The 576,716-nt window shown below is 41.8% G+C and overlaps 1 protein-coding gene across 2 annotated transcripts; it reads left to right on the forward strand.

Annotated features, from left to right (window-relative positions):
• Window positions 1–95,124: 95,124 nt before the first annotated feature.
• Window positions 95,125–415,287, forward strand: EPHA3 (EPH receptor A3). 2 transcript variants are annotated; one of them, XM_065406996.1, is made up of 17 exons: window positions 95,125–95,212; window positions 122,857–122,921; window positions 209,644–210,304; window positions 314,428–314,583; window positions 315,510–315,845; window positions 343,432–343,556; window positions 348,122–348,284; window positions 352,344–352,446; window positions 352,921–352,988; window positions 356,847–356,972; window positions 364,560–364,745; window positions 374,317–374,378; window positions 377,652–377,861; window positions 388,962–389,111; window positions 391,256–391,449; window positions 411,370–411,525; window positions 415,182–415,287. In XM_065406996.1, the coding sequence occupies exons 1-17, from the start codon at window positions 95,125–95,127 to the stop codon at window positions 415,285–415,287; spliced, it is 2,955 nt and encodes a 984-aa protein (XP_065263068.1). The 2 variants fall into 2 exon arrangements, with proteins under 2 accessions (XP_065263068.1, XP_065263076.1); XM_065407004.1 differs by lacking the exon at window positions 95,125–95,212 and having other exon boundaries at window positions 122,865–122,921; window positions 348,125–348,284.
• Window positions 415,288–576,716: the final 161,429 nt, after the last annotated feature.

Consider the following 576,716-nt stretch of genomic DNA (forward strand, 5'->3'; position numbering starts at 1 on the left):
CACATGCAGTTCTAATATTGTTCCATCACAGAAGTACCTACAGGCAAATGAAAACGATTCTTTCTGAGCTACTATAGCATCAAAAACACTGTCTTAACATGTAAATCTACTCATCATGGCCAATATCCCTGGGTTAATACGCTTTTTTAGAATAGGTTAAAGGCTTCTTTTCACTGCAAAAAAGGTGCATTTTTTTTTTTTTTTTTACCTTGGGATAAATAACATGCATGAACTATCCCAAGGTAAAAACTTAGTGAAGAGCAGGCACTTTAGTTTTACATGAGTTAAAATCACTGAGATCAAAACTGAAGTGCTTAATCTTCTGACTCTTTTTACCTTGGGATAACACACACCTGTTCATTATCTTGAGGTAAAAACCACATTTTTTTAGCAGTGAAGATAAGGCTTTAGTCAGTTTCCTTTGAAAGCCTGGTGAACTGCTGACATATGGCACTCTTTTTTTTGGCAGTATATGTTACCTAAAACCTACTCCAAGTCACAACTGTTTTTTATGGCCCTCAAACATTTCTAGACAACTTGAGTAGTCCTGATAGAGCTGATCAAATAATGGAACCATTTACACAAATGTGCTAAAATTTATAGTGAATACTATTAGCAAGAAATTATTTAAATCTGCTTTTATCATCTGAGATTACCATAATGGGAATTAGCGGTCTATTATTTATCTACTTCTGACTAGGTGGCTGATTGCTCTGCTAATCCCCACCTTCCCATATTGATTATCTTTCATTATCCTTATAACTACTTGTATATTCTCATTTTATAATGTTTCACTTATCAGTCTTTATTCCATTATTTCTTAGAAACTTGAGGACTAATCCTGATTTCATGAACTCAGTTGATGTGAGTGCAGCTGAACCAATGTTACCCATGTTTTACAGAATCAGGCCCATAAGTTTTCTATTTGTTTATAACATGGATATAAAGCTAAACAATGTGTATGCAGTAAAACACATAAAAGACCTCAGCTTGGAGGTAGCCTGCTTACAGGCATTGTCTTGTATCTTCCTTCCATTTTCTTTTGTTTATGACAACATGAAATATCCTCTTATTCAGCAATGCCTATCGAACTATACCTTTGTAGCAATGAGGCAATGCTTCTGTCCTTGAATAAAAGACCACCAAATAAATATTAACTCATAAAAATTAGGTTGGACGAGTCTGAATCTCATACGGTCAATGGGAAGTTTGGATGTGCAATGCCTTTGAAGATCTAGCTACTTATTCAGGTGCCTGTTCTAATATTTAGCACACAGATTGTATTTTGTCCACACTATATTAATGGTTAGACTGTATTCATGCCTCTTTCTACAAGCCTCAGGCATATTATAAGGCATATAAGTTCAAACTTAATAAAAAGCTAATTTTTTTTTTTTTTGTTGTTGTTTTTTAATAATCTCTTCTGTTGAATCTGCATGTGAGACAGTTGGGTGCTATATATGGAGCTCATAGTAATCATTTGTGTCACAGAGATTTGACCCTTAATGGTTTGATTCTGCTTTCAATACATGGGTACACATCTGGTAAAATCGCACACTGCTCTTGTTTTTCCACATGTTGTAGCTGCTTTTACTGGCATATTGGTTTGCTCTTGCATTTGAAGGTGAAATCAAGTGTTTTGTTTCAAGTCTTGCCCTTTTTTCTTTAATCTTTTTTTGTACTTCTGTTTCAAACCAAAAAAACATAAGAAATAGGTAAGGAAGGCCAGGATTAGGGGGTGGGAAAATATGCCTGGGCATTCTGGAGAAATGCAATGTGTTCTTTCCTTTTTATATTTCCTTTACTTCGAAAAGGTTTAGTTCGTGCTAAACTGAATGGGCTACTGTGAAAATATTTAAACTGAAGCTTTTTCCAAGGGATTTTTTTTTCTCAGCTTGTCTTCCAGAGACCAAAGCAGCTGTTTCTAGAATGGTGTTTGCTGGTAGGTGAAAGCCTAGTCTCTTATGATCTGATCCTATCAGATGAGCATATCCTCTGTGGTACTTTGTGTTCCCAACTGTCAGTTAAGGGCCGGCTGCTGCTCCCACTTAAGTCCATGGCAATCTTGCCATTGCATCAAATCAGGTCAGGATCTAAAAGCCCTATTTTTGAGGTGGTGAGCGTTTCACGCAAAGTGCTCTGTCATCAGAGCAGATTGACTTAAATAGAGCAGCAGTGGTTCTTCACTTGATAGGCATAACTCATCACTATCCAGTATAAAGCTTTGCTGTGATAGTGCCCAGTAGTTGAGGGAATGCTGCATTATCTCTGAAAGAGGAGGTGAAAAATCTTAAGGCAAGTGGCATAAGTTTTGAGTGTATACAGGACTCAAACAAAAGAAAGAATAATAAAAATTGTGGCACAGATATTGCCCCTTTTAATATTTAAGCAATTCTCAGTGTAAGTCAAGTGTTACGGTCCCATCTGTCAGACATCTATCTTCTTAAAAACGAGTCTCCCTATTTTCTTTTTAACAAAATAACAAATCAAGTAGGGTTCTGTTAAGCAGCTATTATTTCACAGTTCTTTTCATGGCAAAACACAGATGGTGGTTCTCCAGAATTCCTGATGATGCTTCAGGAAGCTAAGCCTCTGTGGAGCGATTTGGAGGATATCTGCAGGTGCTATCAGCTTCTGGAGCTACTCAGGGTGGAAAACTTCATTTAAATACTTATTTTCCTTCACCGAGACATGCTCACAAATGAATAGTTTTTTTAGTTCTATGTCCTTATGCTGTTGGGGAAGTAAGTATTAGTATTTCAATATCAGAAATAAATTTTGCTTTCAGCAGAAGTAATGATGTGTCCCCTTAAACCATAACAATGGGAATGTACACAGCTTTCTCTCTCTCTCTCTCTCACACTCACTCACACACACACACACACACACACACACACACACACACACACACACACAACAGAGGAATGCCCTAAAACTCAAATGTGTACATGAAACAAATGTGGAAATTCTTTAGCTTTAACTCACAGCCACTATCATGACACTACATCAAGTGGCAAGATTGTGTTAGCAAACCAGTACATGGCCATTGTAGGAAGGAGATGAAGAGGCAGTAGAATTACCTAATTACCTGATGTGACTCTTGGTGATAACAAAATAAAGCCACGTGCTGCAGATAACAGTTACAATTATTAAATAATTCATACACACAGCCAGGGCTAGAGCAGGACCTTCAGTTCCAAAAGCACAGGCCATTCCCATAGGAGCTGAGGGAGATCTGAAGTCATGCATTTAATGACTTACCCAGCGATTGTTTGACACAACTGGATTTGTTAGAGCCAGGTTAGGAAATGAGTGACTAATGCCCCTTCCTTTCTGATAGATCCGTAGTCTATATACTCTAAGATAGATGAGACCCCTGTGAACTAGGCAGCAACTTTATGGTTAGGGCCGGTGACCCTAGTTTAAGGCAGAGTTGTACTGAATTATGCACCACTATCAGAGTAGGACTTAGACGCTATTTGTGGTGGCTGCCACCCCCAGTACACCTCTTCCTCCCCCTACAAGTACTTTAGGGCCTACTGTCCCTATCCTATCCTGCTGCTCCCTCCTCCCTTCCCCGTTCAACCTTCCCTGTGAAGCTCCCATGGCCCACCAGAGGGAAGCTGCTGCATGCACCTTAGCCCTGGTCAGTAAAGCTCAGTGGAAACTCTCTTCTAAGTAGAACTAGCTGGAAGTTTTTCATGGGACAATCATTCAAAAAAAATACCCCTTTCGCAAATCAAAATTTTCTGTGGGAGAATTTCAGTTTTTCCCAACATTTTTTGATATTTCTATTGAGAAAATCAAGATGATGGCTGCACTCCTGGATGGCTCCTGTCAGTTTCACTGCCAGAAAGTCCAACTGACACAAGCTTTTCCAGAGGGGTGCCAAAGCTGAGCACCATGACTCTTTCTGCTTACATCCTAGCTCTGGGGCCAGAGAGACTCAGAACTCTGCCTCTCTGGCCCTGAAGCCAAGGGGGTGTGCGGAGGCTGAGCACCCTAGCTTCCTGCTTCTCCAGCAGAGAAGAAGAGGGCGAGAAAACAAAGTGGCAGGTGGAAAAACTCAAGAGTACTGGCTATAGCAGGATGACTACTGAACATCACGTTAAGCATATGCTTACGTGTTTGGCTCGATTACAGCCAGAGTGATCACCACTTCGCAGGATTATACCCTAAATGTCTTTATTGTGCCTTGATGTTTCTGTAGTTAGGATTTTAGCAAATGGCAATCGGCATTATGCAAATCTACATTTTGTTCTGTTGTGATAGGAGCTGTACAAATATTTTAGATACCTTCAACAGAGAAGATCAAAGGTTCCGATAGCCCCATTTTTTTTCTGGAGGATTCTTATTTAAGCTGTTACCTTATAATCAAGACACAGGTGGAAGTTGCTGTCATGCAATAGGCTTACTTTCTGACACTTGACTTGAATAACCTCTACTATAAACAAGGTCTTATCCAACAGCCAATGAAGAGAAGCTCTTTTCAGGATTACATCAGGCCCCAGTTAGCTTGTGAAAGAAACACTGGTTATATTGCCACATTAGTGTCTTGTACTGTAGAGATTATTTCACAGACCTCTGGCAAAAAAAAAAAAAAAAAGTTTAAACTGAAATGATCCAGGAATCTTTTTCTAATATATTACACCACTTGTATTTTCTACATAGGCGGAAGGCCAGACGTCACTAAATGTTTTTGCAGATACACCACAGGGTGGGGAAAGACGTCCAGGTCCAACTATTAGGAAATGCTAAAGTATCATAGAATATCAGGGTTGGAAGGGACCTCAGGAGGTCATCTAGTCCAACCCCCTGCTCAAAGCAGGACCAATCCCCAGACAAATTTTTGCCCCAGATCCCTAAATGGCCCCCTCAAGGATTGAACTCTCAACCCTGGGTTTAACAGGCCAATGCTCAAACCACTGAGCTATCCCTCTCTAAACCAACTGAAATTCAGGGCACCAATGTCAAGTAAAATGCATGCATGTGGAAGAGTTAAGCATCAATTTCAAATTAGACACAGCAGATGCTAAGCCATGGAGGATAGCTGAGTCACCAGACCCAGTACTCTGTTTACCAATAAAGTGGTAAGGGAAGAGAAGTCAAGCTTGCTTACTCCCTTGTTTTGCAGTTTCATCCTTTCAATGCTAAAATGTTATGGGAAGGATTTTCTCCCCTCTGCTACAGTCCTTTTATACTGCTGTGAAAGCATAAGAACTGCTGGAGCCCCAGACATGGCTAGGGGAGAATTCCCCGCGGCTGCTGCCTTAGAAGGGCTCTCTGCAAGCCCCAGAATAGGGGTATATTGAGTCAGGCCTGGTGTAAGAGGAGGTAAGGCCACAGCACATACCACTGTGGGGATTCCAGCCAGTGCTGGCACCCATAGGCAGCTGGGGATAGACTGCCGTATTTTAGGCATTCATCCAGCACTGTCTGATGAAGTGGGTATTCACCCACGAAAGCTTATGCTCCAATATATCGGTTAGTCTATAAGGTGCCACAGGACTCTCTGTTGCTGTTTACATTAATTTTGTGGCAGCAAAGGCCGCAAAATCAGAAGAGTGCAATGGTGGTTTCAAATCCATCCTAGATCTTTCCTATGGGCTGCAAGTTTTATGGTGCACCTCTTACCATTAAGGGTTTGATCCTCCTGTCACCAATACTGGGTTAATACCAGTGTAATTCCATTGATTAATGGAGTTGCTTCTGATTAACAACTGTGTAAATCAGGCCCTAATTTCTAAATGAGTTATCTAAATAAAATTGGATTTATTGAATGCTGCTGCTTCTCAGCAATAAGAAAACAACATTATAGCCAGTGAAATGCCTGACAGAAACAAAAAATGACATCAATCATCCCGTAAGTGTGAGGCTTCTCTGGCTCGGGGTTACCCAGGATTGTGAGTCCTCTTGCTACCACCTGCCCTTAGCGTGAGCAAGTCTTGTCTGTGTCTGCTGTGGATCAGTTCCCTGAATCCACCAGACTTTGGCAACACAAGCACCTCCCCCCAGGCCTCCAGCTGTCTCCATAAAGATTAGCTATGGGCACATATCAACTCTCCAACCCTCAGAGCCTCCTCCCGGAGTGCCCAGCCCTGTTCCACTGAACACTGACAGAACTCAGATTTGCTGCTCCCAAAGGAAGAGTACACACCAGCTTACCAGACCTCAGGATGACTACGCCACTTAACACGCAGCACTGAGAATAAGTGTACTATCGAAGAACAGAGATTCAAATGATAGAAACTAAGAATATTGGAAACAAATGGTTACATATAAAACAAAATGATAACTTGCTTGCAAGAGCCTAAACTTAACTCACAAGACCTTCCCCTCTCTCCTAGGATAGCTTCCCCCAAGTCCTTTCCCCAGTATTTTCAACTAAGAAATAGTTTGAACCATCTTTTCATGAGATCAAGTTCGCTGGCAGCTTGTCTTCATAGATTGGCAGATGCCAGAGCATCTCTCTGCACCCTGAGATATGAGACTAGACCTTTTGATCTTCATTTGAAAACAGGGTGCCCCTGCTGTTTACCTCTTCTTGTTAATTTCCTTTTGAAGTCTTCCAAAATTCATTTGCATTTGACTCAGTATGCTAATAAATTTCTATTATAAGACACACAGTGGTCTGCCAGAGAGAGAAACATCTCCCACCTCCTGTCTGGAGAAGCTTGAGTGATGACATGCTTTTAACTGCAGGCGTAGAGAACAATTACATATTGTAATATATACATAACACCTCGCATATGTTCCCCACATGCATCTTATAATGGCTATGATGAACAGTGTGACACAGGCTTTCAGTAGAGACCTTACATGACATTCTTTTGGTGAACCCAGGGGATTCCCAAACCCTCAGGTACTCTGTGCCTTCTGACAGTTGGTATCAAGAGGTCTTTGGGTCATAATATGGTAAACCGATATTCTTAAATATATTGCCCCATTCTTTTCCATCATGGAAACTTGTGCTAGATGTTGGAATGCAGGAATGCTAAGTAAAAACTGAACTGATGTTGAAATAAGTTGATTTTATCAATAATGTTTTGCCATTTCTTCCTCAAAACACTGAAATAACTCACTGAAACCCAAGTCCACTGACTGACAAATGAAAATATGGTGCAAGAAAATGAATTTGTCAACAGTCTCTCCCCTTCTTTCAAAATAGACAACTGAAGCTGAGGATCTGAAAATGATAAGAACAAATGTGACTGTGTAGCAGTAACAGTTCAAATACACAACTGCTGTCAACCTAGCGCCCTTGATTTTGATGAGGGGATAGGATAAGGAACCCAAGTCCGTGGGTTTCCCTGGGAGCATGAGGCAAATTCTATGTGGTTTCAGGTTTTGTTACAAATATCTCACACAGCTCTAATCAGAACATGTTAAGTTCAATGGCTTGTTTATATTGCCAGTCTCACAGGAAGGCACAGAGCAAGGCTTTGTTTTCCATGCAAGAAGGATCAGTTGGAAATACAAATGCATAATATTTAGGTCCACCAACCTTGACATTGAGCTGATTTGTAAGTACAGTGCTATAACATTTCTGTGTATGCATTTTCCTGTTCCCCTGACTCTTGTATAGATTACATACTAGCAAAAAACTCTAGAACTAGTCAATTTTAATACTTATGGTCCCATGATGTGTACTGCAGGCACTATCTGCGCTTTCCAACAGAATTAAAAGGAAAGAAAAGCTGGGTAAAATGCAGCTGATGCTGTGACCCTGCAAGTATTTCCGAGGGGGTGGTTGTACTTTTAAGATACCAGAGAGGCCATTTTCATGGTGGCCTGTTCTTTATACATTTTAGCTGCTTGCTTTATGATAGCAATTAAAGGAAAACTTCAGACATTATCTGACTCTTTTAGGAATGTTTATGGATTTTTAATAGGACAGTTGAGGATAAAGCACACAATAATCATCCCAGGAACCTGGGACATTATGGAGTCAATTCTATATCCATGCTTGCAGGCTTGGGCCCTAGGTCAGGTCAGTGTTGCTAATACATTTCCTTCTGTGTAAAAGATATGGTAGCTGTAACATTTAATGTACATCTGCCAGATGACTGCATCTCTTTTACAGGAAATTATGCTTGTTCACTGTAATTAGCAAAATATCAGAAGACCCATCAAAGATGAGTCCAACGGGAGCATATTATACATGTTCCCGTAACTATGGCAGAACATACTGTTTTATTAAATGTTAGTCCTATAACAGCTAGTTTCTTATTGAAAATAAACAAAGATCTGTAAGAGTTCCTACTGAGAATTTAACATTGGATTTATTTCAACTTCATTTCTTTCAGATTTGGGTCTGCAGTAACAGTTTAAATTTAAAAACTTCAAATATGTATTTTTTAATTATGGTAAGAATAAAGTATAATGAATTATTGACATAGTGAGATCTATATTTTCCCCTCCCTTATGTGTCAAACTCGTGTGGATATCAGTAGGAATTCCAAGTGTGGAACAAGGTTTGACTGTGGCTTTTAATTGACTCAGATGTATTTATATAATATTGTGTCTAATTGTATAAAATGCCTATCTCATAAGAGGCCATCCTTAATAGGTATGTTTTAAAAATCGATAATATAAAGTCCATATTGTAAATAAACTCTAAATTTGATCCATATTGTAGATGTTTCATTGAAAGTGTTACTGGATTTATTAGAACACAGAGATTGTCTCAGCTGTCATTCTGAACCTTAAAAGCTTGAGCTGAAAACTCAGATGGATTAAGGAATTCTCAAAAGTGTTTAAAAAAGGTTGGTGAATCAGGCATGGGAGTCTCATTTCATCAGGAAATATTTGTCCAAATGTTTGTCTTTTTCAATTTAACATCGTCTGTGTAGCATTAAAAATGTGGCAACAAAATAAAGCTTTCTCTGGTAGTAACCAGTCTTAGTTTTATTACCATACTTACCCTTCTTTGGAATAAAGCAAAGAGATTCCTGAGAATGGAAGTGTTTTAGAATGGATTTTGGCTGAGATTTTCAAACCTACCTAAGGGATTTGGCTGCCCTGTGCCATCTCTGCCTTCATATTTGGCTAAATCAGTGAATGTGGACCTTATTTCTGTTATCCCTGCCTTAGCCATCTCAGATGAGGTATGCACACAACACATTCTGCATTTGATTACCATTGACCACTCTAAAGTGACTGCTGGTGCCTAGATATGCCAGCTTGTTTGCTTTGTTTTGTGCAGGAAATATGTTAGACTATTGCTCTAAAGACATCCTATTTACTTCTAAGTGCAATTGAAAAACTTGGTATTGCTCTTGAAAGTAGGGTGACCAGACGTCCCGATAAAATTGGGACTGTCCCGATTTTTAGGCGTTTGTCCCGCGTCCCGACCGATGTTTGGTCGGGACGCAATTTGTCCCGATATTTCACACTCCTGTTTTTGTTTTGTTTCGTTCCGCTGGTTCAATGCTCCTTTCCTTTTTCTTCAGGCATTGTGGATGTCATGGGCAGAGAGAGAGGGGAAAGAGAGGTTTGGGGTCCTGTTACCCTTTCTTATAGCAATTCTCTTCTTTGAGAATCATCTCCAGCTGAGGTTCAGAGACAGCAAGTCTGTTTCCCAAGATGTAAATTTCTCACTCAGACCCTTCTTCCTGCCGAAGAATGACCTTTTAATCAGGTGATAGTCTATTTGATTATGCTGACACCTGGCTGAGGTGCTGGCTAGAATTTAGTTTCTGGGGACCTGGTTTGAAACGGTTTCCCTAGACTTGGAATAGGTCTTAACCTCCCATACAATGTTGCCACACATATTTTACCAGGACAATAATGTTCAACAGGCTGTTTTCAAATGATACCTCACAAGGCATACTTTGTACAAAATGTATCATGGTCTTGTAAAGAAAGGATGAACATAAGGGTATGGACTGCCACACTTTTGCCTAACAGGAGGAGAGCAAAGGGATATTTGTGAATTTGTGGTAGATTACGATATTGAGCATTATACTTGGGTCCCCAGGGAGGGATGCAATGGGGCCATTTTTATACAACAAAAATTGATATTCCAAAAATAAGACATCACACTAACAGGTTTCCTTAGTCCATTTCTGAAATTAAGGGGTTTTCTACTTGCTGTCACTCAGAATGACCTCATTATGTTACTTGTCTTATTGTAGCACATAGATTCCCTCTTGTGCTAAACACTGTACGTATGCCTAGCAAGAGACAGTGCCTGCTCAGACGAGCTTGCAGTCTAAGACAAGGTGGGCAACGTGGGAGAAAGGGATTAATTATTATTCCCATTGTACAGCTGGGGAGCCGAGGCACAGCAAGTTTACATGATTTGCCCAGGGTCTCACAGGAAAAGCTGGGAATCTAATCCAGGAACCTGAGTCCTGTGTCTTAGCCACAAGGCCATCCATCCATCCTCCCAAACATAGCAGTCTTTTTCATCTGTAGTGGCTGTTACTAACTAACAATTAATAGATACCACGATACCCATGCAGATGGGTCAGATACTGTTTAGGAACCTCTACTTAAATAGAGAAGAAGAATTCTCTGCCAGTAAAGCTGCACACTAAACTATTCACGATGATCACAAAGGGGAGCACAAATCACCAAAGCAAATTCAGTTATGACATGTCAGACATTGATTGTATTCTCCCAGCAATAAGGTCTAATATGTATCAATTTAAATGCTTATGCTTAAATACTTTTTCAGGAACTCTGTTGGGACTTGGGGGAGGAAAATAGATGCAACTGCCAGGGGGAAGTAATGTGTATAACTTGTATCAAAGCAATGCAACTCAGTCTCAGGCCCAGGTGTACAGTTTGGCAGTATTTACATACTGTATACAAAACTATACAGACTGAGGCTTTATGGGGTTCATAATAAAACTTTCCCCTGACACATACTTTACCCTATATTATTTCTTGAACCTGGAATATTGTGACAGTGGCAAACCGTGCTCAACTACATTTAAAAACTAAATGCCACTTGTTGTAATGCCGCTGGCTACTTTGCTTCTGACTAGATTGAAAATTCCAGTAGTGACATTGAGTTTGTTCTTAGAATTTACTTTTTTCTAGAGGTACAATACATCTTGACCCTCCCCTTTAACCACATTTCAGCTTAAAATCTTATCTTTACTGGGGAAAGTTTCTAATTAGAAATTGTGCTAGAAAAATACACAGAACGAATATCTTAAGCTTTCATCTGAATTTAAATAACTAGAGATTTGTCTGAGTCAAAACAGATCCAGCTGCCACTCCCAACTTTGAAGTTCAGATTTGGATTTGAATGCTGAGCAAGGCCCTCTTCTGATGGCAGTGATCTGAGCAGAGCAAGTAATCCATAATTAAAATATTTAGGACAAGCTAATGGGTTACCCTATTTTCCCATGCTGGGAAGCAAGGCACCCTCTCTCTTCCGTGGATGGGCCACTTGAATTGCAGGTCACAGCATGCAGGGAGAGCGGCCTCTGTGGGGCTCTTACTCTCCCTCACAGGAAGACTGACAAGAACATGTAAACGAATGTAGCCTTGACTCTGTTCCCAGCTGACCACTGTGTGTAACTGAACCAAAACAGCAGGAGTGCAATGAGTGATTCAGGGAGCTAGTTGTGCCAGTCGCAGTTCCTTCCCTGGTCTGCTTGTGGAGCAGTGTAGCTATGCACTGACTGTTAATATGGGCTCAGAATTAATTAAGTTGAGCCCTTGATGTATCAGGCCTCTTTATTTCTCCATTTTAAAAAATTACTTAATGAAGTTTTACATGAATTCCAGTCGTGTCCTGCTGTTACAGCTGTGTTGTTTAATGATTGGTCACAAAAGCGGCATGTTACTGGTTTCTTTTACCCAATCAGATGAGTTAACCCTTACCATCAAGATTCAGAATTCATTTTCCAGGAATAGCTGAACATTAGAATTGAGAATTAACTGTCTGTGAGCTTTGGTGCTGGTTAGCAGAAATTGACTAGCAAAAGGCTCCAACATGGGTGAATCAAACTTGTTGAAAAATTCAAACTAACCTTCACCAACATTTTCAGGATTCACCCAGCTCCAATAATAATGATTCTTTGCAGTTGTATGGATCCTTAACTCAAACAAACCTCACACTACCTTTGTGAGGTGGGAGATGGTATACTATCTAATTTCCAAATGGTTATGAAGTAAGGATTAAAAGTTACAACTCTGCTCAGAGCATTTGGCTAGCACAGTCAATGGCAATTGTGGTCACTTTACAGCACTGGGCCATAATCATCCAAAAGTGCTCAAAATTAAGCATCTGCTTAAGTGCTTTGCTCAGTTGGGGCCTAAGTGACTTGTCCATTGTCACACAGTGGCTTGGCTTTAAGCTGTGAATGAAACTCCCAAGTTCTAGTTTCCAGTTCTCCCCTTTATGATGCATTCTCTCTCTCTTGTTAACCTACAATTTTCAGTATCCATTGAAAACATGTTTGTGACAGGGTGGTCTGCCCCTTTAAGGGTCAGAGGGCTGGGGCCAGCCAGCCCTATGCATTGTCCAGGTGCAGATGAAAGGGGGTAGGTGGTGTTTATACAGCCGGGCTGTCACTAAGGATTAGAGAGCTCAGGAGGGAGCAGGTATGGAAAAATGAAAAGCCTGGGAAAGCCTGTAAAACCACAGAGGCCTAGGAGAGGGGACTAGAAGGCATCCAGGCTACAAAAGATGGGTCTCTCTCTTTCCTGCTCCAGAAGACTAGTCTGACCAGCATCAAAGACTTGGTTTGGGGACTTCACGTTTGGGAGCTGTGAACCAGGGTCCATGGGTGAGGACCTTACAAACTGTTTGTTGTAATTGCTTGTTCCCTGAGATCTTATTAAAAGGGACATGCTACTTCAGTTTTGGCTTCTCTTTGTCCTGCTCTGGTAAAGTGATCTTATTTACATACAGTTGGAGAAGATAAGGCAGGGGCACCCCACCTGCCATACAGGGCTGCAAGGGCGGGCACAAGGATGGCACGTGTCCTTTTACAACACTAAAAGAATTTGGAAAGCAAAGTTAAGCAGTGTTGGAGTCTGAAACAGCCTAGATGAAATTCAAACCCCAGTGATTATAGGGGGTAACTGAGTCATCTTTGATGAACAACCATGTGATCTTCAGCAGAATTGCACAAAGTGTACACTGGTTATGAATTTGGTTTATATAAGAGTATATCTTTTAGACTGCAAACAACTTGTTTACAAACATGCTGTAGTCACTAGCTCGTAACTTCCCAAAATGTTCTTTCTCCACTGATTTTTTTCCCATGTCCTTTCTTGGCTGGTGAACTACTTTAAAGGTATGAGAAAAATCTGTAATTGAGTTAGGCAAGGTTGGAAAAACATAAACTCTTCACTGTAAAAATATATTGACACAGATTTTTATCATGTAGTTAACATCCAAAATAGCTCAAGTCCCTGATTACTAGAAGCTCCTTAAATCAAAGCGCTGATAATCTGTGGTAAGGTACGTAACTGTTCTATTGATTGTGTCTGCATGACAACACTTGCTAAAACACCAAAGTACTGTCTTAGCATGCACTGGGCTCAGAATGCACCAGGAAGAATTATCTGGTTTTTTTTGTTTGTTTGTTTGTTTGTTTGTTTTTCTTCTTTGTTGTTCAGAAGTCCTGGTCAGGAGGACTTCTCATCCACTTAAACAGAAGCACTTCTACTTAAAGCAGAACCTTAATGAAGGCCAGAGTGCTTGGCAAACCAGCTTATTTTGCTTCACTTATGTTGGAAATGTTTATCTTTTGTCAATGAAAAGTTTTAGAAAACAGATCGAAAGGATATACAATATTCAGCAAGTGTTGTGATCAGCATATATAACTTTAAGGAAATTAGGAAAGTGAGTATCATACCCTTGGATTTTGTTGTTGTTGTTAAATACCAGCCATTTGATGCAATCTGGTTCCTTCGCTAGGGTGGGGGGAAAAAAGGTTTTCTCTTCATAAATATTTTTGTGAACCTCAGGCCCAAGTTCTCTGGTAGGGATAATTTAGTAATATCCAGAGAAGAAGTTAAGTCAGTCAGTAGTGAATCAACTCAATCTTTGGTTCACTGTTCCCTCCATATTCAAGTGCCTTCTAAAGTCTCATTTCTTCTGATTCCTCCCAACAAGTGGGTCCTTGTATGACAAAATAGAACACCTCTAAGTTACTCCTTCCCTCACGTGCTCTGTCTTTATGTGCTGTCTTACAAAGCACAGCAAGCTCTTTGCAATCTTGTACACTGCCAGGCGCACTGTCTGTTTTTAACAAATAAACTGTAGTTAAATTAATTTTAACAAGAGTTCCTGGGAACCATTCCCTAAGACCCCCTTCAGCACATCACTTCTGTGTTGTGCTTGAGGAAAGAGCATCTGCCTTGGTAACTCATCAGTTGGGCTGTATTGTGCAAAAAACCAAAGTCAAAATGTGTTGATACTGTTTCCCTGACTTTTCAGGAAACTTGAAAAGAAGCAACAGGACAAGTATAATGTTGCTCTAACATGCTGTCATACAGAAAGGCAACCCAGAGAGGGTTTATATGAAAACCCATTAGATCTGCAACAGTAACATGACTGGATGAAAAGGCTGCACTTTGTATGTTGTTGAAAGAAAATTCCCTGTGGTACATTCCATTCCCTGCCGTGCCCATCAAATTGAATTAGCACTTAGAGATATGGTGAAAAATGTTGCCTGAATCAATCATATTGGGATGTTTATAGGAAAACTGCTGTGTATTCAGTCCAGAAACTAAAAATCAATGAGACCTAGCTGACTGTGCACATAAGTTATCAGAGCAGCTCAGCTTCAGACCCATGTTTAGTGTGTGAGGAGAAGTCAGCACTTACCGGATAAATGACAGCTATTTTTAGCTCAGACAAGGTGCTCACATACATACTTCAGCCATGCACACAGTTCAGCTGCTGAGCAGTAAGCGCTATCAAAAACCACTCAGTAATTACTAGTTTGTGTGAAATGTATCTCATGCGTCTTGGCAGAAAGCTTATGCTTACAAATACAAATTCTGCAAACTCCCAAGGTTTTGCTACTTCTCAGGGAGAGGGCGGCCGATCAACTGAAGGGGAAATAAAAGCACAAGTTACATAAAGCAAAAAGATAGCAAAGGTAAATGTTTGAAAATCAAGGGCCAAATTTCAAACTGGTCCAAAATGTTGTCAGGATTTACCAAAGCTGAAAAAAATGCAGTCCATTATCATAGATCTAGCTAAATATTCTGACACAGACTTTGAAGAAAGGAAACAGATGATCTCACCATGGCATGGGGGAGTGGAAAATAGAATACTTGAAATTCCCTATCACAGAAATTACCATAGGTAGGTTTTTTCTCTAAGCCACCTTTAGATAATACTTGGCTTTAATTAAAATCCCTTGCCCTTAGGGGAGAGGAGCCAGTTCAGTCTCGTCGGTCCAGTAGTCATCAGAATATCAAAGTCTACAAGCTGCTAGAAGAGCCATTGCAGGAGAAGAGGGGTACGCCAGAACATGTGTCAATGCCACACCAAAGCAAGGAGCTGCTGCAGAATTACAAAAATGTCCAACTCCAAATTTAATTGCATAAAACAGGGATGAGTTTCCACAACCCTGAAATTTGTGATGAGAGGTTGTGTTGGAGTCACTGGTCTCCAACAGCCTTGTGGCGTGACAAGCTGGCTGCTGAAGTCAGAGTTGCTGAACCAGCATGTTCAACACACAGACACTTGTATGCTGTCTTGTATGCCCGCTGGGAGCTTCCAGACAGGGAGCTATAGCAGAAAAGCATTTTAAGGCACTCAGGGTTACAGGACAAGCAATGACACAACCTCTCACTGGTCTGCGTTGAACTCCAAAACAAGACAGTATGTACGTACTGTCAATGGCCCTTATACAATGTGGGAACCCCAAGCATTCAAAACAGTCAAATAATATTTTGCATGTTGACAAGCTTTATGACCTGGGGCAGCAATACCCTCTTAACAGCAGTGTATGTCTTCATGACAACAGCCCCCAACAGTTGAATTACCAATATCTGACTGGTAGCAACTGAGTGTGGTAGTTGATGATGGCTCTACACTTCTCCACAGGGGAATTTTCATGTTGGTGCTCTGGCACGAGCTCTGTGCAGAATTCCCAAAAAGTGACCTTCTGCATCCTGCTTGTTAGCCTGGGTCTGTCAACACACACCTGCCTGTGTGATTGCCAGTACATATGCAACACCCTGTATTAATGATGGTTAGGGCTATAGTGGTCAGTAGTGCTTCCTGCACTGTACCAAATGATAGTTTGAGAGTTTTTGTTTGAAACTAAGTCGGAAACTGGCACTAACCAGGGAACACCAAACTAGTGACTAGATACCATGGAAGGAATCAAAGGAGTTTGACCCCCAAGACCCAGAATTCCAATAGGCTCTGGAAGGTATCCCACAATCCACCATGATAAACAACTCGTAATGCATTGAGACCAGTAGTAGAACAATGCATCGTGGGGGAACGGCCCTGAATGCTGTGTGTGTTGTTTTGAAAACACACAGTACTGTGTGGACAGTGTGATTCACAAGGAGAGTAGCTTTTAAGCTGCTTTAGGCACAGCAAAGTGGAGGCACTCTTTTAGCTTAGTTATTATCTGTATAAATATAGGGGTGAGGAAAGTGTTAAAAAACCTTTCTCATGTAGACCAAGGCCTTAGAGAGACACTGTAGACTTATATGATGAAATGATATACCATGGAAAAAAGAACTCAATAAACAAACATTTAGGTGGGGAAAAGAAAGCTACACAGGTTGGTAAGTGGGAGGGTCCTTGCACTGCCAAGATGAGTACATTACAGAAGTGGGAGAAGATACAACTGTAGGGTCTGATCCCTAGTAGGGTATGTGGCACCTCATCAAAGATGTTGAGTGCCTTCAGTGCCCATTGATTTAATTGAGAATTTAAAGGGGTTCACCTGTCCCAGGAAGGTGAGTTTCCTAGGGAGAAATGGGATGTCTTCCTTCTGTGCATGATTAATTCATCCCAAGATGTTTGTTCATTTGAGATATATTTGTGCTGCTGAAAGGTCTGACTGAGTTACGTTGGGTTCAGTTTTTCCACTTTAAATGGGGTTTCAGCCTTTTTGTTTTGTATGAAGGATACAGCGTCTCTTCTTCCCCAAATGTACAGTTCAATCTGTGAATAAAGAGAGAGGGACTATTCTTAGTATTACATCCAATTTCAAGCCAGAGCAGTGTAAAGGGGATTTAGCATAAATGAGAAAAAGGTGCTGACATTTTTAAAGGCTTTGTAGATAAATCTGTTAATTAATTTGAGTTTTAATTAATTAAAAATAAGATCTTCAGGGGTTTTTTTTTTCAGGCCTCTCTCTCACTGATATCCCTTCTGATATTTGAAAATTGACTCACTTATAGATTTTAGCATCACCTAAAGGATAGCCTAAATAATAAACTTATTATTCATAGCTATTGTCTCACTGTGATATTCATCAGAAAAGGTCATTGAATAGTCAAACATCAATTTTTTAATTCTGTTTCTAGACATCACGGTTGTGGAGAAAGTCTTGATGAATTAAACACTCCTCTTCTTTTTTCCCCATCTAGCAATGTAATCATTTTAATTCACCAGTAGAGATGACTTCTTTCACAAACAGGATCCTTGTGAAAGTGCCCAGCCAAATCAGGAGCCAAACCCTGTCACTAAGGTTCTGTTCTTTGTGAAAAGAGCCACTGCTGTGCTGGAGTTGCTTTCTAGAAGTAAGCAACTGGAAAATTCACATATAAACCCAGTGTGTGGGGTTTTAAAAGGGTGTTGTACAAAACATATCTGATACAACCTCAAAAGCAAGGTTGTGGAAAGTTTAAGACATCTAACGGAACACACCCTTTACTCCTCCATCCAGAGACACTGTGGACCACTAGCACAACCATGATACTATATAGACAATGCACCACAATGTTAGTTCCTCCCCAATAGGAATGCCAGCTTTCAAGCATCCTCTTGCCCAAACTTGTGTGGTTTTCCATAACTGTGTAGCGGGTATAAGTAGGGTTAAGTCTGGTCTGTTTGGTAGTGGGGGAGTTGGAGTTGGATTAATGGTATCCATGCTAGTATGCAGTTACGGCTATGGTGTATTGTGTAACTACTATGCACTACAAGCTAGTAGTCAGGGAGCTATCATGACTCCACTGAAGTCCAATGGGGGTTTTGCCATTGACTTGGTGGAGCCAAGTCTATACCCCAGGTGTGTGTGTCTGAGTGGAGCAGTGGAAGTTATGGACTGTTAGATGACTTAACTTTTCATTTTGTTGCTTTGAGATTGTCAGGTTGGTAATTATTTTTAAATTGCAACACTGCCTAGAAATCCTGAACCCTATTGTGCTAGGCACTGTACAGGTGCAACAAAGGGCCTATCTAAGTAATATATTTTATGTGTACAGATACTTTAACTGACACACAGTATAATGTTTGTATTCATTATATGCCTCCATTTTTACTATTAATGTTGAGAGTTAAGCATCTGTACCTAAAAACCTGTATGCTGAGGGCATGCTGGGAGTGAAATGACAAAGGTAGTAAGATGCACATGCCACATTTTAAAAGGCGTGAGATCTGTCTTAAAAGGTAGTAAAAATTCTCTTTTTTTATTGAAGAGGAAACTTTTATCATGCATTTGATTTTTGACAGCTCTGCAAAATAGTCAATCCACTGAGCAGCTACAAAAAGTAATGTACCTGAAGATGATTTGATCACTTTTATCCAAACTCCATTTGTAAGAATCAATTCTGGCATTAGAAAAAATATTGGTTACTTTTCATCCTCATGAAAGACTGGCATTTAATACTGGAGAAAGCACCCAGCTTCTGAACACACTTCAGGAATTGCGCTACATTTGCTTAAGCTGTTGTGCCATTATAATATTGCACGTGAACAGAAACAAATTAAGCACATTAATTTCACAGACACTGGAAATTATAACATGGGTGGTGACTACTTTAAGGGTTTTTTTCTCTCTTCTATTTGTCATGCCAGAACATCATCACTAACTAGACCCTGTGCTTAGGGGAATACTTGTATACAGACACAACTCCAAACTGTTAACATGACCAACATCAATGTATCTTTTTAATTTGGGGGCCTGATCCAAAGCCCTTTATAGTCAAGGGAGAGACTTCCATTGGGTTGAATGGACTTTAGATGGCATCCTTAGTCATTAATGTTTCAACACAGAGAAAAGTTATACTAGGATCACATAATGCCATCAGAACCACATTAAGACTAATATTGATGTTATTAATGAACATGTGCAGTGGGCATGGTGTCTTGTTTTTATCACTAAGTCCACATATTCATCCTAAAACAAATTCCCAGAATAACCATTCCAGCACCCAGCTTTCCAATATCATTATGCCCAATATCATGAAAGAATACCTTTGGGTTTGTTTTCTTTGGAGACGCTAAAATTCTCTTACATGCTACTTGGGACTGGATAAAGGCTTATAGTTTCAGCAACACATTGGTTTTGGCTCCTTCTGTCTAACATCAGGTCACCTGCACTAGGCTATGTTGGGAGAAAATGAGGTTCCACCAACCTGGGTTTCAATTAATACAAATATATGTTAATTCATTATCTGTATTTCTCTTATTCTATCCACGTCTTAAATCCCTCCCTTTTGCTAATACTAAAAAAGCTGTTTCTTCTCTTCCCTGCCAGTGGAGTACCATCTACACTATTTAAAATTATGACTCTCAGAATCTTTGGGTCTGATTTTGATCTCTCATACCCGAGGCAGAATATGGAGTGACTGCGTTTTAATTAATGGAGTTATGCCTTTGTAAAATTGGTGAGAGAAGAATCAGGAATTTAAAATTAAATGAAAATCCAACTGAACAGTAAGTAAACCGTTTTTCATAGCATTGGAATATGGCTAGAGGAAGGTTAGGGCAGGAGATTGACTCAAGACTCCTTGGTTCTATTTGTCTCTGCAATGTGTGACAAAGGACAAATCAATTGAACTATTCTCCATTGCCTAGTATTGACTTCTGTGTCAAGTGGGGGTAGTACACTAATCAGAATTCTCCACACTCTCACGCTGGTTTAAATGATTATTACATGACACACAGCAGTGGAGAATCTGGCCCTGTGCCTTAGTTTATCTATCTGTAAAATTGGTAACTATATTTCTCCCTTTTAAAATAAGTAATCATATGCTTTGAGTCAATCACTTATTTTACATTAAGGGGAAAATAACAAATGAAAAGTCTGAAGACAAGACAGGGCATTTCCCCCTCTAACAATCTAACACCCATGTCCCTGAAGCTGGCATGGACACTCATGTACATTTAAAAGGCACTACCCAAAAACCACACAACCTCCTTTCAGTTACAAAGGCCATAGTAGTAGAACTTATCTAACAATATGTTGTGAAGCTTAATTGATTATAATGATTATAAGGCGCTTTATAATCCTTTGATAGGCAATATCTTTTATCTGCGAAGTACTATTATACTTAGTCAAAGTGTAAAAATGAAGTCTGGTTTTCTTTTTTCAGTGTAACAAATCAAACGATCTTACTAGCCATTATGGACATGCACAGAAGTATATGGTTCTCATTAGGAATGTAAATGTCAGGTAATGTGCTTAAAATCCTCATTATAGAGAAGAACCCAAGTATCAAAAGTGACATAAATTGCTGGCCAGCTTGGACGTTGCAGAAGAGAATTGCTGCAGAACCCTGTAACAAGGATTAATTGGAATGACAATAAAGAACCACCAGTTTTATGTTGAGATAATGAAAGTATAGAGGCAAAGTTGAATATATAACTACATATGTGCTAAAACTGACTGGAACGAAATAATAGCATAAAGTGCTAACTTTTAAAAAAGATATTAAGATCTTTCAGTAGTATCTAACACATTGTGGATGCTACTGAAGTCTCTTTATGTAAGAGCTCTATTTTTTGCTGTAATAGAAATTAATACCACTATAAATCCTGAAATTTGGAATAATGTATTACATATGTATGTTTACTTTGAAATTAAGATTTAGTCCTCAAATACTAGATCCCTAATTTCTTCATGTGAAATCAAGTTTTCAAAGTGGCTATTGATTTTGTTGGCTTCAATTTTTAGTGTCCAACTTCTGAGACACTTTGGGTCTGATTTTTAGATTTGCTAACTTCCTGCAGCTCCAATTGACTTAAATTGGAATTACGAATGCCCAGTGCTTCTTGAAAGGCAGGCCAAGGATATGTCAAGTTGCCCATGCAGAAACGGATGAACCCCAATCCAGTGTGCAATTTTTGAAAAAGCATGAACCTTAGCATCCTAAGATGCTGCATAGAATTGCACTAGTTGCTACATTTCACTTCTAAAATGTGACTGCATTTGAATGATAAGTCATCATCTCTTCATCTATAGTTTGTATTTTATATCAATTTCTTAAGTTTGCAAAGCATTTTGGAGTCCTTTCAGATGATATCTCCTGTCTAAATATAAGATTACATTAAAAAGAGAACTTGAGGGTATTTATCATTTACAAATTAATAATTGTATCTTGGACTGAATAAACACCAAGGCCAAGGTGCTTATTATCAATAAATTGTAAAACCTAAATCAAAAGTTTATTAGCACCAGCCATGCTTGTTACTAAGTTTACAGAACCACTTTCAAGCTGCTGCTGTTACTCTTATGATGAAGTACTTGCATATTGAAACTTGAAAGAAAAATAAAAAATACAGATAGGGTAACTGATGAAAGGAAAACTTTATTTATTTGCTTGTTTTATAAAATGAATATAAGTTTTTAATCTTCCTCTACCTCCTTCCTATCATTTATTTCTTTTCTGCTTCATTTTCCTCATTACTTGTCCTCCCTCTCTTGTCTCCTAACTGGTCATTAGTAGTACCGGTCAAATTTTCCAGTGGAGTGTTTTTCTGTCAGAAAATGCTGATTGAAAGCAAAACATTTCACAGAAATGAGTCTATTTTGATAAAATTTTACTTTGTGGCAGGAGGGAAATCGGAATAGAGCATACGGATAAGCTTCCATTTTGACCTTTTCAGAGCAGCGTATTTCAATTTTCATTTCAGAACAACTTTTCATTTCAATTTTTAATTTTATATTATATGAATTGTAAAATAAAATATAAAATCAAAACAATTTCATTTAACCCCAGTGTGTTTTTGCCCTAAACATTTAATTAATGGGATATTTTTAATTTTTTGTTTCTTGATGTTTTAGAACAGAAACAAATATTAAATTACAGAATTTTCTGCAAAATGGACAATCTAGTTTCCAGTCAGCTCTAGTCAGTAGTGTTCTGTTAGTGAGGAGGGAATTTTTGTGGGGGCATGTGGTGAGTAGGAAGAAGAGCCTTTGATTCCCTATGTGATGGTGTGGAGGTGAGTCTTTCTAACTGTCTCTGTGGTGGGTGTGCAAGAGGAGAGTGTCTGGTGTGGGGAGCCTTTATAACTGTGCAGTATGTGGGGATAACTGAGTATATTACTTTCAACCCTAAATTGGGAAAGATGAGATGGTTTACATTTAAGACGAAAAAGGGAAATACACACACTTGTGAGTAACTACTGTGTGTGTATAAGGGTGTTGGCTTGCAGGAAGAGAGGTAGCAGTAGGAAGAGACATAGGAAACAGAAGACAAAGGGTTTTTAAAGGCACTTTCTCTTCCACCAGTTTCAGAGTCCTATTGCTTGCTTTGTGATATTTCCCCTCTCCTTTTGTAAATTTGGGAATTTGTCTATTTCCACTGAGGTGAGTAAAATATTTCATTAGAATCTTTGTTGGCAAATTGTTTAAATTCTACATAGAGAAGCCAATGAAAGTAAAGAAAATAAAAGTAAAGAAATAGTGTTTACATTATGGCATCCTGAATGCTAAGTGACTAGAAGGGGCTAATCAGACTGCAGAGTTTTACACACCCCACCATATGGTTAATCTCAATATTATAACTATGCGAACCTGCCACCCACAACCAGAGTGCAGGGACCTGCATAACAGAGATGCATACACTTATGTATTAAATAACTGTACAACATTCCCGCTTGCTGAGCAGCTGAGGCAAATCCAGTTCGGTATAATAGTAGTCTTACTTTAGCTTTAAATCTTCATCCGAGTTCCGCATGCACCATTGTCCATATAAAACCATTGTATTGCTTAGCACAATGTGGCATGATTGTCTAAACAGCCTGGATTGAACTGGTATTAATTAGCCATGTCATGCTATTACTCATTGTCCATAAATTGCTCTTACCATTCAGATCATGTTTGAATTTGCTAGCAGAGCAGCATGTGTAAACCTTATCTGACTGGAATGATTCTCTTTGGTGCTATTTTATATTTTACCTATTCCAAAAGAGATTCCCTCTTCCAGTCATTGATGTTGTGTAGGGACAGATTCTCCTTCAGTATGAAAGCATTTTCAATGTTAAAAAGGAAGAAAATAGACTGGAATCTCTTGTGTGTATTGGGTTGTAAACAGCTTTGTAAGTATCAACCCTTTTTTCTCTGTACCACACCTTTAAATTTTTAAGCAGTCTACCTGTGTGCAGGGAGATGGTCATCATTTCGTGAAGTAGAGCTGATCCAGCATTTCACAGAGGAGAGATTTGCTTTGCTTTCTCATAGAGACGTGACTTTTGTCTGCTCTGTGTTTTCCTTTAGTCTCAGAGTGAGGGCCTGCCTACATGCAGAGTGGAACTGGTTTAACTTAAGGTGCAAAAAGGCTATGTGGACACTTGAGTTCCAATTTGTGTGTGTGTGTGTGTGTGTGTGTGTGTGTGAAGCTTACGTCAGTTAGGAATACAAAGATAAATGAAAATGTGTCCATACAGGCGCTTACCCTGGTTTAGCTAAATCTGTGCAAATTTGTTTGTAGATAAGGCCTAAGAATATGACATGGCCTCTCTCTGCACTGGTGAGTGAAGATGGCCAACCTCCCAGAAAAACATACGCTGCACTCCCTTAAGCAGTATGGAAGCCATTGTTCTCCCCATCTCCCTCTGCCTCCTGCAGCTGCCACTTGGATAGTGCTTCTCCTCACTGTCCTGAGTGTGGGCGGTTATTGCTGTAAGGCATAAATCTGCTCCATAAGTGACCATTTAAGGCAATAACTCTAATGTTGGCCTTCTTAGCATAACACAAAGGAAATTACATGTGTGCCTCCAAAGGGAAAACTCTCCATTGTGTCAATCATTCTGGCTGCCACAGAGCTCTGTTCTTGGCTCTGTATTGTTTTAAAATGGTAAACTGTTATTAAGGGTTGCGTTTGGTAGTAAAGCTTGTACAGAGCTCTTGCTGGAAGAAATACACAAGGCAGGAAAGAATGAATGTCGGACTTATCAGTAAAAGTCATCTCCCACACCCTGGCATACTGAAGTAAAAACAAGGTCAGCTTGCTAAAACGCAATAGCGCCTTGTCCTTTTGAGTACCGGGACGTGGGCAAGCATCCACTCCAGCCCTGAAGGGGTTGGAAAAGCCCTGCAGGGGGCTGGGGCTGGGGAAGGGAGCAAAACCCCGGCTGATTGGGGGAAGTGGCTGCAGCTGGGGCCACGCCCCAAACAGACTGACTGGGCCTTATAAGAAGGCCAGGGCAGCCAGAGGCAGCCATTTCTCTCTAGTGGTAGAGAGAGAAGGGCTTGGCTGCCTGGAATCTGAGAGGGTACCTAAAGTAGAGCAGAGGTTGGGGAAGGCTAGAGGAGCTGGGGAGCTCTGGTGTGGAAACCCCTGAGGCTGCAGGCCTTGTTAAAGGCCAGAAAAAGGTACTGTGGAGCCAGGCTGGAGAAAGGCCAAGGGAGCTCCAGCCTAGAAAAAAGCCCCAGGTTGCAGGCCTGGTAAGGCCTATTAAGTACGGGGTTGCAGGGGGCAGCCCACGGGTAAGCAGAGGCAGCAGGTCTGAACCCCTTCGCCTATGATGAGTGGCTCATACTGCAGTCTGCCCCAGTGAATGGGGGCTAGATGGAGACTAGGCAGTACCCATGACTGAGGTGAAGTGGGGATAGTGGGTGTGGGTTCCCCTGGGAGGGGGGAGACCCAGAACTGTGGAGGTACTGCCAGAGGGCAGCACCCAGAGAAAGGGGCCCTGGGAGGGACACGGGGCCAAGGGCAAGGCGGATTACTGGCCTGCAGGGGGCGCTCCAGGATGCTGGAAGAGCTAATTCCCATGGATGACCAGCAGGTGGCGCCGCAGGGGTGAGTCTGCATTGTTACACACCTCCTTTAAATATGGGTCTTGTCAATACCGGGGAAACCCATTATGTTTTAAGTAGGATGAAGTTAAACATGATCACCCCCCCCCCACACACACACACACACACAACACTGCATGGACAAAAATAGTTGTGTGGTTTTTTTTATTTTTATTTTTTATTTTTTTTAACGCGGTCATGGGTAACTGTGACTCGGTGTACTGGCCCAGCACTGGAGAGGAAGGGGTTAAGGCAACACTCTTAGCAGCAGAAGCCCCGCCCCCTCAACCCTGCTAGGCATGCTCCAACTGCTGCTGCAGTATAAAAGGGAGCTGCACAGCTCAGTTGGGGCGAGGAGAGAAGATGCACCTCGCTGGTTCCAGACAAGGAGCAGGAGATGCTGTGGCCCAGGCAGGCACCCACAGAGGCCCCAGGGAGATTACAGGTACCCGCGGCATCCCGAGACATACCCTGAAGATACCCAGACTCAGCTACAGGAGTCAAGGTAGGAAGTAGCCCAGGGAGGGACCAGCCAGCGTCCCCGCAGTAGTCGGTGTGTTGCGGGTGGATTCCCTGCCGACTATGTGGCCCACCAAATCCCCTTTCTATTGACTCTGGCCACTAGGCCACACTTCCCTGCAGACTAGGGAGTCCCACTGACTCTGGCCATTGGGCCGTGGAACCTTGAGGCAGGGTGCAACCCTCGTGGCTGCGCAGCAGCGCTATCATGCCCTTGCCCCGCCCCAGGGTTATGGGAGTACTGGCCCGTGGCAGTAACCTTGTCTCTCCTCCCACCCCCCAGACTAGACAGTGAGGTGCAGATGGCACGTTCAGTACTTGGAGCAGGGTCTGCAATCAGTTTCTTGACGTGATCTCCTATTCCGGGTTTTTTGAGCAGATTTCATTATTGATTTCAAACAGATTGTATAATATGGCCCTGGATTTTTAGTCCCAGCTCTTTCTGTCCCACTGTTTAAACTTTGGCAAGTCACTTACTACTTCTGTACCTCAATTCCACACATCTAAAGGGGGAATAGCACTTACTTAACAGGTTGCAGAGAAGTTTATTCCTTGGAGATTCTATGGTAGGTGTGATAGACCTACAGAATAAGCATTGAGTGTCTTTGGACCACTAGGCGGCATTTCTCATAATGCCAAAGAACTATCCTTACCCTCTTGACAGAAGCTGTCAGTCCAATATTAAATAAATAAATGTTAAATTGGGGATAGGGAGGGATATAGAGTTCTGAATTTATGAATGGGTGAGGGGAGAGACTTTTTCAAATTGTGAATAATAATCATGCAAAGCAGCCAAATTTCTCTGGCAAAAGTAATCAGTATCATAAACGGGTCACATCACTCATGCTGCTGTACATACAGTAGAGGTCATCTGTCCAAATACAGTTGGTCTCTCACAGCTTGTCTAGTTAATTTAGATTTCCAGACCTGGTTAAACCTCATTCTAGGTACAAACCCAACCCACAACTGTGACCAGAAATAGATAGTCATATCCATTAAGCACGATGTAGACCATTTTCTTACTCTACTTTTCGTTCAATAATATATTTATTCAACTAAATCTTTATTAATTGGGATTGGTCAATAATCTGTTGGGGTGCTAATGCAACCCCGTGGAAACAAGCCACAAATCATAATTACATTAGAGTATGCTGTCCACTCATGTTGATCTGAGGGTCCATCTACACAGCAGATGGGAAGTGGAATTCCCAGCTCTAGTAGATGCCCACCATGCTAGCTCTGCTCGAGTTAGTGCCTAAAAAATAGCAGTGTGGCTACGGCACGATGGCGTGGGCGCCGGGCTAGCCCAGGGGTCGGCAACGTTTGGCACGCGGCTCGCCAGGGTAAGCACCCTGGCGGGCCGGGCTAGTTTTATTTACCTGCTGACGCGGCAGGTTCGGCCAATCGCGGCCCCCACTGGCCGCGGTTCACCGTTCCGGGCCAATGGGGGTGGCGAGAAGCCGCGGCCAGCACATCGCTCGCCCGCGCCGCTTCCTGTCGCCCCCATTGGCCCGGGACAGCGAACCGCGGTGAGTGGTGGCCGCGATCGGCCAAACCTGCCGCGTCAGCAGGTAAATAAAACTGGCCCGGCCCGCCAGGGTAAGCCGTGTGCCAAACGTTGTCGACCCCTGGGCTAGCAACTTGAGTACAATCCTGCCAAATCCCCTGGGTATGTACTTGGGTGGCTAACTCAAGCCCCACATTGCTATTTTTAGGTGCTAGCTTGAGCAGAGCTAGTGTGTGCATGTGTACCTGAGCTGGGAATTACACCAGCCACCTACTGTGTAGATGTACCCTCATTGTCCACTCAGCCTGAAATCAGAAAACAGCATGACTGACATTGCATCCATGGGGCCAAACCTTAGTCCCACTGAAGTCAATGGAAAAATTCCCATTTACGTCATTGAGACCAGAACTTGACTTATGTAGCATTTTCATAAGACATCTATATTCTTTCTGCATCTGAGGGTTGTTTTTGTTCAGCAATCTCAGCAAATACTGCAAAATCCCTAGCACGTACTCTGATTTATAAAGGAAATCCTCTAGCATTTCTAGTACCTACATAACCTACAATCAGCATCTAAATAACACAAACCAGATGTCTAAAGGGAATATTGAAAGTCTGGATCAAGAAGAGCCTCAAGAACTGTACAACTGCAGTAAGTCTGAAAGCAATTATAGTCCCCTTAGTCTTCAGTGTGGGACACTGCTTTACTGTGGCAGTATTTGAAAGGTCCAATGAAAGCAGATTAATCAGTCAGCAACTTTGTAACAAGTTAGTTTTACTATGAATGGTATAGATTCAAATAGACTTTAAGGGACTTTAAAATGGACTTTGTAGGTTTAAAGGCTTTTTATGTCCAGTGCTGTTTAGTGTAAATGCATAACTAAACAAAAATATCTTCCTTTATGTTCAGTGCGCAGGAATATGTTTATATCCCAAGGCCATAGGCCTCTATGATGTAACATTTTCCCTTGGGACAGGATGAGATTTAAGATGGCTGAGCTGCCACTTTTTCACAGATGAATCCCAGTAAGACAGAAACCTTCCCACTTCAAGGGCTCAGCATTCGTTAAAGAAAATTTCCTTTAAACCAACACAGCAGTATAAACTGCAAGGCTGCCAGGTCATTGCTATAGACTTCTGTCAAAAATCTGGCTGAATTTTGGATTCAGTTTTGACATGCATGTTTATTTTATCACACAAGGTTTGCTTTTTCCAGTCATACTCCTCCATAGGGTTTATTCAATTTCACCAGTACCAAAAAAACTATGTATTTGGTACCTGCTAGATTATTACCAAAGCTCTCTCACATGTCACTCTAAAAACTTTTCCTAGCTGGCTATAGCTGAGAAAAGAAATGTTAGTTTGGGAATGTATTCCATGGAAAACTGCTTTCCAAGCCCCACGTCATTTGATCCCATTTTTCTCCTTATTCCATAAGCACTGGATGCCACTTTTAAATCCTGTTTCCTCAACATTATTAGAATAAGCTGCTCTAGATACCAGAATGTGGTGTTAGTGCTTTGCATAAGGCAATAGTTCTGTGTTCCTTTGGGACTTTGTCCCTCTTTGTACTTCACTTCCTAAGTAAAATTATGCTTGAAAGCTTGATTATTTGATAAGCCTTTTAATTTATAAGCTATAAATTGTTGCATTTCTTTAAATTGGCTGTTAAGTGTCAACTTCTCTTGCTACAAATGTCTGAAACAATTAGGCAAAAGTAATTAGTTAGGTTGGTGGTGTGTTCTAGAAAGACTAGCTCAACAGTCAACCAGCAGGAAAAGTAATGTCTGTCGGGCTTTGCTTTTTTCTACCTGAGGATGATGTAAATTGAAACACTCTGGAATTTTGATTGTTTTGGGCTAAACTGTTTATCAGGTAGCATTTACATTGTACTTGCATTTCTAGCAATGCATCATCACTGACTGTGCAGAGAAATTCCTGTAGGTCTGTGTATGTTTACGGGCCAGTACTACAATGCACTGTTTCCCAGCAAGACATTTCACTAGGGATTGGTGAATCAAATAATATTTCTGGACTCTGGCAAAATTAAGTTTTTGGCAAGGTGAATATATTAATTGAAAAATATTCATCTGCCAGACATTTCAGAATGGTGATGTTCCCAGGGATGCTCCTTATTCTCAATAGTGCGCTCCAGCCAGTCAGTGGCTAGATTTAGATGCTAACTCGTGAAAAAAGTGATTGTCTTTCTTAAGACATTTTAGGTGCCAAATGGGAGCACTCTGCAGCCCTGATGATGGGCTTCCTGCAGGAGGCTAGGAGGAGATGATCCATGGACTCGTTCCAAATAACGAACATGTCAGTTACACCTCCAAAAGAGATCTTCATTTTTCTTGTGTTTTAGGAGAAGCAGAGAGAGTGAGTGAGTCTAGAAGGGTATTTGAACTCTTTCATATTGCAGTGCTAGTGCAGCAGGGAGACTGAGAAGAGCACTATTAGCAAGGTGGGCAGGCAGGTACACATTGCTCCCAAGAACTAATTGTTGACTATAGGGTTCTCGGGCTTCAATGCTGGTGCTGCTCCTTCCCCATTCATCTATGCAGCATCTAACTCACACTAAATCTTTGAATCTAAGTAGTTCATGGGTCTTGTGCTGGCTCATTGCACATGGGTGAATTTCACCTGAAGGGGGCAAAACTAATCTAAAACTTTTGATGGCAAGCAGGCTTCTATTCAGAAAACATATAGGAATACTTAAATTCAGATTTGAAAAGAATACAGGTAGACTTTAATATGTAGGGATTGAGATCAACAGTAGTCTCAAAAGAGGGTTTAAATGAGAGAGAATTGCTGCGGAGTCTTATGCTCTCCCTCTGCCCAATGGTGGATTATGCCCATTAACATGAGATGCTGTATATCCAGGGACAAATTCTGATGTACAAAGGCAGTACTGCACTCCCAGCCCCTATCATCCTACGGAGTGACAGATCAAGAATAGATATGAAGCCAAGTTTGTATCTATCTGTCTTTTTTTTATTTATCTAGGTACTTATGGCCCCCATCTTCATATGTGACTGAGTAGACTTCTTGCATGAAAGTATGCAGAGAAACAATAGCTAAGCAACTGGGCACCTCTACTTCGATATAACGTGACCCGATATAATACGAATTCGGATACAACGTGGTAAAGCAGTGCTCCGGGGGGGCGGGGCTGCGCCCTCCAGTGGATCAAAGCAAGTTCGATATAATGCAGTTTCACCTATAACGCGGTAAGATTTTTTTTGGCTCCCGAGGACAGCGTTATATCGAGGTAGAGGTGTACTTAGCGTTGTTAAGCTGCAATTCAGCAAGGGACATAAGCACATTTATAACTCTAAGCACATACAAACTACTTTTGACTTGAGTGGGGCTATGAATGTGGTTATGTACCTTGATGAATCAGGAGTTTAATACATGGCATTATTTAATTGTATAAAAAATTGGACAAATACTATTTCTCCTTTACATCATGTAACTCTGACATCACTTATATATGTAAATGAAAGCAGAAACAGATCATAGGTTTGTTTATATTAAAAGCTCTGTGTGTGTGTGTGTGTGTGTGTGTGTGTGTGTGTGTGTGTTTTCTGTGTGACTGAGAAGAAAACATAAACTCAAATGCATTAAGCATAGTAGATGGGTGAACTACAGGTCAGTCATAAAAATGTTTGTGTTCTAGCAATTCTTTAGTAGCAATATATTTAGCTCTGATATCTATTTGTAAGTTTTTGGAGTGTAAAAACAGCACTATTAAAGAAGCAGAAAAAGCTCCTGATCTCCAATGTTGTGGTATTTTTTTTGTTTTGTTTTTTACACAACTTGGCCCATATGAGTTATTAACATGACAGGTTGTGAGGACTCTGAAGATGGGTTCTAGCTTCACTGTGCATTGGATCAGGCCAAGTGTTTACTGAAATCAGAGAGAGCCATGAATGTGCATGTAAGGGAAGAATTTTTGACTGTAGGACTGTCATTTCCTAAGTGGACTATGCAAATTTTCCTGGCAAAAAGAAATATAAACTACTACATTTACTCTTCTTCATCATATGAATCATTTTGCAGCTGCTGCTGAGCAACACATTCACATCTAGTAGTAAGCATCTGCACTATCAAGTAGGTGTGTGTTAACTTCCAAGCAGCTGACACATCATATTGCAAGAGCAAATTTGATTCCTGAATGTTTTTTTCCTAATTCCAAGAATTAATTGCTGCATGCAGAATATTATTGGTTTGAAAAGCTTAACTCTGCTTTCATTTTTTTTTTTAAACTAAGCAGCCCTTTCTTTAGAATTAAATTTAACTGCACAGATTGGTCCCTGATATACAAAATGACTATTTTTGGTGGCAGACGTATTGGGTTCCAATTTGTAAGCTCATCTGCTGTGTAAAGAACAGGAAGCAGGGTTGTTACTGTGACCAACTTTCTTTTGTTTCTTATTCTTTTTAGCAGTAACACTGTAGCAATTACTGTGAATCTCTCCATGCCTTTTGCCAACAATAAAAAGGGCAAAAATAGCTCTTGGCTTGATTCCTGTGAAATGTTTCTCTATACAAAAAAACATTACAAGGAAGTGGTATTCTTCCAATTCTACTGCAACCAGCTGCAATTGGCCCAAATGCATCAGGGTGCCTCCATTCCCATAAGGGGCTAGTGCAATTTTGAACCCTGCTTCCTTAATTTATGTTCCAGCCTAAGGCCTGGTCTACACTACGAGTTTAGGTCGACTTTAGCAGCATTAAATCGAATTAAGCCTGGACACGTCCACACGACGAAGCCCTTTTTTTCGACTTAAAGGGCCCTTTAAACCAGTTTCTTTACTCCACCTCCGAGGGGATTAGCGCTAAAATCAGCCTTTGTGGGTCGGATTTGGGGTAGTGTGGACGGAATTCGACGTTATTGGCCTCCGGGAGCTATCCCACAGTGCTTCATTGTGACCGCTCTGGACAGCACTCTCAACTCAGATGCACTCACCAGGTAAACAGGAAAAGCCACGCGAACTTTTGAATTTCATTTCCTGTTTGCCCAGCGTGGAGAGCACAGGTGACCACGCAGAGCTCATCAGCACAGGTAACCATGATGGAGTCCCAGGATCGCAAAAGAGCTCCAGCATGGACAGAACGGGAGGTACGGGATCTGCTCGCCATATGGGGAGACGAATCAGTGCTAGCTGACCTCCGTAGCAGTAAACGAAATGGCAAAATACTAGAAAAAGTCTCAAAGGCCATGAAGGGCAGAGGCCATAACAGGGACGCACAGCAGTGCTGCGTGAAAATTAAGGAGCTAAGGCAAGCCTACCACAAAGCCAGAGAGGCAAACGGAAGGTCTGGGGCAGAGCCGCAAACATGCCGCTTCTACGCGGAGCTGCATGCCATTCTAGGGGGTTCAGCCACCACTACCCCAATCGTGTGCTTTGACTCCGTCAGTGGAGAAACACGCAACAGGGAAGCGGGTTCGGGGTACGCGGAAGATGATGATGATGATGATTATGAAGACAATGAAGATAGCTCACAGCAAGGAAGCGGAGAAACGGGTTTCCCCAACAGCCAGGATATGTTTATCACCCTGGACCTGGAACCAGTAACCCCCGAACTCACACAAGGCGTGCTCCCAGACCCTGAGGGCACACAAGGGACCTCTGGTGAGTGTACCTTTGTAAATATTACACATGGTTTAAAAGTAAGCATGTTTAATGATTAATTTGCCCTGGCAATCGCGGCCAGTACAGCTACTGGAAAAGTCTGTTAACGTGTATGGGGATGGAGCGGAAATCCTCCAGGGACATCTCCAGAAAGCTCTCCTTCATGTACTCCCAAAGCCTTTGCAAAAGGTTTCTGGGGAGGGCTGCCTTATCCCGTCCGCCATGATAGGACATTTTACCACGCCAGGCCAGTAGCACGTAGTCTGGAATCATTGCATAACAAAGCATGGCAGCGTATGGTCCCGGTGTTTGCTGGCATGCAGACAACATCCATTCCTTCTCTCTCTTTGTTATCCTCAGGAGAGTGATATCATTCACGGTCACCTGATTGAAATGGGGTGATTTTATTAAGAGGACATTCAGAGGTGCCCGTTCCTGCTCGGCTGAACAGAAATGTTCCCCGCTGTTAGCCACGTGGGGGGGGGGGGAGGGGAGGGGTGAAATGATCATCCCAGAGAATTGGGTGTGTGGGGGGTGGGGGGGTAGTTGGGTTTGTGCTGCATGTTAACCTGGAAACCCCAGTCCCTCCTTTTACATTGCAAACCCATTTTAAATGGCCAACCCAATGGGTCCTTGGTATGGGAAATGAGGGCGCTGCTGTTGGAAACCATTCCCACATGTTATGAAGGTTAAAAAAGCCAAAAGACTGTGGCTTACCATGGCTGCCTGCAAGCCGAATTCTGTTGTCTGGCACTGCGTGAGTGATCTCTCACACCAAACCGGCAGGCCATCAATATAAGAGGAAAAATGCGACCTTGTAACGAAAGCACATGTGCTGTGTAATGTGAACAGCAAAATTTAACGTGAAAGAGCGTACCCATTGTTCTCTAAAATGTGTCTTTTTAAATCACCTCTCCCTTCTCCACCACCAGCTGAAAATGTTTCTCCTTCGCAGAGGCTAGCGAAGATTAGAAGGAGAAAACGGCGGACTCGGGATGATATGTTCACGGAGCTCCAGATGTCCTCCCACGCTGAAAGAGCACAGCAGAATGCATGGAGGCAGTCAATGTCAGAGTGCAAAAAAGCACAATATGAACGAGAGGAGAGGTGGCGGGATAAATCGCGGGCTGAACAGAGCAAGTGGCGGGCTGAAGATGATAGGTGGCATCAGCTTGCAGACAGAAGGCAAGAGTCGATGCTCCGGCTGCTGGAGCATCAAACTGATGTGCTCCAGCGTATGGTTGAGCTGCAGGAAAGGCAGCAGGAGCAGAGACCGCCGCTACCAGGACCGGCTTTAGCAAGAGCAGGGCCCGATTCCGGGGGGAGGGGGGCTTGCTGCAAGCCCCGCCCCCAGGAATCGAGCCGCGCTCCGGCCGGGGTTTCCGGGCGTGGGTCCGGCCCGGAGCCGCACCGCGCCGCGGGGGCCGGAGCCGTGCCGTGGGGGCTGGGCCGGGCCGGTCCCGGGCCGGGCCGGAGCCGCGCCGTGCCGCGGGGGCCGGACCAGGGCCGGGGCCGGAGCCGAGCCGGGCCGCGGGGGCCGGGGCTGGGCCGCCGGGGCTGGGCCGCGGGGGCCGGGGCCGGGCCGCGGGGGCCGGGGCCGGGGCCGGGCCGCGGGGGCCGGGGCCGGGGCCAAGCCGGGCCAGAGCCGCTGGGGCCTGCGTGCTCGGCCGGAACCAGGGCCGGACTGGGCCGCGCCTCCCCGGAGCCCTTCTCGCGCCCCCCGCCACCCCAGCTTACCTGGTGCTGCCTGCCCGCCCCTGCTTCTTTTCAGACTTTCAGAGATTCGCGGGAAGCAGGGGAGGGGGAGGAGCGTTCAGGGGAGGGGAGGAGGGGGAAGTGAGCTGAGGGTGGGGTGGAGAGCTGCAGCGCGGGGCCCTTTTAGCGCGGGGCCCAATTCAGCCGAATCGGCTGAATCGGCCTAAAGCCGGCCCTTGCCGCTACAGCCCCTGTGTAACCAACAGCCCTCCTCCCCAAGTCCCATTGCCTCCTCACCCAGACGCCCAAGAACACGGTGCGGGGGCCTCCGGCCACCCAGTCACTCCACCCCAGATGATTGCCCGAGCATCGGAAGCCTGTCCTTCAATAAGTGTTAAAGTTTTAAAGTTTTAAACTGCAGTGTGTCCTTTTCCTTCCCTCCTCCCCCACCCATCCCAGGCTACCTTGGCAATTATCCCCCTAGTTGTGTGATGAATTAATAAAGAATGCATGAATGAGAAGTAACAATGACTTTATTGCCTCTGTGAGCGGTGCTCAAAGTGGGGAGGGGAGGGGAGGGGAGGGTGGGGTGGTTGGTTTACAGGGAAGTAGAGTGAACTGAGGGGGGGGCGGAGGGTTCATCAAGTAGAAACAAACAGAAGTTTCACACCGTAGCCTGGCCAGTCACAAAACTGGTTTTCAAAGCTTCTCTGATGCGCACTGCACAATGCTGTGCTCTTCTAACCGCCCTGGTGTCTGGCTGCGCGTAATCAGCGGCCAGGTGATTTGCCTCAACCTCCCACCCCGCCATAAATGTCTTCCCCTTACTCTCACAGATATTGTGGAGTGCACAGCAAGCAGCAATAACAATGGGGATATTGGTTTCGCTGAGGTCTATCCGAGTCAGTAAGCTGCGCCAGCGCGCTTTTAAACGTCCAAATGCACATTCCACCACCATTCGGCACTTGCTCAGCCTATAGTTGAACAGGTCCTGACTACTGTCCAGGCTCTCTGTGTACGGCTTCATGAGCCATGGCATTAAGGGGTAGGCTGGGTCCCCAAGGACAACTATAGGCATTTCAACATCCCCAACGGTTATTTTCTGGTCTGGGAAGAAAGTCCCTTCCTCCGGCTTTCGAAACAGACCAGAGTGCCTGAAGACGCGAGCATCATGTACCTTTCCCGGCCATCCCACGTTGATGTTGGTGAAACGTCCCTTGTGATCCACCAGGGCTTGCAGCAGCATTGAAAAGTACCCCTTGCGGTTTATGTACTCGGTGGCTTGGTGCTCCGGTGCCAAGATAGGGATATGGGTTCCGTCTATCGCCCCACCACAGTTAGGGAATCCCATTGCAGCAAAGCCATCCACTATGACCTGCACGTTTCCCAGAGTCACTACCCTTGATATCACCAGGTCTTTCATTGCCCTGGCAACTTGGATCACAGCAGCCCCCACAGTAGATTTGCCCACTCCAAATTGATTCCCGACTGACCGGTAGCTGTCTGGCGTTGCAAGCTTCCACAGGGCTATCGCCACTCGCTTCTCAACTGTGAGGGCTGCTCTCATCCTGGTATTCTGGCGCTTCAGGGCAGGGGAAAGCAAGTCACAAAGTTCCATGAAAGTGCCCTTACGCATGCGAAAATTTCGCAGCCACTGGGAATTGTCCCACACTTGCAACACGATGCGGTCCCACCAGTCTGTGCTTGTTTCCCAGGCCCAGAATCGGTGTTCCACGCCATGAACCTGCCCCAGTAACACCATGATTTGCACATTGCTGGGGCCAGGACTTTGTGAGAGGTCTATGTCCATGTCAATTTCCTCATCACTCTCGTCGCCGCGCTGCAATTGCCTCCTTGGCTGGTCCTGGTTTTGTTTTGGCATGTCCTGGCTTTGTATATACTCCAGGACAATGCGTGTGGTGTTCATAGTACTCATAATTGCCGCGGTGACCTGAGCGGGCTCCATGATCCCAGTGCTATGGCATCTGGTCTGAAAAAAGGCGCGAAACTAGTGTCTGACGGAGGGAGGGAGGGGCGACTGATGACATGGCGTACAGGTACAGGGAATTAAAATCAACAAAGGTGGCTGTGCATCAGGGAGAAACACAAACAACTGTCACACAGAATGGCCCCCCCAAATATTGAACTCAAAACCCTGGGTTTAGCAGGCCGTTGATTTCACGAAGGGAGGGGGAAGCAAATGAATACAGAACAAATCTGGTCCATCTATTTTTTACATCTTAAGCCGGCAGCAGACGGTGCAGCATGACTGATAGCCATCGGCATCTTCTGGGTGCTTGGCAGAAAATGATGTACTACGACTGCTAGCCATCATCGTCAAGACGGTTCAATAGGCCAGGAGACAAAACATGTCTGCCCAGGTGCCTCTGATTGAACTCACTGAGGAATATGACGATGACAGATACCAGTCGTAATACACCATCCACTGCCAAAAGGCAAGGAGCTGCTGCTGTGTAGCAATGCAGCCCCACGTCTGCCAGCACCCAGATAGCCGATGACGGCTACCAGTCATACTGCACCGTCTACCGCCAAAAGGCAATTAGCTGCTGCTGTGTAGCAATGCAGTACCACGTCTGCTGGCACCCAGATGACATATGGTGACGGTGAGCTGAGCTGAGCGGGCTCCATGCTTGCCGTGATATGTTGTCTGCACAGGTAACCCAGGTAAAAAGGCGCGAATCGAGTGTCTGCCGTTGCTCTGACGGAGGGGGAGGAGCCTGACGACATGTACACAAAACCCCCCGCAACACTGTTTTGCATGATCAGGCATTGGGATCTCAACCCAGAATTCCAATGGGTGGCGGAGACTGTGGGAACTGTGGGATAGCTACCCACAGTGCAACGCTCCGGAAGTCGACGCTAGCCTCGGTACTGTGGACGCGGTCCGCTGACTTAATGCACTTAGAGCATTTTATGTGGGGACACACACAATCGACTGTATAAAACCGATATCTATAAAACCGGCTTCTATAAATTCGACCTAATTTCGTAGTGTAGACATACCCTAAGTCTGGTTAAAGGGAAAAGGAAATAGCAAAGAATACCCAAACACAACAGTGGAGAGAGGGCTTCAGCTATACAGCTGGGATCCAAATTTGAAGTTTTCCTAAACTGAAGTGTCAAGATGGATGTGAAGCAAACTCCTTTGGGCCAGATTCTCAGCTGGTGTAAATTGGTGAAGCTCTGCTTGAGTCAATGAAGCACAATTGATCTATATCAGCTGAGGAACTGGTCCTCTATCTCGGTACAAAGAAATCCACCAAATGCATAAGAAAATAATGTGTGGGGCTATAGTTCATATTAACACAATAACTAGTAAAGAATCTAAAGTAGCACCTGATTTTTCTCAGGTATTATAATGTGTTGTGCAAGTTATCCACACAATACGGAATGTCCTTATTTCTTCTGAGATCTTAACTACTATTAAACACAGGAAACTGTAGGCATCTCAATTCACTTCTAGGACCATAGTCACATACATGACGTAGGGGTTCATGCCCAGGTCTTCTCTTAAGGTCAATTGAAACTTTGCCATTCTTTCAATGGGAGCAGGAAAAGACCCTTAGTAATAAGATTTTTTTTTTAAATAGTGTTTCCATATGACAGCCCTCAAAATGGCTTTGAATAGACTTCTGCACTACAGAAACATAATACATTTTTATATTTTACCAGACACTAAAATGCAGTGCTGCAATAGTTGTTTTTCTCTAACCTTTAACCAGATCCAAAATTGTGGGTCTAATCCTATTTCCATTGGAGGGAATGTGGGTTTTCCCATTGAGCTCTTTGGAAGCAAGGGCAGGCTCTTTTGAACTCTTGGATACAATGGGCCTAATTCTGATCTCTCATACTACTCATTTTCTAGTTAGTTCAATGGAGTTATTACAGATTTACACTAGTCTGGGATCAGGATTTGGCTGAATAGAAAATTGGAAGCTTTCAAGTTCAAACAGTTAACATTTCTTGAACATGGTTTGGGAATACCACAAACCACGTACACTGTTTTTTGTCAAATGTTACTTAGTCTCAAATTAAAATAGAGATTATTCTTGGCATTTGGAGTGTCTGAGTCCAGCTTCCAAACCAAGTTCTGAATATTTTTTCCTAATTCTGCAATTTTTGCAGCAGTTACATTGAGTTATGCTATGTAGCTTTATCCAACAATGTCACTAAGTAATGACAATTTACCATAGTCACGAAGTATAACTGTTATTGCCAAAAAGGAAAATTATCCTAGGATGTCCAGGGGACAGAACTTCAGTAATATAAAAGAAGTGTGTTCTGGGAAAAGCTTCTATATTTTCTGGTCAGCTCTGACACTACAAATCCATAATATATAACAATTTTTCCATTAACATAAATCTTGGTGTGTCATAACTTTGAATGAGTGAAAGAAGAGGATTCAGCATATAATTGTAAGCATCTTGTGAGAACAGTGTTTAAAAGGGATGATTTGAAGCTGGAATTGGAATTCATAATCTTTAGCGGGTGAACAGTTCTCAAACTGTGGGTCGGGACTTCAAAGTGGGTCGAGACCCCGTTTAATGGGGTTGCCAAGGCTGAGATAAGACATGCTTAGGCCCAGGGCTAAAGCTGAAGCCTGAGCCCCACCACCCAAGGCTGAAGCTGGAGCCTGAGTCCCATTGCCCAAGACTGAAGCCGAAGTCTGAAGGTTACAGCCCCCCATCCAGGGCAGAAGCCCTCAGGCTTTGGCTTCACCTCCCCACCACCCCATTTGGGATGGCGGGGCTCGGGCTTGGGCTCAGGCTTTGGTCCTCCTTCTCAGGGTCATGTAGTAATTTTTGTTGTCAGAAGGGAGTTGCAGTGCAATGAAGTTTGAGAACCCCTGTGCTTATGCACTGATACAAGGTCTCTCTTCAAGACCGCATTAAGACATAGTAGAGCTGGAATTTCCATCCCTCAGGAAATAGAGATTTCAAAATTTTGTTTTGTCCCAAAGTGGTATGAAAAGTCCAAATTGCAGGATTTTTTTGCAAAATAAAATATTCCAGAATACTGAAACCTTTTGTTGATAAGGTTGAAACATCTTGTTTTGACTTTTATATTATTTTACATTTATAATATTTATGTCATATCATATATACCTTAGACAGCATAACATAAATGTTGAAATGGTAAATTTGAAATGCAACATTCTGACATTATTGAAATAATATTTTCCGTCAAACGGCAATAAAACATTTTTATTTAGTGAAATCAGGCCTGAGGGCCTGAGACATTGACTCTTTGCTGCCCCACCCTGACCCAGAGCCTGGGCCTGCTCATTATATAACAGTTGCTCAGCTCCTGTCTGAGGACCTGAGCCCGTGACTCACTACTGCCCACTGACCGGGCATGAATAACTGTTTTGCCTCTACTGCTACTGTGGCGAGAGACTCCCATGGCCAGGCTAATTCCCCGTCCTACCTGAAAGGAAGTAGCAAGGTGGTGTGGTTCCCCGCCGCCCCAGAGAGGGACGAGCCCTGGCCAAACCCCTCTACAATGTCTTCAACATTGCTCACATGTTTATGTATCTCTCTTAACTCTTTTATTGTTATCACCAGTTAATGTACCTCCAGTAAGTGAACTTGTACAGTAAACTCATAAATATCTGGTGCAGTCTATTTTTTTTTTTTGGTTGTTTGTTTATGAATGGATGTTCCACTAGAGGAGTTGCTGAGAGATGTACATGGCAGGGACTGTCTTTTAGTTCTGTGTGTGTTCAGCACCTATCACAATGGGGTCCTGGTCCTTGGCACTACAGTAATACAAATAATGATGACGATGATCCAAAAGCAGGAAGGGGTTGAGTTCCCTCAATTCCCATTGAGTGAATGGTTAGAGTTCCAGGAATATGTCCTGATCCATAGAGGTTCAGAGCACTTGCAAATCTCCTTGCCTTCAGAGGGAATTGTGGATGAACACAGGATCAGACTCTCTGCTAAAAGGAAGAATGGCCTCAATGATAGTGTGACTAAATCAGGAGTATTGAGGGAGCTTCTTAGGATCAAGTAATCACTGTACAGGATGGGGTGGCCCTCAGGGGAAGATTAAGAATCCCTTAGATGAAGGGATGTTCTCAAAGGGATGCACTTGGGGAGCATGAAAAGACAGCTGCAGGTATGGTGTTGGGAGATGAGAGAATTGTAGTGCAGTAGGAAACAAAGCAATGGAGCTTGGTGGTATCAGCCCGTTCATGTGTAGCGTCTTAATTCTGTAATACACTCAAATCAGACAATTGCAATCAAATGCTTAATCTGTTTTAAAGCCTTCTGGTTGGTGGTGGGTTTTGCACAGACTGGAATAACAGACAGTTCACACATACATGGACAACTGAGATCAGGATTTTTTGACTTGGTAAATAGCTAAAGAATCTTAATATATTGCCAACCAATTACACTTCCCATAAAGCAACTGTGTTCTTTGCTAGGGAATAGGTGGCTTCTACATAGCCATAGAATGTAAGCTACAGGTGTAACTCACATGAGCAGGTAGGGACATGTGGCTCTTTGGAGGAGGTGGTGGTGAATTACACTGTGGGTGCATCTACACTTCACAGTAATGCCAGGCTCTGACTCAGATTTCAGCCCAACCCCCTTTCTGTCCACACACAAACCAATCTGACTCAAGTCACCAAGCTCTCAGGACCCAGGCCCTAGGACCCTGCTAAGGGGTGGGTCAGAGCCAAGGTCTTATTGTGACTCAGGTCCTAGCCCTGTCCTGTTGCAGCACAGATGCAGGACAAGCTATAGACCTGAGTCAGAAGATCTGCACAGTGTGGTATGGATGTGTTGGCATTGCTGTGAGACTCTGATCCAGCAATTTAAGCCCAGGTTTACAATGCAGTGCGGACACTCAAGCACTGGCTTGGAAACACCAAGTCCAAAAGCCCAGGTCCATAATGCAGTGTAGGCATACCCTATATGAACAGCCTTCTGTGTGTTCAAGATATCCCCTTTAGAAAAGATGTTGCTATTCCCTATGTTTCAACTGCAGCTACCATAATATGACCGATTGTATAGCAGCCAGGGCTAGAAGAAAAACACAATAGCTCCTCAGCAAACAAGACTCTAGTTGTGGATTTCAGCCAGAAAATAGTCTGATTTGAAAGGACCATTTACTGCAGGATGTGCAATGATCCATGTTCAAGTCGCTGTTGGAGCATTTTCCTCCTTTGTCATGGTGGTGGTGATCTGCGTGGGTGGGTATATGCATTAAGCATAGCATAAAGATTTTAATGATGTATGCCACAGGGGAAAAGCACAACATGGTCCTTTCCTGTCTGCTGTAAAACATAGGTAGTGTGCGAATGACTACTGATCCTCCATTTTTTTTAGAGACGTCAGTGATGGAAACAAAACTTTTAAAAAGGGAGGGGAGTGGGAGGATTAGGTAAGGACATGAAAGCTGCAGTGTCAGATGGAAAATATTTTTTTTTCATCCATACTCTTACCTATCTTTGTTTAGCTGGCATTTATGTCTCCAAGTCACTGTTTGTGAATGCTGCAAGGTCTTAGTTGTAAAGCAAACTACTTTAGCTAATCTCATAATGACAATATTTAAATGCTTTTATATATCATGTTATATGTTCACTGTGCTATACTGACAGTGGCTTATCCCCACAACACCCTTGTGAGAGAGATGTTGAGAAAACTCATAAAGTTTTTAGTTCTCTAGTTCCCAAAGTGGACCAGGATATGTTGTTGGAGGGACTTAATGAAGTGAGCAGCTTACAGCTGGGAAACCATTTTCTAGATCTCTGGCTAAACACACGGAGTCTGGTGTGTGTCTGCTTAAACTATCTCAGGCTAAAATTTATGTGCAGATATTTTCCTTATTTTACAAATGTAGCAACTCGAGACCAAGTTGAAGTAATTTGCCAAAGGTTGCACAGTGAGTCAGTGGCAGAGCCAAGTCCACACTGATTCCTCCAAGCCGCCATTTAGGGAACAAAAGAAAAGTTGTGTTGTGTTCCTTGCCCGTTTAGCCCAGTTTTCTATAGGGAGATGATATTGCAGGTGAGACACTTGATATTTTTTTCAACTTCCTAGATTCTTCAGGAGGCTCTATGCTGTTTGGATTTCTGTTTCCAAAATGCAGTCAGCAACATTACTATGTTTTTGGATGCAACAGCAGTAACATAATACCTAGAAAACAAGTTTTGGTCAGTGGAGAAATGGCAAAACCTCAGTTATTGGTTTCGAGGAGAGAAGGTGTATTAGCCCAGTAATTCTTGTCAGCACTTACATAGCCCTTTATTCAGTCAAAGAATTTTATAAAAAAATAGTGTAGTAATCTGCACAACTCCCTTTTACTATAGGTAAACAGTGTTATTCCTCTTTTAAAGTGGGGAAGTTGAGACAAAGAGTAGTAGCCCCTAAGTGAATGGAATTGCAGCTAAATTTTTAAGGTGGGATTTTCAAAAATTCAGATGACATAAATGCTTTTGAAGCTCATTGTTATTACTTATGAAAGGTGCTGACGTGACAATACGAGAGGCATAATTCTATTCACAGAAATGAATTAGCATTGCAAACATTCTCCCCCCCCCAACCCATTCCCTGCCCAAACCACTAATATTTTCCAGTGTGAATCTAGAGGGACCGAGGTCTAAGGGTAGTTTAGTCTCCTTGGCTATTTAGTCTCTAGACTCTTGGCTGAGATTTTCAACAAAAGTACCAATAATTGAGAGAATTTTGTGACATTAACACAGTTCCCTTAGATAATGGACTGAATTACAATTCAGTTTCATTGTAAGCCTTGAGCAGCTGCAATTGGTACTGACTTCACAGTATTATCAACCTAGACCAGATTCAAAATTGCAACCTATAGGTGAAAGGCTCTGTATTCCATTACCAATCCCTTGATCCAGCCAGGCCCATAACTGCCTGTTGTTAACATGCACTTCAATACAACATGTATTCTTTTGGTTCCCCAGCAGTCAGTGCTAAAAGAAGAGTCTGTGTGTGTGTGTCTCTCTCTCTCTCTCTTTTTTTTATATATATAATATATAATATAAATTTACCAGTCATCACATTGGTCTCATTACTATATGTCCTAAAGGAGGCAGTAATATTAGTTTTTGTCAGTAGCTACCTTTTTACTTAGTGAACATTAGCAAAAATAGCTAATTATTAAGACATATAGTCATGAGACAAATGACTGGTACAAACAAATGTGATGACTGGTAAATATATGCATTTTTGTAATGAATATTGTGTATACCTGTGTGTGTGAGAGGGAGCAAGTGCAATGGGTTACTTACCATGGAGTTATTCAAAAGTGATTCTTAGAGGGACCAAGCGGGAAAGGCAAAATAATGACACCGATAAGAGTCCTTGAGGAAACAATGGGAAGCCATTTGCTGGATAACACCCCCTACCACGCTTATCCAGGCTCGAACAGTTTATTCTTCCCGAGGCTTAGACTAAACTCAAAATGAGGATACTAAGCCATTATGAGATCCCTTCCTACAAAAGGAAGGAGATGAGTGAGTCGGGAGGGGCTGCCCAGGGAGTGAAAGTGAGTGCTGACAGGGATGCAGGGAGCCACCCAGACTGATGAGAGTCAGTCTTCAGGAAACGGGCAGTAATTTGATCCCAAGAGAAGGGAGGGGAACATAAGGTTAAGTCATGTCTACCTAGAGGCTTGAGGGGAATGCTGATTCTCTGGCACTGTATATTATTACTATCCACAAGTTCCCAAAGGAAAACTCTTGCTTGTGTCAAGCCCACTGGACCTGGTAGGTGTCACTGTTGGAAACCAATGGTTTTAGCCTGGAAACGCAGTTGGAGAGAGATTGGATTGGAGGAGAAGTGGATGTACAGGCCTGCCACTTGGAAAGGGTATGCTTCGGGGACTGGCTTAGGGCCTCAAAAGGGGAAGCCTACCTGTGGCTGTGACAGTATGTTCTACCAGTAATTATTTCAGAATTGAAATGTTGGGACCTTTTCTTGAAAACCATATATAGGTGACTTGATTGATTTCATGTGTATTTTCCTACACATTTTTACCCTTTATTTTTTGCAGCACTCTTTCTGGTTGAATAATTTAAGTGGCAAATTAGGGAGTCAACCATAGCATGTAATTAAGCTCTTTGCACATTGACTATTAGTCAATAGCGCTATCAAGACATTTGCTTTTTGCCACACAGTATTCTTGGACTGAATGCTATAATGGAAGAAGAATGTTCATTCCTGGAATGAATACTATAACAGAAAAGGCATATTCATTCCAACAACACATATGAGAAACCAAAGGTTTGCTCAGAGCTTTTCTTTTTTCAAAGGAGACAGCAGAAATCTAACAGAGACAGTCAAATTAGAAGCAATCTCTAATTCAAGGTACATGACAATCACACTTACACTGCACATCTTCACGGAATGTAATGTGTTACATTAGTTTACAACAAGCAATGTAAATCAGGCCCTGTGCAGCACACGAGGGGAGCTTGAAATCAGTATTCAGTACATAACACTGAGAAACAAAAATAGATGGTGCTGGTGGGGCCTAGCAATTCTAAGTGAAGAGTACAAGAAGTAAACAAATAGGTCTCCTAACAAAAAAATCAAACATAGGGTGAAATCCTGCTCTTTCACTAAGGAATGATTATTGCCTGCTGTGTATAAAAATAGCCAACGCAAATAGCACAGCTCAGCAGTGCTAATTTAATAGTTGAATGTGCTTATGGCTGTTCAATGAAGCAGAGTGAATAAACCAAAGGGAATAGTTTATTGAATGATTTTAGTCCCTTTTATTACTGATGGGATAACCACAAGCAAATCACAATTCCCTTGAATTCATTTGTTCAAATATTTTTGAGGAATAGCTTTTTTTCAGATACTTCGTACTCAGTGGATTGACCATGAACGTTATAAATTCAGACCACAAAGAATAGTTGTGATTTAATCAGGCACGTTACATTTTATCAATCCTGATCATTGATTGGATGAGAGTGCAACTTCCAGGACTAATATTTAAATTATTTTATTCACATTTGTGCCAGGGAGCTGGACCATTCAAATGTGTGCAGAAAGCAAATGCACAGGGACACAAATATGGCCAAAGCAAATACATTAAAAAAGTGAAACAGGCATTCCCAGGAACATTCTTGCATTACTTATCTAGAAGTATGAGGTAGAACAGGAATTTCTCTGAAAATCCCATTCTACTTTATAATTAAACACAATGTGCTTTAATGAAAGGCTACTGCAGACCGAGACACAATATCTTAGCTAGTCACATTCCTGGTATGATTCATTGACATGGTAAGGTAAACTAACACACACAACTCACCAGCTTTTTCCTTTTAACAAAGTAGAACTTTTCACATTATACAAGTATAGAAAACAAAAGCGAAGTCTGTGTTTATCAGTTGACCTCCTTTGTGTGTGAAGTTGACTCATTGGATGAGAGCCTGCACTGCTCTGCCTTCCAGAGATGGGAGGTCGGTGTGTGTTGTGCGGTCACGAACAAGAGCTACAGAATAGTGCACTTTGCATTGAATCCTGATAGGCCTACTCAGGGCATTGATGGTAGGGCTTGGGAGAGGCCACTTGATTGACTATGATGAGTCCAGTGGCAGTGATCCCTGGCGTACAGAACAGAGGGCAGCAGCTGTTAGGCTGGAGAGGACCCAGAGGGGCTATGATGCAGACCTCTATCCTGCCCCAAGTTTGGAGAGTGGGTTCCATCACACACACACACACACACACACACACACACACACACACACACACACACACACACACACACACACACACTCCCAGCTGGAATTGTGCAAAAAGCTCATTTTCTTGGGTTTTGTGAGGGGCTGGTTGTAGAGCTTGCCACCTAATGTAAGACTGTGTACGTTCTTTGGGAAATGGGCTGTCTTTTGCTATGTATTTGTATAGCGCCTAGCACAATGAGGTGCAGGTTCTAATGGGGATCTGTGGATGCTACTGTGCTAAAGTGATTGGGGGGTATTCTACCCTTAAACATACAGCATGCATGTAATATTTGGGGGCTTGCAAACACTGGTGTGCACAAATTTACCTTATCTGTCTGAATCATAGAACAATACTATCATTTAAAATATCCCTTTCATGAGCAGTGGGGGAGAAAAACATGACAACTCTTGGTGTTTAAAAAGCTGAAAAACATCCATTCTGCCTCAAGCGTGAGCAAGAAGAACACATTCCATTCTTAAATTATCATTGCTTAATTTTATCACTTGTGGTAGCTATTTCTATACAAGCAGGCACTCCAGGTCTTGTTGGGTAAGTAAAGTTAATCAGTAATAATGGACCACATCTGAAACATTCCCCTTGCGTTGAAGGGTAGCCCCAAAGCTTATCAGTGTGTCTCTCTTCACATGAAACACCTAGAGTTTTGGTGGTACTCATATAGTAGCTCTATAACAATATCCAAACCCCGAAAGAGAAAAGTGAATTGAGGATTTGACTTATAACTACAGATGTAGGTATTCTAACATCCATCACAACTTGCTTCCAGTCTAAGGTGTTGATATATATGTATAAAGTGTTCAAATGAGCTTTTTTCAAAGTTGTAAGCTCTGCTGTACACTTTGGCTCACTTCTGGAACAATATTACTGCTAGAGGTAATGGATGCTCAGGTGTGACCTTGATGCTACTTTTGAGGCAGCCTATTGACATTGTGATGAAGTAAGAAGTGAAAATAAACTTGTCATATGGATAAGATGTTGGAGATGTTCCATTAATTAGGTGATTTGTTTTCTACAAGTTGGTAGGAAAACTGAGATTGGAATTTTGTCCCCACCTCTCAGGGTCCTAGAGCCCAAGCCTGGGAGTCTACACAGCAATGAAACAACCCCTGTAGCCTGAGCCCCACGAGCCCAAATCAGCTGGCATGGGCCAGCTGTGAGTGTCTAGTTGCTGTGTAGACGTACCCCAAGTGACTTTGCTTTGTATACAATATGCTTCAACTTCTCCCACCTCAACAAAATAGCTAAGGATAAGAAACAAATCTTTAAAAACTGTATTAAAATGGGGGGGGGGAGAGTAAAGGGAGATAGGGTGGTCATGCCTCTCAATTCTTAACAGCAAGGCTCTCTCGAACTATCAAGGCCCAAATGTGGGATGCAGCATATGACGAAGATCCAAAATGTACAGACAAAAAAAATTATTTCAGGAAAATTTAAAATGCTGTAGGATTCATTCAGTTAGTGTTAAATAACTCTCTTTTTAGAAGAACAGTTTAATTTATTATTTCTGATGTAAATACTTTTCGAAAGTAAGTGAGAGGACACCAAATTTGGGACTAATGAATGATGTGCTTCAAAATGAAGTATATTTAAGAGGTACGGTGGTCGCACTTCCATGGTTCCTTCTTGGATTCTGTAGCACTGGAAGTAGTAATGTCTAAATAGTCTCTTAGAGTGATTTATGCAACATCAGTTACACCATTAGACATTCCTGTTTAATTTTCCTGAACTAATTGAGAAAGCTCTTTGCTGAAATTCTAAAACAGTGCTTCATTATATTTTCTAATTATCTTTCTAGACAGTTGCTGCTAACTTGACCAAAAGTGAATTGCAGTGTGCACAAATACCCTGAATAGCAGAAAATGAACTGTTTTGTTTAACAGTTTCAGATCTGTTGTTTGGCTGAACTGAGGCTTTTTAGATAAGGAGCGTGTGTGTGTGTGTGTGTGTGTGTGTGTATACATACACCTATATGTATATATAAAAAATAAAATCAGACAATACGGCTTTGACCAGTCTTTGCTGAAATGAGATTCTCTTAATCCTGCTTCATAAACTTAATATAATTTGACCTTGAATGAAAGGGCTTTCACATGTGATAGAAACTAATTGTATGTGTGGTGTTCAAATCATAGTGTTAAAATGAAATTAGTACTGCATAGGAGGGGACATTACAAGGGAAAACATACCATCTTAATGAGCTATAAACCTTTTGGGTGCAGCATTATTTTCAAATCAATGACATAGCTGTAAAGTCATCTTAGCTGTCTATGACCCAAGTAAACCCCTTGATTTTTTTAATATTATATCTTAAATAAAAAGATTGCAGAGGTTTTAAAACTACTTTCTTACACCCCAACATTTCCTTCTCTGGAGCACAAGAAAGACAGATGACATTCTTAGAAACTAAAAAGCTTGGAAAATGTAAAGGTTTTTTAGAAAAAAATTACATCTGTACACGTGTTCTTCGTACCATGGCATTTGCTAAGAGCCTACGTGCATTCATTTGTCCAGTGTAGAAAGAGATGCTCCAAGGAGCTGGGCAATTTGCATGTTTCAGTAACACTACAATAAAGCCTTTGAGAGTCCATGACGGTTGGGATTATAGCCAAGATAAATTAAGTGTTTTAGAGATTTTTAGAGCCAAGGACTGATATGTAATTTTTTGTAATATGTACATTGAAGGAAGGTCAGATTTAATTATATTAATATAAAACTTTACATAGTGTTCTTTTTCCTTCAGAGTACATGTAGAAAATTATTTAATGTGGTTTCCATCCTCAGTAGAAGAACCATTATTAATTATTTCTTTATAAAGCACACTGCACTTCTGTATTGTACACAGAGGTCTAAGAATCTGATCCTGTTTCCACGGAAGATAATAGAAGTTTTGCCAGTGACTTTGATGGAAAGAGCACTTGGCCCAACAACTTTTTATTATATCTGTATATAGACACTAATACATAAATATTTGCAATACAATTTTGAGGTAAAAATTTTAAAATTTAAAATTTAGGTCTTGATTCTCATGTACATAAAGGCTCCATTACACTGCTTTTGTGGAAAGGGGCATTAAAATGAATATAATCATCATTTCAGGCTACTTTAAAGCAACCTTAGTGTACATGAGAACTGGGCCCTTAGGATTAACAGCCACTCTCTTTCCCCTTGTATTTCATTTTTATTAAATAGTTTTTCCCATCCAATTTGGAAAGAATTTTAAGTGTTACACTAAAAACCCTTGTAAAGTACCCTTTAAATATCTTCAATGTAAATGATTAAAATTTAAACTGTGGAGAACTGGCAAATGCCTATATTATTTTGAAAGAATATTGTTCATGCCTCTGTATGTGTTTATGCTGGGATATTTGCTATGGAGTTTGAGCACGAAAGGGTTGATAAAGAAACCAAGCACACAAGGTGAAATGATAGCCTAGCTAAGAGCATCACTGGAAACTCTCAAACATAATAGCCAGGTTAATAGCTGTGAAGGGGCGATTTCCAAGACCCAATCCTGCTGGCGTAGCTAGTTTGCCATGGCTGAAAATCTGGAGATCAAAAGATACTGATATGTTAAACGATATTCCCTACAGAAAGAGAAGAGTAGAAAGGCTTGTCAGCTGCTGCAGTCTGACACCCCTGACTCAGTATGTCTGCAGTGGGCATGCTGTAACTTGGTCCGTAAGACAACAGGGGGCACCAAGCGTTACTCATGTCTACGGAGGGGAAATGCCAAGCATAGATACGACAACACTGGGTACAGGTCTCTGTTGTTTTAAGTCAATTTATCTGAGTGTTGTGTACCTTTTGGGAAAGATTCCCCCTTTTTGAACTGAGCAGTGAGCCAAAATTCAGGGTCCTGCAGGGTCTTTCCATTTGGAGGAGAAATGGATGATACTTAAGCATTTCTTTGATGCAGCCCTGTTTATTTAGAAAGCCCTGTTTCCTTGAACGCAGTAGGAATCAGACAACAGGAGATTTTTCTTCCTCACATTTCCAAGCATCTTTCAGCAAGCACTGAACCCAAAAGCTCTGTCTCTTGGCTTTTTCACTAACCGTGCTTCTGTGGCTGTGCTTGGTGCTTCCTGTCTCCTTCTGTGGTGTTTCTCCTGCTTCTCTCCCACCCACACAAACATTGACTAAAACAATACCCAGTGAAGCCCTCCTGCTCACAGAGTTCAAATTTCTGAGCAGCCCCACATGTGCCTTTGTTTTGGGCAGTGACATCCCTGTGTTTTGGTTGGAGGCTGTGACCCAAGGACCTCTCGATGCCAACTGGCAGAGGGCACAGGGGAGTATAAGGGTTACAGAGCTCCCCTGGGTCTGCTGTTTAAATACTAGTTCACCAAAGAATGTCATGTAAGGTTTCCACTGAAAGCCTGTGTCACACTGGTTATCACAATCTTTGTTAAATGTATGTGCAGATAATATGTAAGGAGAGATGTGTATCTATATTGGAAATTATATTCTTAAGGAAAAAATGCATACAAAATAATAATAATAACCAATATCCTAGTCAGCCAAATTAAAGTACTGGTTGAGATTTTCAAATCCAAATAGAGGAGCTTATGTGAATAAGAATGGGATTTGTGTTACTAAATCCCCTAGCTGGCTTTGAAAATCTCAGCCAACATATGTGTAGTTTTGCTCTGATGGGGGCGCACACCTCTGTTGCTTTCCATCCCCTGTTCCTAAATGTTGTCATGTGAACTTGACCAGGATGGAGATTCTACTGCTTTTAAAAACAAATTATAATGGGGGAAGTCAGAGGAGGGGCTGGTTCTTGGGAAAATGTTGAAATATCAAATGCGATTTCCTGCCTCAGAGAAAATTTCTAAGATCTTTGAAAAGACAGATTTTTGCATAAAGTGTTTGTGTTATTTAGTGTCTTTCTTAAGCCCAAGATCCTGGAGTATTTACGTGTGTGGTGTGGGGGGAGGGACAGGGGGGTTCCAACCTTCCTGGTTGAAAATATGAACACAAGCTAGAAGGCAAATAAAAAGAAACCCCAAATTTATTATTTAAAATCTGATGATTTTCAAGCCAGTCTCATGAATTTTGAACGCTTGGGGTTGGCAATACTGATCATGCATTTATCTTTGCCCAACAGTCAGAGGGAATTCTCAGTGGAGGGTCTCCTCCCCACCCTATTCCCTTGCAGGGAAGGGGAGCTGATGGCAGGGATAACTTCCTGCAGAGCCGAGTTTCTAGATGAACACCCAGCTGGAGCAGCTCTTCTCCCATCAAGCATTTGCTGATGGGAAGGTCTGGATCTCCAGAAACTCCCCCAGTGAGACACCAAGCTCCTCTGCCTGCTCCCATTTCTGATTCCCCTCACTTCACCAACAAAGGAGAACTCTGGAAGGCAGGGCTGCCTTAAACCGGGGAGAAGGGAGGAGTTTTATCCCTGATTCTAGCAGAGCTGGGGGATCTACCCTGTCTTGTGGTCTCTCTTACTTCAACACCTGCTCTCCGCAATGCTTTGTACCTGTTTCCTGTAGTCAGAAGACCCCTCTTTTGCTGGTTGATAGCAGCATGCAGCAAAAAACAGCAAAGGGAAGGAATAGGCTACTTGAAGTAAAGACTGTCCACATCTGCTTATACCTACATCACACAGAGAAAAAGAAGTTGGGGAGCATTTTCCTGTGCGGGGAAATGTGGATGTTGTACAAAACTTGGGGAAAGGCTTTGATGTATAAGCAGTGTTTGTGAATAAGGCCTTGACCCTGCAACCTTTACTCACATGAGTAGTCCTTACTGGAACAAGGAATGCCAATGGCTTCACTGGAACTGCTTGCAGGAGTATGGACTACCTGTGTAATTGAAGGTTGGCGGACTGGGCTCCAAACTGTATAGTCTCTTCCATTCCTGTTCCTTATAATCTGTTTCCAGTTTGTGATGTTTGTCAAGCACTTTTGGATCTTTGCATGAAAAGTGCTATGTAAACATCAGATGTTTTAATAGCAGCTATCCAATAGATAATATATTACTGCATGTGATTCCTAACCAGAAAAAAACCCATGATTTTATTAAAATTATACACACACTGCCCACCTGCCTAACTAGAATTTTATTTCCAGTTTTTTTATTAAAAGTTCAAAAATGTATTTGACACTTTTTTTAATTTCGAGACACCACAGTATGTAGTCATGTATCCCAATAGGCAGTGGAGTTACACCGTACTGAAGTTAATGGAGTGACTGAGCCCAGAGATTATATGGGGGTGAGAGTGGAATTTGGCCTGTTGTGTAACAGTTCAGTGTTAAATTTTAGATACTTATAGGCGAAGTACATTTGCCAATCAGCATACTGTGAACTTCAGAATACATACGTACATTAATCCAAGCAGTTAAAATAATGTAGAACCAGTGTTTTTTCGTAATGCAATGGAAAGTCTATTTCATGTGGAATATTGTGTCAGACAATTAATTTATAATATTGTAATAACATAAACATGAGATTTTTGTTTGTTTGTTTCAGAGTCAACTGATAGCTGATGGAATAGTCATGTTATATAGTGGCTAGTAGCTAGCTATGCACAATTTTGTAACAGTTTAAAAAATATTCTCTTTTAGACTATATCTAGGCTTGGAGGGATTAGATTTTTATCAGTAAATATAAATTTCACCGTACACACAAACTGACGAAAAAATACTTCCACCAATGATGCTCACAATTTACACATAGGAAAAGAGAGAAAAATGCTGCTTGAGAGCTTATTAGAATCAAAATCCAGTGACTTAAACTGTTGAATTAGTCTGGTTATAAATGAACTAGTCAACGAATAGTAAAAACAGGTATTATTTGTTGATTTAAGGATATTTACATTTAACATGTGATGTTGACAATTTGTGTCTTAACAGTTCATAAAGTTTTAACTTTTTGAATCTCCATGTCAACTGTCATTAAATAATTTTCTGCCCCCCATAATTTCCCACAGCAATTACAATTTAAATGGATAAAAACTAAAAAATTGCTTGAAATCCATAATTTTGTGCAACTGTGAACATTTAAATCGTTAACCTGTAAGCAATTTTTTTTAGATTTTTTACTTTGATATTATCCATCAAAATGATAAAAAATGAAAATTGAATTCAGCCAAGACTAATTATATGCTTCTTGGGGCAAGGACTGTTTATATTGTACAGCTGCAAGCACATTGTCAGCACCAAACAAATAATCAACATAAAATATCACATTTTTGAGGGACAAGAACACAACAAATTCATGGCCTCAAATTTTGAATCATTATTCAGTTTTCACTCTGGCAGAAAACTGCCATTAACTTAAATGGGATTTGAGTATACATTTTTCATCTCCGACTCAGTTTTCAGATAACTGGGCCAATACACAAACGTATGGCCAAAAAATTGACTTAAAAAAAGGATGATTTTTTTTAAAGTCCAATATGGCCTGTTTTCAAGCAAGGGTGGATTGCCAATGAAAACACAAATGTGCATATTTTCAACATGAAAACATTTTATGAAACTTCACAAAAATCAAAACTATCCAGACATAAGTGTCCCAAATGAAACCTGAAATATTTTCATGAAATAATTATTTTTTTTAAAAAATTATTCAGTTTCACACAGCACATTTAATACCTAAATCGGAACAGTTTATATTTGGGATATGCCAGATACCACAAGTAGAAACAGCTGCCTGAGTGAATGGTGAACTCTGTTTTCATTCCAGACAGCTGCTACCACCAAATACTGATACAACCTTTGGGTCTTAAATCCATGCCTAGAACATTTAATCTGAATAAGGTTTCTTCAGCTTGGCTGCCATGATTATGTGCCATGTGGAATATCAACTCTTATTTGAGTCTAAGTTGCATGACATAGTATCATGTAACTCACATCCAGTAATAAAGGGCTCATCAAAAAGGATTTTCCTTTCTCTAGGACATCACATTCCTTAAACTAGTACTGATATCCTCACAAGACCTTCAGTGTGTAGGAAATTACCAAGATGCTTAAAGCAATGACATTTTACTCAGAGATGGTTAAACAATTTAAGGATGGGGTTGACATGCTGGAAAGACTGGACCTAGAGAGAATCCAAGCTGCAGTAATTCATTCAATTAATTCTGAATTAATTGAAACCTAAGAATAGCACACTCTGGGAGTTCCACAAATATTGTTACTATTAGAGGAGAAGACAAAGCCATCATTTTTAGTTATTTTCCTATAAAAGCAGTGGTCTCAGCCTAGAAAGGTAAAAAAGAGCACCTTATAAAAAACAATCACTACTGCAATGACTTGTGCCCAGTATAAAACTTTACATTGGTTACCCTTAGAAAGGTGTGAAACCAACATAACAAGGAAATTGGAGACAAATGGCACCTGGGAAAAAAACAACAGTAAATCAACTTTGTCCCGATCAAAATCAGCAGAATTTGTAGTAATTATATACTGTCTACATCAACATAATGCTAAACCAACGTCTCTTTCAATTTGGGATGAATATACAGATGCAGAATTTGATTACGGATTATGCAGCTAACCGAGCTAAGGTTGCAGCTGGGTTTCCACTTTTAAACTAGCCTTTTGCCCCCTTCTAAAACCTGCAAAGAAGTCTTATCAGGATTGTTAGGTTAGAGTTGTGAGCCAGGGTTCTGCTACCAAGTGTGCAGTAAATCAGACAAAGGAACTATGAGATAATATCCAACAATGAAAGATGTGCATTAGAGATGAAAGTATTTTCTTATTTTGTTATGCCACCAGGCATTTTAAAACAAGTGCTGAAGACAAAGTTTCCTTTAATAAAAAAACAACAAAATAAAACAAAACAAACAAAAAACCACACCTTTTTCATTGCAGAGAGAGACATCCAAGTGTAAACTGATTGGAGGCTTGTCCATTAAAAGAGGAGAATATTACTACCAAAAGTTAAGTTAATCAGGCACTTGTAAATTAAGTGCACTAAAAATTCCTGGACATTGCAGTCAGGCATAAAAATGCTATCTGTTTCTGCCTTGAAAAATGGGCAATGGGACTTAGTTAAAATTGAGTTAACTGGATGTACAAATTTCTTAAAGGGAAAACCTCTCCTTGCTATGTTGCAAGAAGTAGCCAACAGAGCCAACCATTTGAAAGTATTCAAACACTCAGTTAAGGTGTCTCAGATTTGCTTCCCTGGTGACACCCTGAGAAGATGGGAAAGCCGTACAACGGTAGGCACCCAGAAATGTTACTTTATCAATGACCACAGAAATTGAGGGCCTAATTGCATTGTGGTGGTACCTTTTCACATCCTTTCACAGTCATATCTGGTACGTACGTATGTGTGTACACGCATACAATTTAACAATTGCTCATTAAATAAATAGCAGACAGAAGGCAATCATCCTGAGCCCTCCCTTTAATAAGGTGCTGCAAGATGCTGAAGAAACTCAGTATGACACAGGTGGTTCTCAGCTCCTTCCAGCACTGAAGCCTAGTGTCATCAGATAAGAGAGAATCCCCCTCCACATGAAAACCTCCTATGCCCATATCATGAAATGGCATGAGAAAAGAAGAAACAACTTTTATGGTGACAGAATCCTCACACTTAGTAGTCATAGAGATGTATATATGAAACACACTTTGGGGCAGGGACAATTGTGGTGTTTATACGTTGTCTACCACAATGGGGCACAACCATGTTTGGCTTTCTGGGGCTACCGCAATCAAAATGTTTAATGATGAAACAAAATTATAAAAGCTATCTTTTGCAGTAAACTTTCTATACTCTACATCAAAGAGGGAAGTGGGTAGTTGGTCATCTCTGAGGTCAGAGTTAAGGTGGTTTTGGTGCCTTAACTATGGTCCATATGTTTGGGTTTCTTAGAAATTTTTAAATACTCTTTTTAAATACTTGTTTAATGCCAAAAGAAATGTACATTCAACACTGATTTACGCCCGCAACCTTAACAAAGCCTATATGTGATAAGGAATCAGTGTTGAGGAAGGAAGAATGGTATTTGTAGCAGTTTTTGTTTGAATACTGAACTAATGGGAAGATTACTATTAAAATTAGTACTTGAAAATATTCTCCTTTTCATTAGTATTGAACAGAGTCACCGAATACCAGAAAATAGCTCTAACTTGTTGCTTTTCACAGAAGCAGCTTAAATGTGATTGTTTTTCCCCATCATTGCTAGAAGTGGTTGTTTGTGCAGAGATCTACTTTCAGAATGTAGTTAAGGTGTCTATAAAGTGTGCTGTGGGGAAGGTGGTGGTGTCACTTTTCCTACCAAATCTGCCCTGTGGACAAGTTTGGGGGTTTCATGCTCTATGAAGCCCAGTTTAGTGCTATTTGGGAAGCATTGTATTCACTTTCAAATCACTGGACTCAACGGTGATTTTGATTTTAAATAACATTTATCAAGGCTGGATTTTCAAAATTGCCTGTGGGTGTTAGGTGTCAAACGCCTATGCGATTCAATGGCAGATAGGTGCTTAACTAGTTAGGTTCTTCTTTGAGAATCCCAGCACAAGTTCATAAATTTGGTCTATGTGCAGCAAGTCATAACTGGCCGACTAATTTCGCTTCGGAAAGCAGTGACTAGGCAGGATTGCCAGCAGCAGAAAGAAACTGTTTCACTACAAAAGAGTGAAGGTAAGTATTGTAATGTAATGTCAGTGTTTCAAATCTATTTGTCATCTATGTGTATAGATAGCAACTCCTACATTAAAAGTGGTGCTGAGACAATAGTGTAACAATCTCTTCACATGTAATGTCCCAAATATTGTGTCAATATTAAATCATTTTAAAAAATAATGTTCCCTGATTCTTTGACAAGTCAGTACAGGAGGAAACCTAATGAAATGAACTAACTTTTTTTTTGGTGTGGGAAGTAATGAGTGTGATGAAATGAGCTGTTGGAAATGTCAAGGGCTTTGTAATATTTTAAGGTATCAATAGGAAATAATTCCAGTATGTATTTTGTGAGCCAGCATCTATCCATGCAACCATTATCAAAATTAAAAATAGTAGTGTGGATAGTTTCTTTTCCCTCCAGACTTGCATTCAAAGTGTAGCTTCCTTTCACGTACAGTTCTTTAATCCAATTCCAGTGTGTACTCTGTAACCTGTAGTAGATGGTGGAAGGAGTTAATAAACTTGACCCACTGCTTTTACCCACTATCATCTTCTTCACCAGCTATTTGCTTGAGTAATGCACACAAAAAAAGTTTTTTAAAATTTTTATTTTATGCTTAAGGGCATCATTATTAAGGTGTGACAAGAAGATGTAGGAATTGAGGGAGCAATCTGTTTTCCAATCTGTGCTGTCTGAGGACCTTCTTAAAACTTCGGAGTGTTAATTTCCTGAACAGCTCACAGTAAGTAAAAAGAGGTTGTGACAAAAATACTGCTATAAAAGCTTACCTCTTGCAAATGATTTCTTTATTTTTCCACAAATAATCCCTATTGAGTGGAAGGCTGTGTCTTCCAATAGGAACAGATATAATATCATACTTCTGAGCTGAATTTAAATATCCCTCTTATTAAACTGAATAGCTCAAGTTAGTTGTAAACTGAGAGATAAAACTGTTTAGTTTCTGAGCCTCATACACTAATTATTGACCTTCCGTTTACCATGTTGCAGGATATCCATCCACTATGTTAGCAAGCAAAAAATAGTGTTCACAACAGATATCATGCTAGATATTTCTGTTTGTTGTTGAACTACAGCTCTTGGTTTTGACTTATCTCAGTTTCAATAGCAGCGATCCTATTGGCTAGCACCAGGTGCCTTCTAGTGGTTGTTCCTGCTTCCTCTAGGTAACTCTTCATCAGTAATGTACATTTAACATGGTGTGTTTATCTAGTATAATGGCAAGCCATTCTTGGCTGGCCCTTAGATACTACCATCATAATAATAAATAATAATCTAAAGTACAACCAGTCTGGGTGCTACATTGTCCTCAGGTCTCTACAATGTTAGGTGCTGGAACTGGGGGTGCTGTGGTTGCTGCTGCACCCCGTGTCTTGAAGTGGTTCCCATCACATACAGGATTTACAGTTTGATTTAATGGCTCTCAGCAGCCCCACTATACATATTGTTACAGTGCCCCACTACTGAGGACCTTCTATATATCATTTTTGGATGTGTCCATTTTCACTGTCTCAGTGAGAAACTAGTGTTGTTGAAGCACAACTTGCTTTGTGCAATGGTGCTCCATAGAGATGGATAACTTGCCGGAGCAATATCCATTGCAGAACTGCAAACTATCAAAATTGTGAGAGTCTTGTGGTATGTTTTCTTTTTCTTAAAGACCTGGCTGCTGGAATCAGGAGAATCTCAGATTTCATTTTTTTTAAGTAAGTTTCTAACCCCCCTGGTTGTAAATAAAAGCTTGAAAACATAACCCGAGAGCACCCCAAAGGCTCAGAAATCAGAAAATGAATGACAATGAAACCAATTTTTTAATATATGTAGTTCTTTGATTTTGGGGGTCGAGCTCAAGATTTTTGATTGCTTGATGTTGACAATATTAGGCTGAAACATGCACAGTTCTAAGTCCAGGAGATCCAGCATCTTAACAGAGGCTGGTGGACTCATTAGGCCTCAGTAGGCACAACACCTTGTTGCTAGAAGAAATGGGCTGGTGAGTACCCCTTGACACACCTTTGTTATAGATGTAGTCTGTACTCCTTTGAGTACAGCCATCACAGTATCACTGTGTGCAAGAGAGTGGGGTGGGGCATGGGTTCTATCCATGCCCTGGCAGTACAAATTGCCTGCAGAGCTAACTGGCCTTCCCCTTCACAGCCTTAAACCTCTCAGCGCTGTGAGCCCTGATTATGTCTTTCCCATGTGCAAATCTTGGGGGCAAGAATCCCTCCCTTTATCAGAAGGTAAAATTGACCCCGTAATACAGTAATACTCAATTGATATGAATAATCTGAGTTTGAAATTGGGGTGATTTGTAGCAAACAGTCACAAGCTGTAGTAGAATATAAACATAAATGTAAAGTAATTAAAACATTTCTCATGAACCACTCATTGCCTCACTTTCTCTCTTGCTGATTAACATTTTGGTGTAATTCTGAATTACTGTGTGCTGAATATAATCTTCTCAGGGTCAGTGCCAATGGGGGTTTGCGTTATTAAACTCACTAATCGGAGATGGAGTACTCTATCTTCATTTGACTTACCTTGCTTCCAGATCTGGTCTAGTTCTTGGAGGGAAGATCGACTTCGAAGAAGAGCTTATACTGTGCTGGTGCACGACTCTCATTACAAGACATTCAGTAATACAATTCTGAGGATGTATTTGGCTTCACTCTGTTCATAATAAGTGTCATGGCCTTGTTGAGAATCAACATGTTTACACAAGCACCTTTCTCATCTGGGTGTGCGCAGAGGATACGATTGCTTTCTAACACTCAGCAGACAATAACAGAAGCAACACAGATGCTTGAAAATCGTCATATAACATTGGTTAATATTCAGAAGGAAAAATACTAAGCCCTCTTTAATAGTATAAAAATATTTACTATGTTCTTTGCATGCACAGTACGTATTATCTAAGCATTGTAGACAGAAATTATTTATTCTTATGAAATTACAAAGATATATTACTTAGCTGAGGAACACTACAACAATGTAGCTTTCCTCAAGTCTCTTGGACCATTCCAGCTTTGGCACATTTGGCAGCACTAGGAAAAGAACTCAAGACTGTTTTGCTCTCATCATCCCATTCCTCATAGAATTTTCAAATTCCAATGCTAAAAGATGCTCCTGGGAGATGCATCTGAAGACACACACATACCTGTATAAAAATCAGGTGAAACAATAAAGGGCTTAAAAGTAAGAAATTTTTCTTTAACAGTTAGATAAAATTAGTGGCTCAGTACTGCAACTCTTCTGAATAGTAGACTCAGAATGAGTGCTGACCAATGGTGAGGGAAAGGGATGAAATGCATAGTAATAGCCTTCTAGATGTTTATTACCAATCCATTGTTTATGGAATATGACAACTGACCAGAAGGTTGGGGGCTAGGCTAGGGGAGGATAAAAGAGGAGGAAGAAACACAGGATGATGGTTGGAGAGAGCCTGAGAGCAGACTGTCAGCTAAAGATAAGCACACACCTTGTATTTTCTTGTGAATTTAGTGCTACATTTTCCATGGACAAAGGTCCATTTGCATGCGCAGAAATTGAAACATTTATGTGCAACTACCGTCATGGAGCTTATACAAATCCATTCATTGTGTGTGCTTTTGTATGTGTAATTTTAATGGACTGCACAAGTGTGGTGTCTGAATGCACTTGCACACTGACTTCAGGCTTCATTCTTTGAAATTGTGGCCTCTATTATCAGATTGACAGCTATGGAGGCAGAATTCCTGTAGATTTCTGTAAATCCTTTTCCTCATACCATATAGCCAGCATGCACTAACCCAGATAAAGAGGGATCAGCTCTAGGAGTGAGAAAATAATTGTCTCCTGGAAACTTTCAAACGTTCTTTTCTTCTGAGAAATATCAATTGAGGCACCTTCTGTGCATGGATACTTTTTTTATATTTCCGACCATCCACAAAACTCACTTTTGCTGGCAGAAGCCTGAGGGACTTCGCCTATATCACAGATCCCGGGGACTTTAATAAAGAGAGCTTCTGGCAAAAGGAAGAGAGGAAGAGAAAGCGAGAAAAAACTGAAGACAGATTATACCCTGCAACCAAAGAAGCCAAGGTCAAAGAGTAGTTGGGGACTTGAACCCTGGGAAATTCAGCCTTTGGGGGACTCTACATCTAACAACCTTCTTACACTTTATTGTAATACTGCAAGATATAAACTCATGTGTCTAGTTAGAAAAATATGTTTTCAGTGTTTAGGAGAAAATAAAAACAAGAAAGACATGTTGCCTTGCATTGTTTAATGTTGAAAACATTAGAAAAAACCTAAACAACATGTTTTCAGACTGGTTCATAATGAACAGTCAGACCTCTTCCAGGAAAGCTCCAAAGGCTTCAGGGATGGTGCCTTGCTCCCCTTTATGCCCTCCCCACACCAAAAATCTCTAGATTCTCTCTCATCCCCAGTGACACAGACATCTCTACAAATATTGCTGTTTCTTTTGTTGATTTTCCGTATTGATTAGCTTGCCAGCATTTGTTTTCTGCAGTGATAGATATTGCCTCATCCAAAGCCTGGTGAAGTCACTTCAGGACATGCGGTATGAAAAGATGAATGCAGGTTGTTTTCATTTGAATCCAAACGTTCTCAACATTCGTGGGATTTGGTTTCAGAGATCCCGTTCAAGCTGACTCCTTGCTCATAAGTATCTGTAGAATGCTTTATGGAAAGCTTGTACCTCACCTATTGCAGGTAATGAGTATTGTCACCTGCTGGTTATATAAAGTTAAGTTAGTAACTGGGATTGCTTGAACAGGTTTGGGGGGGGGGAATCCTTTAAAATTTCTCTTATTTCTAGATCAAACCTGAACTAGACCATTCTGAAGGTTCTGAGATGTTTACAGAGTGAGATTTCTGTTTTAATCCTCTTTCATGTTTGAAGTTTTAGCTTTGTATTTGATGAATTGGTATAAATCATGCCAATTCTGCTTTGTTACCATATAACATTCAGTCATAGACACTAGGTTGAGTAGAAGCTTTTTCAAAAGTATATAAAACATTTGATTTTCTTTTTGATTTTTTTTTTTTATTACATGTTTGTTTGGCATCTCTAGGGCAAAAATGTGGCTGGTGGGTCGTCTCTCATTTATGAATCCAATTTGATTAATATAAATTATGGTGTTGTTGCTCTGGTATTGTATTATATAGGATGCAAAGTTGTATGATGTAGGATGCAAAATAATTTGCTGCTGTTTTAGTAAATGGAGTAGAAAGTATTTCCAGATTTTAGAACTCAGGGCATTGGACTATCTGACTGGCCATTTGGATAGCATCCAAATTGGAAGGTTAGCTTAAATAACCGCCGTGAGTTTTCCTGTATGTATTCAGTGCTGTATTTTACACTTTCACTTGATTACCTGGACCATGTCATCTCTTCAGTGTGAGTTTCTAGAGATTTCCTCTGAGTTTCTGGATTCATGGGTCACTGAAGAGATTTTGGAAGCCTTTATTAACAGAATTCAAGTGTCTGGGTTTTTTTTGAAAAAATTCAGATTGTTCCTTGGTAAGGATTTAAATCTGGATGCTTTTGCCTAGGTTCGTGAAGTATACAGTCCAAATTTTACCATATTGGGTTGCTCAAATGCTTCATTGGATTCAAGTCCTTTCCAGGTGTGTAAAGAATTAGTGTCTTTTGACACTTCAATTGAATCAAATTTTCGTTCATATGGTGTGACTCTGCCAAAGCCTTGATTTATAGTTGCTCTGCATTTCATGGTACATGCTGAGTATCTATCTGAAGTTGGAGAGTTCCCTTATTTTTCTCCTCTAGGGTTTGACTGTCTATATAACCCCATTGCTTTCTCTTTAAATTGCACTTTTTTTTGTTGAGCATGTCATTTAGCATAGTTTTGCCACTCAGTTTAAATTTAAACTTATGTGGAGCTCTTCACTGGAAAGGTTTTTTGCAGTTTGGCCATAGTATCCGTTAGGAATGTGATTTAAGTTTTCATTCGCTAGTATTTTGAGTGGCTTTTTGTATTTGTGCTCATTTTTTTAGTTCTTTCTTTCTTTAAAATGTGTGGTGGCTAGGGCTATGATTTAGATCTGAGTGAATTTATTTCACTGAAGTTTAGGTTTCCTTCAACATAGTTCATCACACTTACACTAGGCTGAGCTAATGGTAAATCTGCCTAAAATGTCCTCTTTGCTTCTACTGCTGCAAATATAGAAGATCAAGATTTGTGTACATTTTCAGTAGTTTCTTTCCCAGTAGCACTGATGACACTGTCAAAGCTGGGGCTTTATGCAAGTCACTTAACTGCTCTGTAAGAGTTCTCCCATTTGTAGGATGTTCTGAATAATGTAGTTAATGTTTGTTAAATGCTCTGATTAAAAGTACTATATAAGCATTATTGCTAAAACTTGGCAGTTGATGTGTGCTGTAAAAATGTTGGGGCTGTGCTTTCTCTTTCCTTACAATAGTGGATGTCTGGAGACTAACTTGAACACAAGCAGAGACGTGTTCTTTATAGGCAAGCTGAGGGGCTGATAATTTTTTTGACTTAACAGTGGGAAGACCTTAAGTAGTTGCCAAACAAGACGCATATTTGTAATATCAAGAAATACTAGTAATTCAGCCAGGTGTGGGAATGAATCTGCAGTTCAGACAAACTGCAGATGTAATCCTTTCAAAACCAACCAAAAATAAACAAAACAGAACAAACCCACCATCCAAACTTCTTCATTACCCAAATGAACAGAGAAGTTTTCGATGTCTTCATGTTAGAAAGTCCTGCTATCTATGGTGATGCATCTTACAATTCCTTTCTTCCCAAATAAGCCCTCAAACATCTGAACAAAGAAACTAATGCTTTTCCTCTCATCTCGCTCCTTGCCCCTACTGTTTTTAATAATGTATGTCTGACATGTTAACAATCAGGCACATGTGCATTCATTGTTGTCTGATCTCAGCTGTCTGATAATGGCTTAAGAGGGATGATGAGTGGAGTCGCACATCAAGAGTCTCCTTTGTTGATGGAGTAACCAGGAGTGCATTTCCAATTTGCAGTTTGGCTCTGGGGCTTCAGAAGTGTTACATATATTTGGTATCCCCTCGGTTGCCTGCCACCAAACTACCAACCTTAGAAGTCATCATGCTGTTGTTGTGGAGCACAAGAATAGAAAGAAGACTGACTGTGTTTGGAAAGTAAAAAGAAATGTCACGAATCGAGAACGTCCCTCTTGCAAAAATGTTGGGCACGCAAGACTGTGCGTTTGTGAAAGAAGGGTGTGTGTTTCTGCGTGCGCATTTGTGTCTGTGCATGTACCTGGATGCATGAATATACAGTCCTGTCTTTCATTGTCTTTCAAATGACAAAACCATTCCTCGTCTGACTCCATTGCTTGTTATGGATTTAAACCAGGGATCAATTTGACCTGCTCTCAAACTGTTTCCTCATTAGCTCAGAACTCCTTGTGTCAAATCTTTAATCATTTGGAATCAATGAGATTTTAATTCTTGTTTGGCTTCCGCCCTGCAAAGTTTGCGTCTGAAATCCCTCTGCTTTAGGTATCAGAGTGTGGGGTTTTTTTTAGTGTTTGTCTGACATGTTTATGAAATATTTTGTCTGTTAACCACCTTCATTGAATATTAGATATTAACAAAAACAGATTTAGGGGTGATTTTCTGAGGCTAACAAGCTTGCAAAGCCTTGTTTTGCTCAGAATTATTGAACAACTTATTCAATTCTTTTTTCTTTTGACATTTACCTAAGGAACATTTTTTATTTTATTTGTGTGTGTGTGTGTGTGTGTGTGTGTGTGTATAGTATAGTGTGTATGTGTACAGTATATGTATATTCCATGTTACATGAGAGATGAATTGGACCATGCTGCTTGATTCCTTGTTAATCGAGAATAACTGGCTGCCTTAATGGAATGATCTAACCCAATCCTAACAGAGGTAATTGGTTTGATCAATCACTTCATGCTACCAAATATAGGTGCATGCATATAAATGTCAGAAGTTACAGTAGACCCAGCACTTCTTAAGAGATAATTTATTGGCTTTATTTCCCTGTCATCTACTTGTTTTTAGCCTTAGCTCATAATGTTGTCCCCTTCATGAACTTAATGTTACCCTCCTGAGTTAGATTATTAAATTGACAACTCAATATATACCACACTTACAGTGGGGATATCTGTGTGGATATATAGCATTTCACTACTTCCTAGGTTCTGCTGCCTTTGTTTAATCTCTTCCTTATGATGCACCAGCAGCGCTCAGTTTGAAGGGTTAAACGATGCCAGAATAGGACACTTAGAATTTAGTATGCAGTATGTGTATCTTTGAGCTTCCATGAATAAGAACAAAAGGATACATTTACTATACAGCAATTTAGTGTAACCTATTTAAATTTAATATTTGAAGAGGAATAAACAAATCAAAATGAATAACAACCCATAAAACACATGATGAAATAGAGTATCGGAGCTATTAAATTAATAAGCCCGCTATATGCCAATGCTTCAGAAATGAATAGTGACTTACAAAAGGAACTTGTTAATTGAATACCTTTGAACTTCAAGTATACACGCTTAAGAGCTCATTGTACCCGCTTCTTGTGGGAAAATAATTTCACCTGCCAAATGCCTGATCAGTTGGTTTTAATCTTTTGCATGCAGAATGATTTAGGCACAATCCGAAATGGCACTAGTCCAATAAGGCTATATATCCTAATGTCCAGTCTCAATGGCTTTATCTTTCCAAATAGCACATGGGAAGGCGGGCCAGGGGGAGGGCTTGAACCTGTGCAGAAGCAGTGCTGTGCAATATTCATGAGACCAACCCCACAAGGTATGGAGAGGATACTCCACAGCTAATAGCAAGAAGGTTTGACTGGCACATACCCTCCCCAATGAGTGCATTGGGCTGTTCAAAAAGGTAGTACAAATACAGTCAAGGGCATCAATACTATAAGCTGATCTGAGCAAGAGGACCTTACACCTGTAGAGATACCATTGAAGTTGAGGTTTAGGGTTTGCCTGTAGGGAACAGCTCACAGGATTATAGCCAAGGTGAGCAAATGGGCAGGGAAAGCAATTGTGTCCCTAGTTATTGACGCAACTGACTATCCATTCTTGACTGCAGGATTGCAGCACTGAGAACTGGAAGGAGCAAAGGGAATGAGGACTGCAACATGCTTGTGTGGCCACTCCATACTGTGACGTGGGAATATGCAGGAAAACAAAGCTGCGGATAACCAGCAGTGCGTGGGTGGACTGGTTCTCACAGAAGAAGGGAGATCTGAATCAGCAGAGATTAAATCCCCGGCCTGAGTATTTCACCATGAGAAGAAAATGGAGACTATGAAGGCTAATATTTTTAGGTTTCCACTAACTTGGGGTGCCTCTGTTTTTGGCTCCTTAGCTTTCTGCACATGTCAACTTATTCCAATTCATAAGTTACTCAGCACCTCTGAGAAATGGGTGCCTGGTGTCTCAGGTTGGACATTCAAAATTAGTAGTTACTTTCTAACAACTTTGTCCAGAATTCTGCTCCTTGCTGTCCTCTGGGCTGGCTATTCGTCTCTGCTTTTGGAGGTCTTATGGCCCTTTTCAGACCATTTTACCCTGCCTGAGCACGACTTAAAGCTGCCTCTCTCAGCAGTTGGAGACTAAGGTATACTGGAACTTCTTTCTGCCATGCCTTCTTCCCTGTCTCCTTTGGCTACACACCTGAGTCCCCTGGTGTTGGGTGACACAAGAAGTGGCAGCTGGGCTGCAGAGCTGATGCGGGAAGTAGTAGAGCTGCCTCCACCTGCTTTAGGCTGGTAGAGAATCCCCTTATGCTGGGAAAATTACCCAGCACAGATCCCTGGTTGCTTTAAGTTCACTTTGCACCACTTATGCAGAATAAAGTCAACTTAGTGGACCAGAGAATCCAGCATTAAAATTCTACCACCATACGGGATCAAATGTACCACCTGCTAATGTAATTATTTACTACCAGAACAAACGTTCCAGCTCTTGTCAGCTCTGCCCTTCCAGTGGAGCTAATGGGATTGGTAAAACAGCATATTGAAAGCCAGGATCACATTTGTACCATCATTATAATTAATTATTACCTTTCCCACTCACCCTTCTCCCTCTCCTTTTTTCCCTGAATAAATTTACTTTCAACTTGCTTTATTTTTACAGGGTATATTTTCACAATAGTGCTGTATTTTAAAGTTTGTTTAAAGTATACTTTACCTGATCCCTTTCACCCCTAGGTGTCTGGCAGGGCTTGGGGTTCTGTTTAAATACAATGAAAACTGTATTGCGATTTATATCCTATATTTTATTACTATTTATTTCAGAGTTAGCAGTGCAGGTTTTGCATAGAAAAGGTTGTCGAGCTGTTTTACAGTTAATCATACATGGTGTTGGGACAAGAGATGTATGTGTTTGAGGAAGGGATTCCCATCCTATGAGCCACTTGAAACAGGCTGTATTCTAAGTGTGAGACCATACCAGCACCCACAGTCAGCATGTTAGAGTTTGCATGCTCTTCTTGGCCTCCTAGTGGCTGGCTAAAGAATCACTCCAGATTTTGGTATCCTTAGTATCCAAACAGGCTCTGTTTCTCCATACTGTTAACAATTCGTTCAGTGGCCTTGCACTGGTGTAAAATTGATGTAACTGTGGAAAATTAGATCCACTGTTATCTTTAAAACACAGGGGGTGAAGACAAGTGAGTTGCTAGCAGTACACAAAAGATGGCTCTAGGATGGATTTATCATAACATCAAAACAAACCCCAGTTCCCCCTTTGACCTTTGGTAGCTATCAGTTTTTGCTTTACAGTTCTTCACAAATTAGCTTTCAGATACAGATGTCACCATTTCCAAGAGCAAACCCAGTTTCATGGGAAAACTGGTAACATTCTGCTCTCTGTCAAAGGAAGGTTTCTCTAATTTGCCCTCTGCAGAAATGTCACCTTTTTTGCAGAAAGGTGCTAGGTTCCTATCTATAATAATAAAATGTTGTCTTTGCCAAAAAAAAATTGAGGCAAAGATGAAGTATATTTTGGTGCTTCCTTAATGTGCAAACCTTTTTTGTTGGTGTTGAAGACTTCATTTCACAGCTCTAATTTTTGGTGATCACCTGAAAGGTAACATTGGCCACTCACTGAGCAAGCACATCTCCCTAAGATCACCCGAGGCTTCATAGTGAAACACTGACAATTTGTAGTTTAGGAAAGCTACTGTAACATCCACCTCAATCCTGCTGCTCTGAGCCACCCTTAGATTAGTGGTGTTCTTTCCTTTGGCATTATCTACACTAGCGTGGTGGTACATTAACATTTTAACCACTATGTCCTTCAGACCTGTCCTGAGCATGTGGTAGTGGTAGTGAAGGCAGCATGGTGTAGTGCCTAGGGCACTGGCCTGAGTGTGGAGACTTGGGTTCCATTCCAGGATCAGCTAATGAACTGCTTTGTGATCTGGGGCAAGTCACTTCATTTCTCTGTGCTTCTTTTCCCTCCTATTCTTTGTCTTGTCTGTTTAAATTCTAAATTCTCAATGACAGGTGCTATCTTTCAAGAGTGCCTAATTCAAAAGGGCTCTAATCCTGGTTGGGGTCCATAGAGTTTACTCAAACGAATAAATGATGATAGTTAAAACACTAATGTATTGTCTGCCCAAGTGTTCTCACTATTGGTAGGATGCACTTATAAACACAATGCTGGGAAATTCTTGGAAAAATACTACTACCGACTAGTGTTCCCTTTATTACCCCCCCCCCCCATCCTAATGTGGAATGAGAAATGATGAAAGCACAAGTTTAATTCCTAAGAGGGCAGTTGTACTGCAGGGGGAAAACCCCTGTAAATAAAGCAATGTCAAGTATATTTATGCATACAGAATGGGACTCAGTGTCTGATCTGTAATAAGCAGAAGTAGCAAAGAGAAACACAACGTAGACATTTTTGTGGCTGTACAGGCTCCCTGTAGGTAAATGTGAAATGTGCAGTGAGATGCTAGCGGGAACTTGCGGGAGTCCCTTATTCCAACCTGTCGTTCAGTTTTGTGGCAGAATGTGAATTGCTTCCCTGTCTCTGATGGAATCACCCCCTGCCAAATATGATTTATCCTTTTGGCCCATAAAAATACTTGTGGAGAGCAACATTTGCCCTTGGAATTGATAAGATTGCTCCGAATGCTCCTTAAAAACATACATGAGGGACTGAGAGCCTTGGCCCCTCTCAGCCATGTCTCTGTACCCAACCATTTCAAATAATGCAAGTTAAACTCTGTGCCTGTTCCATCACTGTACTCTGCATTCCTTTCAGGAGCTGTTACTTTAGAGAGCTTACAGCGGCACAGATGTAATGATGCAGCTGTGCCGCTGGAGGATCTCTCATGTAGTCCCTCTATGCAGATGGGGGAGAGCTCTCCCGTCGGCATAATTCAATCACCCCCAACGAGCAGCAGTAGCTATGTCAGCAGGAGAAGCTCTCCTGCTGACATAGTGCTGTGCACACTACCATTCATGCTGGCGTGACTTATGTCACTCAGGGAGGTGCTTTTTTCACACCCCTGAGTGACATAAGTTTTGCCAAGATAAGTGGTAGTGTAGAAATGCCCCCCCCCCCCCCAAAAAAAAATCCAGCAAAAGGCACTTAAATAAGGCTTTGCCAAATGATGTTGCATCCTTCTTTGATTACACTGGTCTACAATTTTTGAGAAGTCGTCTGCTTCAGAGATAAAATGTGCTATTTATTATGTATTTTGATGTGCTGAATTCAAATATGACAATTAAAACAACTGATTGGCTACTGTTTCTAAGATATTTAAGTTTTTACATTTTATGTCTATGTATATTGTGTAGATAGAGTTTTAATCATAAATTGTAAACCTAGGTCTTTTCATGTGTTTATGGTTGCTTTACATGATAATATTTCACCTGTCCTGTTTATGTAACACTTTAAAAATCAGCAAAAGGGTTATATAAATAAAATTTATTATGAAACAAAAGGCAAAAAACTATTATGTACATAGTTTAGTCCTATTCAGTGTCTACTCGACGCTTCTTGGCTTGTCTCTTGTATTCATTAAATGGAGCATCTCTTGTCACTGTCCAGCAATAGTCTGCAAGCATTGATGGGCTCCATTTGCCCTGATAGCGTTTCTCCATTGTTGCAATGTCCTGGTGAAATCGCTCGCCGTGCTCGTCGCTCACTGCTCTGCAGTTCGGTGGAAAAAAATCTAGATGAGAGTGCAAAAAATGTATCTTTAGTGACATGTTGCAACCAAGGCTTTTGTATGCCTTGAGGAGGTTTTCCACCAACAACCTGTAGTTGTCTGCCTTGTTGTTTCTGAGAAAATTTATTGCCACTAACTGGAAGGCTTTCCATGCCGTCTTTTCTTTGCCACGCAGTGCATGGTCAAATGCATCATCTCGAAGAAGTTCACGAATCTGAGGACCAACAAAGACACCTTCCTTTATCTTAGCTTCACTTAACCTTGGAAATTTTCCACGAAGGTACTTGAAAGCTGCTTGTGTTTTGTCAATGGCCTTGACAAAGTTCTTCATCAGACCCAGCTTGATGTGTAAGGGTGGTAACAAAATATTCCTTGATTCAACAAGTGGTGGATGCTGAACACTTTTCCTCCCAGGCTCCAATGACTGTCGGAGTGGCCAATCTTTCTTGATGTAGTGGGAATCTTTTGCACGACTATCCCATTCGCAGAGAAAACAGCAGTACTTTGTGTATCCAGTCTGCAGACCAAGCAAGAGAGCAACAACATTCAAATCGCCACAAAGCTGCCACTGATGTTGGTCATAGTTTATGCACCTCAAAAGTTGTTTCATGTTGTCATAGGTTTCCTTCATATGGACTGCATGACCAACTGGAATTGATGGCAAAACATTGCCATTATGCAGTAAAACAGCTTTAAGACTCGTCTTCAATGAATCAATGAACAGTCTCCACTCATCTGGATCGTGAACGATGTTGAGGGCTGCCATCACACCATCGATGTTGTTGCAGGCTACAAGATCACCTTCCATGAAGAAGAATGGGACAAGATCCTTTTGACGGTCACGGAACATGGAAACCCTAACATCACCTGCCAGGAGATTCCACTGCTGTAGTCTGGACCCCAACAGCTCTGCCTTACTCTTGGGTAGTTCCAAATCCCTGACAAGGTCATTCAGTTCACCTTGTGTTATGAGGTGTGGTTCAGAGGAGGAGGATGGGAGAAAATGTGGGTCCTGTGACATTGATGGTTCAGGACCAGAAGTTTCATCCTCTTCTTCTTCCTCGTCTGACTCAAGTGAGAATGATTCTGGTGCATCAGGAACCGGCAGTCCTTCTCCGTGGGGTACTGGGCGTATAGCTGATGGAATGTTTGGATAATGCACAGTCCACTTTTTCTTCTTTGACACACCTTTCCCAACTGGAGGCACCATGCAGAAGTAACAATTGCTGGTATGATCTGTTGGCTTTCTCCAAATCATTGGCACTGCAGAAGGCATAGATTTCCTTTTTCTGTTCAACCACTGGTGAAGATTTGTTGCACAAGTGTTGCAGCATATGTGTGGGGCCCACCTCTTTGCAGCCAAAATAAAGGTGATAGGCTTTCTTAACCATAGTGGTTATACTGCGCTTTTGTGATGCAAAAGTCACTTCACCACAAACATAGCAGAAGTTATCTGCACTGTTCACACAAGTACGAGGCATCTCTGCTCACTTTGGCTAAACAGAAATGTGTCCCTTTGCAAAATCAAACACTGACAAATAAGAGAGCACGACACTGTATGATTTCTAGAGCTGATATAGGGCAATTTGTTCAGCAGAGTGATGTAAGCTTTGTTATGATTGCATCATCCATGACCTCTAGGAATAACATGATTCAATTCATATCATGTATGACGCAATACCAGCTTCAGATTGCATCATTCATTGTTTTGCCTGAAAAGCAAGTACTGTCCAAACCCAGTCATAGATTTATTCATAGATCCAGTCAAAGATGTATTTTAGTCATTTCTGGTTTAAATTGAGATCCCTTCCCTTTATAACTCACTTATCCTCCGCCATTCCCAAGTCAAGGGTCGTATATACGGACCCAATAGCATATCTTGAAAACTAGAGCCAATCAACAATTTTAAGCATCATTTTCATTCTCAGTGACCCAGAATTAGTAAAGTTTGACTACATTTATTTCAGAAGCATTTTGGCTGTAGAGCAGTGTTATGGGAAGTTTTTGTGTGTGTTTGTTTTGAAGAGAAAGTGGATAGAGCTTCCAGACCTCCTCCCCTGGTGTCTGTAAATGCATATAGTGCAAAACAAGTCTGAAATGCCAGTGTATTCCACTCCTAATTTTCAGTGGTACTTGGAAATTATAAATATTTACTAATTTTACTCAAATGCACATGTATTGTTATGTACTGCATATACACTGGGTAAAACTGATGGCTTATGTGATGTAGATGATGTCTGGAAACACTATCAAAGGCTCTTGGGTCTGAAATTCAGTCTTACTCTTTCACTGGATGATATGGCCCTGAAACTGTCACAAGCCGCCTTGAACACAGGCAAAACTTCAGAATATTGATTTGAATTTAAACACTTAAAAAATGGAACTGTAGCATTAGATGGCACTTCCACTTGTATTGTTCCGATCAGATACAGAGATAAGACTGCACTTACTGGTACAAATTGAAATTACCATTTGAAAATCCCTGGACCCAATTCTCTGCTTTGTTGAGATGTGATTGGTGCAGAGTGGGAGCAGTGGGACAAAAGTGGCATTTTGTGTCTCCGTATTCAGGGTTCAAAGGGGAGCAAGAAGCCTGCTGAATTCCAGGGAGGCAGTATCTGTCTCACGTTAGTGTTTCATATGAGTGTTTTGGGGGAGTTACCACTATTTTCTTTTTCCATTTCAAACCCTGATGGAGCAGTTGCTTAAAAATGGCAGAAACAGACACATGGATTCAAACACCTGATGGCTACACTCAGAACTGAAAGTCCAAAATGAAGTTGCCCACTCTACATTCTGCGTGAGAAGGTAAATTACAACCCATAATCGATGGGGACCACATCCTGAAAGAAATCTTTCCTGGACTCGCTCTTCTGGCCTTCAAACACCCCAGCCTCATCAAGCTCATCATCAGACCAGGACACACCAACTCAAAGCAGCAGCAGATCCTGTCATAAGACGCAAAACCTGCAGACATATCTCCACTGCTATGGTGTTCAGTACCCCTCCACAACACACTAGTTGGTCACATGTCCCCCAAGTTTATTCAGTTACATGGTGTGGCCAGGCCCCCTCCCTGCAGGATAGGTGAGCCAATGAGCTGGAGGGAGAGGCAGGAAGAACAGCTGGGAGCTACAGGGAGGGGCTGCTGCTTTCTGGGGGCGGGGGAGAGGAGGAGAGCACTGCTTTTTGGGAGGAGGGGGCTACCTGGGGGGAATGACTTGAGCTGTTCTGGGGTTGTGCCCCCTCCCCCCACTATCAGCAGGCATGGGTCATCTGTGTCCTACATGTCTATCACAACAGGTAGTGTACCTCATCCAATGCACTAAATGCCCCAACAACAACTATGTGGGTGAAACCGGACAATCACTATGTTCTTGAATGAACTCACACAGAAAAATGATAAAAGACAAGAACATCCTATCAACTGTGGGCGACCACTTTTCACGAAATGATTACTCCATATCTGACCTCTGTCCTCATCCTCAGAGGAAACCCGCACAACAACTTCAAAAGATGAGCCTGGGTGCTTAAATTCATCACTTTTGCTAGACACTATCAATTCTGGTTTTAATAAAGACACTGGATTTATGGCTTCTTACAACAATTTGTAACCCACTAATCTCTCTTTTTGTCCTGTGACTGCAGAGGCCACTTTGCCTTGAATAGTTTCTCACAGTATGCATTAGCTACGCTAAACAATCTGTCCCACCTTTCAGCTGTGACACACTGAATACCTTTGCCAGAGCTGAGGAAGAGCTCTGTGTACCTGGAAAGCTTGTGTCTTTCACCAACAGAAATGGTTCAATAAAAGATATTACCCTACACAGCAGCTGGAAGAGAAGATCTCTTTGGAAAATCTCTTAGTGATCTGACTGGACTATTCCCTCAAAAACAACATGGTATACAAAACATAAAATCAGGTGAGACATTGCAAGATTGGTGCACACAAACAAGTTTGACAGCTTGGATTGTGAAAGGATGCAAATTTTGCAACATTATCTTCCAGGCAATTCTTAGTAAGACAGAACTAACATTGGACAAGCTATGAGACTGTTTTTGTTCTACGTCCTCTGGGCCTGTGACTCTATGAGCAAAATGTGTGTGTGGGAAAGTCCTGGAAACCTATAGTCACAGCAGGACAAGTTTCAAGATGTGAGATTTTTAGAATCTTGCATGTGGTGTGTTGTAACCCCACCCAAGAGGATTCTTGGCTTGATCACCATTTGGGAAGAACATCATAAATCTGGCAAGGAAATATACTAGATAGAACAAAATACATCATTGCATCCAGATAAACATATTTAAAATTCAAGTCAGGGTGAAGGAAGACATTTGCTATGCTGCATAATACAAACATATATACAACCAAGGTGTGTATTGCAGGTCTGTCAGGCAATGACTACAGAAAAAGACTATGCTGATTCAGAGGGAACTGTATATATCTATGTGATTGAAGGAGAGTTCATGACCTGTCTGAACCATAATTCAGAAGCGGTGGGGATAGGGAGTCTCTAGGCTTTGACAAGCAGCATTATATGGAATGTGATGATAAAGGTGAAGGTCTGAAAAGTGATGTTGTGAAGACGAAATCTGAAGCCAAGTGAAGAAGCTGGAAGATGCTCTGAGACAGCAGAATCAAGACTTCAAGCAGCTGCTGACTGAAAAGAAAGTAAATGAAAAAGAACTCCAGCTGGTACCGGGAGGAACCAATAGTTTTAGAAACCTGAAGAATATAATGGTGCTTAAAATATGTGGAGAATCAGCATGTAAGTGAAGATTTGATGGCAAACATAGACAACATAAAAATAGAACTGCTATTGGAAGAATTCGATGTGCATTGACAATCCATGGAGAACAAGCAGTACCAGTAAGACACAAAAATCTTAGTTTTCATTCCAGGTCATTGAGACACCATAAAAAGAAACAAGCGGGTTGTTTATGGAGAAAAAAAATTGCACAAAATGACAAAAGATCCAAGAAAACTGGTAAATGTCCCCATATAATGTCAGACCTAGTGCACAAGCTGTTAGAGGCTGGGGCAGACATCTGATAAGAGCATTATGTCTGTACCTCTGTGTGTGCCTGCATTTACTTCCGAAAGATACCAATATTTTTGGCAGAGATACTGTGTGTTTTTTAATAGATTTTTTTTTTCTTTCTCCAACAATATAAATGCTCAGATAGGAGACCAGCTCTGGCTTTGAGTGCATGGAGGGGGTGAAACAGTAAATCTTTCAGCACACTTGGAATTCACCAGTAGTATCAATCAGATTTAAGAAAAAAAATGTTTTTGAAAAAGCTGCAAGGACTGGTACTGCTACTGAGGAAAACAGCAGGCTAATGCTTTTAAAATCTGATTTGACTGAAATCTTTCTCCATTCTTGTGGTAACAAACGTCACTCTGGATTTACACCGCTGTAACTGAGAGTAGAATTTGATGCTATGCTTTCAGTGGGTGTGGTGTGTCCAGTGAGAGTTCAGCTCCATTGCTGAACACATTATCTCGGTCTGGCTAGCTTTCACTCTGAATAGACAGACAACACAGAATGTACCAGGAGCTCTATCTGAGGTGTTTTTTCCTTAAAAAAAGAATAGGTAGATGATTCAACTTTATTTAACATGGAATTCATACAAGTGAGTGTGTTTCTTCATCTGTATGTTTATTTTAACTTTAAGCTAATTCTATCATTTGTGGTTTTAATACAAACAGTTTGGTTTTGTATTATGGGGATAAACAAGCTTGCTCATGAAAGATTGTAAGTACAGTTGAGGAAAATTAACCATAGGAAGGTGTCACAGTTACCAGGCTAACTGCACTTCTGGCCCCTCCTGGTCTCTTTGAGTGCAAGCCGCTTCAGCTCTAAAGCCTTGGGCTGTCACCTCTCTTGCAATGTAATCACACAAATCTCTCATTCTCAGACCTGGCCTTGGGTGGCAGTCCTTTGTATATCAACCGGGATATACGTCAGCAGGTCTGACTTACATCCCGACCCAGTGACTGACCAGCAAAGTGTTATTCATTTAAAAAAAATAATTTCAGAGAAAACGTATCTTAAAAACAATAAAACCTGCTGTATGTATATCTAGCTTTCCCGATGAGGCTTACCATTCCCTGGATCCAGGAAGGCCCAATTTCTTTAGACTCCCTCTGCAAAGTGTATGTGTCTCTCTCTGTGTCAGCCTATTTCCCTCCACCGCTAAGTGTTGCTGCTTCTATTGCTGAGAAGCACTTTTTAACTCGGTAGTCTTCTTTTGATCTCCAGCCTCTCAACCTGGCCAAACAGCTGTGTCATTTTGACCTAGAGCCTGGAACCGTGCCATTGTCTCGTAACTTCCCCTGATATCTGCTGGGAGCTTACTTGTATGGAATCGTGTGGTGACTTTCTGTTTATTCTTCCCACAGTCCCCTATTATGCTAGATCCATGCATTCATACAGGGCAGTCTTATAATCCTAATAGACAATAACTTACCTTCCCTGCCCAGATCACGTACCAGGTTAATAAAATTGTTACATCTCAGTATTCATAACATTATTACATAGCAGCTCCACGTCTGTCACAGAAGCTATTCTGATTCTGGAAGATGAATGTTATTTTGATTTCTCCCTTTAACACTCTCAGAAATACGACAGATTCAGTCTCAGTGACATTCTTTGACAACTTTATTTTAAGTCAGTGATAGAAATGACTAGTAAATTTGGCTTTCAACACTTTTTTTGGTACCATACTACTAACATGCATAAATTTTTGCCTTTGGTTTAGTTGACAGCTCAAGAGAAAACACAGAGCCCAGTTTTGAAAACTCTTATTCAGGTGAGTAATCCCATTTGCCTCATGGGGACTACTTGCATCAGGAAAGTCTACGTGCATGAGTAAGGATTTTCAGGGCTGGGCATAGCATAGCAGTGAAAGTGTACCAATCTACTCTCTCTCAGAAGAACGGGGGGGGAAGGTTGTAATGGTTTTTTTCTGTATGTATAGCACACTAGAAATAGAGGTCTTGAGCGTCTGCACCTGCTGTCCTAAGATGGGGCTTTTGGGATAGGCAGCCCAGGAGAATACTCCTTATGCTGAGGGATAGTGTTCCCATCTCTCTTAACAATTCTCAACTTTTGTCTCATCCTGTATTTTGAGGGAATTCTCTGGGACTGCATAAAACGTAACTCTAAATGGGGTTGGCATTTCTATCTTGACTGAACATTAGCCAGGGCAGAACGTAAAAGGGAGCATGCAATCCAAAAGCCAAGTCTTCTTGCAAGCTCCATTTCAAAGCTTAGCCACACGGAAGAGAGGGGCCAACTGGGCTTTAGATTTTTCTCCGACAATTACGTGTGCGACGCTCTGGGCCCCCGTGTCCTTCTGCTCCTGCCATTAGTGAGGAGGGGTAGGCCCTTCGCTACGTGCTCTCTCGGCATCTTTTTCTTTTATCCTACAAAACGGTGCCTCTTAAGGCTCTTTTGTGACACTGGTGTCCCCACTTCACATATGAATGTGAGCAGTGTGAAAACCCAGCCTACCCCTCATGAGCCTGGATTGAGTAAGGGACATGTGATGAGTGGAGCTGGCCCCTTGCCCCTAAATCCTGATTGGCTAAAGGATGGAGGAAATCCTACCCCTGACTTCTGGTTGCCAACTCACTTGTCACTGGCGGAGAGGAATATCCCTCTGGAGCAGGAGCCTCAGCCCTGCCCAGGTAGGGGTGGGGGTTGGTGACAAGCTATCTGGTCAATATGAGGCCAATCGATTGGCACCGGGGCAATGCTGGGAGAAGGCTGCCAGCTTGGTCAGAGAGCACATGGTCCAGGAGGACGCAGAGCTGAACACAGCCAGTACCTGGGGCTAGGTGTCAGGCCAGGGGGACTCAGCCATAGCCTGGCTGGAAGAGTGAATTGGACTCAGTGGAGGAAACCGTGACAAGCAGAAGGACAGTCAGCAGAGGCTGGGATCCACCACTCTGAGCTTACACTGTACCCAACCATCAGTGACCACCACGCACAAGAGGGATGTTGTTTTGGGACTAATGGACATAGGATGGCCGTAGTGTGGACTGTTTGTTGTTAGATAGTGTTACTAAGTATATTTAAGCATTGGGGACATGGCATATTGTACTGCTGCTGGAGTTGTATGTGTGACTCCGCATAGGGACCTCTGAATAGTCCTGTTTTTTGAGTTCTGTTGCTGCCCAGATAGTCACTGATGTTGCAATCGGAGTGTATCTTTGGTTCTGGGGTTAATTCCTGCCTCCCCAAAATCCATGTTGGCTATTACCTGTCACCCTATTGTCCTCTAGGTGCTTACAAACTGACTGAAATAATTTGTTCCACTATCTTTCCAGCTATGGAAGTTAGACTCACTGGTCTATAATTCCCTGGGTTCTCTCTGTTCCCCTTTTTAAAGATAGGTACTAAGATTGTCCTTCGCCAGTCCTCTGGGCCCTCACCTGTCGTCCATGAGTTCTCAAAGATAATCGCTAATAGTTCCGAGATTGCTTTATCTAGTTCTTTAAGTACCCTAGGGTGAATTTCATCAGGCCCTGCAAAGTTGACTATATCTAACTTACGTAAACAGTCTTGAACCTGTTCTTCCCTATTCCAGCTTGCATTCCTTCCCCTTGTTGTTAATATGAATTGTGTTAAGAATAAGAAGAATTATCCCTTTTAGTTAAGACTGAAGCAAAGTAGGCATTAAGCATCTTAGTCTTATGTGCAAGCCTGGTTCCAAAAACTCAGGCGAATATTTAAATTCTACCCACCCACTTCCTGTAAGAATAGAAAGTGAGAGTATCAGTGATGTCATGAAATATGTTTGTTTTTTAGTCTCTCTCAATTTTGGTCCTAAGCTTGACAATATCCTTTGGGAGGAAGCAATGGAATGAATGACAGGCAACAGAACATCATTTCACCTTTTGATGTCCAGCGGGGCAAGAGATGACATTTTCTTTATAAGAGAAATCTCCTGTGAACATTTGCTCCAATCCTACAAAAATTTAGTGCCATCATTCACACCACTCTAGTCTTGAGGTCTGCCAGCACCTCTAAACACCCCCTTACTTTCTAGGATTCATATAATTTTCCTGTACATATTCAACCCAAGTTGAAACTTGGCATGTATGTGCATATTACCGTGACACTTTTCCCCCTGTGCATATATTTCTACTTAGTATTTGACAAGTGTTCATACAAACCAGTAATTCTTTTTTTCTCTTAAATTTTGCTGTTCCCTGAAAACTGGCAATATTGCAAGTAAAGCTTATCTTTTATGACTAATATACATTTTTGTTTAGAAATAAATAGATTCAGGTAAAGTCAGTATAAGTGTGTGCACTGACTCATTTTTACTGCATACTTAGCAAATGATTCACCCTTTATAGAGAAAATGCATAGCTTAATTGCAATTACATTTCATATGCTTTCCTAATATATTCCATCCCCATTTTAAGTCACGTGTTTTTCTTATTATGGAATTTGTGCCTAGCCGTTCCTTAATTAAGATTGCAGCTAAGTTGCTGTTCAAAGCTGAATTAATTTTGCTTCCTCTCTAGTTAATCAGATAGTCTTTGTGAATTTTGAAGTAATTATTATGTTAGAATTGATTAAACGGTTGAAGTTCAGTTTAAAATAAGTAACTTTTTATACTTCATTCATCTTCTTTATTTATTAGATCACTTCCCTTATTCCTTAGCATTCCTTTGAGAAATGTTATGATGTTGGTGAATACTGTACAGCATGGGAAGCCTTAGGTGTTTCTTTCTTTAATGAATTTCCCATACAGTACTTAAAATGACCAATTCTGGAGGCTGGCTGGCTCAGGGCATGGTAATCAAACATGCAGCTTTTCCCTGCCTGGTTACCAGTTCTAAGAGTGGATGTGGATTGTTGCCATTTGATGATTGTGAGGGGCTAGTCTCACAGTTCAGGGCAACTGAACCTGTATTTTCCCACAGTGGTCCAGCAAGGGCACCTGCTCTCAGACTTCCAGCTACCTAGCCATTGCCTCTCTTGAGTGGAGACCCACACCCATCTCCTTCTGGCTGGGCTGGGGTCTTTCCAGGCTGCACCGTTCCCCGCCTATACTGTGGTATCCCCAGCAGAGACAGGCTGTCCAAGGCCAGCTGCTTGCTTTCTCATCAGAGTTGGTTAACAGGTGTCATTGCTACCGTTATAAAAGGTACCATGAAGCACTTTTTATACATGCCTTCTTTTATTCTTAAGTTTAAAAGGATTACAGAGGAAATGTATAAAAACAATTAAGAAGTACATGCATTCTAATTAGGGTTGCCAGGTGTCCGGTTTTCTACTGGAAAGCCTGGTCGAAAAGGGACCCTGGTGGCTCTGGTCAGCACTACTGACTGGGCCATTAAAAGTCCAGTTGGCAGTGCAGCGGGGCTAAGGCAAGCTCCCTCCCTGCCTGCTGTGGCTCCGCATGGCTTCCGGAAGAAGCAGCATGTCCCCCCTCTGGCTCCTACGTGTAGGGGCATCAAGGGGGCTCCCCACGCTGCCCCTACCCCAACCACCGGCTCTGCAGCTCTCATTGGCTGGGAACTGCGGCCAATGGGAGCTGCGGGGGCGTCGCCTGTGGACGGGGCAGCATGCAGAGCCACCTGGCCATGCCTCCTGATAGGAGCCAGAGAAGCGACAAGCCACTGCTTCCGGGAGCTGCTTGAGGTAAGCGCCACCCAGAGCCTGCTCTGCTGACCCCCTCCCACGCCCCAACCCCCTATCCCAGACCTGATCCCCCTCTTGCCCTCCGAACCCCTCAGTCCGAGCCCAGAGCACACTCCTGTACCCCAAACACCTCATCCCCAGCCCAGAGTCTGCACTCCCCGCCAGAGCCCTCACCCTCTCTTGCATCCTTAACCCACTGCCACAGCCCAGAGCCCCCTCCTGCACCCAGAACTCCTCTTTTCTGGCCGCACCCCGGATCCCACACACCCCCAGACAGAGCCCTCACCCCCTCCCACACTCCAACCCCCTAAGGCAGTCCAGTGAAAATGAGTGAGTGAGGGTAGGGAGAGCGAATGACAGGGTGGGGGAATGGAGTGAGTGAGGGGTGGGGCCTTTGAGAAGGGGTGGGTCATGGGCAGGGCTTCGGAGGAGGAGCAGGGCAAGGGTGTTCAGTTTTGTGCAAGTAGAAAGTTGGCAACCTTAATTCTAATAAGCTTACCAGAGGTCACTGCAACTCTGACAAGGATTCTGTGAGGAACTATCTTTCAGACCTCCAACCCAAGGGGGATTCCTTGTTGTAACAAGTTCATCACAGTTTCAGCTCAGAACAAGCACCCAGTCTTATGAGGGCTCAATAGGCCCAGTCCTTCCATTACCCTAAGAACTGGGGCATTCTCTGGATCAAGGGTCCTGTCTGTTTGCTGGATCAGGAAGGAAGGCCTGAGCCAGTTTAAAACCAGGCTACTTATCCAAAAGCCCTATCTCTGTTAGTCCCTGGAGAATCCAGTTTGAACTAGTATATATTCATACCTCTTCCCATCAGCCCAAGGATGCCAAGCATATTGGCAAGGCATCACGGAGAAGTTTGTACGAGTGCTGCTGTACCTATTAGATGCATAAATGGAGGATTTCAGGTCTTCTAGGCTGGTTAGACCTTTTGCAAAAATTGACTTTATATTTGACTATGTGATATTTATTTTGATTTTAAAATTAGGTGCAAGTTTGTGTGATACAATTAATTAAAAGTACAAATCAAGCTCCACAGACATTAAAAAGCTTTTTTGGAAGCAGATTGTGATTTATAGTCCCAATGGATGAAGTGATTGATTATTTCTGTAGTTATTTCTAATAATCCTGTAATATTTTTCATCAGATAGAAAGTTGTTTTCCTATTTTGTATGTGAGCATGAGGTCCAGAGTGCTCTGCCCTGGTGTTGTGATCCTCCTCCCCCCACCCCACATCTTCCTATTACAAGAATGTGTCGCTTTCTTGTTTAGGAAAGAAAAATGTATGAGATAAAATTTGTGTTTAGGAAGGATTTTAATCTCTAATGTATTTTAAAAAAAGTATAATGTTGGCAGAAAACCGTAAATCACACTTATGTCATTCTCTAGATTGATTTTATGGAAGCTAGAGAGAAGATCTTACCATGTATACTCAGTGATTATACAGAATACCAGTTGTGACAGACCCAGAGCAGTGGGGTACAAGAGTCTGGTAGAGGGCAAATATACTGGTCACTGGATGAGTAGTTTTCTGTTCCCTGAGTGACCAGACCTATTGGGATCCAGGAAGTGGGCGGGCGAAGCCCGCCCACTGCTAAAGGATCCCCCCCAGCCTAAGGGGGGGTCCACAGGACCTGGAGACCAAAAAATTACGGGGGACAACTAATAAAAGAACAGGGACAGGAGTGAGGTCAAAGGGTCAAACGAAGCGAACCAGATGGGGACACCGAGCAGAGAACCCCGGACAGCGCCCACTGCTCCTCGAAGGCGTCAAGGGAGCCAGTGGACGCCGCCCAGAGGAACTCTGCCCGGATACGTGAAAGAACGGAGGACCTGAAATACGCCCCACAGTCACAGGAAACTCCATCGGCCAACCTCCTCACTCTGGTTTTATAGATGGCCAGTTTCGCTAGGGCCAGAAGGAGGTTGACCAGGAGGTCCCGCGACTTTGTGGGGCGACGGATAGGGAGTGCATAAATAAAAAGGTGAGGAGAAAAGTGCAACCAAAATCTTAACAAAATATCCGTGAGGAGCCGGAATAGGGGCTGCAGCCTGGCGCACTCCAGGTAAACATGCGCCAGGGTCTCCCTCACGCCGCAAAAGGGGCAGGTGTCTGGGATAGGAGTAAACCGCGCCAAGTACACGCCCGTGCTCACGGCTCCGTGAAGGAGCCGCCAACTGATGTTCCCGGTGGGCTTTGGGATCAGAGCAGAATAAAGGCTGGCCCACTGGGGCTCCTCACCCTCCAGAGGTGGCAGAAGGTCCCGCCACTTCGTATCGGGGCGGGACGCGAGGGTGAGGACATGAAGAACATGGAGCACGAGCGTGTATAGATGTTTCCTTGGCGCGGTCCGGAACAGAACCGGCTGCAGATGGTGCAGCCGGCTCATGGCGAATGGACGGGGAGGGGGCTGGTTGGGTCCACGGGGCAGGGGCCCGATGAAAAAGTCTGGAGGGCTCGGAGTGGAGGGTGGGCGGGGCGTGCCCTCTCGCAGGACCCGGTCGAGATAGTCCCGAGCAGCAGGCGGCAAAGCGGCCCTCACCTCCTGAAGTACGCGCCGGGGAGTACGAGGTCTGGAGAGCCCCATGCGCTGAGCGAGCGTCAGGGGATCCAGCCAGTCTCCCCGGTCGTAGTCCAGGAGGTCTCCGACTTTGGTGACTTCTGCTAGGACCAACCTCTGGCGCACCATGGGGGACTCCGCCACCTGCACACGAAGCTGGGGGTTGTGTAGCAGGGGCTCCGCGAGGAGATCTGCCCCTACGGTGGCCGCCACGGACCTGGTCACTGAAAACAGTTTCCAGGTCCGGAGGAGGTCCTGGTAGAAGACCGGCAGCTCGGAGAGGCCTCGCGGAAGACCTCTCGGATGGAGACAAAGGAGCTGCCGGTCATATCGGAGCCCTCGGAAGCGGCGCAGGAAGGCGTGCGCCAATACGCTCCATGCCGGACTACCTGCACCATAAAGGAGCCTCTGCAGGGCCTGGAGGCGGAAGACGTGGACCTGAGCGTGCAGACACTTCAGGCCCTGCCCTCCCTCCTCCAGGGGTAGATGGAGAACCCCCGCAGAGACCCAGTGCAGTCCTGACCAAAAGAACTCCAGAATCAACGTCCGGAGGGTGGTCAGGAAGCCCGGGGCCGGGACCAGGGTGTTGAGCCGGTACCAGAGCATGGACAGGACTAGTTGATTGAGCACCAGTGCTCTCCCTCGAAGGGAGAGACACCGGAGCAGTCCTGTCCATTTCTGGAGCCGCTCAGACACCCTGCCCTCTAAACCCAGCCAGTTCTCCGGCGGAGACGGATGCGTGGCAGAAAGGTAAACGCCGAGATAGAGCAGCGGACCCGCGCTCCACCGGATGGCCTGAAGCGCGGGTGGGAGGGAGCTCGCCTGCCACCCGTCCCCTACCACCAGGCCAGAGCTCTTGACCCAGTTGACCCGGGCGGAGGAGGCCGCCGAATAGATGGTCTGGCAAGCCTCCACCCGCACCAAGTCGCCCGGGTCCTGGACCACGAGGAGCATGTCGTCGGCGTACGCCGACAGGACCAGCCGCAGCTCCGGCTCCCGCAGCACCAACCCTGCCAACCTCCTACGGAGGAGACAGAGGAAGGGCTCGATCGCCAGAGCATACAGCTGGCCCGAGAGGGGGCACCCTTGACGTACTCCTCGCCCGAAGCTGACCGGTTCGGTCAGGGTCCAGTTGAGCCTGACCAAACACTCTGTGGAGGCGTACAGCACCTGGAGAAAACCCACAAACTGGGGCCCGAAGCCAAACGCTCGCAGAGTGCCCAGGAGATACCCGTGGTCCACCCTGTCGAACGCCTTCTCCTGATCCAGGGACAGGAGGGCAAACGACAGACCATCCCTACACCCGAGTTCCAAGAGGTCCCGGACCAGATACAAGTTGTCGAAGATGGTGCGGCCCGGGACGGTGTAGGTCTGGTCTGGGTGGATCACGTCCGCCAGCACGGACCCTAGCCGCAGCGAGATGGCCTTCGCTACGATTTTATAGTCCGTGCTGAGGAGCGAGATGGGATGCCAATTCCGGAAATCGTGGAGGTCCCCCTTCTTCGGCAATAAGGCGAGCACGGCTCGCCTGCACGAAAGAGGGAGGACCCCGCCCTGCAAGGACTCGGCCCAGACGGTGACAAGGTCCGGGCCGAGGACGTCCCAAAACACGCGGTAGAACTCCACGGTCAGCCCGTCCATGCCTGGAGATTTATTGGTGGGCATGCGGCGGAGGGCTTCCGAGAACTCGGCCAGAGTGAGAGGTAGCTCCAGCCGGTCTCGGTCGCCCGCGCTGACCGTCGGGAGTTCATCCCAGAGCATTCTGCAAGCGTTAGGATCGGTCGGATCCGGGGAGAAAAGGCCTGCGTAGAAGGCCCTGGTCCTCCCGCACATTTCCGCCGGATCCGTGAGGGGGGTGCCGTCCTCTGCTAGAAGGCAGGTGACGTGCTTCTTGGCCCCCCTCTTTTTCTCCAGGGCGTAGAAGAAACGGGAGCCGCGATCCATCTCCCGAAGGAGGCGGATGCGGGATCGAACAAAGGCACCTCGGGCCCGATGGTCCTCGAGGGTCCGGAGCTCTTCCCGCTTCTCCCGGCACGCTCCGCAGAGGGATGGATCACCGGGGCTGGCGGCCAGACGCCTCTCCAGCTCTAAGACCTCCCGTTCCAACTGCCCTATCGCCGCATCCCTCCGTCGGCTGGCGCCCCGGGTGTAGTCACGGCAGAAGAGCCGGGCGCGCACCTTCCCCAGGTCCCACCACCGCCGCACCGAGGGAAAGGCACGCCGCTGCCCTCGCCAGGCCGGCCAGAACTCCCGGAAGGACGCCACGAAGCCCACATCCTCCAACAAGCTATTATTAAAGTGCCAGTAGGCCGGCCCCGGCCTCTCCGCGCAGAGAGAGGCTGTCACGGTGGCTAGATGGTGATCTGAAAAAGGGGCCGGCCGGACGCTGGAGGAGTGGGCCCGGGAAAGATGGAAGCGTGACATATAGATGCGGTCCAACCGGGAGTGGTACAACTGATGGACCTCCACCCGGACAAAAGTGAATGTCGAAACATCATCCGGGTGGTGGTCGCGCCAGACGTCCACCAGGGAGTGATGTTCGACGATCTCCCGGAGGACATCCGCGGCGGCCGGGTGCTGCTCGGTCCCTGAGCGGTCCCGTTCCTCAAGGGTGGCGTTAAAGTCCCCGCCCAGGACCAGGCACTTGCGAGGATCCAAGGTGCCGAGGAAGGCGGACGCCTGCTGATAAAAACACAACCTCTCCGGGCCCAATGTCGGGGCGTAAACGTTGACGAGATTAACCACAAGCCCCTCCATGCAGACCCGGAGGTGTAGCAGGCAGCCTGGCACAGCCTCGGCGACCCCCAGCACCTCGGGCCGTAGGTCGGGGGAGAACAGGGTCGCCACTCCAGCCGTACGAACTGTGAGGTGGCTAAAATAGACCCTGTCCCCCCACTCCAGCCGCCAGCTAGCTTCAGTGGCCGGATCCGTATGGGTCTCCTGCAGGAAAATCACAGAGTACCCCCCCTCCCGAAGGAAGGAGAGCACCTGGCTCCTGCGGAGACCCATCCTACAGCCCCGGGTGTTTAATGTTGCAAAGATGATCGGTGCCATAAGGAGGGCTGGGGGGGATCCTCGCCGGCAGAGACGCTCACGGCCTCCGTCGGGCCGCGCAACAATCCGTGACCTACCCCGTGGGCGATTAAGGAGTCACGGAAGAGGCGGACCCGTTGGTAGGCCGCAGCGGCCTGCCTCCCGGTCCTCTTACCCTCCCCCATGAGGGCCCTCGCGGCCCGGAGGATCTGATGAAAATCCCCCCATCGCTGGAGTGCAAGCTGTACCTTGTTGCGGGAGCCACGGACGTCCTCAAGGAACTCCCGTAGCTCCTCTCTCAGCGTATGGGGGGGTGGGGTCACTGATCTATGGCTTTCCCCCAGTGGGGCCCCTGTCACAGCCCCGTGGCCCACCGAGATGGGCAAGCAGGGGGCAGACCCTCGACGTGGCGTCCGATGGGCCGACGCCACGTGGCCCGCCTCAGATCCTGGCTCAATGGGGGGCGGCGGAGGGAAAATAGCAGCCCCTGGTGGGTCGGGACAGGGAAAAACAAAGGCCGCTCCTTGGGGGTCATCCTCTGGGATATAGAAGGAGACAGTCCCAGGGGCGGCAAAAGCATCACGGGAAGTGGAGGGGACAGGGACGGGGTCATTGTCAGGGGTAGGGCTGGAATCAGGAATAGGGACAGGAGAAGGGGCGATATTGGGATCGGGGGTCCCAGCAGCCAGGCCACTGGGTGGGGGGGGTAACACCCCGCAAATGGGCTCAGGGATTTGCGGGGAGGGAGGTGGGCCCTCGGCGATGCCGGGCTCGTGCTCCAAGGCAGATGGTAAGGCCACGGCATCTGTAGGTGGAGAATCAACGATGGGGCCCCCACCCGGGAAGGAGGTTGGCTGCCCCTCAGCCACGAGGGAGTCCCCTGGCGACTCGGGTCCCGGCTGCGTGGCACTGGCCGTCGCCTCAAGAGGCTCGGCGGCTGCTAGCGGGGTGCCATATGCGGCCTGGTTGGTGGAAGAGTCCAGGGGCTCCTCGGAGGCGGGAACGGAGGCAGTGGATAAGGGGACGGAACACGGGGAAAGGGGGGCCGAGGCGAGGTCGTTCAAATCGAGGCCCACTGGCAGAGGGTCGTCCTCCCCCTGGGTAACCGGGGTCAGACCCAGGGCCTCGATCTCCTCATAAATGGAGGGGAGATCACCTTCCACCACCCCAGGGTTCTCCCCGCCAGCACCCAAAGCGACGCTCACCTTGGTGCTTGCAGGGGCTTCAGATTGTAAGGGGGCGATAGGGGCTTCAGCAGGGGCTTCCATAGGAAGGGACTCCGGAGGAGGGGCGATATTACCTTCCAGTGCTGCCACGGCATCCCCAGCCGGCACCATTGAATTGGAATCGGCAGGGGGCAAAGCGGAAGGCTCGGTATCGGTGCCCCCCTTCCTGGTCTTCCGGGGGGCTACCGCATCAGGTGGGAGGAGCGGAGCTCGAGCCTTCCGCTTGCCCCGCTTCCCCTGTACTAAGGACCAGCCCTCCATGGCATCATCCGGGGGTTGGCTAACAGGGGTCGGGTCAGGGAGCAAGGGCGAAGGCTTAGGGACTCGGGGAGGCAATGGTGGGGCAGCATGTAGGAGGGAGGAGCCACCCTGGGGCATGCCCTTTTCTATGCCCGGCGGTATCCCTACCTCACCCTCCTCCACAGGCCCCGCCAGATCGCAGGCAGCAGAGGCGGGGCCCTCCCGCTCATCTGGGCACTCTAGGGGAGATACCCCTTGGGCCCGAGCGGGAGCGTTGTTGGGCCGGAAAGGAGGAGGGGCGGCTTCGGGGGCCGGGCAGCCAGGGGCGCCAGCGATGACGGGGCCGGCGCCCTGCCGGGGCTCTGGGGTCCCGGATGCCTCTCTGTGCCGGGCCAAGGGGCAGTCCCTCCGGACGTGCCCCATCGCCCGGCAGAGGTAGCACCGGGCCTCCCCCGTTGAATAATGCACCCGGTAGCGGGCCCCCTGGTAGGGGACCAAGAAGGACCCCTCGAGCGCCTCACCATCACGTGCCGCCGGCGGCAGTTGTAACTGTACCTGCCGGCGGAACGAGAGGACATGACGGAGGGCGGGGTCTTTGCAGCCCAACGGGAGAGGGCTGACCACGGAGATCGGCCTCCCCAGGGTAGAGAGGGCAGGTAACAGGGCAGCATTAGGAAGGAAGGGAGGGACAGAAGTCAGGACCAGTCGGGCGCCCAGGTCTTCTAGCGGCTCCAGGGGGACGTACACGCCCCCCACCGCCAGGCCCTTCTCCACTGCCTCCTGGGCGGCGGCCTCCGATGCTAGGAAGAAGACAACCTTTCCGTACATCTTGGAGGCCGCCACAATGGCCGTGGGCCCCACCACCCTCGCCAACGCCCGCACGTAGGTTTCCACGTGGGGCGAGGCGGGTACCAGGAGGCAACGGACGCCGTGCTTCCTAGTCAAGGTGGGGAAGGGGCCCCGGCCACTATAGATGGTAGCAGAGGCGGTGGTTGATTGAGATGATGATGCAGCGGCAGGCGGGGGGGCCGCCGCTACCTGGGCATATGCCCTGGGGGCCGGGGGAGGGACACCTACAGAGCTGGTGGAGGGAACAGCGGGGAGGGATGCCGTGGCCGATGGCGGGGCCGTGGCACTGGGGACAGCCCCCGCCATGGAGGGCCTGGCCTTCTTGGCGGGGCCTTTACCTTTCTTTGTGCCCTGGCCCTTCCTGCCGGCTGGGGGGGCTCCCCCAGAGTCGGAGGGAGCGAGGGACGTGGCAGCAGCTGAGGTCACCTCGGTATCTGCCGCTGCCGGCGCTCCAGCAGGGGCGTTAGCAGGTGGCATGGCAGCGGCGGTTGAGGTAGAGGCTAGGGGGGACGATGGTGGGGCGGGTGGAGAAGGGGCAGCAGGGTCTGCCCGAGAGGTCCCACTCGCCTCGTCCCCTGCCATAATGAGGACGGGGGCAGAACAAACACCGGAGAGGGCAGGGAGAGGGGAAGCAGGTCGACCACTTCTCCCCGCTAGGCTGCAGGCAGGGGAGGAGGGCGCCAAAAAGGGGTGGGCTGGATGGGAGCGGGATTATCAAGGGCTAGAGGTCAGTCACTGACTCGGGGAGGGTTTCCGGCTCCTCTAGTTGCACCAAGGAAGGGGGAATATAACAGCATTGGGGGGTGCAGTGAGACAAGGTCAAACTAAAACGGGAAGGGGCACAAGCGCAAGGGAAGGGACATGGGCGCACGAGGGGAGGGGCTAATCAATGCAAGGGGACCGCAGGGGAAGGGGAACAATCAGGCCGGGAGTGGGGCAGAGGAACCACGGGGCTAGCTTCAGAGGCTGGGGCGGGTCAAACAAACAAAGGCTGCAGAGGGAAAGGGCGGGGCAGGCAAAACAAGCTGGAGCTAGCGAGGGGCTGGGGCAAAGGGGAGGGGTAAAAGGCAGCAAGGGGCAAATGCGTAGGCAGCAGGGGCAAAGCTGGGGGCTTGCTGCAAGGGCGAGGGGGTCGGTCCAAAAGGGGGGGGCACGTGCACCCACGTGCGCTTGCAATGAAAATAAAGTCTTTTAAGGTTGGCTGCTGTTTCAGGCCCAATGGTGGCAACAGGGCGTGGCAAGCCTAGGTGAGCAGCTGAGTTCTAGAGGTAGGAGTTCGAGGCAGATGGTGAGTAGCCGGTGGGTGTGGTGGAGGGGGCAACGATGATGGTGGTGGGGGTCGGGGGGGACACAGATGGACCAGGGGGCAGGCTCCACGCCACACCCCCTGTGTCCCCACAAACACAGTCTAGACCCCCACCACAAGAGCACCGTTCAAAAGTTACTCAGTCCGTAAGGGCCCCTTCCACGGTGGTCTGTGGAATTCCTACACGCTCCCCCACTGGTAGATGGTCTTCTTCTTCTCCTTCTCCTCGGGGCTTCAGCAGCTCCCAGCAGCAAACACAGCAGCTCCAGGCAGCAGGAAGGACCCCTCTCAGGTGGAGATGGTGGTGTCCACAGCAGCAGGAGCAATGGCTGGGGTTTCTCCCTCCCCTCCTCTGGGGAGTGGGCTAGCAGCCCCCCCCCCCCAAGGGGCTGTAACTGGAGCAGCAGCAATCAAGGGTGCGGGGGGTCTAGCAGCCAGCCAGCAAGTAGATAGCAGAGAAGGGGGGGGGGTTCTGGCCCAGCCAGGGGGGTAGCTGGAGCAGCAACAGTAGCTGCAGTTGTAGGGAGAGCCCAAGGCCTAGTAGCAGGAGGAGCAGGCCCCTACCTTCCTCCCTCCAAGCCAGAGGGCTACAGGAGAGCGATCTATGGGACAGATCTATTAGTCCCAGGTCAAGCAGGGTTTCTGTTCCCTGAGTGACCAGAGCAGGGGCTGCACTAGAGTAATCAGGAACCTGCTAGAACCAGTTAAGGTAGGCATGCTAATTAGGACACCTGGAGCCAATTAAGAAGAAGCTGCTAGAATCAATTAAGGCAGGCTAATCAGGGCACCTGGGTTTTAAAAGGAGCTCACTTCAGTTTGTGGTGCGAGTGTGAGGAGCTGGGAGCAAGAGGCGCAAGGAGCTGAGAGTGAGAGGGTGTGCTGCTGGAGCACTGAGGAGCACAAGCGTTATCAGACACCAGGAGGAAGGTCCTGTGGTGAGAATAAGGAAGGTGTTTGGAGGAGGCCATGGGGAAGTAGCCCAGGGAGTTGTAGCTGTCATGCAGCAGTTACAGGAGGCACTATAGACAGCTGCAGTCCACAGGGCCCTGGGCTGGAACCCGGAGTAGAGGGCGGGCCCGGGTTCCCCCCAAACCTCCCAATTGACCTGGACTGTGGGTTCTTCCAGAGGGGAATTCTCTGGGCTGTTCCCCAACCCACATGGTGAATCTCTGAGGCAGGAAAATCTGCCAATAAGCGCAGGACCCACCAAGATAGAGGAGGAACTTTGTCACACAGTATAGACTATACATTTGGATATACTGTAGTAAGAATAGAATTTTTACCTTTCCTTCTGTTTGTGAATTATATATGTTAATCATTCTTAACCTGAGATTTATTCCTTGTCAATACATGAAATCTCAAATGGGATCTGTGTAGATTGGCTCACTTGATATTGTGTTCCTGATTGCATAAGTCTTCTACTGTAGATATGGTTACAAATCCAAAATTTGTATTCCATGAATAATGTCTGATATTTGCTTAAAACAGTAACTCTCAATATTTGGAAAGCTGTGCCCCTTAAGCAAAATGAAACCAATTGCACCCCCTGCAATTCCACCATCTGATGATAAAAGCCTACAGGGTGCCAACTCTCACAATTTTATTGCCTGATAATTAAGGGGTTTTCCTCCCCTTAAATGCCCTACTGCTGGAATCAAGATTCTGCATGAAACTCACAGCATTTTTTCTGGGGGGAAAAAAACCTGGAAATGTGACCCCAGTGCACCTTAAATACTCAGAAACTAGAAGTCAAAGAAAACTTATCCCCACATATATTATTTTAAAATAACCCTCATTTTGGGGGGCATCCTGACTCATGATTTTTAAAGGCTTGAGTTTGGCAATACCAATATCTTCCATGGCCCCCACTCCATCCTCTCTGTGGGAAACATTGATATAGATATTTATATTATCATCCTTCTGCTCCTTGTTTACATGCTTTTAGCAGTGAAATAATTAACAATGCTGACATTTTAAATTATAATTGGTCTTTAATTAAGCACCCATGACTAAGGAAGCTACTGCTTGAAAGCTATAGTTATAGGCTCTCTGCAAACTCAGGAAGACATTTCTGTATAAGTTACCCTCCATATTTTGAAGGCTCTCTTTGCAACCATAACAGCTAGAGACAGACATTTTCGGAGTTTAGATTCTGGAGAACAATTAAGAGGTGTGTCAGTCTGTCTCCCGGTGCATGTGGGCAATGTCTAACACTCTGGGAAATACTGGCTTTAAATACATTATTTCCATGCTTATTCCTGCTGGTTAGCTCATTCAGTAAAAGGTTTCCAGAAAGTGATTACTAAGGAGGTGGAAACACCAGTGGAATGAGATAAATGTTTAGCTGAGTGAATATGTATAGGAATTGTTTGGGGGTATTCACCCAACTCAGGGTCTAGAAGGACAGAGAATCCATTCAGCTTTCAAGAACTGCCCTCTTGTTCAAAATAAAACAAAACTCAAACACAGTTTTTTGCATCCTGTGTGGCTGTTTCGTGTATTTTCTTGGTGCAAACTGAAGTGTGATACCAAAATTAGAGAGAGAGAAAAGAGGGCAGAACCAAACTACCTTTTCGGTCTTATCTCCATGGAGCTGGTAGAGGACAAGGTATATCCCAGCCTGCTCATTGTCTGTCCTTGTGCCTCCATGTCACCAGCTACTTACACTTACCTAACAGATAGTGGAGTGGCAAAGGACTGTGGCAGATAAAAATGGCTTCTGTTAGGTCCATGGGTACTGCGTAAGCAAAAGGCTGAGAGTGCCCCTCTTGCAGTACTGCATCCCACTCTTCTTTGAGGATATTTCCTTCTTTCTACAGCTCTTGTGCTCTGTTGCCTAACAGCCAACATGGATTGGCACCATGCACACAACCATGGGTGCTACAGACAGCAGTGGCCAGGGGATCTTGCTGACAACAGTGACCAGCGGAGCTCCCAGGGACGTACATCTGTGCTTCTTGACTTACCTGTGTACATCAGCGGAGGGTTGATCCTGTGTCTTAAAGTACCGGATTGGGACTTGAGACCTGGGTTCAGCTCCTGGCTCTGCCACAGATTTCTTGTGTGACTCTAGACAAGTAACTTAATCTTTCTGTGCTTTAGTTCCACATCGGTAAAATGGGGATACTATTTCCTTTCTCCCGCCCTTTATTTTATTGTCTGTTTAGCTTGCAGGATCAAGTGACTTTGTCTTTCTATGTACACGCAAAGCAAATGGATACACAGTCTTGGTGCAAATAATAAAAGTGTATTCAATCCCCCACTTCCCCTGACCACAGGATGGCTACCTAGTGACAATGTGGGCAGTGTCCAAAAAGAAATCAAAAGGATGACCTGCCAAAAGTATCCGATTGCAGAGCTAGAACAAGCTGGCTTAATTAAAGCCCGACTGTTCCGATATGAGATCTTTCCATGGGGCCAATCACTGATTGCTATAGGGAGATTGAGTAACTGAGGCTGGGAGGGAAGGTGCCCACAAGAGTGTCTCAGTCCGAAGAAATGATCCATAAAATGAAACGGTTCAGCAATTGTAGCTCTGTAGTGATCCCCTCTGGCAGACGCATGGAGTAGCGCTGATAAGCTCTAGCAGGAGCTGCCTGTAACTCTTCTCTGGCAGACCCAGGGATGGCCTCATTTGGGGCCTATGATGAGGGAAATAGAGCAGATATTTAAAAAAAAAAAAGTTATGTAATGAACTTGATTAAAATGATACATTGTGGGTGGAATCTTCTGATAGATCAGAAAGCCACAAAAGCCTTAGTGCCACTAAAAGGAGTAGGGCTGTGGATAGGGGAAATGAGGGGCTAATACACAGTAGTTTCCATAGGCTATCTCAAAGAGAACATAGTCATTGGGATATGAATTATCTTAGCCCCCCAATCACAAAATTCCTGAAGCAGAACAGGCTACAATTACCCTCGGCAGCACAGGGATTAAGAATGAGATTGACAATTTATATAATAACTCTGCCATGGAAGTATTGAGCTCTGATAGCATTACTACTTTTGCAATTGTGTTCAGCCTAGGAAAGAACAGTAATTGAATATTATCAGATTGTAAATGGATGAAATGTTGAACCGAGAGTCCTGAGCTATGTGAATTATGTCATCCTTTATTGCAGAGGCCCTAGGAGCTGCTTAATGCAGCATGTGAAGGGGGTTGCTCCTGTGATTTATTAGTAGGTAGTGTGTGTTTGATTTGTATTATGCTTATTTTTACATGTGGCACCACAGAATGATCACACTGTGTGAAGCCGTGAGGGAACTGAACACTGTGTTATGAAGGAGCTGCTTGTGTGAATGCTGGACTCTGAATGTGTAACTTTAAGGCCCAAATATTTGTAACCAGCTTGGTCTGGGACTTCAGGGGGAGTGGAAGGGGTCCTGGGAACTGACAGGCAGCAAGTGAATGAGGGATAAGAGGGGCTCTTTTACTTGGGGAATGTACGTGGGATCTTTGTTCTTTTAAAAAGCAGAGGCAAGTGTGACTAGGACAAGGGTTTTTCTCAGGTGTGCTTAGGGATCTAAGTAGCATTATGGTTCGGGGTGGGAGGCAGTTTTGATCCACCTTTAGCGATTATTTTTGAAGGAGGGTGACTAACATCTCTGCTCCTATGAGCCTTTGTAAATTACAGGTGTGATTGATTTTTCTCTTGCAGCTGAAGTTTGCCTTTCCTTTCCTTATCCTAGGGCTTGGAGCCCAAAGCAACTTTTATTTTGCACTCTGTTTGCTCTTTCTCACACATCCCATTTGTGAGATGTTTTCCCATCTCTTCAGAGAAGGATGTTGCAAACAGCATTAAAACAAAGCAACCTACATTAAAGCCGGTGCTGCATTTTTAAATAATTTTGGGTATTTTTTTCTTCTAGTTTGGTTCCCAGTTTTGCACCTCCCTCCTCCCCCAGCACCCCTGTCTCTGACCACTTGATCACTTCTTGATCTGTGTTACCTTTGTACTTTCGGAGTGGGGGAGGTGCACTAGGACCCAGCGAGCTGCCCCTGAAGCAGCCTGCGGAAAGGCAGCTCAGCAGACTCCTCCTTATCTCCAGTGTCAAACTTGACATCAGCCTGCAAGCGGAGCATGGTAACTTCTCCTGCAATCAGCGCTCTCACATCAGTGGCATGCTGCATGAAGATATGCTCCTCTCCCAGCCCTCTGCACCAGCAACATGGATTGTCACATCTCCATCCTCCTCCTTCTCATCTGCTCTGCCCTCAGCTGCTTTGGGGAACTGATTCTCCATCCTACCAACGAAGGTAAGTAAGCCGGGCACAGATAGAGATCCCAGCAGTGGCTACACTTTCCCCTTTTCTTAACGTTTGGATCCTGTTTGAAACCGGGTCCGCATCATTTTTTTTTAAGGTGGTCCAGCGTGATAACTGTTTGTTCAGCGGGTGGACTGAGATTTTCTTTGACTGAACAAATGAGTGGTAAAAGAAAATCCTGCAAAATCAGATGGTGGCAGCTGGAACAATTATAACCTTCCATTACAATGCAAAATGGACAGCAGTGTGCACAATGCTGTGTGTTAATTTATACGAAGGGGGGGGGGGTTTGCTTTCTTCGCAGTCGTCGTCTTATAGCAAAGTTTAAAAAAGAAAATGTAGCTCTGTTCGTGTGAGCAGCTCTTGGGGGGGGGGGGGGCATGACATGTTGGGGTGGTGACAGTGACCCATGACACAAGTAAAGGGAGCTTGGTCGTTAGATGGAAGAGAGAGGGAGAGTGTATCTGTGTGTTTCTGTAGTGGCCGGATTTCACAGACTAGGTGGAAGTTGTTTATTACATCTCACAAGGTGATGGGCTGCTCTGTGGTACAGACTATAATGAGCATAAGTAACGCTAACGGGAACCATGATAGTAATGCCCAGTGTGCTTGTCTGCATATAGTTATGTGTATGAAAAGTATATATTCTGTGTTGGATAGCCCAAAAGATAAAGGAGGGAAGGAAAGACTGAGAAAAGGAAAGAGAAGTGTAGAGAATTTTGTATTTTCTTCCACTGAGGTTATATTTTAAATGCCTTCCCAGCTACACAATTACCAAATTGAACTTAGTTTGTTCACAATTAATGCAAGGAATATAACTCATTTATTAATTAGTAATTTAGTTGCCTAATGATCTCTTTGTATCTAATTTACCTAATTTCTCAGTATCTTAAAAAAATTAACTTATAGCATCTGTCCTTTTTAATGAATTATTTCCTTACTGGTAACTAAACCACAAACCCTGTTTATATGCATAATGATAGTAATATAATGAGTCATGTTTTATTTCATTTCAGAAACTTTTAATGTAATAAAAAGCAGCCAATGGGACTACTCCTATTAGATAACTTACTTTTATTGCTGTAACAATTTAATTTCAGTCTTTAACTCAAGAGTCACCTTTTTAAAAAAAAAAAAATCTGCAAACAAGGCATTGGCATATCGTTTTTGTTAGCTTTCGCTAAGTTAACATGTGAAATTCAATGTGATTAAAATACACACATTTCAGCAAAATAATTATACCCATTGGACATTCAGTCTTGAAAGCTAATTTAAAATCTAAGTTGAAAAATATAAGGCTATCCATTCCCCATAGATAAATAGAAGTGGTGCTCCTGCTCACAAGACACTGGACACAGCCTCTAGGATCAGTGTGTCCAAAGCAACTTTTATCTATAAAATCCAGAGGTCAAAAGGTGATGAAGAACTTCTAGCAGCAAACAATTGTACAGAACCTACACCTGCTTCATATATAACATTTGCACAGAGAAGAAAATATATGCGCTATTAAGATAATTATTTTTGGTGCCCAAGTAACGCTGATGAACTGAGTGATGTCCTAACTGCTTTGGGGGTAAGGCAGTTATTGTGTAAAATGATTTTTTTCCCTGTAAAGTGGAAAAAACAATTAAGGAATTATTAAAACTTTACAAATCCAAGTAATTCTTACATCAGCTCTTTTTTATTGCTGGGAAGAGTCAATTATTTAATGTTATCATAAAAACTATAGAGCAGCTGTTATATATTGTCTGTATAAATATTTTTTGTATGGAGAATGCTTCAGAGGTTATTTAATAGAACATACTTTCAAAGTGTTGTGCATAGCTAAGCCTTTCTCCAGCAACACACTATTTTATAAATAGTCGCCCATCGCAAATGATTTTGGCTAATAAAAACAAGCATGTTAGCAGGGGTTGCTTTATCTGTGTGTTTTTATTACAAAAGATTCTTCACAAAGTATGTAGTTCTGTTAGGCAGTAAGCAGAGCAGGTCCGCTTCCATGACACTTGCAGGCAGACACATAATGTAAACTAAGATAATTAAGGCAAAAAGACTTTTGAGAACTGAACTTTGCTAAAATATCACTAATTTTTCTTTTGTTGAAAATTGCTGGCTTTGAGATTTAATTTAATAAATTAAGGAAAGTGCGGGGGGAAAAAAACTCCTATGCAATACGAAATGCATACTAGGCGTAGCTGTCCAAAGAAGCTTCTAATAAGACAGTGGTGTACATTATACCTCATCCAGTTTGACTTTAGTTTTTTTCTTTATCGTTACTTTAAAAATCTTGTGCAAGATACAGTATGAAATAGATGTAATGTTTTCTGCACAGCCAACAGAAGCGACAACAAAAAGGGACAGCAGTGTTAAGTATTTAATCTTCCAGATTGAGTATTATTTTTATATTCCTTCCCCAAAATGAAAACTAGGTGTTTCTTCTAAAAATAAAACTAACATTGAACAATTTAATATTTGTGGTAACTTTAGGAAGGCTTGAAATAGGTTTTTGATTTGTTTATAATATATTTAGACGGATACAGTGAATTTAAGAACTTGAGTTTTTATAATTTGCTAACATCAGTCTCACACACGCATTTGACAATCCATTCTTAACATGCAGTTTAAAAATCTAAGTTCAAAAAGGTTTTGCTTTTTTTCTTGAAATAATCTTCTACTGACGACCTTTCTTCTTTCCCACCCCTTTGCTCTAAATTTCCGTGGCCAGCGCCCCCCACGCCCCAAATAAAAAGGAAGTTAAGGGGAAATGTATGTTTATATAATTTTGTGGTAACTATTTAGAAAAGTTTTCTTTTTCCAACTGTGAGAATAAACAAACTATAGTAATTTTAACTGAGAATTTGGTCAAGGGGTGTGTCTGGGTAGACCAATCTCCATACGTGGATAAATAGAACATATGTGAGTTGTATAAAATTTACTATGGATTAACCAATTAATTTTTCATCATTGAGTCTTTGCATTTCATCCTTTTTAAAATCAAAATTGCTTTACAGTACATGCAACTGCTACTGTACATTAGGCATATTGAGGGTAGTTTGTGGGCTACCATCAAAACTATACCAGATTTATTTTATCTGGAAGAATTGTGCAGATTTTTGTGAAAACACTTTTAGTGCTAAAAGTTGTGTAAAATATGGTTATTACAGCCAATACAAACACTGAAAGAGCAGGAAAAATAGTAGTAGTAATAGCTATATGTTGGTCTACTTCATTTTTAGTTATTTAATCCAGTTTGGGGGTTTTTGTGTAGGAGAGATGGAACATATGATACTTTGCACCATCACCAAAAGTTTTATTTAAAAGAAACTGTTCTTTTATGGAAATAGGTAATTTTTGTTAAACTTATTTCTTAAGAAATCTGCCACATACTGGGCTTTTTTTTTTTTTAAACCACACATTTCTTACCCCTTAAACTATCACAGTAGTCCCGAAAGAGGCTTTATCAATGTACAGTAGTGAAGTGTGAACCATTTTTTGAGTAATAGAAAAACGTCAGGCAGAATTAACATGTGAATGAGTGGATCATTCCCCATTTTAGGGTTGACATCTATTTTCAACACACAAGCAGAAAAGCCTTAGGTTGAGAATGTGCCGTGCGCTTAAGGTGCATAGAAATCACAGACACTATTATTTCAATTGGATCTAGTATTTTTTACTTTTGGAGGATTACACTTTTTCACTTAGAGGGATGCAGTTTCTTTCAAAACAGTTTATATAATATCCAGAAATTGAATGAGTTATACAATTCTGTAATTTAATAGCTTTTTCTGATCCTTTTCAGTAACTATGCTATTTGCCTGAGGGTACCAGCAACCTTAATTTCACTGTTTTATAACCCACAACAGTTAACACTTGACCTGGGTCATTAACAGGATTATCAGCAAATTTGTTTAAGCTTTTACTGACAACCTGAATTGCTTCAATAATATTTTGACTGTGCAGACAGGAAACTTCATGTAACCTCTCAATCTAGCATAAAATTAATTTCTTATGAAAATGACTCCAAAAAGAGGACCAATATTGTAAATCTGTTTACAGTACTGAGTTACAAATAGTCTCCATTTTGGTAAACAGTAAACAACTTGTAATCAGTCCCTCTTTCCAGTGTGTATGAGGTTTCCATGATGTGGTTTCATGTTTTTCTAATTCATTACCATCTTGGAACTTTGCATAACTCAGCAATTAAATTACATAGCTTTATTGGTGTGAATATTTACTGTTTACAAAGAGTTATTAATATTAATGTGTTTTCTAACAATGTCAGCTGTTGCCTTTTTTAAAATGCCAGTGTTGTGTGTGCAGTGGCACGTACAACTGACTTTGCACATACATTTGTATGTTTTGTTTTAGTGACATTAGGAAATATTGAAAGTGCTGGAAACTTTTCTACAGCTATGAAAAGGAATTGTACGGAGAAAACTCCTTTTAACAAGCATTATCTTATTCTGTGTCAGCTGGTATTAGATCATGACCAGTTTTGATGTATCATGGCATAATTCCTGAAGCAGTTAAAGTTCAGCGACTGTTAATTTTGTGAGTTTAATTGCAAAAGTGTAATTATAAAGGCAGAAATTTTAACAAAAATACATTGTCTTTTTAAAGATGGAATTTGGAAGATTTAAACTGGTGAGGTTGAAAGGGCTATTTTTTATACAGCTGTATCGTATTCAAAGCTGCTGTGTTTTAATCCTTAGCTGTATAACCAGACAAGTAATGAGCATGCTGTAAAATTCACACCATGGTGTTTGTAAAATGCAGTATTACAGGGGGGAAAAGTTCAGAGGATTCTTTATTTTGCATGCCTGTGTTTACTGAGAGGTTTTAATACTTTGAATAATTTGTTTCCTTTTCTGTTTGTCACTTTGAATCTTTCCTGACTTAGCACATTACAATGAAAATAGTGTTAAAAGGAAAAATTAAGATGCTTCTCAAAAAATTACTTAAAATGTTTGAAAATATCAATCCATGTCCAAATGTAAGGTTCTTCTCACAATTTATTTATATACATTTTTTTCCAACAGGGCTAACCTCCTCCCAAAACTTAAAAAAAAAAAAAAGTAATAACCAAAGAGGCAGAAGATTTTTTTAATACACTGAAAAATTTTAAAACAAGCATACCTAGCTACAAGCTTTAGATCATCAGCTATCTGTAAACCTTAAACATGTCTGACACACACCAAGTTTAGGCTGTTATTTACAGTAAAACCTTTGGAACTTCTTGATGTTTCGTGAATAAATGCAATTTATTTGCATGTACATTTGGCAGGAATATTGGCATTTGTTTCAAAAAAATTATCATCCTTGGAATAATGCTGAATTCAGCAAATTTGCTGTCAGTAGGCTTGCTTTTGATTTTGTTTTAAAATATACAGCTTTTCTTCCAGGAAAGCATGTAACTACTCTTATTCTTGTAATCCCCATTTGATGAAAGGTTTAGAAATACAGATGCAGGTGTTGGTTTTAGTTTTTAGAGATCTGGATTTTATCACCAGTGAGGGTCACTACAGAGCTGTTACCAAATGCAAGAGTACAATCTGAAGACTTCTAAACAGAGGCTGGTCTAGTTCCATTATGCATCTGTTAGGTTATTCATCCAGTTATAACGGTGTCCTAGGCTGCCATTTGATTTCTTTAAGAAATTATCTGGAGGAGCAGTGACATCCCTCAAAATTCCTAAAGTTCAAAGTTGTGCTCTACAGAACCAGAATTGTGACATTTATTAAAAAGTCAGACAGGCACCTAAACTACTGAATTAACCAGGCAAGGAGGAGGTGGTATGCATGTTAGGAAAAATTCATGGGCAAAGAACAAGTATCTTATTAATTCTTCACCTTGTGAGACACAATTCCAGCTGACAGAATTTGGTTGCTCCGCTGGGCATTGATGTGGGGATTCTCCATTGGGAAAGTCAATATCAATGTTTACTCTTTACCAGAGCTCTGTTATGAAAAGAGGCTTGGCTGCTGGAAAGCATTTACAAGAAGGAAAGGGTAGCAATAGTAGAGAGAAAATAAAGAAAAAATATGTAGGAAAGGGTGTTCTGCTATCCACATTTCTTAACTACAATCTTATGGGATCTTTACTATTAAAGTCCAAAATAAATAAATAAATAGCACTCAGCAAGTAGCACTCTTGTTATGATCTAATGATAGCTGATGTAGAGTAAGGTAATGTTTGTTAAAAAGAGTTTTCCCTGTTCAGTTCCTTTCTATTGCTATAGAAAAGTTTCCAGCATTTTCATAATTTCTTTACTTACCAGCAAAATCAAGTTAAAAGTTATCAGTTTGACTAAAAATCCATTAAAGTGCTACAGCCATTTTTATTTCCAGAAACTTTAAATAAATGTAAAAAATAAAAGCTACTGTTGTCAACTGCAGGTATATTCTAAATCATAAACAAAACTTGTTATAAACTGCTTTATAAATCTACTTTTAAGACAAATTCAAAGGGCACAATCTGATCTTACGCTGGTATAATTAAGGAGCTGCTTCACTGAAATTTATGGAACAGGATTTTCAAAAGCACCTAAATGACATATGAGCTTTCAATGGGACTTGTGCGCCTAAGTCTGTTGGTGTTCTTGAAAATCCCAGCCCAAGGAATTCTTTTACCAGTGTGAAACCAATGTGAAATCAGAATTGGGACTCAAAGATTTCAGATTGCTTGTGAAACTCAGTAATGAATGGTGTGACTAAAAGAAATAAAGAACTAGAAATAAAGATAATCCTGTCTCAAAGAAAATGTTCAGAGAGAGACAAAAGAATTAAGCCCCAGCCTGAGAGACTGTCGGCTGGAATGAATGAAACCACACCAAATAAAGTCTTAAACTTGCAGAGATGTTATTAAACGAGACAAACTGTAAGTAGAAACCTTACTGCCAGCCTCCCTTTTTTTCTTGAACTACTGTATCCTGCTGTTTCAGGCAAAGTATGGAGGGAAAATCCTATTAATCTGCTGGAAAAATATTGATGAAAGAATAATAGCAGACAAAATGAACAGTAGTAGAAACTTACTAGCAATTAAGAAAACAATGGGATGAATGTTACGGAATAAGGTTCAGTCAGGGCAGTTGAATGTAATATGTTATGGGAACAGTGAAAGCATTTTTTCTTTTTTGTCGGCCTGTTTCCCACACCATATTTATATCTACCTCTTGATGGCAAGGACAAAAAGGTTACCTCAGTCCACATGTTAAAATATTAATGAAAAGACTGCTAGAAAGCTGGTCTCTAATGCCTCCCTGATTTTTAGGTACGTAATTGAAATGTTTTTTTGAATTTATTCGCTTAAGGAAAGAGAATGTTTTACAGCAAATGTCTAAGGAAGAGAATAACTATCTGAATTGGAAATTTTAAAACCACAAAATCTCCTTCACCTCACAACTTTCAGGCTTCCCACAAACTTTGCCCAGTAGTAAATAACAAGGAGTGAAGTTGTTTTTGTGGCAGAAGTTCTGAGCTGAAACCCAATAAATACATAACCCCTATAGCCTTCTCTCATTAGCTGCATTGTTATAATTCTTAATTCAGTGCTGACAGTGTGCTCGACTCTGAATTAAGGCATAAATAAAACAGTTTCCCTGTCCCTAAAATGTTCAGGTGTCCCTAAAATGTTAGCAAGCTTCATGGCTGTGATTCTTCAGCAATACAGCTCCACAGGTGCCAGTATCTGTAGAAGCTGCAGTGTAGATGGAGTTCAGGCATTTGTACCACCCTATTTAACACTTAAATAACAGGATGGTAAAAACATACAATCCCTGTGTATGCTGTAGTTGCCACAGATGTCATCATCCATCAAGGGGCACTACTGGAGAATTTACAGCTACAAAGTTTTAGGGTATATAAGGTCTCAGAGTGTAAGGATCCAATCCTGCAAACATTACTGAGAAGTCCAGTTAAAGAATAGGTGAAAGGAAGTGAGCATCTGCCCCAATGAAGGTGAGGGCTGAAGTACCCAGGGGAAGTAAGAGGTAGACAGGCTGTGGAAAGAAGGCATTCACTCTGAGGCCAGAACATGATCGAGGGAATCTAAATCTCGTCAGTCTCCTCTTCTTCTCCATCACCCCTCAATCGCTCCTTCTCCCCATAATTTCTCCCATCCCTATTTATTCTTTACCTCCCTCTCCACCTCCTACCATGATCAGGTGAGCAAGGTAAGGCATATTCCCTTTCCTCTTCTACCTTGGGTGGGAAAATGTGATTTTTTTTTTTGGTACCTCCTACCTGTTCCCTTTCACCCACACACTTCTAATCAGAAGGTAGAACCTTTGGTCCTTGGTTTTCCAGAGGAGGCCATGGCGGAGTGCACTCAATCAGCAGTACACTTAACAGTATCAGCCTAGCACTCCAGAGTGGAGAGAGGAGTGGCAGAGAGTGGGGTTTATGCACAAAGAATATGCTCAGCTGAAGAAGGGTGGGGATGCTCGATAAGGAAATACTGGGAGCTTACCATGTGTGGGGGAGGCTAATGGTCGGCGGTGAGAAAGCAGGAGGTTAAGGTCTATGGGTGGATGGGTGAGAATGCAACAGCTATGTTAGCATTTACCTTTTCTTTACTATAAATATTTATATTTCTCACATATGGAAGGAGCAAGAGAATGTTAGCAAGGTTTGGGTTGGAACAGCATCAAATTAAGTCGGGGCAGTTCCATTTTTCATGTGGATAGCGCAGCACACATGTTCTGCATTAATTACCTCCATAAATTCAGTGAACCTAGCAAACAATGAGATTAGAATATTGGTGACATCAGCGTATTGGAAAATAGAACAGCATCTTGGTTTCCTCAACATGACACTTCTGGAGCTTTCTGATGCTATGAGCATGTTGTTCTCCCAGTTCACACCAAAACATTTAACCATTTGCCCTATGGATATATTCTATACATATGGGTAACTGGGTTAAGAGCCAAAACATGTCAGTGCAAGTTGAAAGACTTGATTCATAACAATTTGTAAGAGAAGAAGAGATTCATGAAATTATGGGAGGTGCACTTGTCTGGATGGCCCTCTGAACGTATTGGCTGAGCATAGTTTAATGCATAGATAGATCTTACTAATTCTGTGCTTTTAAAGAAATGGCAAGGATTTTTTCTTGCCTAAGCTAACTTTGAAAAGCAACTTCTTCAAAAATCTGAAAGAATGCCAGTGTGATTCAACAGTCACTTGCCCTATTAGCTCACAAACATTTGGTTATTTGGGTTCTGGTCCTTGTCTCAACAGACTCTGACATCAAAGAGTGACTGATTACCTGTAACTCCCACTGACTTCATTGGGAGTTGCATGCGTTCAAGACTCTTAGGATCAGGGCCTTCAATGTGTTTGCAGTGCAGTAATAAGGAAAGTTTCCATGATCTGGGGAGCCATTCTAGGTGTGGATACTACTCATGATGAAATCTGTGCTTCCTATGGCATCTGCTGCTGTCAAGAGTTCTAGAGGCTGAGGCTGTTGTGTTGTTTCTTTAGTTGCTGACATATTTAACAAATATGGGTAAAGTATTGTGATCTAATGCAAAGGGCCGCATCCTATGAGGTGCTATGCTGTGTGTCCTCAACCTCTATCGAAGTCAGTAGAAGTTGAAGGCACACAGCATCTTGGAGATGCTCAGAATCTCTCAGGATGGGGCCTTTTGTGACCATACAGTAGATCCCAGCTTTATCAGACCCACAAAGGGCCCCATTCTACAAAACTCCCATTGGTTACATACAAGGTTTTATACAACTGATATCCATAAGTTATCTCAAGTAGGGAGTGCAGTTTATGACCACAGGAAGAATTTTAGGGCTTGATTGTGCAAGGTGCTGAGGCCCTTTTGGGAAGTGTTCAGCTCCTATTGAAGTCAGTTGTGTGGCATTTGTGACTTCATAATGTTTGGTCCTTATAGAAGGGTAAACTTGCCTTTTCCTAATTTCACACCTTCCCTAGTTCTGTGGACCTGATTCTGAATTCACCCTGGATTATATCAGTGTAATTCCACTAAAGTCAGCAGAGTTACTCCTGATTTAACACGGAGTAACAGTAGAATCAGTCCCTAAATGTTTGGAACTTGAACTTGAATTCAGGTATTAAGGGATTTGGAAACACTGAAAAAAGGGCAAGGGAGAAAATTTGAATGACAAAGTGAATACAGACATATTGTGCCCATTTGGGTTTGGAGTACTCGTGTCTACTTTTTTTTATTATTATTATTATTTTATTAAAGTACTGCTCTTGAGAAGGGAGGAAGAATAGGTTTAATTGACAGGAAATCTTTGTGAATTAGAATGAATTTTTTTACACAAAAATAAGTTGAAGGTTTGCATTGCAGTTTGGACCTCATTAGGCTCATCCATTCTTAATTTTTATATTCCTGGCATAATGAAAAGAACTGGCAGAATAACAACTCTACAGGAAATAGGAGGCTAATAAAATGGAAACTTTATTAGACCCATTTGATAAACGTTATATTCCAGCACACCAGTGATGTGTTTTTATACAGTTGGAGAGTGAGTTACACACAGTTCTAGCAGCACTGTACTACTCTTGTGTAAAAGTTTCAGATTGGGAAAAATAAATGTGTGTTTCTGGTGGTGATCTACATACAAATATTTTCTAGGCAAATTTTCAAAATAACACAGACAGGTGTGAGAAAATCCACCATCTATCTCTGCCAAAGCAGCTCTCTCCTGACTGGCAAAACATCTACTATTTCAGTGTTGATGCTTTCTGAGTAGAGATGCCTAAATGTGCCTTTTCTTTTATTCTGAGAGAAATAGGGCATGGTCTTTCTGTGAACCACTGAGTTCAATGGGAATTTGAGGGCATTTGGCACTCTGTAGGATCAGGCTCAAAATAGATTAGTTTGCACATCAAATTAGTTTGCATCTCCATGGCTATCCTTTGAACACCCTCCATACTGAGATGAGGGGGAAAGTATTTTTAGCATGCAGTGAGCTCTCTGTTTTGCAGTAACAAAATTTTAGTAACTTTAATTCTTCTTTCCAAATGTTTTCAACTTTATGATTTTTTTAAAAAAATACAATAATAATAATAATATTTTGCTCTTCTGCACCTTTAGTGTGAGGATTTCATAGTGTTTAGCAAGCCTTTGTAGGGGGAGGGGCACAACTGTCCTTTGTTCTGTACACATGCAGGGGAGTTAGAAGGATGTAACTTGCCCCTTACTCACTTGTGTAGGCGTCACATCTAGTGGGTATCAGAGTTGGAAGCAGAACAGCCCTGCGGGACATCTCCATTGCCTGTGCAAGTGGGTGGAGAGTGAATGGGCAGGAGTGAGGAGTGGATAGAGCCTTTGGCTACCAGCTAGCACTAGTTGAGCCAACGAGGGGAAGGGGTAGTGAGGAAATGTTTGACTGATCTGAGCCAGCAGCAAAATACTTCCTGTATGGAGCAATTTGGGAGTCGGGGGGAAATTGTGATTCAGTCCCCATTTCCTCCTTAGTCTGGTCCTAGGGCATTGCAGTTTTTAATCTAGCTCTCTATTTGTGGGCATTTCTGTAGTGCTCATCACTGTGCTGAGTCCCCTCATTAAGTCCTGTGAGCGAGAATTACAATGAGATTCCTATTTCGGTAGCTTCTCTGATCGACCGTAGGAAGAACTGACTACCTGAATCTGGCTCCACAAGGAGTTCGGGAGCATTTTTGCTGCAAAGAATAAAACTCAGGGAAAAATAAAATTATCTTGCTCCTGAAGTACAAGGACAGTTGCCAGAAGTTGCAAAATATCAGTGTTGCAAGATTTGACATGTAATAAAAAGTCAATACATGATTTAAACTAATCTAGAGAATTTACCATATAATAAAAATGAATTTCTGTAACACTAATAATTTGAAAGGTAACTTGACACATCTGAATATGGTTGGGCTGTGCTTTTTATTTAAGGTTCATAGAAATAACTTTTAGATTTGGGACATGGTTTATTTGTTATGTAATGACCATCTTTGCTAGAATGATGGAAGCCTGTACCCTCCAGTTTGTTTTCTCTATCGGTTGCCGCTGCACTCAATTTTATGGCAAATTGTTTTTGTTCCCTGGTTTTGGATGTGGCTTTTTTTGCTTGTACAGTTCTGTACTCAGCAGTTTAACCACAGATTGAAAATGGCATTTGCCAAATTTGTAATGCTCTGCACAAAATCCTATTTTGTATTGTTCAACATAAGAGGGGCATAGCAGAAAAGCTGCATTTCTCACTACAATTGTGTGTTTCCCCAAAGGCTATGGCATGGCCTTAATCTGCCAGCAGGTTTCCCCCTAAGGCCCACATTTGGAATGAGAATTGTAGAGCACAAAAGGCCAAATCTTACAGGCGACTGAGCGGGTGAGCATAAGAAATAGCAAGGTTCTACTGGGGTTTCTAGGGCGCTTACACCAGTGAAGGCTAGGTGGAGTGCAGCATGACCAGACACCTGGTATTCTCCCTGTGCCAGGGATCGAGGAGGCAAAGGTGCCAGAGCAACACACTTGGACCTAGCAGAGTTCTCCCATACCAGGGGAATTCTCTGCTGGGCATTTGCAGCATGAACTTGCAGCCCTTTTATGCCACTTGAGCAGCATAAAGGGGCTGTAATATCACTACAGAATCTGGACCATTATGAATATATACTCATGTAAATGAGTGGAGAATCAGGCTACTTCAGAAGTCAGCTACTTAAAAAGGATTTGGGGCAAGCATAATTTAGAACCAAATGTTGTTTCTGAACACTGTTACTTGAACAGGGACATAGCATTGGTTAGAACTGTTTATACCAGAATTCCTACTCTCCAAACTGCTTTCTGTACATAACCAGAAATTCTAGAGAAACACTTTACCTTATTTTTGACCATCATGATGGTTCGTCCCAGATGTCTGTACACAATGGGGCATGTCTTCACCCTGGCCACAACCCAGCTTGTCTCTTTGCAGTTGCCGTTTCCACCCAGAAAACAAACTTTGGGTCCAAATCTGAGCAACTGCAACTCCAGCTACCTCCCTTCTGCCTGTAATCTGGTAGTTTAGAGGTGCCGACCCTCAGACCTGTGCCCATAGTTGATTAAGTGTATAAAAATTCAGGTGCGGATTGTCTTGGCAACAGGGAGGCTACCATTCTAAAAATGTATGTCAGTATGTGAACAGACTCCACTCTGTCCCACCCCAAAACCAAATCCTGGCTAGGTTCCTGCTTCAAAGTGCCTTCTTTGCTTCCCAGAGAGTTACAAAGCATATTTTGGTCATGGGCATCCTCGTTTTTTGTGTTGGATAGCCACAATACGGTTTTTTCCCCTTTGCTAGCATTTTTCTAATAACTAATATTATTCCAAATTAACACGGGGGTGCCTAACCAGAGCAGACAACATTTACGTGTATGCGGTATTTTTTGTAACTGTGTTGGTTCCAGGATATTAGAGAGACAAGGTGGGTGAGGTAAATCTCTCACCAGCAGAAGTTGGCCAATAAAAGATATTATTTCACCCGCCTTGACTTTCTAACCTTTACATGGTGGTGTTTTACTTTAACTTGAAAAAGTTGAAAAATCAGTTCTTTTTAGCCCAATCGGTGATCCTTCTGAATGTCTTTCTTACCTCATGTTACTGGGGAATGTTTAGTGACTAACAAAGCTGCTGTTATCAAATCCTTGTACTTTAGATCTTGAAAATTGACTGTTGGCAGGCTCTCTCCTCCAGTTTTTATGAAACACAGGCTCTCTCAGGATGATTCTCCTTGGCACAACATTTTGGTTAATTGTTTTTCCTTCAGATACAGAATGTATTTATTTTGTATTCGGTTTACTATAGAAGTTTGAACCTCACATCTTCCTTGAAGTGCTGCCTCTTTCAGATGGAGAATCTGATTCTGATCCCTGGCTAGTTTTACACCCAACTCTTTTGTCCTCCGTGAAATTACTCCTGATTTAGCGTGGTATACATGAGAACAGAAACAAGTCCATACATTTGGAGTTTCTGTTGTCAGTGGGCCTGTATATCAAACCCATCTCAAACCCCTTCATTTCGCTAGTTCCTTGTACCACAATACCTACAAAAATGCTAGCAAACTTGCATTCCATGTGTGTTATGTTCCTGTTCCAAGCTCTGGGAAGAGATTCATTCTGACAATTTAGCACAGCCTGAACTGAGGTAGCTTATTATGGTTTCTCTTAAATTGGGAAGTCAACTACTCTGGAGCCCAAAGCAGCAGGCAAGGAGGCAAGGCTCTTAGGAAAGAACATGTGGGTAATAGACAGCATTGCCGGCACGTTGCCATATGGCATAAATAGCCAGAATGTACTGTACAGCGAACAAGTCCGTTATGTGAAAGGACTAAAGCCATTGAATTCCCAAAGCTGGGATTGTGATGGTTGCTCATTGTGTAGATTGCTGTGATATTTAAATACTGGCAAGCAACAAGGTTATGAAGTCCCTCTCACCGGTATTTAGCATTGTTTTAAAAACAGTCACGTGTTGTGGACTAGTGCAATGCACTGAGGTATTAGTGAGCCGTTGATTTTTATCTCTGTCTTACAAGAACACTTCTGCGCTCATTTCTCCTTGGTATGATATTGCCATTCTTTTATGACAATTGTATGCCAATGACACCCCCCGCTCCCCTGATGGGGCATAAACATTTTGTAGAGAAGAAAAACGGTTTAAAGCAGCGATATCTGGCATTGTATCTGTTCAGCTGGAGTCCACATTACATCTCCCACAGTAACAAACTGAGCAAAGAATTAAATATTGCAACGCTAGTAAGGCTGGAGGTTTGGAGGAATGAACAGCAAGTTCTTATGGTAACATTTTAAATAAGACTCCGGCTCTATAATACCAGCTGCCATGGAAATCAAATCTGTTTCTGAGCACCCTCAGCTCTCAGTGATGTCAGTGAGAGTTGAGGAAGCTGAACATTGTGCAGGACTGGGCTCAGTGGGCTTAAATCTCAGAGTACTTAAAACATTAATGAAATAAACTTCACAACTCTGAGGTAGATTAATAATCCAACCATTTTAGGAGTGTAGAGACACAAAGGCTTGGAGAGTTTAAGGCCTGGTCTACACTAGGCGTTTATGTCGAATTTAGCGCCGTTACATCGAATTAACCCTGCACCCGTCCACACCACGAGGCTATTTAGTTCGACATAGAGGTCTCTTAAATTTGACTTCTGTACTCCTCCCCAACGAGGGGAGTAGCGCTAAATTCGACATGGCCATGTCGAATTAGGCTAGGTGTGGATGGAAATCGACGCTAATAGCTCCGGGAGCTATCCCACAGTGCACCACTCTGTTGACGCTCTGGACAGCAGTCCGAGCTCGGATGCTCTGACCAGCCACACAGGAAAAGCCCCGGGAAAATTTGAATTCCTTTTCCTGTCTGGGCAGTTTGAATCTCATTTCCTGTTTGGACATCGTGGCGAGCTCAGCAGCACTGGCAACGATGCAGAGCTCTCCAGCAGAGATGGCCGTGCAATCCCAGAATAGAAAGAGGGCCCCAGCATGGACTGATCGGGAAGTCTTGGATCTGATCGCCGTGTGGGGCGATGAGTCCGTGCTTTCCGAGCTGCGCTCCAAAAGACGGAATGCAAAGATCTACGAGACGATCTCTAAAGCCATGGCAGAGAGAGGATACAGCCGGGATGCAATGCAGTGCCGCGTGAAAATCAAGGAGCTGAGACAAGGCTACCAGAAGACCAAAGTGGCAAACGGACGCTACGGATCCCAGCCACAGACATCCCGTTTCTACGAGGCACTGCATTCCATCCTAGGTGCGGCCGCCACCACTACCCCACCACTGACCGTGGACTCTGAGGATGGGATATTGTCAACGGCCGGTTCCTCGGACATGTTAGCGGACGGGGAAGATGAGGAAGGAGATGAGGAGGACGAGGCAGTCGACAGCGCTTACAACGCTGATTTCCCCGACAGCCAGGATCTCTTCATCACCCTTACAGAGATCCCCTACCAACCGTCCCCAGCCGTTAACCCGGACACAGAATCAGGGGAAGGATCATCCAGTAAGTGTTTTAAACATCTAAACATTTATTTTTAACAGAACAGGAATATTAACAATAACAACAATGGGTTTCTCATGATTAGTGTGCCCTAGGCGCTTAACGTTTCAGTCCTGGGCAGTGCAACTATTGAAAAAAAAATCTAACAATGTCCGGTTTTGCATGATTGTTCTGCCCAAGCCGCTCTACTGTTTAGTCCCTGCCAGTGCAGCTACAGTAAAATGCGGTCTATATGTCCGGGGATAGAGCTGAAATCCTCAATGGACATCTCCACGAAGCTCTCCTGGAGGTAATTGGAAAGCCTTTGCATCAGGTTCCTGGGGAAAGCGGCCTTATTGGGTCCTCCGTAATAGCAGACATTTCCGCGCCAGGAGACAAGCAAGTACTCCGGGATCATTGCCCTGTAGAGCATGGCGGCATACGGCCCTGGTCTTTGCAGGCTTTCCCGAAGCATTCTTTGTTTTTCCATGTCTGAGATCCTCATCAGGGTGATGTCGCTCATGGTGACCTGCTTTGAATTAGGTAGGGGAATGTTAGTATTTGGACTGCTTGCCCGTTCCTTTACAGAACTGTAACCGGTGGTGTACAGCCACGCGGTGGAGGCGGGAGAGGGGCAGCATACAGGGATCTTTCCCTGGGACAGCCGCGAGGGGGTGGGACAGGGGCAGAGCTCATGCTTGCCGGATTGCTGGCAGCAGGGACTGGCATTGCTTTCAATGTGAAAGGAGGCCAGTGCAACTATTAAAGTTTTAAGCAGCCACAAGTCTACGGCTTACCATGTCGGCCTGCTACACAAATTCCGGTGTCCTGCCCCGCTTCTCTGATCTGCACTGCAAGACCCCAGGCACTGAATGCAAAGGCCGAAAATTCGACTTTGTCCTGAGTGCGCATGTGATAGGTGCTGTGCATGGTCTTCTTTACAGAGAAAGACTATGTTCTTTGTTCACAACTAAATTTATCTTTCTGAGGAATTCACTCCTTTTCCCATTCCCACAGCTGCGACTGTCTCCCAACCCAGCCTGGCATCACACTCCCAGAGGCTAGCGCAGATTAGGCGTAGGAAGAAGAGGACACGGGAGGACATGTTCTCGGAACTTATGGGCTGCTCCCGAGCCCAGGCAGCACAGCAGACCCAGTGGAGGGAGAACTTGTCCCAAATGCACCGTTCGCACATGGAACAGGAGGAGAGGTGGCGGCAGGAAGACCAGCAGGCGACTCAAACGCTGCTTGGACTTATGAGGGAGCAAACGGACACGCTCCGGCGCTTGTGGATGTTCTGCAGGACCGGAGGCAGGAGGACAGAGCCCCGCTGCAGTCTATCTGTAACCGCCCTCCCCCGCCACCAAGTCCCATACCCCCCTCACCCAAAGTCCAAAGAAGGAGGGGCGGCAGAGTCCGTGAAAACTCTCACTCCACCCTTGCAGACTGCTCTACTACTAGAAGGCTCTCATTCCCCAAAATTTGACAAGTCCTTTCCTTCCCGCCTCACCCAAGCCCCCGTCCAAGTTTCACCCCCCAGTTTCATGTGTAGTTGCTAATAAAAAATAAGTTTCTGTTAATTACTGTTTCCATCATGTTCTTTAGAGGAGAGTCTGTCTGAAGGGGGGGAAGGGGGTTGGTAATTGGACAGAACAGTCACCTCTACCAGGGTACAGAGGCGGGGGCAGGTTCAGCAGCAGGGCACACACACATTGCAGTCACTTGTTACCCTGGTCATTCTGGGAGGTGGTTTTAGTGTTCTGTGGGGGGTGGGGGGTGCTCTGTGACTTTGTGGCGGGGGAGGGCAGTTACAGATCTTATGCAGCGGTCCTTATCCTGGATCACAGAGCCACGCAGCAGGGGATCTGTAACCGTCCTCCCCCTGCCACAAAGTCACATAGCCCCCCCCCCCCCCACACACACACACAGAGTCCCGAACAGGAGGGGTGGCAGGGTCCGTTGAAACCACCAGTCCACCACTGCGGAGCCTGTCATTCCTGGAGTTTGGAAGCGTCATTTGCATCATTACACTACACCCGCTCCCCACCACAGTCTGCGTCCCAGGTTCAACACTTTCCCACGAAAACAGTAATAAAGAAAACGGTGTTCATTAACAAAATTCAAGTGATTTTATTTTTAAACGTGTGTTGGAAGGGGGGGAACGGGGTATGTAACTGGAGAGGATACTGAACATTTAGTGGGTAAAGAAACGGGGGCAGGTTCAACTTCTCTGTACACAAACTGAAAAGTCACAGGTTACCCTGCTCACTCAGGAACCTAGCTTTCAAAGCCTCCCGGATGCACAGCGCGTCCCGCTGGGCTCTTCTAATCGCCCGGCTGTCTCGCTGGGCGTAATCAGAAGCCAGGCTACTTGCCTCAACCTCCCACCCTGCCATAAAGGTCTCCCCCTTGCTCTCACAGAGATTGTGGAGCACACAGCAAGCTGCTATAACAATGGGGATATTGGTTTCGCTGAGATCACAGCAAGTCAGTAAGCTTCTCCATCTCCTCTTGAGACGGCCAAAAGCACACTCCACCACCATTCTGCACTTGCTCAGCCGGTAGTTGAAGAGTTCTTTTTCAGTGTCCAGGGCGCCAGTATAGGGCTTCATGAGCCAGGGCATTAGCGGCTAGGCTGGGTCCCCGAGGATGACTATAGGCATCTCCACATCCCCAAGAGTTATTTTGTGGTCCGGGAAGTAAATACCTTCCTGCAGCTGTCTAAACAGACCTGAGTTCCTGAAAACACGAGCGTCATGAACCTTGCCCGGCCATCCGACGTTGATGTTTGTAAAACGTCCCCTATGGTCCACCAGTGCTTGCAGCACCATTGAAAAGTAGCCCTTTCGGTTGATGTACTGGCTGGCCTGGTGGTCCGGTCCCAGGATAGGGATGTGAGTTCCATCTGTAGCCCCACCGCAGTTTGGGAATCCCATCGCGGCGAAGCCATCTATGATGGCCTGCGCGTTTCCCAGGGTCACTACCTTTGAGAGCAGTACCTCAACGATTGCGTTGGCTACTTGCATCACAACAACCCCCACGGTAGATTTGCCCACGCCAAAGTGGTTCGCGACTGACCGGTAGCTGTCTGGCGTTGCAAGCTTCCAGAGGGCTATGGCCACTCGCTTCTGGACAGTCAGGGCTGCTCGCATCCGGGTGTCATTGCGCTTCAGGGCAGGGGACAGCAACTCACAAAGTTCAAGGAAAGTCCCCTTCCGCATGCGAAAGTTTCGCAGCCACTGGGATTCATCCCAGACCTGCAGCACTATGCGGTCCCACCAGTCCGTGCTTGTTTCCCGGGCCCAGAATCGCCGTTCCACAACATCCACATGACCCATTGCCACCGTGATGTCCTCGGCACTGGGTCCCGTGCTTTCTGACAGGTCTGTGCTACTCTCAGACTTCAGGCCCTCACCGCGGTGCCGTAGCCTCCTCGCCTGATTTATCTGCATCTGCCTCTGGGAAAGGTGGATGATAAGCTGCGCGGCGTTGACAACGGCCACAACTGCAGCGATGGTCACAGCGGGCTCCATGCTCGCAGTGCTGTGGCGTCCGCGCTGTCACTGACCAGAAAAGTGCGCGAACTGATTTCCCGCCGGCGCTTTCAGGGAAGGAGGGCGGGAGTGACGGTTGGATGACGACAGTTACCCAAAACCACCCTCGACACATTTTTTTCCCCAGAAGGCATTGGGGGCTCGACCCAGAATTCCAATGGGCAGCGGGGACTGCGGGAACTGTGGGATAGCTGCCCACAGTGCACCGCTTCCAATGTCGACGCTTGCCCCGTTAGTGTGGACTCACAAAGTTGAATTACTGTCCTTAGTGTGGATACACACGTTCGACTTTGCAATATCGATTCCACATATTTGATTTAAGTAAAATCGAACTACTCTCGTAGTGTAGACATACCCTTAGTCAGTTGCCTGAGATCACACAAGGTGAATCAATGGGAGAACTGTAAAGACACCAAGAGTTATGACTCTCAGTGCCCTGTCCTAACCATTAGACACTTCACCCCTCCTCCCTTCCCAAAATTAGTAAAACAGGGAGGTTAGTAGCTTGATTTTGGAGATGCCATGCATCCACAGGTCCCATTGAAATCAACATCTCTGAAAATCGGGCCATGTGTTCAGTGCACTTGCAACAATTTATGTCACCACTGGAGTGGTTCCTGGTTATACTAATAGTGTTCTTGGATATAATAATTTCTCATACAGAAAAAAATATTGTCATGTAAATAGCTGCACATCTTAGCTACTTTTTCTCAAGCTTTATGCAGTTCACCTGATTTTCATGTTAAAACGCATAAGATCAAATTTAAATATATATTTTTGTTCTTAATTAAGAAGTATTTTAATTGCATATTTAAACACCTACCAGTCTGCCCTGATATACACCAACTGAAGATCTGGCTGGCTGTTTCTTTATATTACATTTAATGAGTTGGTCAGGTTGATTTTATAAATCAACATGTTGTCTTAGTATACTATGGTATATTTACCACCCATCTAATCAAATCTTTGAAGTGATTTCGTTATGTGGGTCAATAGCAGGGGTGGGCAAACTATGGCCCGCAGGCCACATCCGGCCCATGGGACTGTCCTGCCTGGCCCCTGAGCTCCTGCCCCGGGAGGCTACCCCCCCGGCCCCTCCCCTTCTGTTCCCCCTCCCCCGCAGCCTCAGCTCGCTTGCTCCGCCGCCGGCGCAATGCTCTGGGAGGCGGGGCTGTGAGCTCCTGGGGCAGCGCAGCTGCAGAGCCCGGCCTGACCCGGTCTCTGTGCTGCATGTTGGTGGCAACGGCGGCGGCAGCATGGCCCGGCTCCTGCCTGGCGGTGCAGCTGTAGCGCTGCTAGCCACCAGTGCTCTGGGCAGGGAGCAGAGTGGGTTGGATAGAGGGCAGGGGAGTAGGGGGCAGGGGTGTGGATAGGGGTCGGGGCGGTCGGGGGGGGGCAACAGGAGGTTGAATGGGGGCAGGGATCCCAGGGGGCAGTCAGGAAGGAGGGGGGGGTTAGATGCGGCGGCGGGGGGCAGGGGTTCTGGGGGCAGTCAGGGGACAGGGAGAAGGGGTGATTGGATGGGGCAGGGGTCCCAGAGGGGCTGTCAGGGAACGGGGGGGTTGGATGGGGCAGGAGTCCTGGGGGAGGGGCAGATAGGAGGTGGGGGGCCAGGCCTTGACCCCCTCCCCTAACCGGCCCGCCATACAGTTTACGAAACCTGTTGCGGCCCTCAGGCCAAAACGTTTGCCTGCCCCTGGTCAATAGTCTCTACAATCTGACAAATTATTTTATTATAATCCAGTAATTCCTTGCAAAAAGTTTTAGGCCACAAATATCTAATTCACATTTTTATTTGTTTTTGTCCTTACATTTTATGTTCTAGGAAAAAAATTCCCTCCCTCTAGATTTCTAGCATGATGGATCATGTTGTGACACATGACGTCTAGTTGTATCAATCATTTTCCTCTTCCATGCCTTTGTGCCATGCATTGTGCCTGTTGCAGCCTAATAAGGTCTAGCTGAATTAATTGTTTGCCCTGTACTGAAGTATGTGGAAATGAGATTGTATGTTTTTGCTCTTCCTCTGGGCCTTAGGAAAAATGAGCTGAATATTTTATGACTTTTTTTTCCAGTGAGCAAGATATTTATTTTTAAAAAAGTAATACGTGGCGGGGAGGGGAGTTGTATATTTTTACCTGTATCTAGAGATGTTCATTCTTTCTGGGAAAAAAATCTTTGAAGGCTGTTTCTAGGGGGAAAATGTTCTGTCTTCAAATTCGAGTTAGGTTCTTGGTAACCTAAATCTCTGAGAAACAAAATTATCTCTTGTTAAAATTATCTGTGTTCCTATGCAGTGGAAGCCAGACTGAGATTTTCCCACCTCCAATATGAATCCCATTATACAACTGATGACTCCACAGAGCAAAGGGCAAGATGTTTTACAAGGACAATCAATATCCCCCAGGTTTTTTTCTTTCATTGTTTTCCACCCGTGCTCTCTTCCTTTTTACCTCCCACTATTTAACAGAGAAGGAGAAATTGGCTGTGTTTATAATGAGTGGGGATAACCTGGTTAGACAAGTGAGGATACATAAGGCTTTCTGATCTCTTTCCACCAGAGATGTAACGTGCAGTAGACTTGTCAGTCTCTGCCCCTCCCAGCACAAAGTGATGGGGGATGTACAAGATTATATAGTACAAAGTTGATCAATAAGCTCGGCACAAAATTATCTACTGTTTCAGAATGACCGGTCTGGAGCATAGCTTTTGCCGCCTTGAATTTATCAGTATATAAATATTTGCGAGTGTTAGTGAAATATGTAGGATGCATGTGAAAGTGGTGTGTCTGGTGCTTCTGTTTTGAGGGATGGAAGAAGTGGAAGCAGGGACAAAAGGAACTGGAAGTTAGATGAAGACCTCTATTGCATTCAGCTTGTGCGTTCAACATGCTGCAGATGATAACCTGGCTGCTACTGCTTAATACTGTGCTTTTCAACACCTCACTCCCCTTTGGAAGAATTCCCGCTTCCCCCCCAGATGGATACTATTAGCTAATTTGGTTGCTATTTTTAAGTCTAAATTGCAGACTTTCTCCTGCTCTGTAATTTGTTTGTTCATTCTAACTTGGTTAATGCCATGCTAACTTGGGAATAGTGCTATATAAATGAATGGTATGTACACTAATGGTTAGGATGAGGGAAACTTCAAACATGTCATTTTTATTTGTGTTGATGTAAAGAGGCCAACTCAGACAATATATCCACACATGCAGATATCAAAGAAGGGGAACAACATGTGTCTGAAAGGAATGCAGCTGAGCCTCTTGGACGTGCAATCAAGTTAACTCCTTACCTGTGAGGTGTAGGTTAAAGTGAGTGTGTTATAACCACAGGCTGTTTTACCTAGTGATAGCCATAAAATCATAAAATGCACTGGAAAATCCAATGTGCTAGGGGTGGGTAGCTTATCCTGCCCCCCCCCCACACACACACACATGTCTGTCATACCTGTATGCTTCCCTTGTTTGTTTTCCCTTGAAACTCCATTTCTTTAAATAATAATACCTAGCTTGAGTGGGGTGCAACCAAGCTAATTGCTGGTGTCCCCTGTGGCCAGTTTCTAGTGTGATTAAGAGGATAAAATGAACAGCTCCCAGCGGTAAAAGACCTGGGATTTTGCTGATGGACCTGAAGCTCTGGGGATCGGGTGAGACATTGTGGTCCTTGTGGGCCGAGGTTGCAACCATTCTGCACCCTCTGTCCCCTCCTTCTATGAAACTATAACGTTTTATACTCAAGTGTGGTAATTGTTAGCTACTGAGAATTTTTTAATGGCAACCATGGTAGGTACCATCTGAAATAAGTGGGGTGCTGTGCGACAGGACTCTCTTTGCTCATCATTAGTCTGATAGAAGCGAGTTTGTGAAGAATGGCAGTTGGAGCTGGGCAGGAGACTGCCAGATCCTAAATGCTTAGTCAGGATGATTGGTGGATTTGCTTTGCTGTCGAGCACTCCGACTCAGATGCCACAGCTCCCTGGAGCCCCAGGTATGTAGAGGGACAGCAGATGTTTCCCCCTTGCCCCAGTGGATTGACACTTTATGGCAAGGGAGCAGATGCTGCAAGCGTCTGAGTACAGACCTGGTCCTTACGCTGCAATGCTGTGTACTGCAATGATGCCAGCAGACTTAATACTGGAGTGGCAGGGGAAAGTGACCTACCGTGATGGACGAAATAAGGCAGCCTTTCCCAGAAACCCACTACACCTACTTTTTTGTTCAGATTAAACTTAAAAAATAATAGCATGTAACCCCAATGGGTTGATTGGAGATGTGTACTCACCAGAGGTGCCTTCCCCGGCATCGCGCTACGCCACCAGCTGGTCCTGTGAGGGGATGGGCTCCAAGGTTAAAAACAGTTCTTGGCTGTCAGAGAGAATGGATCCTCCACTTGCCTGCCTCGCACTCTCCTCCTCCTCTTCCTCGTCAATGATGTCCTCCTCGTTGTTGCTCGAGGTCGCCTGGGGCTCCTTGGAGGTATCTCTGGAGTATTTTGGGGTAGTGGTGGGGTTGCCGCTGAGAATCGCATGCAGCTTCTCATAAAAGTGGCATGTCTGTGGGGCAGAACCAGAACGACTGTTTGCCTCCCTTGTCTTCTGATACGCTTACTGAAGCTCCTTTATTTTCATGTGGTGCTTCTGTGTGTCCCTGGTGTAGCCCTTCTCCACCATGCCTCGCGTGATCTTGGCATAGATGTCAGCGTTTCTTCTGCTGGATAGGAACTCTGCCTGCACAGACTCTTCTCCCCACACAGCAATAAGATCCACCACCTCCTGGGTACTCCATGCTGGAGCGCGTTTGCGGCCTTGAGTCTCCATGATCAGCTGTGCTGGCGAGCTCTCCACACTGATCAAACAGGAAATAAAAGTTCCAGAGGCTTTAACAGGGGAGCAGCTATTTCCTATGTACCTGGCTGACGTGCCGTGGAGTTGAAAGTGCTCTCCAGAGCGGTCATAGCGGAGCACTGTGGGACACCTCCTGGAGGCCAATTCATTTGAATTACATAATGCAGTGTCTACACCAGGGGTCTCAAACTCCAATGACCACGAGGGCTGCATGAGGACTAGTGCATTGGCCCGAGGGCCGCATCACTGACACCCAGCCCTTGCTGCCCCCTGCCCTGCCCCCATTCCACCCCTTCCATGAGGCCCTGCCCACATTCCAACCCCTTCCCTGAAGTCCTCCCCCCAGCTCTGCCCCCTCCCTCCCCCCAGGGGGTGTAGGAGGGGTGCGGGGTGTGGTGGAGACTCAGGGCAGGGAATTGAGGTGCAGGAGGTGTGCAGGGTACAGCTGGGGGCTCAGGGCAGGAAATTGGGGTGCGGGGTGCAGGAGGGGTAAGGGGTGTGGCAGGGGGTTGGGGTGCAGGGTGCAGCAGGGGGCTCAGGGCAGGGAATTGGGGTGTGGGGTGCAGGAGGGGTGAGGGGTACAGCAGGGGGTCGGGGTACAGGGTGTGGCAGGGGGGTGGGGTGCAGGAGGGGTGAGGGGTACAGCAGGGGGTTGGGGTGCAGGGTGTGGCAGGGGGCTCAGGGCAGGGAGTTGGGGTGCGGCAGGGGTGTGGGATGTGGCAGGGGGCTCCGGACAGGGGGTTGGGGTGCGGGCTTCGGCCGGCGCCGCTTACCTAGAGCGGCTCCGGGGTGGCAGTGCCGCGCACCGTGGCCAGGGCACGCTGCCTGCCTGCCCTGGCCCCGCTCCGCTCCAGGAAGCAGCCGGAGTCCCTGGAGGGGATGGGGGGAGAGCAGGAAACGGCGCCATGTGCTGCTCTTGCTGCTCCTCCAGGTACCTCCCCCAAAGTTCCCATTGGCCGCGGTTCCCCTTTCCCGGCCAATGGGAGCTGTGGGGGGCAATGCCTGGAAGCGACAGCACGGAGCCCTCTACTCTCCTTCCCCCCCACCCCCCCGGGGCTGCAGGAACATAGTTCCAGCCGCTTCAGGGAGCGGCGCAGGGCTCGCGGCACAACGGGGTAGACAGAGGGGTGGGGGGGTGCGGGGAGCTTGGCGGGCCACATGAAAGAACCACGTGGGCCGAGTGTTTGAGATCCCTGGTCTACACTATCCCCATGTCCACCCGTAGACGTCGAATCAAGTGCTATGCCTTTCATGGAGGCGGAGTACAGAAGTTGACTTTACAGGCTAGTTAGGTTGGCGGAAGGGACTCATAGTGTAGACACATACAGTATTAGGGTACGTCTTCACTCAAGGGGGGGGTCGATTTAAGATATGCAAATTCAGCTACGCAAATAGCGTAGCTGAATTCGACGTATCGCAGCCGACTTACCCTGCTGTAGAGACGGCGGCAAAATCGACCTCTGCGGCTTCCCGTCGACGGCGCTTACTCCCACCTTCGCTGGTGGAGTAAGAGCTACGATTCGGGGATCGATTGTCGAGAGGTCGATTTCTACCCGCCGATTCAGGCGGGTAGTGTAGACCTAGCCTGAGTTTGACTTAATGCGGCTTATGTCATCCTAAATTTGTAGTGTAGACCAGGCCTTAGAAAAAATGAAATAAGTCAGAATGTAATTTTCTTAAAAAATGGGTATGTAATTGTAAGGGAAGTACTTTTGTTTTCACAGACTGGAGAATAACTCATTCACTGAGGAATAACACAATTGTGAAAATATATTTATATCCTTATAATGATGTATTGTTTTTGTCTATTTCTGAGTTCATACACCCATTTTTTCCCCACCCCTTGCCCCCACCCCCCGTTTGGCACCTTTTAAAAAAAGGTTTTAATTGCTTTTTTTTCTTAGTAATGGCCATAATTAAATAGCAAGTCATGAGGGATGCCAAAATTAATGCAGATAGCTCTACTTAACAGATTTATAGATAATTTCAGGGTTTTCCACCTCCTAATCCCATTCCTCTTCTTTCTCTGAGTACCAATGCCTTCACCATTTGGTCCTGGGAACAGTGACAACCCTTCAGGCTTAAAAACAGAAGACCCCTACAACATAACTGCCTAGATTGTTATGTGGTTATTTCTTTTTGAAAGACCCATCATACTGAGATGTTAAAACTCCCTTGTATGTGGAATGAAATGTCTTCCTTTTGTCATTGTCAGTAGTTTTTATATTTAAAACAAAAATCCCTAATTGTAAATGATAAATATTAGAGATGCATAGATCCCTGTTGTTGTGTATTAATATGTCTCATTGGCTGGTGCTAATGTTAAGACTGACAGTGATTTGTTGTCACTAATGTGTATTGGTTCATCTGTCCTGATTCATGTTAATAAATAAATGTGTGGTTTGTGGAGCCACGTGATCAATTACTTGTAGACTCTAGTCAAATGGAATAAAACTTACTGCTATTTTGCAAAAACAAGAGCATCAGGGAATAATGGGCTTTATTGGATCTATTTTAGAGCTTAAAAGAACCTCATTTCATTAATTAGATACTTTTCATTTCAAAGGTATTCCAAAATAAAATCTGCACTCTTCTAGTAGAAGGTTAAAAGAAAAAGGAATACCCTGACGATAGCTATCCAGTGGCAGTTTTCTTGAAGTTAAAGCACTGTGGTTTTAAAAAAAAAATCTAATATTTTACTTAATAAAATTTTAGAAAATACTCCATTAGTGCAAGATGATTCGGAGAATCAATCTTATCAGAAGGCAGAAATCTTATCTTATTAGACAGCATTTATTTATTTCTGTATGCTGAGAAAATTATATATGGGAAAATGTAAGATTTTATTTTTAATCAAATAAAGATTTAAATATTCACATCTCACCTATGTAGTTAGATGCGTTGACCCAAATTTCAGGCGTATGAGGGGAGAACCTTGTACTGTATGCCTCAGATAGACCAGCTCAATTTCCTCCCTCTTTCCCCCCTCCCCTCCCCTCCCCGGTGTAATGAATTTGGACAGAGATCCACCCATTGCTTAGTTTTGCCAATTGCTTTAAAAGTTCTACCTCCTCTGTACTTACAATGTTTTAATATAAACAAGCTGATCCTTTTAATCTCTTTCATGTAGTAAAGCATCAGGCCACCTGAACAAATCAACCACTTCACGAGGTCCCCAAATAAACAGATCTTTTAGTAGAGAGTAACTGTGGTTAAAGGGACAGAGGCAAATTAAACTCATTCTTCTTCATTTTGTCTTCTTTTATAGTTAATCTGCTGGATTCAAAAGCAATTCAAGGGGAGCTGGGCTGGATCTCCTACCCATCACATGGGGTGAGTTCATTAGACTGTGAAATGGGAAAGTGCTGCTACAGATCAATGTGCTATTTAACTATTGTTTCCTCTTCAGAGAACGCTATGCTGGGGCTCTTTGGAGCTTCAAAAATAGTCTATTCTAAATTTGAAATTAGGGTTTGTTCTGTATTACTATGGTACCTTTTCATTAGAACATACATCATACTGCATGTAATGCCCATGGTGAGGTCACCCTTAATGGAAAGAATTAAAGGGGTGGGGCTTCCCCATTTTATGCAAATTGTCTTTAAATCTTCCTGCCTGTATGATGTGCATTTCTAACATGTAGTGTGGAACTATTTTGCTTAGTGATGCTCTTAGATGAACTAGAACTGACATGGAAATGTGTAGACCAATTTTCAGCAGATGTCACAAATGTCTATATTGTGGGTTTTTGTTTTTTGGCTGACTTGTTCTAAAGGTGCTGTTCTCTCTGTGGTAAAAGTTAGGCAAATGTCTGGATACATTTCTTGTGTGTTTTCTTGTATGTTTTCTAATATTGTCTAGAACAAATTAAACCGGATCTCTTATTTGTAACTCTGAAATTGTCTAGTGTTAGGATTCCTATACTTCTAGTTTTTAATTTTTTTGAAGCAAAAGAGAATCACATAAATTCTGTTTGAGTTTTTTTAATACTTGATTTATGGTTTACCAAACTTTTACCTCTTTATTTGTTATCACAGTTACTAAAGGAGAGGTCGCCCATTTGATAGCTGAAACTTTATGATTTCCCAGTAGGTAAAAGAAACTCCAGAACTCCTGTATCACAATGGAGGATGGTTCACCTGAGTACATTTTTAAAAAGATTCTTTGCACAGTCAGTTTTAAAATCCCAAGTAAAGAAGCTTTCTCACCATCCAATGGGAAAGTAAACCACAGCTTAATATATGTCTCAGTCAGAAAGATTCCCCCTTATATTCAGTCTAAATATTTCCTTTCTTAATTTAGTTCCATTACTCCTCATTGTGTCATGCTCCTAGGTACCATACTAAATTATTCCTCTCCATTCTTGGTATTCACTCCATCCCTTCCCAACTGTAAATTAGAAGAACAATGTACAAAAAAAGATCCATTTGGAAATCAAATACTCTTTTTATTGCTGTTTGAGTAATTGAATGTGACAATAAAGCACCTGGGGCCAAATTCTCTCCTTGGATTTGGTGGAGTTTTCATTTGGCGTTGCATGCATGTATCTGAGAACTCTGTTTGTTTGGCACACAACAGATGAAACAATGCAATATGTTTTAATTGGGGCAGAGTTCTGTGTTCCTTTTCCTTCCAGATTAGTGGTAGTTTTGAGAAAAATGCTACTTAAATAGCCATTTTGCTTCTTCCTCATGGAGATATTAGATTATAGAATTGAAGGTAATTCCATCTCCTATTTTACTATGGGTGCTCCATATTATCCATACTTCATGGATCACTCATCTTTATCTGTCTTTCTTCCTGCCACACCTTGAGTGTGGCTGAATGCCCAATCTTCTAGCGTATCCAAAACAGGGGTGGGCAAACTACATCCTGGGGGCCGCATCCGGCCCTCCAGATGTTTTAATCCGGCCCTCGAACTCCCGCCAGGAAGCAGGGTCCAGGGCTTGGTGTGCTCTGGCACTCCAGCCGGGGAGCGGGGTCAGAGGCTTGCCCCACTCTGCACGGCTCCCAGAAGCAGCGGCATGTTCCTCCTCCAGCTCCTACTTGTAGGGGCAGCCAGGGGGCTCCGCACGCTGCCCCGCCCAAGCACTACCCCCACAGCTCCCATTGGCCGGGAACTGCGGCCAATGGGAGCTGCAGGAGCGGCACCTGCGGACAGGGCAGCGCACAGAGCCGCCTGGCTGCGCCTCTGTGTAGGAGCAGGAGGGGGGACATGATGCTGCTGCTTCTCGGAGCTGCTTTTGAGGTAAGTGCTGCCTGGAGCCTGCGCCCCTGACCCCCTTCCATGCCCCAATCCCCTGCCCCAGCCCTGATCCCTCTCCCGTCCTCCAAACCCTTCAGTCTCAGCCCGGAGCCCCCTCCCACACCCTGAACTCTTCATTTCTGGCCCCACCCCAGAGCCCACACTCCCAGCAGGAGCCCTCGCCCCCTCCCGCACCCCAACCCCCAATTTTGTGAGCATTCATGGCCCGCCATACAATTCCCATACTCCGATGTGGCCCTCGGGCCAAAACGTTTGCCCGCCCCTATCCAAAGGATCACTAGCCTGTGATTCATCAGCTTGTCTGGAGGAGGCAGTGGTATGATCTGAGTCAGGATTCTGGCATTTCCGTCAGTGTAAGATGACTCAGATGGCTAACATGGGAGTGAGAAGTAGTTAGTGTGTGAAGTCTCAGATTTCAAGGTTCTGTAGGGCAGTTTAAAATATTAATAAAAAATCTTGCCAAAACTGCTCATTTGTCAACTTTATTCTGTGCATCTGTTTTGTTTTATGGATGTTCCCTGTCATAACTCAGTGTTCTCTGTGGGAGCCGCTGGGCGCTGAGCATTCCTAAAAAGCAGGCCAGTAGCCGCCACTTTAGGTATCTAAATGATGGGAAGTGCTGAGCTAGAACATCTGACCTCAGGCCTCCCTATAAATAATGCAGCGTTAATTGTACGTCAGTGTGTGTTGTTCTTCACTTTCCCTACCCGAATTTGCTTGAAATACATTGAATTATGACATGGTAGAGACATAAAATGAAACTATGGGTACACAGAATAGTTAGTTTTCAAACCATCAGTATTGGCAAGAGAATTTTTTTAAAATCAGATTTTTCATTTCCAGGATAATAATCAGTTTTTAACTGCTCAGTATAGTGAGTTTTCAATACGAGCTGCTCAGTGCTGAATGCTTCTGAAAACCTGGCCAATACATTTAGATGCCTAGAGGGTAGTGTACTATTTTAAAAATCTGACGCCAATTGTGTGTTCTGATCATCATATCAAAATCTGGCCTCTGGTCTTAATGCAAGCCTGGGAATTGTGTACGCCACACTTCTGCTTCTAGTTCTGTGAGTGACTCCTTCACTAGCTTTGGGCAAGTCGTCTTAGTCTACTTCTCCATCTGTACATTGGAAATAGCAGCACTTGTTTCTCTGCCTCACAGGACTGAATTAGTTAATGTTTATGAAGTGCTGTGTGAATAGCCAGTGTCCTGGAAATGCTAAATAGTATCGTTTGTATGATCACAGTGCCTTAAAATAATAGTTTAAAATGTTTATAGAAAAAAAATCTCTGTGTATCCAGACGGGACCATGACTGAGTGTTTTTATTCTGGAGTGGAATGGGTAGGAAGAGGGATCAGGGCCGGCTCTAGGCACCAGCCCAGCAAGCAGGTGCTTGGGGCGGCCAACGGAGAGGGATGGCATGTACGGCTGTTCTGCGGCAATTCGGCGGCGGGTCCCACACTCCCTCTGGGAGCGAAGGACCCGCCGCCGAAGACTGAAACGGCGGCGGTAGAGCAGATCGCGATCACGGCTTTTCCCCCACACACACTTTTTTTCTTTTTGCTGCTTGGGGCGGCAAAAATCCTGGAGCCGGCCCTGGGAGGGATAGTAGAATCCAAAGTTTCCAATTGTTGTTGTCATAGACTGTTCAATAAGCAACTTTGTTGAGTAGGGTGTCCAGGACAGAACTTCCCAGCTATTTCCTAGCTCATCAGTTTCTAGTCTCCATTGTGTATTATTTTATTTTGATTTGCAAAGCCTCATTTGGTTCTTTTGGCAGCCGCTCTGCTCTACTCTGCTTCTCTATTGATCTCCCTGCAGCTGTGCCTCTTCTGCCTTGGATGCCTAAAGCAGCAAGAGGCAAAGCAGCTGGCAGAGGAATGATACAGGGCATCATAACGGCTGTAAGAAAAACAGACTTGCTAGATTACTCTACCAGGACACTTGTATCCCATAGAGCAATTTTTTTAGCCTTTGCAAGTCAGTATTGGTTTGGGTAAGTCTGCCTAAGCTTTTCCTGTACATGCGGTTCCTACCTACCATAATATCCCTGGGGAACAAAACTGTACAATACATATAGAATTGTACTGATGTGCTTCTAAAATAATGAGATTCTTAGGTTGAAGTCAGAGAATAGTAAATTCACTTATATCTCTTATCTTGGTGCGATTGTGGTACAGAACCAGGCCCCAAACTGTGTTCCATTACATACTGTGATACTTTAAGATTAAAAACTTAAATATAAATTTTTAAAAATAGAAATAGAAAAATAAAGTAGTATGAACTGTGCCATAAAAGTGATGTAATAATAGGAAAGTTAAATGGCAGTGGAAAAGTGAAACATCCTTTTCATAGTCCTTTATTTATACTGGGTTAATTAAACCCTGTAAATATGGCTGCATCTGTCTTCCAGCGAACTAAAATATGAACTTAAACTTCAGTGGAAAAAACATTATAATAAAGATGTCACCTCGTACTGAAGCATTGCTAATAGCGAGGTGGTGATTTACAAGGTAAAGCTAATAGAGCTACACTTGAGGCTGTGATTCACAAATGAGGATGCTGGTATTGTGCCAGCTGTTTTCCAAGATCCAGCAGTATTCCCATCAGAAGCTATAAATGTCAATATGCTGAGGAGGGTTACTTATATAAATAACCCCACAGCCAGTGATTTATCAAAAGGTATCTAATAGAGATTTTTCAGGTTAATCATTTTACCCGATTCTAGAAAATGACTCGAAGTGATTGCCATGCTCAGTATTCTGTGCTACATCTCATTCTGAAATCTGATTTTACTTGGGGTTATATAACAGAAGCGTTTAGAAATTCCTGAATATTTATGTTAAGATTTATGGCTCGTTGGTATTCAGAGATGTGTGTGTCCCACATAACTCCCTGATGGCAGTGTTTTAGCCCCCTGGTTAATAATATTGCCCTGTAAGAATGTGATCATTCCTTGAGCCATCCCACACACCCATAATCTTGGCATCAGTGACACTGATCTGGTCAAGCTCATTCAAACCAGTTCAAGATAAACCTTGGCCCATCCAGACGGCAAAGCAACTGCTTTAAAAAATAGAATAGCTGGGTGTGCTTATGGTTGAATGTAATTGGCAGCAGCCACAAAGCCTGTATCCTGTGCTGCCATCACTAGCACCTGCATATGCAACCTTTTTGTACTGTCAGTCAAATACCCGTTCCATTTCCATAGATTTCATTAAAGGGGAAAAAAAGAAGAGCTACTTAGTCTTTACAGAGTATATTATTGATATGCTGATTAAGCATAACGCAACTGATCATTAACTGCAATTCACGTAAATTACAGCAGCACAGATGTGGGGGGTTGGGAAGATAAAAAAGCAAGTGACTTTTAATAATATACAATACAAATGTGATGGATAATTCATACAGGACAAAAAGAGTAGAGTCCAAACCCCGTTCTGCATATTTATGTGAGTGGTCATATTGGTTTCAGGGTAATTTTTTTGCATAAATAAGATGACTAGGATTTGACCCTAGGTTGCTGTTCTTTGGTTTGGAAAAAATTAATCTCAAATATTTTCATGTCCCCGCCTCATGACATGACATGAATATAAAATGTACTAGATGTACTGCAGTATCATTAGGGCATGGCCTAATTTTTAAATGTTACCATTAATGTTTTTTGGCTGTGAAAATGTATTTGTTTTCTCTGTGGTTAACAGGAAAAAAAGATAAAACCAGTTCTTATCTTGTCTTTCTGTTAGTAACCATAGAAAATAACCACTCTTTGCATATATGGTTAATGTGTCCTACCTATTTGTGGATACATTTGTCTTGCATATAATCGGAGTTAACAAATTATGGCCAACATTTTCAAATTTCGGGTGCCTGAAGTAAGGCACTTAAATCTATAGCTAGCATTTATGATCCCTGAGTACCTGCACCTCCACTTTAACTTTACTGGGAGCTGTGGTTGCTCAATACCACTGAAATTCAGGGGACTTACTGAGGTCCCTAATTATAGATTTAGGGGACTTAGACACTTGAACATTTGGCTTGTGTGCCCATTTATTCCTTACCCTCACACTCATGGGCATTTGGAAGAGAGAACCTACAGATCCCAATTAGGGAGCCTGTGGCTTGGGAGAGAAGAACAGCATTTCCCACTCCTGCAAAATTTGGGTTGCCCAGTTAGTGCTAGATCCTGCACCATTACAGTCAGTGGGAGTTTTTCCATTGACTTGAATGGGAGCAGGATCAACCCTTAATGAAAATGAGGAAAATGGCTTATTTCAGATTTTACAAAAAGGCTGAAAATAGTCTGTCATATTTGAATCTGGTCCCACATCCCTTTGTTCTGTCAAAATATTCAAAGACACAAATTCAGTGCTGGGTCCTTTATTCATGCTAGTAGTTCCCTTCTCTTCACTGACTTAGACCCATGAAGTCCCACTGAGGCCCTGATTCATGAAAGCCCTTGAGCATGTGTTAACTCTACCCTTGTTCAGCATTGATTCTATCCACTGATTTCAGTGGGACTTTTTAAAACACATGCTTCAAATTAAGCACATGCTTAATCAAGTTTTGCTGAAGTTGGGCCAAAAGAAGGAAGGGCTGCGTGTGCTTGTCCTGAGACCTTTTCCTTTTAAAAGGATGCTGTAAAAAGAGCCCCCCCCCCCCCCTGCCCTTTCCTCTTGGATATTTCCATCGCACCAGAATGCTAATTTTGAAATGACAGCCCCCAGCTAAACTTGTTCTGTTTCCCGTCTTTAGCTGACATACTTGGCACATGACACCATGTTCAATTTCTGGTCTTTTTCATGGGATTTGAGAGAGAAGAAGAAAAATCTGTGTAAAATATGCCTTTGGTTGTCATTCCTGACTAGATGTGGAGGAAGGAGATCTTTATGGTTGTATTTGCCTTTGGCAAAAGAAGTCCTGGTAAAAAGCCAGTTGATCAAACAACCCACAGGGAAGGGACATCCACCAAGATACATTTTTCTTCCAATATTGGCATCAAAGAAGCAGAGTACTCTAGCCACTGTGAGATCCTTGGTGCCCATGGGAGTTCTGAGAGCTTGGATACAGTATGGATCCAGATTGGGTCCTTGTCCGTGATAGCAGTCTCTCAGATGAAAAAGGACAAGCTTCATCTGCATTTTTTATTGCTAGGCATTTAAAGTTGACTGATACCTTGGTCTCGGATTCACTCTTTGGCCCTGGACAAGTAACTTATCTTCTCACTTTTTCCCCTGTGTGAAAAGGAGACGGTACTTACACAGCTCAGCTGGGTGTTGTGTGCGTTTTTATTAAACATTAGTAAAACACTTCAAAGACTAAATAACCAATCCTGAATGCTAAATATTGTGTAACACAAAAGATTAAAATAGAAAATATCTACTTTATTGTTAAATATTTAAACCTGCTTCAGAATGGAAACAGGATGTGTTTTATTGTCTAAAATAGAGTGTCTGCCTATTCACTAGAGGTTACTGAGCTTTTATTAAAAATTATGCATTTGTTTTTTAGGTTCTCAATGTTATGCATGAATTCTGGTTTCCTAACAATTTTATATGTTGTATACTGTCGTTTTAGCTTTCAGTGCTTGTGGATGATGTCTGAAATGCAAACAGAGTATTTTGACAACTGGTTGTCAGAAGAAACCACCTGGGATTCTGTCTTTGTGAATCACACACTATAACTGTTCTTTCATATGCTGGATAGTTGATTGAGGGAAATCAACTTTTTTGACATATGTGTTCTGTGATTCTTGGTCAGTTGGAAGTGTGCTGTTTGGGATACATCTTAAATATAGCATTTTCACCTTTGGGCTGATCTTCTGATTAAATTCAAGAGCAGTGTTACGATTCATGCCCTACATATTTTTTCTTCATTTCCTTGCAACTATATATAAATGTGTGTGTAAAGTCTCATTCCTTTGGATTGAAACTTCATTTTCAATATTAGGGTAGCTTTTAGTATTTCTCACCCTTAAAGTGAAGAATTTTGCTTTGTATTTCCATGAAGCTTTTAAAATTTGTCTCAGTATTTTAAACTAAAATGTCATTCGTTTAAATTGTCACAGCCATGAGTCAGATTGTGAAGATGAAATTTTTTTGAGTCAGTGGTTTCTTCATTTTACTAAATAATAGCTGAAGTCAAACAGTCATGTCTGTACTGTAAACTCTTCCTCTTCATAGCTACTATACGTAGGAGCTTTAACCATAGGATATGCAATCGGTTTTTTTGATTGTTTGAATTCTGATGTGTAAGCCTAATGGCAGTATCACTCTTTGTCAGATGCATGTTCGCAGCTTCTGTTGAAGTGAATGGAAACCGTGCCTGTATATTCAAGGACAGACTTTTTGTGTCCATTAGTCGGCTTTGATGCTTTTTGACCAGCCTATTAACTTCAGTTGCTAAGACCAGTTTTTAGAATAAAAAGTCTAAGCAAAGGTTTACAAGTTAGAAAACGACGTCATTATTATTTTAGCTGGAGCTGAATGAAAAAGGAGAGGTGGGAAATAATTTGAAAACATTTTGACATTCATATAGATTTGTAAATTATTTTTCCAGTGCTACTAAGTGAGTGAATATTAATGAAAACCCCCTCATTAAAATGTTGGAAAAACTGCCAAATTCATTATATAAATTATTGGACTGCTTAGTAAATTCTAATCTTAATCTGTATTCCTTTGTTTATTAAACTGACTGATTAACAAATTCATTCTGATTATAGGAATGTTTGTATCTTGCCATGTTTTTTGATAACTCTTTGTGGAGTAATAGCAAATTCATTTTTATTCCAATTCAAATTGCTCTTTCCCACAGCAATGATCTCCTTTTATTATTTTCCTTTTGGACATTAGTCTTTTCAGTTTATCCCCACACTGCTTCAAATTATTTGCTGCATTTCTATTTTTAAAAAAAAAGGAATATTACACAAACAAAAAAGCAGCTAAGCATACAGGAAGTACAATGCCCTTATTTAGTTTTTGGGGAAAATATTGGAAGTCCATCCTATTTCATTAGTTATGCAATCAATCATTCTGCCATTTGTATAATAGGTTGTTGCAGGTTGGGTATCATTTTTCTCTGGTTTCAAGAAATGCAAGTTTCAACTTCCAAATAAAATCTTTATTTAGGCCTTGGAATGGAACTAGTATTGCACACGTTCCAGCATCCCATTTTTCCTTTGAACTTCAAAGCTTAGAAAGAGTATCATTTCCTTTGTGGGCAGGAATTTTATTTCTGTCTGTCTGTCAGGATAAATTCAGACCATTTGTGGTAAAGTTATCAGAAAAGAGATGACCATTGAATGTTTTTCTCTTTCTAAAGGAATGTTTTACCTTTAAGTTTCTAACATCTCCAATTCTCTGTTGTGCAGAATTTATTTGCACACAATATAATAACTAAATACTAAAGATGACTGGGAAACAAAAAGAAAAAACATGGTGTGTCATATAGTGTCTTAAATGCAAAGAGTAGATCATATTTGTGACAGGACTACTCTGAGAAAGATTAGGGAAAAATAAATGTTTTCTAACAAGTTGAGCCACAAAACTGATGGCTATAATTTCTACTAAAAATCCCTTGTAAATTTTGTTTTTCTTCTTGATAATGTTGCTATTAGTGCATCATAACTTTTACCATCTAATTTGTTTGTCTGTGGCTAATTTAATCTATTTTTCTAAAATTTCAATAATATCTTTAAAATTAAATGTCTCTCCACGAACAAGTAATTATATGCATGTGTCGTAGCTGACTTGTGGCAAAAACCAAAGATTACTTTCTAAAGGGGCACTTGGAGGTAAAGGAATAAATGGAATAATTTACTATTGGAGGTGATGTACTGGCAAACAATGGAATTGATAATACAGCCTTCTGGGCCTGGGCCAAGTACGTATTATCTCCGCTTCAGCTTCTGTGTCCGTCAGGCAATGCTCGTTGATAAGGATCCAATGACAATCACTATTAACTATCTATTTGACAATGCAGCCCATCCCTTCTACCGTCACAGATACTATTTTCCTCCTTGTTGCAGACCAGTTCTGCCTATTAATTGATGAGGACTTCTGTAAACATTTTACCTTGTTTTACAAAATGCGGGACTGCAAAGTACGTCTTGTACATGTAGGTAACATCATATTTTATAAATGCTCTGGAGCCAGGTTGGCTGAGGACAAGGGAATAGCACTTTATTAACTGCAGGAGCAGTTAGCTCAGTGTGCTCAGGCTTCTGACAACATCTCGTTCAGTCTGGCAACATCTCATTTGCCCACTTCCTCACGGAGTCTAATTTTGAAGCTGGCAAGTGAAGTATTTTTAGCTGAAGCTCCTCGGTGGGTTATCAGCACCAAGAATTGAAACCCTGGACTTCTGGATCAAAACCAATGAGCCTCTCCGGCCTGAATTTAAAGACTGAAATCTGTTAGCTCAGTAGCAGCTCATCAACCTCTGTTGGCCAGCCTCTAGAGGAGACACAGCCATGTTGTGTAAGTGTGGGTTACGATATTTTAGGAGTTCAGCTGCCTGTCCCTGGCAATAGTTGCACTACTAGCAGAACCTCCTCCCTTTCCTCTAGGCCTGGACCTAGGGCTCTTCTGTGCCTCCAGTCACTTATACTGCTTCATCCTCTTGTTATCCCTAGCAGGCAGCCAAACACACCCATCTCCGCTGGTGTCAATCAGTTCTTCCTTCTTTGTTTCTGCTTTCCTCTCCCCCTCTGCCACCATAGACTCCCTTCCCTCCCTCTGCTATGCCCCTAGCAGTCCCTGTCCTACCTAGCCTCACAGGAGGGTGAGATCGCTGTCTCCCAAGTCCTGCTCCTCATGCATCGTGTGGCTCTGAAGCAGGGATTGAAAGTAGCAGTGGCTTGCGCTGAGTTTGGGAGTTGCTTAGAACAGAATCTGAGCAGACAACCACAAGGAAGTGAAGAGATTCATTGGATATATGGGGAGGTGAGAAATGACTTGTGAGTTTGTGGGCGGGGGGAAGGGGGGAGAAAGGGCATGGTGAGCATGTGCAGATAAGGAACTTCATTAGCAACAAAGTCAGACATTTCATCTGGCTGTTGGATTTTTAATTGGGATAGGATGCTTTTATTAGGAGTATTGCAGGGCTGATCTAGTCAACACAGTCACTCCCATGCTACCATTACACTGTCTCATTTGCATAGCTACTCCCATATTATTGGCTTGATACTTACCCATACAGTGGGTACAGATACTTCCAGGTTTGTCTGGGTTTTTTTGAGGGGATGGAGGGAGCTGAGGGGGAGAAAAAGTTTAAAACCTGTTCAGATGGACATACCATTTCTCAGATATCAGCTGCATTCATATTACTGCTTTTTATCCCAAAGGATCCAAAGCACTCTACAAACCATATATATCTGAAGCTCCTAAAATGCAGCTACCTGTGTAGCATGCTGCAGATATTGGGGGGGAGGGGAAACATGCAGCAACACTAAACCGATCAGTACAGGAACTGAAAAAGAAGAATGCGTCTAACTGCAAGGAAATATTAACATGAAAAAGTGAAATATGTTATAAATTTTGAATTTGGATGTTACCAGATTTCAGAGAACCTGCAGCCAGACCATTTTGTACTGTGATCCTATCAGATCTCACAGGCTAAACATGCTTGATCTGAATCGATACTTGGTTGGGAAATGTTGATTGAACACTTGGGTGCTGCAGTAAGTTGTGTTGATGGTTTAGTAGGTGGCAATATTGTAGAAGTATATCAAACCAGTCCTACAGGGTTTTTAATGGGCAGTGTCATGCTGGAAGAATACAGATAAAACTCATCTAACCACGTTCAAGTGAACATGGTGGTATTCTTCACTTTTTGCCCTAAAGTTGGTTAGACTTGCTATGTTCTCTTAAGCAGCTGATATATTTTACCCCCAGAGGCAGAGATGTATTGGGTCTGGGTGAAGTAATACTGATAAGTGGTTTACAGTATATTCCCAACTATCCAAATAGCCGGGGGGACATCGATTTTATTTGGATAATCAGGAGTTCATACACTTGAGAATTCAGGAACCATTCAGCAGTGGGGTGGCCTCCCCTCCTCCTCCTCCTCTTCCTCCTCGCTGTGGGGGACTCTGCTCTGCCTTGCCAGGACTGCAGCCTCCCTCACAACACCTTGCGCCTGCTGGGATCAGGTGTCACCAGCACTGCAGCAGAGCAGAGAGCCCCCGGCAGCCCCACTGTCACGGCCCCTGCTCCTTCCCTCCCATGACAGCAGGGCTGCAGAGGGCTCCCTGCCCTGCAGCAGGAGCCATTCAGCATTAGGGTGGCTTCCAGGAGCCCGTCCTCGCTGTACTGGTTGGGGGACTCTGCTCCATGATCTGAACCTACTTGTCCTCCTCCAAATCCTTTCATTGTCCCCCAGCATGAGATACATGCTGTAGAGCAGTGATGCACAAACTTTTCCAGTCACACGGCCCCCTTATCGTTAATGGAATCTGTCTGTGCCCCCCTCCATTACTGCACAGCCAAAGCTTCCTCGGCAGTGGTGCTTGGGCTGGGTGCAGAACTGGGGATGGGGGAGGAACTGGGGTTAGAGGCGAAGCAGGGCCTGGAGGTGGAGCTGGTCTGGGGACAGAGCCAGGCTGGCGTGTGGCGCTCCCTCCCTGCCCCCTGTGGGGGCTGGCCCGGGCCTGGAGGCAGAACAGGCCTGGGGGCTGAACGGGGTTTGGGGAGGAGGGAGGCTTGTGGCAGAGCAGAGCTGGATGTGTAGCGCTCCCTCCCTGCTCCCCATGGGGGCTGGCCCGGACCTTTCTGTGCGCCTTCCTCTCCCGAACGTGCACGCTGCACAGTTTGGGAACCCCTGCTTTAGAGGGTTTGTATCTCATGCTGGGATTCAGATAATATGGAGGTTGGATAATAGGGTTTTGGATAAATGGGAGTACGGTGTGTTTTTCAATTTATGCTCAAAAGGCACGTTGAGATCCTTTGGAATGAAAGGTGTTATACAAGTGCAGGTTATTTGTATTATTTATATTCACCGTTCTTAGTCTGTGACTGAACTACCATTAAGCACTAAGTGAAGTGCATGGTGAGGTCAAAGGCAGTATGCATGATGTGTAGATACTGTCTTACAACACACACGGCACAGTGATGAAATCTGTGAGTTTTGCTGTACTGTGCTACATGAGATTTGGTCCTTTTATCTATATGTTAGTTTCCCTGCCTAATACCCATTGATGCCACTCAGACTGGAGCTACATTTTCTGCTGTTGAAAGAGTTGATTTTCATAAGCCCCAAAAGGAAATAAAGACATGCAGAATGATCATCAGCTGCTGGTTAGTCTGTGTACACACATACTGACACACTGCCCTACAGTGTGATTGGTGAGCTGAGCACATAACTCATTGGGCAAGTAGAGGCAGATGATTCAATTCTTCCCCAAATGACTGAGAATGGATTTTATTTAGACTCCAAGAAAGAAGTTTGGAACAGCTCTGCATATGATCTTTGATTTTAAAACAAAATAATAAATTAAAACCAAAATAAACATTTTACGTACAGGACATACATGCTAATTACGATGAATGCATCAGATTTGTAGATTCCAAATATCAGCCACATTATATCTCACGTAGAAAAGGGAAATGCTTATCTTTGCTGTTGAGGAATCTTTTCTTGCCCCTTAGCCATTCCTTTCTGCTATAATGCCAGTGTACTATACAAGCTCTACAATAAAATTAGCTTTTAACCAGCACTCCACCTGTGTTCAGGTCTGGACAGGTTTAACTGATGTTGGTTTAAATTTTCAACAATGACTTTGTGTGCCTTAATTTTAGAGACCTACTTAATTGCTGCTAACAAATATTGGTGATGCTGGGAGTTCTGTAGCTGAGGCTATAACATTTAAATTAGAACCTATTTATCACTCACAATAGTCTGAAATTACTCCTTGCTGCTGAATTTTCTCTTGTGTGGGTGACACAGATGATCTAGCTTGGTCTTGCTAGGTTTTGATGCTGTGCCCATTACCATGGTAGCTTCCATGAGGGACTGACATGCAGAGAACCCAGCTGAGGTTGCAAAAGGGATCCAAGAAGTGGGATGGATCAGGAGTGTAGTTGCTCTGGCGCTGTCTCCTGCTGAACGTTTCAACACAGAAATTCCCTTCAAGCAGCATTCACTTCCATTGTACCCCTCACCACCTTGTAGTTGCTGTTACTCAACAATGCGGGGACTTGACCAACAGCGGTTTGATTCCTGAAGGAGTGCAGATGTCATGGGAAATAGGGGATAACAGAACACTATGAATCAGGCCCTCCTTGCAGAGGTTTTTACCTCACGGGTTTAAGGCTCCACTTCTCCTGAGCTCCTGGGGAATTAAGAAGCCATGTTCCATACTCACTCTCTGCCCCCCAAATCACCCTTTATCAGATGAGGCAATTGGCTAGAAACTGAAAAGTTTCCTAGACCCTTTTCCCCCTCCCATGAATTTCTCCAAGGTAGATGATGATCTAAGTCATGGTCTCTGCCCAAAAGTGTGTGGGAGAGGTTTTCCTGAGGTGAAGGGTGTAGGTTTTTTATTTAAAAAAAAAAAAAAGAAAAAGAAAAAAGAAATAACTTTTGAATTGCGTGTTTGGAAAAATAAACATATTTCTTGGTGTAAAGAAGAGGACCACATTTGTTTACATTTGTCTTACACAAATCAAAAACAGTTGAATGCTGAAATGTGGCAAGTAAAAGACTGAAGAGTGTGTTCATGATGTTATTTGAATGAGAAATGTTAGAAAATAACAAAATTTGAGAGAACTGAATATTGGATACAGGGTACACGCAAGTGGAAGCTGAAACTAAGTTGTTGGGACACTCGTATGGTTCAGAGAAGCTGAATTTGACACTAATTTGGGAGCTCAAATGTACAGAAATCCAGTGAGCATGCATTCTTTTCATTGCCTATTAACTGGAGTGTTAGGCCTGAACCAAAACCCCTAATCTGAAAATTTTAAACTCTGCAGGGTTTGGGATGTCCCCAACATACGCAGTCATTAAAACTCAAGACATCTCATCCCTCAATGCCCCACGTACCACATGTCAGCACCTTCAAGGACACCCAGAGTCTGTCAGTCCTCTCCTGTTCTTGTAACCACGACAGCCATCCCAGCCCTTGCTCTTCCCAGCAGGGACCCCCACAGCCTCCTTGCCTGGGGAGTATCACTCACTCCTCCTTGCTCTCTCACAGTTCCTCTGAGTCCAGCTCTCTGAGCTCTGGAGATGTCAGTGGGCAAGATCTTCTGCTGTTCCCCTTCCTTCAGCCCCCTCTAGCCCTTGGCTCTGGTTCTCTGCCTTAGAGCCAACAGACATCTCTCTGCTGCTATTTCTGCCTTCAGACCCCTCCAGCCCTCAGGCCTTGGCTCTGGCTTGGGGATGCCAGCCAGCAAACCCATCTTGCTGCTCTTCTGCCTTCAGCCTTTTCCCAGGAACCACCTCTGTTTCTTTGTGGGACCTTCTCAAGTACAGTCCGCTGTAGTTCTGTCTATGGAATTCTCACCTGCCTCTGACTCAGGCAGCTCACTTTCCTTGTTCCTCCAGTCTGTGCTCTCCCAACTCACTGGGTGTCTCCATGTCTCTGATTTTCCCCATGTCCTTTGTCCCCCAGGTGCGGCCCCACCCTCCTAATTGGCCATATGGCAACCATATGGCAACCCTTGTCCTGGAACTGGACCTACTTCATTCACTGGGGCGTTCAGCCTGTGACAAATGAAACCTACAGGACGAGCAACATGGCTAATAGGCTAATGTTGCTGCTGAAACTTGAGCTTTTGCATTTCCTGATATTTTTGTGGCTCAGCTGTGAACCCTTAATGTTGCATGAATATTTGTGTCGCATTTATTGCTATTTACCCGTGAAGGTAATTTAATTTCACTGTGAAACCTGTAATAAATGCAGAGACTGCAGAGCATTTGTGGAAATATGCTGTAGCCTGAAGGAATGTTTTGTGGAGAAGCTGAACTCTGTCCCTCCTGCTGGCACTGTAATTCAGTGGCATCCATTCAGGAGTAAATGATTTTCAAATGAGAACATTCTCTTACAATGAAAACATCTACAGGGGTGAACATTAACAGAATTGATATCATAGTATTGTTTGGATTGGGAGGGGCGGGGGACAGTGAGAGGCAGCTCATAAAATGAATGTACAACCCAGCTGCAAACCTACCCACTACAACACTGTCAGCCGGCATGGACCATCTGAATCTTTGTCCTGCATATTAGTCTCTTATATGCAAAAAGAGCTCCTCACATAAACTGGTAACCTGAGGGGGTGAGCATACTTGAGATGTCACCATGATACAAATGTTACCGGCTATTAAAGAAATGAGGGTGTGTGGGAAGAGAGGACAATAAAGTAAGGCAACGATTTTGCACAGTTGTGTAATTGCAATTGTCATCCTGATGTAGAAAAAGATAGGATAAAAATACTGTTTTCCCCTGTAATTATAGCAGAGGGTGGAATGCAAGCCACCCCAATTATCTCTGTTTCTTGAAAGTTGGCAGATTTATTTTAACTTTTTTCAATGCGTGTTGATACATTGAAAGCTGGGAGAAATTTGGGGAGAAGAAAACATGGGGATAGAAAATGAATATGATGGGAGTTCTATCCATGGGGCTTTTGGGGAAATACTAAGGCTATTTCTACATGAGGAGTACTTTATCAGTATAGGAATACTACATAGTTATAGGTAAGCTATACCAGTAAAGTGATCCTTGTGTGGATGCAGCTACACTAGCAAAACTGCACTTTATACTGGTGTTGTAAAACCACCCTCCATGCTGTACTGGTAAAAGCACTGTTTTCCCAGTATAATTGCATCTGTGCTAGGGGCTTCTGCTGGCATAGCTACATCAGTCAGGAATCACACCTCTGACCAACACTGCTGTACCGGCAGCAGTCTGTGGTATAGATGTAGCCTGATAGTACTTGTATCAACACTGAATCATGGAAATTCAGCTGCTGTTTGAGCAGCGCCAGTGTAGTTTCTGGTTTTACAAGGCAGAGGGCAGCATTGAAACCATAGAGCTAAATCATATATTTGGTTAGACCAGTTAATAACACAGATGCACATAAATTGTTGAAATTTGTGTGGGTCACTGTATTTGAGCCTGGAACACTGGTGACTATGAAACCTTCATAAAGACAATGAAATCTTATGCGGCTAAGAGTCACTTTTCAATCTGAGGCGACTGAAAAGTGGCAGGGATCTATTTTGAAGTTGTACAAGGAACAAAAGTGTTTGGTTATGATCAAATAGCATAATCTCTATTTTTATAAATGAATATGAAGAATGGTGGGATCATACAAGAGGGACCAGTGTGGTACATTATAATAGCTAAAAGTGTACCATTGGGTTCTTTTTGAGTAATTTGCATAGTAATATCATTGGGGAGCATCTGCCAGTGTGTTTTATGTTGCATGTAACATTTGTATTTAATTGTGTCTGACATGTTTTGAAGTAATTTTTTTTTAAACCACATGTATCGTAACTGGTGCATACAGAGGTATTTACAAACATTGGTCAAACTTGATGTGTGTTTGTTTAACCTAGTTTAGTAGTTGAGTTGAAGGCATCGCAATGAATGAATGTAAACAAGTTTTGGCATGCCAAGTTGCAGGGCATTTTGTGTAGGAAGTCGGTTCATTTAGTGAACGGGGGCCTGGTTTTCATCTGTCTAGTTATTCCTCATTTATAAGACCTGATTTTAGATACAGTATCAGACTTTCCTTTTGAGTTCTTCTGTAAAACAGAGTACTGGGCTTTTTTTTTAGCAAACTTTTACTCACCCCTTAACCTATTTTAAATTCTCAAGGATAGTAAGATTTACCCAGCCATCAATGACTTAGAAAACAGATATGCAACAAACTACCCATAATTTGTGAGTTTCCTGCAATCAGAAGAAGAAACAAATGTGGTCACTCTGTTCAACTTGAGCTAGTCTCCTTTCTTGATGAGGGTAAATTTATAACAAGAGAACAAAATCTTACACAAGCAGGAGTGCTATTCCCTTGACCACTGAACACCTTTGATCCAGTTCTCTGGCCACTTTGCATAGCACATAAGGCCAAATCCTATTGACTTCACCGAGAGCATTCACTCACTAAAGACTGAGCACCAGGACACAACCTCCTCCGATAAAACCACTGGGAGGGGGTAAAAAAGTGGGAATGTGAGGTTCCCCTCTCAGTTTTCCTCTGCTGCTGTAGTGTGGACTGTGTTTTCCCCCTGTACAGAATAAGCTGTGGTTTTGTTCTCCAGCCCCAGGAATACTGGAGGAAATGTGGGAGATCAGGACCATCCTCCAATTGCCCTGTACCTCATCCCTGACTTTAGGATCCTAGTAATCCTCCCCATTGCAATGCAGCTTCAGTGAAGGCCTCACTTTACTGCAGTTCCCCTCAAAGTCCCTTTAAGGTGGGTTGTCGACCATGAAGGGTGTGTGCGTGTGCTATACACACACCCACACTCCTACACGGATTGACCTGAGTGTGAACACAATGACTGTTTTAGTGTTATATATCCTGTCATAATTGTTGTACCCCTCACATTGACTTCAGGGGTTATTCCTTATCTGGAGCAGTGGCACATAGCCTATGGTCCATTGGCGGTACATCTGTTTGTTTTAAAAATTTTAAACATGAACATTGGCCTTAGCACATATATCTTTGAAAAATCAACTGTGTTTATGCTCCTAAGGCATTTAGGTGCTTTTTAAAAATCCCACCCAATGTGGTTTTACACCAGGGTGACGAGCAGCCTAGAAACACCTCAGATATGTAGGCATGGTAAGAGAGCACACATGAACAAATAGTTTATGAACATTGTAACAGAACAACAAAGTCAGCAACATCAGTTCTTACTGACAGAACAAAATGAACTAGACGCAAAGCATTAGGGAAAAAATAAAGGCAAAAGACACTATTGCTTCTAATTAGATGTGAGGTGAAAAGAAGAGAATTTTCAGTTCAGACAAGCATCAAAAGTAATCAGATTTTTACTGTGGAGTTTTCTGTCAATAGACTCCTTGGGGCTAATGTAACACGGAAGCTCCAGATTGTTGGGCAATTTGCACTGGTCTTTGCCCTAGGGCCCAGCAGAGAAGCTGCTGGATCTCAGGTACAGTACTGGAGAAGATACTGCTGAGATGGGAAACATGAAGACCAATTATCTAAACTGGCAGAAAAGGCTATAAATAGAAGAAATGGGAGAGAATTAAGCAAAATTACATTGAGTGATTCTCAAGGGAAACTTTTCTGACTGTGATGTTTAATAGGATGTAGAATATTTCTCAAGGGAGTGATGGAAGCTGCATCATTCAGGGCAAATAAAATAGACTGGACAAAGAAAGTATAATGTTAAATTACTTTGCCTTTCAACTAAGCTGGATTTACGTTGGTGTAACTGAGAGTGGAACATGACCCATTGCAAGAAACATTCATGCACTAAGTAGGACAAGGAAGGGCTGGATAACCAAATGGGGCTTTTTCATCTCTATTGTCTTGATTCAGTAATACTCATAACCTGGACTCTTTTTTTGTAAATGTGACAAAAGTGAAATGAAAATAAAAAGTATTAAATTTCAACAAAGCACATTTTGGAACACAATGGGAAGTTGGAGTGAAATCCAAAGGGATAAAGTCATGGAGAGGAAATAAGTGCCCAGAGATAAGTTATTGGTCTCAAATGGCTGTAAATGCATTTGCTGTGAAAAGAGAGAATGAACACGGAAGTGTAATAAGCAATCAATGAGGAGTGGAGTAAGCAACATATAAGATTACAGGATGGTTAATGACCATATAAAATTGATAGTAAAGGAAAGAGTGCAAAAAGGTCAAAATAAAGAATAAGAAGATATTAAATTACTTGAGGAAGAAGTGGTCAATGTAGGAAGTGGTGTAGCCTCTTAGAAGTGAGTGGGATAATTTAATGACCATAAATATTGCTTAATTCAAAAGTGAGTTAACGGTTTGCTTGAATGACCACAATTCTTTGGCCGGGAAGATTACAGAAACATGTATACCTTTATAATGCATTTCCCCAGAGAAGAAAAGAAGTAGTGAAAGCAAGATTGCATTGGAGTAACTGATCATGGACCAGTTCAATATTAATCAGCTTGTTCACTGAGCACCATTCATCCTCTGCTCTGAAAGAAGTGGGGTTACTGCAGAAAAGATAGTAGATAATGTAATAAAAGTCTATCATAAATCTTGTGCAGCTGGGGACATAGTTAAGGCTGTGCAGCTGCAAAGGAGAAAAGTCAGCAAAAAAGTGGAAAAAATAAAGGGAGGTGGAAAGAAAAATGACAAAAGACAAGACGGAGAAGAGTGAACAGTGAGTAAAGAGAGAGAGAGGGAAAAAGATGGTGGCCACTGTCAAGGGTACAGTGTGAAAGGGTGTGCATCTTCCAGTTGTACCGTAGTGGAGGGAAGGTGAGGAACAACTGTAGTGAACACTTCCAAACCTGAGAAAACACACAGGTCTCATTATTTGTAATATTAATGATTATGGGCTGATCATATTTGAAAAAAAATTAGGTTGACACGGATAGCTGTCTTTTTCCCCCCCTATGTTTGTGTAGTGCCTAGGACAGTGGGGTTCTGGTCTCTGACTAATGTTCCTGGGCACTACCGTAATACAAATAATAATGAATAATAGCCATACAGGTTAAAATACATAATTTTGAAGACTGATCAGAGATTAGGAAGGAATAAACTTTGCCCATAGTTTGCTATGGCAGTAGTATAGAATTCATGTGGCATCACATCCTTCTGCATGGGAAAGGTAGTCTTCATGGCAATATTGCTCCTTTCCCCTAGATTTACAGAGGGCTCTCGATGGGTCTGAGTGAAGGGGCAGGTGTAGTGCATTGTTCCCCACTGGCCCTCGAGAAATTCCTTCAGAAATCTTTGTTAAATGTTTTTGTTGAAAAAAACAAAAAAGCCTTTCTTACCAGCTCAAATTTCTAATTAAAGTTGTTGGGGTTTTTAAAAAACCCATTAATTAAAAAAAAACATGCAATTTGTACCATTCCAGGTAAAATATGTATCTGTGTTTTTACAGCTTCAGAAAATCAGTATATGTTGTATCTGTAGGTAAAATTTGTTCCTCAATTTTTTTTGGGGGGGGGGGAGGGAGGAATTGCTACCTACTTTGGGGGTGCTTCCTTTGCTGCCTTTAATCTTCTGTGTTCTTATCCATGATTTTAAGAGGTATTTTAGCAGGTTAAATGGATGCAAAGAAGAAATCCTGGTTTCAACTGTACAATATAAAAAATTACATACTCGATGCTTTTATTAATCTACATTTTCCTGAGCATAATAAAAGCTTCCCCTGCAGTTTTCCCTTACAAGGTTACTAATGCACACATATTTTATAGTCTCTTGCTCTCTTTTGCATGATGCTGATGTAGCTGAAACTATAGGCGCTTGATTTTCAAAGTCACATGCTGCTAATTCTGTGTGCATTTTTCAGTAAATGAACATGTACACTTTCTTCCTGGGCTTCAGAAACATATTTGTTATCTATAAGCTGTATAAATCTTGACAGTTTCCGCAAGTTTGCAATGAGTTTGTTTAATGAATTAATTTTTGGTGAATTTGTCATATGATTTTACACCCCGAGGGTTTTTGTTTTTGCTATGCTGAAGATGAAACTCAAAATAAAAGTAGTGCATTTTGTTCAGGTCCCTGCATTGTGTATGGTTTTATAAAGTGTCACAGGAGTTTACTATTCTAAAGACATACCCTGTGTCCAAGTGTCAAATGTGTTGTCATGAGACCAAAATGAAAGCATGAGTCTATGTCTTAGAAGGAAAAACTTTGTGCTGTCTCTGGATGAGCATGAGTTTTACAAGTTGAGGTGATAGATTTCTGAGGCCCAAGAGTTTTGTACAAAACTTTAGCTGTTTTCATTTCTGCATTCAAATCTCAGAGTAGCTGAGTTTTTCCTTTTTCCAGGATTTTTGTGAAAGGTTCAGCTCAGAGCCAGCACTTGGAACTTGATAATTTCAAGGATGTCGGAAAAGGACAACCATAACATTCATGCTATACTTTTAAAAATGAAAAGTTTCTGGCCCTTTTTCCTGAGAAGATCGTTTTGAAAACTTCTTATAAGATGATGAAAGGAACAAGCAGCTGGATTCCATTTCTGCAGCATTTGGCTGGATGTGGGGAGTTCATGTCCTTCCCCTTCACGTACACCCCCATATTTAACTTAACTGATTCATCTTACATAGGGTGACCAGATGTCCCATTTTTATAGGGACAGTCCTGTTTTGGGGGACTTTTTCTTATATAGGTGCCTATTACCCCCTCGCCCCCAACCCGTTTTTTCACAGTTGCTATCTGGTCATCCTAATCTTACATAATTGTTGTATTCCAAAAATCATCTCACTGCTCTTCCCAGACTCTTCAGGCTTGTCCTGTGCATAATAAGATAACAATGGGAGCTGCAGAACAGTTACACTTGGACAAAGAACAGAGGACATTAAAACTTGCTTTGCAAACCTGCCCAAAATACTTTACCGGGCTCTGGTAGTCACAACTTCTGCCATATCATTAAAATGTGGAAGAAAAAAAATTATGGGCACTAACTAATAATGGATGTTATCTATTGGACCAACTTCTGTTGGTGAGAGAGAAGCTTTTGAGCTACACAGGGCTCTTCTTCAGGTGTGGGTGTCAGCTCTGTGTGGCTCCAAAGCTTGTCTCTCTCACCAACAGAAGTTGTTCCAATAAAAGATATTACCTCACCCACCTTGTGTCTCTAATAGCCTGGGACTGACACAGCTGAAACTACACTACATACATTTTCTGAGATATACAGTAGTTGTGATAGGTGCAACATCAAGGCAACCCCTTTTCCAGGAGCACTTTCCCCAGTGACTGCCTAGTCCCTACTAACTCTCCCCAGTGCATAGCTTCCTTCCTTCCTTTCTTTTTTAAATAAGTACTTATTTCTGGGGCTAGCCCTTGAAATTTGGCAGCCCTCAATAAGTCATTTTGTAACTGGCAGCGGCATTCTTCTTCTCTTGCAGCAGCTAAGTGTCATGGTTTTTCCCTTGTTTTCCCTTTCTTACTGCTGTGGAGACAGCACATTCTTGCACTTTCTAATTCTACTGTAACTGCATTTACCTCTCTCTCCCTCCCCTCCCCTGAGTTCAGTTTATCTGCTGCCCCAAATAACCGAACTGTAGTACCTTTGGGCAGCAGCTACATATTGTCACAATCAACTGCATGTAAGTGTACTTCTCGCCCCTTTGTCGCCACCTTGATGGCAACTCCCACTTAGGGGTCAGACCTCCAGCTATCCCAGGACCCTCCATCTAAACCAGGGGTCGGCAACCTTTCAGAGGTGGTGTGCCGAGTCTTCATTTATTCACTCTAATTTAAGGTTTTGCGTGCCAGTAATACATTTTAAAGTTTTTAGAAGGTCTCTTTCTATAAGTCTATAATATATAACTAAACTATTGTTGTATGTAAAGTAAATAAGGTTTTTAAAATGTTTGAGAAGCTTCATTTAAAATTAAATTAAAATGCAAAGCCCCCCGGACCAGTGGCCAGGACCCGGGCAGTCTGAGTGCTGCTGAAAATCAGCTCACATGCCGCCTTCGGCACGCGTGCAATAGGGTGCCTACCCCTGATCTAAACTGTAGATTTATGCTGCAACCCCTCCGGCAATTCACTGTGATCACCTTAGCAAGTCTGAGTTTAGTTCAGCACCTGCAGTTCTGTTGTCTCAGGGATAATGACATTGACAGGGTTAACCAGTGAGCTGTCATAAAGCAAAGGAGTATTTATTCAGTATACAAGCATTGGAGAAAACATATCCTGAAAACAATAAAGAGTTTGCATGCAAGTTTTAGGCCACACCTGTGCTACAGTGGCTTTTCTGTCCACGTGGGTAATCCATGTCCCTGAGAGGTGTTAGCTAGGTTGACAGAACAATCCTTCCATCAACCTAGCTGCGTCTATATCAGGGGTTAGGTGGATCAAACTACTGTGCCTAAGGCACAGAATTTTTCACATGCCTGAGCCATGTAGGTAGGTCAACCTAAATTTGAGGTCTAGATCAGGAATTAGCTTACCAAGCAGTCATCCATTTTACACATGGAAATACTGATTGGACCAAAATACTTTCTCACCCTTTCCACAGTGACTGTGCCTCTTGGTCACAATGTCATGTCAGTTCTTCCATCGAATGACCTCCTTCCCTATGTCAGATTGCTCACTTTATATAGGGTTTTTTGTTTTTTGTTTTTTGTTTTTTTTGTGGGGGGGGGGGTTGGGTTGGTAGCTTTCTTCAACAGTTCAAGTCAGTCTATGCAGTTTCCCCCAGGGGAGCAGACTCCTCCAGACTTGCTACCTACCTGGGGATTTGGATTAATTCCAGTGATGTGATATATATATATATAGGCTAGAGTTTGTGTTCTGGAGTTTCCTGCAGGACTATATCTGTATGGTATATATATATATATATAAGTTCATACAATAGTCTTTGGACATCTCAGCGTGGACCATTGGATGTAGCACTGAATTGGAACTCAGGTTGTCTGGGTATCTGGCAACTGGCTTGCTAGGTGCACTTTGGCAGGTCATGTCCCCTCCCCGTGCCTCAGTTTTCCCCATCTGTAAAATGAGGGTAATGATGCTTACTTCCTTTTAAAGTGTTGAGACCTACGGATTAAAAAAGCACCCCATAAGAGCTACATATAATTATTTTATTTATTATTATTGCTATTTTGTGTTGTGTTGCACATAAATTTAGTGTGTGTGTGTGTGTGTGTGTGTGTGTGTGTGAGGGGAGGGAATAGGACAATCATACCATGCTCTTAAAAACATTGTTAATCATTAATTATTATTAATTCTGAATAAGGGGGCTTAGGTCTAGGGGAAAAATAACGTCATAAAATATATTACAGTTTTTGCTAGCCACTGCAGTGTCCTGTCCCCGACACAGCTATGTTCATTCTTCCCCCAGGTTTCTTTTTGTTGGAAGGGTTCCCTCTGTAGAATCCTATAATAATTTCTGACCTATTGAGGACTTATAAAGTCAAGTGGTGTAGGCTTGAGAACATGAGAGAGAAACTTTTCAATGGATATGATGTTAAAAACTTTATCTGTTGGGCTAAACTGAATCATGTCTCGGCAGCTGTTCAAGATGTAAATTTGTCTGTCGTACTAATTTCTTCTCAAATCCCTTGTGTCAGTTCCCATTTTCTGGAGGCATCAAGTTCTTGGGTCCAGGTGGTTCCCCAGTCTGTTCAGTTTTCTTTCCACATTATTCACTTTCCTTTAACAAGATTTCAAACCTGCTTTCAAGCGTGTCCTATTTTTCAGTCAGCTTGTATGCTCTGTCATGCAAAGATTTCTAACACTGCTTTCTGAGGCATATTCCCATCCCATTCCTGCAGCACCGGGGCCCTGCCCATAGGAGAACTAGTGCACAGGGTGTAGGATGGTGGGAGCCCATGCAAACTGTATGTGCTGCAGAGCCCCAGCTCTATGATAGGAAGAATTGAGGGAATTAAAAGAATGGATGGGGGTGGGTGTCGTAAGATTTTTCATCTTATCCAGGCTACCTTCCCTACTGAGTTTGCGGTAAGAGCTGTGATGATTTGTGCAGCCTTTTGAGAGGTTGGTGTAGGAGGGTAGAGGAATATTCCTCTTCTACAGAGCTCCCCTACACCAAATATCTGTACGCATGCGCGATCTCGCTTCAGGAATATGAGCAGATGAATAAAGTGATGGATCCACTCCCCTGGAAGATGTGGTTTGAAGCTTTTATTCTTGAATTTTTGAGTTACTCTGATACCTTGTTCCCTGCTCTGGGCTGTTCTCCTATGAAGTAATAGTTTCCAAAGTTTGCTGTGAAAAATGTTTGGTAAATTTGGACTTCAAAGGCAACCAGCTAGGGACCAATTTCTCCATGTGTTTCAGATGTATTGCCACTTAGTCCTCCATATATTTTGTTCTAAAGTTTCAAGCATCTATCACATTTTTATCAGTTTTACAGTTAGATATTAATTTGTATTGTTATGGTGGGAGTCCCAGATGATGCTGTTACACACATTCTTACAAGTTTTTTCTTAGAGTTTGAGCACTGTTCATTCATTACAGAAATGCTTGGATTGTTTTGTGATGTTGTTTCATTTTGGGGGAGTTTTGGCAAGCAGCAAGGAAGTTTGCTTTCTGTTTTAATCATTTTAGTTAGATTCAAATCTTGAGGCAGAACCAGACATTGGTGTTTTGGCATCATTCTTAAAAGAGGGGACTTCTCTCTCTCTCTCTCTCTCTCTCTCTCTCTCTCTCTCTCTCTCCTGGCATGGAAGCTGTTATCAATGATGTGTAATACAAGACGGCAGTTGCTGGATACCTATAGCATATGACATTCAATATATAGCAAATATGCATTGATTTGAATTATGTGAGACTAAATACTAATGCTTCTCACAATTCAGAATTCTAACATGCCTGTAATATCTGGAAATCTATCTCATTTCATAGGACTAGTCAGCGCATGACTTTTTAAATGTATATGCGCATATGAAAACAAACTTTTAAATATCTCCAAACACATTAAAAAATGCACACTTTTCATAGAAGTTGGTAGAGTAACAATTATTGGATTGTAGACTACGTTGCTCCACAATACACTGAATCGCTAAATATAACACAGAATGGACTAAGAGAAACATGGCCAAGTTATAGAAAACAGCTTTTACTTTAGTGAAAATGCAAAAATGAAACTAACACAGGAAAAGCAACTCTCAAACTGTAGTAGAATTGAGGGTAATTCTGATGAAGGTTACAAACCAGACTGTTGTATTGATATTAAGTACTTCATGATTACCAAATTAATTTAATAGCCATTGATCCTTTACTTTAGTGGATTGACAATGTAGAATATGATGTCTTCCCAAGTTTGAGTTGTTTCTTATCCTTAAAGTAAAGGAAACCTCTTGCAAGGAATATCTTTCATTTTTGTAAAAGAACAGAGCATGAAAAAAGAAAGGAGACCAAACCTTGTTTTCCTTACTCTCATGAACAGTCCTGTTTGATTACTATGGGACTTAGACAAGGGTATGGCAAGTAGGATTTGACGCAAGCTATTTACCTAATTTGACTTGCACTTTAAAATATTGTCTCTTTTTACCATGCATTTTTCATGTGTCTTTAGATGTGAAACCTTCCTATTCATAATTAAGAAGTTCAGTTTTTCTGTAAATACTGACTGGGTGACGTTACTATTGATCTTATAGTAGGTGTCAATCATTTCATGGCCTTAGAGAAAATAACATCTGGTAACAAGAAGGGAGGTCTTAAAGATGTATTGTTTGCAGCTACATTCTCTTATGTAACAAGAACTGAACAAAATCACATCTTATTTATTTGTTGTTTAATGAGTGCATGTCTAGTGCTGCATACTGAATCCAGGAATGTTTAGAGTATTCAGGGCTTTGAAATTACTGCATTAATCTTACTAGAAAAAAAGTTTTAGCTACAGAAAACGAGAAATAGATTCCAGAGGAGAGATGCACTGAATAGGTTTGTGATGATTATGCAAACAGCTGGGAATTTAGGAACTATGGTGGGTGCAGATGAAATGGGTGCTGCACCTAGAAGAGGTGTAGTGCATAACACACAGTCCAGGGGGAAGGGGCACCATGGTCGCTTTAAGCTGCCCTTGCGAACCTGGACTGTTCCAGGACTTGGAGAGGCGAGGCCCTGGCATAATTTAGAAGCCTCTGTGGACTTGACTAAGTTATAACAGGGCAGTTAAAGGCAGTCTTATGGCTATCTTCCAGTGTCTTCTCACTGGGGGAATCCTCCTCCTCCTCCTGTTAAGTCAGCAGGCTTTTAGGGCCTCTTTCTGCCACTTAGTCCTCCTATGTGATGATCTCCCTCTGTGTGTATAAGTAAATATCACACATGGAGAGTTTACATCTAAAAATCTTCCCATATGTGTGAGGTTAATGCCTTTATCATGTATCTGTGACCACTTCACCTGCCCTGTAGTCACTAATCCACCTCCTTTAGGGCTATTTCTTTCATTCCAAAGGTCTGAGTAGTTTCAAGTAGCTTAGAAAAATCATTTTGACACAGAAATGGGTTTTCCCCACCACAAATTGTGAAATTAAAGCTGCCAACATTTCCCTTGACCCAAGTCCCAATATTCAATCCTGCGTTAGTGTTCAGTTTAAACCATGAGATATTGCACATTAACACTGTAACACTTTTAGGCAGAGAAAAGCTGTTCTCGGTAGCTTTTGAAGGTTTTTATGGCTTCCTCTAAGCCCTTCATACTTGGCTTGAAAGAATGAATTCAGGGAACAGCTCCTTGCAAACTGATGCTGACCAAACTTTCATGCCACACCAGGTGTCCTGTGTATGTCATATATATGCAACAATTTACAGGGACTCCACCCACTTGCCTGTCTTCGAGGGTGCTGTCATCTTGTCAAGCGTCCTCCGGCACTAAACAGGAAACGTATCTACTCTGGGAGGATAACTCAGATGCATGCTTGCTGTGCAGGACTGACCCTTAAGAAGCTAAGCACATTAACTGGAGAGTGAAAAGATGAAGTGATACATTCTGGAATGTCCGGTGCCTCTATCTGGGGAAATAGACTCCACACCCTGAAACTTTACAGAGAACCCCATTATAACCTTAATGGGAGCAATGGTTACAGTAAGGAACTACAGCAATTACAATGGGACTAAGTTAGGTAGGTGCAGAATCCTTAAAGGGGTCAATAAACACCTTGACAGTGATAACTCGGGAGATGGTCTAGATAATACTTAGTCCTGCCTTGAGTGCAGGGGACTGGGCTAGATGGCCTCTTGAGGTCCCTTCCAGTCCTACAGTTCTATGATTCTATGGGCATTCAACACTAAATAACTGTATTTAAGAATGGTAGGAACACTTACAAGTAGAAAATTGCAGGAAAAAAAGCCTAGTTTTGAAATTCTAGATGCCTAAAATTAGGTAGTTAAAAAAGCCATATTTTCAAATTGATTTCAGCTGGAGATTCAGGTGCTCAGTATCTCTGAAAATCATAGCAACTTACTTTCAGGAGCTAAGTATGGCTTTAGGAACCTGACTTTTTAGGCACCCAGGTTTGGTTAAATTCAAATTAAAAATGATAATAAATAGGATACACTAAATATGTTTGTGCCAAAAAAAGCTACCATTGATTATTACTGAACAAATACACGTCCAGTAACTGGTAGTGATATGCGATGCATAATATTAGTTTGATGGCTGTAATTGTTAAGTGATTCAGTATGCTAAAGAATGATGCTGACGTGGATCCTGATCCTGCTAGGCGCTGGCATGCAGAACCTGACTGGGCATTTTGTGCGCTCATAGTGCTGTGGCTTTCAAATAAATCCATTTTTAATTTGAAAGTCATGAGGAAAGCATGCACCCACTGACAGACAAATAATTTGCGATGAGTCTTTCCAGGGCTGGAGAATAATTTCAGTGGCAGTTGTAATCAAGATGTCTGAGGGCTTTTTATGCTTTAGTTAATCTTTTCTGTAATGCCAGTCGATTTAAATATTAATAAGGAAACTCACAGGGTATAATTCTGATCTCACACTGCTTTTACTCTGGTGTAATTCCAGTAACTTCAGTGAAGTTACTCTTGTTATACACAGGTGTGACCATCAGAATATGGGCTAATAATAATTTTGTCTAACTTCCTTGTATTTAATCCAATGTTTTCCCCACAAAAAAAAGTAAATGGGCAATGGTGATATCAGATGTTTTTTGATATATTAGATATTTTATATATTAGATTATTGTTAATCAACATAAACTTTTCTCATCATTAATTACAAGTAGGCAGTTAAATCAGAAAAAAACAATGTATAGTAGATTTTATATAATGTTAATTGTTAGGGAAAGCACTTCCTTTGTATTAGGGTGTTTTAGAGGTTAGGTTTATTTGAACATCTAGGAATCTTCCACTATAAAAAAGCACACACACACAAGTAATTAAAATGAAAAATTGGTGGATATTTTTAGACTAAAATGAGTGGTGTGTGTGATTCAGTGATGGATAACAAAAAAATAAAAAAAAGAGGATTTGTTTATCACAAAGCCTTTGTGTGTTTTTCTATTGTGTGTTTTTTTGCAAAAGGGCACCAAAGTGCCAGCCTGAGGCTGGCCGAAAAACTGGCATAAAACCAAAATTTTATTTTGTGGAATACAAAGGACATTTTTAAGGAGAAGCTTTTAGCTGCTGTTTTTTGTATGGTGATTTCTAGCTGTTGAGGTAGTAGAAAATAAAAGAACTAATGCAAAAATTAAAAAGACCAAAAAGCTCCCACCTTCCTTCTGAGCAGTAAACTTTAATGGTAAACCCTTCTCGGTGTTATCAATAAACAGGGTTGCAAAAATGCAGTGGTTATTGGCATACCAACGATTACGGTTTCTGCATCTACTACCATTGCACTTTAGACTCCTTCGGTTTGATTTTCAGAGCTGCTGAGCATCTGCAGCTCCTGTTGACTTGGTTTGGAGTTGTGGGTGCTCCATTCTTCCTGAAATCTCATCTACCATATCAAACTGTGTATTACAGGCGTGCTCTAAAAAAGGGAGGTGTGTGTATGTAAACAATAGGGAAGGTGCCAGTAAATGCACTTAATAATACGCAGCATTTTTTCTGGACTTTGTAGGACCAGCATTGCATCTTACGCACTGTGAATGGCTTCCTTATGTGAAGCAATTTACATGCACCTGTTAAAAAAGTCAACCAAAATTGTAGGACACTTCTGGAAATGTTGACTTAGTGCTTGGAGCAGGAGATTGTGAATCAGAATTCTTGAGTCATAAGACTCCTGTACTTAACTTTACCAATCTGTAAAATGGGAATGATATCTGCCTTCCAGGAATGTTGCAATGCCTAATTAGTAGAGCTGATTGAAATTCAGAATTTCCATCTCAAGAGCAATTCCACTATTTTGAAATTTGTTTCAATCCCAAATTGGGATGAAAAGTCAAACTATTTAAAGTGTTCGTGGAACGACAAGTTCAGAAAAATTTCAGTTTGGGAAGTATTTTGTTTAGATGTCTTCAACTGAAACAAGATGTTCCAGCATTCCCAAAACATTTTGTTTCAGTTTGTCAAACTGAATCGAAACGTTTCGCTCCAGCTTGGTTCAACATTAAATCTGTCCCTTTTGGCTGCTGCAGTCCTTCGTGGAAGTTGTAGTTTGTGTGCCTCATGCCTCCGTTCTCCTGTATGGACTGCTCTCCCTGGCAGACTACATTTATATAGATTTAAAATTAATTATACAGATGCCTATCCAAGGCTCTAGGCAACCTAGTGTATCACTAATAAAACTCCACAGCCAGGGACCCACCCAGCCATCTACAGAAACTCCTTTCTACCGCTTCATCATTGCAAAACATACCCTCTTCCCTCTTTTGCCATGTGCCCAGAAGATCACCAGATTTGGAACCCTTGATGGATTGTGGTCATGATGTACCACAGCAGTTCAGTCAGACTGGGTGCTTAGGTTCACCTTGGGAGATGTTGTCCAGCCATGTGTCTTGATTCATAAAGGGGAGTGGGAGCACAGGGCATCAAACTACAGCACCCAGGAGGCACTATGGCACCCTCAGTTGGGTACAGAGTAATACTGAACTGACCAGAAGCTAAACATTTCAGTTTGGTTTGACAAACAGAAATGTTTCAATTCAGTTTGATTTTTTTCCAATAGAAAATTGAATTTTTTTTGGAAAAATTGAAATTTTCAGGCATAAAGTTTTTATTTTGTAGGAATTGCATTTTCTGACAGAAAGTGCCTATCCAGCTCTATTATTTGATGCTTGATCCCAAGCGCTTTGGGATCTTCAAATGAGGCACAATGTTTGTCTTTTACTTATAATTTGAGTGTGAGAGAGAAAATATAGCTATATGTATCAGTCATCACAAATGATCCAGTCAAAAGGTTTTTGATATCCAGTATTATGTTTAAATACATTTTGACATATAAATATATGTCTCCCTTCATGGCCATTAAGAACTTTATATTGCCTAGCACAGGGGTTGGCAACGTTTGGCACGTGGCTCGCCAGGGTAAGCACCCTAGCGGGCCGGGCCACTTTATTTACCTGCTGACGCGGCAGGTTCGGCCGATCGTGGCCCCCACTGGCCGCGGTTCGCCGTCCCGGGCCAATGGGGGCAGCGGGAAGCCGCGGCCAGCACATCCCTTGCCCGTGCCGCTTCCCGCGGCCCCCATTGGCCCGGGACGGCAAACTGCGGCGAGTGGGGGCCACGATCGGCCGAACCTGCCGCGTCAGCAGGTAAATAAACTGGCCCGGCCCGCTAGCGTGCTTACCCTGGCAAGCCGCGTGCCAAACATTGCCGACCCCTGGCCTAGCATATAAAAATATTTATTTTAAAAGACAGGTAGGAAAGGGGGCATCCTTAATATTGTGTGTGTCTAATAAATTATTACGGTCTTTTTGAGACTTAACAAGTAAACATATTTCCTTATAATTTTTGCCAGTCTTGTGACCCATATGTTCGTTGAATGTAAGGTGTGGGAAATGTATTAAATTAAACTCTGTTGAATATTTTGTAAAATGGAAGGGATGATATTCTAACTATATCAAAAAGTTTTTATATAAGTTTTGGTAGGTGGTAGTGTATGAGGGATTCTTTAATAGTCAATAGGTAAATGAATTGCAGAGTTAAGTTCGGATTATGGGAAGGCTGGAATTCAATATAGGAGCACAGAATGTTCATCGAGGCTATTGCTCGAAACACAAAGAAGAGTTTCTCTCTTGTGGAGCTGTGTACTTAAAGTAAAACAGAGCTGGATAGGAAAATACAAGGAATTGACCAAAAATTAGAGGGGCAGGAGCTGACAAGATTTGCCTTTGATAAACATAGGAGGTCACCACTATGTCTCTAGTATATTTTCTGATTTCCTGTATTTACTATAAGAAAGATCTTGAATAGTGAGATAAAGTTACTTAGCTACTGAAGGTGATTTTAGGGCAAATTGTTACTGGTGACCCCTGTAAATAGATGCTACGTTTCAATGGGTGAGAGGGCAGGGTTGTAGCAAGAGAACTAAATTACAGGGGGTTGTAACACAGTGTGAAGTAAAACAGGCCCCCTGCTTTCTTCCAGCTTTCTTTTAGGTCCCCCCCCCTTCCCATTTCAGCCCCACCCTTCCACCCTTTGGCACACAAATTACACCCATGTAAATGCATGTAATTTATGCCACCATTAACCACATCTTCAAATTTGGTCCAGATTGTGGAATAAATACCTAGTGCCTTACTCACACCATAGATTACTGTTGGTCTGCTTATGTAAATGAGATCAGCAAAGTTTGGCCTTCACATAAAAGGTTTTTCTATACATTTTGGTTTATTTAATCCAGATGTTTTCTTGTAAATAATTTAATGATGTTACATTAAATAGACATCAAAGTGAGCCCCTGGGGAGCAGTATTGTCAGTAGCAAAATCATACATAATGAGGCATGGGTGAGAAGCATCCAGTATCTTTAGTGTCCCAGTGGCTAAAGGACTGAGTGTATGTATTCCAGTGTCAATTCATATGCCTTTTGGTGATATTTAAAATGATTGGGTTTATATTTGACCGGACAAACAATAAAACTTGTTTTATAAATATATTTTGCAGTGAGCATGCATGAACAAAGTCCAAGAGGAAAAATGTTTTGCTTTTTTGATAACTATATAGCACAAAAAGTGAGCACCCAGTGTACAAAAAGACACGCCATGATATTGGAAAGGAACAGGGAGGTAAGGAGGAGTATTTGGTAGAGGACCCCTGTTGGGGGAAGATAAAGGAGTTCATTATTTGCTACCCTTTCTGTTAAAACCAGAAATATTTATTCTGCTGTAAGTATAAGAAGTGTGCTTGATAAGTACAGAAAAACAAGGCAACCACAGGAGGAAAAGCAACTCTTGTGGGACACTGAATATTGTGATTTTTTTTCCCCAGCGGATCAGCACCAAGGTTGTTTTGTGCAGATGTCTCTGTAAATGTGATACATTAACCAGACAATTCCAGCTGTGTAGTTTTGTAGTTGTGTGTCAGCTGTGCATGGTACTTCAAGAGAAAAGAAGTGAAGAGACACAGTGTGGTTCTTTGCTAATCTTTGCACCTCACTCTTTTCTGAGCTTTCAAAGAAAAGAACATTACGGGGAGAAAAGGATTTAAACTGGTGTGAAGCTGGAATATTCTAACCTTTCAGACTCCAGGGACAGGACCCAGGCATCCAAAATATCAATGGAAACTAAGCCCACTATTCCTGTGTCTACTGTAAGGATGTATTCAGACCCAGTGGTGTTAAGAAGTAGTTAGGACTTCATCATGCTGTCATTAACTTAGATGAATATCTATAACTTGCTGGACTTCTATGGTTGGGGGATGGATGTTCTTGGAGACAAACTGAAAAGTCCACCATAAAGAACTGTTGCCAAAAGAACCAGGGGAAGCTCTACTTCATTCTAGACTGTTTTGTTGGTTTCCACCATTTACTTGTGAAGAAAGCAGCTCTTGGTTTGTGACCCTAAGAAAAGTGATCGTAGTTTCTTGTTGTTGTTTGTTGTTAAACTCAAACATCTGTATTCCCCAGGGCGGGATATCTTTTTGAATTAAACACATCATGACTGGTGTCTGTTCCCTGGGAGGAAAGCTGATACTCTTACACTATTTCTTCAATTTTTTCTTATTTATGAACCTTTCATATGGGAGCGAAGTGCCATAAACGTGCGCCACAAGAGGAAGCGAAACAACCCTGATTGAACCACAGAAGTGAATGGTGGAGAAGGCCTTTTAGGTCATCTAGGCCACCCTCATGACAAGTAGGATCAGTTCCCATAGTTCATTTTAAATTAATGTGAATTCAAATGTGAACTCTGCAATCATTAAAATGGGATTTTTGTATAGAAAGTGTGTCACACCCAATTAAGATTTATATAATCAACTTCACCATGAGCACTACTCCCATTTTACACTGGAATTTGAAGTTCTTTCATTTTATGGAACTTGCATGTCTCCCTCTATACTTACCTCTGCCTGGTTCAGGTCAAGCCAGGGCAAAGTTGTAGACTGATTTAAATCTTGCTTCTGTTTGTTGTTTTTGTTAAATTTATTCATGCAAACTCAAATGAGTCAAGTGCACTGATCTTCCAGTTCCATTCCAGAACTTTGTTTAATTCCCATCCATTTGATTCCTATAATACATGTGACTTAGGTTCTGCATTCTCTGCCTTTTTATAACTTTTATGTATGATTGTATGGGAAAATCTGATTACCCCTAGTCTCCTTTTATCCCAATTGTGTCACGACAGTTGCACTTTGTAGCAATGGTTTGAAACTGTTCATGATTGAAAATGCAGCTGGGAAAACAAAAGCTTTAAATGATCGTGCTCTGAAATTAAAGATGTGTGGTGGACTCTGACTAAAGATGCCTTCATGGGAATTCCTGTTATTAACGATACAGGATTGTTTGTAGGGAGTAGAGCTGAATTGAAAAATTTTATTCAGGAATAACTTATTCAGTGAAAAAAATGAGTTTATAAGATAAAATATTTGTTAATAATGTTTGAGTAGGTCTAACAAAAAACATGGGCATATGTTTGCTAAGAAATGCTATTGGGTTTTCACAAAACTAAAATTTGTATTTGCACATTGAATTTTAGGTGAAGGCAATCCACATACAGACTTGCAGAGGGTGATGATGATAATACCCAACTCTTATATAGATATTTCATCAGTGGATCTCAATATGCTTTACTAACAAGTTAAATATCCTTATCCTCATTTTAAAAATAGAGAAACGGAGGGACAGTGCAGTGACCTGCCAAAGGTCACCCAGCAGGCTGGTGGCTAAGCCACCAATAGAACCCATGTCTCCTGAGTCCCAGTCCAGTGCTCTACCTACTGTGACATTCTGGATGAGACCGTTCTCACCTGCAATATTCAGTAATGTCTTTGATTTTAGTGTTCCTGTCTCCCTCTCACTCCATAAGAAAAGAAGGGTGATGAGTTAAAACATAAATTAGGATTTCTAATCCATGTACGTTTGAGAGATGGCAGACCCACTATCTCCAGACAACCCATTCTGTTTAATTGTACCACTCTTCAATATTTCCCATGGTGTGTCAAGTGAGCAGCTTTCCGGTGATCTTCACTGAAGTCAATGGGAGCAATACATACACATACAAGAGTAGAACATCTCTCATCAGGTCTCTAACTCTGATGAGAGATGCTATATTGGAAATATTTGAGAGACTATGTATTGTAGAAAATAAGTTATTTGTCTTAATATCACAAAAGAGAACTTTAAAACTCTCTCAAAATTTGCATCTGAGACACGTCCATCATACAGGACCAGATCTAAAGTGCATGGAAGTCAGTGAAAAGATTCCCATTGACTTCAACTGGCTTTGGATCAAGCCCATAGCAATTCTGATCCTCTGCTCTCCCTGGGTATGTGAAACTCCCATTGACAACCAATGATTGTACTAGATAGATAGAGCAGCACATTGGTGTTAATATCCATCATGCAAGCAGAACTTTACTTTTAGAAACTAGTGTGTGGTCTGATATGTCCATTGTATAGTGATTAGAACTTGATAAATAATTTATTCAAATGTCCCTTCATTTTCTGTATGAAAATCAAGAAACTTCTAAAGATATTCTCAAATTCATTATTTGAAGTTATTCAGCAAATAGATTGTGTCTACACATTTCTCTGCTAGAGTTAGATATTTGAAATTCAAATTGTTGATTGGTTTTGACTGAGCTCATAGGTCTCATGATGTGCTTCTGTTCTCTAATTGAATAAAAATAACCCTTAAAATGTGGTTTATGGTGCAAATATTTGCATTCACAAATTCAAAATTTGTTTGACAAATATTCTTCAATATTCATTTAAAACTAACTCTGCAAACTTTCCTGGCTGTAAACTTCACTGTTTTTGCATCCCTCCTGTTCACTTTCTGAAAATATATTCAAACAAAGTGAATTCATTTCATTTAAAAAAAAAATAAATCTGAAAGACTGTTCATGACATATCATACGCACTATTCACTCAGTTGTAGTTCTAATCCTGAAATCATTCTCATGACAGAAGTACACATAACGCTGTGTCTTTTTTTGAGAATGCATGCAATTTCACTAGTTCCTTTACACTGTGTTTAATTTTTTAAAACTTTGCATTTGTCTTAAGGATTCTAAAAGTAGTCCATGAGGTTTTACACCTTTTTCTTGGAGTCCTCTTTGGCTCGAGATCAGCAAAGCACATAAGCACATGCTTAACTTTAAGTTCTTAACAGCTTTGTTTAATTGGAACCTTTAAGCTAATGTTTATTTGAATGCTGCATCTGGAGCATTGATTGTCCCAGACAGTTTTGATTAGGGTGATCAGATGGCAAATGTGAAAAATCGGGACGGGGGGGTAATCGGTAATCGGAGCCTATATAAGAAAAAGCCCCAAATATCGGGACTGTCCCTATAAAATTGGGACATCTGGTCACCCTAGTTTTGATGTTTGTGTAGCCATATCTGAATAGGAGAATTCTTTGGTTTTTCTTGTGTAGGTAACATATTTGTTTAATACGTGTCAATGATCTTGGCTGCAGTGGCTTATTCTTAGTTATCTAGAAATTAAATTTAACTAAATGTAAAACTTCATGTTGTTTGTGCCATCTGGAATAGCCTTCATGTATCTCTCTGGGAGTTACCAACATGCTATCTACTGTATTTTCAATTTTTGTGTTTAAAAAATAATCCTTCTCTTGTCTTGTCAATTTTTTCCCCCCAGCCACTATTTTTATTTTATATGGGTAACTTCATTATTTAACTTGGTATACTAAGATGCAGTTCATGATACACTTAGCAGCATAGGGCCCTGTTCCCGGAAACCCTTACGCACTTAAATAACTCTATACATGTGAGTCTCTTTGAAGTTCACATGACTGCTCATGTGTAAAGTTATACCTATCTTAAAGTTTGCAGGACTAGGTCAATCATAGTTTATGAATTCATTTTTTAAAATCATGGCTAGTCTCCATGTGCTCTCTCTTCCTCCCTCTCTCTCTCTTTAATAGGATATATTTCTAAATATAGGGAGAGTTCACTTTGTTCTCAATAGGAAGATCTGAATGTAAAAGACAAAGTGATAGGGAAAGTAAAAACAAATTTAGGTCTAGGCATTGGAATTCACCTTGAGGTTGTGGAGAAGTATTTGTCCATTGCTTAGAACCTTGCTTGTCAGCTGAAGAGGGATGGAAATCCCACAGCTAGGTCACACATACTGACCATTGCTCTGAAGGTTTATCGTATTAGTGAATTTGTTGGGAGGTTGCAAAATATAAAGGTCTTAAAACAAAACCAAAAAATAAAAAAAAACCTACCCACTCTTATTGGCATTTCATTATAAATGTTTAAAGCATCAGAAATCCACTAAGAGGAGGGCTAAAGGTTGGCAATGAATTAAAAAAAAATCTTGAACTCATTTAAAAGCTGCAATTAGCATGGATCACAGGTGGCAAGTAAAAGTTTTAATGATAGACTGGCCCAGGCCTTGAGGTAAATTATGCATAATTATTCATAACTGCTATTTTTGGCTTGCCTGCATTTGTCCTAGACCTCTGCCTGAGGAAACAATTTGAAATAATTAGTGTGCTAGTGCATTGACAATGATGAATGAATCAAATGCATCTGGTGCCAAACATGGATCTTGATAAGAAGCAGATAACTTTGGGAACTGTGGAATTTTTGTTTTTAAATCTTTGGGACTAGAAACAGTTTGTTCATTTTATTAGGTTGACATGTTCAAGGTAGACCTCTATTAGTCAATGCACCGTGATCAAAGTAATGTCAGAAATTCTAGCACTGCAAAGACAAAAGTTACATTATATGGATAGTGTGTCTGCAAATATTCAGTGCAAAGGAACTTAAGGGAATGTTAAGGTTGAGAAATCAAACACACAAAGCAGGAAATGCAAAAGTTTAAGTTTTTGCAATTTTATTAACTCTAGTACATTGCCTATCTTGTATGTTCTGTGGTATAAGTTTAACTGTATAAATGGAATAATATGAATTTACATATGGAACAATAAAGATGGGAACAGAAAAGATTATATTCTGACACATGCATTGTGACTAAGTTAACAGCACTTTAGGAACCTTTTTCCCTTCCCCCCCCCCCCCCCCCCCGGCTTGCACGATCCATTTCTCATCCTTTCCATTTACTTTACAGACATTTAAAAACCTGAATCAAATTTGCCTTTTTTAAATTGAGAAGTTAAGTTTAAAAAAAAGAGGGGGAACCGTTCATCTTGGTAAATACACCCAGAGAGGTTATCTTCTGCCCGTAAAGCAGCTCCTGAGTCTCCCATGGGGCTAGAGGAAGAAGTCAGTTCCTGCACATGGCCAGAATAAGCTGAATAGAGAGTACTGGAGAATAGGGAACTGTGCTGCATGTAACTTACTTTGAAACCAATATGGCTGCATCATGGTTGAGGTTCTTATGCCAGAAATATGAATTATAAGATTGGGAAAAAAGTCCCCATGTTGGGGGAACTGAGCTGTTTTCCCACTTTCAGCCTTGGCTATATTAACTAAGGCTATTATGGCTATTTTGTAACCATTTACATTTTCCTGTGTCAACTTCTTTTTTAAAAAGCAACCTCTTTGTGGAACTCAGTCGCCGCATTTGTTCTTCCTTTGCGATCCAAACTTCATTTGATTTAATCTTTTTAATATCAGTTTAAACTTGCAAAAGATGAAATCTAGTCCATACACAAGCTGTCATTTATGATGATTTGCATTTATCTAGTAGTTAGAATACAGAAGTCTTCCCCCAAACTTCCGAAGTTACCATGTGGACACGCTATCCAGCTCTACTGTATTGCAGGTAATTCGGGGGTAGAAGGTGACAGCCAATCAACAGGTTAGGCTAATGGATAGAAAAGAAAATGTTGACCACGTATATCTGGGCAAAACCCTATTCCTAAGAAAAGCGCCATTATGATGTAGTCTTTAACTAAATACTTTTCTATTGGAACCTCTCCTATGCAGAGCCTGAGCCAAAACCCTCTGAAGTCAGTAGGAGTTTTTCATTTGATCTCAATTTGTTTTCTCAGTTCATTTGATCAGGCCCTTGATGTGTTACATGGATGGTGAACAAGCCAAGAGCATCCTGTGATGAAGGCTAGGTCTGCAGAAGCCATAATTTTATCAAAACAGAGGTTCTATGTCTGAGGTATGAAGCCAAATATTGAGCAGCTGCCTCATAGATTGAGCACTATCCAGCATGCAGTGAATGAGGCAGGGATTCTAGGGGGGGAAATGTAATATTATTTGACTGAATCATAATGTATACGCACGAGGGGACAGAGTTAAGTTTGCATGCCCCTAAGATCTTAGTTGATTGACATCCCCAAAGAACCTGGTAGGTATAAATGGAGTAGTCGTTCCTAGTCTCCATTCTTTTCTTTTGAGGATCCAGTGGATAACAATCAGTGCTGTAGATGGGAGAAATGAGAGGATGTTCAGCACAAGGTGCACAACTCTGGGACTTATCTCCCCTTTGGGTTCTACAGAGCCTGCATGTGTGGATTTTCAGGGCATGTGCTGAGGCTTGTCTCTTTCAAGGCTTTCCTTGAGAGGGTAGTTTGAGTGGGAGTTAGGGAAGGGGGAGTGTTCTAGCTCTGAGTAACAAGGAGCTGTGCGTTTGATTCTGAAGTAACTTTTTTTAATATGTCCTTGGAGCGCTAGGTGAGTGTGTTTTCCCAAATTGGATGAAATGAAATAATTTCAAAATGCCTGCAAGCTATCTGTGTAGCTGGTCCTTATCACACAGGGTGTAGCCTTTTACTTCTCCGAGACTCTGGCCATGCACTGCAAAATGCTGCAGTCCTCTCTTACTCTTTTCCACTTGGTTGGGTTTTCTCATACACAATGGTCTAAAGTATTATAAAATGAAGAATATTTGTAATTTATATTAGTTTAGATTGAATTTATACCCAAATGATTGACTAAATTAAAAAAACACCTATATTGCTGCACGTCTGCCTTTCACAGATGAGAAAAGTATGTGAATGGTTGAATGCAATCCATTTGTTGGTTTATGATCTCAAAGTCTTCTAGAGAGTATCAGGTATCCATTTGATGCCCTGTGTGCCGGATTTTGCATGTAGATCTCTGAGTTTAGCTGAAAGATGTATAAAATCACTTGTAGGTAGACAGCTCCCTATTGAGTAAATTCCTGTTAGGGTTCATGTAGATTTATACCAGGAAGTACATGGAATATATTGCACTAATGAAATGTCACTCCTCTCCAGATACCCTAGCCTGTCTGCTAGCTTCAGACAATATGCAAAACACTGGTGCAAAAGGCTACGCCTTCCTACTTTTGGTCACATTACATGCTTCGTTTAGTATCTTCAGTGAGAGTTTCTTTAAGTAAGGTCATCTATCATAATCCATGCACTGTTTGGAATGAATGTTTCTTCTAGGCCTTCACACGTGTTCTGTTCCCCTGTTTAGTAGAATGCATGTAGAAATTGCTCAGTAATCTCTTCATCAGACATGTTTGTATGCCTGATAAACAGATGCATTTAGGGCTTGAAAAGTTCAAGTTTATTTTGTACTGACTACTTTGGTTTTGTAACAGTTCAGTTCTGCTGTTTCTTGTCCCCATTGGGGATAAGGGACACTTAGAAGATTTTGCTTCTCATCAGAGTTGGTAAGAGGTTCCATGTATATAGAAGCATCTCTCAAATTATACACAAGCATCTCTAGCAGGCTTTCATGTTCCATATGAAAGCTGGTCCTTATGAATGTTGTTTGTTAAAAAGTGCATTGTAGGTCAGTGTAACAAAAATCTAGCATCTCCTGTTGATTATTTATAAGGCCACTTCATGGTGGTGGGGACAAAAGCATGCAAGCAATATCAGAAATGTCTGCTGTCCTGAGCAATATATTTTTGCAGGTAGAAGCATGGTAGAATCGATTTCATGGTGTCACAACATAAATGTAGATAGTCATGGAAACAGAAGCAACTGTCATAAGTGATCAAATGTCACTAATGAGAATTAATGATGTTTTCTGAGTGTCAGAAGAAATGAATGCTGTCATGCTGAGTAGTGGGCAGGGTGGTTTCTTTTCTCTCTCTCTTTCTTTCTCTCTCTCTTTCAAATGTTGCTTGAAGACTACACAAATGGATGTTTAGTTCTTGAGGATTTTACTGAATGAGTGATACCACAAGCAGGGCCGGCTCTAGGCACCAGCAAACCAAGCACATTTTCAAGGGCAGCATTCTGACCTTTTTTTTTTTTTTTTTTTGTGCTTCCGGCGGCAAAAGCCTAGAGCCGGCCCTGGCAGCAGCTGCGCAGTTCGCGCCACGGGGGAGCAGCGCCCATACCTTGTGGCTGGGCCGGGCAGGCTTCGAGCGGGGGACACTCAGGCTGGGGGACACCCCACAGGGCACACGGAGCCGCCTGCAGGTGCCGCAGGGCGGCCGCCCCCCAGCGCTGCAGCCGGGGCTGGGCGAAGCGGCCCACGCCGCCCAGGGACTGTGGCAGGGCGGCCAGAAGCAGCAGCTGCAGCGGGGCCATAGAAGGCGGGGCGCTGTCGTGCGGGTCCTGCGTCCTGCTGTCCGGGGCTCCGCTGCCTCTGGGGCTACCCTGCCCCGGCTCCTCTGCCGGGGTGGTCCCCCGGCTCTGCCCTCCCAGGTCTCATAGACTCATAGACTTTAAGGTCAGAAGGGACCATTATGATCATCTAGTCTGACCTCCCGCATGATGCAGGCCACAAAAGCTGACCCACCCACTCTTGGAATAATTCTCTCCCTTGACTCAGCTGTTGAAGTCCCCAAATCATGATTTAAAGACTTCAAGTCGCAGAGAATCCTCCAGCAAGCGACCCCTGCCCCATGCTGCGGAGGAAGGCGAAAAACCTCCAGGGCCTCTGCCAATCTACCCTGGAGGAAAATTCCTTCCCGACCCCAAATATGGCGATCAGCTGAACCCGGAGCATGCGAGCAAGATTCTCCAGCCAGACCCTCCGGAAAAAAGTTCTCTGTAGTAACTTTTAATATCCCATCATTGACCATTGTTACTAATTACCAGCGATGGCACGTTATTGACCTATTGACTAAAATCACGTTATCCCATCAAACCATCCCCTCCATAAACTTATCAAGCTTAATCTTAAAGCCAGAGAGGTCTTTTGCCCCGGCCGGTCCTGGAGGCGGGAGCCCTGGATGGAGGGACCCTGGGCTGAGGCGTGGCCTGGGAGCCCCGCTGCTTACCCCAACCCTGCCAGCGCCGGACTGGCTGGAGGTGAAGGGGGAGCGGGCAGAGTCATCACTGGTGGGGGAGAGCCCAGGGCTGGGGCAGCAGGGGATGCAGGGGGAGGGGGAAGAGAGAGCCCAGGACTGGGGTGGGAGGGGGGAAGAGAGAGCCCAGGGCTGGGGTGGGGGGCAGCCAACATTTTTTTTGCTTGGGGCGGCAAAAAACCTAGAGCCGGCTCTGACCACAAGGAAGTGGCAGGGAGCATTAAGCATATATGTAAATCTACTCTCTGTTTCATAGAACAGGACTGAACAATAAGGCAATGAAACCAGAAATACAAATTACTTCATGTGGACACACACAAATATTTGTTTAAAGTGCATCAAATTTTGAATTAAAATGCCCAGAAAAATTAACAGATCATCTTACAAGTAAACAATCTAGTCTTCAAAAGCTATTACATCAAAAGATGATGCTAAAAGTAAGCAGATTTCCTACTGGTGTGGAAACTGCCATGGCTCCTTTCTTATCTTCACAACACTGCAATGTACAGTATTGTACATGCTCTGTTCTATTCTGAGAAACTGTCGAGACAGCCCTTTCCCTATTTTGGTGCAAATTCTTCAAATATTTATTTTACAATCTACATTTATTCGTGTCCCATGTACCGCAAAACTGGAGAAGGATAATTTCTCTCAGGCAGCAGGATGGGACAACATGTCAGTTCTTCCCAGATGGAAACTTAGTGTAAATAGGAGCACATCTTTGGGAAGAAGATTCTAAACCACTTTTCTTCTTTGTAGTGGGTAAGACCTATTTTATTGTCAGTGTCTGAAGCCATCAATCTACTAGCTGTATAGTAATAGCTAGCTTGAAGGTTATTAGCATCTAGTTATAAATGCTAACGGCTGCACAGACACAGAGGATGGGGTTTTGTTGTTGTTAACATTATGAAACTAAATGGGAAAATCTCCCCATTCATATTGTATCCATGCCCCTCATTCACATGTCAGGAGCCCATTGTGTGACAAAAAGTTGTCAGACGTTAGCTGATGCTTAATAGTAGCAGCTTGCCATTCAAGGCTGAGAAGAGGGATACAGGGGGAGGAGAGGATGGTGGCACAAGCAGCTAGGTGGTGGCCAACTGGCCAGTAACAAACATACAATTTAATGTAGCTCAGCTGCACCATGCTGCACAGTCAAGACTGGTCTACAAAAGGTACACATGTGTCCTTAGTAAGCTTCATTAACTCCTTTGGAAGAGGGAGTACTTCTCTGACATATTAATTAGTTGCTTTGATTTCTTTTACTCCAAGTTAACCTTTGCATTGGTCACTTGATTCAAATTACTGATAATTGCAGGGCTGTTAGAGTCCTGTTTATGCCAAGCGTACTTAAAGGCTTCCCTGTCTGAATGAGTAGATGACTGTTTCATATCATTGTAGGGCTGCTGGATTGTGCTATTTTTATTTTGCTTATTTATTTATTTATTTATTTAAGAACAAACAAGGATGAAACAAAGCAAAGAGAAGCTGCCAGAAAAATTGTTACTGTTTAGAAAGCCAGACATTCTCTGGAGAAGAGAGGACAATTTATAACAAAGGCAGGGTGGTTTGATTCGAAGTTTTCTTTCAAAGAAAATAACTCTGAGGGAATATAGTACAGTAGATTTCATATTTATATTTAGCATTGTTATATGAATGATCCATAACATGCTTTACTGAGACAAGCAGAAAAGAGTGAGGACTTGGATTGTTGACTTAGGTAAGTTATACTTTTGCAGGCAGAATGGGGCTTAAAATCTGTACGGTGTAAATTGATTTGCAGTGTCTCTTCACATGGGCTTGATAAAAGTTCACTGAATATTTTGTTTGCACTACATATTCTATCAGTTCAGTTTATATTAGGTAATGAATACTAGAAACCCACAAACTTAGGGCTTGATTCACCCCTTTAGGAGAATCTTACCTTGTCCCACTATGAGTTATATGCTTTGTGATCCAAACTTCAGATGAGTTTCAAAAAAGTGTTGCTACGGGTTCTGAGTGTATTCATTCATTTGCAGAATCAAGTATTTTCATGCACACATAGCAGAATTGCACACCTTAGCTTCCTTAGCCTTAGAGCTATTAAATTCTGTAACTCCTGCAGTGAAACCTACTGTCCTCTTCATGCTATGATAATCCTGCATAAAAAAGGGGGACCTTCTTTCTCAAGTCTACACTTCAAAATAATACTAAGTAGTCTGCACTGTTTACACTGTAAGCTTTTCAGGGCAGGGGCCCACTCCTTTTTTTATATGTTTGTACAGTGCTTTGTTCAATAGGGTCCTGTCCTGTAGGTGCTGCCACAGTACAAGTAATAAATAATAATAATAGTAACAAAAGGATTTGTTTAAAATGTATGATAAAGATTTTTTCCAGAGTCATGCCCCATACATGTTGGTAATACCACCATATTTAGCTGATGACAGTCACCGGGCTGGTCTAGGGCCCTGAGCCTGATGGTATAAACCACCCTCCACCAGAAGGGGAGCAGGACTGGGGAAGGGGTTAAAGCAGTGGATAAGACCTTAATTAGCATTGCCTTGCTACACCTGGGGAAGGGGTTTATGTCTGGCAGGGCAGAGTTATAAAGAAGGAAACCCCAGGGTAGTGGGGAGTAAGAGGTGGGCCTGAGAGGAAGGGATGAGAGCCTAAAGAGGGTGTTAACTAGGGAGAACAGACAGCTGGTGGTATAATAAACCTCATCAGTAAACCCTGCAGGAAGAGGGGCCTTGGAAAAAAGCCCAGAAGGCTGAGGATGTCAGGAGGACTGCAGGGGGCAGGAAAAGCCTGAGGTAGGACATGAGTGAACAGAGGCTGCAGGAGACAAAGACTCTCACTGTGCTGGATACAAAACAGGGTCTAGTGACAAACTGAGAGACTGGATTAGACCACGGCAGTGGGTCTGCTGGGGCTGGAGAGATTTGAGCTATCTGTTTTGAGGGCTCAGGAAGGGGGGGGCGCGAAGGTAGAGGGATTATGGTTTTGATTTAAGTGTTTAGGGACTAGGAATTTTGATACTCCAAAGGGGGTGTGACTGTGAACACGAGCTGGTCATAAGGCTAAATCGAAGGAGAAGATGAAGCACCGGATGCCCAGAGGCACTGCTGACAGGGGGAGCAAGATAAAGAAACTTGGCTATGAGGTGCCCAGGCACCAGAGGGTAGATAAGCCAATAGCCACTCCTTCACAGACTTACTTTTTTTTAAGTTTCTAGTATATAGAGAGATTTTAAAGTCATTTCTCTAACCTTTCACAACAGACTTTTTGTTCCCTGTCTGCAATCTCTGTTGACAGAGTAAATCTAGATTTGTCTTTGTCATAGTTTAATGTATTGTAAGTCAGTTTAATTTCAGCTCAATCTTCAGTCCTGAAACAGTGCCATATTTTTATGACAGTAAAGCATGAATAATAACAAGGATTTGGGTTCAATTGTGCAAGGTAGAAAGGCTTTAAACAAATTCATGAACATAGAAAGTGAGCTTGTTTTGAAAACCAAGAAATGAACACTGTACTTGCATAGTTTCATGTCAGGGTAATTACATTTTTCATGGCAGGAGGTTTGCTAGAAGGATTCTTATTCTGGTTGTTTCTAAAACAAGCAAAACATAGAGGCAGTTGATGAATGTCTAAAGATATGCTGTTTACGTATAAACTGGGTAAAATAATGTACTGCAACTTGCAAAGAAAAAAAGATGCTTTCAAGCTCCTCATGCACTCTGACTTCCTAGAAGACCTTCAATAAAGACAGATGACCTCCAAAACGCTTCTATATTGATTTGAGAAAAGTAACCCCTTTTTATATTGGCATGTCAGCATGAACATAAAGGGCATACATAGACTGTTTCCTGTATATAGTTCCAAAGGTATAACAGCTAGTAGGAGTTTGAGTTTGCTTCTCACCAACTTGGCATGGTAAAGGGAGTGCAAAGAAGGCAGATTATTTTGTCTGCCATTATACATCTTTATTATTATGTTAGTTCAGGAAGGCCCTGTTTTACATAGCTGTACAACTCCCAGGCTGTCCCCTGTCAAGGACTGACTCTGAGTGGCTTTTTAGCATGCAGATGCTATAGTTACGAGCAGGTGTGTACCTGCCTATCCACAGGCAATACAGAAAGACTGGCCTTCATTATAATGGATAAACACCTGCTTCCATATGATTACTGAGTGTCTTGCCTGTCCCTCAGGTGCCAAATCCAGAGTACGGAGGTAAGTATCCTGAGTGTCTCACATTTTTTCTGTGCCCCATAGCACAATTTAATTGAATTAAAATAATCTGCAGGAATAACAGCCAGCAGGTGCTGTCTGTGAGTAAGACAACTGCTAGCAGGTTTTTTGTTTGTCTGTTTGTTTTTTGCATGGAGCACATAATGGGGTGCATACATACTAGTGTGTAGTCTCTACATGTTACCCTCCTCCATGTCCTGTTCTCACTGTCTGGCTATGTCTACACTTGGAGCTGTGGATGTGATTCCCAGCTCAAATAGACATACCTGTGCTAGCTTGATGAGTGGCATAGCTGTGGTAGCACAGGGAGCAGTGACACGGGCTACCTGTCCCAAGTACACACCTCCCCTGGGTACGTTACGTAGTTGGGGTGGCTAGCCCATGCCCCTGCTGCTTCCTGTGCTACTACAGCTACACTAAGCTAGCGTGAGTATGTCTACTTGAGCTGAGAATCACACTCTTACCTCCAAGTGTAGATGTAGCCTCTGTGAGCCGTATGTACGGTTCCTCTTTTATGCCACTCCTCCCCCCTTTTTACTAGAGTAATTAGCACCATTGTGGCTATTTGCTTCATTTTCTCTTAGAGGAAAGAAAGATGTCGCATGCAATCCTGAAATGCATAGTTATAACAAACACTGACCTTATCTGCATCATTTTCAGTTGAGTAGCAGCCTATGCCACATCATTTCTACTTTAAAAAAAGGGTGGGGGGGAAGACCCGTTGGTCCCTGATATAATTTGCTTTTCCTCAGCCGAACTGTGCAAAGTCGACTGGTATTTGTGTGCATCCAATGGCTGATGTAATCTATTAGCACAAAGGCCAGGTTCTGCTGACAGAGCTATGGTGATGATGCCTGGGGACATCATCTTGATAGCTACACAGGGTATATAACTCTGTATTTTTTACAGGTCTCCCCTGCTACCTCTGTCACTGTGTGTGCTGATGACCAGTAAAAGCAGTTACAAACAGAACAATTCTTAATTAACGCAACAGCTGGCCAGACTTGGAAATGTTCCCCAGAGTCCTGACAGAGTGGCAGTTCCTGTGATCTCATCTTACTCTTCCCAGCTAGGATCACACACAAACAGGCTTCCCAAAATTACTATGTGACGATGACCATAGTGATGCCTGACAGAAAAGTAGAAATCAGTAAATTAAAACTACCATTGGTATATGTATAGATGAGATGTTGCATATGGGGCAATGCTTAAAAACAACCCAGAACACAAAGAGCTCTGACAGAGAGAGAGTGGCAGGGATCAGACTACAGACACTCAGAAGGACTTGGGTTCTGTTATTAGCAGTGACTTAAACTTTCTCTGCCTCTGTTTCCCTTCCGACCCTTTGCCTTTTTAGACTGAAAGCTCTTCAGGGTAGGGACAGTTTCTTATTGTGTTTGTACAGTGCCTAACACAATGGGGTCCTACTCATGAAGATGGTGTTTTCAAACCCCCAGGTTGGATCCCTACTACTGAGAGTTAAATGAAAAGGTCACATATATGCAACCACAGTCTTCCTAACTAGGTCTGCACAGAATCTTTAGGCAGAGCACTGGCACAGAGACAGCTGAAGCCAAACAAGAAACTGGCCACACCCTTTGTGGTAGAGACTGTGCATGCAGTTGCCACCAACAATTACTTGGTATGAGTATGGTGTATAAAAAGTCGTTCTAAATCTAACTCTGGTCTATAATATTACCATAGCCATTTTTTCCTTGCAGTGGAATCTAGGCAAGCTCTGACTCAAGGGACCTGAGAAGCAAAGGGTTTAAAATTGTCTAATTCTTTCCTCTTACAGCTGGCCTAGCTCCTCCCAAGTCCCCAAATTGTTCCCAACCTGCTTGAGAGTGTCAAAAGCCTTGATCACATTATCTCCCTCTTTATTATTATTATTGCACTCATCCAATCTTAGAAGAGCAATAATAACACAGGTGACTAGTCCCACAGTGGAATCAGTAAATAGTGAGTCCATACAGCTAACAACCATGGGACAACACATAGTCCGTTTGAAGTTACTAATGAATTTTTCGTGCAAACTTTTCATACAATTTTGTAAATATCTCTTTGTGAACAGTGTGACAACAGAAATGGGGAGAAATAGCTTGTTTGTTTCAAAAAGTTCATCCAGCTTTCTGTATGATAGAAACAGCCTATACCCATGTTTCTAGACTCTTTCCAACTAAGTCGTTAAAAGATATTTTTAGTCCAGTCTTTTTTAAATTGCAAGTTTTGCAGGTGCAGCATACAGTCATTGGATATTTTTAAGAACTAACTTGGAAGTAAGTCAAAGTATATTCTAATACAATATTCAGAGGCACAATTTAATTACTATTGGAAAAACTAATATTTTGAACTTCCTGTCTTAACAATTGCAGTTCCCTCCTCTTGAGTTTTCTTAAATCATTTCTCTTTAAGGGTATGTCCACACTGGGAGTGTGCTTGCCAGTGCGGGTAGACAGACACATCCCTGCTCAAGCTAGCATGCTAAAGCTAATAGTGCATCTGGGGGTAGAACGGGAGGCAGTTTGGGCTAAGCTGCCTGAGTTCAAACCAGCTGAGGCTCCCAGGTTACATACTTGGGCAGCTAGCTCGAGCCCCCAAACTTACTACCCCCAGCTATGCTGCTATTTTTAGAGTGCTAGCTCAAGGAGAGCTAGTGCATGTCTGTCTACCTGCTCTCAGAAGCACATTCCCAGCTGCAGTGTAGACATACCCTGAGTATGACGGAATCCAGGATGCTGTAGCCAGACTGCTCTTTTGCTAAAAATAATTTAAGTGTATCACCCCCGTCCTTTGTCCCCTTCCTGACTTTTGAAACACTCTGTGGACTTGTTCCATCGTCCCTCTCTGGCTTTACTCTCCCACCTATTCTCCAGGCTCTGTTCCCTCTGTCCCTTCCCCACAACTCTGCATAACAGGGAGTGGCTCTTGCACTTACACTACCTCATCTGTTTTTACATGGTTTGCTTTCTCGCCACCATCATTCTTTATTTTCTTTCTCTCTCCGAATCTCGGACTTTGTTCCCACTCTCCACAACTCTCCCTCCCCTTTAGTTTATGATTGTTTTTGAATCCTACCCACTTTTTTCCCTCTGGATTCAGATGGCCGTTGGTTCATTTCTCTTCTCCCCTTCTTAATTTCAGCCATATTTACACTACTCTCTGCTTCTGTGCCATTGACTATACTTCCATTCTCCTGTCCCTTAGGTTAGCAATTCTAACAGCATCTTTGGCCCCACACTCCCCTTTTCCTTTCCCATCCACAAACACTTGGGCTTTAGTTAATTCTTGTTTGGTTTTTCTTCTCATTTCTCTAAAACAATCCTTTCCTCTTCCTGCTTGGAACATAGTCTTGCACTTACAGATAGAGCAGCACAAACAATTCACAATGGACAACTTGTTCAGTACATTTTGATTTTTTTTTCCTGCCTGTAAATCGCCCATGAACAGACTGTGATCATTCACAGACTTGTCTGTCCACATTTGAAGTAGTTTGAATCTTTAGTGTGAACAAATTTCAGCCAATGGGGTGCTCACAATGATTATCCCTTCAGAGGTTTGCTGTGTGGTGTTTCACAGCATCGCATCTGTTTCTCTGAGTAGACAGCCCAAACCTTATAAATAGAGCTGGTTAAGAATTTTTCCCTCTACAAATATTCAACAAAAATTAAATATTTTCATTGTGAAAAGTCTTTAGTGAAAAAAGAGAGAAAGAGAAGAAAATAGAATTTAGAAGTCAAAATTACAATTTCATATTTGAACTCAAGCTATGTGTCTGTGTGGTCATGCACTCAATGGCAGGTTTACAATTGCACTATTGTGCTGCTCTTATTTTGGCAAATAAGAAATTGAGTCTGCACAGTTGTCAGTCTGGCACTTGCCATAAGAACAGAAATTCACGCAACGTTTGAAAGGACTTTAATAGACATTGTGAAATAAAATAACACAACAGTAATATCAATTGTACACATCAGACAACATAGTCCAATTGTTCTAAAGTTCACTAAATACTAATCAGATACACTGCTTTTACACATAGCACATAGTGTGTCATTTCTCATTAAAGCTGTAGCTCTAATAAATTTTCTCTTTTCCCTTTCACCATCTTTTACTATATTTTTTGTCATTTGCCCGGCATACCTAGATAGATTTATGTAGTAACTTTTGTCTATGTTCTAGCTCTGTCAACATAAGGTGTACGTTTTTTTTTTATTTTGTTTTCAAAATCTTATAGCCAATAAAACATTAAGCAGAATTAAATCTGATACTGTACTCTGAATAGGCATGGAATTATTTCTCAGGTTTTTTACTGACCTATTAAAAACATCATTAAAACCAACATAAATTGATATTTTCTAAGCAGTATACATTTTTGGTTATGGAATTATTTTCCAGCCAGCAGCACTATTACTTTTTGTGCAGTGCTATGGATATGTTGTGGGTTAGAATCATTTCAAGGTAAGCCTGATGCCTCATTTGATAGTTAATGGGGGTTGGTTTAATATTGGAAGCCTGTATCAGTCCAAAACGTTTTTACATCAACACAGGTGTTTGCCAAAGTGCTGGACACAAAATCAATGTTTAATAGCTTCCCATCAAGGGTATCCATGGAGTAGAAGATAGCCAACATTTTTTGTGCAGAATTTTTTTCCCCTTTAAACCATTTTTTTGTGGAAAAATGTCAGTTCTGATGAAAAATGCCAGTTTTCCTGCAGCAAGCTTTGACACAAAATGTGGGGGTTTGGTGCCACTGAGGTTACCAAGACCATTTAACGATGATTAATTTTAAAGACTGAATACCTTGGTTTGGATATCACACCTCTCAGACTTGTCTGAATGACTCTGCCCCAGTCAGTTTCTTCATTGTCCTTTCAAATAGACAGGTTTGCATTTTTCTCAATGTCAGCCCCCCACTAACACATTTCTCTCCCCACACACACATTCTCCTTAGTTCTGAGCTATGAATTAGAGAGAGAGGTTCGGGGTGTCTGTCATACTACCTAACAGTGCCAGTTGTAATGCTGGCTTTTGGGCATATGGACATGAAACAGCTTCATGAACAGTGGTGCAAGTAAGTTGGTATGGTCAGGTATGCTGTACCATTAAGACATTTATTGCCGGTACGCCGTAGTAGAAAGACACATTCGGTATCTGCTGAACACCGCAGGGCTCCCCATGGAACTGCAGCGGCAAAAGGAGCAGAACATGGGGCCACCGGGCGGCCCCACGCCAGCAGCTCCTCTGGCACGGCTGTATCACTCCCAGCCCCACGCCGAGCTGTTCCACGCAGCAGCGTCTCCTGGGGTCTGTACAGACAGGGCTGGGGGCAGGGCGTGGAGGAGTCATGTCGGAGGGGTCACGTGGGCAGGTCATGTACCACCCTTTAGCTGGGTGGTACTCTCTCCCATGAGTCACCGTACCAGTAAGACTTAAAATCTACTTGCACCACTGTTCATGAAATGCACTTTTCAAAGTGTATTGCAACATTAGTTAGTCTGTATCATTAGCTGCATATTATAGAACATAAATCAGTAGCAATACTCATATTTTTCTACTCCCTGTGAATTGCAGAACAGTCTTAATCACCTCTTTTCACATGTGACATTTCATGTTAAGTTCAGTCTATGTGGCACAAGACTGTTTGAGCTCCAAGAGTATCCAGGATTCTTAGCAGTTTAGATTCCTTCCTCAGAAATGTTTGTCTTCAGTATTTCATTCATAGGCTAACTTTCCTAATCAATGTACAGTATGTTAAAAAGCAATTTTTATCTTAGGGTATGCATGACTAGCCTTTGACTTCTGAGAATAGAAATAGAATGAATTTGGTGATCTTATCTCACACCCCTGAGACTGCATCGTTTTTAATCAGAATCACAAATAATATGACATAGTAACTCAGTTGCTAACCTTTGGTCAGCGAAAGCCCGGGGGATTGAGAGAGCATGAAGGTTAAATCACCGCTTATCTTTGAAGCGATGGCTCTTCTATTGGGGCTGAGGTCATTGTCAGGGCCGTATGGAAGACTGTATGGTTAACTTCAGTGGGTCCGATTGGTGGGCAAATAGAAGGCTTCATTATATTCTGGTGCTGCTTATACTTTAATGTATGGAGCCACAATTCATCTAAATAAATAAAACAATGAAATCCTTGTCTGATTTCTAATTCTTCTTTTTCACATGCAGGCACAAACACAGAGAACAGAGTCAACCACACTCACACTTGTAGATACATGTTCCCAGTAGGGTATCATTTATGTTTAGTGCTGCAGTTTGGTGAAAAAAATCTTTCGTGCGTCGTTGTTTTCAGTTTTTGAGCTTGTCACAGTATGTGATCAGTGTCTCACTGAGAGCAGTGAAAGTTTAACTTCATTTTTTTGCCGTGAGACCTAGAGACTGGGTAATTTGAATATATGAATACAAAAACTGCAGATGCCATGCATCTATATCAAGGCTAGCTATGGTAAAAAAGTAAAGCCGAAGTCAATAAAGTCTAAATTATCTGCAATTTAAAAATATTTCTATAATGAGGACTTCTCAGAACTAATTGTAAGAATTCCTGGTACCATATTTTGTCTCCAAACTAAAGCAGCAGCAGTGATGATAAAGGTAATTAACCCTTTTTAGATATTCAAAGCACTTCACAAGCCCTACAATACCCCTGGGATATAGAAATGTAAATATTATTACTTTCAGATGGGGAGGATGTTGTCCATTTCAAAGCTAGAATTATAAGTCAGGAGTTCCTGTACTTATGCAGATGTCTTCCTGTCTCGTACGTAGGTAATAAAAGCACACACATAAAATGTGGTATTCAGATCTGTGGTTTTGATCTGGGGCTTTTCTAAAATATATGAGGCTGGCCTAATTTTAGTCTTCTGTGTGACCCACTCCCTCTGTAGATGTTTGAGCCAGAAGAACCTGGCCTTACGGTTTGGGGTCTGAATAGGACACAAAACTGGAACTGGCCTGTCCACCAGATAGGGTACAGATGACGCACAGAATGGAGGCGATGTCATGAGAAGAACTGCTCTTGCAAGATTTCTGATGTTCTGAGTCACCATTTTTTGGTAAAAATTAATGATGTGTTTGGTAACATTGGACCCTAGATTACACCTAATTGAGACCTGAAAACTGCCTCTTCACCCTATTGTTGTGGATGACTGTTGCTTTCTTACATACAAAACTATATTTGCCTCATACTCTCCTCTTTTTCCACAGCTCTGTGTGTATAACTCATCACACAATGAAATGAGAATGTCATCTCACCAAGTGGTGGATTTTCAGTCTGCTTTATGAGAGAAGCTTGAAAGTTGGTTGAAGGTCTTAGTTTGGGTTAGGGAGTCCTTGTTGAAATCCTGGCTAAGACAGCTTTGCTTACATTTCAGAAATTAGGATATTAAACTGAGCATGAGTTGCTCTTATATGCATAATGCAGCATATTAAAAGCAGTCATTGAGTGGCATTTTAGGGCAATGAGAGGTGTGATGGGGCAGTCTGCACTTCCAGGGCAGTGGTGGCTAGTGGTCAGCCTGCCCTGCCATGTGGCATGGCCCTTCAAGGATTGGAAAGTTCCAGCCGACAGCTATGTCTCTAAGAGCCTACAGAGGAGATGGATAGAGAGGAAGCAGCCCCAGGAATGAGTGGTACTTGGGAGGAAATCCCATCACTATTTTTAAGGGCCCAGAACCAGGAGCCTTTCAGAGAGAGCAGGGCAAGGTTCCTTTCTCCCCAAACCAATTGGGATGAACTGGGAGAAGGGGAACAGCATAAAGGCTGCCTCCTCCCTGATGGTAGGGCAGACACCAGGAAATATGAGTAGGAGAAGGGTGGCTTGCTGAGCACGCACAAGCTTGATGGCTAAAGAGAAGCGGCCAGCTGAGGGAGAAGCTGGCAAAGGGCTACAATTAGTTAACCCAAAACTCAGCTCCAGAGAAGAAAGCTGAGGGCTCCTACTTAAGAAGGACAAGTGAGTCTGATTCACAGACCTCAGCTCCAGAGAGGAGAGCTCAGGAAGGAGTTGCTTAAGGTGAGACTGCAGGACTAATTAATACTGCCCAGTTCTGAAGAGGAGAGCTGGGGACTACTGCTTAAGGGAGGCTGGAAAAGAAGTAATTGTGAAAAGTCCTAGAAAGAGAGACTGTTTCCAGGTGAGGAAAGAAGAGTATCCTGCAGAAGGCGCTAGGGAATGCTAGCTGGACTGAGCCTGAGATGACAGATGCCCCTGAATGTATCTGAGTAAGGTCGTACTTATGCTTATTACTGTTGTTAATAATCAAAACCTTTGCAAAGGGGGTGCTCTTTGATAAAAATGTCTGTCTGGACTTGTTTATAAGCTGAATGAAGGGAAACTGTGGCAGGGCTCACTTGTGGCTTCATGCCTGACTGAAATTGCATGTATGGGGTGATTTCCAGACCATTACAAGAGGTTAAGGGCAATGTGGCTAGCAGTCCAGTTGATAAAACACCTGGAGACTAGCCCCAAGCTTCCTAGACTCCATTGTTCTTTTTTTTCCCTGTCTAAATAAAAAAAAGTTCCTCTTCCCAAAATGTGAAAAATTGTGGTTTGACATTTATGTGAAAGAAAAACATATTTTGCAGTTGCAATGACTGGAAATTTACATGTACAGAATTAACTTTGTCAAATTGCTTAAGCCATGGTGGGGAAAATAATTTTCATAGCATTACAGTGAAAATATAATTGTCATTGCCCCTTTGACCCAGCATTTGACAAATTAATAATGGGCCTTTATAGAAGGATATTTACTTATGCAGCCTTATGCATACTGACTCAGCTTTGCTTTCAAAGTGTGGTTATTTTTCAAAACCATAAGAGGTTCCTGGATTTTAAAATGTGAAGCGAGTGGAATAAGGAAAATAAATAAACTTTAATATTTTTACTAGTCTTCTTAGTACGACTTTTGTAGCACCAGCCAAACACCTCCGAGTGATCCACAAGCATTACTGATTAGATGTCACTATATGCTTTTGAAGTAGGTAAGTAGTAGTGTCACCAATTTACAGAGGAGGAAACTGAGGCATGGCATTAAATACCTTGTCAAGGGTTGCACGTCAAGTCAGTGGCTCAGTGAGTAGTAAGACTCAAATCTTCTTTCCTTCAGCATCTTTAAGATTTAAACACAAGACCATACTTCCTTTCTGTTTACATTGGTCACTGTTTTTCCGCTATTAATGTAGTTTCTATTTATTTATTTTTACTGCTTTTGTGTTTGTCATCACACAGGTCCACAGAGTGTTCATCATGCTTTTGGAAATCTCTTTCGCCTACATTATGTGATTTTTTTTTAAAATCAATTATTGGCCACTATGAAGCCTGAATGGCCTGTAGAGATACAAACACTGTTTTCCATGTGTGAGATGTGTTTGTTGCAGGAAAGAGCATTTCATTCACAGTGGTTACCATAAAAAAGTCAGCATTTATCTCCCTATTGTAATGGAATATAACAAGGTGACAGGATTCTGTGGTTGAGCCATCTTGTTAGCAGATGAAATGTTATTTGATTCCTGCTAACTCACTGTGGCAGATATGATTAGGTTAACTACAAATATGATATTAGGGAGGTGGTAATGGCCCCCAATGGATGGGGAAGTAAAAATACTTTCTGTTCTTATGTAGCACTTGTAATCTGCAGAGCTCAATGTACTTTACAAAGGAGAAAAGATATCATTTCCACCAGTTTTTCAAATGCAGTCATTCGTATATGAAGTTTAGAGCTAATGAAGCTTTATTCAATCAAGCTTTTTTCACTTCTAGATCAGTTTTCCACCCAGGTCATGCTGGCAAGGAGTGGGAGAGCGTTTCGATGAATCCTAGATGTTACAGATGGAAAAGAACCATTGGGACACCTACTTCATTGCCTGGCAGTGGAGAATTGTTCCCTACCGTTTATTCTAAAATGCTTTGGGAGTAGTTAGAATATTACAAGCATAGCACCCCATTCCTGCAATTGAGTCAGAATCCAAGGGACTCCATGTGGGAGCAGGGACCCACCTCCTGGAGTCAATTGTAGGATCAGGCCATAGTTTGAATATTCCAAGTAATGGGGTTACACCAGTTCCATTGAAAGACAGGTCATAGAGCTGTAAATCTCAGTAACAGGAAACTTTTATTGATGTTCCTCCTAAATTTTCTTTTGCTTACTATCCTGAGTTTGCTTCTCATTTTGCCATCCTCAATGATTCCTCTTTAAAACAAACAAAAGGAAGTTTTTTTTCCACACAACGCACAGTCAACCTGTGGAACTCCTTGCCAGAGGATGTTGTGAAGGCCAAGACTATAACAGGGTTCAAAAAAGAACTAGATAAATTCATGGAGGATAGGTCCATCAATGGCTATTAGCAGAATGGATAGGGATGGTGTCCCTAGCCTCTGTTTGTCAGAAGCTGGGAATGGGCGATGGGGGATGGATCACTTGGTGATTACCTATTCTGTTCATTTCCTCTGGGGAACCTAGTATTGACCACTATCTGTAGACAGGATACTGGGCTAGATGGACCTTTGGTCTGACTGAGTATGGCCGTTCTTATGTTACGTTATATCCATGGTGCATACTGGCAGAAAGCTTTGTTGGGTTTATAGCTGCTGGCATGAAGATGCCTAGCTTTCCCATTCATTTTCCATTGACAAAATGAGCAAATATTGTTTAGATTTTTTTTAAATATAAAAGTTATTTAAAACTTAGCTTCTCATCCTGTTTTGAGTTCAGTCGTGAAATAAGTACAAGTCAAATTTTCCTTTGAGAAGTATTTTGTACATATTTGTGTTACTTGTCCTTGTGTAGTAGTACTGCCAATTATATTTATTAGCCTTAAATATTATACACCTGGCAGAATTCCATTGTACATAAATAAGACATTCGAGACCTGGAAGAATGCCATTTCTAATTCAGCCAGCTGGTGCTTTTTACAGTTTCATTCAGCACAGAACTACTGAATTTCACTGTACATTCAGTGTCGTGTTAAATGACAATAGGAGTACACGTAGTGAATTGGGATTTCTATAGGAAATTCCATTGTGTAGTAATATATTGTTTCAAAAGACAGAGTGTACCAAGGAAATGATATATTATGCACCTGCTTGTGCAGTTTGATGTAAACACGTTTTTGTGCTGGCAAAAGTAAAGCCAAAAACTGCAAAGATTTTCCAAATATGAATTTCATAATGCTTCAATGTTGCAAATATTTTTCCCTTTTATTATGATGGTGGCCTTTTTCTTTTCAAATATTCTCTCCATACTTGCTTGCTTTCTTTCTTTCTTAGCTGTACTTGGTACATAAAAGGATACATTTATATATTTTTTAGGTCAGTAAACTGGTATGATCATCTCTTTAATGTAAATGTAGGCAGTGGCAGATTAGCCATTGGGCCAACGGGGCCCATGCTCAGGGGCCCTGGCCAATTGGGGGGCCCTGGAAAAATGGGCACCCCCGCACCCTGACCTGCTCTACCCACCTGGCGCTCCTGCTGCTCCCCGACCCTGCTCCCCAGCAGGTACACCAGGTGGGCAGAGCAGGACAAGTCCCATGCCCCGACCCCATTTCCCCAGCATGAGCACTGGGGGGAAAGGGAGGGGTTAGGGAGGATTGCAGGCAGAAGGGGTAGGGAGGGGCCCCCACTTGCTCTGGCCCAGGAGCCCCACAAAACCCTAATCTGCCCCTGCTGCCCCTGATTATGTAGGAATATATTTGGACTATGCCAGTTTGCTAAAACTGGGACAAATTAAGCCACAGACTTTACCTTTGCAAGTTATGCTGTGTGGAAATTAACCATGATATAAGTTATTTATTCTGAGCTGCAGGTTAGGACACAAAAGTGAAATAACAATTTGCCCCTGTAAGGCACTTTTGATGCCAAGATTTTCCTGATTTTACAGATGGAGAAGCTGAGGTACAGATGGATTATTTGACTTGGCCAAAGATACCTATCAAGCAAATGATAGTCAGGATTAGAACTGATTCCCAGACTCTAACCTGTATACCATAGTTATTTTTTAATCATTCCACAGTAGGTTGCCATCTCATAAAATAAGTAGGGTTTAGCTAGGTCAGGACTTGTTTGGCTGTCTTTTTGCAGAAAGTTGTATTAGTGAATCATCAGATAATTAAAAGGAAAAGCTCTAAGAGCTAGATTTTAATAATAATAATAATAATAATAATTAATAATAAGTATTGATCAAGAGCCCAGCATATGCTACGAGTACTACACATGGAAGTGCCATCTTTCACACGAAGTGGAAAACCCAAGGACCCAGTGGAATTTTTCATCAGACTTAGAATTGTTCTGCTCAATGCCTTGGCAAGTTCCAACTTGGATAAAATTCTGTTCACCGAAGTACCCATTATGCTAAACAGCTGCTGGATTCTACTCCTTAAGTAGCTGCATTTTATGGGGTAGTGAAGTGTCCTGTATCTGGTTTGTAAAGCTCCTTAGGATGAAAGGTGCTGTTTTTACATACCATGATAACCATAAGGGACGACAACCAAGGGTATTATTGTGATAGAACACATAAAAAAATTAATATATTTTAAAATAATAGTCTCTTGTTAAAAAAAAATGAAATCTGTTTCTCAAGAAGAACCTTAAATATTGTTTTGTTTGCCTAAATTCTGAACTGGGCATCTAAATGGTGTATTTGGAAATTTTGTTAAGTCCCCTATATTAGAAAGTTAAGTGTCCAGACAGTTTCTTTGGTGGCGCTGTATTTATTTGTTCATGATTTAGTGAATGTTGCTTTCAGGAGTGTAAAAGGCAAATATCTTGAGATGGGAACAGATGGTCTATTAAGTATCTAGTCATTGAACTGGAGAGATGCAAAAATAGTGATAACTAAAGCATATGTAGATAAGTAAAGGATTCTTTACATTGGTCTAATATCACCATCGTTCTCTTTCGTATGCATGCATGTATGTATATAACCTATGTATGTGTGTCTATATAATGTGTGTACTTTTTGGAAGCTGGAAGGAGGGGTTCCCTTATTTTTTATCCTTCCCAATTTGGGTAATTTCACATTCCCTTAAGCTAAAAGTGAAAGAAACAGACTGTTCAACATCTAGGTCTATTTTTCCTCCAGTGTAGGAGGAGGATATTCAGAATTTAAGTTAATTTGTGTTAAATCCTTAATTGCTATGCTCTGTCTTAACTAGGTCTGTTTAATTGAAAACGGGTGTTTCAGTTGTTGTGGCAGTGCATTTTATTGGTATTCTATCAGTTATACTTTAGATAGAGAGCATTTTTATGGACTGTTTTCAACATACTGCTATATACAGAAAGCAAACATCTATACGAGCACGTTCTGTTAAGACATAGGTAAAAATGGAATCGCTTTTTCTTCAGAAAAGCTTGCTGTCAGCATTTGGTTTTTCAGAAAACCCGCACCAAAATTGGAAGTAGTTCAGTTTGCGTCCTGTCTTACCAGAACATAGAAAGCTTGAGGGGAGGCAGTCTTGGGCCTTGTCTACACTACGAGAGTACTTCGATTTTAGTTAATTCGACTATGTGGAATCGATATTACTAAGTCGAACGTGTGTGTCCACACTAAGGACAGTAATTCGACTTTGTGAGACTTTGTGAGTCCACACTAACGGGGCAAGCATCGACATTGGAAGCGGTGCACTGTGGGCAGCTATCCCACAGTTCCCGCAGTCCCCCCTGCCCATTGGAATTCTGGGTCGAGCCCCAAATGCCTTCTGGGTAAAAAAATGTGTCGAGGGCGCTTTTGGGCGCCTGTCGTCATCCGTCCGTCACTCCCTCCCTGAAAGCGCCGGCGGGAAATCAGTTCGCGCGCTTTTCTGATTACTGACAGCGCGGAGGCCACAGCAGTGCGAGCATGGATCCCACTGCGACCATCGCTGCAGTTGTGGCAGTTCTCAACGCCTCGCAGCTTCTACTCCACCTGTACCAGAGGCAGCTGCAGATCAATCATGAGAGGAGGCTACGGCACCACCGTGACGGCATGAAGTCGGACACTAGCTCCGACCTCTCTGAGAACATGAGACCCAGCGCCCAGGACATCTCGCTGTCACTGGGTCTTGTTGATACTGTTGAACGGCGATTCTGGGCCCGTGAAACAAGCACGGAATGGTGGGACCGCATAGTGCTGCAGATCTGGGATGAATCCCAGTGGCTGCGCAACTTTCGCATGCGGAAGGGGACTTTCCTCGAACTGTGTGAGTTGCTGTCCCCTGCCCTGAAGCGAAAGGACACCCGGATGCGGGCAGCCCTGACTGTCCAGAAGCGAGTGGCCATAGCCCTCTGGAAGCTCGCAACGCCAGACAGCTACCGGTCCGTCGCTAACCAGTTTGGCGTGGGCAAGTCTACCGTGGGGGTTGCTGTTATGCAAGTAGCCAGGGCAATCGTCAAGCTACTGCTATCTAAGGTAGTGACCCTGGGAAACGTGGAGCTCATCAGAGATGGCTTTGCCGAGATGGGATTCCCAAACTGCGGTGGGGCTATAGATGGGACTCACATCCCTATCCTGGCACCGGACCACCAGGCCAGCCAGTACATCAACCGGAAGGGCTACTTTTCCATGGTGCTGCAAGCACTGGTGGACCATCGGGGACGTTTTACCAATATCTACGTTGGATGGCCTGGCAAGGTTCATGACGCTAGGGTGTTCAGGAACTCTGGTCTGTGTAGACGGCTGCAGGAAGGTCTTTACTTCCCGGACCACAAAGTAACTGTTGGGGATGTGGAGATGCCTACAGTCATCCTCGGGGACCCTGCATACCCGCTAATGCCCTGGCTCATGAAGCCCTACACTGGCGCACTGGACTCAGGGAAAGAACTATTCAACTACCGGCTCAGCAAGTGCAGAATGGTGGTGGAGTGTGCTTTTGGCCGTCTCAAGGGGAGATGGAGAAGCCTACTCACTCGCTGTGATCTCAGCGAGACCAATATCCCGATTGTGATAGCTGCTTGCTGTGTGCTCCACAATTTGTGTGAGAGCAAGGGGGAGACCTATATGTCGGGGTGGGAGGTTGAGGCAAATAGCCTGGCTTCTGATTACGTCCAGCCAGACAGCAGGGCGATTAGAAGATCACAGCGGGACGCGCTGTGCATCAGGGAGGCTTTGAAAGCCAGGTTCCTGACTGAACAGGGTCTCCAGTGACTTTTTACTTTGTGGACACAGATGCTGAACCTGCCCCCGTTTCTTTACCCAGTTACTGTTGACTATCCTTCCAAGTTACATACCCCCTTCCCCACCTTCCCAACAAATAAAATCTGTTCTGTTCTGTTAATGAACAAGGTTCTCTTTTTTACTGTTTTCGCGGGAATGTTTTAAACCGGGGATGCAGACTGTGGCGGGGGGCGGGCTTAGTGCTTTGATGCAAATGATGCTTCTATAGTCCGGGAATGACAGGCTCCGCAGTGCTGGATTGGTTGTTTCAACGCAGCCTGCCAGCAGTCCTGGGCGGGACTGCATGTATGTGTCGGCCAAGTGACTTTCTGGCAGGGGGCGGAGGGTAACAGATCCCCTGCTGCGTGGCTCTGTGATCCAGGATAAGGACCGCGGCATAGGATCTCTAACTGCCCTCCCCTGCCACAAACTCACAGATCAACCCCCTCGCACCCCAGAACAAGAAAACCGCCTCCCAGACTGACCAGGGTAACTGGTGACTGTGCTGTGTATGTGTCCTGATGCTGGACCTGCCCCCGCCTCTGTAGCCTGCTACAGGTGACTGTCCTGTCCAAGTAACAAACCCCTTTCCCCCCTTCAGACAGAATCCCCTCCAAAAGACACTCTCGGAAACAGTACTTAACAGAAACAGATGTTTTATTATGAACCGCACATGAAAAGGGGGGGGAGGAAACTTGGACGTGGGCTAGTGTGAGATGGGTAGGAAAGGACTTTTCAAACTTTGGAACGAGAGCCTTCCATTGCTGCAGCAGTGTGCAGGGGCCGACTGACAGTTTTAACGGCCCTTGCCGCCCCTCCTTCTTTGTACTTTTGGTGAGGGGGGTGTGGGACTTGGTGGCGGGGGAGGGCGGTTAGAGATAGACAGCAGCAGGGCTCTGTCCTCCTGCCTCCGGTCTTGCAGAACATCCACTAGGCGCCGGAGCGTCTCCGTTTGCTCCCTCATTAGTCCAAGCAGGGTTTGAGTAGCCTGCTGGTCCTCCTGGCGCCACCTCTCCTCCCGTTCCATGACTGCTCTGTGCATTTGTGACAAGTTCTCCCTCCACTGTGTCGTCTGGGCTGCCTGCTCTCATGAGCACTCCATAAGTTCATAAAACATGTCTTCCCGCGTCTTTCTCTTCCTTCTTCTAATCTGCGCTAGCCTCTGGGAGTGTGATGCCAGGCTGGGTTGGGAGACAGTCGCAGATGTGTCTGTGGGAATGGGAAAAAGGGAGTGAATTCCTGAGACAGATAAATGAAGTTGCTAACAAAGAACATAGTCTTTCTCTGTGAACAACACCATGCACTGCACCTTTCACATGCGCACTCAGGACAAGGTCGAATTTTCGGCCCTCGCCTTATGTGTCTGGGGTCCTGCAGTTGCGATCAGAGAAGCGTTGCAGGACACCTCTACTTCTGCTGCAGGAAAACATGGTAAGCCGTAGACTTGTGGCAGCTTAAACATGTAATAGTAGCACTGGGCTCCTTTCGCACTGAATGCAAGGCCACTCTCTGCTGGCAGCAATCAGGGAAGCATGAGCTCTGCCCCTGTCCCACCACCTCGCGGCTGTCCCCGGGAAAGATCCCTGTATGCTGCCCCTCTGCCGCCTCCACCGCATGGCTGTAAAGCAGTCCCAATACTAACATTCCCCTCCCTAATTTAAAGCAGGGCGTCATGTGTGACATTACACTCATGAGGATCTCGGAGACCGAGAGGGGAAGGATGCTGCGTGAGAGCATGCAGAGGCCTGGGCCGTATGCCGCCATGCTGTGCCGCGCACTGTTCCCCGACTACCTGATGGACTCATGGCGTGGGAACGTGTGTTACCACGGGGGACCGAACAAGATCGCCCTGCCGTGGAACCTCATGCGCATGCTGGAGCGGTACCTCCAGGAGAGCTATGCCGAGCTATCCCAGGAGGACTGTCTGTCCATTCCCGGGCACATTGACCGCCTTTTCATTTAAGTTCAGCATAACGGACTACAGAGTGGAGCGTCCTGTGGTGGACTAATCATGAATATCCGGACAGTACTTGATTTTCTATACATAGTTAGGAGTAAATAGTTCACTAAGCCAACTAAATCATGAACAACAAATTACTAATATAGTTAATATTCCTGTTTTGTTATAAATAAAAGTTTCTATGTTTAAATGAGTGACTGAAAAGCCCATTCTTAACAATATAAATATTCCAGTTATGTTAAAATGAAATGTTTAGATGTTTAAAGCACTCACTGCTTGATCCTTCCCCTGATTCGGTGTCCGGGGTAAGGGCTGTGGACGGTTGGTAGGGGATCTCGGTAAGGGTGATGAAGAGCTCCTGGCTGTCGGGGAAATCAGCGGTGCAAGCGCTGTCGACTGCCTCGTCCTCCTCATCTCCTTCCTCATCTTCCCCGTCACCTAACATTGCCGAGGAGGAACCGGCCGTGGACAATATCCCATCCTCAGAGTCCACGGTCAGTGGTGGGGTAGTGGTGGCGGCCGCACCTAGGATGGAATGCAGTGCCTCGTAGAAACGTGATGTGTGGGGCTGGGATCCGGAGCGTCGGTTTGCCTCTTTGGTTTTTTGGTAGCCTTGTCTCAGCTCCTTGATTTTCACGCGGCACTGCGTTGCATCCCGGCTGTATCCTCTCTCTGCCATGGCTTTAGAGATCTTCTCGTAGATCTTTGCATTCCTTCTTTTGGAGCGCAGCTCTGAAAGCACGGACTCATCGCCCCACACAGCGATGAGATCCAAGACTTCCCGATCAGTCCATGCTGGGGCCCTCTTTCTATTAGATTGCACGGCCAACTCTGCTGGAGAGCTCTGCATCGTTGCCAGTGCTGCTGAGCTCTCCACGCTGTCCAAACAGAAAATGAGATTCAAACTGGCCAGACAGGAAAAGGAATTCAAATTTTCCCGGGGCTTTTCCTGTGTGGCTGGTCAGAGCATCCGAGCTCGAAGTGCTGTCCAGAGCGTCAACAGAGTGGTGCACTGTGGGATAGCTCCTGGAGCTATTACCGTCGATTTCCATCCACACCTAGCCTAATTTGATATTGCCATTTCGAATTTAGCGCTACTCCTCTCGTTTTCGAGGATTACAGAAGTCGAATTTAAAAGAGCTCTATTTCGAACTAAGTAGCTTCCTGGTGTGGACGGGTGCAGGGTTAATTCGATGTAACGGCGCTAAATTCGATATAAGCTCCTAGTGTAGACCAGGCCTTGGATAGGGGTTTTCTGTTTTGGCCCATTTCTGTTTCCAATAAGTATTGGCAGATCTGGAGATGTGTTTGTTTGGTAAAAGCTAAATGTTGGTTGGGCTGTTGTTTTGCTAACTAAAATTAATACTTGGATATTTTGTATCTGTATCCTACTGTATTAGAATCCTCTCCCATGCCTCAGTTGGAGGCTCAGATAAAGGGTTTTACTTAGTCAAGGTCAAATGTATTTTTTTAGTAGCATAAGAACATAATTCTGCTCTTAGAGCCACATGGAATTTCTTAATGCTTATCATTTTGCTTTCCTCCCTCCCCCAAAATCCTAGAAACTTCAATGGGGGATGCCTGTACAGAGAGGAAGAGCAGAGAACTGGAATCCAGGTCCACCATGTGGATCTGAGAACAGCATTCTGTGGTAACTAGTTTTGTGCTACTGTAGTATGTCTTTCTCTAAACTCTGTGGCAATGACTTCTCTATTCTGATTAATTTTTTTGTTACGGTAATGCTATTTCATCTCTACTGTGTATCTAGTGAGTAAGAAAATGCAGTCTATTAAAAAAGGCTGTAGAAAAGCACATAAGGATCTGTATGGATTTGTGTATTTTGTCAGGGTGGTGATTTGTGTGTGTGTATATATTTTAATGGGAAAAGTACTGGAATGCATCTCCCTCCTTTTCTGGATGAAATAGGTTTTTTTTTTTTTCTTCAAGCTGGAGAAGGAAAACAGAAGATCCAGCCCTGCTAAGTAATTTTCATTGGCTCTTGAACACCAACTACAGAGAAAATGAAAGAAAGAATAGTTAAACCTTCCAAATGTGGTAGTGTAGACCCTGGTCTCAGCTGATAGGTATTTATGAGACTCAGCCTCAGTGACTTTAGCAACATCATGAGGACAATGTTTATATATTGATGAGCTGATTTGGAATATTTTTCCATTATATTAGTCAGAAATAGGGTTTTCTTTAATCTCAGGTATTCACAATTCTTGGTTCCAGTCACTATTTTCTTAAACTTTTAGCCAATATATGACAAGATTCCACTTTTCATTTATGTTTGAATTCTTTTATGCCCCTGTCACACTGTCTGGAGTGGTTCACAATCATGAGTATCAACCTCAGGGCAGACTGTCAAAAACCAGGGCAGACACCCCAAACTGGTTGTGCATTCTATAATTAGATTTCACCAGCCCAATAACAAATGTGAACTCCTGAAGCACTATAACAGTCTTACCATGGAGTCACAGATAGTCCGCTTGGGCATTTCATTCTATCTTGCCACCCAGGCAAGCTGGACTAAGTGACAGCTGGTTGCTGTACACTAAAGATCACAAAAGATTCACGTTGCTCCCAGTCCCAAGAGACCAGTCACTTACCCCAGGTCAGTTTATACCTCCAATATCATACTAAAGATAACAATGCTTGTAGCCAATCCTATAGTAAACTAATTAAGGATTCATTAACTAGGAAAATAAATGAGTTATTTACAGGATGAAGCAGGCAACATATACACACAATTGAATTACAGTCTGTGGTTCTGAAAGTGACAGAGTTGTAGTAATCTGTCAGTTCTGAATGTCTTTTAGGGCTAACCCAGATTGGCCCTGGGGACCTCTGCTTTAGTTTCATAGCTCCAGCCCTGTGAGAGTCCAAACAGCAAAAAGAGAGAGAGATCCAGTTTCTCCTTGTGAGGGATTTTTATCCCCTCCACCCCAGAGTCCAAAGTGATGGGATGTGTTGATGCATAGGTCTCCAGGAGGGAGTTAGGAATGCAGTCAACAGGGCCTCTGTCCTTTGGTGCTACACAATATCTCATTTGCCTTCAATGGGCCATCTTGTATGCAGGAGGGGCACTTTACCTTGATTAATGCTGCTTTTCCTGTTTTGGGGGGTGTCATAACTATAAAGGGTAACAACTCTCCTGTGTACAATACTATAAAATCCCTCCTGGCCAGAGACACCAAAATCCTTTTACCTGTGAAGGGTTAAAAAGCTCAGGTAACCTGGCTGACACCTGACCCAAAGGACCAATAAAGGGACAAGATACTTTCAAATCTTAGTGGGGGGAGGCTTTTGTTTGTGCTCTTTGTTTTGGTGTTGTTTGCTCTTGGGACTAAGAGGGACCGGACATCAATCCATGCTCTCCAAATCTTTCTGAACAAGTCTCTCATATTTCAAACTTGTAAGTAATAGCCAGGCAAGGCGTATTAGTTTCTTTGTTTTTCTCAACTTGTGAATGTTCCTTTGCTAGAGGGAGGTTTATCCCTGTGTTGCTGTAACTTTGAAACTAAGGCTAGAGGGGGTTCCTCTGGGCTCTTTGAATCTGATTACCCTGTAAAGTTATTTTCCATCCTGATTTTACAGAGATGATTTTTACCTTTTCTTTTTAATAAAATCCTTCTTTTAAGAACCTGACTGATTTTTCCATTGTTCAAAGACCCAGGGGTTTGGGACTTTGATCACTTTGTAACCAATTGGTTAGGATATTATTCTCAAGCCTCCCCAGGAAAGGGGGTGTAAGGGCTTGGGGGGATATTTTGGGGGAAGAGGAACTCCAACTGGTCCTTTCCCCGTTTCTTGTTAAATCACTTGGTGGTGGCAGAGTACCAGGTTTTAACCTAAGATGGTAGAAATAAGCTTAGGGGGTTTTCATGTGGGTCCCCACATCTGTACCCTAGAGTTCAGAGTGGGGAAGGAACCCTGACGGGGGGGTTACACAATTACAGAGGTTTACAATGCAAACACTCAATATAACTTTATACCATGAGCCACAGAGGTAAATATATGTGGGATCAATACATGCAGCTTCCTAACAAGCATTTCATAAACTCTATACATATTCTTATTAACTTAACATTTTAATATCTATGCTGACAACGCTAACACACACATAAGCAAGACTGGTTTCCAGCTATTCATTTGTAAGTGTTCAGTGTGGTCTGGGGCCTTGGCATGAGCTGGCACCTGGTCTGCCAGCATCACAGCCCCGTCTCTCACTATATCACAATGTGTACACTGGAGGAGTTCTGGACTCTCTTTCCAACTTACATGTTACTTTTTTGGGCCCCCCTACAAAATCCTCCATTGCCATTCTCCAAGGCTTTCTACATGTAATGTTTTGGCATTCACACAATCACTGAGCCATATTTACCTTATCATTTCTTTCTCTTGCTCTGTTCCACATGTTGTGAAGCTGAATGATGAAATGAGAGAAAAGATACAGGAAATGCGGTATCATGATACTTTCTGTACTGATCAGTATTTGCCGAAGTTTAGCACTACAGTATAAAACATTCACTAGAAAACTATCATCTTAAGAACAAAAAGGCACCTAGTCATTCCTTTTTATCTTGAATGTTTGCAATGCTCTTTCCAAAAATGCTATTAAAAAACCATACAACTCATTTAAAGTATTTAACAGACTGGAAAGCAGAAATTAAATAGAAGTATTAGTGTATTTCCCATATCATATGGAGACAGCAGTTTAGGGCCTGATCCTCCAAAACCATAACTCACAAAAATTGTCTTTCTCACAAGGGTGGTCCAGTTGAAATTAACCAGACTGCTGTACTTGAATGAGTGCTGAATATTTGTGAGCATAAGGTTTTTGGGATTGGCGCCTTATGTTGCAATGATATACAGTAGATAAGATATTTAATACCACCAATTATATTTTTAGCTAATTAAGGAGGGAAAAGGCAGAAAATTACCTGAAATAATTTGATAGTGTCATAAAATTTTAACTATTAAAAAAAAAAAAAAGAAGGACTTTTCTGCTGATGCCTCTAATGATCATTGTTTGGCGAGTAGGAGGTTTGTTTATTTATTTTCCTGTCTTTGATTTGGAAGCCTCATAGCAGAAAGAGGTCTCTTCCAGAGGTCTCTTCATGTTACTATTAAAGTTAATGGCACAGCTCCTTTGGGGAGTAAGATTTAAGGGCCTTAGGTTAGTTTCAGGTTTACACCAAATGGTGTAAGGGTTTATGTGAGATTGATGATTAATAGATAACTGGCAAAGGGCTCACTATAGCTCTAATGGTTATGTAATGCTCAGCTTTCACTCTACCAAATTTGTTTACTCTTGCAATTTGGGGAGGATCTCAATAGAATCAAGCTTGGTTAAGAAAACACTGGTTGACTAAATTTCTTTATACTCAAAAAGCAGTGAAGTTCAGTGGACTCACTATCGATTAGTGACACAAATTAATTTCTATGAACTACTTGTTGAGGGTATAAAATAGAACTGGTAAAAAAATTGCCATTCAAACAGTTTTTGATGGAATATTGGTTTTTTGACAAGACAAATTTTTTCACACAAACTATCTGCTTTCTGCTGATAATTTTGAGTGTTCTGGTCCAACTTTATGGTTGAAATCCAGTCTTTGTTTTCTTGACAAAGAATCAAAATTTTCTACCAAGAATTATACCCATTTTCCAACCAGGTCTAATATAATGCACATTATTACGAATTACTGTGCTTGTGGTCCATTATTGGTGACAGGCAATCTCTATCTCTAGGAACTGAATTACGCCAAGGATGCTCAGGACTTCTGAACATTAGGCCACTTAGATGCTGAAATGTGGTCATAGATACCGAACTTTAGACACTTAAGTTTAAAATGTTAGCCAGAACTGGATTATACAGCAATTTTAAATTGAAATAAATAAATAAATAAATAACCCACCCATTGCCTACACTAATCCTGTAGTATGTAGGCACCGAAGCTGAGCTGTGTGTTAATACGTTCCCTTCTTTTTTGTTTACCTTTTGTTAGTGCAATTGCTTGGCAACCAAGCAAAGAATGATATTATCAGTCCCTTTGTATTCAGTTAGTAAAATGTTAATGTTCACATACAGACGATCTGAAATCTGAGATTCCCACTGCAGTGATTATATAGTTTAGAAGAGAAATTCATTGAATAAATAGCAGAAGGTTGAAAAAATAGTATAAAAATATGTATATATCCATCTCCCAGACATATGTACTAAAGATGTTTTTCCTTCTTTGCTGCAGAATTTTACTGAGTACCATGGAGAAAACCACTAGACTGAGAGTTATGACAATTTTGAACATTATCAAATTCTGTTGCCTCTGTTAGGAGCTCAGTGGTGGTGCTGCGATTGCCTGTGTGAGGAGTTCACAGGTGGCACAAGTCAATTAGGCTGACAACAAGAATATCAGACAAAAATTATTTTTTATTTGGAATTAAGTGGTGATTTCCCCCTTCTGTCCAACATGTCTGGGACTTGTTAGCACATGAAACAATCTTCATGTGCCTCCAGTATCTTTGCTTCCAATGGGTTGTTTTGTCTTTGATTTTTCTCAGCAACATGTTCTTGGTATGTTTTCTAGGAGGGTTCAGCGCTGTGTGTCAGATGTGTTCATTTATATATCTTTTAACTACCAATCATTACAAAAAACAGTAGTCTAAACATGGGGAATAGTTGAAAGTAATTGTGAACAGTGCGTGTGTCAAATCACATCAAATATCACATTTTGTAACAAATAATAAAAAATAAATTTGTAAAAATATATTGTTCAACCTATTGCCTGAGACTGTCAAAGAAACCTAGAGGAGTTAAACCCCTGATTCCTATTGAATTTCAATGGGAATTAGGCTGCCAGATCCTTTAGGTGCCTTTGAAAATCTCAGATTGTTTAATGGGTTGTTGCTCACTTACAGTAATGGTGATGAAATAGCAGAGTATTGCAAACAATGCTATGATCTGAAACCAACCAGGACAGATTCTAGAAGTAATGTAATATGGACCAGATTCTCTCCTGAGTTACACCAGCGTAAATGCAGGGTAACTCCATTGAGGAGAATGAAGTTGCTCTGGGTTGTACACTGGTATAATTAAGATCAGAATTCAGTTTTTGGTCTCATCTGTCACTGTTGGGTACATTATATAAATACAAAATCCTATTCACTTGCCTTGCCAATGTCCCAACTGATTCCCTTCCTCAACCTCTCCACCCAACTGCCACCACACCCTGGACATTCTACAACTAAATAATGGTAGTTTATTGCTTCTTTACTCAGTTGTCCCCCTCTAGGTCTTTTCCTAACCCCGTCTTAAAAGAAAATTGCCTACTCACAATTCCACTGCTCGCTTTCAGTTCTGCCATGAAACTATGTACTGCTATATAATCTCTCTGTCCACCTTGCTTCCTTGATTCAGAATGGACCCTTAGTGTGAGATTGCAGAATAGGGGGTTAATGTAACAATGGAGGTGGTGGCAGCTTATATTGAGATGAGGAATTTCTTCAAAGGGAAGAGTGAATGAAAGGATCAAAGAAATGTCAGGGTTGAGTGTGTCCATCAAGTTTCATGCCTAAACAGTTTCCCATGTATCATATTTTTCTGAGTTGGACCGTCAGGCTTTGAGGCAAGGGGACCTTTCTTGTTTGTTCTGTACAGTGCTATGTACACTAAGAGCATTAGAATAGTAATCATTTTGAGGGAAGGAGGCAAGAAGTGGTCCAGTCCAGAGGCAGTAGGACAACTGGGTGAGGGTGTTAGGTTGGAATCATCTGAGAAGTATATAACTTCAGTCTGGAACACTTCAAAAATATCTCATTTTGGACATCTGGGAAGAGCCAAAGTTTGAGTGGTCTTTCTATGCAGTTGATAAGTTCCTTTCATTTGGCCTCTTTATGCTGATGGTACTTAGTTGTAAACATCTCTTGAAACATTTTAATGACTTCTCTCCATCCACCTTTCCTGATTACCTGGATGAGGTAAATGTGTGACTCTCTCCTTCTTTCAAGAAAAACATGTTCAAAGCTATCTTCAAGCATAGCTCTGTCTGCTTCAGTTTTTTCCTGAACTCAGACTTCCTGTTTGCCTCCGTCTGTAACTATCTGCCTTGAACCTGAACTTTTCTTCTTACTCATCTCATATTTCTGCCACATCATTGCCTATCTATGCCACTGCTTTACCACCACTGCTGCCTAGAGCAGGGGTGGGCAAAGTTTTTGGGCTGAGGGCCAATTCTGGGTGGAGAAATTGTATGCAGGGCCGGGGCAGGGGGTTGGGGTGTGGGAGGGAGTGTGGGGTGTGGGAGGGGCTGCAGTGTGTAGAAAGGGGCTCAGGACAAGGGATTGGGGCAGAGGAGGGGTGCGGGGTGTATGAGGGGGCTGAGGGCAGCGGGTTGGGGTGAGGAGGGGGCTCAGGGTAGGGGTGCAGGAGGGCTGCGAACTGCAGGAGGGGGTTCAGGGCAGGGGGTTGGCTGCACAGGGGTGCAGGGTGCAACAGGGGGCTCAGGGTAGGGGGTTGAGGTGCAGGAGGGGTGCGGGGTGTATGAGGGGGCTCAGGGCAGGGAGTTGGGGTGCAGGAGGGGTGCGCAGTGCAGGCAGGGAGCTTAGGGCAGGGAGTTGGGGAGCGGGGTGCAGGGGGGTTCAGGGTCTGGGGTGGCAGCGGCACGCACCAGGGCCAGGGCAGGCTCCCTGCATGCCTGCCCTGTCCCCGGCCCTGTGCTGCTCCAGGAAGCGCTGCAGTCCCTGGGGGAGGTGGGGCAGAGGGTTCCGCATGTGCTGCCCTTGCCGCGCCCCCAAGTACCCCCCCCCCGAAGCTCCCATTGGCCGTGGTTCCCCGTTCCTGGCCAATGGGAGCTGCGGGGGGCGGTGCCTGGAGGCAAGGGCCCGTGGCGCCACGGGGGGCAATCCCGCGGGCCGGATCCAAAGCCCTGAGGGGCCGGATCGTAGTTTGCCCACCCTTGGCTTAGATCCTCATCTGTGCCACGGTCCTCGCTCATATTGGCTATTGAATTTTCCTTCTCTGTGACCTCTTGAGGTCCCAGCTCTCCAGGCTCATGTATAGTCAGAATGCGGCCCTCTACTTCACATACACAAAGAACTGTGATCTCATCACTGCAGTTCTCAAATAGCTCCGCTGGGCTCTGCATTTACTGGCATTTCTGGGTCCAGTTCAAAAATGTCCTTTTATTTGAAAAGCCTTCCATACTTTTTTTTTTTTTTCCATTTTGTCTTTCTAATCTTTTCTCCGCTTTATCGCTGGCCCTTTTCAAAATCTCACTACTAAACTGACAGCCTTCCCCACTGCAGTTCCTGTTATCCTGGAACAATCCTCCTGTATCTCTACACTTTTTACACTCTATTTTCAAATCTCAGCTAAAAGCAACTTTATCTCATGTTTAGTCTTCTTTGTTTTTTCTCTCCCTCTACCAAGCTTTCTGTCTCGTACTGTGATTTCAATCTGTAAATCATTACATGTAAAGTTACATTGACTGTGTAATGATGCTCTGAAATAGGGTGTTTGTTTCCCCTTTGATACTTAGCTTCTAACACGATCTGTAATCAGAAAATATTCCAGTGACATTTACCTCTCCCTACCAAGCTAAAGTATTCATTTACTGTAATTAAAGGTTTGGGTGACTATTTGTTTTATCTGTTAACAACATAATGATAAAAAATAGAAGTAAATGTGCTGGTGCCAACAAAAGGTGCTGCATTTTAGGAGACCTAGATTTATTTGAGCATTATCTGATCTGTTTCTATACCAACAGAGCTCAAGTACATCATAAAGGAAGTACTACAACTGCAATTCTGGAGGGAGGGTGATGGTTTATATCTCAGTGACCTTTACGTTAAAGAGAGCTCGCTTGTTCACTTTTCTGATGGTATGAAGTAGGGCATGAATGTAGCACTTAGCAACAGTCAAACAACAGGGGCCTTGGGATTAGCCATGTTCAGAGCAATCTTGTGCATGAGAAGTCCCGTAGGATATGATTGATCAAAAAGGCCCATATAAATTATGCATATGTGCCTTCATAGGATTAGATGTCATAGCAAATGTGGCCATGCTATCCTTTATTTAAGTCAGTAAAATTAGCACTGAGAACAGCTGTCTCATTTACTCAGTATTGCTAACTTGTACAATTGTATTTTGAATCTCCAAATTATTATGATTTTATTATGATTTTATTATATTAATAAAATCTATAATGATTTTAAGATAATCTCATGCTTTGGGGGGGCTGATACATGAATTTTATCATGTGAGGTTGGCCACTATGTTTTTTTGAAAAATGTATTCCATGAAGAAGAGTTGTAGCCATTTTGGTCCCAGGATATGAGTGAGACAAAGTGGGTGGGGTAATACCTTTTATTGGACCAGCTTCTTCTCTTAGGGTATGTCTACACTACGAGAGTAGTTCGATTTTACTTAAATCGAATATGTGGAATCGATATTACAAAGTCGAACGTGTGTATCCACACTAAGGACAGTAATTCGACTTTGTGAGTCCACACTAACGGGGCAAGCGTCGACATTGGAAGCGGTGCACTGTGGACAGCTATCCCACAGTTCCCGCAGTCCCCGCTGCCCATTGGAATTCTGGGTCGAGCCCACAATGCCTTCTGGGGAAAAAAATGTGTTGAGGGTGGTTTTGGGTAACTGTCGTCATCCAACCGTCACTCCCGCCATGCCTCCCTGAAAGCGCCGGCGGGCAATCAGTTCGCGCACTTTTCTGGTCAGTGACAGCGCGGACGCCACAGCACTGCGAGCATGGAGCCCGCTGCGACCATCGCTGCAGTTATGGCCGTTGTCAACACCTCGCACCTTATCATCCACCTTTGCCAGAGGCAGATGCTGAGAAATCGGGCGAGGAAGCTACGGCAGCGCGGTGAGGACATGAAGTCTGAGAGTGGCACAGACCTGTCACAAAGCACGGGACCCCGCGCCGTGGACATCATGGTGGCAATGGGTCATGTTGATGCTGTGGAACGGCGATTCTGGGCCCGGGAAACAAGCACGGACTGGTGGGACCGCATAGTGCTGCAGGTCTGGGATGAATCACAGTGGCTGCGAAACTTTCGGATGCGGAAGGGAACTTTCCTGAAACTTTGTGAGTTGCTGTCCCCTGCCCTGAAGCGCAAGGACACCCGGATGCGAGCAGCCCTGAGTGTCCAGAAGCGAGTGGCCATAGCCCTCTGGAAGCTTGCAACGCCAGACAGCTACCGGTCAGTCGCAAACCACTTTGGCGTGGGCAAATCTACCGTGGGGGTTGTTGTGATGCAAATAGCCAACGCAATCGTTGAGGTACTGCTGTCAAAGGTAGTGACCCTGGGAAACGTGCAGGTCATCATAGATGGCTTCGCTGCGATGGGATTCCCGAACTGCGGTGGGGCTATAGATGGAACTCACATCCCTATCCTGGGACCGGACCACCAGTCCAGCCAGTATATTAACCGAAAGGGCTACTTTTCAATGGTGCTGCAAGCACTGGTGGACCATAGGGGACGTTTTACAAACATCAACGTCGGATGGCCGGGCAAGGTTCATGACGCTCGTGTTTTCAGGAACTCTGGTCTGTTTAGACGGCTGCAGGAAGGTATTTACTTCCCGGACCACAGAATAACTGTTGGGGATGTGGAGATGCCTATAGTCATCCTCGGGGACCCAGCCTACCCGCTAATCCCCTGGCTCATGAAGCCCTATACAGGCGCCCTGGACAGTGAAAAAGAACTCTTCAACTACCGTCTGAGCAAGTGCAGAATGGTGGTGGAGTGTGCTTTTGGACGTCTCAAGGGGAGATGGAGAAGCTTACTGACTCGCTCTGATCTCAGCGAAACCAATATCCCCATTGTTATTGCAGCTTGCTGTGTGCTCCACAATCTCTGTGAGAGCAAGGGGGAGACCTTTATGGCGGGGTGGGAGGTTGAGGCAAATAGCCTGGCTGCTGATTACGCCCAGCCAGACAGCCGTGCGATTAGAAGAGCCCAGCGGGACGCGCTGTGCATCCGGGAGGCTTTGAAAGCTAGGTTCCACAGTGAGCAGGGTAACCTGTGACTATTAAGTTTGTTTACAGAGAAGTTGAACCTGCCCCCGTTTCTTTACCCAGTGAATGTTCACTATCCTCTCCAGTTACATACCCCGTTCCCCCCCTTCCAACACACGTTTAAAAATAAAATCACTGGAAATTTGTTAATGAACACAGTTGTCTTTATTACTGTTTTCACGGTAAAGTGTTGAAACTGGGACGCAGACTGTGGTGGGGAGCAGGTGTAGTGTAGTGATGCAAAGGACGCTTCTAAACTCGAGGAATGACAGGCTCCGCACTGGTGGACTGGTTGTTTCAATGGAGCCTGCCACCCCTCCTGTTCGGGACTCTGTGTGGGGGGGCTATGTGACTTTGTGGCAGGGGGAGGACGGTTACAGATCCCCTGCTGCGTGGCTCTGTGATCCAGGATAAGGACCGCTGCATAAGATCTCTAACCGCCCTCCCCCGCCACAAAGTCACATAGCCCCCCCCACACACAGAACATGAAAACCACCTCCCAGACTGACCAGGGTGCCTAGTGACTGCAATGTGTGTGTGACCTGCTGCTGAACCTGCCCCCGCGTCTGTACCCTGGTAAAGGTGACTGTCCTGTCCAATTACCAACCCCCTTCCCCCCCTTCAAACAGACTCTCCTCAAAAAGAACATGATGGAAACAGTAATTAACAGGAACATATTTTTTATTAGCAACTACACAGTTAGGGGATGAAACTGGGACGGGGGCTTGGGTGAGGCGGGAAGGAAAGGACTGATCAAATTTGGGGGAATGACAGCCTTCTGCTCCTTGAGCAGTCTGCAGGGGTGGAGTGAGAGTTTTGACGGACTCTGCCGCCCCTCCTTCTTGGGACTTTGGGTGAGGGGGGTATGGGACTTTGTGGCGGGGGAGGGCGGTTACAGATAGACTGCAGCGGGGCTCTGTCCTCCTGCCTCCGGTCCTGCAGAACATCTACAAGGCGCCGGAGCATGTCCGTTTGCTCCCTCATTAGTCCAAGCAGCGTTTGAGTCGCCTGCTGGTCTTCCTGCCGCCACCTCTCCTCCTGTTCAATGTGTGCTCGATGGATTTGGGACATGTTCTCCCTCCACTGGGTCTGCTGGGCTGCCTCGGCTCGGGAGCAGCCCATAAGTTCTGAGAACATGTCGTCCCGTGTCCTTTTCTTTCTACGCCTAATCTGCGCCAGCCTCTGGGAGTGTGATGCCAGGGTAGGTCGGGAGACAGTCGCAGCTGTGGGATGGGAAAAAGGGAGTGAATTCCTCAGAAAGATAAATTTTGTTGTGAACAAAGAACATAGTCTTTCTCTGTGAACAAGACCATGCACAGCACCTATCACATGCGCACTCAGAACAAGGTTGAATTATCGGCCTTCGCATTCAGTGCCTGGGGTCTTGCAGTGCAGATCAGAGAAGCAGGGCAGGACAGCGGAATTTGGGTAGCAGGCTGACATGGTAAGCCGTAGACTTGTGGCTGCTTAAAACTTTAATAATAGCACTGGCCTCCTTTCACGGTCAAAGCAATGCTCCTAGCGTTGGGCAGTTCCTGCTGCCAGCAATCCGGCAAGCATGAACTCTGCCCCTGTCCCACCCCCTCGTGGTTGTCCCAGGGAAAGATCCATGTATGCTGCCCCTCTCCCCCCTCCACCGCGTGGCTGTAAACCGCCGGTTACAGTTCTGTAAAGGAACAGGCAAGCAGTCCCAATACTAACATTCCCCTACCTAATTCAAAGCAGGTCACCATGAGCGACATCACTCTGATGAGGATTTCAGAGACCGAGAAAGAACGGATGCTTCGGGAAAGCCTGCAAAGACCAGGGCTGTATGCCGCCCTGCTCTGCAAGGCAATGATCCCGGAGTACTTGATGAGCTCCTGGCGCGGAAACGTTTCCTACTACGGAGGACATAATAAGGCCGCTCTCCCAAGGAACCTCATGCAAAGGCTTTCCAATTACCTCCAGGAGAGCTTCATGGAGATGTCCCATGAGGATTTCAGCTCTATCCCCGGACATATAGACCGAATTTTACTGTAGCTGCACTGGCAAGGACTAAACAGTAGAACGCCTAGGGCAAACCAATCATGATAAACCGGACATTGTTAGATTTTTTCCCCAGTAGTTGCACTGCCAAGGACTGAAACGTTAAGCGCCTAGGGCAAACAAATCATGGAAAAACCCACTGTTAATATGAATGTTCTGTTCAAAATAAATGTTTACATGTTTAAAACACTTACCGACTGATCCTTCCCCTGATTCTGGGTCAGGGTTAACGCCTGGGGACGGTTGGTAGGGGATCTCTGTGAGGGTGATGAAGAGATCCTGGCTGTCTGGGAAATCAGCGTTGTAAGCGCTGTCGACTGCCTCGTCCTCCTCATCTCCTTCCTCATCTTCCCCGTCCGCTAACATCTCCGAGGAAGCGGCCGTCGACAATATCCCATCGTCAGAGTCCACGGTCAGTGTTGGGGTAGTGGTGGCGGCCGCACCTAGGATGGAATGCAGTGCCTCGTAGAAACGGCATGTCTGGGGCTGGGATCCGGAGCGTCCGTTTGCCTCTTTGGTCTTCTGGTACCCTTGTCTCAGCTCCTTGATTTTCACGCGGCACTGCGTTGCATCCCGGCTGTATCCTCTCTCTGCCATGGCTTTTGAGATCTTCTCGTAGATCTTTGCATTCTGTCTTTTCGATCGCAGCTCAGAAAGCACGGACTCGTCGCCCCACACAGCGATGAGATCCAAGACTTCCCGATCAGTCCATGCTGGGGCCCTCTTTCTATTCTGAGATTGCATGGCCATCTCTGCTGGAGAGCTCTGCGTCGTTGCCAGTGCTGCTGAGCTCGCCACGATGTCCAAACAGGAAATGAGATTCAAACTGGCCAGACAGGAAAAAGAATTCAAATTTTCCCGGGGCTTTTCCTGTGTGGCTGGTCAGAGCATCCGAGCTTGGACTGCTGTCCAGAGCGTCAACAGAGTGGTGCACTGTGGGATAGCTCCCAGAGCTATTACCGTCGATTTCCATCCACACCTAGCCTAATTCGACATGGCCATGTCGAATTTAGCGCTACTCCCCTCGTTGGGGAGGAGTACAGAAGTCGAATTTAAGAGACCTCTATGTCGAACTAAATAGCTTCGTTGTGTGGACGGGTGCAGAGTTAATTCGATTTAACGCTGCTAAATTTGACATAACCTCCTAGTGTAGACCAGGCCTCAGTGAAAGAGACAAGACTCCAAGCTGCACGGAACTGAAGAAGAGTTCTGTGGAGTTCAAAAGCATGTCACTTTCACCAACAGGTGTTGGTACAATAAAAGATATTACCTCACCCACCTTGTCTCTTGCATGAAGAGTGTAATTTAGGGCTCATAACGCTGCTTTTTTGGGCCCAATCATGTATCTAGTGAAGTCAATGGCAAACGTTCTGTTAACTTCAACAGAAGTAGGATTGGGCTCTTTATTCAGAAGTACCTCAGTATTTGGAGCCTTCCCGTTGGAACAATTGGACTGGAATGGCAATCTGCAATCATTTACATGCCATTTGGTCTTCATTACAAATTAATGAAGTGATAATTACTCTTTGCAATCGTCTATGTGGAGAAGATAGTGGTGCTATTTGCTTTATCAGACAATTAATACATCTACATTCAAGTGCTTGTGTAAACTTGGCGGCTTAGAAAGTTGTTGGGTTAGTAGACGTATGAAACTTCAATGAAATTACTGCAATAAAATTGCATCGTCTATTGAGCAATTCTAATTCTTCAAATAGAGTTCCTATTTTTGTTTATATCTGCCATAGGAAGCGTAAGTATATTAATGTACATATTGATGCAGACGATAGTAAATAAATCAGTTGTAAATCATTGTGAATTACTTTAAATTTCCAGATAAAATACCTGTTGTTTTTCAAGTGCTGGTCCCTGTGTATATTCCACTGTGGCTGTTTATGCGCTCCATGCACCTGAGTCCAGAAGATTTTTGCTAACAATGTCCATTGGTCTGCACCTGTGCCCTTCCTCTCCTTGTGCTCCAGACGGAGGGTATTAGAGATGCCTGCCTCTCCAGTTCCTTTCTACCTCTGTGTGGTATGCGATAGAACCCTCCAGTGTCCACAGACTGGTCCTTCAACTTCTAATCCGTAAATATTGTAAATATAAATATTTGTTGTTAGTTCTTAGTTTTTAGTAGTTCGTTTAGCTAAAGGTTTTGGGAACCCCTCCTTCCAAGCTTCCCCGCTGCACACTCCCTGGTATGGGACACAGGTTATATTCAGGATTCTTGCTTCAAAAGCTGAATCTCCTGCCCGTGATGCTTCCTGGTTTAGCAACAACCATTAGAGCTGCCTATACTGCCCCGGAGAAGCTCATACGTCCACTAACTGTACTATCTCCTGCTCTTTTCCCAGCCGAACCTGGAAAGCACCAGAGTTCAGATGTAGGGAACATCTCAGGGAGACTGCCATGAGGCCCCCAGTCTGATCTGGGCTGGGCAGACCTCCCTTCCACCCCCCGTACACTGGGCAGAGGTATTGAGGAGTGAGCCACTAGCACTACCACTTCTGATACGGGGCGAGCAAGGGTAGAGCCAAAGACTCCTTCTCCCAGGCTCACCATAAGGGTAGAAAGCCCTCTCAAAATCCTAAAGAGAAATCCTCCCCCCCCACCCCTCTGATCCACCCTAAGTGGAGGACTTCTTCCCCATCACCTTCCAAGTCAAGTGACTCTGTGCCCAGTTCTGCAAGGATCAGGAGTCCATAAAGGTCACTATACTGACCTGCAGGCTCCAAAAATTGAGTGCCTCTATATTGGCACCGTCAACAGGAGCGGGACCTTTGGAACTGAGCACGGAGAGACGTGAGCCAACGCCAGGACAACCATCGGTAGTGACAAAGTACAAGCACCAAGAACCACATGCAGCGTCATGCTTGCATAAGCAGACATCAGCTTCCAAGGGCTGACACGCTCGTGCTCATTCTCACTCACTCGCGCGCGCGCACACACACACACTCACTCTCTCTCTCTGAGTGGGGATAGATACACTACTCAGTATGATGTCATCCATCAGGATCCAGAATCTCCCCTTCTATCAGATCTGGTCCTTACTACAAGGGAGATGCTGACACCATCTATCCATGAATGCTATCACAGAAGTCAATCCTGCTTCTGCCAGTCCTGGCATTTCTGCATCAATGGTCCTGGTGGCACCACCATTACAAATTGAACCTATGTTTTCCTCTTTGGGTGAATCTGACATTGGGAGGGACCAATATCACCTCCACTGAGAGATGTGAGTCCAGGGAGGGGATCCATAATTTCCTGGGACCTACCTTGACCTTAGAAGATGGGGTACCCCCCTTGGGACTGTTGGTAACCTATCTCTTTGGGACCACTTTCATCAATGCTGGATCCTTCTCATTGGTCTTAATGAGCACCATAGGAGCTGTCCATGCAATATCCTGAATTGGTAAAGCCAAGGGAGCAGAGTTTTTGTTCACTCATCCTGCCCCACACTTTTTTTGGTGGTTCAAGCTGCCACTGAAAGGGGTGGACAACAGTTCCCAAGGTCCACCCTCTCAGATGAAGAAGCCAAACATTTGGACCTCCTCACAAGGAAGGTATTTACATCAAATAGGCAATTACCAGGCCTTGCTGTAAAAGTATGATTTTGTGAACTACTGTAAGATTTCAGAATTCAGAGGCAAGGATAAAGAACAATTTCAAGCCTTTATCAAGGGGGGTAGATTGGTGGCTAGAACATCCCTCTAAGGGATGACAGCCTCAAGATCAATGGTGATTGCATTGTTATGGTGGGCAAATCCTGACTTCATTCCTCAGGATTCCCCAGGGAAGTTCAATCCCCTGTGGAGGATTTGATGGAAATAGCTTATTTAGTGAAAAGACTGAATTAAAGACTCAAGGGTGACCCTCCGCTCCTTGGGGATATATATGGTGACACAGAAGACGTGTCATGGGCAGCCTCACAAGTACCACAAGCCTTCTACCACCAAAGGGGATATGAAATGCCACAAAAGTGGCAGAGGTGCAGAGAAACAAACACAACACTCCTCCTTCCCAGCCTCCTGTCAAGATTTTTTTTTCACTGGACCCATGAGAGCTGCGATCCACCTCACAGCCACATAGGGCATCACATGCTCCTACTCAGTGGGTACTGCTTGTCAGTCACCCATAGTGGAATATGCATAGGAACTATCACCTGAAGAAGCAAAAGAAGTTACTTATCTTGTACAGTAACTAGAGTTCTTTGAGATGTGTTCTCCCTACCTGTATTCCACTATCTGCGCACTCCTCCTCCTCTGTCTCAATCCTTCACTCATGATTTGTGGTAGAGAAGGAACTGGAGAGATGGTTGCTCTGCACTTCTCCTTATGCCCTTGGTTCAGAGCACAAGAAGAGGAAGGAAGAGTGCAGTAGTGGACCAGTGGATGCTGCTAGCAAAAATTACCCTGTCTCAGGCATGTGGAGTGCATGACAATGCCAGAGAAGAATACAGATAGGGACCACACATCTTGAAGAACTCCAGTTACTATAGAGGTTAGTAACTGTTATTTATAATCCTATCTAATTTAATCTTGAGATATTTCAATAATTGACCTTATTTGTTCTGGAAACCCTATATTTCATAGTTAAAGTGCAAGAGTTGATGATTAACATATAAATAGTATTTTCCTTTGAGTCTTTGTCCATATATAGAAGTTGCATTGGTTTAATTTAATTCTGCTTTTAAATGGATGTAGTTAATCCAGTGCAAATCCCTATGTGGACACTTTTAGTTTGGTTTAATAGTGTCTTATATCTTAAATTAAACCCATGCCACGTTCTCATGTAGACAGGCCCTTAGAAGCCCTGGAATGCTGCTCAATGGAACTGGAAGCTGGGATTAACAATGCCTGGGTTTTATTTCTGACTAGGCCACTGACTTGCTATGTGCCTTCTGAAAGGTCAATAGACCCTTCTGGGACTGTTTCACCATCTGTAAAGTGTTGATAATACTTCCCTGTCTCACAGGGGTTTTGTAAGTAGGGTTGCCAACTTTCTAATTGCACAAAACTGAACACCTGCCCCGCCCCTTCTCCGAAGCCCCCCCTCCTCCACCCCTTCTCCGAGGCCCCGCCCCCTCTCTACATCCCCCTCCCTCCATCATTTGCTCTCCCCCACTCTCACTCGAAAACTATATGCCTGGCAACCCTATTTGTGAAGCTTAGTGACTTAATGTTTACCATGGACTACTTTGAGATCATTGGATGGCAGATGCTGTATCAGATGAATGTTGATCAGAATCCAAACTTAAATTCGGAATTGATGTGGGTGCACTGAGGAAGGCACTTCTTTGGAAAATTTTCTGATCTGTCCTGAAGAATAGTTGTGGTCCCTCTGAAAATACTTACTTCCATCTACTTCACACATTCCAAAATTTGTACCTTGCAGAAGCTCTGTTTTAGGACTGAGTACTCCCTAGCTATATTACATCAGGTTGCTGGTGTGACATAGGGTTTTCATTATTGAATGTGTTGTGTGTATCTCTAAGAGTGACAATGATGTGTGAGGTGAATTTCTGTAACAGCTAAAAACAGCCAGACTTCAGTATGACAACAGTTGTATTCCTGTGTGTACATGTAGTCCCCTTGAAAGCTATAAGAATAGGTTTGGGAGTTGTAACAGGTATTTTATGAGTCTCAGGGTTGGGTGTATTTTGTCTCTTATTTTCTGTTTTGTTTTAATTTAAAATGTTAGTCATCTGAGTCTTTCACATAAGTCAGGCTCCATCCTTGGGTCGATGGGTATTCTGAAATGGCTGGCAGTCAAGAACCTGGACATGGGGACTGTAATAATGCGTAAAGTGCCTGCTGAATGGCAGCAGCCTGATGTTGGTATTGATGTACTAGAGCTTGTCCCGTATTGAAACAAAAAGATGGTTGGCAATGCTGAAGAATTCAAACAAATATCTGCAAAGTTCAGTCCTGTTTATGCTCCTTATTATTTAATACTTGTGAACGCTTGCATGTCCAAATTCTTGTTTGCTTAACGTTTTGGTGGAATTGATACTATAGTCGCACATTCATAGTCATTTGCAAACAACAGTATTAATATACCAAGAGCTGCTCACCGTTTGCTTTTGTTCATTTAAAATTTTTTTATAGTCATCCATTCAGGAGCAGAAAAAATACGGTGTGACTTAAGAGTCCAGTCACACATGCTGAGTGACTTAGGGCAGGTCTACACTTAAAATGCTGCAGCGGGAGAGCTGCACTGTGCAGCTGCACCACTGTAGTGCTTCAGTGAAGATAATACTCCACTGATGAGAGAGCACCTCCCACCGGTGCAGTTAATCCACCTCCAAGAGAAGCGATAACTATGTCGATGGGACAAACCCTCCCATTGACATAGCGATGTCTACACCAGGGGTTAGGTCGATATAACTGTGTCGCTCGGTGGGTGGATTTTTCACACCCCTGAGAGATGTACTTATCCTTGTGTACGTTTGTAGTGGAGACCTGGCCTAATGGAGAATACTTGAAGAGACCACCCTCCCAGGTGATTTTTTTTCTCTGTAAAGTAACTTGCAAATATTTGTGTTTAACAATATGGGGACAGAAATTGGGACTGGTTCATGAATATTTTGCAAACGGGAAAAATACATAAATTTGTCAGATAAAATATCCAAAAATATTTGTACGATGGGACCATATTTGTAAGATACCATTGTGATGAGTGTGGTGTAAAATCCTATCTAGCACTGGGAGGACCTGAGTAATCAGGATGCTATGAAAGGTAAGCTAATGGGTTTTTTTAAAATAATTGTGGTAGCAAAGCTAAAATGGACTGGGTCATGGTACCAGATGAACTAAACAGCAATCTCTGAAGTATGTTGCTTTCTAGTGAGAGGCATCTAAAGAAACTGTTAAAGCCCTAAAATTTCATTATGAACTAATGAATTCCAACAGTGGCCAATGACAGACCATGAATTTCTCTTGAGATGTCTGTTTAAACCTTGTAAGGGACTTTTTCAACTGTTTAGAGTATCTAAGTATGAGGATATACACAGTGATCAGCCTTAAAAAAGTATCAGGGGGTAGCCATGTTAGTCTGTATCCACAAAAACAATAAGGAGTCTGGTGGCACCTTAAAGACTAACAGATTTATTTGGGCATAAGCTTTTGTCTTAATGTCTTAAAAAGACATCACTGGTTACCATTTAACATGTGATGTACCTCACCCGGTGCATCGAATGCCCCAATAACAACTGTGTGGATGAAGGCAGACAATCACTATACTCTCGAATGAACTCACACAGAAAAATTGTAAAAGACAAAAACACTGGTGGGCAAACACTTCTCATAAAACAATCACTCCATATCTGACCTCTCAGTCCTTGTCCTCAAAGGAAACCTTCACAACAGCTTCAAAAGATGAGATGGGGAGCTTAAATTCATCACTTTGCTAGACACTAAAAATCATGGACTCAATTGAGATGCTGTTTTGATGTCTCCTTATAGCAATCTGTAGCCCACTAACCCTCCTTTATCCTATGACTGCAGAGGTGTTAATTGTCAACTTCACCTTGAATGGTGAAGACTTCACTCTTGAACTAACTCTTTAACAATATTTTCCACCTTGTATTTAGCTGTGACACTCCCATTACCTTTCCCAGACCTGAAGAAGAGCTCTGTGTAGTTTGAAAGCATCTCTCTCTCACCAACAGACGTTGGTCCAATAAATTTTTTTACCTTACCCACCTTGTCTCTCTCATTTAAAAAGTCAACATTTAACAGTTACCACTTCTAAATATAGGGAAATAACTATCAATTTTCTTGTAAACTTTGTGGTAACTTGATAAATGTTGACTACTTAATGGTAACTGCTATATATGCTTAATGTATTCATGGGAACAGGAAGTGTACGTTTGACAAGGTTTTCCCATCAAATTTCTAGGTACAGCAGGGACATTTTCTAAAGTGAGTTCAGACCCTTCATTATACTGTTTCATCATTATGTGAAGCTCTAAATGCAATTACTATTGCTGTTGACATAATCAATATACTTAATATATTTTTCTTTTCTTTTTTTCAGTGGGAAGAAATTAGTGGAGTTGATGAACATTATACACCAATCAGAACTTACCAGGTATGCAATGTTATGGATCACAGTCAGAACAACTGGCTGAGAACAAACTGGATTCCACGCAACTCAGCTCAGAAAATCTATGTGGAGCTCAAGTTTACCTTGAGGGACTGTAATAGCATCCCTCTGGTTCTGGGCACTTGCAAAGAGACCTTCAATCTCTATTATATGGAGTCTGATGATGACCATTCGGTCAAGTTCAGAGAACATCAGTTTACAAAGATTGACACCATTGCAGCTGATGAGAGCTTCACTCAAATGGATCTTGGGGATCGAATTCTCAAGCTCAATACTGAAGTTCGTGAGGTGGGACCTGTCAGCAGGAAAGGTTTTTACCTGGCTTTTCAAGATGTGGGTGCATGTGTTGCCTTAGTATCAGTGAGAGTGTACTTCAAGAAGTGCCCTTTCACTGTAAAAAACCTGGCCATGTTTCCAGATACAGTACCTATGGACTCACAGTCATTGGTGGAAGTGCAAGGTTCTTGTGTCAATCACTCCAAGGAGGAAGACCCACCCAAGATGTATTGCAGTACAGAAGGCGAATGGCTAGTGCCCATCGGAAAGTGTTTGTGTAATGCTGGCTATGAAGAAAGAGGCTATGAATGCCAAGGTAAAAACGTACTTCATGTTCACCGTTCGGTTATTAACAGGGGTTTCACCATCTGTCTATGTTCCATATATTGGCTTATGTTAATTTTTCAGAAGCTAATGAGAGATTTATTAGATCACAAAATTGCTCATTAAATTAGTTCTTGTTTAATTTATGTAAATAATGTTATTTAACCATATTTATTTATTAGGGTTGAGTAAATAATTCACAGCTAATACTGAATTCAGCAAATCTAGACTTGCTTCCCTCTCACAGACTTTCTAACAGCCCATTACAATTTCCTCAAATGTATATGCTGTGTCGAAGTATTTGAAACTTTTTAATTCTGGCTTGATTGCTTGCAGTCCTCTGTGTTTAGTATTTGATACTTGAGTTGTGTTGGTTAGTTGTGACCGGTCAGGTAAAATACATGGTTTTGATTCTGGTTCCACATTGGTTGTGTGTGCAAATGCTTGCAAAGCGAATACTAATGTTTGCAGATTCTAAGTTACATTTCCATGAATCCTCAAACTTTTGACTCAGTCATTTTCTGCAAACATGTAAGTCAGTGAAACTTGGTTAAGTGAAAACTCCTAGAAATAGAACACACTGGGGCTTGATTGGTCAACGCCAAGTTATTGAAGCATTTGAATCTAGATTCATTTGCAAACTGCTTTCAACATTTGCTCAGCTGTCTCAATGAAATGATGATTTTATGTTTTGCCTTTTACTCAAAGATACTTGGGTCTTTCTTTTAGTCTTTAGTTTCTTTTAGTGGTGCCTTGGTCAGTAACTTGACTGGTCACTACTGACTAGAGATGGTCAAAACTCAGAATTTCCATTTTGTGGGAAATGCCATTTTGTAATTTGTTTTCATTATGAAAATTTTTCTGTAAATCCTTAGCCTCGTAGTGCCAACAAAAGTGTTTTTATGATGATTCTTCTTGAAATGTGCTCATATAAAAAGGGGTATTACAGTTATCCCAGCAAACAGCTAGTGCAATAAGTTGTAGTTTAGACCATTACCTTGAACTTCCTTGAGACTGGTAGACTCCTTTTACATAGGCCATCCAACAGTCTTCATGTGTGTAGGAGAAATCGTGGGAGATGGGAGCACCCACCTCTGATTCCGCAACCAAAGCTATGCAATTCTGAGTCCTCTTCTAACGAAAATAGCTTTCCCACAGAATGTGAGAGAGGAGGATGGGAGACCAAAGGGATCAAGTGTACAATGTTTGTTGTTTTTGGATTGGATGTTAACTTGTTTCCTTTGAAAGGGTGGCTCAAGGAGCTGAAGTTTATGTATTTTTTTCCTTTAATTAGCTATAAACAAATTAAAAAACACAAATTAGATTTTTCTATTAGACACTAAAATCAATAGGAGCTGGAATTTTATTATTCAGGCACCCATGATATTTGGGGCTCCTATAGCCACATTTTAAATTCCTGAAAAGTTTGGGGAAAACATTGGTATTACTCTAACCACCATATATAGTCTTGCTATAACATTAGAGCCCTTGTCCCTGTAAATGATGGAAAGCCCTTGGTTTAGAATTACAGTCACACAGGAGCATGAAAAGACAGTCGCTGCAGAGAGTATCAGGGAAAACCCGAACCAATGATGAAGTATTCAGTAAAAAAGCTATTTTTTCCCCTTGCGGTCAGATTCTGTTCTCAGACATAGCATGTGCTGTTCCTACTGAAGTCAGCAAGGGTTATGCATCTGTGTTTTTTAGGGCAGATTTTGACCATGAATTTAAAAGATAAAAGGCGACACTAACACTACAATCATTTCTTGGGATCCGGTCCTTCTGTCCTGTTCTCTTGGCTTCAACTGCATATGTTCATCAAATGGGCTTTGTATGATCAGACCATTTGCAAAAGTGAAGGACATTCTGGTTTACTCTGGTTTTACATATAATGTCTTGCTGCCCTGACAACTTTTTTCGAGACTCGTATTTGTCAAATATTTTCACCTTGGTGTGATTTAAGTGGCACTCTCAAAACAGTTGGTAATCCAACCCCTCACTGCTGTTGACGTCAGTACCACAGCAGGAATCGGAAAGCTTGGAATGGAGTTCAATTTTTCACATACTTTTTAACTGACCACTTTGGTTCAGTTTGGCTGCTTCTGCCCTTTTTTTGCTTGTCAGGGATTCAGGATTGTGGTGTTTGGAATAGACACAAAATGGGGTTACATACATAGACTTGAATGAATGGGGAATTGGAAATAATATAGTTCCCCTACTTGAAATTAATTTAATATAATCTGAAGAGGGAAAAGCAATAATATAGCACTGCTGATCTTCAGAGTGCTTTAAAAACATTTAATTATGTAAGGGATTTTTGCCCGTTGAGCCTGTGTGCAAGCACTTTCTGAAGTTCTGATTTGCTTTTACACCAGCAATTTTTATTGTATTCTATCTCTGCTCTAATACTGGTCCTTATAAGGATTTCATAACAGATTTTCAAATATGCAGTCATCTTGCATTAGAAGAATATTGTCACAGGTAATGAAATTAAATCCTCTAATGAGGTCTGATGAGTCCATAAAGTTGGTTTCGAAATCATCATGCACAACTTCTCTTCATATTGGCAAAAGTGTTGTGGCTCAATCTTGCCCTCAAATAAGCAGCACACACCATTTTTCACATACATTTTAAAGACAGCCTTGCTTCCATTGCATGCCAAGGAAATGAGTAAGCTTTTGGGGGATAGGCTCTGGGCTTAGCTGTTACAAATGTGATTTGAAAGTATTGCTTCCTGTTTGTTTCCATGTTGTTAAGTCAAGATCAGACAAATTGTCTGTTAGTTTTTGGCCCCGATCTTGCATTTGATAGCATGTGAGCAGACTGCTGCTCCAGTGAAAACTTCTATTGATTAGGGGGCTTCATGTGGATATATGACTGTCTGCCTACATGCTATCAATTGCATAATCAGGGCTTTATTTTGCTACAGGAAAGCAAAATGTTGTTCTTATTCATATTTTCTTTGTTCTTTCATGTAGCCACCTTTGTTAACATATGTGTGAGGGAAAGTCACTTTTAGAAAGTGTACAGTTAGTCCTGTTGAGGAATTTGTCTTATTTAATCCATTCAGGGTAACTGTTAAGATTTAGGCTCTTATCCTGCAAAGGATCTACACCCGTGTTTGAATTGAGGCACTGTGGTTAGTCCCAGTTAAAGTCAGTGAAACTACTTGGTATGTAAAGTACACCCATGTGTAAGTCTTTGCAGGATTAGGGCCTTGGAATGCTATAAACATTGCTGAAGCATCTTACTGAGTGAGATGCTTGTTATAAATTTGGACAGCAATATGTGTTTGGGTTTGTTCTCTTCGCATAACTTTGCCAGTGTGTTGGGGGACTTGACTTATAGCACTCTTTCCCAATGACAGCATTAGGCTTCGGTTGAATAAAGACTACCAATTTTATGTTGGACTCTATGGTCGTTTTCTGATGTTTGCTTAGAACTGGATTTTCACCTGACTTGTTCCAATTCAGCTGTAAACCTGATTTGAACTTCCGGTGTCAGTCCCTAGACGTGGAAGATGGATGTGTGAAAGAATTACATGACCTAGCTCTGTTCTTCCAAAGCAGTGACGTTTAATTTTTAATTTTTTAGAATGAAGAGACCATTACGGATATCTTAGAAATTAGATGTTATGTCTCCTAGTCCATCCCCTACCAATAAAGGACTGTTCTCTATTGTAATTTTGCTTATGTGTTGCATGGGCTAGTTTTAAATGTCCCAAGTGATGGGTGACTTCCACCACCTCCCCTTGTGATATTTCACACACTAATAGAACTCACTGTTAGAAAACTCTTCCTGCTTGTCATCTTAATATTTCTCTTTCTTAGCGTCATTCTCTGTTCTCCTAGTCATGCCGCTTTCCAGTATGCTTTATAACTCCTTTCCTTTTTTTGGTGTTTGCACCTTTTAAATATTTGTAGACTGTTCTCATTTCCCCACACTCAGTCACCCCTAATCAAGCTGTACTTATTTAATTCTTTTTTAAAATTTTACCTTCAGTTGTCCATGACTCTTCAAAAGTAGTTGTCAAAAATAGTAAATTCATTTGATAATTCTCTATAATGCATATTGACCGGATGTATATCTTTAACTAATTGTTTACCTAATTTTTATGAAGGCACTCCTATCCTATGGTGACAGTTGCCATATAAGTACCTAGATAGGTGAATGTCTGTTTTTACAAACTTTGACTCACTTCCCAATTATTCAAATACATTTTCTGTTTGTTTTTTCTTGGTGACATGGAGGAATTGTTAGTTGTGTCTTAATTATCATATCTTTTAGGATTCCCCATCTGCCTTTTACATGGCTGGACTTTAATATGTCCACTTCTCAACAATTACTCACTAAAGTATTCTTTTTCTCTAATTTTGGTCTCCTGCAATTAAATACCTTGCACTGCTGCTTCAATATGTGAACGTAAGCCTTTGGTCACTGGTTCCAAATATCATACTATCAATCAGTTCCTTTCCATTGGTAAGAGTCAAGATGGTGTCTTCTCCAGTTGGAATCTTTTCTACGGAATGATAGAGAATACAGAAATAGTCCTTCTCTAGTAATACAGTGGACATTTATATGACTCTGGAGAATCTTCATCTGGTATATTGTGGTCAGTTTTGGGTACGTCATAAACAGAAAGATTTAGATAAACTGGATGCCCTCCAAAGAAGAACAAAAATGAATGAGGATAATGAGAATGTATATAGCATGGTTAATTAATAGTCGGGGGGGGGGGGAGGGTCCATGCTAAGTTTATACCTTTCCAGAAATGAAGGAGGGTGAGGAACTAAATTGCACAGTGCAAGGGTTTATAACTAGGAAGAATGAGATGGGGAAAAAAATAAAAAATAAATTTAGGCAAAATATTAGAAAAAATTAGCCTGACAACTTCCTATGTAATAATCTGAAAGTCTCCCAAGGGAAATTTGCAAACATACAATGGGAAATTGTGTCCCCATTTGGGAGTAAAAATGAACTTACATGCACTTGAGTACTTTTTCAACAGGTTACACTTCAGAGCACAACATCCATTGTGTTTTCAAATGGTAGAACAAAAATAAATTGACAGGCCTGAGGAGAATGGCTCTCTAAGCACACAAGTGCATGTTCATCTACATGCTAGCATTACAAACTGCAGTTTAAAATTTAGATGGTGGATTTCCACTTTTGAGTAATCCTGAATTACTGCAATGTTTTGTTCTGCATTATCAAAATTCAAATTGTTGAGAGGTTTTATAAAGGCATTTATGAAACGGTTTTTATTTTTTGTCTTGTAAATTTCCTGTGTGATAAAGTTTAAAACTTCAACAACTGACAAACAAATTTTATATAACAAAATACAAAAAAACGTCTAAGGACTGAATCCAGTAAACCTTCCTCATGCAGATAGTTCTTACTCAACTGAACAGTCCACTTAAGTAAAAGGAGAAAATGGTCCTGGGAAGTTGGGGGGGGGGGGGGGGAGGTAAATTATGTGTAACATACATGGTTATCGCAGAAATGCTTTCTCAATTTCTCTACTAACACTAAATTATTCAAACACTTAAGCTCTATAGTACAGTGTGCCAAACTAGATTTATATCTCTCAATTCATGGAAATATGAAAAGAATGCCAAACCTACCTATATAAATCTGAACAATCTCATTTTTGTTGAACTCTCTGAGAAATGAATACTGTATTTCTGAGGTATCGTTATGAAAAATGATATTAATATACTGTGAGGAATTAAAAAGGAATTGAAGAGAGATGTTTAAATATAAATAACAATTTTGGTCTCAGCATACTTAATTATAAGTTTTCATCTACCAATAATTGTATTCCTGCTTTCAACAAACATTTTTTGAATGAAAAGAGGGAAAGGAGCAATTAGGAGTTATTTAACATGGTGCACGTGGGAGCACACAGGAGAGGGGACATGTAGTGTGTGTTTATGAGCAAGGTTTATTGATCTATAAGCCACCGAGGCCAGTAGTTTCCCCATGAAATGGCTGAATATCTGACAGATTGCATATGCAATCGGGGCACTAAGTTAGACTACTTATTACACTTATGCACCTATCTACAAGATCACATTGTACTTAGTTTTTAATTAAGAGGTTGTTGCACTAGGACTGCATAATCACATAGTGGCAACAGTAACATCAAAAGTTAGCATTTACATGGTGTCTTTACAGAAATCTGGAAAAGCCACAAAATCAAGCACTGGTCCTACAATATACACATTTATTAGGACACCAGAATTTGAAGTGGCCTTCATTTTAAGTCTGAAAAAGTTGTTTGTTTTTAACACAAAACAAAATGTTTAAAGGAGGATTGCTAAGCTTTTTTTGCTCTCTATCTAAAATTACATTACATAGAGATTACTATAAATTACAACACATTCCTTACTTATAGCTATGAAATATGCATTGTTCTCATCCAGTTCAGATCCTAAAAGTTCATGAACAGAACTCTAGGATTTTCACAAGTGTTCAGCACTGGCCTAACTCTTCTCCCTGAAAGTCGATGGTAACGAGTATCCTCTCTGATTTGAATATCATAAGCAGAGCTAGATGAATAATTTAAAAAATCAGGTAACTTACTTACAAATATTGCAAAATGAATTTAATACATAATTGCGAACATATTAGTCACATTATCAGACCAGTTCTGTAGATGGGCAAAACTAAAATAGAAAATTCTCTAATTGAAGAAAAAAAAAAAGAGAAATTCACTGAATCAGTATTGTATAACTTGCTCTAGTCAATAGTATGGAATAGTTCCAGTCATGTATATTTTACTTGAGAAGATGCCTTTCAATAATGCAGAACAAATTTGCTGCCAGCTGTGATAAAGTCTAAATATTTTGTGTTTATTTACTTCTACTTACATAATCATTTTTTATATTAACAGACTAAATGATAATCTTATCTTAGAACATTTTTAAATTTTAATATTTCCCTCAAATTATGTGTAAAAGGGCAGTGTCTATATATTTTATAATTCTGATACTCAGGGCTGGATTTTCAGAGTGCACTTCAAGCTAGTGGGAAACACAGAAAAGGCAATATTTTAAGAAGTGCACCTAGTGCAACTTAAAATAGGAAAATTGCACTGTACATTTATATAACTCAAATTTATGTTTGTCACAGAAGACGATTTGCTATGTCTGTGAACTACCCACTGTTCACTCTGCAACATGCATCTCCAGTAATGTTACGTTTTAAGCAATAGAAGGCACACACATTAGAACATCCCTGCTCCTGCTTGAAAATGAAGGGGTATCTGAGGTCCATTTGGCTCCTATTTGTGAACCTGCAGTTTGTTTCTGATTTTGATACTGTACGAGATATCCTCAAAGCATCTGCTTTTGAGTTTTTGTTCGGGTCTTTGCTGCAAATGTTTTTCAGCTATGTGTGATAAGGGCTCTTAAGGGACCTTGCTGGCATTTCCTCAACCTTTTTCATTTTAATGGTTTTGCTTCTTTGTTGGCTCTCACAAGATATATTTTTTTTAAAGTGGTGGTGTTTTTTGTTTTTGAGGGATTTCCCCCACCGCCTTGCTTTCTACCTTGCACTAGCTTTGGGGTACTCAGGCATAAGATTTAGTTAATAGTTACACAAAGATTGTATTGTCAGTATGAATTCATTGAACACTTTGCACTCCCCCTCTTCCGCTTCCCGCCCAGCAGTTTCTTCGCCACTTGTGCCTGTGTTTAGAGTTATTTGACAATCCCTTATTAGTTCCAGAAAGGAACTTATAAAGGCTAATAGGGGTTTGCATTACAACTGACAGCTGGCACTAGACTTTAATAGAGAGCAATTGTAATGAGAAGTGTAAGTTTTGGTAACATTTGATGAAAATGCTCTTAAAGTAAGAACCATCTTGAAAGATGAGTATGAGTAGTTGAGAATCATATATATGACTGCTGCTCCTCAGCTTGAAGTACAGGCTGTTGTCAAAACAGGCTGTTGGCAGACATCTAAATAACCAGTAATTGATATCAAACTTTATTGAACGTTTGACTGCAAGAAAAATTGCAGAATTGATTGTTACTCTGCATTACAAATTGGATATTCAAAATTTTATCCACAATGGTTCACTCTCCTTGGCTTTGAAATGGCATTGAACAGTATTTGGTCCTTAATGGCATAGTCTTGTTCCATAATGATTTAGTCTTAACACGCTTGTTAGAGGAGTCAGAGTGATTAGGAATTCATTGTCTAGGATTTGTTTGTAGTTTCTGCACTAAGTGCTTATCAACATTATATGCCATGTAAATCAGTATACCTGGTGTGGCAAGAGAAAAAAACAAAACACAAGCAGGTCTTGTGTTTAAACACAAATGAAACTTAGACACAAACAAGCACAAATACTTCCAGGGTCATGGGGGCAAAATGTGTCACTGTCAAGTATCTGTGGGTTCAACTGTTGTCTACTGTAAGGTTAAAATTTGATGTTATAATTTAGAACAGCTGCTCCTTGAAAGGAAGATTCATTTTCAACAAGGGAAGAAAAAAACATGGTAAAGGCTGACAATATGCCAACCCTGCATAACAGCATAAATGAGATGGGACAATTCTGCTTAACAATACGGTTGAAATAACTCAGTTTTCCTTGCCATTGATATTTCCAACCTTTGTGTTTCTGGTCAAGTGTACTGCTTATTGAATGTATCATGTGTTACTCTTGCTGGAATTATTTTTTTTTCTTTGTTGAAATTTTGACAATGATGTACGATGGCACATAGTGGATCGGTGGGTAACATTATAAGCTAACAAAAAAAATAATCGAATACATCATATCCCTGTCCAACCTGCTGTTAGTACAAACATATTACTGTTTCACAAAATAATGCTTCAAAACTGGCAACTAGACTTACAGTATTAGGGAGGGATTACATTATGGCCTAAATTCATCAGTCCATCTCTGTCCAGCAAAGCATTTAAGTATCCACTTAAGACCCATTAATTTCAGGCACATGCTTAAATTCTATTAAAGTTAAGCATGTGAATAAAGTAAAGTTAAACATGAGTATAGCTCATCCATTAATTAACTCTGCATAGGCTACAGGAGTCAGCCCATATGGAACAACTAGCAGGTTTGGGCATGCTCTCGCTCGTTCTCTCCCCCCTCCCCTGTCCTCCCCCCGCCGCCCTCGGCTTCTCACAACTCTCTGTTGGGAAGAGAATGATAGAAAAGATAAACCACAAGTGTCCAGCTCTCAGTCTCAATGAGAAGTGCCATATTTTTCTTTGTTCTCTGAAGCCATATTTTTTTCTAATAACATATAATGAGGATATATGGTACGAGTGTGCAAGACAACAGTTTTACATCTCATACTTTAAGAAAAATGAGAACACCTCTCCATCACTTGATTGCTGTATTCACAGAAAATTACCACTGATAAAGCAATTAAGATACTATGAAATGGTCATCTGTTTGCAGATATGTGAATTAACAGCAGTCATCAAATTAAAATGATCGATTAAGTGCAATACAGCAGAAATTATGTACAATGTACTTGCACAATTCTCTGCACACAATCATTTGCAAACATAGAGTTTATAGGATTTGACCTTATTTGAACATGTACATCCTGTCTGTGCAGGCATTCTTTGCAATTTGCATGTGCATCTGTTAGTACATGTAAAATTACCCATACAGATTTAGAAGCTTTTTTTTTTTTTTAATTTTAATTGGAGCCTCGGAGTTATTTTCTCCATATTCTTTTATAACAAAGCTTATTCCCTGAAGGGGAAAAAAGGTTTTTATCAGTGTGTGTAGAGATGTATTTTTTAAAAATAAAGTACACTTGGTTATAAACTAAAGATTACTTATATGCTTTAATATTGAACTGAATAATGTATTAATGATTACTGTACAAAGAAATGCAAGCAAATGTTGGAATGTGAGGTAGGGCCAATTAAATGGAGGTATCTCCAGCTGTTAAAAAAGTTCTCTTTTAGGTTGTGAAACCACTGGAATTCTCTGCAGGTCTACAGGATATAAAATCCTGCCGTTGGAGCCCTTTTTCTGTAACATGATCATAATAATGAGATGACAGGTACAAGCAATTATTTTATCCAGCAGTTCTTCAAATCTGTTTTAGGAATTTCCAGGTTCGGTTTCTGGAAGAGTTATATGAAAAATAAAAGCAACTTCAGGGCTCTGAGACTGACACTTGAGGAGAACTCTAGGTGTATTCGTGAAGAAAATGAGAGCGGAATAGCCATTCCATCTCTAAATCTAGTTTTCATACTGAAAAAAATAAGACTGTGAAGTTGGATGGGAGACATATTAGCAGGAGGAAGTTTTGGGAAATCTTAAACTACCACAGCAGATGCTCTGTCTACTCCGTGAATCAAATGAAGATCTCAGATCTGTGACCAAAATCCTGTGCTTACACAAAATACTATTGACTTCAGGTGAAATCTGGTTGTGAGGTTATCAGTCCAAAACCTTGCATGAGCATTTACATGTAAGGGGGTGAATGTGGATGTAGGGGTTACAGGGACAGGAGGGTGGAAGAATAGAGTAAGATAATTACACTTGTCCATAACATTTAATTATCCATAGCAGATCCCTTCCCTCATGCTCCAAGGGTAAGAAGGAGGAAGGAGCAGGCTGCCGAGTCTCCCTGCTTGAGGCTGATGGAGTAAAATGGAAAAGGAAAATAGACATCAAGAAATTTTGTCTCATTCACCTGAAAAATTTTCATTCTGGTAGAGGAATGAGTCCACAAGTTCAGTAGTGATAAGTTCTTCAGTCTCCCCTACTTTGAGGCAGAGTCAGATGTTTTTGATTGGCTGGGATGACTCTCCAGATAACTTCTCCCCCTGAGGAGCCCCTCCAGAGAGTCTCAAAGCTAATAACTGTCATATCTGAATAAAATACTCTTTCAACACATATTAACAATAACAGAGAACATTACCTAATTCTAAGTTGTTCACACATGTCTGCTACTACTAAGAAGAACTGTCTATCCTAAGGGAAAAAATCGTGAATATCAATTGAGATGAACCCAAAGGCCATTGATTAAATGTAAGAATCCTGTTTTCCATCAGCTCTCCCTAAAAGGGGAGGGGGGAGAGAGAGACATTGCAACACTCTTGAAAATTAACCTCTTGTAAGAAGAAGATGGAAAATACACAGTTGGATGAATTTATGGACCGATCCTCCTACCAGAATGAGAACTTCAGGTGAGTAAGATAAATTCTCTCATTCTCATTGTAGGGGATGGGTCCACAAGGTGGATGGGATTTTTGTAGCAGTATCCTGCTCTCCCATGAGCTGAGAGAGAGCTATGGGTTGCTTCACTCAACTTAAGTCTTTCAGTCTTGTAGAATTTGGTGAATGTATGCAGAGATTCCCTGGACACTTGTTCACATGGTGCATTGGACCTGTTGGCCCATGAAGCAGCCGTTGCCATCATAGGATGCGCTTCAGTCTTGAATGGAGGAGTCTTCCCCTGGGCTTTCTGTGTGTCACAAATTTCCAGCTAATAGAACTTGCTGTGGAAGGACCTGGAAGTTTTCTGTCCCCAAACCCTGTGGTTTATTAGAGTGAACCAAGTGGAGTTTTTTTCTGAAGGGTTTTGATCTCTTAATGTAGATTGTAATTGCTCTCTGGGCGTCTAAGGTGTGCCATGCTCTTTTTTTGGGAGGGTGAGGCAGGATGTGGGCAAAAGGACCAGATCAAAATCTCCTAGGACCGGTGGAAGAAAGAATTTATCTTAGGGATGAATGAAGGGTCTGTTCCTAGTATCACCCTGTCATTGTGGAAAATAAAATTTTGAGGGAGATGAGAGAGGGCTCCACACTCTGAGACCCTTCATGTGGCCATGGGGATGTTATGGCCCCTAAAAACGTGATTTGTCAGGAAATAGAAAAACACTTCGGACAGGGTTTGAAAGGCGTACCCGAGAGTGCCTTCAATACTAGGGAAAGATCCCAGGGAACTAGACTGAATAGGAAGAGGTCTGATTAGGCCGGTAGCTTTGAGGATTTTTTTGGATATGAGGGTGATGAAATAAGGGAGAATGACCCCTGCCAGAATTCAGGATATAACTGACATTTGAGTTCTGTATGTGTGGAACTGTAGTCCCATAGACAGCCCTGTTTGTAAGAATTCTAGGAGCAATTTGACCAAAGCTGATCTTGCTGCGTATTCTCTTCAGGTGCACCAGTAATCAAATCTTCTCCATATTATTGTATACTGAGAATCAGTGGAAAATTAGGGTTGAGATCATGTCACTGGAGTATCCTTGTTTATTTAAATTGACCTCTTAATAACCAGGCAGTCAGTTTCAGAGATGCCAGGTTGCAATGGCCCAGATGGCCTGAGATAGTAGATCCAAAGTGGATTGTAGGGGGTTTAGGGATTGTCGGGTAGTGGTAGGGGAGGGGCTGCAGACATCTCCATGAGGTCTGACAACCAGAACATCTAGGCCAGTGCAGAGCAGTTAAAATCACTATAGCCTGTTGTCTCTGTATGTGTTGGATGGTGTATGTTATGGGAAAAGGAGAGAATGCATTTAGCACAGCCTTTGGCCATAACTGGGAGAAGATGTTGATTTTCCTGGCCCAACAGTCTCTCCTCCTGGCATAGAAATTGTTCATTTTGGCATTGGAACTGTATACAAAGAGATCCCATGTTGTTCTCCTAAAAGTCTGGACTATGTGGTCAAACTCCCTCTGATAGAGCCACAGCTCCCCTGGTCCATGATTTTGCTATTGAGCCAATCTGCCATGGCATTCAGTTTTCTGTTGATGTGCATGGCTTGGGCTGACAGAATTTCTCTCTGTTTGCCTGAGGAAGGATGTACCTTTCGCTTGTAATAAGCTTGACCAGGTGTCCCCTAGTGTGTTTATATATGCTATGCTAGTAGTGTTGTCTGTGTATGCAGGTATGTGTCTGGGTTTAAGGTAGGGAGGAGTGCTTGAATGCCTAGGTGAATTACTCGCATTTCCAAATAATTTATGGTGTAGTGAGATTCCATGTGTGAGCTGACCTTGTACCTTAATGTGTTAAATAGTGTGAGCTCCCCTTCCTTCCAAACAGGTATTTGTCGTTATGGTGTGTCTCTACAGTTCTGCCAAATGGATACCACATGTGAATCTTGTTGGATGTAGCCACCATCTGAGGTTGTTTTCTTCTTGTTTTTTTTTAATTTTTACTGTGGAGGAAAGTCTTACAGTGAAAGGGTTAAAATTATGAATGTGAGAAGGGAAGGTCAGAAGGTAGTACTGGAGACACCTGAGGTGAAACTTTGCCTATGGGAGTAGGTATATGCATGAAACGAACATGCCTAGTTGACTTAAGTCCTTCATGCAGGAGTATAGATAGTCAAGGATTTTGTTCATTTGCTCCAAAATCCTTGCCTGCCTGTCTTTGGAGAGGAATGCCCTGTGGAGTGAGGTGTCCAGCCAAACGGCAGGTGTTCTGGTGTCTGTTTTGGGATGAGCTGGCTTTTATCCAGTTTTATTATAAACTCATGTTGTTGAAGGCAGTGTACTGTCTGTTGGTTTGACTGACTTTTATAGGGAGAGGGCTTTTAACAGAACATAATTGAGAAAGATGTACCCTTTTCTGATGTAGGGACACCACTGTTACCACTGGGCCCTTTGTGAATACCTGGAGCAGCGGTACTGCCAAAAAGAAGGGCTTCGTACTACATGTGCCGAGTGCCATATGCAAATTTTAAGTACCGTCTGTGAGAAGAATAGGAATTTGGAGAAATGCCTCCTTCAATTCCACTGAAGTTAGGAAATCCCCCTGGTAAACTGAGTGGTCTCCATTTTAAACTTGTGGGACTGAATTGACTTGTTGAGTGTCATTAAAACTGGGACTGCCCTGTCTTCCCCTGATTTCTTCAGAACCAGAAATAGCATGGAGTATGACCCCCCAACACAATTCCTGCTCCCCAATTTGGAGAAGGTGATGGATTTGCCTGCATATTGCCTTCCTTTTGGATGGGTTGAAGAAGAGAAGAGGGGGAGAATTCTGTGACAGGGGATCCTTTTGAATTCTAGGTGTACCTCTTTCAAATGGTGTGCCTTATCCATTTGTCTGTGCTGGTGCCAGCAAACCAGGTGGGAACAAATAGAGGCAGGAGGCCCCCAAGGGAAAAGCTAGGGGAAGGATGATAGTTACTGATAGCTTTTAGGAGCATTCCTAGAGAAGGAGTCACCTTTTGGTTTGTTGGACTTGGCTTTACTCCACCTATTCTTGGATGCCATCAATCTGGCAGAGACAATGAAAGCACTGAGCAGATGTTAGGAAATGGCTGTCTGAAATTAGGCTTCTGAATATTTAGGCATCTAAATAAGTGGCTTAATTTTCAGAAGTGCTGAGAGCACAATAGCTCAATTATGTTAGATTGTTGGATAAAGCACTTTTTCATGACATAGAAGCAAAGGGCCAAATCTTGTATTGAGCTCATTTGGGAGTTTTGACGGTTTAAGGAATTATTTGTCCCATAAATACACCTTAGCACTGACATAGAACCTTCCATCCAATGCAAGGGTAGGAGAGCACTCTTCATCCCAGCCTACAGATGAATAAACTGAGACACGAGAGGTTTTGAGACTTGCCCATAAGCACATAGGGCTGGGTTGTAAATGTACAATTTGCCTTGGATAAGGGAGTTCCAAGGAGCAAAGCATGGACTGAAATGGGACTTAAAGGTGCAGTTCATCCTCTGTTCTCCCTTGGGAGGAACTAGAGAGTTCATTTCATTTCATGGAACTGTCTTCTCCCTCCATGCACTCAGCCAGCTGTCCTGAACAATGGCTGGAGGAGGGGGCAGGGGCCCAGGGGCAGAACCGGGATTCCTCCCACTCTCTGCCCTTTCCCTGCTCACTTGCTCTCAGTGGGTAGTATAAACTGATTAGCCTCTGCTCCCCTTCTCAGTCACAATCTAAGGGGAAAAGGGTGTGTGCAGGGGCGGGGGGACTGCTGCTCCCAATCCCCCTACCCAGCAGAGTGAGGGCTGTGGCAATCTAGCCCACAGTGTGTCGGTCACAGGGTTAGTAATAGAAACCAGGAGCCTGATTCTGATCCCAGTTACACCAGTTTTACACTGGTGTGATTACATTGATTTCAGTAATTATTTCTGACTTACAACAGTGTGATATCAAAAATAGGGCCCTGTCTCTCGACTCACTTCCCCCTGCTCTAACAAATAGACCCTGCTGCCTCCCTAATAAAACTAGATATTATTGTCTTATCTAATTTAAATAAAAATAAAAAAAAACCTTGTGCTAAAAGCAGGTGTTCAGTCACAAGGGTGTTTAGATGGGGGTTGTGTAAATTTGGATTAAATGCTTCCTTGGAATTGGATATATTGTTCTTCTGTGCAATAGCTAGCTCTTGGGGCCAGTCTGATGTTGTTTAAGTTGCTTCCTTAAAACGAGGCATGCTAAACATCCCAAATTCTTTTATAATTAGGGATTACTTTATAGCCCGTCAGTTATCCATCTGTTGGGCTGCCTCTTCTTTTATGGAGTCATAGCAGTCAAACTCTTAACTCACACTGAAATGGCTATCAAGTCTGACCACAGAACCACCAGGTTGAAACCATTATCTAGTGCATTGTTTATTTTTTCACTATCACCACCAAATACTCTAGGACAGTACTGAGTAAACAGTATGTATGTGTGTGTGTGTGTGTGTGTGTGTGTGTATATATATATATTGTAGTTGCTGACTGTTACTTTTTCCTTGCTGGAGGAAAAAGTTCCTGGGTACAGTTTTCAGGAAAAGAAAAATAGGTCCTCCATTGTATATAATCAGATATCTTTCATAAACAAGTTATCTCTGTTTTTTTCTTTTCCAATGTTTCTGGCGAGGGAATTAGTGGGAGGCTGTTTGTCCATTTGTTTCTAAAGCTGGATTGCCAGCTGGCTGAAGTTTCTCTGAACTTCTCCTTTTATCAATAAGGTTCTGCAGGCAGATACATAGTTAGGCATAATGTTTTGCTTTCACTATGAAATTCAGCCATGGATTGAAAAGGTCACCCTCAGAAAGCAAAGTAATCCAGGGTGCACTGGTCATTTCTGAACACACACATAGCTGGTCTTACTTGATATGAGTTTAGTTCTATGGAATAGAGTCTGATAAAGACTGAGCAGACACCATTGCTTGATTATAGCCTCACATTGGGCATATGACAGTATCTTTCAAAGTCAAAGGTTATTGCTTTCTAAGGTAACCCAAATCCCACCCATACAAAACCTAGATGAAAGCTGAAGATTTAGTGTGACACTGAAACAATAATTTTAAAATGTATGCATTTTGCAATAAAATATTTTTATAGTAAGGGAAGATGGCCTGACAGTCAAAAACCTTAGGGTTATTTTATAATTCAGCTACATTATAAGGATTTATGTCTAAAACTAATAGTCCGTTTTTTTTCAGTCCCTGAAATCTGTCAAACCTTTGCTTAACTCAGTAACTCTTCCAGACTTTGATATCCAAAGAATGTCATTATTATTTTATGTGCATGAAATTTGCTCCTTTCAGCATATATTTTTCATGTTATAAGGGGATTTGGTGCTGTTTGCTTTTTTGTAAATCAGAAGGCTTCACATTTTCTAGGTTTCCCATTTTACCAAATAAGTCCAAAATGGCCATGGAAAAGTTACTATTTTTGGTTTCTGGTTTAAAATGTGCCATGGGTCTCTCAGAGGGTTTGGTTTTAAAAAGTTTGAGGTTTTAAATACTGTGATATTTGAAACAGTGACATTCCATCTGTTTTGCATATATTTAAAAGTCTTAGTGGTTATAATATTTTTCTGTCCCACCAAGGGACGGGGGTGGAGGATGGGGCTGAAGAGGAGCATGTTGTTCAGAGCATCTCTAGCATCTTAGTGACTGGAATCCAAGTGGTCAACATGTGGGAGCATGTTGATGGATGGCGGGAACATGGCTGCTGCACCCATGCAAGACACTGAAAAGGCCATTGGTTAACAAACTGCTCCCCTTGAAGGGTATGTAACGTTGCATGAATTCTGGCAGAAAGAGGAGGGGACGTAGAATGAGAGAACATTTTCTTAAAGATCACAAGACACCTTCCTTGCCAAAGTTAAAAAAGATGGCTAGTGTAACAGTCCATCAGATAAAATGACCTTTTTCACCTCGAACAGAGTTTAGGAGCCAAGGAGAAGGTGCAATGTCCTAGGCTAAAACAACATAAGCAAGATCCCTGAAAGTAGTGGCTTGCATTTTCCAACAAACTTATTGGAAGTATGCTAGCCATTTACTGACAATTGATTTAAATTAGGGTCAGGGTTAGCCATCATAATGTCCTGATAGCAATGAACTTTTAATAACACTCCTCTTCAGGCAGTGTAAATTAGCGTAAATTTGTTGACAGCAGTGAGGTCATGCTGTTATACATAAGCTAAAAAGATGGCCCATATCTCCAAAAGGTTTCTCAGTATAGATTTTAAAAATATACCATTGTACAGTGTATCTGCATCCAATTTGGAAGTCTATAGGCTTGTTGTGATACAGAGATAAACCCTCCAGAAATCTGATACAGTTTATACTTAACAAAAAAGGGGGAATGACACAGGTTTCTTCCCCTTCATGATTATTTTGGACTGTCTGAGAAACTTGTGGGTATTGATTGCGAGGCATAATTATTTATGAAGCACTTTGAAAGTCTTGAACGAAAGGTGCTCTTTAAATCCAAAGCAGTATTATTAGTAACTCCCAATATGCCATGCTGACAATATTCTAAGCCTGTCATTTGTGGTTTTGTTTTTAGATTAGGTAAAATTGAAGCAAAACTCTGTATGAATATAAATGTTTATCAAGCTATCCAGAACTTTTAAAAAGTCCTTACTGGAAAAGCTTAAAAAGCATCAACATGGTTATAGGGCTTTAAAAAAAAAACAGAAGGATAAAGCTTCTATTCAAATGCTTTGCTCAGAAATATGGTTTCCTGTTCATTCTGCAGGACTTTCCCATTCAACAAAAACCTGTAAATGTGACTGTCTGGCTGTTGATTCTAATGGGAGTGGATGTTACGCCATGAGCAGCATGTCTTGCCTTCTGCATCAGCGGCTATTCATAACATCAAAGCATTCATTTTTTCTTTGTTGTTGTTGACATGACTTTTTACTTCACCTTCTCCTGCTGTGATGGACCCTTAGACCTTTGCACATGCTGCCCTCCCTCCCACCCATCTACTGTGTTGCTCTTTGGTATGAGTGTGTGTGTGTGGGGGGGCGGGTAACCCAGGTTTCTCCCCTTCTCTTCTTGGATAGCTATTGCTGGCAGGCTTTGAAACTGAGGATTGATGCTCAGTGCTGGTTCTCAGTAGGAGTTGGTGGAACACATGACTAAGATAGATGACTGCACGTTGGAGTCTGTTGGCTGGAAGAGGCAGTGGTGTAACTGAAGGGGAACGCTGTCCTCGTCGGCTGAGCTTTCATTCAAATTATCCGAAGGGAGGCGATGGGGGAGAGCTGCTTTGTGGAATATTTTTGTAGTTTTAAAGTGCCAAATCTCTGACACATTGGGCCTGCTCTTGCTCTCATTGAAATCAGTGGCCAAGCTCCCATTTACTTCAGTATGAGCAGGATTGAGTCAAAGTAGGTCAAAAACGAGAAATTAGGTGTGTTTTTTTTGGTTTTTTTTTGGATAGATGAGGAATTTCTGGGTGGCTTTTAAGTAGAATATTATTTTAAAATAAACATATCTCCATGCAGGTTAAGTCAAAGAAATGAATCACAATTAGTGAATAAATTTCAATTACTGTGTGAATTGTCTTCAGATTATGAAACTTTCAAAATATTAATCATCATTCATGATATTCTCTAGCAGATAACTTCTGATCTGCTAATCATCCAAGCACACTTTAAAGAATATTGTAATTCACCATTTGAAACCATGCTAGTTATATTTGTCACGTGGCATTGGTTTTGTGTCCTGACAGATGACATATATAACGAATACGAATGCAAATTGCAAAAATTACAGTGAAATATACACTTACATATGTGTGTAGTATTAATTAATTATGTAAATTATCCAGTAGGAAAACAAAAGAAACTCACATGGAATTGAACTAATAGACAGCACAAATTACAAATTGTGAATTTTATAATCAAATAAACAATTAGAAATTTTCTCTAGCAAATAGTCCATTTAAAATTTTGCTTTTTATAAGTATTTGGACTAGTAGAGATTAAGTGCTGAAATATTTGCAGTAACTATACATGACGGGGTTACAATATGGTCCAAATGAAATTCACTTTAGAATTCAGATGATTATTTTTGGACTGTTTCCACTATTCATGCAACTCTATTTTGCCACCTTATTCACACTGAGTTCTTTCGTGAGAGAGCATTGTGGATTAAGGTTAACATAATCAGGCTCTATATGTATGAATATTATTAGTTCCCAGCTGCGCCTCCAAGACTAAAACCCTCAAAAAGTTTGGGACTAAGAGCAAATATCACTATCAGCCAATATGTGTCGTGTTACGATAGAATCCTCTTATTCTGGAACCATTTTTTTCATAAAGCACAATCCCTCTAAGAGGAGTTTCACTAAGCCAGCGCTGCAGTACACTGAAAGTTCTTCAGTTTGAAGTACACGGAAACAATGTGGAGCTTTAATTCCCCATCATTATAATTTAGATATGGATCTGAATTGCAAAATTGTGGGTCTGAACTTTCTGGAAATCTGAGGTGTTTGGATCCAGTGTTCTGATCCAGCTCTGTCTTTTACAGCATTGAAAGGACTAACTCCCCTTTCCCTTCCCCCTCTCCACACACATGTCCCAGCAGAGGAGGCGAGCCTTACTCAGATTGCATCCCATGAGAGAGCAATTTATAACATACAGGACAAGGAGATTTATTTGAAAATGTATGGAAACCAGGGGGGTTCAGCCTACAGAGACTACTTGTCCCAGCATGTGGAGCTCCATCTTAATCTGAGCGGAAGCCAATGGGATCAAGCTAGAGGGATCCCATGCTGGGATTGGCAGTCTCCATGAGCGAAGATTAGAGTAACCATGAGACACATTTGGCCCCCAGACCACTTCTGCCATATAGTGTTTTAGCCAGTCTGGAAATGCCCCAGTGGCAGTACATGGAGCAGAAAAATGTTACTTAATATTAAAAAGTAATGCATGCATACTACATTTTATTTAAAAGCTCAGGTCAGCTAATGTGAAAAGAAATAAGAAAATGGATTTAATTTAATTGAAAAGGGGAGACAAACTATATCAGAAAATAATAATGTCATCCTATCGGCTGAAGGCATATAGGAAAACCTGATTTAGAATTTAATTTTAAAGTGTAGCTATTACGGAGCATCTGAACAAGGAATCCGAACTTGACATTAAAATGAAGAATTGTATATTATGTAAATCCCATAACAACCTTAGTGTCTGAAGCAAAGATTGTTTGTGTTTGTTGAGCTTAATTTAAACTGTGATTCAATTACCTTCCCCGTGTAACAGCTGTTTTAGTCCATTTTACCCTGAGGAAGGCTCGTAATGTTGTACAGAGCATTGTTTTAAAATAATTATTTGAATGGTGCAATAAATTACTGAAATGTAATCTAAATGAATGACTTTCATTAATACTTCATAGTTCATATTTTCTTAGCTTTGTTAATGTTACATTTTTGTTACGATAGAACATTTTTATGTGTCATTTTCTTTACTCTGAAATATGAATTATTTCCCGCAGGTGGGGGTTTCTGGGAATGTTGCTAGGCTTAAGAACCAGCTGAAACACTCTGTAGTTTTTGCCGCCTCAAATGCCATGACATTTTTAAGATGGCAGCACTTCTGAAACTATGGCATATATTTCTCTGGGGGAGTGGGTTGGAGGAGCGTAGAGAGAGAACAGACTATCAGAATTTCCTAAGACTACTGACTAAATGAGAGAGAGTGAACGTTTGCAGGACCTCAGAATTCTAGCTCAATCAGACTTTACATGGAGCGTCTTTGCTTGCAGTGGGTAATCGAAAGGAAAATGAATGGGTGTTTTTGTAAGTACAGTGAAACTGTCTTCTGTGACACATCAAGTGGCCTACAGAACTTGGTTGCTTATTGAAGGTGGCCTTCTAATTAAGGTGGAATTAAATACTACACCGCTACCTCGATAAAACGCGACCCGATATAACACGAATTCGGATATAATGCGGTAAAGCAGTGCTCCGGGGGGGCGGGGCTGCGCACTCCGGTGGATCAAAGCAAGTTCAATATAACGCGGTTTCACCTATAATGCGGTAAGATTTTTTGGCTCCTGAGGACAGCGTTATATCGAGGTAGAGGTGTACTTGACATATTTGGGGATACTTTAGGACAGGGGTCGGCAACGTTTGGCACGCGGCTCGCCAGGGTAAGCACCCTGGCGGGCCGGGCCAGTTTTATTTACCTGCTGACGCGGCAGGTTCGGCCAATCGCGGCCCCCACTGGCCGCGGTTTGCCGTCCCGGGCCAATGGGGGCGGCGAGAAGCCGCGGCCAGCACATCGCTCGCCCACGCCGCTTCCCGCCGCCCCTATTGGCCCGGGACGGCGAACCGCGGCCAGTGGGGGCCGCGATCGGCCAAACCTGCCGCGTCAGCAGGTAAATAAAACTGGCCCGGCCCGCCAGGGTGCTTACCCTGGTGAGCCGCGTGCCAAACGTTGCCGACCCCTGCTTTAGGGTGATCTGTTAAAATACAAGGTTTCCTAATGAAAGGTCTTTTGTACATGTTTCATTGTATCAATAATTATTTTACCAAGATGTCTTTTTCCTTAATAATCAATTAGCAATAATTCTCAACATTTATGCTGGCTATTTAATTCATAAATCTCACTGAGGTTTGGAGCATTAGTTCAATATCATCATCTGCAGTTTACAGATTGTGGGGAGGGGAACTGAAATTCAAAGAGATTAAATTGTTTGGCCATGCAGTAATCCACAGTAGAATGAGGAACAGAACCCAGTTTTCCTGAGTCTCAGTTCCATGGTCACTGCACTGTATCATAGCAGCCCCTTGCTGTTTGAGAGTGGTGAATGACTCTGAACACATGCATATGTACTGGTAATATGGTTAAACAATGAAACCTTTCAGTATTAAATGAAGGCATTTGTTGAGGAGCCAAGCCTGCAGTCCTTACACATGAAAAGATCTTGTTGGCTTCAGTCAGGGTTTAGCCTTTGAATGATTACAAGATCTACTTTATGATCTGTATTTAAATTTCTTCTCTCAAATTAGAGGAAGCCCAGTAACCTGAAACAATTAAAAGTGAGATTTTTTTTTTCTGTGAAAAGAGAGCGAATAAAACTAAGTATATCTGTGTAGTGTATGGTGTATGAAAACCACTTAAAACAGTGGTTCTCAACCAGGGGTTCACGTAGGGGTATGCAGAGGTCTTCCAGGGGGTACATCAACTCATCTAGATATTTGCCTAGTTTTACATAAAAAGCACTAGCAAAGTCAATACAAACTAAAATTTCATACCGACAATGACTTGTTTATACTGCTCTATATACTATACACTGAAATGTAAGTACAATATATATATTCCAATCGATTTATTTTATAATTATATGGTAAAAATTAGAAAGTAAGCAGGTTTTCAGTACCAGTGTTCTGTGTGACACTTCTTTATTTTTATGTCTGATTTTGTAAGCAAGTAGTTTTTTAAGGGAGGTGAAACTTGAGGTATGCAAGGTAAATCACACTCCTGAAAGGGGTACGGTAGTCTGGAAAGGTTGCCTTAGAATAGTACTTGGTTGTTTGTGAGTTCTGCTTCTCCTGAAATTACATTCTGTACCTTTAAAGCAAACCATCTAACTCTTAGTATTCACCTGCTTGGCAAATCATAATATGATATATTGATTTTATTTGTTCAGTATTATTAAGTGTTTAATGGCTGGGGGGTTGAGAGTTAATACTCAACAAAATAAGGTGAAGGAACCCATGTATGGATGTTGCAAAGACTTGTTGGTTGCGTCTTGGCTTTGCAAAATCAGCCCCACATTGTGTTTGGTTCAGATCCAGATTCTGTTTTATACAAGCCATCGTACTTCAGATATGTTAGGAGAAAAAGTTCTCATTTTGGCCTATGTTAATAGAAGGAATTTGATGTAGAAAGCACCAGATTGTTTCTGGTGGCTTCTATATATGTGTTTCCTGTATGATATATATTGACTAGCTTGTCTCAGAATTTGTGGGGGTAGGAGATGAGGACAACACAATTTCTTTTTGTAGTGTTAATGCAAAGTAGTATGTATACTGTATCAGTCTGTAAGAAACTCTTTTATGTTTGTGTTTAAATGAATATATTTTGCCCTTGATAATGGAGTGAGTGTGTTGCCTTTACTGTTTTCTTTTTTTCTTTTGATATTTTCTTGTGCTTTATGATTATTCTCACTGCAAATACAAAGGGGAGAAAAAAAGAAAAATGATGAAGTAGTGCAACATAATATTGAATCAAACAAAACAGATCAGTGGGGACCCTGAGGTACAGGTTACATAAATCAAAGTACTTATGAAGACAATACAGGAAAAAGCTAATCCTGGTTTTAGGCTTTTTCATTATTAGTTCATTTATTTACAATAGATGAAGAAGCATTGTCAAATAGCTAAATATTCAGCAAATGTGTCTTTTCTGGAGTTAGGCCTCAATCCTGCAATGACCTCCACTCTTTTAGACCATGCAACCACATGGAGCCCCACTGAACTCAGTGAGGTTCCCTTTGAGGGGCTGGGTCTGCCTGCCTAAATGCATTTCAGCAACCATAGTGAGCTTCTCCGGTGTTAGCTTCCATATTTTTATACACATAAAATTCAAGAATAAACCGTTGAAAACACTATGAAGGCAGCTTCTTCCTGATGAGAGAGGCAAAAACTCAATGCTGTCAGTCAAATAATGCAAGCAATCTGTGCACACTCTGAGAATTCACATAGTGGAGTCTGCGAAAGTGCTAGTGTAAAGTAATTTTATTTTAAGGCCATAAATCCTGCACAATCCCTCCCCATCTCAGCTCTCCCTGTTCCCCTCACTAATGTAGGGTCCCACTTCATGCAAACTTTGCTATAATGATACAACACTTTTCAGCTGACGTTTGATATTCCCCCCACCCACCACCCTAACCCCAAATTAAGTTGGAGTGTAGTACTGAGTGATCTATGCACAATCAAAAGAGTAATTTTGAAATCCTGAACCGTGTAGCATTCCAGTGATCTAATGATCTAATTCCAGGACCTATCGATGATTGTTATGTGCTTTGTTAGTCAATGTATACGCCTTCACTTAGACAGTCACACAAACATATATGCGCGCACACATTGTGTCAATTTTGACAGAACTGCATTTTTTAACGGAAGACTGATCCATCAAAGTGTTTCGGTGGTTTTTCTTAAAGCCAGTTCTAATTCTAAATTTCTGAGCAACTTCAAAGTTGTCATTTTTTTAAAAGAAAAAAAGTAAAATGTTGCCTCCTTCTCCAAAGGTTATTTTTTTCCTCCTAATCTACCCCGGCCTAGGCCAAGTTAAGCAAAATTCAATCAGCGTCATTTTTTCTATGCTTAAAAATGTTGTGGTTTTAAAGTTAGTTATTTCACAACACAACAGAGATAGGATTGGTTGTTTTATCCCAAGGGAAAGAGAAGATTCCCAGCTTTCCATTGAATCCTACAGCATTTGCTTCTCTGCTTCAAAGGGCCTGGGATATAAGGCTGTAAAGCTGTGTCATTTTTATATATAGAACTATTTCAGATCATTTGTAAAGTGTTCATATACCAAGTGTTCATATGATGAGGTGTCATTACAGATACCTAGACAGATTGTTAGAGGTTTTTATGGCCCCCTTTGAGCCCTGTACAGTTGGATTCATAGTAATGAAAGCACCTGGCTTCATCAGTGAAGGCTTATGAAAAAAGTCCCCCAAACTTGTAAAAACAAACAAAAGGAAGTATTTGTTCACACAACGCACAGTCAACCTGTGAAACTAACTGCCAGGGAATGTTGTTAAGGCCAAAAGCATAACTGGGTTAAAAAAATAATTGGGTAAGTTCATGGAGAATAGGTCCATTAGTGGCTATTAGCCAAGATGGTCAGGGACACATGTCCTGGGTGTCCCTAAATCTCCAACACGGGAAAGCTGGGACTGGACAGCAGGGACTAGATCACTCAAAATTGCCCTGTTCATTCCCTCTGAAGCACCTGACATTGGCCGATGTCAGAAGACAGGATACTGGGCTACGTGGACCATCGGCCTGACCAAGTATGGCCATCCTTATATTTATTAAAACATTCTTATAATAGTTTTTCAGGAACATATGTGAAATATGCAGAGTGCATGGTGGTGTGGGACAATGGTTTTATCACCATTTATTTGTGATAACATACAGTAGAACCTCAGAGTTTCAAATGCCTCAGGAATGGAGGTTGTTCATAACTCTGAAATGTACTTAACTCTGAACAAAACATTATGGTTCTTTCAAAAGTTTACAGCTGAACATTGATTTAATATGGCTTTGAAACTTTACTATGCAGAAGAAAATGCTGCTTTCTCTTTATTTCTTTTTAATAGTTTACATTTATCACAGTACTGTACTGTATTTGCTTTTTGTTTTTGTCTCTGCTGCTGCCTGATTGCATACTTCCAATTCCAAATGAGGTGTGTGCTTGACTGGTCAGTTCGTAACTCTGGTGTTCATAACTCTGAGGTTCTACTGTACATAACTTGCTCATCTCTTTGTCATTGGTGAGGATATTGGTTATGCCGATTTGTATCCTTAAGTGTTAAATTATATTAGCTTGCACCAACTGACATTCAGTGTGTGTGCAAAGTGAATGTTGAAGATAGAAATTAGGATAGCAGGGAAAGCAGCTTCTTGGAATGTTAAAGATAAAGTGGGGGGAGGGCTGCTTTAGCTTATACCCTCCTATTAGTTGCTTTTCCTACTGTAGCCCCATTTTGCCTCATTAGCATGTAAATTACACTGAATTGGTGCATGCCCACTGAACACCAGATTGGTGGAAATACATTACTTTACATCTTATACCCAATGGTGGGGGGAGGGGGGGTCTGTTATTGATCACAGTTACTATTCTAATGTCTATGGATCTGTTAGGACTGTTAATATTTAAAACATTATTATTTTTAATTATGTAAAGAAAGTCTATTTCTTTATTTTAAAAAATGGAAATAGTTTTGCATGATGATTTTTGAATAAATCATTCAGCATGCCTGATTCCCAAATGGTGGATTAGAGAGTTCAAAACTGCTATAATATTTTTCCCTTAGTGACCTTTTTGAAACAGCATGATTAATCAAGGCAATATTTTCCAATAATTTCTGTGAGGAGTAATTTGCCTGTTTCTTGTCTCTCAAGTGACAGATTGCCAAAGTTGAGCCTCTGATCAGGCGTCTCATAGACAGTTTCCTATTTCAGTGAATGTTTTGCTGGCTCGGTTGACTAGATTTATAATAGCTGAGGTAGTATGAAATTAAAAATTAATTAATTTGAATGAATTTGTAATCAAGCAGACTGGGCTGAGCCATAGAGATGCTAATAGGTCTATTCCCTGGCTTGCTCTGGCCAGCTGATCCCCCAGAATATATGACAGCTGCAGTAGGCAAAATTGACAACTGAGCACAGTCAAGGTGAAGGGTCAAGAGTTTGTCTTCTAACCTCACTGGGGCCAAAGAAGGGAGCTGTTCCTCCTGACATTTTAGTTTAGGGAGGAAAGCCTATCAGATTGTTAAAATAGCATGTTAGTGTGACAGTCACAGGGGAAACCCTGGCGAAGAACCAGTGATGCTAATCTTAGTATATATGGTGTTGTCTTCTCATAGGAGTAGCCATCCAGGCATGCTTACATAGTTCTTCTAGGAACAATGACTTGGTTTTAATATTTAGAGGTAATGTGCTATGTGATTTACAGTCCTCTAGAAAGAGAACTTAGGAAAATATCACTCTTGCATCTTGAAATATAGAATCTGGGTCCTTAATAGCACGTGTGCATGGCATGCAGCATTTTAGAGCCCTCTTTATTGAGTGTACATATATATGCTCTGAGAGAGCCATTTTCACGGATAGTGTAGGCAAGCAAGACACAATATAATCCATTCTCTTAAAAAACACTTTTACACCTCTACCCCGATATAACGTGACCCGATATAACACAAATTTGGATATAACGCGGTAAAGCAACGCTCCGGGGGGGCGGGGCTGCGCACTCCGGCGGATCAAAGCAAGTTCGATATAACGCGGTTTTACCTATAACGCAGTAAGATTTTTTGGCTCCCGAGGACAGCGTTATATCGAGGTAGAGGTGTATCTCCTTCTTAGCAGTTCATTTGCTCTGTGAAGATTGCAGCATGTATTGGCTATTTGCTAGAAATTATGCCATGCTGGTTTTAACTGCAGCAGCAGCAAGAGCAAACAGACAAGAAACAAGGAGGCTGTGATGCAGTAGATCTATCATCGGTGCTTTCTAGTTTTGCCTCCCTTGTCTATTGCTTTGTGCTGTGACATTTGTTTTTCCTATGGGAGAACAAGGAAATGGTGATTAGTAACATCACACAACACAGGATGATCTGAGTTACCCTTGGGAATGTGCATGTAGTGTATTAACGAGATGGTCAGCTAGGGCCTGATTCTGCGAGGTACAGAACACCCACTGAAGTCAATGAAAGTTAAACATTTTGCAGGACTGGGTGAGGGTAGCATGTTCCTCTTCCATGCCTTTATGTCCTGTACCTGAGGCAAAGAATTGATTGTGCAATTTGTATCAATGTGTGAGCCAAAAAAAATAAGTGTCCATATTAAATCAAATGAACTGCACATTAGCTATTTTTCGTGAATCAGGAGTTTGCTTTGCAGGTTTCCATGCAGAAAGTGAACATATACTTACGCTCTTTGCCAATTGCAGGGGAAGAGAAAAATGAAATGCCAGCACAGCATTAAATTGGATATTTGCAAGGTTTATTTATCCTTACCAAAAGATTTGACCAATACGAGTTTTGATTTTCCTTTTTTTCCCTATTCTCAACCATATTAAGCAAGTTGTTGACTACAACGTATAGAACGTTACACTACTCCTGTCCCACAGGCCGGATTCTGATCTCCATTACTCTTCTGTAAATCCAATGTAACTCCATTAATTTTAAAATCAGAATCTTTCCATCTGTGTCCCAAAATAAAAGCTGCTTCCTTTTTTATGTTTTGCAAACACAAAAGGGCTAACTTTAATAAATTAAGGCGACTAATTAGGGAAGTGGATTGGACTAACATATTTATGGATCTAAAGGCAGAAGGCGCCTGGGATTATTTCAAGTTGAAGTTGCAGGAGCTGTCGGACGCCTGTATCCCGAGAAAGGGAAAACGGTTCGTAGGCAGGAGATTTAGACCGAGCTGGATGAGCGAGCGTCTCAGAGGGGTGATTAAGAAAAAACAGAAAGCGTACAAAGAGTGGAAGAGGGGAGGGATCAGCAAAGAAACCTACCTTATTGAGGTCAGAGCATGTAGAGATGGAGTGAGAAAGGCCAAAAGCCGTGTAGAGTTGGACCTTGCGAGGGGAATTAAAACCAATAGTAAGAGGTTTTATAGCCATATAAATAGGAAGAAAACAAAGAAAGAAGAAGTGGGACCGCTGAAGACTGTAGATGGAGTGGAGATTAAGGATAATCTAGGCATGGCACAATATCTAAACGAATATTTTGCATCGGTCTTTAATGAGGCTAATGAAGGGTTTAGGAATAGAGGCAGCGTGACAGAGGGGAATAAAGGAGGGGGGGTTGACATTACCATATCCGAGGTAGAAGCCAAACTCGAACAGCTTAACGGGACTAAATCGGGCGGACCGGATGATCTTCATCCGAGAATATTAAAGGAACTGGTGCGAGAAATTGCAAGCCCGTTAGCGATAATTTTTAATGAATCTGTAAACTCGGGGGTGGTACCATTGGACTGGAGAATAGCTAATGTGGTTCCTATTTTCAAGAAGGGGAAAAAAAGTGACCCGGGTAACTACAGGCCTGTTAGTTTAACATCTGTAATATGCAAGGTCTTGGAAAAAATTTTGAAGGAGAAAGTAGTTAAGAACCTTGAGGTCAATGGCAATTGGGACAGATTACAACATGGTTTTACGAAAGGCAGATCGTGCCAAACCAACCTGATCTCCTTCTTTGAGAAAGTAACAGATTTTTTAGATAAAGGAAATGCGGTGGATCTAATATACCTCGATTTCAGTAAAGCGTTTGATACGGTACCACATGAGGAATTATTGGTTAAATTGGAAAAGATGGGGATCGATATGAAAATCCAGAGGTGGATAAAGAACTGGTTAAAGGGGAGACTGCAGCGGGTCGTACTGAAAGGTGAACTGTCAGGTTGGAGGGAGGTTACCAGTGGAGTTCCTCAAGGTTCGGTTTTGGGTCCGATTTTATTTAATCTATTTATTACTGACCTCGGAACCGAATGTAGAAGTGGGCTGATAAAGTTTGCAGATGACACAAAGTTGGGAGGTATTGCCAATTCGGAGAAGGATCGGGATATCCTGCAGGGAGACTTGGATGACCTTGTAAACTGGAGTAATAGTAATAGGATGAAATTTAATAGTGAGAAGGGTAAGGTGATGCATTTAGGGATGACTAACAAGAATTTTAGTTATAAGCTGGGGACGCATCGGTTGGAAGTAACGGAGGAGGAGAAGGACCTCTGAGTCCTGGTTGATCGCAGGATGACTATGAGTTGGCAATGTGACATGGCCGTGAAAAAAGCTAATGCGGTCTTGGGATGCATTAGGCGAGGTATTTCTAGTAGGGATAAGGAGGTGCTGCTTCCGTAATACAAGGCACTGGTGAGACCTCATTTGGAGTACTGTGTGCAGTTCTGGTCTCCCATGTTTAAAAAGGATGAACTCAAACTGGAGCGGGTACAGAGAAGGGCCACTAGGATGATCCGAGGAATGGAAAACCTGTCGTATGAAAGGAGACTCGAGGAGCTCGGTTTGTTTACCCTAACCAAAAGAAGGCTGAGGGGGGATATGATTGCTCTCTTTAAATATATCAGAGGGATAAATACCAGGGAAGGAGAAGAATTATTTCAGCTCAGTACTAATGTGGACACGAGAACAAATGGATATAAACTGGCCATCGGGAAGTTTAGGCTTGAAATTAGACGACGGTTTCTAACCGTCAGAGGGGTGAAGTTCTGGAACAGCCTTCCGAGGGAAACAGTGGGGGCGAAAGACCTCTCTGGCTTTAAGATTAAGCTTGATAAGTTTATGGAGGGGATGGTTTGATGGGATAACGTGATTTTAGTCAATAGGTCAATAACATGCCATCGCTGGTAATTAGTGTCAATGGTCAATGTGGGTCTGGCTGGAGAATCTTGCCCACATGCTCGGGGTTCTGCTGATCGCCATATTTGGGGTCGGGAAGGAATTTTCCTCCAGGGTAGATTGGCAGAGGCCCTGGAGGTTTTTCGCCTTCCTCCGCAGCATGGGGCAGGGGTCGCTTGCTGGAGGATTCTCTGCGACTTGGAGTCTTTAAATCGTGATTTGGGGACTTCAACAGCTGAGTCAAGGGAGAGAATTATTCCAGGAGTGGGTGGGTCAGCTTTTGTGGCCTGCATCATGCGGGAGGTCAGACTAGATGATCATAATGGTCCCTTCTGACCTTAAAGTCTGTGAGTCTACTGTTGATTTAATGGAATTATTTATTTAAGGGCACTGGGTGTTGGTTGTTCATGTGCAAGTGTGTACAATGCCATGCAATATTATGCCCAGCTGCTTGGTTTACTGTAGCAGGAGCTTAAGATGATAGTTGCAACAAGAAGGCAGTTCTGGGTGCAGATTTCAAATGCAAGCCTATGGTTTGATGTAAATTTCACTGAGCTTCGTGGACTAAATTAGAATTCCTTTAGGGACCTCTGCCATTGAAAGAAGGTGGGTCATGGACTGTAATAACTCAAGGGGGAGTGCCCTTGTTGGTAAGAATCTGAACCTCTGACCAGCTGGGACGTAGGTGCACATTAATGTTTTAATATCCCCAGAAGTAAATTCTGCAGCATTGTGGAATCTGGTGCTGCTGTACAATTAAGAATCTGTTCATGTTTATTTTATTATTCCTTATTTTCAGCAGTTTATAATTCAGGTTTGGGTGGGCCATGTCCCTGATCACTCTGTGTAGAGATTAAACTTGCAAAATCTTAAACCAAGGCTATGTACTTTTCACCACCATAAAAATCAAGTGCTATTGCATAAACAACTCAGATATAGAAAAGCTTGACCTGCTGCTATTAATTATTATTAAACATTATAGCATTCCACAAACTTTAACATACACATTATTAGACTACAGCCACCTCTTATGTGAAAGTAGGGTACCATACTAGTATGCCACACAACGGTATCAAGGAGGAGACATTTTCACCATGGATACCAAGGCAAAACCATACTCTCAGCGGAAAATGCTATGCATATTTTTAATGTCCATGCAGAAAAAGAAAATATTAAGGATTTTCTTGAGGTATGCCTGCATAGTGAACTTCATGGAAATGTCTCAGAAGGATGGAAAGTTGAATGGACCCCTGAGAGGATTTAAACCTGTGCTTTTAGGCAGCAAGGGTGTTTGTAGCTTGATGCTTAGAATAATAAGTAATCCTTTTATTCACACACCTACAACTCAAAAGCAGAATAATTTATTTTTATTAAATTTGGAACCCTTGCTACATAATGCATCAAACGTGAAAGTGTAACTGTTGATACACTTAAGGACACATGTATCTCTACTTATTATGCTTTATGGTTACTTGGCCTCTTCCAACTATTATTAATAGGAAGGATGAGTCCAAAATATTCCGTACAAAACTTTGGTCCAGCTGATAGGTTGTAATGAACAGAAGATAGAAATGGTTCCATGTGGAGTACTCTGAGCCAAAAATAATTTTTCAGCTTACATTTAGGAAACCAGCAATATTTTGTGGAGGAAGAATAGGAGATTTCATTGAGTTTTAAATTTGCCTCCTTTCCAGTATTAAGAGTTATTCAGGTGTCCAAGCACAACTTGTCTGCCTAGTTATGAGTGAGCTAGTTTTAAATCTTAGCACTAGAAATAGATCTTTACTCCCTGATATCAAACAAGGACTCGAGCTTTCTTGTTCTCTTTTGTTTCTTCACCCAACTTTCTCTGTCGATCTGTCAGTCTTTTTTTTTACAAGTTTCTTCATTTAATTCTGCTCCACATAAAAAATAGGGCCTAATTTTTCAAAAGTGACTAGTGATTTTTGGTGCCTTGACTTTAGGGGCTTGAGACTTGCTTATCTGATTGCCAGAGAGTGGGTGCTCATCACTTTCTGAAAATCGGGCCGCTTTAAGGTGCCTCAGTTTAGGCAACCAAAGTCATTAGTCACTTTTGAAACTGTAGGTCTAGACTTTGAATATGGATAGTAGGTCAGTATACAATAGTCCAGAGAGTAGTAGATTTTTTTGTTTCAGACCTTGATTTTTAGCCTAACATTGCTGGAAACCATTACAGTAAATGTAAAGCCAATGAACAGGGTTCTCTGATTATTCTGACTTGTTATTGTCCTTCCTGTTCAGCACAGCATTGTGATAATGCTGGCTTGGATTCTTCTTTCCTTCGCATTGTCCGTCGATTCCATGATGACATTAAAGGACGAAGGAAATACGTGTGCATGAGGTTGATTAAAATGGGAGTCGTTCCACTGGGACAGTCCTATTCTCTCGGCTGCTGAACCTTGGCCCAGTGGCACAAAGACTGTTGTAGCTGGAGGTTTCTTTAGCTGCAATGGATAGCCATGACTTCCGTAGTGCCATGTCATGCCTTCCACAATATATTGCTGCACTGCTTTTCAAGCCATTGGACCAATATATGGTCTCCTCCGCCTTGGCTACCAGAACAGTCTTCGTATGCTTGGGAGAGCAATCCCTAAATCACTGTCAGTTTCCACACTTCCAGTTACCCTCACCTGCTTTAGCCCAGGAGTGTATGGGGTATATGGGAGAGGTAATACCTTTGAGTGATTCGAACTGCCTCACTCCTTGAGTGGTTCTTTTCCTCTCTGGTCCTCACTGTACACCCAGCTCTCACCAGTGGCTCCAAGTAGCTGTAAGTATGCGACAGCGGCCATACCCCGGTAAACTGCCTTGGCAGGTTTGGATTCTAATGTTGAGCTATTCTAGATTCTAGTTGTCATGCTAAGCATTTCTTCCTGTGGAATAAGTGAAGCTTCAAGTAGAGCTGGTCAACGTTTTTAGATTGGAAAATGTTACTGATGAAATATTGTGGTTGTGTCAAAATTGACATTTTCTATGGGAGAAGTTGGAAGGTTTCATTTGCATTAAAGATGTTGGCAATTTTTACTTGGATGTTTCCAAATAGATTTTTTTTTCTAATCTTTTTGTTCTGTGAAAATTGGTGATATTTCAATTTTGTAATGACTCAGGACAAAAACAAAAGTAATATATAAAATTAGACCAATTTAGCTATCCAAAAAGGTACAATCAAACCTGAAACAAATTGCAATGTTATTTGCTGAAGGACTGAATATTGCAGCCTTCACTCAGACAAAATTTCCATTGGCTTTGGTCACCGTTTATCCCTGCTATGAACTTCAGAATCTGACCTAAGTATAACGAGTGATTTCTGTAAGTATGGGTTAAGCATAAATATTTTCCTTCTCTTTCCCACTCATGTCTTTAGAGCTAAATCTCAGTCCCATTGAAATCATATGAAAATTTTTCCTTCAGTGGGACCAAAATTTGGCCCTCAATGGAGTTGGAACTTGAAAGCCTGTTGATCGTATTATCAAGTCACTAAACATGCTCCCAGTCTACAGAGAAAAATGTGAAGGGACCTTCTTAACTAGCAGTGAATGAATTAATCTTCGGAGTTCATTTTGGTGAGCTATGTGAATCTGACCCTGCTAGGTCAGGATGACTCTTGAACAGCCTCCGCAGGTCTCTTACAATCATAGAATCATAGAATATTAGGGTTGGAAGAGACCTCAGAAGGTCATCCAGTCCAATCCCCTGCTCAAAGCAGGACCAACACCAACTAAATCATCCCAGCCAAGCCGGGCCTTAAAAACCTCTAAGGATGGAGATTACACCGCCTCCCTAGGTAACCCATTCCAGTGCTTCTCCACCCTCTTAGTGAAATAGTGTTTCCTAATATCCAACCTAGACCTCCCCCACTGCAACTTCAGACCACTGCTGCTTGTTCTCTCAGCTGCCACCACTGAGAACAGCCTAGATCCATCCTCTTTGGAACCCCCCTTCAGGTAATTGAAGGCTGCTATCAAATCCCCTCTCACTCTTCTCTTCTATAGACTAAACAAGCCCAGTTCCCTCAGTCTCTCCTCGTAAGTCATGTGCTCCAGCCCCCTAATAATTTTTGTTGTCCTCCGCTGGACTCTCTCCAATTTGTCCACATCCCTTCTGTAGTGGGGGGACCAAAACTGGACGGAATACTCCAGCTGTGGTCTCACCAGTACCGAATAGAGGGGAATAATCACTTCCCTCCATCTGCTGGCAATGCTCCTACTAATATAGCCCAATATGTCATTAGCCTTCTTGGCAACAAGGGCACACTGCTGACTCATATCCGGCTTCTCGTCCACTGTAATCCCCAGGTCCTTTTCTGCAGAACTGCTGCTTAGCCAGTCAGTCCCCAGCCTGTAGCGGTGCATGGGATTCTTCCTTCCTACGTGCAAAACTCTGCACTTGTCCTTGTTGAACCTCATCAGATTTATTTTGGCCCAATCCTGCAATTTGTCTAGGTCACTCTAGACCCTATCCCTACTCTCCATTGTATTTACCTCTCCTCCCATCTTAGTGTCATCTGCGAATTTGTGGAGGGTGCAATTAATCCCATCATCCAGATCATTAATAAATATGTTGAACAAAACTGGCCCCAGGACTAACCCCTGGGGCACTCCGCTTGATACCGGCTGCCAACTAGACATCGAGTCGTTGATCACTACCCATTGAGCCCAACAATCTAGCCAGCTTTCTATCCACCTTATCGTCCATTCATCCAATTCATACTTTTTTTTAACTTGCTAACAAGAATACTGTGGGAGACTGTATCAAAAGCTTTGCTAAAGTCAAGATATATCACATCCACTGCTTTCCACATATCCACAGAGCCAGTTATCTCATCATAGAAGGCAATCAGGTTGGTCAGGCATGACTTGCCCTTGATGAATCCATGTTGACTGTTCCTGATCACCTTCCTCTCCTCCAAGTGCTTCAAAATGGAGAGAGGCAAGTAGTGGGGTCCCCAAGGCTCTGTACTGTTCAACTTACTCATTAATGATCTGGAAAATGAGTGAACAGTGAAGTGGCAAAGTTTGCAGTTATTACAAACTTATTCAAGATAGTTAAGTATGAAGCTTACTGCGAAGCGTTACAAGGGGATCTCTCAAAACTGGGTGACTGGGCAACAAAATGGCAGATGAAATTCAACACTTGCAAAGTAATGCACATTGGGGGGAAAAATCCCCAAAATACATATATAATGATGGGGACTAAATTAGCTGTTACCACTCAAGAAAGAGATGTTGGCATCTCCGTGGATAGTTCTCTGCAAACTTCAGCTCAATGTGCAGCAGCAGTCAAAAAGGCTAACAGAATGTTAGGAACCATTAGGAAAGGAATAGAAAGTAAGACAGAAAATATTGTAATGTCACTATATGAATCCATGGTGCACCCACACCTTGAATATTATATACAGTTCTGGTTGCCCCATCTTGAAAAGAATACAGTGGAACTGGGAAAGGTTCAGAGAAGGGCAAAAATATGGTCAAGAGTATGGAACAGCTTATGTACTAGAAGAAACTAAAAATATCAGGGCTGTTCAGCTTAGAAAAGAAACAACTAAGGGGGGGGGGAATATGACAGATGTCTATAAAATCAAGAATGGTGTGGAAAAAATGAACAGAGAAGGTATTATTTATCCTTTCCAACAATACAAAAACCAGGGCTCACCTGAATAAATTAATAGGGAGCAGATTTAATACAAATAAGAGGAAATACTTTCACACAATACATAGTTAAGCTGTGGAACTCATGGTTATGGGACGTTGTGATGGCCAAAAGTATAACTGGGTTCGAAAAAGAACTAGATAAGTTAATAGAGGATAGGCCCATTGATGGCTATTAGCCACAAAGCTCTGGGATGCAATCCAATGCTTGGAGTAACTTTAAACCTCTGACTGCCAGAAGCTAGGAGAGAAAGACAGTTGAATCACTCAAAGATTGCTCCAGCTGTACACTCTCCCTGAAGTTCTTTTACTGGTCACTGTGATATCTGGAGACATGATATCTGACCCAGTATGGCAACTCTTGCGTTCCTACTTAATTCTTTGGAAGCTCAAGACAGATATGTGTTCAGGTATCTTTTTTGCTCTAAGTATTGATTTATTTAAGAATCTGAACAGTGAAGAAGCTACAGGATAAAGACAAATGCCATGCAGCAATCTGGAGGGAGAGAATTTGTGTACCAGTGAAATTTGCACACATATATGTATAACACGCATGATTCCTCCAGAGACATGTTTTGGAATTTCCTTTCTGTTAAGGGGAAGGTACATTTTGTGCAGTAAAGATGTTAATTGGGTTGCGATAATTGGGCTTACACATTTATTCTAATTGTAAGCTCAACTGAAAAAGGTATGTGAAAGTTCATAAGATGTCATAATAACCTGTACTAACAAATGTGGATGGGAACAGGTGCAAGAAAACCAGACAGGAAAACTGAATTATTCCAAACAAACAAGTCTACTAATATTGTTCAAGGATGATGTTGAAATCCTGCTTAGGGGAAAAACCCTTGTACCAGATATTAAACCTAATCGGTAGACAAAATAGTGAGGGGATGGCCTAGGGTGACCAGACAGCAAATGTGAAAAATCAGGACAGGGGGTGGGGGGGTAATAGGAGCCTATATGAGAAAAAGACCCAAAAATTGGGACTGTCCCTATAAAATTGGGACATCTGGTCACCCTAGCATGGGCTCTGGCACCCATCGCTCCCTTTTTGGGTCCTTAAAGAAAGAAGGTTGGGGAAAAACATGAAGAACAGATGGAGGCTACTGAAGCAAGCTTTACCATCATCTCTGTCACCCCCATCATGTCCTGGGACCCCAGGCTTTAGTCATCCTCATCCTAAGAGAGGACCAGGCCGGAGAGAAGGATCCAGATGACATTGCCATCCCTACCAGCTCCCGCTGAATCTCAACCAACATCTGAGAGGAAACGGGATTGGACTTTAGCAACAGCAGCTGCAGCTCATACCAACTAACTTCTTCACCTTTCCCCAAAAGGAAAGTTATTACCATCTTTGGTACTATGTAAGCGATGGTTAAACAAGGGGTTTTTTTCTTTCTAAAAACTCTCTTCAGCTAAAGGGAAAAGCAACAATGAATGTTGTTAAAATGAAAGTCTTACTTAATACTTTACATTTCAAATGTTTTAACTGGTTTTCTGTCTTTTCTTTATCTTTAATAAAAGGTTAAAACAATGATTAATAATGTATTTGCCATGGTACTAAGCAGGCTGAGGTTTTGGTATGCCAAACCCTAGACCTTGTTTAACACTGTTTAATGTTGGTCAGTGACTGGTTTATATTAACATGTTTGGCTCATCTATTCCATCTAAATTAATACAACATTTTCCTTTTAATTATACTGCTTTGGAATGGAAGGGATATTTTACTTTCTGTACAGGAGCGCCGCCAGCTTTTCTGCCGCCCTAGGTGGCGGAAGGTCCCGCCCCGAAATGCCGCCCCCCCCAGAGGCGGCGGAAGGTCCCGCCACTGAAATACTGCCGCGGTTGCCGCCCCCCAAATTGTAGTGCCCTAGGCAACCGCCTAGGTTGCCTAATGGGTTGCGCCGGCCCTGTTTCTGTAGGGTAACTTGTCATGCATAAGGATCAGAAAGAGACACTAAAAACCCTCAGTATGAAAGTACTTTATAACATATTGTGCTGAAAGTGCTAACCCACCTGTAATGGTAGCATGGCAAATACAAATCTATAAATGTGAAATTTTGCCAAGTGTTGAACATTCCATCAACAGCAACTACTAAAATTAAGTTCTTCAGTGGGAGGGGGGAGATAGAAAGAAAGAAAAAACTTCCTTTCATTTACCACCTAACGTTACTACTTTTTGGAAGACCAGGATAGATATACAACTTCTTGGTTCACGTGTGATTTAAATTTGATGGTCTCTCAGGTTCAGGCTTGTCCAAGGGGCATTGGTTTATCTTAAAAACAAACAAACAAACACAGATCTGTGACACAGTCTAATAGAATTAACCAACTGTTTCAAGGGGGAGAATGAGCATTTGGTGAACAATGGTGCTTAATGGTTAGGATTGAGATGAATGGGCAGAATTGTGGAGGGCAGCTTTCCCAGGTCCTGCCGCCTTGTTGTATTATCGTCATTGTAAAAATAAATATCAATCAAATGTGTTTAAAAAAAAAAAAAAAAAAAAAAAGCTAAAATGGCCCCTATCTCTGTGTGTCTGTCGATCTATAAAAATGGAGGGTGGATTTGCCCTGGTAAGTTTTTGCAACTCCCACAAAAGTCACTCTAAATCTACAAGCATGAGGAGGCTGCCCGCCCTCTCCCCCCGCCCCCCCCCTTTATACTTGTAGTTATAAATGTTACCATCTAGTATACTTCAGGTTATGAAATCCACGTAGCTAGGTCATTGGTATCTTAGATCCATTTTCCGCAATGCAAATCCATTTGGCATTATTAATATATTTTATTACTATTGGTGGTTACTGCTATTGTTACATTATTATATTCACTTAATATTTGTAGTGAGGCACACGGAGGTCAGAGGTCTCTATCAGCTTCTGGTGCTCCCGTGTGCTCCATGCTTTCCAAACATATTGGGAGACATGGTCTATTGCCCTGAATAGTTTGCAGTCTTAGAAATGCATGCCAACCCTACACAACATTTGCAGGCTTTGATAGTCTAAATTATGTCCCTGTTTGTATTTTAAATTCTGTGTTTCAGAGAATTGTAAGTTGACTGAGCAAATTCAAAATGGGCTCAAATTTAGCTTGTTAAATTCCTTCACCCTCCCAAAAACAATAAGTTTTTATTTGTCTTTTGTTTAGATACTTAGAAGAATTTAAATATCAAAGATTTTTAAAAGATTAAGGAAGGCAGCATAATCTGCTGAATTCAGTGTGCAACTGGACTTTCAAATATGAAATATCAGAGAATTTGCAAAACATAAATGTGGGAAATTATGCTACACATGTACATCGTCCTAAACTTCACTGTCCGCTTTCTTACTGTACAGCATTGCCCAAACTAGACATTGGGAGAGGATTGAACCAAAATCCTGGACATGCTCACTTCAAACTTTGGGCTATTAAGAATTCAAATATGAATCTTGAGCAAGTAGTGCCTTTTCAATACCTGGAGGATGACAATAGATTTCAGAAATGATTTTGGGAAAATGGCAGATGTTGTAGATTTCTCACCTGTTTAGAAAATCATGTTAAAATATGGAGATCATTATGTTGATGAGAATGGGAAAAGATTTACTAGCTGTTATAAAAATGTTTTATAAAATAAATTTACAGTATAACTGTCATGTAGTTTTCTAAGTGAAGTGTATTAGCTCCACTTTTTCCCTTTATCCCATTTTATGAATGCCTGTAGATTAAAATGAACACTTTAAATTAGCCTGACCAAAACATATTGACTCAGTCTCCTCTCAAACTAATCTGGTAGCATGTGTTTTTTGGTTTTTGTGGGGTGTTTTCTTTTTATCCTTGTTCAGTCCAGTCCCCAGGTGTCATTCAGTAATCCCACTGATAGTGTAAGATTTATGCATTGACAAGTGGAGAGGTGAAACAGTGGTTAAAGTAGTGCTGCAAATGATACTCCTGATCCCAGCAGGAGTTGCTGCCATGCTTGCATTTTTGGAAAATTTTGTAAAGTTGCCCCTTGTGAATAACTATAAATTACTTCCTGGAGACCTTCTTGTGGAGGCTAATATCACCTCCATTTGGCCTGGAGATTCCTGAGTAAATTTCTGCTTAGTGGATCTAGATTTTTTTAGTATATGAAGAGAGAGGATTTACAGACTTTAAAAGGTATGAAAAATTACCAGCACATCATATTCAAAGACATTCTTTCCCCTCACCGTTTTTTTTTTTTTTTTTTTTTTTTAAATACAAAAGGGAATTTGCAAAAACTCTTCAGGTTCAGGATAGGTCTTAGTGGCTATTACCGTGCTGTAACTTCACTTAGCCTCTTGAGAGCTGTAATGCATATTTAATTCTTTAGATTGAGTGTGTCAACAGTGACCCTATGTATAATAGGGAGAGATCAGGTCCCAGTTTCATGGTGTATTAAAAATAAAGGCCAGCTTCAGGTCTCACATGTAAAGAAAAGAGAGGAGGATTTCAGGGAGATTACTCAGTTCAGGCAGTGATGTTCTCAATAAGCACTTACCTTGATTAGTAGAGCACAAGCTGTCCTTCCAAATACTTGTGGTTTTGAACTAGCTTCAAAGCTTTGCTGATAGTATGGAGATTCTAGGAACAAAAAATAAAGTACAAATCACGAAAGTCTGGCTGTCTGCTTTGGATGGCAGAGTACGGTGCAAGTTCATTACGGTGTCTTATATTTCAGCTGTTCTTTTCAGTAGCATTTGATAAGCAATTCATATCATCTTGCACTTGATCCCAGGTGTTTGGGGAGCAGAAATATCCACAAAATAAGCTTCTATGCAGTTAATATAGTCTTTTTTTCCTGGCAGTGTGGTGAAACTGAATTTGTGATAGTCTGAGTTGTATGTGAGCTTTTCTATACAGATTGCTAAAACGTGAGAGGCTGAGTTTTTTGCACACGTACATACACTCTGAAATGTTGTGGCAGAATTCTTTCATAGGTAGACTTGAAATACTGAGGAGTTAGTTATTTAAAGAAATATGTACTAACCATATTTTTTCTGTTTAAGGGTGAGATGGTGCCCTCAAATATCCCAGAGGTGGGAGGGAAGACTAAAACTCCAGTTGTACCAATTTGTACATAATTGATTTGTGACTTTGAGTCATGTGTTTTCAGACCCTGAAATGTGGAAAGACATGGGGTTTGAATGTCCCCGATATTCACATAACCAGTGGGTTCACAATGAGATTTTTACAAAGTTCAGGCTCAGACATGTTTGTATCAATTTACTGATTCTCTGGAAGTAGGTCTAGTGCTAGCCACATTAGAAAAGAAAAAATCTTGTAACTTTTCCCAGCAGCATAGTTGAAACTCCTAATAGGGCACGTGGACAGCAGTTTTAGAATGTTTGTGGCTATGCAAGTACAGCAATAAATTATATGGTTTTGACAAGGTTGGCAAAAGCTAGCAGAATTTGGGCGAAACAAAACACTGAAGCAAGGTTCAGGCACTTGAACCAAGCCTCATTCTGAGTGTGTTTGAGACTTTAGCATCGAGTATGTTGCACACATCTGTATGAAAGTAATATCTTCTTAAAAATAAAAAAAATCAGATGGTGGACCAGTCAGTATGGATGTGTTCTCATATCAATGTTTTAATGAAAGTTCATAGGCCAAAAGGCCAACACTGGTAAATAACAACTGCAGCCCTTCCTTTTGTGAGGGAAGAAGGGCAAAGAAAAGTACAGGATTCAACTTAATGAGAAATAAAGTAGTTACCCATTCATGAAAGGAGGTTCTTATATTGGGAGATATAAAGCCATTTCAGGAGATGTTGAGCAGAGAAGCCCATTTAACACTTCAAATGCCGGTACATCACCCTACTGCCAGGCTGCCTTTCGTCGTCGTCTTACTGCATATTATGCTTTTGACTCTCCATATAAATTGTATATAGGGTGACCAGATGTCCCGATTTTATAGGGACAGTCCTTATATTTGGGGCTTTTTCTTATATAGGCTCCTATTACCCCCCACCCTCTGTCCCAATTTTTCACACTTGCTGTCTGGTCACCCTAATTGTATATTGAAAACAGGTGGGGCTTTAAGACAGTTCACCAGTCATGAGATGTTGACTCACTTGGTAATAAAAAGTAACACAATCTCCACATGTCTTTGAGCATGATCTTCCTATTCGGATTGTGTTTCATAACATTCAGGTAGTAATTCAGGTTGTCAGTGTGGTTAGCTCCTCCATAGGTCTTGTTGACTTTTTTGTGTAGGTAATCCATAGAGCAATTAATCCTCCTGTTATATCTCCCCAAAAACCACAGACACCATGTAGAGAAAAAGGGAGAAATGTGTGTCATTTTTGTGACTATCATATGTACCTCAGTTGACTTGCTTGATATTATTCTGTCTAACTACACAGAGTTAAATCAAAGGAGGCTGTTAGGCAAAAAACAAACAGGAAAAGAAACAATGACAGAGAGAAGATGCTTTCACAGAGAATACCAAGAGTCCTTATGAGAACAATGGTGGGATGTTAATCAGGAAATGCCTACCTACCTGTCTCCAGCCAGGTTAGCAGATTTATTCTCCTACTGTCAGAGTTTAGGATCAAAGGGACATTAAACCATTAAAACCTCCTGCATAGAGGGGGAGGGAGTGGGGAGGTAGGGACAGGAGATGAGACTTTTACAGAGAGACATGGAAAGAATGCTTGTTCTTCATTGCCCAGATGTAGGGGGTCTGGGCTGAGTCGAGTTTACCAAAAGCTTGCAAGGATAAGGTTTAGGTAAGACTCAGAGATATGAGCCTTTTGGTTTTTTGTCCTCTTTCTTTGCTTGCTATGTATCTTTTGGATGGACAAAAAAATGTATGTTTTGATAAAACTGTTCTGAGTCACTTTAATCAGCAGCTGGTCACGGGCTCCTGGAGAGGAATTTTCTTGCAGATACCAAATACAGTTGGATAGGTCTTGTTTAAAGAGTTGGGAAATGGAGTCTGTGTGTGTGGAGAGGGGAGGGGGGAAGAGGGAGCTATAAACTAGTCCAAGAGTGGTTGAATTTTGAGAGAGGTAAAGAATGCCAACCCTGTCACCTGTTGGGTGCCCTGGAGAGGTACTGCAAAAGGATCTAAAATGCAAGTTATGTTGTAACAGTGACAAACACATAATACTGTATGTAAGGAGAGTCAAGAAAACTAAATGGACAAATTCTTTATTTTCTTTATAATCTAGAACACAAATGGTAAGTGCAAAAATGAAGAAGGTGAAGTATGATGATCACTGGCCTCGTAATTTATCAATCTCCCCAAGCATGTCATCCCTGCACTGCTTCAGTATCTTATGATATATTCTGTTTTGCTCAGACATTGAGATCCACCTACTCAACCTTTAAAGTCCTTCAAGAATAGTTGACCTTTAAAAAAAAATTTAAAACGAAATGCCATACAAGGATTTTTTTTTAAGTGAAATTTCTTTCCCTGCACACTCCTTCCAAACTTTTACCCACTGCTTAGATACATTTTATGCTCTCTTGTGGTGACAGTACAGCCAGGCTTGCCTGACAGAAGTGAAGAAGAAGAAAGATTGGGCTCTATATTTTGATAACAAAGTTGGAAATTAAATGGAATAAAACATGCAGCAGAAAATTAAACTGGGTCAGTGGGAAAAGTAATGTTATCCTCTGAAAGCTAAATTGTGAAAGTTAAAGAAAATGTTACAAGACCCCCGGTAGTAAATTAAGGAGCTGGTGAACAACATTACTGTTTGCTTTGTAAATGAATTCTAGCTGCTGTCTGCTAGTATGGGATCTTAAGTTTTTGGTGTCATTTATACTGTACATTCACTGAAAGCATGTAATTAATTATCTGTGGGTATTTTACACTGTGGATAATTTAGATGTTACTTGCCCAGCAAAAGGAAAGAAATATATTGTTGGGAATAATCCTGCACTGATAAGGGGGGTGCACTAAATGACTTAGATCTAATAGGTCTTTTCCATCTCTGGCTTCTATGATTCCATGAAATAGGCTTATCTGGGCCATGGTAATTTTCTCATTAAAAAAGTGAGGAGTCAGGAACTACCCCTGACATGCGTAGTATGAGCAACAGCATTATAATTCCCCCTGGAAATCAAGGAGTAGAATGATACAGGAGGAAATGAGTATCAGGAAATACTGGTGTCAGATCTTGGTACGCTAGTCGAGAGAAGGGTTGCAACTGTTGTGTTTTACTTAACCTACATTGATTTAATTTAAAATGTTTTTAAAAGTTTTATTGACAAAACAGAAGGAATAAGAACATATAATGCACAAATCATTCGGTTCCTCTTTACTCCATTGGCCAGAAGTTTCCACTGTTATATCATGTACAGCTATTTTTTCCTATATTTAGAATGAGTAACTACTGTGACAACTTGGTTGACAAAGACATCTGAAAGACACCTACTTTGGCTATTTTAGCAAAATGTTAATAAATTTGAATTAAAAGATGAGCTATTTACCTGCCAAGTTCAGGGTTATGTGATTCTTCCGAAATGGTTGAAACAAGAGCTGGGCAAAAGACTGCAGACCATTTTTGGCAAATACTGTAGTAATTGAACTTCTGCAGTTAATTTGCTTCAACTGAATTTGCACCTCTTCTGGGTTAATTTTCTGTGATTATTTTAGCAATTAGATGTTTTTAGTGACTGGTGGTTCATAAGAATAAATAATTTTTAAATGTGTATTTTAGAATAGTGGTAGAACATGCATTTGACCTTAGTGTTTGGAACCTGTGAGGCAGTTCAGGATCCTGACACAAGGAAGAAAGGAGAGCAGCAGAATACAGACCCTGGACCAGAGAAAAGCAGACTTTGACTTCCTCAGAGAATTGATGGGCAGGATCCCCTGGGAGAATAACATGAGGGGGAAAGGAGTCCAGGAGAGCTGGCTGTATTTTAAAGAATCCTTATTGAGGTTGCAGGAACAAACCATCCTGATGTGTAGAAAGAATAGTAAATATGGCAGGTGAAATCCTTGCTGATATAAAACACAAAAAAGAAGCTTACAAGAAGTGGAAGATTGGACAAATGACCAGGCAGGAGTATAAAAATATTGCTCAGGCGTACAGGAGTGAAATCAGGAAGGCCAAATCACACTTGGAGTTCCAGCTAGCAAGAGATGTTAAGAGTAACAAGAAGGGTTTCTTCAGGTATGTTAGCAACAAGAAGATAGTCAAGGAAAGTGTGGGCCCCTTACTGAATCAGGGAGGCAATCTAGTGACAGAGGATGTGGAAAAAGCTAATGTACTCAATGCTTTTTTTGCCTCTGTCTTCACGAACAAGGTCAGCTCCCAGACTGCTGCACTGGGCAGCACAGTATGGGGAGGAGGTGACCAGCCCTCTGTGGAGAAAGAAGTGGTTCAGTGGTCCTACACTGAACGCTGTCCCAACATTTTCCACACGAGTTCGTCCTGGACAATATCTCGCTGCTGAGGGTGACCTGGGAAGCAAGGGAGGGTCTTCTTCTGCAATGCGGCTTCCGCCCTGGCCCATATGCAGCTTGCCTGTGTGCAGCAATGATCCCCCCGCCCCTCGCAGCACAGTGGCGCGGACACGTTAGCCTGGCTGGGACAAGGACCATGGTGGCTCTCCCGATAAACCTGTGCAAGCGCATTGCACACATTCTGGATGAGACATTCAAGGAGATTACCGCGATGTGATAAACCACATCAATGCACTATTCTGCATCTAGGCATGCATGCCTAACCCTCCTCTCCCAAAGAGCCCTCACCGAAAAAATTCCTTACCGAAAAAAAACCCGCTTACCAGGAACCTGCTCTTCTGTTTGTCCTCCACCAAGTACCGGCCGCTGCGACTTGCTACCTTCCTCCTGGCTCGAGAAGAGCTCCTGGCTGCATGCCTCCAGGGATTCCGGGGTGTCTCCATCCGCCCCACCACCCTCACTCCCGTTTTCCTCCTCCTCCCACCCTGGCTCTGAAGTGTCCATGGTGGTGCTTGGAGTGGAGGTGGGGTTAACCCCAAGTATTGCATCCAGCTCTTTGTAGAATCGGCAGGTTGCGGGGGGAGCACCCGAGTGGCCGTTTGCGTTGCGGGCTTTGCGGTAGGCACTCCGCAGCTCCTTCACTTTAATCCTGTACTGCAGGGCATCCCGGTCATGGCCCCTTTCCATCATGTCCTTTGATACCTTCCCGAAGGTATCATAATTCCTACGGCTGGAGCGCAGCTGGGACTGTACAGCTTCCTCCCCCCAAACACTGATGAGGTCCAGCAACTCGCCATTGCTCCATGCTGGGGCTCGCTTGGCGCGTGGAAGCATGGTCACCTGGAAAGATTCGCTGATAGCACTCCACGCCACACCGGGCTTAGCAAACAGGAAGGGGATTTTTTAAATTCCTGGGGAATTTTAAGGGAGGGTCACATGGTTGGTTACCTGAGGCCAGGGCAGTAGAGGTTGAACTGATGACCAGAGTGGCTAGAACAGGCATTGTGGGATACTGCCGAATACTTCTGGAGGCCAGTCACAGCGCATTGGGCGGCCACACTGGCGCCGCAGCGCTGCAGTGGCGGCGCAATACACGCTATTCCTCTCTGGGAGGTGGAGTACATGCAACGCTGCAGCCACGGAAATACAGCGCTGCAAATGCCTTGCCAGTGTGGACAGGGAGTGAGTTACAGTGCTGGGGGCGGCTTTACAGCGCTGTAACTCGCAAGTGTAGCCAAGGCCTTATTTCGACTTACCTCCTGTCCTCGCGACGCGGGATTGACGGCCGCAGCTCCCCCGTCAACTCCGCTACCGCCGCTCGCCCTGGTGGAGTTCCGGAGTCGACGGGAGCGCATTCGGGGATCAATATATCACGTCTAGACGAGATGCGATATATAGATCCCCGATAGATCGATCGCTACCCGCCGATCCGATGGGTAGTCTGGACGTACCCTAAGTGACTGGCTGAACACAGATCATCCCCCAAAGGAAAGGCGAGCTAGTGAGGGACATTGCATTTAGGATGTGTTGTTGTTCTGTATGATCTGTACTCTCCTGTGCTTTACATTTTAAATATAAAAGAGCACAAAGACATTAACTTATACAAAGTGTGTGTATTGACTGCAAATTATAAACCAGAAGCTTCACACCTCCTGGTGGAGTTCAGGAAGAGGTGTGTGTTCAAATACTAGGGAGTCTGAAGGGTCAGTGGTGCCATCCAGAGGGGCTAGGCGGCTCAACAGTGGGTTCAAACACGTGGCGGGGCGGTGCTAGACAGAAGGTCTGCGCTCTGCAGGTGTTCCTAGGAACCCTGAGATTGAGAGCAGTGGCTGGACTCAGTTCAGGCTCCAGGAACTAGAAAATTCAGGAGATTCAGGGCACGCAGGCTTGGATTCCACTCGTGAGTGGCCAGGAAGGGATGCTCTCTAGGACCTGTGATGCCTGAGGGTTCTCTATAGTGCCATAGTAACATTTAAATTGCATATCTGAATTATGCAAAAGGATCTATAATCCCAGGTTCACATGAAAGGCTCAAGACTCTTTGTGAACCATTTGACTAATCTGGTCTAAGTGTTGAGTCTTTAGGACAACCAGAAATAGTTTTTCATGAAATCTCAAACCAAGTAAGCTTCACATAGTTTGGATTTCATTGTGAATATTTCATTCAGCTTTGCTTCCAGTAACGATGCAGTGTTGGCAGGGCCGGCTCCAGGCACCAGCTTAACAAGCAGGTGCTTGGGGCGGCCAAGGGAGAGGGGCGGCACCTGCGGCAATTCGGGGGCGGCAGGTCCCTCACTCCCTCTAGGAGCGAAGGACCTGCCCCTGAACTGCCGCCGCCAATCGCGGCTTTTTTTTTTTGCTTGGGGCGACAGAAATGCTGGACCTGGCCCCAAGTGTTGGTGAAGTAAACTCCTCCAAAAGATCAACTTTCCTTCTTCTCAAAGCAAGTGTTACCTAATTCTGTTGCTGAGAGATGTGTTGCTAATCTCCATTCCTTGGTGAGAAGCCATAAGAGAGGGAAATGTAAGGTAGCTCATCATGTTAAAATTTAAAGAAACACTGTCAAGCTTGTTGTATTGAAAATTTACCTGGTTTACTTTTGTTACATATGTTTGTAGAGTAGACTCATGTAAAGAGTCTTTAAACATTGTCGTATTTTTTTCTAAACAGAATTAAAATATTGAATACCAACACTCCTACCACAACAAATCAGCATGAGATTAAGAGAAAAACTCAGTGTTTTTCCCTTCAATCACTGAAGAAGTTGTTATAACAACAAAAAATGAGAATTTATAACATAGTTAGGGAAAATGCCTTGGCAGTGTCCTTTTAATCATGTTAATAATTTATGTGACACATGCAGGATCGTAGAAAAAACGTATTAGTTCTCCCAGTCAGTCCCTCTCTTTTAGTGCAGGATTGCTCTTTATAGTGTCGCTGCTGTTGCTTTTCCAATCTTGTTTTAAATATCCTAAATGGTGGGGGTTCCATTATTTTTCTTGGGAAGCTACTCCAGTCTATTTCAGCATCAGACAGTTTTCCCCCCAAAAAACTCATTAATTTTTCTCCCCATAGTTTCATCCTATTACCTGTACTCCTAGTTTATTTAATATGCCCTTTCTACTATTCTCAATCATTCCTCCCTTCCCTTGGTGTTGATACCCTTCAAATACTTAAGGATGAATCTGTGCTCACTTAGTTGTCATTTAGTCCTAGACTCCCTAGTTCTCTGCTCTAATTAGTAGACTGCCTCTCCAGTAAAACAGACCATGGTACATAGTATGGCTGCACAAACTTCTGTTTTTCAATTGTGATTATAGGATATTTTTGAGAGTATTCTATTCTTTCCTCGCCAATGGATATTTACCAGCTCTATATTTTTTCATTCTCTGTACGTATTCATATATACATGACAGCTCTTCATGTTTAGTGTGCAACGACGTGGAACTCGATTCATCAATATGGAAGTCTAGAGGATGGTCACATAAAACTAAGCTTTTTGTTACGGTAAGATGTATCCTGTGTGACTGCCAGTATGGCAGTATAGATGAGCAGTAGCTTAGAGCAGGAGAGATTGCGTCAACTACAAAATTATACTCTCAGCTTTGTACTTGTATGACTGCTATTTTCTCATTAGAACCATCATTAATTGGCTGTTTTTTCAGCATAATTAGGGCTAATGATTGTTCCCCTGGCACCTATCCTAATGAAGCTGTTTAGAGGATTCAAGGAAAAAATGGTATAATCAGTCAGGAACGCCTAAGAGTAGTCCAGCTGCAGGGTTGATTTGTCTTTGTTACTGTCATTGTCATGTTCCACCCTCATTCCTTCTGTCCATTGTTCCTTAGATGTCTCACACTCTGCGGTGTTGCCTGCCCCCCTTTCCCATTCCTTTCCTTTCTACCTGCTTTTGGCACTCTTCTGCAGCATCCTTTAGCTTAATGTCTTGTTGGTCAAAATTTTTCTGCATCTCAGCATCTTCACTTGTGAAATACCAAGCATGCTCCTAGTTCTTCGGATGATTCAAAGTTAGTACAATAATCCATCTCTAATTTATTAAACTAAAGATGAAGTGCTGCAAGTTGAAGGTGAGAGAACTGGCCTTCTTGCCTTTTATCTTGGCTAGAACTGTGCAAAAAGGCAAATCACATCTGTGATGGGTAACCCCCCCGACTCCGGCCTGTTCCACCAGCCTGGGCTCCCTTACACTGTCCTGCTGAGCCAGGCCCTCAAGCCTCCTCCAGCATACACACAGGTAGGGACAAACCCAGCTGCAGAAAGACACAGACACTGAGATCAGGTCTGCTTGGGAAAGCTCAGCTAGGGAACTGCCCAACACTCAAGTGCACGCCCTCTCCTGAGTGTAAACCCAAAATTAGTCCCCAGCTAACCAGCCAGACTGATTGCATTTTGTCTGGTGGGCAATCCCCAGGTGCAAACACTTTTGTAGTACAGATGTTTAGTCAATATTCCTAACTTTAGATACAAAAATTATACGTGCATACAAATAGGATAATCATATTCAGTAAATCATAACCTTTCCAATGATACCTTTCTCTGCTTTTCCCTTTACTCCCTCCACAAATACTTGTGATTAAACATTCCTCCCTGCCCCATTGGGAGTATGCCCCATTGGAAGGGGGGAGAAAGTTGCACGCTATCTTTGGGCTTTAGAGCGAGGAGGGGAGGCCTGATTCAATGTTTTTCGGGGCCTCTATATTTGTTTAAGCCAACCCAGGTCCCTTAGTGGAAGACATGTCCAATAATCAACTTCTCTTTGCCAAAAGACTGACAAGAAAGTTATTCAGATGCAAACAGTAATGTTTTGTATTGACATAGTTAATCTATGGTGATATTTTGCCATTTTCATCAGCTTACATGCATTTTGATCTTTCTCAAAAATGGTGAATTTGAGCTAAGATAAATTTGTCTATGATAAAACTGGCTGACTCCATGACCAAAAGTCATGACTATGTTGTATTGACTGGCCCAGTTTCTAGTTTGCATTGCAAAATCTATCATCATCATTTTCCACTCTGTTGACAATCTCAGGAGAGAGGCAGAGGACGCTGAGACTGAGGGTATGTCTACGCTGCAATAACTCCCCCATTGCTGGCCTGTGTCAGCTGAGTCTGGCTCACAGGTCTTGGGCTGCAGGGATATCAAATTACAGTGCAGACATTCAGGCTGGAGCCTGGGCCCTGGTACCCCCTGACCTATCGCAGGGTCCCAGAGCTTGGACCGAACATCTATATAACTGCAGTTATATAGCCCCGCAGCCTGAGCCAGCTGATCTGGTCCAGCAACAGGCATGTTGTTGCAGTGTAGACAAACCCTGAATGACCCACTCATTTCTTAGCGTGGTTGTTGTACTTCAGGTTAATGTCACTTTGCTGGGGTAGTGTTGGGAAGCTCATCTATAAGTAAACAGAGGTTTACTTTTCACCCTTCAAGGCTGCCAATCTGTAGTCTTATATGCTTGCTGCTGAAGACCTTTTCTGATTTTACCATCTTACTTGGAGTTATAGATTCCTAAGAATAGGGTTTTATGATGATAATGCTGACACAATCTGACCAGTAGCCGTAAAAATACTGTGCTATTTAAAAAGACAATTTAATAAGCTTCAACTGAGTTCTCAATATGAGGAAAGTGCTGTATACCATGCTGAGACTTCACATGTGCATGTATTATTGATCATTCTACCTGTCACAAGCCGATTCTTATAGAAAGGACAAAAGGTGATTGAATGGAAAGGAATTTTTAAATGGTTGTCTGCCTGTGAAGAGAATGGTATCGCAGAGCCTTTCTACCGTATGTCTAATTAAAGTTTGGATGGTAATGTATTCCAAGATAACGTGCTCTCTTCTATTTTTAATATAGCAATTTGAAATGTGGATATAAATTAAAAAACATAGGAGCCAAAAAGCACCAGAGAATGATACAGTATTACTTCTACCTCCTAGATGATGATTGGGGGGGGGGGGAAGCTTCCTGAAATAAGTTTGATTGAGTGAGAGAGTAAGTTTACCCTGCTTTCTGTATTCGATGTAAAGATTTATGATACTATGCTGAAGGCTCTCTCAGGAAGTCTAGGTTCCCACAGAACACAGGAAATGATGTATTTTTTTCTGTAACACTAAAGAACACATTTTGTATTAAAGGCGCTATCTGTGAGTCAGTGCTGTTTTGAGGCAGTACAGCTGCAGAATTAACTCAGATAGGTTTCAGTAATTTTGTTCTGCATTTAAAAAATTAAATCAAGGATAGACTTAACAGAGTTTCAGCAATTATATTCTTTTAAATTAAAGCTTCAAATTGGTCAATTGAATGGTTAGCTGAGATTTTTTCTGACTTTCAGCATAGAAGGCTTTAAAGGCCACCTTGGCCTGCTTGCTGCTATACAAGTGGCATACATTTTATGCTCTGTGGATAGCCAGATAGGGAGCTCAATATTCACGTTGGGAAATGCTTTGCCTTTTTACTCAATCCATTAATCTTTCAGGCTTTACTCCATGGTTTTGTCGTGGAGTTACAGTAGATGGCTATTGAGTGTGCCTAAGGCCTGGGTATATTCCAGCACTTCAAATAATTTTGAGACTTTGAGTTAAGATTTATTACTTCGTTTGCTTTTATAATAAAAACCCCTCATGCATATCATGTATGTTACTAAATGTGAACATATCTTGTTATAAAACTTCCAGGAGACAGTGGCTGTGGCTGAGCCATAGAAGTAATTTGTCTTTTTTCCTTTGGGGCAACATTGCTGGCACTAATATGCCAGGCTTCACTGGGTTAAACTGGTAGTTTTTAATGTAATGATTATATAAACAAATAATTGCCTGGAACCTCTACTAAATTTCATTTTACTTATGTGTTAATGGAGTTATAAACTGATCCTATACAGTAGAACAGGATCAGTAATACACTGCAAAGTAGTGGGCACCATGAGCACTCATTAAAGTCAATGAGATGGGGGACTCCATAGTACCTCACAGGGGAAACTTTGCTACTGGCAAGCTCGGCCCTTATATTGTAAGGGATGTGTATTGATATGCTGCTCCTAAGTAAACGAGGGTTCATTGACATTAAGTTGAAGGATCAGAATTGGCGCCCATCAGCAAAGAAGTGAAAACAGCAATATGGCAAATGACAAAAAGAATTTAGAACTAGTAATGTGCAAACTCATTTCCCCCAGTCTGAATCACCTTAACTTTGTGGGTTTAACTCTGACTCAAGCACTCTCAGGTTTTCAGTTTGCTTAATAAAAATCCTAGTAAAAAGAAACAAAGGCCATGGTTCAGGAAAGCACTTAAGCACATGCTGAAGTCCCATAGACTTCAAAGTGATTTAGGCGGATTTAGACGGATGCTTAAAGTTTAGCATGTTTTTAAGCACATTTCCTGAATCAGAGCAGTAGAGAGCAGAATCCTCTGCAACAGTATAAAAATCAGAGAGAAACAAATACTGTGAGTAAATTGGTAAAAGGAGTGGAGGCGGGGGAAGGGAGGAAGAAAAACTAGATACAATTTGTACTATAAAAAGTATGCAAGCCAAACTTCTTCAGAAGTATCCATCCAGCCCCAGTGCGTGGTATAACTTTGTACCCTTCGTCTGGGGAAAAAAAAATTGAAAAAATCATTTGGGGCTGGGTGGAGGTTAAAAAGTTGAACTACAATATTTTGGCAAATCTAAATAGAAATGGGCAAGAATAGTTAACACCCTGATTTCCACTGGGTTCACCCATCTCATTTTAGAACCACACTGTTTTGGGTCCTCCATTCCCCTCCTCCTATGCTGATTGAAAACTTTGATTTGTTTATTACTGAATGCTCCTCTGACAGGGTGGCAATGGCTTGTTTAACAGTGTGACCGGTCACACACCATACTGGTGGCAAAAGATTGGCTGCTGCAGCTGCCTTACTGACTAAGTTCATGAGGTTCCCCTTGATCATATTTCATTTTTCTGACAGTGATCTTTGCTTTTACAAGCTTCATGATGGGCTTATACTTTTTATAAGATGCCTTTCAAAAAGTCTTTAATTCCCCTGAAGTCCCTTAAAATGAACTTCAGATGATTTCTGCTGAATGCGAATTACCCTGAAGGCTACTTTGTTATATTTTTTTATGCTCTACTTTTCATTTTGAAAGATTTATTTTTAATCCCATCCATATTGTAACACTATTCAGATGCAGTGCCTGATTTTACTCCAGTGTATTCCCGGTCTTTGGTTGCATATTGGTAGCCCATGTGTATCATTTTTCTTGAATGAAGGCAGCAGTGAGCATGTGGGTGCACTGTAGGTGGTTATAGGCCTAAGAAGCTCCATTCTTCCAGGTGGGGAAATCAGCTTGTCAGACTGAGTAATGGAAACATGATTAGTTTACTAAGTTTCATTAAATGAAAACTTTAGCAGCACTGGGTTTCCCTTGCTCACTGTGTTTGTTATAATGAAACAATTCAGTTTTTCGTGTACTGAGTGGAATACCATGTGTAAACACAGCAGGAGGACATTCCAGTATTTCTGTCGACTTCCTTTACCATAGAAAAGTCATCCTGTGGTCTTGTGGACTTCATATGTAGTGCCCTGTGCTTTTGGTCTGGTTTTCCATTGTCTCTTTCTCTTCCAAATGGATATGTGCAGAAAACAGATTCTGTGTAAACTGTGGAAGACCATCATGTGACAGAGTACCTCAGGCAGTGTACCTAAAACATTTGTGTTTAGGAAAACTTCGTTTTGAACAAAGAATTCCTAATGACTTTCAACTGCACCAGTGACCTTTTAGATTCTTTTTACCTTAATGTCCTCATATTCAAAACAGAATATAGATGAAGGTTTAAAAAGGACATCTTCCTTATTTAATACCAGATTCTTCTACCCTTACGCATGCTGATCAGCTCATTAGTCCACAATACCTATTCACTTCAGGGAGTAGGTTTGTGTTTTACTGAACGGGAGAAAGGATACTAGAATGTTACCCTGATTCATTTTTGACTGTCATTGGGAACCAGGCGCCGAACTGCCATTTTTGCTTTGGAAAATCTCCCCAAAAAGGTTTTCAGAAAGGGACAGGAGGGTTTCCTTTTTTATTGTTTTACTTAACAGGATGGCTGCCTGCTACAGGTGGCCTTTCCTGACTTTAACATAGGCTGTTATCATAGATTGTGCAGTCCTGGTTAATACAATATCTGCACTCAGCTTGTCTTCCAAAGAAGAGAGGGAAAAGGTCAATGAGGTGCAATTGTTGTACTATACTATTTACAGATAAAGCATTGGATAAGACCTAATTTATAAATGTAACATCTCGAGTGATCCATGATTAATTTTATACTTTCCTTTTAAACAGCTGTCTATAGATAATTGGTTAAGGGCTTAAAGGTTTGTTTAATAAATGTCCAGGGTAAATGGAGCTGAAAATTCAGAGAAATGGCTCAATTTACTCAGTATTCAGTGAAGTAAGCTGGTCTGTCAGCCAGTTGTACATGTAGGATTTTGGTTAATTGATCACAAGTGACATCCCACTGATTCTTAAATGAGTCCATTCATCTTTCAATAGTGTTCTATTAAAATGCATATTTGGTACAATGCTGAGGTGTAGGTAAAGCAAATGTGTGCTATGCCCTCTAGTTACTGAAGGCTGCTCTCATTAATTGTTAGTTTAAACTATGGTTAGAACCTTTTAAAACTAAATAAGGAGCCAAAGTGTCAATGATGAGTAATAAAGAGCATGTGGAGTATCTGAGTCCTCAGCATAATTGCACACAGGGCTTCAAAATAAATGCTTTTGAATCCATTTTGCAATGTCTTAAAAGGACTGAGTTTATTTTCTTTAATATAATACAAAATGCCTAATCCCTGATAAATCAATACAATTACTATTCCCTGACAGTAACACTGATTTGAAGATATGAATTGTCGCTAGCTTATTCCAATTCTCATTTCTGTATTGAGAAAGCAAAGATCAATAACCCATGTGTTCCTTAAATCCTAAAAGAAATCTTTTTCTGTATTGGGACATATTACATGGAGTTAATAAAGGACTAATAAGACTTGAAAATCAAAATCTGGATGTCTGTGCCAGGATCTAAAATGCAGGGCACTATATAAAGAACAACCGAATCATACAAATGTTTGGTGTGGTATAAAGAACATAGATCCCTGGTTTGCAGTCCTGGAAAATGCACTGGGATTTCTTCAGTGATGCTTCATATTTCACAAGGATTCCTGAACATGATTTTTCTGAGACACTAAAGATTGGTAGGTCAAATAGGAAGCTGGAGGCCTTTTTACATTGACTAAGGGTGAGTGTTGGGATAGACAGTCTGTCTGCGTCTTAGTGATAGCGTAGGGAGAGCTTTTCAGATTTAACATGAGATCAATAGGAAGGCTACTGGGGGCTGGTGAGGAAAACCAGGGGGGAAATTGTCATCTTGTTTCTGCTGCCTGTCGTACAGCTAATACAAATCAAAGCACTTCAGCAGTGACAAGTGATGTTTCTATTCCCATCGATCAGGGCTGAGTGAACTATCCTGGAGGGGATGATTGTTTTTCAGAGAGTCGAGTGTGCTATAATCGGGTTTCAAATGTATTACGAGATCCATCGATACAGCTGTGAGAGGGGGCCTTAGCTTACGTAGACAGCTATCTACCCATGACATAGTTGTATACATGTGGACAAGGCAGTAAACTCAGGATATGTTAAGTGTTCTGTGCTTAGAAGGTAAGAATGTAATGTATGCAGGAGTGTGAATACAGTGTATTTCCAGTTGATGAGATTCAGCCCTTGGGTTCCTCCAGTGTGATCTGGATTATGGGCTTCCAGGGACAGAAAGCCCACCTGGAGGGGGAGAGCCCAGGAATAAAAACTGCTCACAACCTCTGCCAGGAAGCCTGGGGATGGCCATGCTACTCACAAAGAGGGTGGGACCAACCTGGCAGGAGGCGGGACCAGGCCAAAAAACAAATGTGATAATGCAAGTTGAAGGTGAAGGGTGAGATTCTTAGCTGCTGTAAACTGGTGTAGCTCCATTGAATTCAGTGATGCCTGCTGATTTATGCCAGCTGAAAGTCTCATCCAACCGCTTGGGCATCTCTTTTTATTGAAGTTGTGCATCCTATAATGATGTGTATTTTTTGTTTTGCCAAATGTTCCTAGAGCAGTGGGTGGAGATTTTAATTTAAATAGTTAAGTAAGTAAATATGCTCAGGAACTTCTTTCAGTGTGGTTCCTTTGCAGACCCAGCATACAATTTACATCTGGTCTGATGGGGTAGAAAACTAATTCCCCCCATGTTCAGCACAGCTGATCACATTGGGTACAGATTTTGCAGCTCGAGACCTCTGCACCCACTGGGGCAAATCAAGCCCATTATATCTACTGTGAAAATATATCTATGGGTTAGGAATGAATTTATAACCAACAGGACAAAAAGCACAGCAAAGATGAGGCACACCTCGTTTTCATGTTATATTAATGTATTTCCTATTGAGGTTATTAATTTCAATTTTACTGTTTAGTTTTCAACTGTGTGAGGGGGAACGATACAGAATGCTTTAATGGACTGGTAAGGAGGGAGGCATGTATAGTAAGTGAAAAAATGTTTGTTGTTTTACTGCCAGTGGCAGCCCAGAAGAACGAAGCCCTTATTTATTCATCTAACACAAAGAGTTGAGGCAGTATTATATAGGCAGTGGTAATGCAAGTTTACCTATCTTGCCCCACCAGTGTGCTTACCTGAGCTAGACACACCATATTCAGGGCAGGTATAGTCAATTATTTTTTTGGTCAAGGTCCAAATGTCTTGGTCCAAATATAGTCAAGGCTCAGACGCCAAAGAAAATAATAAAAAACCCTCAAATAATACCTAACCTATGTTGGGGTCCATTCAAAAGCATCTGGCGGTTTGGATTTGGTCCGGGGGCCGTCTATTGACTACCCCTGGCTTAGAGAGTAGTTCATTCTCCATGATTGTTCAGGCTTTAACCACACCACTGAGATTGCCAACAAAAGTGTAAATTTTGATAGGTTGTGTAATGTGGACACTTGTCTACTAGAAACTCATAAGAGTCACTGAATAGTCATAAAATGTTCCTACCTTCTGAGGGTAGAATCAAATAGCTAATCTAAAAGTGGAAAGCTCTGAGGTTCATCCTTGATTTCTTGAGTTATCCAATGCCCCTAAGTTTGTTGTAAATCATAATTTAAAAAAATAAGTATTCTGTAACCAGTACAGGTATAGGTGCCTATGTACCATGGTGATGGGCATATTAGTAACTGCAACATTAGATAGATACAGGGGGACTGATTCTCCACTGCACTGTACCTTGTTGTTGACACCTGTAGAAAGTAAGTACATTTGGATTTGGTAGCATTTTACATTCACTTTCAACTGCTATAAATAACTACATAAGGTACAGGGCAATGGAAATATCAAGCCTCAGATGCTAGTAGTGTTCAGCACAGAAATGACCCCATTAATACGATTTTGGAAGCTGAAAGTAAAGTAAATTGACAGTCTAATACTACGCAATTTTTACTGTAACAGAAGTTAAGTGTGTGACACTGTATTTTCTTTTTCACTCTTCTACAATGGAAATAGATTAGAGGCTGCTGAATATTGAGGCGTGTAATGACATCTGTCACCATACATTTATTTATGAACAATCAGTCTGTGCCAAAAATATGCAAAACTCTGTCAAATTATACTTCTTTTAAGTTGCATTGTCTGTAATATGAATAGTCACTAGTTTTTGAGGGCTGTAGTGTAAAATATTGCCTTTGGGACACAGACACCAAGACAAATTATTTCACAGTTGCAATTTTTCTGTCCAAGGTCAATAAGTTACAGTTCTTGTCCAAACAGACAATCATTCTTTTATTTATTACACTTAGTTTTTTCTATTGGTTTTATACAAGTGGTAGATAGCCTCAAAGGGGTGTGTACAAAATGGAATGTGTATGCATTGCAGTGGTGGACCTTTTGCTTTCTTAATATTCTGTGAGCCAAATTTTGGTAAGATCTTTAAATATTTAAAGTTAGGTTTTTGGCTGTGTAGTGGCACATCCAAAACCTCAGTTTTTCCTACAGAAAATATCACTTAGTAAGAGAGGAAGGCAATAAATGGGTTAGTTAGAGGAGGAGAATGGGAATGGGAACATCTGGCTTCCTCACTCCATTTTTGACTTTACTGCCTGTCCTTGGGCAAATTACTCAACTACGCCATGCCTCAGTTACCACAGGTATGTCATGGGGATAATACTCAGCTTTATAAATTCTTTGAGATCCTTAGATGAAAGATACCATATAAATGCATAGTAGTAATACAGTGGATGCCAGTTATTAGTAATCTTGATTAAAAAAAACTTTTGGTTATTAGCATCATTTCCCTGGAACCGATTCTATCCCATTGACTTTAATGTTAATAGAATTCGGATATTAGCAAGCAACTGTCATGCTGCTTTTTGACAGCTTTATTAGAAGAAAGGTTCCATCTGTAATGAAATTGAGTGCTACTTTGCTTTGTGTGACTCACCTGGAATATTGATTAGTAAGTATAATATATGGATTTTTGGGGTATTTGCTTTATTTGCTGTGAGGACAGTTGTTTAGTACTTTTTTTGTTTTACACACCTGGGTCATGCAAACAGCTGGTATGGAGGTAGGATAGAATCTGAATGTGAACAGAATTTATGGCTTTATTTGATCAAATGTTGTTTTTTAACAATGTACCAAACAAAAATGTAATAAATAATTGCATGTTAATGCCATGTTTCCATAACTACAGTATATAGTTGTTCCATACCAATGCATATATACATGCGCTTGAAAACAAGGCCTTCCAGTATTTGGCAACTTTCAGATAATGGCAACATTGTGCTGGGATCCAAGAAATTGCTAATAACTGGCATCCGCAGTATTTCGTAAGAGCATATTTGGACTCTTCTATATGTTCATTTTTATTTATGTGTGGCTTTTAAAGCCAAAGCTATGTTATGGAATATGGAAATACATCACCAGGGACTAATATCACAGGCATCCTGCCAGTGGAGGACAGAGACAGTCAGAATGCCTCTGAGATCACTGTGAAGAAATGCCCGTAGGAGTAGCAACTACTGTACTCTTTAAAAATGTGTGGTGTGTGGGATGCACTCTTCCCGTTGTTCGCTCTGAGCCACAAGTGGAAAGAGAAAGGGAGCAGGCCCTGCTACCTTGAGGTTTCTGGCAGTACTTAATTTGTAATGAAAGAGGTGCCAGGGCTCTAGTAATTAGGTGCCAGGGCCCAAACAATTTTTTTACGTTCATAACTGATGCAGCAAGCCCAGAGGTGCCGGGGCTATGAACTGCCAAACCTAGAGGTGCCAGGGCTCAGCCCTGGCACAAAATAAGCACTGGCATCACTCAGGAAGCTGAAACACCAGGAATCTGCATTTTCCTGTGGAGTGCAGGGGGAAAAGCGTTCCTCTGCCTCCTCCCTTTCACATCCAGGAAAGAGGAGCCACGCCCTGTCCCCCAACGTCACAGAGCACCTCTAATGGGAATGCTTGTTTATACTGTAAGTTCTTGGCCAGGAACTATCTTTGTAACTGTGTGTGTGACTGTACAATGCCTGTACAAGGGGGTTCAGATCAGGGTCTTATGCTCTGCAGCAATACAAATGATAAAGAATAATACCTATCAGTAGGTGCTGTGCCATGAGGATTAAAATGTATACAAATCATTACCTCTCTGAGTCCCATCGTTCATCCAACTTGTGTTAATGGCCAGGGCATACGCGGCTGGGCCAGTAGTATCCGCTGGGCGAGGGTCGAAGTCAGGAGTTGAGATTAGTTACCAAGATGAGTCACGAGATGGGGTACCGTGGTCAAGCTGGATTGGGGTCAAAGGCAGGACTCAGGAGCAAGACAGGGAAAATGTGCTATGTTGGTGAGAGAGTTTATGCCTAAGGTTAGCTCTTGAGAGAGCTTAGAGAGGGGAAGCTGCACCACTATAAACTCTCTTGTGTAGGCACATAAAAACCAAGAGAGTTTATAGTGGTGCAGCTTCCCCTCTCTAAGCTCTCTCAAGAGCTAACCTTAGGCATAAACTCTCTCACCAACATAGCACTGTCCGTACTGGTGCTTAGGTCAATGTAACCTATCGCTCGGGGGGATGCCATTCAGTCTGGTTGGAGTCCTTACAAACTTAGGGAAGGAAGGAGGCAGCCCCTTACAATATATTTTCTGGGCCAAATTAGTGCTGGGTTAAGCAGTTGCATCTTCATGGATGCCGATGGAGATGCCCCTGTCTCCATCAGCTAAGAATTTTATACCATGTCTTATCTCTGTTAGTGCTACATTAATACAATATGTCTAAATGTGATCTTATTTTAAAATATTATTTTAAAAATTACAAACATTGTTTATCTCTATTAAAATAAATGACTAGAAGAGCATTTAAAGTAGAGTATTTTCACTTCATGCCTCTGAAGAAGTGAGTATTTTTACCCACGAAAGCTTATGCCAAAATAAATCTGTTAGTCTTTAAGGTGCCACCGGACTCCTTGTTGTTTTAGTAGAGCAGAATACATTTATATCAATGAGAATAGTTTGATATCTTATTTTAGTTCATTTCGTGCTGTGGTTTTTATTTAAATAAAAACATACCTTTTCAAATTATGTACAGAATCTAGCTTTTGCTTAATTTTATTTTTAAATCATACTTTATTTAAAATTATGGCCATTTAATGAAACAATTTAGAGATGTGTATTAAAATATTGAAATCATAAGATGCCTTGTGAGTTTAACAAGAAGTGTTTTATATGGTACTTTGTATAATTAATTTTGCAATCAGAGTGCTAAAAAGTTTGATTTGGTGGTGGTCTCCATTTTCATTATATGTTTTCTTATCTAATATTGTATAATATGTTAATTATTTTATATTTCTTTGCCCTTTTTGGTGAGGAAAGGGTAGTTTTGTGATAGTTTTATTGTAACTTCATTTTCTTTCTTTGTGTTTCAAAGGGGGGTGTTGTGTACGTCTGTAACTTTATTATATTGTAGATAGTCCTCTTCAATAGAAGTTTTACAACTAGTGAATATATCTTATACAAAAATTCAATGAAAGGAAGCCAACTACAAAGATATATAATTGGGATTTCTTGGTCTCCTTTATTGACTTATAATTTGGTGTGTTAAGTTTTACATTACCACTCTGTCCTTAACTTTATTATACATGCTACTATTAGAGGGGAATGTTTCTTTTTTTTATTTCCAATTCTCATCTATGCTTTGCTGCTGCTAATAAATTTATTGTTAAAAATTTATATTCTCAATAGGCCATACCATTAAGTCTTTAAAAGATGACTATTGCATACATAAGAAGACTACTTTATTGACCTGATTTGATCCATAATCCTGTCCTAATAATCTCATGCCTGGGGGCAACTCCACCAGATAGGAATCAAGTTTTATATATTTGTTCCCACATCTCCTCCAGTGTTGGTCCCTGATAGCTCAATGTTATTTTTTAAGATATGATGAGATAAGGTGCCACTGGTGCTGTATCTTTTAATTGCTTACAATTATGATTGTGTATATAGAAAAAGCTCATCTAAGACTACATTGCCTATTCTCAATTATATTTTTCCCAACCGTTCAGGAAGCCAGATGAGTTTTTATGTTCTATTGCTAAAATATCTACAGAACTGTGAGATGATACCCTTATTACCCAGTGATTAAATTATTTTTTAATCTTATGTTAAATCCCAGTTATTAGTTTTGTGAGAAATATATTACTGGAGTTGTAAATATTGGCAAAAGGGTAGACTTGAACACCTACAATAGTTTTTAATGTATTGGAAACTCAGTAGAATGTCTCCATGATATAGCTGGCCAATTGTGTGTATTCTATAATCTTCCCAGCTATGAAACTTCCCATTTGTTTTGCAGATTAATTTCTAGATTACCCTGTGGCATCTAATGAAGAGGAGAAACTGCTCAATCGCTGTGATGTAGTTGTTGTTATCGGTAAACTGCTCAATCAGGGGAGTGTTTGTTGTTACTGGTTTCTCATGAACTTTTTGAGATAGGTTATTCTTGGAATCTAGGTTATTTTTTAATATTTAGCTGTAAACATCCCTGCTTCTCAAAGTAGTGGACCCATTGCTGAACCCAAATTAAGCTGATCCCAATCAGCAATTGGGTCAGATTTGGTACTGTACTTAATTGGGACCACCGTCCCTCTCCATCTAATGGGTCTATGAAAAGCATTGACATATACTGTGAGGTTTTTCTTCCATCCATATGAGAGATTTCTTTTTCCTTTTCCTGAAGTGCTTTGCCCAAGAATCTATCTGGAAGTTCCTGTAATACAGAAGTGATTTTTTAGAAAGATATTCATTTTGATTCATAAAATAGTAAAGTCATTCCAACTTTCCAGATTATTTTAACTTTTTTTCCCCCATAGTGAGAGGAAAGGATGGTTTGTGGGTAAGGCACTGGACCTGGGGTTCACTTCCAGGCTCTGCTGCACACTTCTTATGAGATCTTAGGTAAGTCACCTCACCTATCTCTGGTGGAGTTCCCTATCTATAAAATCATGATCATATAGCCAATCTATAATAGTTGATAAAGAGACTCTAAGTTTAAGGTACCTATATTGCAATATTGGTGTGAGTGCATCCACATTTAATATATATATTTTTTCTTTTTGGCGTAATTGTTTTTTTGTAAGTGTGGAAGAAGCAAAATTTATGGAAATTGGTGTTATTGGTAGTATTCCCAGTGCAGGTATTCATAGCAAATTCTTTTGCATATAAGTGAGCGCATGAAATGTAAATGTGTTAATTGACTCAGTACTAAGTACAGTATATTACATTTTAAAAGTTAGTGTGACTCTAGAAAGAACTGCTACTATGTTCATGAGTGGTAGTCAAATTACTAAAGTATGTGACATGTTAGGGGAAATGGAGCTGAAATGTGTTATGGATTTTCAAGCTGTACTTGTATGATTTACCATAAAGCACATTTATTCTTTTTATCAAGTTGGTTTTATGTCTGAGATTGGTCAATAGAGGTTAAGGGCATGCAGCTACAGTGCCTGGGCTTGAAATCTTAATGGTTTTTATGTGCCTTACATGTTCTTGAATTGACAGCTTCAGTACTTTAGCTGAGACAGGAGCAGCCAGGCAGTGTGTTTTTCACAGACCTGATCAATACAAGTGGATGGCTTTAGATTACTGGTTAGGGAGTGACCTTTCAGATGGAGTAATTGGGTGTGAATGCAGTTTTAACGAGCTGATAATTATTTTGAACATTGTCCTTACCCTGATGGATGGAGAGGACCAAGTGAGAGAGAGACCCAAGTGAAGCCAAACAGGCAAGAGTAAACTAGTGAGGGAATCAGTTCAATGACACCAGAAAAACCATGTTCTCCTTAATGGCTGGATTGTGCCTGACCCTTGCTGGATGGGCTCAAGAAGCATTCATCTCTTGGGCACCTTGTTCTGAGGCCAGACATTCCATCCCTGCCCTTGTGGAAGCATAGGGCATTGCTTCCATTCCTTTGGTTTATCTCTAGGGATGCACTGCACTCCAAGAGAAGTGGCATGGAGGGGCCAGAGCATTTTTTTGGAAGAATTCTATGTATGGTCCAAAAGTATCAGAGGATGGTTACTTTACAAAATTGTTGGTAATAACACTGGTTCTGAAACAGCCTCTGGCAATAAACGTAATGATGCAACTATTACAGTAGGCCTGTGTTTGATACTTTGAGTCATACACAGAAGCCTACAAAAGCAATATTTATTAACAGATAAACTGTAGGACATTATTTCAGTCTTGTGATACTAGATCATTGTTCAGTTGCAATTGCAGGTCTATACCACTGGAGTTGCATTAAATACAAGTTTGTATTTGTCTCCCAATTCCCTGTAGAATAAATGGTACTAATGCAAACAGTCATGAATACAACAGCGCTCATCGTATAAAGACTGCTGTGTTTGCCTGCACACAGGCACTTCAATACTGTACACTTCATATCCTCTGAATCTATTTGAGATAGTCTATGAAAAGGGCTATAAATGTCAACACAATACAGCATCATAGTACTTCATTTGTATCAAGGAAGGCACACTAGCAGCTTAAAACTAAGCACACCAAGAAACTGTATTATGACATCCATTCATACAAATGTTTAGAATGGAAAGTACATTGTGCATAACTCCTATAGTTGTGTGTATGGTTGGGGAAAATGTGAGACGTACCAATGTAAGACACAGATCAGGAAATGGTAATATTTTATCTACCTGAAAATGTTATGAGGACATTCTGAGATAAAGTGTGTGTGTAAGTGTAAAAGATGAACTCCTGACCCTATGATGGCAATGGGACTTTTGCCACTGGCTTCAATGGGGCCATGCTTTCACCCATTGTGTGTGCGTGTATATATAGTATTATGACAGAGAGGTTGCAATGAAAGTCTTCTGGGTCTTTAGAAAAAGCAGCAAGGAAAAAATATGTATGAATTTTCATGTTTTTTCATCTTGTGTCTTTTATTATTTTCTTTCTTGTCGGCATCAGGCCTTGAAATCTTACTACACTGTGTAATTTATTGAAATGGCAGCCTCACTGCTGTAACAAAGACAGGAGCAGCCAGGCGATGCATTTTTCCCACCCATTAGACTAGATCAATATAAAGTGCATGGCTTTAGATTACAATTTAGTGGGTGACCTTTTGGATGAACTAATTGGGTGCAAACTCTGTTTTACTAGCTGATAATTAGTTGAACATTATTATTAACAAGTTCTCAGTAGGTTTGTTATCATGTACCCTTTTCTGAAAAGACCAGGTTGGTTAAAAAAAATGAATGTCCAATGGCAGTTTGCCATGTAATTCATTCTTGTTAAAGAGACCTCTTTACAGCTTCTTGAGCAGAAGAATGATGCTGTTGACTGTACTTCCATGGATGTGCAAACAAGCTACAAAGAACAGGTATTATCTTGTTTGTATACAGCAAGCATACATGGAAGAATGGAAAACGAGAAAAAAAACTTTAAATGAAATGCAAGTCATTGTTAATGCTTTCAGAATTGTGTGTGTGTGTGTGTGTGTGTGTGTGTGTGTGTGTGTGTGTGTGTGTAACACATCCAACCAATGGCTCTTCTCTCTCCACCGAGCCACGTTTTGACCAAGAGCCCACTCTCTTCAGAACACATGATGGCTTTTCGATGCAAACACTGCTGAGGAGTATACATGTTCTTCTAAAGCTCCAAGGGCAAACAACTGAAAACATGTCATGGTCTCAGAGATCGAATACATAGTTGGGAATCAGGAAGTCCTGAGTTGGTTCTGTAAATGGTCTTGGGAAATCATTTAATCTTTGCTTTCTTTTTAACCATTTGTAAAATGAGGATGATGATACATAATCACTCCCCTAATAAAGATGTGAAATGATTTCGTTTTGTTCGAACATAGCTTTGAACATGTGAAAATGTACATGTGACAGGATGGGATATATCTGTATTGAACTGCAAACTTCTTTTGTGTGTCCCGTTTTGTGTGCTAACTGCCATTTTGTGTTCTTTGTTGAAAAGCTAGTCTGCCATTAACAAGGCCAGCCATTCCAGACAGAAGAGGTGTATGGGACACAATGGACAGGGCTATCACCTTAGAATGACTCTGGAATACTGGTACTCCTCAGGGGACAATTGTTTTCTTCACATGGGACTTGCCTGGCTGGGGGTTAGAATTTCCCAGTCTGCGCACAGGGCAAAACAGGGTGAGAGACTGTATGCTCTTTGAAAAGGGGGAATGTCCACTGCCACATGCTCTCCAGCCCAGACTTCTGGCAAGAAGCAGCAGGAGGGACTCTGCCTAACCTGTAACACTGCCCAGACCTTTGTACTCAAATAAGAGGGTGAGGTCAGACTAGGGGGACGTCTCAGGAGTGTTTGTTATTTTGCAAAGACATATGGCTCTCTGGTGTTTTCTTAATAGTAAAAGTGTCCGTGGTTAAGAAATTCCTTTGCTAATCCTGTATTCCTTGTTTGCCCTGCCACGTTGGCCCTGACTGGGGTTAATTAGGCCACTCACAGCACACACAATGAGGTAGAACTTTGAGGGAACTTGTATAAGCAATGGGAAGCTTTCTGTGACTTTTCCTCAACAAACCGAACTCCTGAAAACTGAAAAGTTTTTGGTTTTCAGCCAAACACAGAATATTTTGATTAGGATTTTCCACTGTGGTACCTTATGGAAGTTGTAGTTCAGGTGTCTCATGCCACTGTTCTTTTCTGTGGGTTGGGCTCCTTGCCTGGCCTGTATCTCTCATGAATCACGATGGCATTTCAACAAGAAGGGATTTTTTTTTTCATTTTTATCAAAAATTTCCCCTGGAAAATAACACATTTTCTGACCGGCTCTACACGTGACCTTGTTGTATCCTAGTTTTTCTTCTTCTCCCCATCCCTTCATTTTGTTTTAGTTTGTTGTGTCCTGCCTATTGCAAGCTGTGTGTGGCGGGAATTATGCTTTTTATTTGCCTGTGATGTGCCTTGCACATTTGGAGTACCATATAAATAATCATAGAATCGTGTAAAGTATACTTTATAAGTCCCAAGTTTTATCATTTTATCCAGCCAGGCTGCCACTGTAGACTATCACCCTCTCAGCCTCAGTCGGTTACTCGATCCACAGCTGCATGAGCTCTGCCCCAGTAACTTTGGAGGCCAGGCTTCCTGATGACTGTAACAGGTTTGCTTCTATGAACCTCAGAGTGTATTACGCTGCGTCCTCTGTGCACTTGTAAAACATATTTTGGGCTTTTTTATGCCTTTATACACACTAAAATGAATTTGTACCTAAGTTGCTTTGTACAGATGAATAATCTGCGCTCTTGGACTGCAGCTTTTGACCAGCCAAAATATTTAACATTTTCTAACTGTCTCAGTGAGCATGCAGAACTGCTGAATTTAGTCCACAAAAATGCATTTTCGTTTTGGAAGCAAGTTTTTGGAAACCCAGTCAAATTTTCTGTAATATTTATCACTTTGCAGAATGGTATAAAGCTATCATAAGTAGCCGCTTTCCTTCACCCGTGAAAATATGCAATTTCTGGCATGTGACCAAAGACGTGTTTGGGAATGGGTTATTGGATAAAGGCTACTGGGGTCAGAGTACAAAATACTCCCATTCCTGTAAATGTTAATCATGAAGGAGATACCATTTGCTGAAGTAAAGAAAATTCACATATAGGATCCTTCAACATCAGGACATCCATAAAGTCTACTTTGTTACATAAAATCATAGACAGAGTACCATGCCCTGGAAGGCAGTTGGTAGTAGTCCTATTTTAAAGACCTGAAGTGGCATGTCTGGGGTAACACACTGAGTCAATGACAATGACAGACTGAAGAATAGAACCTAGATCTTTTACTCTCACCCCTCTGAAATCTCTTCTATTTATTGAATCTTCCTTGATCTCTGTTTGGTGGTGAATGTCCCTAACCCCTAAACTGTCATTTTCCTTTCTTTGGATATTGGTCTGATCTTTCACTGTGTGCACAAGAAAATCAGACACTGAATTCCCATGCCATGGTACATGTCACTAGCAGTGTATCCCTAGTATTCATATATTGGTACTTGTTATTGAATGAATAGTTCTGAGAAGCCCAGTGAAAACCTCACTATTTACTAGCTTGTTGTTCAATTTTTCTAAGTACCCTTGCTGAACAAAAGTTGTGTGTGAAACTATTTTGTTTAGCGATCCTGAAGGATGTGATGTACGCCTGGGTTGGAGAAAAATTACAGTGTTCCAAAGCTCCAGAACCTAATTATGTAGAACAGTTCAAACAGCTTGATGTATAGGCAAAGATGTTTAAGGACAGTAATAAATGCACTTTATTTACTCTTGAACAAAGGCCTGAGACTGGAGGAGGGGGAGGGGACAAGAGAATATTTTACATTATATTTGAATAATAAGATCAATTGCACATCTGAAGTACCTTTTAGGCAATTTAGGTACTTAAGGCTTAAGAGTTATTATTAAACTACTAACTGAGGACCTTGAAGTGCAATGTTGCATGAGATTATGTGCAAGGATCATTTGCTTTACTTTATAACTCCATCGCTTACTGACAGCAAGAAGAACAGAACTTTCTGTCTTGCCTGGCTAAAAGTTTTGGCTGATTTATTTGACTTGTGCCTGGCCAGTATGATGTATGAAAATGTCTGTTCTCCTGATGAACTGCTTCACGTTCCATGTGAGGTTTGATGTATTTTGAGCAGGTTTACACTGTGCCTTATGACAGCTTCAGTGCCCAGTCACTGGAGATAAATTGGAGATGCCTGGCAGTCAAATCTTAACAAATGTGCTCACATCCCCGCTGAGCCATAGGCATCTGATGTGATTTATATTTTAGCCCTATGCGAAGACGAGGACTTGCTGTCACTTGAGGTCCCCCAGTTCCCTAAACCTCTGGAAATGAATGTTTTTAGTTGATTTACACCTAAATAAATAACACACTATTCAAAAGTGGTCATCTCTCCTCAATCAGTACTGGATGCTTCTGTCACCAATGTTACTAATTCTTTGTGGCTTGATGTAAGACAATATAACACAATAGACCAGGCAGGTTTTAGCACTGTTATATGATCTCAGAGGTTATAATATTATAGATTGTACTTTCTAATGCATTTACCGCTTGTGTAATTATGGTGCATTTTGCAGACTATGCCATAGCTTCTTTTCAGCTTTGTTTCAGTCATGTTTATTCTCTGAAACTAAATAAAGGGAAAAGATCTAAGTGTAAAAACTTACAACATGAAGAGAAGAAATTCTTGAATTTCCTATATACCAATGCTAGCACCGTCCCTGGGTGACAAACATGAGGGATTGGAGAAACTCATTTATGAGCATAAATTCAATCTAGATGGTATTGCTGAAACCAGGGGGGATGATTTGCACAACTAGAATGTTAAAATCAATTATTATAACCTATTTAGGAAGGATCGAGTGGGCAAATGGGAAAGGGAAGTGGCACTCTGTCAAAAATGGCATTACCTGTTTCCAAGTCACCGTTAACTCAGAAGAAAATGATGCTGAATGCTTATGGATCAATGTCCTAACAAATAAAGCACAAGATGAGGTATTAGACCACCAAATCACACTAGGGAACAGGATGACCATTTCCTTACATACCTATCTCTAATGTGTAGGAAACACAGCTGTGTGGTCCTGGGGGACTTCAGTTTGAGTGACACATGCTGGAGATCTCGTGCTGCCAATACTAAAACTTCCTTGGAATTTCTAAACATTATAGATGACATTTCCCTACCTTAAAAAGTGTTGCAGCCAACATGAGATTTTTTTTAAATGAGACCTTATCTGAACAAATAAGGAGGAATGAACTGAACTGAAAAATGATGTTAGCTTAGGTATAAGTGATCATGACTTGATCATATTTGTTATCTCCACTAAATTAATTAAATAAATAAATAAATAATTAAATAAATAAATAAAAACCTTGGTCCTTTAATAGGGCTAGTTTCACAAAGCTGAAAACAGTTATGAACCAGATCAGCTGGGAGGATGCATTTAATGAGAAAATTATGAATGATATTTGTGAATCATTTAAGAACATGTAGTTAGATGCCTAAAAAGCCAGAGTCAGGGAAGAAGGCACCACTGGTTAAAATGCTGACCTGGTTTAGAGGGAAGTGAAGGCAGTTATAAAAGGAAGAAAAGGGAAGTTGATTGTAATGAATATAAATTAGGAATTGGGGGGGGGGGGGAAATGGAAGCAAAGGGACCCAAGAAGAGATCTATGGCCATGAGAGTTGAGGACAAGAATGTTGACAATGATATTGATCCATTATGAGATGGAAATGGTAGAATTATCAATAATGCAAAAAAAAAAAAAAAAGGCAGAAGTATTCAATAAACATTTCAGTTTGGTATTTGGGGAAAAACAGATGGTATGACTAGTCTCCTCATGTGGTGATAACACACTTTCCATTCTACTATTCTCTCATGAGGATGTTAAATAGCAGCTACTAACATTAAACATTTTTAAATCAGCAGATCCAGATAACTTGCATCCAAGAGTATAAAAAGAACTGGCAGAGGATCTCATTGGATCATTAATGTTGATTTTTCAATAAAGTCTTAGAGCAGTGGGGAAGCTCCAGAAGACTGGAAGAAAGCTAATGTGCCATTTTTTAAAAATGGTAAATGGGATGACCCGGGTAATTATAGGCCTATCAGCCTGACATCAATCCCAGGCAAGATAATGGAGTGGCTGATACGGCCCTCAATTAATATAGTATTAAATAAGGACAATGTAATTCATGCAATAGATACTGTCAAACTAACTTGATATCTCGTTTTTTGTTATGAGGTTACAAGTTTGGTTGATGAAGGTAATGATGCTGATGTAATATACTTACAGACATTCTAAGGTTTGAGTTGGTACCACATAGCATTCTTGATTTAAAAAAATAGAACAATATAAAATTAACATGGCACATATTAAATGTATTAAAAACTGGCTAGCTGATATGTATAAAAGGGTAAATGGAGAATCATCATCAAGCCGTGTGTTTCCAGTGATCCTGCAGAAATCTGTTCTTGGCCTTACGCTATTTAACAATTTTATCAATGAGCTGCAAGAAAACATGCACTTATCGCTGATAAAGTTGGCAGATGACACACAAATTGGAGGGACTGGAAAATAATGAAGAGGACGGTCACTGATTCAGAGCGAACTGGATTGCTTAGAGAACTGGGTGCAAGCACTCTGTTTTAATATGGCTAAATGTATATATGTATGTATGTATATATGTATGTATACACATATATACATATACATATATATATCTTGGAACAAAGAATGTAGGCCATACGTACGGGATGGGGGACTGTATCCTAGGGAAGCTGTGATTCTGAAAAAAATTTGGCGGTTGTGGTAGATAATCAGTTGAATATAAGCTCCCAGTGTCACACGGTGATGAAAGAACTATTGCGATCTTGTGATGCATATACAGGGAAATCTTGAGTAGGAGTAGAGAAGTTATTTTACCTCTATATTGGGCACTGGTGCAACCACTGCTGGAATACTGTGTCAAGTTCTGGTGTCTGCAGTTCAAGAAGAATGTTGATAAATTGGAGAGCATTCAGAGAACAGCCATGAGAAGGATTAAAAAGCATTAGAAAACATGTCTTATAGTGATAGACTCAAAGAGCTCAATCTATTTAGCTTAACAAAAAGAAGGTTAATGGGTGACTTGATTACAGCCTATAAGGATCCACATGGGTCACAAATATTTAATAATGGGCTTTTAGTGTCTAGCAGAGAAACATGTAACATGATCCAATGGCTGGAAGTTAAAGTTAAACGAGTTCAGACTGGAAATAAGGTGTACATTCTCCACAGTGAGTGAAATTAATCCCTGGAATAATTTACCAATGTTCATGTTAGATTCTCCATCACTGACATTTTTAAAATCAAGATTGGATGTTTAGTCTCAAATATATGATCTAGGAATTATATTGGGAAAGTTTTATGGCATGTGCTACACAGGAGTTCAGACTAGATCATGCCTATGTTACCTTCTGGCCATGGAATCTATGAATCTATACTGACACCACCAGGGTTAGAGTCAAGGGGATTGATGAAGTGAGACCCTGTGAAATTTTCCAGATTTTCTGATATTTAATTTTTTTTATTAACCCCAGAGGTGTTTCTCCTTTGTGTCCTGAGCTATGCTAGTGTAGAAGCAATACTACCATTACCTCAAATGCATCTTCGTGCCCTCCGTCTAGCTATGTTCACTTAGGGAGCCAATCATTTTAGCATCTGGGCACCTCACATATGTTAATGAATTTATTTAATACAAACCCACAAAAATAGGGAAGCATTATCCCCATTTTTTGTAACACGGGGAACTGAGGCACACAGAAATTAAGTGATTTTCCAAAGATCACACCCTTCTCAAATTTGTATGAACACCAATCCTGTATGCATCATAGAAATACATCTACAACTGCATGAAATACATGGTACACATTATTGGTAAGAGATTCCAATCAATAACATTTTATTTCTGGTACAAGTACCTGACATTTTACCACCCTGTTTGAATAGATATAGTCCAGTTCTCCCTCTGGCTCTGCATATGAAGGAAAGCTGCATTCCAGCCTACTTTTAACTCTCTCTACAGGGTTCCAACTTTGTGCCTTTGACGGGGACAAGCCTAGCTAGACTCTCTTCCAAAAGCCCACAGAAGGAAGCAGCACAAGCTAGAATCACTACAGTATCTTACACTGCTTTCCTTTCCAGCCTGTGGAATCTCCTTTCCTTGGTGACAGCCACCGAAGCTCAGCTAACCAAGAGCCAGGGATTGTTGGTGAGGCTGGGCAGCATCATGAAGACAATGGGCATCAGTGGCACTCTTTGCCCCCTGGAAATCCCCAGAGCTATGTGTGTTGGAGGATGAAACCTCCTATTTCTTTCACAAAGGGCGAGGGGACGACCAACCCCAGAAGAATGAAGAGGCAACTGAGTTAAAATTTGTGGAAGGCTTACTCTTGAATATGGGGAAAATGGTCCCATACTTTCATCCTGTCAGATGCCTCTTAATAGCTCCTTATCATTTAAGGCTCGTGGGACATTGGTTACTGAATAAGTGTTGTCTCTTAAAATGGATGACAGATGGTAACCCTATTGAAATATTCAAACATTCTACTTGTGCTTACCTAGTAATAGAAACACCTCTTGTTAACATATATTAAAACATCGGTGTTTTGTGCATCTTGATGTTTTCAGCTGTTTCTGACACAGTTTGTACATGTTAGATCTTTGAAATGCAACACAGGTTAATTATACATAAGTAGGCCAACTGCACATTTGTTTTGTTAACCATCTATTAAGCATTTTTGTAAAAGTGTGAACATCACAACAGCAAGTTCAACCAATGCAAATGACTGGATCCTACGAAAATGTTGCTTAAGTGTTAAGTTTAGGCATACAGTTTGGTGTAAATTATTGAAGTCAAAATAGCAGAAATTTTTCAATAAAACCTTTGAATTGGTTGGTTAAGTTATTGCTTGGTGTTCGTCGATAAAATCTGTGTCTGTGTGTTGAGCTTTGGAAAGGTGACATAGGAAATAGCAAAAAGAGAAACAATGTCTTTATGTCCAGTTATTCAAAAAGTGTTCGCTTCAGCAATCCGACATGCAGAAAGTGACTCAAAAGGATGTGACCCACGGCAGAAGAAAGTCAACCAATTAAAGGAATACATCAGTTTACTGGTGCTGCAATGTCAAAATAACTGTGTATCTGAATTGGTGCCAAACCGTTACCTTCTACTTCCAGTTAACTCTTTGTAAATGTCAAAAACTCCTTGCCACCTTCATGCTAGGGCTGCCTGCCCTACTGTTCTTGTCTTTTGTACAGACTTTACAATCTTCTCGGGTTCTAAGTTCATTAAAGCCCAACATAATTACAATATATTCACTATAACAGCCACCCCATTAGCATGCCCTCTTAAAGAGAGATACTCTTTCAACATTACAACTTATTCACCTCAGAGGATCTGTTGGCTGGTTAGCCCATTCTTCAGTAGCACAGAACAGCTACTGTGTAATTTCTGAAAACAGAAGAAACTTGCGATGGAGTAGAGAACAATGGATTTATTTAAGACGCAACTTTAGAAATCGCAATTAAATGTTCAGCAGCATAGTGGCACTTTTTTGTTGGAGATAACCATCTTCTCCTTTTCATTTTAAATTTTTATTACCCCATCTAGCTAGTGTTGCTTCATTTTCTGACAATGAGTGATATCTCCTCATTTCCTGATTCCCTCTCTTTTTTGTAACAAGTACATTTCAGGCTTGTTTTGATTCTGCTGCTGTTGCCAGCATTTCATCCATCCTTCCTCTTCAAACTAATGTGCATTATCAGAAAGTGACTGGATCGCTTAGGCAATTTGTAAAGGGCTGTAGCATATTTATCTTATGCATCACTCCTTCATATCCAGCCCAGTTCAGTAGTGAGTGAAAGTTATTAACATTTTCAGGATGTTAGATGGCCTGCTGGAAATGAGTTGGTGGTCTCCATCTTAATGGATAGCAACAATATAATAAGGAATTAAAATGTAAATTGACACTCTAGTTAAACCATCTCAACAGAGAGGTCCTGGATTTTCCCTGAGACCATGAATGGTCTCTTCAGGAGAAAACTAAGGCACATAAATTTTGTAATATGAGAAGTTAGCATTGCTGTGATCTCTGCTTTGTGATCTGATGATAAATAAAGGACTTTGGTTTCCATTACTGTTAATTTTGCACCTTTCATTAGCACAATAGTGAAAAAGAAATGTTTTTTCAAACTTTCCCCAATCTAGCAGTAAATGGACGCTTTTTCCTGTTTAACTAGTGACTGGTATGTGGACACAATCTGTATGATCTTGTTTATACAGTAATTGGATTTTTTTTTTTTTACTGATTTCAATATCTGAACTTGTTACTTTGGTTTCAGTATTCTCTTTGAAAATATGAATCTAGCTACATAGCTAATACATAGCGATTCTGAAGCATCTCACTTATCCTGAAGCCTGTATTGGGAAAATATCTTTTGCCATTTTCTTTAGATCTTTCGTTTTAAAATTTTCATCTTTATTCTACAAGAAGCCTGGGTTTTTAATTTATAATAATATTGAGCTTAAAGTTTCCATGCTTGAAGGACATCGACTTTCCATGTAATTACATCACTTGGGCAAAAGGAAGGACTTTAAGCTCTCAGACACACATGCAAGACTAGTGATTAGAACAGCATCTGCTGTGCCTATTTAAAATAAAGAATTTAGTCCTTATGAAAGTAAGGGATTAACAATGCTAGCTCATATCAGGAATAGGGCCGGCAATGTGCTGTGCAAAGGTCTCTGCACAACTCTGCCAACACACTTGAGTTTTAACGGGCAACAGTGCTGCTATTCAAGTTGTGGGCCTCTTTTCAGCAGCGACTTAGCAAATTATGCGTTAGTGAGCAGAGGTTTCCTGGTCATAGATGATATGTTCTTGAGCTGGGGTTTTGTGAGCAGGTTCCACTAGGTGGTGACTACCCTTGGTTTCTTTATGGCTGAATTGGGAGCAGGGTCATGGAACTATGAGTTTGTAACAGAACCGCTGCCTGGCAAAGCTTGAGAGCTAGTGTCAGAGAGACTGGAGTGGGAAAGGGCTTCCTCAATAATGTTCTCCTTCCTCCTGCATTACTGAAGACTAGTATGAATGAATTTTGACATAATTTTTCACCAGTCCCTTCTCAAAGACAACCTTGAATATCTCCATCAATAGTGAGCTCACAACATCTTTGCCAGGTTATTGCACTTCTTGATCTCACTGTTATAAGTCTCTTTCTGGTATTTTCTTTTCTTTAAGGCATTAGTCTGGGCTGTGATCTTGACTACAGTAATTTTTCTCCCATTTTGTCCCCTGTCTTTTATTAATTCCTCACAACACTTACGTAGCATCAACTTATTGCTCCTTAGTAACATTTTATCTCTGATCACTTGTCTTAACCTGTTTTCATAGATCAAGTTTTCTAAACCTATACGCCATTTTTCTTCCTCTTCTATAGATTGTCTCCCTGCTTTCTAGAGGCAAAGGGAAAGCTATCCTTAGTGAAAGTATACAGATAGACACTCCATCACTATAAGACTGAAAGAAGGTTGGCCAAATTATTCCAGCATGCCAGCTAGATGCTCTGACTGAGCCTGCCTGAGGGTCTCAGATGAGGACAGCTCCCTTCCCACCCCACCACCATGGGAAGGTTCCCCTGACAGCTCTATAATTTAACAATAACTTTTATAAATGTGTGCAACACTCCAGGTGCTGCTTTGTTAAAGTTGTTAAATGACGTTAAATAATTACCAGTTCATTCCTCCGTATGATATCTCTTTTATCTTCCTCGCACTATATAGTTTGCCTTTTCTGAAGAAGCATCCCACGATATGCTGATGTTGAATTATTGTCTACCATGAATTGAATTCAGGCAATCTGACGGTCTTATCTACAGAACTTTAATTCTCTTGAAATGTCTTATATCAATTGAAAGTGAAAATCCATATACCATACCTATTCTGGTCACTTATGATTTGCAGTAGCTAAAATAAACTTGGGTCCAGAGCATTTCATGTGTAGGTTGGTGTGATTAGAATTTTCCAATGGTTCTGGGAAACATCACGTGTTTCATTGATGATTACCCGGTATGTTTCAGAAAGTACATGTGTTTATTTACGTATCAGTTGGGTCATATGTTAGATCTGGCAACTCTTCCCCACCAGTCATTAATCTCAGAAAATACCTTGTACTCGGATTTCTGTAGCTTACCTATTTCTGTAGTACTGTTTCTAAGCCAGCATTCTCGTATTTTATATCATTCATATGTATCAGATTATTTCTACCTGAAAGAAATTGCATGTACTTAATTGATAATTAAACCTCTCTTTCTTTCTCTGTTTTCCTGAACAGTTCATGATGTACTCAAAGGTTCACTGGGGAAATGGATGAAATCACCAAAATGCTGTTCATTCGTTTCACCTAAAACAGAGTTTTAATGGTGGTCTCCAGAAGTAAAAGTTAGTGCACTAACAAAGGTAGCTTGTAGCCACCTGCAGAGTCACACATAGTTACCTGTAGTTTCAGGAATAGTTTAAGAGTATGAAGATTTCTAATGAGTAGGAACCAACTGATATTTCACCAAGGCAGTTTCTCTGCTGAAGGAAGTACAGTAAAAATCTTTACCTATAATAACAAAGGGCTATCTGGATACAATTGTATGCTTTGTGGTCCTCCAGGGAAACTAGACCTCTGGGTAAAAGAAACTGAGTTTCTGTAGAGCATGATATGCTGTCCTTTATAATTCATGACAACAGCATACTGTGCAACTCAAAAATTGAAATAATTACAAGGTTTCAGTTTCAGTAAAAACAACAAATCTCTAAAACTTTTCAACTCTAATGCAATGCACCAGATTTCCTTTAATGTTAGGCTTCTAATATTCTATTTTTGGGAAAGGAGGAGAGCTATTCAATCATCTTGTCAATGGATATGCAAAAGATGGAGACAGCAGAAATAAAACACAAATGTCACATCATTATTTGAGAAAATGGAAAAAAACAGGAACACACTCTTTTTTGAAAAGATAGAAATGATGCACGAAGCATTATTTGCCTTTTTACATAGCATCTTATTCTCACTTTCATTTATGGATTTCTCTTTATCTTAAATGTTACTGGATTGCATAAATGTCAGCTAATCAGAACACAATTTGAATGATCATGGATCAAATTCCCATTAACTGTTCATGGTCTGATTTGGGAGTAATCAAACCTAACTCCTCCCTCAAAGTTCTATATTTTGTATTAAAAAAAAAAAATCTTCTCATAGCTGTGTCATTTACCAAACACCAAACAGACAACTTCATGTAACAGGAAATACTATATTGAATGAAAAGCTTTGTTAGCAAAAGAGAGCCCCTAGCAGAATGTGAACAGTGTTAGTGCCATAATAACTTGCTATCTTATTGGTCTATCAGCTGATTGATCTATGATCTGCGTGACCATGACAAGAATGTTGGAAGAGGTGACAGACCTTGCAAATTAGAAGCAACTGTGAAGATACAGATCTCAGTTATAGGAAAGGTAGAAAATCCTACATGACAACAGCTTTAAAATAATTGTTCTTCAAAAGACTGGGGTAATGAACTCAGCTGGACTTTGTGCTTAGAAGATCATGAGCTTTCAAGCAATCACACCATTCATAATGCTTGTATTACAGATACAAAGGTAAGAGAAGAAAGCTCTCTTGATGAGAGAGATGTGTCATGTCAGCATACTTGCTTTTTGTACTTTGTATATGTGCCCAGCTACTAGGGTTTAAATGTGTGAGGGAGACCATAAATAAGAGACATTTCAAAAACTATAATGTGTCTGTGAATGTGAAATGGAAAACAGCAGAATCATTTGTAACCAAGAAAAAGGGAAAGTCTGTGTAAAAGTGTGAAATCATGGAAGAAAGGGTCCTTGTGTACTGATGTGGAAAGAGAATTGAAGGGAAAAGATAGCTCATTCCCATATTATTCTATCTCGTCATCTAGAATGCTTGAGATTAAATTAATAAACCACAAAAATACTACACTAGTTTAAAACATAACTTCATTCACTCTTTCTAAATGATTTGCAAGCTCTTTAGAGATGTGGTGGAAATGCCAGAACCAGAGATTTAAAAGAAGGTGCTTTGGGAGTGTGTTTAAACCCAGACTTTTTGGCGTTATAGTTTCCATTAATATTGTGATTAATAGAAGGTCCTATTGTTCCATCTGCAGGATTTAGAATGATAGGCATTGTCTCACACAAGATTGCACAGATTGAGTGAAACCAGTTTAAACGTGTGCATATGTGGGTAGCCTGATTTCAGTTCAAGAGTGCCTTATTTTGATTTAGTTTAAATCTGTTCCAAAGGGCTTTTCTCAAGGAGAAAGTTGCACTGGTTTAAGTAAGGTTATGATTTTAAACTGATTTAGTTAACCTGGTGCAAACCCCTGTGTGTACACTAGTTTAAATCAAGTTTATTTCATTTCAGCTTAACTTGATTAGGAACCCAGGTAGCCCAAACCAAAATAAGTCACTCTTAAAACAAAATAATGCGGTGCAAACCCGTATAGATAGTCTTAACTGGAATAGTTTAAAATTACATCTTTAGTTAAATCAGTGTGGCTTTCTCATTTAGACAAGGTCTAATTGACTTAAGCTATACTGAAATAAGACAGGTTTAAACCTGCACTGGTTTAACAAACTCAGTTTAAAATTGCTCCTTTAGATAAACTACTGCAATTCTGTATGTAGAAAAGCCATGCATTAGAAAAATAAGGCCCTTAGGATGAGCTTTCAAAAGATAGATTAAAAAGTTGTTATGCTGCTGTGAAAACCAGGTCTATGTCAGTTAATTACATCCCTTAATTGCCATAAAGGATAAATGGCTTAATTTCTTGTTGGAACATAAATAAAGAGTCATGTCTATATATGGAACAGTGTGAAGAAGCAGCTGAGGCAAATATTGGTATCCAGCAGAAACAATATAGAATGCCTTTTTTTTTTTTTTTTTATAAAGGAAAATATTCATCTCAGGACATCGGCATGTCTAGCTAATTTGAAATCTATAAACACAAAAGCTGCCATAATAGGCAGGGCCGGCTCCAGGCACCAGCTTAACAAGCAGGTGCTTGGGGCGGCCAAGGGAGAGGGGCGGCACCTGCGGCAGTTTGGGGGTGGCAGGTCCCTCACTCCCTCTAGGAGTGAAGGACCTGCTGCTGAACTGCCGCCGCCATTCGTGGCTTTTTTTTCCCAATTGCCGCTGCCGATCGCGATTGCGGCTTTTTTTTTTTTTTTTTTTTTTTGCTTGGGGCGGCAGAAATGCTGGAGCCGGCCCTGATAATAGGTAGATCAGACCAGTATCCATCTCCTCTAATGCCCTGTCTCTGGCAGTGGGTCAGTATCAGATGTCTCCCACTCTCCCCCCCACCCACCCACCCCCCAAAAAAGTCAAGAAACTCTTCAGTAGAAAGTTAAAGAATAACCTGGCCACAGGTTAAAAAAAAATCAACTCTTGCTATTGCAATTCTGGGATGTTCTCATTATCCATCTAAATGTCTGGTCCTTTTTTGAATCCTACTAAGATTTCAACATCAGTGATACCTTGTGGCAAAGATTCCATAGTATTGCATGGTTAAAAAAAAATGGGGCTTTTTATGAGATATAATTTTGAAACTCTCTTGGACAGGCAATGCCTTCATTAGTTTGGGGCTAACTAGTCAAAGTCAGAGCCATGAAGATCCAAAGTATTTTCTTAAACTATTTTATTTCTGAGACAGCCCTGTTTTTGTTTCAGTTCTTAAAATAGCCAAAAGAGAGGGAGAGGGGAAAAATGAACTTTCTCCGATATTTCAGACACTAGGGGGGGAAAAAACACTCCATTCCCCACAGGAGAATTGGTTTCTCTGGATAACAACTACTGCCACAAGTTTGTTATTGGAGATAGAAAGCAGCGACACATAATGAAACTTTAATGAGGATGAACATTCCTAATGTTTGAACGTTTCATTTTCTCTCTCCTGTCATTTTGGAATCCTTCAAGCGATGTTCCAGAGGATGGATGTGTCTTTCTAACCTTGTGAGGTGAGCATACAACAAGTCCAAGAGCTTAAGGAGTCAGGCAGATCTGATGGAATATCTTTTCCTGCTTACTGGGTACTGTTGAAGTTCTGACCTTGCCCTTCTGTAGTAGTTGGGAAAGAGGGGACAATTCTCTCTGAATGTCATAGAAAATGAACTTGTAAGCTTATGAAGTCTCTGGCGAATGCTTGTTATGTTTTGTTTCCTTCAGTATAAGGTATGGTTCTCTGATGTTGTAGTGTTAGCTTCTCCATTGATATTCATAAGACAGCAAGAAGAGTTGGTGCCAGTATTTCTTATTCTGTCAGAAGCAATGGGTCTACAAATCTGTAGTCGTACTTTAATTTAAGAGCCAGAGTTGCCAACATGCGAAAAAATATTTCCAGGTACAGTTCTTCTAATGAACCAAGGTGTGGGAATGCCAGGCCTCCAGCCACCAGATAGCTGTTGGGTATATTTTGGTGCATTTTAAGTTTTTGTTTGTTTTTGTTTTGTTTTGTTTTTCTTAAAGGTTTTACACATGAAATCTCCGGGGGGTGCTTGTCCTCAACTTTTTTTTGAAAAAAAATCATTTCCTGGAAAAAATGTTCCTTCTTTCCAATGTTGCTCTACTGAGTTTGATCCACTGCTTTTGTTCTCTCAGCACTGGCTCCCTGTTTCATCTGGTTAGATTCTTACTCTGCAGTCATCGCTGTGGTATCAGTCTCTGCCTGAATGTAGCTCTGAGAGGTGGCTGGAGAGGGAGATCTGGGAGCTGTTGCTGCATATTGGACACGGGGAGAGGAAGGAGTCACTGAGCGACCAAAAAAGCAAAATTGCCCCCTGCTGCTGTGGTCCCAGGACTCTGGATAGAATTAGTTATTTGGAGTGAGATTGCAAACCTTGGACTAGTCTTTGCTAAACTGGAACTGTTGGCAGCTATTAGAGTCAGCACTAAGTATTCCAGCTTTTACCATCTATTAATCATTGAAATTAACAAGTGGGACACAGCTGCCACATCATTTCTTGTTGTTGCTGTACATCAGTTCAATCCAGGATTTTTCTCTGACCAGGAAAGACTGGAGGGAAAAAAACACATTCTTTAATGAAGTGTGTTCCTTTGCAAGAAAGAGGAAAAAAATGTTTCCGCCTTCTTATGCTCCCCTGAAACAGATTCTGTACATTTTCAGTGCACGTCTATGACCCTCTTAATCTACAAGTGGCATCAAGCAAGGGAGAAGAGCATTCTCCCTCCTCTCACATACATTGCTGACCATCATTATTCAGAAGACAGCATTTGTCAGCAAGGAACGGGTCCAAAGCAGATTCGATGCACAGGTAATTACAGGATGAAAATTGGCCAAAACCCAGGATGCTGGTTGCCACTTTATTGGGACCAGGTGGGAATGCAAGCACTTAAAACAGCTTCTTTTCTGGCTTTATTTTGGACGCCCAGTGCCAGGTTTATAACTGTGAATAGCTGCCTTACTGCGTGATGTCAATACAACAGACTACAGTATTAGGGACATCCCTATCAGTGGAACATCATTTCACGTTAGTTATCTAATATGGTATTTCACTAATGTATTGTGACAGTGTCTAACAAAATACACAGCTTGCACTTGCCTATTCCAATTGCTAGTTCTGTACTGATAATCTGACATATTCTTTTCCCTGTCCCTACTGAGTGTACTGTAACAGAAAATATATAAAGTTTTCATATTTTATATAGAAGATACTTCTAATCTAGAATATTTTTATAGCTGTTTTTGTTAGAGCTGGTTGAAATATTTTCAACCTAACACTTTTCCATGGAAAAGTGCAATTTCACGGATATTGAAACTTTTGGGGGAACATGTCATTTTCTATGAACATTTTCAACAGGAAAAAGCTGAAACATTTTATTTTGATAGTCTCCAATTTCTATTCCTGACCATCTCTAGTTTTTGCATTTGTTGGTAGAATGTTTTCATCAGAAGGAACTCAATGAACATTTTTCATCAGGCTGATAAACACGGGCACTTGTGCTGGAGAGACACTGCAATGGAATGTTTTTTATATATATATGTTATATATAAGGTTCAGTGCTCCCTTATGTTCCGCTGAGCAATGCCTTTACAGAAAGAAAATTCCTTGTAAAAAACCTTTTTAAATCAATCTCTATCAAGTTGGCTCCAGTTTGCACAGCCATAGAAGTCTAGCCTTAAGGCACAACTCTGATCTGGGTCTGGGAGCTTGTAAAGCTCAGCATGACAGTCCTCAAATTTAGTTTTGGAGAAAAACAAGAGGCAATCGATGATGTACACAAATATACTGCTATTGATTGGGAATGAACTTTTCGGTTTCTTCCTTTGCCTCAATCCATCTTTGATTAAAAGTACAAATGATTAATCATATACATGTGCTATCTGTGTGCTTACTTAATCAGGAAGTGATTGCTCCTCTTTCTCTTGCTCTTACCCAGTGTATGAAGAGGTATGTGGGCTAGTAGTCTTATGGCGTCCTGATCTGGGAACCAGGAATTCCTGATTTCTAATTCTGTCTCTGACGTTGACACCTTTTGTGGCCTTGAGCGAATCACTTAATGAAAATCATATGCCTCAGTTTCTACATCTGTAAACTGGGGGAGGGGTGGGGAATAATACTACCTTTGCCTTATCTACCTCTGAAGGGCCCTGTGAAGATAGTGTGTGCTTTTCAAAAACACCTAAGGGAATTAAGGTATCCAATTAAATGTTAATGGGAGTTGGGCACCTAATTCCTTTAGGTGCTTTCCCACCCCAGCTTAATTTGTTAATATTTGTAAAGTGTTCTGGTGACAAAGAGCTCAAGAGAGAGTATTAGTGGAGGTTTATGGTGGAGAGTAATTGTCCAAATACATAGAGTGGTAGCTCTTGGTAAATCATTGCTTTTAAACGGTGACCATTATAAACAATCCCTCTTTTCTTGGTGGAGGCTCCTTACATGACATGCGTCTCAGTCTGAGAAACTTTGTATTTCCAGCAGCATATTTCTTGAGCCAGATGACAATATGTGCTGCATATCTTAGATAAAATCAGGGGTCTGTCCTGCCATTAATGCACTATGGTTTTCCATGTGTAGAGTAACTCCCGTTGTCCTTCTAGTAATGTGCCTTAGCAGTGTAATTCCTTTGCCTGCATATGCTGTAATGGGGATACTTCTAGGAATCTGAAAGCTCCAAAGCTTTGACTGAAATGAACAAGATACTGGTCTGGTTGGGGTCCCTGGGAGCTCTTGCTTGAGCTAACAGGTGGGTGAATCACTGGCAGTTGTGGGGCACGGTGGGGAGGGTTGGGTCAAACCCAAACCAAATATTTTTAAATTTTTCAGTGAATTAAAAAATGTTTTGAGTTTGAATTTTGTTCAATTTTTGTTGAATTTTTAAAAAATAAATTTCTAAACGAAAAATAGTTTGAACTGAAAAATCAAAACATTTCATCTGGAAAATGATTATGTGAAATGTTCCAACTTTTTCATGTACTTTGTTGTTTTTTAAATGAACAAGTCATCAAAACCGACATGAATTTGTGAGGGATTTAGATGTCACCAAATCTGCATTTTTGTCTCTCTCTACCGCTCTCTCTCCCCCCCCCCCCCGCCCACCCCCCCAAAAAAAGTTTCAACTGAAAAATATTGCCCAACTCTACTTGTGAAGCCCCCTGGGTATATAAAAAAAGAGGGGATTGCTGGTAGCGTGTTTTCCTCACCTTTTGAATGTACTAACCTTCTCTCTTTTGTCTCAAATATACTGAGGTTTTTGCATGCCTCAAGGCCCATCTTTCCTTCCTTGCTTTTTTGGAGGCAGGAGAATTATAAAGACCTGGTCAGCAGGATGACTGTGTGGAGGGAGCTTAAGTTTGCTTAAATTCTACTGCAATAGAATATTGTGTAGTGGAAGAAAGCAGGGGAGTCTGTTTATTTTATATAACTGTATATTTTAACTGGGGTGTTCAGAACCTGGGCCAGCTGTTCTTTTTTTGTTTTGTTTTGTATTATTTTTAATAATCTAGCATAAATAGAGATATGTGATGACCTTGCCAAAAAAAAGAAGAAAACTTTTGTGTGACTTGAGATTTTCTCCACTTTCTATGGCAGCCATTTTTTTTAACACATGCAATTAAAATTTTAAAAGGCCACATTCAATGCTGAAATATTGTCCTTTCTGCTAATTTTACAGCCAGATAAGAATGCTTCTGTTCTTGAAGGCATGCAATATTCTGTATAGGGTTAATTAAACTAGTAATGTATTCTTCAAAATTTCCTATGTTTGACACACGTCAATATGAAAGTATATCACTTATAATCCAGACAGCAACAGACTGCCCTGACCCTGTCACATTCAATTTTGGAGCAATATCCTATCATATAAATAATTTTATGATCAAATTTTTGTAGCATCAGGTTTTATGGTCTGTTCCGGTTATAAAGAACATAATTATCAGACTAGATCTCTCAGATGCAATTCTTCCGATGAGTCAAAGACATGATTTCTACAAAGAAGAAAAAGCAATGAAATCCCCTCTGTGTGCCAGGGACATTTAACCAACCACGCCTTTTTCCCAGGTAAAATTGAAAAGTTACTAGGACTAGCCACACACTGTGCAGTATAAAGCTCTGAGATAAATCCTGGAAATCTCATTGGCTTGGCTAGGGATATTTCTACTAGGCAGAGAGGTTGGTATGGAAATATGCTGTACAATTAGTGCTGTAACCACAAAGGCAGAGTCTTGCTGGATTCACTTCAATACTTTTGACTTTGTTTTATTTGGTTCAGATGGGCTCCCTCCACCCACCCTTTGAGGTTTGCTTTGTCTCAGGCTTGTTCTAACCCAAAACCGTAAAGGTGAAACTCAGAATAAAATGGACTAGTTTCATTACAATCTCTCCATTGTGAGAAGATTTGAAAGTCTTCCTTCAGTCCAGAAGACCCTACTACGCCTGACCACTTGTCACAAGTTTTTTACAAAAACAAATCGCAAAACTCATTTAAAAAAAAATAACTCCTGTCTGGATTCAGAAGAAGTGGCCTTTTTGATTTTTCAGTTAGAGATTAGCAGGTCCCAGAAATGTTTTGTGAAAATAGGTAAATGAGTTTCACATCCCTGTGGTATTTGTAGCAACGTTAGCTCTGTATCATAATCCATGTGACAGTGCAGAAAAAGGTTTCCAAGACCAGTACATAGCATAGCTGACAAGGCTGGCTAGGTTCAGAAACCAGATCAGTTATTTACTAAGGTACAGAACGCAACAGACACTAGTAGTCATTGCTGGATTCCCACCACAGATGATTTTTTTAAAAATTATATATAAGAGAACAGCCCATGGTAACACTTCACCTCTGTGTGGTTAGTTGGTGGTGGTGGTTCTTTTATGTTTTAAACAATTTGGGATAATTGTGGAACTTATTGGAAAAGGAAACACTGGTGCTAAACACTGTTTTTTGTGATGTTTACGTGAGATACGAAACTGTGTGAGCCAGACTGATTGCTTGTTCTGCTGAGTAGTATTCCAGTGCTGCAAAGCAATGAGAATCCTGGTTCAGCCCTGAGGAATGGCTCAAAATAACCAGAATACTGGTGAACCTGGCCTGATATTTTGTGAATTATCGTCCTGTCCCCTAGCATGAGAAGTTTCTTATTCACCAAACAAAATATCCCCTAGTTGCCCAGAATTGAAATTTGAGCAGTATCTTCATTTCAAGTTGTTAAAGGTGTGAACGATTCCCAGGGAAATTCTTTAACTAATAACTCATACAGGTCACAGTACTTTGTTACTTTTGATCAGATGTATTCTCTTGTATGAAAATGACACAAGCTTTGTGGTTGTGTAAATTGGCTCTGCTCCAGTAGAGTTGAAAACCGCTATCTGTAGATAATTTGGCCCAGTATGTGCAGTGCAGAGAAAATGGGTCTTAATAATTGACTAAAAAATAAAAACATATAGAATGTAATCCTGAAAACCCAAAATTCCCTCTGTCCTACTGGTGATTTCCCAGCCCTACATAGTAATTTCTGTTAAAGAGCACTGAGTTCCTGTCAGGTTTTGTTTTGTTTTTTCAATCTCCTTTTCTGCAGGATAGATGAAATGTTAAGCCTTCAAGGTGTGCATTATAAAATGTATCCCATCTGATGCCTCCTATTTTCTACATAAAAATCTGAGGTGTTCTACTTTGTGTTGCCACAAGGTCATAAACTAGTGAGTGAAGAGACAACTGTTTTTTGCCACCTTTTTCTACCATTCTTTGCTGAGTAGTGTTGCCTGGTCTATGGATTGTGTATTAATTATATTGATTACTTATCAATTCCCAGTTATCACTCTGAGGTTTGATAGGTTCTTGTCCCAAGATCAAGCCCATGATGTGCACACTTACAACAATCAGACTTTAGGAACCTTTTATTAATTAAATAAATAATTTATTAATAGTTTATTAATACAGTTAGCAAAGTCACAAACACTCTAACCCAGCAAGTTGATTTAGATAATACAAAATGTACATCTGAACATCCATATACTCACACCATCCCTTGCAGAACAACCTGAAATGTTAGCCAGTATCTTCCTTATCACCATCACTGGTGGGCATCATCCTGAATCTTCCCCTCCTCCTGCACACATAATACGTTATGCTACCGCCACTAAGCCTAATGCATATTCAGTATAGGGATTTTCCCCCTCGTCCTTATTTGTATTTCCTCACCCTACTAATGTTGGGGTGCCTTTCTCCTACAGCTTAGTATATTAATGATCTCAACTTATTATCATATAAATCAATTAATTGACAGGGCATTCTTGTGGTCAGACATCTGCGGATGTTCCTATCCTAAAATATCCAAAAATTGATGTTAGTTTATATTCCTGTGGTTGCCTGGTGTTATGTATAAACTTCCCCTTAAACACACTCCTCAAAACTTAGGGGTGACGTTGGGCCATTTATCTGTGCCAAAGTCCATAGGACTCAAAACTTATGCTAACTGCCGAAGCCAATGTCTTACAGGATACAGGCCTGTAGGTTGCTTGCATTACTGATAAAATAAATGCTAAAGCTAGCTCTCTGGGCTATAGCACACAAACATAAATGTCTGTAAACTACATACTTTGGAATGCTAGAGAATTTTTCATGCAAACAAAAACCCATGTTAAGAAATTACAAGATTCTGTCTTCAAACCACAAAAGCCAGGGAAGTCCAAATAAAGGCTAAAATATAACTAACAATGCTTGAATATTATGCTTGTGTGGTATGGTAGCTTTTCAGTGGCCTTGAGCTATTCATTTCAGCTGTGGTCAGAAGACTGTCAGCCTAGAGTTGTCCCTAGAGGCCCAAGGTGTTTAATTTTCAAGTTTTAGTTCCAGCAGGAGAATGAAAATTCAGCCTATTAAATAAGGACTTGGGAGAAGAGAGATGAACTGTGAAGACAACATCTTTGCTTAAGAGGAAACTTATTCTCAAAAGTAATCACTGAAACATCTCTGTGTACCCACTCCAAATCCTTGGGGACACAGTAAAACACAGATGATATCTATTTACTCTTGCATGTATGTGTTTTTGTTTTAAAGATTTGTTAGAATAGCAAGTGCTTTTTAATCTTTGTTTCAATTTGAATTATCTGTTTAGTCTGATACAGTATATTGAGCAATGGAGGTGGGCAATAGTTTTGAGAGAGATGAAGGCTGGTAGACATTAAGTAGTAGCAAGGCAGTATAAAATGTCATTTGGAATTCTAGGTACCAGATTAGTAGCCCCAAGAAACTGAAACCCTCTATTGATATGCAAAGAACAGATTCAGCATGGGCAGAAGCAACACTGCTCAATCAACGTGCCTCAAACCTGATCTAAAAGAATATCTCGAAGGGGCAAGATATTTGTTAAATTTCCTTTCCAATTAACTTGACAGCTCTGCTGAGGCTACAAATAAAAATACTAATTCATGCTAATTGCAGTAGTGCTCCCACGTCAGCTGGGAACTGGACTGAGATCCCCTCAGCTCCAGCCAACTCACCAAACAGCTTTTTGATAAAGTGCAGGACTGGGATTCAAAAGATTTGGTTTTTGGTCCTATCACTGTGTTACCTTGGGAAATTCACTTATCCATTCTGTCTGTTTCTCCATCTCAAAATGGGGACAGTAATGGTCACCTACCTCCAATTAGTGTATGTGGTAAGCCTTGGAATGAAGCTATGTCTCAATAAATGCCAAGTAATGTATATTGGAGGGAAAATTTAAACTACTCATACACCTTACAAGGTTCCTGACCTGACACGGTTACGTTAGAAAGGGACCCGGGTGTCATTGTGGACAGCTCAGCAAAGACATCTGCTTAGCATGCAACCGTGATCAAAATACAAACAAGATATTAGGATACATAAGGAATGGAGTGGGGTGTAATACAGAATATATTATGCCTTTATGTAAATCAGTGGTGCAGCCTCATGCGGAACATTGTGCAGTACTGAGGGCCCCATCTCAAAAACATTATTGCAGAAGTAGAGAGGGGTTCAGAAAAGGGTGATGAGACTAATCAAGGGCAGGAAGGAACTCTCATAAAATGAGAGTGAAGAGTTAGGGACTGTTTACCTTAGAAAAGAGTTCAATAAGAAGGGACATGGTAAAAATATATAAAATAACGAATGGTCTAGAGAAGGTAGATTGGGAGCATCTATTCTCCCTGGCTTGTAACAAAAACAAGGGAACAGTGAATAAAATTAAAAGGTGGGAAAATCTAAACGGAAGAAAGGAAATACTTTTTTGCTTTATGGGTATTATTTAAACTGTGGAGCTCATTGCCACAGTGAGTCGTTCAGACCAAGAACTTAGTAAGATCCAAAAAAAGATTAAACATGTATAGCGATAACAAGAATATCCGGAGCTGTTATAATTATGATATTTTTGGAAGGGATATTAAGCCATATGCTCCAGGGTGTAAGCCAGTCTCTAACTACTGGAAATAAGGATGAGACCTAAAAGATGGGTGCAGAATATCCCACATCTGCTACTGCCTGGTTCTTCCTCCTTCCTCTGAAGCATCTGGTGCTGGCCATTATCAGAGAAAGGATACTGGACTGGATGGACATTTGGTCTGATCCCGTCTGGCAATTTCTGTGTTCCTATGATAAGTACAGTATTGTTGTTAATAATAATCACTACTGACCTGGCCTGGATCTGCATGATTAGGTAACATGGGTAATTGAGACTGTCTTTAATTCCCTGAGCCATCCAAACCCCTGAATCAGAATGCCTTTTTATCAGAAATCCCTAATTCACCAATTTTGGTCACTGAGAATCATTAGGGACCATCAGATTTTCATCATTACACATAGTTCTTAGTGAGACCCTGTGCTAGGTGAAATATTAATATTCTGTCAAAATGTCTACTTTTTTAGTGTGCTGTGTTAGTCCCAGGAGAGACGAGGTGAATTTTCATAAAATTGCCCTGCTTCTGCTAGAAAACAAGGTGGGCAAGGGAATATATTTTATTGGACCAACTTTTTCAAAAGCTTATCTCTTCCACCAACAGAAGTTGATCCAATAAAATATATTACCTCACCTGCCTTGTTTTTCACTTTAGTAGAAACAGGGCTATTTTTAAAAAATGCAGTGTTCTTTAATTAAAAAAAAAAGTGTGTACATATTTTTGCCAGCAAACTATATTGAATGTTTGGTGTCAAATTTTTGCATGACTCTTTTAAGCTGCTCTTGATAGATCACGTTAGTCACATGATGAAATGTGTTTTTCACTGACTGGCTAAATCTATCCCAGGAGGATCGGCACGTGCCATTTTGACTTATCTTCTCAGAGAAAGAAAATAGCTGAGAGAATGTTTTAATGAACGGCCTACATATTCCATGGAGCTTCAGTTACATTTTCCTGTGTTCACACTCAGTGGAGGGTGTCCTCACACCAATGAGGTTAATACTGACTCGTGGGCAAGACCTGCTCTAAAAACTCTGCCATACACATGGGAGGCTGCAGAAAGGCTGATTCACAGCAACACCTTCTGATCTCACTCATTTGGAGTCCTTATGGTGCATATACTTACCACACACTTATACAAAAGTTTTTTTTAAAACATGTATTCTGTGAAGCTGTTAAGATCGCGTAATTCGTTTGTCTTCTGGGAATTGTAGGGTCTGTCCTCACTAGGAGGTAGGGGTGTGATTACCCAGCTCACACAGACATACTCACGCTAGCTCTCCTTGAGCTAGTGTGTTTAAAATGATAGCGTAGCCAGGACAGCGAGGGCAGAAGCAGAGGCTAGCTGGGCTGCGAATGTACATACCCATGGGATTCAGGCAGATTAGTATGGGGGGCGCTAGTCCATGATGCCATTTGCTGCTGCCCATGCTGCATAGCTACAGTACTGTTCGAACATTAGCTCAATGAAAGCTAGTACGAGTATGTGTATTTGAGAATCACACCTGTGCCTCCTAAAGTAGATGTACCTTATAATGTACTTTTATTTTTTTAAACAAAACTCTTGACTTTTATTGATTGCCAAAAAGCATCTAAAACTCCCAAATGTGTGTGTGTGTGTGTGTGTGTGTGTGTGTGTGTGTGTGTGCGTGTGTGTGATTAGTTTTGCCCATTGAGGTCCATACTGATTATTTTCAATGCCGCTTGGACTGGGAAGTCGCATTTCATGTTCCACTAGCAGAGTAAGATAAACCGGTTTGAAGAAACAGAGCGTGAGAGGTTCTAAGATTGGCAAGCTCACAATTTGACCTACTGTATAGCACACAGGCCCTGATTCAAGAAAGCATCCCTATTCAGGAAGAGCCTTGAAGCCAAGTAAGTTCCATTGAAGTCAGTGACATCGAAATGTGTGCTTAAGTGCGTTCTTGAATAGGGATGGAATTAAGCACATGCCTAACTGTTTTTCTGAATCAAGTTTGTAGTTTTTAATTGTCCTCCTCCTACTGAAACATTTATATATTTTTGAAAACTGTGGCTGCAAGTGGGTTGAAATGTAACCAACCTTACAGTGTGAGGCATTTGTATGTGTGCCCACAAACAAAATCACTTTTTCCAGTCGGGCTAAGTTTTAAACCTACCATCATTGACAGTGTGCATTTTAACTACATTGCTACTAGCAATCATTGTTATAATATACTTCATAAAAAAAAAGATACAGAAGCCTGCAAAGGATAATGGGAAGCTATTACAGACTACAGTTGGAAAGTACAGTGTTATTCCCTCAGGATAAAGCTATCTCTTATGTACATATAATTAATATGTCTGCCAGTAACAGTTATTAAACAAAGGGTAGGAATTGTTTCTGTTGAATAACTTGACCTGGGAGTAAAGCCAATTTAAAAGGCATCTGATTAAAATATGTTAAGGTCACAGATCACTGTGAAATATGAAGTGGGAAGTAAATGGCAGAAGTTTACTCATGGGTAAGATTAAATGCTATGGAATATGTTTTCTGCACTAACAGCGGCTTTGAAATGTAAAATATGAAAAGTGCTCATTTTAAAGGTTATTTTTCTAGAGGCATTGCAGGGTCACACTGCACTGAATCCTTGCACTATCGATAGTGATGAAGTTCACCCTTCAGCAACTGAGATTCTGTCATCGTTCCCACTGTAAATTCCCTGACTTCTGTATAACCAGCTCATCCATAAAAAAGTGTGCTATGGTTGGAAAGTTGCCTTACCAAGTTCCTGACCAAAAAAAGCTTTTGATTTGTAACAGAATTTGAAGAAAATTGGTTTTGACACCACGAAGCGCCTCATCTTGCATTACTACGCTAAGGCCTGGTCTACACTTGAAACATAGGTCGACATAGCTATGGTGCTCAGGGGTAAGCGCCACAACAGAAGAACGCTTTCCACTGCTGTAGGTTGTGTCTACAAAATGGGATCACAGTAGCACCCGTACAGTGCCATAGCTGTGCCACTGTAGCACCCATCCTGTAGACAGGGCCTAAATCTCTAGGGGGGTTGGATACACAAGGAATGCAGGATCGGGCCCGCCTTTAACCTGCTCCAAAAAAATAAAAATAAGAAGTATCCCCAGATCCGTATTTCCTGAAAAAAGGGCAAACATACTAAAGTGATGGGTCTATAGAAAGCCTATAGGACCAGCCTGCTTTGTCATAAACTGAAATTCTACAAGCTATTTGCACCACATGTTGAAAAAAAATGCATTATAAAATTGGAAGTAAATAAAAAAGGAAATAATTAGGAAACGGGATCTAATATTTTGAAAGGTTCCAAAATGTGTATTTACACAATGCTGTAAGGACTGTGCTATACATCCCCTTGCATAGGTGGGGAAGTGAACTCTCTCTCTCAATCCCAATTCAGCCAGACATAGTATGGTTTCCAGGCTGTGGTGTTCAAGGAAATAGAATAGGGTTAATATTGGTGCATGGGTCATTGCTTCATTGCAGAGATACTCTTTGAGCTGATCAGATTCCTCACTACAGTGGAATGGAGTCACCTAGGCAAAAAGCGTTTTGTGATTTCACAGTCCAGTCCAGCAGCTGATGATTTCTCTAGATCCTTGAGTTCCTTGGCTGTCACTAAACAAATGGAATATTCACTTTGATTCCACTCATAAGGCTGGGCATGCTCCAGATCTGGTGTTAGTCATTGAAGCATACAGAATTTTTTTAAGGTTGACTATGTCGCTCCCTCTGCTGGGTTTTGGATTTGAGATTTTCTCTCTGTGAAGAATTTTCTCTTTACTTTGCAAGCAAAATTGATTGGATTCAGATTGACCTGTCTAATGCTGGGGAAACTGAACAATCTGCTTGTGTTTGTCTGTGTCTCCCTCTGGAGTTATGGAGGTGCTGGAACAGCTTTGTGCTACAACTTGTGAGCTGGACTCTTGACCTTTCTGGCTGTTGAAGGCCAGCAATGAAGTAATAGGTCGACTGTTGATTGAGATATGAAAACTTCCTTAAGGGGCAAGAAGCCATTGTGAGGCCCATGCTCCAGAAACTAATTCTAGATACTGACGCTGTGGCTGGCTAACTAGCCGTTAATAGCCAATCTCCCATTTTTGGAGAAGGTTATTAGCAGGGTAACTCTGATAATTTCCTATGCCCTTCGGTTTCCTGACCCCAGTCAATAAGATTAGAGGTCTGGGGGGACAGAAATTGCATGGGCTGTGTTAGTTGATTATTTCCTCTTAGCAATGGAGAAACATAAATATCTGTAGTGATTATTTTAGATCTGTCACATGGGCAGCGGGGTAGCATAGGCCAGGGAAAGCTGTCCCTCCCCAAACAGCCTGGTGTGGCCCCACCTATGCTCCACCCCCAGGCCTCCACCTGCCTGCTTCTAGTTCCCTTCCCACTCTTTGGTGGTGGAGAGGCTGGGACAGGCAGGCTGGGGCCAGTGCTCACAAGGCTGGGGGTGCTGGGGCCACGCTGCGCAATCAGCCTGGCACTGGGGTTGGTGGCGCTGGGACTGTGCCGCCCGCCCAGCGCTGGGGTGGGGAGCACTCTGGCCACCTCCGGGGCTGTGGCTGCGGGCGCTCTGGTCATGATGCCCACCTGGCGCTCCGGGGCTGTGGCTGGGGGTGCTCTGGCCATGCTGCCCGCCCAGCGCGCTGGGGCTGGGGGCGCTCCCACCACGCTGCCCACTCAGCGCTCTGTGAAGTGTAGTTATAGGCCAGCTGTCCCCTTCCCTGTGTATTCTTTACCATGGACTACCACTGGAGTCTATATTGTTGCCCTTTCCTGCTCAACATATATATGAGGTTACCAAGGAGACAAATGGGCGGGACATATTCAGTAGGCTGATGATATCCAGCTCTATGTCTTCATCACCATGTATCTATGAAGGGTTCTTGACTTAGGGTCTGACTCCCTTGTTCAGTCCTTAGTCCAGGAAGCTCCCATTGAGTTAAATGGGAGTAAGGATAGAATAAAAACTGAGTAAGTTTCAAGATAATTATTTAATCCCAGTGTTTGTTATGCCTAGGTAATGAAGAGGTTACTGAGGGACTCGTGTGTGTGTGTGTGAGAGAGAGAGAGAGCTCACACACATGTAGTTCTGTATATTGTGTGAATTTTCATATAGTTCTGTACAAGGGGAGATGTTGAATAGTGTTTCCCAGCACTGAGGGAGTTTGCAGGAAATCTACATTATAATGCACTGTTTTCGGCTGTGAGGGATGCCACAGTAGAATGGAAGATAAACCCAGCCATTTTCACCATTCTGTCAATATAGCGCATGACCTGCAGCAGGAATGCATAGCAGGATGACTAAGGCCAGGATCTGTACCTTCACTTTGAATTTCCTGCTCTTTGTTTGATCCAGAGCCTTTGCATTGTTTTAATATTTTGCCTCTGTATTTCCCAAGTGAATGTAATTGCGTGACATCAGCAGTGTGAAATGCACAGTGCTGAGATCATCTTCATTTATAGTTGATATCTGATTTAATCTCTTCTTTACCGAAAGACAGAAATAACATGGAAGGGGGAGGAAATGCCTAACATAATTAAAATAAAATGTACGTGGGCATGTTATGAGATTAATCACATGCTGGTGTGTTGTGCCATTCATTATCACATTCTGAGAACTGCGTTGCATCTCATTTTTTGTACGATTTCCTTACCGATGGCAAACGTGGTGCCGCCGCCAGCATTTTGTCATCTATGGAGTGTGAGATTAATATACATATTGTACAAGAGAGCTGCACAGATGATTTTCGAAGGGTCAGAAGAACATTCCAAAGATTTAAGATTTACCACTGAGTTAAGGTGAAATGTTCTGTAGCATTCGCTCCACAGCAAGCTGCAGGTCTGGAGTAAGAACCTCCACTGCTGCAAGTTTTGGCACCTAGTTTCTGCATCTCAAAGCTGGAGTGGTTTGAAAGGCTTCCGTAACACAATCTGCTCTGGGGGTGGGGGTGCATTAGCATTCTCTTTGTAGAGGAAAGCGATTGAAATGTATTACAGGGCTACTGACACCTGTCTTGTTAAAGCATGTGGGGGGCAGGGGCGGGGAGCAGGTGGAGGGGAATGTTGTTAAGGTATCTATGAGCCGTACCAGTTTTTGATTGAATCCCCTTATTTTCTAAACATTGAGTTTTAATGCCACAGTGGCATTTTGCCCTCGGGCTTTTTTATTGAGCTGTAGAGGAACAAATAAAAGAAACACTTGATCACTTTATAAATGCTGCCCATTGCACATGGTGTTTAATGACTGTATATATCCACTTCCAGTGCATTGAAATGCTTCAGCCTTGCCTCAAAGCATTCTACCTCTATTCAGAGTGCAAAGAATGGAGTTCCTGTAGGATTGTGGAGTGCAGCTCATTTTGCGTATAAACAGTTGCTTTGACCTTGTACAGGCAAATGGGCCCTGTCAGGCCTGGAATAGCAGGGCCTGGAAATCATCTGTTTAGTCAGTGCTGGTTCAGGTCATTAGCTCGTGTTTATGGCTCGGAATTGGTGATATTGCTCTGTGTATAAGGGGCTGAAGGGCTGAATACTAAAAGGCCCTTATTTACCAACAGCTTTATTTTTTAATTTAAAATTAATTCAGATTGAAATGATCCATTTAACCCTTAATTAGGACCCTGTTTTCCTCTGAAAGTCAAATACAGTCAACACACTTTGCAGTTGAAGACTGCCTCATTTCTTTTAGCAGTAACTATCATGGATTGCTAAATACATCTGTTTTACTTTCACTAAGTTAACTTTCCCCATTCTCTGTCAGACCCAACAATTATGGCTTAAGGAACTCAATTGCTATCTAGTAATATGACAGGACTTTAGTCCTGAAAATACTCTTGGTCAGATGGGAGTATATGAGGAATAGTCAGTGGTTTTACTCTGAGATAAAAGCGATCAGAGTCTCGTTTGAGGATTTTTTTAAAATATTGTTTTAGTGTATGGTCAAAGGGGCCTAAGGGAGTTAGATGCTCAGCTACCATTGTACTTCAGTGGGTGTTGACCACCTAATTCTCTGGGTTCCTTCTGATAATCACAGCGTATAGTTACCACTTAATCATTTACAAAACTTCCTTTACTCGGTTGCAATGTGTTGAGACCTTTTGCTCCCTAACCCAATGCATTTACTTCCTTTTGCATTGGTTTCTGCTTCAGAGCTTCCAAGTTGATACGGTATAGTTATTATTACCTGTGAAGCCTGGGAAAAATTAATGTTACTGTGGAGGGATGGCACATTTCCTTCCTCACTGTTACAGTCTTGCAGTGGGGCTGAGGTGGGCTGCAGGTATAGTGTTTCCATATGCTTCAGAGGAGTCTTCCATTATGGGCTAATGGTGATGGAGTCCTTCTGGGATCCATACAAGGAAGACCTCATTCCTGCTGCTGCTGTACATTCTGCACCTCCTGCTGCCTTCCTTTGCAAGCAAGGAGTCAGGACCTGATGGGGAAAAAGAGGAGAGCCAACTGAGAAAGTAGATGGAAGTGCATGTGTAATGCTGACAGACACCGGTCGTCAGCGGGCAGGATTGAACCAGGGACCTCTGGAGCTTAGTGCATGACCCTCTTCCGTAGGGGTGGCCAACCTGAGCCTCAGAAGGAGCCAGAATTTACCAATATATTTTGCCAAAGAGCCACAATAATATGTCAGCAGCCCCCCACCATCAGCTCCACCCCTCCTCCCACTCCCAGCGCCTCCTGCCCACCAGCAGCCCCCCCAATCTGCGCCTCCCCCTCCCTCCTCACACCTCCTGATCAGCTGTTTCGTGGCATGCAGGAGGCTCTGGGAAGGAGGGGGAGGAGCAAGGGCATGGGAGGCTCAGGGGAGGGGGCGAGAAGGGGTGTAGTGGGGGCAGGGCCTGTGGCAGAGCCAGGAGTTGAGCAGTGAGCACGCCCGGCACATTGGAAAGTTGGCGCCTGTAGCTCCATCCCCGGAGCCTATACAAGGAGCCTCATATTAACTTCTGAAGGCCGCATGTGGCTCCGGAGCCACAGGTTGGCCACCCAGCTCAACCGCATGAGCTTAAAGCCAGCTGGCTGTTAGCTAAGGCTGTAGAGCAGACTCATTTAACTCTCTCTCTAAGTGGTCTCGGTGCCACTAGAAGGGACAGAACACCACACCCAGAAGGTGTGTGGGTTACACATGGAACCAGGGACTGGCTACATCTATGCCCTAACCCAGCCCCTTTCCCCAATGGTTAGAAACACTGCATTTTCTCAGGCACAGCATCCATTTAACCCAGGACACTGGCCCAATCCTGAAAGATTAAAACCCCTCAGGGTTGGCCAATATCCTTTTTTTTTTTTTTTTTTTTTTTCCCCTTCAGTAAAGCTTTAGCTAACGGTGGTTTAAGCAACCAAAGAGAAGGATAACCTACTTCTTACCTCTAATTTAAAGTGAATATGGAAGTGGAGAGAGAGAGAGGCAATGAGGAGCAAACATTAACTGTAGAAGGATATTGTAAATAAATGCAAATGCTGCTCACAGCTGGGTCCCTGTTGAAACTAAAAAATACTGTATTGTGAAGATGAATGTGCCAGTATGTTTGTCTACCTGCCCAAAACCATGCAGTGCTGTTCATCCCAAAGAGCCAAGCTCTGCTCTCTCAACCAAAGAAGTCCAATCCTACTCACACCAGAAAAGTAATCTCTCTTGAAATGACTGATTTCGCTTTCTATCTTGTATGTCAAAAATAACTGACAAAAAAAAATACAAAAATGGTGTGATCCCCCTTAGTCCCACCCTCTTTCCAGGTTTTAATTTTTAGTATAATTGCATTTCTTCTCCTTCGGGTTGTAGAGCACTGAATTATCTGAAATTGGTCTGACAGACAAGGACAGAAAGTGCAAGACAGCCTAAGGGGAAGAAACAAATCGGAATCCTCCCACTAGGGCATTCAGGGACAGCAGGGTTCTAACCAGCTCGTTTCCCTTCTGACTGCTGACTTCATAGTATGATAGCAGAGCACCACAGAAAGCATGAAGACAATGAAGTTCCTTTCCCTGGAGAAAAGAAAAAAGCCTAATCTAGGTTTATTAAGATGCTTCCTGCATTATCCTGCTTCTTTTTTTCTTTTCTTTTCTTAAATGAGGTCTATGGGCCTTCCCCTGAGGGGTCAAAAGGGAGAAGCTTTGTGACAAAGCAGCTCTACTCCTCATTCTCCTCCATCCCTCTCCATTCCAACTGAAAAAATATACTTATATCTCCCACGAGTTTATGTACCAATGACAAATGAGCAATGGTTTAGATATGACGTGGTCGGTGCTTTGGAAATGCCTGTAATAAAAATTCTTATATTGTAACTTCAACCCCCAGCAGTTACCTGTAATCACATTATTGATAAGAACATAAGAAGAACATAAGAAAGGCCGTACTGGGTCAGACCAAAGGTCCATCTAGCCCAGTATCTGTCTACCGACAGTGGCCAATGCCAGGTGCCCCAGAGGGAGTGAACCTAACAGGCAATGATCAAGTGATCTCTCTCCTGCCATCCATCTCCATCCTCTGACGAACAGAGGCTAGGGACACCATTCTTACCCATCCTGGCTAATAGCCATTTATGGACTTAGCCACCATGAATTTATCCAGTCCCCTTTTAAACATTGTTATAGTCCTAGCCTTCACAACCTCCTCAGGTAAGGAGTTCCACAAGTTGACTGTGCGCTGCGTGAAGAAGAACTTCCTTTTATTTGTTTTAAACCTGCTGCCTATTAATTTCTTTTGGTGACCCCTAGTTCTTGTATTATGGGAATAAGTAAATAACTTTTCCTTATCCACTTTCTCAACATCACTCATGATTTTATATACCTCTATCATGTCCCCCCTTAGTCTTCTCTTTTCCAAACTGAAGAGTCCTAGCCTCTTTAATCTTTCCTCATATGGGACCCTCTCTAAACCCTTAATCATTTTAGTTGCTCTTTTCTGAACCTTTTCTAGTGCTAGAATATCTTTTTTGAGGTGAGGAGACCACATCTGTACACAGTATTCGAGATGTGGGCGAACCATGGATTTATATAAGGGCAATAATATATTCTCAGTCTTATTCTCTATCCCCTTTTTAATGATTCCTAACATCCTGTTTGCTTTTTTGACCGCCTCTGCACACTGCGTGGACATCTTTAGAGAACTATCCACGATGACGCCAAGATCTTTTTCCTGACTCGTTGTAGCTAAAATTAGCCCCCATCATGTTGTATGTATAGTTGGGGTTATTTTTTCCAATGTGCATTACTTTACATTTATCCACATTAAATTTCATTTGCCATTTTGTTGCCCAATCACTTAGTTTTGTGAGATCTTTTTGAAGTTCTTCACAATCTGCTTTGGTCTTAACTATCTTGAGTAGTTTAGTATCATCTGCAAACTTTGCCACCTCACTGTTTACCCCTTTCTCCAGATCATTTATGAATAAATTGAATAGGATAGGTCCTAGGACTGACCCTTGGGGAACACCACTAGTTACCCCTCTCCATTCTGAGAATTTACCATTAATTCCTACCCTTTGTTCCCTGTCCTTTAACCAGTTCTCAGTCCATGAAAGGACCTTCCCTTTTATCCCATGACAGCTTAATTTACGTAAGAGCCTTTGGTGAGGGACCTTGTCAAAGGCTTTCTGGAAATCTAAGTACACTATGTCCACCGGATCCCCCTTGTCCACATGTTTGTTGACCCCTTCAAAGAACTCTAATAGATTAGTAAGACACGATTTCCCTTTACAGAAACCATGTTGACTATTGCTCAAGAGTTTATGTTTTTCTATGTGTCTGACAATTTTGTTCTTTACTATTGTTTCAACTAATTTGCCCGGTACCGACGTTAGACTTACCGGTCTGTAATTGCCGGGATCACCCCTAGAGCCCTTTTTAAATATTGGCGTTACATTAGCTAACTTCCAGTCATTGGGTACCGAAGCCGATTTAAAGGACAGGTTACAAACCTTAGTTAATAGTTCCGCAACTTCACATTTGAGTTCTTTCAGAACTCTTGGGTGAATGCCATCTGGTCCCGGTGACTTGTTAATGTTGAGTTTATCAATTAATTCCAAAACCTCCTCTAGTGATACTTCAATCTGTGACAGTTCCTCAGATTTGTCACCTACAAAAGCCAGCTCAGGTTTGGGAATCTCCCTAACATCCTCAGCCGTGAAGACTGAAGCAAAGAATCCATTTAGTTTCTCCGCAATGACTTTATCATCTTTAAGCGCTCCTTTTGTATTTTCATCGTCAAGGGGCCCCACTGGTTGTTTAGCAGGCTTCCTGCTTCTGATGTACTTAAAAAACATTTTGTTATTACCTTTGGAGTTTTTGGCTAGCCGTTCTTCAAACTCCTCTTTGGCTTTTCTTATTACACTCTTGCACTTAAGTTGGCAGTGTTTGTGCTCCTTTCTATTTGCCTCACTAGGATTTGACTTCCACTTTTTAAAGGAAGTCTTTTTATCTCTCACTGCTTCTTTTACATGGTTGTTAAGCCACGGTGGCTCTTTTTTAGTTCTTTTACTGTTTTTCTTAATTTGGGGTATACATTGAAGTTGAGCCTCTATTATGGTGTCTTTAAAAAGGGCCCATGATACCAGTGTTGTAAATAAAATAATTTTAAAAAGCAATTGTCGCTATGTCTTATGGAAGGGATGACATCATGATATGGACTTCTGTTTTAGGTTATTAACCCTTGTATCATTGCAAGGGAAGACCTTGCAGCATTATTTTAAGAGAATATATTATTTTATTTATATATGGTTCTCAAATCCAAGTAAATGATTTTATGTGAAACCATTTGAACTAGATAACTAGAATTACATTTGAAGAAAGAGTTTTTGGTGGACATGCACTGTACATACATCCATGACAAACGTAGTGTGAGTTCATCGTTTGAAGTAATTACCCTAACTAGCACTTCTAAAGTCTGCACTGATATCAGGTCTTCATTGACTTTGAATTTCTTCTTAGGGCTCAGCTGATGACTTTCTATGCCAAGAAATAGGATAATGTGGTGGCCTTCTGGTCACAGGAGTAATGTGGTGGCCTTCTGGTCACAGGAGTTAAAATACAGTGACTCACTGTGGCTCTGATATTTTTGTCCATTCAGCTTTATTGGGAGGGGACTGAGGTTTGACTCCTATTTACAAACAAACAAAACAAAACCCCAAACCCCACATACCACCAAAATCTTAACCAGATGGTGGCACAAGAAGCCATGGACCTAGGGAGAAAGCCATGTAAGTTTATGCAGATACAGTCATTGGTACTAGGCCATGTGAATTTTGCCTGCAAGGTCATTCTTGCCAGGTTTGTTTTCATTAACGGCCTGGTGGCTTCCACATCATAGATTAAACACGGGATCATTTCATAAGGCTAACAGAAAAAATCTTTCAAATCTGGGGTCTCTTTCTGGGACATATTAATGGCTAAGATACGGCAGCAGCACCCAGTCTGGCTTTATATGTAAGGTTTGTGGAGAGCTAAAGGGTGGCTGAGATGGGGGGGACTTCTTGTGGAATGTGTCATATTTCTCAAACTATGTTCAGTGCTGTCTGGTTCTTTTCTTATTAACATGCTTCAGTTATCTTGTTCAGGTCCTGAAGCTAACTAACAAGTTTGTCTGATCCAAAAACTGTCTTGACATTAAGCTACAGAAAGTAGCCACGGTGACCACTTTCTCACCTTCCCCTATTCACTATACCTCCCCCCCCTCAAAAAACACAAATTGTTTGGCTTATTCTGTCTTTTTCCAATGCATATGGGTTAGCCCAAAAGATCACATAGTGTTGTCCCCCATACACTGTACTGTCTTTATATGAAGATTGCCAGTTTAGCAGGATATTAGAGCTGATGAACTCATATTCAGGCTTCAGATAAGCATGTAAATCAGGGATGGATTTAGGGTCCCCTCTAGCCAACCTTCAGTGTGAGGGTGACTCCAGACCTGCCAATCATGCACGGTAGGGAGGCGGGCTTTAGAAGGAGGAAGCCCTGAGATGGGAACTGCTAGAGTGGGTCCAGAAGCAACAGGAGGAATCCCCTCACCAGAGTTGACCCAGCTGTGCCTGATAGGGAGAGACTGACACGGCTACCTGGCCTTAAGGACTCCAGTAAAGCTGTTAGCCACGCATTCTGGTGCCACTGATACTTTTGTTGTTGTTGACCCCAGGATGAGCTTGTTCTCTGTTGACTTTGAACTTTTGCTTTCCCCCACCCATATTAAATTAAGCACACCTGCAAGGGTGGGGCCCACTGCAACGATTAAGGGACTGAGACTTGAACTGGACTGACCTCGTGGTGATAACTGGGCATGGCAAAGGGGCCCCAACCCAGCTATGGACGTACCCACAAGAGAGACTTTTACAGGGTGGGATGGTGTTCTGGCCCAGGAAAGAAGAAGTGTTCTCTTTGTGTCAAAAAGAATGCTTTTGAATATCTCTTTTTTGTCACATATGCCATTTTGAAGATACTGGGGAGTTTCCTATAAAGTCTGTGCATTAGACAGTATTAATGCAGACCATTATAGGAAAAAATAAATGGCAAAGCTAACGTGTTCTAAGACATTAACTTTGCTATGTTATCTGTTAGTGCTGCTATTATTGCATACCACCGTTTAATGGATGTATGTCTGTGTAGAATGGCAGAGTTTCAGCAAGACAACAGTATTTGCTAAACCTCATTTGGAGACAGGTGCATTTCTTAGATAGAGAAGTCCATGTTTCTATCACAGATGAACAGGAGAGTTTGGTGCTTATCTGTGTATTTTTATTCTGGGATAATAGCGAGGTCATCTTGACAGAGAGAAAGCAACAGCATTATTTTGCTGGTTGGGGATTTTGTAAAATGTTCTCGTTTACTTAATTCACATCTCTGTGTCTTTTTTTTTTAAAAAGGGCCTTTTTCCTTCTGAGGCAAGTATGGCACTGGAATCAATCTCAAATGCAATAAGAGGGAAATTGGAGCGTGTGAATGTTAATGAAACAACACATAGAGTTTGTCAGATGCAGTTCATACAGGCTCTGGCACCACTCCTAGAGGACTGTGTTTTAATGCAAAAGTCATCCTTGTAGTACACTTGGTGAGAGTTCCTGATCTTCACTCGATACCCGAGCCAATTCATTGAGCCTGGCTTAGTCTTTCAGAAATGAAAAAGTTCTGTCACCATGCAGGTTATTTTCTGGTTTTGGCCTGCTTAGTCATGCTATTGGAACAAACATAGGTTACAGTTGTGTTGCTTCCATAAGCAAGCCTTGGCAAGAGAGTGACAGTTAGCCTCTTTGCATGACAGAGCCAGTTTTATAAATTAACCAGGATGGGGAGGCAGGAGAGGGGAGTAAAGCTTTGATAATGAAAAGTAGAAACTGCTTCCTCCTGTTGTGGAGTATAGTGTTATGTGAGACACACACAATGAGAGATAAAGCTAAGTTTTATCATAAGCATAAAGAACTCCTATGTAGCAAGAGGGCTATTGCCATCAGCTCCGTCATTGTAAGAAAGTACATATTTTATAGATAATAAACACATACAAAAATGCGATGTATGTATGAACAGATGCCAAAATGATGATAAAGGCAGAATGTTACAATGAGCCAGGCACCCATGAGATTTAAAATTATGTCATTGTTTTGCAGCATGCCGACCTGGGTTCTACAAGGCCTTTGCTGGTAATGTGAAGTGTGCCAAATGCCCACCTCACAGCTCTACCTACGAAGATGGTTCTGTGAACTGCAGGTGTGAGAAGAATTACTTTCGATCTGAGAGAGACCCTCCATCCATGGCTTGCACCAGTGAGTAGTATCATGATGGCTTGGGGCTGTGATTGTCTTTTGTCCTCTGCCCCATTTAAGTTCTTTAGCTGTGTACAAAGCTTTCTTCTCCAGATCTGTCTCAGCATCTTGTTTCTCAAATACAGAATAAATTCAATTTCCAAACAAAACCCCCTCATCTCTCTTGTTTCGGGTCCTGCTTTATATTAGGCAGGCTATCAGAGCTTATAGGAATGGATTTATATATCTCTGTTTTCAATTCCTTTCTGCTGTTATCTGTCAGATTTAATAGGAAAAAGGGACTGCGATGTTTAAAACTAATACCAGTGTTTTCAGAATAGTGTATCACATGGGTATTGTAGTTAGCAGTAAATTGTTTTCTATGTTTCTGCAAAAGCATCTTCCAAATTGAGTCATGTCTTGAAGATAGTTAGCAATCCTCAATTGTGTGTGTCTATAATCCAGTGCAGGGATCAGCAACCTTTGGCACACGGCCCGTCAGGGAAATCCGCTGGCGGGCTGGGATGCTTTGTTTACCTGCAGCATCCGCAGGTTTGGCCAATCGCAGCTCCCACTGTCCGCGGTTCACCGTTCTAAGTCGATGGAGGCTGCGGGAAGCGGCGGCTAGCACATCCCTTGGCCTGCACCGCTTCCCACAGCCCCTATTGTCCTGGAGTGGCAAATCGCGGCCAGTGGGAGCTGCGATTGGCCGAACCTGCAGATGCTGCAGGTAAACAAATCATCCCGGCCCACCAGCGGATTTCCCCGCATGCCAAAGATTGCTGATCCCTGATCCAGTGGAACATCTCAGGAGGACCATGAGGCGAAGAATAAAGACAATATGGTTATTTACTGTGGTTGGTTCCATATTTGTGTGTCCTGTTGTTCTTGTGGAAAAGCACTAGATAAAATATCCCATTAATCTCCCTTTTGGTTTACCTTTGTAGGACCTCCATCTGCACCAAGAAACGTTATCTCTAATATCAACGAGACATCAGTTATCCTAGATTGGAGCTGGCCCCTTGACGCAGGAGGCCGGAAAGATGTCACCTTCAACATCATTTGCAAAAAATGTGGGGGAAACATCAAGTTGTGTGAACCGTGTAGCGCCAACGTGCGCTTCTTACCCCGTCAGATTGGACTCACCAACACCACGGTGACCGTAGTAGACCTCCTGGCACACACCAACTACACGTTTGAGATTGATGCAGTCAATGGGGTGTCCGACTTGAGTACATTCTCAAGGCAATTTGCCGCAGTCAGCATCACAACTAATCAGGCTGGTGAGTGTGATTGTATTGGTCTCCCTCTCAAGTATTTAAAATATCAAGAACTGGGTAGTCCCATCACCCTTTCCTATTTCACATGTGCTATGAATGTTGACACACTGATGTAACTGTTGACTTCAGTGAAGTTGTTCCTGATTACACCAGTGAAAATGGAAGCTGTCAAAGGGTCTGGCAGGATTACTGTTATGATTAACTTCCAGCCTCTAGTCAGTAGTCTCTAATGACACCCTGGTAAGAGGCCAAAGCTGGAATGTGTTTTATTAATAAAACCAGATTTTAATAAAATATTAATTTCAATAATCTCCAACATAAATTACCGTAGTAATCATAGTGATCAATTTTGATTAAGTAGAGGTGAAAAATGCTTTGATATTGGGCACATAAAAAGCTAAGTTTTAAATTCTAGAGATTTAAAACACTGTACATTAGATTTTTTTTTTCCTTAGCACATTTCATTTTTCTTCCAAGTCCAGACCACTGCCAGCATTACAGGGATGTGGATATAAATCCTTAATTAGGCCCTGATCCTGTATTTGCTAGTGCACAGATGGACTGCTGGGCTTCCTTGGAGCCCTATTACAATCACTGAGGTTCTGCATGAACACAGCAGTCTGCCTGCAGAGGTCACAGTATAGGATCAAAGCTTCGCTCATTTCTACCATTTGCTTCTCATTTTTCAAAATTTCATTTATGTGACAGAGCTCAGGGAGCTAGTCTCTCCTCGGGCATGTGTAGCTTCCGTTAGTGGTGCCAAGATTGGGGTAACATTTGCTGATGAAGGGGAGACTAGATTCCCCTTAGCTCTTTATAGTTCTATTATGGGCAATAAATCATCATCTGGCAGAAAGCACATATATTTGTGGAATGTCTGCTCCCTCCTCTTCCAATCTCCCATGTCGTCTTACAAAAATAGCCTTCATTTTTTCTATTTCTCAAAAATGAAACCGAAATGCACCTGACGTTAAGGTGATCCTGGATCTGTGGTTACAACATCTAAAACACTTTTTCAGAATGAAGGGTAGCTACCGACTTCTAGGAAACACAGTTGGGTTTGGGTGGTGGACATAGCACCATGGGAATTACCATACTGGATCAGAATGAGATCCTGTATCCTCTGTCTGACAGTGGCCGGTACCAAGTGTTTCAGAGGTAGATGTAAGAACCCTGCAATAGGCAAATATGGGGTATTCTGCCTCCCGCACCCATATTAGCTGGCTCATCCTGATCTTTAATGGTTACTGATTGGCTAAAGCTCTGAGACACAGGGTTTAATATCCCTTCCACAGAATGTTTATTATGACATCCCTGGATATTATTGATATCTGTATGTATATATAAGATGTCCAATCATTTGGTGAGGTCTTCCATCCCCGTATTCAAGGAAAGCCCTTTTTCTTCTGTTTTGTTGTTGCTGTTGTGATTGGAGATTCTTCTCTTTCATCCTGTGCTCCATGGCACTAGTTAAAAATCAGCCGGAGGATGTTCTTGCTCACAGGTCCCAGGAATGAACTCTCCAGGACCAGTGAAAGGACTTTCTCAGTAGAGGACTCCAGCGTTTGGAACTTTCTTCCTTTGGTAGTCCACCAAGGCCCAAAGTTGGCAGCCTTTATGGTATGATGCAAGATGGGTTTGGTTGCTTTTGCCTGTGTTTTGTCATACGTGATTTCCAACATGTGGCAGCAGTGGTTTGTTGTGTGTAATGCAATATGTTGTGAAGTTTCTTAAGCAATTTGTTCATTTTGGGCAATAACCCAGAGTTTCTCTGACTGTATGTAAGTGCCATCAATTACCACTGTATTGATTCTACCATCCCCCATTCATGCGGAGTGCCTTAATATACAAGAATTCACACTAAAATGAATGGGACTATGTGGGCCTTAAATAGATATCTAAATCATCTTGCTTCTAGCAGGAATTGCAGTTATGAGAGCAAGATTTCTCTAGCCTGCCCTTTCTGACCAAATACCAAAAATGACAATGAGTTATGATACTTTGTGTAACTGCAGTTTCCTTTGGTTCAGAAACCAAAGTTGTTTTCGTTTAAGTAACACATAAATGAGAGGAATAATCACATGTGAGCAGTCAGGTAAAAGCAAGTCTGCAGGGGCCCAAGGACAACAAAATGAATGGCTTATCTAATAACTAAGTATTAATTTTTGGCTTTCCATGAGCAAGGGGCAGAACATTGTTCAGCTGCCCATGGAGCCAGACCAGAAGGCTGGTTGTGCCTCTGAGAGTCACAGTCTGCCTTCTGGCTTCTACCTTGCTGCAATGGGGAAGAACGCTGTGCTGTGTCTATGCCCAGCATAGCATGCATACCTCCCGAGCACCAGCAGTTCTGCTAACCGGTGCCTTTGCTCCGCTCTTTCCCCACCCATTCGTAGCCACTGTGCAGGGAGAATTTAAGGGCACTTCGAAGGCTACATTTCTCCCTGTGCTTCTATTCACAGTATGTGTGGTCTGAACAGAGGCACATGGGGCTGCCTTAGACCCATTACTCCCCTGCATGGCCATGCAGTCTGTGCCAAAATATGGCCCTTAGTATAAAGGAGATAGGTCTGACTTCAAGATCACTCTAAAATGTGCGTGTACCATATATTTTACTAGCTTCACAAATAGCTAGGCACTATCCCTAGAATATGGCTTTAAAAAGCACTAATGATTAAGTAACTACATTTTCATTTCATTTATTTTTAGTCTCCTTACTTTACTTACATTAATAAAAATCAGGGCTGTCGATCAATCGCAGTTAACTCAAAAAAATTAATTGCGATTAAAAAAATAGTCGCAATTAATCACGGTTTTAATCACATTGTTAAACAGTAGAATACCAACTGAAATTTAATAACTATTTTTGGATGTTTTTCTACATTTACAAATATACTGATTTCAATTACAACACAGAACACAAAGTACACTACTCACTTTATATTATTATTTTTATTACACATAATTGCTTTGTAAAAATGATAAAATAATAGTATTTTTCAGTTCATCTCAAACAAGTACTGTAGAGCAATCTCTTTATTATGAAAATGCAACTTACAAGTGTAGATTTTTTTTGTTACATAACTGCACTCAAAACCAAAACAGTACAAAACTTTAGAGCCTACAAGTCCACTCAGTCCTACTTCTTGTTCAGCCAATCGCTAAGACAAACAAGTTTGTTTACATTTACAGGAGATAACGCTGCCAGCTTCTTATTTACAATGTCATGTGAAAGTGAAAACAGGCATTTGCATGGATCTTTTGTAGCTTGCATTTACGTGCCATTCCAGAGGACATGCTTCCATGCTGATGACGCTCGTTAAAAAATTAATGCATTAATTAAATTTGTGACTGAACTCCTTGGGGGAGAATTGTATGTCTCTGGCTCTGTTTTACCTGCATTCTGCCATATATTTCATGTTATAGTAGTCTTGGATGATGACTCGGCACATGTTCATTTTAAGAACACTTTTGACAAAATGCAAAGAAGGTACCAATGTGAGATTTCTAAAGATAGCTACAGCACTTGGTAAACTAAGGTTTAAGAATCTGATGTACCTTCAAAAATCTGAGAGGGATGAGGTGTGGAGCATACTTTCAGAAGTATTAAAAGAGCAACACTCTGATGCAGAAACTACACAACCTGAACCACCAAAATAGAAAATCAACCTTCTTCTGGTGGCATCTGACTCAGATGATGAAAATGAACATTTGTTGTTCTGCTCTGACCTCGATTGTTATTGAGCAGAACCTGTCATCCACATGGACGCCTGGCCTGTGGAATGGTGGATGAAGCATGAAGGGACATATGAATCTTTAGCACATCTGGCATGTAAATATCTTGCGACGCTGGCTGCAATAGTGCCATGCGAACACCTGGTCTCACTTTCAGGTGACATTGTAAACAAGAAGCGGGCAGCATTATCTCCTGCAAATGTAAACAAACTTGTTTGCCTGGGCGACTGGGTGAACAAGAAATAGGACTGAGTAGATTTGTAGGCACTAAAGTTTTACATTGTTTTATTTTTGAATGCAGGTTTGTTTGTTTTTTGGTACATAATTCTACATTTGTAAGTTCAACTTTCATGATAAAGAGATTGCACTACAGTACTTGTATTAGATAAATTGAAAAATACTATTTCTTTTTTTTTACAAATATTTGTAATCAAAAATAAATAAAAAGTGAGCACTGTACACTGTCTTCTGTGTTGTAATAGAAATCAATATATTTGAAAATGTAGAAAACATCCAAAAATATTTAAATAAACGGTATTCTGTTATTTTTTAACAGTGCAATTAATTGTGTGATAAATTTTTTTAATCTCTTGACAGCCCTAATAAAAACGTGTCTACCCGATAGCCCATAGGAACAAATTAATTGTATTTTTCCAGATTTATTTGATGTCAGTTATTTTGTGGTAGTGCCAAGAGGGCTTGCTCTGGCTCAGGAACCTACTATTGCAAGCACTCTATGAGTGCAGGTAAACATGGTCCCTGCCTGAACAGCTTACAAGTATCCAGTTTGTGGTGGCCAGTTCTAGAAGCATGAGAGAAGGGACTAAATCTTCCATATTAGATAATTCCCAATAACATGCAGGTGAGAGAAGTTTCTTCCTAACTTCAGGCCTTATAACTTGAAGCATGAGAGTTAATCTCTTATAGTTTTATCCTGCTACTACAATATACATATTAAATAATAATCACAATAGCTGATGTAACTGTTGTATTCATATTATTCGTGTCTAACTCTTCTATTAATCCTACTATATTTTATAGAACATAAGAGCAGCCATCCCGAGTCATCCATCTAGCTCAGTATCGTGTCTTCTGACAGGGGGCAGTGCCAGATGCTTCCCCAGCCAGAATAAAGCCAGTGTAGGCCTCTTCACCAGTTCCTCACACAACTCCTGTAATAGAGGTGTGGCCAGAGTTCTCTGTGTTCTGGCTATTTTGGGCTAATTGAATGTCACTCAAAGCTAGTATAAATCACAGCAGTCCTTGGGGCTTCACTAACTTTAATCATGAGCCAGTTTGGCCGCCAGCTATGCTGAGAATTCAGAAGTGCCTTCCTCTCCACAGGTTGGGCTTCCTGAGAGTCTCAGCTAAAAATCTGGCCCATGATTTTCAAGTTATACAGGACCCAAACCATAAGCGGCTTTACAGGCTTACAGTGTTTTCACTGTCGAAGCTTGTGTTAAGATTTCTGCTTGGTTTTTATACTCAAAGATTTCAGAAAAGAGCTGAGCAAAACCATGCAGTTTTGCTTCATCAGACGGTCACATGAGATTTTTTCCCCCATTGTTTTTCATGTGAATTCACAAATACGGTCAGTCATGAAATTTTGTTCTTTTGCACTGATGGGCAGTTTTTTTCTATATTGAAAAATGTAGAAATTCTAGTCTAGTAAAAAGTGATTACTTTGTACATCTTTGTTCCAAGTGAGGATTGAGGATTTTCACCTATACAAAACTGCCTTTTGTTGCTCCTAGGTGGAAATTTATGAAGACATTGAGGCAAAATGTTTTACTTCCCTCACTGGTGAAAATGTGATTTTTATGGCAGTTCAGCCAGTTGGAAAATTTCAAGAGAAGCATCAGTTTGCATTATAATTGCTGTATCTCTGAGGTCCAAAAGCCCCCTAAAAAGTGAGCAAATATTTCTCTCCACATTTGTCACTGTTCATACGGACATTTCTTCTTATGGATCCAGCAGCAACCTAATACTGTAGTTCAGAACAAAGTGTTGATTTTTGGTAATGTGGCATCTGAGAGCTCTGCTAAGCTGTTTTAAAATAAATGGAGGTGATGCTTTGGCAAGTCAGTCAGCTATAAGGAACAACGCATCTTTTTCATACATATATATAAATAAACCACAGAGAACCATCTTAAGTGCTGCTGAGAAATCAGCTGATGTTTGTAAAATGACTACAAAGTTCTAGGTCTTAGCACTTGTGAAATGTACAGTACCATATAAATATAAAGCACAACGAAACTTCAATAGATCTTTTTCATTCTTGATGGGGGAGATGGGGAGTGCCTTATGGTCTAACTTCAGGTTTGAAACACCCAAGGCCAGATTCTGATCTCACTCTGGTGTAAATCCAGGAGTAACTTCAGGGAAATCAGTGGAGTTACGATGGTGTGAGACCAGGATCCAGCCCTTTAGCCTCCTGACATATCAGCTTTTAACCCCCAGCAAGGGGTGACTCAGCCTGTAGTCCTTCCAAGACAGATTAACTGAGTACCATGGCATGTATTGTGTATGGGTCTTTCAAATGTAGTCTTTTTAAAACATCCCCGTTAGCAGTTATGCTGCCAGCTGATAGCCAACCCAGATGGGGCTGCACTTCACTAGGGCTTCATGCAGTTTGTAAAGTCCTTTAAGTGGGGGGGAAAATGTGATGAAAGGTGCTTTATGCATGTAAGAGATTTGGGTCTGATTCTCCTCTCTCACTGGTGTAAATCAGGACTAACACTGCTGAGCTCAGTGGAATGCCCCTGGTGAAAACTCCAGGGGAACGGCAAATCAGGCCCATTAATTTAGTGTCTGTTTTGGGAGTTGAGCGACTGCTTTTTCCTTTAACTCCCCTGTGTGAAAAGAAAGACTGGGGACAATGCCATTCCTGGTGGGAGTTTGCTTTGTTGGGTTTTGTTTTTTGTTTTCCTTCTATTCCAGTGAAGTTGATGAACTGACAGCCTTGAAAAATGAGCCCTCGAGCAAGATGTGGCTCTTACTGATATGACACTGCAATATTTCTAATTCCTCTAAGCCTTTCTGTCTTTGACATGGAAATAATAGAGGAAAGACACGGATTTCCATTTTAATCTACTTTATAAGGCTAAATTTGTTGCTTTTCCTCTTAATTGCATTGTAGTGTACCTCAAGATGCCCACATGATGTGGCACCCTCTGAATTATGCTTCATGATATTGTAAATTGGAGCAGTACACCTCTGCCTATCACACATGCTGAAGGGAAGAACTCTTCCTCCGGTCTCACATCAATATGTTTTCACACAGATGTTATCTCCTAATAACACCAATCAACCATGCTTAGGAAGGGTCACTGACTGCTACAGGAGATTATATGGAAGTCAGAATCCCTGGAGGTGGGGTGTTAATTATGAATGTCATGCGGAGATACTGACAGCTGTGCCACACTGACTGGGCTGTGTGCAGAATTCTCAGGTCTATTTGGCCCATATGCAGATTTACTTGCTTTGTAGGTTTCCTGGTTGTAGTTTGGTCTTTTGTGTGGTTTTTTGTTGTTGTTGTTTGTTTGTTTTGTATTTTGTTTTTCTTTTTTAAGCTCCCTAGATTATACTTATTTGGCTGCTTCCCACAGCCACTTGCCACTTTTTGAGCGGTCACTTCAGCATCCTAAATGAAGATAAGATGCTATCCCATTCAGGATTGTTCTCAAGCTGAAGGGTTTTGGCACTTGTTCCCACACACAGAGCTCTTATTGAAGTCAACAGGAGTTGTACATTGTGGAATCCACTCCTGAGAGAGGAACTGGGGACAACACAGCAGCTCTAGTGGATTTGTTTAGTGCTCCAGCATTGGGGGTCAATGCTTGCTTACTCTGACTGCTTTCATTAGTTAAAGCAATGGTTCTCAACCTTTCCAGACTACTGTACCCCTTTCAGGAGTCTGATTTGTGTTACATACCCCAAGTTTCACCTTACTTAAAAACTACTTGCTTACAAAATCAGACCTAAAAATACAAAAGTGTCACAGCACACTAGTGAGAAATGGCTTACTTTCTCAGTTTGTCTGTATGAAACTTTAGTTGTACTGACTTTGCTAGTGCTTTTTATGTATTTTGTAGTAAAACTAGGCAAATATCTAGATGAGTTGATGTATGCCCTGGAAGACCTCTGTGTGCCCCCCGAGGTTACATGTAGCTGAGAACCACTGGGTTAAAGGTTTTATAAATTGGGCAGAGCATACCAGCAATTCCTGTGATTTTGGGGCTAGTTATTCATACTTGGTTTGGGCAGGTTCTTCTCAGAACCTCTAGATACACTACCTGCAGGTCAGATGACTCAAATGTTCTATCCAGGTTACACATCCTTGCGTCCTAGTTATAATCACAGTTTGGCACTTGCAAACCTCTCCACTGTCAGGGCTGTCCTAATCTAGTGACCAAAGATTTGTTAGAAAATGTAGCTTTTTCTTCAGCCCCAAGTGACAGTTGTGCATGAATAGCTTCTGATAAGCTCACCTCTCCCTTCCCTTCTCGCTCCCTTAAAAACCCAAAAGAAAAGAAAACAGCAATGCCTCTCCTTTAGCCTCGAGGCTCAAAAGGCAAAAGATTGGTTTTCATACCACTCAGGTTTTGCTTTCTTTCAGACTGATTCAGGAGTTCAGAGGGAACAGGGACAGGGAGACTTCAATCCATATCTGACTTGAAGGTTAAAGTTTGAAAGATGCAAATTGAACAGGTGGTTCGTCTGAAAATTGACTCTAAGAATGGTATTGTGGAATTTAGTTGTGTGCTTGTTTATCTTTTCTTGATGGCATTTGTGTCAAATATGCTCATTTTACCAGTCAAAAGATGATTTTCTATCTGACATCACTGAAAGCTCACACTAAAATCTAAAAATTAATCCATGGTCTTTCTACTCTTTACACCCAGTAATGAAGATTCTTCAGTAAGAACTGAGCCGACATCTTTGCTGATGGTGCATGGGGCAGAATATCCTGTTTTCTGTAAAATTACTGTCTCCATAGTGCAAACACTAGGAAAACCTGATTGCACCTAGGTGTTGAGCAAAAAGTTATGGTACCCTGTAATTGCTTTTATTAACATAACTACACTTTAAATAGAAATGTGCAGAATATTTGTGCTTGCAATTTCGGAGAAGACGAAGAGAACCTTGACCAATCTGAATGACCATTGCAGTGATGAAGGAGAATCCTCAGTATTTGCTTAATTTTAAATGTTCACTTATTTTGTTTTGCATTTGTTAGTTTTAGCAAACATAAATATTTGCAAACTAGATGCCAGTAGCATGCCTTAATTCCAAGTGCTGATGGTGTTTTTCATGTAAAAGAAAACAAATAATGAAAATCTCCTTAATTTATTTCAATTTAGAGTCCTTAAGTGGGCAATAACACAGCATGGCAAAACAGAGACCTAGTTGGCGGAGGTCATAATACAGGACTTGGACTCCAGTTTAGCAAAGAAATTAAACGCATGCTTAAATTCATCCCTATTCAGCAAATTCAATGGAACTTAAGCATGTGCCTGAAGTTAAGCATGTACTTAAAGTGCTTTGCTGAACAGGGAGGGATGGACTGCTGATCTGAGACCTTAGACATGTATTTGCCCCATTGTATTGTTCACTTTCAATTTGTTTTGAAATGCAGGCAGATTGCAGTTTCTCTGGGAACAAATATTACAAGCATGGCAGTGACAGACCACAGTGCAGTTTATACACTCCAATAGTTTTTAACACATCAGTGATACCATTCAGCCTTCAGGAAGCTCTCTGCTCTGGATTGATATAGAATATCCAGAAGCTGAATAATAAACTGCACAAAAGAGATGCCACCCATTGTCTGTTCAGTTACATTTTTTGGCCTCGTGATGAAGCTGAAAGTCTCTGGGTATAATCTTCACAATCCAAAGTGTGTCTGTGGTGAGCTTCCAGATTGGATTTCTGTCACACTGTCTTCACTCTTGATCTTCATTATGCCTATGGCTGACTGTATAGGAGAAAAGCAGCAGTTGGGAGGGTGTGAGGAAGAGGGAATCCTTTGGATATTCTTTCCTAGTCCTCTCTCAGCCCACAGTTACAACTGTTGTGGGGCTTCAACACTGAGAAACAGCCGACTGTAGCTTGAGGGAGTCATCCCCAACCACACACATCCAAGAAAGATTAGCCCCATGAATAACCTCCATTGTGAATTTAATCTGACGTTAAACCCCCACAACTCCTGCGTTTGGGAACTCTTATTCCAGTTTAAGAGTGACTTTACTTGGGATAGCTTAAATTGATTGGGAACAGGTTTAAACTAAAAGTGTCTACATGGAGGTTTGCACCAAATGTAACTTAATCAGTTTAAAAAACAATTTAAATTTAAACCAGTACTGTTTTCCTGTGTAGACAGTTAACTTATGTTTGAAGTGCTCTTGGGGCTTCTTAGCTGTAAGGACCTATGTACGCTCTGGGGAAGCGGTTTGTGAAGAACAATTTTGCCTTGTCAAGAGAAGTGGATGCAATGAACCAATCAATCTTTAATTTCTATTGGTCATAACATAAATGGCTCTGTGTAGCCACTTCAGGCACCAAATGCAGCTGTTTGTACTCGAACACAAATTGGAGCAGGGAATGGGCTTAACTGGGAGCACCGCCAGAGCTCATGGATATGGCCAATCAAAACCCTTCACAAGGTTGGAGACAGCAGTGAGCTAAGTCCACTACCTCATCCCGTAACCTGCAATGACAGCAGCAGCCTGGTTCTCTGCTAGCTCCTTAGTATTAGGCTGACGAATTATTCCATCTTCGAGCTTCACACCTTCCGCATGCATTTTCCTGAGCACTTATACTGTTTGCTGCTTCCCCCGTCTGGGCAACATGAATCAGTGAGTCCAAAGTACTGGTAGTATAATTATCAGCTACCAAACTCCACAGCAAGGACCACATTGTTCCAAGTTAACTTTAAACGGAGCAAATAAACATGAAAGCAGTTGCCTAAAGGGCAGGCTTCCTGTATCTTTACTGTATTGTGGTTTAGCAACCAAATAGCTGTTTTCTTCATCATAAAAATAACATTATCAAGGTTTTAATCGTGTGTGTGTGTGTGTGCGCGCGCGCATGCTTGGTTGTTAGGGGGAGGTCCTGTCAATCAGATTGATGCTTGATGAGCAGAGATCTCATTCACCAGGGACTCTTCACTGCAAGCTAATGAACAAAAAAGACTGGATAGAAATTTTACTTATGAATCGGTACTGCTTTGGGTGGGGGAGGGGAGGGTTGTGCCAGCATTTGCAAGTTACTCTAGGGCTGACCCTTTGGTTCCTTACTTCATCAAAGGTATATTTCAGCTTAGGTTACTTATATAATTTCAACACATAGTTTGAATATTTACCTGTCTGGTCAATGAATGTTTAGGAAACCTGAGATGATGATGTCTGAGTAGTGCATCAGGGAATGGGGACAACAGATCAGGTCAGCCACCCGCAATAAACCAATGTCAGTATCGAGTGCATCTCTGGAAGATTGCCTGGTGTATTGTGCTTATATATTGTGTCCAAGGTGTCCCCAGAAGCAGGAAGAGTCACAGGGGATATGTGTCCTGATTTGAACCTCACCATTTGAAGATGTGAGGGTCTGTTCCAGTCATCCTTATACAAGTGTACGCACACACACATGTACACACACACACACACACACACACACACACACACACACACACACACACACACACACTGTTGCACATACAGAGACGCAATAGAGTTGGGAGTCTTCAGCACTCCCTAGTTTAGAAATGGAGCAGCAGAGAGGCCTGTTCACACCAAGGTAACTGCCAGGGTTGGGAAACAAACCACAGGAGGTAACCGTTGTACAAACACAAAGATACTTTATTCCCCCCTCATCCATGGAGAAAACCATGGTAGAGATTAATAACAAAGCCCTGCCTTGGACCCAATAGGACGTGAGAGCACCTTTCTCTTCCTTTGTCACTCCTCTCTCATCCCTCAGGTGTCGTCATTCTTCTGTCATGGAACCTTCCTTCATTTGCTCTCCCTCAGCCCAGACAACACAGCACTCCCTCAGCATGCCCTTGGACCTGGCGAGTGTGCTGCTCCTTCAGCAGAGTCTTCATCTTGGTGCTCCCTTGGCAACCCCTTGAGCCTGGCTGGTGCAGCGCTTCCTCAGCATCCCCTTTGGTGCCCCCTTGGGCCTGGCAGGCCTGGCACTCCCTCAGCTGGCATGGTATTCCTTGGGTGCTCCCTTCAGTGCCAGCTGGCACTGGGCTTCCTTGGCCCCTTTGGTATCAGCTTCGGTGCAGTGCTCCTTCAGCATCCCCTTCAGCCTGGCTAGTGCACTGCTCCCTTGACATCCCCTTCAGCGGCCCATTCAGCCCAACCCTCCCTCAGCATCCCCTTTGGCACAGCACTAGCTTGGTATTGCCTCAGCACGGCACTCCCTCTGTGTCCCCTTTGGCACAGCATGGCACTCCATTGGTGTCCTGTTCATTGTGTCTGGTGCAGCACTTCCTAGGAGTCCACTTTGTTCCAGCTCTCGCGTGGCACTCCCTTGACTGGTGTAATATTCCTTCAGCATCCCTGTTCCTTTTTGTGTAGACGCCAGGCCATCTCTTGAATGAACGTACACCGCTTCCTCTCCCTCCTGGGGCTTTGCTGCCCTGTCGTGCCTGATGGTTCTGGATTATTGCTCAGCAGCAGCTAGGTATGTTGCATCATCTCATGTGATGAGGTATGTCAGAGTGAGCTGCTGACATCACAGAATTGTTGTGTCACGCACCTACAATGCACTGTGATAGGGATTTAAGGCTACAGTTTTCTCCAGTCTTTCCAAGCAGGCTTGTCTGTTTCCCATGTCACTTCACAGATTACTGATTTCAGAACAGGAATCAGGAGAAGCAGAATTGGTATAGAGGTTAGAACAGGAGCCTGGGAGTCTGACTGTCTGTGGCTTTGGGTGGGTCACTTCTCTTTATTTCTTGATTTTTTTTTTCCCATCTGCAAAATTGGGCTAGTGATACTGACCGCTTGGAGCTCTTGTGGTGGCACATAGTGCTGGAACACATCAGAATGTTAGTAGCTGGCACTGCTCTAATGGCTCCATGAAACATCAAGCCCCTGCATGTTATGAGAGCCTTTTGGTAACCACATCTCCATTCCAAACCCCAGATTTCAAGTCTTTGCAATTTTCTGCAGACAGAAAGTTCCAGCCACTTGTGGTTAATAAATATTCCATCACAGTTCCTGCAAGGGTCGGGGCATCCATGCTGGAGTCCAGCTCTGGGAATTGCATTCCACACCCTCTGCATTCTTTGCTGGATACAGGATCCTTCATTATTCCCTATGCTGTCAAACAGCTGCTGGGTCCCAGGCCAAGGGTGGGAGAAGTGATCCCTGTATATCCCATTCTTCATAAAAAAGGGCATGAGGCTGAACTACTGAACTGTGTGTGGATTGCTTTGAAATCCCTATATGAAGAGAGCTCAGGATTCATCTACACTGGGAAACTCAGCGGGTTTGGAAACCGTTTTCAGTTTTAGCAGCCTGTCTGGCTTTCCACTTGCTCACCTGAGCCCACCGGGGGGAAGATGGGGGCAGAGCTTCTTTTAAATGAGCTTGGAAAACCAGAATTTTCAAGACCTTTTTGGGTGGAGTTATGCCCCATCCACCCAGCTGATCTAGTTGTGCGAGTGAAAAACACTTTTGAGATCAGTCGCTGAAAATGACTTCAGAACATAGTCATTTTCCTAATGTGGATAGGGCCCATAAATGCACAGTATTATACATTACCCATCCAAATGCCATTCCCCTTAATGAGCACATTATTCTGACTCCATGATACAATTGTGAGTAACAGCCACTCTGTCTTCTGCTAATGTGCAGCATTTGTTTATTATGATAATTCACCTCTTTTTTGCTGAGGATTGTGTCTGTGTCTCTGGAGTGGACAGGGCAAAATAAGTCTGGAACTTTTGATCAGCTGTGGTGCAACAGTCCGGATGGAGGTGGAGTGGGGACTCCTGGACAATGGGAGGGGTGGGGTCTAAGAGTCAGTCTGTTTAAAAAAAAAAGAGAGAGAGAGAGAGAGAGTGTGTGAAACTAAAGACATGGCCTTTGCTGTTTATGGTGTCCTGATTAATGCACTGGACTGGGACTCAGTAGATCTGGGTTCAATTCTTGGATCTGCCACAGACTTCCTATGTGACCTGGGGGAAGTCACAATCTCTCCTATCTCCATTTCTCAACTGTAAAATGGTGATTCCTTTCACCCATATTTTATCTATTTAGACTGTAAGCTCTTTGGGGCACTCCTCTTACTATGTTTGTACAGTGTCAAGTACACCGGGGCCTGGCTGCTAACTGGGATCTCTCAGCACAACTATAATATAATTATTAATAATAAGATGCATTGAATATATTAACTCATTTTGAGGGGTCCCTGTGAGAGGATATGGCTGATAATCAGGTCTCTTCTCTTCTATATTTCTCTTTCATTTCTCCTACACCCTCTGCATTTCTGAAACTCATGAAGAAGAAGAATTTAGTTATCCTGTGTCTGTTGAGCCTTATAAAAGATCCACCAAAGAAGACAGGAAAATAGATACCTGCAAACCAAAGAGCGTTGCATAGATCCCTAAGCATGGTAGTATAATTCTTGGATATTCAGATTCACTGAACTTAAAATTACTCTATAACATCATGTCTTCTTGCTTATATCTGGATTGTGGGGAATCAAGGTGCTCGTTTCAGCTAAGACCATGTGGTCTGACTTGTATGCACATAAGAATTCTCCATACTTTTCTCTGCATTTGCCTGTATGCTGATCTTTAATCCCATTAACATCCAGTGCACATGTAAGTGTTGCAATAAGATTTTGCTTTGAATCATTCTCAAAATATGTAAAGTATTTGCTACTTAACAGTGTATTCAGGACAAAAAACCTGTTGGCAGTTCCACAACTGTTTGTTTCTGAGAAGTGATTAACTGTTGTGGTTCACACACTTCAGCTGATGAGCCTGGAGATTTTTCCATGCCGCCAAACACACTTAATACCAGACCCATGTGTGTTGCAGGTTTCAGAGGGTAAAACTCCAAGATGAGGCATGACTTGGATCGCTGGGGTGAGATTAGCCCAATGTGCCACTCATTTATGTTCTGCTTTCTGAAATCCCTCAACTGATGTTTGTTAGGGACACAAGTTATTTTACAGTTCAGACAGAATACCTGAAGCAGTTTCTCATTTAGAGTTAATAGGCAGCTGACTGGCAATGTGCTCTTGCACAAATGTGTCTGCAAGTGTAAAGAGGCCAGTGCAAACGTTGACTTTTCAGAACCTATTGTGAATGTTGATTCCATAACATTAAATACATTCTAGACCTGTGATGCACATAATCCTACTCTCATGCTATTGGGGGAAAATAAGCTTTATGGTATTCTTTATGTACTGAGCATTGATAATATGTTGAGTACTAGACAGACATAGAGGAAGACATGGCCTGTGCCTTTGGGAGCTTAGAATCCATATCAGATGCAGGCAGTCTAAATCAGAGAGATAGACACCTTCTAGAGAGGGAGATGGGTTGTGTGTGTATGTAAATCTGTGTTATATGTGGTAATTCAATGTTGAAAGGCCTCATGGAAGAAATGTGGTTAGAAGAGGGATTTGAAGAAATGAGAGGGAGGTAGTTGAGCTCACAAGAAGAGGAGGAGGAATTCCAGACATAGCCATGGCATGGGGAAAAGGATATTAATAAGGAGCATGGAGTGGAAGGAAATAAGAGCAAAGTGTTTTCTATTTGGCTCAGTCCAGCATTGTAAATGTTCTTTGGGGTAGGGACTGTCTTTTTTGTTCTATTTGCACAGCACCTAGCAAAATAGGGTCTTGGTCTATAATTGGGGCCCCTAGGCACTATCATAATACAAATAAATAATAACATCCAACTGAATAAATTTTAAAACTTATGATGAGAACTTATTTGGCATCCTCTTTTGAAGCGTCCGACTTTTGGGATAAGCAGAGTGGGCTCAATTTCCTTCCAACAGCACTGTGGGTAAAATACTATTCAACATGTAGAACTGAGCACGGTTCGGACATTCCTCTCTCCTTACATGCATAGAACTAGTGTAACAGTTCTCCATTAAGAGTCATGTGAATGTTTTAAACAACTTAGCTTTGCCTGTGTTCATGCTTTCATGTTTGCTTGCCATGAGCAGAAACACACGGATCCTACTTTACTGGGATTAAAGCTTTAAAAAAATCCGACTTTAAGCTTGCGTGCCCAAATATTTATGGGCTGAATCTGAGGTTTATGCTCGTCCAATCAGAGAAAGTCAATATGAGTTCAAGACACAAAGGAAAAATAGTGTATTTGAATTGAGGGCCACACAGTGTGCACCAGAGAGCAGAATGTGGCCCATATGTGATGTGTATGAAAATTAAATAGGATAGAAATTGCTTGTGCAAAATGTGAAGGGGAAATGGCAATGATGTGCCTTAAGTTAGCAATAACATAAATAACTGTTGTATGTTATTGCTCGCTTAGGGCACATCACTGACATGACATTTTTTTCCTCGGAATTCTGTGTCTATCTCATCTTTTGGAGTCAAATCATGCAGTGACAGTAAATGCAACTCGATATTGAGTCCAACACACAGATTACATGGTATTTAACCTGTTTGTGTGTCTCATAACATTTTTTGAATTATCAACTTTTTGAAGTTTAGAACACAAAATAATTGGGTTTTCAGGAAGGATTTGAAAGACGAGAGCTGGTGGCTTGGTGAACTACAGTATCCAAGCAAAGAGGTTGGTATGAAAAAATGTGCAGAGATGCTTGAAGGCGAAACTGATGGATATATCCAGGCTGGCAGAGCAGAGGGGATAAATGGCTCCAGATAGAGACCTAGTGGATGGGTTACACCTTGGTCTACTTTTCTGAAGTGCAGATCATCAAACTACTATCCCAGCTCTGACTTCACCTTGGAAACAAACATTTAAAAAGAAAGAATTGTTTTACAACCCTATTACAATGCAGAAATCCAGTGGGCATCTGGAGCAAACTCCCAAAATCACCTCAGATTTAGGATTTTGCCTTCCTTGTGTCTGGTGGCTTGAGGGAATAGGTGGCTTTGTATAAGATATATTGCAGTGAGTGAGGCCTTTAGCTCTATTGAAAGGTCAGAAGTGTACCTTAGATTATTTTTAGGAACTATTAGAGCCTGGTGCGAAAACATGCTTTTTTGTATTACACTAAAATGCAGTCTTTAGCAACTCGCATACAAAGTATGATGTTCTCTGATTCAATATAATCCATTTTTAGCAATGGTTGTATGCACTTTACAATCTGTATCCTAAGACAGGTCCCTTAAGTAGATATATCTTTTAGGAGACACAATATGACAAAGCCACAGATGTTTGGTGCATGATATATTTCTTTCTTTCCCAATGGCCCTTATAAAAAGGACCAGAAGATAGACTTATTAAAAGTCAACTAATGACATGATGTAGGGAGCCTGTGGTTCAGTGACTGTTATTACAGCTGTGCCCCATTACATATTGGATACCTAGCACATGCCTGTTTTTTGAATGACATTTATCTTTTGAGTTTCAAACATTCCTGGCATAAATAAGGATTTTACGCTTTTCAAATGTGTTTTACAGTTCAGCCCCGGGGCTGCTGAAGGATCACAAACACTCATCCTGTAGCAATGCAAAAAGGGAAGTGTAGGAGCATCCTCCATGCTCCCACTGTTATTGGATAGAGATGATCCCCCTCCAAGCCTTTGATTCCAGCCCTCACAAACCTTTGGGAAGCTATGCCCGGGATTTGAACTTTATGGCTGACATTGATCTCTTCAATGTGCCAAACAACAGCTTGGGTCTGAACTCTGCTCATCTCTGAGAAAGTTCCAATATGGAGCTTGTGACTGATGCCCACCATCTCCCACGCCTTGACTCCCACCCTCCTTACCTTTTAAGTGTAGGTTTTGGAATGGTAGATTGGATGTCAATGGATAATCATCAACAACATTGATCCACGTATCCATTTATGTTTTAGTATGTGTTTCTTTAGGTTCTAAATGCAAGGTCACGTGACACTGAGGATCTCTGCGTAAACTTCTCAGTTTGTTAAAACAATAAAAAAGAAAGAAATTACAGCAAGGAGAATATTTATTGTCAGGCTAAACATGTAACAGTCCCTTATTCATCTTATTATTTTTTCTTTCAATGCAAAGGCACTAATATTGCAAGGTGAATGACTAGTGAGAGAGGCAATCAGTGTACTTCTGAATTGTAAAAAAAAAAAAAAAAAAAAAAGGCTAACAACTTGCATTGCCTCTTGAAGCTTGTCTTTATTAGACAGCTTGCAAGCCTGGTCAGTTAGAAAGACAATTCTAAAACTATCTGTTTCTTTGATCCACACTGCAAACATCCTTCCACCAATTTCTGGCCAAATCCAACATTCCTTGTATGCTCAAAACTCCTATGACAGCCAAGGGGAGTTTTGTGTCCATAAACTATGCAGGACTTAATAAAATCCTCCTCAATTAAACTACAATTATTGATTTAAAACTGTGAATAGTCTTTTGTTGGAAATCCTATATGGAGTTTGGTTTGTAGGCCTTATTGTTCATGTGAGTCTGAGGGCTTGTCTTCACTACCACACTACAGGAGTGCAGCTGCATCGACATAATTACTCCACCTCAACGAGAGGCGGAAGCTATGTTGGCAGGAGAGTGCTGTAAGTTGATGTCACTCAGAGGAGTGTTTTTTTCACACCCCTGAGCAATGTAAGTTACATCAACTTAGGCAGTAGTGTAGACAAGCCCTAAAGCGTCACCACCTCATCAGACTCTTGTAGACTGGCATGCTCTGAAATCCAAACTTATTCTGTAGACTTTTGACACTGAGTAACTGTTTCCAACCTGCCAGTGGTAGAGGTGGCTCAAAATGAAAGGCTGTAGGGTTGTCTAGTTTGGACACCAGCATCTCTCCTGGAAGTGCTTAGAAGAGTGGAAGTCACTTTTCATTTATTATGAAATGCTTTCAGCCTAAAGCATTTAAGTCCAGAGCAGGTTGCATTTTTTTAGCTGGAGTTTACCAGTGCAAGCAGTTTAGCAGCTCATGCTGATTAGATCATTTAAAGCTGAAGCTGGTGGGCAGCCGTTCTGTGAAAGAATAATGTCGTTCCGAGATAATGTGTATTAAAGTAAGAACTGAAAATTCATCTGCATTGGTGTAACCATGAAATGACAAAGAATTGTGGAGAAGCAGAGTGAAAGAAAAGAGAATAATGTCTCTGAAATAATTAAGATTTCATACCATTTTTAGATTGCTTCTGTTCACTGTGTACCCCAATATTCTGGAACAAGACTGAAGCTGTTCTGATGACATTTGCTGGCAGACCAGTTAAGGGACTTCAGGTCTGCTGCCCAGAACAAAAAAGATGTTTGTCTCAGAAATCCTTAATCCAACAGCGCCCGTTCAGGGCAGGAGTTCAGTTTAAGATACTGGCATACACACACACACGAGTAGTTCTTAATGACATTTCTAAGAAATTGGAGGGATTTTTCCAACTGAGGTGATAACTTAGTTTCCTGAAGAGCAATAGCCTAGTAAGCATCTGACAGTTGGTGTTGCAGTCATGGTGAATAATTCCCTCTTTCTTGAAAGCTCACACCAGGAGGCACGAGGCTAAAGGAAAGCATGAAGGAACCTGACAGTGGGGTTGGGCAGGGGAAGCTAAATTGGTTGGCTAATTGATATAGCCTTAAAAATATTGAGTGAAAATATGAAGTGCTGAGAAGCTTTCTCTCCTCTTCCTTGCACCCTCCCATTTCATACAGAGAATAGAAAGAATAACATTGTTGTTACGAGTACCTTAGGATGAAACCTTATGAAAGCATACAGGAGGTTTCCCTCCTCTGTGAAATAACTGTGAATGCCACGGAACCATAATTTTTAGTTTCTTTAGTGAGTGCCTTGTGCAGCCTGATACTTCTCAAATGGACATGGTATGTCCGTGATTTATCACCCACATGGTAAGCATATGAGTAAGTCAAACATTTTGCCTGTAGTGCAGCAGGTGTTTAAAAAGAGATAGCAAAAACACACAGCGAGAGAGAGAGAGAGAGAGGTGAGGATGTGAAAATGCAAAACTTAATAAAGCCGGCTTTTAATTAAAAAATGAATTGTTATGGTGAGAAATTACCCCTGATACTCATTTGTCCAGTGACAGCTGCTGCCCAGAATGTGGCTTTCCTCTGTGCTTAAGAGTGAAAGTAACCAGCTGTATTTTAGTGCAGTTCCTGTTGGAGCTTCTTTTTTTCCCTTTGCATTCTTTGCCCTCCCCTCTTTTCTTTGTCATTTGCGCAATGCCTGCTGTCATCCCAGGGTCTGCAGCCAAGCGCTATAGTCCTCTAGGCTGACCAGACAGCAAGTGTGAAAAATCGGGACAGGGGGTGGAGGGGTAATAGGAGCCTATATAAGAAAAAGACCCAAAAATCGGGAATGTCCCTATAAATTTGGGACATCTGGTCACTCTAAAGTCCTCTCATCTGCAGAATACATTTGAGCCTTCCTCTTTGTGATGCAAGAGGCCATCCATGCAGTGCAAAAGTTCCTTTAAAACTGTCTAAAATAAACAGCTTAAGTTTAACATTGTTGTAGAGTGTCACACATGTCCAGAACAGAACCAGTTATTCCACGTTGTCCCAGAAGTTGCAGATTAGCTGTCAAGTTCCAATAGCCAAAGGCTTCCCAGAGAAAGCTTCCCTCCCAGGTGCCTATTCTCAGGAGTGGAGACTGACTTTAACAAAAAAACAAGCAGAGCCACAGGATTTTAAGACAAAAAGCCTGGTTTGGAATACAACCAAAACCAGCCCCTTATCATCCAGGTTTGAATTCCACGTCTTCCAAGGTTAACATGCCCCCTGCTAACATCTCTTCTTCCTCCTCCTACCACTGTATCTTTCTGTTTTCTTTTAGTGTAAACTGTTCGTTCCTGACAGCCCTCTGTCAGAAACCATTACCCTTTCCATACGCCTGAGTGTGTCCCACCAAAGATTTGATCCAGATCCAGGGTCAGAGCACTGTATCCTGACATATGCTCTCGGACTCAGGGCTTGATACAGTCCCAAATTCCAGTCCTCCGGAGAAAAGAGAGGACAAGAAGGGTGAATTCGATTTGGTTTGACGATCGCTTAATGACTCTACAGAATCAGATGACATTTCACAGTGCACGTCATAAAAATATATTGAGTCTGTAGTAACTTAAACAAAAGGTGCAAAAACACATACAAAAGTGCAATGTTAGTTTAACTACATATCCTGGAGATTAAAGGGTAAAGGACTGTGTCTGTGCACACATTCAAGAGTGGGATGATTGTATCTGGGGGAGGGAGGTGTAGGGTTTAGCAGGTTTCCAAAGATGTCATTAAAATATAACTATTTCCTTTCTCTTCCACAAGCCTTATGAGCCACCTGATACAATGCTCTGTTTGTACCCTTTTTGGAATGTGCCTAACCTTGTAATTATTTGTTCTAGCAAAACATTATATATGGTGGCAGCATGTTTAACTGCACTTCATTAAGAGAGTACATTGTAATGCAATCAAAGACAATCCCCTATTAAAAATATTTCAACTCCTGCTTTTTTATAAGCAATGTTAAAGAATAAACCATTGTTAGATACCAACCTGGGACGGGGGAGGGGGTGAGAGAAGGGGGGGGGAGTCACAAATCTAAAGAGAAATGTGATGGTTCATAAAGAAAGAATTTTAATAGAAGTTATCGAGATATGCAGATGTGCCTCCACTGCCATTTCATTTGACTGTCCAACAAATAGAACGCTGGTAGATAGTGGTATGCTGATAAAGCCAAAATTGTGAGAGCTCAGTCTCAAAACCATCCCTGTATTGGTTTCTCCTTGCTGTAAAGTCTGGTTGAAAGAAAAAAAAAGTTTGTTTTTGTTGTTGTTGAGAGAGAGAGAATTGGTTGTGAAAGATGCTTGACTGAGATAAACACTTAAGCTTTTTATTTAGCCACGTAGCACTGGCAGCATGGCAATGTCCCCAGATAGCTCTATGATATGAATGTGCCTTCTGTATTCTGTGAGGCGTATATGTGGAAAAGCAGTTTTTTCTTCATGTCCATTCAGTCCTTGTTTTTTCCAGTGGGACTTCTAGCAAGGGTGCCAGTAGTGCCAGTGATGGGATGAAAGCGAACAAGTGGTGTTGAGAGGGGAGGCTCAGTATCTCATTACCCAAGCAACCCAAACCCTCAGTGTAAAAACTTAAATCTATTTAAAATACATCATTCCATGTCAATCTCTATAGAGATTCCCTATAGAGACAGGGGGCATAGTCTCTATAGGGAATGGGGTGGGGTTTATTCAGACTATAAAGTCAAGATTAGGTAATAATGTCATCAGATCACAATAAATAAAAAATCTCTTTTTTAAAATAGTTCAGGGGAAAACCTGCATTCAGGGAACATTCTTAACTAGCTAGTGCACTCCCAATGCCTCAGACCCACTCTTGAACAAATCCTCTCTAAAGCACTAATTTTCCATCCTTTCTACTGGAACTTACTTGGAGTGCTTTATCCTTAAAGATACAGGGCCAGCTTCAGCCCTGATTTAAGTGAGTGCCTCGCCATTGGAAGACAGTGGCCTGTACCCTTTTTAGATCTAAATCCTACATAACTTTGAGATTTTTAATAAAATGTAATTTGTGACCAGCAGAACTAAACAAGAAACAAGATGGCTTTAAACATTTCACCAGTTGCATATACATGGCTTCCTGGAGTTAATTCTGAACTTTCCCTCTCATAGGACATGGAAATTTCACTTACAGTATATACATCTGTAAACCAGTCACATATGAAAACAATAACCAAGGAATAAAAAAGTCAATAAGGAGATTTATATACAGCTGCTATTAAACTGGAGGGAAACAAATGATCTGTTGGGGTCAGTTTCTCTGGGAAATCAATTTCAGCAGAGTTTTATTGTCCTCTCTGCTACACCCTTCATGTTACTTGCTTGCACTTTTAACAGTTATGAGTGAAGAGGTTTTTACACTTGTGAGCTTAAGCTCCCTGGATCACTGCAGGCCATACAATTTGTTACCTTTTCAACATCCATGTCCCCAGTTGCCACAAAAGTCCAACTAACAATATTGAATGCACAAAGTACATTTTCCCAATAAACCTATATTGCATTTTGTCTGAGTTCCCCTAGTGTTGGGAGTTCTGTCTGTGCATGTTAACTGAGTAGAGTGGTCAAGAACCAGTCATACAGTATATAGACAAATAATTTTATGGATGTATACATTGCACATGTGTATTGAAAATATACATCCTTCCTTACTCATAAAGGAAAATTAATCTCTCAGTACTCACTCACGATGTACATATGCAATAAGATTGTTATCAAAAAACAAAAAAAACCCTACATTGTGAGAAAGTTAAGGTTGATAATAGATACATCACACCATCAATACAAACATTAGAACCCTGATATATGAGGCTTTATCCAACACCTAATGATGCCCGTGGCAGTCTTAACATGGTTTATTACAAGTCTTAACCTAAACATTTTTCCTACAGTCTTTCCTTGAAATCTGTATACGTTTTCCTAAGTAAAACAGTTTCATTTAGATTACCTCTGAGTTGTGTTAAATGAATGTTTACACAATCAGTTCACAAAATGCCTGTTTTAGCAAACTGTACCGTTAAAATTGTCTGTGTTTACATCAGCCAAAAATGCCTCCATTGACAAAGTATATTCAAAACATTCTAGCACCGCTTGTTTTTGGCAGCATTTGAAGAAAGTAAAATCCAAATGGCATGTTAAGAAATTGATTTTTTTTTTTTTTTTTAATTTGAAGCTGTTCTCCGCTGGTCCTGCTGATAGGACACATCTTTCTTCAGTCTGAAGTTATTCTAATTATTGAGAATGTTCAGGTTGGAGAGAAATCCTCAATCTCTACCTTCTTACGGTTATTTGAAGGACCTAAAGACTGATCTCATTCTTTTTTTAAATAGTTTATACTGTCAATTACCTTTGACTGACTCTTCTCACTTTAAATATGCGCTTAAGTCCCATTAACTGCAGTGGACGTAAGCATGTGCTCAAGTGGTATCCTGAATAGAGATGATTTCCTGAATAAGGACCTAAGAAGTTTAAACTCGTCCCCTATTTCCAAGAACAGACTGGAAACCCCATGCCGAGATTATATGGAAAATGGACAGAACATTTCTTTAGAAAGTAAATTGCTCTTTATTATTCTTTAAACTTCTCTCTGCCCCAAAACATGGAGAATTCAGTTTATCATTTAAAAACAAATAACCCTTTCCCAAACTAGATAAACTGTTTCTGCAGGAGCTGGAGGTTAATATTTTTTTTTAATGAAATAACATTTGCAGCCCTTTTAGAGGGGGCAGATTAGTAGTTTAAACATCAGGTTTCAAATTCCTGGTTTTCTTGGCAGGTTAGGTTCAAGATCCTGGTATAGCCAGATGTAGTTAAGTAATATGCTGTGGGTTGAATGTTTCAGATGAGACCAGTACTTTGTGTGGACATTAAAGATCCATAGAATCATAGAACTGGACGGGACCTCGATAGGTCATCTAATCCAGTCCCCTGCACTCAAGGCAGGACTAAATTATCGATACCATCTCTGACAGGTGTTTGTCCAATATGCTCTTAAAAATCCCCAATGATGGAGATTCCACAACCTCCCTAGGCAATTTATTCCAGGGCTTAACCACTCTGACAGTTAGCAAGTTTTTCCTAATGTCCAGCCTAAACCACCCTTGCTTTAAACCCTTTAAGCCCCTTGCTTCTTGTCCTATCCTCAGAGGTTAAAAAAAAACAATTTTTCTCCCTCCTCCTTGTAACAACCTTTTATGTACTTGAAAACTGTTATCATGTCCCCTCTCAGTCTTCTCTTCTCCAGACTAAACAAACCCAGTTTTTTCAATCTTCCCTCATAGGTCATGTTTTCTAGCCCTTTGATCATTTTTATTGCTCTTCTCTGGACTTTCTCCAGTTTGTCCACATCTTTCCTGAAATGTGGCGCCCAGAACTGGACACAATACTGCAGTTGAGGCCTAATCAGCATGGAGTAGAACGAAAGAATTACTTCTCGTGTCTTGCTTACTATACTCCTGCTAATACATTCCAGAATGATGTTTGCTTTTTTTGCAACAGCGTTACACTGTTGACTCATATTTAGCTTGTAGTCCACTATGACCCCCAGTTCCCTTTCTGCAGTACTACTTCCTAGGCAATCATTTCCCATTTTGTATGTGTGCATCCGATTGTTCATTCCTAAGTGGAGTACTTTGCATTTGTCCTTATTGAATTTCATCCTATTTACTTTAGACCATTTCTCCAGTTTGTCCAGATCATTTTGAATTTTAATCCTATCCTCCAAAGCACTTGCAACCCCTCCCAGCTTGGTATCATCTGCAAACTTTATAGGTGTACTCTCTATGTCGTTGTCTAAATAATTGATGAAGATAATGAACAGAACCGGACCCAGAACCGATCCCTGCGGGACCCCACTCATCATGCCCTTCCAGCATGACTGTGAACCACTGATAACTGGGAACGATTTTCCAACCAGTTATGCACCCACCTTATAGTAACTCCATCTAGGTTGTATTTCCCTAGTTTGTTTATGAGAAGGTCATGCGAGACAGTATCAAAAACCTTATTAAAGTCAAGATACACCACATCCACCGCCTCCCCCTATCCACAAGGCCTGCTACCCCGTCAAATAAATTTGTCTAACAATATTTTTGCTGTGATTAAAATTTCCCCTCCCATCTATTCCACACAAGTACCAGTGCACATACCAGTTAACTGCTATGTGTATATCGTTTCTAAGGTTCTTCAGGATCCATAGGATAGAGAGGAGCTGTATAAATGTAAATTGCTATTGATAAATGCATAGCAAACACTTTTCTAATAAACTGGTGTGAGATGTGTTACTTGTAACATCCATAGAGATGTATAAATAAGTTTAAAATAACTAACACACTGTTATAAGAAAGCTTTAACACAGCACTTATGAAGTACATACGATTATTTAGGTCTGTCTCAACAAAACATTATAGTAAATCTTACGGTAATTTATAAGAGAAAAGCCATTTCTGTTAATCATTTATTAACTATTAATAATTTTTGTGAGTGTTAACTTAATGGGAAACGTTACCAGATGGGGTACTGGGCTTGATATGCTGTTCAAATACAAATATGACAAATACCATTAATTAGAAGGGCATAAAAATGACTTACAAGGGCATAAAAGCAGCAAGCAGGAGGGGTTGACTTAACATAGCACTTGCTATACTACAACAGTCCAAAAGGCTAATCACACTGATACTTTGCCTCTAGCAGTGGCCTATACTTATGAAACTGTGGAATTACTCAAGGATATACATTACAAACCAATCCTATATACCTCGCTTAATGCTTTTCAACAAGCACAATGAGCTTGTAGATCTGGTCAATGTAAGTAAAATTAAGATAGACCCCCCCCCCCCTCACCCCATCCTCCAAAACTCCAGATTCATTAATAGTTAATTGCTGCAAGATAAAGGTTTACTTAGATTTGAATGAAGAGAGAGTATTTCTGAAATGCAAATGTTGTTAGGGAGTATATTGCAAAGAACGGGGTTGAATATAAAAATACAGAATATAGAGTACATACATTTGGCTGGGGTGGATATATTTTTTCAATGTTCCAGTCCTTTAAAGAGTTTAGCAAAATCAAGTATGATTAGAAACGGGGGGTTGGTTTATTTATTTAATTTTTATGAGAACAATTTGTCTGGCATTTAGAAGTTCTCCTGCAGCACTGGAAATCCATCCATAACAGCACTATGCTAATACTTGGGAATGGATCATAGTTGAAACTAACAAATCTACCAACAGCAAAAATATCATAGCTGCTGAGTTACCTCTCCTAACTGATGATGGCCAATCTTTGAAAGAATTGATCCAGTGAGGTAAATAGAAGCTTTGCCTTAGATTTCAAGAGTCCAGGATTTCAGCGCTGGTTTGGAAAAGCATCCAAAAAATGGTGGTCTGAAGCCTAATTGAAATTCTTTATGTTGGAAATCTCATGAGATCAGGATTTTTACTGCCAGACCTCTAGTACTTGCAGGTTTTGGATGGTGGATTAGTGGGTGGCATGCCATAGCTTGTCATCCATACTTGTGATTAATGTATCTCAGAAATAAAATTACTGGCAGTGTAAGTTTAATCACATGTACTTTGCATTTTAGATTTTTTATTTTAAAAGAAACACCGTAAAGGAAATGCGATGTATGTGGGAACAATTTGCATCAGGGGAATCCTTACTAAATACTCTCATAAAAAAGGATGTATTCCGCAATATGCTGCTGATTATTATTAACTGTGGATACCATGAGACTCCTTGTATGTAATGTATTCCAGTCCTGTCATATCCTTGCATATGAAAACGTTATCAATGATCTGCGGAGCCTGGTAATAATAATGCTGCAACATTATAACAAATAGGTAGTACCATTATTTTGGGTTTTTTTTTTAATATATCAGATGTATTTTATTGCTTACATTATAGTAGCAGATTGAAAACATCTGCTGTCTTGCCACTAGTCCACCAGTAACAGAAAGTTTCAGCTCACTTTCCTTCAGGCCAGTATGCTTCAAGACATGTGTACCAAGACTATAATCCAGCTGCTGAGTGTTGATACAGGGCCAGGCCTATACTCAGGAGTCTTTTAAATGGAAACAATACCTCCTTGCCAAGGATTAGAACAGTGATAAACTCCATTTGCTTTTTTTTTCTCTCCCCTACCTTCCTCTCCTTACAGCCCCATCCCCCATCACAATAATTAGGAAAGACCGGACATCCCGAAATAGTGTCTCTCTGTCTTGGCAAGAACCCGAGCAGCCTAACGGCATCATCTTGGACTACGAGGTCAAGTACTACGAAAAGGTGGGAGGAAAGGATTGAAGGGGAGGTGTGTGTAATGAAATAATTTCTTCTTCCCTTCACTAAAGCTGGTAGGATGCACCCATTCACTCACTCGCAGTGGCAACTAAATATTGACACTGTTCAATTTAATAATAATAGGGAGAATATGATGAGAATCTGAAAAAAGTTGGTAAGTAGTGTTGTGCATCAAATTCATGTCCGAATGCTCCAAAATTAGTGTAGAGATTAAAACAGGTGAAATGTAAAGCAGCCTTTTTCTTCTCCATTGTATTTACTCAAATATATTATGTTTCAAATAAGCATGTACTAATGAGCTGGTGTTTCAGTGCAGCATAAACAATATTTGCAAAAAAGTGAATTGAGAGGAATTAGATCTCTCTGTTTAGTGTCTTGTTTACCATTTACATCACTCCAGTAATGCACTGTAAAGACTGGGAGACCCATTGTGAATGACTGAATTTTACTAATTAGTGAATAAATGAATACATGCAAAGGAAGAAAATAAAACTAGGGAAGTGCACCACTAAATTTACTTTGCTTTATTTTGACAATAGTATTATATTTTAAGTGGTTTGTCGATACATCATATATTTTGTAAAGATAATGAAGTCTCAGGGCTTGTCCACACATGCAAATTTATCTGGAATAAAGAAGGGTGTGGATTTAAATCTCAATAACTCTTCCTGATTAACTTCATGTGTGGACACCCTTATTCCAGAATAAGAGTACCTTATTCTGAATTAGTTTAAATCAAGTGAATTGAACAAAGGGTTTAGCTATACAAATACTTAGCTCTTGGCAAGCTGCCTACACAGTGTTAAAAGTGAATTTTTACCACTTTCCCCCCATTATTGACATTGTAAAACCAACACAGCTACGGGAGTAGTACAAAATAATGCCCCAGTTCCGCAAAGCACTTAAGCATGTGCTTGACTTTAAGCATGTGAGTAGTCCCATTGTAATCAGTGGAAAGATACATGTGCTTAACATTAAGCACATGCTTAAATTCTTTGCTGAATTGTGGCCTAAAGGCCCAATCCTGCAAATCCTTACTCTCACAATTCATGCAAATAGATCTTCTGAATCAATATGTCTACTCACTTTTATTAAAAGTTTGCTACTCTAGGTCTTAAGGGTGCCCTATTTTGATGTACAAATATATAGAACCTGGGCATATATTGATACCTTCCAAACCAACTGTCTGGTTATTAAAATTATTTGGGGAGAAAATGTGCAACTTTTCCCACATGGATAAATATATGTACATGTTACACAGTGGCTCGTCATAATGACTTGCACAAGCTGTTTTGAAAATGTACCCAGAAGTACCATTGATATATATATGGCAACTAGGTTTTAATAGCAGTTTCACTTGATTAAGATATTTGTGCCCCTCAACAGTGATGTTGCCATTTGTGCAGCAGATTAATTTAATAAAAGAAAAGATAAAGAAAATGAAAGCTGTTTATGATCTTGAGGGTAGAGAGCAAGCTATAGACAGTTGGATTTAAGTTGCATTCAAATTCCAACTCTCTCATTTTTGGGGCTAGGTCAGCTATGTGATGTCAATTTTCTAAGCGTTGTCATATTAGTGTACAGTTTAGATTCTGGATGAAGGGGGATATTATTGCATTTATATATTGCTTTTGAAGAGGTTTCAACTCCTTTTTGTTCCTTATGTGTGCTACCCACAAGAGTTACATAAAACATTCCTTCTAATACAGTATAAAGACTATGTATATGAAAAAAGAACATAGCCTTCACTCTTACTAATGTTGCCACTATAAATGTTAAACTTAGCTGAAGTACCTTCAATAAAATATAGATTAAAATTGCCCAATTTTCATTGCACATGAAAAACTAACAGCAGCAGGATTTTCTCACCATTAAAGATGGTATCTAGTATACTATGAGGAAATGCTTATGTAGAAACACTTTGCGGGTCAAGTTTTTAATTCATCAACAAACTGAGTGTTTGGTTAAAGTTCTGCATGGCAAACACTCTCTTTTCTTCTTGTATATTCTTGCTGCTTGTGGTGAATAGAGTGCAATATCTCTGAAGTTCCTCCCCCATGGAAGATAAACCAAGGCTTGTGTGTGGTGTTATGCTGATTTGATTACTATTAACATACAAATTGACATATAAAACATATGTCTTATGCAGTTTACCATAAACTAAGATACTATGATATCCACCATATCACAGTTTTGAACATTTATTTACTGAGTAGCATTGAGTGGTATTAACGGATACAGCCATGACCATGTGTTCTCTTCTCAGGTTCCTGGATGCATAAGGAAAAGTTTGCATTGCATAGAAATAACTTAAAGTCAGATAAAACTGACTATCCATTCAAACTATATATACACATATCATACTGTATTTGATTTTTTTATCTGTATATTTAAACATTTAATTAAAAGCTTTATTTTGTTGAGAGGGGCCGAAGTTCCAGATAAAATTAATTACCAATTTCTTTTTCATTCTTAGTCTGAAATCAAATGGACCATGAGAGAGGCTTTTGTAGATAATTTTTCAGGGATAAATCTAGTCCAGTTTGCACTCACAAGGAGTCCTATTTAAGACCCTGATTCTGGAAGGTACTTAAATGTGTGCCTACTTTTATGCATGTGAGTAGTCTTATTGATGTCAATTAGATCACTCACATGCTTAATGTTTGGTACATGCCTCAGTACTTTTGTGAATTGGGATTTGAGTCTCTAAAGGTGTGTCTACACTTCACATTAAGCCCGGCTCACACTCAGGTTTGAAACCAACCCCCCTTCGGTCCACACAAATCCGTTTTACTCAGGTCCTAGGGAGGTAGGGGGTAGAGGGTGGATTGAAGGCCATGTCCCACTGTGACTCGGGTCCAAGCCTTGACATTTTGCAGTGTGGACGCAGCTCAAGCTGCAGACCTGAGGTAGGTCTGTATAATGCAGTATGGACATTTGTACAACTCTGAGACCTGGGCCCAGCAAATGTAAAACCAGATTTCAAATGCGGTGTGGACACTCAAGCATGGGCTTGGAAACAGCAAGACCACAAGCTCGGGTCCCACAGACCTGGATTTACAAAGTCATGTAAATATGCTCTAAGGCAGCCCTAGTTAATAGAAGTAGTCATGTGAGTAAAATAAGCATGCCTTGGCCCTGAGAGTATGTAGGGTAGTTTCCAAGCTCAGTATCGATACTTCAGTATTCAATTTAGTACTTTCATGGGTGTGTATATAGTACCTTCCAAACTCAAGTTAATGCTCTGTGAAACTTTACAGTAAATGCAAAGCTAGGTGAGTGTGCCTACTCTCAACACGCACTTGAAATTTAGTTCAGCTGGCAAAACTCAGTGAACCCAGCAGAGTTTTGCTTTGAGTTTGAAGTCTTCCAAGCAATAAAGCAACTTTTGAAACAAAAACAAAAAAAAAGGAGTTTCACATGAACCTCTGTGATCAAAAGCAGTTGAGTTCCTCAAAGCTCCCCACATGTATAGCTTCTGTCCAGGCTTTTCCTGAGGCGGGAACCAGCTGCCATTTTAGGAAGCCAAAAACACCATTTTAGCACAGCACAGTCTTAAAACTACAAACAATATAAAGCAGCAAGTGTTTAAATCATTGGACTATGTGGTTACAGGTGGGTCTGAGTCATTTTCTTAGCAGAATTAACTTTTTGCAAGGTATAAAATGTGCCCAAACTCGCTAAGTTGTCTATTTTTACATACAAAACACACTGTCAGAAAAATAAATATATAAAACACTAATATAGAGATTAGTGCTTTTTATTTTTTTTCTGACGGTGCTTTTTGTGTGTGTATATGTATGTATATACACACAAATATATATACATATACATAGTGTATATATACACATATATAGATATGGATATTACACATTATTCTTTGGCAGACAGGGAAAAAGCAGATACATTGACCGCTCTGATGCTTACAGTCCAGACCTCACTCAGGCAAAGCCTCCACTGACTTTAGGGTGTTTTGGCATGAGAGAGGACTGCAAGATCAGGTCCAGAGTTTAAGTGCTATATAGTTCTATTAACCTGTGTGTAAAACTAAGGTAAAGTTCTTGAGTAGTATTCTTATTGCTATAAAGGTAAAAAATGACTTGTAAAACATATAGCAGTAAAAGCTGAGCCAAAGCTATAGGGCTGCAAGGCACTAAAGGTTCTAAATGGACTTAAATTGGCTTCTAATGTGGTGCAGTTGGAGATGCTGGGGGGTTTTATGGGTTTTAAATAACATTTTTATTGTCATTTTCATGTAATAGTACAAGTGAATAGTATAGGCGAAGCAATAGCAAAATGTTAAATAAAATGTCTCATAAATAGAATATATAGTGCCAGGTAAAAGAATCCCTAATGATTTGAGATTCTTGCTCATCTGCAGATCCATGATGATTTAAATTGCATGGCTGCACAAAGTTTACTTAGTTCGTAATTGTTAGTACTGAAAAAAGTTGACAATGCTTCTTGGGTAATATTGTAGTAAACACGGTGTTGCTTTAATTGATTTGGAGTATGTTGGGTTTTAATGTAGCAGTTTTCTTTCCCCAAAGCAGGAACAAGAGACAAGTTATACTATTCTGAGAGCGAGAGGCACCAACGTTACCATCAGTGGCCTCAAACCTGATAGCACCTACGTCTTCCAAATCCGAGCCCGGACAGCAGCTGGATATGGAACAAACAGCCGCAAATTTGAGTTTGAAACCAGTCCAGATTGTATGTATTATTTCAAATGACTAAGTGTTTTCCTGCCCAATAATGGCTAGCTTCATTCCCTCTCTAGTTTAGTTTAGCAAATGTGATTTGTAACTATTTATTATGTGTCTTTTTTGGGCAATATAACTATATAATTTTATAGTTTATCATTAACATTGAAATATGCTGTATAGAGTATACTGTAATTAGCACAGGTGATATTTTCTTCCATTCCCTGTCCTATCTTATTCCTGTTGCCAGAATTAATATGATCCTATGCTCGATGGCAGCTCCTGCTGAGGAAGAATGTCTGATACAGTAACAGCCTAATAATGTCATAATATTCCAAGCTTGTTGCCTCACTCTGCAAACTGTAAAAACTCGGTGCTCCAAGAGAACGAGGGTCTCATTTTTCCTCTATTCCCATAAGTCAGTGCATAATTATCCTCATCACCGAGGAGCATAGCTGCTTGCCTTAAGTAGCCATGAGGTGAATTTGGTATAATCAGGAGAAGAAGGATGGTGTTTCAGTTAAATCCCAGGGCTGGATTTAGACAATGGAAGTTCTATTCCCATATCGGCCACTAAATTTCTGTGTGACCCTTAAGCAAGTCATTTAATGCTGTGACTCAGTTTTCTCTTTTATAAGGTGGAGACAATACTTATCCACCTGACAGTTGCAATATAAGGTTTAATCACTAGCCTTTATGAAACACTTTGAGTGTTTTAGATGGAGCTACTAAAGAAGTACAAAGTTGAGTGGTTATTTTATTTGTTCCACTAGCACTGAAAGAGCTGGTCCTGTCTGAAGTTAGAAAGTCAAAAGAGCAATTTTAAAGACTTAGAGATGTTTTTAAAAGAAACACTAAAAGTTATGGTGTCCAGTGTACCTTTCCTGATGTTTCTCCTCTGAGGAAACTTTGGGCCCCGTTTTCAAATAGAGGGTCAGTAGTAGCTTGTCCAAATATTACATTTCAATTCTAAGGGCATGACTACACATAAAACGCTGCAGTGGTGCTACTATGCTGATGGCAGAGTTTCTCCTTTTGGTGTAGTTAATCCACCTCCAGGAGGGAAAGTCTACGCTGCAAAATTAAGTTGATCTAAGTTACGTCAGCATACAGCCACCGCAGTAATTAAATTGCTTTTGCATGTCCACACTGTGCGTCTTGTGTTGGCGGGGCACATCCTCACCAGGAGCGCTTGCACTGATTTAACTGTCAGTGTGGGGCATTGTGGGATAGATTCTGAAAGGCAGCAACAGTCGATGTAAGGAACGCAGTGTCTACACTGACACTGCATTGACCTAACTGCATCGACTTAAGCGCCATGCCGCTCACGGAGGTGGAGTGGGCAGGTTACATTGGTGGGAGCTACATTTTACTGTAAACACTTGCAGCGTTAGGTCGATGTAAGGCAGCTTACATTGACCTCACTTTGTAGTGTAGACTAGGGCTGAGAGTCAGTAGCTATGTTGAAGGGAGAACCCCTTCCGTTGACATAATGCTATCTATACTGGGGGTTAGGTTGGTATAACTGGGTTGCTCGGGGGGGTGGATTTTTCATCCCCCCGAACAACGTAGTTATACCGATGTAAGTTTATAGTGTAGACCGGGCCTTAGATCAGTATGTAGGCACACCAGCTGTGCATTTAGATACTGATTCAGCAGTGTACTAAGTATGTATCTCACGTTAAGAACGAGTTATTCCATTGAAATCAATGCTGAATCGAGACCTTAGATACTTAGGCCCCAGTCAAGCAAACATTTATGCGCATGCATAACTTTGGTCACGTGAGTAATACCAGTTTACCTTTGCATCCATAAATAGTTTGCAGTGAGTCACAATGAGACTCTTTACATGAGCAAAATTACCTATGCGGGCAGTTAGAATGCTCTGTTTCAGTGCAGGACTCTTCCACGTTTGAAAATTGAACTGCCAATACCCCTTCATTTTTGCTTGGAAAAACAGTTTGAGCCGCGCAACTAGATGGGGGATGGGGGGAGGTCATAAATGGGCTTTATTTGAACATGAAACATTTTGCCAAATGATTTTCTTTTCTTTTCTTTTCTTCTTTTTTTTTTTAAATGTTCCTTATTTTTTTTTACAGTAACTTTAGAAGAAAGGTTTAGCTTGGTTTTCTTCAGCCCAGTTGTCAGTTTTTATTTGTCATTTGTCATCTGTTATGTGGCCCTTTCAGGCAATATGGCCCATTTTCCACTGATCATTTTCCAGGGTATTTTGCCTTGCAAGTTTTGACTAGTCAGCTTACTAACGGGGTGGATTTTTTTCAAAAATGACAGATTTCAAAAAGTTAACCAAAAAAAAAAGCTTATTTAAAAAAAAAATCCAGCTGAAAAATTTGCAAGATAAAATTTCAGTCTGTGAATGGAATGAAAATGTTTTCAGAATGGTCACCCTTCCTGCAGAGTTCAGGGTACCTATTCCAGGCCAATGCACCATATACATGGGAGCAAAGTAGTGCACAGACCTTATGCTGGTCCTGTGCACATGGGCAATTTACACCCTCTGAGCATAAAACAAACATCCAGTGTAAGAAGTTCCAAGAGAAATTAAATTGTTTTTTTCAATAATTTAATAACATAATCCAATTTAATGAATTAACTCTTCTCTAGTGGGGTTATATCCGGCACATTTTTACTCACATAAGTATCCTGACTGAAGTCATTGGCACAGTTAATGTAAGGATACTGAAATAAGTAAACATTTGCAAGTATGAGTCCTTTATTTGTAATTGGGGCACTAGAGAGTCTTTCCGTTGATCTCAATAGTCTTTAGATCAGGGCCTTATTTTAAAATCACCAAATAGCGATTTATAAAGATACAAAACTTGTAATAAGGATTGAGAGTCTGAGGTTTAAGAAACATTCTGTTCAGAGATTACAATGTCATAAAAATAAACACAGAAATTTAGCAAGAAGCCAAATGGTCTTGCACTTGACATGTTTGAATGTTTGAGGTATGTGAACTGTTTTTTCACCCAGCTCTTATTCTGGGAAATAACTGAGCTCCTTGTTTTAAAATCACTTAGTTTCAAATGGTTATTGTGGTGACCTTCATCTTTTAGAATAACTGACAAACAAGGAGTACCAAGAAAAAGTCATTAATGGTAGCAATGATAAGGGGGAAAAGATCACTTCTGTTCATTTTAGGTTGTTTTTAACATGATTAAAATATGTACACATTGAAGATGCCACTGTAAGATAAATAGAAAGAAGAAGACCAATACCTTTGGAGAAGAGGTGACAGGCCACAACTATAAATATATATCACCATAATAGCTGTACATTTTATATGGGTAGATATGAAATTTCCCACAATTTGATCACAATTACTAGGCTACCAAGGCCACACAAGCCCTGTTGTATGTCTCTAATCTGTGGAACATGAGGTAGGTCGTGCCCATAATGCATAGTGACTTCTTTCAATGTAGAAACTGAGCCATCACTAAGGAGTTCTTCCCCATTGAACCTCATAGTGAGTTGCTTCCCTGAATTCATTTATAGATTCTTACCATCTTGGAGCTCCTTCTCTCCATTTCCCTCTGCTCAACAGCCCACAAACCAATTCTGAAGAGGCATTTTTCCCATCCAGTTTCTTCCCAAATGTAAAATTAGGATAATAATCCCTTGCCTCACAAGGATATTATGGGGCTTAGCTCACTAAAGCCCTTTGAGATCCTCAGCTACAGTATCTTATAGAAGTGTAAATAATAATTATAGGTATTGACTTGCTTGGACTTCTTCCCTAAAAATGTCATCCTTCCTCAGGAATGACAATAATAGATATTAGCAGCAGCAGCATCCATAACAATAACAACAATATTTTTTATCAGAAAAAAACTTTGCAAATTTGCAAAGGCAATGAGGGGAAACTTTCCCTTTCTCTCCATATGTTTGTATATGATGAAGAATTACTTAAGAATAGGGCAGGAAGGTGTTTTCAAAGTTCAGAACAAAGCAGTGGTTACCTAATTTATTAGCTGCCCTGGGTTTGTGTGCTGTGATGTGTTTAATGCCATTTTTTAAATTTATTTACATTAGTTTTTTAACTTTCCAGCATTCTCCATCTCCAGCGAAAATAGCCAGGTTGTAATGATTGCCATTTCAGCTGCCGTAGCAATTATTCTCCTCACAGTCGTGGTGTACGTCCTGATTGGGAGGTTAGTTCATCATCTGTCTTACACATTTACACCTACTTCCATTTTCCATCATCTGCCACAGTGACTTGATGAGCACAGTCAATCAAATGCTGTCAGGCAGTAAAATAGTTGGACTTCACCTTCCCATTGTGTGCAGCCTACCAGCTCAGAGCACTGTTACATACTCTGTAATGAGCCTGCTAACAATAGCAGCACCAATCATATAGTAGTTGTTAAAAAATGCTACAAACACATTCTTAGGCAATTGTAGAACTAAACTGTAGGGGTCAAAAATCACCAAATCCTCTCATTAGTCAATTGCCTTGTATTCCCTGAGAACATAGTTTGCCTCTGTAGGGTACAGAGAATGTAAATATCATTAAACTTTCAAACAGGCATTTAATTGTTTAGGGAAAATATTTTATTCTGTTTCCATATGCAATTAACATATAAACTTTTATATGTTTCTTCATATTTTTTCTCTGTTGCTTGTAGATTCTGTGGCTATAACAAATCTAAACATGGTGCTGATGAGAAGAGGCTGCATTTTGGTAATGGACATTGTAAGTTACTGAAGACTTATAATTTCCTGTTTTACAAAGTGAATCCCTAAGACAACTGATGTTTTTCAGATTAAATAAAAAGGAAACTAATAAATTGAAATGCAATTGGGAGAAAAGATTTTTTTTTTCTTTTGTGGAGAAGAGTTCTCCCCACTAATTAATCTTTGTTTCAACCTCTTTCCTCCAAGGTCAGATTAGTAATGAACAAAAAAGTGTTGGCTGTTCCCAAATGATGCATGTGATTAGTAATACTACATCGATTAAGCTGTGCATTACTGAAATGCGAAGCATAGCATCAACTGCCTTATTATTAACCATTGGTGACATCTAAATAACATTTTCCTAAGCAAACAACAAAAACAGTGAATCCTATCTTGACCAACAAAAACAGTTTACTTGACAAAGTTGGTCTGCTAATAAACTTCGATTTGAATTAGGTTCAATTTATTGAAAGAGATTTTGGAGCAGTTTCTGAAGACAGGAATGCCTGCTAAGTGTGGTGTCATTTACAAATTTCACTGTGCTTAATGAACATGTTCTGTGTAATGTCTTAATGCACGGAAGCCAGCTAACAAGAGTGAAGCATTTAGTTGTGCTCTCTTAGGGCTTGACAAAGCCTATTGAAGAGAATGGGAGTCTTCCCATTGATCTCAATAGTCTTTAGATCAGGGCCTTATTTTACAATCACCAAATAGCAATTTATAAAGATACAAGATCTTGTCTGGTCTAAGGCCTCTTTTGGACACCCTTGTAACGTCTTAAAGCTAATTACTCAAGTTATTTTTGTGTTTATGATTCTGGCAGAAAAGAACATGTTTTTTGAAGCCACCATTCATAAACAGTTTCAGTTTCTCATGCTCTTAGTCCATTCTGAGAATAAGTGCATAGTCTGTTTTTAAACAGCTTCATCTACAAATGAAGGCCCCAAAACAGCACTGTAAAGAATATGGTATCTTGTATTTATATTGTGTAGCAAATTGCAATTTAAGGTTATTTTAGTTTATGGCTAAATGGCTTTCCTCTTTATGTACCCTTTTGCGCATAGCAGTGACATTACCATCTCACAAGACAGTGGTTTGGTGTAGTAGGTAGTAGTATCCGAAGTAAAAATTAAATGACCTTTTCCCACAATAGTGTTCCCTTGCACTAGCTGGAAATTAGAACTGCTTCCTAATTACAGTCACAATGGGGCCTTTGATGCTTGGTAGTTCATATTATACATTTTGTCTGGAGCCATCTCTTCTCCAATAACCGCGCGCGCGCACACACTCTCTCTCTCTCTCTCTCTCTCTCTTTCTGTCTCTGCCTCCTGCCCCATTTCATGGAACACACAGGCTGTGATATCAGATTGTTTAGTGCTGCACGTTGACAGCTAACAAACTAGGCTAAAACAATCTATATAGTTGTATGTGTCCCATAACATTAATGCTTCATCACTCAAATTTAATTAGGTTATAAAATAAAAGCCACCATTAACTAAAAGTGTCATGGACAAATAACAGGTCAGGGTATGCTCTCCCTACCCCCCCCCCCCCAATGGAATGTCACAATCACTATTCTTAAACTTGTCAGTGCACTTAAATTCCTGTGGATTATACTGCTTTAAATTTGGCTTTGTCTATCTATGTACTGTTTTCTGAGTAGTGTCATTCTGATCCTGAGGATATGGTGAGAATCCAATAGGTCACGTATTCTGAGCTTTGATAAATTTACTGAGAAATATCCTAAAAGGAGTAACTGATTATACACACATATTATAGCAGTCAGGATTTTTTTGTGCGCGCGCATGTGGCTGTTGAAACTTTATTTTTTTCTGCTATTTTACAGTCTTATTCAAAGAAACAAAAATTCTCTTGTATTAACTGCAAGAGGATAAAATAACTTCCATGGCTGTCATAAACTTTCTGCATCTTAAATACAGCAGCTGGTCTATTTCAGTCAGTTAATTCTGAATTACGTAAAAAAAAGCTCCAGCCATGAACTATTCCCTGCAGCCTTATTACAAATCCTATAATAGTACCTCAAAGGACAAGAAATGTTTCACCTATTCAGATCTTCTCCCCTCGCCCTCTTTAGCTAGGCCCTTTCTACTTTTTGCTACCCTTTGGGCAGTTCATGCTGGTAAAATGGAAATGTAAATTATTATGTTTGCACAGAATGAGCTGTAAAGTAGCACAGCTTAACACATGTGCATGTGTTTATTATCTGTTTTTTCATGACAGAACCCAGTTACTATACGGGCTGCCCTTAATTATTGGTGTGAAGGGATTATTCTCCTTGCAGTCCCCATCGCCTGATCTCTGGGGTCAGCATTAAAAATCAGCAGCCAAACCCCCCACCATGCAGAAGCTTTTAATTGTTATTTTTATTAGGGGGTATGAGGGAGCCTGTAACATACATTGAAACTGGACGGAAAGGAGCATTTACGAGATTTTTTTACCAACAGCAATATACGGCCAATTACTTTTTGTTTTACTTGTGAATGATTCTTTAATCATCAGACCCTTTAGAGAAACACATTCAGTATTTAATAGTATACACACACACACACACACAGCCCTTCTGTTCAGAGTATGACTCTTAGTTTGCATTGTTTTAGAGGCAATTAGCACGGGAACTCATTCTTGTAATTTCTCTGTCAGTTCTGAGGCCAATAAATCTTCTTAAAATTGATATTTCATAAGCTTTGCGAGAAGACATTTGTAATGGCTTGTTAAAATAATGCCACATTCTACCTGATGTTGGAAAGGTCTCTTTCCCTCCCCCACTCCTGTCTCCCTGTCTCTCTTTCTCTCTCTTTCTCTCTCTCTCACTGCAAAGCATATTTTAAATGGAGCACAGGTCTGACACAATCTGTAGGGCCATACTTGGAAAGGATACTCCTGAGTGTGTAGTTATTTTACTTGTTGCTAAAGAAACATCTTACTTAAATTGTACAACTGGCCCTGTATTCATTTATCAGACCCAAGCAGGAGCGGCCCATGACTAAGTGGCAGGGGAAGCGGAATAAGGCTATGGCTTGCCTCTAGTATCATTGCCAGAGGCAGGGGGGAATCTGGAATGTGTTTTCCCCTCTCTCCCGCCCGGCTGCTGGAAGGAATAATGAGGTCAACTTGTGACTTGCCCCTAAAAGCCATACAGTCCCAAGCATTCATTTGATTCTACTGCTTGCCCTGGATGAACAGATAACCACAGATCAGAAAACTGTGGAAGGCAATGATATGATAATGTTGGTGTCAGCATTATTTGTCACTAAAGCTAAATAACAACAATCTGCCACTATCCTTTTAGAGTGCTAATTATTTCCACCGTCTTTTCTAATGCACCCAGTTGGAAGTCTGAGTCTATTCAGAGCTAAAATGTTTGAAATTAGTGTTCTGTAGAATCTTTTTTAAGAACTCTTCATGTTACACTGCAGTATTATCATATGCATTTGAGGCCTTGCCTCTGTGTGCTACCCCCAAAAATGTAAGTGTAAAGAAGCCTCTCAACAGAGAGAGAACTTGATGATATTGAGCTTTAATATTCAAAAAGCCACCAAGCTTATCAAGTACAGGTGAGTTTAAAAGCATCCTTTCAAACCTGATGGTATCTACATACAAATAAATGCATTAATGACATGAAAAGGTGTATTTGTTTCTGAGTTTCAAGTTCATGTCCATGTTATTAATACCTGAAATCTCAGAAACCTTCAAAAGAAGCTCATTTCACATGTTCAATCTGAGGAAGTAATGGGCCCTTTTATTACTATAGTGATTTGCCGGGTTCATATATTGCAGTTTATTCTCTCATTTGGTTTCCTAGGTATGAGTAATTAACACCAAGTAATGTTTTTTTTTTCTCTCCCTTTTTTAACAGTAAAACTCCCAGGTCTCAGAACTTATGTAGATCCACATACGTACGAGGACCCCAATCAGGCTGTCCATGAATTTGCCAAGGAACTAGACGCTACCAGTATATCAATTGATAAAGTTGTCGGAGCAGGTAACAGCCATAATTAATGTCAAATTGAAAGACATGAGGTGATTTCCTCAGTATATTACTCTACATCTTTATGCCTATTTACATTAATGGATTATACCTGGACACATTCAGACAGGTATCGGCAAAGTGTAACTGTAGCATTCTCTTTTCATAGCAAGAAGCGAACAGTTATTGGGATGACGTTGAACAGGTTAACAAGCTGATTTTAGTGCATGTGAAAGGTTCTGGATTGCCAGTTCTGGACACATGCATCTGAGATTTTTCTCCAGAGCAGGCACAGCGCAGACAACAACGTGATCCCTTTCCCAAAACTGCACTCCACCCTCTTTTGGAGAAAGCACCATAAAAAATGAAAGGCTGGTTCATAGTCCATGCCCATTCAGTCCCGAGTCTCTCTTTAGAATCTGTCACATGGGAAACAGTGCTAACTGTGAAGATGTGCTTTGTTATATGGACACGTGACTATTAGGACTGGACTGATACCTCAAACTTATTTCATACAGGTCACCAAACATCCATCAGACTGCTTTGACCTTTGGTCACTGGCTTGATTTTGGTCACTGGTTTGGATTTGAATTAGTGATTTAGGAGTGAAGGGTTCTCTGCCCCATAACCCATTGTCTGAGCCATACAGATGCCCTTGAATTCTGGCTTTAATAAAAACAAACAGTAAAAATGGGTGGATTTCAGAGTAAGAGTAAAAAATTACTGAATAACTCACTGAATTACATTGTCCCTCTTGCAATGTAGCATGTAACCCATTGTATGATGGACACTCACTCCTTCATGTACAGTGACAGAATATGGTTTGTCAAATCAGAAACTTAGCATCTTCACTTTCCCCCTAAATTAAATCATTTGTGTGAGAATCAGAATCAATTTTTAATCCAGTGAAAATTGCCAGATATTCTCTGATGATTAATTTTATTGCTTCCTTCTCACTTTTTCCCCTAATATTTTACTGTTCTCATTCAAATTTTGAGGAGATTTGAGAAAGAACAGCCTTCTGTTGTATGATGAAAGCTTTGGTAGGATTTTCTTTTTTTAAGAAAAAAGCCAAGCAAGTGCATTCAGTGCACCTCATCACAGGCCCCCTTTGAAGGAACATTGTGCCATTTTTATTTTATTTTTTGCTGCTGCCAGGGTGAGTTTGAAAAAGTCAGATTATTTTCCACAATGGTGAAATTTGTGTTCCCTGGCAGTTTTAATTTTGTCCCACAAGAGTGCACTGTTCTCCATCATCTTTAATAAAGGCAGTGGTACAGTGTGCACACTACACACACAGATGTGGTAGACGTAACATGGGGTGAGGGACAGAAAGAGAGCGACAGATTAAAAAAATCCCAATCCAGGAGCAAATTTTGTTTCTGTTAAGCTGCCCACAGTCGTCCCGGATAACCTTATGGTTCCTAGTGAATATGTTAGTCTCCATGCACCATAGAAATCTTAAAAGCAGAAGATATGCAATTGTATACCATATATATAGCTCATTGTTATGACTTATTTTTATTATGGTGCATATGATATTATATGAAATTGAGGGGGAACAGACTTGATTCAGAGAAGCCTGAAAATAAATGTATTGCAAAGGGGAAGAAAGAGACTGTAAAAAAAGAAAAAGAAAAAAGAAATTCCTTTTCTCATTCCACCCCAGTAGAAATGGCAATAAATTTGGCCCTGAAAACCTGCAAATCCCTTGAGATCTACACTGATCTCAGAGGAGCTGACAGATGGATGAGCTCTGTGGGGGTCTTGTGCCCCAGTGCTGCCTCTAGTATTCCTGGTCCCATACCAGCCTCATGACAGCATGTCTCTAATAGAACCCCAATCCCATGAAATACCCTGGAGGGTCTTCTATTGAGCTTGCACTCCCTCCAGCCACATCCCTAGTCTCTTCTCTGTTCCCATATGTGGAGGGGAGCATTCTGGCTTTATTTTAAATGCTATTTGAGCCGATGTCTTGGCGTTTCCCTGCCTGTCAGTCACCTTCTTTACAAATGCGGGTAAGAACAGAGGAGTGAAGTGATTGCGTTCAGAAGCAGCAGAACCGAGAGGTAATCTTGACATTTTGGTGCAGTTCCTTAAATTTTCCACAGGGCTTTAGCCATGGGACTTTAATGGAAGGAGTAGGGAAAGGCCCTCCTTAACCATGTTACTTTGAAAATATATCCGTGTACGACAAGGAAATATCTGTAATGGAACGTCAAACAATATATAAGGGATATGAGTTAGAGGCTGAGCATCAGAAAATTCAAGTTAGGCCACCCTTGTTTTAAGTTTTCACCAGATTCATTCCTTTATTTAAAACAGTTCACTTTTTTTTTTTTTAAGGCCCCAATGCAGCAAAGCATGTGGTTAAGTGCCATTGGTTTAAAAGGGGAGGTAAGCACATGGTAAGAACTTTCTTGACTGAGAATGGAGTTAAGCAAGTGCTTTGCTGAAACTGGGCCTAAGTGTTTGTGTTTCTTTTGAAGATTGAACAGACATTTAGTATAATGTTTTATTAAACAATGCACATCTAACATGTACGGATTATCCGCTCCCTTTTCAGTACAGTTTGCAGCACAGTAATTACAGTTTGCAATATATGTCTCTGAGATTGGTGAGGTTCACAAAGTTTATGAAATTTTCAGCCTTGCTGCCTCCCCAGTCTGTGGTGGAACTGGGACGTCACTGGGCGTTCCACACACAGCAGTGGAGTTTTGATTTAAAAGACACCAGAAGAAAGGCTCATCTACTATTCTTCCCCTGGGTCTAAATTCACAACAAAAGGCTGATGCAGCGAACAACCAGTTTAACAGAAACATTTGGTATTCCCTGGGTTGATTTAAAGCATGTACTGCCCTTCAATAATATCTATTTGCATTCTACTGACAAAGAGACATACCAGACTGAAAGGCAAAGTAATGCAGACTCCGTGAATGTGACCTAAGAAGGGAATAATACTGAAGCATTTCAGGGAAAACCACTAGTATTCTTTCTTAAAACCTACCTCACATTATCTGCTTTCTCATTAGTATGCAGATCCCCCTCGCCGTCTAAACTGAGATAGTGACCGCTGTTTTTTTCAGCTGGAATACAGTCCATTTTTCTCAGCTGGGTACCACTAAGTGGATTCAGAACAATGGTTCATAGGAGAAAAGTGTGGTATAATTGTTTTAGTTGGCTTGTCAGTATGGGTGTTGGTTAGCTGGTCTCTCACAGTGCCCATCCTGTACTGTATGCTAAGAGACTAAAGGTTGATCCAGTTGGAACACCCCAGGAGCCTTGTTACACTCTATTCAAGAATTAACTTGTTTTTCTTGGCAGCTCAGAAAGCATAACAGTGTTTACATGAAAGCCAAAAAAATTGTTTTATGTAGGTAAACTCATTATTCACAGATGAAGCAGTCAACCGAGTGGGGTCTACCGTCTTACTGGTATGTGATTTGATTTTCAGAGGTGTTGAGTGCCTTGTTGCTCCTATTGGCTTCAATGAGATTTGTGAGTGCTCAGCATTTCTGAAAATCAGGTCAATAGGATTTTCAAACTGGGTCTGAAATAAGAATATTGTACTTTTATAAATCATTTTAATTCATCGTATGTCCAAATTGCACAGTTGGTGCTAAATGGTACAGAGAGATGGAGGACATCAAGTATAACCTTTCCCTTCAGAAAAAAATCAAACCAACATCAAATAAACAGCTCACTCGTGACTCTGGTCAGAGTTGAAGGATGGAATGCCTGAATGCCCAGCTTCTGAAACCATAAATACAAGCCCCATTGGCAGTGACCAAACAGTAGTTGTAAGAGACTAGCTTGTTATAGCTTTGCAGACCATTAAAGCATAAAGAAAAGCAAATACAAAGCTGGGACATCACAAGATTTATTGCAAGTTTTTTCTTCTTCTTCTTGTTTTAAAGCCATGCTTTGGTCTTCCTCTCACAGGGTGTTCTAACACTATTGAGCTGAGGGTAATAGCTGAACTGAAGCGCTGTTTGCTCTTAATAAAGCATACTGGCAGTTTTAGCTTGCAGTTTGGGAAGGGAGGTTAATCAGGAAGTTTTGTGGTTTGTGTAAGTTCTGGAACAGAATTTAGCACTCCACAGAACTCAGAAATGATTTAAAACAATATTTTCTTAACCTGTGGGTGGCTTTGCAATATGTAGGTAGAGATAACTTAGAGAATGTGGGTATAATATAATGTATATTATTATAATAGTGTACACGGTTGTATGTAGAGATATTTCCACACACCATTTCATTCCACCTTAATTTACTTTGATTTTTATGCCATTAATGGCATAACAAGTTCCTAGCTAGAGGACTGGATAGTATAGAGATTGGTGATGTGATATGGAGTCTTTTGCTTCTGGGTTGTTGGTTCAAATTCAATCCAGAGTAGTGCTGATGATAAATTGTTGCTATATGATACCTGTGTGATGGCCTATGTCATTTAAATTGGTGACCTCTGTTAATTTACAAGGATATAGTCCTATATGTAAAAAACAAAAAACAAAAAGTAAGTCTCATTTGACACCATTGTTCACAATCTCAGAAGACAAGGCAAGGATTTAGTGGATGTGGAGAATGACGACCTTCTCACCCTAGAGTTGATAGCTCCAGCAAGCATGCTTCTCTAAGCACTAAATCCATTAAAACCAATGCACAAGATAAAGGGTGGACTTCAAAATATTTTATTCCCACACTTTCCAGTCATTTTAGTGTCCAGAAACATTGCTTATCAACTCCTTGATGTTAGATTTCAGAGTAGCAGCCGTGTTAGTCTGTATCCGTAAAAAGAACAGGAGTACTTGTGGCACCTTAGAGACTAACAAATTTATTTGAGCATAAGCTTTTGTGGGCTACAGCCCACTTCATCGGATGCATAGAATGGAACATATAATAAGAGTATATATACATACAGAGAAGATGCCATACCAGCTCTAAGAGGCTAATTAATTAAGATGACCTATTAGCAGCAGGAAAAAAAACTTTTGTAGTGATAATCAAGATGGTCAATTACAGACAGTTGACAAGAGGTGTAAGGATAGTTATCATAAGGAAATAGATTCAAGTAGTGTAATGACTCAGCCATTCCCGGTCTCTATTCAAGCCAGAGTTAATGGTATCTAATTTGCAAATCAATTCAAGCTCAGCAGTTTCTCATTGGAGTCTGTTTTTGAAGTCTTTCTGTTGCAAAATTGCCACCTCCAGGTCTGTCACTGAGTGGCCAGAGAGGTTGAAGTGTTCTCCTACTTGTTTTTGAGTGTTATGATTCCTGATGTCAGATTTGTGTCAGTTTATTCTTTTGCATAGAGACTGTCCGGTTTGGCCAATGAATAGATATGTGTGACAGATCTTGGGAGACAGACCAATCCTCGCTTACAGACAGCCCCCTAACCTGAAGCAAATACTCACCAGCAACCACACACCACACAACAAAAACACTAACCCAGGAACCTATCCTTGCAACAAAGCCCGATGCCAACTCTGTCCACATATCTATTCACGTGACACCATCACTGGACCTAATCACATCAGCTATGCCATCAGGGGCTCGTTTACCTGCACATCTACCAATGTGATATATGCCATCATGTGCCAGCAATGCCCCTCTGCCATGTACATTGGCCAAACCGGACAGTCTCTACGCAAAAGAATAAACGGACACAAATCTGACATCAGGAATCATAACACTCAAAAACCAGTAGGAGAACACTTCAAACATTTATACTCAAATAAACTTGATGTGGAGTGAATCATTGTGTTGTAAAGTGCTTTTGTTTTCCATAGGCTTAGATAATCCTACTTCACATTAGATTGTTACATTGTAACTAGTAAGAAGTTAATGTATGAACAGGATAATTGTTCTTAACATGCTATATCATTCACATACATGAACAAAATTCCTGATTGGCCTGAAAATGAACTTGTCCAGATTCAAATCTGTAGCTTTAGTTCCTTTCCAAGCCAAACTTGTCTACACAAGAACATCTGACTAATTATGATATTTAGGGAACAGCATTCCATTTAAATCCAAAGCATTTTCAGGAAGAGAGCTGACCAGGTGATTATCAATATAGAGTGGACATTAAAAAATAGCCCCATGCAACTGTGGCCTATGGGAGAAAAAAGTCTTTGCAATTCCATTGTTGTCTGTTCAACAAAATGTTTTCTGTGTCTTTTAACTAAACCACACGGGGGAAGTCACATGCACTTACTACCACAATCATAAACTATAAATGAGTGGTCACTTATATACCTAACATGCAATTTATGCATATTTATCCATTTTTGCTACATTTTTCATTATGTTCTTTATATTGCATAAAAAGATGAATATTAGAGCTTTGATACTGTATGCACTGTTCATTAGATTATGTGAAATATTCCTGTAAAGTATTTGGAATTTAGATTACTGAGAGTCAAAATCAGCTGCCATAGCAGCTTTTCTTTATGATATTAAAATTGTCCTGGTTCAGTTGTTTTATGGGTTTTATATTCATTAAGTAGATGCAGAATTTTAGTAACGCATGAGTGAGATTATAACCTAGCAATTTGTCCACACATTTTGTGTTTGTCAAAGTGGAACATGAGATAATTTTTTTGGAGGGGATCCTGCATTATAAATTAGTCCTTTTTTGCTGATATGCATATAAAACTGAACAAAGTTGATCCAGGAAATTATGCATAAAAATATTTAGAAAATATCTACCATTTTCCATCTCAGGATCCAAAAGCACTTCATGAAGGACTCAATCCTGCAAACACTATCAAGTGTAGTGCTTATTGCCATGGTAGTCTCATAGATCCATAGAAGTCACATTATGGGTGTTTGCAAGATAAGATCCTAACTGATTAATATTACATAATAATAATTATAATTAATGGAGATATCCCATCTCCTAGAACTGGAAGGGACCTTGAAAGGTCATCAAGTCCAGCCCCCTGCCTTCACTAGCAGGACCAAGTACTGATTTTTCCCCAGATCCCCAAGTGGCCCCCTCAAGGATTGAACTCACAACCCTGGGTTTAGCAGGCCAATGCTCAAACCACTGAGCTATCCCTCCCCCCAAAGGGCCTGTCTGCATGGGACGGCTGCACGATACAATCTTCCTTTTTTTCTGGCAGCTACTGCCAGGTATCCATACTCAAATTGTCTTATAGTGGTTTATCTCACCACTTACACTGAAATAATTAAACTGCTTTGAAACCAGCTTAACTCTATTTTGGTCAGAATTATGTCAGTTCAAGGTCCATGCAGATGCATCACCGCTTTGATTATAACTACACCAATTCAGTTTGTCTTCCTGTGGCTGTCCTACACTGCATCAGTTCACACCTGAAGTGAACTCTCTGCCCTCATTGTTCTGGGGCCATCAGGACCTGTGAAATAGCTTAGTGACATTAACCCAATTTTACAGATGGAGAACTGAGGCATGGAAAAGTTAAGTGACTGCCTGAAAGTCTCATGCTTAGAACTCAGATCCCTGACTTGTGCACTAAAGATACTGCCTCAGCGACTTCTATAATGCTAAGCCTTCTCTCTGAAGTTCCAGCTGGAATAACTAGATTTCACATTTTGTCTCCCCTCCACCTTGCCAGGTGAATTTGGAGAAGTGTGCAGTGGGCGCCTCAAGCTTCCTTCTAAAAAGGAAATTTCAGTGGCAATCAAAACCCTGAAAGTTGGCTACACCGAAAAGCAGAGAAGAGATTTCTTGGGGGAGGCGAGCATCATGGGACAGTTTGACCATCCTAACATCATTCGTCTCGAGGGAGTTGTCACCAAAAGTAAGAGCGTAGAGTATACACCATCTGTGGGCGTGCTGAACAGTGTTTCAATAAACTAGTTTTTTAAAACATGCATTCTGAAAACCTACCAGAATTGTTTTATGCAGTTGCCTTAGTAGAATGTAAGCTTCCATTGAGATAGCGCATGCTGGTGAATCAAGAAAGAAAGAGTGTTGTAGCTAAATTATAAACTGACAGATTGTACTAACCAATTTAGTACTCCAGAGCTAATTGCTACAAAGCAGCCAACAAACTCTTGCTGATAATCTCTTTGGAGTTATGGAGCCTGATTTCCTAAGGTCTTCTAATTGGATACAAGCAATATGCACCATTTAAAAGTTAAATCATTAGCTATTATCATTAACATAGATTTAATGAACAGTCTCATGACATTTCTGAAGTTATTAATAGTAATAGTTTTAAGTACCAAATCCAAGATTTTTAAGAGACTTTGAGCGCCTCAATTTTTTGGTGCCCAACTTGAGCCCCACCAGATTTTCAGAGGGTAGGTGCTTAGTACTTTATGAAAAGGAGGCCCCTTTTCAAGATGCTTCAAGTTGGGCACTCCAAGTCAATAGTCACCTTTAAAGTCTTGACCCAGAGTTTTAAATTGGAACATTTATTTTACTAGTAATAATATTATTACTGCAGCTATTTCCTTTATTACCAAGCAGACATCATTTCAAATCTGTGGCTAAAAATACATTTTTCATTGACATTTATGTTTTATTAAAATCACTTGTCAGATTGTGTTGATACGGATACCAGGTTGAGGTCCACACTTGAGCCTTGACAGAGGAAAGCATCCCATTTCAGGGAAGCACACAAGTATTGCTTACGTTAAACAATATAAGTATGTACTAAAGTGCTTTCCTGGATTGGGGCATTAGTCTTAAAACAATAACAAAAATAACCAACCTCAGACCATGCTGATGTTTGTGAAAGGGGTAACGGGGGAGGATGGGCACCCATGCTCCCACCCTCAAGCTTGTCATGCAGAACGGGAGATGGGGGTTGGGGGGCTGTTAAGAAGCAATCTTCAGCCTTCAAAAAGATTTATAGGTGGCAGGTGGAGAACTTCTGAGAATATGAGCAGGCTGGATGCTGTTGCACATGCCCACTCTTTGCTGAGCTCCCTGTTAGCCCTACAAAGCTTTCTGATTGCTGCCTTCCCATGTCTTCTCCAGCTGACTTCATCCCCTTTCTGTTCTTCCTCAGATGTTACACATCTGTTTGTGGTGAGGACACACGAGCTGAAATTCTGGCCCCTTTGAAGTCTATACTACAACTGCTATTGATATGAGTGGGCCAGAGTTTCACCCATAATCCCTTCCTCTGGGAGGTGTCCGGTAGGGAGAGCGATAGAAAGGAAGAATGGCAAGATACAGCCACATTTCTTTTCCTTTTACTGACAGAACTAAAGGTCAGAAGGAAGAGGCACAGAGACTGGCAGATAGGACCAGGGCCGGCTCCAGGCACCAGCTTAACAAGCAGGTGCTTGAGGCGGCCAAGGGAGAGGGGCGGCACCTGCGGCAATTCGGGGGCGGCAGGTCCCTCACTCCCTCTAGGAGCGAAGGACCTGCCGCTGAACTGCCGCCGCGGCAGAAATGCTGGAGCCGGCCCTGGATAGGACTAGTTGCTTAGCAATCGGTGAGCAAGTGTGACTGCCTGCCGGCCAGCTCCCTAATCTCCCAGTGAGCACTGCCTTGCTGTTCCCCTCCTCCTCAGCTGTGCTATACTTTAGAGGCTTGGGGTGCTTTTCCCTGACCTCCCAGGGGAACACATGCTCTGGTTCTGCCTTCCCTGCCCCATTCAACATGGGTCTCCTTAGGTGGCTGCTGAAAATATTTAAAACACGCTTTAGACAAGTTCTGTCTCCCACCCGGAGACCTTGAAACAAGAAATGAAGGAGAAAGTTAGAAAGGGCAAAGAAGGGACAGATAAAAATACCAAGAGTGGTTTAAGAGTAGCAGCCGTGTTAGTCTGTATCCGCAAAAAGAACAGGAGTACTTGTGGCACCTTAGAGACTAACAAATTTATTAGAGCATAAGCTTTCGTGGGCTACAACCCACTTCTTGGTTTAGTTTGGGGGCTGTAAAAACTAAATACAGCTATCCCAGCTGCACTTTTTGAATTGGAAATACAATGTAAGGTCCACCCTCATGGAAAAGTCCTGTAGGAGTTAATAGGCATGAGACCACAAGGCACCTATAGGGATTACCCTTAAAAGCTTATTGAATTTAATAGAAAATTATATTCCCACTCTAGAATTCTGTGGGTTAATTTGAAAATTGTATAGAAAGATTACCCTTCCCTATTTAATTCTGTAGGAGTCAATCAATAAAACAAACCCCTGGAAGGAGCGACTTTTTGACTCTTTCAGTCAGTAGCTTTGCTTGGAGCTGGGGGGTGGGGGGAGACCTCTTGCAACTTAAATTGATATAATTGGTTGTATACTTATTTTAATAAATGTTTCTGCTGTTATTGAAATTGCTTGGGAGAAGTTTTCTGAAATGTGTAAAGGTAACTCCAGAAGTTCACAACTGACAGGAATAAAGGGCTTGTCTACACAAACACGTAGTTGGTGGCAAGCTGGGATGTAAATCTACCCCACACAAGCCTGCCACACACCAAGAGTCTGTGTGGAGAGTTCTGCAGCACACTCGATGTTCCCTGGTGCCATTTGACCTACTCCTGTTTCAAAGCAATGTAGATCAAAGCATGCTATGCAACTCTTTGTGCATGGCAGGCTAGTGCAGGGTAGATTTGCGCTGCTCGCTGAGAACTAGGGCCTTGTGCACTGGCAGCAGTGTCTACGATATGTGTAGCTACATACGGCAATAGAAAGTAGGCCACGTCCATACTGGTATGTGACTACATGTGGCAGTGAAAGGCTCTTCTGGGGGTGGCAGCAGAGAAAGTCTCCTGCAGTGGGTAGCTGCTGGAGCTTTTCCCGCTGTCTCCCAATGCCAGAGCTTTTCTCTACTGCTGAATCCTTTTCCTGGAAAGGCTCCAGCAGTGGGAAGGCAGCAGGACACTATACTGCTAAAAAATAGCAGTCTGAACAGGAAGGGTGCTGCTTGGGTGTGGAGAGAGCCACAAAAGGTACGTACCCTAAGGTTCTGGCGTGTCTTTAATTTACTTGCCTGGGCAGTGCTTGACCATCTACACTGCTATTTATACCCATGGTAGGTGGGGCGTGCAGTGTATATAGTCTAAATGCTGCCATAGGTGTAGACTTCTTGTTTGTTTACACAAGCCCACAGGTAATCAAATAAAAGCAGAGACATGGCATATCTAAAAATAAATAATATAAAACTATGTAAAGTCATGTAAAATATAGCTAATTTACACAGTTCAAATAGAAATGTCATATCTGGGTCTGATCTGTCAAAACACGCTTTACTTCCTGAGATGACAAATAATTTATTCTTTGATTTAGAGCTCACAACCTAAGTAAGTCTGAAAAGGCTGCCAAATCTGCCTGTATAAATCCCATGTATCTCATGCTTATGTCTAACGAGCTACTCTATAAAGTCAGAGTTGCATTTTAAATTCCCTGAATTTCTTGAAATTCTGATGATGGTTTTCTGCATACAACTGAGCAGAGCAAATCCTTTATGTTCAGTGGCACAAAAGAATCCAGTGACTCTTCTGAAAATATTTTTTTCTCTGCACACACAATTTTGTGCATCACTGACTGTGTGCTGCAGATACACTCTTTGAATAGCTAACTCTTGCTGTACTCTTATGCAACTGGGTTTCAGCAAGTTTTCTAATCAGTTATATTCTTGGTTTATTCACAATAGGCTATTAACCATTTCAGTAGCAGGTGTTGAATATCAAAGGTCTGTGATATAGATGGTCATATTTAAGTATGAGAAGGCAAGATTTGAGTCTCCTATGTTTTTAAATCAGCAGAGACCTACGGAATATAGCATATTCTTTACATATTTTGAATAGTGAGATTATAAATGGGGAAAATAATGGATTCTGTCCTTCTACCTCGCCATGCATGGAGATCCCGTATGTGTATTTTGGAAGCCTTACAAAATTCTGCACATCCATTCTGGAGGAGTGATTTTTTTTTTTTTTTTTTTTTTTGGGATGGGCAAATAAAATATCTTTTTTCCATTTATAATCAATCATCAAGGCAGTGGAACACACACACACACACACACACACACACACACACACTGAATATTATTTAATTATTCATCCAGAGCCCTTTATTTTCCTCATTTATATCACACTATTCAAGATACTTAAAGAAGACACACTGTCCTCTAGGTTTCTGCCTAGGTACATATTTGCCTGGGCTGGTACATTTTAATGACAATTTTGCAATACTGTATAATCATTATTTAATAGCAATTATATAGCACTTAACAGTGTCCTAGGCACTCTTCAGGCAATGAATAGGAGTTGATATACAGGCAGTGGAGGGTCCGTTTATGGAGAATTTACAGGATCATTCCCAGTATATGTAACTTGATAAATAGACAATGTTACCCTTTCTTCATTAACCAAAATATTTTTGACAGATGGCCTTTAGCAATGAACTGACTTTTCATACTGATTATAACCTTTGAAGAAACACCTAGCAATTTGCAATGACTCCCATATCTAAAAGTGACCACTTGGAATCTAGAATGGGGCAATGTGCCTTACAATAAACCAGAGATGTGCTGAGGTGCATTAGCTAAATAAGACCTCGATTCTTTGTTCCAGCACTGAATTATTCCCCTGTTTCAGATTTGTTTCTGTTCAGAACTTTCCTTCTACACTGGTCTCAAGGGTGCCCTATAGGCAGCAGTCTTAATAGCCAGCACACATGTTCTCCTTAGTTTACTAATAATTTACAGCAATTTGTAGCCTGTTAGTATAATAAATTTCTGAAACACTGTTGACACAAGTTGTTATCGTGTATAAATGGCTGCATTTTGATAAATGAATGCAGAATGTTCCTTTGAAAGTACGCAGCTTTGCTTTAGAGCATATGTTTCTGATTACATGTACATTTCCAACTGAATGTGGGTGAAAACCTGCACTCGATGCACTCAACATATGGGAGGACAAATAAGAGAGGGAGATGTTATTTTAATAATTTGAAAGGTTTTCCTTCTTGCCTTAACTAATCTCAGACTTCTGACACACCATTAAATTGAATTTGTATGGTAACCAGGCATTTGAAGATGATACAATACTTCAGTTTCATAAGAGCATGAATTTATCCTATAAACTTTGTGGATAGCCCAGTTCTGATGCTACACTACATTTTAGTCTGAGAATTTGTAGAGAGACTGTCAGTCTCCATAGATTATCAGTAACACTTGGCTATTAGTGTTACCAATAACAACTGTTTGCTTTTCGCATATGTGTTCTCTCTCTCTATCTTACTGTAACTTGCTTGACAACCTGATTGAAAACAATCAACAGAAGGTTGTTGGAGAGTGTAGATTCTTCTCTCTCTTCAACAGGCTGAAAGGCTGCAGAATAATTGAATACAAGGTCAAAGTTGTGGACACACAGATTTTGTCCACCCCGGTTATAGCAAGAGATACAGGAAGACAAACTATGTCTGTTGTGATGCACCATAGTCATATGTTTGCCATGATGCATGTAATGTATTCCAGCCAGGGAACCCAGGTCATAGAAGGGAATAAAGGTACAAAGCCCCCGAACTACTACTCCCACAAAGCACTTTGATGGCTCAGGTGGACCCAGATTATTGTTGTACTGACCCAAAATGAAATATTTTGATTTGGTTCAACAAAATGAAATATTTCAATTTGATATTCCCAACAAAAATTTTAAAGCAAAATCTAATTTTCCCTGTTGCAAATTTCAATGTTGTGGAAATTGCATTTTTGGAGGGAAAAAACAATTCAGTGGAAAGTTTCCAACCAGCTTTAATTTTTACCATTTGTGGAGCTTTCTCTTTTTGATTCTCATGCACTTAATTATGGTAGATAACATGTTGAGAGGTGGAGCCATTGCTTACCCTTAGGGTTTGTCTACATGGTGAGGTAATGATCACTACAGGGGTGTGATTTCTAAACAGCGCTAATGTGTTGCACATTCATTGGTTCGTGAGACCCTGCTGGTGCACCTTAAAGGTTACCTAGTGCACTTGAACGAAGTGTTCTTTCAACCAGCACAACATTAAGCCATAGTACAGAACCTTTAAGGCTCACCAGCAGAATCTACATGGACTTACTAATGCACAAAAGCTAGTGTGCATTAGAAATCACACTCCCATAGTGCACATTAGTCCCCCAGGTAAACAAGCCCTCAGAAGCTGCTCTATGGTTGTGAATACTATGCAAGCTGTTGTCATGCCTTTAAACTCCCATGTCTTCTTGCACAACATGTGATATAACAATACATTTCCCTTAATATCTACATTGCCCACTTTCACCCATCTCCTCCTCCACGGCAAAAGGGCAGATAAAGCAAACTTTGGAAAGCATTATTAAATAATAAAATTCATAGGTTGATATGAAGAAGGGATGGATGGCCTTGTGGTTGGGGCATTGGCCTGGGACATAGGAAACCCACCTTTGATTCCCTGCTCCACCATGGCCTTCCAGTATGACCTTAGACAAGTCACTTGGCCTTGCTGTGTCTCTGCCCCCTGTCTGTACAATGGGTATAGTAGCACTGCTCTGCCTCACATGGGTCCCAGAAAGAAGATGAGCACCACCGGGATCAAAGTAACTGCCCATTGAAATGTCATGATAATGACCCCCTGTATGACTGAGTCAGTCACAGGATACATAGACATAGATGATATTAAATTAACAGAACAGTGACTTTTGTCTAGAAATGTCACTATATTATCCTTTTTTATTCATCTCTCTTTAATATGTGAAATTCTACATAAGTCCCCATTTTGATGCAAAAAGAATGGTTTTACAAAGCTCAAATTGTAGTACACACTGAATTTCCCAACTTTTGAAGGATATTTAATACTAGCTGTACTGTGCATTGTATCCACTGGGCAGAGGCGTAGCGAGCGCCCTCCGTACCCTCCGACCGGAGTGGGCCCCGCAAGGAAGGGGGGCCCCTAAAAGTGGCAAAATAAATACCACATTCCAGTTTCTGCATTGTAAGGGGCCCCGCCTGGAGGGGCCCCGCAAGGAAGGGGGCCCCTAAAAGTGGCAAAATAAATACCGCATTCCAGTTTCTGCATTGTAAGGGGCCCCGCCCGGACATATGTTCAGAGGGGGCCACCGTTCAGAGGGGGCCACGTTCTTTGTTGCTACGGCCCTGCCACTGGGGAAATAATCATTTTTTGTAAACGACTGAAAGTGTATCTTAGTCAGGCTTACAATTTGGGGTGCAGGGTATCAAATACTCTTGTATATAAACAGAGAAATGTATGCAAAATTTTAAGACAATTTTAAAAGGGGAGCATATACATGACTCCATGTTGTGGGTTCAGCTACAGTACCAGAAGTTGTGGATGAGTGAGAGGTTAAGGGATGGGTCAAGAGAACAAACCAGGGTAAGGTCAGGAAAACTTCAGGAGGTGAGATTCATTTGTGTGGCACCTTCTCACCAGACAAGCCATGAAGAGCAGCAAGATAAGGCCGAAGGAGCCTGTCTGAAATAAGAGTTCTGGCCAGAAAGGCCAAGGTCTCAGGGCTATGGAAGCTGTGCAGCTGCAGATCAACATACGTGCTTGAGAGAGGATTTTCGGGTAGTGGGGTATCATCATCAGTGTTGCCAATTCTCATGATTTTGTCCCAGGTCTTTGGTGTTTTGCTTAAAGCCCGAGATTCTGGAGTCAACTGATTAGATGAGAATCTCAGCTTGCATTGTTGTTTTTTAAAAGGTTCTACCCTTGTTCAGAATGGTTCAGAAACCAGAAGGCAAATAGAAAGAACCCATTTTAAAAAAAAATAATCTTATGATTTTTAAGCCAATCTCAGGTGTTTTTGATGCCTGACTCATGATTTTGGAATGCTTGGGATTAGTAAGTACTTGTTCGTTTTTCATATCAAGGAACTTGGTATCTGCTCATAACGCTGGTTAGCTTAGGCCACAGTTGAGCACGGTACTTATCCACATGCCAATCTTTGAGCACAAAATAGTCTCATTGAAGCTAATGGGAATACTTTCATGCTTTGAATTAACCATATGCTTCATTACCTTGCTAAATACACACCCTAGTGCTGTGTTTATGGTAATTGTTAGTTATCTTATGTGTCATACTCCTTAGACTCAAACTGTATCTCCATGTGTAAAGGGTAACGATGTAAAGGGTATCATTTAACAATGGTTTTGGCAGTAGATCAAGGGATTTTCAAGCATATTGTAAATGGTTTATTTTAACAAGGTAGGAACGCGTTGTGCATAAAGTGCATTGTCTAGATAAATTGTGTGCCACTATGATATGGTTATTAATAATTAAAGCTCTTTAATGTATTATAGTCTGATCCATGTATTGATTGCTGCATTGTTTGCTCTATAGAAGACACTCTAAGAAACAGGGGAAAGAGGGATTTTCCCCTAGGAGGCTACATGGGTTGCTAAGTGGATTAGTTAGTGGCTTTTCGGGTTCCCAGGTCATAATTCAGACCAGAGCTGACCAGAGAGACTTGAAATGATGTGCGATGGAAGCGGACGTCAGCATGAGCGTGGAGTTGTTTCTTTGCAGAGTACCCTGCTGCAACATAAAGTCAACATATAGGGCCAGATTCTCAACCACATCCAAGCTCCACTTGGGTGCAGAGGGAGACGTATCAGAGAGCTGGTTGTGGATCCCTGATCCTAAGATGCGCCCTGGCGCAAATTAGAGTTATAGGGGAACAACTCTAATTTACAACAATGGCAGATGGGTCAAAGTGGAGCTCCACTGTGGCTTCACAACCTGCCTTGCCCCACTTCCTCCTCTTACACTGCAGTGCAGGGGGTGGAGAGAGATGGTGCAAGAGTCTGTTCATTGGCAGAGAGTTTCCATACACGGGGGGAATTCTCCACTGGCCTTCTCCTGTCACTTTATGACTTTGCTGATCAGAGAATCTACCCTATCATAAATAGGGGGAAAGATATCACAGCCAGTGTGTTATCAGAGAGAATGTTGAAACACATAAAAGGGACGCTCCCGAATGGGGGCACCTCTAATGTTCTGTTCTGTGCATGGTCCTTTACCACACTCACTACCATGTGAACACCTATTATGGGCTCTCCATCACTGGGTGTGACCAGGGTTTAGTGATAACGCAAGGCAGAAATACCAGTACTTACACCTTATGTCTTTATACATGAACAGTTACAAATCAAATGGGCCTAGATTGAGCCCTGGTACAAGTGGGTGCATTGCCGCTGGCTTCAATGGAGTTGCATTTACTGTTTGCGAGGGCTGTATTTGTCACATTAACCTTCCTATCTTTGTGTTTCTTTTTTTTCTTCTTTGTTTCTTTTTAAAAGTAAAACAATCTGTATTTAGCGGAAAAAAACATTTGGAAGCAAATTTCTTAAATATACATAAACCATTTTTCATGTATTGTGAATTTTCTATTTCTCTTTAAATGCTTAGTTGGTGCTTTTAATGTATTTTCAGGTAAACCAGTTATGATTGTTACTGAGTATATGGAGAATGGCTCTCTGGACAGCTTCCTTCGAGTAAGTACAAGGTTGATGGCACAGTGTTGATCTTGTCCTGTCATCATTTTGTCTTTGCTATTGCTTTACTCTCAGTCACCATAACTCTTGTCCCATGTTGTATCTTTCATTGTTTCTTTTATTTTGGGGTGGGTTGTCGTGTGCTCACAAAGGCATCTAGAAGTCTGGTATTCTGTTTTGAACCTTTACAATCAGATTTGTTCGGGGATTTATTGAAGAAAGCAGAAATGTTATTTAGTACATTCCAGCTTTGGGAAAAGAATGATTTACTAGCAATTACAACTGTAAATTGTTTTTATGAGGACTAAATTAATAGCTTTAATGCGCTGATGCTTGCTGATATTGGTAGGTAGCCTATACATCATACCAAACACTATCCAAATAATGGTAAACTGTTATGCTGAGCCAAGAGTTTAAATGCAAGATGTTTAAAGAATAACCTCTCACCATGAGGTGTAGAAATTTTGTGTTGCCAAGCGCTATTAGAACATCCTCTTTCCCCACTCCTGCAATGTTTTGCTTATTTTATTCTCCTTCTCTTTTAAAGCTGGTAATGGGCCTGACAAAACTTGAATGGTCCTTGTGTTACCAAGATTTACACGAGGCAAAACAACTAGTGTGCCAGAAGTAAACTCACTCCTGGGGAGAAGCACTGGTTTTATTTTCATTTGTTAGGGTGACCTCAACTCTGGCTACGGACCTTGCCTCGGGTCTGTCATGGATGAATGACACTATCCCTCAAATTCATAACACTGAAATAGACATTAAACCCCAAAAGGAGATCTATTATCAGCTCTTGTTTCTGTATATACTGCATATGTTATGGTGTCTGCTGAAGCATATGAAATGCATATAAATATTGTATTAACAATCTATCTCATGTAATAAATCTATCTCGAATTATATACCTTTGATAAGGATAAAAATCCTTGAATAAAACTTTGGTCATTCAAGGCTGCAAGACCAATGATTGCTCTGATATATATACACACGCTGATTCAAGTATTTGTTACATATAATTCAGTGATTTTAGTCTGCTGTATTGTTCAGTGTTCCACACTATTTCCTGAAAACCTAATTCAAAACCTGCTTAAGTCGATGGCAGGACTCCCACTCAACTTCAGTGGGCTTTAGATCATGCCCTGAATGAGAAGCAAAGTTCTGTCAGAAATCATAATATGCACTCACGTGATTAAAAACTGTGTAACAATACATATCCATAAAGTGGCAACGTTAAAGCTGCAAAGGAAAGAGGATGGTGGTGTTGCACCTACGTACACAGCTAAATTAGCTGCGTGCTCAATTCCTTAATCCCTTGAATCACTCTGAACTGTCCCGGACCAGTTTTGAAACATTTCAGGAAAACACAGGGATCCTCCTGTACCTGTATTCCCCACCAAAATATCCCTTTAGCCTAATATTTGCACAAAAAATATGATCATCCAACCAGTTCTAGTGCCATACATTGGTATCCATTCTCTCTCCTTTTTCAAATGCAGACTTTGTAATGGTGACCACTTTATGTACATTATAATCTCATACCGCCTTCCCTCATGTTCCTTTGCACTGCACATCACATTTAAACTTCTTGTCTTTGCTTTCGGGGCCCTGCATCACACAATCCCAGCTATATCTTCAGCCTGATCTCTCCCTGCATTCTTATCCATGCTGTCTGCTCCACCAGCAAGGCCTTCCTTCATAACTTGTGTCTCTTTTTTTCACAAGCATAGTGTCTTCCTCCATGCTGCCCCTTTATGCCAAGCTCAGTTTAGCAAGACTCCACCCTCATCTCATTCCAGTCCCTCCTTAAAACTCTGTCCCTACAAAAAATGCTTTTCCTGCAAAACTTAAATTAAACAAAAAGCTTGAATCACTCATACAAATTCAGGCCTATAGAGAGTACCTGTACAATCTTATTCTAATAATACTTGTCCTTGTTCCCATCCCTGGGGTATGTTATATGCTCATTTGCCTGTGCGGTCCATTATTGATAATGTGATCTCTTCAGAGCAGAGATCTGTCTGTGTTCTCTGTGCAGCAGCTAGCAATCTATAGGGCACTATAAAATGATAAATAATGTAGACTGCCTACTGTTCAGACCTCAATCTGGCCAATTACATCATGCCCTACCTTATATACATAATGCAATTTAACCGGTTCATTGGTGCACTGTATTTCAGATATAGTGTACTGATTTCTATTTGCTAATTTATTCACTGAAATTTGTATTTTTAACTTATCAAGTCATCAAAGTTAAGGCAAGTTTCATGCAAATGCATCCTTTCCAACCACGAGTCTCACTCTGAAAGTGAATGCCAAGGGGCTTTTCAAACACTTGACTGCCATTTCAGTGCCAGTTCTGCCATATGTTCAGCTAATGTTTACATAGCCAATATTGTCCCTTGAGAACAATGGTCAAAAGTAAAACTTATGCCCCTGTCTTTCAATCGGGTTCATGTGGTCTTACCCATGTGCGAGTGAAGAGTCCCATTTATATAGTAAGCCTCCGCATGGGGCACAGGGGCCGCCCACACTGATGTGACTGCAGGAGTGGGGGGTTAATGTATTTGAAAGCTGATCACTGAATACATTTTATTTTTGGTCATATGTAGATTCACATAGTAAAATGGAAGCAATATTTTAACAAGCAACACCCATTAGCATGAGCTTGGGGGCTGAAAACCTAGCCAAATTACAAATGGATGCATTTATTGGTTTTCAGCCTAAGAATGGTGACATAGTGATTTTGATTCTGAAGCTGAGAGAGATTTTGGAGAACAAATTCAAATTTGGATGGCATTTAGCAATTTCTGAGTCAGATAAACATTTGCAATTTTTAAAATTGCTTCTCTATCCATATAACTTATATTATTGCGCCGTCTAAGGCAAAAATTTTCCTAATGGATGAATCAGTGGGAGTTTTGTGTTTAACTCCCATTGGCTGCCTTGAAAATCCTAGCCTCAGTGGATGCATATAGTTTAGATTTATCTGACATTTGCACCTATCTTATATTTGGGCAAGTGAAATTCAGGTGAGAATAAACACAGGAGCAGCTAAATTTTATCTGACATTAAAGCCTGTCCCTTGTTTGCCTCCAGTTGATTCAGAGATTATTCTCCTTTGGTTACAGTATTTTCATGGATGGTTATCATCTTGGGTCTCTGTCTTATGAGCCCTCCATGTGCAGAACTCCCAGTGACTTCAATGGAAAATTTGTGCATGGTGAACTTGTACAATCGGTCTCTTAATCATGCATTCTGTATGTTTTGCAGAAACATGATGCTCAGTTCACAGTCATCCAGCTAGTGGGCATGCTACGAGGGATAGCATCTGGCATGAAGTACTTGTCAGATATGGGTTATGTCCATCGTGACCTAGCTGCCCGTAACATCCTCATCAATAGTAATCTGGTGTGCAAAGTCTCGGATTTTGGCCTCTCTCGTGTATTGGAGGATGACCCAGAAGCTGCTTACACAACCAGAGTGAGTTCATATGTTTATGCCTTTCTTAATTATAGCTATAAAACTGGGGTGCTGGAAGTGCAGCCTGAGACTACATGTGACCTCAAGACTCCTAAACCCGGGGCACATGGACCATGGAGCATGGGAAAATCTGATCAATAGCTGGTTAAACTTGCTGGTGAGCTCACTGCAGCCAATTCCTACACATTTGTCAAGGAATATACAAGTATAAAATTATAGGTCTGCATTTATAGTTGGTGGAAAACCATTCTATGGACATGTCTATACTGCACGTTCACTTATGGTGATAACTAGAGTACATACACTGCACGCCCCCCTCGCATGGGTATAAACAGCAGTGTAGACAGTAAGGCACTGTTTAGGTGAGTAGAGTAAAGACATGCTGGAACCTTACGGTACGTATCTTATATGGCTCTCTCCTCGCCCAAGCAGTGCCTCCAGCGGCGGCTCCAGGCACCAGCGCTCCAAGCACGTGACTGGGGCGGCAAGCCGCAGGGGGCACCCTGCCGGTCACTGCGAGGGCAGCAGTCAGGCAGCCTTCGGCAGCATGCCTGCGGGAGGTCCGCGGGACCGGGGACCTCCCGCAGGCAAGCTGCCGAAGGCAGCCTGCCTGCCATGCTTGGGGCGGCAAAAAAGCTAGAGCCACCCCTGAGTGACTCCCCCATTTACATTGTTATTTTTAGCAGTGTAGTGGCCTGGTGCCTCTCCACTGCTGAAGCCCTTCCCCACCACAACAATGAAAGCCTCTGGCAGAGGGGAGGCAGCAGGGAATGGTATAGCAGATTGCCCTTTAATGCAGATGATTGTATAGCAAACATAAATGTTATTTTTACCTTAACAGAGTTAGGTCATCAGAGAAACAATACATGTTGATTAAATGCTAGAAAATGAGACTTCAGTGGGAACAGCTTAGAAGGCAGTTAACTGCACATGAATGCCTTTCTTCTGTTCACACTTATATTAGTTAAAAACAGAAGTAACTCTATTGAAATCAATTAAACTATAACGGTATGTGACAGCATAGTGAGAGGGGACTCAAACCCAAAGCTTTCCATTTGTGGTTTGCCATCGTAAAAATTGTTAGAGACAAACTGGTAGTTCATTGCTTGAACTGGTCAAAAAATGAAAAAGAATTTTGCAGAAATTTAGAAGTTTATCTGTTTGCATCGTACAAGGTCTGGAAAGGTCCTACTTTCCTTCTCTCTCTCTTCCCCCAAGAATTTTCAATTTTGAAAAGCCAAAAAATGTTCATGGGGGGGGGGAATCAGTTTAATGTAAAACAAGGAAAAGGGAAAAAAAGAAAAAATCAAGGCGGAGAGGGAGGGAGGGAGAGTGCGACCAAAAAGGAATGGAAAGAAGAAACAAGAAAAAAAGGAACATAGAAAACATTAAAAAATGTTTTAAAAAAATTCGATACAAATATTTTCCAAAATGTTCTTTTTTTAAAAAGCTAATTTTTGGACCAGCTCTATTCATGACCATTTGATGGTCCTGGGGGTAGGGAGGGCTTATGTGAAATCAAGCACATTTAGCCACCGAGCTGGGATTTGTGTGAATCAAGTCCTTCAGTGATGACTATTCTAGGTGATCACTTCCGAGTATGGTTGTTGCACTGCAGGATTCCTCCCCCTCCCTGCATAATTCGTATTGCCCGCCTGTTGGAGTATGAGAACCTTCACCTGGCCTCAGCAAGGTGGATGAAAAGGAACAGGAAGGGAAAAGGGATTCTTTCAAGAGCAGGGAAAGGGAACTTTTCCCCCACCCTCTACTCCCAGCCTAGGGATGACCAGATATGGGAGCCTACCAGAGCCAGGAGACCCCCAAGGAGTGGAGTGCCTCTTATCTGCCTTCTTGATTGCACTCTGCCTGAAGAGGCATAGAGATGAGACTCTCTGCTACTTCTTCTTTTGTTTGTGGTAAAGATGGAGTAGAGCATGCCAAAGAACTCATGGCACGGACCCAGAGCTGAGGAAAGCCTGGGCCTTTTCCATTTTCCATGCTAAAGCCTTAAAGGGGCAGGGCAATAATTTTCCTTTGGCCATTTTTTCATTATTTTGGAGCCTGCTGCTACTGCTCGAGGCAAGCCACATTATGGCCACTTTAAGACCTAAGAAACCTGTGACTCCCCGGTATGGAACAAAAAGTTGCCTGGGGAGAAATAGCTGTGCATCAGACAGTGTAGCAAAAAGCTTTATAAAGGAAGTGAGTTTATTGAATATGAAGCGTATGTGCTGAAGTGTGTGAGTTGCAGGTTCCCTGGGTAGGAAATATGGAGAAGAGATTTATGTGATACTGGAATTTCTGGCCAATGCAGAAATCTGATGTTCCAATGATAGTGCTGAAGTCTTCTTTTCTGTCTACTCTTCACCTCCCTTCTATGTCTCTCTGCTTATTTGCATTTAGATATGTGCATTCAATAAACCCCATCTGCCATTTATGGCACAAACACAAACTACTGCAGGAAGTTACCAACATGATTAGAATCTCTTAATAGAATCTAGACCACATCTAATTTCATTCACAGGATAAATGGGAGACTGTATAGACATCCTTTGAAATGGCATCAGAAAGCATGCTCCAGAGGTGGGGAAGTCACTTCATTCACAATTAAGACATCACTGTTTGGGGTTTAGCTCTGAGATTGTTTAGATCCTCATTTGATTTCCCTGCTACTATAATCCAGAGTGCCTCTGCTGCTACTTTAAATTCATATGAATCTGGGTGAAAAGGGGGCAATTGGATTGGTGGTTGTCACAAAACTTTGGTGATAAGATAAAGGAGTTTCAAAGCTCTGTGCTGCCAGTACAAATCCAGTCCAGGTCAGTAAGGACCACAAGTTACCTTTGTGTGATGACCATTCTAGGTGAAATGAATTGGTGGTTGCCCACTGGAAGGTGCGAGTGCCATTTGTTACAAAAGCCACCTTTACTTTTTTCTGTAGCTGGCATTCTTGCTGGCTGTCTCAGCAGAGAGGGCAGTGATTGAACAGGCATGTATATAAAAACTATCTTCACACATCTACAACGTGTGGGTAACACTTTCAAAAGTGTCTAGATTCCATTTCAAAAAGTGATCTAGGCACTTAAGTCTCATTGACAGTCAAGTCACTTGGTCGCTTTTGAAAATTTTACCCTGAGTCTCCTTCTCAGTTCCGTTTCAGGCTCATTAGCAAAGAGAAGGAATGTTTGCACTGCTGCTGCCTGGTTATTTAGCTAAATAGAAGATTGTTTCCTAGACTGTCAATCCCAGGAGATTTCACAGCCACTCACTTCATATGAAGGAAAAAAAGGGACCAAGTTTTAAAATAATGGAATAGTCCCATAGACTTTAATGCATTTACCAGCTAAAGTGGGGGGTAGCAGTTACTCAGAAGCTTTCTGAAATTGACTAAAGAAATCAAAGCTGTAACCATATTTCCAAATGTTCGCTTTCAGATAGTGAAATAAGATATCTTAAGTGACTTTGTTGTTTGATAATCCAGGCCCCGGTCCTGCAAAGAGAACTCATCCAGGCAGAGCCCCTGTGCATGTACAGACCCTCTGTGCTGAGCCCCAATCACTTGGCATACACTTGGGCCAATCTTTTCTCAGGAGCAGGGCCTTCGTATCTACATTTCCATTAGGAATATAATTTTACAGTCTTTATAAATAGGTAATCGGTAATACTCATGCTGTTCTGCAAGTCCTCTGAAGACCAATGTAAAGATCACACTTGTATAAGGGCCATAGTTGTGCTTCACAGATACGTAATATTTATGTACTCTAGACTAGTGACTACCTTGGACAACTATTTAAATGCATATTTAGGCACATCACCAATGTGCCTGACATTTAATTGAAGAACGTAGTCCAATTAACTGTTAGTCTCTCTCTTTCTCTCTCTGAAGTCATAGTTCTAAATCCTGCCCTGTGTTGTGTGGGTGCCTTGGAGGGTGAGACCATAGGAAGCCTCTCTTGCTCTATCCCACCTCCCCTAAGCATTTACAGAGTTACAGGGTAGGATTGTCACCTACCACTCAAGAGGACACTACCTCATGGGTTTGGTCATCATGTCCATTAATGCACAAGGGGAAACACATTCTGCTAGTTAAGGGAATTGGTCAGGCTTCCAGCAGCCACTGTGAGCCATTCTGTCCTGTACCAGCTAGATGGCTCTTGGACTGACCTCATGCCCAATACGTCACGGATTCTCCTGTCATGTGACCCTATAGAGTATGGGTCTGGATTTTGCCCTCTCATTTTTGTTGCCAAATTCTTCTAACCCATTTGTTAAAATCCGTTTCTCTTGATTCCTTTCTTCCCAGGCACTTGGTCAAGTATCCGTGACAATCGCTTTCTAACTGATTATAAATCAAAATACGAGATTGGGATACGTAGGCCTGGAAGCAGCTGCTGTGTGCTGGAGTAGCAGACTCACTCAAAATAAATTGAAGGATTTGTTTAATTTCGGCAGATTTATGCTTCACAGTTCAGATACAGTAAGAATCACAACTCTGTTGACAGCAAACAAAACCTTCAATTATTACTGACACTTTTGCTCCAGCACACAACAGCAGATCTCAGGCCTAGATGTTAGGAGGATGTTATATTTTGGACATTGGTCTTAATTTGTATGTCTTGTCAATCAACGAATGTTTGCACAGTCTCCCTGAACTTCAAGTGGGTGTATTTTTCAAAAAAAAAATCTAAGAAATAAACTTAGTGTAGCAGTTGAAAGTCACTGTAGTGCAGTGGGTTTCAAACTTTTGTACTGGTGACCCCTTTCACATCACAAGCCTCTGAGTGCGACCCCCCCCCCTTATAAATTAAAAACACTTTTGTATATATTTAACACCATTATAAATGCTGGAGGCAAGCGGGGTTGGGGTGGAGGTTGACAGTTCACGACCCCTCCATGTAATAACCTTGCAACCCCCTGAGGAGTCCCGACCCCCAGTTTGAGAACCCCTGCTGTAGTGGGCTAAGCAGCGAGGAAAAAGAGAGAATAAATAGCATCAAATAATATACGTTTTTAGGTAATCAGATCCAAGTGTGTTACAAAGACATTTTCTTACAGTATGCAGTGTGCCATAGTGCTGTAACATTATATAGTCAGTTCACTAGCTATAGTAGCATTCAGTCATTTGAATTAGCTGAGCTAGTGCTTTTCATTTTTTGTTCATATGATCATATAGAGCGTATTAATAAGCCTGTGGCTTTGTTTGAGGGTAGGGCCATGATTATGTTACTACTAGGGGATCCGGTGGGTTACCCTCAGTATTTTTTTTTTTTTTAATTTCCATCAGTATGATAATGTCAAACTCACACTGACATAGCAGGAAACTAAGAGCCCCTGGTCTTAAAATGTTGCCAGATTCTAAAATAATGACATACTCCCACACACATGTAACTGCCCCAGTGACTCAGACACTGTCTGACATGGCGTTATTCGACATGCCTGGATAGGTCCCCACAATAGCCCTTTGTTTTCTCTTGGTTACTTTGTTTTATGCCGTGCTGGCCAAATCAATGCTTTGCTGTCAGTGCTTAAGGTGGGGTGCACCCATTTCACAATCCTGGGGTTCATCTTCACATCTTTCTTTAAAAATTAAACAAAGAGGAGGATGCAGGGGCAGAAAAAGTCTAGCTTGCTATTTTTTTCCTAGTTACATTTAAAAAGAGACTGTGCTGGAAGTGTACATAATGGTTCTTTGTCTTCAGAAAATAAGTGGAAAAATAGGGCACCAATAGGTAACCGTGCACATGCATGTACATACTTATACACTTGATTACACCTTTTTTTTTTTTTGGCATGCACTGGTGGGTCTCTGTGGGCATGACATCCGCATGCACGTTTCTGTAGGCATAGTTATAGGGTCCTCATTCTGAACTTTGGTTCTACGTGTTCCACTTTGCCCAGTTGCTTTTAATTTTAAAGAACAGTAGCCCAACAATATTAGCCAGGGTTTTGCCTGTGTTAATGGCAGGGGCTTTGGTAAGTAAGAAGCCCCAGCTTTGTCAAATGCCCATTTTTGTTTCATAGCTTAATAGAAAATGTTTGATTTAGTCTACTGCATGATTAACCATAAGTTATATGACGTCTTTGCTATGGGTAAATCATAAAAATTAACCAGATTTGTTCTGTTGGTGTTCATGTAATCTCTAACTCAGACAAGCATTTCTGAGAGAGAGAGAGAAGGGGTGGGGAAGATTCTGCTACTTGAGCAATCACTGAGTGCTCTCTTTGAGTTCACTGGCTTTTAAAACTAGAGTAGCTTGTATGGTTTTTTCAAAAAATGGATGAGTGCATAAAAATTCCAAGTTCAGTTTCCAACAATTAATGGGATTGTTTTATTTGTTATTTAAAATATGTGGAAATATTTGAAAATGTTGCACCAATTTTAAGAAAAAATCCTTAGCTTTTGGTGCTGAAATTATAGTCCGATTAGCAGGACCTATTCAGTGTCAGTGGATCCTTGTAGCTAAAATAGCTAAAACACCTTGCTAAAAGCTTTGGTTTCACTCATGTTTCTGAAAGCCTTCTTCCTTCTCTCAGTAGAAGTATTTCCCAGGAACATTGCATAAACTCGTATTTGATTTTCAATTCTGGTTGCTTGTGTTCTATAATCTGATTTTCAGAAAATTCTAAAGTCACATATGAGAGATTCTGTTTGATTTTATAGTATTACTTTTGAAAAAAAAACATTTAAATGTTTTCTGTGGAATTTAGATCTAAGATGGCTCAGTTTTCTCAAAATGTTGAACTTTAAATGTTTTAAACTAGCTTTCCAGTTTTATTTTCTACTGTTTCCCATTTTTTTAAATACATTCATTACATTTTAGACTCTTCCTTTTTTTCATGAATTTGTAGTTCTGCAGTAAAAACTGGCAAATGTGATGTTGCTTTTGACTTGAAATTAGTGCCAGAATTTCCTAACATATACTGTGCTGATTGAATAATAGCTTCCATACAACATGCAGTTGAAATATTCCACTTTGTATCATTGCAGGTCCTAGTCCCATCTGGTTATGAAAATGGTGTATTGTATCACTTGCTTTTAAGTTATGTAGATTTATTATGCTTCTTATATACTTGTACCTCTATAAAACTATCAGGTATTGTGAAAGGGGAGCAGAGGAGTTGTATGTTTCTCAGAAGTAACTCTTATATCCTAAGATCTCAGGGTGAAATCTTGGGACCACTGAAGTCAGTGGTCCCAGGATTTCACCCCCAATGCATAGAGGAATGCCTTCAGTATCACGAACAGAGCTATGGTAGACGCTTAGGAGAGGAAAAAAAGCTCTTCACTTTCAATGGAATTTAACTTTGCATAGATAGGCATATGTTCTTCATAAAACCAATGAAAACGTGCATAAAAAAGGAACTTTTGATGTTTTACTGAATTTGTCTTTCATATGTTAATACAGTAGTTTCTAAAACATTAGAGAATAATGCCACTATTTTTATTAATTGGATATTTTTTCCCTTTAAGATGATGTCAGGTAAGGACTTTGTGCTAAACTATGTATTTCCCTCCCCTCCATGAAGTGCTTACCTTTCAATCACAGACTAATTTTTGCCCCTTGACATCTGGTGACTTCTACAAGATCCAGTTAGAATGATCTTGATTTTGGACTTGTACTATAAGTTGTACTTTACTGTTATTTCCCATGTTCCTGGGATGCCTACATTTTATCTACATGTTGACACATAGAAGTCTCTTCCATTTCTAAACTTTTCAGAAGCTGAAGGCAGTTGGGGTGGAAAGCATTTAGGGCTGTACGGGAGTCAGATCCAAATTTGCATTTATTCCCTTGCACTGTGTTGTTAGAAATTGGCACCCACTTTCTCTTGGGGAGAATAAAATTGTATTTTGCAACCATTTTAATCTCACTTTGTTCTTGGCTCTTAATTCAAGATTGGTCATGACCAGGTCAGCTCCTAAATCAGGTCCGGGAATTCAGACTTTTGGTGAGTCCGATCTTGAAGACTCTGATTTGACATCGTCTTAAGAGGAATAAATAGGCCATTACCTGCATGTAAGAACAATAAGATAATTATTTTCCTCACATAAACAGAATGTTATATTAAATAGCAGATGTTAAATAGGTGTACTCAGTGTCTGAAGGCAGTTGATGTTTGAGCTGAGTTGCTTATTCATGGAAAATGGGCAAAGAGTAGAGATGGCTATGCTGATTCTTTTGGATTTGGCAGGGGTATTTAGTACCATTGGCCACAACATGGTATTTACATGTCTGGAAACCTGGTGGTTTAGCTGTAGTCGTGCTTCAGTAGATCAATTATTTTTCCTTGGAGAGGACCCAGAGGCTAGTAGCAGGCTGTTGTTCATCTGCTCAAGAGCTTTGTCATGTGGTGTACTGCAAGTTTATATTCTGCCTGCCCTCTATTCTCTGTGTAGCTGAAACCAGGGGACAACGTGAGATATTCTGGGTTGCAGTGCTATTAGTATGCTGATGATACTTAGCTCTCTGTCTTAATTTCTCCCAAATCAGATGGTACCATCACTTGGCTTTCTTGGTGATATTGGTGAGTTGGGAAACACCTGGATGAATCACCGGAAGTGATATCTGAATCCTCGATTGAGGGAGTTTGTCCCTTGTTTTTTACACAGGTTTACAATGTAGGATCCACTGCTGTTTTAGAAAGCAGACTAATGTTTTGTTCCCCTCCCCCGCATCTTTGCTTGGCTAGGAAGTTGCAACCTTTCCTATCAAAGCAAAGCTCAACAGTTATTTGTTCCTATGTCATCTCCTAGCTACATAACTGCAAAGTGCCTATCCTTGAGGATCTCTTAGAAAATTCACTTAAATGTAGAATTCTGCTGCTGACATACTCATCGGTGTTTCATGCTGGCAACACATTACATCTGTGTTCCAGAGACTGCAGTACATATTCATTTCCAGATGTAGTTCAAAGGTTGGGTTTGATCTATAAAAGTCCTTTTTAGTTTAGGTCCCAGGTAGCATAAAGGTAATTTTACCCTGACAGTTGAGAGCAGCTGGGACATGTAAGGAGATAGTCCCTAGAATTGTATTTCTGAAGACTGGCCAGTCTCAGTGTAAGGCCCTTGCTTCTCAAATCACTTTCCCCTTCCACTGACAGAACTCAGTCATGTGACATGGCTTATTGTTTACTCGGGCTGTTTCTGAGCCGGTGAGATGAACAGGAGAGTTTCAGAGTTGGAGTATATGTGGGGGTGGGGTGTTTTGTACCTTTAGATTACAGCTCTTCTATTTGCATTTACTTGTTTATTGTGTGACCCTGGAGAGACTGCTATAGACAAACTGTATGCTTAAAAAAATAAATACATCTAATAGAAATAGTGGGTTGAAGCAGTGGGTTTGGTGGTTAGCGCTCTGGGATTCTGGAAAGTTGGGTTTAATCCTCAGCTCTGCCACAGACTCACTGTGTGACCTTGGGCATGTATGAAAAGAGGACAGTATTATTCCTCTTCCTCAGAGAGGTATTAAGACCATAAATTTCTGAATGTTTGTGTGGCTCTCTAATGCCACAGCAAAGAGGGCTGTGGGAAAAACCTGTAAATACAAATACAAAGCATTTTACTCAGTGTGAGTAGGGGACATCTCATTTTGGGTGTTGAGTTTGAAAGAGGAAGACTGTAGGGCCAGTCTGGCTTTGGAACATGGATTAAATCTATGTTCTGGGAAATGGCTTCAAACACTGCTCTTTGCTTGTTTGGGGTTTTATTTTACAGTGATGGGGGACAGCAAAAGGGACTAAACCCATCCAATTTTGAGGGATTCATGTGACATGAAGATTGGTGTAATAGTTAGGGCATGAGCGATGGACCCAGTAGACCCAGGTCCACCACAGACTTCCTGTCCTTGGGGAGGTCTGTTCCCCAACTCGTAAATGGTGGTAATAGCACTTCCCTGCCTCACAGGGGTGTTTTGGGATAAATGCATTACAAATTGTGAGGCACTCAGATTATGCAGTAATGGAAGTTCGTATATATTGATATAATTTGAACTGAAGCCTGAGCTGGATCTTTCACCAGTGCTATATATACTATACATCCCTGGTGTTGGAAACTACTTGAACCTGTCATTGTATTCTGCATTCAATTATATTCATTTCTGAATTATTTTATGCCAAAGTTTTCTTTTACTGTGTAATATGGGCTTGTTTCCTCATGCATGACCCCAAATCATAGACTTACAGATTTCTGTAAAAGCTGGCGCCTTTGGAAAGTGACTCAGTCTCTTCCCTCTAGTTCTCGTGTTGCAGAAACGCAGCCTGAGGCTCCTTGCGTGCATTTTGTTAATTTGGTTTATGGCACGAAACAGTGGTCTCAATCAGGGAGAGATGTTCCCCATAACAACAGGTCTAATTTTAACAGTAGTTTTTCTTCTTTTCCAAGTTTAAATCATTTAATGATGGCTCTTCTCATGACAGTAAAAATGTCTTAGGCCAGATTCTCGCCTGTACAAAGAGGTGCAAACAGAGTAGTTGTCCCCTGACTCTGAGAGTTGATCGATGCTAGCCCTAACCCCAGCATTAGTCTAAGTATGCCCCTTCATGTGATCCACATGGATCTTATGCAAGCAGAGGATTGGCGTTAGTGAAGGAGAGCTGCACCACTTCCCTTCCCTCCCCCAAAACATGAGAGTGGGGCAGGAAGTGTAGGAGTCAATTCTGCCAGTTTTACACTAACAGGAAGCTCATCTGCACTGGCCATTTATGGCCAGAATCTGGCCCCTCTGCCCCATTTGGACAGCATAAAGGGGTTGGAGCATAACTGAGGATGTGACCCCTGACATATTATTGCTTCTCCACCTGAATTCAGTGAGACTGGCTCATCTACCCTTTCTTTAAGTGTAAATAAATACATTGATGATTTGATTTATATAGAAAAAATATATACACGTAGAGCTTCAGAAGAGTTTTGTGATACAATATAATGCACTATGTGTTATATAAACCATTGTGTATAAGAAATGGCTTGCTTCTGTGGTAAATGGTAATAGAATTTTGTAACTTAAGGTATTTACTATTCCATATGATAAACATGGCTATAGGTAACAAAGCATATGTAGATGTACATGTGTTACAATAATTAAAGGATTGTTCTGCTTCCAGGGTGGGAAGATTCCAATCCGATGGACATCGCCAGAAGCCATTGCATACCGCAAGTTCACATCAGCCAGTGATGCATGGAGCTATGGGATTGTCCTCTGGGAGGTGATGTCCTATGGAGAGAGACCGTACTGGGAGATGTCCAATCAGGACGTGAGTATATTGTAGTCTTGAGTTATGTTGTCAAATAAAGAATCAAGCTGTGAGAGGAAGTGGAGCATAATGAAGCCAGGTGGCTCCTAGTTTTTGACACTGACATTGAATAAGATGTAAAAAGAAAAGTTTCCAAGTCTCCCTGCTTGTAGAAAAGACCTGTAGAATTTAAATGAAAATGATAATCTTTCTAAAAGGTTTTTGGACCACTATGTACAATGTAACAGAGAATTATATTTGTGCTAAGATATTCTAAAAGATGGTTTTTAAAAGTCTACAGGAAAGATGTCATTCTTTTTTACACTCCAGGGGTTTTTAGAGCCATTTTAATTGAACCAGGCTAAATGTCTGTAGATCCCTTTTGGTTCCATCTCTGTAACAGTCTATATAATTTTTCCATAAAGGTTGAATGCACAAAGTAAGTTGTTATTGGAGCCTGTGAAGAAGAGAATGGAAGCATTTGTACTAAGACTTGAATTAAACAAAAAATTTTCTGGAGGCAGTCAACAGATAACATGGGGAGATAGTTTCATTTGTTTAGAAGACCTTTAATGTGGAGTTATGTCTATGTAACATCAGTAAACTATACAGGTCTGCCATGCTTTTTGGGTTTAATTAATGCATCTCTGCTAACATGTTTGTTTTGTTAGAGGGATAGCATTTCCCAAAGTAAGATTATTTAAAAACAAAAAACTATTGTGTTGTTTCTCTTGATATATTTCACGAGTCAATTATAACCCAACATTTTTGGATAGAAGTAAAACTATAACTTTCTGTCACAAATGGGCTGGGCAAAGATTTTCTATGTCCAATTTTTAACACTAAACAAACAAAGGAGCAGAAATGGCAACTAGAATCAAGCTGGCAGAGCATTTTCTTTCCGCCTTCGCCTAAAAATGTGAATATAAATACAAAAATTCATTAAAAAACAAAACAAAACTGTCTCTTTCAACTAAGGACTCTTGGCTGTATCTCAGACTTGAACAGAAAACTGTATTCTTTTTAACTAGGTGTCATAATGGGTCTACTATTGGTCAGGGTTAATTAATTGCATTTAGATTGTAGTGGGATGCCTTCCACAATAGCTGTTCATATTAAAATGAAATATAGGGCAAGTGTATGTGTGTGTTTTTTCACTACAGGGCTACTTAAACCACATAATGTGTTTCTAGCTGGATTCCTGTCTCAAACCAGTTTTCACTGCTTTGGAATCTAGCAGTCCTGAAAACACAAATGCTAGTGTAATATCCCCTATATCATCATCTAGTTCAGATATGTAATTTTGTAACTCATATGCAAAATCTATTATCTGGAGTGGTAAGGAGGATTGTAACACCAGAAGAGAAAGGAAATGGTAACATATACAAAAATCTTATAAAATTTTAGATGCAGGGCAAAATTTTACATCAAGTCTCTGATTTCAATGAGGTCACGCCTAGGCAAAGAAGAAGATAATTTGACCTGCACTGTACAGTAGACAGTATGAAGTTGTCATATTAGCAACCTGCTGCCAAAATGAGATCTATTATGATCTAAAGACTATGTGCTGTCCTCTCTTCAAGGATCCCCATACTCAGAATTTCCATTGGGAAGTTGGTGAGGTAACCTATTGATTACAATGGGAGCTCAGCTGTGCATAGGGGAAAGCATATAGCACTAAAGATACCTAAATGGTGGCTTTGATGTCTTCTGAAGTATAAGTATTAATACTTATTAATGAAGATATTGAAATCAAATGATCAATAATCAGATCGGGAGGGACAACGCTTCTAGTCCTAAATGTCCCCCAACTGTCCACCAATCTGGTCTTTGGTGTAATAGAGCCCACATCTTATGAAATGTAGCATTTTCGTGGCTTTAATCTAATCCTTGTGAGTTTGGAGAAGTTTATTTATTATTTTTATTTTTTTTTAAGAGTCTCACTTTCTTCATACTGTATTTTAACCTTCCTGTAGCACTTTCTGTATATCTAATTCGCAACATGGTTTACTTTGCAGATAAACCAGAAGTGTTACAATGCAAGACAACTGGTGAATAAACACATTTGTTTAAACATAAAGTGTCTGTGCTAATTTGTTTCACAGGACTGATAAAATAAGTTAATTTAATTGCCTCAACTTTCCAAAAACTTTTATCCTTGTTAGGTAATCAAGGCTGTGGATGAAGGGTACCGCTTACCACCTCCTATGGACTGCTCAGCTGCCTTGTATCAGTTGATGCTGGACTGTTGGCAGAAAGACAGAAACAACAGACCCAAGTTTGAGCAGATTGTCAGCATCCTGGACAAGCTGATCCGTAATCCCAGCAGTCTGAAAATAATCACCAATGCGGCTGCAAGGTGACATGTTAAATTCTACATCACACTTAATGAAAATAAATATTTGCTTTCTTCACCTACAGTAATTAAAATATGTTTGCTTTGTCCATCCACTTTCTCGGTTTTATCCATTGCTTATTTGCATGCTTGAAGGCTAGAGGAAGCTTTCCGCTCTCTGGTCAGAAGAGATTATTGTAAATAAAAATATAACAGCTGTTTGTTTGCAAACCCAGCTAATTTTAAGATGAGATGGAAAAGTTTTAAACTCGGGTAAATGAATATCTGAGCTGCAAGTCATATAGGTTTTGATCCTGCAATGTGATGAAATCCCTGCCCCCCCCCAACTGACTTCAGCTGCTGCTGAGGGTGCTCAGTATCTCACAGCTACTCTGATTCAACAAGGTACTTAAGCACATAAGTAACCCCATTAACTAGAACCCAGCGACTCACATGCTTATAATTAGGCAGGTGCATAAATCTCTTGCTGAATTGTGTTCCTGAAAAGGTATGTGATGTCCCACTCTCTTCTGGCCTCATCCAGCAAATTACCTACACACGGGAGTACTCCCATGTACTTCAGTAGGACTAATATCCTTAAAGTTAAGCATGTACCAAAGTGTTTTGCTGAATCAGGGCCTTAATAAGGATCTCATTTCTAACATGAATGCTGATACAATGCTTCTAATTGCATTAAAAAGACTCATGTACAATCCTGTTTATCCAGAGAGTTCTGGGACATAAGCAGTGTCCTGATGAAGAGAAGGGAATAACTGATGAATGCCCTGGCATTTGAGGACAGAAGCAGGATATGGTTAAATACCATAGTTCTGATTAAGTAGGGTACAGTTTAACAGGTCTGTACTGCATATAAAATACCTGGCTCTTAAAGAGGCTGCTATGTAGAGGCTATGAAGATTTTAAGGCTGTTTTAAAAGGGGGTTGCGCCCTGATTTTAAGTGTAAATGCTGATCACAGGGCCCAGACTGACAGCCTGGAGTCTGATGTCCTATATCCACAGAATAGGTACAGCCTGGGTAGTGGCGGTGTGGGTTACACATGTGTCACAGTAATGACCTGAGGGGGCCATCTTTTCAGGAGAGAGGCTCAACAAAGTATAATATTAAATGTCCTTTAAAAATGAATCCCAGGGGTTTATTCTTTTTTTATCTGTTTTTAAAATATTTTGTCTTCCACAGCTGACCTAGCCCTTACTAGATCTAAATTCTGTTCCATCCTGGTGAGCTAAGGGGAGGTCATAACAAGGGAAATGGGGGTGGAGCTGTAAAAAACTTGGTTAGTGTTTAAGCCTGCTATGTAAATAGAATTGACCTGGCTCCTTTTCCTCTTGCCCCAAGCAGTGTTTTTTTTCCCCTGAGGTAGAAGCTTGCTAGTCTAATCACCTCTCTCCCACTAGTACACAAAGAAGAGAATGGGCAGAAGAAGGCAACGATACTAATGGGCTTGCTTATTAAAAACATATAATGAGATTTGATTCTCCTGCACAGTAAATATGTTTTAATAATTAATTGCTGGGGTTTTTAACACATTGTGAATGATAAAAGTTTATTAGGATAGCTATTCCATATTATATGGCTGTTGATTGTATTAAAACCAAATTAGTTTAAGCATTACCTTCCCCAATTAAAAGAGTTTGTGCTAAATGTCTTTTAGGCCCCAGTTCAGCAAAAGACACAAGCATGTGCTTAAATTTAAGCAAGTGCATTAGTGTTTAGCTGCATTTGGAGCTGGGAATAATTTCCATATTTTATTTTGTTTTTAGTTTTGGATTGTGGGCATCAATGCATACGTTTTTCTAGCATTTAAAACAAAATAGTTATTTGTTTCATCCATCTAATACCAAACCCATGCACAGAATTCTTCTGTGACCCCTACATACCAAAGTATTCAGAAACTAGTTGCTACAGTTCAGGGGTGAGTTGCACCTGTGAGCTCTCTCTGTTCCTCTGCGGGCACTTTTTCCAAGTGAGAGGCCTATATCTCAGAGATTGGAACCCCATGGTTCACCCCACCTGAGACTGGATCATCAAGTTACAGCACTCCCTGTTTACTAACCATATTTACCTCAGCTGGCGCAACTGGGCATTGAGTCCTATTTTAGAATTCTCTCTGAGACCAATATGAGATTTCTGTGACTCAGGACAGCGTCTTCAAAAACAAGTGTGAAGTATTGGTGCATAGAAATGTGACAAGCAGAAAGAAATAAGGTTGAAACAATAACTGCCTCTATTCATCTTATCTGACCTAAACCTTATCCTTTCTTTGTCCATGTAGGTGGATTCTGCTCATCCCAGTCACCCCTTCTGAGCACGAGGCCCAGCCTGCAGCTCTCTGCAGGCCCTTTCTCTTAGTCCGAGACAACCTCTGAGTTCATGGGCAGACTTTTATTTGTCCCAAAGTTCTTCTGTCTGCCCTGGGACCCTGAGCCTTGTCCAAATTTATGCATCTTCACCAGTGGGTCAGGTTGAACTTCAAAGCAGTCGGCTCTCTGTTTTGTCCTTTAATTACTGGTGAATAGGTGATGCTTAGAAGAGTTAGTCCAGTCTTCCTGTGCAGATGCCTGCCAGGGTGTTTCTATACTGCAGCCAGAGGTATGACTGCAGCACTTCTTTGATCTAGCTAGCTGGAGTAACAATAGCAGTGAAGCACGGACTTCAGCTCAGGATAGCTGCTTGAGTACGTACCCAGGATCGCGGGTAGGGTTGAACAGTCTGTACTTCTTTAGCTTCACTTCTATTGTTACTCCAATTAGCTAGATCAAAGCAAGCTCACATAGGTCTTCATATGCTGCAATCTCACCTCCAATTACAGTGTAGACATACCCTAATTGTGTGCTGGAATTTACCCTGGTGATCACATAACCCCTGTCATAATAGCAAACAGGGACATGTAGTTTTCATAACACATTCATTATCAGTACTCTGGCAAATTTCCCTTTACTCTCTGCAGGCATGAGAGGAATAGACATATGCAACAGGAAAAAAAGCATTATGACCCTCTCCCCCCCACCCCACCCCCCAACACACAGTCCAAGTATCTAGACTGTGCCCAATGGGCTAGGTTGGAGGACTCCTCTCCCACAAGTTACTCTACAGCAGCTACCTGAGACTGTAGTAGCTCCCATGACACCTATGCCCTTGTCAATATTTAGGAATCACCTGTGGATCTACATTGCAGTAGCTCCCACCCCTCCTTCAACCCCCACTTGTGCCCTGCTCTTAGAATCCTGTTGTTGAAAGCATGCCGAAAGTCTCATGGAGCGATGTCCTGCAAATCCCTCTCTCTCTCTCTCTCTCACACACACACCCACCCAATGGAACCAACTTAATTCTGCTGCATACAGGAACCTCTAGGACTGCGGGTAGGTGTAGAAATTACCCCTGGATATAAGGATACAAATGATCGGAAATAATTTCTGTGGGAATATATTTTGCCTGATGATATTTTTTAAAAAGATATTATAGATATAAAATCATCTTTTTTATCGTTTTTAACCTTACATGTTTAAATGTGTTTGGTAATCCGCCGATGTTTGTTTCAAATAATCACTACCTTCTTACATCCAAATTACATGCATATTACTATAGATGTGCAATATAACTTATCACTCTCCTCTGTTGCATTTCTTTCTCCCTTATGTTAGGCCCCAGTTCAGCAAAGCACTTAAGCATGTGCTTAGCTTGAATCCCAATGAAGTCAGTTAAGCATGCGCTTAAGTGCTTTGCTGAATCCAGGGCCTCAGTCTGCACATATTTCATACAAGTGTCCCCCTCTGCCTAAGCAGGAGTCTGTGATACAAAAATTAAGTCAAATAATATGATTGTGTTTAAAGGGATTGGGGTTCCTGGGTCCCACTCTTTTAGTCCCCTTAATATAGTCCCTGATTCTGTAACCTTGAAAGGGGTCGCGGGTAGTGATATCAACTACTTAAATGCTCGCCTTGTGGCTTCCTGAACCTATCCTACCCGGATGGTACAGTGAAGTCTGTTGTCTCCTTGTAGGCACAGTGAATGGCCTTCCTGAGAACAGACCCCCTGAAGGTGTCCAAGGGTCTCTCTTGGGAGCTGTAAGAGTCACTGTCTGCTCTCTCAGCAACAGTCTAGAAATTCCTGCTTTTAAGACCTTATTCCACCCCTGACATGACTTACAGGGCCAGCCCACAGCAGCTTTTTAACCTCTTTACCACTGCTGTGGGGTTTATACACCCCATCACGCTTTCTTTCCCATGTGAAATCCATGTTCTTCAATTAGGTAGTCTTTTTGTGAAGTCTCTCTTTACTTGGCTGTGTATGTACTCTGTGGGCTCAGATGTTTATATCCCTTATGCCTTCTCCTGTACACGTAAGTGTCTAGTTTTGCAAACTGATGTAGAAACTGAATACGGAACAAGTGAAGTTGTGCAAGTCATATAATTTTGCCAAAGCATTGCATAACCTAATCATAATTTCCTTTCATTCACGTCCTGCTGTTCTCTCTTGATATCTGAGCATTATGTTGGTTTTTATAATTGAATCTCTAGGTTGTTTGGATATCTGTAGCCTGGAAGTGAGTTCATAGTTCTCCCAGTTTTTATCAATTCCATTATATTTGTACTTGGACTTATTATTTTTTGAGTCCAGTGTGTATTACTTTCACATGGATGAACATTTCACTCAATTACAAAGAGATGGAAAGCTTTCCAGAATTCAATGAGTGAGTCAGAAATACTTCATCCATCCCGTAACAAGTTGGTGAAGCTGGAGGCCAACAGGGTTTGATGATTCTTGTTTCATTTGTGAGAGACAATGAAAACCAAGAGTTGCATAATTGAAAATATTTCCCAAACTATAAAACTCTGAAATAGGCTTCTGACACTTCATTTTTTTTTGTCAGCTATTGAAGCTGATTAGGGATTTCTATAATTCTTCAAGTTTCATTGTCCAAAGTTTTTTGGCTGGATTTCAAGCAAAAAATGTCTCTATTATATATGTGATGGCTCAAATTTTATAATAGCATCATGGGCATAATCAGGGAGAGCACTGAACTAAATAAATATATATATAATTAAAATACAAGTGTGTAATTAAAAATACATTAAAAGCACTGCAGTGACCCCAATGTGTCATGTTAATGGGCATAGCATGGTGTCCAGGTAACATTGCACTGAACTGGGGGTGAGGAGCAGGGCTGGATTAAAAAATTTGTGGCCCTGTGCACTATGGAAACCGGGTTCCCTCCACCCTTGCTGATAGGGGGTTTACTGCCCCAGAGGAATGTGACTGGGGGGAGTGCAAGTCCTACCCCTGGGGGTGTGAGGGCTGATGAGCAAGCCGGCTGACACTCAACCCCCAGCAGTTCCTGTCCCACCGGGCTGGCCCAGGTCCCCAGTCCAGCCCATTGGCTCTCACCACAGCATGCAGGCAGGACAGAACTTGAGTGTGCCACCCCCCCGCACTCCATTCAAATTTAGCTAAGCCACCCTTCATAATTTAGTGGCAACTGGGTCTCCCTGAGATTGGAGTCTCTGTGCAAGTCAACACTGGTTAATCAGGAGAAAGCGTATTATTTGCCAATGGCAAAATTTCTTAATCTCTTTGTGCCTCATTGTCCCTGTTTCTAAAATGGAGATAGGCTAATTCATAGAACTTGTCAAACAAACTGGGGGGGTGGGGATTAGTGAAAAAAGTAACATTTTCCCCATTTTTCCCCCCAAAATTGAAAAATTTAAACTCTAAATTCTGTTAGATTTTTACATTTGCAAAATTTCCTTCAGCTCTATAGTTGATCACAAAATTTTGGAAGGGAATCCCCCCAAAATAGACATTTTTCCTTTTCTGATTTGTTCTTTTCTTTTGAATTTTGAGATTAGAAAAAATTCTACCATCCTTACCTACCTCTTGGTAATGTGCTTTGAGAGTGACAAGTGAAAAGCTAGGAACTGTACTGAAAACAATAGTTCCATGTCTCATTCATAAAATTTCCTTTCTCTCAGCTCCTCCACACAATTTGCAAATCAGAAACTATTAGCAATTTTTAATGAAGGATAGATATAATAAAACTGGTAGCGTTAATCAGCTCATATAGCTTTTTACAAGAGAGGCTACCAACATTTTCTGCTGTCTGGCTTTAACATACTCCTGCCTGCAAGACACAACATATTTTTAAACAACTACTAATAGACGCTGAAGAAAGAATGACTCTGATCTCAGGTAGGTCACTTAGGGTTTGTCCATACAAACATTTAGTTTGTTGCAAGCTGGCGTGTGAACCTACCCCACAATAGCCTGCTGCAAACTGAGTATTGACATGGACTCCACTGACATGCACTTTAGTAGCTTCTTAGTACACTTTGATCTACCCTACTTCAAAACATTAGTAGATCTAAGTGTACTAACGAGATGTTAGTGCACATCAGCAGGGTCCTAATAGACACTTACTATGTAGCAGGCTACTATGGGCAGATTTACACCCCAGCTTGCTACACATTAAATGTTTGTGTAGGCAAGTCCTAAATTAACCTTTCTGCCCATCTGTAAAATATGGATAACACATGCCTTCTTCACAGGAAGATTAATTAGTTAATATTTGCAAAGTCCTTGGAAGATGAAAAGTGTGACATGCTGGCTAAGTATCATTAGTTAGTAGGATTCAGTTTCTAAATCTGCAAACATGGCTGTTTTTACAGCACTAAATCATTACAAAATATTCTAAAGGGCTAGTAATTGCTGCAAACTTGTTCTAATTTGGTAAAGTTGAAGGGCTTCAGCAAAACCATTTGATTGAAGACCAAACTGGGGATGACTCTTGCTTTATAGATTATTATTTTTCCCCTTTACCTCTCCTGCTTGTGGCCTCCATAAATGTAACTAATTCACAGTCAGTCCTCGCGTTAAGGTAATTTTTACAGAAATAAAGCACAGGTCTTGCTCACAGAAGCTTGTGAAATGATATTTCGTTTTTGTTTTTACAAGCTGTCTTTGAATGGCTCCAAAGAGCGTGCCTTTGATATAGTAATCATCTTATCCTATTTTAAAGAGAACTAACATGTTCAAGTTTTATTTGCAGTCTGTCAAAGGCTTTCTGAAAAGTCATATAACTTAAAAAGGGGGTACTAAAATGACAACACCACCCCACAAAATGTAAAGCAGCATATATTGTCTTTTATGCACTTAACAGGTTAAAAAGATATTTAAAATTGTGGTTTATACTAATATCTAAAATAAATAATTTTCCTGGTTAACTAATCCTTATTTTATGTGGCTAAATCATAAATAAAATGTAGGTCCAAGTTCTGCTTTCAGGAACACGTGTAAATTCAGAGAAATTCTTCGGATCTCTGAAATTATTCTTCATTTGCACCAGCGGATCTGAGACCAGAAATTAGTCCTTAATATTTCAGATAAGCTGTTAAAGTAAATGTGCAGAAAAATTCTTCAATAATCTTTTGACCTTTGGTCTTGCAGGTTGCAATGTGGGGATTGGCCCCTGTGCCTGCCTGCACAGAGTCCCATTATTTTCACTGGGACTCTGTGCTGGGGAGGAGTCTGCCCATAAATTGTAATTTGCAGGAGTGGCCGTGAAGTTGCAAGTCTCCTACTATCATATATATGTCATCATAATTCCATTAATTTGCTGGTTTCGGTAATAAAAATTAGCCAATCTTGTGCAAAAAACAACATTCTTTCCTGAACAGAATTACATGACTTTGAGCCCTAAAACTATTATTTTTTATTCATAATCATAGTCCTAATTAACCTTATTGAAAAAACAGCAAAAGTGGTGTTATCTCCAGAATATGCTGTAGTGTACCGAATAGGCTTATCTCTTTACATTCCAGTGGTTCTCTGTTTAAATATTGTCCAAGTATCTAGAAAGATAATCCATTTAAGTCAGCAAATGTTACTATATCTCAAAAAAATCAACTTTTCTTAAAAAGCAAGCTTGAATCCCTTTAACATAGTCCAGCATCTTGCAAATTCAAAGGATCAAAAGAAATTCTCTCCACGATGCAACTGAGAATGTATATGAAAAGTTGGGTGAATAATTTATCATGCATACTGTTCTGTTAACAAATACACCTCTACCCCGATATAACGCTGTCCTTGGGAGCCAAAAAAAATCTTACCGTGTTATAGGTGAAACCGCGTTATATCGAAATTGCTTTGATCCACCGGAGTGCGCAGCCCAGCCCCCCCGGAGCGCTGCTTTACCGCGTTATATCGGATCGTGTTATATTGGGGTAGAGGTGTAGTTCCCAAACACCATTTAACTTTCTTGAATGTGTTATTAATTATTTGCAATTATTTCCAGGAATAATTGCTGTCAGTAATTTTTGGTGTGGAGACTATTTGTGAACAGTTTATTGCAAGTGTTGAAGCTGAAGGTGTCTTGGTTAGTTTTCATTGGACATGTAGATCACGTGGTATCATTTCAGTTCCCAGATTGGTTAAACATAACATAAATGTCCAGTCACTCACATTTACAAATTCAAAGCTTCCCATAGCTATTATCCAGTGAAATTTAATATTTCTGTGAACATTCCTTCTCGAAAAGTAGTTTGCTAGAATATTTGTAGAAACCAAACTCAGTAGGGGTAGGAAACAGAGTCAAAGAAAAAATTAAAATGAGCATTCAAGGAGAATGTTATGTAGTATGCACTTGGCTCTAGTTTTTACAACTGGCCTTACACTAAATCAGTCTCAGGCTACATCTACACTACAGGGGGGGGGGTCGATTTAAGATACGCAAATTCAGCTACGCGAATAGCGTAGCTGAATTCGACGTATCGCAGCCGACTTACCCTGCGGTGAGGACGGCGGCAAAATCGACCTCCGCGGCTTCCCGTCGACAGCTCTTACTCCCACCTTCGCTGGTGGAGTAAGAGCGTCGATTCGGGGATCGATTGTCGCGTCCTGACGGGACGCGATAAATCGATCCCCGAGAGGTCGATTTCTACCCGCCGATTCAGGCGGGTAGTGTAGACCAGGCCTCAGGCAGCCAAGCATCTTCATCCAAAGATGCCTTATTTCTGACACTAACTGGATGTTTTAGGGAGTTTTAAATCCATTTCTGACCTGCTTTAATTTTGGTCACTTGCTTCTCAAGGAATTTTAAGACTGATGAGTTGAGCAAAAACCTCCGATTTTACTTGAAGCATTCCAACCAATGCCAAATGTACTGTTGTGTTCATCAGGGAATCATACTGGGCTTGTCCAGATACCAGTAAATAATGATGATAATTTCAATCGTATTGAGATCAAAGAGATTTCTGCCCAGTTTTGCTCGTTGGCACTAACTCCCATTGTGCTTAAAGAAGGAAAAGACTCTTTGCCATGACTTTTTATTCAACAGCCCTGGGTACCAAGTCTGATGTAAATAAATTGACCCTTTTCCCCATTAAAATGCTAAATAATTAGGACTTATGTCTAGTGTATAAATAAAACATTCGTTCTCCTTTTAGTGCCTCCATTTTGACTCTGTTAATGAGATTCAAACAATAAATAAATTGGAGGTTGATTTATACCTTTCAGAATTATCAACATTGGACACAGATCAGAATGTGACCTTGTTCTTCTTCAATTGTGTCCCTCTGCATGCTCCACTTCCCCATGCGCCTTTGAGCAGAGATTTTGGTAGCTGAGCCTGTTTGGCCTGCTCGTGCACCCTACACGTCCTCATGACCTGCACTGAGGCTATAGAGGGCTTTGTGGGTTAACCGCCCTCTGGTCCTTCTCAACCGCCTTCAGCCAGAGATGGAATTTAGTGTGTGCCTGTTTGCTCTTTTTATTAGTAGTTAGTTCTTTATTAGTAGTAGATTTCTGCTGGCTGTGAGAGGGAAAAGATTCTTTGCCAGGGCACTTTAACAGTGCCTAGGTTTGGCAGAATGCCACCTAATGAGACCATAAGTATGGTCAGGAGAAGATTTCATTATGACCCCATCCAAAATTTGTACCTATGGTTTCTTCTGAGTTTCACATTAACTAAATTATTCACCTTCCAGTTTTCTTTCTTTCTTTCTTTCTCTCTAAGCCCCATCAGTCTACACAGGAATCTGCCTTCCATACACTGTATGTGAAGAGGTCTTTAGTCCTTTACTTAAATAGAACTAAGCCATTCAGGAAGACCCCTAGACTCTGTTTCTATTGCCAATAGATCTAGGGGAGCTTCTGTCTCCACACAGAGACTTTCTAAATGGATCCCTGGATGCATTATTGGCAATTGCTGTTCTGCTCAGGCTCCATCTCCCTTATGAGTGACTGCACTTTATCACAATCTACCCTAGAGTCTTACTCAAAGACATTCCAGTTGCTGAAATCTGCATGGCTGCAACATGATCCTTTTTTTCCACCCCTTTGTTTCACTCTCTGAAGTCAGATGCTGCAGTAGGTAATGCAGTTCTTTCTTCAGTGATGGACTCTATTCCAAAACTCTACTGCTAGGGAGTCACCTGAAGCAAAGTACCCACAGGGATACTTCTCAAAGAAGAAGAAGAGGTTACTCACCTTGTACAGTACTGGAGTTCTTCGAGATGTGTGTCCCCTACGGTGCTCCACTATCTTCCCTTCTTTCCACTGTTTTGGAGTTTCTTTGCTATAGAGAAGAAACTGAGGGCAGTTCGCCCATGTAGCCTTCTGTGACCTCAGTATGGGGCACAAGGATATGTAGGGTGTGTGCACGGGCTAAACGGGCACTGCTACCAAAAATCTCCAATTAAAGGCTCAGGGTGCATGCACACCTGAACTGGACAACCCACAAGGGGACACATTTTGAAAAACTCCAGTTACTGCACAAGGAGAATAACTTCTCCTCTTTTATTACTTGCTGTTTAGTGTGATTCGGAAGGGATCTATACTGTTATTCTCAACTCAGTATTCAGGGCTTTTACTGTGCAGCCCTCATTAGCATTAATGGAAATTCTAAGCTGGAAGTGCTAGAAAACAAACTGTGCAAAGCCATTGCCTGATATAGTAAGCATTAAGTCTGCCTTGAGATTCACAATACAGCCAAATGTGAGATGTGATGTCTGCATAAGGCAGGTCACAGACACAAAATGGAACAGACAGGGAGCCAGTACAACATTTTATAAGCCTTCTAATTGCACTTTTTTCTCTTTTAAAGAGGTTATAGATTGTTTTAGCAATAATGACTGGATGGTGTTAATGGGCAGACTCTCAGCCAGTCGTGAATTCCCAAGAAATACCCTACACCATGACATCAGTTGCTTAATTACATAGCTAACACTGCACTGTGTATAACAAGTTGAAAATATATTGCTGTACACAGTGGTGGTTTTGGCCTAAAACATCCAACCCTGGTAGCCAGTGTTGATCCTGCTGGGAAAGTGTAAAGTGAATTATACTGACACTGAGGTAGGTGACTTGTTGAGTCATTACTTTACCTGGATACAGTGGGTTTGGGGATGGCTCCCTGGAGAGAGATGGCCTAATGTGTGGGCTGCGCAGCTCTGAGTGAGGAACGTTAGAAGCAGCCAAGGCTGAGAAGACTTAAGCTACTCCTATTATTTTCTTTGTTAATAAAGCTAGACTCCATGTAAATAGGATGCGGACTATGTTTTCAGAGCAATTTGGAAAATGTAAAAGTAGTGTCAGGAGATTTTTGTTTTTAAGACACACTGGAAAAGGGGTATCAAAAAGGGGAAAGAGGTGGGTCAGGGAACAATAAGAATTACAGCAGCAGATCTTTCTGCAGCTTATAGCAGCAGGCCTGGGCAGCAGCACACCAGGACCAGCAAAGACTTTTCCTGAAGCAGATGTTCCAGAGGATTGTCAAACTAGAGACACTGCTCAGACTAGCATTGGGTATTGACCTTTACCTGTCCAAGGTGATGACTTATAGGTTTATCTAGTCACTTTCACTGACTCGCAGCTGTCTGCTGCAGCAGCACATCACCCCCTCTGTGGGGGACAAAGGAAGAGGATTCCTAGGCTCTGTGTTTGGTTTTTAACAAGAGAGGCACAAGCTGAATATCTGACCCTGAGCAAGATCCTGCCATCCTGGACTTCCTGGGGACCTTGGAAGAAAAGTACCAACAAGTTGTTTCAGGGTGAGCCCTTTTCTTTTGCCCAGCAGTTGGACAACTAGGCAGTGCATTGGCTCAAGCCAAAGGACTGAACTGCAGGAGAACTGATGACTGAATTATTTTAGAATAGGATTTGAATAGTCTGCTTTGGAGGATGCAGATAAGGGTACACCAGCGCCAACTATCTAAGCTGGCAAGAGGCTCTTTCATGGAGGCTAAACTGTTCGGTAAACCACCAGGGCTGTGACTGCAACCCTGACCTGACACATCATCCAAGGATCCGCTCAAGGAACATTTGGGGAGAAAACTAAAAGAGGTTGGACACTCTGAAGAGGCAGTGTCTAGGAGGACCCTTCCTGTTGTGTGTATTGTGCCTGTGGGCAATGGGGAGTGTAAATAAATCAAGGACTGTCAAATGAGGCAGTGTGACTTTGAAGAAATGCTAAGGTCAAAACCAAAAAGGACGCTCATCCAGACTCTAGGTAGGTGCAAGCAGCCCTTCCTATGGTCTGTTCTTTATGTGAGGAAAATAGTACATGCAAAAAACTGTGTCCCTCTGTAGAATGTGACAATGGGGGCAACACATGGTCTTGCTGAGACTGAGCGCTGAGACTTCAGTGTGTGTACTGCTTGTACAGATAAAGGAGGGTAATAACCAGCCCAGTGGACTCAGGGGGCATCCAAGCATTGGTGCAGGATCGCTGAATACAGCCTGAGCTACTTTGATTACCAGCAGCTATAGAAACTCCAGACACATCCTTCATCGGTAATTGCCCTGACAATGGACAGATAAGGGGGGACCTCTCTGAACTCACATGCAGGTCTGGCCAATTGTGGAGTGAGACTGAGGTTACAGTTTTAGTCTCACCTGGGCACTGAGGTTACATATTTAGTCCCTCGTAGTGAGAGGGAACCAGAGATGCCCTGGGCCTGGCTGGGTGGAGGTCTATGTAAAAGAGTCGAGTGAGGCAAGTAGTTCCATTCCCCCACCTGAATATAAAACGGGTGTGATGGCTGTCTGGAGGGCAAGGGTGTAGGGTGTAGGCTGAGCACTCCTGAGTGAGGAACCCCAGGAATAGCCAAGTCTGAGGAAAAGGTGTGAGCTGATCTTTAATATCTTGCATTTTTTTCTTGGTTAATAATGCCAAAACCCACGATGCAAAGTGGGGGGAAGAAAGCTTGTACTTGTAAAGAGTGTGAGCTGTATTTGGAAAGGAAGCTGGGAAAGATACCTGCTTGCAATTTCTAACTGGTGATCTATGTAACAACAAAGTGTACCCACTTTTGACCTCAAAAACAAGGAGGAGCAATAATCCGGTTTACTCTCAAACTAAGCAAACATGATATGAAATCTCAGAGGGAGAAGAAAATATGCCAAACAGCAAGGCAAATTTTATTTTAAGAACCATCTACTAATTTTGCCAGAGGGACACTTTAAACCAGGCATAAATAGCTGTAACTGCAAAGATTCTAGTCCTTAAGGTCCAGGGATAATTAAAGTAAACACAATGACTCCACTTCTCCTCAGTGTGACATTTATTTACTGGTCTCCTGTTGGGAAGCACATACACTCATGATTCCATTTGCTAGAGAAGATAAAACTAAAATTGCCTCACGTGCACTCTGTTTTTCTGAGGTTGGAGATAACTATGTTGACCTTATCATTAGTCCAGAATTTCAGCGCTTGAAGTTACTTACACCAGAAAGAAAGTCATTTTGCATTCAAAGCAATGTAGTGAAGGTGTCATTTCACTTTTTGTAAGAGAAAAAGGAATTATAGATGCCTGTTTTTAAATGTGAATGTATAAAGGATATTTCCAAATTTAGAAATAGGGAATTAGGTTGCATTGATTAGGTGAAAAAACAGAACATGAAATCCAGGAGGTAGTATATGGGATTTCTCTACCCAGCAGCAATATGCTATCCTTTACACAGAAGTAGTGCTTCATCCTTCTGGTGGTCTTGGCACCTGAATATTACAAATTGTTATCTCTCTCTCATTGGATAGCTGGCACACCTATCGTAGAGATTTGTACAAGCAGGGACTGAAGTTCCTTTGTCGTTTATATATTTATTTCTAGACATGATGTGCTGTGACAAAGTTCCTTGCATTGTGACAAAATCTATCTTACTGACAGCAAACCATGGTTCTCTGTGCTTATGTGCATGACACAAGAGTTAATTCCAGTGGTTAACACAATGGTCCAGTCCACTGAAAGCTGACTGCAGCAGGGCATTTTGTAGAAAGTACAATCTGGCATCTCACGGTTGAATTTGTCGCTGTATTTTTATTTATTTGGGGAAAGGGGTGTCACATGTCAGCAAATACGGGCCTCCAGCCATGTACAATGCAAGAATGAGTAGCATTGATAATTTTCTCCATGCCAGGGGATGGATAACAATTTGAAAATGTAGCGGTTGGGGTGTGGAGGTGAGGACAAAACAAAAAGAGCCTAAAAAAAAAAGACGGGGAAATGTTCTGTTTCACTTCCCCTGAGCAAACATGCAATTTCCATGATTTCTTTTTAATGACTCTGTTCTGAAGCTGGTAGGTACTGATTTATGAAAAGCTGTAAAAGATCAGGTGGAACCCTGCAGGATGTCGTTTACAGCTGCATGGATTGCAACCCATCTAATTTGTCTAGTTAAGTGTGAGCTCATGGCACACATCACCCAGCCCATAAATTTCATGTTCAGACCTTCTGTCTAGGGGCTGGGTCAGGGGGAGAAAAATGCCGATGTGTGCAGATGCTCTGAAAGCCCAGCATTCCCTTGGTGCATGGGAGGAGACATCACAGACTCTTCACAGTGAGACACAAATTCCTGTTCATTGATAAACTGTCCAGATGTCCTCTCTGAGGAGGAAAGTAACTAATTTTTGCTTGGAATCCTACAAGGAGAAAAATGATACTTTACAGTGCTGGTTAGTCTGAGGTCACTTACATAAAAATTAGGTCATATTTTTTGTCCTGGTGATACTTTGATCCAAGTAATAAACATAAAAGCTCTGTTGGGCCACTCTAATCCCTAATCCTAGGGTCCTGTTCTATTTCAGCTTGTTTATGCTCATTCTTTCTCAAAGCAATTGAGTCAGGCCCTGTTTTATTAGAGTTAAGATGAAAAAAAAAAAAAAGTAACACACAAAGTTGAATAGAGAAGAAATTTCTCCATGCTTTATCTCTAAGCACACTTCATAAATATCTTGGGATTTCAGATGCTATACCCAGAAAAGCATAAATAAAAAGTGACTCTTCATAGGACAAACAGTAGTTAGCTAGGTGTAAACCATATGGCTACTGGGTACACCCTGGGCCTGCTTGCCAAACGTGGGCATCTAACTGTTCACTGTTCAAAACTTCACTTACATAGGTGCTTAAGGGCTGCTTTTGGCATGACAGTGGGAATGTATGTGCTTAGCTTTAAAAGGCCATGTCTGCAAATTGTTTCCTTAACCCCCCCTTGCCATATGTCCCTTGTTGCTCTTTTCCCCTGCCACCAGGCCTATTGTACTGTTTTCCAGTGTCTTCTATCACTTTTATTCTCTTAGTGGAATGGTGCATGATGGTAGACAGTCAGGAAAATTCTTTTTCATCTAAGATTGTTCACAGGGGCCAGCTGGTGTAAAATGTCATGGTGCCATTGAAATCAATGGAGCGACAACCATTGACATCAGTGGAGGATCAGGCTTCAGATATCTCCCAAGCCCATTACTCTAGACAACAAACAATTGTTTGACTGCTCGGCCTTTAAAGAGAGTGTGGCCAGGCAAAACATATTGCCCTCTCTAAGAAGATACCGAGTTGCTGCTCTTGAACCTGGTTGAGAATTGAACGTGAGGCTGCAACAATTACTGCTGAAAGGCGCTGATTATCAAGACCTTTCCAGTTTCTAAGGCAGCATGTTCTGAAGCTTCTTACTGGCTTCACAGTAGTGTCCAGTGATCCAGAAAGGGAAAATCTAGTGATTTGTACCAAACATGGGTCTCCTACAGTACATTGCTGTACACTGTGCACAGTCTGGGTAATTTTATAGGTGGTGATATTTGTATTTTTCCTACAGCAGTCAAGCAGCCAGCCACAACTTCCAAAGCCTGCCTTCTGAAAGCATTTTATAATTTATAAGAGGAATCCATTTATCAAACTAATGCTAGGCAAAACCTCAAAGATGGAAGGTTTGGTTTGGACATGTAGCCAAAAGTCAAAGTGGCTTATTTGAACTTAGCAAAACTTCTTTAGTTTAAAAATTGAGGTCAGAATTGCATGCGTAAGAATTCTGGTATTTCCTAATCCCCAACAGGGTTAGACGTACCACATGAACATGCTCTTTTAGTACTTCTGATCCTGATGAAACTTAAAAGGGCAAAAGAACATGAAAATGATTAAGGCTGGGATTTTCAAACCTTAAAGAATTATTCACCCAGCTCCCACTGAAATTCACTGGAATTTGAGCACTTAAGTCCATTTGGGGTCCCTTCATAAATTCTGCCTTAAAAGTTTTTCCAAACCTCAGATTCTGTTCAAGTTTTGGGAGAACAGTGCTTGGTGGTAGGTCTTTTGAACCCAAATCAGTTCTCCCATTACAAATATTAATGAACCATGTACCCAGCTGTAACATGGCATGATCATTTAACTTTAAATCATGGCATTTGGAGCGTGTTCTCTAACCACTCTCCTTTGCTTCTGATTCCTGGTGAAGAAATTCAGATAGCCGCCTTAAGCTGGAATAATTAGATTTTGTCCAGATGAACCGCCAAGGATTAGGGCCTGAAATGACAGGGAAGTCCCAACAGCTCTTTACGCCACTTGCCTGATGTGGGTGGGCCACCTATGTAAATGCAGATGGTGTGGCCTGTCATCTGAGCACTCCTCTCCACTGCTCTTGGTGCTGGTGCAGTGAACCTCTCTGCAGTGCACATAGGATGTGGCTCTTCTGCTGGCAGGCCCACCATGTAGCCCTCACACAGAGCTTCAGTGCTGAGGATGGCTGTCTCCTGCCAGACACTAAACCAGCATATTGTCAGGCAACCTCTCTTTTTGTTATTTAAGGACCTGTTTCAGCATACTGTCCACAGCTCAGTGGAGCATATTATAGTGTATTTGTGAAACAAACACAGACACTGTTGCAGGAGTCCCGGTGCTCTTCCTGTTTTGCTAAGTGGTTCAGATGTTGTGTATCAAGAGACACATTAATTTTCACTGTCTTGTTCTGTGCTTAATACATTTCAAATGGTTTACATTGTTTGTCTCCTGTCTACAATGATAGTGAAGGTGGGGATCGGTAATAAGAGTTGGAGGAAAAGCTTCATGGTGATTTTTAGGGCCAAAACAAAACTGGGGTAATTCTGTTGGAACTTCCAGTAGAAGGAGCTCATGGTATAGCCTGTGCCCTTTTCAGGTGGGCAATAAAATTGAGTTCAGGTTATTTGTGTCCCTTAGTCTCAAGTCAGTCGCAAAAAAGGCTTCAATTCAGCAAAGCACTGAAGCACACAATAGACCTCAGTGAAAGTGAGCATGTGCTTGAAGTTAAGTGTGTGCTTTGCTGAATCAGGGCAGGCTCTCAGTAGCTGTAGGGAGGTCAAATTTGAAGCGAATACAGTAGACAGTCATTAGTAGCAACATATCAGTGCCCTTTTGCTAAGTTGCTCCTAAGCAGCTGTTGCTGTTATGGGAGTGTTGACAATTCACTGGGTCCCAGGAACGTAGGGAAATGTTGCTCGTAAGCGCCGATTGCTCTTACAAGGTTTGCTGCAAACAAGCATCTACTGTAGTGGCTCATATTCTTAGATACTATCACAGGTGGAGGAAATGGTATAATGTTAATTAGTGTTGCGACTGGGAAATAATTAATATGGACACTAAGATGTCATGGCCACCAGAAAGAGTACTGATCACATGGCTATTCAGAGGCTTTGTGTGCAGCTTAGAAAAAAGATAACAGTGCAATGAGAAAAAACAACTAGTGTCAATAGATGGGAGGCCAGACATCTGTCCACATCTGTGCACTAACGTAAGACATTACAGTGTAGTAGCAATGTTGGAAAAGAAGAGCCCCATCACCATGTATGGCTGCATTGGTAGATCATTATGAGAGCAGCAAGTATGGCCCTCTGTAATGCTACCAAATGCAGGAGTATCAGTCATCCAGCTCTTCCTGGCAGTAGAGAAGTTGGCCCAAGAAAAGATATTACCTCACCTACCTTGTCACACTTTTTATGCTTATTTTCAATAGCACATTGACTTCCCCATTGCTATTAATCCAACAACATCCTCCTGTTAGAAATCATACAGACTGAAAATGGGTTATAATAGACAAAGTAGTACACAAGTGAGCAATGTGGGACACCGCATAAGGTGGAGGTTGGAAAAGATACAACTCAGTTGGCACGCTTGCATGTGTCACACATTTTAATATTGCACTTGGTTGCTGTTCTGAATCAGTAGTTGAATTAGACTCAAAATGGAGGGGAGGCACTTCTCCGCCTTACTCTAAGCCCTGGTGTGACTGGTTCAGTGGACTGTTAATGGAATATGGGGCCTTTACTCGCCACTTCAGACCTGGCCCAGGGCAGTTGTAGCTCCAAGTTGTTACCATCTGTTGTTTGCATGCTGATTTTGATGAAGTGAGTGAATGGGCACAATCTAATTTCTAGATAACTATTTGTACGTTGCAGCAAAGGCTGAAATAAGAGTGTGGAGACTTGACCTACCATCTAAGCATGGTGTCAAGTATCAGAGGGGTAGCCGTGTTAGTCTGAATCTGTAAAAAGCAACAGAGGGTCCTGTGGCACCTTTAAGACTAACAGAAGTATTGGGAGCATAAGCTTTCGTGGGTAAGAACCTCACTTCTTCAGATGCAAGACATCTGAAGAAGTGAGGTTCTTACCCACGAAAGCTTATGCTCCCAATACTTCTGTTAGTCTTAAAGGTGCCACAGGACCCTCTGTTGCATCTAAGCATGGTTCCTTTAGCAGTGAATTAAAGTGCCTTGCGAGGGCAGGAAAAGAGGAACATTTGCATGGGTGGTGTCTTTGTCATCCTTTGTTTTGTGGATAAACACAGAATTATGTTCAGTCAATTCAGCACCCTTTGTGAGCAATGATTAATTTTAAAGTCAAAAGAAACTTGTGTTATAATTTCACAACAACTTGCAGAATGCCTTAGTGGATGCTCTAGTTTTGGGATGCCCACAGTTTTTTAAGATAGGGCTCTAACAACGACTTGAAAAATTTGCTAACTGTATTCAATAATGAGCCTCCCTAATTTTGCCTCTGCTTGTGCATTGTAAATTACAAACCTTCCACATGGGTTACAATTGCTCCACTAACACTCTTAATTCCCTTAATAATCATTGTGTGATTTTTGAGCCGTTATGGGCCTTTTGGTGTTTTTAAAGCCCCAGCAGTCTATGATAATTTATTTGTACTTTCAGCTCTAATAGCAGTATCTAGAATTTTTCCGTAAGGCTGCAATATTCCAAATGCTCAGTATCTGTAAATTATACCATCAATGAGTTGAATTTGAAATTAAGAGACCTCATCACTTGAGTGACTAGTCTGTTGTTTTGGACTAGTCAAGTCACATAAATATAGTCTAAATTAGGCTCATCTTTGTTAATGTTTAAAAAAAATAAGTTATAATGTAAAAATATATATAACATACTGGTAATGCTTCGGTGAGTTAAAGCACAGAGATGAGCCGAGTAGTTGGAGCTCATAAACCAGATGATTACACAGTGTTCCTCAATGCTGCCAGCTTGAACAAATGAGGCCTCAGTGGTGGATAAATTCCATAGATGAACAGGAAAGCAGCTGGAAACTCCTGCTGGTGTTGGTGTTAAGTTTAGACACAAAGTCTATCTATGTTTACTCCAGCTCTCTTACTTTGATCACGTTCTTTTTATTCCAGGCCATCAAATCTTCTCCTGGACCAAAGCAACATTGACATCTCAGCCTTCCGCACGACAGATGACTGGCTCAACGGGTTTCGGACAGGACAGTGCAAGGACATCTTCACAGGGGTGGAATACAGTTCATGTGACACAATAGCCAAGATTTCCATAGAGTAAGTTAGTGCCATTTGTAGTGATGATAATGCGTCAGTATTGCCCATGGATATTTTTATTTTTAAACATGCACAAGTCACTAAGCTTTAACATGAGTAGATTTAAAATACTCTCTTGTATTTAAAAGCCATTTTCAAGTGTTTTAAATTCAAATTTAGTTGTGTTATATGTATAGGAAACAAACCGTTTTGCAGATGGCGTGAGGACAACTGCAGCTTGCTCTGTGTAAGCAGACTCCTGTGTTCACACAGAACCCAGTGAAGTGAGGAGAAGGTCTTTCCATGTGCTGCCAATCACATGATCAGGGCTTGAGAAGTCATTGGCCAAGAGTCAGTGGGATCTCGTGTTGCCCAGCACCTCTGAAAATCAGGCCACGTTTATTTAAGAAACTGACTGCAGGCAACCCAGTTTGAAAAGTTCAGCCATTGACAATGTCCTAATGGGATTTAGAATTCAGTTTTAAATGTTTTGCTGTGAAAAACAAAAATACAAATACCAACTATTACTGGTGCTGTGTAAGAGCTATACATAGCAAACACTTTTTCTATTGACTATATCTGTTCCCAAGTTGTCTGTGAGAACAGATCCCTCCATCCAGAACTTTATTTTTGTTGTTGTTGTTCCTTTTATTTGATGAATGTTTGGAGAAATATATTTCAGCCTATAAACTGCTCTTTATTATATTGGTGGCAATATTGTCTAGGCATACTGCACAGAGCCCCATTGTACTGTTACTCCTGGGGGAATTCTGCACCAAAAAAAAATTAAAAATTATGCAAGCTATATTTTCAAATTCTGCAAAATTCTGCATATTTGATTGGTCAAAATAACACAATATAATCACACCAGTTTCAATTATTTTGGGTCATTTATTTCAAAATACCTGTCAGCAAGTATGTCCGTAACAATATAGACAACAACAAAAAATTCAGGAAATGTTTTTTGACAAATAGATTCCTTACTAGGCATATAAATACAGAATGCTGAGTAATAATTCATTTAAACTACAATATAGAACCGTATTTCCCGGACCCCTCAGAAGCAGTGCAAAGGCTTGGGAGAGTCAGGGGTAATGGAGGAGCTGAGGGAGAGGGAAGTAATTTCTGGGAAGGAGCCTGGGTGTGAACTCGGAGGGTTATTGGGTGTGGGGGGGGGGGAAAGCATGGAACAGGTTTTTTGGGGGGACGGGGAAGGATTGTTAGGGACCCTCCCCCATGCAGACCCTGGCTGACCCCTAGCCTCTCCCATTCAGTCAGGCACATCTGCACCTGTCCCTATGTGTCCCTGCACTCATATGTGTCCTTGCATTCCCTGTCCACATGTGTCCTTTAGCCCCCACTCAGACATCCACTCCCCCATCTCCATGTGGCCCTGCACCCCTCCCTCTGTCCCCATTTGTCTCTGTGCCCCCACTCAGCCACCCCCATCCCTATGTGGCCCTGCGCCCCCTCCCAATTCCCATGTGTCTCTGTGCCTCCACTCAACCATCCTCCTGTTCCTATGTTGCCCTGAACCCTCTCCCCCATCCCCATGTGGCTCTGCATTCTCTTCCCCATCGCCATGTGTCTCTGTGCCCCCAGTCAGCCACCCCTCTGCCCATGTGACCCTGCGCCTCCACTCCTATTCAGCCCTAGCCCCAGTCTTTCATCCCCCACTAGCCCTTATGAGCCCCTGCCTGACCTCCCAGCAGCCCCACACTGTCTCCCTATATCCCCTGTCTCCTGACGTGGCCCAAAAAGTACCGTGAAGAAGGCAGGCTTTCTCTTCCTTAGCTGGCTGGGAGCTGCTGCTCTGTTCCATTGCCACAGCGCCCTCTGGTGGGCAAAAGGTAGAACTGCAGCAACTTTCTGGCAGAAGCTTTTTTCTGTGCAAAAAATTATAAATATGTGTAGCTCATAAATTATGCACGTACACAGTGGCACAGAATTATCCCAGGAGTAAGTTACTGTACAAACAACCAATATAAAGACAGCCACTGCTGCAGAGAGCTCAATATCTTGGATGTAAACAATATATAACAGATGGTAAAAGAGACACATTATGATACATATGAGGAAGGCAAAATAACATTAGAAGGTTGTGTTTTAGAGTCAATTCAAAGACACAGTAGTCTCTACAGTGACTGTGTCCATGGACTTTTTGCTGCAGGTCTTCACTATGTTAGCTGGGTGACTGGCCAGAAGTCACCTTTCTGTCCCTGATTAGATGATCACTACATTTATAAGCAGGAGGAGAGCCTGAAGAAGTTACTGGGGGTTTTAACTCTCTCAGGAAGATGGTGGGAATCTTTAAAGGAGATAAGCAAACCTAAGAGATTTTAGAACATTTTTAACCCAGTTAATCCCTGAGCACCCTTAGGTGCACTTAGGTACAGATCACATAGCCATCGAGGTAAATGAAGGTATAGTTGGGACCTTAAATGTGCACCGGCTATTTGTTGTACTTATGCATGAATGTGGACAAATAGAAATATCAAATCATTTGTTGGTTGCAACCACGCTTCCCTTAAACAATTTATCATCCTCTTGTTCAAATCATCTGATGTGCATACACAATACTCATTAATATTAATAAGACACGCACACGTGCCTTGAGAAAAGAATGTTTTTCATTATTCTCGAAACATTACAAATGCTACAATCCTTCTAATCTATCTTAAAGTCCATTTATAGAGAAGGAAAAGAACTGGTTCAAATTGGTGCTTTGTATGAGCCCCAACTTCCTCCTGCATCTCGAGGAACAAGCTGGAGGCGTTGGTGTTACAAATTCATGCATCCACCTGGAATGAATTAGTTTGTTTAAATTTAAAGGTGTACCATCTTTATTCCTGTAGTATAGAGTGTTGTGGTAATAGTCTCTCTGCATCTGGGAACATGTCAGGTATGGTTCTGAAGATACTGTGCCAGAGAGAATATTGAATTCTGAATAGTATACGTTGGTGGCAGTTAAGTGATGGAGAACAAGTAACCAATAGCTGCAGTATGGGAATTAAAACACATAAATACAGCCAATTAGCATGTTGTTGCAATTGTAAAAAAAAAAAGTTGATAATGGCTTACTATAGCAACGACCCCTGAGAACATTGCAGAAACCCACTGGTAATGGCCAGTTTCCTGTGGACTAATAGTTAATTAGCTTCACAGCAAAAGTGTGAAGCCACATTTCCACTATGCCCAACAAAGGGATTAGATTGTCTGGAGAAACAGAAGGCAAAAATACAGCAGGGCCTGTGAATATGACCATGTAGCTATAAATTTCAGCATCAATACCAGAGTTATGAAAGCCAAACTGCTAAAAGGGCTCTGTGTGCAAAATGGCAGGACTGATTCAGGGGGGAAAAAATCATGCTGATGGTCACAGCATGAAATGCCACTACTGCAGGGAAAAGACCCCAGGAATCTCAATATTCTACTCTGGTCCATAATCAGCACTAGTTCGTGTCTCATCTTTTGGGTGGGTATTTTCTGGTGCTAAATAAAGTAGAACACAGCTAAGTGAGGTCTTCTCTTCTTGTGCTTTTTTTTTTTTTTTTGAGACACATATTCTCACTGGTTTCCGTACTCGTACACTCCGATCTAGCAATAGGGAAAAGACAGTATGAAATACAGAGGCAGAGTACATCACATTTATCAACCATGTGTTCTCTTTCTTTCAGTGATATGAAGAAGGTTGGTGTTACTGTTGTTGGGCCTCAGAAGAAGATTATTAGCAGTATTAAAGCGCTAGAAAATCATACAAAGAATGGCCCTGTTCCTGTGTAAGGTACCAAAATGATGTTGCTCAGGTCAAAGAGAGAGAGAGAAGTTGCTTCAAAGGGCAAACAGTGATGGCTGAGAAAACTGCACGAATTAAAGGAGCTCTCACAACACTGTTGGGAACATTGGTGGAAATTTCAAGCCCACTAAGAAACTCAAATATTGAGTATCAATGCCTTAAAAATAGGAACAAAAATTTTTAATCCTAAAGGGTGGGAGCTTTCTTTTCCCCTTCTAGTAACTAACTGATAATACAGATAATAATTTTGAAAAGAAATAATATGTAAAAATCCTTCCAAGTAATACAGTGAAACTGAACCCCAGAGCCATTTGAACATTGACTGACTGAATATCATGAAAAATCATGGACACAAAGGCTGTGTGTTTGATCGACAGCAGCAACAAGAAGAAAAAAAGACTTGCAGTATTTTTATACACAGAAGAGATCTGTAACAGGTATTTTATTTCTTTAAAGGCAAGCAAAATTGAGGGATTATGCCTCAAATTTACCTGGCCATACAATAATGTCACTGTAATCCTCTGTTTCAACTGTGGAAAGGAATACAGAAATAAAGTTTGTAGTGACTTTGAGTTAGTTCACAAATGATTTTTGCCATTACGTTAGCTTCCCTAAATGTTTCCATTTAAAAAAACAAAAAAAGTCTTAATTTTTTTTTAAAAGGCATATTTATTTCCTTTTATTCCTTATTGTTTATATTTATGCTTAAATATCTTAACTTAGATTTATTACTGCCATGTGCCAAATGCAGTCAGACTTCACTGATCAGAATCGATGGTTTAACCTGAGAAAATTGTATGATGTGTTACTTACTAGATTTTGTTGTATGTTCGTACTGCCCTGTTTGAAATCCAAGAAAGAAAAGCCTTTTTCCAGCTCTTGCTCTGAACAATCCATCTGGAGTTACAGACATTCCATCTATGTCATATCTCTGTTTACAGTAATATGTTACACTTCTAACCTAGAGTAAATCTACTAGCAGAACTGTGTGTGTACAGCATATGAATTGTTCCATGGATCAATATCCAGCCTGGTTAAGCATGTTAGTTTCCTTTACTTCACAAAGACCTGATTTCACCATCCCTATACATGATGAGTAAGTAGCACCTTATTCAGATTGATTTCAGTGGAGCTATTTGCAGAGTGAGGTTCTAGAACTCAATATAAGGGAGGCAGATTTGTACCCTAATTTAGTGGGACTGCTTCTTTAGCTTACATGGTAAAGATTTGAGTCTGAGTCTGGAGCTGAACATCAGGGATTCTATTCCTGATTGTCACATGTGCATAATTAGCAGGAAGTCATGGCATTTATAGATAGATAGATAGATACACACACACACACAGTCCCTGATCATTACACTAGGATGTGACTTAGTACTGCACATCTAGGACTGGAATCTTGCCCTCCTTAAACTTCCACCTCTTCTGCACAGTGCATTCCACTGAATAACACTGAGTTCCTGTGAAAACAAACAAAAGACAAGACAAATGGATTTTGAAGGCTCCAGGGCTGTAGGATGTAGTATAGATTACTATTAAGGCTACGATTTAGTCACAGGTATTTTTAGTAAAAGTCATGGATGGACACGGGCAGTAAACCCCTGACTAAATCTGGGGGGGGGGGTGGCCACGGGGTGCCTCGGATGCTCGTGAGGGGGCAGGCCGGGGGACACCATGGGTCCTGGGGGGGCAGTGGTGGCACACAGCCCGGGATCCCTACTGGTGCTGGGGTTGGGGGGTGGCAGGGTTCACAGGCTCCCTTTGTGGCTCCCCTGAAGCAGCGACATGTCTGTCCCTCCAACTCCTAGCTCCTCGCGCTGCCCTCGCCCCAAGCACCGGCTCCACAGCTCCCCTTGGCCAGGAACCGTGACTTCCGTGATCTCCATGACAAACTCACAGCCTTAATTGCTGTGTATCTAGTTGAGTCGGTTACCATGAATGCAAAATCAATTGCTGGTTCTTCTGAAGTACACAGAAGCATGAGGCTGAATTCCTAGAATTCTCCAGGCTGAATCTGCTTCTAAATTATTCTTTCTGGATCCAAAACGTGAACAATGCAAAGCGAACGCATTTATCACTCACTGATAAATGGAGACAGAATTATAGATGCCTTTTTAGTAAATCGTGGCAAGTGAACATGCTCAGAAGAATCTGATTTGAAATATGCTCAGTTGATAATGTCTATTAATATGATTTGACAAAAATTTTGAACCAACAGTATTGAAAAGTGCAGAAAATTAAAAGAAAGCAGTTAGACCACAAAAAATCATTGTGATTTTCTATTCAGTGTGTTCTCTTGTTAGACCAGGATTCTGCAGTGAAATATGATGGATGACCCAATATTAGGGTGGCCATCTTTTCAAACTGCAAAAATGGGACACATTTTTGGGACATGCAGGAGTCCCGCCTCTACGCCTCCTCTTCCCCCCTGAGGCCCCGCCCCCTGACCAGGCTGGAAGTTGGAGCTGGGCAGTGGTAAGAGCCGCCCAAGGAGCCCAGACCGCTGTGGGGAGCCCCAGGCGCTCAACCAGTCCTAGGCGGGGGCCGGGATGCACAAGAGCAGCCCCCAACCTGTGTCCACACACCCCGGGACTCACTGCCAAGGGCAGATGAAGGGTCTGGGACTCCAGGGCCCCCCACAGCGGCCCGGATTCCCTGGGCAGCTTTTCTTACCGCCAGGCTCCAGCTTCTGGCCTGGCCAGGGGGCGGAGCCTCAGGGGAAAGAGGAGGAGCCTGAGGTAGATCCTTGTGGTAAGGGGGAGCTAAGCCCACCTCAGGAAAAGGCTGGCACTGCCCCTGAGCCTCAGGCAGGCACATAGGAATGCTGTAGAGAATCTGGGACAAATGCTGTCCCGGAGTCATTCAGCCTAGGACCAGGACTTGAAATGTAAATTTCGGGACGGTCCTGCCCAATTAGGGATGGGTGGTCCAATATAAGATCCAATATAAGAAAGCACAAATGCCAATTTCATCTTGCTTATTGTGTTCAGAATTGTTCTTCTCTTCAAATTTGGGCTTAAGATTCAAAATTCAGACATTGTTAAACAATTTATGCCACCAAGCTCCAGTGCGGACACAAGTGTAGGAGGAATCTTTTCACAAGGTTTTTCTACAGATGTTTCTCTCAATCTTCATTCAGGCACCTTTAGAGGAGGAAATTTTTTAATGCTTCTCAAAACAAGAAAAATGTTTCAAATTGAGATCTTACACCTAGACCACCCTTAATATTCTCTCAGTATCTAGTCATCCTCCATGGACACTGTTCTGAGGATGCTCAGCATAAGTGCATGATACTGATTCTTGGTAAGAAGGGAATTCATTTTTGTTTGGTTGGTTTTTGCTTGCAGTTATGAGTAGAGTGGTTTTAAACAAATTTAGCTTCCTCTACCCTTCAAAATTGTACATGTACTCTAAGTGGCCTCTTATTGAAAACATCCCACACTCCCCTCCCCCCTGTACATATGTAAACATAACAGTGTACAATTCTTAAATGTGGAGTAGAGGTACTAGAATTCTTGTGGCCATCTTCCTGTACAGGATCTGCATTGGTTATTTACAACAAACAAAACACAAACTATTCACAACATTATGTACCATATTATTGGTTTTGTATCTTTAAATATAGTTTACATATATAATTTATTTCTGTTAACATATCTAGTTTTGTGCTGTACTTAGCATTCAATAAGCAATGTATAGATGTGATTTGATTGGTAATATGTACTTACTTTAACTTGTAATTCAAAACATTACTTACTCATTTAGTTTATATGTTGTGCAATTATAGATGGCCTCTTACTAATGTAAAATTATTTGTAGTGGAAACATTTATATTTTTATAATAAACATAATGAAAGTATTTTTTACATATTGGAATACCCAGATGCTTATTTTGAGGCAAAGTAAATCTATTTGATTGAAAAAAACCTAACTGGCTTGATTAAATTGGGATTAAATATAATGCATTACCTGTGGCTAAATTCTCAACTTCAGTGCACAGCTGCAGTTAAAGTTGGCTACTATTAGGAATACCTATTAAAACAGCAATGTTTAAAGTAGACCCGCTGGCCAGATCCATTGGTGCTATGCCAAGTTACATTAGTGTGAAGATGTGATTCACTCTCTGCGTATGGGAAGACTGTTTCAGTCACAAACTGCATATAGGGTGTTGAGAAAGTTGTTGTTTATATTAGCTAAGCCAAGTAACTCCAAACTTCTACTTTTGTTTCAAGGGGACTGGACCTCCACTGGTCTTGTTAGAATGCTTAAGTACTATAAAAAGATGTTCTTGTCAACAAAATAAGACAAAGCCCATTAGTTACTGAAACTTTTCCCTATGATCATTTTTTTCCTCTGAATTGTAAACAAAACATCTTCTAATGATATGTCCTCTGGGGGTGTGTGAGAGGCAGTGATTTTTTTTTCCTGTTTACTGTACCAAAACAAAAGTATTGTTTTTATGTGCTTCACTGAGGCATGAATCATTTGAAAATACAAATGTACAGCCTAGCTTTGCCTCTTGAGAGCTATCTTCCTAGAAGAACGTGAATGTTTCAGAATGTTCTGCTTCTCCAGTTAAAATTACTTAGGATGAGTAAAGAAATTGTATCCATTTGTATTACAAATGAGGAGCACATGCTTTTATTTTAATTCACTCTGTTTTTAACCATACAAAGTAATGTATTACAGAGCTGTTCGGGAGTAAGTCTATGTGGGCAAACTTAGCAAGTGTTATCTGTTAAGTGATATTACTTGAAAGAGGAGCCATTTAACACCACAGAACAGAAACAAGGAGGCAATCATTCAAATCTGCAGCAAAAGCTAGTGCCTCTTTATAACATCCCTATGCTACCTACTATGCTGCAGTGGGTGCATATGATGCAAATCTAAATTCGACTATGGGGTTTGAACAGTATGGTTGAATGGTGTGGAAACCAAGCCAATCTGTGGAACTCTTTACCAGAGGATGTTTTGAAGGCCAAGACTACAACAGGGTTCAAAAAAGAACTAGATAAATTCATGGAGGATAGGTCCATCAATGGCTATTAGCCAAGATGGGCAGGGATGGTGTCCCTAGCGTCTGTTTGCCAGAAGCTGGAAATGGGCAACCAGGAATGGATCACTTGGTGATTACCTGCTCTGTTCATTCCCTCTGGGGCACCTGGCATTGGCTGCTGTCAAAAGACAGGATACTGGGCTAGATGGACCTTTGGTCTGACCCAGTATGGCCGTTCTTAAGCTACTAGGTTGGTCTAATCTGTATAGTATGCAAGCTATTTACTCTGTGAATGGACTGCTATTAGCAGTAATACTTATGATTTGGTTTTGTCCTGTGGTGTTTTGGCACATTGACCTAACAGTATTTTCTTGAGGAGATTTGGATAATAATCTGTTATAACTATTTTATTTATTGTAAAAGAATATTAGTGCTCATGAAAGGTTCTAGACTGTCAGCACTGGCACAGAATAGATATATCAGCAGCAGCAGTGGAAGCAAACTCCATCCTACCCACTTCAGTCCTCAACTCAAATCTGGCAGTATAAACACTAACAGTCAGTTCATTATCCACGGGTACAGTTTTAAAAGCGCCTAAGTGACTTATAGGCTTAAGTCCCAATTTCAGAGGGGGATTTTGGCGCCTAAGCCTTTTATTGAAAGCCTTATTGAGATGTAGGCTGCTATGGCACTTCTGAAAATGGGATTCACATGCCTAAGTCACTAAAGTGCTTAATAAAATTTTACCCCGTACCTGTTTATCCGTCTCTTATTGAAATTGCCAGTGCCAGGGATCCGTGCCAATGGAAGAAGTGCTTTGAACATCCATCCACAAGGAATGGACCTGAGATCCACTATTCATTCGATATGTGGCTTGTCATTAAGAAGCCTTCAGAAGGTAACAATATCTCATCATTTTTTGATCTTGCTAGTAGCCTAGTGGTTTTATAGTGGTCACACAAAGTATCTTCCATTTTGAAAGATTGAACCTGATTGATAGATATTACCTATACTTGAGGTGGGAAACACTGTTGGGACTGATAATATCTCTCAGAACAGAAGAAGGTCTTGAAGTGCACCCATTGTATAGCCACTGAACCACACAGCCAATCTTTGGCACATGCAAAACCATCTGTGCACTTGGTCCCAAATTCCCATATTCCATGTTGTATCACATTTTCAAATTGAATATGAGTCCCGTGGGCAGAGATTACATCATTAAAATAAGGTCAGATAGTTACTTTTATCTAAAGTCAGTGGTCACCACTCAACCCAAATTAGATGCAAGCAATCTTCAACACGGTCAAATCACCACATCTCCAAAGGCTGTCCTCAAACTGTCTGAGATGCAACAAAATTAACATACAGTGTCAGGCTATTGCTTCAAGGAATCTTCAACAATTCCTATTAGAGACAGGACAGAAAGCAAAGATTGTCTATAAATCCATTACAAGTCCTGCCCCCTTCAAACCATATAGTCAAATAATCTATAGCCAATTTATTCCAAAAGGAGCTGAAATCAATATCTACAGACAATGTAATCTAAGATAGAGTCCCCAGTGTGTTACTTCCAAATAATTAGCAGTTATAAATGTCTTTGCATCCCCCCATTATTTGAAGATACAGTGTGAAGTCTTAATCCCTATTCTTGTCCCTGTTAGGCCAGATAAAAGGACTAGAATGGGGTAAAGGGGCTCTAAAAAGCCCCAGATCTGGTTGGGGGAGGATCCTCCCCCACAAGTCCCTGCACTATAGAAGACAACTGTAAGGCTTCCTTTCAGGGACCCCCTCCCAAGAGCTGATGTAGGGGGTGGGGGCATGAAGGGTGGTGTGTTGGGGTAGGGATGCAGCATGCAGTGCAGTGACGATTCTGCGCAGTGCTGCAGCTCATAGGGCAGCCTGGGGAGACCCAGCTGTAACATAGGCAGGCCTTCCAATGTCTGTGACACCAGGGGCCTCCTCAGTGCCCAGAGCAGCCCAGGATGGGGAGGGCACAAAAGTGGCTTAATATCACATACTCCCTCTTCTGGGCTGCAGGGTCTGTGCTATGCCTTTAAAAGGCTCACCAAAGAAATCCCACCCCTATTATTTATATGCCTGGTATTTAGACAAGTTGTAAGGCAATTTCTTGCTTAGTTTCCACATATAGTTGCTGTGACTCTAATCAGATAAGTGTGTAGCCCATTAGTCATTTGTGCACACAGTTAGCCAATCTGAGAACCAGTCAGTCAAGGTAATTGTTATAGCTGGTTGGAAATTTCCCAATGGAATATTTTTCCATGCCACGTCAATTTGACAAATCTCCCAATGGAACCCTGACTACCAGGCAGGTTTAGAAATTTACCTGCCTGGTTTCTTGCCAGCCAAATGCTGCCCACCTGGCAGGCTGCCTTGAAGTCAGGTCTTCAGGACTCCTAGGGTCTGCGGTTCCAGGCCAGCCTGCCTGCTGCACTGCATTGGAACCTATAGCTTCCAGGCTCCCTAGCCAGGAGCTGGGCGCAGAGAAGCCCTGGAGCCACAACTGAGTCTGGGGCCTTGGAGCTTGGGTTTCCAGGGGGGAATTCATTTTGAAATTTGCTTAATGAAATGTTCCGATTAGTTCTAAAGAAATTCAGAAAAAAATCCCCTTCTGCAAGAAATTATGAAGTTCTGACTTTTAGTTCCAAAACTAAACAATTTTTTTTTTCAAAATTTTGGAACTTCCCACAGAAGAGAAATTCCAACTTTTTAACCAGCTCTAGTAATTGTAAGCAGAGCTCCTGTGATCCACCCATCATTCATCCTCTGCCTGCTTTCTCTCTCTCTTTTTTTTCTGAGTACTCCAGCGAGGTGGAATTTGTAATCATGACTTATTCTTGGTCTCCATTCTATTTGCAAATGTTTTATTTGACTCTGATCTTATGTAAGAAGTTATGGTCTGTTCCTATCCCCTACAAGTACTTCAGTCACTCAGATCTATGACTTAACAGCACTTCATTGTAAATCAAGTAAAACAAAAAGAAAAAATTCTGTGGGAAAACATTTTGGCTTAGTGTCCTCTTCAGTGCTGTATACAAACATTTCAGCTTACCGTTACAGCTTAGCAAGCAAGTAATCACCGGAGAAAGCATTTACCTAAGTATGTTTGGCAAGAGAATTGTATTCCTTGGGTTTTATTTAGACTGAGTTACTTGCATTCATCACTACTTGTACAAATTTCATCTTGGACAGGGAGCTGTTGTAGAGCTAATTGAGATTCCATGCCCTGGCTCGCTTGAAATCTTGCAGTTCACATAGCCAGTGAGTTCCTTTCTACATGGGGGGAAGGAGGGAGAGTGTTATTTTTTTCCAATCAAGTTAGCCTAGTGTTATTAGAAAGCCCCTTAACACTAGCATAGATACAGTTTGACATATCTTCGGTCAAGTGAGCTACTAGTATTGCAGCCTTGATGGAGATCTATGCTGGTGTTAAGGGGGGTTTCATATCCTGTTAACCTAACAGCAAAACACCATTTCTTCCCCTCCATATGTAGACAGAATTTTCAGTGCTGTAGAATGAACATCACTAGAGTATTAATCTATTTTAGGTAGTCATATAGCCCCATTTACCATAGTATCTGAGCACCACAGTCTTCAATGTATTTATCCTCACTACACCTTTGTAAGTACTATTATCCCCATTTTACAGATGGGAAATCAAGGTACTGAATGACATGCTCAACATCACACCAGAAGTCTGTGGTAGAGCAGGAAATTGAACTCAGGTCTCCCAAGTCCTACACTAGTGCGCTAACCACTGTACCATCCTTCTTCTCCACCAACCCTTCTCTTTAAGGATATTCACTGTATTGGTTACTGAGTAGTTTCCCCAGTATTGGTTACGGAGTAGTTTTCCCAGCAGCGTCAATAAACTATATTAAAAGGTGACACAAAGGAACAACAGGATTATTAGTGATGGCTCAACCTAAGGAAATGGGATGGTATCACTTCAGATAAGAATCCCAAAGGGCAGATGTGTCCCAAGCCCCTTCTCAAGCAATCAGGCTGCCAGTGTGATGAAAAGAGACCCTCTTTTTAGATCTCCTGGTTCTGGTCAGGCCAGAAAGGTAAGAATAGCTCATCTCTGGATGATCTGGTACCTGCATTTCTTTTCCAATCCAAAACTGAGGACAAGAGAGGTGGGCACGTGAGTGTGAATTTAACAATTCTTTATTAAAATGTTTCAGTAGTTCAGTTTTAGGGAGGCAGAACATGCAGCTGGGTCTTATAATCTGGACTAGCTCACTCATCGCTTATGCCATGTGTAGAGTGTATATAAGTTCAAAGCAACAAATCATGGTTGCAGAAACAATGACTTGTGGTGACAGCCACCATTAATGAGATCTCAGGCATGCTTGGTTATTACCTCACCGTGGGTGCACAATTCATATGAGTTGCTAATGTACTTATAATTATGTATTGTTCATGAAAGAAATTGTGCCATAACATGTATAAAGGCTGTACCTCAATCCACAAATTGAACTCACATTAGCATCAATGAGAAATCCATGTCTACCTAGAAAGCAGCATATGACAAGGAATTCGGCCAGGGTGAAATTCACCGCAAGCTCTATGCATCACTTAAACCCTGAAGTGTTGCATGGGCACTGGCCTGGCCTTCTGGGTGGATCTGAATTTCACTCCCTAGCCTGTAAGAAACATAACCAGGTATTTGCATCTCAATATGTTACATGCAATTGTGGAGCATAACATTTAATTTTAAAAGACACTGAGCTGAAATAAAGCCAGAATGAAGAGCCACACACTAAAAATAATTTGTTTGAATGAAAATATGAAGGTCTGTTTGTGGAGTGCTGTGACCAGGGATTCAAGTAAGTATCCTTCAGGTCAGCAGAGGTATGTCATACTCCCAGCTGTACAACATGGATCCTTGCACATAAAGATTACATCTTGAAATGATTTTTTTTTTTTTTTTTTTTTTTTGCAGAGTGGTTCAGTTTTTCTAGTCCTTTCATTGCTCTTAAAGCTCCCATTTTCTTTTGCACAGTTAAGTAGTTTGAGTAGTCCCCTGAATCTGGGCTTAAAGTACAACTATTTAACAAGGGAAAAGCCCCCTTCCTTTCTGTGCTTTCTTTGTATCTTCTCTTTCTCCTTTCTACAACCACCCCAGTTCTCATGAAAACTTGTTTTGAATATTACTGAGATTAGGAACATAAAACACAGGTGCAAGTGTGAGATTGGAGTGCACCCCCAAGAAATAGTATAGAAATATTTGCAAGCGGATGGATTTTGAGATTCATGGAAGGAACATTTTCAGCAACTGCATTTATAGAACCAAATTCATAGGTATGTGTAAGGAGATATATTTCCCGTTCCCCTCACTGAGACTTAGATTAAGACACCTTATACCTAGATAGAGTCCCTTTCACTTCCTTATACCTATTCTAATGATGTGTGAGTACAAAGGAGACTGAATTCATGTAGCTTATGTGCCAAGGAGCCAAAGGAACGTGTAACAGAAACTAGGGTTGGGGCTACTCTACATTACATTTTGGACTCCTGTTAGTTGCTTTACTTGCTATGCTCCTCTCTTCTGCCCTATTACTTTGAAAGATGCACCAAAGTAGACTCCCACTAGACTTTTAGACATGCCTCTCAATTTGTCCCATAAAGTTTATACAATGGATACAGTTTTCCCTCCTAACTGGTATCTACTACTGCCATTTGGTAACTCACCACAAATATAAAACTGCTTGGACCCCGAGATTTCAAAATGAAAGTATTAGGAAGGAATTCCAAGTCCATGATGTGGCTAATAGAAGCCAGAAAGCACGACATATACAGAGGATGAATGAAGAGGACCTGGTGAAGATAGCATGGCAGAAGAAAGTGGTAGAAAAGAGACCTTGAGGAAAGCCAAAGAAGTGGTGGTTGGATTGCATCAAAGAAGATGGCAAGCAGGTGGCCCTTAGTGATGCTTCGGACAGACGACGATGTCGGATGATCGCACAGGGACGTGACCCCAGATGATAGGATAAGGTGAAGAAGATACAGTTTTCTCCAGTCAGGACTTAGTTGTGAATCACCTTAGAGGAAAGTTTAGGGTACAAAGAGGCTTCTAAATGAATTGTTAAACCAAGATACTCCCTTTTAACATCTGAAATGTATGTCAGGCAACCTGGAAAAGAATAGATGCACATTTTAATAAAGTATCCAAATGCAGCTGCACATGCTTAAAACAGTAACTTAGGCAGTGAGCAGTTAACATCCCAAGAGATTAATATCAGCTAATATCCCTCACATCTTCTTGTCTGGCCTGTGGGTGGCTTGCTGAGTGATTAGCTGGCTGTTTGCTCAAATTCTTGGTTACTAGTGGAATATGCAGTCTCCCTTCAGGCTGGCTGTTGGTGAATCAGCATTAATCATTCCCTGCTTTTCGTTTTCACCATTAAAGCTGAGACATTTTTTTTTTTTTATTCCAGAACCATTCCCTCTCTCCTAAAGTATTTGTTTGGAGGGTTTAGTGGAGGAATATTACCTATGTTGTTGTATATAATTTTAAAAATCTATGCCTCATTAAAAGAGTTAATATATGCCTAGCTGTAATAGCAAAGCAATAAAACTCAATCCCTACATTGATATGATTTTGCAACTCCCCTTCCTCTAACTTATGGAGCTGTGGGACGCCTGCCAGGGAAATACAGTGAAACATAGGAAATAACATGAACAAATAAAATCTCTAGTTTAATAGGGCTATCTTTTTCTTGCCTTCTCTCTCCCTATGTCATTACTTTATTCCTTTTTCTTTCTCTCTGTTGCCAACTTTCATTCTCTCTGTAGTTCTTCTTTTCCCCCTTTCTTTTTTGCTTTCCCTTTCTCACCTCTTCCTCAGTCTGTATCCTTTCCCTTTTCTCTCTGGGTTGCGTAAGACATAAACTGTGAAAAGCATACACAATGCATGCACCAGAAATATTTTTAAAATAAATAGACCTTAGTTCTTTGTAGAAACTCATTTTTTTAAAAAACTTGGTGTCTGCAAAATATGAGAGGCCAAACTCACCTACATTTCTCTCTACCATTAAGTCAACCCCTGACACCATGTAACACTACATGAAAACCTTGTCCCATTAGAGATTGCTACACACAAGCCAATGTCTCCTTCTCTAATACAGTGGGCACACTTTAAAAGGTTATTTCAGACCTATACCTAAAATGAGAGATTTCCTATCCTTAAAAGACTCAACTAGAATATACAATATATATAAGTATAACTACGTTTCCTAAAGAATTCTCCCACGTGGCAGAAGCAGAGAAACGGATCGGGACATGTATGGGTATAAAAATATTTGATTCTTGTCCTGGGTACCAAGATAGTACTATGCTCTTGCATGTTACATTTGCCTAAGATAGAACAGACAGATAACAAAATGGCATGTTGGCTGAAAGCTTATGAACACTTTAAATGTCAATCGGCTGGGTGAGGTTCTGTGGCCTGTGTTATGCAAAAGATCAGACTAGATGATCAAATTGTTCCCTTCAGGCTTAAAATCTATGAATGATCATAGACACAAACAGTCCTTTAACTATGGTCACTTTAATTGGCGCCACAGCCACAACTATGCTGGATTTTTTTTTCCCATAGGACACCTGGTTAAAGTGGATTTTAGGCCGAACCTTAAGAAATAGGTTTAGGTTTTAGTCCCAAATGCAATAAGCACACACCAAAACAACCTCTTCCCACAACACCACCTTCTTCAATGCCTTGCTGATCTTTGTTAACACTTCTTGAATGCAGAGTTGCTCTTTTATAGGAACTTTTCTGCTAGCATGTATTGCTGAGACTTGCCCTTAAAATTTAGCTTACCAAGCAGCATCAACTCTAATGTGGCCATTTTAGTTGTTGGCTTTCTTTTCCTCTAGTGGGTAAGTACCTGTTATGGAGGTTTTTGTATTGTTATTAATGTAGAGGTAGCCTATTTTTACCCCAGCAAAAGAAGGATATTTTAGGGTCATTTGGGTGTCACAAATAATTTGTGTCCTATGTTGAAGGAAAATATTGCTTTAAAAAAAAAAAAAAAAAAAACCCAACTTTGGCTTCTTTGCAGGAATATCTATTGAGAAACTAGAGAACCAACTAACTTTAAAATCAAATGACCTTTCCCCTAACAGCCTGAACATGTCCAAATTCAGTGAGGAGGAAGAAGTGTGAAATGGGAATAAAAATGCTTTTTTTAGTTTGTGCTCTCGCCTTTGAAGCAATGCCTTGGCTGAATGGATGGGGGTGAGATCAAAAGTAATGAATGATCACAAATGGTATCCTGCAACTTACCTAAAAGAACAGAGTCAAAACAGGTTGTTAGAATTGTTAGTATGATTTTATTTACTCACTGTTATCGATAAATCTTGGTCTGTCCTAATGGTTCATCCCATAATGTAAAACATACTAAGGTTTGTTTCCTCTTGGCTTCCCATGAACTAATGGCCTATGTTTGCATTTTAGAAATAAAACAGCACTGGAGCCATATATATTTTATACACCCCATAAAAATGAAATAGGTTTGGAAACATACATGAGAAATATAGTTAGCTCTTACATTTAGCTAAAACACTATCTTTTGATAGTTCCCCTTTAAGGCTTTGGGGAGAAATTGCCACTAGTATTCACAGAACATTTATGTCTGCTAGTGTAAAAAAATTCTAGAAGGCTCAGGAGAGTGATCAGAAACTTTACCTACAGTTTGCAAAGAACTGATTAAGTTTCCAGTGGCAGGGAAAAAACAGGAGGGGGTTCGCTGAGTACCTGAAATACCAAGTGGAAGATGCCGAGGCCGAGATCTCTGGGGCAGCATTCTGTTTCCTTCACTTTGCCTTAGCAGAGCATGGCCATAGAGCTAAAATTACCTCTTTCTCCAGTGGTATCACGTAAGGTGTTGCATGCAGCATGAAAGAGATGTACCATAAATTTCTGTGTAGCACATAAAATAAAAATGTAGGGTTTTTGAAACAAAAGTATCTTGACTCTTGCAGCATTTACAGATATTGCATTCAAAACACCTCAATAAGCATCTAAAACTTTGTATTCCCAGGAACGAACAGTGAAACTTTTTATACTGGGTTCTTAAAAGTGCCTGGAGAAAAATGCAGGAGACATACTTCCACTACAATAAACATATTCCCAATCAGTTTTCATATAAAGTCAGATTAATGTGTATATATCTTTCTCCTTCCAGTGTGCACACCTTATCCCAGGTATCATGGGAAAGAAGGCTTTTAATCTTTGTTTTTAATCTTTAAAGTTCTGGGGCCAGTCAATGGGAGGTCGGCATAACAACTGAGCCAGTGGCAAACTAATGTTATGGGACTGTCGGTTATTGGTGAAAGAGTTCCAGCTCGTTGTGATGTTGAGTGTCTTGTGCTTTTTGAGTAGAGCTCCTGTTTGTCTGAAGTCAAAGCTTTCACCATTGGGTTGGAATCTTCCAGGGCTAGGTCCCTGCTTGACTGTAATTGTGGTTTTGTTTTGTTGTGTGTGAGTTTTTTAAAATTAGTATTATTTCATTAAGGTATAAGCAAAAACAACTGAGATTTGTAATCCAAGAAAAGTGTGCGCCTGGGTGGAGAGAGGAAATACTTTCCCCATTAAAACCTGGCAACTTTCTGGAACTAAAATGGGTGGGGTGTGAAAGCTGACATTTGTCAGGAAAATAGGCCCCCCTGAGTGCTGGTTTTGATTTTACTGAGTTAGGATCTACTGAAAGGTGTGTGTTGCACCTGTGCAGTACATTTTGTATGGGGTTTTATATTAAGTTCAGTAAGGTGCTCAGCTAAAGAAGGGCATGCTACACACATGTGCATGTCTGGGCACTGGATATTATAGTAAGAACATAAGAACATAAGAACATAAGAAAGGCCGTACTGGGTCAGACCAAAGGTCCATCTAGCCCAGTATCTGTCTACCGACAGTGGCCAATGCCAGGTGCCCCAGAGAGAGTGAACCTAACAGGCAATGATCCAGTGATCTCTCTCCTGCCATCCATCTCCATCCTCTGACGAACAGAGGCTAGGGACACCATTCTTACCCATCCTGGCTAATAGCCATTTATGGACTTAGCCACCATGAATTTATCCAGTCCCCTTTTAAACATTGTTATAGTCCTAGCCTTCACAACCTCCTCAGGTAAGGAGTTCCACAAGTTGACTGTGCGCTGCGTGAAGAAGAACTTCCTTTTATTTGTTTTAAACCTGCTGCCTATTAATTTCATTTGGTGACCCCTAGTTCTTGTATTATGGGAATAAGTAAATAACTTTTCCTTATCCACTTTCTCAACATCACTCATGATTTTATATACCTCTATCATGTCCCCCCTTAGTCTTCTCTAGTGTGGATGAACAAATGCTCTGTCATTGCACATCTTGTAAGTGCCTTCAAGAATGCAGCTTTGTGTTCTTGAAGAATGTTTTATTAAGCTGGAACAAAGGTTTAGTTTATAGAGACTCTTTTGGAATTGCAAACTGGTCTCTCATCCTGCTAGGAGACTCTTGCAAGTGCCCCGTCCTGTTCTTAAAGGATTGACACCTTGTTTTAGGCTGATATAATAGAAACAAAAAATACAGGCCATACAAATACAACAATAAATAGTCAAACAAAAATTCAATTCACCACCAAATAAAATGCCTTATGTGAAAAGACCATTTCAGTTACTCCTTTAATTCCAGAGTCCTCACATAAGCTTCTGCTAAAGAACACAGCTGCAGAGTTCCTCTCTTACTGACCTCCTAACATCCACAGGGGAGACAGCAGGGGAGCTCATCTCATGTAGACCTTTGCAAGGGGTTAGTAGGGAAGCTGCTCTACAGTGCCCCTCCTGAGAGGCAGAACAGAGGAGTTCCTCTCTTGTGAAGCTCAGGAGATCTGCAGGCAGCAAAGAGTCGGTCTGTCTAGATACTTACATGTTAGTAAAATGTGAGTACACGGCGGCCAGCTGGAATCTGGGGGTGGACCAGAGATGTATGGAGGCATCAAGGGTCCAATGAGGCAGCTGCAAGGAGATGAAGGATTTAAAAGGATTGCAGTTAGATCGTAAGCTCAGAAGAACAGGGACAGTGTTTCCTGTGTGTACACAACAACTGGCTCACCAAGTCTCCAGTCCTGATTGGGACATCTGGGAGCTCCTGTAATGTAAATGGTAAATAATAATATAATACTGTACCGATAGGGTTGAAAAGTCTCACCAGCTGAGACTAAATTATTTTCAATATTGTTTTGGGGTCTATCTATAGAGGACCATATGTGCTATAATACCTAAATTAGGAATACCATATTATCTTTCAAGGTGTGCAATGTCATCATATGCACCAGCCTCTTGTTATCTTCAGTATCCATCATCATCTTCATTTTTATTGTTGCACATCTCAACTGTATTGTTCCTTTTCAATTTTAATTACTGCCCCTCTTAACTTCTCTCATCCCACACAGACATCATGCCAAAGTTTGCAATGGTGCCATTGTGTCATAGGAATGGATATTATGAGAATAGCCCCTGAGCATGCTGAACAATTGGTTTTTTTTCGCTTGGATGTTAAATATTTTTTCAAAACCAATAATAATTATTAGCTTTTATAGAGCACTTTCCAGACATCGATCTCAATGTACTGTACAAAGGATGGTAAATATCATTATCCCCATTTTTCAGAGAAACTGAGGCACAGAAAGGTGAAACGACTCGCCCAAAACCACACAGCAGGTCAGCGATACAGCCAAGAATAGAACCGAGGTCTTTTGATTCACAGTCTGGTGTCTTGGTCACTAGACTAAGCTGCCTTTCTATTAGTTTAATGATTACAGAAAATAATACAAAATAGCGATGTGCTGTTTCAGGAACAAAACAAGGGGAAAAACCCCCACACATTCCTCTCCTGGTCCCCTGTCCATCTGCATAATTTTTCTCTCATCTTCTCATTCCTTCACTACCACTAGCAATTTAGTATCAAGAGAACAACCTATTTAATCTGTTTAGTAAGGGAACAACTCATTTGAACACAACTCTTTCCTCTCTGTTGTTGAATATAACTTCCCTTGGGTAGGTGCAGATTTTGGCAGTGCATAGAAAGGCTAGCAGAGACTGAAGCAGAAGCCGTAATAAAGCTATTATGACTTGACAGCCCTATTTTGCAATGCACAGGGGAATTTTATTACACGTCAGTTGGAGCTTCAGGAAATGTGAGTGCATGACATCTACTTGTATGATTTTTTTTAAAGTTTAATAAATTAAATTACAATACATTTAAATGTAGAAACTAAAACTGTAGTTGGAGTAGATGACTTAATAAAAAACAATCACACAAGTTTATTTTACTGACAACTTTTAGAGCTATAAGTGAAGTGACTGTGTTTGCAGCTGTAATAATTTCACACACGTTTCATCAGGTACTGGAGAAACACTGCATTTTAATGGTGCATTGGTTCTTACTGAATTAGCGTGTAATGAAATTTCTGTCAAAGTAAAGATTACTTTAATGTAACTTCACTAGGAACTGTGTCATTACAATGCATACTAATAATGACTGGAAACCTAAAAATGTATTGTCAGTTCTGGAGCTCAGCAAAAGATATTTTCCTGATTATGTTTTTTTCCTTTTTGCATAGGCAATGGGGGATAATTATTAAAGATTTTGGTGATCACTACTATGCTATTTTCCTGCACTCCTAATTTTTCCTTCTTTTTATTATAATATGAATAATGAAAACAATAGGAAAAGGAACAATTTGAAAAGGGAAGTGATGGATTCTCCATCACTTGAAGTCTTTAAATTGAGTCTGGATAGTGTTCTAAGAGAGATGCTCGAACTCAAACACAAGTTATGGTCTTGGTGCAGGAATTTCTGGTTGAGGTTCTATGATCCATGTTATGCAGGAGATCAGACTAAATGATCATAATGGTGCCTTTTGGCCTCAAAATCTATGAACAATTGTATTGGAAACTTCCACTAGAAAAAATGAACTGGGCACTTGTACAATTAGAGTTTGCTTTTCTAGACACTGCCGCATTTTTAACTTTCTTAGATTTTGTTTGTTTTCTTTAGGCTGCAATCCGGTGGGAACAGTCCCATTGAAGTTACTGAGAGTACTCTCATGAGTGAATGGTTTCAGAGTAGCAGCCGTGTTAGTCTGTATCCGCAAAAAGAACAGGAGTACTTGTGGCACCTTAGAGACTAACAAATTTTTTTGAGCATAAGCTTTCGTGGGCTACATCCCACATCGGCTTAAGCATTTGGAAAATCAGGGTTTGAGTTATCTTTGGACTGGTCACTGGTATGGCAACTGCTCTCAGCCCTTCATTAGCATATGTTTCATCTTTCAAGATATTGTTGTTACAGTAGCTCAGGTTCACTGTTAACCTAGAATCCAAGAGGGAATATAACTTTCAGTGTTTCCTTAGTGCCCGATTCTGCACTGGATGGATTCATTTGTGTTCAAATAAGACTGATTCCTCTAGCCTTCTTGAGAAGCCTAATACATGTGTAAAAAGCAACAGAGAATCCTGTGGCACCTTTAAGACTAACAGATGTATTGGAGCATAAGCTTTCGTGGGTGAATGCCCACTTCGTCGGATGCATGTGGTTGTCAAATGTTTTTGTAAATTTTTTACATTTACATAAAAAACCTATTTTGTCAATAAATAAAAGCCTCTCAGTAAGTGTTAGAGCCAATCGAGTTGCTTTGTTTTAAAAGAAATTCCTCTGCTGGCCCCTGAGAAGTCTAAGTAGATTTATAGGCTGATATAGACATTTAAATGACAATGCAATGAGTTTGAAATGAAGGATTCTGTTCTGTGTTTCATAGCAGGAAGTGGGCCATCAATCTAGAGTAAAAAATCCCTAGAAATTACATGGGTATCTCAGCTTCTTTGACAATTTTCATTGGTGAAGATTAGTTGCATTTAATGGCATCCTTTCTGTGGAATAAAGTCTTCAGAAATATGTTCCAATTCTTAATGGAAGGTTTAATGTAGTTCAGGCTAGTGTGTGTTAAAACTGAATATTTCAACAGGAGTTAATTGTATTCTCATTACCAGAGTTATCCATCTGTGTAATACTGTCCATGTATTTTCTTCTGATTTAGGGCCAGATTCTTTCACTTACATCAGTGTAAATCTGGAGCAGACCTATTGAGGTCAATGGAGTTATAGTGGTTTAAAAACAGTGGAAATCAGAAAAGATTGATGGTCCAAATTGTGAATGTTTTCATCCAGATTATTAACGAGTGATTTCCTGATACTGTAGAATGCCTGGGGTATATTGCAGCCTCAAGGCAGGAAATTAAGAGGAAATTTTGATTGCAATAGGTATAAATGACTTCCAGCAGCAGCAGGATTGGGACAGGTTCTGACCAAGCCTGATCAGCAGAAAAACCTATATAGGGCACCATTTGGCATGTGGACTGGAGTGGGAGAAGGGAACACCAAGAGTGGTGTCTATGGCAAAACAGAAGGGCCAGGTAGGAACCTGGAAAGAAGCAAGCTGAAGATACACTTTGAGTAGAGCTTCTTATAATCCCTTTGGGGCACCAAATTCCCAATATAAGTCTTGGCCAGTCTAGTAGCATATGTACACAGATAGTATAGTCATGATACAGTGATTGTGCTGACTAACTAGTATTTTCAGTGTACAGCCATTTGTTCAATACAAGCAATTGAGTTGCTTATGGGGTACAATTAGGAAGGTTAATGTGTACATTAATGATTAACTAGAGATGCATTTATATAAATCTCTCCTTCTCCCTACAATTATCATTTCCTTTCCTATGCATGATGTCCTCCCTCCCCACCACTATTCTCAACTCTTCTTGGTGACTGTGACCACTTACTGAAAATTATCCTGGCTTGGATAGAAGAAGTCAGCCTGATTTGCATTGTTTCCAGAGGATCCTTGCTTCTAGCTCAAAGACAAGAATTCTCCTATGTCATGTGGGAAATTCAGTCACACTGCTAAGGTTCATTGTTGTAGGGCATTCCAGAGAGAAACTAGAAACAAGCACGTGGGCAACATCTCTTCTGGCCTCTATAAGGTCCTAGGACCAGAAACTAAATTTCTGTAACCTAAGAGGACTATACAATATAGGGTGCAAGAAGTAACGTGTCAAGATATTTTAATCTACTGACGACTTGTCAACACCATGTGTCATGTTCTACCCTCAATTAAATCCCAGCAAACCTACTGATTTCAGTGGAGTGGACTGAACGTTGTGTAAATTTGGGCCTGAGATCTTCTGCTAAATCTACACTCAGTAGGGCAACCAGTGCAGAGTAAATGGTCCATGTTTAGCTATGAGCTTGTCCAGATAAATTGTGTGGTAACAAAACCATTACCTTTGTTACTCTCCATCCATAGTGTACACAAGCTAGAGAACAATGTTCTTGTTCAGTGTTGTTAAATGTATTGGGTCTTGCCTGACAGGGGCATGCCAAAGAGACTATATTAAACCTTGAAACATTAGAGTTTACACTCATTCTCTGCAAGCAACTCTGTGAACTACAGGCAGCAGCAGACCTATCTAGAAGCAAAATATTTAATATTTATTCTTGAATCCCTTTGAATCCAGTTTCACGAAGACCTTCTTTGTACAAAGAGTGTATGATTGTTCCTTCTTTTACTGTGCAGCTGTTTGGAATGGGAAGCAACCTCTGAAATGGAAATATGGAAGCCTACCAAAAATACTGCTACATCTTGTCAGCGAGCAGATGCATCCCAGAGGATGTTGTTAAATACAATCCTCAGGCCGCCTTGGACTCAAATCATAAATTAGTTTCAGTTTCAGAGCTAAAATCAGCAGTGTGTGTGTGTTACTTGTCCAACACAAGATAGTGCATTACACTGGGCTGCAGAAAACTACACGGTGACTAGAATAGTGAAAGCACAAGTTTCTATTTAATAACTGAGTGATTCCACATGTAGAATCTCTGAATGTTTACAGAACTGTGTGGGTGGGTTCATCAAATACATTGGGCCTTCTCTTCAGTTTAATTCCTGTTTACAGTTAAGGGTGGAAAGAAACCTCATTGGGCTAAAGCCAAACAATCACAAAAATAAAAAATGATCAAGTTGGATTGGATTTGTATCTTGTTTTTCAAGGATTATCCAGTTCCAAGATTGTCTGTCCTTTTTCTTGATTATCAAAGCTTTGAGTGATCATTGCCTTCCAGTCTGGCACAGCGTGAGTTCCATGTCCTTTCAAGATGCTTAATATGTTGCAGATTTATTCCAAGGTGGGTAAGGGATTCATTATCTCCTTTTAGAAAATGTTTGGGAAAGGATGAGCCAATGTGTGTGTGTATATGTATATGTATGTGTGTATATGTATATGTATATGTATGTGTGTATATGTATATGTATATATATGTATAAAACCTGCCGCATGCACTGACATATTTCGCTCCCACTTCACATGGTAAGCTCCTTGAACATATCACCTAGACATCTAGATGGATATATATTTGGTGTGTGAAGACATTAGGAATGCATTGGCATGGACTGTGTGGTCGTAAGGGAGCAATTCTGGAGACTGAAGTAACCAGAAAGATGCGTATTGTCATGTGATGGTCTTTTGAGACATGAGCTTCATGTTTAACATGTGCAATTTCACCTACAAAGTTCTTTCCATTTCCATATTCACTATATTTGCACTAGGATAAACTGCACAGGCTGGCTTTTTAACTGTAGCAGTGACCACTACATGTCTATAAAAAGCAACAGAGGGTCCTGTGGCACCTTTAAGACTAACAGAAGTATTGGAGCATAAGCTTTCGTGGGTGAATGCCCACTTCATCAGATGCAAGTAATGGAAATTTCCAGAGGCAGGTACAAATCAGTATGGACATGTCTATGTCCATCTACCTTGTATAATGAAGAGCGCAATCACTGAGATATCAAGGGATAAATTCACCAGTGCTGTAGTCCATTAACATGAGCAGGATTTGGCCCATAGTGTTTCCAGTCCAGACCTTCGTTCAGGGAAAGGCCTTGCATCTGGATGTATGGGTTAGCCTTGCTTTCTGTGCTGCAGATCAGAACACGGGGCATGTCATATGCAGAGCTCACGCATGGCAAGCTGGTATATAACTCTACTACACTCTCGCCTGCTGTGTACTAACTAGTCAAGTGGACTCTGCGACCACACACTAAAAGTCCTGTAGTGCGCTCAGTAGTAGGTGAAAGCACACTGCAGAACTTTTAGTGCCTGCTAGGGACGTCCACACAGCCAGTCAATGCACGGCAGGCTTAAGAGCTGTAGATTTACACCACAGTTTGTTTTTGCTATGCCCTCACTCTCCTTACACCTCCTGCCACTCTAGCAAACCAAATAGGAAGAGAGTTTGAGTTAATGGGCCTGATTCTCCACTGCCTTGCATCTTGTGTAGTTACTTACACTGTGCAAAGTAGGCATCAATCACTACCAAATCAGACAGGCAGCTCCTTTGCACAAGTGTTAATGACTACTATGCAAGGCAGCGCCATGTTCTGATGGCATTGGAGTTATGCTAGTGTCAGGAGTAGGTGGGAGTATGGCGCACTTGGGTGATCTCTGGCTACATAAGGGCCCCTTGGGTCTATTAAAAGTACCACAAGGTAAAGCAGTCTAGAGGCTGCTCTAATTTGTGCCATCAGGACACGGGAACACCAAGTTTAAGATTTTGTTTGCTGATCCTCATAAGTGCCCAGTAAATCACTGGTGCATGTGAGAATCAGGAACTTAATGTGAGACAACGAATAAAAACTCAAAATAATAAGGGAAAGTGGGGAGGAGGCGGCATGTTTCTTTTAGCATGTAACCAATTCACTGCTGCAGCCTCAGTTAATACATGTATGTTCCACAGTAAGCCCCCTGCCTCAACTGCCCTTTCTCTTAGCACTGTCAAAGTGTGATTACTGTGTGCATCAGCTTTCCCAAGAAGTACCACACGTTCCTAAAATGAAGCAATTCAGCTTCTTTATTTCAATAAAGCAAAAATCAAGCAGTCCACATCATAGTCTCTCTATTACATCTACATCTGCAATATTCTATATTAGAAATATCCAATACACTTGATATTTTACAGTGGGGTAGAGTTGACACACAAGCTTACACTTTCTCATGCTGAGAAAGTGATTTTGGACTTCCCAGCTCTGCATTGTCCAGGCCCCAATTTTGGCAGACACAACCCCTCAAATGTCTAAGTTAAGATTTCTGCCACATTTACAGGGCTGCTGATAAAATCATGGTCTGGTATTTCTACTAACGCAGCTTAAATTCCCTGGAATTTCTTAACGCTGCTTGTGATTTCCTGTTGGGTAGTACTTGGATTTTTGGAGGTAACAGTTTTTTTATTTAAAATATGAGACCATTTCAGACAAAAGTGTTTGTCATTTTCTTTCTCTCATTTTCGGTGCATCCAACTCCTTCCCTTCCTGTGGCCTTTTTGCATCCAGTTACATTAAAATCTTCTCTGTTTTTTTCTTGCATTCTTCACCTGCAGACCCAGGCTCACATGCTACCAGCTGCTATGTGAACCAAAGGGCATCAAAATGTGGTTGAAAAGCTCCCAATCATGCAATGAAGGAGAACAGTTGCTTTATTATATTTTCTCCCTTGTTGACCACATCCCACAGATGTCTGGGCTACATAGCTCTGGAAGAACTAGAAAGAGAGGAACACGAGCACGCTGTAGAACATTCCTCCCCACCCTGGGAAGATTTCCATGTATTACTTTTCTCTTTTGGTCTCTCTCTCTCTCTAAGATTTGTGTTTTAATTTTTTCATTATTTCTTTTCTTGAATCATAAGAAAACTTTTGATTTTATTTCATCAGAAGTTGTGGATCCCGGAACTAGCTTAGCCTTGGGTTGAAGAGTTTTCATTTCCTCGTGCTACCTAGCCCTGATGATTTCTGCTCATATGAAATACACTGCATCCCTTCAAATTTCATTACTGCTATATGCATGTGGGCTGTGATATCGTATAATACGACTGTATATGTGACTCATTACTACACAATGGGCCAAATCCTGCTCCTGTTTTGACGTCAGTGGTAAAATTCCCATTGATTTATTATTATTGATTTGTATTATGGTATCACCTACCAGGTGTGTACCAGACCCCATTGTGCCAGATGCTGTACAAACACAGGACAAACAGACAGTCCAGGCCTCAAAGAGCGTACAATCTACATATAAAACAACACGTGGACACTAGACCGACAGACAAGAGAACATAGTGAAACAATATTGGACATCCTGCTGGGCTACGGTCACAGCTCACCAGTTTACCTAATCCTTGTCAATGTTCAGTGGGATTAGGATTTGGCTGCTGGTGAATTTGTACCATCTGATTACTTTACCCTCTAAAAGAAAAGGGCCTGTAATGGGAAAGCAGGAAGACTCTCAATTGCAGTGACCTATATGTGATTCCTTTAATGGACTGCTTAACCCCAAACTCTACCATACAACATGAAATGTTTTACACTGAATGCCGTGTAGGAGAAAGGATTATGGATGGTGGATGTGGCAAACGGACAAAGGGAAAAGATTACAGTGCAGGTTATGTCAGAGAGAGGGCTCACTTTATTAGAAAATAAAATGCATTCTTTTTTGAGGCTCTCGGGAATGATCATTTCACTTATCCCATTGCATACTTTTGTAGTGTCAGTTTTCTGATCCACAGAAAGCACTAATGCAGACTGTCGCAAGAACACTAAATTGAATTAAACTCCAAGCTTGAAATTCAGCCTCCCACCTTGACAAATTGTCTGTGAGCTAAACATGATTTGAACCATTTTAGTGTAGTTTCATTAGTGTCACTCCTTGGTAGTCTATTAATAGAATATGTTAATGTCAAACAGCTTGTTGAAATGGTAAATACTACACAGCACATGACCACATTGTTCCTTTGACTGCAAACAGATTCTGAATAATTGAATAATGGTATAATAGTGAAGAGAATATGCCTATCATTAGACAAAAACAGTCTCTCTCTCTCTCTCTCTCTCTCTCTCTGCCCACCCCCTCTCAAACGTTTCATATTTATTTTCTTAGCCCTAATTAGAAATAATCAGTAATTCAGTCGGTGATTAAACTAATATCTGGTTTCAATTCCCAAACCTAGGAACCTCAGTATCTAGGTTTTTAAAGAGTAATCCTATTTATTAGCTGATTTGTTCTGTTCATTTTGAGTGCCCCATGGTGATTATAAACTAAATAAGAGGGTATTTTATATGCATCTCTATGTATCTACACACACGCGCGTGCACGCATACATGCATGATTTTTAAAGGTGCTGAGAAACTGCAATTTCCATTGACTTCACTGTCTCACTGGCAGTTGCTGGTTCTCAGGACCTCTGCAAATTAGGCCATGAGTCTTCACTCTCTTCAGTCTTTCAGTCTGAAGACTCACTTTTTTCCAGGGTGCCTACAAAAAGTAAATAAACATTATTTTTTTTAAATCCCTGCCATTCGCTTTTCTGGGCTTTCAAGTGCATCCTGACTACTGGCTCTGTCTTGCTTAAAATTTAAATACTTTGGGGAAGAAATTGTCTTTATTTTGTGTCCTTTACAGCACAGAGTATGTTGTCTGCAGCTACATAATGAAACAATATATAACAACATGAATCCTAAAAGGGCATGAAAGTGAATTTCTTACTTGAATATTTTTCCAGCATGTTGTGAGTGTGACTGTTATGGAGTAGGAAGTAAAGATCTTTTCTGATGTAAAGATTGCTTATAGAGGCTTCTGTGTTCTGATTCATCATTGGTTATATAGATTATAGCTTCATATAATTTTATATGGACCCCCTCAGGTAGCATTATTAGTTGGCTATACATGTTGCCGGGAGGTTTACATCATGAGAGAGTGCTCAGCCACTGTACATAGGTAAAAAGAACGAGGAGTACTTGTGGCACCTTAGAGACTAACAAATTTATTTGGGCATAAGCTTTTGTGGGCTAAAACCCACTTCATTGGATGCATGCAGTGGAAAATACAGTAGGAAGATATATATACACAGAGAACATGAAAAAATGGGTGTTGCCATACCTACTCTAATGAGACTAATCAATTAAGGTGGGATATTATCAGCAGGAGAAAAAAAACTTTTGTAGTGCTAATCAGGATTGCCCATTTCAAACAGTTGACAAGAAGGTGTGAGTAACAGTAGGGGGAAAATTAGCATGGGGAAATAGTTTTTAATTTGGGTAATGACCCATCCACTCCCAGTCTTTATTCAAGCCTAATTTAATGGTGTCCATTTTGCAAATTAATTCCAGTTCTGCGATTTCTCGTTGGAGTCTGGTTTTGAAGTTTTGTTGTTGAAGACTTGCGACTTTTTGGTCTGTAATTGAGTGACCAGGGAGGTTGAAGTGTTCTCCTACTGGTTTTTGAATGTTATAATTCTTGAATTTTGCTGATACAGACTAACACGGCTACCACTCGGAAACCTGTATATAGGTAAATAGTTAACAGATAATGTGCCAGTAGATGGTGCTCAAGAGTAGGTAGCATAGTTTCCTGGATTTTATACACCCAATAAAATTTGTGCAGTGCAAGTGACGTTCTCTGAGCCACCTTTAACCATTTATATCTGACTACTGCACATAATGTGTCAACAGTTGATTTGATTTTAATGTCCTATCAGTCACCACTCAGAATTAGAAATATACAGTTTGCAATGAATTCCCCCCACTCCCCAAAAATATCCAAGCTTGGGGAATTTCATTTCTTACTAAGGCCTTCAAAACACAATCAACCTGTTCCTCAAAGGTTGAAGCCAAAACTTTCAGATGTGGCCACTGATACTGTATGCCTCATTTTTCAGGTGCCCAAACTGCTACACCTGAAGCCTCATTTCAGAGCTGCTGGGTATCCACCACTTCCACTGATTTCTCTATTAATCCTAATGCTATCAGACAGACTGAGTTAGCACTTCCAGAGACAGCATTTTTGACTCTGACAGGTGTGGCTGGCTCACAGTGATCAGATCTGGGACAGTAAGAACTGCTAGTATAGTTGGAAAGAGAGGCTTGTAAGAGTAAAATTATTAAAGTGTCAAGTTACTCTTCCTTTGTATTTTCTGTAGACTGTAAAAGATTAACTCAGGATGATTTATCTTTTAGTGAATTCACTTGACAGTGAAGGAGACTGTAACCAATTTACCTCCAGCAGAGGAACCAAGGATAAACCCTTAAGGATTGGAAGCAAAGGAAAGACGTACACTGTGTTCTTTCTAAGACACTGGCCAACCATATTAATCTTAGCCTATCTATCATTTGTTTTCAAATCCCTAGAACTGGCATTCTGAAGTGCCTTCTGTTAATAATAACAGCGATTTGTGGTCACTTTTAACTATTGGACTTCATTGCTTTGAAGCTTCAAATGGTGTATCAATACTTGCTGTGAAGGCATATCCAATTATCTGCACAGCTTGGACAAAAAGCCCATTTGCCAAACCAAGCTAACTGTCTGTAGGGGTTGTGGTATTGATTAAATTCCTTCCCCATTTTCTGGAACTAGTTGTGCTTCCTGCTTCATCACTTCTCCTTTTCCTTCTGAAATAGTTCCCCAGCAGTTCACTGTCCTTTCCTGCACCCTTCTTCTTTCTGTTCATGCAACAGTTCTACCACCACTCTGCCTTTCTGGCATTCCTTCACTCATGCTGCAACATCTACATTTTTAATGAGTTAGTGCAAATCTGTCTACCTGGGCTGGGAGGGAAGGCTGCAGTATAGACATACCCTTTGTCCCTTCAAGCAAGCAAGCAAGTTAATGAAGCAGAACTTTAAACTGACACACCTGAAGATGATATCAGGTGGCAGGACAAGCCAAGAAAGAGCTGTAACAAATCATAGCATTTATTACTGTGCTTTTCCTCTGGAAAAAAACTTCAAATATTTGTAAAACCTCTTATGTCTTCTAAATGGAAAAATAATGGCTGAGGCTAAGGACTGAACAGCTGTTCATAGCTGCTAGATTTAATCAGCAGGGAAGACAACCATATATACCATCCATGCTTTTGTACCAAATGCTCATAGAAACTGCAGATAATTCCCCTTTAGCCCTTAATAAAAAAAGGAAAATGAAGTTGTTTACAGAGGAGCAGAAGCTGCACTACAACATTAAGTAATTTCCCATGTTTTTCATGTATGTTTGTGTGTGAACTTGAGAGCTCCTGAAAGGCACTAGATTGGCAATCGTGAATATAAATTCTCTGCTTTACCCACTGAACAGATACAGAGTAACCAATATACATCACCCGTGATATGGAAGGCTATTTTCTGAGAAGGTAATTTATATCCTGGCTACATTTAACCCTTCATCTCTCCGCTGAGCGGTGAGCCCACAGCCTGCCACAGAGGAGGCCCTGGTTAGCAGTGATTGGCATTCTGGATATTATTTCCCAGCCAGTGTTCAGGGGTGGCTTAAGGAGGCACTCCCATTTGGGAGCTAATTAGCTGCAGTAACTTAGAGAGGGGTTGTGCTCATCAGATGGCAATACCAGGAGCTTTGGGGCAGCATAAGAGCTCCCCTGTTTGGTTGGTATTTTGAATTGCTGAGTTTACTGTTTGTAAAGCTGCATTGCATGAATGTGGCTAGAGACTTTCACTATGTGGGTTAAACCAGACCCCCTGCAATAAAACCCAAGTTCCCCAGTGATTTGTGTTTAAACCTGTTTTCCAGTGAAACTCTGTCATCTGTTGTTCTGACCTGTTGTATTAATTTAGATGGAATAAAGGGGCTAATGAGTCAAAGCTGTTAAAGTAACCCAGTCACTATCCAACATTGAACATTTTTAAACAAGATTTGGGGTTTGGTATACAAAGACTTCAGCTTGCTTATTATCATGGTAAACACATCATTAAAATCCTTTTAACCTTTTATTAAAGATACAGAAAAGAAAGAAAACCAGTTAAAGCATTTGAAAAGTAAAGTATTAAACAAAGCTTTTATTTCAACATCCCTTGTCCCCTTCCCCTTTAATGATAAAGAGTTTTTAGAGGAAACCCCCCTTGTTTGACAGTCTTTTAGAAGGCATTAAAATGGTAATAACAGTCCTTTTGGTGGGGTAGAGGAGAGAATAGATGAGGTGGTCTGGAGTCGTCGTCGTTGTTGAAGTCCAGTCTTGTTTCCTAGAAAGAAAAACAAGACAAACACTCACAAAAAGGGTGTGAAAAGAATAGCAAAGATAGAAGATGCAACCTCCTCTCTCACTTGCAACCTTATTGCTGGAAAAACACAGGCATAGCACACAGTTTTATCAGGCACTCCAAGGGCTGGCAAACTTTTACCAGCATTGGGTTGTTTAAGGCATTGCTTTAAGCTGCCTTTGTGGTCACAGGCTTACAGCAATATTGCAAAATACAGGCTTGGCCAGCTCAGCCAGACTCTTATTAGGCAGAAGGAAAAAGGAGAGGGATAGGAAGGAGAAAGAACTAAGGCGGGGAAGATAAAGAATACATAGGAGGGGGAAGACAAAGTCTCACATGTCAAGTGGAGTTTGGCATTCAGCTGGGGATGGTGTAGTTGACAGTGTCCCTCTCCCTGGCCTGGTCTGGTCAGGACTTTTCTCAGGATCAGGATGACAAAGGTCCAGGCTCCCAGAAGATGGTGGTGTAGCAGCAATGATGGTGACGCTCACTCCAGTAGCCAATTTTTCCCTCAAAGTTTCTTTAAGGACACCAAAAAGGAGTGATGGGTGGGATAGCCCATGCCCTCATTATTTTGTCCTCCAATTAGGCCTAATAATCTCACATACTATGATGGGGTATATTAGACCCAGAGACCCCCTGCTGGAGGCCTTGTGGTCCTGCCACACGGCATCCCAAAAAGGAGCTGAATCCACCAAACGGTCTAGAGAGGCTGTGTGGGACACAGGCAGTCAGGAACAGGCTACAGGGAAGCAGCCAATCCAGGCCCAGCAGGGCCATATAAAAGGAGCTGGAGTGGAGAGCAGAGAGCAGTTGCTGCTTGGACTGAGAGACATGAGGATGGTGTTCCTAGTGGGTTGAAGGGACTGTAGTACCTTGGACCGAGCGGTTGCTGTCAGGGACCAGGGAGGCAAGAGGGAGCTCCTGGTTGGTTGTTGTGACTTGGTAGTTGTAAGCCCTAAAACAAGGTGAAGGGGCTGTGGACAAGTGGCCCTAGGAATCATAGCAGCATAGTGTGGACAGTTCAAAGGGATGCAGCAGGCTACTGCTATTCAGAGGATTCCTGGGCTGGAAGCCAGAGTAGTAGATGGGCCTGGTTCTTCCTCCCCGCACCTGCCACAGGTGGAGTGGCCTTAATCCCAGAGAGGTGAATTGAACCAAGCCCTGGGGAGGGGAGAGACACACCCCAAAGAGGGTCAGTGATATTGAACTGTCTGGACTTTGATACACTCCCGAAGGAGACCTGAACTGTTTAGTGGCCCAGCTGGAGAGCTCAGCCCAGAAAGGGTGAAGACATTGTCTCCAGGGAGGGAAGCCTGGAGGTCTGGCTCAATACCGGGGCCGGGACTGTTTAAAGACCTGAGCCCAGGGACGGGGTTACAGTTAAAGATGGTGTTGAGGGCACCAGAAGGATCCTGTTGGACTGAAACCGCAGAATGGGTCTGCTTTGTTTGTGTTTCACACAGACTGTATGTTACTTGGCTGGAGGACTGCAACACTGAAACCGCGTGAGAAAACACCGACAGGGGTCACCACAGACTGAGAGAGGTACAGACGCGCACTCAGCTGGGGGCACTCTCAAGAGGTGAGTGCCACGATGTTACATATACCAATTCTGGTTTATTAATTTTTGGTCCTCATTTCTTCTTTACCAGGCATGATCTTAACAGAATCCTTGAGTTATATTAGTAAGCAATTTTGTTTGGACTAATTCAATCTGTCTTTAGTACCTTTTCCCATCCACATTCGTTATCGTAGCCTATTGCTTATTGTGGCATTCCATGAAATTTCACTAACTTCTAACAGATGAGCTCACAATTGCATAAATTTGTAGGCCCAGCTATCACAAGAGACCCTAACCCTTAATCTGGCCCTGCTTGAGGTAGCTTTTGGAAAGATAGCATAAGAGATTTTCACAAGCTCAGAACATTCATCAGCTGGTGAAAGAGGTATGGCTTTCATCAAAACACACAGGAGTTTGTGTGTGCCTGTTATGTTTCTAGTTTTGAGGCCTAAACTTTCTCTCTAAGAGTATGTCTGCACTGCAGCTGGCAGTGTGCTTCCGAGCACAGGTAGACTGACTCATGCTAGCAGTGTAGCCAGGCACCTCGGGCTAACTAACTGTGTATGTACCCACCTGGACCAGTTGGGTATGTACACAGGTGGCTAGGCCAAGCTGTTGCACATGCTACTTCAGCTACACAGCTATTTTTAGCATGTCAGCTCCGAGAGTGTGTGTGTCTGTCTCTCTACCTACTCTGGGAAGCATGTTCCCAGCTGCAGTGTAGACATACCCTCTAAGAGGCCAGTCCTGCAAGGTGCTGAGTGCTTTCAGCTCCCATTGCCTCAAGACAGAAATACACCTTTCCACATTTTTGTTACTAGGGCCATGAAGTACTAAAAGCATGTATAGTGCCCTGTAGGTAACATGAATGAATGCTGTACGTAACACTGGTGTTTCTCCATTGCTCCTGCTTTCCCATTTGTATGCCCAATTGTTAAATGGAATATATGAAGGCAGCAGCTGAGTAGGGCATTGATTGGTAACCAACATTAGCCGAAGGTCAGTGCTAATTACTGTGCCTCATTTGCATGAGGAGTTTTGAAAGATGGAACCTAAAGTGTCTGTGTCATTTTCTGCCAACAAATTACTTGGCTGACAGGAGGATGTCACTGCTCATACACTCTATCAGCATTGAAGTTGGTACTTGTGCAATTAAGGAGGATGGAAATATTGCCTCAGAGAGTTACCTTTCTGAGAGTAATTATTGTAGGTGTCAACAAGCACAGAAAAAAGAGGATATATTTACTATACACGTGAGTCAAGGTTATGAATGATGAGACATTTGCTTAAGATAATCACCTCTGTCTCTAGCCCACCAATCAATTCTCTTTCACCACTTGTTTTCAAAAATCTTACTGCTGCTGATTATTCCAACACAGGGAGAGCTAGAGAACAACATCTATGGTAATTAGGCTTTGCTGAGGAGCTGCACCATGAATATTTTCTTTGTTAATTGAACCATAGGAGTCAATGAAAGAGTCATACTATCTTTTTTTGTTACCTTATCGTACTATCTTCCATATAGACGCATCCCACAATGAGCTATCTTTTATAGGTGTCACAGAGCTGAGGTTTAAGCTCACTGACTACACGGGCGGGGAGAGGTTTGAGAAGATTTAAAAAAAAAATGAGAGGAATTTTTCAGTTTGGGTCTGTAATCAGCCAGCCTTCACCCTGGGCAAGGTGATTTTCTGAGTCTCTTGCCCCTCAGTTCCCTACAGGAGCCCACACTTCTGGGCAGTCCCACTGCTCCTAGCAGGAGTTCAGCTCACTCCTGGGGTCCTTTCTGAGTCCAATTACAGTCCAATTGCCTCTATTCCCGGGTGGTGCTCCCCAGGTCCTCTCAGAGGTCATTGGCTGGGAGCAGCCTTCCAGGGCCCAGGCTTGCAGTGCCGGTTTGGCAGGAGGAGAGGAAAGGCTAGCAGCTGCCTCAGGGTATGTCTACACTATGAAATTAAGTCGAATTTATAGAAGCCGGTTTTATAGATATCGGTTTTATACAGTCGATTGTGTGTGTCCCCACATAAAATGCTCTAAGTGCATTAAGTTGGCGGACCGCGTCCACAGTACCGAGGCTAGCGTCGACTTCCAGAGCGTTGCACTGTGGGTATCTATCCCACAGTTCCCACAGTCTCCGCCGCCCATTGGAATTCTGGGTTGAGATCCCAATGCCTGATGATGCAAAAACAGTGTCGTGGGGGGTTCTGGGTACATATCGTCAGGCCCCTCCCCCGCCATCAGAGCAACGGCAGACAATTGATTCGCGCCTTTTTACCTGGGTTGCCTGTGCAGACAACATACAACGGCAAGCATGGAGCCCGCTCAGCTCAGCTCAGCTCACCGTCACCATATGTCATCTGGGTGCCAGCAGATGTGGGGCTGCATTGCTACACAGCAGCAGCTCCTTGCCTTTTGGCAGTAGATGGTGTATTACGACTGGTATCCGTCGTCGTCATACTCCTCAGTGAGTTCAATCAGAGGCACCCGGGAAAGTTCTTCAGCAGATTCCTCTAAGAAATACTGAACCAAACTTTCCACTCTGGGCATCTGATTCTTGACGATGATGGCTATCAGTCGTAGTACATCATTTTCTGCCAAGCACCCAGAAGATGCCGATGGCTATCAGTCATGCTGCAACGTCTGCTGCCAGCTTAAGATGTAAAAAATAGATGGACCAGATTTGTTCTGTATTCATTTGCTTCCCCCTCCCTCCATGAAATCAACGGCCTGCTAAACCAAGGGTTTTGAGTTCAATCTTTGGGGGAGCCATTCTGTGTGACAGTTGTTTGTGTTTCTCCCTGATGCACAGCCACCTTTGTTGATTTTAATTCCCTGTAAGCTATGTCGTCACTCGCCCCTCCCTCCCTCCCTCCGTCAGACACTAGTTTCGCGCCTTTTTTCAGACCAGATGCCATAGCACTGGGATCATGGAGCCCGCTCAGATCACCGCAGCAATTATGAGCACTATGAACACCATGCGCATTGTCCTGGAGTATATGCAGAGCCAGGACATGCCAAAGCAAAACCAGGACCAGCCGAGGAGGCGATTGCAGTGCGGCGACGAGAGTGATGAGGAAATTGACATGGACATAGACCTCTCACAAAGTACAGGCCCCAGCAATGTGGAAATCATGGTGTTACTGGGGCAGGTTCATGGCGTGGAACGCCGATTCTGGGCCCGGGAAACAAGCACAGACTGGTGGGACCGCATCGTGTTGCAGGTGTGGGACGATTCCCAGTGGCTGCGAAACTTTCGCATGCGTAAGGGCACTTTAATGGAACTTTGTGACTTGCTTTCCCCTGCCCTGAAGCGCCAGAATACCAGGATGAGAGCAGCCCTCACAGTTGAGAAGCGAGTGGCGATAGCCCTGTGGAAGCTTGCAACGCCAGACAGCTACCGGTCAGTCGGGAATCAATTTGGAGTGGGCAAATCTACTGTGGGGGCTGCTGTGATCCAAGTTGCCAGGGCAATGAAAGACCTGGTGATATCAAGGGTAGTGACTCTGGGAAACATGCAGGTCAAAGTGGATGGCTTTGCTGCAATGGGATTCCCAAACTGTGGTGGGGTGATAGACGGAACCCATATCCCTATCTTGTCACCGGAGCACCAAGCCACTGAGTACATAAACCGCAAGGGGTACTTTTCAATGCTGCTGCAAGCCCTGGTGGATCACAAGGGACGTTTCACCAACATCAACGTGGGATGGCCGGGAAAGGTACATGATGCTCGCGTCTTCAGGCACTCTGGTCTGTTTCGAAAGCTGGAGGAAGGGACTTTCTTCCCGGACCAGAAAATAACCGTTGGGGATGTTGAAATGCCTATTGTTATCCTTGGGGACCCAGCCTACCCCTTAATGCCATGGCTCATGAAGCCGTACACAGGCAGCCTGGAGAGGAGTCAGGACCTGTTCAACTATAGGCTGAGCAAGTGCCGAATGGTGGTGGAATGTGCATTTGGACGTTTAAAAGCGCGCTGGCGCAGCTTACTGACTCGGATAGACCTCAGCGAAACCAATATCCCCATTGTTATTGCTGCTTGCTGTGCGCTCCACAATATCTGTGAGAGTAAGGGGGAGACATTTATGGCGGGGTGGGAGGTTGAGGCAAATCGCCTGGCCCCTGATTATGCGCAGCCAGACACCAGGGCGGTTAGAAGAGCACAGCAGGGCGCGGTGCGCATCAGAGAAGCTTTGAAAACGAGTTTTGTGACTGGCCAGGCTACGGTGTGAAACTTCTGTTTGTTTCTCCTTGATGAACCCTCCGCCCCCCCCCCCCCCCGGTTCACTCTACCTCCCTGTAAACCAACAAGCCCCCCTCCCCTCCCCCCTTCGAGCACCGCTTGCAGAGGCAATAAAGTCATTGTTACTTCTCATTCATGCATTCTTTATTAATTCATCACACAACTAGAGGGATAATTGCCAAGGTAGCCCGGGATGGGTGGGGGAGGAGGGAAGGCAAAGGACACACTGCAGTTTAAAACTTTAAAACTTCAACACTTATTGAAGGCCAGCCTTCCAATGCTTGGGCAATCATCTGGGGTGGAGTGACTGGGTGGCCGGAGGCCCCCCCCACCGTGTTCTTGGGCGTCTGGGTGAGGAGGCAATGGGACTTGGGGAGGAGGGCTGTTGGTTACACAGGGGCTGTAGCGGCGGTCTCTGCTCCTGCTGCCTTTCCTGCAGCTCAACCATACACTGGAGCATATCAGTTTGATGCTCCAGCAGCCGGAGCATCGACTCTTGCCTTCTGTCTGCAAGCTGACGCCACCTATCCTCTTCAGCCCGCCACTTGCTCTGTTCAGCCCGCGATTCAGCCCGCCACCTCTCCTCTCGTTCATTTTGTGCTTTTTTGCACTCTGACATTGACTGCCTCCACGCATTCTGCTGTGCTCTTTCAGCGTGGGAGGACATCTGGAGCTCCGTGAACATATTATCCCGAGTCCGCCGTTTTCTCTTTCTAAACTTCGCTAGCCTCTGCAAAGGAGAAACATTTGCAGCTGGTGGAGGAGAAGGGAGAGGTGGTTAAAAAAGTCACATTTTAGAGAACAATGGGTATGCTCTTTCACGTTAAATTTTGCTGTTCACATTACACAGCACATGTGCTTTCGTTACAAGGTCACATTTTTCCTCTTATATTGAGGGCCTGCCAGTTTGGTGTGAGAGATCACTCACGCAGTGCCAGGCAACAGAATTCGGCTTGCAGGCAGCCATGGTAAGCCACAGTCTTTTGGTTTTTTTAACCTTCATAACATGTGGGAATGGTTTCAAACAGCAGCGCCCTCATTTCCCATACCAAGGACCCATTGGGTTGGCCATTTAAAATGGGTTTGCAATGTAAAAGGAGGTGCTGGGGTTTCCAGGTTAACATGCAGCACAAACCCAACTACCCCCCCCCACACACACACCCAATTCTCTGGGATGATCACTTCACCCCTCCCCCCCACCGTGTGGCTAACAGCGGGGATCATTTCTGTTCAGCCGAGCAGGAACGGGCACCTCTGAATGTCCCCTTAATAAAATCACCCCATTTCAACCAGGTGACCGTGAATGATATCACTCTCCTGAGGATAAAAAAGAGAGATAAGGAATGGATGTTGTCTGCATGCCAGCAAACACCGGGACCATACGCTGCAATGATTCCAGACTATGTGCTACTGGCCTGGCGTGGTAAAGTGTCCTACCATGGCGGACGGGATAAGGAAGCCCTCCCCAGAAACCTTTTGCAAAGGCTTTGGGAGTACATGAAGGAGAACTTTCTGGAGATGTCCCTGGAGGATTTCCGCTCCATCCCCATACACGTTAACAGACTTTTCCAGTAGCTGTACTGGCCGCAATTGCCAGGGCAAATTAATCATTAATCATTAAACACGCTTGCTTTTAAACCATGTGTAATATTTACAAAGGTACACTCACCAGAGGTCCCTTGTGTGCCCTCTGGGTCTGGGAGCATGCCTTGGGTGAATTCGGGGGTTACTGGTTCCAGGTCCAGGGTGATAAACATATCCTGGCTGTTGGGGAAACCGGTTTCTCCGCTTCCTTGCTGTGAGCTCTCTTCATTGTCTTCATCATCATCTTTCTCGTACCCCGAACCCTCTTCCCTGTTGCGTGTTTCTCCATTGACAGAGTCAAAGCACACGGTTGGGGCAGTGGTGGCTGCACCCCCTAGCATGGCATGCAGCTCCGCGTAGAAGCGGCATGTTTGCGGCTCTGCCCCAGATCTTCCATTTGCCTCTCTGCCTTTTTGGTAGGCTTGCCTTAGCTCCTTAATTTTCACGCGGCACTGCTGTGTGTCCCTGTTATGGCCTCTGTCCTTCATGGCCTTGGAGACCTTTTCTAATATTTTGCCATTTCGTTTACTGCTACGGAGTTCAGCTAGCACTGATTCGTCTCTCCATATGGCGAGCAGATCCCGTACCTCCCGTTCGGTCCATGATGGAGCTCTTTTGCGATCCTGGGACTCCATCATGGTTACCTGTGCTGATGAGCTCTGCGTGGTCACCTGTGCTCTCCACGCTGGGCAAACAGGAAATGAAATTCAAACGTTCGCGGGGCTTTTCCTGTCTACCTGGTCAGTGCATCTGAGTTGAGAGTGCTGTCCAGAGCGGTCACAATGAAGCACTGTGGGATAGCTCCCGGAGGCCAATAATGTCGAATTCCGTCCACACTACCCCAAATCCGACCCGCAAAGGCCGATTTTATCGCTAATCCCCTCGTCGGAGGTGGAGTAAAGAAACCGGTTTAAAGGGCTCTTTAAGTCGAAAGAAAGGGCTTCGTCGTGTGAACGTGTCCAGGCTTAATTCGATTTAACACTGCTAAAGTTGACCTAAACTCGTAGTGTAGACCAGGCCTCAGACTGAGCTCCCCTTGCTACATCAACATTTGTCTACTCAAGATCTGATTGGGAGGTGGGGGAACCAGAGGAACTTTCCCAAGCTTTACTGGGAAGTGAAGTTCAGTGACATTTAAATGCTCTTTGGGCATCTGAGTTAATATTGCACTGAGATTAATGGGACAGCTCACACTTCTCAGAGCTATTAATTCAGGCTCTCTGCCGACTCAGGGTTGATGTCCTTGCATTGGTTACACTTGGTTCATGGTTTAAAAGTTTGCTTTGCCACCATAGCTGCTAAAGACAGTTTGTTTAAAAAAAAAAAAAAAAGCCATAGGTTTAAGTGAGAGGGGAGGATGGTGGCATTGTCAACAGAGACTGTGGGGAGTGGAGAGGGATTTGAGGGAAAGATAAGGTGTTTAGTTTTAGCCATATTAAGTTTGACTTGGATGGCAAGATGCACAGGCAGAGATGTGTGAGAGAGGCTCACATGTAAATGTGGAGCCAGATCAGTAGTGGAGTGGTGTGGCAGATTTGTGAGTCATCACCATAGAGTTGGTAGTTGCAATCGTGTGAGTGGAACGAGATGTCTTAGAAAAGGTGTGTAAGGAGAAAAGGGTAGAGATCCTGCTGGAGCTCACTGACCTCCTCAGCCTTGCTGTCATGGACTTACCTCAGAAGGCACCAGAGGTGTAGCGAGCGCCCTCCGTACCCTCCAACCGGAGGGGGCCCCGCAAGGAAGGGGGTCCCTAAAAGTGGCAAAATAAATACCGCATTCCAGTTTCTGCATTGTAAGGGGCCCCGCCCGGACATATGTTCGGAGGGGGCCACCGTTTGGAGGGGGCCACGTTCTTTGTTGCTACGGCCCTGGAAGGCACTGAAGGAGCAGTGAGAAGAGAAGTGGGGCCATAGTGGAGAGGCATGTCAGCTTTCTGACACTCTGCAGAATGTTTTACAGAGCATCATAGAGGTACACAGTGTTTAGAAATAGCTAAAAGATAAGGTCCCTCACATGAAATTTACAATCTAATTCTGGCAAATATGATAATCTAAATTGCTAATCTAAACATGAAAGGGTGAAGATGTGATCCCAGAGGAGATTCACTGGAGCTAGCTCCTCTGCCAATCCCCATCCACAGGAAAGAGAGTGTTTAATCCACTCATTCCTTGTAGTGACCATCTGGATGCACTAGCTGTAATCAGTCTGCATGGGTCCTTGGACCAAGCCCTGTAGGTTTACCCATACTTTGGAGAGTTAAATGTTGTGTAGTTATAAGTCATACCATGCATTTTTATCACCAGCTTTTCCATAACAATACACAGCAGTGGCTTTAACCTTAGCACCAACAAGAGAATTAACAAGCATCAGCATGGAAGAAGTAGGGATACGTTATTGAGTTACAAAGTATTTGTATGGGCTATTGATGAAAATGGCTATTATAGAGATAAATCTGTGTCCGTTGCTTTTGGTAGGTGCTTTATTTATTTATTTTCCTTCTAAATAGGATGGAAATATTTTCAAAACTTTTAAGCCAAGGTTGCAGGGTAGCATTGATTAGTCCTACAAGGGGAGAGTTCATTCAACAGATCGGAAGCTAAAAAGAGGTGAGGACACCCTAGTCTAGTCCTGGGTTCATTTCCCTGCCCCACTACATACTGAATGACTGGGCAAGTTGTTGACCAAGTTTGGAGCCTAAGTACCTTTCAGGATCTGGGCCATAGTGCCTTAGTTCCCCATCTGCAAAATGGGGATGATACTTCCCTGCCTTTTGGGGATGTTATGAGGATAAATATATTAAAGACTGAAACACTCAGATACTACAGTGATAGATCCTCGGAAGTGCTCAGATACTACTTGTAGGTATGTTGCCTGCCACTGAGGTGAACTTTTTCCCCCCCAAGCTACTATAAACAAATTAGGTTCATCAGTAAATAGCCTACATATGTTACAGATTGATAAACACAAGACCCTGCTGAAGTCCTTAAGTGCCTGTCTCCATTTCTAGTTTTGTGTTTAATGATCTGATATAGTGAAAAATGCAATCAAATTACAGAAAATGACACATTTCAGATGAAAAGACCTTATCCCAGTTTGCAACTCTAATGCATAAAAAAGTATACTTGATTTTTTTTTAAGTCTTTTCATAAAATAAAAGGTGCTCCTGATGCACTGTTTATTTTCATATTTGATTAGGAAGAACATTAAAGCTCTATACTAAGGAGCAAATATCTACAGAGGACATTACTCTTAGTGTGACGCTATCATTTGTCACTTCGTTCTGTTAGATTAAAAACAGCATGGTTGCTGTTGAACTATTATCCAGAACCACTCAAATGCCAATGGTTTCATTTTTAAAACCTTTTGCATTTCTTTGGGTTTCAGTAATCCTTCTTCACCCATGGCTGCTCTTTTTTGTTTCATTTCTATATGTAGAGGAAATAAAAAAGCACTTATGCCATGTGCCTTGAGTAGCTCCTGGATGAAGGGGCAGTATTCTTTTTCTCAACATGCAGGGAATGATGTGTGTAAGTCAGGGGCGGGCAAACTTTTTGGCCTGAGGGCCACATCGGGTTTCCAAAATTGTAAGGAGGGCAGGTTAGGGGAGGCTATGCCTCCCCAAACAGCCAGGCGTGGCCCGGCCAATGCCCCCTATCCAACCCCTCCCTCCCGCTTCTCACCCCCTGATGCACCCCCCCCCCCCCGGGACTCCTTCCCCATCCAACTCTCCCTGTCCCCTGATGATCCCCCGGGACTCCTGACTGCCCCCGGACCTCCCGCCCCGACTGCCCCCCGCCGCCCCATCCAACCTCTCCTCTCATTCCTGACTGCCCCCTGGGACCTCTGCCCCATCCAACCACCCCTTCTCCCTGACTGCCCCTGGAACCCCTGCCCCTGACTGCCCCCTGCTGCCCCATCCAAACCCCCCTCTCCTTCCTGACTGCCCCCCCCAGAACCCCTGCCCCCATGTTCCCCGCCCTCTGACCGCCCCGACCCCTATCCACACCCCCGCTCCCTGACCACTGTATGGGGAGATTTTGACAAACCAGTAAAGTGCCTGAAACCATTATGGCTTATTGCTAAAAGCGGCCTAGTCAGCAGGCTTAGCTTAACCAAGGCAGGAGGGGAGGGGGTTTTGGGTGCCACAAAAAGGGCAGCTTGACCCCACGTCCTTCCTGATAACAATTGTGTTGAAGTTGCTGATACATGCATTTTAAAACAGCAAGATGTGCCCCAGGAATGTCTATTGGGGCCTCAAGGCTGCAAACTCTGGAAAAACCCATACCTGGTTAATCAAGAATCAGAAGGAACCTCTTGCTTGACCATTGAAACTGCTAACTTAACAAGTTTTCTTTAAGGGACCGGTCACTGTGTTACTAATGTATAAAATAAGGGGGAAGAGTTGGGGGGGGGGCTCTCTTCAGGACTGGACTGTCCCTCTGGATGCATCTTGTTCCCCACTAGCAGATGGGCGGCCGCTGTGCCACTCAAAAGCCACACTCGTCTTCAGTAATTATCGAGAGTTGGGGGTGTTTTACTAACCTGTTGCGGACTTATGTAAGTGCTTGAGACTAAGTAAAGTTTAGCTTTAAGTGAAAGCACTCTTGTGTTGTCCTGTTTGTGCCAGCCATCTATCGGTCGGATGGCCGTGTCTCCCCTGATTTATTTCCTGACACCATCTTGCATAGAGTAAAAGTTACCAAGAGCTTTGGGTTGAAAGAACCCCAGGTAACAACCATCCCCCCAAACTCCCCTGTCCTCTATCCAACCCGCCCTGCTCCCTGCCCCCTTACCACGCTGTGCCTGGAGCACCAGTGGCTGGCAGCGCTACAGCCGTGCCGCCCAGAGCACCAGGACAGGCAGCCGCACTGCCCGGCTGGAGCCAGCCACACCACCGCGCAGCACAGAACACCGGGTCAGGCCGCGGCTCTGCAGCTGCGCTGCCCCAGGAGCTTGCAGCCCTGCTGCCCAGAGCATTGCGCCGGTGGCGCAGTGAGCTGAGGCTGCGGGGGTAGGAGGAACAGCAGGGGAGGGGCCGGGGGCTAGCCTCCCCAGCCAGGAGCTCAGGGGCTGGGCAGGAGGGTCCCGTGGGCCACATCTGTAGTTTGCCCACCTCTGGTGTAAGTCCTTAATGGTATGTCCTTTTGTTCTGATTTAAAAACTGGTGGCATGGCATTTGGTAGCACACCACTGGAGCCCAAGGTCACCGATGAGGGGAGACTGATGATGGAAACAGTTGTAATGGTAAACACAGTAATTCTTGAATACAACATCACAGTAAAAATGGTAATTCTTGAACATGACATCAGACCTGTCTTTTATTGATGCCTAAAAAGTGAATTATAACTTTTATTACAGTGCCCACCCACCACCACTTTAAATGATGGCACTGTTCTGATTTCTCAGCCTTTCCCCTGTGTCAATGTAAGGCTGTGCCCCTGGGTTTGTTGTCAGCACTGGGACCTCTAGTTCTAAAAGCATGAACCTGAATCACCAGAACTAAAGGAGCCACCTCTATTAGCCAAAGCTATAGCAGCTCCATCAACTTCTGCATACAGTCTTAACCACCTCTCGGGTGGGGTGGGGAGCAAGGGAAGAGTGCTTTGCTGAGTGAGTAGGTATGTGTTACACAGAGGGAATTCTCCATCCCACCCACCTTCCCTTTCTGTTTTCTCTGGTTGAAAGGGCTAAATGGGCAACAGAATGGTGCAGTGCAGACTGTAGAGCAGGTCAAGTTGGATGGGGAGACCAGTTCCTCCTCCTGAAGGGGAAAATCTTTGGTTCAATTAGTCTATTTTCCCTATAATCAATGCAGATAAGGAATACAAACCTAATGAGAAAACAGCAGTGAATTCCACTCCCCAGCTGGATGCGTTCAGCAAACAGGCACAGCATAAGCAGCGTTGCCCAGCACAGGCTAACTAAGAATCACACTGGCAGCAGTAAGTAATCAAGTGGAAAAGGGGACAGTATGCCACATAAAGGATCTGAGTGAAGTAAATTGCTTTTGTTAGGAGGGCCAGGGAGACAAATTGGTTTTATGCAGATGTTCTAAAATCTGTATGCTCTTTCTAAACCGTATTTTTTCCATCACCAAACACCCAGGAGCGCTGCCAGCTTTTCCGCAGCCCTAAGCGGCGGAAGGTCCCGCCCTGAAATGCCACCCCCCACAGAGGCGGCGGAAGGTCCCGCCACCGAAATACCACCGCGGTCACCGCCCCCCAAATTGTAGCGCCCTAGGCGACCACCTACGTCGCCTAATGGGTTGCACCGGCCCTGCAAACACCCACAGTGCTTACTATTCTTTTCTCCCCTCACCTTAATTCTGACATAAGATTTCTTTAGATAGTAAGTAATGGAAAAACTATAGAGTCTGGCAGTCAGGAGTTAATTTTTTTTTTTTTTTTGCTTTGAGTGTGATGTAGAGCAGTGGTTCTCAAAGCTTGTCGTACCATGTCCCTGTTTTACAACTCAAAAGGTTTCATGGCCACCCTCCCATGTGGCCAGTAAGACCGGGAAAGGCAGTCATGATCCCCCATTGGCTTGTCTGAAATTCCTAGGTTGAGAACCTAGGCCTGGGATGTGTACACAGAGTGGGGTTGTTACCTGTGAGAAGTCTACTCATTCCAGTATGATGATCAGAGAGAGGTGAGGCATTTAAATTAAGTTGGATTCATGTTAATGTTGCCTCGATGGGTGATTTCCTCACTGTTAAGTGATTTTGTTGACAAGAAATGTGTTTGAGTAACCTTGGCTCTAAGAACGTGTCTACATTAGGGATTTTTTTTCACCAGACTAGTTACTGATGTATTTACAATAGTACAGATGCAGTTTACCAATGTAAAGTGAGGCTTCCATTATGTACCTTACCCAAGCTAATTACATTTTTATGTGTGTGGATTGAGAAGAGCCTCTGCTATAACCTCAGAAGCTCAAGCCATAGGTCTTAGTAGAATCAATAGTCCATGAAGTTGTACTATCGTTATTTAATTTTCCACTTGTTGAGCTGTTTCGCTTTATGCACCTTAAATCAATTTGCTACGAGCCATCTATTCACAAACCTCAGCTGCTGAGCACGACTTTATTTTTGTGACTCAGATAACAAGAATGAAAATTATTTCTACCTGGTTCTGTGTCTGCAGTGCTATAAGTGAACAAGTGGTATGAACTGTCCCATAATAATCTTCCAGTAGTAATCATGTGCAGTCCTTCCTGGAAATCAGGTACTTAGATAATTACAGTAGTACTGTACTTAGATTGTAAAGCCACATTCTATCTGCTATGCATAAGGCTTCCAGATTTTGGTTTAATTTGATTTTTTTTATTGGTGAAAGCTGCCTGACATAAAGTTGCAGAGCAAAGTAAACTTCCTTCCCTTACCTACCTAGAGTGTCATACAGGCTTAAGTTGTCAACTTTACTCTGCTCCTTGTCAGTTTCACATTGCAGGTGGAGGGACGCCTGTTCGTAACACTACTAAGTGCTGAAATGTATTCCATAAAGAATGCCTTTGTTTAAATGGAATTACGGTTATTTAAATGTGATCCTCCCACGTAAACTCTTAAAAGGAAGGAAATGCCAAATGATGAGACATCTCTTAACCGCATCCTAACAGGTATGGAACACACTTCCGATGACAGTGACAGATGCCACATCTTCACAAGGAACTTTCTTTTGCCTCCAAAAGACCAGACAGAACACCTTAATCTCCTTTGCAGTACTCACAACCTTAACTGCAATCTTAACGATTTAAGTAAATATTCCATATACACAGCATACCATGCAGTGTGTTATATGTTTGTGGGGGGAAATAAAAAATTAAGCTTGTATAGCAGAGACAAAATGAGTCTGTATGGCAAAACTATGCTGATGGGTCAGTACAAGGACAGATATTATGCTGTGGAAATTGAAATCTTGAACAACAACTTCCCTGTGCACTTGAGTTTCAGAATAGTTCATAGGTGCTGGAACTAGGAATGTCGGGGTGCTACCGCACCCCCTGGCTTGAAGTGGTTTCCATTATATACAGGGTTTTCAGTTTGGTTCAATGGCTCTTAGCACCCCAACTATAAAAATTGTTCCAGCACTCCTGCAATAATTTGCAAATGCAGAGGAATAAAGAAGCACATAATAAATTTACTGAATAAGATGCATTCCAGGCAGGGCAGGATTTAGGGGAAGGTGACCCAGTCGACTGCCTGGGGGTGCTGGGACTGGAGGGCTCCAGGGTTGGGGGGCTGTTTTTGTTATTAGTGACAAAAAGGAAAATAGAATGTTTGAAGTAACATTTTTCAGGTCTTCCATATGTGGATTCATTTTTCACTAACCTCCTAGAATGTTCTGGATCTTTGTAGAATCTCCTAAGCTATTCAAATGTTTAACAAATGGAGGGGGGGGCTCCAAAGATGCTCCTTGCCTGGGGCGCCATTTGGTCTAGGGCTGACCCTGATTCCAGTCTGCTGAGCACCTCACATTCTTCAAGGGTATAACACATCACACATATATAGATCCTAGTTAGCTGCCAAAAATATACAAACTTTGTAAAGTCCCCTTAGCATTAAGAAATACAGTAAAAACTAAACCTGAGGGTACAATTATATGATGTTGAGTACAAACAGGCACCAATTGTTTGTGGTAACTGTGTGGTTACTTCTTGCATCTGAAGAAGTGAGGTTCTTACCCACGAAAGCTTATGCTCCCAATACTCCTGTTAGTCTTAAAGGTGCCACAGGACCCTCTGTGTGGTCACTATAATAAATGATTTGTAGATTCAAAAGATTTAGATTAGGCCAGCAAATGTGAGCACTACTCCAAGAAAGGGTCATGGCTAGATGTGAAAACCCTGTTTTTTTTGTTTTTTTTTTTGAGCTTTGGATGTAAGCCAAGGGTTTTGGTAGGTCCAACACTATGGAGAAAGTGCTAATTTTTCATGCCCCTGAGCAGCGTAGCTAGGTTGACTTAAGTTTTAGGTGTAGACCAGGCCTTAGGCCTGGTCTACACTGGGGCGGGGGGGGGGGGGGAGGATCGACCTAAGATACGCAACTTCAGCTACGAGAATAGCATAGCTGAAGTCAACGTATCTTAGTTAGACTTACCTCGCGTCCTCACGGCGCAGGATCGACTGCTGCCGCTCCCCCGTCGACTCCACTTCCGCCTCTTGCCGCGGTGGAGTTCCGGAGTCAACGGCAGAGCGATTGGGGATCAATTTATCACGTCTACACTAGACGCGATAAATTGATTCCCAATAGATCGATCACTACCCGCCGATCCGGCGGGTAGTGAAGATGTACCCTTAGAGTAGTGATCCAGGTGGTCCACCCACTATGGTCTATGATCTCTTAGCTTAAAAGGGTCAATTCTTCCTTTGTGAGGCAAAACCTGCTATTCACGTTAATGTGAATTAAATATCTCTTTGGATGAGAGACATAGCCCTTCAATAATTGGACAGTGGTGGTGCAGATTTATGGATTTTATATTTTATGTCAGCCTGAAATTTTATTGAATTTACAACATTCAGACAAAAAAAATTCCAAAAAGGAAATCAGTATGTTACCGGTGCTATGACGAAAGAAAAAAGTCCCCTAAAAGGCATTCCTCAATCTTCTTCCATCTGGGACCCAAAACCCTACCAAATTACAGAATTCTGTGTAGCTGAAAAGGATTTTGGAACTGGAGGTCAAAACAGGAATCGATGAGTGTCATAACTATAAAGGGAAGGGTAACAGCTCTCCTGTGTACAGTACTAAAATCCCTCCTGGCCAGAGACTCCAAAATCCTTTAACCTGTAAAGGGTTAAGAAGCTCGGGTAACCTGGCTGACACCTGACCCAAAGGACCAATAAGGGGACAAGATACTTTCAAATCTTGGGGGGGGGGGGAAAGGCTTTTGTGTGTGCTCTTTGTTTTAAGGGGTTGTTCGCTCTTGGGACTGAGAGGGACCAGACATCAACCCAGGTTCTCCCCATCTTTCTAAACAAGTCTCTCATATTTCAAACTTGTAAGTAAAAAAGCCAGGCAAGGCGTCTTAGTTTTACTTTGTTTTCTCAACTTGTAAATGTACCTTTTACTAGAGTGTTTATCTTTGTTTGCTGTACTTTGAACCTAAGACAGAGGGGGGTCCTCTGAGCTCTTTAAGTTTGATTACCCTGTAAAGTTATTTTCCATACTGATTTTACAGAGATGCTTTTTACCTTTTTCTTTAATTAAAAGCCTTCTTTTTAAGAACCTGATTGATTTCTCCTTGTTTTAAGATCCAAGGGGGTTTGGATCTGTATTCACCAGGAGTTGGTGAAAGGAAGGAGGGGGGAAGGGTCAATTTCTCCTTGTTTTAAGATCCAAGGAGTTTGGATCTGTATTCACCAGGGAATTGGTGAGAGGTTTCTAAAAGCTTCCCAGGGTAGGGAATGGTGGCAGCGGACCAGAACTAAGCTGGTAGTTAAGCTTAGAAGTCCTCATGCAGGCCCCCACACTTGTACCCTAAAGTTCAAAGTGGGGATACAGCCTTGACAATCAGTCATTTTTGTTGGTTCTTTGGTGGGGGATGCTGGGGATTGAAAACTGCACTTTATTCACCCACGAAAGGATATACCGGCCAAGATTTCCCTGAGTTTATTTCTTTAAAATCCACCTCAATTTAACTTGTGCACATACAATATTTTAATTATTTATTTGTATTACTGTAATTCCTAAAGGCTACAGCCAAGATCAGGGCTAAGCACTGTATAGACACATCACAAGAGACAGTGCCTCCCTGAAGAGCTTACAATCCAAATAGCCACAAAGGTGGGGAGGGAAAGAGGAAGTATTACTATCTGCATTTCACAGGTTAGAAGCCTAAGTGCCCCTGACTTTCAATGAGACTTAGGCGCCTACATTCCTAAGTCACTTTTTTGAAAATGGGTCTTTAGATGTCCAAATTACTTATGCCATTGCTGAGTGGAGCAATGTCTAAATATCTGTAAAAATCTGGGTCTAAATGATTTGCCTAAGCCCACACTAGCAATCTCAGGCTGAACTAGGAATTCAGTCCAGGTGTCCTGTGTTCCAGTCTTGTGACTTGTCCACAAGATCATCCTTCCTTCCTCTCTAATAAACAGGGGCATCTTAGAAGGTCTAGAAATACAGACTAACCACTTGTGTGCTAAATCCTATGAAAGGCAGTCTGACAAGTTTTAATACAGCCAATAACTTTGGTAATTAAACTCTTGGAATTTGTTACTAAACACTTTGCTTCTGAGGAGCGAAATCACTTGAGTTGTCTGACAAGAATGTTAAACTCAGATTAAGAATTGAGAATTTTAAATAAATATTAATCACAGTGAAGATATTCATGAATTTGCAAATATAGAGTGATCACTCTGAGTGTCATGTATTCCAATTATATTAGCACATTAGCTAGATGGCTATTGTATAAGCAAAGGACAGTGAATATTTCTGACTGATTTGCTCAGCATAATTATAGAATCATAGGATTGGAAGGGACCTTGAGAGGTCATCTAGTCCAGTCCCTTGCACTAAGGCAGGACTTATCTAGACCATCCCTGCCAGGTGTTTGTCTAACCTGCTTTTAAAAATATCTGATGATGGAGATTCCACAACCTCCCTAGGCAATTTATTCTAGTGCTTAAACACCCTGACAGTTAGGAAGTTTTTCCTAATGTCCAGCCTAAACCTCCCTCAGTGGTATCAGACCTAATTTCTGAATAATATAGGACCTTGCCTGTATGATACTACAATAGATACTGGATTTTATTTCTGTATGAATTTTAATATTAATCTTAATGACAATTTCACTAGAGTATTTAATAAAACATATTTTATTCATGAGCTATATGCTTGCCAACTTCTCATAGATTACGGTGGTATGAAACAAAATAATTGCAATGGTATGGTAGACTCTTAGTAATGGTACTCAACTTGTTAAGCGTATAGTGTGGTTCACCCTGAAGGATCTCAAAGCACTCTACACATTGTTGAAATGCAGCCAACCTTGTAATGCTTGGATATAGGTTATGAAGTGCTTTTTCCATCAGTCTGGGTGAAAAGCAATAAATACATTACTACTGCCTTCTCCCATGCATCATTCTGTATTATTGCTATTCATTTGTAGAGGCACCTTTCAGATATTATGCAAGTGTGTTTGCAGAAAACCCAGGGCCTCATCCAAAGCCCACCGAAGTTAAAGGGAGTCTTTCCATTGACTGCAGTAAGCTTTTGGATCAGACACTATGAGAGATTGTCTCACTGATATTTTTTTTCCAGTCATTGTGATGGTGCTTCTTGGGGGCAGCGTGCTCAGTAAATACAGAACATACTAAAGTAGTTCAGCTTTGATATCAGACTTGTAGAGTTGAATAATTAGAATATAAGCACTGAAATGGTTATTTTTAAACATTTCATTTTTGAAGGATTCCAGAGGTACTTATGTAAGTGCTCTCCCTGAAGACTATTTTCCATGATTAATGCTCTCACGTTGGCTTTAATCTGTTGCCATGTACAGCAAAAAAGACAAATAATGTTTACGTTAGCCTGGCTCCTCCCACCATTTCCTAAACAACTGCTTTTATGCATTACAGGCAGCTTGAATCGTGCCTAATTACAAAGTTCTACATCTGCTTTCAATCTCTGAGCTAGCACACAAGGTTGCTCTTGTGCTGGTGGGCACACAGTGGTCCCATTTGTTTGTTTGGTTTTGGATTTTAAATGATATATAAACATGCACAAGGACAACATTATAATGTCTGACATCTGTCATACTGTAGCTAGCAGATAGGCAGAGATTCCAGTTTCCACTATTAGCTATGGACATTTGAACTTTACCAATACAACCATGAAGTTGTATCCTAATCAAAGAAATTGAACAGTGTTGGTGCTAATTAATGTGATTTTATTATGTTTGTAATGTCTCTCCTTTTCCTTGGGGATTGGTCTGCTATTTGTTTCTGTACTAATCATGCCTGGCTAATGAGCTGAACCCCCAACTGCCCGTCAGGTGGGTTGAATGAATGTTATTAAATTAAATTTTGATATTTATTGGTCTAGCTCAATTTTGGTTTCCTTTGGAATCCTTACTACTAATAGAAATACTTAGAATGTAGCAATCACTCTTCATTTCAAAATACTTTGTGTTGTTAGTACTTCTGAGTCTTCTCCCAAGTCTCACAATACTTGACTTTTTTCATAAAGCACCAACTTCTAGAGTAATTAATGTCTCCTTTCATGGAAAAAAAATGTTTCTTGCCCTTCTAGTTGTGAAGAAAACTTTGAAAATGTGACCTCCTTAGATGCTCCAAACCCAGAAGGTAAATTTAAAACAACAAAACCGCCCCCAACTGCACCCCTCAAAATATTATCTTTTAAAATCTCCTGGAGTTTTAAATGCTTGAAGTTGGCAATACTGTAGCTTTGAAATATCCAAAAAGACACAGTCACGTTATAAAAGGTGGGTTTGAGGGGTTTTCATTTTTTGAATGAATAGCCTTACCTGCATTACAAATAACATAAACTACTAGAACTGTAAAAAATTAAACAAAACAAAACTAGAGCTAGATATTTCAGAGACCAGCACTCAACAGTTCACATTTAGGCACCTTCATAAGTGATCACAAGAGAGAGCTGGCCATGAATTTTCACCAGTACTTTTTTTTTTGTGTCCATATATTGGCTTTCACAAAATGAACACTTTCATGTCCATTTTTGCTGCAGTGTTTTGATTTTTCTTCTGTCAGGGAAATAGAAACAAAATATTTATTTTTTCTATTGGGTTATCCAAAATCAGAACATTGACTTGTTGAACAGAATTGAAATATTTTGCTTTGGGTCACTTAGACATTAATCTATGACTGCTAGACAACATTTCCTGTGATGCACTACAGTCTCCCCTCTACCTAAATCACTGCAGTGCATTGTGGGAAACTGCATCCGACTCATGGAAAGAAAAGAGGCATGAAGCACTGAGGTGGATCAGGTGGACATAGTTTAATGTCAAACTGAGTTGGGCAGAAACCTTTGAACAGTTCTGAACAATTTCTATTTGAAACTCTTATTTCATGAAAAATTCGAATATCTACTTTTCATCCCATTTCAGGTTGAAAACAAATGTTGAAATAGTGGAATTTCTCACAAGACAGAAATTTCAGTCTTTGATTTGCTCTACTCATTATCCAGTAACTCCCTGTATTCTCAGTGGGAGCTGCTAGGTGCTGAGTACTCATGAAAATTTAGCTACTTTATTTAGATGTCTAAATGGGTGCTGAGCTCTTTTGAAAATGTGGCCCCAATTGGAGGTGTTAAGCACTTGAAAATCTGGCTAATAATGAACTTTTCACTATTTTTGCTGCCCGTTTTTTACATTGTTCTCAGCTGAAGCAATAAATAATAATAAAAGATCAGAACTGAAGTGGGAGATGAGGGAAAGAAGAACGTAATCAGAATTCTATCTTTAATGTCTGAGATCTCATGAACCTCAAGGTATAGACATTCCCATACATCATTAGTATGTTGTGAGGCCCAATTTTCCAATGACTTATAGCATTTGTTTGGCCACGTACGAATAATGCAACCATCCTAAATGTATGATGAATTATTTTATACCATACTCATGTCTTTCTTCTTTCTTTCGTATGTGCATGTAATATAAAATATGTATAGATTTAAGGATAGGATTACTGCCTGGTTGTTTTATAGTTGTGACTTATGCTGTGGCAGTTCATAAAACTATTATGTTTTCTTGACTATGATGCTTGACTACAAGGATAAGAAATTGATTACTAGGGAACACAGAAAGTTAACAGACAACTATTTTATTTGCGTCATATTTTTCATCTGCTATCACAGAATAAAACATTACTCTACATTTGTACAATCAAAGCATGGAAAATTGTCTCTGTAGAAAAAAATCTGTAATAGAGAAGTGGCAGAATTGGCCATAGAGAAATCATTATCATTTAATAGGTCAGTCTTTCTATAAGCGATACAGAATGGATCAATAACAATACTCTGCATGGATGAATGAAGGCGTAAAACTATTTTTGTCATGAGAAAGCATTTGTATGTAAGAGAAAGTGACTTGAAACTGGGGGAAATGGTTGAGGAATTAACTTCCATTCTCAAGAAAACTAGTGGTGACTAAATGAATCAAACACAAATTTCAGGTTTGTGCATGTTTGAACTTTAAAAATGTTCAAAAACCAGAGGCAGATCAAACTCCTGTGGCATGATCTGTCTCTGATAAAACTTTACCTATCCTCTGCATAGCACTTCTAAAGAGATTAGGAGAATAAACTGAAACCTCTGGATCATCGCAAGAGATTTCAGTACAGAGCAGCGAGAATTTGCCCAATATCAGGTTGGATCTGTTGTTAATTGGGAATACAAATAGCTCATATTTCCAAAGTGTCAGGAGACATAGATGGTAAAGACAATATATGTAAGTCCCTCTTTTCCTTTTCTATATGGCAAGTAAATAATTCACAAGTCCATCCAGGGGAGTCTCAATGCAGTATCCATGTCTAAATCCAGGCTCAAATTTTCATTCAGGTAATTACCAACCAGTTTTTACTGCACCTGTATTGCCATTACTTTTTCTCTTCTCGATCATCCAACCCCTGTTGTGTAGCAAAGTTGTCTTCAACGAAGTTTCACTACCACTTCCTTTAGACATGAGGGCATGTTGTTATTCCAAAGATGACTCTAGTATGCCATCATCACCTCCCAACCAATGAAAAGAATTTTTGTCATGCAAGGATCCATGGACAGCAGCAATATTTAACAGTTTTGAGCTGGGAACAAAGCTAAAACTACCCTACCGGGCCACAACATAAGGTATAACACTAAGTTCTGGTGAGTAACTGAATGATGTCCCATATGTTCAAAATCTTTTCTTAAAAGAAAAACAACTTAGAAATTAGTCACAGCTATTGAATCAAGTCATCTCTGACCATTGTTGACAGTCCCGATTAATAGCACTGTCCAGTATCTGTCCTTCAGAGATGTAGACAATTATTAAAGGACATTTTCTTCCTGGTCAAATGCACATGTTGAAGACATAGTAGCAATCTTGCAGCAACAGAAGTGATTCTGCAGATTAAGATTGTTTTGCAAAACAAATCACTAACAAGCCAGATTTGGTCCAGACTGGACTGGCCCCAGGGTGTTACTAGCACTAGTGTAAATGTAATTATGAACTTTCACTGCTCTGGTAGCATCTTGATAAAGGATGTGCAAAGGTAAAATGCCTTTAGCCCCTTACTTGATCTCATAGGATTTGCTAGGTTCTTTGGATGTGTACGTACTTCTCCCACATCAGAAGACTTGAGCACATAACCCAAATGTTGCAATGCAGAACACGATGCTCTGATAGCAGAACTTTCCTAGAAGTAATGAAGTCCAATGGAAAAATCAAGGCTGTCAGTACTGTGTTTGTGCAGAGTTACAATAGCATTCTGGATTCGCTCCAGCGCATCTATAAGCTAGCAACGTCTTTTAGTAAATGGATATGATCTTTGTCCATACTAGCCATATAAAAAAATCTTCAAATTATACATGTTTTGAGATTCAGATATCATGAATATCATAGACTTATATAATTCCTGGAGGAATTTCCCCAGACACACATGATGATCAGTACCATAAATTCAGAGAATTCTAAAACTAGTTCTGCCTGCATATAAAAGCCAAATGGTCACACTCTAGTACATTGTCTTTAAAAGTTGTGGTTGAGACACAGGACTGGATCTAAAACCCTTGGCTGCTTCAGTCTCCTCAATCTCAGTCACTATATTACCCCCAAAAAAGTATATACTAGGCCAGTAGGAACAAGATCTCTCATAAGTCTGGCACATCATGAACCCAAATATTTGCCTGTATTCATAGCTATGTAGTCCAATTGTGTTACGTTACAGTTGCTCTCTGGTTTTTCATCAGATATAAAAGTTTTGAATTTTATGAATGCTGCCAGTATTCAGTCTATGGACAATGAGTAGTTAAGCTTATTTGGTGGATTTTTCCATTATGAAAATGTGAATAATATGCATAGAAAGATATGTAAATTGAACACAGGAGCTATGTCAAACTCATTCCTATTTGAGATGAAATGTCATTTCTTTGCCAGCCTTATCTTCTTGCCATCGCTGAAGATGATCCGTCTTCTAAAATACTTGAATGATAGCTCTGTTCTTCTTTTAACATCTTCATTGACATGCCTTCATATACAAAAATGGTGATACTCTTGCAGACTTCTGAGCCATTTTTCTTCCCTTTAATGTATAGTTTTTGCAGTATGTGGGCTTGTTCTCTTCACTATATAACCTTTTGTTTTTACTAGGTAATATGATTGTTTTTAAATTGTCTAGCATTATGAGGTTCTTTAGCTCCATTTAAGTGACAGTGTGTCCTACCATCACATTCTTCATCTTCTCAGTGATTTAATGTATAATTTATTTTAAACAAGGTAAGGATTCTAACTCTGATGTGAGGAAATGTAGTTAAAGCTGCTGCTTCATTCTTAAATCACCCTGTGGTGTGTAGGTACTCTGTTAAGAAAGCCACAGAACAGCGGGTAACCTTTTATCTTATGTTTCTGCAATGTACATACCATATGTGCTACACAGTCCACTGCATACACTATGTAAGATCACCCACTGTTCTAGAAGCCCTGCTGTACCGAGGTACAACCAGGTGAGCTAAGTGTGGCTTAGCTGCCTGACTCAAATATATTTATTTGTAATTCTGAACTCTATACTTCTCGTAATAATCTGGGGTGTTAAAACAACTTCTATTTCTTAGAGCACTTCCATTCTCCATTTTAAATTACTTGTTTCTGTACTGTGTTGAATCTGTTTTTCTGATTATATCATCTCATCATTTATATTAAAATCTGTCTAAAGCTTTTAAGATGTGAAGTAGAGATACTCTCTACAAAGTTGGTATGAACTTATTCCTTTCAGTGGCTCATTTTGTTCTTCTTGTTGACAAAGACAGAGACCTAGACTACAGACACAAACTTCACTCTTGATAATGTTGTTAAATTAAATACCAGTGGAGTATAGTAGTATTGTGGGTTTTTTCCAGACCTTTTCTACATCAAATACGGTGGATTCCCAGCACTGCTTTATCTGGACAAGATGAAATCAATTCATTGTTGACTGAGTGCAGTATAAGAATGTACATACATCATCCCTAACGTATTGTACATTGATTACTAGGCAACTTAAGTCACTAACAATATTAGAACATTTTGGAATGCAGAGCTCTGCAGTCTCCTATAATACCACCATGCCAACTTTTTCATTGCAATTATATTCATGAGGTGTTGTTTCAGTATGAATTTTGGAATCTGGTTACACAGGAAATGGCAGATTACAAATATTTGGCTGTATACTTATCCTCCACCATTGCTTTATCTCTAAAATAATTCAGTGTTACTAGACAAACAGATGTGGTTTCCCCCCATCCTTTCACTCTTGAATGTTGAAGCCAGTAAGTACCATTGAAAGTGTGTTGCCAATTTCTAAGCCTCTTTGACTCAGTCTTCTGAGACACCAAAATAAAAATAGAACGGAGACTGAGGTTTGAATAATTTCTGATTGTACATGTTTGGAACGGCCTATGAAATCTATGTAGACATACTGTAAACTGCAGTTAACCTTATTTTGAAAATTCATTGATCAAAGGCTCTCTGTCAGTATCTGATTAAGGGCCATTTAAGAGTACTGAAGACATTTCCTTCTGGTTAACAGCTCTGGTTACGGGGGTTCCTGGAGTGAATTTTCCTGTAAGCAGACAGGCTCGTCTCCAGGCTCCATCTGAAGCTATAGAGTTTCTCAATGGCAGAGCTTCCTGTTGTTGAAGGCTACTATTCATTCACAGCTTGTAAATCAGTAGCTTGTAAATCAATGGATGAAGAAACTACTGTTAGAGAAATGTTTCTCAACAAACTCCTTCATCGTATGTGTTTTCCCAGGGTATATATTCCATGGTCATGGAAAAATGGCTAAAAGTTTACCATGTGTAACTGACCCTGGAGGTGGAGCTAAAGGGCTATATGCTCTTCAAGCCCTAGGAGATTTGGTTTTGCCATTTTAGTGTTGGACTTATAAAAATGTATTGGACTCAGTCTTTTTTGTTTTTCATTTCTAGAAACCGACATGAGTATGTTTGTCTTACTAGTCACAAGAGCAATAATTGGAGCAGCACTGAAGGTCTAGTGAGAAGAGGAGGAGTAGGCAGAAACCAGAGAAAATAGCATTGGCCTCATTAAGTACCAGTTTTCTGGCATGAATTACTGTCCCAGTGTTGGCCAGCACTGCCATGAAGCCTGCTGCAAGAGTACAGTCTTGTTGCTATCAGTGGGTGTTGCTACTGTATGTAACCTGTGGAGAAAAAGAGGCTAGAGAATGCCAGAAAACCTTAGATTACTGTGGCAAAAATATTCAGCTACAAACATCAGGAAACCTATAGTTTAAAATCTGACAAGTCCCCGAATCACATTATCCTACTCTTATTCTATGTTATTTATGATGAGGTGTACATGAGTTTGAGAGGTTGGGCTACATGTCTCTCTCATTATTAACCCTTTTGCTTTAGTGTGTGTTAAATTTCTGTCAGATTGGTAAAATTCTGTATAGTATGCTCTGCATGCTTGACACTGGACTTGCAAAATCCCACTCACCTAGGACAAGTGGGAAGCTGTCCTGGGTAACATGGGCAATGCCATCAACTGCTAATGAATGCGAGTTTCCATTAAAAAAACAAAAAAACACCCATTACAACTACAACAAGGACCTAGAAAACATGAACAGCGGGTTGCTGGTGCTACAGCCTGCTGAATGGGGTTTGAGGCGCAACTGCTGCTGTTACATTTGGGGGTCTATAAGGGGGAGCTCTGCTCACTCTGCCTCAGTTCAGAAGAATAGGGGATCAACTCTAACAGTCCCTTGAGCAATCCACTGGGCTCACCCTACCATGAATGTGTAGTGTGATGATCAGGATTTCACTCTGTGCTTCCCTTCTCCTGAGTCAGGGCTATTCCCTTCGAACCCCTGGCACGTTGAGGCCAGGCCTAGAGTGCTGCTCTTCAGCTGCCATCTCCTGCCCAGCACCAAGAGGGAAGGAATTTGACCACTGTTCCTTTCCAGGGACAGGCCAAAGACGCAAGTGTGACGAACTGGGAAGTAGTTGTATTTTGTATGAATTATCGTGTATGTTTCTGTGTGTGTCAGATGGGTTACTTGCTGTGGTGTTAGATCAAATGGGGCTGTTAGTAGGACCAAGCAGGGAAAGCAAAATGATGACAGGTAAGAGTCCTTGAGGAAACAATGGGCAAGCTGTTAAATGGGGAATACTCCTTATCTGGCTCTATCCAGGCTAGGGCAGCTTACTCTTCGTAGGCTTAGACTAGGATCAAAGGGGGATACTCAACCATTACAGGACCAGAGGCTTAGAAAAGGGAGGGTGCATGAGGGAGTTGGGAGGGATTGCCCAAGAAGTACCAGTGAGTGCTGACAGGGAAGCAAGGAGACATCCAGACTGACTGAGCCTATGTCTACACTGGTGTCAATTCCAGCTCAAGGAGAGGTACCTGCACTAGCTCTGATCAAGCTAGCATGCTAAAAATAAAAGCGTAGCTGGGGCGGCAGGCACTAGTGGCAGGAGGGCCTAGCCACCCCAAGTACATCCCTATAGTCTCAGACAGGATCATGCTCAGGGCAGCTAGCTCCTCCTACGGCTCGTGCCAGGGGTTAGTGTCACTGCAATGGAAATATTGTAGGTCTGTCAGCTATTATTCCACTCCTGCGCTTCATTCCCTGTAAAATGTGCACACACATTGGGGTGGGGGAGAGAGTGGGACCCACCCAGAGGTGCTGGAGTGTGCTCGGGCTGGGGAGCAGGTAGGAATGTGCCCCTCTGCTGAGTCTCAGTAGCATCCCTTGTTCTCCATGCAGAGTGCCCCAACCTCTCCTCGGCCCTGCTACCCCTGACTCTCCCTGCTCCCCATGCAGAGGACCTCCATGTTCCATCCCCCCACCCCCGCATTCAAAGCAAGCTTCCGCCACCTCTGGCTTGTGCTGCAGCAGCTACACTTTTACTTTGAGCACACTAGCTAACGCAAGTATGTGTAATTTACACCTTCCAGCTCTAGTGTAGACTTGCCCACAGAGTCAGCATCTGCAGCAAGCAGGCTGGAACTTGGTCACTGTGATGGGGTGTGTACCCCACACTGGCACTGAAAAGGTTAAAGAGAGCTGACGAGATCCATGAGGGCACCTGATGGCAACTACAGGGCATGTCCTGTTCAAATAAGGATACGACTCAGCTGGGGAAGAGCTGGTGGTTTGTATTAAGGCAGGGCTCCAGACCAAAAGGAAGGCAGGAAACCCAGGAGGACAGAAATCCTTTGGGAGCCTCTCCCAAGAAGGGAACTCTAGCAAGAAAAGACACTAAGAAGCCACTGGGGTGGAATGAGCTCATGTAATAAGCCATGACAAAAGGGTGGGAACTGGACCTCCAGAGTGGCTCACTACAAGAGCCAAAAAGAGCTGTGCAGAGTGCAAAAAGGGGCTGGGGAAAAGGGCCTAGAGACGGGGAAAGGTAGGAAGTAGTTCAGGGAAGCAGCAAAGTGTCTGAGGAAACAGACTTTAGATGCTTGCTACTAGGTCCCTCAATGGGAACCCAAAGTTGAGGGAGGGGGCCTGGGTACCACCTCTGGCCACTGACCATGGTGGTGTGAAACCCCCTGATATAAGGTGTAAGGATTATTGAGTGCCCAGGACAAGGGGTGTAAGGAACACTGGGCCTGAGTTGGGGGCCAAAGACCTGGTATAAGGTCACTGGTCCATTGTTTCTCGGGCTCTGTTACCCCAGAAGGGGTGGGAATGAACGTGATCTGGACAGAGGGCCAAGTCACAAAGAGAAGCCGACCACCGCAGGGCCAAAGCAGCTGTTGGCAGAGGGTGCCAGAGGAGAGCCTGTTATGACATGCCCAGCCATGACAGGATGTGCAGCTGGTAAATTTTTCTTCTACAGTCCCTAAGACTAAGTCATGTCTACCTAGGAGCTTGAGGGGAATGCCAAGCATAGGTAAGACAGCATGCATATAGATCTCTGATGTTAAATACATTTTACTGAGTGCTGTGCAACTTTTGGCAAATCATACTTTGTTTTGAAGAAGCTGTCCAAGTCACCATGTACTATTATAATTTGCAGGCCCCTGAAAGGAAACTCTTGCAGATGGACCTGCTATATATCATGGTTAGAAGTCAAGGGGTTGGAGAGTGGTTGGTTGGACTGCACTAACCGTTTTTAATTGTGGGCTCTGACTACAGGACAAAATTCCAAGAGGATATGGGGAGTAGAGCTGGTCAGGAAATTGTCCCTCCTTTAGTGCTTCTCCCCGGCCCCAAATTTTTTGATTATTTTGGAAAAAATTGAAAGAATTTGGCAGAAAATAGAACATTCTGCTTTGGAAATGCCACTGAGAGTATGTCGTGGAAGCTGCAGTTCATGTGCCTCATGTCTTCATTCTCCTTTGTAGGCTGCAGATCCTTGGCTGGACTAGATTTCCCATAAGGCACAACAATCTCCCCTCTTGCTCATGAGACCTGTATTTCAGCTGGGGCGCCTAGCCCATAAGGGAGAATGGGGACATGAACCAACTGACCTACAACCCCATTAAGGCACCACAGCAGCATTTCCAAATTGAAAATGTCAGTTTTTCAAACCAAATGTGTTTTGTTTTTAAGCTGAAAACTGAAACTTTGTTTTTTGGGTGCTTTTTCTGGGGTAGGAGGAGGGGCGAGGTGTAAAAAAATTTCATGGAAAATAGACATTTCTTGTGGAAAATTTCAGTTAGTCAAAAAGTCAATTTTTCGTCAGTTGTATACAGTGTAGTTGTAGCCGTGTCCCAGGATATTAGAGAGACAAGGTGGGTGCAGTAATATCTTTTATTGGACCAACTTCTGTTGGTGAGAGAGAAAAGCTGTCAACACAGAGATGGCTCGAAAGCTTGTCTCTCACCAACAGAAGTTGGACCAATAAAAGATATTACTGCACCCACCTTGTATCTCTAATATTTCATCAAAACAGTTTTGACAGAATATTTTACCAGCCCTTGTAGGGAGCCCAAAAGCCCACCAGGGAGCAAATAAATATGCGCCAGCAAAGTTGTAAAACATTAGCTCAAGATACCTGAGGTTATTATCTTTAACTTCAGTTGGTTTAGGCCTAAAAGAAATGAGTCTCTGATAGCTTTACAAGAGGAAGAAATGGCCTGATTGCTAAAGTCTGAGCTCACACAGAGGTACATACAATATAGTTATACTTAAACAGTGGTCTTGACACATCCTCACATGGGAGGAAGTGGTCTGTGTTTGTTGGATGAAGCAATACCTTCCTCTCTCACTTTTTTGGGGGGTGGGGTGGGGAGGAAGGTGGGATAGGAAGGGGTGCAGCTTTCATCTCCTTCCCCTTTGGGACATTTACCAAAAACTTGGAAGAGTAGAATAATTAATCATACATGTTAGCGTCTCTTGCAGTGTCTAGAGATTTGTTGTTTGCCATAATGCTCAGAGGTAATAGATATCAACATACCCGTGTGATACAAAATATAACAGTGCAGATGCCTGATCAACTAATGTGGCAGGCCTCAGAGCTAAAGAAGCAGACTTAGGTGATCATAATGCAGAGAGCTGGAGTACAATAGCTATAGTGAAAAGAGGGATTTTTCAGCTTTCCTTTCACTTACTATAATTCCAGGATTTTTCAAATTTTACAGTTACAAATAGTAACTAGCTAGTTATTTACTGTGAGCCTGATTCTGTTGCCCATACTGAGCAGTAGTTACCTTACCCCTTGAGTATTCAATGGGACCATTCATTGACTAAGAAGATACAAAACATGGGTAAGGGAGTTAGAATCATGTTCCATAAAATCTATTGATAGCTTCCATTGGCAATTGGGGTAGATCAGCTAGTTCAGATAAAGACCCCAGGCTTGCAGAGAATTACTCCATGTGCTTACCTGTACACACTGAGTAGAGCTATTGCTCAAAGAAAGTATGCACATGCAGAAAGTTTAGTGTGTGCATAAATAATTGAGGAGTCAAGGCCATAGAAGAACAAGCTTCAAATCTTCATCTGGCACTAGAACAGAATTGAACTTCACATGAAAAAAGAAGTTTGGATGGCTGTCTTTCACCGTGATTTTTCATGTTCACATTCCTTTCCATTTCCTAGTTTCAGCAGAGAATAGAAGACAACCTGCTGAAATACCACAACAAAGGGGGTGCTTGTGGTATTTCCATTAGCAGGAAGCACTAGAAATCTTGCAGAACCTTGCACTCTTAAGACTTCCAACCCAATTGTGCAGACCAAAGAAGTTCAGTAAAGAACCTCTACTTCTGGGTGTCCACATTAACTGAAACACCAGACATTTGGGGTTCACCAGGTGCTGTCAATTGGATGCTAGTTGTTATTTCTCTATCTTCTTCCTTTTAGCCTTTTAAAATATTTTTCATATCTTCTGTGGGTATATTCCTTTCATATTTTGGAGCATCTTGTCTGAAGTCAGGGCCGGCTCCAGGGTTTTTGCCGCCCCAAGCGGCGCAAAAAAAAAAAAAAAAAAAGTCGCGATCTGCGGCGGCAATTCAGTGGGAGGTCCTTCGCTCCGAGCGTGAGTGAGGGACCGTCTGCCGAATTGCCACCCCAAGCACCTGCTTGGCAAGCTGGTGCCTGGAGCCGGCCCTGTCTGAAGTATTCAAACTTGGGGATTCCTAAAATTAGGCATCCAAATCCATATATAGGCCCCAAAACAAGTGGCCTGACTTACAGAGATGCTGAGCCTCCATTGAAGTCAATAGACGCTGTTGGGTGCTCAGCGCCTCAGAAAATCAGGTCACTTTGTTTTGGTGCCTGACTCGAATATGAAAATGTCAGCCAGATGTGATGCTCTACGTTCTGCATTATTCCACATTTTTCCATTGAAACCAAGTGTATTTTCTTCAGTTCAGGCATGCTATGACATGTATCCAGCCAGTTTCTCAAATTTCCTCCTGTCACTCTTCAAAATTGGGTCCTAGTCATTAATCCATGTAGACATAGTTTATTTTTGACCCATTTGAATCAACTTAGGTACTAATTACTTTTGATTTCTTGATTACTGTCTAATCGTTTTGTGGCTACTTCGCTTGACCCTAATGACTCAATATTTCTAATGTGATTAGGGCGTACTGGGCATTGGTTAGACTAGTTAGTTCACTTGATGTAAACTATTCCTGGAAGAGCCTTTAACATGACTTTCAAAAGAATAGTTTCTTAGATCCATCATCTTAATATTAGAAGATTGCAGGAGATATTGTCTAAAGTCATGTTCTGATTGGATGGCTGATCCTTTTTGATGTCACAGCTGTTGACCAAGTTCCAATCATGTACAGTTGGTACCTAATCACTAAAAAGGAGGAGAGATTTTATTGTAAATAAATAAACACAATAAACTTATTCTAACTATTTTTTCATAGTGAAAGGATATGACACAATCCTTTCTTCCTGAAAAATTGTTTTTAAAAGTATAAAAATAATGAATAGCAACAAGCCACTTTGGGTGTGCATCGATGGGCAAAATCTGCCCCTTTGTGTGTGTCATTAGTAATGTGTTTTTTACCATCTATCATGCTATTTCTTGTTTGTAAAAGATGTAATCCTAGAGTAAGTAGGAAGAGAGAGAGCAGCAAGGTTAGGGACTGAGCAGGCCTTGGCTGCATGTTGTAGGAGTGGCAGTGCCTGGACAGTGGGTCCAGTGAGACTCTATACCCCTGAAGGGGAAACCACCTAGTGAGCTGGCTGGAGAGGAAGCTGCAGCTCCTGGAGCAAGAGAGAGCTGCAGAGTGAGAGAGAGCACAATGGGTTGAGAGACCACAAGGGGAGGGGTCAGACCTGCAAGAAAACTAAACTCCAGAACAGCCAGGAGGAGGCATCCCCTGTGGTGAGTGAGTACCCCGTGATGGGGGTTATCCTGTTTGCAAGTGAAGACAATGGATTTTTGGACTATAACTGTAGGGACAGAGACAAACTCTGCATCTTTGCCCTGAAGATGCAAGAGCACAGCAATTCCATTGCTTCATGAATGGAAGATCACAGCCAAGCCTGGCTATAATATGCTGGAAGGGTGAGCTTTCGTGCAATATGACATGACAATATTTTGTTAAGTTTAGGCTCTAGAAAGTGTGTTTTGATTTTATATGTTAACACTTTGTTTTCAATATTTCTGTCTGATAGCCTATGAATTTCTGTTCTTTGTTAAACAAACTTATACTTTCTCCCTCTATAAACAAATCTAAGGGCTGTGTGTTGAGCAGAGCTGTGTACTATGGTATAATGGGTAAGCTGGGGTATACTGTTCCCTTGGGAATAGAGGATCTGGGAATTCTGTGAGTATCCATTGGCTCAGGGGCTGGACACTGCAGGGGGATGCTTGAAGGACTCTGGGGCTGTGTGCCTATTGTTAACGTGTAAAGAGAAACTGGGGCCTGAGGAGGCTTTGAAGGCAGCCCTTGTGTTGCAAGAGGCTGGTGGTGTCAGGAAGCTGACCCCAGCTAGGTGCAGACAAGGCTTCCTCATGGAAAGGTCAGGTGTTAGCGAGGTGCCTTCTCACAACCCCGGGTACCCCTAGGAAGCATCATATTAGGGGTAGAATGTGTATGCAGTAACTGAATGTATAGTTCATGATTTGTTCAGTGACTTAGTGTCACATTTTGCATCGTTCTGTGGGGAAATCTGCTCGCCTTTAGGACCAGTGCTACTTTTGCCTTTTATTTCACTTCCTTCTCCATCCTCCTTTTTCTCTATCTCTCTCCCCTTTGTTTCTTCTCCTTTCTTCTTTCTACATTTCCTTCCCTCCTGTTTAAATAAGGACGAAGTTAAGAGTCTAGGATTTAGTTTGTCGCTTGTTGTTAAAACATACATTTAGGGGGCCAGTAATAATAAAAAGCAAATCTGAGAGCCTTATTCAATTTTTCACTCAGTCTTCTACTATTTGGGAGCTTGTATGGGTGAGGAACGAATAAAGTCCTGAAAAACTTGGCCCAGTAATATTATATTATGTTATATAGCACCTTCTTATTCTTGAAAGACCCCACAGGAATTAATTTAATGCATACAACAATCACATCAGAGTAGAATACTCCCTTGCCCCAAAATCAATGGGAGGGAGCTGTTGATCAGACAGCAAGGGATGTGATACAGTGCTGGGGTGGGGAGGTGAGAGCACATGGTTATTAGGAGGGGGGATGGCCCCTTCTCAGGTTCTCTGCCTTCTCATTGGCTGGGGTTGGGCGGACCAGGCTGACTGACTGGCTTTCATGTGCCACCTCCTGCCTATTGAAACTCTCCTGAGCTTTTCAAAAGCCTCTTATCCTTGCTAACTGCCCTTCCCTCCCTCCCCTTAGGTGTAGTAGGAGCTGTGTTTTAGGATGCGGTGGGTGTGACCAATCACCTGTTTTGGGATCAGGAATGAATCTTTCCTATTGAACCAAATTGGCCACGGTCTGGTGAGTTGTTGGGGTTTTTTTTTTTGTTTGGTTTTTGGTTTGTTTTTTCCCTTCCTCCCAGTGTCATGGGGGCAGAGCTGGGTTGGAAGCATTATGGCTTGAAAGTTTAACATTCGGAAAGGTGACTGTCTACCGCCTCACAACTTGCAGGACACAGATCAAGGCTAAAAGGGCCTGCTCTTAGAGGTAAAAGAGATCTGGAATTTTTTGGTGGACCATGTGCCTAAGGGGGAGACCTGAAAGGGTGACCCAAAATCTTCACAGACTGAGCTCTCCCCATGTTAACATCTAAGCCGCCCTTACAAACACCCCCCCCCCCACACACACATACACACAAAGGGAGGCTGGGAGGATTCAGAAGTGAGTTGAGTGTGAAGGGTAGGCATAGGTGGGTCTATCCAGAGTTGTTGGGTATATGCTGGGAGCCCTGTAATCCCACACGGATAGCTGGATGGTGATCAGTTAATCATGTTGCTTAAATCCCCTGGGTCTGTTGTTCATTTGCCTCCGTGTCCTGATCAAACCAATCTGTTAAACCTAAATACATCATAAGCTTTATGTAGCATTGCCTATCTTCAAAGCCGTTCACAAACCTCAACTAATTCTGGTAAGACCTCGGTGGGGTGGGGGTGGGAATTCATAGTTCTTAGCAGTCAATGTATTAGTATCATTTTGAAATCTAAAGGGATTGATGTTCAAGACTCTCTCATTTTAAGAAGAGAAGGGAACTGCGGTGCCCATTAGTAGGGTGGTGACCTCCATGGGATGCTGGCTGAGAGAGCCAAGCATGCTGCTGCTGATGCAAATCCTAGTCAGGAGCCAGCGGGAGGCATTACATGTATCAATCAGTTCTTACAGAGCGGACATGAATGTTCAGCCAATATGTATAGTTTGCCCTATTTCAAGTGAAACTGGAATTGGCTAAAAGAAGTAGAGAGAAAACAATCAACTTGCATGGATTTGAGCCCAAACCATTGAGCGTTTAGCTATTGACTCCTCTCTTCTGTTTATATTGCACCAGCACAATGGACTCTAATCCTGATTGAGCCTTAAGGGAACTATCACATGTAAATGTTTACTAAATAATAATCATAGTTACCCAAGTCTGCCAGAATATCATTATTAGACTGGGGTGGTGGTGGGGGGGAATGCTAATAGATTTTCACACATTAAAAAATGTTCATTTACTATGAGTGTCAATGAGAGCTCATAATGACAAACCTTAAAAAAATGACAACAATGTATCCATTATTGTTCATTGGTATCTGTTTCCTCCCTTTTCATTCTTCGGCAGTCATACAGTATCTGTTTTCAAATGGCATATGCAGTTTTTAGTAATAAAAGCAGTTACTGTAACCCTCCTTTACATAAGTAACCTCAGCAGTAGTCCATAATATCAAGTAGAATCTAAAAGTATATTTTTAAATACTGCTACTCTTGGATTAGAATTCTCTCACGGTTGGGCTGTTTATTTGTGAGGTTCTTCCCCCACTCCCACTATCTGTGGCATCCAGTATTTATCATGCTGAAACTGAGATATTTAAGAAAGGAAATTCAGCATCCATATCACAGTGATAAGTCGTATAAACAGAAAATGTGTCTACAGAACTTTGTGCAGAACAGCTAATTAATTTACGGTAAAAATAATGAGCAAGGTGACAGAGTTGCCAAACTCCCACAGGAATACATTACACTTTCTCAGTCTTTGGAATGAAATAGCAGTAAGTAACTTAAAGATTCTGTTTCAGTGTGAGGAGACGTCAAGAAGTCTGTCAAACCTTACAAGCTTTGTTTATACCTTTGGAAGTTTTTTTGAATGCAATTTCTATCAGTTTAGAGTTCCACAGACACAGTTATGCAGTAGTTGTTAGCAGATCACATTTGTTCTTACTATCTTATTGGTCTAACCTTATTTAAATGCCTCTGGAAGCCTCCAAGGTGCTGTCTTGTCACCTGTCATGATGACAAGCCGATGACAGCTGCACAACATGGCTTAATTTCTCCCTTCTGTGGCGGGGCGAGGGTGGGGGAAGAGATAATCATTTCACAACCACCAGTACTTTTTGATGGATTTTAAGATCAAGATTCAACACATAAGGTTAAACCACACCTGCCTGTTCCCCACTGCCAAGTTTGTTCGCTCTTCCTTTATACATTCAGTAAAATTAGCATGTGTAAGGGACGTTTCAATAAAATTTCTCTGATGCTAGAATGTTATGGTAAGAATGAGACTTGATATTTGCATGGGCAAAAATCAGGAAAGAATCTGACCCATAAATTCTAATTTGTTCTAACAGAGCTTATCGGTTTGTAAACCTATCAGTCCAAAATGTCAACATCATCAGTTTGTCTCCGTTCCACATAAAATTAACCCTGAGTTGTGTAGGTGTCATGAAGCAGATACATATCTGCTAGTACAAATAAATATACCAGGAAAGGTCACTCACCTGCTGCTTTTAGAGGTTTGTGATATTTGAGTTGTGTGAACATGGATCTCTCTGCCATACTCATTCTGGTGAGTAAACTCAATATTTTTATACAGTTAAACAAATCTGTCCTACTAAGTAGGGTAAGGTTGACTTAAATTCTCAGTGGTCCAGTCTCAGTCTCTTCCAAACTTACTCTTCTCTGCATAGCTGGAATCTGCAAATACTCATCCTATGTACTTCAGCTAAAACTTTCACTGCCAGGAGGGGGAACAATTCCATTGAAGTCAAAGCAGTTTCTCCCACATGCTGGAAACGAATCTGACCCTTGTTTTTCTGACTGTAGAAATGGAGTTTTTAAGTTCCAAATTATTGTGATGGATGGTGATTCTGCAACATTTAGAAGTCCTGTTTTAAGGCATATAAGCCAAAATAGAAAATGCTCAGGTGTTTATATTTGTGGAGGGCTTTTTTTGGTGATGATTTTACTGTTCAATACACATTTGTTTTCTTCCTTTGTCAGCCACTCCAGGGGGTGAGGGTCCCTTGGTTCTGCTCCCTCCTCTCAGAATCTTAGACAGTCACACTGTCAGCTGCATTGATATCAAGCACTGGCAATGGCACCCAGTCCTGATGCAAGATCTCATTGTAAATGTTCAGCAGCTCTGGTAGCCCTTGGCCTCAGTGAGGAGGCTTCCCTTCTCCCTCCTCCCAGGCTTAAATTTTCACGGCAAGCCATATGGGGGTTCTTGATTTTGGGGGATTAAGCATGAGCCTTTGATCACTATGGACCTTATTTTTGTGCACCCCAGAGCTCACAAGAGGTGAGAACAGCTTGGACAGTTCTATTTCACATCAGGAAATTATCTGTGATGAGCAAGAACCACTGAAGTTCTGCATCTGAAAGTTTCCACTGGTTAAATTCACCCAAGTGAATCTGTTCCTTACTAATCAGATCTGTGTGCACATCAATTCAAATCTTGCTGAAAATTATTTTGGTGCCACAAATACAGAATATCTTCAGGTTAAACGTGGGTCATGAATTCACTTACACTTATGTAGTCATTGATCAGCAATGCACTATGGGCCTGATTCTCCACTGCCTCACACACTGAAATGCATGGATAGGAAATCCACCGACTTATTACAAAGACAGATATATAATTCTGTGAGATCAAACTCAGAATAGCAGGTTTGAGAAGATAAATGTGCTTGTCCTCTGTTCTTATTTTATGAGTGCATCTTATTAGATAAGAATTTTAATCCATCTCTGGAACAAAATTTCCAAACCTCACTCTCCTTAAAACCACATACAAAATAGGATGCTTGTTGCTGGCAGAGGCATGAAAACATTTTGTTTGGTCTGAGTGACTGTAAAAGTTTGTTTATACAACACCTAAATTTAAGACCACATTCGAGCTAATATTGTCACTCTTAATGTCCTTGATCAGTCCTTTTTCCAGTTTTCTAATACAATTTAGAGCATAAAGCAATTCATTCTCTAATTGGAATGATTTTTGAGTGTGTCTGTGTGAAAGAGTTAAACTACCTGTATATTTTACTAGTGATGAAACAATATAGTTTGGGGGAAAAGTAGTGCTGTAAAGAATATTGTCGGCAGAAAGGCCACTACCACAGATACATTCAGTCTGTATGCTGCAGTCGGTTGGTAAATCTACAGGCTTTTGGTGTTTCTATGACAAAGACTAATTACATTTGCTTTGTTACTTTCTACATAATTGCAATGAGCACACAAATATATAATGGTGTATTTCCTATCCAAGCATTTCAGTGATTTTGTACAAAACATTCAGGCTTTTTTATTTTCTTGAGTTAATTCTTCTCTGTCAGCTGAAGACTGCTCTGACATTTATCTTTATGTAACGAGATGCACATTAATTTTTTTCACTTCTAATAATCAAACCCACTAGCACAGGGGCACTAAAGGGCTCTACAAACAGCTCTGCTGTATGTTTTCTGTGTTTGCATTAAATGGGATGATCAGGTATTTTTTGACACAGCAGAGTAGAGAATTACTAAACTGGCAATAACACAGAATTGGGGTTGAATCAGCATTCAGTCGACCATGGTGGGGAGTTCAAAGGTGGCTTTTCTGTGAGATTTCTGCTCCCCAATCCTAGCAGTGGGGAGAAACCAGTTTGACCCCATGTAAGTTAGAGTGGCAGTTGTACTCCTTATAATGATACCGTATGGGCCTTTATACCAGCCAAATAATACCAGAGGGCAGCATGACATACTCCAACACACTCCATGCACCAAGATGCTGTGAAGGGATGGTGCAGACCCAGCTATGCTTGCTCTATGCCAGTTGGAGATTTTCCCTCTCAGTGATGGAATCTTCATTAAGGGCAGCTCAAGTTTACTTTGGCTGCCAAAATGTTGCAAATTGGATTGCATGGGACAGGACTTGGTCCATGGTGGCTGCCGTATGATTCTGCTATCCCTTCATTTCCTTCCAATTTTCTTAAATTTAGTGTTAAGTATTGGGCTCTAATTAGCACCTGCTTTATTGTTCAATCAGATTTGTTTTTAAAGGTGAAGTCAATAAATGAGCACTTCTTTTTTGGTCCATCCCAAGGAACTGATGCAGTTAAGCAGTGCCAATTCAAATAATTCCACCTAGAATCCATTCTACTTCTGCAAGTTACTATTAAACACTTCCCTGCCCCCTCCAAGAAAACAGCAGTGTAATAGTTTACACATATATTTAAACTACCTCTCCCAGCCTTGAAATTCTATTATAAACTAGGAGTCCATTACTATGCAATGGCAGATACTGGCACTTCTTTGAGGCTATTTTAAGCCTTGCTTGCTAGTTTATCAAGATTCTAGTAGGCGCCATCTTCAGCCCTGACTTGCAAAGACCTCGCCAGAACACAGTGGCTTTGAATCTCCTCTCATTTACCCTCCAGTGTAAATTGGGAGTAAAGGCACTGAAGTTAGCAGAGCCACGTGGCTGTGAGAGGAGAGTCAGACTTATTGACTCTGCTTACTGTTGTCATCAACTGCCTATTCTGATTTGCACATATTACCAGAGAAGGAAAATAGGAGCTTTTTTGTAACTAATCACTACAACTCAAAAAAAAAAATCTGCACAGTCTATATCATAACTGGAATTAATATGCCAGCTTTCATCACTCTGCTTTCATTTGTATCTGCCTCATAACTGCCACCAACAGGCAAAATGATCAGTTGGTGGGTCAGTTTAACTGAAATGCTAAGAATGCAAAACAAGCTTAGGCTGAGAAGTGCTCAACAAAACAATATGTCTTGAGCCAATGGCGCTTACCAGACACCACATCCTGATGTCAGCTGCCACATTCTGCCTACCACACAACAAAGACCTTGCCAGGCTGATTGCAGGTTTTATTGTCACATCGCTGGGTGCCTCTGTTGCAGAAGCGCACATCCCCTACTAGAATGTATGCAAAACATGTTTGGTCCATGTCCCCAGAGCTACTGTGCCATGAGCCACTTACAAGACACACTTCCTGCTGACGTCCTGTAACCTCATGGCTGGCTGGTCCATAACAATAGGCGCTACAACCAGTTTACCTGATGGTGCATTTGATTATGATGTCAGTGACTGCCTTTAGAGCACATATGCACCTTTATTTAATAAGAGAAAATGGGGAAAGGTTTGGGGAGGGGCATTAATTTGCTCATTTACATACTTATAATTACTAATCCAGGTTCATCTGTTTCCAAGTGATAACTGAAATAGGCAGTTGTCCCATTTAACTGAGCAGGCCCTTTAGTTGTCCTGTTATGCTACTGATATTCTAGCACTGTAAATGTGGAGTTAATTACTTCCTTTGTAATATACAGACTGACACAGGGAACTGTTCTGTTCTAGTGCTTTGGTTTCATTCAGGGTGCCAAGTAATTTGGATCATATAACATGTGTTCATAGCATTTTTGCTTGTCATAGGCAGTTGAGTGGCAAGGTGTTGAAACCATGTTCTCCAGTTCCCTTTTCATTCCCCCCCCTATACTCTCAAATCACAGTTCAGCCCACACAGAGAGGTGCCCTCTGCAGGTCATTTTATATAGCACTGATATACAGAGCAAATACCATCCCAAGAATGTTTTCCAGTCAGTTTGTAGATTCTGTTTAAACCTTATTCATTGTCACCCTATCTGGGGAGAGGTTAAGACATCCACAAGAAACATTTTCTGGTGTCACGTCTGAAGCTTGTTATCCCCCAAATGGACAGTTGCTCACATCATGAGTCTTATTATACATTCACAGTAATAGAAGGTACTTTTTATTATCTCTCTGCAATTTTTCTGTACTCTTACCACCAGCGGAAAAAAATCAGCTCTTCATAAATTCTGGATAAGCTCTCCCCCCACCCTTCTGATCCATTGGACTGAAAGTAGCCATTAATTGTGATTCCCCCTCATTAAGCTGCCTATGGAGATCATGTAGAAACCACTATTGCGTTATGGATTTCTTTTTTGGTTGTGGGTTTTTGTTTGTTTGTTTTTTGTTTTTCAAAGAAGCACCAGTAAATCTGGACCTTATAAAATGCAGCCATCAGTATTTTGTTTTGGTACATTAGATATGATGTATTACACCTGCCAATTTTGTTGCGTTCATGGATCTTGCGTAGTTTCTGGATACTCAGTGTCTGACATTTACCATCAATACAGCACCAATTAACTTTAAAATACTACTTAGTTGTTATTTGTGCAAGAATTCCCAGCTAATTGGTTAGTGCATGAGCACAGCATATTGTATTATTCACCTGCTGTGTGTGTGCGTGTACGTATCTGGGAGAAAAGCTGCACACAATTCATCACTATGAATGCCATTTTAATTTTTGATGCTTTTGCTTAAGAAGATTTCAGCTGACTAGATCTTAATATCTGCTGGAAATACTTGGGTGAAATCAGCAGCAACCTGACCAGCTTATTGGTATAGTAATGACAAAAGTTTTTGCTTAGGCTGCAACTCAGCAACCTAAATAGAGCACTCTTTCCCCATCCCCCAACTGAGGCCAGGTCTACACCCAGCCGCTAGTTCGGCGGCTGGGAATCGAAGTTCCGGGTTCGATTTATCGCGTCTGGTCTGGACACGATAAATCGATCCCGGAAGCGCTCGCCGTCGACTGCGGTACTCCAGCTCGGCGAGAGGAGTACCGCGGAGTCGACGGGGAGCCTGCCTGCCGCGTGTGGACCGCGTCTGAACCGCGGTAAGTTCGAACTAAGGTATGTCGACTTCAGCTACGTTATTCACGTAGCTGAAGTTGCGTACCTTAGTTCGAATTTGGGGGGTAGTGTAGACCAGGCCTGAGAGTTGGGGAAAGCTGCATATCAGACTTCAAACTCTCTCTCTTTTAAAGAGCGCAGTTGAGTATTTGCATTGCTGGGTATCCAGATGCAGAGGAGGGGAAGAAGCTAGTCTTTGGTAACCACTTTTATTTTTTTAAGTATAATCGTCTCATCACTACTAAGTTGGTTTTTTAAGAGAGAACCCCCAGCACCCCAAGCAATCCAGCCTAGCAAAACAACTTCTCTAGAAAACAAATGTTTAACAAAATACTTTTATCCAACTTGTTGAAACATGTCAGTAGTTCATATAACAGAATCAACAGGATTTTCTACTGTTTCTTACCCTTCTAGTTATTTACAGGTATGCCAAACTCAGCTCTGAATGGTAGCATTTTACACTTACATGGCTCAGATGTAAGTGACTACACAAGGTGCAGGGCAGTTGAAAATTGAGGGTGTTATACTATATTACTGTACGTAGGCTCTACAGAAGAGTGGCTGCAGAATACTAAAGGAGTCTAAAGGAGAATGATGATGATTGTCTAGGTCTTGTATCTGTGAGTCTCTTTCAATAAAGAATTGACTTTAGATTGTGGTTCTGCTTTTAAAAGTCACCTTTGTCTGTCTTGTCCTCGTCCATCCCTCCACGAATGCAAGTCGACACCACACCTTTCTGTTTTGTTGCAAGCACATTCTTTCCATTTCTGGCAGGGCCGGCTCCAGGCACCAGCAAAGGAAGCAGGAGCTTGGGGCAGCCAATGGAAAGGGGCGGCATGTCCGGGTCTTCGGCGGCGGGTCCCTCACTCCCTCTCGGAGGGAAGAACTCGCCGCCGAAGAATGAAGCTGCGCGGTAGAGCTGCCGCCGATCGTGGCTTTTTTTTTTGTTTTTGGCTTCACCGCTTGGGGCAGCAAAAAAGCTGGAGCCAGCCCTGATTTCTGGCCAAAGTTTTGTCATGGGATCGGCCCAGCACGTTTTCGGTCTGCCCAGCGATTGCTTGTGGTCTCTGGGGATCCAGTCACTGATCATAGAATCCTAGAATATCAGGGTTGGAAGGGATCTCAGGAGGTCATCTAGTCCAACCCCCTGCTCAAAGCAGGACCAGGGTTGATGAGGGTTGTCAACCTATTGTTTTGCCTGCAGACTACATGACCCGCTCATCTTCACTTTGCATCGTACATCACCTGCACTACATCGGTCACCTCTGTATGCCTTCTGATCTCCTCATTCGTTCTATGATCACGGAGCGATATCTTGCACATTCGCCTTTCCATTGCTCTCTGGGTGACAGCCAATTTTTCTTCCTCCGCTTTCGTCATTGATCAGCTTTCTGCTCTGTGTATTCTTGCTGGCAGAACAGTGGAGTCAAACAGTTCTTTCCTTTTCTTCATGGGCAGTTCATCAGTTAAAGACATCTTTATTTTGTTGAGACTTGCCCATCCCGCCTTTCACCTCCTACTGCATAATGTGTGTTTCCCCCAACAGATCAGCTCTCTGTGGCTACATCTACACTACTAGTGGTGGCATGTAGGGTAAGGGTATGTACAACTGCAGTGAAAACAAGCTGTGTCCATGCTGCAGTGTGTCAGATGTCAGTAAAAGACTCTCCAGCAGAGGGGAGGCTGAGTCTTTCCCCACTGCCTTCCCCTGCTATAGACTTTCCTAGTGTTGGGGTAGGGCTCCAGCCATGGGGAGCTGCCCCCAACCTTTCCCCACTGCCTCCCCCACACTGTGAGGAAAGGCTGGGGCAACAGGACCCTACACTGCTGAAAATAGCAGTGTAGATGGTGGGGATGTGTCTTGGGCATGTATTCAAGTACATACCCACAGCCTTTAGGTGTGTCCTTACTCACCTAAGCCAGGACTCACTACCAGCATTTCTAGTCAGCATGCAGTGTTGACTTATCCCCTCTGACTTTTGAGTCAGACTCATAGTGGGGTGTGTGTGTGTGTGTGTGTGTGTGTGTGTGTGTGTGTGTGTGTGACACACCAGCTTTGAATTCTCCTTAGTACTGAGAAGGCTGCACAGCAATAGGAGAGAGAGCTGGGTTCTGTTCTGGCTCAAACATCACAAAAGTGGTTAAATTCAGCTGAAGGGCCAAATTCTGGCCTCGTACACCTGGGTGCCCACACTGAGGACAAGAGAATTTCACGTAATCTGAAGAAAACAGAGTTGTTCAAATGTAAGTGGCCACCAGATTTGAATTTTGCGATCTATAGTAGTTCTGAGATATAGATCAGAAGCAATCAAGCTTCATTTTCAACTCACAGGGTGATTTTTTTCTTTTCCTCCAGGACCAGCAGTTGCAGCATCCTTTTAACTTTCACACTGAGCAATTTTGATCTCAAACATGAAATCCTATAGTGCCATTTTTACAGGGTTACCTTTCAAAGTACAACATGCTATAATCCTCCTTTCCTATACCTGTCAGAATACAGCAATCTATACTATTGCATTTTGTTTATTGATTTTTTTTTAATCAAAATATAGTGCTCAAATGAAAAGGCAGAATATTGAGTAAATGTGGTACTTTGGTACAAGTCAATTCATTTTCCTTTAGAAGCCTTTGCTTGTAACTCAAGAGGTGACAGTTTGCAAGAGAAATGGGCAGGATTAAATGAAAAATATTTAAAACTTCCCTCAAAAAAATGGCATCTGAGATGGACTAATTTGTTTTAGTAAAATTAAAGCCTTCCAAGAATAACACTGAACCCTAAACAAACTCTAGTTTTCTTTTAGATTTGGAAAAGATCGGTTACATTAGGGAACTGCAACTGCCCCATCTGTTGTCTCTTGTGTTAACTAGATTTTAAACTCCTTGGGCGGGGACCATCTTTTTGTTCTGGGTTTGCACAGCACCTAGGATAACGAGGGCCTGGTCCATGACTAGGGCTCCTGGGTGCTGCTGTAATACGGATGATATGAGCTCAAATAAGGCAATGCTGAAGTGATTTACACAAGATCATATAACAACTACGTGTCACTGAAGTAACCTAGGCTGGAGATTTGACTTGCCTCTGAGTTCAGTGTTAGGTGCAGTTATGCCCTCGGTGAAGAGGAAATTCGTTGCCATTGGTTACTCTCAAACGTGTCCCAGAATCCTTTGACACTGGTTGTAGTGATGCTATGAGCTGGTACAAAGGATTCGGGACTAGAGCTGTCTTTATCTCCTCTGGTCTGCATTTAAGGTCTCTGCTTCTAGTTTTTTGTCTCCAGTTCCTTTTCTTTGCCTCCTTATTTTTCTGGCCATTCTTTGACTTTCTTTGAGCCCCATTTTTGCCCTTCATACACCTTCCATTTTTTTCTGTGCCTCTATTTCCTTTTTACGGTCACTGCAAGGTCAGCTGCAGTTATATGAAAGGAATGGTTTCAGCTTTGTCTGCAGAGGGAAACTGAGGAGTAGTAATCAATTTTCCTCTGCATCAGACACTTTAGGGAGCTGAGAAGGGAAACTGACTTGGATTGTTAGAGTCCTTTCTTCTTTGCAGCCAGTTCCCCATAGAGCGTGATACTGGAGGAAATGGATTAACTCATCATTTCCTTCTGCTTCAAGCTCTTCAGAGAGACAGAGCCACCTGCACAGGCAACTGGCTAGTGTTCTTTGGAAGTTTCCTCTTGTGGACAGCCCTATCAAGTGTCCCCTTTGATATTGTGCTTTAAGAAGTCTATGCCTGAAATTGGCTCTGCTTCCTTAAAATTTAGTCTAGTCTGGTGACATATGTCCTCTGGATTCTACATGAAAATAACTTTTTCCAAATGGCTCTTCTCTCTAGCCAATAAATTTATAAGTAAAACAGTAGCTACTGTTTGTTCACTTGCACAATACGCCCGACCGTGTTTTTATGATCTCTGGCTTCAATAATAAAAAGTACTACAAATCTCATTCTTAGAGATCTGCTTACATTATTGATGATCCTGGTAAACAAACAGGAAAACAAATGAAAGAGGGCCAGTTTGGCTTCTGCTTTAATCATAACACACACAGTGTGGAAAAGCATCTGCCAAATGGAAAAGGTACACAACAAACCAAGCAATAAAGAAGAACATTGGCAGGGCAGCTTCTAACCTCAGTTCCAAAGACTGCTAAAATTCATGTCTCTGTTGACGAATAAGAATGGGGTCTAAACTGAATGCAATTCCAGATCATTCCCCTTCTATCCCTGTAATTGTAACACCATACCAAATATATAGAAGCTTGCAGGTAAATTCTCTCGAACACTGAACTATCCATTGAAATGGAAATCCCTTTGCTGATCTATTTTCCATAATAGTTATTTGTGTACCCTTCTGGTGCTGAGGTTTTAATAGGGCAAAGCAATTTTTACTGGCTCTTCCAGAATAATAGATTGCTCTAATTTTGTCATTTTAATGAGTTCCTCAGATGTTTGCTGGAGATTAGCACGATTTAGAATATTAGGCATAGAGTTGAAAGGCGTCTGTTGTTTGGAAGTTGGGCATATTGAGAGCTCTTGCCTATAGCAAAAAATATGTTTTGGTTGCTCATATGGTTACATAAAATAGCATAAGCTACACTTAAGGGATTTTTTTAGTTGATTTCAAACAACTGAGCTATTCTGGCTTTAACTGCAGCTGTCTGTGTTTACTGTAGCTGGGAGATATTGTAACCTCTTGGACTTTGATTATAAACATTTAGAAAATGTCAAATTAAACAACATATGCAGGGCTTGGGAAAAGAATAGTGGGCTAGAATAAGTTTCACCAATAGGTCACCCAGTACAAATATAGCCTTAAGTCAGTAGTACTTCAGGGACATTATCCTCTACTTAGTTGGTGGCATATGTGAAGTGAGTTTGGTGGTCTAAGTCCTGTTCCTAGAAGATCACCAGTATGACTCACTAAATGGCACCCTTTTTGACACATCCACAAAGATCACACAGAATAAATGGAGACTGACCTACTCTCTTCCCTCTACAGGTGATCCTCAGCATTGCCAGGAGAATATGGGAAGTGGTTACTGTCCCATCTTTGCTGCTCTACAGATAAACAGAGACTTCAAGCTCATGGCAGTCCACCTGGCATCTTTCATGAGTACTACGTTGACTTAATTTTTATTTCCTAAATGTACTATAGCTTTGTATAGCGTATTTAGCCTAGGTACCTCTTCGAAAGTATCAGAGGTAACATCTCCATGAATTAGGGTGACTATATTGCTGGGAACGGTAAGAAAATGAAACTGAGTCAGTGTCTCGGTTACTCTAATGATCCCTAAGAAGCCAATGTATTTTGGGAGTGTTACTTTGCATAACTAATCATTCTTCTTACAGCAGTTCTCTTTGCTGGGAAACCACGGTGGGAGTTTAGAGTTTGGGCTGTACTTTCATACTTTCAGAATTTTTGTGTTGTGATTGAAAAACTGGGCTTCTCCTTAGCTTTTGAAATAGCAAATGTAATGGAAATGACACAGGGTGTTCAGTACCTAGGAATAACTTCTTCTTCCTGCTCTAGTTGGAAGAGTAAATGTGCTTTATGATTTGAGGTGTCCAAAATGACATATTACAGATAACTGAGCCACGGATTTCTTCCACTTATGTCTCAGCTAAAGAAGCTCGAGGGGCCAAAGTAAATTAACATTTAAAAATAAAACAACCAAGCTATTCATCTTTCAGCATTTTGGCAGATGCTATTTTTGTACACCCTTCCCATCTTTGATTTAAAATGTGAAAGTTTTCTTTTCTCAGCAGGAAGAAGTAAGAAGCGTATACCTGGGAATTTCTGTATTGGGCAGCCAGTCAGAGTGCAGGGTTTTACAGTAGTGAATCAGAATGGAGGCATTTGCATAAGTATTGTGTGGTGTTTGTAGCTCTGTAACTGATGCAGTACAGACAAAGCAAGGCCACAGTAGCCAGTCTGTCTGCAAGTAGAGCTGCCATTTTGTGTGGCAGAATTGATGGAGTATATTGGAGCAGGTCACACACCAGGCTCCTTTAGATACTTCCGTTTTTAACCCAAATCCATAATGAAGGTGTTCCAGATTGAAATGACATTGTCTTTGTGTAAAGAAAATAAATTTAGTAGTTTATTGAGAGAGAAATTCTATCTTCATGCAAATCCCTCAAACCTAACACTATGGGAGACTCAGAAGAATTGTCCTTACCTCCAACTCTGAATTTGCCCCTCCTGACAGCACTTGGCAGCAATGCTGCTGTGCATTTATTGATCACCATTGATTGATCAGCAATGATTCCCAGCAGCACTGCTCAAAACCTCTTCACTGAAAGAAAAAAAAAGTTTGACAAAAATGGCTTATTTTCTAAACAAAAATGTTGGTTTCTGTCCACTTTGTTCTTTGTCAAAAACCCTTTATTTTTTTTTCAAAATGGAAAATTGTTTTGGTTTGGTTTTTCCCTGAAAAGGAGTAGTGGGGGCGGGCAGCAGGTAAAAACCATAAAACTGTTTCCCCGTTTTTCAATTAATTCCCTCCCCCAACAGGTCCACTGCCAGGCCTCTGAGCTGGTTTGCCCAGCTCTATGAAGCAATAGTTACATCAGATCAGAGCAGTAGAGGAAGATCACCAATTTTGGCAGTTCACAGGATATGTCTACACTAGAGCTGGAAGGTGTAATTGCTAGCTCTGGTTGAGTTTAGCATGATAAAAATAGCCGTGTAGCCATGGCAGCACAAGCGGTGAAACGGGCTAGCTGCCCCAAGTATGATGCCATCTGAAACACTGTGTATGTATTCTGGGTGAATAGCTTGTCCCACCACTCATGCTACTGCAGCTACACGGCTAGTTTTGGCACACTTAGCACTATCAGAGCTAGCATGAGTCTGTCTGCTTGAGCTGGAAATTACACCTTCCAGCTCCAATGTAGACATACCTGCCCTTCCCAGGGAAAAACTCCCTCTGACTAGCTGTCTTCCCCTCTTCCCTGCTTCCTGGGGAAGAGCAGGCAACCAGGGCTATTGTAGGAGACAGGCCGAGTGCTCCTATAGACAAAGACAATTCCAACATTTCAAAGTTGGTTTTCATTCTGAATTGGAATGAAAAGTCAAAATTTTACAGTTTACTGCAGATTGGAAATTCAAAAAATAGATAGTTTGGAATCATCCAGATGTTTCCTTTTGATAATGTTGAAGCATAATTAAAAGTAAAATATAATATTGTTATGAAGTGGGTGAAACCTGTTTATGGGTTAAGTTAATACCTCATTTAAACTGATGTGTGAATGCACCCTTCCTTTAACTTAGTTGTGAGACAAAGTGCCATACCTAAAACAAGGACTGCGTCAGCCCAGAAACTAACACCATGTGGGTGGGAGATTCTACTGGGTATCATGACCGGTGTGTATGAGTGAGAGAGAACACATAGGCTTTGTCTACACTATGCAGCTTTTAGCGACACGGCTGTTTTGCTACAGCCATGCTGCTAAAAGGCGCGCAGTGTAGCCGCGGTTTGTCGGCGGGAGAGAGCTCTCCCGCCGACAAAAAATGTCCACCCCCAACAAGTGGCAGCAGCTTTGTCGGCAGGAAAGCTCTCACATCGACAAAACTTTTGTCTTTCAGGGAGGTGGGGGATTTAACACCTCTGAATGACAAAACTTTTGCCGTTCAGTTGCCAGTGTAGCCAAAGCCAGAGAAACTGAGAACAGTCAAAAACAGAGAAAGGGGCATAAGCAAAAAGCAAGAAAGTCAAGCAGTAGCCTCCGGGCCCTGTGAAAAGCTAGAGAGAGATTTCGGAATTGGTGCTGGCTAAAGAGGCTTGGGACTGTGAGCAAAGGCTATGTCCACACTGCATCCGCACAGCTGTGCCACTGTAAGATCTCCTGTGTAGCCACTCTGTGCCAACAGGAGAGCTCTCCCATTGGCCTAATTAAACCACACACAAATAATGGTGATAGCTATTGGAGAGAGAGCATCTCACGCCGACAAAGTGCTGTCCACACTGGTGCATCTGTCGGTGTATCTTATGTTGGTCAGGGGTGTGGTTTTTTGTTTTTGTTTTTTGTTTTTTTGTTTTTTTTTCATATCCCTGAGCAAGATAAGTTTTACTGACAAAAGGGCTAATGTAGACATAGCCTAAGAAACTGTGTCTTTTGTTCTTAGTTCCTGCTGCATTTCGAGAAACAGGAGCTGGTACATTTCTTGTAAATAAACAAGGTTGCATCAAATCAAGATGAATACCAGACTCCATCAATTTCAACTTCCAGTTGGAACATCCCCAGGTCCCTGAAATGTGACTACCTCTTGGGTCAAAAAGGGGCAATAAGTTAATAGCATTAAACAAAAGTCAAAATGAAATGTGTCTAAATGAAATGTTTTAACCTCTTCTCAAACATTTCTGCAAAATTGACAGGGTCCTGTGAAATGTTTTGATCTGATGAAACTGCATCTTCTGGTGGAAAACTGTTGTGGTGACGTGGCCATCAAGGAGGTAACTGGGTTATTCAGAGCATTGTGGGATGGAGCTATGCTCCTTCCCTCCTTTACTTCCTGTTTAGGTAACGTAGGTTCCCTGCTCTTTGTCTATAGAATCACAGACGTGTAGGACTGGAAGGGGCCTCAGCCAGTCATCTAGTCCAGCCCCCTGCGCTCAAGGAACTAGACCATTCCTGACAGGTGTTTGTCTAATCTGTTCTTAAAAACCTCCCATGATGGGGATTCCACAACCTCCCTAGGTAACTTATTCCAGTGCTTAACTACCATGGCAATTAGGAAGTTTTTCCTAATGTCCAACCTAAACCTCCCTTCCTGCAATTTAAGCCCATTGCTTCTTGTCCTATCCTCAGAGGTTAAGGACAACCATTTTTCACCCGCCTTCTTGTAACGTTTTATGTACTTGAAAACTGTTGTCATGTCCCCCACTCAATCTTCTCTGCTCCACGCTAAACAAACCCAATTTTTTCAATTGTCCCTCCTAGGTCTTGTTTTCTAGACCTTTAATCATTTTTGTTGCTCTCCTCTGGACTTTCTCCAGTTTGTCCACATCTTTCCTGACATGTGTTGCCCGGAACAGGACACAGTACTCCAGCTGAGGCCTTATTAGTATGAAGTAGAGTGGAAGAATTGCTTCTCATGTCTTGCTTACAACACTTCTGCTGATACATCCCAGAAGGATGTTAGCTTTTTGTCTTTTGCAACAGTGTTACACTGACTCTCATTTAGCTTGTGATCCACTAAAATCCACAGATTCCTTTCCACAGTACTCCTTCCTATGCAGTCATTTTCCATTTTGTATATGTGCCATTGATTGTTCCTTCTTAAGTGGAGTACTTAGCATTTGTCCTTACTCAATTTCATCCTATTTACTACAGACCATTTTTCTAGTTTGTCCAGATCATTTTGAATTTAATCCTATCCTCCAAATCACTTGCAACCCCTCCCAGCTTGGTATCCTCTGCAGACTTCATAAGTGTACGCTCTATACCATTATCTTAAATAATTGATGAAGATATTGAATAGAACCGCACCTAGGACTGATCCCTGTGGGACCCCTTATATTTGAATAAAGCAGCACATTCCCAGTCTGCAGTACTGTAAGTAAAGTGTTTCTTGTGCACTGAATGGTCTTTTTACAAAAACTGGCCCATCAATTTTTTTAACGTGTGTTTAAATGACATATTTCTGCTGCTTCTACCTTTTTTTCCCTTTTTTTTTTCTATTGGGCACCCAAGAACTCTCCCCTTGATGCTCCTTCACTCCTTAATTATTGGCCACAAAGTCTCTCTCCCACTGCTCCTTCTCTCCTCCTTTCACTGGCCACCTAAATTCACTCTGTGCTATTCCTACCCTGTTCTTGCTGTCCTCGGAGATTCCCTACCCACTGCTCTTTGCTTGTCTCTTCTTTTGCCCTTCTCTGTAAGCCCATATAACTCATACCCTACATGTGCACAATGTATAAAGCAGTAGAGGATACTGTATAGATTTATATGTAGCTTCACCCTCCTTGTTATGTTTTATTTTAAAACACATCAAAGGGTGCCCTGATGTATGTGTGCCCTCTGGGTGTGGAGTTTATATTGATTTAGATTTTCCTCTTATACATTGTTTGACAAACACTTATGGAATAAGACTGTAATTCTGCATAAGTTCAGGGCGATAGAATTAAAGTTGCACATGTAACATCAACTGTGGCATTGCCTGACATCTGAGTTCTTAAATTTGCAAGCTTAACTTTTTTTTTAATGTGATGAGGTTTGGGATATTTTTAATAGAGTAAGTAAGTATTAAGTATGATCTGTTGAGGTCTTTGGATAGTGCAGAACATGTGTATATATTTATAATTTACCTAAAGAAGAATTTATATAAGAAATATTTAAGAAAAGTGATTAATAGATGGAATGGGATTTAAAACTGCAGTGGATTAATCTAGACGTATTACTGTACTTAAGCAAACAGAGGACACAATAGAAAAGTTGGAAGTCTGTTCTATCTATTTAGCACACTTTGTTCTAAAGGACACTTGAGTTTTGAATCATCACTTGGGATGTAGTTTTGGTTGCTGGCTTGGTATTTCCGTACAGGGCCGGCTCTAGGTTTTTTGCCGCCCCAAGCAAAAAAAAAACCAAAACAAACCTCCGAGAGCACAACTGCCGAAGCAAAAAAAAAAAAAAAACCTCCCGGAATGCTGCCCCTGCAATTGTGCCGCCCCAAGCACGTGCTTGGTTTACTGGTGCCTACTAGAGCGGTCCTGTTTCCGTAGTTTATTGCAACTCTGGTAAACGTTGCAAAAACAGAACTATCTTCATGAACTTATTTCTTGCAACCAAGATCCAACACGCATGGAAGAACAGCTGAATATATTTATATTCTGTACCAACGCTTATAAGGTCCAAGCAATTGGAATCTAACCATGGATGAAATAAATCTTGGTAAACTTCAAAAGATCTTTTTCTAGGCTTGTACAGGAATAAGTTTTGAGATGCACAATGTGCCACAGACCTAAGATTAGAATATATTTCATGACGTTCTCAGAGACACTCAATTAAATGTTTTCATCCTGGCAAAAATGTTTGCAGACACTGAGAATTAGTTTCAAAGTGGAAAGTGATTATTATTTGTGTTACCTAGATAAGAAACACCTAAGGCATGATATCTAACTATAATATATGTTTGTAAAACACGCAAATGGGAAAGAAAAGTACTACTTAATAGCGTTACAACTTTCTATTAAGATTCTGCCACAGGATCCTAGGTAGTTGTGAAATAGACCTGATGAGAAACACGTGAGTTAACCTTTCCGAATAATAATACCATCTGCAGGAGTTTCCCAGCCATCAGTGCTTGTCCCTGAAGACCATTTGTATTTCACACATTAATATTCATTAGGTGTAACACCATATGTTGCACAGCAGGATGTGCTGCCAGCAGACTGCTTGTCATAAAGCCAGATTTAATAAAGCTTTGTAAAACAAACATTATGATGATAAATACAAAATGACAGGTTAATTAAGACAATCTTAATTGCCATTTTCCATAATAACACTTGTTTAGTATGTATCTGTCTTGTGCGAGTACCTTACTTGTTCAGCTTTCACTCTATATCTTTTTTCTTTCCAGGAGGGAATCTGTACCTTTGTACGATTTAAAGCACTTAATGTTCTGCTTTATTTAACACATTGATTAAAGACTAATAAATTGCTGTTATACTTGTGCATAAGCTTTTAACTCTAATCTTGATAAGTGCAGCAGTAAATTCAGCAAGAAAGAAAGGAAATAATTTAAAAAAAATTCTAGTTAGGGAGTCTGTTTTAAAATGCATACATGAAATCATAGCTGAAAGTTTATGGACAGACACCATGCAGACCCATTACAGTGAAGACACAGTTTTACATTGAAGCTGCTCGGTGAAATAGAGATTCACTCTAACTGAAATTGAAGTTTTCCCATAGCAATCCATAGGAACAAATGGGCTTTCATTCTACTTCACTAGAAAGGAATTTTATTATATCTATGTTCCCATACACTGATAATTCCATTAGAGAGGAAGGACCTTCAAGATGTGAAACTATATTATGAATTCATGTGGATAAGTGATACCTATTTCTCCTCTTTCCCAGTTACCCTTTCTTGTGGGTGTTGCCAGATTGGCAATAAATAATCTTCCTCAAGCCTGTAAAGATGACCAGTTTGCAAATTTTCAGAAACTTGCCTGACTGTTGCTGGGTCTGCAAATTAATTTCTATATTGTACATGGTTTTAACTGTGTCACTTAGTCACAGAACTTTGCCTATTCAAATGACAGAGGAAGATCAGTTGTTATGGGCACTTAGGGTAACATCCTGGTCCCATTGATGTCAAATTCAAAATTCCCCATTGACTACAGAGGGAGAACTGGATTTTACCCATAGTTTTTACATTTTGGGGCCAATTTTTCATCCTGGCCTTAGCCATTTTGCAAGTGTAAGGAATTACAGGCACAACATTACCCTCACAATTTAGATCAGTTAGAAAATTTAGTCCCAGACTTTGCACTGAATTAGAAGACAGCTAAATTAGCTAAATGGTGTCTCAAGTGGAAAACTGCCCACAAAATTTGAAGCCAATGGATGAAAATATTCTGACATGGTCTAAATACTTTTACCTGTCTTCTGCTTTATTTTAAACATGATTTTAAAGACAAAGAAAACTGTCAGACAACTCCATGAGAGTAACCTCTCCCAAGCCAATATAACTCAGACAAATTTATATTAGGATTTTATTTGCTGAAACTACTTAAGATATAGTAGGCTTTTCAAATTCACAGCTCAGCTAGACTCACTCTATGGAACTCGTATATTGCAGATCTTTGAAGGGCAGTGTTTCAGAAACTCACATGATCTGCTAGTTTGTAGTCCCCTTTTTATAGACTATCTCCTCCAAAAATGTTTTGGGGGTTGGGAATCATGTCACTGCAAGTTATGAAGAACAATTACATTATTGACAACACCAAGAATTCAAAAATTGAGTGTCAGACCCTCCCGCCCCCCCCCCAAATCTTCATTGGCTTAAATTATAAGATTTAAAAATGATAGGGTTTTTTCTGTTTCTTTTAGTGTTGGAGCCTTTAGATGTCATGGTTTAAAGCTTTCCTCCACAACCACAAAGACTAGAGCCTTTTTTCAATGAAAAGTGAGATTCTTACACATTCACATGAAAGCAGGAGCTGGAGGTTTAAGAAAAACTTGATTAGACTCGTGATCAAAATTCTGAGAGTTGGCAGCACTGACCCTAGCAGGCATGGAATAAAACCTTAAAAAGATAGTATATTGTAAAGGAAAGCACTGTAAAAAATATTTTTGTGGTGGAGGGAAAGGTTGTTATATGTCCTCTGCCGCAAGATAGAATTTTTCAAATGCACTACTTTATAATCACTTTCCCATCTCCTGCCTGAATATATCTCCCAGAGATACTATGAATAGCAATTTAGCCTTGGCTTTTTCACTGGATGGTTTCAGATCTGTCCCTGTTTATCTTTCATTTCAAATCACATTTCTTCTCAGATTTCAAAGTTCCCTCTCTGACCCATTTCGGAGATTAGTCTCCGTGCAGGATGTGGTCCCCTCTATCTTTATCTCAGGCTTCCTCCTATCACTTACTTGTCTCTCTTGCTCCAAGTCTGAACCGTACTAGACCTATAACTGTTACTTTCACTACACCACTTCCACATGCCTTTAATGCATTTGATGCTTTGGGTGACATTCATTCTCATTTCCCATAACAGCACATAGGGGTAGCGGTGAATAAAAGGTCAGTCTCCCTCTTGCCCAGCCTCGAAGGGATAGCACTAAAATGAAAACAATTTCCCCACCAAAGTTCAGTTTGACTGGGAAATATTGACTCTGTAATGTAGGGCAAATGTTCTCCCAGACAATTTTCTATGGCAGTAGCTGAATCAGATAAAGAAAAACAAATGACCTGAACCTCAGCCCAAATCTTAAATTAAACTTGGTATTTTGTTTAGTTTACAAAATATTCATGGTAGCACCCCATCTCTCTCTCTCTCTCTCTCTCATGCACACACACCCTTTCCTTGATGAAATCCATCTTGAGTGTCAGTGGGATTGAGAAATTAATAGACCAGCTGTTGCTTATACATTTCTTGACTTCTGGAGGTTTTCTGTTATTAGAGTCAGGGCAATGTAGTCTAGGCTGTTTATGACGTGGGAAAGCCTCAGGGCACATGCACTTGGATTCAAAAATCCAACCAAAACCCTGCAGACAATATACCAGAACACCATGAGGAAATCTAGCTAAAGCTGGTGGGGTTGGGAGACATTGTAATGACTGAGGATAGGTAGTAGGATGGAATAAGGAAAGAAATAATGGGTAATGTTTCCCTCGGAGAAGGTGATGGGGGTGGGAGGGCAGCATGCTCTTTTCAGGTAAGTAGAGTCCTGCAAATCCATGGATATCCGCAGACCATTTTTGCAGATGGTGGATTGGATGCAGATACAGTATCTGTGCAGGGCTCTAAATATAAGATCTCAAAGGCGGGGAAGCGAGACTGACTTTCTTTGCAGAAGTAGCTGCCTCCCTCTCCAACTGACCTGATAGGGCAGAAATTAATCACTTGCCTTCACACCCCTCCTGCACCCCTAGCCCCTGCACCCCTCCTTCTGCACCCCAACCTCTACACTGTGCCCCCTTTGTCCCTAAACCTTGCACCCCTCCTGCACTCAACTGGGGACACGGACCTGGAGTCATGGAGTGCCTGCTGACATTGTTCCTCTTCCCCATCACAGCCTCCTGTGTCCCTCACCCCTGCACCCTCCTCCTGCACCCACGTGGGGAAAGTGACCTAGAGTCACGGTGTGCCTGTCGTTGCTCCTTGCTCCCCTCCTCACAGCCCCCGTAGGAGGCTGACATGCCAAGTCGAGAGGTGTTGGGGCTCATCCCAGGCAAGCCAGGGCAAAAATTAAGCACTGTAACCCTGCAATAGTATTCCACTTGCATGCTTCCACAGGGAGAACAGTGGCTGGTGCAAAGAAACTGGGATTGCTGAGCTCTAAGTGTGGTGGCTTTATAAATCACAAGCTAAATAGGCAGCAGACTTTTTTATTTTACAAGTTTGTGATTTTGAGCATTATTGGCTTGAGACGTTTATTTTATTATTTTTAATGCAAAAGCCTATTTGTTCTGATGCCAGTTGTAAAATAAGATTGATTTTTTTTAAATAATAACAATAATAATAATAGTATGCACATTTATTAAGGCATATAACTTTGTTATACAATACACACGTGCACACAGACACTCCTCCTGACCGTGCGTGATGTTGCAGGTGTGATGCGGATACAGATAAAAGATGGAGTGCGGATCATGGGTTGGATACAACTTGATCCTTACGGATGCAGATCCACATCCACATTTTGAATCCATGCAGGGCTCTACAGGTAAGGGCAGTCAGACACTGAGGTGTCAAACAGAATGAAACTGATAAAGAACAAATTACCAGGACTGGATGGGAATCATCCAGATGTTAGAGGAATTTAAGAATGAAGCAGCTGAACTGCTAACAAATATAAAATGTACATGATTTTGACAAGACTGTACTGAAGAACTTGAGGCTGGCAAATGCTATACCTATCTACCAAAAAAAAAAAAAAAAACCTGGGGGTAATTCTGAGAATTCCAGACCAATGGACCTTACGTCATTTAATGTTTAAAAAAAAAAAAAGAAAAAAGAAAAAAAATCCAAAGATTAAACATAGTTTTAAAATACTTAGTTGGGGATAATTAGTATGATCCAGTCATAGCAGTAGTGGATTATCAAGGGTTATAGTAAGTCACAATGTAATTGTAAAATGTCCAAGTGTTTTCTTTCATTTGCACAGTGGAGAGCATGTTGAAATTTTCAACTGATCTTTATCTTTCCCTGGAAAAAAGGCAGTTTCATCAAAACATTTTGTCAAAATTGTTTTGTTAGAAATAAAATGTTGAGAACTTATTCAATCGATTTATTCTAGTGGAATAGCAGGTTTGCTGCGGTTCTGGTTTATCATATGATAGGTGTTCTACAGCTGCAGTTGTTTAATGAGCAAAGATGAAAATTGCCACAGTCCTGATCCAAGTTTTGTTCCTACTGAAATGACTGGGAGCATTAATGAAATGGGAGAAGATTTGGCTCAAAATAAAAATAATCTTTTAACTGTATATATTTGTTGATAATTCAGTAAGTAATCCCTTTTGACACGTACACAATAGGTGTACAAGCCTAGATACGGTGAAAGAAATATCTGTTCCCTTGTTCCTTCACTAATTGTAAATATGTGCTGAGTGCAAATCAGACCATCAGATGAAACCATTCACAATCTCCTCAGGCCCAGCCACAGTATACTGTATGAAGTGGAGCTCATTGTTCATTTTATCCTGGGAGTTAATATTGAATGAATGCTCCAGCATGCTGTCACAGTGCCCGGTGCTGCTGAAGTTGTTTGTGTCTAAGATGACATGTAAAATGGTGGTCTGACCAGTTGCGGTCATTAATGATCCTATAACATTTTTGAAAGATTAGAAATGGTAGGACTGAAGTCAAGAGCAGTAGCACAGGAGACAGAAACACAACTGAAAACGGGATTTTGAGTGTGAGCTTGGTTGGAACAGAAGGGAGGAGGCAAACTACTGTTCCTTGGGGCAGTTAAGTGAGTTGTGTTTTTCTGTGTGTTGTGTTATGTGATTCTTTCTGTTCGCAGGGGCTGGAAGGGGGGACTGTGTTGTGAAAGCAGCAGAGCCCTGATTAGGGGGCAGAGCTGCCCTGATCAGGAGCCCTATAAAGGCAGCCAAGCAGTCAACCACTGGCAGAGGAAACAACCCAAAACAGAGGAGTTGGAGTTCTGCAGGAAGAGACGGGAGTAGGCAAGCCTCTGTATCCTAGGAGCAACAAGGGGAGTTCTTGTGTTTCTGTCTGGTGGTGTCATTTGTTTCTGTTTGCAGGGGCTGGTAGGGAGCAGTGTGCTGTGCAGGCAGCCGAGCCCTAATTAGGGTCCAGGGCTGCCTTGATGAGGAACCCTACAAAAGCAGCCAAGCAGTCACCTAACACACTGGGAGCTGGAGTGCAAGCTCTCTGGGACTAGGCAAGCTCCTGTACCTCAGGGGCTGAAGGTGAGTTCTTATGTCTCTCTGGTGGTGGTGTGGTGTGCTTTTGTTGGTAGGGCCTGGTAGGGGGCAGTGTGCTGTGTGGGCAGCTGAGCCTTGATAAGGGGGCAGGGCTACCCTGATTAGGAGCCCTATAAAGACAGCCAATACTTTCAACCCTACTTGATAGTGCAGAATGAGAAAGTATGAAATGTCCAAACTGTCTTCATTCCATACAACCTGCCTCGGAAAAGTCCTCTGTATCTTTTGGCCAAGAACAATCTAAAACCAAGATCTAGTGACACAGTGCAGCCAAGAGGATCTAAGCACCATCATTGCCAGGAGGCGTTGGAGATGGATTGGCCATGTGCTTCGGATGGAAACTGATTTCCTCACCAGAGTAGCAATAAGATGGACACCTGATGGCAAGCGAAAACAAGGCCGCCCGAAAACAACATGGTGAAGAGCTATGGAAGCCGAGCTGAAAAACCTGGGGCACAGCTGGGCAACCATTGAAAGACTTGCCAGAAACAGACAGGCATGGAGGAACTTTGTCACTGCCCTAAACGCCAGAGGCATAATAGAAACACAATGATGATGAAAGGCAGCCAAGGAGTTATTTAGCAGCCTGGGAGCTGGAAACAAGGGAGCTGGAGTTGAAGCTTTGCTGGATGAAAGGGGAGTAGACAAGCCCCGTACCTCAGGGGCTGAAGGTGAGTCTTTATGTGGTAGTGGGGTGTGTTTTTTGTTGGCAGGGGCTGGTAGGGGGCAGTGTGCTATGTAAGCAGCTGAGCCTTTATTAGATCAAGTTGGTCTGGCATGATTCAACTTCTGTGAAACCATGTAATTTATCCCAATAGCCATTTGCATCTCTTAAGTACTTTCTCTTTCAAAATTTGTTCCAAGACCTTCCCTACAATTGAGGTCAAACTAACAGGCCTGTAGTTTCCCAGCTCATTTTTTCCCCTTCTTAAATATAGGCAATTCTCATAGGGTACAACCCCTGAGTTTACAAATACAATAGCAAGGATTTCTAATGGGTTGGCAATTGCATGTGCTGTTCCTTTATTATTCTTGGACCCCTCAATTTAGTCGCATCGAACTGTTTGAGTTTGATATCTACCTCACCTGTGCTGTAATTTCTACTTCCATATCCTTGTTCCCAGGGCCGGCCCACAACATTTTGGCACCTGAGGCGGGGAGCTCATGTGACGCCCCCATGCCCCCTCGCTTGGGCCAAAACTTTGAAAGGTCTCAATTCTGCCTTCTTCCTGTTCTACTCCTCTCATGGTACTGCTCTGCTACCTACCCCAATAAAGGAGAACTAACAACTTAAAATGCCTTGTTCAAAAATTTTAAGTAACACTTAACTTTCAAACGCCTGAACAGCAAATGTAACTTTTCTTATCTGCATAGTAAACACTGGCATTTTTCTCTGTTTGACTAATCAAAGTGGTGCTTTCCGGGCCTTCTTGGTTGCAAAGATTGAACTGCTTCCTGAAGGTCCACAGTCTGGGCCAGCTCATGCTCTATTGAGATGGTTGCAAGGCCGAGCAGCCTCTCCTGTGTCATTGTGGAGCATAGATGTGTTTTTATTAACTTCAGCTTGGAAAAGCTGTGTTCTCCACTGGCAAAAGTTACAGGAAGTGTTAGAAGTATGCGCAGAGCAACAAAAGCATTTGGAAAGAGGGTGGTCATCTTATTTGTGCACATATATTCCAGAACAGCCTTTGGAGTTGATCCTGCTGAAATGTATCTTGAAAGGGCTTTCAGTTCATCACCTAAATCACTCGCATCAATATCGTGCATGTCATCATGTGTCAACACTGTCTCTAGTGCCCTGCATTGCTGGTCTAGGTCTTCTTTAGGTATAGTGAGGAGTTTTGGAATATCATACAACATCCCAAATATACTGCTGTGTTCCTTGAGCTGCATGAAACGTTCTTCAGCTGACTGTATTGTACAATCTAGCACCTGGTTAAAGAATTCAACTTTGAATGGTTGTTTGGGGTCTCTTATGGGATTGTCCCATGCCTCGTAATCAAAATGTTGTCTTCTTCAGTGACTCTTGTATTCTTGAATGGGTGGGAAAATAGCTTCAGTGTGAAGTTCCTTTGCCAACTTCTGTGCACTCTTCAGAACTGTCACAATCTTCTGTTTGACTTTTGTTGCCAGTAACGGTGTGATCTCATTTTGAATTGTTTTTCCAGGGTAGTGGTGTGTGTGTACATTTCTTAGATGCTCCTGGAGTACAGCATCAAACTCAGCCATCAGCTCCACAATTTTTAAAGAAGTTTCCATTGTTTGGCACATACAGCTGATCTTAAGTGCCACACAGTGCTAGGTTTTGGGTAGCAAGCATTCTCACAATGGCAATGAGCCTTTTCAGAACATTTTGCCAGTAAAGAGACTCTGATGCAATCTTCTTTTGATGCTGATCATCTATGGTGGCCTTTAACCTGAGTCTCATCTCAAGCTCTTTCCACCTATGTAATGCTCTCTGGTGATTTGCTGCCTTCTCATGGCATGCCAGATTTCTAGCCAGATTTTTCCAGTCCTTTGCTCCTGTAGAACCCAATGTGGCTGGAACATTAGACTGGAAAATTTTGCAACAAAAACAGTATGCAGCATTCTGGGTTTTTGAGTACATAAGACATGGCCTCTCCACTTTGTCACCATTGGGGATTTCATGCCAGTAATGTGTTGGATGGAAACTTCTATTTTCATTGTCTTTGGGGAACATGAAGTTTTTCACTTGCTGTGGCCCATCCAGTACAAGGAAGTCCCCCAGGCTACTGCTCAAGTGGGTCCACAGTCCTGGATCATCTTGACTTAAGGAACTAAACTCAGCAGTACTGTTTCTTGAGCCTCCACCACACTCTTCTCTGATCTACACTTTTCTTCAGGAATGTGCATGGTTACATCCATTTGAGATGGAGATATGGATGCTGCAGTAGCTGCCAGGTCACCTGCAGTCTGACTAACTGGAAGATCGGGCATATCCTCACCACTCACATTCTCACTGGGGCTGGAAGGCTCACCGTGAACATTTGTGTCTATGTATCTCAGGAGAGGTCCTCCCTGCTTAGATAGAAAAGCTTCCTTTGCTTTCTTTCTTTTTCTGAATGCTGTCCCAGAGGGGCGTTTTCTTCTTTCACTCATGACTGCTGTTCTGTGCCAGCTATAATGGCTCTCAACACTCAATTGAAGGAGACAAATAAGCAGGCTAGTAGCAGGGCCTGAGTGAGGGAAGATATCAGCATCTTAAGGGCCTAACTGGCTCCTACTACTTCAGTTGACTGCTTCTTCTCCTGAAGTGGGTTCAGGGAAGCAGCAGGAAACAGGAAGCTCCCTGAGAAGCTGGTGTTAATCAGCCCAGGCTCTTGGGGGTGTTAGAGCGGTACATAAGAGGCTCCTGTCTTTCCCTGCAGCTCCTGCTACTTTCTGTTGTTCCCGCTCACCTTTTCTCCTGCCTGCCTGTTATGCCCTCCTTCCACCAGCACAGGACTCCACCATCTGTGTGCATCTAGAGCACAGAGAATACATATGCACCAGCAGCAGACACAATTTTCTATACTCTCGGTCCTACTGCCCCACCCCAGTGTGGCACCTGAAGCGGCCGCCTCCGTTTGCCTCATGATAAGGCCAGCCCTGCTTGTTCCCCTTAGCCACCCTTCCACAACCCCTAAACTCATAAGAACATAAGAGCGGCCATACTGGGTCAGACTAAAGGTCCATCTAGCCCAGTATCATGTCTTCCGACAGTGGACAATGCCATGTGCCCCAGAGGCAATGAACAGAACAGGAAATCATCAAGTGATCCATCCCCTGTTGCCCTTTCCCAGCTTTTTCCAAACAGAGGCTAGGGACACCATCCCTGCCCATCCTGGCTAATTGCCATTGATGACTTATCCTCCATGAATTTATCTAGTTCTCTTTTGAACCCTGTTATAGTCTTGGCCTTCACAACATCCTCTGGCAAAGAGTTTCATGGGTTGACTATGCATTGTGTGAAACAATATTTCCTTTTGTTTGTTTTAAATCTGCTGCCTATTATTTCATTTGGTGACCCCCTAGTTCCTGTATTATGAGAAGGAGTAAATAACACTTCCTTATTTACTTTCTCCATACCCATCATGATTTTATAGACCTCAATCACGACCCCCCTTTGTCTCTTTCCCAAGCTGAAAAGTCCCAGTCTTATTAATCTCTCCTCATGGAAGCTATTCCATACCCCTAATCATTTTTGTTGCCTTTTTCTGAACCTTTTCCAATTCCAATATATCTTTTTTGAGATGGGGCGACCATATCTGCACACAGTATTCCAGATGTGGGTGTACCATGGATTTATACAGCGGCAATATATTTTCTGTCTTATCTATCCCTTTCTTAATGATGCCCAACATTCTGTTGGCTTTTTTGACTGCCGCTGCACATTGAATGGATGTTTTCAGAGAACTATCTACAGTGACTCCAAGATCTCTTTCTTGAGTGGTAACAGCTAATTTACACCCCATCATTTTATACGTATATCTGGGATTATGTTTTCCAATGTGCATTACTTTGCATTTATCAACATTGAATTTCATATGCCATTTGTTGCCCAGTCACCCAGTTTTGAGAGATCTTTTTGGAGCTCTTCGCAGTCTGACCGGGACTTAACTATTTTGAGTAGTTTTGTATCATCTGCAAATTTTGCCACCTCACTGTTTACCCCATTTTCCAGATCATTTATGAATATGTTCAATGGGACTGGACGCAGAACAGACCCCTGGGGGACACCACTATTTACTTCTCTCCATTCTGAAAACTGACCATTTATTCCTATCCTTTGTTTCCTATCTTTTAACCAATTACCAATCCATGAAAGGACCTTCCCTCTATCCCATGACTGCTTACTTTGCTTAAGAGCCTTTGGTGAGGGGCCTTGTTAAAAGCTTTTTGAAAAGCTAAGTACACTATATCCACTGGATTTCCCCCTTGTCCACATGCTTGTTGACCCCCTCAAAGAACTCTAGTAGATTGGTGAAGCTTGACTTCCCTTTACAAAAACCATGTTGACTCTTCCCCAACAAATTCTGTTCATCTGTCTCTGACAATTCTGTTCTTTATAGTTTCAACCAGTTTGCCCAGAACTGAAGTCAGACTTACCGGCCTGTAATTGCCGGGATCACCTCTGGAGTCCTTTTTAAACATTGGTGTCACGTTAGCTATCCTCCAGTCATTTGGTAGAGAAGCTAATTTAAATGATAGGCTACAGACTACAGTTAGTAGTTCTGCAATTTCACATTTGAGTTTCTTCAGAATTCTCAGGTGAATACCACCTGGTCCTGGTGACTTATTACTGTTTAGTTTATCAATTTGTTCTGTAACCTCCTCTAATGACACCTCAATCTGGGACAGTTCCTCAGATCTGTCACCTAAAAAGAATGGTCAGGTTTGGGAATCTCCCTCACATCCTCAGCTGTGAAGACCGATGCAAAGAATGTATTTAGTTTCCTGCAATGGCCTTATTGTCCTTGAGTGCTCCTTTAGCATCTTGATCGTTCAGAGGCTCCACTGGTTGTTTAGCAGGATTCCTGCTTCTGATGTACTTTAAAAAAAAATTGCTATTACTGTTTGAGTCTTTGGCTAGCTGTCCTTCAGATTGGTGTGTGGGTTGTTTTGGCATTCCCAATTATATTTTTACACTTCATTTGCCAGAGTTTATGCTCCTTTCTATTTTCCTCAATAGGATTTAACTTCCATTTTTTAAAGGATGCCTTTTTTGCTTCTCACTGCTTCTTTCACTTTGTTTCACCACGGTGGCACTTTTTTGGTTATGTTTTTTAATTTGGGGTTGTGGTGGGGCGACGACTCACTGGTGCGGCGCCTCCTGCTGGTTGTCCAGGGAATTAGCTCTTTTCCAGCTCCGGAGCGCCCTCTGCCAGCTGATGTCTCGCCTGCCACTGGCCCCATGTCCCTCCCGGACCCTTGTGCCCTTTGCCCAGGGGTTCTGCCCACCACAGTACCCCCTCTGTCTGCAGGGCCAGCTCTAGGCACCAGCAAACCAAGCACGTGCTTGGGGTGGCACAATTTATTTATTTATTTTATTTTGGTTTTGGTTTTTTTTTGCTTGGGGTGGCAAAAAACCTAGAGCCTCTCTGGGTCTCTCCTCCCAGGGCAACCCCCACCCCCATCCCCACCTTGCCTCAGTGGCTACTGCCAGTCTCCACTTAGCCCCCGCTCCCTGGGGCAGACTGCAGTCTATAAACCACTCATCATCGGCAAGGGGGTTGGACCAGCTGCCTCTGCCTATTCCTGGGCTGCCCCTTTGCAGCCCTAGTACCCCTTTGTGGGCTTTTTACTCGGCCTGGGGTTTTGCTAGGCTGGAGCTCCCCAGCTCCCTCTGCCCTTCCCCAGCACTGCTCCACCCTAGGTACTCTCCTCAGCTTCCCAGGCAGCCAGGTCCTTCTGTCTCCAGAAAGCTAGAGAGTGTGTGTCCCCAGTCTCCGGCCCTCAGCCCTCTTATACGGCCAGCCACAGTCTGATTGGGGCGTGGCCTCACCTGTGGCTGCTTCCCCAATCAGCCTTTCTTTTCCCAGCTGCAGCCCTCTTCAGGGCTGTTTTAACCCTCTGGGCAGGAGCGGGGTGACCACCCCGCTACAGGGGAATACATTTAAGTTGAGCCTCTATTATGGCGTCTTTAAAGTTTCCATGCAGCTTGCAGGGATTTCTATGTTGGCACTGTAACTTTCAGTTAAACAGAAATTAACTTCCTCATTTTTGTGTAGTTTCCCTTTCTGAAATTAAATGCTTCAGTATTGGGCTGCTGTGGTGTTTTACCCGCCACATTGATGTTAAATTTAATTATATTATGGTCACTATTACCAAGCGGTCCAGCTACACCTCTACCCCAATATAACGCGGCCCAATATAACATGAATTCGGATATAACGCCGTAAAGCAGTGCTCTGGGGGGGGTGGGGCTGCGCACTCTGGCAGATCAAAGCAAGTTCGATATAACGCGGTTTCACCTATAAGACAGTAAGATTTTTGGCTCCCGAGGACAGTGTTATATCGGGGTAGAGGTGTATATTCACTTCTTGGACCAGATCCTTTGCTCCACTTAGGACTAAATCAAGAATTGCCTCTCCTCTTGTGGGTTCCAGGACTAGCTGTTCCAAGAAGCATTCATTTAAGGTGTCACTTCAGGACAGGATGCAGAGACAAAGTTTCTTGACATGTACTCGGTCAATATGGGGATAGTTGAAATCCCCCATTGTTGAGTGTTTTGTTTTGTTTGTTTGTTTTTTTAAATAGCCTCTCTAATCTCCCTGACCGTTTCAGTCACTATCACCATCCTGGTGAGGTGGTGCCTAATATATCCCTACTGCTATATTCTTATTATTAGAGCATGGAATTACTATCATAATCTATGGTACAGTTTGGTTCATTTAAGGTATTTGATTCTATGCTTTCTTTCACATATAGTGCCACTCCTTCACCAGCACAACCTGGTCTGTCGTTGCAATATATTTTGTACCCTGGTATTACTATGTCCCATTGATTTATCCTCATTCCACCAAGTTTCTGTCATGCTGCTTATATCAATATCCTCATTTAATATGAGGCACTCTAGTTCACCCATCTTATTATTTAGACTTCTAGCATTTGTATATAATCACTTTAAAAACTTGTCACTTTTTAGCTGCCTGCGATTACATGATGTAATTGAATGGGACTTTTTTCATTTGACTGTTTCTCATCAGATCCTACCTGTATTTTATCTTCTATCCTCTCATCCTTACTATGACTTAGAGAATCTCCATTAATAGAGCCTCCCCTAAGGGATGTCTGTGTCCAAAACACGTGCTCCCCCAGCCCTTAGTTTAAAAACTGCTCTACAATCTTTTTAATTTTAATTGCCAGCAAAGTTCCACTTTGGTTTAGGTGGAGCCCATCCTTTCTGCATAAGCTCCCTCTTTCCCAAAAGTTTCCCCAGTTCCTAGTAAATCTAAACCCCTCCTCCCTACATCTTCTCATCCACACGTTGAGACCCTGCAGTTCTGCCTGTCTAGCCCTGCATGTGGAACTGGAAGCATTTCAGAGAATGCTACCATGGAGGTCCTGGACTTCAATCTCTTACCTAACCGCCTAAATTTGGCCTCCAGGACCTCTCTCCTATCCTTCCCTACCCTCATTATCCTTATTAAAAACTGAGGCAAAGGATTTGTATAGGTGTTGGGCCATGCCTAGATAATCCTTAATCTCCACTCCTTGATCAGTGTTTAGCAGTCCCACTTCTTTCCTTGTTCGTTGACATGGTTATAGAACCTTTTACTCTTGGTTTTAATCTCCTTTGCAAGGTCCAACTCTGATTGGCTTTTGGCAAGTCTTACTTCCCCCTCAACTTTTTGACCTCCACGAGGCAGCTTATCTTGCTGATTCATTCCATTTTCCATTCTTGCAGGCTTTCTTAATAAATGTGGCCTAGTGACAACTGCCAGTAGCAAAAATACCCAGCTGCTAAAGACAGGACACTAGACGTGGAGGGCTCTGAGTTACTACAGAGAATCTTTTCCCAGGTATCTGCCTAGTGGGTCTTGTCCATATGCTCTGGGTCTAATTGATTTCCATATTTGGGGTCGGGAAGGAACTGCTGTTTCTCTTCTCATTTTATTCCCTCTGAGTCAATATTAGAATCAGGTGTGGAGATTACATGAGCATCTTCAATGGCCTCCCATGAATTCCTAATGTTAAAGCTCTTTTAAATCAGTTGTGCCAACCTCTATCCCAGAAGTTAATTTCTCTCCCTACTCAGGTGGAGTCCATTCCATAAGAACTGTCCTCTGTCCATGAGTGCCTCCAAATGGTCAAAGATCCCAAAGCCCCCCTTATAGCACCAGTGCCTGAGCCATCTGTTGATCATCATACTCTTGTCTTGCCTTCATTCTCCTCCTCTAGGGACAGGTAGAATCCCACTTAAGATCACCTGAGCCTCCATTTCTTTAAGCATCTTCCCCAGCCTGGCTATGTCCCCAGATGCATGCCAGCAAGAAGCTCGAGCAGTATCATTCCCACGTGAAGGACAATCAGTAGATTCTTTCCTGCTTCCATTATGATCCTCTTCGACCTTAGGTCTTTTCTCTTGACAGAAAACACACCCTTTTTCTCTCTAGATCAGCTCTGGTGACAGGCCTGCCATTAATAGGGAGTCACCAATCTCCTAGACCTGCCTTTTCCTGGGGAAGGTGTGATTCTCCAGCCTTCCTCCTTTTTCTGCTGGCTGCAAGTCCTTGTGTCTTTTACTCTTGCTTGCAATCTTCTGTAAGTCCGCCTATATTCTCCTGTGGCTACAAACCCTGGCTATCTCTATTGACTCACCACCTGCTCCAATTTCCTTCAATACTCATGGTGTCCATCTGCATCTCTAAACCTTGGATCTTCTCTTCTGTCAGATGGTACTTCATGACCTCTTGATTCTACGATTCTGATTCATACAAAGAAAGCTCTTTTCAGGTACTTGCTCCAGGATAATGTACATCCTGCCACATCCAAACATCTTTCTCTCCTATTCCTTGGGTCACTGCTGCCTCTGTAACTGTCGTAACCTTTCCGCCAAAATACAAAACCCAAACACTACACCAACTCCCCTTACAAGCTCCTGTGACAGGATCATCAGGGTGCAGCCTAGGACTGTGGGGCCCCTGTGCTTCCTTAACTCTCCAGCCTGAGCTGTCTCAGCATGCTTTGCTGGTGACAAACGGCAAATCCTTCCGGGCACTGTTATCACTCAGCACAACTGCATGTGGAGTCCCACACCCAGTTAGATTGCATGAAAGCTCCCAGAGCGACTCATGAATCACTCTTGATCTCTGGTGTTAGGAAGGAATTTTCCCCTGGGTCAGATTCCAGACGACATTTGGGGGTGGGGGTGGGGATGGGGGTGGGGGTGGGGGGAAGGTGTTTTGCCTTCCTCTGCACCATGGGGCATGGGTCATTTGCAGCTTTAAACTAGTATAAATGGTGGATTCTCTGTAACTGCAAGTGTTAAATCATGATTCAATCATTCAGCCAGAGGTTATGGGTCTATTACAGGAGTGGGTGGGCAAGGGTCTGTGGCCTGCAATGTGCAGGTCGTCAGACTAGATCATGATGGTCCCTTCTGGCCTTAAATTCTGTGATTGAGTCATTGCTAAATGTCTGTTGGTAATAGCATTCTGCCTTCCACCTTCTGTTTCAGCTGGGTGTAGTACTCCCTTCCTCTGTTTAATTGATGTAATGCTGTTCTCATGGGTGTAGTTTACGGCGCAGGGTTGGGGGGCACATGGCATCACGTAACTGCCCCCCATTTCTGCAAGTGCCAAGCTGGGCTTGCTCTGCTTGGCCTCCCAGGGGGGCCCTGTCCTTTCCATGCTGAGCCTCCTTTCCCTGGCACATTTCTGGCTCACTTGGCCCAGGAGAGGTGTCTGTTGGCTGCTCCGGGACACTGCCTCCTGTGTCCTAGTGCCAGTCGGCCTCATCCTCTTTGTGTGCTGGGAGTCCTTCATGACTGCCATCCTCTTTCCTGTACAATGGTGAGTGTCTGTGGTATGGGGGACAGGGGAAGAGGCTGGGGGGGAGAATGGGAGGGGCCAGTAGAGCGAGGTGGGGATGGGTCAGGAAAGCAGCTGCAGCAGCACTGAGGCCTGCAGTGGCAGCATCGCTGCAGCAGCCAGTGCCGGAGTAGTCGCAGCAACTGGGGCTCCCACATTAAACTGGCCTGTTCTCCTTCGCCTCCCCTCCCCTCCCCATCCTCCTCCACCCCCACAGTGCCGGCAGCCAAGATATCACTCCAGGTGGGTAGTGTGAGTGAGCTAGGGGAACTGGCTTCAGCGCATGCATGTACACACATGGCTCACCCAAATATAGCAGTCAAACTAAGTCAATGGCTGCTCTGTACTAGTGTTAGCTACCATGTTATTTCCCCCCCCCCCCCAGCCGGCTGCACCTCAGTGGAAGTCAAGTGATTCGTGCATATACTATGGTTTGTAAAAGTTCTTTGGGATGTCAGGGGCTGTATCAATTCAAGATCGCCCCTTTGCATTTACTTACCGTCACCTCCCCTGTGCGGTTACAAACATCAAACCTTGTTTGACATTTGCCTTTGCACTCTTTTTACCCTAAACTTTTTTTTTCTCTCTCTTTTGGTGGTTGTGCTAACATTGGAGAGCACGGTTTCATTTGAATTCTTACTTCTATTGACATCAGTGTGACTACTTGCTGAGGTGAGATGAATTTGACCTGTTGGGCAGGTTGTCCCCATTTTGAACTCATGTGTGTCTTGTAGATTTTTACAATCACATTGTGAGGAAGCACAATGCGTTTGACTTAGGAGAGAGACTTCTATCAGAATTTTGCCTTAACAATGGGAGACTTTCCTTCTATCCCTTCTAGTCTTTTTCCACAAAGACCATGTCATATGCTAACCGAAGAGGTGTACAGTGTATATAATAACAGCATGTTTTTTTTTTAATGAGGGCTTTTAAATACAGGTTTTTTGGTTCAAAATTCCTTGTAAGTCTGCTTCTCTCTTCTCAGCTTTGTCATTGTATTGGCATTAAAATTAACAGAGGAAACATTTTTTCCTGATGAGATGGGCTTTTGTCACGCACTGAAGATTTCAAAACAGGGAAGGCAATCACATTTCTGTTTTGCTTAGGAAGCAACTTTCTATCACCTGTATCTCCATAAAGGGTGTGTGGGGTTTTTTTTGTTTTTTTTAATATATATAAAATCTTCATCTGACATTGGCCAAGTAGTCACCTGGCATGCTTTTCAATGAGACTTTGAAGATGTGACTTTTAAAAGTTAAGAATAACTTTTGCAGGCAAGAGAATTGCAGGGCTGAAGTATAAGGTAACCTTGAGAAGGTGATGGGTCTGTACAGCACCTAGCACAATGGGCCTCAAGGGACTATTGTAATAAAGACAATAAAAGTAATGAATTGGCCCTAACCAACTTTATCTTGGGGTTTGTACGGAAATCCCAGACTTTCACTGGTGGCTGACATTAAATACTGTAACTTCAGCATTGATTTTCAACTGGATAGCTCTGGAGACTGGTCATAAGAACTAGAGCATTTCAGCTACACGTGACTCTAGCCAGGATGCTGGTGGTGAAAATTACTACTAGTTTAAAGCTCTTTGGTGGCATATGTGATGAGTTGGAGGTGTCAGACCAGATCCTAGTGGTCATGGGCACATTGCAAAACCTCACTTGGCATTGATTGGTACCCTTGTCAACAGTCTGAGATCATTGACTGAGCATAGAGCTGCTAATACCCTCTTACTTCTAGAAGTGGTCCCTCCAGCACAAGGCTGAGCCACATTAGCAAATCCATGCAAAGCGACACTAGCATGACCGCTGCCTGTATTGCAGCTATTAGTTGGACAAAGAGCAGCATTCACTTTCACTCAATCCAGCACCTCTCATAAGTGTTCAGTTCTGGTTTTGAGAATTTATTAAACAAGTGGGAGTGTAAACTTAGCCTCTTGAGCGGCCCTTCTAAGGACTCAGAAGCTGATCACCAGATGAGATTGAAGCACAGAGATTGGGTAGGTCACATTGATCTTTCCCACCTCCAAAGCATTTTTAAAGACTTACTTTCTGAAGAGTAGCCAAGAGACTCTGGTAAATATAGGAGAATGGAATTTGAGGCCTACATTGGTACTTTTAAGTGCTTCTGGGCTTTTAAAATCCAGTTCAGGAGACTGAGAAAGAAAGAGTAAACATGGTTTGAGTGGCAAAGTAACCACAAACCAAACTCAAGTACCATAAATACTTTTCAGTTGCAATATGACTTTTACATTTAATTCTTTTATAATACTTTCCCTAGGTTCATTAACATGGTGTTCTTGACAACTGCCTTTGCCATTAAAAATAAGCTTACTTTGCACGAGTCATGTCCTGCAACCCTTCCTTGTGCAAGTAGTCTTTACTCACACAAATAGTTGCATAGATGTCAACAGGACAACTAACTGGAGTAATGATTACTTGTAACAGAGAAGTGTGCAGGATTGGGCCTAGTGGCTGTCCCTCTCTGTGCATATAAGCAGCTTTCCTTATAGGACATGGTAAAGTGGTAAAATACAAAATGCACATTGTAAATTGAGGGTCTCCATAGCCATTAATTGGTTACATCCTAAAGCTAAAAGAAATATTGACAAGGTTTGGTGGGAAGTGTGAGGGAGGGATCAGCTAATCTAAGTTTATTACTCATGGGAACCTGTTGCAAAAAAAGTCATTAAACAAAGTGGCCGTTCTGGCACTGAAATCAAACAGCTTTCTAAAAAGATTAACAGAACTTTGATGCTTTAATATCTGGATATCAATTTTCATTTTCAAATATCAGAGGGCTGCTGGCTATACATATTTTTCATTACTCAAGAATGAGCAATAATTTTGCACAGGGAGATTGTATTTTTTAATAAAAGCAGTGGCATAAGATCCATGTGGATTGAAAGCCATAGTTTTTGAATGAATTGGCATTCAAAAATAAAACTCCAAAACCTTCACTGATTGCCAAGTCATCATTCATCTTACTTTGATGATTTTTTTTTTTTGTCACGTTATAAAAAATGACCATGATAGCACATTTTACTCCCATGTACTCCTGGGACTTATCTGCCAATAGTTCAGACAGCCCTGTACTAAAATAGACATTTCAATGGCATATATCAATCTGTAAGTCAGACAAAAAGGAGGGCCATAAAGAATGAACATGGGTAAGATCCATGGTCCATGTAGCCCTGTATCCTGTCTTCTGACAGTGGTCAGTGTCACATGCTTCAAAGGGAATGAACAAAATAGGGCAATTATCAAGTGATCTATCCAGTTCCAGCTCCTGGCAGTCAGTGGTTTAGGGACACCCAGAGCATGGGGTTGCATCCCTGACCATCTTGGCTAATAGCCACTGGTGGACATATCGTCCATGAACTTATCTAGTTCTTTTTAGAACTCTGTTCTTTTTTGGCCTTCTCAACATCCCCTGGCAACTAGTTCCACAGGTTGATTGTGTTGTGTGAAAAAGTACTTTATTTTGGTTTTAAAATCTGTTACACTAACTCCTCACTTAAAGTCATCCCGGTTAACGTTGTTTCGTTGTTATGTTGCTGATCAATTAGGGAACATGCTCGTTTAAAGTTGTGCAATGCTCCCTTCTAACGTCATTTGAAAGCCACCTGCTTTGTCCATTGCTTGCAGGAAGAGCAGCCCGTTGCAGCTAGCTGGTGGGGGCTTGTAACCAGGGTGGACTGGCAGCCCCCCATCAGCTCCCGACTCCCCTAAGTTCCCTGTACTGTAGCAGCACAGCAGGCTATCAATTCCTGGCAGTTCAGCTGTCCCTCCCCCCACTGCCATGTGTTGCTCCTGCCCTCAGCCTTGGAGCTGCTCTCAGATGCCTACATGCTGTGCAGGGGAGGAAGGGGGGGGCTAATGTCAGGGTGTCCCCCTCGCCCCTGCTCCTGCACCTCGCTTACCCCTTCTCCATATAGAGCAGAGAGGGGACACGGAGGGAAAGAGACAGAGAGAGCTTGGGGCAGCAGCTGCTGTCTCAACTTCCTGATCTACTTAAAAAGACAATGCACTTAAGAGTGGGTCAGCTTACTTAAAGGGGCAGTGTGCATCTCTCTCTCTCTCTCTCTCTCTCTCTTCCCCACACACAAGGTGTGTGTCTGTCTCTGTCTGCTATGCTGTCTCCCCTCCCTTGTGTGAGAGGCTACATTAACAACAATGTGTTAACCCTTGAGGGCTCAGCCGAGTGCGAGTTCATCATTTAGCAGCAAGGCATTCCCTGGGAAATATCCCTCCCTCTAACTTCACCACCTCAACCAAGCTTCACAATCATCATAGCTGTGAACAATATTAAATTGTTTGTTTAAAACGTATATTGTGTGTATATCTATATAATATATACTTTTTGTCTGGTGAAAAAAATTTCCCTGGAACCTAACCCCCCCCCCCCATTTACATAAATTCTTATGGGGAAATTGGATTCGCTTAACATCATTTCGCTAGAAGTCGCATTTTTCAGGAGCATAACTACACCGTTAAGCGAGGAGTTACTGTACTTATTAACTTTTTTGGGTGATCCCTGGGTCTTGTGCTGTGGTGTTATAATAATGTCTCAATGACAATTTGACTTCAGTGGGTCTACTTCTGGTGGCAAGTGCCATGCTTGGGAGAAGGTGTGGGCAATATCAGGCCCTAGAAGAGACAAATAAAAAGCACAGACGTATGGGGTAGGGAAAGGAAGAATGAGGGTTAAAGTAAATATTTGTGCAAATTAGATCTATTCTAATATTTTATGTAGAGCGAGAATAGGGAAGGTGCATAGAACAAAGCAACAAAGGTATACGAAATTTGAGGGTGGGGGGGACAGTATGCTTTGCATAGATAGCGGTTGAAAAAGGACTAGTGGGAGCAGTCAGACAGTGCCATAAGGCAAAGAAATTAGTCATTAGGGCCTACATGTTTGAACTTGTGCCAAACGCTATGCACCCAAATCTGTATATAGAAATCTGAAGTAATAAGGGCCCTGAATTTTAAAGGTGCTGAGTAGAAATGAGTCAAACTGCTTTCCAATCCCATGAGACTTTTCAAGATCTCAGAATTTTTTCTTGTCCTGTATCAAGACAAAACATCGATCTTTTTTTGGCTGACAAATCAAAAAATTATTCGTTTGGGTCAATCTGAAACATTGTTTCAGTTTTGACAATTTATTGTATGTATTAAAGAAAAAAATAAGTCCAATTTCAAACTTTTTGCTTTGAAAATGTCAAAACAGTCTTTTTTTTCCAACTGTTTTTAAGTCAGGGAAACTTGAAACTGACCCTTTCCAATGAATAGTTTTAATATATCCGCATTTGATGGGGGGGGGGGGGGGAGAAACATTTTGTTGAAGAATTCCTAACCAGTTGTATTGCTGAGCACACATAGCTCCCACTGAAGTCTATAAAATGATATAAATTTTATGTTACTAACAGGCAAAACTGGGGTGGGGGAACCAAAGATGGTGGTTTAACAATAGGACTCACATAGAATAGGCACCTTGCTCTTTTGAAGGCTTTTTAGAGCAAATCTATGCTAAGTAGACTTATATTGTATATCTAGGGAGGATGCTGTGTCCTCAGATACAATAGTGATCTATAAAATTAAAGCAATGAAATTAAGCTAAGAGAGACAGCTGTGTTCTGAGCAGTTAGAAATACAGATCTATTTGTTCATAACAGACCAATGCGGCAGATCTTTTTTTCATCTCACTTCATGGAAGGTAACAACAGATACCTGTTTCCTAAGATCCTGGAATACTCAAAACACTTGAGCTAACATAGCAGAGAAAATCAGACTTAGCAGTAGAGCTATCTTAGCTATTAGTTGTCTGTATTTCATGTAAAATTGCCAACATTAATTACCGACTACCTCTTTCCTAAACTATTTTTACATGGGTTTTGTATATACATGTGTATGGTGTATATACCTAATCAGTCATCTGGATGAATAATTCTTTTACGCATCCAGATTAATAATACTACTTGCCACTCATGTAGTGCCTTTCATTTGGAGATCAGAAAGCACTTTCCACAAATGGGTGAATACGGTTAGTCTCTCTGCATCAATTTCCTCATTGGTAAAATAAGGATAAATGACTTTCCTTATATGAACCAGTGACTAAGCCTGGTGTAATACCCAGATGATCTGCCTCCTCTTTTGCTTCCAAATTATTTGACTGCAATGTTTTATTACAGAGCTTGTATTCAATCAGCTCAAATTAGAGCTGAGTTGAAAAATCTGAATTTTTCATCAAGCAGGAAATTCCAGTATTTCAACACTTGTTTTCATTTTGAATATGGAAAAAGTTTAAATATATCTTTTTTTTTTTTTTTTTTTGTTCTCTGGCAGGGGGGACTCTAACAATTTTATTTGGAAATGGTGATACGTTTCATTTTTGGCATTTTTTGATCCAAAAAAGCACTTGTTTTTCAGCATATTCCTGAATCTAAATGTTTCATTTTTTTGTTTGAACTGTCTCAAAGTGCTACTTTTCATTAAATTGAATTCCCTATTGTGGCACATTGCCCACTGGAAGTGGTAGTTCATGTTGCTGGATGCCCCGTTCTCCCATATGGCCCAGATTCCCTGGCTGGACTTTATCTCCCATCATGCACTATGCCACTTAGTCTTTCTTGACTGTGTTGCATCATGAAAAATGCAATCCAGCCAGGGACTGCACCAAATAGGAAAGAATGGGGTCCTGAACTATAATTCCCCTGAAGCAATGCACTACACTACGGAAATGCAGTTGAATGTTGAACTGCCTCTAAATAAAATTCTGCAGGTGAGCTCTACAACCAAATTTTGATTTAGGTCAAACCAACCCCAAAAGAAAATATTTCTTTTTTTCCAGACAGAAAATCAGACTTGTCACATCAGCAAAATTTTGCTCAACTGCATTTTCAGTTGGGAATTTTCCATTAAAACAATTTTTCAACTAGCTTGAGTTCAGATAAAACATTTGACTGACCATTTAAGTCCATATAACCATGAGATCCATGTTATCTCCTGAATTTTGATGTTACTTAGTATTATGCATATACACATCAGATAGAAGTATTTGACTCTAATTTTAGCTCGGCTGATAGCATGTCATCCTGCTGAAAGATCTCCATGTCTACATTCAAATTTGGCGGGGGGCGGGGAGCCTGACCAAACATGGGTGGAACCATAATCATACAACCAATCTACTGGAAAAAGGCAGATCAGGGGAAAATATTCCACATGGAAACTCATTCTGACCTTATTTGGAATAACTTCCGCTAGTCAGCGGCCATCTATATAATTGGGAAGTATCTGGCTACAGTATTTTTTTCACGTCAGCTAAATCTGAGATGTAAATGTAAAATGTAGTATTCAGGAACATCATATGAATTTGTGATACGAGGAGCTGAGGTCCATGAACAGATTACCTGGACACATAACTACAGTGCTGAATTTTTTTCTATACCAGATACAGCCTTACTCAATTATTGTCCAACAAGCCACACCTTCTTGGGCTGTGATCTTGCCAGATGTCACTAGCTAATCTGGGTCTGGCTTGGTTTGAAGCGTTGGAGCAGAAACCTCCAAATAAAAATCAGGTACATGAGTAAGTGTGGTGGGTGATTCAGTAAATGTTCTTTCCTATATTTTAATACAGCACTGCACAAACCCTCCCATGTCTTTCAAGAGGTTTCTGTGCTGCTGGAATTGTCATCTTTTGGAGATGGCAAAGGGGGAAAATGGCAGAAGTGCTGTTTATTACTCCTCTTCTTCTCCCAAAAGGGCTAATGGTGCAAATGTTTCATACCAGTATGATTATTCATATGAACATATATTGTACAATACACACCCATAAAGACCACCTGCACTGCAGCAGTACCAAGTAAACAGAGAATACCCTTGACTGGCATTTATCTAATCTGTTCTTTAAAAAGCCTCCAAAGATGAGGATTCCACAACCTCTCTTGGAAGACTATTCCAGAGCTTAACTACCCTTATAATTAAAAAGTTTTTCCTAATATCTAACCTAAGCCTCCCTTGCTGAAGATCAAGCCTTCTTCTTGTCCTATCTTCCATGGACATGAAGAACAAATGATCAGTCCCCTTTATAACACCCCTAAAATATCTGGCAACTGTTACCAGGCCCCCCTCTGTCTGCTTTTCTCAAAACTAAACATGCCCAGTTTATTTTTAACCTTTCCTCATAGTTCAGGTTTTCTAAACTTTTTTTATAGTTCTCCTCTGCACTCTCTCTCCAATTTGTGCACATATTTTCTAAAATGTGGTTCCTGGAATTGAACACAGTACTCCACTGGGGCCTCACCAGTTCTGAGTAGAGTCTCCCATGTCTTACATAAACACTCCAGTTAATACACCCCAGAATATTAGTCTTTTTTGCAATTGCATCACATTGTTGACTGCTATTCAATTTGTGATCCACTATAACTCCCAGATCCTTTTCAGCAGTACTACCACCTCGCCAGATAGTACCTTTTTGATAGGAAGTAAAAATCAAATGCATAACTAAGTGTAGTGCTTTGCTTTTGTCTTTATTGAAATCCATTTTGTTTTTTCAGACTAATTCTCCAATTTTTCAAATTTGTTTTGAATTCTAATCCTGTCCTTTAAAGTACTAGCGACCCCTCCCTGCTTGCTGTCAGCTGCAAATTTTATAAGCATACTCTTCACTCCGTTATCCAAGTCATTAATGAAATTATTGAATAGTACTAGACAGACTGACTCCTGTGGGACCCCAATAGATACATCTTCCCAGTTTGACAGCAAACCATTGATAACTACTCTTTGGGTATTGTCTTTCAACCAGTTGTACACCTACCTTATAGTAATTTCTTCTAGACTGCATTTCCCTAGTCTGCTTATGAGAGTGTCTTCTGGAACAGTGTCAAAAGCTATAATAAAATCAAGATGATCACATACTGCTTCCCCCTTATCCACTCGTTCAGTAACCCTGTCAAAGAAGGAAATTAGTTTGGCATGGCATGATTTGTTCTGGACAAATCCATGCTGGCTATTCCTTATTAATCCTGTTATCTTCTAGGTGCTTACAAATTGACCGTTTTTAATAGTTTGTTCTGATATCTTTCCAAGTATCGACGATGGCTAATCTAGAATTCCTTGGATCCTCTTTGTTCCCATTTTAAAGATAAGCACAAGGTTTACCCTTCTTCAGTCCTCTGGGATCTCACCTGTCCTCCATGAGTTCTCAAAGATAATTGATTCATCTAGTTCCTTACATACTCTAGAATTAATTTCATCAGGTCCTATCAACTTATTTATATCCATTAGTTTATGTTCCTTCCCCCATGGTGTTAATATTGTGTTTTTTAACCTTTTTAGTGAAGACTGAAGTAAAATAACAGTAAACAGCTTAGCCTTTTTGATGTTATCTGTCCTTCCCTGCTAAGTAGAAGACTGACACTTCATTTTTTCTTGCTCCTCGTGTATTTAAAGAACATCTTTTAATTGCTTTTTATGTCTCTTGTTAGGTGTAACTCTTTTTGTGCCTTAGCCTTTCTGATTTTGTCCCTACATGCTTATGCTATTTTGTACTCCTTAACAATTCATGTTTCCGCTTTTTGTATGATTCCTTTTTTTTCCCAGCTGATTAATGAGCCTATATATTGGCCTCTTCCTATATTTCGTTTGTATCAGGCTAGTTTACAGTTGTGCCTTTAATATTTTTCTCCTTGAGCAACTGAGGGTATGTCTACACTGCCCACCTAACAGCACGGCCGTGGCAGTGCTGTGACGTGGGCAGTGTAGTCATGCTTTATCGCTGGGGGAGAGCTCTCCCAGTGACTAAAAAATAACCAGCCCGAATGAGGGGTGGTAGCTTTAGTGCCGGGAGCATGGCTCCCGGTGATAAAGTGCTGTCTATGCTGGTGCTTTTCAGCGCTAAAACTTTTGTCGCTCGGAGGGGTGTTTATTCAGGGGTCTGAAAAGACTAAAGTTTTAGCGCTGAAAGTGGCAATGTAGACACAGCCTGAGTTATCCTAAAGCTCCTTTATCCCTTAGATTTTCTTCCCACAGGACCTTAACTACCAGTTCTGAGTTAATCTGCTCCTTTTTTTTAAGTCCATTATCCTTGTACTGCTGCTCTCACTTCTTCCTTTTCTTAGAATTATGAAATCTATTCTTTAATGATCAGTTTCACTCAATTTGCCTTCCAACTTCAGATTCGCAACCACTTCCTCCCCATTGGGCAGAATTGAGTCTAAAATGGTGGTCCACCTGGTCTTCCACTTCCTGAAACACAAAGTTGTCACCATTACATTCCAAGAACGTATTGGAAATATTGTGCTTTGCCATATTACTCTTCCAACAGATGTATGGTTAGTTAAAGTTCCCCATTATAATAGACCTGTATTTTGGATATTTGTTTATTTCACAGACGACTCATCCACAGCATTTGTTTAATGTGGTAGCCAATAATGGACCTTTACCATGATGTCACCTGTTGGTTTTCTCTTTTATCTTTACCCAGAGACTTACAAATAGTGTGCCTCTAACCACATCCTGCATTTCAGAACAAGTGTGTATATATGTATGATATAACACCTCTCCCTTTTTTCCTTCCTGAGAAAGCTGTACCACCATGCCAATATTCCAGCCATGAGCTTTATCCCACCACGTCTGTGATGCCAATTAAGTCATAATTAGCTTATGTACTAATATTTCCAGTTCTTCCTGTTTATTCCCCATACTCCTTGCATTTGTGTACAGACATGAGATACTGAGCAGACTCCCCCCGCCACCCCGGATTTCCCTTGTGTTGTTCCTATGTCCCTATTGAAATTTTCATATTCTTTCTCCCCCCTCCCACCCCAAACCTCTAGCCTTTTGTTAGTCACCTTTTTATGCTTAGCTGTGGGCTTTTTTCACCTGCCCACTTTGAACCTATTTTAAAGCCCTCCTCACTAGGCTGGTGAGTTGGTGTGTGAAGATGCTCTTCCCCTTCTTGCTTAGGGGAGCTGAAGTTGCAGGAAGCATTATTTACAGTGAAGGAATGCTTCCTCTAGCATTTGAAATTTCCTACATAACTATTTTTCTCTCTCCGTTTGGGTCTTTTGTCATTGTGGTGCTTCCCTAGGGTACCCAGGGTTGTGAAAGCACCTCATTACCACCTGTCCTTAGTGGGAGGAAGCTTTGTCTGTGCCAGCTCCCCAATTCCAGCAGCCCTGGGCAACACAAGCACTCCTCTTAAGCCTATGCAGGCTCTGCTGTCAATCTGCAAGTTAGCAATAGGCATGTTCCAACACCAAGCCCTCTGAGCATCTCCCTGGAGTGTCCAGCCCCTCTTCTACTCAATAGGCTCAGTATTCAAAAAATTACTGCTTCCAAAAAAAAAAAGGTACCACCCCAGTTGACCAGTTTCACCTCTCCATTTAAGGCATGGCACTTATATTTGATTTCACATCAAACATATCTAAGTTTACTTAACAAAGCATAGAGATTCAAGTAATAGCAACTAGAGTTATTGTCAACATGGTTACATATAAAACAAAATTGTAACAGGCATCCTAGAACCTAGTCTTAATTAACTAAATACACTCATGGTTGTAGACTATTGCTCATTTTGCATCTTACAGCATTTTACAGCAAGGCTTGGCTGCGACCCTCCTCTCCTGCAATAGATACATGGTCCACTTTACCTCCTAGGTGAAGGATTCGGTGTGTTTCCTTGTATCCTCAGAAATAGTCTAACAATCCTTTGTCTTTGGTCATAAACAGGACAGCCCCTGCTATTTGTTTCATCCTATAAATTTCCTTTCGTTGATCTCTCAATCTCTTTTTGTCTGTGGCTCAATATGCAAATAGGTCTACCTTGTGAGGTATACAATATACAAATGACCAGACAAGGAGATAAGTGTGTGCTGCCTCCTGCTTGAAAGGACCTGGTGACCTGCCTAAACTCCAAGATCTTCTATACTAAAAATTAACTCCTTAAATACTATCTATACGTATTTCACTAATTCTAATGACCAGTGGGCTACGGCTCATGATAGACCTCCCATACCACCCTTCATTGAACTAATATGCATATATCCGACCCAGGGGGTCCCTGTAAAACCCTCTGTACCTCCTGTACTTTCTGACCCAGGAGTCCCTGGTGACAAATGGCAGTCACCCATTGTCTCACAATTGGGCCTTGACAGGTTGTGGGAAGTGAGTGTTTAGCGATTAAATGCCTACTGCACAAAACAGTTATCTGCAAAATGGCCTGCCTTGAGGCACTTCAGATAGCAAGTAGGTGTGCAGACTCTGGGGGGAGGGAGGAAGAGGAGTGTAAAAGATTGGATTTAAGTGGTTTCTTTCTTGGGCATCTAACATGATGCTCCACAACTGATCTACATACGGTCTTGGAATCTGAACTGTAACATCATAGAAAGTGCCTAAAATAATCTAATTACCTGAAAACAACCTACACTATCAAAACGTCAAAAGGAAGGAACTGAGGCAGCTGGGAGATCATGAAGTCTCAATTTTGGTGTCAGGAGGAGGAACTTATAGGATCCCAACGTGCATTGTTTTTTCTGGAAAGTTCCCAAACTCACCAATATCAGGAACATGCCTCATAAATGGGGAATATAGAGATGCTATCTCAAAAAAGTGGGGGGGGTTTATAGCTGATTTTCTGTGTTAGATGAGCCCCCTCTTAGACAAGTTAGTCATTGTTAAACATGTGACTCAAATAAGACAGCACTGACCTGACTCCAGTACATCAGGGGCCCTAGCATCTCCATCTGGCTTCCCAGATCCTTACAAGAAGCAGAGAAGGGTTTAAATTGCCTTCTCAATGGGAGATTCCCCACCCTCCCCACTTTGTCTCTTTGCTAACTGGTGACTTCAGAGGAAGAATTACAAGGCTCAGTCCCATTGTTAGTCAGCAATTCCTTTTTTAAATTTTAATTGTATTGATATTCATGATTTGAACAGCGCACTTCCACTTAGTTTTTAATATAAAATTGGGATGTCAACATATAAAGGTGGCTGGTGATAAGGAATTGGTTATAGAAATGCAATAATTGTAGTGGTAGCAGCTATATTAATTTTCAAATCACTGACCTGATTAGTTGGAGTTTTTCCAGTAAGTTTGTCCAAAAACCTCAAAATACTTGAGAAAAATATTTGAAAAACTGCTCTAAATCCATAAATTTAGGAACTTTATGATAAACAAAGAATTTCTAATAGTTTGTCAAAAAAATCACCACCATAATTGAAATGAGTATTGATTTTTTGTGTGTTTTCCAAAAGCTGCTAAATAAAAACAATGGATAACAATTTCTATAATGATGATTTGGGGCAAAAAAAATAATTAAAAAAACCACCATGAAAAAGGGTCTGTTTTGAACCATGCTGAAAGGGAACAATTTCAATTTTTTTTCCACATTTTCTTCCCCCTCCTCTCGCTTTCTTAACAGGAATTTGGAATGGCCACGCCATTGACTGGCAAATCTCAAATGAACACCAATAAAGCCTTAAATACACAGTGTGTGTGTTCTGGACATCATAGATAAAATAGATGCTACAGTAATGTTTAAGAAAATGATAGCATTTGAAAAAAAATGAGCCTTTAAAAAAATATATCCCTCCACTAGTAAAGCTAGGAGCCTTTGTTGAGACCAGAGGTAGCCCAGTTGTGGCTAGAGTATCTGCAAATGTTTACATTGTTTATTTCCAATGAACTCTAGCTACCATGAGCCCAGCTTTACAGAAGTGAGAGTGAGCCAGAAACAAACCTCTAAAAACTACACAATATAGCCTTTCTATATGTGAGTGTGTCACAGTTTTAGAATCCATTATCTTGAGTCTGTCCAAGACTAAATGCAAATGTTGAGTTCCATTGGGAATCTCTCCTTATTAAATCTCTCATTTCAAGTTTTGCAAGCTGCAATTTATTATTGGACCTTACATTTGGACATTTTTATGAAGAGAGACATGACCACGGGTGTAGGACCAAGTTGTGCTGATACTGGGCCTCAGGCAGGTGTAACTTTGGGGATAAAACATTTTGTGTCCAGTTCATCAAAAGTGACAGCTGTTTGAAGATGCTCAGGGGTTTGGATAAATTCCAGAGGAGACAGATTAATGGGCTGAGGGCCAGGTGAGGTAGTCAATGGTGCAAGACAACTAAATTTATCACAAGGGTCTCACCACCACTTCATAGACATAGGTATGCGTGAAAGATATTTGATCATTCTGCGTCACACTGTTTGTGAATCTCAAAGAAGAAAGGAATATCAAATGAGCCCCCTTTTAAGCATGTTCTGCACTGACAAGTTATTGGCATGTTGTGTTATTCTCATTGTATTTTGGTTCATCTGGACTAGAAAAAGAAAAGAGCTTATGTTTGTAATTACCGAAGGTATTTCTAAGTTGATTTATTATAGAGTGATTATACATTAAAAAAAGCTATCACAGCAATCCCAACATTCCTTAAGTGGAGAAGGTGCTCTCATGCTTTCATAAAAAGAAACAGCTGGCCTTGGAGAAAGCAGATAGAGGAATCTTCCACATGGCATCAAATAAAAGCAATTAGGCACTCCAGTGTTTACTGAAAAATGATCAGCAGGGTGACTCATTCCATCAGGCTTCACTTTTCTCATGCTCAAATGCCTTTCGACACCATGAGCTCAAATCCCAGCTGAGAATTCAGTCACAAGGGGAAATGTTTAAGAGTCTTCAGGGTGAGTTACCAAGTTACTAATGCAGAAGTCCATTTCAGAAATTTGTCTTTTCAGTGATTAAGACTGTTTCAAAAGGAAGGAGGAAGAAGAGAGACTTTCCAAATTTTGTATTCTACTGATTCTAATGTCTCACATAGTAAGATACATTAGAAGATTAACTTATTGGTGCTATGTGTTTGTACAGTGATTAGCAGAATTGGGGGGGTGGGGTGTCCTGGTCTTGGTTGGGACACTAGGTAGGCATTACTATTAGTAGCTACTGTAATACAGATAATATTGCACACAAAGTGCAAGGATGTTACAAAATAAACATGGAAAGCTTTTTCCTCAGGCCTTAAATTTGGCAGGAATAACTTTTTGGAACAGAAACCGCTTATTCTGACACCCTCTCGTTTTTCATTTCACTGGGCAAATTATTATTATTATTATTTTTAAACTTTTTGCAAAACTTTAGAGTGTCCTGACCAATTTAACAGGGAAGGACTTGCAAATAGTCCAACTCCTTTTCTTCCCACCACAACACTTTAGGAGACTGTCACGGGATACACTCACCACTGGGGCACCTCCTCTTGGCTGCTCTGGGGATTAGCTCCTTCCAGGTCCAGTCCCCCCCTTCTGTCACTTGTCCACAGGCCCTGCTGCCTCTCTCTGATTCAGGAAGCTGTCTTTGTGGCATGGCCTTCCAGCTAGGTCACTGTTTTCTCCCCCTTTTGGGGGTACCAAAGTCTCTCCCTCTAAAATACCATTAACCATGACAATACATAAATCTGGCAATAATACTTAACTGTCATGAAGCTTACAGAGGAAGTCAGTATCATTATCCCTATGTTACAAGTGAGGAAACTGAGGCCTGGGGGACATGACTTGCCCAAGTTCACCCAGCAAACCAGAGCCAGGGACAGAACCCAGTACCCAGTGCCCTGTCCACTAGGCAACACAGGCTCTTGGTGGTGGTTCTTCTATTTGATTGTTGTATGTAGCTGACATGAGCCTTATTTGTTTTTTATTTGTACTGCAGTAACACCTAGATGCCCCAACTGTGCACTGCACAAACACATTGTAAGAAACAGTCCCTGACCTGTAGGGCTTACAATATAAATAGACAAGACGAAGGATGGAAAGGGAATGGTTGTGCAGTGTCACATTGTAGGTGAGTTGCTGAGTCAGGAATAGAATTCAGGTGTCCTGAGTCTCAGCCGATTGCCTTGTCCATTGTGCCCTGGTGCCTCTCAAGAATCCACCTTTGACCCATTAAAGGATTAAATTGCTATGAGCATGGTGAGGTGGAGAGCAGGAGTGACAATGAAACTAAGGCTAATACTGTCAGCCTCATTGCAGGCTGAGTAGCATCTTCAAATGTATCATTTTTTGTGATTAGCAAATGTTAGACGATCTATCCAAAGCCAGTGTTACATTCATTTACCAAAGCATTTCTATCAGCTTCTTTTATAGCTTAGCATATGCTTATTCTAAGCCATGTTGGAAAAGAGGTGTCTTCATTAATGGAAATTTTCTAATGACTCATACTTCTAGAACCAAAGCTAGCGCTGGCTCCTATTATGATTAAGGGAGAAATTCTCCTTCATGTTTTCCAGTGGCTCTTCTTTTACTTTGAACTGTCCCATGGTGGTAGCTCTTTCTGCACCAATAACTTAATTTTACTCAGTGACCCTAATCCTACTATCACACTGATATAAATCAAACCATTAGACAAATATTTTTTGGCCAGCTCTAATCAGAAATGACTCAACTGAAGCCAGTTCTCTTACTGCTAATTAAAATGTAGCTATGTTTATTCAGCACCCAAAATGTGGGGAGTCATATCAGTAAGAAAAGTCCCTGTCCCCAAAAGCTTTCAAGAAAAAACAGAAGTGACACATGAAGGAGTGGATGAAAGAATATAACATGCTTTTTTAAAAATATTTTAATCCCTCACCCTTCTCCCTCACAGTAGATTCTGGCCCAGCATTTTTAGCCTTTCCAATGTGGATTCAACAACAAGCTGCCCCATCTATAGGATATGTATGCACTGTCCAAAAATCAAGACAGTAACCTAAAATAAACAGTGGGCACTTGTAATCACCCAAAGTACAATGAATAACTTTTTTATGAGATCTCCACTTAGGATTCATCCAACCAATTGCTAGAACTATTACATAGTGTTTGTTTTCCCCCCTGTTCTTAAATTTAAGTATAAGGAAGGATTTTTCTGGATCATACAGACGTTGTGGACTATCTGTATAAAATTTGTTCTTTGGTTTAGATATGGCAGGGTATTTATTATGTTGTTGCTATACTAATGTAAATATAGGAAACAGATTTGCTCCAGCAGTAGCAGATAGGAGATACCTAACTTGATTTCAAGAACACTTTTTTTTAAAGGGAGTTGGTCCTATCACATCTTTCACAACTTTGGGGACTAAGGATAACCTGAGAGTTATTTTTGTTTTTTAAATTGCTTTAACCCCTTCACACTTTATCACCCATTAAGAAGAAACAGACTGGCAATTAAGCATGACATGGGAGTGCAAGCCAATAACTTTGCCAAGAAATCTATCTACAAGTGAATTAACACTACAGCTAATTTTTACTAATTGGAGAATTATAAGTTTCCCCCTTTAGCTAGATGTTCTCTTTTACTAAATGGAACTGATAGTTCATTTGGGAAAGAATAGCAAACTCTTCAATGACAAGTCGAGCAGGTATTCTGTGTCCAGTAAACATTTGCAAATGGCTCAGGTTTTTTGAGAATATAGTCTTCCAGGGAAATCCATTGCATCATTAATTGATTCGACATACTTTATATGATAGACCAAAATTGTTATTGCTTTACTTTTCTACATTCAACCCAAAACCAGAGGACTGTAAATAAAAGTACCAGAGCACTGAAACAGGGCTCCATCTCCATGTAAATGTTTGTCACTGTTGTCCAGCACTTTCACATTGTTTCCTGAGATATCTTGAGAGCAATACTTCCAGGAATATCAGCTGGAATGTTGCTGATATGTATATATTACAAGGATATTCAGCTATGCCCCCACCTGTGGCAGATGGTCTAAGCAAACTTGTTTTGACTCAAAAGAAGTTTAAAATATTTTGATTGAGAAGTGAGTGAAAGAGAATTAGCATATACAACTTAAAATATATAAGCTTGAGTGATGGGAGAACATAAGAGTAGAAATTCAGGTCAGGTAAGCCGCTTCCCCTCCCCCCAAAAATTGGACTATTCTTGAGCTCTTCCTACATCTTTTCATCCCCTCATTCTTTTCTTTTCCCCCCCCCTATTTCCTTTCTCTCCCCCGATCAGAGAATTGATGCAGAAAGAATAGAATGTAAATAGTCCTAGGAGCATCAAGTCACTATACTGTTATGTGGTTTTTAAATAAAAGAATCTTCACTGTAATATGTAAAATGATTGTTGGATAGCACAGAAGTGTCTAACAGTCTACTATATATTCTGGTGACCCTAAGACATGTTTCCTCTTACAGAAATGTTTCCCCTCATTTGGGTTCTGCTCCAATTCAGGAAAACCTCCCTGTATAGGAAAGCACTTAAACATATGCCTAAATTCTCTCTCCAATCTGGGCCAGAGTGTGATCCCAGGGGTACCCTGATCCCAAGCAATAATGCAACATGGCTGATCAAAGACATTTATACTGGATGTGAAGATAAATACATTATTAAATAATAAAAGGTGAAACAATTATGGGGAAGGCATAAGGGTGAAAAACAGATGGCAGGGTGTGTTTCTTTCTCTCTCCCCCCCGCCCCATCTTCCGAAAGGTGGTGGTGGTTTTTGTGGTCCTGGAATCATTAAATGAGCTGCTCCTCTTGAGGAGGAAATAGTTTAAAGAAAAGCTAATCTCTGCAATACTGTAAGTTATTAACTTGTACTTGTCAATAAACAAGAAGCTCCATCTGGTGTGTGTGTGTGTGTGTGTGTGTGTGTGTGTGTGTGTGTGTGTGTGTGTAGTTTTCCACACAGACCCCTAAAGACACATGTTCCATATGTCAGTGTTCAAAGAGTAAGAAAGGAGACTCAAGGGCCACCCAAATTCTTTGCAAATGTAAGATTTGTTTAAAGAGATAAAGGCATGTCCAAGACAACAATCTCATCCACAGCAGCACTTTTCAATTTCTTTCTATTATCTTATTACCTCACTAGCAAAACCTTTCCTCTGCCTTTCCCCCCTCTGTACTTTTTGGCATCCTTTTAAAAAATTCCATTTCAGTTCAGTTATGTATTGATTTTACCCCTTGTTCTTTTCCATTGTTTGTTTTCTTTCCACATTCTATATTTTCTGTTGGCATCACTAATGCAAATTATTGTGTGTGACTGGAATAGTGCCATTTCAGATGTCCAAACAGCATGTGCTATCTAAGCAGTATAGGATTCTCCTCTCCTTCCCCACCCTCTTCAGACTTCTCTTTTTTGATATGGAAACATTTGTCTTCAAGTAAAGGGGCAAGCTTTCTAATTTTGTACATTGTTGAGGCTTGTTTTTCTTAAATTTTCTTTTTATTGGTTTTGATCTTCAACATCTTCAACAGATGTTGCAAAGCAAATAAAATGTACGCAGTAGTTGTCAGACATTATTCACAGTGTAATCCCTTTATCCAAATGTAAAAGTTAAACATATGAAAACTTATCCTCAAATAACTGGAGAAGTTCAGTACATACTCCAAAAGCTACCGTGTCTAATCCACTTTATTATTTGGTATAGTCCAACCCTCTTCAGAAAGGAAGAAGATGGGAAACATGATTTCATACTCATGCTTTTAAACCAATATAAATGAGTCATATTGGGTCAAATTCATCCCTGATGTAATGCTATTGGCTTCTGTGGATTTACATGAGGGATCAATTTAGTCCTTTCTCTAATAAATATTTTCAGGAGGGAGAAAGCTGTACTTAAAAATAAATATATAACTAAATTCAGAGCAAGAGCTGCTGGCTCATAAACAAATAAATTACTCCCTTCTCAAACATCTGTTAACATGAATGTCCAAGTCTTGTATATCGGCTACAGGTTGTTATAATTTAGCTGTATTACATTAACAAGAAAACAATAACTGTTTGATTTCCACTTTAAACAAGAGTTTGTAAAGAATGACTTTCAGGAGGAGGGAGTGGCAGTTTCATGACTTTACTTGGCACGGCTACAGATTTTACAGCAGGGAAAGTTGGTGGTGGAGTAGACAAATTGCTTAGCAATTAATAAAAATAGTATATTTATGTAGGACTATCCATCCCATTCACTGTATGTATATACACAGGAATTACTTCACCCAGCACTAAAATGCAGCCATATCTGGGGTAGAATGAAGCAGCTGTTTAACAGAACAGATAGTAAACGTTCAGAAAGAAAGAATACCATATTAATGTGAAATTCCAGGAGATCTTTAGCTAGGCAAAATGTAGTCATGCAAATTAAAAACTTTGGCTAGCACACCTAGACTGAATAACCCTACTGCTGTAAAAAATCCCCTGGGACCTTTAGGGAATACCAGTTATTTGAGCTTTGCTTTTACTCTTTATCCTAAAGACAGAGGGCCAAATTCTGCTCACAGTTAAACTTGTGCAAATCCTGAGTGAAGCATAACTGAACTCAATTTGGATGTGTGGGAGGTAAGAGATGAGTTTGTCTGTCGAACAGCATCTGAAATCTTAAATTCTTTGAGAGCAAGAGAAAGGATGAAATGAAACCAATTATCCATATTTTTTCCAGTGAAAACATGTTTCTTAGCCTAACTCCATAGGTTCAGGTCAAGAAAAAAAAATAAAGTCCTGAAACATTTATTTTTCACCTGTAGCTTCTCATTCATGAGCACCATTTTCTGAAAGCATCACATTTTCCAAATACTTTTAGTTTTCTTTCCTAGAGGGAAATCTTTTCCACATATCTTCCCTACTGTTTCATTTCCATAGGGGTACATTACTTTTTTTCTCCAGCAGGTTTGACAGGACGCAGCCACTCCTGATCTAAAGGTTCTTAAATCTGTGCTCTGAACATGGCACAACCCAGGGGTCTCAAACCTGGGTCTGCAGGGTGGCCGCATTCCAACCCTACACCCGGCAGCCTGCTGACAGCTGCTTACCTAGGGCCCTTCAAGCCCTGTCCCAGTCTGATGCTCTGCCCCTCAGGTCCTATTGGCAGAGTCCCATGCAGCTGATTGGCCGGCTGGCTCTACTTACCTCTGCAGCAGAACAGGGAAGCTGTCTGAACAAGTGGGCTCCACCCTGCTCTGGACTGTGTGCTTAGTGTTTCTTGTGCCCCTCACTTGATTTTCTGGCTTCTGACTTCTGGTTCCTGAGCTCTAGTTTGCCTCCTGCCTCTGACCTCCTGGTATCCTACTTACCCTGGTCCCTGTCTTGTGGTTTTGATCTCAAGTTTGACTCCTGCTTCTGATCTCCCAGTATCCCATCTCTCATGACCGTGGACACCAGGTCTGGTTGCCCATGACACAGCTGTAACAGGTCTGGCTTTTCAGTTGCTCCATTTACCTTTACATAACCTTATTTTTCTCTTAAATTAGTGCCTTGGTGTGTGCTCTGTTTTCTTCATGGTCTGTCTTTCTCTTGCATTGTCCTCCACCCAATTTAATACTTCTAAGCTACAATCAGTGTGATACGTTCTTGTAACTGATGCTTAAATATTGTAAGTGTCTCAGCATCATCCAATTAAGACTATATGGGTAAATTTTAAAAGCATCTAAATGACACAGAAGCTCAACTCCTATTTGCAAAAATAACTCATGTATTTAGGACCCTAAGTCACATGGACTTTCAATGAGATATAAGCTCTTGAGTCTATTTTGAAAATGAGAATTAGGCTTCTAAATTAATTGGGCACATCTGAAAATTTTACCCATAGTTTCTGCTGCAGGCCTGATAGGGCTTTATTTGATAAATTCTGTCTTGATGTTTGGTCTTATCCCCAGTATTTTTAATGGCACATTGACCACTTGTGAACTTTGCACTCAAGTCTAGATTTAGGCCGCTAGGTTATGGCCCAGATTCTGGCATCCCTATTCACAATGAGAAGACCATGTGAGTTCAACAACATTAACTGTTGAATTGTGGTATCTAGGAACATTGTAAGCAGGCTTGGGGGAGCAGGACTTTGAAGCAGACTACTGCTGAAATAAGGTATTACTTAATGTGAGAAGGGAAATCAGATTCTGGGCCTTAGGTTATATTCAATGAATGGAATTGCAACAAATTCTTCAATGCTACATAAGTATAAGGCCATCCTACTTGGTCTGCCTTTCTGATGCCCATAGACATCTGGATTCTAATGACTTGCAGCCACATCTGTGTGGTGTTGAATTCATCTTTCTGTGTCTCTCATCAGGTCATGTGCCAACTGTTAGAGATGGAAAGAAGGAGCAGGAGGACCCAGCCCAGAGACTTCTTTAATGAGGTACTTGTTCCCCTTGACCCAATTGTCAAGTAACCCCCAATTAATCACATCACACTCTTTTATCTAAGCTAATATGTAAATACCCACATTTACTACAATGCCCCCAAAACCCTTATTTAATAATATGAAAGCCCATATAATGAATATTAATATTAATGTACTGAATATAATTATACCCACCCGTTTACTGTTTACAGCATTAAGCATATTATACAGACATTTTTACCTTGAAGATACATTTATTTACAATAATTGTAGCCACAAGTTCCCTTAATTAGCAGTTCACAGGGGAGGGAGGAAGGGGCCATGACCCCGAGCTCGTTTATGTAGCTGGGAGAGGAAGGGAGGGGGGAGATAACTCTTCTTCACACAAAGGGTATCCTTCAGACAATCATATTCCTTATGCATAGGCAACGCTTATCTATCCTTAACAAGCAGAAGGGAAGGGACAAGGATGGCAACTTTATCTATCAAGCGAAGAAATAGTGCTTGCCTGTGCCTCACTCCCTACTGCCATGATAGCGGTTACCCAGGTCTTTACTTAACCCTTACATACTCCAACACCAACTTGCATCTTTCATCTTGACCAGTAGGATAAGGTAGACTGACATAAAATGTGATGCTTTTAAACAAACAACATAGAATCCTGTAAAAAGCAACAGAGGGTCCTGTGGCACCTTTAAGTCTAACAGATGTATTGGAGCATAAGCTTTCTGATGAAGTGGGTATTCACCCACGAAAGCTTATGCTCCAATACATCTTTTAGTCTTAAAGGTGCCACAGGACCCTCTGTTGCTTTTTACAGATCCAGACTAACACGGCTACCCCTCTGATACTTTGACACATAGAATCCTGTAAATTAAGAGGATTCATGTTTTCTATAGATTTATTACAAGACATGAAGTAAATGTCAAGTCCCTTCTTTCATTACATTAAAGATTTATAGATGAACAGAAATGCACATGATTTGCATTACCCCCAATGAGGCCTAACGTAAGTAATTCAGATAACTTTCTATGATACAAACCAAAAAGACTTAGTGAGCACGCATGAGAGGTGGGGCGTAAAGGCAGAATATACCCTTGCAATCTAAATGGAAAACCAAAGCATTCAAATAACAAAACACAGTAGGTTTATAAAAAATGTAATTGAGATTAGTTACCAAACTCAAATTGACAATCTGCATTACTAAAACTTCCATAAATGATTACCCAGAAGGAGACTGGGGGGGTGGGACAAAACAGTCCATCTCAGCTAGAATCAAATATGGTATCAATTTAAGAACTGATGTCCTCTGTCAAGTTATCATAGGCAAATTCAGAAGTGATATGCAAAATGGTAAAAGACCTGTTACATTGACTTAGACACCTTTACACATGGGTAGCGTGCATAAATAGGTGTAAGGGAATCAAGTGGGTATTACATGCACGCTGAAGAGCTAGGAGATTTAAGTTATACCCACTGTTGATTTGTCTACCCAGACTCCAGGGTATAAGTCTATAGTGCACTAGCTTGTCACATACTAATTGGCCATTGTGAACCGTGCTACCATGCACTAAAAGTTCTATCGTGCTCTTTGATGTTTATGCCTTGGCTTGTTACACACTAGTGTGCTGGTAGACAAGCCCTTACTCCATTGCATATCAATTGAATGGATATAAGGAAGTCTGAGGGCTTGTCAACACTCATATGCACAAGTTTAACTGAAGGGATGATTTTTAAACCAGTTGAGTTATTACGTTAGCAAAATGCTCATTTCTGCTTAACCCAGACTTGTTCCATTTTAGCTTAAGTTGATTAGGAAGAAGCTTTAAGGAACAGAACTAAATCACTCTTAAACTGAGATAAGAACAACTGGTGCAAACCCTTGTGAAGACCAACTAAATCCACTTAACTAACTGGGTACAAATTTGTATGCAGATGATCTCTGTATTAGCACAAAGAAATCTAAGTCACATCAGCGTGCACAAAATCTGAATTTGGCCCTAAATCCTGATCATGCAGGAAAGTGGACCTGATGATCTAACAGGTCTTTGGAACTTACTGCTCTCCTAATTCAGTTGCCCCATCTCTTGTTTCAGAGCCCTTTATTGTGACAAGTTCGTTCACTGTAGATTTATACCCTGGAGTCTGTGTAGACAAATCAACAGTGTGTATAACTTAAATCTCCTAGCTCTTCAGTGTGTACATTCTTGAACTAGTATCACAAATGGAGCATAGTGCTGCATTCTACCAGAAGGTGTCACCCAAACATATTTAAAATAGAATACCAGGAAGGTGGATTTAAACAGAATTTAATAAGCAATGCTATTGTATTGTAATATGTATTCTATATATCTATTATGTTTACTGTTCATTTTCATGCATAATTATTAAACAAGGTACTGTATGTAAAATTCATAAATTGTCATGATTTTCAACCATAAACTTCAACTCAGTGTCTGTAGATGTTTTGCACCAGAAGTTCTTACATATGTATTTCCTCAATCCCCTATGCAGCCCTGTCTAGCACTAATTAGTGTCTTCTCTCAGATTCTTAGTTAAAATGCTTGCAACTGATGACATGAAATTATGTATCTACAAATCACCCATAGCAGCTGAGATACATCTCTAATCGTACAAATCCTTTTTTTATACAAATTAAGGTCCATTTTGTAAGGATTTTCAGTGATGCAGCTGCAAATTTACATTTGTTACGTGCAGTCTATTAGTCTGAGTAAAGGTTTGTTTGCCTAGGTGCTCTGATATAATTTATTATATAAAAACACCATGGCAATTCTGAAGCCCTGAACTTGTAGACCTACTAAACTTCATATCACATTCTGCAGAACAGGTTAATGCATTAGAAATGGAAATTATCCCTTACAGACTTCCTCTAAATTGCTACATTCCCTAAGGTGGACTAATTTTGTACTGTCAACACACACAATGTATTTTGGAACTTAAAAGGTTACCAAGGTGCAAAAGGAAATTCATGAAGCATGGTGAAAACAACAGTTCATGTCCGATGCTAACCTATTATTGGCCTCTATAGAAATGAAGATGAGATTACCACAGGTTTACATAAAACCAAGCAAAATGAAGGTATGATATCCAAAACTAGCTACTGTCTACTATACTACTTAATCATTTGGATAAAGAACTAACATACTTTGCATTTTACATGTTCAAAACACTATATGGACAAGAATTATTTATATCTTGCAAAATCCTTTTACTGTAGGTCTGGTAATAAAATTGGTAGTTTACAAATGGGGAATGATAACACACAGAGACTAAGGGAAAGGCCAAAAGTTGCATGACTAGTCAATGTCAGAGCTGAGATTACAGCTAAGAAAAGCCTAGCTTTAAGTGCTGTGCTTATTTCTTTACACAAAAGAGGCAGCGTATCTAATGAAGAAGAAGAAGAAAGCTAAGGAAAGGTTGATGGGTGCCTTTTAAATTTGGCCACAGATTATTTTCTAAAGGAAATGCCTATATTTCTGCCTGTTTGTGCTTCAGTAGCTGATCCATCATATAATAAGATGAAAATGGTCCAGTCATGCTGTTTTAAATTTGGGAGGTTGAGATCGGGGGTGGGGCTTCAGCTCTTGTATCTTTTGGAAGTATGCAAAGAAGGAATCAAACCTTTAGCAACCAATAGGAGTGTTAGCTTGACCTAAAGTCTCGCTGGTTGCTGGAGATACAGATTGGACATATATAGGAACTGCTTTTTCAGCCCTCGTGGGGTCACTTCTTGGTATTATATTTGGTAAGAAGGACTAATAGTTTGGGATGCCATGAGGTATATAATGAAGTCCCACATTCTAGGTAGGCATATTTTGTTCAATTTGTCAGTGACCAGGAAAAATCACAGGGCTATGAAGGGCTGAACTTAGCTAGAGGAAGGGAGTGTACAACTGAGGTGTAGAGTACAAATTGAGATGACTTGCACAGATGAGCAAGACTGACAGAATACAGGCTTTGCAATTCAGTGATGAGGAATGAAACGTAACAAGGTCATAATGGATCACTCTTTTCCCATAAAAATACCCTCAGAGATCAAACAGGAGGTGCTGAGGATGCAAATATAAGGAAAAATTCTGAAATGCTACATCTCTACTCAAGTTCAAACCATATAATTTTTTCTTCCTCCTCTCAACATGTATACTATGTAAAGACTTCTGCAATACAAATGTAATTACTAAAAAAGAATTTCAGTATTTTAATCTGTGCATGTGCTGGGGTGAGCCTTTTCAAAAAAAAATATTTTTCCCTTAAATCATTATCAAATAATGGGGCTGGGGGAGGGCAGTGTCAGTCCAACTCCAGTTGTATTTGCTGGTTCAACAAAGTGTTTAGTCATTTTTCTCTCAAACGTATCAACTTGGAAACTTGCCAGTTGATTTCATGAACCTGACAGTGAATTCATGAATTCAACAAGAGTCAACACAAGAAGAGGTGGGTAAATCATGAAATCATTGATATTTTTCATGGATTTCATGAAAGCACTAACTTTTTCCAGCCACTGTACATAATTTATGGTGTACTGAGAGCTGTGTTAAAATGTTAAGGTATTCCTTGAAATTTCAGTCTTTTTTTTCTTGGTCCTGCTTGAAGGCTAGGCAGCTTTGTGGAGAAGCACATGAGCTGGGCTTAGCACAAGTCAGTCTGCAGACAGTAGAGACCAGTGGTTTCCAGACTTTTACTAAGGTGACCCATCAACTGCATTTAGTGTTTTGTTGTGACCCATCACTACATAGAGGTGCTCTTTGCCCCAGCACTGCAACTCAAATCCTGATATGGTGCAGAGGGCACACCCTGTACTCCCTCCAGAGTCATGGCTCCTGTCCCATGGGCATTGTGACCTGATGGAGTTGCAGTGCCCCCAGAGTTAGCCTATCTGCTCCTGACCCCATGACAGTGTAGCAAGGCCAAATTTCAGTGAGTGGCATTGAAAAATGGCTCATAGGGTTGCACCACCACTCAGGTTTGGCTCAGCTGCCCTGTGACATGATGGAGGCACAGTAGGTGAAATATGAGTGAGTGGCATTGCGCCCTGGTGCCAGTAGACAATCCTGTATTCATACCCTACACATTACTGTAATGCTATTTGGACAAAATATGCCTTATGAGGTCTCATCTGAAACCTAATAACATGCTGAGTATTAACATTAACATATGTATTTCACAATGGTAGCTGTGAAATTATGAATTCCTTCTGTACGATGTTACTAAAATGAATTTGAACCAGAAAAGTCTGGGGAGTGGATAAACATTTTTTTTCAGACAAAGGAAATGCCAATGCCTCCATCCAGGTGCAATCCTGACAATTGGCCATTCGTTGGCATATCACAGGCTGCAGGGACAGATCAATTTGTATTGTAGAAAGCACCAGTGAGTAAGAAACCAGCATGGAACCTTCTGCATCAGACACCAGGGCATCTTTCCTCACAGCAGGTGCACTGGAATTTGAGAGGGATACATTTCTAAAGTTCACTGCCCCTCTCCTTTATAGTCCAAAGAACCCCAGTTATCATTCAGCTAAGAAGACAAAGGAACTGAGTACTTTGTGGGAGACTGTCAGCCATCTTGCTGTAAGGAAGTGTGGTAAGAATCTTACCTTGAACCAAGACTGTAGTTTTGTTAAGTCTTAGTCACTGGAAAGTGAAAAACCATTTCTGACTTTATCCCTTGTACTTGAACTCACTTAAAACCTCTTTTTTATTGAAGAAACTTATTTAACTTTTATTCTAAATTAGTCCACTTTTGATTAACTTGAAGTGTTTACTAATTTCAGTTAAAGCAATGAGCTGTGGTGCTTTTGTCTCTTTTTCAGGAGAACATAAGAACAGCCATACTGGGTCAGACCAAAGTTCCATCCAGCCCAGTATCCTGTCTGCTGACAGTGGCCAATGCCAGGTGCCCCAGAGGGAGTGAACCTAACAGGTAATGATCAAGTGATCTCTCTCCTGCCATCCATCTCCACCCTCTGTCAAACAGAGGCTAGGGACACCTTTCCTTACCCATACTGGCTAATAGCCATTAACGGACTTAACCTAAGGTGATTTTATCTTTATCTAGCTCTCTTTTAAACCCTCTTATAGTCCTAGCCTTCACAACCTCCTCAGGCAAGGAGTTCCACAGGTTGACTGTGCACTGTGTGAAGAAGAACTTCCTTTTATTTGTTTTAAACCTGCTGCCCATTAATTTCATTTGGTGGCCCCTAGTTCACACCACTCATGATTTTATATACCTCTATCATGTCCCCTCTTAGTCTCCTCTTTTCCAAGCTGAAAAGTCCTAGCCTCTAATATCTCCTCATATGGGACCCATTCCAAACCCCTAATCATTTTAGTTGCCCTTCTCTGAACCTTTTCTAATGCCAGGAATGTTAAATGTTATTATATTATGGTCACTATTTCCAAGCGGTCCTGTTATAGTTACCTATAGTTACCTATAGTCCTGTTACCTCTTAGACCAGATCCTGCGCTCCACTCAGGACTAAATTGAGAATTGCCTCTCCCCTTGTGGGTTCCTGTACCAGCTGCTCCAAAAACCATTCATTTAAAGTGTCGAGAAATTTTGTCTCTGCATTTTGTCCTGAGGTGACATGTACCCAGTCAATATGGGGATAATAGAAATCCCCAACTATTATTGAGTTCTTTATTTTGATAGCCTCTCTAATCTCCCTTAGCATTTCATAGTTACTATCACTGTCCTGGTCAGGTGGTTGATAATAGATCCCTACTGTTATATTCTTATTAGAGCATGGAATTACTATCCATAGAGATTCTATGGAGCATGTGGATTCATTTAAGATTTTTACTTCATTTGATTCTACATTTTCTTTCACAAATAGTGCCAATCCCCACGTCCACACGACCTGTTCTGTCCTTCCGATATATTTTGTACCCCGGAATGATTGTCCTCACTCCATCAGGTTTCTGTGATGCTAATTATATCAATATTCTCCTTTAACACAAGGCACTCTAGTTCACCCATCTTATTATTTAGACTTCTAGCATTTGTGTACAAGCACTTTAAAAACTTGTCACTGTTTATTTGTCTGCCCTTTTCTGATGCATCAGATTCTTTTTTATGTGAATGTTTCTCCTCTTCCATCCTTTCCTCCTGACTAAAACCTAGAGGATCTCTATCAATAGAGACTCCTCTAAGAGAAGTCTCTGTCTGATCCACGTGCTCCTCTGCAACAATCGGCCTTCCATTGCTACTTCAGTGTTCCAGGAGAAGGCTGGACATTTCAGGCAACATGGCTGTAGGGAAATTTGGGATTTGTGGTGTGCTGGGGTCACTTGGCTCATAGTAACCAGAACTGGTGGAGACCACAGTGTGGCTGTGGTGTAACAAGCAGGCTGCTGGAGTCAGAGTTGCTCAACACAGGTGCTATGGGCATGCTTGTATGCCAGTTGGGAGCATCCAGACAGAGAGTTGTAGCACCAGAGAATTTTAACGCACTTAGGACAAGCAGTGACACAACCGCTCACTAGTCTGAATTGCATCCCAGAATGTGACACCTGGCACTTGGGCTCACAGCACCACTCAGGTTTGGCTTGGCTGCCCCTGAAGGGCCTCCCCTCTGTGCCAGGCTGGGACAAGTGTTGTTGGCCTAGGACAGGGTTCAGTGCCGGTTAATCCTGACCCTGGTGACCCATCCCGAACCTTTCCCTCACCCGCTGGGGTGTTGGAACCCTCCATTTGGAAAACACTAGCTTTGAGAAAAGAATGGTGAATTGTGCCTCTGTCCTGGGTTCCTGCCTGCTTTTAGTCTCTGTTTTGGGGTTCTTGCGTATTACTCTGCTAGAGGGTTGCAAACGGTATCTGTCTAACATAACAACATAACAACATGCAACATGCAACAACGTATGAGACAGCAATGACAGGAGACAAATCAGTGTCTCTCCTATGTTGGAACCATTACTCTGGACAGAAGTAATTTTGAGGCACTTAGTGTTGCATAGGGCTTGCACTGTCTTTCTACATGGGGGTAAAATTCACTCAGAGAAGAAAACGAGAGGCAGAGGGAGGGTTTGGTCTGTTCAAAACATAAGCCAAGAGGAGGAGCTCTGAACTATGAAAATGAAAGGAATTCTGCATCTTTTGAGTTGGACTGGATGGAAATACCCATGAGATGAGTTATGTCCTGTCCACAGCAGTGCTTCTATACTAGGAGGCAGAGGAGTTGGGGGGTGGTGGTTCATGTGCCCCCTGCAGATTTGCTGCTAGGCTTGTACTGAGCATGCTCAGTAACACTGCTGAAGTGAGCTGCCCTCATTCTGCCCCCTCACTATCGGCAGGCATGGGTCATCTCCGCTAGGAGGACTGTAAATTACACCTATACATCTCCCCTATACGGTAGCACATAAAAATCAAGATGTGCTTTGATTCCCTCCACCAACAATATGGAGGAGAGATTTTTGTTGTGGATTTGGGCCATGTTTACACTTACACTGCACAGAGTTCTAACTTTACTTTAGTTTTCAAACTCTTCATAACCTTGTTCCAACTGCATCTCTGCGTTCATCTCATCCTATCACTCTATAGAAGAGTATCTCATTTGTTGTTTTAATCTTTCCCATTCCCAGTTTAATGCCTTTAATTTTTTCCTTATATTTGGAACAGCTTCGCAATTATTATACTTCACTTCCCTCCTGTACCTAACGTACTGCTGGAAAATCCTCATTTTCCATGCTATACTGACTACATGTTGTTCTGCGAACTCTCTTATATGCATTCATTAGATAATAAGTTCCTGAGGGCAGGGCTTTCTCTTTGTGTTGTCCATCCTTCTAAATACTTAGGAAAGATTTGGATTCCACAAATAGGATATTTTTCTTGTGGGGAAAGAAATGCCTGGACACAAAGTGAGGGTATGTTAGTCTAGTCCCCTGTTTACAGTACACATACCTGCTCTTACTACTTTGTTTCCTTTTAAATGAATCCTTTTTCAATAAGAATATTTTGCACTGAGATCTCGTTCCATCTGAGTTTCTCATTAGCCAGTAAGGAATTTGGTTTCATAACACTCCTGTGAGGTTGGCAATTATAATATCCCTATTTCACAAGTGAGAAAACCAAGGCACAGAGCGATTAAAGCTTTTTTTTTTTTTTAATTTAACTCTGCATCTGTATAGAAGTGGTTTCATGTTTGGAGGCGCTGGGGAGCCCCAACTTTAGCTGACTTCAGTCATCCTGCAAACTAATTTTCACTCAGCTGTTGCAAATCCCAAGGAGCCCTTCTGACCCCCCAGAATAGTTGGAATGCAGCAACTCTCTGGCCATGTTTTGTCACTCCCAGCCACTCTCCAGCATATCCGCTATACACCAGTGGCTGTGAGAGGGTGTGGTGGGGTGTTTACCCCACACTAGCCTAGGAAGGGTTAATGAGGCTGAGAAGGGGCCAATTAAGTGGATAAGCCGCGTCTGAGGGGAATAAAGTGGCCTAAGTAACCCCAATTGGTGATGGAGCCCAGCTCAGAAGGAACAGGTGTGACTAGTATAAAGCCAGGAAGTTGGCATCAGAAAAGGGCTGCAGTGAGGAAACCTGTAGCCATTTTCTGGATGTTAGAGAGGGAAGGAAGGAAACCCTGGGGGAGAACAGAACCCTGGGGGATCCAGGCCCTGAAGGAAGGGTTTATCCAGAAGAGTGCTGGAGCAGAAGCCTGAGAGGCAGAGTGAGAAAAGGCTCAGGGAAATAGCAGCAAAGTGGGACATTGCAGACACTGACTGCTGATTAGAGGCTCCCTGAGCTGGAACCCAGAGTAGAGGACAGGCCTGGGTTCCCCTACCAGCCACTGGAAAAGTGGCACTGTTGAGGCAGGGAGAGAGAAGACTGCCATTTTGGATGTGGAGGTTTTGATAACCGCTGGAAAGGGAAAAGACGCAGTGACCTGGCTGGAGGGCCAAGCCACGAAGAGAGAGCACCCTGAGTTGCAGACAAAGAGAGGTGCCAGGGCGCATGAACAAGTGACAGAACTGGCATTGGACCTGGAAGGAGCTAATCCCCAGAGCAGCCAGGAGGAGGTGCCCTAGTGGTGAGTAAACCCCATTACAAAGGGGATGGCACTAGAGCCTTTATGATGGCTCTCTGCCACCTGGGAATTCCCTTTCACAGTGTTATTTTTGGTGGCTAGATTGTCCAGGTTTATGGCTGCTGAACAATAGCAGGTAATTAGGGCCTAAGGGAAGGAGTGTAACTGCCAAACCCCAACTGTCACCTGTGTTCTCCTTTACATACGTTTAAGCACTGAGCTATTTATCTGTCAGTGAGCTAGCTATGATTCAGCATTACCCATTAAGCCTTTCTGTTCATTTCTAAATCCATGCTATGGAAACACAAACTGGAGCTGATCACTCTTGCTATTCTAAATTGCCATGTATAACTGACTTCATATAAACACTATTACTCAAGCCACGTCCCTTTTCTCTTTGTAGCAAGATAAACATTTTCTGTGAAAGATAAAATTTTAATCCCCATCTCCCGTGTCACTGCCTTATCACTATCACTAAGTCAGGAAGCAAAAAAGGCTCATTTGGTTTTAAAGCTATGAAACGAAACACCTTGTCTATCAAGGTGAAAATAAAGTTAAAATATTGGAGTAGGTTTTAGTCCCCCGCTTCCTTTCCCCAATGGTATTCTTAAAAGGTCCTCGCTATGGCAGTCTCTGGATATCTCTTTGGACTCTAAATCATCAGAAGGATTATTCATGGTGATGTATTAGCTCTGCCTACTCAAGGAGACCTATGCTTTGCTGACGTTGGGGGTCTTATTACAGGTGCCTTTGTAAGGGTGACTGTTGGAGACAAAGAATTTCATTTGAAAATAGAGATGGAAGCAAAAGCACTACTAGAAGGGTAACTGCACATTTTTTTCAGATCTGTTGTTTGTGTGAGCTGGGCTAGATCTAAAATCAGTTATGGAATGCTTGTGCATAATTAAGAATGGCCAAAACAGTTGAAACTCAATTACCTGCCAAGCCCTGAAGCCTTGGTCCCCAAACCGTAGTCTGTGGAGTACTTTATAGACTGTCAAACACTTACTGATGGTCCATAAACTAGCTGGGCATGTGGTGCTGGCTCTTTTCTTTATTGCCAGCTACTAAATTGCACTAAAAGACAATGAGAACCTATTACTTTCTTAATATTTTTTCATGGCACCAATTGTTGTAGTGGAATGTGGGGTTCCAGGCGAGACGGGAGGTGCTCTCTATCATGAAAGGGCAGAGATGTAGTCTATGAGAATCTCTGTAGTAGCGTGGTCCACACTAAGAAATTTGAGAAATCCTGTTTTATACTGATGGCCAGACTTTCAAAAGTGCTCCCACAATTGGATCCAGATTTTAAAACGAGCCCAGCTCCCATTTAAGCACCTACATAATAGGTTACACTGAGAACAGTGGGAGTTGATTAGGTTTTGAGAATAAAGCTGGCCAAATACTTCCAAAATCATTTGTGTATGGTGAGTCAAATAAAACCTGCAAATTAGCTTCAGTATTTGTAACCCTGTTTGAATGGTTTTCTGCTAATATTCACATGAGAGACACTGTTTTTATTTGCAAGAGTGTTAGTGGCGGGGAAGGGGGGGGAAGTATTTGAAACAATGCAAATATATGCTATGGTCCTATGGAAAGTGTCTATGGAAGTGTTTTTACATGGATGTCTTAAAACCTTTGACTTCCTTCCTGTTTATAAGTGTGTCATGCAGTCAGAAAACAGAAACAATACCATGTGACTTAGGTGACCTTGCCTACATGAAGAATAACTAGTAATTAATAGCAAAAAGCCAAACACAGTATGGAAGCAAATAGTTTTGGCTGAAACTATAGGCTGAAATATTTGTGCAAAAGGCCAGATTTACAATGGTGTGAAGGTATCTGATGCTGAAGATAGGTACCTAATGAGATTTACAAAAGCACCTGTATGTTATTTTTGGACCCAGCAGAGAAGTGGGGAGAGAGAAGCAGCTGATTTAAGCACATATGTCTGCTGTGGTGGCTTTATTGTTCTGGGAGCAAAACACAAGCTGAAACAAAAAAATGAGGCTTTGCAACTCAGTGAGGAGTGACCAAACCATTTAAAAGCACTAGGCATTGTGTCTGATGTCCAACTTCTATTGAATTTCATTGGAAGATAGGTACCTGTCTACATTTTTAGGGCCTAAATATCTTTGTAAATTTGGCCTACAGTGTCCAGACAACTCTGAAGAACAAATTTTGTAAGAATCAGAATTCAGATAATTCAAAGATAATAAAGGCTAAATTAACAGAATTTATTTTTCCAGTTCTGTCTAGTTTGCCCAACAATAGCACCTGATTTAACTCATTTTCATCCATGTAATTCAGGAGTAATGCTCCTAGCATCAGTCTGTGTGTTTATGGTGGGAGCGGGGAGACCATTGTAAAACAGGTGTGCATTTCCTGTGGAAATATCCCTAATGACAAAAAAAAAGCCATTTTTTGTTGGGGCAGAGGAGGCTTTGAACAGGAAAACTTCAACCACAACCAGCTCTACTAATGAGCTCTCTTAAGTCTGTTTACCCTGCACTCATTGATGAAATTAAGGGTATGTCTACACTACGAAATTAGGTCGAATTTATAGAAGCCGGTTTTATAGAAATCGGTTGTATACAGCCGATTGTGTGTGTCCCCACATAAAATGCTCTAAGTGCATTAAGTTGGTGGACCGCGTCCACAGTACCGAGGCTAGCGTCGACTTCCGGAGCATTGCACTATGGGTAGCTATCCCACAGTTCCCGCAGTCTCCGCCGCCCATTGGAATTCTGGGTTGAGATCCCAATGCCCGAATGATGCAAAACAGTGTCGCGGGGGGTTCTGGGTACATGTCGTCAGGCCCCTCCCCCTCCGTCAGAGCAACGGCAGACAATCGATTCGCGCCTTTTTACCTGGGTTACCTGTGCAGACAACATACCACGGCAAGCATGGAGCCCGCTCAGCTCAGCTCACCGTCACCATATGTCATCTGGGTGCTGGCAGACGTGGGACTGCATTGCTACACAGCAGCAGCAGCTAACTGCCTTTTGGCGGTAGACGGTGCAGCATGACTGGTAGCCGTGGGGCTGGCAGCCGTAGGGCTGTATTGCACCAGCCCCTTGCCTTTTGGTAGAAGATGGTATATTATGATTGGTATCCGTCGTCATCGTACTGCAGTGGCTGTCGATCATGGGCACCTGGGCAGACATGCTCAGTCCTATTGAACTGTCTTGACGATGATGGCTATCAGTCGTAGTATGCTATTTTCTGCCAAGCGCCCAGTATTTTCTGCTAAGCACCCAGAAGAGGCCGAGGGCGATCTGGGTGCTGGCAGACATGGGGCTGGCAGACGTGGGGCTGCATTGCTACACAGCAGCAGCCCCTTGCCTTTTGGTAGAAGATGGTATATTACGACTGGTATCCATCGTCGTCATACTGCAGTGGCTATCAGTCATGCTGCACCGTCGGCTGCCAGCTTAAGATGTAAAAAATAGATTTGTTCTGTATTCATTAGCTTCCCCCTCCCTCCGTGAAATCAACGGCCTGCTAAACCCAGGGTTTTGAGTTCAATCTTTGGGGGGGGCCATTCTGTGTGACAGTTGTTTGTGTTTCTCCCTGATGCACAGCCACCTTTGTTGATTTTAATTCCCTGTACCTGTACGCCATGTCGTCAGTCGCCCCTCCCTCCCTCCCTCCTTCCCCTGGTCCGTCAGATACTAGTTTCGCGCCTTTTTTCAGACCAGGCGCCAGAGCTTGCACTGGGATCATGGAGCCCGCTCCGATCACCGCGGCAATTATAAGCACTATGAACACCACGCGCATTGTCCTGGAGTATATGCAGAGCCAGGACATGCCAAAGCAAAACCAGGACCAGCCGAGGAGGCGATTGCAGCGCGGGGACCAGAGTGATGAGGAAATTGACATGGACATAGACCTCTCACAAGGCACAGGCCCCAGCAATGTGGAAATCATGGTGTTCCTGGGGCAGGTCCATGCCGTGGAACGCCGATTCTGGGCCCAGGAAACAAGCACAGACTGGTGGGACCGCATCGTGATGCAGGTGTGGGACGATTCCCAGTGGCTGCGAAACTTTCGCATGCGTAAGGGCACTTTCATGGAACTTTGTGACTTGCTTTCCCCTGCCCTGAAGTGCCAGAATACCAGGATGAGAGCAGCCCTCACAGTTGAGAAGTGAGTGGCGATATCCCTGTGGAAGCTTGCAACGCCAGACAGCTACCGGTCAGTCGGGAATCAATTTGGAGTGGGCAAATCTACGTGGGGGCTGCTGTGATCCAAGTTGCCAGGGCAATGAAAGACCTGGTGATATCAAGGGTAGTGACTCTGGGAAACGTGCAGGCCATAGTGGATGGCTTTGCTGCAATGGGATTCCCAAACTGTGGTGGGGCCATAGACGGAACCCATATCCCTATCTTGTCACCGGAGCACCAAGCCACCGAGTACATAAACCGCAAGGGGTACTTTTCAATGCTGCTGCAAGCCCTGGTGGATCACAAGGGACGTTTCACCAACATCAACGTGGGATGGCCGGGAAAGGTACATGATGCTCGCGTCTTCAGGCACTCTGCTCTGTTTCGAAAGCTGGAGGAAGGGACTTTCTTCCCGGACCAGAAAATAACCGTTGGGGATGTTGAAATGCCTATCGTGATCCTTGGGGACCCAGCCTACCCCTTAATGCCATGGCTCATGAAGCCGTACACAGGCAGCCTGGACAGGAGTCAGGACCTGTTCAACTACAGGCTGAGCAAGTGCCGAATGGTGGTGGAATGTGCATTTGGACGTTTAAAAGCGCGCTGGCGCAGCTTACTGACTCGCTCAGACCTTAGCAAAAAGAATATCCCCATTGTTATTGCTGCTTGCTGTGCGCTCCACAATATCTGTGAGAGTAAGGGGGAGACATTTATGGCGGGGTGGGAGGTTGAGGCAAATCGCCTGGCCGCTGATTATGTGCAGCCAGACACCAGGGCAGTTAGAGGAGCACAGCAGGGCACGGTGCGCATCAGAGAAGCTTTGAAAACGAGTTTTGTGACTGGCCAGGCTATGGTGTGAAACTTCTGTTTGTTTCTCCTTGATGAACCCTCCACCCCCACCCCACCCGGTTCACTCTACTTCCCTGTAAGCCAACCACCCCACCCTCCCCTCCCCTCCCCCCTTCGAGCACCGCTTGCAGAGGCAATAAAGTCATTGTTACTTCACATTCATGCATTCTTTATTAATTCATCACACAACTAGGGGGATAATTGCAAAGGTAGCCCGGGATGGGTGGGGGAGGAGGGAAGGAAAAGGACACACTGCAGTTTAAAACTTTAACTCTTATTGAAGGCCAGCCTTCTGATGCTAGGGCAATCATCTGGGGTGGAGTGACTGGGTGGCCGGAGGCCCCCCCACCGTGTTCTTGGGCGTCTGGGTGAGGAGGCTATGGAACTTGGGGAGGAGGGCTGTTGGTTACACAGGGGCTGTAGCGGCGGTCTCTGCTCCTGCTGCCTTTCCTGCAGCTCAACCATACGCTGGAGCATATCAGTTTGATGCTCCAGCAGCCGGAGCATCGACTCTTCCCTTCTGTCTGCAAGCTGACGCCACCTATCATCTTCAGCCCGCAACTTGCTCTGTTCATCCCGCGATTCAGCACGCCACCTCTCCTCTCGTTCATATTGTGCTTTTCTGTAATCAGTCATTGACTGCCTCCATGCATTCTGCTGTGCTCTGTCAGCGTGGGAGGACATCTGGAGCTCTGTGAACATGTCATCCCGCGTCCTCCGTTTTCTCTTTCTAATCTTCACTAGCCTCTGTGAAGGAGAAACATTTGCAGCTGGTGGAGGAGAAGGGAGAGGTGGTTAAAAAAGACACATTTTAGAGAACAATGGGTACACTCTTTCACGTTAAATTTTGCTGTTCACATTACACAGCACATGTGCTTTCGTTACAAGGTCGCATTTTTCCTCTTATATTGAGGGCCTGCCGGTTTGGTGTGAGAGATCACTCACGCAGTGCCAGGTCACAGATTTCGGCTTGCAGGCAGCCATGGTAAGACACAGTCTTTTGGCTTTTTTAACCTTCTTAACATGTGGGAATGGTTTCAAACAGTAGCGCTCTCATTTCCCATACCAAGCACCCGTTGGGTTGGCCATTTAAAATGGGTTTGCAATGTAAAAGGAGGGGCTGCGGTTTCAGGGTTAACATGCAGCACAAACCCAACTAACTCCCCTCCCCCCCCACACCCAATTCTCTGGGATGATCACTTCACCACTCCCCCCCACCGCGTGGCTAACACCGCGGGGAATATTTCTGTTCAGCAGAGCAGGAACGGGCACCTCTGAATATCCCCTTAATAAAATCGCCCCATTTCAACCAGGTGACCGTGAATGATATCACTCTCCTGAGGATAACAAAGAGCGATAAGGAATGGATGTTGTCTGCATGCCAGCAAACACCGGGACCATACGCTGCCATGCTTTGTTATGCAATGATTCCAGACTACGTGCTACTGGCCTGGCGTGGTAAAGTGTCCTACCATGGTGGACGGGATAAGGCAGCCCTCCCCAGAAATCTTTTGCAAAGGCTTTGGGAGTACATCCAGGAGAGTTTTCTGGAGATGTCCCTGGAGGATTTCCGCTCCATCCCCATACACGTTAACAGACTTTTCCAGTAGCTGTACTGGCCGCGATTGCCAGGGCAAATTAATCATTAATCATTAAACACGCTTGCTTTTAAACCATGTGTAATATTTACAAAGGTACACTCACCAGAGGTCCCCTGTGTGCCCTCAGGGGATGGGAGCACGCCTTGGGTGACTTCGGGGGTTACTGGTTCCAGGTCCAGGGTGATAAACATATCCTGGCTGTTGGGGAAACCGGTTTCTCCGCTTCTTTGCTGCTGTGAGCTATCTACATTATCTCCATCCTCATCTTCCTCGTACCCCGAACCCGCTTCCCTGTGTGATTCTCCAGTGAGGGACTCATAGCACACGGTTGGGGTAGTGGTGGCTGCACCCCCTAGAATGGCATGCAGCTCCGCGTAGAAGCGGCATATTTGCGGCTCTGCCCCGGACCTTCCGTTTGCTTCTCTGGCTTTGTGGTAGGCTTGCCTTAGCTCCTTAATTTTCACGCGGCACTGCTGTGCGTCCCTGTTATGGCCTCTGTCCTTCATGGCCTTGGAGACCTTTTCTAATATTTTGCCATTTCGTTTACTGCTTCGGAGTTCAGCTAGCACTGATTCGTCTCCCCATATGGCGAGCAGATCCCGTACCTCCCGTTCTGTCCATGCTGGAGCTCTTTTGCGATCCTGGGACTCCATCACGGTTACCTGTGCTGATGAGCTCTGCGTGGTCACCTGTGCTCTCCACGCTGAGCAAACAGGAAATGAAATTCAAATGTTCGCGGGGCTTTTCCTGTCTACCTGGGCAGTGCATCTGAGTTGAGAGTGCTGTCCAGAGCGGTCACAGTGAAGCACTGTGGGATAGCTCCCGGAGGCCAATAACGTCGAATTCCGTCCACACTACCCCAATTCCGACCCTCTAAGGCTGATTTTATCGCTAATCCCCTCGTCGGAGGTGGAGTAAAGAAACCGGTTTAAAGGGCCCTTTAAGTCGAAAGAAAGGGCTTCGTCGTGTGAATGTGTCCAGGCTTAATTCAACTTAACGCGGCTAAAGTCGACCTAAACACGTAGTGTAGACCAGGCCTAAGAGCATTTAAGCATGTCTGTCTGCACTGAACCAGCAGATAGGAAAGTCATCAACTGTGGCAAGAGAAGCAAAGATCCCACAATGTTCAAGAGTCTTCATAATCAGTACACTCACATTGTCACTTCTGGCACTGTAAGTACATGTATACATATTGACTGGCTCGAAAAGCATATTGCGCCTGAACATCCACAATTGCCATTAACTTCAATGGGAATTGAGAGGGACAGGAGCTTTGATTCTCTAAAAATCATGCCTAAAACCCCAGTCTTAAATATTCAGCCCACTGTTAGTGACGCTAATTCCAGTTTTTTTCAGTCTTCTCTTTATATTCCATTTTCTTTGTAATGTTTGTCCCTGACCTTTGCTATCTGCAGTGCTGTGCATTTTTTTTTAATTAGGTGCTATTGCATAATGACTTCCTTTTTCTTATCTCTTGTAATGGTTTGCTATTTCCTTTCTTTATGATTATTACTGCCAGCCTATACATTTGCACAGAATTTATAGCTTCTGACACTGTGGTGTAAGTGAAACTCACAAAATGGTTCCTCGTCTCTCTGAAGTGGCTAGTAAATGGCCTCAGTATCATTGAATAATCAATAACAGTTCACTCTCATGACTCTCTATCCTTCCTTGAGTTATGTGGGTGAAGCTTCTCAAGAACTGATCTGAAAACTGGTTCTAGGTCAGTTAGGGAACTTCCCATCTGTCCTACTCATATCTGCATTAATCTCTCTCTAAACTATTCTTCAGGTTATAGCCTTGGATCCAACTAAAGAGCACACTGTGCACTTAAGATGGGACACAAAGGTGCCATATTACCTTCAGATTTGTTTCCATCTCTGCAAGGGGCCAGTCCCCATATATAGGGTAGAGCAGCTTGATGACTTGTGCCAATTTACACCACCTACTGACAGCCTGAAATGGCAGCTAGGTCTCTCCAGAGCATAAGCAGCATCCCGGGTATGACCTTTCCCTCAACTATGCCTCCTACACTGGCAGCAAGGGGGATGGTGTCTTAAGGCCTCTATGCTGGCCGTCCATCACCAGATGTCCCTGGTACACCGGGCAATTTCTCTTGTGGCCCACCATGCTCGCTTCAGGGATGGCTGGTGCTGGCAGAAAGAGCACTCAGGTGATTAGAACCTGGGCTTTGGATTTGTTTCATCACCAGACTAAGTTTTGCTCCAAACACAAAAGACAACATCTATCCTATTCCTGCTGGCATGGAGATTTTTGCCCCTGAGTTGTTGAGAATAAGTTCAACCCATGATCCAGGCAGTGAGTGTTTTCTAGGAGTAAGAAGAGGGAACTGGGATCAGGGGCTCCTGGTTTCTGTAATGAACTCTGCCTCTGACTCATGATGTGACCTGGGGAAATTGCTTGATCTCCCCATATCTGTTTGCTTGTCTGTAATTCTAGGGATGATGACGATGATGATGATGATGATGATATCTGAATGCCTACCTCAGAGAGGTGTTGAGCCACTAATAATCTGAGATCCTCAGCTGAATAGTGCTGTATAGGGGCCAAGTATGTTCATGTATGATTTCATCCCTAGCTGTACTGCTTTATGAAATGCATTGCCTAATATAAACAGGCATAGATATACAGCCCCCTATTGTGCATGCTATGCATGGAAATGTATTTTGCTTTTATTACATAGAATTTAAGTTTTGTACTATAATTAATGCTCTTCAAAAACAAACAAATGGCATATCTTCTGCCTCCAGAAAGTGTTCTTGAAAGAAGATTTTTACTTGGCTATGTGAATGCTAGGTCAAAGTGCAAGACTATATCTGAAGATTAAGATGTCCTGCCTTACTAATGACTAGAGTTGTTCACACAAAGATAATTCTGCTTTATGGAAGATGCTGGTATTTCAAAATTTGGTTTCATTCAGTTTTGGAATGAAAACCAAAAATTTCAAAATTATCTGCAAGAGGGGAATGGAGCCCCAAATCTTGGGCAGTAGACTTGATTGGCTGGCCCAGAGCCGGGGATCCTGGAAGCCTTGGAATCCCCAACTCTGAGTCAGTTTGTCAGTGGTCTGCCCGGGAGCTGGGTGGGCAAGCTGGCAGGAAACCAGGTAGACAGGGTTCCATTAGAATTTTGTAGAAATTGAACCATCTCCGAGACATGTTTCAATTTCAATGATTCGGTAAATTCCAACAAAAATATTTTGTAGAAATTTTTCTAGCCAGCTTTGTTAACGAAGCATGGGGTAAATTTTAAAAAAGTTAAATTAAACAATTCTATAATGTATTGGTAGTTCTGAAAGGTACTACACACAGTATACTACATACAGTATTAGAAGGAAAGGACTCCTCATTAGGGTAAATACAGGGTGGGCAGTGATATCTTAGATTTGCCCATGGGCTAATGTATCCTGAAGAGACTGTCCTGGTGTGTGTGTGTGTGTGTGTGTGTGTGTGTTTTGGGAGGGGTGGAAATGTGTAGTTCACACTCTTCCCTTTAAGTCTTCGGTGTCTCGGCTAATACGAGGATATCAGCTGCTTCTAACTATGCTGGTTGGTTGACTGGCTGATATCCGTCCACTAGGAACAGGACCAAAGCCACCAAAATCATTCCATATACATCACTGATCATCCATCAGAGCAAAGATGACCTCTGCAAGATACCAAGCTGAGACAGATATGAACAAATTATTTAGAGATAAAAGCTTCTGTATATGTCCAACAGACCCCTGAGCCATCCAGTCTGCTTGTAGTATGGGAAAGTGTTTAAAAGTGGCTGTATGGTGTTGTGACAAAGGTGTAGAGGTATGTTTTGAATGAGATGAAGTGTTAAGCTTTCTGACTAGGTCATGAATTGTTCAGCATTCCTTTCTCGAATCCAAGAGTTTGTCAGAATTGGGAATGGCTGGAAACAGCTACTTCAGTGCTGTTCCCAGGCCAGTGTTCAAGCCCCAGATGAAGTTGCTAGGGACATGAATTAGATGGCTTCAGATCATTTTTGTAAGGATTAAGTCCACACACCACAGCTGAACTGGCAGCCTTTGGTAAGAAGATTTGAGCCAGAAAAAAGACTGAATTCTCTCTCCTCCCAAGAGAGTGTGATGTCTTTTGTTCAAGATCACAGTCACTTCAAGCTCAACACGGAGCAGCTTGCATAATGTCCTGCTGGCTGCACCCCAAGCCAATGATTACACTGCATCATATTTTACTGCCATTGCTTGCTTAACCTTCACCAGCACGAAGATTAACAAAGCAAAGTAAAAAGAAAGAGGAGCAATCCAGATGCAAGAAAGTGACCAGATGTTTTGGTTAAGCTGAACCAGTCCCTGGATATTAATACTATTCTTTTGTCATAAAGAAAAACAATTCTTGTGTTAGTGAAATACACCAATTTTCAGCACCAAAACCCATTGTTCTCCCCTTTCAGACAGATGTCTGATTTTGAAACTACCCTGCCTCTCTTTGCATCACAACTGTAACTGAGGAGAAGGAGCTCCCCTGCCTGGAAAAAATAATAGCTTTCAAGAGAATCAATTCCTGTGCAGCAATACAACTTCAAAGCGACCACTTTTCTATTTTTTAAAGCATCATGCACTGTCAGATGCATTGCCCAGTTACAGGAGCTGCACACCTTATGAACTTCTGATAGAAAGTGTGTATTCTTACACCTGTGCGAATACTTCTGGAAGTATTTTTCTATGTTCATTCAAATAAAAACTGCAAATTAGTTTCAGTATTTGGAACTCTTTTAAATTAAGAACATAAGAACGGCCATACTGGGTCAGACCAAAGGTCCATCTAGCCCAGTACCCTGTCTTCTGACAGTGGCTAATGCCACGTGCTTCAGAGGGAATGAACAGAACAGGCAATCAAGTGATCTATCCCCTGTCGCCCATTTCCAGCTTCTGGCCAACAAAGGCTAGGGACACCATCCCTGCCCATCCTGGCTAATTGCCATTGATGGACCTATCCTCCATGAACTTACCTAGTTCTTTTTGAACCCTGTTATAGTCTTGGCCTTCACAACATCCTCTGGCAAGGAGTTTCATAGGTTGGTTGTGCATTGTGTGAAGAAATACTTCCTTTTGTTTATTTGGAACCTGCTGCCTATTAATTTTCGTGTGGTGACCCCCTAGTTCTTGTGTTATGAGAAGGAGTAAATAACACTTCCTTATTTACTTTCTCCACACCAGTGATGATTTTATAGACCTCTATCATATCCTCCCTTAGTTATCTCTTTTCCAGGATGAAAAGTCCCAGCTTTTCCATACCCCTAATCATTTTTGTTGCCCTTCTCTGTACCTTTTCCAATTCCAATATCTTTTTTGAGATGGGGTGACCACATTTGCACACAGTATTCAAGATGTGGGCATACCATAGATTTATATAGAGGCAATATGATATTTTCTGTCTTATTATCTATCCTTTTCCTAATGATTTCCAATATTCTGTTTGCTTTTTTGACTGCCGCTGCACATTGAGTGGATGTTTTCCAAGAACTATCCACAATGACTCTAAGATCTTTCTTGAGTGGTAAGAGCTAATTTAGACCCCATCATATTATATGTTGTAACAGTGAAGACTCACCCCTAAGGCACCACCTGCTGGTCATCTCGGGAATTAGCTCTCTCAGCCTTGGAGCGCCCTTGCCACTTCTGGCCCCCGTGTCCCTCCCGGACCCGGTGCCCTGTTGTTGGGGGTGCTGCCCCTGGCAGTAACCCCTCAGTCTTAGGGTCTCCCCTCCCCGGGGAACCCCCACCCACTATTCCCACCTTGCCTCAGTATAAGGCTACTGCCAGTCATCGTCTAGCCCCACGCCCTGGGGCAGACTGCAGTATCAGCCTACTGATCACTGGCAAGGTTGGGTTTGGACCTGCTGTCTTGGCCTACCCCTGGGCTGCCCTCTGCAACCCCCAGTACCCTTTGGCCTTCTGCTAGGCCGCAGCCTGGGGCTTTCCAGGCTGGAGCTCCCCAGCTCCTCAGCCTGTCCCCAGCCCTGCTCTACTCAAGTACTTTGTCTCTAACTCCCTGCAGCCAGGCCCTTCTCTCTCTGAATGCAGAGAGAGACTGCCTGCTTGAGCACCTGGCTCAAGCCTTTATAGGGCCAGCTGGGCCCTGATTGGGGCATGGCCCCAACTGAGCCTGCTTCCTCCCAATCAGCCCAGGGGTCTTGCCCTTCCACAGCCCTCCTCCAGGGCTGTTTTAAACCCCTCAGGACAGGAGCGGGTAACCAGTCTGCTACATATGTATAGTTGAGATTGTTTTCCAATGTGCATTACTTTGCATTTATCGATACGGAATTTCATCTGCCATTTTGTTGCCCAGTCACCCAGTTTTGTGGGGTCCCTTTGTAACTCTTTGCAGTCTGCTTTGGACTTGAGTTGTTTTGTATCATCTTCAAATTGTGCCACCTCACTGTTTATCCCTTTTTCCAGATCATTTATGAATATATTGAATAGGACTGGTCCCAGTACAGATCTCTGGGGGACACTGCTATTTATTTCTCTCCATTCTGAAAACTGACCATTTATTCCTACCCTTTGTTTCCTATTTTTTAACCAGTTACCAATCTATAAGAGGACCTTCCCTCTTATCCCATGAGAGCTTACTTTGCTTAAGAGCCTTTGGTGAGGGACCTTGTTAAAGGCTTTCTGAACATCTAAATACTATATCCATTGAATTCCCCCTTGTCCACATGGTTGTTGACCCCCTCAAAGAATTCTAGTAGATTGGTGAATCATGATTTCCCTTACCAAAATGTTGATTCTTCCCCAACAAATCATTTTCATATATGTGTCTGATAATGTTCTTACTATAGTTTTAACCAGTTTGCCCGGGACTAAAGTTAGGCTTACTGGTCTGTAATTGCTGGTATCACTTCTGGAGCCTTTTTTAAAAAATTGGTGTCACATTAGCTATCCTCTAGTCATCTGGTACAGAAGGTGATTTAAATGATAGATTTCATGCCATAGTTAGTAGTTCTGCAATTTCACATTTGAGTTCATTCAGAACTCTTGGGTGAATACCATCTGGTCCTGGTTATTTATTACTGTTTAGTTCATCAGTTTGTTCCAAAACCTCCTTCAACATCTCTATCTGGGACAGTTCCTGAGATTTGTCACCTAAAAAGAATGGTGCAGGTTGGAGAATCTCCCTCACATCGTCAACCATGAAAGCCGATGCAAAGAATTCATTTAGTTTCTCCACAATGGCCTTATCCCCCTTGAGTTCTCCTTTAACATCTCGATCGTCCAGTGACTCCATTAGTTGTTTAGCAGGCTTCCTGCTTCTGATGTACTTAAAAAAATTTGCTATTACTTTTTGAGTGTTTAGCTAGCTGTCCTTCAAATTCTTTTTTGGTCTTCCTAACTATATTTTTACACTTCATTTGCCAGAGTTCATGCTCCTTTCTGTTTTCCTCAGTAGGATTTAACTTCCACTTTTTAAAGGGTGCCTTTTTGCCTCCTACTGCTTTTTACTTTAGTTTAGCCATGGTGACACTTTTTTGGTCCTCTTAACTGTGGTTTTTTGTGTTTGTTTGTTTTGTTTTTTTAAATTTGAGGTATACATTTAATTTGAGCCTCTATTATGGTGTCTTTAAAAAGTTTCCATGCAGCTTGCAGGGATTTCATTTTTGGCACTGTACCTTCTTAATTTCTGTTTAACTAACTTTCTCTTTTTTTGTAGTTTCCCTTTCTGAAATTAAATGCTACTGTGGGGGCTGCTGTGGTGTTAGCCCTTATTCCCCCTCTCCCCCAAGGGATGTTAAAGTGTATTATGTTATGGTCACTATTACCAATCGGTTCAGCTATATTCACCTCTTGGACCTGATCCTGTGCTCCTCTTAGGACTAAATCAAGAATTACCTCTCCTCCTGTGAGTTCCAGGACTAGCTGGTACAAGAAGCAGTCATGTAAAGTGTCAATCTGTCTCTGCATCCCATCCTGAGGTGACATGTATTCAGTCAATATGGGGATAGTTGAAATCCCCCATTATTATTGAGGGTTTTTTTTATTATTTTTATAACCTCTCTAATCTCCCTGAGCATTTCAATCACTATCACCATCCTGGTCAGGTGGTCGGTAGTATATCCCTACTGCTATATTCTTCTTATTCAAGAATGGAATTACTATCCATAGAGATTCTATGGTACAGTTTGGTTCATTTAAGATTTTTACTTCATTTGACTCTATGCTTTCTTTCACATATAGTGCCACTATATTTTGTACCCTGGTATTACTGTGTCCCATTGATTATCCTCATTCCACCAAGTTTCTATGATGCCTATTATATCAATACCCTCATTTAAAACAAGGCACTTTAGTTCACCCATCTTATTATTTAGACTTCTAGCATTTGTATATAAACATTTAAACTTGTCACTTTTTAGCTGCCTGCCATTACATGATGTAATTGAATGGGACTCTTTTTCATTTGACTGTTTCTCATCAGATTCTGCACATATTTTATCATCTTCCACCCTTTCCATACAGAGAATCTTCATTAATAGATCCTCCCCAAGGGATGTCTCTGTCTGAACCACATGCTCCTCCACACCTGTTGGCTTTCCCCCAGCCCTTAGTTTAAAAAGGTTACAGAGCAGTTTTTAATTTTACATGCCAGCAATCTGGTTCCTTTTGGTTTAGATGAAGCCCATCCTTCCTGTATAGGCTCCCTTATCTTCTGCTGATATTCATGTGAGGAATATTTTTTACTAGCAAGAATATTAGCAGAAAATGAAAGTCTCTCAAATTATCCAAACATAAACAAAGACTTCTGGAAGAGCTGTTTGCATGGACATCTTAAAACATTTGATGGCCTTCCTGTTTGCTAATGTCTTCCAGTCAAGAAGCAGAAAAAAGCTATGTGACTTAGGTGACCTTTCATACACCAAGTATAAATGCGGGCAGCAAATAGCCAAAAATCAACATTGAAGTAGATAGTTCAAGAACAGCCTGTAGACTGAAATATAAAATCAGGCTCTTTATAATCATAGGCAAAAATCGAGTTACAGCCAATCTCTCTCCTCATCCTCACACACCATGCTACCTATTTGATAGATGAGAAGAGCCTGGCTGTGTTTTTGCAAGGCATCTCTGCTTCGAGTTTTGGGAGATCTGACATGCGCTGGTATCCGAGATGTATCAGGTCTTGAAGAGTGCAAAATTACAAGAGAATTCAAAGTGTAGGTGTTAGGGTCTAGCAGAGTCTCAGCTGCACCTGGCAACATTTCCTTCAAACTAAGGAGTATATGGAGGTATTTATAGGAGAAGAAGACAGTTGTGCTGAACCAAAGGCGAGGAAAATTGTAGAAAGCAGATTTGAGGAGGTGGAAAGTTGAGCTCCTTATTTGAACCTTTATTGAACTGTAGAAGTTGGAGATGGGAAAACACCTGGTAAGGCATTTAGTGCATCCACATTATAGTAGGCTATTCCATATTTTAACTTGTATCTTGATCTTTCTCCCTTTTATTCTTTGCATTTCCTGCTACATACGTTACTTTTCCTCTCTTTTTCCCCTCAGTATGTAAGGCCTGATCTAAACTTAAGTTGTATACGTTTAACCATGTCAGTTAGGACTGTTGTGTGATTTTTTTTTTTTAAACAAAATAGTTATACTAGTAAAAGCCGTAGTGTGGACTCAGTTATTCCAATATAAAGAATAATTACTCCTCTTCCTGTATGGGACTAGCTACAAAGGTATAAACATCTTTATACCAGTAAAATTGCATCCACCCTAGGGGGATTGTACCACTTTAACTATAGCAATACAACTTTTACATGTAGACAAGTCTTTAGTTCACAGGCACCAGCTTTTTCCTTTGCCCAGGGGTGCTCAGTCTCCACCCCACCCCAGGCCCCGCCCCCACTCCACCACTTCCCCTGAGGCCCCACCCTGCCTCTTCCTGCCCAGTTCTGCCCCCTCGCCCAAGCATGCCCCATCCCTTCCAGCGCCTCCTGCATGCCGTGGAACAGCTGATCACGGTGGGCGGGAGGTGCTGGGAGGGAGGGAGGGAGAAGAGTTGATCAGCAGGGCCATCAGCAGGCGGGATGCACTGGGTGGAGAGGGGGCAGCTTGGCTGCCGATGTGTGCTAAGCACCCACTAATTTTTTTTCCCTAGGTGCTCCAGTGTCTATGGTTTAGTTATTATACTAACATAGGCTCCCTTAGGCAAAAGAGGGCAAATTCTGAGGCACTGTGTGAAGTGGGGATAAGATAAGTTTCCATTTTGTAAATGGGGGTGGTAAGTCAAAAGGGGTCTATCCTGGTGTAATTTATGCTATCTGCTCCCTCAGTGGGTAAATTACACCTGCTTAGTCTCTCTCTCTCTCTCTTTTTTTTTTTTTTTTTTTAATACTCACATGGAGTCATCTCTGATCAGAACTTGGCCCTGTATCCACAAGAGGACTGAGTTGCAGTTGCTATGAGATCCATAAGTTTGAATTTCCTGGCTTTGGTTCATTTAAAAGCTCAACCAATACTATTTCAATAGAATAGCTTTTACACATAAATAAGCACAGATTTATGTTAAAATAGACAAATGAAGCTTTGAATATTTCCATATGGAATAATGCATTCTAATAAACACCTGTAGTCAGAGCTGTAAAAACCCTTCCAAGTTTGTATCACCAGGGCTTCACAAATGTCTTGAATGGAATCCAGTTCTTAGAGGTTTACAAGCTTAGATGTTTGAAAAGGTTCACAGTCACAGGCAACCACTGTTCTCATGGATTAATCTCACAGTGAGCCTACAGGCAAAGCTTGTGTTTAATATGTTCATGCTTCTTTGCACAGTCTCATTCTGGTTCACTGGCTTGCTAAAACTTAGAAGTTTGCCTGTTCACCTCCGTGCAGAGTTACCAACTTACAAAATATTACTGAGTCAAGCTGTCGTGACCTTATGCAGTCATATCTCAAACTTTTGCCCTTATGATAAATGGCTGACAGCTCCCGTTAATTTCAATGGAACTGAAGCCAGGTGGCCCTCAGTTAAGAGAGCTGTCATTTCCCTACAGCCTCTTCAGGTAGAAGGGAGGCTACCCCAACTCAAGAGGGCTAATATACAGTGGTGTTTCCACTTGGACAGCTCTTAATGAAATTGGCAGCTCCAATGACTCATGGGGAGCAAACTAAATGGGAAACTGTCACCAGACAGGACAATGTGAGGATGCAGGTGATGTGGGATGCAAGAAAGGGAATAAGGGAGTGCTGGGGAATGGGAGGAACAGAAAGGGAGTGACTGGTACAAATAATGGGGGCAGAGGGGGAATTTGATGGGCTGGAGATTTTGAGAGGAAAATATTTGGAGTACAGGGGGGGGAATATGGGTGGGCACATGAGCAGCCAGTGAGATGTGGAGAGGAGAAACTGGATTGATGAAGTGGAAGGGTGAGGGGATAGAAATAGAAAATGTGACCGCTCTCTCACATCAGTGGTTAGAAGCAGATAAATGGAGTCCTTTGTGCACCCAACTCACTCAAAATGCCCTGTGAACAGCAGCCTGATAACTTTATCACATACAGGTATTGCGAATGTTGTTTGTGTTCACACAATGGCTGTAGACACAAAGCCAGAGAAAGCCATTTTGTGGTGCAGGATTTTCTGTCCAAATGCTTAGTGACAATGATTTCAAAATCATCAGTTTGGATGTTCACAGAGTACATTATTGGAACATCTAATTATTGAAATAAATCCCACTCTGTTTGGTTAAAGGTGTGATGCTCCAGATGCAGCACTGCATTATGATTCATTTTTCACAGCATAAACACAAAACCTATCTGTACTGCTTGTAACTTCAATATTGAAGTTTAAATGATTCCAACTTATAAAAGGCACCAGTCCTCTGAGTATGATGGCAAAACCCATAGCAAATGGGAGTGACTTGTGAGTTAACGAAAGTGTGTAAAATACAGTTGAAAAATGTAACTAGTTTAACTGATTTTTGTTTTCCTGATTTGGATTTTTTTTAAAGGCAAATGGAATTTCCCTTAACATTCTAAAAAAAAGTGAAGTTTGGGCTGAAAACAAGCTTCAGATACTTCAGCCAAATAACTAATTTTTTTTAATTGAAGTGTCTGAAAAATAAAAGCTTAAATGGAAGTGTGCACAACTTATCTAGAATACTGTTAAGTTTAATGTGATAAGATAAAAATGTTACAAACAAACAAACCTTTCTTCCTTATTAGATCTTGGGATTCATTCTAAAATTCAGCAGCTCATCGTTCTCTGAAGTAGTTTTGGGGTAATTTATATATATATATTTTTAGAAATCGTGGGACCTGATTGTCTTTGGAAATTGAGAGTTTTTCTTCTCACTTATGCAAGTACCACTGCCATTGAAGTCAATGGGAATAACACCAGTGTGAGTAGAGCAGAATTTGGCCATGTAGATCGTTTTGACCAATCCAGCATCAGCATTTCCCTTCTGGTTTAGAAATGGGTACAAAGTTATATATTTCCCATTTCTTGACTGTTCTGGCACTTGTCCCTGAAAGGGAGGAAAACCTTATAAAGTTTCTTTTGGCCCAGAAAAGCAGTAACATCTGTTCAGTCATGAGTGGCTTGTTGGCTGAGCACAGCAGCCAGAGGCTGCGGTTGATTAGCTCAGCTGCCTTCATGAGCGTTAGTGCAATCAATGAGAAACATGCTCAGTACTTTATGGGAATAAGAGTGTGACGTGTCATTCCATATTCTTTATGAAAATATGCTTATGATATGAATGACATAATTGAGATATACTTTATGCAAGATGGCTCATGTGAGATATCATTGGAAAGGCTATTATTTACTGAATGCGATTATCCAATTTGTATGCCTGTATCATTTCTGTATCTGAAGTTAGGAATATTGACTATGTATCTGTATTTCAACTATGCTACTTTGGGTGACGCCCACTGCTAACACTTCAAGTACAACAATGGAAAAGCCAGACAGGGCAGATGGCCCATCAGCAAGGACAGTGGACTGTGAAAAGCCTGGCCTTCCTGCGGATGCTCCATACTGCCACTGACTTATGGACGCTGTGATACTACAGAGTCAAGTGGTCTTGTCACCTGATACGAAAGCATTACCTGGGATTTCTTGTAACTTTCCACTGTAAGGGAAGGCGGGAGGGTCAAGTTTGGGAAACAAAGGATTCCCACCTTATGTAAATCCTATTTAAGGGTGGGGAGGAAGGTAAACGGGGCTCCTCCTCTCCATGGCTGGCTTCCCAAGAAAGTCTGCAAAAGCCACCTGAAGGGAAGGCAAGGGGGGAGTCCAGACTGAGACAGGGGTTCAGTCTGAAAAGGAATATAACTGGAACTCTGAACCACACAAACTTTGCAACCTGCCTGCAACAATATCTAGGGTGAGAAATACTATTTGTAGTCAATTTCTTTAGTGAAACTAGCTTAGTTTGCATGTTTGATTTCATTTGGTCAATAATCTTCTTTATTCTGTTTGTTACCCCCTTTACCACTTAAAATCTGTCTTTTATAGTTAATAAACTTTGTTTTCTTTATGATTAAACCCAGTTTCTGTAATTTCTAATGGAGGGGCAAGAATCTGTGCATACCTTCCTCCACATTGAGGGAGGAGGTGGATTTTATAATATATCTTTGGGCCTGCACTCCAGGGAGGTGGACAACTGTGTGCTAGAGCAAGTCCTTTAAACTGAGCCTTCCCAGAACTGATCTCAGTGTCTGTTTCATTCTGCAGTTGGGAGTAGCCCTGCCTCTGTGTGTTGGAGCAGGCTTATTAGCCTGACCCAGCAAGGCAGGTAAAAAGGATGCCCAAACTGGCATAACAGGTGGGCTCAGTGGTATCTCTGCACATCAGGTGGCATCCTAAGGGGCCCAACCCATCATAAAGAGACAATTATAGCTAGTTACAAATAAGTGGCAGGGAGGGAAAACGAGATGCTGAAATGTATTGGACTAATGGGTGTATCAACCTTTCAGAATCCAGAAATGTTAGGCTGGAAAAGTTCAGGTTTTTTTAAAAAGTAAAAAATCATATTGATGGCTTTTTGTAAATACAGCTGCTTGGCAAATGCAATTAATGAAAATGACATACTACGTCCACCCTCACCCCCGGAAGGAACTTAAAATAACTAAAGTGACACTGGGGAGAAAGAATTGGTTGCTGACCTGTCTTTTACTTGCCAAATAGCATGTTCCCTCACAGCAGAATTGGCAAAAGGCAGCACGTTCTGGCCTGAATGTTGAGACATTTCTGTTCTTTGAAACAGTCTAGCAGGTGCAAGTCAGAGCCTGTTGTGAGCCTTATGTATAGCTGCTTACTCATCTCTGTAGTAAAGTGATTCACTCCACCTACTGTGCAGTGAGCCAGTTGCAGCATTTTGTATGTCTCCTGTAGAGGAAATCCGTTTTTATAAAGAAAAATCCTCTCCAATGCATCACACTCTACAAAAAACATCAGAGAATCTCACCACTTCTCCAATAAAACCTTAACAGTACACAACAAGCAAGACCAAATCAAAAACATTTTACTGCAACAGACCTTACAGGAGACAAAAGTGAGGATTTCAGTGCCAAAGATACACACTTGTAGCATTTCAACAGGGTCAACGAGGGGGGGGGGGGAAGCCGGTACAAATTACCGGGGTCCGGAAGGGGGCCCGGGGCCTGGTTTCCCTGGCTGTTTAGCCGATCCACCCTTGCCGGGGCCTGAAAAAAAAATTTCATTGGGGCCCGAACCCGCTCTCAGCGGCCCTGCATTTCAGGGGTAGTTCTGAAAGCACCATAAGCAGCATGGTAGCATGAGAAGGAGGCAGTGATCAGGGATGTTAGGAAAGGGGGCTGGAATAGGGGAAGAAGGAGGTACTCAAGTTGTCTTCTTACATTTTTATCAGCAGGGTGAGTTTGGGATGCATGATGTAAACATGGCCAACCGTCTCAGGCCGGAAGGGTGGTTGAACAAGACGTGAGACTTTCAGGGTATGGGGATGCTTACCACATGGGACTCAGTGTTATGATTCATAAATCTACAATGACTTAATGGTTTTAGGACTCTCGTAGAATTACCACTGACTTAAATCTACTTTTCTCTTTAAAAATTATGATTTTATTTCAGTAAAATTCAAAAGAAAATTCAACCTTTTGGTTTCATATGCACTACTGTTTCAATAAGTATCCTGTTAGACGATAAGAGCCAAACATACTTTTTTGGCACCAGGCACTAAACAACAAAGTTCCTTTCCCAAAACAGCCAATACTCCATTTGTCTGTTTAAGTCATGTTGAAAGCAACAATAGGGGCTTATTTTATGCTGTGGTGCTTTGTCTCTCAGTTGCAAGTACAATAGCTATACTTACTATGCTGCACCATTTAGTTACCATCCATTGAGGAAGGATGGTCTAGTGCTCTATCCCTGTAGCTTGGCAATTAGGAGACCTGAGTTCAATTCTGTGCTCTGCTACAGCCTTCCTGTGTAACCTTGGGCAAGTCACTGGTTGTCTGTGCCTCCGCTCCAGATCTGTAAAATGGATGGGAAAAGCAGCACTCACCTACCTCACCAGGGTGTTGAGGATAAATACATTAAACATTGTGAGGCGGTCAGATACTATGGTCATGAGGACCAAAAAAGTACTATTGAGCAATAATGCAAATGACTTGCAGAGTCAGACAGCTTCTCTGTGTGAGCATTATAAAAATATAACCCACACCTTGCAGGCCAAATCTGACCTTCCTTTATGCCTGTGCAACCCCACTTAAATCTGTGTGGTGTGCAATTTAAAAAAAACTTTTTTAGGAAGAAAAGGGGGGAAAAAACCCTCAAATTTTCCCAAGAGTAGCATTGAAAGGGACTGTGGAAGCTCTTTGCTATGACACTGTAGATCATCCTGCATGCATGCCCACTCAGAGATAAGAAGCACATTAAGAAAGAAAACACTAGCATTGTATATTTAGCACACAAGTATTCCTCACATGTAATGCATTAAGCTTCATCAAAATGCTTTTGCAGTCCACGTGACTATACCCTACATGGAAGCCACATTAGAAGCAATTATTAAACGACTAGAGAGATAAATGTAGCTATTAATAATACACACCTGTGGTTCTTCCTTGTGCACTCTGTGATCTAACAGCTGATAATTTGTAATGACACAACCTCAACTCCTTGCCCACCTGCAGTTTGTTAGGATGACAGCCAAGGAACAGTACAGCTCAGTTACAGGCAACTGGGTGGCGAATCTACAAAAAGTCAATTCTTGTCATTTCATTGGTGACACATTCATCCAATAAGTATTTCTGATGTGGTCTGAGGGCTGCCCACATCTGTCCTACATGCATCCTCGATGGTATGCAAATTAGGCAACCCAGCTATAGATTCAGCCTTTCGTATGCCAATATTTTGAAGCATTTCAAAATTAGCAGAAGTAAGAATGGCTTTTCTTAGCAGGGGGCGGAGTGCCTGCTGTTCCAGAGTGGTACTCCACAGCATTGCAGCTGCCAGAAAGGGCTGCTTAGCTTGCAGAGGGACAGGTAAAAGGGCTCCTTTCACATGTTTTCTGACAACTTGGCAGGCGAGGTAATCCTATTTGTTTGGGACAAGAACACTAAGTGAGATGGAGGCCACTCAAACTCATTAGCTGGTCTTAATTCATAGACTACAGGTACCTAATTTCCATCAAAATACACAGTTTGAATGGCCACAGCTTTGTGATAGGGTTTTCTATCAAAGGATTGCCTGGGGGGGCTGAGCTCCCTTTCCCAGGCAAACACCGGGGAGGGGGAGGGAAGACTCAGGCCTTGGCTACACTTGCGAGTTACAGCGCTGTAAAGGCTCCCCCAGCACTGTAACTCACTCCCCATCCACACTGGCAAGGCATTTGCAGCGCTGTATCTCCGTGGTTGCAGCGCTGCATGTACTCCACCTCTCCGAGAGGAATAGCAAGTATTGCGCTGCCGCTGCAGCACTGCAGCGCCAGTGTGGCGGCCCAATGCGCTGTGACTGGCCTCCAGAATTATTCGGCAGTATCCCACAATGCCTGTTCTAGCCACTCTGGTCATCAGTTCAAACTCTACTGCCCTGGCCTCAGTAACCAACCATGTGACCCACCCTTTACATTCCCCGGGAATTTTAAAAATCCCCTTCCTGTTTGCTCAGCTCGGCGTGGTGTGGAGTGCTATCAGCGAATCTTTCCAGGTAACCATGCCTCCACGCGCCAAGCGAGCCCCAGCATGGAGCAATGGCGAGTTGCTGGACCTCATCAGTGTTTGGGGGGAGGAAGCTGTCCAGTCCCAGCTGCGCTCCAGCCGTAGGAATTACGATACCTTCAGGAAGGTATCAAAGGACATGATGGAAAGGGGCCATGACCGGGACGCCCTGCGGTGCAGGATTGAAGTGAAGGAGCTGCGGAGTGCCTACCGCAAAGCCCGTGACGCAAACGGCCGCTCGGGTGCTCCCCCCGCGACCTGCAGATTCTACAAAGAGCTGGATGCGTTACTTGGGGTTAACCCCATCTCCACTCCGAGCATCACCATGGACACTTCAAAGCCGGTGTGGGGGGGGGAGGAGGAGGAGGAGGAAAACGGGAGTGATGGTGGTGGGCCGGATGGAGACACCCCGGAATCCCTGGAGCCATGCAGCCAGGAGCTCTTCTCGTGCCAGGAGGAAGGTAGCCAGTCGCAGCGGCCGGTACTTGGTGGAGGACAAACAGAAGAGCAGGTTCCCGGTAAGTGGTTTTTTTTTTCGGGAAGGAATTTTTTCGGAGCGGGCTCTTTGGGAGAGGAGGGTTAGGCAGGCATGCCTAGATGCAGAATAGTGCATTGATGTGGTTTATCACATCGCGGTAATCAGCCTCTGTAATCTCCTCGAATGTCTCATCCAGAACGTGTGCAATGCGCTTGCGCAGGTTTATCGGGAGAGCCACCGTGGTCCTTGTCCCAGCCAGGCTAACGTGTCCACGCCACTGTGCCGCAAGGGGTGGGGGGACCATTGCTACACACAGGCAAGCTGCATATGGGCCAGGGCGGAAGCCGCATTGCAGTAGAAGATCCTCCCTTGCTTCCCAGGTCACCCTCAGCAGCGAGATATCATCCAGGACGAACTCCTGTGGAAAATGTTGGGACAGTGTTCAGTGTAGGTGCCCCCTGAAGCTGTTGGCTCTCCCCAAGGCACAGAAACCCAGAGGACAGTGCAGTCCTGAAACAATCAGTCCCCCTTACTCACCATTTTGAGGCTCCCGTGGGATATGTGTGCTCTGTTTCGGACGGGAAAATTATGCTATTGTGTAGACCCTGTGTGTTTTCTACTCCTTAAGTGTGGGGGGAATCATTACTCTGTCTGGTATAAACAATGCTGCCTCTGTTAAATGTTGCATTTTGCCTATACATCTGCATCAACCTTGAGACCTCAGCCGTCCCGGCCTGCAACTTCCTGAACAGCCACGTGTTCCGAAAGATGCATGCGTGCGTCATGCATCTTTCCAGTCCAGCCTGTGTTAATGTCAATGAAATGCCCACGGTGATCCACAAGCGCCTGGAGAACCATAGAGAAATACCCCTTCCGATTAACGTACTCAGATCCTAGGTTGGGTGGTGCCAGAATAGGAATGTGCGTCCCATCTAGCGCCCCTCCACAGTTAGGGAACCCCATTTGTGCAAAGCCATCCACTATTTCCTGCACGTTACCCAGAGTCATGGTTCTTCTGAGTAGGATGCGATTAATGGCATTGCAAACTTGCATCAACACGATTCCAACGGTCGACTTTCCCACTCCAAACTGGTTTGCGACCGACCGGTAGCTGTCTGGAGTTGCCAGCTTCCAGATTGCAATAGCCACCCGCTTCTCCACTGGCAGGGCAGCTCTCAATCTCGTGTCCTTGCGCCACAGGGTGGGGGCAAGCTCCTCACACAGTCCCATGAAAGTGGCTTTTCTCATCCGAAAGTTCTGCAGCCACTGCTCGTCATCCCAGACTTCCATAACGATGTGATCCCACCACTCGGTGCTTGTTTCCCGAGCCCAAAAGCAGTGTACCACGGTGCTGAGCATGTCTATGAATGCCACAAGCAATTTCGTGTCGTACACGTTACGCGGCTCGATAGCATCGTCGGACTCCTCACCCTCACTCTCACTGTCACTTTGGATCTTAAGGAATAGTTCGACAGCCAAACGTGACGTGCTGGCGAGACTCGTCAGCATACGCCTCAGCAGTTTGGACTCCATTTCCCGCAGACAGATCACGCTGCACAGAAACCGTTGAAAGATGGCGCCAAAGGTGGACGGAAACAAAGGGATTTCTGGGATGAGAAGCGATGCATCACGGGGCATTGGGACAGGACCCAGAATCCCCCGCACCCACGCCCCCTTCCCACAACCCACGGCGCCAGAATGGGAAAAGGTGCTCTATGGGATAGCTGCCCATAATGCACCGCTCCCAATAGCGCTGCAATTGCCACAAATGTGGCCACGACAATGCGCTGGGCAGCTGTCAGTGTGGACAGACTGCAGCGCTTTCCCTACTCAGCTGCACGAAGTCAGGTTTAACTCACAGCGCTGACATCTGCAAGTGTAGCCAAGGCCTCAGTGAGTTTCCCTTTGCAGTTTCCAAGAGAGCAGTCAGAGGAGGGGTTTGCTGCCCTACTCCAGAACAGACAGGGGTTTGACACCCCACAACCCATGAGTCCTCGGAGGTACATGTAAGGCTCAGGGGAGCCATCACAGAGCTTGGCACATCCATATGGCTCCTTACTGCTCTCTTCCATCTTTCTGTCATTACAGCTCTGTCCCTGCCACAGTCCATTCCAGAACTCCATTTAAAAAAAGGGGTCTCCATAGTATGGAGAGGCTGTCACCTCACTGCCACTGTCATGGGTGTAGCCAAGGCTTTCCCATATCCTACCTATATCTGTCCGACTTTGGGGTTATTGATGCATGACATAACTTAGAATAGCCTTTGCAGGGAGGGAGCGTAAAGGTGAGCATTATGCTACCATGCACCTCCTGCTGTGTGCGCCTCAGTGCAGCCAAGGATTTGACACTGTTTATTTAAGAGTTCATGTTCTTTTGACATCTTCATTCCTGCTTATTAATCATCAATAGGAGGTGTTCCTAATATTACTCCTAGTGATTTCCATGTGACTTGGAGTTGCAAATTCCATTCTTTACAAGGAATGGCGCTGCTGCTGCTTAATTTCTTCTCTGTTTGCGCTAACAAACAATGATTAAGCATTATAGTTATATTAAAATAGAGAACATGCATGAATATAACTTTCAAAATAACTATATACAACATAGGGCATAACTAATAGTGTTATAGAAGGCTGTTACTACATACAAGGTATGCAGGTTATATATTATGGAGAAGAGTTGCATATGCTTATAAGATATATTTCATAAATAACACTAGGACAGATATCTTCCTTTTCAACTATCATCTCTGGGCAAGGAAAAGTGTGTGTATATATTATTACACGATAGATATCTTTCTATCAGTAGGGTAGGTATTCAGGCTAAAACTATGACATTAAAGTCATAGTTTTGTTTGGGGTTTTTTTGAGAAATCTAGGGGAAATTAGCTATCCAGATATCTGCCACAACTTCAGTATTCTAATAGCGTAGGACAAGTTCACGGCTGACCATTCAAATGTTCATAATTATCAAAGCACATTGTGGAGGCACAAATAGGAGCTCTACAGTCTAGGATGCACCAGGATTTTCCTTTTAATTTAACCTTTGCAATCGTTCATGTCTGTTCTGACCTGAATGTTCTATGTTGTACCAAGGCTTTGTAGAAAAATCAAGAGTCAAAGTTCCTCTCTCTATATGTAAATTACCTTCCACTCTCTTCTCTATCTTCACCTTGAGGGGAGCTCCCACACTGACGGATAGAAAATTGGATGGTAGACATTTTAACCCAGGGAAACCTCCTTTTCTTTTGTCTTCTCCTCATATTCAATATTCTTGATACTATTTCATCAAGTGAACTCTTTGCATTTGCTCTGGCACTTGGCTGTCTGAAAACCTAGAGTAAGGCAGCAGTGTGCATCCACAGAGGCAGAAACATAGGCATCTAGGGAAATTTTACTGCAAAAAATTTAGGTATTAAGGAAGTTTAGGCACCTACAGAGTTTGGTGGCAGCTGAATGGGGGTCTTGTGATTTTCACAGGGGCCTGATTCTGGGATTCAGCCACCTAAAGTGTCATTTAGGGACCTAAATCCTCTTGTGAATCTAGCCCTCAGATAGGATGAATGTATACTTCCTTGGTTAGCTTTCACAGGAAATTAATTGGCTGTTCAGGTCCCCAACCTGCACAGGTGGAAATGTTTGCGTTAATGAAGCAGCGTTTTTGACTGAAGGCAATCAGGAGCTATACACTTGCAGCAGGCAACACTGATAACAAACACTAGTATACAAGGAAGGAGGTTTTGTAGCACCAGCAGGTTAGGGGGGGTTGGTTTGTTTTTTTGAAAACCTTCTGAGTATTGTTATAAAAAGTTTAATACAAACTCCTGAGAATAAACATGTGAGAGGAAAGTTCTGTCTGGGAAAGATGACTGCTGCTGGTCTGTGTTAACTGGGGGCCTATTTAGGGAATAGTGCCAAAATTTCCAGTTGCACTAGGCACCAAGCTTGGGATATTATTACACATTTACTACTCATGCTCCAGGGTCCAATGGTGTTGGAATACAAGAGGCTTTGGAAGTTGAGGTAAGTCCTGCACTGGCTGGGGTATATGGCAAATTTGGTTCCTACACACACTGTTTGTTTGTTTTTTTAGGAAAGCATTGACTGTTGCCTTATCTTCTTCTAAAAACACATATCATTTTTGAATGCCTTTCTGAACCTCCTGCTTCCGACCCTCCCAACTGGCACAGAAGTACAGTCTGGGGCAGGTGTGGGGGAAAGCTGCCTGTTAAACCTTGGACATTGTGGCTTGGGTGCTTTGTGGGAGGTCCTAGATTTTTGTATTTGAAACTGGCTGTGCTGCTATCTTGCTCATTCTCCCTTTTTCAATAAAAAGATGGGAGCTAAAAGAGTCATAATGTTTAGCTGGTTGGGAAAATAACAAGCTCTCACAGAATCTAATTGGGGTAGACAAAATAACACTAACAAACTTTCTTACTCATGTGGCACTTTACATTTTGAAAATGTAGTGCAAAAAATGCTTCTAAAAATGTCTGGGGGTACCTGTTCTGAACTCCTCTTGTTTGTTACAAATGTATTCCTGTAAAAAAGATTAACTGTGGCTCCACTCAATGAACGGTTCTTGGATTGAGGCAGCTGAGGGTATTGCCTTACTCCAGATAAACAGAGAAAATATAATCCTATGAAATTCTGTATGTGCCATTCACAGTGGTTAACAGGTTAGATCTTCCAGCTCAAGTATCTATGGTGTGGTGAGGGTGGGGGACAACTGTCCTGGGATTTAAGCTGTGCAGCGCACATGTCCATAGTGCAGAAGGGGGATCCAAAGAAGTGGGCCTTTTAGCTAAATTTTAACGGAACACTGGGGGGCAGTTTATAACCTCCCCTAATTAATGAGTACATATAGGCAAACAGATCTTTTTGTGCCAGTCCCTAGAACAGCCAGTGACACCATGCTGCATGGCTTCAGCTATACTTATTAATTAGGCCATGAAAACTAGTTACCAACTGCTTAATTAGGAGGGTAGTATTCAGAAAAGGAAGTGGTAGTGATATATATTAGGCTAACAGTGCTCATTCAATTCTATTAACTAGCATTTCAGAAAGAATGGAGATTAGTGATTTAGGCTTAGTGGCCAGTCTTTGTTTTTGCTGATTTGTAGTTTCTTGCATTTGAGCCAGGAGGAAGGGAAGGGAGGGGGGGGGTTAAACACCTGAACTGAGTAATAGCCAAGGAAAATATAATCTAGTATTATGAGGACATTTCTTCCCCTTGGTCAGCATGTGTTAAATTAAGAACAATGGCAACAAAAAGTCCTTCAAGAAGAGTGGACTCTGCTTTTCCCTGAAGCAATAAGATGTATGACACCAGTAATGATGAATTCTTGGGGATCCAAGAGAAGAAAATGTCCTTGGATCTACCACTCGTTTTTGAGGACATATGGTAAGCTCTACATGTGTGTCATTGTTCAGGCAAATTTGAGGACAACCTGGCTGTGTGTTTTTTGTTGTTGTTTTTAAAAAAGAGAGTGAGAAAGCTCAGCTCCAAATTTGAGAAAGCAGCACACCATGATTTCTTTGTGTAGCTGCGCATCCAGAAGGAAAATCTCCAGTGACGAGCCTCCAGTATTACAACATAATGGTGCAGTTATGAAAAAGAC

This window comes from Emys orbicularis, chromosome 1 (assembly GCF_028017835.1).
Source record: "Emys orbicularis isolate rEmyOrb1 chromosome 1, rEmyOrb1.hap1, whole genome shotgun sequence".
NCBI classification, from domain to species: Eukaryota; Metazoa; Chordata; order Testudines; family Emydidae; genus Emys; species Emys orbicularis.

Coding starts and splice junctions, on each gene's coding strand:
- EPHA3 (XM_065406996.1), top strand. CDS start 95,125: ATGGATTGTCACATCTCCATCCTCCTCCTTCTCATCTGCTCTGCCCTC. Junction 314,584..315,509: donor TCCATCCATGGCTTGCACCA/GTGAGTAGTATC, acceptor TTACCTTTGTAG/GACCTCCATCTGCACCAAGA. Junction 374,379..377,651: donor CTCTGGACAGCTTCCTTCGA/GTAAGTACAAGG, acceptor TATGTTTTGCAG/AAACATGATGCTCAGTTCAC.